Below are 576,716 nucleotides of genomic sequence, written 5' to 3'. Positions count from 1 at the left end.
TGGGTGTATCACAAATAATAAAAACCCAGAGAAAGATATTGGGGTTCAAGCTAAAGATCAGAAAAACAAGTCACTAAAGAAGTATTACCTCTCCCAAGGCTGAGTGACTGCGGGCTGAGCCCTGAGTCTCTGTCTCCTGTCATTTTATATTCCACTCTAGTCCTGGAATTAAAGGCATGTTACTCCCTAGTACTTGGATTAAAGGTATGAGCCACTACCACCTGGATCTGATTATGTATTGAACTAACAGAGATCCATCTGCCTTTATCTCCCAAATCCTAGGATTAAAGGTGTGTGACACCACTGCCTGGCCTCTAGTGGCTGAGTTTTACCCTCTGATCTTCAGGCAAGCTTTATTCACTATAACATAAAAGGAATATCACTACATTTCCCCTTTTTGTCCAAAATTAAAAGAAAGATTATTTATTTTTTTAAATAAATAGTTTTTAATTTACCATGTTTTTGTTTTTTTCTCTTTTTTATTACTTTATAAATAATACCAATCAAAATTTCCACTTCCTTCCCTTCTCCCACTTCCCTCCTGCTCTCTTCACACCTTCTGTCCACCCCCCTTTAGTCCTAAGAGAGGGCAAGGTACCCTGCCTTGTGGGTGTGGGAAGTCCAAGGCCCTCCCCTCTATATCCAGGCTTAGGAAGGTATGTATCCAAATAGAATAGGATCCCAAAAAGCTAGTACATGCAGTAGAGACAAATCTCAGTGCCATTATCATTGGCTTTTCAGTCTGTCCCAATTGTCAACCACATTCAGAGGGTACAGTTTGATCCCATGCTCCTTCAGTTTCAGTCCAGCTGGAGTTGGTGAACTCTCATTAGCTCAGGCACACTGTCTCAGTGGGTGGACCAACCCCACATGGTCTTGACTTCCTTGCTCATGATCTCCCTCCTTCTGCTCTTCAACGGGATCTTGGGAGCTCAGTCCAGTGCTCCGATGTGGGTTTCTGTCTCTATCTCCATCAGTCACCAGACAAAGGATCTACGGTGATATTCAAGATAGTCATCAATGTGACTATGGTACAAGGCCAGTTCAGGCACCCTCTCCTCCACTGCCCAGGGTCCTAGCTGGGGACTTCCCCGTGGACACCTGGGAACCCCTCCAGAGTCAAGACTCTTGCAAACCCCAAAATGGCTCCCTCAATTAAGATATCTTCTTCTATGCTCCCATATCTGTCCTTCCTCTATCTCAAGAAAAACTATACACAATAAGTACAATATCATGAAGGGGTGTTAGATTTTGTCAAAGGCCTTTTCTGTATCTAATGTGGTTTTTTTTCTTTCAGTTTGTTTATATGGTGGATTACATTGACGGATTTTCATAAGTTGAATCATGCCTGCATCTCTGGGGTGAAGGCTACTTGATCATAGTGAATGACTTTTCTAATGTGTTATTGGATTTTGTTAGACAGTATTTTATTGAGTATTTTTGCATCACTGTTCATGAGGGAGATTTGTTTGTAGTTCTCTTTCTTGGTTGCATATTTGTGTGGTTTGGGTACCAGGCATCACTTAAAAAGATTTTGAGAATGTCCCTTATGTTTCTATTATGTAGAACAATTTGAAGAATATTGGTACACAATATAGGACTTGAAGTTCTAGCTAAAGCAATAATACAACACAAGGAGATCAATGGGATACAAATTGAAAAGGAAGACGTCAAAATTTCACTATTTGTAGATGATATGATAGTTCACATAAGTGACCCCAAAAATTCTACCAGGGAACTCCTACATTTGAAAAACACCTTCAGTAACGTGGCAGGATACAAATATAGCTCAAAAAATGAGTAGCCCTCCTATATAGAGAAGATAAATGGGCTGAGAAAGAAATCAGAAAATCATCACCCATCACAATAGCCACAAACAACATAAAATATCTTGGGATAACTCTAACCAAACAAGTGAAAGACTTGTATGGCAAGAAATTTAAGTCTTTAAAGAAAAAAATTAAAGAAGCTATCAGAAAATGGAAAGATCTCCCATGCTTTTGAATAGGTAGAATCAACATAGTAAAAATGGCAATCTTACCAAAAGCAATCGACAAATTCAATGCAATCCCCATCAAAATGCCAGCACATTTTTTCACAAACAATGAAAGAACTCAACTTCATATAGAAAAACAAAAAAGAGGGATATAGATATAAGAAAATAAAAAGGTAGATGAATGAGTCTACTTTTTAAAAACAACTACTAGTTTTAAATATTTTACATTGGATAGTACTTTTGCATATTGCATGCAAATTTTGTATATTAATACAAATTTGAGATTAATTTTGCTGGAATAGACTGTACATTCATTTCTACTCTTGTACCTATACAACTCATTTAACAATGCAATGCATATTTCTAGTTCTTGAAAGATATTATTGCCAAGTGTTTAGAATAATAAGGAAATAGAGGTTAGTAATTAGTCATCTATTATAATTAAACTTATAGTCATATTAGGTATGTTTTAAAGGTCAAACAGAGATGTATTAGATAGACAGGTCATCTTCAAACACTTCAGAGATATACAGAATATGGCATTTATGGTAGTGAGACGTGTTTGTTCCTGGCAGCACCAATTTACTTCTGAGATGATAATATCCTTTGAAGAAACTCCACATGGAGTTTACTTTCTTTGTGGCAAAATAGGCAACTAGGAAAGAAAGTGCTCTTATCTTGATTGCTGATGATATGCTGTCCAGACTGGACAAGAAAGACACAAAATAGAGTGACTCCCAAACCTTGCCAAGACAAGGTGAGCCAATCCTTCAAAAATTTTACTTCACATTCCTGGCCAGCAAGAGACAGTGAACTTCTAGCAGACATCCATTGGAGGAGGGATGAGTTTGCTCCTGGCCCGAGGGCTTCGGCTAGGAAGAATTCAGACTTTCCCCGCCCCCCTCGACTTTCTGGTCACCCTGCAGTGGTGGCTCCACCCTGCAGAGCTCTCCTGAATCCCATCCCAGCCTTCATCCAGGCACACCTTCCTCTCTTCCCCCCTTCCCGCTGGGGTCACAAGATCTCAACAGAGCAGCTCCCTTGCGTGCTGGGCCTGGGCTGTGAGTGCAACCCGGCAGGAGGGAGTGCCTGTGTTTCAATAGACTGCCTGAGGAAAGGTAGACCTTCTGTCAGTGAAGTCCCTGACCAACAAGGGAACCTGACCTGGTACCAGAAGATCCAATATAGAGCATTTGAAAGAAGAGATGGGCAGATGCCAAGGCAAGAACGCCTCCAACAATCTAAAAAACAACATGAAATCACCAGATCCCAATGACCCTACAATAGAAGGACCTGAACCTCTTAATTCAGAAGAAGTGGAAAAAAGTGCCATTATGAAAGCAATAGAGTCCCTTAAACAGGATATGAATAATTCCCTTAAAGAACTGGATGAGAAATACCAGAAAAAGATTGAAGAAATGAGTAAAGAAATGGATGAGAAGTATAGCAAAAAGTTCGAAAAAATGAGTAAATCCGTGAATGATACACTGGGAAACCAAGAAAAAATCAATCAAACAGGTAATGGAAACAGTTCAAGAATTGAAAACTGAAATGGAGGCAATGAAGAAAAAACAAAACGAGGGCCAGCTGGATATGGAAAATCTAGGTAAACGAACAGAGACTACAGAATCAAGCATAACCAATAGGATACAAGAGATAGAAGAACGAATCTCAGAGTCTGAAGATACCATAGAGAAAATAAATGCTCTGATCAAAGAAAACAGCAAATCCAACAAATTCTCATCACAAAACATTCAAGAAATCTGGGACACAATAAAAAAACCAAATCTAAGAATAACAGGGATTGAAGAAGGAGAAGAATTGCAGATCAAAGGCCCAGAAAATATATTCAACAAAATTATAGAAGAAAACTTTCCCAACATAAAGAATGATATTCCTATGAAGGTTCAAGAAGCATACAGAACACTGAATAGACTTGATCAAAAAGAAACATCCCCTCGCCATATAATAATCAAAACATAAAACATACAGATTAAAGAAAGAATATTAAGAGCTGCAAAGGAAAAAGGTCAAGTAACTTATAAAGGTAAACCTATCAGACTTACACCAGACTTCTCTATGGAAACCATGAAAGCCAGAAGGTCCTGGATAGAGGTATTGCAGAAACTAAGAGACCATGGATGCAAACCCAGACTACTATACCCAGCCAAGCTATCATTCACTGTCAATGGAGAAAACAAATTATTCCAGGATAAGAACAAATTTAAACAATTTGTAGCCACAAATCCAGCCTTACAGAAAGTAATAGAAGGAAAATCGCAACCTAAGGAATCCAACATTGCCAACACTGCCTACAATAACTCAGACATCTAGCGACCTTTCACGAGCTTAACTCAAAGAAGTGACACATACAAACTCTATTAAACAAACAAACAAAAAATAATAATAACCGGAATCAACAACCACTGGTCATTAATATCACTTAATATTAATGGACTCAATTCACCTATAAAAAGGCACAGACTAAGAGATTGGATATGAAAACAGGATCCAACATTCTGCTGTTTACAAGAAACACACCTCAACCACAAAGACAGACATCTACTCAGAGTAAAGGGTTGGGAAAAGGGTTTTCAAGCAAACGAACCTAAGAAACAAGCAGGTGTGGCCATTCTAATTTCCAACAAAATTGACTTACATTAAAACTCTAATTAACCCAATTAAAAATGGGGTACTGAACTGAACAGAAAATTCACAACAGATGAACTTCGCATGGCCAAATGGCACTTAAGGTCATGCTCAACCTCCTTAGCGATCAGGGAAATGCAAACCAAAATAACTTTGAGATATCATCTTACTCCTGTCAGAATAGCTAAACTCAAAAACACCAATGATAGCCTATGCTGGAGAGGATGTGGAGTGAGGGGAACACTCATCCATTGTTGGTGGGAATGCAAACTTGTACAGCCACTGTGGAAATCAGTATGGCAGTTTCTCAGGAAACTGGGAGTCAACCTCCCTCAGGACCCAGCAATTCCACTCTTGGGAATATACCCAAGAGATGCCCTAACATACTACAAAAGCATTTGTTCAACTATGTTCATAGCAACACTATTTGTAATAGCCAGAACCTGGAAACAACCTAGTTGCCCCTCAATAGAAGAATGGTTAAAAAAGGTGTGGAACATATATACATTAGAGTTTTACTCAGCGGTAAAAAACAATGACATCTTGAATTTTGCATGCAAATGGATGGAAATATAAAACACTTTATTGAGTGAGGTAAGCCAGACCCAAAAAGAGGAATATAGTATGTATTCACTCATATGTGGATTCTAACCATAATTAAAGGTCTTTGACCCTATTATTCATGATCCTAGAGAAGCTAAATAAGAAGGTGAACCTGATGAAAATCATGTAGCTATTCGCCTGGAGATTGGAAATAGACAAGAGTCCCAGGTAACCTCGGGTGCATGGGAGGTGGGTGGGAAAGTTGTTGGAAGGGGAGAGGGTTAGAGAGAAGGGAGTAGGGGAGGAATGGGGAATGCCTGGTGGACTGGGATGGGGGGAGGGAGGAAGGATGGATATGGGATCAGGGAAGAATATATTTCAACTAAGGAAGTCATTTTAGGGTTTACAGGAGACTTGATTATAAATGGGATCCCAGGTCCAAGGAGAGATCCCCAGATTGTTCTCTGGACAGAAGAGAGGGTGCCTGAACTGGCCTTGGCCCATAACCATACTGATGAATATTTTGCTTATCACCATAGAACCTTCATCTGGCGATGGATGGAGATAGAGACAGAGACCCACATCAGAACACTGGACTTAACTCCCTAGGTCCAAACGAGAAGCAGAAGGAAAGAGAACGTGAACAAGGAAGGCAAGACCAGAGGGAACCTTCATCCGACGATGGATGGTGATACAGACGGAGACCCACATTGGAGCACCGGACTGAGCCCCCCAAGGTCCAAATGAGGAGCAGAAGGATGCAGAAAATGAAAAAGGAAATAAGAACTGCGAGGGATGCGATCACCCACTGATACAAGGGGATGGATCTAATGAGAGTTTACCAAGGTAATTTGGACTGGGACTGAACGAGGACGCGATCCAACCAGATTCTCTGAATGTGGCTGGCCCGGAGTCTTTCTGAAAAGCCATTGACAATGATACTGGGACTAGTTTCCTCTGCATATACTGGATTTTGCGGATCTAGTCTGTCTGGACACTCACCTTCCTGGACCTGGAGGGAGCGGGGAGGAACTTGAACTTCCCACATGGCAGGAAACCCTGACTGCTCTTAGGGATGGAGAGGGAGGAGGAGAGGGAGTGGGGGGAGTGGGAGGGTGGTGGGAGGAGGGGCGGAAATGGAAACTTTTATAATTTAATAAAATTACTTTCAAAAAAATTTTGCTTCATAGAAAAGTCTGTTGAATATTCTAGGCCTGTAGGTAAAAGATGGATCCCCAACATTGCAGAGGAATCTAGGGTGACTGTTCAGGCAACCAGCTGTTTCTGACGTTTCTCACATTTTTTTGAAATAACTTGCTCACAATTCATGATTACTGGGTTAATATTATTTTCTTCTCAGGTATCTGAGGGAGATGAAGGCTAGATAGTTATAGTTTATCTTGTTTACCACTCAGAAAAGAAATTCACTAAATAGGTATAAAGTGTATAATGTTGAGAGCTATCAAAAGATAGTTTTGGATTGTAATTCAAGTTATGATAGGAAGTAAATTAGGTACACGTCTTTGGATTCACCTAGATAGAATAGATAATGGAATATTTTCTCTGAATTTGTGAAATGCAAATGGAATAGATACTTTTGATATGTTTATTGACTGTATATATTGTATACAGTTATCATACTTATTGTTTATATTTTTTCTTATAATAGTTATTGCCTTCCTTTTTTATTTCAGACAAAAGAGAGAAAATGTAATATTTTGTCTGTGATCTAACACATAAAGCTTTCCTGAAGATCAGAGGGCAGAACTAAGCCACTAGTTAGCCACAGAGGTCAGGCAGTGGTGGCACACACCTTTAATTCCAGCACTCGGGAGACAGAGGCAGACAGATCTCCATGAGTTCAAGGCCATCTTGGGCTACATAAGATTTAATCTCTCTAAAAAGAAAAGCAGATCTCACACAAAGGTGATCCCAGCACTTGGGATTACATGTCTTTGATCCCAGTAATAGCAAGGTGGAGTGGAGAGAGAAATATAAGGCAGGAGGAGACAGGAACTCAAGGAAGTCTGATAATTCTTAGAGATGTGTGCAATCTGAGGTTTTGAAGAGACAGCAGCAATTTGTGGATTCATAGAGATAGAATCATCCCTTTGGTATGATCATTGGTAGAGTTAAGAAGTTTCTAGTGGTTGGTTGCTCTGCTTCTCTGATATGTCAGCTTTCACCACTTAATATCTGACTACAAGATTTTATTATTAAGACCAATTAGAATTTGTGCTACAGCTTTGATACCAAGTATGTCATCAATTTGAGAGAAGGTTCCAGGAGGTACTGAGATGAAGGTACATTTTTTTTTGTGTGTTTGGGTGGAATGTTCTATAGGTAACTGTTAAGTCCATTTGAATCATACCATCTTTTGGTTCCCTTGTTTCTTTGTCAAGTTTCTGTCTGACTCACTTTTCCATTGGTGAGAGTGGAGTATTGAAGACTCACAATTAGTGTGTGGGGTTTGATGTGGAATTTGAGCAAGATTCTTTTCTCTCTCCATATTTATTAAATATAGTATTTGAAGTTCTAGATAGAGCATTAAGAAAACTAAAGAAGATCAAGTTAATACAAACTGGAAAGAAAGAAGTCAAAGTATTATTCACAGATGATAAGGTAATATACATAAGTGACCTCAAAAATTCTACTAGGGGAACTCCTATAATTGATAAACACCTTTAGTCAAGTGGCTGTATACAAGATTAACTTTAAAAAGCAGTATCCTTCCTATATACAAACAATAAAGAAGGAAATCAGGGAAACAACACACTTCACAATAGCCACAAATAATATTAAATACATTGGTGGAACTCTAACCAAGCAAATGAAAGACCTGCACGACAAGGATGTCAAATCTTTGAAGAAAGAAATTGGTTAAGACATCCAAAGATGGAAATATCTCCCATGCTCATGGATCAATAGGATTAACATAATACAAATGGTCATCCTACCAAAAGCAATCTACAGATGCAGTGCAATCCCCATTAACATTCCAACACAATTCTTTACAGAACTAGAAAGAATATTCAACTTCATATAGAAAAACAAAACCCCCAGGATAGCTAAAACAGTCCTGGACAATAAAAGAACTTCCAGAGTATTACCATCCCTGATCTCAAGTTCTACTATAGAGCTATAGTAAAACAAAACAAAACAAACAATTACAAAAAAATTACATGGTATTGGCATAACAACAAAAAGTTGGATTAATAAACTTGAATTAAAAATCCAGGTGTATATCCACACACCCATGGACACCTGATTTTTGACAAAAAAAAATCCAAAATTATGCAATGGAAAGAAGAAAACACCTTCAACAAATGGTGCTAGTAAAACTGGGTATCTGCATGTAGAGGAATGTGAATATATCCATATCACCCCACACAAAACAAGTTCAAGTTGATCAAAGGCCTCAACATAAATCTAGATACACTGCACCTGGTAAAAGAGAAACTGGGGAATAGCCTTGAACACATTGGCACAGGAGACAACTTCCTGAATAGAACTCCAGTAGCACAGACACCAAATCAACTATTAATAAATTGGACCTCCTGAAACTGAAATTTTTCTTGTAAGTTAAGGGATACTATCACTAGGACAAAATGGCAACCTATTAAATGGGGAAAGATCTTCACCAACCCCACATCTTACAGAGGGCTGATCTCCAAAATCCATAAAGAACTGAAGAATCTAGATATCAAAGGGGATTGTGTGGGGTGGGGGAAGAGATGGAGTGGGAGAGCAATGAAAGAGAGATCTTGATTGAGAGAGCCACTATGGAGTTAGAGAGAAGCTTGGTGTTCGGGAAATTACCAAGAATCCACAAAGATGTCCCCAGCTAAAACTCCTAGCAATAGTGGAGAGGGAGACTGAACTGGCCTTCCCCTGTAATCAGATTGGTGAATATCCCAACTATCATCATAGAACCTTCATCTAGTGACTTATGGAACCAGATGCAGAGATCCACAACCAAGCACCAGACTAAGCTCTGGGAATCCAATCGAAAAGAGGGAGGAGGGAATATGTGAGCAAGGGAGGTCAAGATCATGATGGAGAAGTCTACAGAGACATCTGAACCAAGCTCATAGAAACTCAGGAACTCTAGACAGTCAGCTGTGGAGCCTCCACGGGACCAAAGTAGGCCCATCATCTGTAGGTGACAGTGGCAAAGCTTGGAATATTTGTGAGGCACCTGGCAGTAGGACCAGGATCTATCCCTGGTGCACGAGCTAGCTTATTGGAGCCCATTCCCTGTGGTGGGATGCCATACTCAGTATTAATGCAGGGGGAAAGGCGTGGTCCTGCCCCAACTTAATGTGCCAGACTTTGTTGACTTTCCATAGGAGCCCTTACCTGTTGAGAGAAGTGGAAGGGGTGTACTCGGGGGAGGAGGGAGACAGGAAGAGGGGAGGAGGACTGTGGAGGAATGTGAAATGAAATTTAGAAAATAAATTAAAATAAAAAAGAGAACAGAAAAGAACAGAAACAAATATACAAACAAATAATCCAATTTAAAATGTGGGACAGATATAAACAAAATTCTCAACAGAAGAATCTCAAATGGCTGAGAAACACTCAAAGAAATGTTCAACATCCTCAACCATCAAGGACAAGCAAATCAAAATAACTCTGAGATTCCATTTTCCACCTGTCAGAATGACTATGATCAAAAACACAAGTGACAGCTCACACTAGCGAAGATATGGAGCAAGGGAAACACTCCCCCACTGCTGGTGCCAGTGCAAATTTCTACAGCAGTTTGAAAATCATTATGGCAGTTTCTCAGAAAACTGGGAATTGATCTACCATAAGATCCAGGTGTACCATTCTTAGACATATACCCAAAAGATGCTCAATCACACCACAAAGACACTTGTTCAACTATGTTCATAGCAGCTTTATTTATAATAGCCAGAAACTAGAAACCAACCTAGGTGTCCCTCAACCAAGGAATGTATGAAGAAAATGTGGTGCACAATGGAATAATACTCAGCTATTAAAAACAATGACATCAGGAAATTTGCATGCAAATGGATAAAACTAGGAAAAAAAACATCCTGAGTGAGGTAACCCAGACCCACAAAGACAAACATAGCATGTACTCACTCTTATGTGGATGTTAGCTGTGAAATAAAGAATAACCATGTTATATTCCACAGACCCAGAGAGACAATGTAACAAGGAGGGTTCAATGGGGGGATGTCAATATCTCCTTGGGAGGGGAAAATAGAAGAGATTTCATGAGTGAACTGCAGGTGGGTGGGGATGGTAACATGAGTGATCAAGTTGGGAGGAGATGGAGGGGGAGAGCACTGAAAGAGACTACTGGAACAGGGGGCCTTTTGGGGTCAAGTAGAAACCTGGCTCAATGTTAATCTCCCAGGAATCTACAAGGATAACCTCAGCTAAGACTCCTAGCAATGAGAGATATGTAGCCTGAACTGGTCTTTCCTGTGACTAGGCAAGCCTTCCAGTAGAGGGACTGGGACACCTATTCAGCCTCATAACCTTCAACCTACAGTCTGGTCTGCCTATGGAATGTGCTGGGGTAAGGGTGCCCTAGAGATTGAGGGAGTCACCAAGCAATGACTACTCTAGCCTAAAACCCATGGCAGAAGAGTAAGCTTGCCTCTGACACTGCCTGGAGCACCAGGACTCAGAGGCTGGATAACTCAGGGACCTAGGATAGAACCTAACATGACTGGAGATAAAAATGTCAATATAATGATGATGAATGATATTCTGCTATACCTCTGCCTAGCCCAATTGTCAATAGAGAGGCTTCATCCAGCACTTGATGGAAACAGATGCAGATCCACAGCCAAACATTAGGTGGAGTTTGGGGAATCTTCCAGAAGAGGGGGAGAAAGGATTATAAGAGTAGGAAGAGTCAAGGACACCAAAAAAACCCCATAGAATCAACTGTACTGGGCTCATAGGGGCTCACAGACACTGAACCTCCAATCAAAGAGCTTGCATGGACTGACATAGGCCCTCTGCATGTATGTTACAGCTGTGCAACTTGATCTTCTTGTGGGACTCCTAACAATGGAGCAGGGTCTGTCTCTGACTCTTTTGGTGGCTTTTGGGACCCTACTCCTTGCTTAGCTTTAATATATGTTGGGGGGTGCTTAGTTTTATTGCAACTTGATATGCCATGCTTTGTTGATATCCATAAGAGGCCTGCCATTTCCTGAATCGAAATGGAGGATGACTGGATTTGGAGGAGTTGGAAAGAGGAGATGTGGAGGGAGGAGAAACTGGGGCCAGGATGTAAAGTAAGTAAGTAAATAAATAAAATGTTAAAAGAAATAAAACTACGAAACAGTGGTGCAGGAGAATTGTCTGTATTCTGTCAATCATGTTTTAAATAAACGCTGATTGGCCAGGCAGGAGGTGTAGGTGGGAAAAACCAGACAGGAAGTGGAAATGATGCAAGGAGAGCAGGAGGAATTCTAGAGAGGAGGAAGCTGATTCCCCCACTCCTGCCCAGATCACCGAAGCAGCAGGATGTGAGCTGCCCCACTGAAAAAGGTACTGAGCCACATGGCTAACATAGATCAGAAAAATGGGTTACTCAAGATGTGAGAGTTAGCCAGTAAGTAGCCTGACCTAATGGACCAATCAGCTCTATAACTTACAGAGATCTCCTGTGTGATTGATTTTTCTCTGGGACTTAACAGTTGGGGGGGCCAGGCAGGACATAAAAACCCCCAACAAGCAGGCCCGGCCCTTCATGTTACAGAATGGCGCCCATGTGGATAACTGCATCCACAGAAAGTCTGAGAAAGCTTGGGAAAGACTAGACTGAAGCATTTCAGTTTTCAGCTGAAGCAGGAAAAAAGCTGCTGTTTTAAAATGCTGGCTTTCTGGGCCATCCGGCCAGAAAAAACTCTGACTCTTTCAAGCAGGCCATCCTGACTATGGAAACACTGTTGCAGCTTGCTTCCTGGCAAGGACCTTGAAATGCCATAGGAGCTTTTGAATGTTGTTTTCTTCATATTCCTTAGCAAATTAAAGACCCATGTGGTCAAAAAAAAGAGAGATATACAGTAAGGAGAGAATCAAAGAATAAGAAAACCTCTAAATGGTTTACAGTGTGTTAAAATATATGCAGGCTTGGGAAAAAAAGGTTTAAAGCCTTAAAATAAAAAAGAAAGAAAGAGAGTAGTTGGGTGTGGTGGAACACACCTTTAATCCCAGCACTGGGGAGGCAGAGACAGACGGATCTCTGGGAGTTCAAGGATAGCCTGGTCTACAGAGGGAGTTCCAGGACAAAGATATGCAGAGAACCTGTCTCAAAAAGCCAAAAGTTAAAAGTAAAAATAAAAAAAGAGGTTAAAATAAAGCCACATAAAGATGGAAAATACACAGAGAATCTTGATACTGTATGCTATTATGCTCTCTTTGAATTGTTTAAATGCTGAGGAAGGAGCAACAGCTGCTAAAAGATACTTGGTTATAAATGCTGCAAAATTAATCCAAGATAGGTATTTTGAAAATACCTTGGCTTCAAAATTGAAGTCAAAAGGTATGTTACTTTGGAGAAGAGATTTTGTTTTTGTTTCCACAGAAAATGAGAGGCTGTGGATTTATTCAGAGTTAAGAAAAATCATCTTTGACCAAGGGAGACCACCTGAGCAATCTCCGGTAGGAACAGATGGCGCAGATGTCTGAGTTCTTCATCCAGAACAGGTTCAAGACTGCTGCCTGAGATGATCAAGACTCACAGAATACTTCAGTCAGGACTTGATCATAACTCTAAAATTTTCTTTAGGCCCCTATAAGATTATCAGCGCCCCCAACCAGCTAGAAGTAGCCTGGAATACTACGCCCACATTCCCAAAAAATGGACTATGGATATTTTCCTTTGTTTTTTTAAAAAAGAGGGGGAAGTGGTGCGGGAGAATTGTCTGTATTCTGTCAGTCATGTTTTAAATAAACGCTGATTGGCCAGGCAGGAGGTGTAGGTGGGAAAACCAGACAGGAAGTGGAAATGATGCAAGGAGAGCAGGAGAATTCTGGGGAGGAGGAAGCTGATTCCCCCACTCCTGCCCAGATCACCGAAGCAGCAGGATGTGAGCTGCCCCACTGAAAAAAGTACTGAGCCACATGGCTAAAATAGATCAGAAAAATGGGTTAATCAAGATGTGAGAGTTAGCCAGTAAGTAGCCTGACCTAATGGACCAATCAGCATTATAACTTATAGAGATCTCAGTGTGGTTGATTTTTCTCTGGGACTTAACAGTTGGGGGGCCAGGCAGGACATAAAAACCCCCAACAAGCAGGCCCGGCCCTTCATGTTACAAAACAGAATAATGAACTTGCCAGCAGAATATGGATAAAAAGGGATACAATAGTGATAAGCGAAGTAAGTCAGCTTGACAAAAATAAATATTGGGTTTACTCTCATCTGTGAATGCTATGGGGAAAAAGGGAAGTGGATGAAACTAGAAGGAGGAACCACCAAGAAGGTGGAAGAGGAGTTTAAAGAGGTAAGGTAAAGAAAAGAAAAAGAAATTGAGGTGAACATGCTCAAAGTACCTCATATACATATATGGAAATATAATTAACTGTCTCTATACAATTGATGTACATGATTACGAATTTAAGATAAAGTAAAAAAGACAGGCCAAGGAGTTGTTTTGGATTAAATATTATTTTCTAAGTTTGTGCAATGAAGAGATGGTTAAGACACTGATAAAGGATTCAAGTGAAAAGCACAAGTAACCAAGAATAAGAACTGGGGTAGAGGTTTCTGTGATTGATTAGACTTTTATTTGGGATCATGTCCTACAGTTGGGTCATCTGAAGCATGATTAATAAAAACTCAGAGACAGATACTGGGGTTCAACCTGAAGACCAAAAAAGCAAAGCAACCAGTCACTGACTCTTACCTCAACCTCAGTCTGAAAATGGCAGTCCTGCCTCCAGAAATCTCAGAATGATACCGAGACCTGTCTCCTGTTTTATATCCTCTCTAGCTCTGAGATTAATGGTGTGCACCACTACTGTCTATTTCCATTAGTGTGGCTAATGGGATTAAAGGTGTGTGTTGTTGCTGCCTGGTCTGTAAGGCTGGCCATTGGCAGTTTTACTTTTCTGATCCTCATGCAAGCTTTATTCATCAAAATACAAATTAAATGCCACTACAGTCATCTATATCTGTGCCCAAGAATTTACATACCTAAAAATGAAAACTATGTACTGAAAGTTAATGTAAATTTGAGAACTCAGAGAGAAAACACCATTTTAGAGATGGGAAGGATTTCCATCAGGTTCAATTATCTAACTACAAAGGAGATTTCATATGATTGAAATGTCCAAGTCCATAAAATTCTGTGTGTTTGGGACTGAAGAGTATGCCCATCAATGTACTCACCAGCTTGGAGACTTAGTCCAGTGGGTTGGAAAATAATGGTAAGTAAAACATACTCCCTGGCTTATGCTTCAGGCAAGCTGGTATCCTCAATTCTGCTCAGTTTTAAGCCCCAGGCTTCAAATCTAATTCACAAGCACAGCATCAATGTTAGAGATTCATTTATATCAAAGGGTTTTGGTATTAAATGAGAATATGGTGTCAAAAGTTGTACGTCCATCTTTGAGAAAATTTTTAGGTCATAAAGTTGAAATTAGATGAGCGAAATCCCTGAGCCTACAGTCTGTTGATGAATGCTTTTGAGAGAAAAATTGGAACTATTGTGGAGCCTTAAATTTGTTAGTTTAAATGCGTAGTGCAGGCTAGGTTAGTTGATATAACCGACCCATTTACATCTTTATAGAGTCATGATACCGTGACTTCATCAAAAAAGATGTTAGAATTGTAAAGATTGCTAAACTGATTCAAGTGTGGTTTGCTGTCCAGGCTATTTCCCTGTATTCTTATTCCTTAAGAAATGGTAGGTCAGCGTGACTGGCTAATGTAAACTACATTGATACATTTATACTGAGCCATAGAGCTAATGAAATATTCCCCAGGAAGGCAGGAGGTTATACTGCATGAATCAAGACTATTCAATTCCACTGGACTGGGACAAATTGACCTTATTTTACAAATGCATTTCATAGACCTCTCTGAAGAACCAAGTCACAGAGGGGCACCCAGGTCTCACTAGCTCTTCATTTCTTTCACCCAATGCCTTTCAAACTTACCTGTGGTGGTTTTACATTGAATTGTCCAGCCTTGTCCAATGTGATTCATTGTGTCTTTTTCTCTATTGCTGTGAATGAGTCCGTGAAATAGTAATTTCCACTTACTGACATTCTTCTCTGAGATTCCATGATTTGTCCTGCTGTAGATATATGGTACATTTAGAGTTCAAGAGGCTTTATTTTTACAGAAGTGATTTTTAACTGTTCTGTGGCAAATATCTAAGTGGATGTTGATTGGTCATTTCCCACAGTCAGGAATTATTTTAATTGGGAAATTTATCTTCAGCTGAATCTTGATCTGACTCATTTTTTCTCTGATCCAGGGTCCACTTTAAAACCACACTCATGTGTCTTGATAACAATTCCAGCCCATTTCACCTCACTGGAAAGATTAGTGTATAGATCTTCTGAGTCAACTGCTTCTAGTAGACAATTTAAAACTTCACCGAAGTTACCTTACCAGGAAAGCAGCTTGGCATTTTCGTGTTATCAGTGACGTTCTTCATGTGTCCCATTTTCTTGCAGTAATGTGATTATCTACAGAATCAATAATTTGAGAAATAATTTCTCTACTTGCTCTCCTATGTTGTTTGTATCCAATATTTTATCAGGTGAGATGTGATTCTGCTTAATTCAATCTTATAATTTGTCATCTTTAAATTTTGTTTTGTTTCTTGAGACAGAACTGTGTAACAGCTCTGACTGTCCTGGAACTCTTACTGTAGACCATACTGGCCTCAAACTTGCAGAGATCCACCTGCCTCTGCCTCCCAAGTGCTGGGATTAAAGGGGTGAGCCACCAACCCCTGGCAAGTTTTCACATCTTTACTTCAGGCTCTTGGCAATTTAACTAGTTTAGCCAAACCATGAACAATATTTCCTGTAAAAATGTGGTATCTAACATATTTTTCTAGATAAAAACCTTTTCCATTTAAATCTTAACCAATCTTTGCACATTTTCCATAATTTTTCTTCTTTCTCTACATTTATTTTTATTTTATGGGCATTGGTGTTTTGCCTGCATGTATGTCTGTGTGAGGGTGTCAGATCTTGGAGTTACAGACAGTCCCATGCCCAACTCTAAATGGACAAAACAAAGTGAACTCAACGGTATTTTTGGAGGCTTTGTCCATATGACCTTGTTTAGGCCTTTTTTGTATTACTGCTTTTGAACTTATATTATGATTCTTGATTTTGTGTGTATTCTTCTTCTGTTTTTTAAAACAAAATAAAATATAATAAAGCAAAAACTATCACATCAGTGTTGGACAAGACAAGCTAACAGAAGGAAAATAGCACCAAAAGAAGGCACAAAAATCAGAGACCAACGCATGAACACACTCAGGAGTCCCATAGAAATACTCGAGTGGAAGCTCCAATGTATATGCAGAGGACCTGGTGCAAACCCGTGTGCATGCTGCTTCAGTCTCTGTGAGTTCATATGAGTCTTGCTCAGTTGATTTAGAGGGCCTTGTTCTTCTGATGTCCTTCCCCTCTGGTTCCTGTACTCCTTCCACCTCCTCTTCTGCAACTCCCTAAGCTATGAGGAGAGGGATTTCATGGAGACATCATATTTATAGCTGTGTGTTCCGAGGTGTCTCTCTCTGTGTAATGTGTGGCAGTAGGTCTTTGTATTTGTTCCCATATTCTGCATGGGGAATCCTCCCTGATGATAGTTGAGTAACATACTGATTTGTGAGTATAAAAGAATATCGTTAAGAGTCATTTTATTGTCATTTTTTATACCAGAAGTATTTGGTTTTACCCTAGGTCTCTGGGCTATCTAGTTTCATGTTCTTGTTCACCAAAGCAGTGTTGGTTATGGGTTCTATGGGAATTATTTATTTAAAGGATAATACCCATATAGAAATGAATGTATACCATATTTATCTTTATGAATTTGAGTTACCTAACTCAGGATGATTTTTCTAATTTCATCCATTTGCCTGCAAACTTCATAATGTCATTTCATCCACTGTGTAAATGTACCACATTTCTTTTTCCATTTTCCTATTGAGGGACATCTAGGTTATTCACAGTTTTTGGCTATTATGAGTAAAACAGTAATGAACATGAATGGGCAATTGTCCTTGTGGTAGGATGGAATATCCTTTGGGTACATGCCCAATAATAGTAGAGTTGGGTCTTTATGTAAATACAAATAAATACAAATAAATTACAAACTTTCTGAGAAAAGAATATATTGATTTTCATAGTGACTGCACAGGTTTGCACTCCCCCCAGCAATGGATGAGTTTTCTACTTGTTTGACATTCTTGCCAGCATGATCTGTCACCTTTGTTGTTGATCTTAGCCATTCTGATAGGTCTAAGATGGAATGTCAAAGTAGTTTTCATTTGCATTTTCCTGACGTCTAAAGATGTATAATATTTTAAAGTATTTCTCAGCTATTTGATTTTTCCTGTATTGATAATTCTCTATTTATATCTACACCACATTTTAAATCTCATTATTAATTCTTTGATGTCTAGTTTCTTCGGTTTGTTATATTAGTCTTCTATTGAATGTGAAGTTGTTAAAAGACATTTTCATTCTGTAGGCTGCTGCTTTGTCTGAATGATATTGTCCCTTGCCTTGGAGGCATGTTTAGTTTCATGCGGTCCCATTTATCAATTGTTAATCTTAGTGCTTGTGCTAAAAGTAATTTGTTCAGAAAGTCTTCCCCAGTGCTAATTAAAGGATATTCCCCACATTCTCTTCTATTGAGTTCAATGAACCTGGTTTTATGTTGTGGTTTTTCATCCATTTGGAGTTGAGTTTTGTACAGGATGATAGATATGGATCTGTTTGCATTTGAATACATGCAGTCATTCAGTTTGACCAGGACCATTTATTGAAGATGCTTTCTTTTCCCCTCTAGAGTCCATTTCTAGCTTACAGTCAACAAATGTAAAGAAAACACAATAATATACACAATCTTGGCTCTCTGTTTATTTTCCATCTTTATGTGGCTTATTTTTCTTTATTCTATGTCTGTACTATTCTATTTTACTTTTATTGCCTCCTTAAAGTCTTTACTGATTTTTATAATTGTCCATACTCTTTTTCCTCTCTCTCAAGCTTATGTAAATTTATCCAACACTATGACCCATTTAAAGGTATTTTACATGTAAATTTGTCTTTATTACATAGGTATATTTAATTATTTTCTGACCAGGAACACTTCCTTTTTTCTTCCAAATGCTAAGCTGGCATGGCTAGGACCAACTCCACAGTTCTGCCTGTTTGCTGAGCCTAGGCCAACATGGTGGAGGCATGTTCACCACCTCTGCAAGCCATGCATACTAAACTATTTCAGGCACACAGTGGGTGAATGTTTCATTTGCCATTTAGCAAGTTGTAGCATTCTGCTCACAAACCCCATTCAAATGCTCAACCTGCTGAAAGAGCCAGAACTGTTCATGCAACTAGCACAAACCATGAAGCCTTCCCTTAAAGAAACCATGCAGTTCTTGCTACTAAAACTGAGTCAGAAAACCTCTTAAAGGAGCTGCATCTCTGCTTGCCTCCAGTAAAAAGAGCTTAGCTGCTCTAAAGTATTTTTTGTGTGTCTAGAATTCCTTTTCAAGATTGCTCAGGTTTTATGTGAATATAGTTACCAGCGTTGGTGTCAATTCTTTGGGTGGAGGCTGTTTATTCATTCCTGGTCACTCAGAATTAAAATAACCACACAGAAATTATATTATTTGTAATACTGTTTGGCCAATAGCTTAAGCATATTTCTAGCTAGCTCATATATCTTAAATTAACGCATTTCTATTATTTTATATTTTACCATGAGGCTTGTGGCTTACCAGCAAGGTTCCGGCTAGTGACTCACATCTTTCTCCTCTGGTGGCTACATGGTGTCTCCCTGACTCTGCCTACTTTAACCCAACATTCAGTTTAGTTTCCCCCACTTAGATCTATTCTGCCCTATCACATGACACAGCAGCATCGTATTCATTAACCAATAAAAGCCACACCGGTGAAGCTTCTTTTGGATCCTGTATAAATTTAGTAAGTGACTCAGACTTCTTTCCTGATTCTCTCACCTTTTCCCAAGCATTTAAGGCTGCTAAACAACATAGTACCAAGGTGTGATCATTCAATACATAATGTCTTTGCAACTCAGCACATTGGCCTTCACTTAAAAGCTGATCTTGGGAAATATTAATGCCTATAGCCCTATTTCATTTTTGTATGATCACTGGCTTCTTCTGTCTAGCATGTTCACCATTGTAGCTGACAACCAGCTTCCAATATTGCTGTAGCTAAATCTTTTCAGCATTGGGGGATAACAGTTCTATTCTGAGTTACCCATGAATTTAGCATCTGCTTCACATAAGATGAATACATACCATATAACCTGACCACTTCCTTGAATCTCCTCAAATCTATCTGTAGGATTCCATTTAATTTCTGAATAATTGCAGGAGTGCCTATCATCTGGTTTTGTTGTATAGTAACTGGATAAACTAAGGTTGGTTCCCTAATAACATTGGGTCACTCCTCTTCAGTATCATCATGCAGTGGTGTGGTAGGTTCTTGTCTAAATTCCTCTGTCTGTGTCTGAGTGTTTTTCTTATTTTCATGAGTAGATCTTTCTAAGGCTTGTATCTTATCATTAATGAGTCTTTCTAAGGCTTGTATCTTACCAATCAAAACTTCATATTTGGTACAGTTACTTAAATAACTTTTTAAGGATAAAATATGAATTAACAAACTCATAATAATTGTAATTGGCATTATGTCAATCCTAGCCAAGTTTGTTATTTCTTCCTTTTTTTAATTCTATTTTCAAGCCATCCATTGTGGCATATACAGGGTTTTAACTCCCTACATTGTGCTATTTCCCATTCTTAACATGGGGAAGATTTGTCTTGCAACTTCTCAGGTGTCTTAGTAAATCTGCTATGACAGCTGCAGGGGTTGAGCTGTGAGGCACTAAGGGCTGGAGTATGCAGCAGCAGCAACAGTGGATGTAGAAACCTGAGCAGGCATTGTAGCTAAGTGTGAGTGGGTGCTGTGCCATTTGTCTGGAGAGCAGATGTAGGAAGCCCATGCAGGAGAAACCACCAGAGGAGTGTGTGTATCTGCAGGGAGAAATGTTGGCTTCAAAAGCCACTGTGTGATCTCATGTCATGAGTTTGATACCAAATGTTTTTATCTAAGTTGTTCTGTTTACCAATAAAGACTCAGGAGTTAGATGTTGCTAGAACAGAGAAGTCAAGAAGCAACCTACTGGCCTGTTTTTTGGCTGGGGACCCAGCAAGAGAACATGTCTCCATCTGTCCCAAACCAAAACAGCTTGTCAATCTTTAAGTTCTTCGCTACTCCTTTGTGTGTGTCTTTCTGTCTTGCCAGATCCTCTACTCTCTAAGGCTAATTCTTGTCAACTAGTCACTAGCTCCACCCAATGATCCAAGGTTAATTTTATGAACACAGTCTCAGTGTTTCACAATGCAATTAAATATCCCACAAAATTTTCTACATACTCCTGTATATCAGCAAAGCTAATGTTTTGAAATTGCTGTTAGGATTTTATCAACCAGCTTTCAAATTGAGTCTACAGACTTTTCTTTTAGTTCAGTTCCATTGTCATATTATTAGAATACATAAGTGAGAATCTTGAAAAAATGCCTTCTAAAAGAGATGGGGGTAACACAGTCATGCCTGATGGAAATATATGACTGCAATCACTGATGCTGTCAAACCCATTTCTAATGAAATTTTCATCTTGTGGAGAGGTATAAGATATGGAAGGGGCCATTTTGAGGTTGGCAAGAGGCTTGGATCTGGAGGGCTTCCCAGTTGTCCACAGGGATGACCTCAGCTAGGACCCTGGGCAGTAGAGGAGAGAGTGCCTAAACTGGCTTTGTCCCATATTCACACTGATGACTATTTTGAATATCACCATAGAACCTTCCTCTGGCGACAGATGGAGATGGAGACAGAGACCCACATCGGAACACTGGAATGAGCTCCCAAGATCCAGTTGAACAGTGGAAGGAGGAAGAATATGAGCAAGGAAGTCAGGGACATGAGGGCTTGGTCCACCCACTGAGACAGTGTGCCTGAGCTAATGGGAGCTCACCAAATTCAGCTGCACTGGGACTGAAGGAGCTTGGGATCAAACTGGACCCTCTGAATGTGACTGACAATTGGAGCAGACTGAGAAGCCAATAATGGCACTGGGATTTATCTCGAATTCATGTACTTTTTTTGGGGGGATCCTGTTTTATTTGGATGCATATCTTCCTAAGCCTGGATGTAGGGGTTAGGGCCTTGGACATTCCACAGGGCAGAGTACCTTGCCCTCTCTCAGGACTGGAGGGGAAGGAGGGAGGGTGTGTTGGGGAGCGGGAGGGAAGAGAGAGGTAGGGAAGAAGTGAAAATATTTTGGTATTATTTATAAAGTAATAAAAAATAAGTAAAAAAGAAAAGAAAAAAAGATGCTGTTGATTCTCCTGAATTTAGTGACTCTGTCTGATAACCACAAACTTTTCTTAAAAGAAAATAAAGCATATCATCAGAAACTGTTGGCATCAATTTGTGTGGACCTATAGATGAAGCAGAGATTTATATTCATCTGTTTTGCATAAATTAGATGGGCAATTGTTTTGTGTCTGCGGTGGCCTAAAGAGGGCATCAAATCCCTCAGAACTAGAATTGACTCTGTAAAATATGCTTAGTTTTATTTGTGTTGGATTCACACTTTTTTCTTTTTCTTTCTTCTTGCCTTTTTGAGACAGTGTTCCTCTGTGTAGTTCTAGATGTCCTGAAACTTGCCCTGTAGTCTATGCTGATTTCAAACTCACAGATCCACCTGCCTTTGCCTCCTGAGGGCTGGGATTAAAGGCATGGGCTACCACGCCCCACTCAATACACATTTAATTTAAAGTTAGTCATCTGAGATGTTGAAGTCTTTTATCCAAAAGGAACAAGGATTGATCATGAAAACACAAAACATGTTTGATAAGCATGATTCTATCAAGGTACCCTGATGTAGTCACTGAAACTTTGAAATTGGTAACTCTATTAGTTACTTATCTCATGACTATAACAAAATACCTCACAAAGCTTATGAAAGGAAGGATTTATTTTGGCTTATAGTTCTAACGAATAAAGTCCATCATGGCAGAGAAGACATGACAGAACAATAGGAAGTGGCTGATCATATTATATTCAAAGTCAGGAAGCACAGAAGGTTGGATGTTCATGCTACACCAAATGTCTTTTCTTTCTTATGCAGTCAGAGACCCAACCTATAGTGGTTCTCAGAGTTGGAGTGCGTCTTCCCACCTCAGTCAAGATAGTGTAGATAAACTCTCAGAGACATGCCCAGAATCTTGTTTCCAGGGTGAGTCTAGATCTTTTCCAGTTGACAACCAATATAAACCATCATAATAATGGAAGTATTTTTTGTTTGGAAGTAACAAACATTTCTAACTTTGTTAATATGGACTATATAATAGTTCACCTATATTTTATTTGGTATTTCTTTGATATTCAAGCTAGGCTGAGGTGTACATAGCTTTTTGAGTGATAGAACAAGCAGCGGATTTTCCTCTGGTAGTGTGTTCAGGAAGAGACATGCCTTCTGGAATGGTGTTACTTTCACTATTAACTAGAAAGTTAATGTATTTTCTCCTGTTATGACAGATCAGTAAATTTTTTGAAATATGGATCTAGTAACACCTACAACTTACACTGAGAACGCTTTATATTCTGGATTTACAAACTGTTATTCTTCAAAGAAGGGTATATGGGAGGGTTTAGAGAGAAGAAAAAGATGGGAGAAATGATGTAAGAATATTATCATCTCAAAAATAAAATAAATATTAAAACAAACTTGATATTCATCTTATCACTATAATCTAGTTGTATTGAATGTGAAATTGTATTTCATGATGTAATGCACTATTTATTACAAATTTTTATTAATTCACTCTTCATTTGTATTATTTGTTTAAATAGAGTATATGATTCTATGGCCTTGGAAAACACGTCATTTAAGACCTCTCCAATTATGTTTAATACTTGTAATCTGGCACAATAGTGAACTTTCCTATAACTAGAAATCCACTGAGAAATAACTATCTATGTTAGTTTCATGTAAGAGTTAAGACTTGGCTGGGAATGGCAGTGCATACCCTTTACCTAGCACTTGGGACATAGAGGTAGGTGGATTTCAATGAGTTTGAGGCCAGTCTGGTAACAATGTTAGTTCCAGGACAGTCAGCAGTGAGTTCCCCTCTCAAATAAACAGAAGATTTTTTTAAGATTTTGAGTATTCCCTTTGAAGGGAGTGACATATTTATCTGTCTTTCTATTTAATACTGTGTCATAATATCAGTGTTTAGCAAAGTTACAAGACAGCCAAGTTCAGTGTTTAGTGTCAAAATGTCAAAAATGGACTTACACCCCTTATGCTTGAATTTCAATTTATTTCCAATTTTTAGCACATTATTAGTCTATATAACTAGGCATCTTTTTTAAAGTCCCAAACTAAAAACAACAACAAGAATGAAAACATTTTGCCAGGATGCAAGGCTAAGAATGAACCCCATCATTTCTCCCCAATTTTGGGCAAATAAATGAGTCTGGGTATCTAAAAACTCTAAGAAAGTATCATGAACTGCAGACTTAGAGGCAGGCTTCCATTCTCCACACAACAGCGCTGTCTTGGCTGTCTTGGTGCATTTCTACCAGGTAAAGTCAAAACATTCCATGTTCATCTTACCTTCAAACCATCCATGTCTAGGGGTTCTTTATTTAGTACATGAGTATCATCCATAAAATGTAGGTGTACTGATGGAAATAGCCTGTTCTTAGTGTCACTGTGATGTGACTGGAAAGCACAAGGAAGGGTTTTGAATACAGTCTGCCCTGTATCTTTAATTATGGAATGCATTTCAGAAGGTAAAAATACTTGGCCTCTACAATGTTGATGTGATTAACCGTGCAGGTTTTTCTAGGTAAGAAGTAAAATTTCATAACTGTTTTAATGGGCAGTGTGCAAGGGGCATACATGTTATGTCTTTCAATAATTCTACCTCAATACTTACTAGTATGCTCTCTGATGATGTTTTCTATTTTATTTTTTGACTGAAATTCCAGATATGTTTACATAAACCTTATGTAGTCCTTAAAAGGAATTTATTCTTAAAAGTTAAAATGCCAGTTGTTGTGGACCATTATTTAAAGATGTGTTGCATTTGTTTGTGCTGAGGAATATTTGTTTAATGATGCAAAGATTTTTTGCATTCTTTTATGTTGCATCTGTTTAACTGGGTAAAGCTGTGGTACATTAAGTAGAAACAACAACAACAACAAAAAAAACTAAAGAAAAATGCCTGTCACAGTGCAGGTCACTGGTATTTCAGAGTTGGTGGGCTGAAAGCCGTTCCTGGTCAAACGCATCTCCAAACAGGCAGGGGATTTAGGATAGGGAAGTGCATGGAGCCAACCACCAAAACCACTTCCCTTAGCAGTTTTTTGCTCACGCAGACAGGAAAAAAAAACCCTAGAGATATTTAGTAAAGACAGATCCCGGTGGCAAAAATCTTCAAAATCAGTTACAATGTGTTTAACAAGATGCATACACTTAAGAAACAAAGAGAAAGAGTATAACTAGTCCTACAAAAAATTTAATACTTTAAAAATAATAAAGTATAATCTTTAAAGAGATTAGTAAAATAGTAAGAAAAGAATAAGCCACGTAGAGAAGAGAAATGCACAGGGTGTCTGGATCCTGCTTGTTACTGTATTGACCTTGAATTTTTTGATTGCTGATAAGAAAATCACAGCTGCTAAGAGAAGTGGGTGTGAAAGAGGGACTGATGAAATAAACTAACCTAGATAATTTTAAGAATGCTTTAATTGTAAAATGGACCTCAAAAATGCATTGCTTTGAAGAAGATATTCTGCTGTTGTTCCCACAGGAAATGAGAGGCTATGGATTTCTTCAGGATTGATATAGAACAGTTTTGATGGGGGAAGACCTCCTGAACCTTGGCAGATGATATATATCAACAAAGGTTATATAGCTGGTCTTCTGAGGACTTGGTCATTATCTCAATTTTCTCAAGAACCCCTAAAGATACCTTCACCCACAGAAAACAGGAAGCAGTCTAGAGAAGATGACACCCACATTCCAAAGAAATGGGATGGGTGGTCCTTGGTTATTTGGTGGGTTATGGACATTTGTTATCATTTAGGAGAATATTGGAATAAAAGATAAAAAGGCAACTATTACTCTCAGATATTTTTCATTGGAATGGATTTTGGTATATTGATACAAATTTAAAGTTTTTTGCTATGCTGAATATATGTTTCTACTCTTGCTTGGGGTATTGTGGTTGTGTACCTTATTTTAAAATGCTATGTAAAATTAAGAAATGAGGATAGTAGTAAGTCTATAATAATCAAATTTATAGTCACATTAGGTATTTTTTCAAGGTTAAACAGGTATATTTTAGAAAGATGATTTTCAAACACTCCAAATACTTACAGAGTATAGCATTTAAGATATTTAATAACCTAATATTTTTCTTGACAATGAGGCACATTTGCAACTATCAGAACTAATTTACTTCATAAAAAAATGATGAGCATTGAAGAAACTCCATATAGAATTTGCTTTTAATGTAGTAAGGCCAGAAATTTGGACAAGAAACTGTTTTTGGAGTTCTATCCAGAGAGGGGAGTGGGTGCTTGCCTGGCTCTCTGTCCCAGAAGAGAGCACAACCCCTCCCTCCTCAGCTTCTGCGGCAGGGTCTTTGGTGTTCCATGGGACCCCTCCCTGTCCCCAATGCTGTCTCCCTTTTGTCTTCTGGGTCCTGGAAACACCAGCTAGCCCTGATGTAGTGCTGAGAAGTTCTATTCAGACAGGGGAGTGGGTGCTTGCCTGGGCTCTCTGTCCCAGAAGAGAGCACAACCCCTCCCTCCTCAGCTTCTGCAGCAGGGTCTTCGGTGTTCCATGGGACCCCTCCCTGCCCCCACTGCTGCCACCCTTTTGTCTCCTGGGTCCTGGAAACACCAGCTAGTCCTGCTGCAGTGCTGAGAAGTTCTATCCTGAGAGTGCTGAGGAGTTCTATCCAGAGAGTGCTGAGGAGTTCTATCCAGAGAGTGCTGAGGAGTTTCATCCAGAGAGGAGGAGATGGGCAGGCACCAATGCAAGAATTCCTCCAACAACCAGAAAGGCAACATGACATCTCCAGAATCCAGGGATCACGAAACTAGAAGAATTGAACACCCTACTCCAGAAGAAATAGACTCTAAACGGATCTTTATGAAAATAATAGAGGAACTTAAACAGGAGGTAAAATCTGCCGTAAAGAAATGGAAGATAAGTATAACAAAAAGATTGAGGAAATGAGTAAAGAAATGGAAGAGAAATATACCAAAAGGTTTGAAGAAATGAGTAAATCCATAAATGAAATTCTGGGAAACCAAGAAAAAACAATCAAACAGGTAATGGAAACAATTCAAGATTTGAAAACCGAAATGGAGTCAATGAAGAAATCACAAGCCGAGGGCCGTCTGGCTATGGAAAATCTAGGTAAACGAACAGAGACTTCAGAAACAAGCATAACCAACAGAATACAAGAGATAGAAGAAAGAATCTCAGACTCTGAGGACAGCATAGAGAAATTAAACGCTCTGACCAAAGAAAACAGCAAATCCAATAAATTCTCATCACAAAACATTCAGGAAATGTGGGACACAGTAAAAAAAACCAAATCTAAGAATAATAGGGGTAGAAGAAGGAGAAGAATTGCATTTCAAAGGTCCAGAAAATATATTCAACAAAATTATAGAAGAAAACTTCCCCAACCTAAAGAACGATATCCCTATGAAGATTCAAGAAGCATACAGAACACCGAATAGGCTGGATCAAAAAAAAAATCCCCTCGCCATATAATAATCAAAACACAAAACTTTCAGATTAAAGAGAGAATATTAAGAGCTGCAAAGGAAAAAGGTCAAGTAACTTATAAAGGTAAACCTCCCAGACTTATACCCGACTTCTCTATGGAAACCATGAAAGCCAGAAGGTCCTGGATACAGGCACTGCAGAAACTAAGAGACCATAGATGCAAGCCCAGACTACTTTACCCAGCCAAGCTATCGTTCACTATCAACGGAGAAAACAAAATATTGCAGGATAAAAACAAATTTAAACAATACGTAGCTACAAATCCAGTCTTACAAAAAGAATTAGAAGGCAAATCACAACCCAAGGAATCCAACATTCCTAACACTGCCTATAATAACTCAGGCATCTAGCGACCCTTCACAAGCAGAACTCAAAGAAGGGAAAAACATACACTCCACTACCACCCCTTCCCCCAAAAAAACCCAGAGTCAACAACCACTGGTCATTAATATCACTTAATATCAATGGATTCAATTCACCTATAAAAAGGCACAGACTTAGAGATTGGATACGAAAACAGGATCCAACATTCTGCTGTTTACAAGAAACACACCTCAACCACAAAGACAGACATCTACTCAGAGTAAAGGGCTGGGTTGGGAAAAGGTTTTTCCAAGCAAATGGACCTAAGAAACAAGCAGGTGTGGCCATTCTAATATCTAATAAAATTGACTTCAAACTAAAATCTATCAGAAGAGATCGAGATGGACATTTCATACTCATAACAGGAACAATTCATCAGGAAGAAGTCTCAATCCTGAATATCTATGCCCCTAATATAAAGGCACCCACTTATGTAAAAGAAACACTTCTAGAACTCAAGGCAGTCATCAAACCACACACTAATAGTAGGAGACCTCAACACACCTCTCTCATCAATGGACAGATCAATCAGACAGAAACCCAACAGAAAAATAAGAGATTTATTGGAGGTACTGAATCAAATGGACTTAACAGACATCTATAGAACACTCCACCCAAATAGGAAAGAATATACCTTCTTCTCTGCAGCTCATGGAACCTTCTCAAAAATTGATCACATACTTGGTAACAAAGCAAACTTCCACAAATACAAAAAAATATTAGTAACCACCTGTGTCTTGTCAGATCACCATGGATTAAAATTAGAATTCAACAACAATGGTACCCACAGGAAGCCAACAAACTCATGGAATTTGAACTGTCAACTATTAAATCACCCCTGGGTCAAGGAAGAAATAAAGAAAGAAATTAAAGTCTTCCTTGAATTTAATGAAAATAAAGACACAACATACTCAAACCTATGGGACACTATGAAAGTAGTGCTAAGAGGAAAATTCATAGCACTAAGTGCCCAATTAAAGAAAATGGAGAAAGCACACATTGGAAACTTAACAGCACACTTGAAAGCTTTAGAAAAAAAAAAGAAGCTGATTCACCCAGGAGGAGTAGAAGACTGGAAATAATCAAACTGAGGGCTGGAATCAACAAAATAGAAACACAGAAAACAATCCAAAGAATCAATGAAACTAAAAGCTGGTTCTTGGAGAAAATCAACAAGATCGACAAACCCCTATCCAAACTAATCAAATGGCAGAGAGAGAACATGCAAATTAATAAGATCAGAAATGAAAAGGGGGACATAACTACAGACACAGAGGAAATTCAGAGAATCATTAGATCTTGCTACAAAAGCCTGTATGCCACAAAATTGGAAAATGTAAAAGGAACGGACATTTTTTTAGATAAGTACCATATACCAAAGTTGAACCAAGAACAGGTGAACAATCTAAATAGACCTGTTAGTCACGAAGAACTAGAAACTGTTATCAAAAATCTCCCTACCAAAAAAAGCCCAGGACTAGGTGGTTTCAATGCAGAATTCTACCAGAACTTCCAGGAAGAGCTAATACCTATAATCCTTAATGTATTCCACAATACAGAAACAGAAGAGTCATTGCCAATCTCCTTTTATGAAGGTACAGTTACCCTGATACCAAAACCACACAAACACAAAACCAAGAAAGAGAATTACAGGCCAATCTCACTCATGAACATCGACGCGAAAATTCTCAATAAAATACTGGCAAACCGAATCCAAGAGTACATTAGAAAAATTATCCATTATGATCAAGTAGGCTTCATCCCAGAGATGCAGGGCTGGTTCAACATATGCAAATCTATCAATGTAATCCATCATATAAATAAACTGAAAGAAAAAACCATATGATCATTTCATTGGATGCTGAAAAAGCATTTGACAAAATTCAACACCCACTTATGATAAAGGTGTTGGAGAGACTGGGGATACAAGGATCATACCTAAATATAATAAAAGCTATCTACAGCAAGCCGACAGCTAACATCAAATTGAATGGAGAGAAAAACAAAGCCTTTCCACTAAAATCAGGAACACGAAAAGGCAGTCCACTCTCTCCATACCTCTTCAATACAGTGCTTGAAGTTCTAGCAATAGCAATAAGACAACATAAGGAGATCAAGGGGATTCGAATTGGAAAGGATGAAGTTAAACTTTCGTTATTTGCAGATGATATGATAGTGTACATAAGCGACCCCAAAAACTCTACCAAAGAACTACTACATCTGATAAACACCTTTAGTAACGTGGCAGGATACAAGATCAACTCCAAAAAATCAGTGGCCCTCCTATACACAAAGGATAAAGAAGCAGAGAGGGAAATCAGAGAAACATCACCTTTCATGATAGCCACAAATAGCATAAAATATCTTGGGGTTACTCTAACCAAGGAAGTGAAAGACCTATTTGACAAAAACTTTAAGTCTTTGAAGAAAGAAATTGAGGAGGATACCAGAAAATGGAAACACCTCCCCTGCTCTTGGATTGGGAGAATCAACGTAGTAAAAATGGCAATTCTACAAAAAGCAATCTATAGAATCAATGCAATCCCCATCAAAATCCCATCAAACTTCTTCACAGACCTTGAGAAAACAATAATCAAGTTTATATGGAAAAACAAAAAACCCAGGATAGCCAAAACAATCTTATACAATAAAGGAACTTCTGGAGGCATTACCATCCCTGACTTCAAACTCTATTACAGAACTACAGTATTGAAAACAGCTTGGTATTGGCATAAGAACAGAGAAGTCGACCTATGGAATTGAATAGAAGACCCGGATATTAACCCACAAATCTATGAACACCTAATTTTCGACAAGGGAGCTAAAAGTATACAATGGAAGAAGGAATGCATCTTTAACAAATGGTGCTGGCATAACTGGATGTCAACCTGTAGAAGAATGAAAGTAGATCCATATCTATCATCATGCAAAAATCTCAAATCCAAATGGATTAAAGACATCGACAATAATCTGTTCACTTTGAACCTAATAGAAGAGAAAGTGGGAAGTAGTCTACAAGATATAGGCACAGGAGGCCACTTCCTAAGTAGAACCCCAGTAGCACAGACAATAAGAGAAACAATGAATAAATGGGACCTACTGAAACTGAGAAGCTTCTGTAAAGCAAAGGACACTGTCAGTAAGACAAAAAAGCTACCTTCTGACTGGGAAAAGATCTTCACCAACCCCTCATCAGACAAAGGTCTGATCTCCAAAATATACAGAGAACTCAAGAAACTAGACACTAAAACTCTAATTAACCCAATTAAAAAATGGGGTACTGAACTGAACAGAGAATTCACAACAGATGAACTTCGGATGGCCAGAAGACACTTAAGGTCATGCTCAACCTCCTTAGCGATCAGGGAAATGCAAATCAAAACCACTTTGAGATACCATCTTACACCTGTCAGAATAGCTAAACTCAAAATCACCAATGATAGCCTATGCTGGAGAGGATGTGGAGTGAGGGGAACACTCATCCATTGTTGGTGGGAATGCAAACTTGTGCAGCCACTGTGGAAATCAGTGTGGCGGTTTCTCAGGAAACTGGGAGTCAACCTCCCTCAGGACCCAGCAATACCACTCTTGGGAATATACCCAAGAGATGCCCTATCATACTACAAAAGTACTTGTTCAACTATGTTCATAGCAGCACTATTTGTAATAGCCAGAACATGGAAACAACCTAGGTGCCCCTCAATAGAAGAATGGTTAAAGAAGGTGTGGAACATATATACATTAGAGTTTTACTCAGCGGTAAAAAAACAATGACATCTTGAATTTTGCATGCAAATGTATGGAAATAGAAAACGCTTTACTGAGTGAGGTAACCCAGACCCAAAAAGAGGAATATGGTATGTACTCACTCATAAGTGGATTCTAGCCATAGTTAAAGGTCTTTGAGTCTATAATTTGTGATCCTAGAGAAGCTAAATAAGAAGGTGAACCTGAAGAAAATCATATAGTTATCCCCCTGGATAGTGGAACTAGGCAAGATTGCCAGGCAAACTCTGGTGCATGGGTGGTGGGCGGTGGTAGTAAGGGAAGATGTTCAGGGAGAGGGGAGAGGGGAGAGGGGGAGGATTGGGGATGGCTTGGGGGAATGGGAGGGAGGGAGGGAGGAAGGATGGCTGTGGAAGCAGGGAGGTTTATATCTCAGCTAAGGGAGCCATTTTAGGGTTTGCAGGAGACTTGATTCTGGAGTGGTTCCCAGTAAAATTTAAATAAAAAATAAAAAAATAAAAAATAATAATAATTAAAAAAAGAAAACACTTTACTGAGTCAGGTAAGCCAGACCCAAAAAGAGGAATATGGTATGCCTGCTCCTCATAATCATTCTATATCCATTTCCTCAAAATTCATAGTCACCTCTCGTAATAGGAAATGGTCTGAAGATAGCAACTTGATAAATATGGAATAATACGATGTGTTCCTGTTTGTATTCAATACCAAATTAGGTATAGCTCCTTGTAGGTGTCATAATATTCTGTTCTATGTCATAGGCAGAATTATTACCACATTGTAATAAGCAAGAAAATGATGTAATCATGTTTAGGCTAAAACATTTAAAAGCAGGCCTAAAATTGCAATTCTTATTTTTCTGCTAACATGAATCTTCTGCCTTTCTTCTTTGACTTTTCTATAGGAAAACTGGCAGTCCATCTTCATTTTAACTCAGCATGCGCTTTATATTATTGAATTTACCTTTTCTCTCAAGGCCTTCAATTCAATTTTGAGAAATACAGCCATAGTGAGAAACTACAACCTAACTCTTGGTCAGAATAAAAAGTCTCTGAACGTTTGGCTGTGTAGCATATTTAGGTTAGAATAACCTACCCTCAGATGAGTGTCCTTTTGGAGTGTGGAACCCAAAGTAGAAATGCTGGCATGGTTTCATCCTGGCTTCCTGTAGTTTTTTTTTTTTTCTAAGACCCACTTTCTCAGACCAATTTGGTACAAGGTTCTTTCTATGTAGATCGCCTGCAGTTTAATGTTCCAGGTCCTCTTCTCTGTCTCTCTGTCTTCCCCCACCCCCTGCCTCATACTACAGGTGGCATATGGCATCCAGTGATTCCTCTATCTGTTGCTCTCTGTTCCCAAAACACACATTTAAACAAAGGGAAAGTAGAACAAACCTAACTTTTAAAAGGGTTCATGAAAAACCCATAGAAATTAGTCATACTATCAGATACAATCAAGAAGTTTTATTAAGTCATCTTGTTCAAGTCAAGTGATCAGAAAAATGCAGATGTATGGGTACATGACAGTTCTCTCATGAAAGATAGGATAATCTATTTACCATTTAAGATGGTTCTTTTAAGTTTATTTTAATTCTTTAACAATTCTATGCTTGTATATATTGTATTTTTGTCATTCTCACCCCCATTTCTCTCTCTCTCTCTCTCTCTCTCTCTCTCTCTCTCTCTCTCTCTCTCTCTCTCTCTCTCTCTCCATCCACCTAAGGTGGCAGTTTCTCGTATTTCTGCCATTATGTGAAGAATTTTACTTAAAACATCAACAATTTAGGTAATTTATGATGCCTATTCTACTTCTTGAAGAAATCAATATATTTTAAAAATTTATTTATTTATTTAAAAAATTATTTCTGGAAGTCTGAGGGCTGAGAATGAAGATTTGAAAGTAAGACCATGACTAAACACCTGAAGTTCATTGCCAGGACTGTGATGGTTATAGAGGAGATAATATTTCTTGTAAAATATTTCTCTGGGGCTGGAGAGATGGTTCTCAGGTTAAGAACACTGGCTGCTTTTCTATATGTCCTTCCTTAGTTCAATTCCTGGAACCAAAAGGTATCTCACAACCATCTATAATATGTTCCAGTCTCTCTTCTGGGCAGCATTTCAGGCATATATTCAGGCAAAACTGTATACATGATAAATAAATACATCTTTAAAAATAAAATATTTTTCTGTGTATGATGTGTGTTTATGATCTATTAGTGTGTGTGTGTGTGTGTGTGTGTGTGAGAGAGAGAGAGAGAGAGAGAGAGAGAGAGAGAGAGAGAGAGAGAGAGAGAGAGAGAGAATGTGTGTGAGAGAGAGACAGAGTGGGGGGAACATGGGTATTCATATACCACAGTACTTGTGTGGAAGTCAGAGAATAATCTTGTCTCAGTTGGGGAAAGGGTCCCTTTGTTCTTTGCTGCTGTGTAATTCAGACCAGCTAGTCAGTGAACTTGTAGGGATTCTCCTGTCTTTGCCTCCCATCTCCTGCTTAGAGCACTGGAAATATAGGTATGCACTACTGCTCTCAGATTCATGTTGGTTCTAGGGATTTCAGTTCATGTCCTTATGCTTGAATGGCAAGCGCTTAACCCATTGGCCCATCTCCATTGATCAGAAACAGTGATATCAACAATCACTTCAGAATCCCTTGAGAGAAGACACTTTTTCACAATTTAATTTGTCACATTATGAAACTGTAAATGGAATTTACTCTTGACCTTCATATAACCTCACTTTGGTCCAAAAATCACCCAAATAGTATCTTTGTAACATGAGGGCCTGCTTGTTGAGATTTCTGTCTTGTCCGATCCCTGCAGCCATTTAACCCCAAAGAAAATCACACAGAGGCCTCCATAAGTTATAAACTGATTGGCCCATTAGCTCAGGCTTTGTATTAACTCTTATAACTTTTATTAACCCATTATTCTTATCTATGTTAGCCACATGGCTCAGTACCTTTTTCAGCAAGGCAGGTCACATCCTGCTTCTTTGGTGTCTGGACAGGACTGGGGGGGGGGGATGAGCTTCCTCCTTCCTAGAATTCTCCTATTCTCATTGCCCCACCTCTTCTTCCTGTCTGGTTATCCCGCCTCTACTTCCTACCTGGCTACTGGCCTATCAAAGTTTATTTAAAACATGATTGACAGAATACAAACAATTCTCCTGAACTATATTTTCACTTGGTTGGTCAGTCACTGACCACTGAAGATTAATGTGGCAAGACTAAAGTTTAGTCGGTTTGCCTAATCCATCTTAATATCTTCACTTTAATTTTAATTGGTGACCTTCTCATTTTTCAGACTCGTAGTTTTGAGGTGTGATATCTTCTGATTTTCTTCACATTCCAGCCTGCTGCTGAATGCACTTAATGTGGCAGCTGGATGGGATTTGAAAGCAGTACCCATGGATCCCAGCATCAGTGTGCTAGCTTGTGAGTTAATGATTACATAGTTCCATCTGTGGCTGATTTTCTTTTTTCCATTCTCTTCTCTTCTCTCCTCCCCTCTCCTCCTCTCCTCTCTTTTCCTTTCCTTTTCTTTTTTCCTTTTCTCCCCTAAACACCCTCCTACCTTTCCTTCTCTAGACTAACACAATGTTTGGCCTAGTTAGTTTCTTCCTATGACATTGCTAAATGCTGAATGCTATGAACACTCATGCAATTAATGAAAACTGATGTTTATGAGTTCTTAGCTCCAATTCTTCTAGGAATCTTGTTCTGAATGCCAATATTGTTTATTGCCACACATACTACTACACTTTGCCCATACATTTGTATCATTTTGTGATTTATGGAGCTCATCCTGTGCCTTATTTGGTTTGTTGAGTATTTAAAATATGATCGTGCTCTGTGTGTTGCATTGGGAGTTACTTCACACATGTGAAGGACGCAAAGAACAGAACACTGTCAAAATAGATGGCTACTAGTGTTTGAAGGCTGAGAGGCCCATAGACTGAAAATCAAAATCCTCTCTACAATCTTTAATTGTTATCACTAGAGAAAATATCCATAACATGGACTAACAGTGGTTACTACTATAGACTAGAATAATTTATTCTCATTAGGAAATTAATAACCACACAAGATGTATGTAGAGCTGCAACTTTGACTAGTTAGGTGGAGGGGCAGTTAGTGCAGACTCATGGAAGTCACGTAGAGAGAAGAGGTGGTGGTAGGAGTCTACTTGAAAAGGGAGTGAATCCCTGGGCTTAAAGGGAGCACAGAAATAGATGGAAGAATGGAAATGACTAACTTTGCGTACTTCATTTACTCTTTTAGCTTACCTGAGAGGTTACAAGAGATGGTAGTGTCACTACATGGAAGAAAATTCTATGAATGAAGAATGAGTAAAATCTGTTCTCAACAATATTCCTATGTAATCAACAAATAACCTATCCTATATGTTGTTCATAGACAATTTCCTGCTGTAATTGCTCTATTTTGGCTCTCCAAAGACTCCGGGGAAAGCCTTTTCTATCTTACCTCAAGGTTTGTCCCCACAATATTTCCCTTATCTGGAACTCTAGTGTCCCTTTTGAACCTCTTACCCTTTCAGGATTTGTTCAGCTCATATCATGTTCTCCAGAGAACTTTCATGAAATATGCCAATGTGTCTTCTGTCAGTGCTTCCGAAGAACCCTGTACATCTTCCTGGTGTAGGACATACTATTTTATATTGTAGTTACTACTTTACAGTATCTGACACATAGATCAAATGCAGTAACATAACATTTATTGAGTGAATGCTTTATGTGTTTGTTCATCTGTTTGAATATCATTAATTCCTTCCCATTCAAACACAATTGAACACATTTTCCCATCATCTAATTCCACAAGTAAATTATATAAAATACTTATGGTTATTGATATTAAAGTGAATACTCATTGAGATATGTTCACAGGAATCCTGGGACAGTATATGTCAATTATACACAGACCTGAGTAAATCCAAGCCTTAAACGGGAGTTTTTCAGTAACAAAAGTATTACTGATTGGAGCCCAACTCATGCTTAAAGTATTTTGGTATTTTTATCCTAGTAAGTGCAAAGTATACTGTGAAGAAGCAGTAAATTGTGATCAGGGCTGGAAGTGTAGCTTAGGAGAAGAGCATTTGTCTAGCCTGTGCAAGGCCCTGTGCTCAGAAATCCAGCAACACAAAAGAATCAAAATGATCTATTTTGAATGTCTTATTTAAATTGCATGTACTTTGTGTTTCTCTGTGAGTATGGTGTGTGTGTGTGTGTGTGTGTGTGTGTGTGTGTATGTGTGTGTGTGTGTATGCATGCATACACATGCTTCACTGTGTCTTCCTTGTTCAGGATACATTTCTCACATTGTCTATTGTAATAGCCTCTTTTTCATGAGAAGCAGATAATTTACCATATTGGACTTCCTTTTTATGAAGACTGGTAGATAAAAATACTAACAATTTCCTTAAATTATTGGGAGGGTTAAATAAGAATATCTACGGATTAGGATAGTACCTGGTGTACAGTATACATGCCATAAATGCTGTTTTAATATTTATTATTTGACTCCAGTCTTTTTCTTCTAATTCCATTTCTCTCTTTCACAAGGACAAATTACAGCCAAATTGTGCATTTGCTGAAGATTTTCAATAGCTTCTCTTCACTAACAGGGTGATGTATATGTAGATGCTTGACGTATCTTATCCAAATCTTAGTGATTCAGTCCTTACCTACCAGTCACACTTCGCCTTCTGTGATTTCCTTAAGCTTTTATCTAGGGCAATATTGAAATATTTGGTTTATTCAAAATATACTGTACTCTAATGGTGTTACCTGGCAAACATATTCCATATTTGCTAGAAGGCTTTGTCCCCATCATTCCTTTGTTTGCTTGGAAAAGCAAACCCTTTGTGTGTCAGCTCAACTGTGGCTTCTTGAATAAAAGCCTCTGTGGCTTCTGCACATTTCCATTGTATTATATGTTTATCTGCTTCTGTTATACATTGATCATATGAGGGTGTGATTACTGACATGACTTCTCCACTAAACTATAAAACACAGTGGTCAGAATCATGGCTTTGCTTCTTTGAATGTTCATTAGCCAGTCTGGTATGTAGAGAAGAAGCTCAATAAATATGTGATTGAATGGGTCATAAGATTTACTTAATAAATATTGCTAATGTTTACATGACCCATGTTTAAGTGCTTGATTTCTTGGTCTCTTTTTTAAAATCAAACTACTAGTTGTCAGATATATATGTCAAAAGAAAAATATAAACAATGATATAAAAGTCCACCTACAGCAGCTTTCAAAGGACTTGAACATTGGCTGTTGCTCATACTAAAACCCCAAAAACTTAAGAACTAATTTGAAATGTGTTTGTATGTAAATATGTATATAAGATCATGTTTTATTTGGCTTATGCTATATGTATATTATTTGGAGAATTAAAAGGTAAATGAAATTCATTAATGTTTTAAAGTAAATTAATTGTGACTGGGGATGCTGGTACCATGCTTGCCTAGCATGCTCAAGGCTACTTCTACCCCAGTGATGCAGAATTCATTTAGGAGTACATCAGAAAGTTTCCTTCTTGATAATACTGCCCTCAAAACATTGTGGCTTTTTAGAGTAGCAGAAGCAGTTAATACAGTGCTGATGGAACCTTAGATCTGATGTAGATTTGACTGCTGTCAGAGTAATTGGCATCCTATACAGCAGTGGTTCTCAACCTGAGGTTTACTACTCCTTTGGGGGTTGCATATTAGATATCCTGCATATCAGATATTTACATTGTGATTCATAACAGTAGCAAAATTGCAGTTCCAATTTAGCAATGAAGTAGTTTTAAGGTTGAGGGTCACCACAACATGAGGAATGGCATTAAAGGGTCACAGTATTAGGAAGGTTGAGAACCACTGCACTAGAAGCAATCTATGTTGACACCAGAGGTTTCATTGTGAATATCTGCTGCTAACAAACTTTCCAAGATGGCTGAGTACCAGTGCCAAAGGGGACAGATGAGACAATATGGCTGTCCATGCACTCTGTCAGCAGCAGAAGAGAAGCAATTCACAGTTAATTGGATGTTTCCTTTGGAGGGCACAGCATGTGCCTTAAATATTTTGCAGTTCACTAGTGAGCGGCCCTATAACCTGATAATTATTAAGAGTAAAAATCTTAATAGTGATCAAATGATTGCGGCAAGTTGAGTCGGTGGGGGGCAGGCTTGTAATTCCAGCTACTTGAGCGAAGCTGAGCCTGCCTGAGTCAAATACATTTGAGGCCACCCTGAACAACTTAATAAGACTGTAAGTCAAACTAAAAAAGGAAAATGGGGGTGTGTGGACCAATGCTTTCCTAGTGTACACAAGACCAAGTCAATCTCTAGTACAACCAAAAGAATAAACAGGCAAATACAGTGTCCAAAATCAGATCTGCCCAACAAATTTAAAACCCAGGGCTTGCTTCGTTTGTCAACTTGCTGAATGTCAGTGGTATTCCACACATGTTCAGTTTAGCTACAGAAACACAACCAATAGAAATGAGTGTTAGCATGCAGAAGTACCCCATCACAGTTACTGGAATTCACACTTTAATATTTTCTAGAATCTTTAAGGTCAAGGAATAGAGATTATTTTTAAAAATTGTCATTTAATGTATAAAGTTTTTACAGTAATCTTGATGGTAATTTCATAAATCACTTGTTCTGTTTATGTGTGTTTCGAAAAGAAATATCCCCCTCTTCTTTTGCAGTATCATGAAGAGACTGTCTTGAAACATTTGTTGCTTGCATAGAATGTGATGAAGCAGTAATTGAGGCTCTTTTGACTCCTAGGGTGAAGAAGAAGTACCATTGATTATGAAAATATCATACAGTTCTCCTTGCTGGGAATCTATATTACTAGTAGACTAGACTACTAACAGATACAAGGAGGTATTATTTTTACAAGGTAAGGCAGAACCTCCAAAGATAGGGTGACTCCAAGGCTTTTAAAATTCTTCTTTCTATTCAATTTCACTGGCTCACCATTGCCCTGATCTTACGGGGCTAGTTATTGCAAGAGTGAAGAGCAGAGGGATGCAAACAATGGGGAGAAAGGAAATGGGGTTGTGAGAGTTTAAGAAGAAGATCAGAATAATGAAAATTTAGAATGTAAAATATAGGCAATAGGGTAAAAAAAAAATGTGTCAGCTTTTATGCCTGGACAAGAACAGAAGGAATGGAGAAACAGGATGTTGGTTCACTGGAAGATGATACATTGGACTTTGTGCACAGTACATTTTAGGACTTGATAACCACCCAGGTTGTGATATCCTAGTGTTCTTCATAGTTGTGTGTGTGTGTGTGTGTCTGTGTGTGCGCACGCGTGTGCACACGCATGTGTAATATGCTTGGGAAACTTCTGTAGGAACTAGCAGAGGCTTGCCTAACCTCTAGTCCAGCCCTTGGGAGATTGACGATAGGCTGCATTTGTGTTATATTTATAAGAAAAGTATAGCAGTATAGGGTAGGTACTTTCTTTGGAGATTTTTCTTCATCAGAGCTCCGAGACCACAATCTAATATGTGAGGAATATATCCAGATGGATATGGCAAAGACCCTAATTTCATTATACTTTATAAATGCCAAGAGGGCCCATTCCCTCAGCCACTGTCTAGCAGTGTAAGAGTGGCACTGACACCATTGAATTTAAAGCTTCTTGTAAGCAAAGAAAACATAAACTTATAATCATGAAAAACTACAAAACTGGCTATTCAACTGAAAAAAAAAACCCACCGTGAATACTGTTTATTTTCTTACCTCTGTCATATGAATGATGTGATGTCGTTCTTTCTTTATCATACTGTATGGTATAACATTAAAGGGGAAATGCATCGATTAAGTCTCTAAAAGTGACTGTTAACCTACTCTACAGTAATCTAACACAGTACCCTCCCTTTAATCCCCATCTCTTAGCACTGTTATCAATGCTAATACATACTGCCAGGGTTTGTCTTCTGCTTCACACAGGTACCTACCCCTAACTAGTTCAAAACAACGTCCTATGTATCTGGACACCCCATCTTTACAAACTTGTTTCTCTTCTATAGTTTATATTTTGGCTAAACACATGGCCAGTACTCAATGTCAAAAACGTAAGAGTTGTTTCCTTTGTTTCAGAGGAGGCTAATTCAATGCAATCTAGTGTTTATTGAGCTCATTTCTTGGAACGAAAATTGGCTATTTCTGACCTCAAGAAGTGCAGCTACTAGAACGGACAAATACAGTAAGTTCTGATGAGGGGGTAAGCCTGAGCACTCTGAGAGGGAGCATTTGGGAAACTCATCATCATCACCTTCCTCATCTACCTCAGAAATCATCCATTTATTCAGTGGCCAGGTTCTGAAACAAACTCTGAGATTCCTCGACTCTGTAGCCTCTAGTTCAACCTCATTCCCATCGCCTTAGTTAGGGCCCTCACACTATTTTCACTTTTCAGTCTTAGTGACTGAACACATGTCCTTTTACAAGCTAGGGAAGCACTCTGCCACTGAACTACCTTCCCAGGTCCTGTAGTCTACACTGTTGTCCCAACTGCTCCAGAAGACTTAGAAATAACTTTCCCTTATTCTCCATCATCCTTTCCACAAACTGCAGCTAGGTTATCATTTTAGAATCCAAAGAATTCTTTCTTCCTCCCACATTCCAACTAAAAAAGTTTCAATGTCTCCATTACTGAGAGGACAAATTTGTACTTCAGCAAGGTTCTTGCTTCAATCTACTTTTACAGGCTCATGTCCATCTCCTTGGCGCCCATACTTTCACTCTGTCTGCAATATTGCTTCAGTGTCTCCTTCCATCTATCAATATGGAAAATCCATACATATATTTCAAGGTTTAAATCAACTAAACCTTTCTTTAGTAACCTCCCTTTAGACCTCTCAAGGCAGGATTGCTCTCTATACCTTCTGTATTCCCACTGAATTTTGTACAAATAAAATCTTTTGCTATATTGTAAGGTTTTTGTTTATGCATGCTTCCATCTTGCTATCCTAACTTACCCCTTTCCTTCCTTCTTGTTGAAGCCAGGACCTGGTCCACAGTAGACTCCCAGTAAATGTTAGCTATTGTCTTTGTCATTATCACCATGCTTGTGATCAACACCATCATCCAATGTTTAAGTTCATTTCTGCTAAAGTTCCTGGTACACTAAGCATGAGACTGATTCAGTATACCTTGTCATGGAGAGGGTAAGATCTGCCTAGGACTCCATATTCTCTGACTGGACAGTATCAAGCTAAGGAAGGGGCTACCCCATACAACCCAAAGCTAGCTACATCAGCCAACAAAGCGAAACATGGGACACAACTTTCTACCTTTTGCTCGGCTGGATGTTGTACGGCCCTCATTTGGGGTGGTAAAGTTGTTGATGTCTTAATAAAAACCTTAATATTACTTTGAGACTGTTGACTTGATCCTGAAGGAGACCAAAAGAAAATTATATACTTTTGAAAGTTCATTGAACTATAATTGAAGTAGAATAAACTGCATATAATTAAAATGTGTAATTTCTTCAGTCTTGATATATTAAACTTATGAAATAATCATTAGAACCAACAAGTGCGTCCATCATAATGAAAAGTCTTCTTATGCTGCTGTAACTTATACCTCTCTCAACCTGATCCTTCTGTCACTAGAAATTATTTTCCATTTCTAAAATTTTATATAGGAAAGTAAGACAGGATACACTTTTTTGGTTTGATTTAGCACTATTACTGGAAATTCATCAATATTTTTTCCTGTGTTGATAGTTCATTCCACTTTATTACTGAGTAGTAAACTATTTTATATATGTCCCACAGTTTATCCACCTACTTGTTAAAGGGCATTTTGATTGTTTCCAGTTAGGGAAAAAAACCGCTGTTATGAACACTGGCATATAAGTCTTTCTATGAACACATAGTTTCAAATCTTTGGGGTGTATACCTAGAGCAGAATGGCTACTCTTACATCATGTGGTAGATGTAAGTTAACTTGTCAAACTGTTTTTCATGGAGGTCATACCATTTTATAGTCCTACTAGTAGTTAGTATAAGGGAACTTGAGTTGTTTCGGTAATTGCAAATAACTTCATATGATATTGTTTAAGTTTCATCTCATTCATTGTTATTGTGTGTATGATGTTTCTATGTGTTCATGTGCTATGGGATGTGTAGAGAAGGCAGAGGACAACAGCTTTATGTAGTTCTTCCTCTCCTTCCACCTTCCTGTGGGTCCTGGGGCTGAAACTCCAGTCAGCAAGCTTTTATATTGAGGTGGCAAGCACTGTCTTGCCAGTTCCATTTAATGTTATTTAAATTTTACCATTTTACTGAGTATGTAATGATTTCATGTGTAATTTGAATTTTTAATGACTAAATATGTTAAACAACATTCACATGCCTATTTGTCATCTATATGTTTTCTTCATAAAATCTGTTTATGCTTTTTGTCATTTTATGAGGTTACTGAATGATTTACTGTATATTGTTTATAGTTTACATTTTCTTACATTGAGTAAGCTTTCAATATTGCAATCTGGCTTCTCTTGTGTGTGTCTGTCACACACACACACACACACACACACACACACACACACACACATATATATGTGTGTATATATATACTGCGTTTGGAGGTAAAGAATGGGTTAGCACAATTAGAATTTTTGACACAAGAAATGCCATTATAAATACTAAGATAGCATTCAGCACCTGTCACCCCAAATAGGAAGACAGTAGTGATGCATTTTAAGGTACACAAGTATCTTTAGAATTACCCTAAATTTTGTCTTCTTTATGTAGCAGTAAGGACTGCTTGGCTCAGAAAATTCTCATATAGTACTGTTGTTTAGATGATTTAGTAAAAATATTTTATTTATGTGTATAAGTGGTTGGCCTGCATGTGTCTAAGTGCACCATATTCAGTGCCTGCAAAAGGCCTGAAAGGATGTTGAGTCCTCTGGAACTAGAGTTGTGAGTTTCCATGTGGGTGCTGGGAAATAACACGGATCCCCTGAAAGAACAGTGAGCACTCTTAATGGCTAAGTCATCCTTCCAGCCCTGTGGTTTGGATCTATTAAACTGACTTCAAAAAAGTGTATAAGACTTGATCCTTATTTGATGGTACTATCAGGAGTAGTGCAGACTATAGGAGGTACGAATGAGCTGGAGAAAATTAGGTCACAAGAAGCATGTCCTTGAAGAGTATATTTAAATGCCTGACCCCATTCCCTATCTTTACTTTCTGTCTTGGATGAGGTAAGCAAGATCCCCTTCCCTATCTACCATGTTGTAGTACCTTGCCACAAGCTCAAAGAAACGGCTCCAAATGTTCATGAATGGCAACCTCTAAAGCTATGAGCCAGACTAAATCTTCCATTTGACAGTCGATTTTCTCATATAAAATAGTTCTGTTCTCTTTTTAAGTGACTTCTCTCTGGTATTTTGTCATAGAATCAGAAATCTGACTAACATGCAGTGTACTGGAGATATGTTTGTTCACCGTTAGAGTTATCTTGGGCAGAAAAGATGGGAGATATTACTTAGGGACAATTACTAGTGAAATGTCACTCCATTAACAGCACAGAAGTGGTGGGAAGATGGAAGGTTGGTGAGAAAGGGGAGAGCAAAGGTATCAGTTTGGCTTCACGCATGGTTTACTGTGAACCTTGGTTAATATGGAGAGCAGATGAAAAGGACCACTGCTGCACTGTTTAAGCCTCTGGAAGGAGGTCTCTTAGGTCATCTCTACCCTTGACTCCTTGTTACCCAAGGCACAGCACAACAACCTGGCTATGGAGTGTGGCTGAGCACAAGGCATTTTTTCTAGAATTTTACTTCCTATACCATTTTTGGTTCCCCTGTGGTACAGCTATGTTTAGAAAACTCTAAGACTCTAACTAGGGAGCTTCTTAGGAGCCACTATGAAGGTGGTCTACCTTGAATAATATGCAGAATCAAAGCACAATTATCAGGGTATAGAAAAGAGAATTAGAAGGCTCTGCTCAAACTAGGGATAAGAGTATAAATCATGAGCTGGTAACAGCCTTTAACTGTCAATTTCAAGAGGTCGAAGACATTCAGAGTGGTGATAAGGACATCCTCTGGAGACCAGGAAAGACAGAGGATGTTTTATCCAAATACACTATTCTGCTTCCATGGGAACATGGAATCCAGTTTTGGTTAAACTTTAATGTGCATGTGGAGCATGTGGATATACTGTTGAAATTTAGTGAGATGTGAAGGAGTCTGGGATTCTGTGTATATAGTTACTTCCTGTGTAAGTGCAGCTGATACACATCCAGCTGAGTGAAAACAAAAGGCATGCCTCTTGTATCCAGATGAAAACTTTGGGGAAGAAGCAGGACAACAGGGAGACTCCCTAAGTGTCTGAGGCATTCAGGGAGGCTCCACAATGACAGAATCTAGTGATCTATTATTAGGAAACTTGGTAGCTAATGCAACAACAAAAAGCAAGACTACATGTAACACATAGTACTGGTCCTGTGCGTGTTCTACAGTCAACATGGGCAGACATGTCAAAATGACAACGCCATCCTGTGTAATGCACAGAGGACATCATCACTAAATCCAGTATTGCCACAATTAATTTCAAACCATAAAATTTTCAATTACGTCTGGATTCCAGAGATTCTTGAGATGATTTATGGTCAGCGAAACTTGTTTTCTTTACATATTGTCGAGGTGCTTTAGAAAGAGAGAGAGAGAGATTTATTTTTAGCAATAGTCACAGCAAGTACAAAATAACAAATATTTAAAATGGCAACTGATTGTTATTCAAGTTTTTAGAATAAGACCAGGGGAATAAGAATAAAGAATAGTACACAGCTTCAGAAATATATGTGTATAAAGGATTTTTGCTACCAGTGATATGACTTGATACCATATGTCTCAAAACTCAAAGTCAAAGGAATCACAAGATCCAGAAAGCATATTAGCAGGGCTCTTGGTCCTTCTTAGTCTCATTGAGCCAGAGGCTCAATGAGACTTCAGTAGATCCTTCATTCAGTACTAAGGAAGGATAATTATGCAAGTGGAACAAAGGACATAGAGGCTACCCCTCTTCTCTGTAGACATAGAAATGGAGCAACTTGGTGGGTGGCTGCATCATAGATGGCAGCCCCAGAGGCATAGAATAAAGACCTGCCTCTGGATTTTATTAGGAATTGGAAGGCACAGAGATATGTTAAGAGACAGGGGCTTGGGAAAGCCACTATTCTGAGCTGGGTTTGGAGAGCTGTGAGCTGCAAAGAATGATCGAGTCCGCTGGGGGAGTGTGGAGAGAGCAACAGCAACTGAGGCTTAGGGCTTCTCATCCAGGAGGCGATAAGGACAGTGATGCTCTTCAAAGGCATGACACAAACTGAATCACGCAACTGAATTAGAGAGAGGATGGTTTTGTACTATGCTGAAGAGATCTTTACCAAATACAATATTCTCGCACATTGTTAGTTTAAAAGAATAAAAATTCAATTACTTATTGCTTCCATGAGTTGTAGAAATGATTCCTCTTCAGCAAAACTTGTTCTCTTTACACTTTGTGGAGCTGCTTAAACAAAATCAAAAAGACATTAAATTTTTACAGTCAAAATGACAAAATGATTAAATAACAAATATTTAAAAAGGTGTCATACTGCTACTGTTGGACTTTTCAAAAAAGACCAGGGAAGAGGAGTGAGGAAACTCTGTTGCTGTTGAAATATAGGTGACTTATATTTTTATTTTCAGTGACATGGCTTTGTCACTTGAGGTCTCGTATCAGCAGAGGTCTTGGTTGTTGCTAGGTTCATATTGCCACAGGCTTCCAAAATATCAATAGAAGACCTCCCTGGGAAACAGAGTTAAATGGCAAGGGGTGGCAGCCGCAGAAGTACCAGCAGACACACAGGCTTTCGGAAAGTCGCTGTTTTGAACTGGGCTTGAAGAATTGTCTACTGGGGAAAGTGGCATACCCACTCTGCTCAAGAGAATATGGGATGAGGAGCACCAATCAACTAATCAGAGGATGCCAGGGTGCAATCATTGGTTAGCATTGCTCCCAACACATCATCTGATGGAAGAGGCTAGAGGCCTTTGCTGCATTGTTAGTAGAAGACCTCATTACCAAATCCAGTATGCCCACTAATTACTAACTTGTAATAATAAGATTTCAATTACATTTTATTTTGACTGGTTCGTAAAACAATTTCTGGTCTGAAACACTTCTTTTCTTTGAGTTTGATGGAGTTGCTAAAAGAAAAAAAATAATTAAGTTAACAGTGGAATTGCCAACATGTGAAAAGACGGGACATTAAAAGAACCACTGACTGCTACTGAGTTGGGCTTTTCTAAACCAGCTAGAGGAGAAAGACCGGGAAGCACTCTGATACTGAAGAAGTATATGTGGTAAATAAAGCACCTTTGTTCCCAGTGATGAAAATGCCACTGTAGTTAAAGGAGGGGCAGGGCTAAGAAAGTACATTGGCAGGTGCCTTGATCCTTCTTGACTTGTAGGGCCAGGCTTCAGAGACATCAGTAGAACCTCTGTTCAGTAATATAATAAGATAGGTTTCCAGGTGGATCAAGGGCTCGGAGTAACCCCTCTCTAAAAGGTCCAGGTGCTAAGAAAGTGGTATTAGCATTATAAGAGAATACTGAATATCTGACTCTGGATCTTGTAGAGACAGAAAAGAACAAAGACAAGTCCACAAGAGTAGGAGCTGTGCTTTGAGCTAGGCTTGGAGTGTGGTCATTTGCACAAAAGAGGAGCTATTATCTCAAGTACTAGGGAAAGAGCATCACCAATTGGCTGCTGGGAAAGCTAGCTCAAGGGACCACAAAAGGGGTCAACACTTTCTATAAGCACTATACAGGACATGTCATTTCATGGATGAGAATAGAAGATAGTTAAGCAGAAGAGACCATTACCAATCATGCATTAATTAATTTATAATTCAATTACATTGTGGTTCTAGATTGTCTCCCATCGGTCTGTGATCGGTGAAACTTCTTCTCATAGTATTTGGGTAAAGATCTTAAAAGAAAAAGAGACATCAATTTCAAAAATGGAAATGACAAAACAACCTATATTCAAATGACAACTGACTGACCTCCATTGGGTTTTGCCAAAAATACTAAGGGAAACATGAGTAGAAAAAAACATGGGACAAAATATTTCTGCTGTAAGGGATGTTGAGACATAGGTTTCAAAAGCGCAAAGCCAAAGGAAGGGCAGAACTGGGAAGGCAAGGACACTGGCTGGGGGTCTAAGGCCCTATTAGGTTTCCAGAGCCCCGGACTTCAAAAGTATTGTTAGACTGTTGGTCAGCAACGTAGCAGCCAAGTTCACCAGGTAGAAAAAAAGTGAAGTTAGAGGTAAATTCTTTCTGCCAGGCAGAACTTCTGAATATGGGTTAACAGTAGCAGAGGCTCAAGAACTGCCTCAGTTCCTTTGGGAGTGAAAATGCAGAGAGGAATGTTCAGTAGCAGGGAGTATGGGGAAGGTGGGAGATCATTGTTCTGCACTGAGTTGGAGAATAGTAGCAGGAAATGTAGCTTCCCCCACTCTGAGAATGTGGAATGAGCAACACCACTTGAATGTAACCCAGAGAGCAACAGCGAGGGTGGCAAAGTTACTAAGTGTTTCACTAAAACACCATTTGGTATATGATAAGGAATTATATGCATTGCATGCAGTAGAGATCAATACTAAATCCAGTACTCCCAGAAGTTACTGATTTCTAAGCAGAAAATTGCAATTACATTTTGCTTCTAGAAGGTCTTCAATTAATTTCTGGTCGATAAAACTGGTTCTTTTTGCATTTTCCAGACCATCTTTAAAAAAAAAGACATATTTTTAATAATGGCACTGGCAAGTTCATACAATGACATTACATTAACATGGTAATTGACTGTCAGCTGGGGTTTTCCAAAAGACCAGGAGAACAGAAGTGGAGGAACATGTTCTTGCTACAGAAAATCTAGGTAACGAATAATATTTCTGCAGCATCGGAAATGACTGACAGTAGATCTCAAACCCTCAAGGCTTATGGCAGACAGAATCAAGTAAGCACATTAGCAGGGGGCTGTGATCCACTCAGGTTTCTGGGGCCACAGGTTTCAGAAACATTAGTAGATCCCCCATTCAACAAGAGCTTCAACTCAACTATCTTGGAGGGGAGTTCTCAGGGTACAATAAAGTATTTCGAGGCAAACCCTGCAGGAGGCAGAGGTGGTGATGGAGGAACAGCGGTAGCAGAGACAGAATGAAGGTATATTTTGGGAGTCTCATTGGTGATAGAAAAGTACAGAGATGGGTTAAAGAGGAGGAGATTCGAGAAAGTTGGGGTCTTGAACTGGAAAGGGGCTTCCTCTTCATTTAATGGAAGAGGTTCCCAAACTTTTATATTCCCACCAATTACTAACTTTCAACCATAACATTTTGATTACATTTTTGTTCCATCGGTTCGTAAAACGTCTGCCCAGCAAAACTCGCTTTCCTCTCACCAGATTGATAGTAATCTTTAAAAGAAAAAAAAGAACAGTCATTTATTAACAGTGGAGGTGATGGAATAAATGACAAGTGAGGCTGCGAGTTTCACAAGTATCAGAAGAATCTCTGTTCAACAAGATGAAAGGCTAGTTTGCTAGTTTGCTAGGCAGGTATGACCAAGCCTCTGATGTCCTGTCACATTGCTGTTATCTGCAGCATTGGTACTTGAGGAATGTAGAACAGTGTTATAAACAATATTGCAAAAATAATCTTCTAATGTTTTAGATAAGTTTATAATTTTGTATTGGGCAGCATTCATAGCTCTCCCTGGCCACAGGTAGGATGCACCTAAGTAGAAGAATGGAGTTCGAGATAAAACCTCACTGGGAAGCAGAGCTGCTGCGCAAGGTGTGGCTGCAGCAGAGGCGCAGGCTGAAGATCTGCCCCAGATTCGCATTGGCAACAGAGAAATACAGAGACAGATCAATAGCAAGGCCTATTGGGAATGGCAGGGTTATGACATGGGGCATAATTAGGAAGTCTAACTCAGAGGGTGACAAAGGTAGTGTCACTTATGGTAAGCATTACTCCAAATACTCCATTTTGCATGAGGATAGAGGATTTTTCTACATTATAGTCAGAAAAGTTCCTTACATTCCCGATTCCAGAATTCCCACAAATTACTAATTTCTAGTAATAAAATTTCAATTACGTTTGGGTTCCAAAGATTCTTGAAATGTCTGCACTTCAGGCAAACTCGGTGTCCTTGCATCTGTTGGAGAAACTTAAAGGGAGACATTTATTATTAACCAGAAAAGAATAAATGAGAATATGGCAAATGTTAAAATGACAGCAACCACTAAAACTGGGCCTTCCTAAAAGAAAGAAGGGGGACATTCTGTGGTGCAGGACTATAAATGACAAGCAAATGAACTATTTCTGCTGCCAATGGCACATGTAACTGTGTCTCAATGACTCAAAGGCAAGGGAAGGGGAGAACTGAGAAAACACACAGGCAGTGGACTTGGTCCTTAACTGCACAGGGCCACGGGCTTCAGATGCACAAGGAGAACCTCTATGGAGTAATCTGGAAGGACAGTTATCCAGGTGAAAGAAAGGGACCAGAGGCAGAGGGGTGCCATCAACAGGGGCACACACTGAAGAGCTGCTTCAGGTTCTAGTTGGTAACAGGACAGTATGGAGACAAGTTCAGTAGTGGGAGTCATGAGAAAGTCAGGGCTCTGAAACAGGTTTGGAGATTTCCAGTTGCGAAAAGTGGTGTGTCCTGCTCTGGGGGTGGGGAGGGAGCGTCATTAACTGAGCAATTAAGGCTTTTATTCGGGGGCAGTAGAGAAGGCAACACAGTTCCTAAGCATTAACCCCAAGGCACCATGTAATGGAATGAGATGGAGCATTGCTACATTATGTATGGTAGCCCCACAATTTCCTAATTTTTAATCATAAAAGTTTAATTACATTTTGTTTCCAGAAGTTCATAAAATGAAGGTTTCTCTTCGTCAAAACTGACTTTTGTGGCTTGTGATGTAGCTTTAAAAATAAGATAGTTGTTTTTAGCAATGGAGATGACAAATATTCACAAATATTAAAAGGATCACTGACGACTACTACTCAGTTGCGCTTTTCTAAAAGGACCAGGGAATCAAGAGTGGACAACATTCTATTCACACAGAAATGCAAGGAGCAAATAAAGTATCTCTACTGCAAGTGACAAGATATGTCACTAGAGCTCTCAAGAGCCCAAAGCCAAAGAGAGGGCGGGATTTAGAAAGCACATCAGCAGGACTCTTGATGTCAGCTAGTCTCACGAGGTCACAGACTTTTTAGTCGTACTAAGTTAAGTAGTAGCAGGGCCTCCATTCAGCAATCTGCAGGGTTGTTTGTGGAGACAGCAATAGACTCGGAGGTCAAACCTCCTTGGGAGGCAGAGCTGCTAGAGCAAGGGGTGGCAGCAGCAGAAGCATGATTGAAAATCTGCTGCAGGATCTTCTCAGTAAGGAAAATTACATAAGGAAGTTCAGTACAAGGGTGGGTGGACGTTCTGAAATGGGCTTAAGTAGTTGTCGGCTTCACAGAACTGGCCTTTCTGCTCATGGGAACGAGGAGAAAGCCCCAGGAATTGAGTAGTTCCAGAGTCTAATCTAGATGGCAATCTAGACGGTAGTGCCACTGGCAAACACTATCCTCAGGCATCATTTGATAAATGGGGACAGTGAGCTCATCTGCATGCTAAGCAGGAGTGATCACTGCCAGGTCTCATAACTTATTAAATTCCAATCACAACATAATAGTTACATTTTGACTCCCTTGGTTCTTGTAGAAGTCTTTGGTCAGAAATACTTGTTCTTAAACTTGATGTAGATGCTATAAAAAAAAGAACATTTATTTTTAACAGTGGTGAAGATGAAATGATAAACAAACAAATGTTAAGATAAGTACTATTCAATTGTGCCCTTCCAAAAGAAATGGGGGAACAATAGTGAGGAACACTGTGGTATTGCTTCAAAGTGTGTGGGAAATGGGATATTTCCACTGCCAATGGCACATGTAACTGTGTCTCAACGGCTCAAAGGCAAGGGAAGGGGAGGACTGAGAAAACACACAGGCAGTGGACTTGGTCCTTAACTGCACAGGGCCACGGGCTTCAGATGCACAAGGAGAACCTCTATGGAGTAATCTGGAAGGACAGTTATCCAGGTGAAAGAAAGGGACCAGAGGCAGAGGGGTGCCATCAACAGGGGCACACACTGAAGAGCTGCTTCAGGTTCTAGTTGGTAACAGGACAGTATGGAGACAAGTTCAGTAGTGGGAGTCATGAGAAAGTCAGGGCTCTGAAACAAGTTTGGAGATTTCTCACTGCAAAAAGTGGTGTGTCCTGCACTGAGGGTGGGGAGGGAGCATAATGGAGTAATTAGGGAGTGTGGTCTAGAGAAGTGAAGATGGTGATGGTTGTTCATGAGTGTTACCCACAAAACACCATTTAGTGGAAAAGGGTAGACAACTTTTCTGCATTATAAGCAGAAGACTTATCAGCAAGTCCAGTATTCTCACTAATTACTAATTTCCAATCATAACATATCAGTTACGTTTTTGTTCCAGGTATTCTTGAGATGTTTTTTGCTCTGTGACGCTTGGTTTCTTCTGGGTTGTCAAAGAAGCTTCAAAAAAAAAAAAAGACATTCATTGTTAACACTGGAGATAACAAAATGATAAAGTGTCAAATATTACAATGGCTACTACTACTCAGCAGTGCTTTTCCAAAAGGCTCAACATAACAACAATATAGAAAACTCTGGTGCTGTAGGAATTTATGTGGCCGAAAAATTAAATCTATTCCCAGCCGCATGATATATTACCATGGGTCTAAAAGGCTCAAAATCAAAGGGTCTTGGGAGAATAAGGGAGGAGGAGATTAAGAAAGCACATTGGCACTGGCCTTGATCCTCAGGAGGTTCATAGGGCCACAGACTTCAGAGCAATCCCTAGAACCTCTGCTCAGCAATCTGGACGGGTAAAAGAAGGGGCAGGGATGCTGAGCAAGGGCTAGTAGGAACAGAGGAACAGGCTAAGGTCTGCTCACCATCCCACTGGTAAGGCAAAGTACAGAGATGAGTTCAATAGCAGAGCCTGTGTGGAAGTCAGTGCTGTGAACCACACTTGAGAGTTGTCAGCTACACAAAGTGGGCTAGCTCACTCATCAATGTGTAGAGAAGAAAACAACTGAGTAACAAGGGAGTTGACTCCAATGATCAATAGATTGTATGACATGGTTTGTATTATATATATATATATATATATACATTTATATATATATATATAAAACAGAACATGTGATGGCTAAACACAGAAGATTTATTTGCACTATAAGCTCAGATATCATGACAAAATCTAGTATGCCTACAAATTTCTATTTCCTAGTTGTCATACTTAAAGTCAAATTTTATCTCCAGGCTTTCTTGGAATGCCCCCGGCTCAGTGGCAATGTCATAAGCTGTCTGTGGGATTGTAGCAGAAGCTTTAAGAAGTAGAGGAGCTGCTGATTCTGGTCTTGTCCTGTGTTGCTCAGGCAAGCCTTGAACTAAGGATCCTCCTGCCTCATCCCCCAGAGAAGTAATTATAGGGCCACTATTTTGTTTTTTTCGAGAGGATTTGAGGTGACTACCACATAAAATGTGTACTCAAAACCTTTCTTCTAGAAGCAGCCGTCAGTGGTTCTGAACAGAGGGAGCAATGTTCCTAATGTAGCCCAGCATCTGAAGCAGAGGGCCACACTTTGAACTGTATTAGGAGCTTCTTCATGACTGTTTAGTAAAAATGGCATTTTCTGTCTCATCTCATCTCTTCTTGCTTGCTGTGCCTCTTCAAATTCTCTCCTCTCTCCTCTCTCTCTCCTCTCTCTCTCTCTCTCTCTCTCTCTCTCTCCTATTACTATTTAAAAAGAGCAATTATTCTGCTTCCCTTGTAAAACTTGCTCAATCTCTCCCTGTATTTCTCTCACCCCTTCTCGTTCATTCTTAGTCCTATATTTATTTCATTGTCTCCTTCTTTACAGAACATATTTTGATTGTTTCATATTTTATTATAATCTGCAGTTGCAATTCTTAACTCACTCTTCCTTGGTCAAGGCTAGCCTTGAACTCACTGAATAGCTAAGAATGAACTTGAATTTCTGATTTTCCTTTCTCTTGTATTACAGGCATGTACCACCATGTCTAGCTGTGATGTTGGAAACTGAACCTAAGGCTTTGTGCAAGCTAGGCCAGTACTCTACCAACCGAGCTGCATCCGGAGCCGTAGATTCTCTTTGTTGCTTCCTCCACTTTTTTCTATTTCTTTTTCACACTTACTTTTCCACTGGTCTGTCCCCATATCTACTATTAATTGACTTTTTCTCCTAGCTGCAGGCTGTCCCTTTAGTTATTAATCAAGTGCCTTCCCCTCCCCAACTCCTGCTGCAAACGTTTCTTCTACACTGCACCATTGCCCTTGATTTCTTATTGGCTTTCCCTCTTACATCCTCTGTCTATCCCTGCTCCTTACTGACTCATTTTAAATTCCTCCCTCTTTTCTTCGATCTTTGTCATTGCCTCCTTTATTTTACTATCTTTCCTTCACATTTAAAATTGGCACCTTCCTGCGGGGCCAGGATTTATTTCTACTGCTTGAACTGGCTTTTTGGAACCCATTCTCTTTGGATGGATACCTTGCTCAGCCTAGATATAGTAGGGAGGGTTTTGGACCTTCCCCAAAGCAATGTACCTTACCTTCTCTGAAGAGTGGATGGGGGGGGGGGGGCTGTGGGGAGTAGGTGGAGGAAATGGGAGGAGAGGATGGAGTGGGAACTTTCTTTTTTTAAAAAAAAAAGTAAAATAAATTAAATTAAAAATAAAATAAAATTGACCCCTTCTTTTAGAATTTCTGTCATTCTTATGGTCACTGTGTCCCTAGTTCATCTGTCTTTATTTCTGTACCACTTTGCTGATGTCTTCCATGTGCATCACTCTATTATCTTGTTCTCTACAATTTGACTTTTCTTGCTAATTCTACCTTTCTAACCTTGTCTTATACTCAAATGCTCCTTTTAAAACATTGCCTTTCACAGACTTACAAGTTTAAACTTCTGTCTCCCCCTTTTCTTCATTGTTTGCTCCTCTCACTTCGCTTGACATCTCCCTTTCTCCCTCTGTCTCTCACTTTCTTCTGTTCCCTTCTTTTCCCTCTTCCTTCATTATTCAATTTTTTTCTATTAGCATAATTCTATTTTTACTTTTTTTTCTGAGACAGGGTTTCTCTGTGCAGCCCTGGCTGTCCTGGAACTCACTCTGTAGATCAGGTTAGCCTCAAACTTATGCCTGTCTCCTGAGTGCTAGTCTTAAAGTCACACACCACCATTACCCAGATTCCCCCCCCCTTTGGGTTTTTTTTTTTTTACCAAGCCAGGGTCCTTTTATGTAGCCATGACTGTTCTTGGACTTTCTCTATATACCAGGCTAGCCTCAAACTCACAGAGATCTGCCTGTCTCTACCTCCAGAGTGTCGGGACTAAAGAGGTATGCCACCATGTCTGCTTTCTACTTGGCATACTTTAAAATATACTTTACCATTTTTACATGTACTTCATTTCTTTTGAAATTCTCTGCATATGGTGCATACAACTTTATACTGTGTGTTTTATATGTATGCCTTCAAGTTTTATGCCTTTTAAGGTGCAGTGTGTGTCTGCTTTCTTACCTATCCAATTACTCATCTGATTTTCTATGCCCTTTAAAGTCATCTTTTGAATCCTTCTTTCTTCTCCCTCACATCCTCTTTTAATTTGTTACATTTCACACATTTTGCACACTTAAAACTCCTTGTATGAAGTCTCATCCTCTCCATCTCCTTCTGCTTCTGGAGTGGCATTTTAGTCTTGATTTACAATGAACACTTTTTTCCTTGTTCTCCAGCATTCCCCCCCCCCCCCGTTCCTCTGCTCCTCCCTCCCTTTCTGTAGCTCCAGGCTGGATTTGACCAGGCCTAGAACTACACAGGCCTGGAACTTGCTGTGTTTCTCCTGCCTTGGCCTCTTGAGCATGCTCCTTTCTTCTCAAATGCTGGCATTTTTTACTCTTTTATTGTCAACTCATTTCTGCTCCATCTTTCTTCAGCTATCTTCCTGCTTGCTTGCTTTCTATCTATCTATCTATCTATCTATCTATCTATCTATCTATCTATCTATCTATCTACAATGATAAATTTTCTGGGTTTATTTTTGTCTTTCTTTTTCATGGCTCCTACTTCTAAAATCTGTCCCCTACCATACAATTACACTTGTGTTGCTAGTCCCTACGTCCCAGTCTTCATGTTCCCTCTCCTTAACTCTTCACTGATTTGTCCTTTCTGTGCTTTCCTTTTCTCTTTGTTCATTTATTCCCTTTAAATTCTCTTCATAATGCTTATATTTGAGTACACATTTTTCTTTTTTTTCCTTTCTCTATATTTTTGTCCTGTTTCCACTACTGACTTTAAAAAACAAAACAAAACAAAACAAAGACCAGTGCTATGGATCATGGAGGACAAAAAAGACAGGAAAAAGTTAAGGAGGGAGAGGGAAGAAGCCCCTTCCCCTCACCTATCTAGATTTGGTTTAAATCATTTGATGAGTTAAGAGCTTCAGACAGACAGGAGACTGAAAGCTTATCTTGAAACCATGCTTCCTTTCTACAACTATCAGTTGCTTTACTGAACCAATTGCTCCCCCACCCCTTCCTTTTCTCGCTATCTCATACCAATATTTTCTTTTACTGGATTTTCCTCTTAAAGTTCTAGCAACTGTATGACTATCAAAGCAATTACTCACTTTCAGAACGGTCAAACATTTTTCTTAGCTTTATGGTGTTTTTTAGACTTTCAAAAAGTAGCTTTCTCCCCACTACCAACGCTGTATGAGGCTCTTTAAAAACTTCTAATTGTCCTAAGTCCTCCCCTTCTCTATTGTCACTCTCTATGTCTCCTTAACTCATGTTTCCTCTTATTTTTGCCTACTTACAGGCTGCCTTTCTTTTCTGCCTCCTTCCATGACTTCTTCATGCCTCTCGTACCTTTGTCCTCTCTCCTTTCTCTTCCTATCTTCCATTTTCTTTCCCTATTTTTCTGACTCGGCATTCATTTTCTGTTTTCTTACATCACTACAGCCCCTCCCCTCCCTTTGTAGCTCTGGGAATGGAAATGAGGACCTGAGCCTACATCCCCGGGTTCCAAATTTCTTCCTTTAAAATCTGTCCTATTCACATCTCTCCTCCGACACAGCTGTTGCAACCACTCTGTTTTACTTTGTTCTACTGATGTTTCTGCTTTTCTCACATCTCTCCCTATTGGCCAAGACTCTTACTGACCAAACGAGTCAGGCTTGGAACTCTTCTGCTAGGCCTGTCAGTGCACTTCCACAAAAAACCCAGCATGAATAAAACCTGTGGTGCATGAGTTTACACACCACTGTCCCCAGTGCCAGGTGGTCCCCTGTTCTCTTCCACTCCTCAGGGGATATCCCATCATCCTGGCCTGTCTTTCGCAGAAGTTCCTTTAACTAGATCCTCTCCACCCTTTGCCCCTCTCCTCTGAAACTCAGGAGGAATTTCCACCCTACCCCTTGACTAAGTTTGCACCAGCCTGTGGTCTGTTGGAAGTCTGGCTCTGTCTTATTGCAGTTGCCCCAGTGGTTTTAACAGCTGGCTGGCTCTTGTTTTCCATGAATACCCCATTCCTTCTTTACTCTCTTTTCTGGCTTCTGTTTTTCTTTTATTTTACTACTTCTGTGCAAAATCCCTATTAAATATGCCATTTTCTCCTTTTACAGTCTTGTCTGTTTGAACCAATCCTTTATTGTTCTAGATTTTACTGTCTACTCTTAAACTTTTGACTTTTACCAACAATTGAACTTGTTTTCCATACTGACTCTTTTCCAACACTCCTCTCATTTCTACATCACTTTTGGTTTCTGCTTTTGATTTTTTTAAATTTTTTTAATTAATTTATAAAAGTTTCCACTTCCGCCCCTCCTCCCAATACCCTCCCATTCCCCCCACTCCCTCTCCTCCTCTCTCTCCAGCCCTAAGAGCAGTGAGTGTTTCCTGCCCTGTGGGAAGTTCAAGTTCCTCCCCCCTCCCTCCAGGTCTAGGAAGGTGAGCCTCCAAACTGACTAGGATCCCAAAAATCCAGAACATGCAGAGGAAACAAGTCCCAGTGCCATTATCAATGGTTTCTCAGACAGTCCCCATGCCAGCCACATTCAGAGAATCCGGCCACAATGAAGATTGAGACAGAGACCCACATTGGAGCACTGGACTGAGCCCCCAAGGTCCAAATGCTTTTGATTTTTGAGACAAATTCTTACTTTGTAGCCCAGCTTGGCCTGGCACTCACTATGTAGCCCAGATTGGCCCTGAATTCACGATTATCTTGCCTCCACCTTCTAAGTGCTGGGATTACAGGTCTGTGCCATGTCTTTCTGGTCTGACTCCCTTTTTAAAGTTTTTTTTTCCTTTTTCTTTCCCTTCCTCCCCTTCCCTCCCTTTCTTGCTTTCTTCTTTTCACCTTCTGTCCTCTTTCCTTTCCCTTAATCTTCATTTCCTTTCCTTTCTTACTCGTTATTCTATCCACCTTTACCTGTCTCTTTCCTGTCCTTCCTTTTTCTCACACTGTCCTTTTCCTGACTCCGCATACTAATTTTTCCCATCTCTTTAACTATTTTTGTATGGATGGATTTTTAAAACATTTTTATTATTTTTTATGTGTACGGGTGTTTTGTCAAATGTGTGCCTGTGCACAGCATGTGCTTGGTGCCTCGAGGCCAGAAAAATGCTTCCTATCTCCTGGATCTGGAATTACAGTATGAGACACTATGTGAGTGTTGGGAATTAAGCCTGGGTCCTCTGGAAGAGCAGTCAATTCTTTTAACTGCTGAGATAGCTCCCCATTCCCTGGCTAAGGGGTTCTCTGTTATCTTTCACATTGTGATTGAATTTTAAATCTTTTACTGCTCCATTCCCTGAAGATTTTAGTTTTTTTCTCTACCTTTACTTTTTGTTCATATTTGCTTTTTAAAAACTTTCTTAGGCTTTTCTTTCTTCTCCCCTTCCCTTCTCTAGCCTATTCTTCATCTCCTCCATTCTCCATTTCTTTTCATGAGCTCACAATTTATTGGCTCCTCTTTCTTTCAATTTTTTTTCTTTTCATGCTTTGCTTTTAGTTCTCTTTTTCTGCCATACTGTTGTAGGTTTTCTTTCAGGTTTATTTTTCTAAAATTCAGACCTATTATTAATCTTTCTACGTATACTGTATTTAAAGACTGATAGTCCTGCCCCAGAAGGCCTGAATTACTCATTGGCCCCTCCTTTTAAAGTATCTCTCCCACAATTTCCTTTTCTTTCTTGTTTCTACTAACTTTGATTTTCTTTTAAACTTACCTCCTTCTTTCTTCTCCTTGTTATGTATCCCTTGTCTTTAACTTTTACTTCATTTCTTTCAGTTGTCTTTGCTTTATTTTCCTTCCCTATCCTTGCTAACTTCCCTTGATTCTATACTTTCTTCCTCCTTCCTTTCCTCTCCTTTTTCTTAATTTCCCTTTCTTTCTCCATTTCTTCTATACCTTTTCTTCCCTTTCTTCTCCCTCCTACCTCTAGCTTTCCCTCTTCTCCTCCCTTATTTACACTCCCCCCTCCTCCCACCTCTTTTCCTCCCTTCTCCCATGTTTATCCTTCCCCTAACCTCTCTCCTCCCCCTCCCTCCCCCACCCTTTTCCTACTTCTTTCCGTCCTTCCATCTCTTTCCCTCCCTCCTCCCATCTTTATGCTTCCCCCTCCCACCTCTCCTCCTCCCTCCTCCCACTTCTTTCCTCCCTCCTCTCTCCTCTTTCTCTTCCCCTCCTCCCTCCTCGCACTTCTTTCCTTCCTCCTTGCACCTCTTACCCTTCCCCTTCTTCCACTTCTTTTCTCCCTCCTACCACCTCTTTCCCTTCTGTCTTCCATCTTTCCCCTTTCTCTTCCCATCTTTGTGCAGCCTCCTCCCATCTTTATTTCCTATCCCCATCTTTACTTTCTTCCTCTCATCTTTACCCCTCCCTCCTTCCTTTTTCTTCTCTTCCTCTTGTTCTTATTTCCCCCTTCCTCCCCTCCCCTTCCTTCCTTTTAATTCTACCTCCTTGTTTTCTCCCTTCCTTCCTCTCTCTTTCCCTCTTTGCCCCCCACTCTTGTCCCTGTTATCTACCTTCTTTCCTTCTCCCCTCTCTTGTCTTCTTTCCTTCTTTTTCATTTCCTTTCTCCTTTTTTCCCTCTCCTCTCTCTTTCCTTTTCTTTTTGACTTCCCTCCACCCTCTCTCCCATCTGTCTCCCTCCTCCTTCCCTCCCTCATTTTCTCTTTCTTCCTCTTTCAGACAGCATCTTTGTAATTAATTTATTGATTTCAAGTCACTCCACGGGTAGAATAACAAGCATGCTGCCTCCTTTCCTTCTTCCCTTTTAAAGATTACTGCCTCCCTTCCCCCGCGCCTCATTCCCCTTTGTAACTTACAGTCCCCTCTTTCCCACCTTACCTTTTTATACTTACTTTTGTTTTTTTTTTTAAAAAAAAAACTCCACTTCTTTAACTTCATAGGGCTGAAGTCGCTTGGGTAAACCCTGCACACCTTTGCAAGTGTATTGGAATTCCTTCCTTACAAATCCTTTTCAAACCCCTCTCTCACCATCACAATCTTCCTTTTCACTCTTTTCCTATTAGTTCTTCCTTGTCTGCCCTTCCTGCTCTACCCTCTCCTATCTCTTTTTTGTCTTCATCTCTCCCTATTCCCACGAAGCGATTAATGCTGGAGTCTACTGGTTTCTCCTGTTCAATTTGCTTTCTTCTGTCTCTCCTTGTCTTCCTCAGTTCTTTTGTATCACCGTTGCCTACTAGGTTCTTTCTCTTTCAATGTTTTTTTCCTATTACTTGCTTTGTACACTTTAATATTTAATATTCTCTCAATCTTTGTATATTATCCCTTGATTGATCTAACTTCTGTAAATTTTTTTACTCTTACTGCCTTGTTAACCTTTTCTTTACTTCTCCCTGTTTTCTTACTGCCTGCCTCAACTTAGTTCTGGCCTTTGCTTTCTGCATTTCTTACCTGAGTGAGCATGCTATATCCTCCCTCTGGCTGTTTGTTAAACTGTGCCTTTACTTGTTCACTATATGCATTGTGCATATACTTTTTTGTGTGTATACTTTTGTCAACTGGATCTGTAACTGGAAAGTGCATCACATCATGCCTGATACAGGTATTGAGGGTTCCTAGTACTTACTTTTGCAGGGACCTTTTTTAAAAATCATGTGAGCATAAGATGGTTTTATAAAGACACTAATATTTCATATATTGTTGGTTAGCTTCCACTTACCTACTATGTCTTTTATTCTCCCTACCCTATCTCTCTCACCTGTTTCAGATTGTCGTTCAGGAACACTTGCTTTTTTGTTTTCTTCTTTACTGTCTTTCTTTTGCAGTTTTTGCAGATGGTAGGCAATTCTTTTGTGAAGCATCACTTGTTTCTACAAAATATTTAAAAATACATTAAATAGGTTTCAAATTCAAATAGAAACCTGTCAGTAAAAATACAACACAGATTACTTCAAATGTGATGACATACCTGAAGCAGAACTTTGTCCCTGTTTGGAGATGTCTAAATTTACAATGAGTTTGAAGAAATGTACTAAGAGATAAGTTTACTTTTATGGCTCAACATGAAATTGTGTGTACGCATGTGCATGTGTGCGTGTGTCCGTAATCTCTTGCCATCTGGAAATTCAAGCTAGGGTCTTGTACATGGTAGGCAATCCCTTTACTATTAAGGAAAAGCATATGTTAGTAGCAACTCAATCTAATCTAAATTTCTGTGGAATCTCTTTAATTACAGATTGAGGCTAGAATGAATCAATAACTATCTTCTGAAAATTCATATTTTAAAATATAAAATTGTGCCAAAAGCTTTTCCTGAAACAGCCCCAGTCCAGCAAAGGCTAACTACCTTTCGTTTAATTTCATCTCTGATTTTCTGACGATGTTCATCAGCTTTTGAGTTCCTTTTCACTTCTTCTCCAATTTTTGTTAGAAGTGCCATTTCCTTGGATTGCCATTCCTAAGGGACATGCCATTACAGTTATCAGCATATGTCTGTTTCATTTTAAAAGCATTTTCTTTTTCTTCAACCAATATGCAAATTAAATCAGATCAATGGCCTAACAAATTGGGTCAATAATAAAGCAAATCTTGCATTGTGGTTTTGAATATCTGCCATTCGTTGGGACTGACCGGCTGGATGCAATGGGATGCGAAAGTAAAGAGATTATTTTGTAATTACAAGCATGAGCCCAGCATAAACATGGTTCTAAAGATGAATCTCAAAAGATATTGGCAAAGGAGTGTTGATTTCTAACTCAGGGAGGATATATGCTGCTCTCAAAGGTATTCTGATAGAAGAACTAAACAAATAGCCATGTCATGTGGAGGTCTACAGAGTGAGCTCTCTATTTCCAATTTCACATATGTTCTGGGACTTGAACTTAGGTTACCAGGCTTGTACGGGAAGTGTCTTTCCTAATGAATCCTTCTTGCTGGCCTGGGTTTCTTTTTTAACTTCAAACGATAGAGTGAACCTGTGAAAACTGTTTCCAAATGAAACAACCACACAAGTTTCCAGTTCAAAATTTGACCCTTACCTCTTCAATGTCTGTCCTTAGATTCAGTTTCCTTCTAACATTATCCCAATGTTGTTGGTCTTCATCCTTCAACTGCAACGTGTTTCGCCTTCCCGAGGTGTTTTCAATTTTGTCTAGTTCTTTATTAATCATACGCAAATATCTGAGTAAAAGTGAAACATAGGAATGTAAATTGGATGTTTCCCTCAGGATACCTGTCACTCTGAAACTCTGGTATAGCAACATGCATTTTGGTATACTCTGAGATGAATGTATGGATGAGAGGAGCCAGATAATGAATAACTGGCTTTCAATTAAGATGATCAAAAAGAAAAACCTACAACTCCTCCCTTTACCTTCTAAGGCTGTGGCTTGATCTCTGAATAGTAAGGTGTGATTAGTAGCTGAAGGAAAAATGCCCAGTTGGTAGAGGAATGGTATGTTTTCATGCATCCGATAAAGTTGTAGCAATTTGACCATTGCGGCTTTAAAATAATTTCATTTAAACTTAAGTTTGATATATGTTAAAGACAGTCTCTCTCCTTCTAGTACTGCAGACCTGGCTTTCACAAGTTCAGTGATTTGTATTTTGGATTTCTTCAGTAACAGTTTAACTTACCTCTTGGGCTCCTGTTGGCTTCAGTTTCTCAGGTACAAACTTACCTTCCCAGTCTTAGCATTAAGGTTCCCAATCCTTGTACCTCTTGGTGTAATTATTATAATTTAATATAATTTGTTTTTTTTTTAAAAAAATGTGCATTGATGTTTTGTCTGCATGTAAGTCTGTGAACCACATGCATGCTGTGGAGGGCATCAGAACCTTTAGAACTGGAATTCAGATGGTTGTGACGCACCATGTAGGTTCTTGGAAATCAGACCCTAGTCCACTGGAAGAATAGCCCATGATCTTAGCTGCTGGGCTATCTCTTCAGCCCCACTTGATATACCATTTTTTTGTTCTCCATGTTGAAAATGCTGAGGGGCTTAAATGTATCTAGTACCTTCACATCAATTCTTTCTAGCGTTTTTGTCGTTTGAGGGGGTTCTAAAATTTGCCCATGAAATATACACAAACTCTGAATCTACCTGAGTTTCAGTAATCGGTCTTGATGCGGGCCAGGTTTTTTCCCTTCTTGTAACAACCACTGCTGAAACTCAGCAGCAGCAGTGTCGTCACAGGCCCGTCTCTCTTCGTTCAGTTTGTTCATTTGACTTTCTATGATTTTCTGCAAGAAAACAATTATTAGTTATTATATACTTGACAGAAATAAATCTATCCTTTGATATATGTTCTTTAAATTTAATTTTAAGTAGAAGTTCTGACTTGCTAACCCGCTTTTTAGCCTTGCATGAACCTATCCCACAAATAAACTTATTCTGTGTAAAAATCAAATGGCCTCTCTGTCGTCTACAGATTCTTTAGATACTTTATTCCTGGAATATTTTAAGGAAATATTGTGCAAAGGGCCTAGCTTTTCACAAATTTTTAATGGTCCCAAATAAACTCAAATATTTAACTTACTTGTTCTCTGATATAGTTTCGTTCAAAATCAATTTTTAAAGTAGTAAGATATTGTCTGTATTTGTTCAACTCTTTTAAGGAACATACAACCTACAATTCAAAAATAAAAACATAAAATTTTAAAAATTATAACATGTTTATAGAAAAGAATAACAACATTCATTTTAGTAACAATTTTAGGATGAACTGTAATAATCTATGTTTTTGTGACGTTTTTGTAGTCAGTATCTCTAAACAGTTGGTGACCAACCAGGAAATTTCTAAATACTTCATTAACATAGTTCCAAGTCAAAATTACTTCTAGAGACATGAAAGTAAATGTCTGTTTACATACCAAAAGTTGTTTGGTAATTCTCTTTTCCTATCATTGACACACTGTCAACTATTAAGTAGCTTTTACAAGAAAAGAAAAGCCACCCAAACACTAAGCATTTTATTGACTTTCTTCTGTGATGTCTGCTAGTGGTCAACTAGAAGTTGGCACAGGTACTGAAGTGCCGAGCAAGTGCCTAGACTTTTGCTGTTCAGAAGAAAGCCTCAACGCACTTTATTATTGCCGGTGATGTATCCTCCCTGTCTTAGTTTCTTGAGGATGTCTTTTCGTTTGAAGTAGGATTTTAGGTGTGGATCGTGAAGACTTTTGTAGGTGGTTTCCATGAGTTTGCAGTAAGGATCATTAAGGTTAAAACCAAAGGAAGGCTGATAAAGCTGCCAAAAGAAACATATTTGAAATTATTGCAAGTGCAAAATTCATGAAATCATACTTTTAAACACCAGTTTATTGAAATAATTATGTTCATTGAAAGTAAAATATACAAGCAGAAACTAAAGTGAAGGAATGTGATGGGCTGATCTGGGTAAATATGACTTCCATCTTCCCTCTCTTCTCCCAGCCTAATTTTTACATTAGTAGTGACATGTGGAATCTTGTTTATGAACTTTGTGTTTGATTTACCTATAGCCTCAACCTTAGTTCAATTCCTGTGTACATAGGTCAGGATAGACTGTCATCCAAGAGAGGAAAGTACATGGTAAGTTTCAGGAGCCAGATGAAACAAGGCACAGATGCAGAAATCAGCATGTTGTAAATGTGTAGACCAGAAAGACCATATCCTGTCAGGTTGAGGCCTTGGCTGGAGAAAGTCTGGATGGAGGGACTGCAGCTCGTTCTGGGGCGTTCTATCATTAATGTGAGTTTAAGGACTTTAAAACATTGCAGTTCATTTAATTCCATCTGTGTGAAACTGAAGGTGATATTCAAAGTGCAATCATATGTTCAAATTTAACAACTTAAAAGGTAAAGAAAGCCACTTATGCAGCATTAAAACATAGTTTACCTTTTCACTTAGATTTGTTGTGTAGAATATATTAGTACTTCCTGGCATAATGGGCAGTTTGGCCCCAAGAGGCAAATCCAATAGACTAGATGGTCCAATACTTGGAATGATAGCATTCTTTTTCTTCTGTGAAAAAGAAAATGGAAACGTTTGTCTTTTCTACTAGGAAGTGTTCTTTTAGTTTACTTCAGATGTGTTACACTTCAACAAGATAGCACAAGCCAGGTTGCTAGGTACCTGGGTGGAAGGAACTGCCCAGCCGCAAACCAAGGCCTTACCTCCTCACTTCCCAAGCCACTACCCTACTTCTGGGGCCTTCCCAAGGCTACTATAAGTCGGGGGCATCTTGAGATACCCGTTGCCCTCCCTGTCCCTCCACATTCTGTGCTGTCCCCGCCCCGCAGCCCAGACTCTTTCCCATGATTCTACCTGCTGGCCTGAAACCTGCCCTGACCAAGGAAGAAAGGCAATGAACAAATAAATGCACTGTGTGGAGGGGCCAGCACTCACGGTTCTACAAGTCTCTTTGTCTGATTTTAGGTTGTCGGAAGTTGCTTTGGAGGCAGCAGCCTCTACAGCCTTTAAACAGTTGCTTAGGTACAAGTCCATGGCTACCCGTCAGCCCCCAAGGGCTGGGGGCTGAGGGAGTGGACTGTCTCCCGGTCTCCCTTCCTGCGACCGTCCCCTCTGGTGTCTGGAACAAGACTGAGCCAAGGCCCTAGATACCCTGGTAACAGGACCTCAGGGACGCACACGTCACAATGCTTCTTTGCTGGCGTCCTCAGTAGGCGCCCTCAAGGCCTTACCCAATGGGTGTCGCCCTTTAGGCACGTCACACCAGCAGAGCCGCAGACATCACCCAATAGAAGTTTCCACAATAAATGTGGCTCCAACAGAAGTAGCTCTAGCAGATGCCACTTCAACAGTTGCCGGTTTCTAAAATCATTGCCAAGAAAGATGTCGCCTCAACAGACACCGCCCAACAGACAACCCCTCCATGGACTGTCCCAATAGACATTGTACCAGCCGATGTCGCTCCAGCGGATGTAGTCCCATTCGATGTCGCATTAATAGACGTCATCCTTAGGTGGGGGCGAAGACCTAGTTGCCTCTCTAGGAGCGCATGCGCATTACCGAAGCCTAGCAGCTTGAATGATTTGAGTCCGGAAAGCATCCTGAAAGGCCCTTAAAGAGTACCACAGGTGGGGTTCCACAGCTCTCTGAAAAGAATGTCCCTTACCAAATGAACCAAAGCTATTATTTCTACTCAACAAGCATCCATATTCGTGAACAATTGGGCAATTTTAATTAGGGTCATTTTCCTGTCTTCCCCTGTCTACCCCCTTTATAATCACTGTGATTTTCCTTTGCCCCTAGGTATGTGAACTCCAGTCGATTTGGGACACAGGTTTTGTTGAAACGGACATTTCAGGCTAAGAGATATCTGAGACAATTTATTGAACTGTTCTAGATGCCAGCCAAGGTGAGAGAATCAATTGTACAAATTCACAAACTTAGCAGCAGCTCTTCAACCAGGTCCTCTACCCGTCACTTCGAGAGAAGTGAATCTCACTCAGATTCTGACAGCTCTTACTCAGGGAATGAGTGTCACCCTGTAGGCTGCAGGAACCCCCGCCCACAAGGGTCGGGGTGGTCGTAGGGGCCCACATGGATCGGGGTCGAGGCAGGGCACAACAAGGAAAGAGGCAGACCTAGCTCCAACCAAACGCTGCCACAAGAAGATGGCTGCACTGGAGTGTGAAGATCCAGGGCTGAGCTTAAGAAGGAAAAGAAGGCAGCCTATTTCCAGCATGGGTACCCACGCCGCCTGCGCCTTGAACCTTTGGTGCTGCAAATAAGTAACCTGGAAAGTGGTGGAGATCCAGGTTGTGGGCACCTCTACTGACATCACAAAGCACTATCTACGGCTGACCTGTGCCCCAGACCCACCAATTGTGAGACCTGTGGCTGTTTTGAAGAAGTCTCTGTGCATGGTCAAGTCTTACTGGAAGGAGAAGCAAGACTATGCCTTTGCCTGTGAGCAGATGAAGTCTATTTGGCAGGACCTGACGGTGCAAGGCATCCCCCCACACACACCCCCGAGTTCACTGTGGAGGTGTTTGAGACACTTGCCCACATTGCCTTGGAGAAGGGTGACCATGAAGAACTCAACCAGTGCCAGTCGCAACTCAAGTCGCTGTATGCGAAAAACTTGGCAGGCAATGTGGGTGAATTTATGGCATACCGAATCCCCTACTATATCTTCACCAAGAACTCTGGGAACATCACTACGGAGCTGGCATACCTCACAAAGGAGCAGAAAGTTGACCCCTGTGTATCCCACGTATTGACACTGAGGGCAGCCTGGGACCCAGGCATCTACCACCACTTCTTCTGTCTCTATTGCCATGCACCTTGCATGTCTTGCTACCTTGAGGACAAGTTTGCAGACCGGGAGCACAAGTCTGCCATCAAGGCCATGATCAGAACCTTCTGCCCTACTCTGCCCATCTCCTACCTGCAGGCCGAGCTGGCCTTCGAGGGCAAGGCCCCCTGCCAGGCCTCCCTAGAGCCCTTGGGCCTGGCCTACACGGGCCCAGACAACTCCAGCGTGGACTGTTGCCTCAGCCTGGTGCATCTGCCAGCCTTCTGAGCACCCATCGAGAACGGGCAGGGTTAGGGCTGTGGCCCAGCTCCGCCTTTGTGGATTTTGTTTTTGAGCCATGGTCATGAGCTGTAATTTAATTTGTGGAAAATGGGCTCCGGGACGACTCAGCATCCCTACCCCCGTTTCCCACCGAGAATCTGTACGGAGATTTTTCTGTTTTTATTTTTTGTCTCAGAGGGGATAATTGGGAGTATAGTGGAGGAGGGCAAGGTGGGAACTCCAGGTTCTGTGTCCACCTCTTACCTCCACTAATGCTGTCTCTGTGTTTTCTCTCTCTTCTGAGCTAGTACTTCAATACCTGACCCTGCCGTGCTGGCCCATCTCATGTTGGGGGGTCAGCAGAAAGAAGACAGGCCATCCAGCCCTCACCCACCGGCAGCGGGCCACCAGTCAGACACAGCTATTGCCTCGTCTGCCTCTTCATAGACTCTTGTTGTCCAGTCATTGGGGCCTCAGTGTTTGGGGTGAAGGGAGCTGCTTAAAGACTATGCCCCACCTTCAACCCCTCACCCCATAAACGCTAGCCAGCACCACCAGCACCACCAGCACCACCAGGCCAGTGCCACACCGTACTGAGAACTCCAGGGCCTTCAGGGGACTATGCTAGCCAGGCTGCCTTGTCTTACTCAAGTTGTATTAAGTTGTCTCCGTGTCCCCTCCTCCCTCTGCCCCAATGTTTCTTCTGATTTTTTCCCCTTCTCTCCCTTCTTCTTTTTCCCTCCCTGATCCCTGGTTCAACACAGGTTAAATGGTTACAACCACCAAGAACAGCAGCAGCAGGGGAGTGGAGCCAGTCATAGTCTAGAAGACAAGCTGTGTGTTATGCAGAGGGCGAAGCCAGAGAAGTCCTCTTGGAGGAGTCCAGAAGATCATGAGTGAGTCCCAGATAACTGAACATTGAGTTATTTACTGTATTGGAGTTTGGTTTTGCTTTGTTCAAATTGCGATGGTGCCCTGGTTCTTCCCTCTTGAAGGAAGTGTTTAGCTTAATTTTGATTTTTTACAGGAGTCCACAGTTGAGACTTTGAACTTTCAAAAGAGATTTGGGGTATTTTAAAGAGACTGATTTTTTAATGTGTTTGAGTTTGTAAAGACAGTGAGACTTTTATAGTTATTTATGTGTTTAATGTGAGATCTTGGGGATGAATGAGAAAGGAAAGATTGTGACTTAGCGGTGATGTGTTTGTGTATCAAGCTGAAAGGGGGTCAGTTGTGATGAACAGTTTTATGTCAACTTTATACAAGCTAAAGTCTAACTCTAAGACGGACATAAACCCCTCTGGCTAGCCCACTCCTCCACTTTACTCTACCTTCCCTCCCTGTAATGGATGTTGATCTTTCTCAGCCCCATGCTACTGTCAGTAGGTCAGCTAGAACACACCTTTGATACTGGGTAGAAATCCCATATGAAACCCTGCTACCACTCTGCTGTGGCTTCTCTACCTCCAGACCATTTCTCCCCACCATCTGCTATTTCATTCAGGTAGAGCCCAGCTTTTGTGTCCCTATGTTGCCACTCTCTATCACTCCAATGCTTGTCATCATTTGATCATTACTGGGCTAAATTCCCTGAGCCTGGCAGGATAGTCAGTCTGCTTTGTTTTGTTTTTATTTATCTATATATTTTTCTCCTCTCTCCTCTCTTCCTCCCCTCTTCCCTTCTACCCTCTCCCATGATTACCCAAGCTCCCAATTTACTCAGGAGACATTGTCTTTTTCTACTTCACATGTAGGTTAGATCCATGTACATTTCTATTAGGATCCTCTTTTCTGTCTAGGTTCTCTGGGGTTGTGAATTGTAGGCTTTTTTTTTTCTTTACTTTATGTCTAAAAGTCACTTATGAGTGAGTCCATATTATGTTTGTCTTTCTGGGTCTGGGTTTCCTCACTCAATAAGATGTTTTTTAGATCCATTCATTTGAAATCAAATCTGGACATAAAAGCAGAATTCAGTACTACTTACATGGAGGAGGGGGACAATCAGGAGGGGGAAGAAAGGACAACGGGGACTACTGGAATGGAATATGAGCAAAGTACAGCTATATACACACATAAATATGCACATACATTTATGAACATGGAATAATGAAAAATTTGCATAGTAAATAAATAAATTAAAAGTTGAGTTTCTTAGTTCCTTTATATTTTCTTTTCCTGTATTTTCCAGAACAGCTCAGTACTAATGTCTATAATGTTATTAATATTCCTTAAAAAATTGCTGGCGTGCCCCCCGAGCGGCCTGCCCAAGATCCCTGGGTAGTGGGCTGGCAGAGCAGCCGCGAGCCAGGCATAGCCGGCTGCCAGAGTGGTGCAGATTCCCCGCGGCAAGTGGCAGAGCAGTGGCTCATCCCAGACAGGCTGGTGCTGGCATGCGGCCGGGAGAGTCACCCAAGCAGGTGGGTGAGCAGGCGGCGGATAAAAGGCTTACAAGACATAGTAAATAGACATAAAGCTGAACATTTATTACTTAAAGGAGAGAGAGAGACAGAAAGACAGAGACACGTGTACACACGCCAAAAGAAAAAAACAGAAAGAGGCCAAGATGGCAACGAGAGGTCAGAAGTCGCTGGGAGTGGGCGTGGCTTGCCCCTTAAAGGGTCCAGAGATCAAAAGGAATAACAGTTATGATATTTAATATATATATATATGTAATGAATATGTGGAAAATAGTGGAGTGTCAGAGCCAGTGCAGCTTCTAGGGCTTCCATTCAAAAGTGCCACAAAATAGATGCTTTCCAAAACAAAAGAATTTATATTCTCAGTGTTGGAAACTAGATATCTTAAAGTGGTGGCAGTTTCCCCTACCCCCATCTTCTGGAATGGGTCATGGTCTGGTTAACTGTATAGCTTCCTTTGGGGAGCATTGAGGACATTCTCCTCTGTAATGACTTTCCATACTAGAGAGTTTACACTTCCTGAAACCCAACCACTGTGATCTCCACAACCTATCTGATCAGATGATTTATCAGAAGTGTGAGGTCCCTTTTCAGGTGTTGTTACTTGTTCCTATAGGACCTAGCTAATCCAGGTAAGAGCGAGGCAAAGGCCATGGTGGTGGTTTTCCTCTTAGTTACTCTATCCTCATTAACTTTGGCCTCCAAATATGACTGTTGTGTAATCAGCTCAGTTACATCAGTCTTGAAGAGTGAAAACTAGTTTAAAATGTACTTGTTGCAGTGGGGCATGGTGGCACATGCCTTTAACCTGAGCAATAGAGGCAGAGGCAGACAGATTCCTGTGAGTTTAAGGTTAGCTAATGTTAATTAGTGAGAACTAGTGTTAAAAGTAAAACAGCCTTCTCCCAAACAAACAAAAATACCATCCAAAATACCAATCAAATCAAAAATCATACCTTTTTTTAATCAGAAATAAATTTACATACCTATAGCTCTTTATATCTCGTTTTCACACTTGTTGACTCCTTTAATTTTTAGACCATGAAAGCCTGAACACATTTGATTATTTAAAAAAAATTTTGACAATTTCATACTTGTATTGTGGAATTTTGATCATTTTTATGCCCTGCTGTCTCCTGTAGAAATTCTTCTTCCCACAAGCCCTCTTCCCACTTTAGTGCCTCCTCCTCTGTGATTCACTAAGTTAAATTATAGTTGCTTTACTTAAACATAGATGGAACATTATTTACTGGACTGTGGGTGACCGATCAGCGACTACACCACTAAGAAAACTGACACCCCCAGCAGCCATCAACTGTCAATAGACCCTCAGAGAGGGGCGAGACCTCATGGAACCTTCCTCCATCCATGATTAAATGGTCACAGTTTTGTCCAGATAAACATAGCTGCTTTATGAGTACAAGAGCTATGTCGTGTCTCCCCTTTTCATGTTCTCTTTGATGATCTTCCTGGAGCCATGGATGGTAAGATACAGATGTCTCTCTTGCCAACCCTAAAATGGCTCCCTTAATTAAGATATATACTTCCCTGCTCCCACATCCACCCCTCCTTCACCCCAACCACCCCATTCCCTCACGATCTCCCCATCCTCCCCTTTTCCCTTCTCTCCCCCCCATCTCCCCTTATCCCCACCTCACCCCCACCCCTGTGCTCCCAACCCCTGCCCGGCAATTTTGTCAACTTCCAATATCCAGGAGGATAACTATATGTTTTCCTTTAGGTTCACCTTCTTATTTAGCTTCTCTAGGATCACGAATTATAGGCTCAATGTCCTTTATTTATGGCTAGAATCCATTTATGAGTGAGTACATACCATAGTCCTCTTTTTGGGTCTGGGTTACCTCACTCAGTAAAGTGTTTTCTATTTCCATCCATTTGCATGCAAAATTCAAGAGGGGTTCCCAGGTGTCCAAGGAGATGTCCCCAGCTTGTTCCTTGAGCAACGGAGGAAAGGGTGCCTGAACTGGCCTTCTCATATAGCCACACCGATGAATATCTTGCATATTACCATAGAACCTTCATCTGGTGGTGGATGGAAGATAGAGACAGAGACCCACAATGGAGCACTGGACTGAGCTCCCAAGGTCCTAATGAGGAGCAGAAGGAGGGAGAACATGAGCAAGGAAGTCAGGACCGTGAGGGGTGTCTTCACCCACTGAGACAGTGGGACAGATATAATGGGAGATCACCAAGGCCAGTTAGAATGGGACTGATGGAACATGTGATCGAGCCGGACCCTCTGAATGTGACTGACGGTGGAGACTGACTGAGAAGCCAAGGACAGTGGCACTGGTCTTTGATTCTACTGCATGGACGGGCTTTGTGGGAGCCTTGTCTGTTTGGATGCTCACCTTCCTGGACCTGGGGGGACGGGGAGGACCTTGGACTTCCCATAGGGTAGGGAACCCTGACTGCTCTTTGGCCTGGAGAATTAGGGGGAGGAGTGGGGGGAGGGGAGGGGAGGGAAGTTGGAGGAGGTGGAAATTTTTAATAAAAAAATAAATAAAAAAGATACAGATGTCTCATTTAGGGCAAAGCACTTCACCATCACTTATTGTCAGCATTTCGTAGAGTTATGGTTTTCTACATTAACTGCCACCTGCTGCAGTAAGAAGTCTCTCTGATGAAGTCTGGGGAAAGCACCAATCTCAAATGGCAACCAGAAGCTGGACATCTCATCAGTTTTAAATCTTTTACATAACAGATTTCCCTGGCGGGCTTTAAAAGCTTAAATTATCAACTATTAGTAATATCTCTTTAGTCTCTAACAAATTGTTTTGTGACATTGTACAAAGTCAAGTTAATATCGTCTCACTTCACTTTTAAAATAAACAACTCATTATATTTGTTTAAATCTTATGAATTAAAAGTAATTTGAACTAAATTTATGGTTGTTAACTTACAGGCTGACTTACAGTAAGCATACCATATAGCTTATATCTTCAGTTCTCTCACAAAATATCAAATCATATAACTACATGGTAAGACCTTAGTGCTGAAGATACCACATGGTTTAACTGAAGAACACAGAGAGAAATCAGTACTGCACTGACTGTCAACTTTCTTACCTTCAGGAAAGCTTCCATAGTCATTGAAGTTGCTTTCCAGGCTGATGGAGAAGAAAAGACATCAGTGTCTTACTCAGCATTGAATACTATAATATTGACTTGCCAAGCAAAATGTACCACTGGTACAGTAGAGGCAAGACTGTTAACGGGGTAACTAGACACTTTCTGGTCGTATTTGAGGTTTGTTCTGCAGGATAGAATGCCATGCCTGATCTTATAATACTGGTCAAAAGTCCACGTTTTGGGTGGTCAAATTATTGTTATTAGTAATAACAATAAAATTATTATTGTTATTTTGCTAAATCGTCACATTGTCAAAATGCCATCTAAACATTTATGTTTGTATCCAGAGTCATGGGCTTTTCTCAACTTTGGACAGAGACTCATAACTTGTCAAGGCACTGAGAATAAGAGACTGTGAGTACAGCAGCTGGGATTACCTGCAGAAGGCCTGCACAAGATCAGACCAATCAAAATTCTGGTGTAGACAAGGGAGGTGCTGCTCTCCAAGGCCCACCCATTACTGAGGAACTATTGGAAGCTGATAACTGCTGAGGGAGGGATGGTCATTCTTCCTTGAGGATATGGCCACTAGTAGGTTTCCTATGCCAGTAGATGACACCACATCCATGTACATGTGAAATACTAATTGGAGTTAGTGGGTTATAGGAGGAGGAGGAGGAGGAAGAAGAAGATGTGGAGTATGTGTGGGGAACTGGAAGGGGGAAATGGGATTGATATGATAATTGTATGTGCCAGGAGAAAAGACCTGTATTTTGATCTTAGTCACAAATTAAGTAAGATATTCACCTGTGCAGGGCAAGTTACAGGCCTAAGAAATTAACCCAGTACCTTATCTCCCTGTGAGACCTGAAGGCCCCAGGCTTCAGAAGCAATTAGCATTTCCTTTGTTAGTTAACAGTCACAGACCCTCAGCATTCTCTTTATCTCTTTCTCTCAGCCAGAGATGACTCCAGACCTGACATTCCAGCATCCTGCCCTCCCCCTGCCTGTTTGCTATATAAATGCGCCTGAGAACAATAAAGTTGGCAGCTTGATCAGAAATTCAGACTTGCTGTCCATTTCTTGTGTTTCTTGTCCCTTCATTCCTCTCCTCCAGGGCAAATTCAGTTCTATTTGTGTCCCGCTGGTCGGGACATGTATACATGTATGAAAGTCTCAAAGAATAATATAATATCAAATAATATATGCAGAATAGCTAGACAATCAGACAAAATGATGTATAAACAATTACATAGACACTTGAATAAGAAACTCAAACAACACACAGCATGATTCCATTTAATCAGAGCCCACTCAGTTGAAACAAGACAGAAAATTTTATCTCAAATACATAGAGTTTAAATTAAACATTGAGTGAAATCCTGTGATGGCAAACAGTTGAAAAGTAAGCTTGTGTAGACATGAATTAAAGAAATATTTGTAGGAAATAATCATCCATTGAGCTAAAATTTTGTGTCTCTTATTTGGTGGGGAGAAATGTGATGACATTTTGAGGTCAGGGTCTTGGATTCAAGCTTGGACCAGTTTTTAAATGTCTCATAACTCAGAAGGGAGAGTCTCAGACGTATCACATGGGTCCTACTGAAAGTATAACATTTCTCAGAAGGTATTCAGCTTGCCAGTGACCCTCTTTCATTATCAGGAATGGGACCCAGTCCCACAATAGCAACTCCCAAGTGTGCTTTTTCCTGAGAATCTCTAAGAAAAGGACCTTCTCAGCCCATAGAAGTGAAACTTGTTTCATTTCAGAGCGAAAGACGTCCAACTGGGTCAGGCCAGACTGACATTAAAGGAAACTTTACAAACTGAAACTGAGAGAAGAGAAATGAGGAAATTCACTGTCCTGGTGGGATAAAAGCCAAATTTCCCATGTTATCAAATTGGGAAGTATGTTAAGAGATGGATCAGTGACAGCCAAATACCACTCATGCTCCATCCCTGTCCAAGGGGCAAACGTTGGAGGAGAGAAAGTCTAGCAGATAGTGGGTGCATAGGGAAGCCTCTAATGCCCAGGTGTGCAGCACCAGCAGACCACAGGTCAGGAGGCAGCTGAGGGCCTGTGCAGGTGGGTCTGTAAGCACTTGACTCATTCAGTCAGATGCCTGTTTATTTTCTTAGCTACCCTATTTCATTTCGGTGCTCTTTCCCAGGAGCACGTGGAAGAATCAAAAGTTATCAACAAGTGCTCCACAAGTGTTCCCATTGATTTGAATAGCAGAACAAAAATGAACTAAGAGAGCTGATAAGGAGGCAAAGCAGGGAGGCAAAGGGATTCTAAAACTGGAACATGACAGCAGAAAAATATTTGAAGATTAAATTATTCAAAAGAAATCCTACACAAATGATAGTCACTGGGGTTTTACTCAAATGAGGATTTTAGAGTTTTTACTTTTTGTCCTATTTTGGTTTCTGTTGTGACAAAATACTGACTACAAAATGGGCTTGGGAAGGAAAGGGTTTATTTTATCTTATCATGAAGGCAGAAACTCAAGGCAGGATCCTGGAGGCAAGAGCTGAAACAGGGACCATGAAAGGGAGCTGCTTACTGTCTTGCTTCCTATGGCTCACTCAGCTTGCTTTTTAAATACAACCCAAAACTATTTGCCCAAGGATGGCACCAACCCTAGTGATCTGGACTTTCCTGCTGTGTGGACTATGGTTGTGTACCCTGTAAAGATTTGTCGCTTGTACTGATTTAATAAACCACTGATTGGCCAGTAGCCAGGCAGGAAGAAATTTAATATCAACTTGCCACAAATTAGAATCACCGGAGTAGGAAGGTCCTCAATTGTGAAGGAGTAGAGGACGAGAGTTACCCAACATTTCTGAAGTTCTCTTGTGCATGTACTTAGAAATCTCAGGAAAAATATAAACTGGAGAGTTTATTTTCTGAACTTCTATAGCATGGCAATACCTGATAAAGTCTTTTTACTCTAAGCAGAATGGATTTGAGATGATGTCTTTTTTTCATTTGATGAAAGCATCTGTTTTTATCTCCTGTGGTGGGAAATTTGTAGCCAATTCTGAATGTTTAGTTGTCATATTTAAAATTTACTTATAATCAGGTATATTGGTGCACATCTTTAATCCTAGGAGGTCGAGGCAGGCAGATCTCTGTGAGTTTGAGGCCAGCTTGCTCTACATAGTGAGATTCAGGACAGGTTGAGCAATGTAAAGAGACCCTGTCTCAAAAATCAACAACAAAAGCATCACTTGTAAGAGTGTATATAGCCCATTAATAAAGATGGCTCATATAGTTTTTACTTAATTTTTATAGGATTCTAAATACTATTTTTTTAAAGATGATAATGGAACCTTTCCAAAATTGTAGTGAGGGGCTGCGGGCAGGCCTGCTTTTCATCCTGCACAGCTCCCGCACAGCTAGCTTAGCCCTGAAAATAACAACACACAAATTGTATTCATTTAAACACTGCCTGGCCCATTATCTCTAGAGAGTTAGTTACTGGCTAACTCTCACATCTTGATTAACCCATTTCTAATAATCTGTGTAGCACCACGAGGTGGTGGCTTACCGGAAAAGATTCAGCATGTCTGACCTGGTGGCTGGCTCCATGGCGTCTGCCCCATTGCCCTCTTCCCAGCATTCTGTTCTGTTTACTCCGCCTACCTAATTTTCTGTCCTATCAAAGGGCCAAGGCAGTCTCTTTATTGACCAATGAAAATAACACAATAGACAGATAACCCTCCTTCATCACAAAATGGATTGTATTTTGGAAGTAAACTAAAAATTTAGTTAATTACGACAAGTTGTCACTGTCATTTGCTTATTAAACAGCAAAAAAATGTAAAATATATTTAACCACTTGTCCATTAAAATGAGTTTCATGATGACAATATAATTCAGCAGCAATGCTCCAAATAGAGATATTTCTAACAGAATTTCCCTGAATTCAACGCAACACATATACAGAAGGACTTCCCACACCAAGTGGCTAGGCAGCAAGCGAAAGCTTCACCCAATGGGAAAATATATAAACAGCATTTATGTAAGATCTACTCACAGGTGTGAAATGTCTCACTTAGTAAAAGGATAAGGCAAAACTCTTTTAAACCCAGTTTAAAAAAATCATTACTAAGAATAAGAACAGATCAGTTATTGAAAATAACATTATTGTATACAGAGAATCTGGCATTACTTTATCTTAGTGTATTGAATTTTGACTTGAAAAAGGTCAATAACTTGATTACAACTAACTTAGTTATACCTGTGTTACTTTTCTTCTCTTTATTTTCTTTAGAAAGCAGACAGAAAATCTCTATCTCAAAAACAGAATATAACCTGATCATCAATAACATAAAAAGCAAAATGTTTAGCTGGTTACACAGAACTAAAATAATATTCCTTCCCTTCCAGGGCTAAATAGCAGAGGAACAGACACCCTGCAGGTGAGATCTCCTTTGCAATATCACTAGGATCCAACACTTCTTACTCTTCTAATTCATAGTGAGGTCAAACTGTATTTCCCATATTTGCTTGTGTATCTGAAAGAAAGGGGAAAGGATAATGATAAAAGAAATACTGAGTCCTGGGTCATCTACCTGCCTATCTGCCAATCTGGAATATAGAGGGAAGAGAGCAGATTAGTACATTGGAAGACTAGAAAAGCCATTTATTATTCCCTGTGACCCAGGAATGGGGTATGGATAGTGTATGGAGATTTCTACGTTTAAAAAAAAAGGTTAGAGGGTAGAGAGATGGCTCAGGGGTTAAGAGCACCTTGTTGCTTTTCTAGAGGACCTGGGTTTTATTCCCAGCATCCATATAGAGGCTCGGGACTGCCTATGACTACAGCCCCAGGGGTTTCTGACGGCCTTCTCTGCCTTCAGTGGACACTGCATTCATGTGATGCATAGAAGACATACATGCAGGTAAAATATTCATACATATAAAAATAATAAATTAATAAAGTGTTCAAAACTGTTTTTAAAAGTATTTTGTTTTCTCTTGTGTATGTGTTTCTCTGTATGTGTACCTTGTGCATGTGGTGCCCATGGAGGCCAGAAGAGGGTGTCTGATTCCTTGGAATTGTAGTTACAGGCAATTGTGAGCCACCCAGTCTAGTTGCTAAGATGTAAAAGTCAGTTCTCTACAAAAGCAGCAAGTGCCCTTGGTAGCCGAGCCATCTCTGTAGTTCTAGTCTAAGGGAATTCTATCATTTTGCCAATAGCACTTCTCAAAGAGTAAGCTAGTTTCCATTTTTTAAATACAAGTTAAATTAACACACTTATAGGTTCTGAGCCCTAGACACAACTCACAGGAAACAAAACCTGACAGTTTGGAAATGAAAGGCTGATTAGCACTTCAGTGAACATGGGAGGTTGTAGGTCCAGACCCTTATTACAAATCGTCGTTGGGTATACTTAGCCCCTTAATTGCCATTGCTTGCCCACTTCTTTGTCTGACGTAACTTCCTTGTGACCATCAGGTAATGGAACATACTAACTCAGTGGACCACTAGCTTCCACCAATCTAAAAGCTAAGAATGTCGTCAGATAGTATCTGAGGTCTATAGCAAAGGTTTCCCTGCTTTTCGATAACTTGCCTACCTGACGTTTCTGGTATATAAGTCTTCATTTATGACTATCTTTGTTCTGTTACTATAAAACTTCACGATGCTACTGCCAGGATTAAATATGTAGTTTGGGAATATACTCAGCTTGTGTTTCTGGGTCATGGCCTCTCGTATTTGGCTCTAGATCATGGTTCTCAACCTTCCTAACGCTGCAATCCTTTAATTCAGTTCCTCATGCTGTACTGACCCCCAATCACAAAACCATTTGGTGCTACTTCATAACTGTAATTTTGCTACTGTTATGAATTGTGATGTAAATATCTGATCTGTATCCCCCAAATGGGTCATGAAACATGTTAAGAACCGCTGCTCTAGAATAAGTAATCTTATATCGCCTTTGTGGCAAGAACTGTGTTTCTTGCATAAGCAGTCATGACACCCTAACTTATGGTCCCCCCAAAAAATCCACTTTCACTGGAACGGTTACCTCAATTGGAGCCAAGTACAAGCATGAACATTTTCTTTCAAACTGCCATGCACAGCTTCCCAATCATGTCCTAGAGATCCTTCCATTCTAATAAACATCCTACCAGAGTGGGTTATGCACCAGCTTCATTTCTTGATTGACAGGACATAGCGCTCTAAGATGTTTTACTTACCCTGATTTGTTTTTTGTCTCATTTTAATACTATCTTCCCTTGATAGCCCCATGTTCCTCCCTTTTAATTAGGAATGTTTACTCAGCACCACTGTGTATTTGAAGTGTGTGGTTTTATTTTTACAGGGGCTTACACTAAGGGAAAACCTTAGCATAAAATCTTAGGGACTTTGAAGTTCAGAATTTTAAAATGTTTGTCTTAGTTCCCTTTCCTGTTACTATGATAAAATATTCTGACAAAGGCAATGGAGAAAGGGTTTATTTGGCTCAAAGTCTCAGGTTATAGCCCATCATGGCAGGACAGTCACAGTAAAGAGCAGAGCACAGTGGATTAATGTTAGTGTTTATTTAGCTTTTTCCTAAGTCCAGTGGAATGGTGCTGTCCACAGTAGGTTGGCCTGCCCACATCAATTAACCTAATTAGAATAATCCTCCACAAATCTCACAAGACCCTACTGCTAGATAAAGAGCTATAGGCAATTAATGTCTGCTGAGAAAGGGAAAATCGTTTTTCTCTAGGGGAAAGCCCCCCGATAAGTTATTCAATTCCAGGGGGTCAGACCTAAATAACTATACATGCAGGCAACACTAAACAGATTCAGCAGGCAATATATATATATATATATATATATATATATATATGTTTATGTATATATGCATAACAATAATTAAAGAAGATCTCATGTATTTGAAAGGGAGTTTGGGGGATATGGAAAGAGTTAGATGTGGGAGAGGAAAGGAAGGAAATGATGTAAATACAATACTCCTGTATGAAAATCTCAAAAAATTTAAACAAAGATAATCTCCCATATACATGTTCACAAGTCAACTTAATGTAGAGAATCCTTCCTTGAGACTCCCTTCGTGGGTGATTCTATATTATGTCAAATTGACAATTAAAAGGAAAAGTCCTTAATCCCAGCACTTGGGAGGCAGAGGCAGAGGGAGGTAGATCTCTCTGAGTTCTACTTAGCAAGTTCCAGGCCAATCAGACCTGCATACTGAGTCTTTGCCCCCCCCCAAAACAAACAACCAAACAATGAAAAAGAAAAACCAGCAAACAACCATAAAACCTAACCATTACAGTATTGTAACTATCAAGACTTTGGGGAATCTTGACAATGTAGTTCGCATTATGAGATGGGTATAAGACTTTGGGGACCAGGAATTGATTGTTATGTTCTGAATCTGAAATGTCCACTACAGGTTAATGCACTGACTATGTGTTCCCTAGTTAGCTGCTCTGTTATGAGAAACTGGAACTTTAACAGATGGGGCTTGCTGGTAGAAACAGGTGATAAAGGAAAGGACCTTCTGGTTCCAGTGTCTTTCTTAGTTTCACGGTCCACCACAGTGTGAACAGCCTCAGCCTCATGCTCCTGCCACTATGGACCAATGGCCCCATCTTGCCTTCCCTGCCATGATGGATAGAAATGCTCGATAGCCAGAAAGTAAAATAACTCTTTCCTCTCTTTGAGTACTTTGGATGGAGAAATACAAAAGTGACTGATATAAGGCAGCATGGTCCTTTGAGATTCCTCATTATTAAAGGTTAAACCCACTCAGAAGTCACCACACACCCTCACCCCTGAGCAGTGGAATCTTTCTCTCAAATTCTGGTATTGGTCCATACCCTTCAACCTTGAGTAGCAGACCACCCCTCTGGAACACTGATAGTGGTCCCACCCCATCTGCCTTGGGACTATCCCTTTGGAACTCTGGTTGGTAGACTCATCCCCCTCAGCCTTGGGCAATGGATCCTCCCTTTGGAACTCTGGAAGTTGTTCTACCTCTCCATCTCTGGTCAGTGGACTCTCCCTCTGGAATCTTGAACCCCCATCTTCCCTTGACAGTGGACCCTTCCTTTGGAACCCTAGTAATAGTCTCACCCTCTCAGTCCTGGACAGTGAGCACTTCCTCTGCAACCCTGGTAATAGTATCACCCCCTCAGTCATGGACAGTGGATCCTCCCTTTGGAACCCTGATGGTGGTCCCTCCCTCCAACCCTGGGAAGTGAAACCTCTGAAACTCTGGTAGTGATTCCGTACCCTCAACCTTGGGTAGTCTCCCAGTGCTGTCAAGTGTTGCTCTTGGTTGTATCTCTCTGTCTTGACCACTGGATCCCTTTGTTAGTTTTTCTGTTGTTGGATCTTTTTATTACTCTATTTACTCTTTACTCTTTGGGGGCCCACCAACAAGCTCCCAAATAAATACACAGAGACTTATTCTTTCTTATGAATTTCTGGCCTCAGCTTGGCTTATTTCATCCCTCACTCTTGAGGCCTGGACCTGGCATTTGGCGCTCTGATAATGTACCTACACCCCTAACCCTTGGAATAACACTTTACTTTAAATCCTGGAAGAGTTACAACACCCTCAAAGCTAGTGATTGAGTCTTCCTTCTGAACTCAGGTAGTGGTCTCCGTCCATCCTGTGAGGCTGATTCCCTCTCTGGAATCTAAGAAGTGGTCTCAGTCTATTCAACTTGGGCAATGGCTCCTCTGTCTGGAACCATGGCAATTGCTTCACCTGCTTAGCTCTGGCCAGTGGCTCTTCCTGCTGTAGTTTTGTCTGTTCTCAAAACCTCTTTGTTTTGTGCTGTGGCCCTGCCTTCTGGAACTCATGCGGCAATCCCTGAGCCTGGGGTATCAGATCATATCTCAATGGCCACGGCCTCTAGAACTCTCTCAGTGTGCTCACCCCTCATCCCTGGTCTATGGCTCCTTACTTTCAACTAAGGCATTTTTCCCATTCCAGTATTCAAAATTTGTGGTCCTGCCATTTGTAATCCTGTTAGTAGTCACAATCCCCCAGACCTTGGCAGTAGCCCTGTCCCCTGGAAACCACCCCCTCAGACCTGGGTAGTGGCATCTGACTTTACAAGTTATAGTGTTTTCTTCACATGAGCCCAGGGCAATGACCCTGCTCTCTGAAACTCAAACAACGGCCTTGTTCCTGTGCTATTAAATGTGGCCCTGAATTCTACTGACCCAGGTGTTGGTTGTATTTCCTCAGGATTGTCCAGTGGATCCTCACTCTGAAACCCTAGCAGCAGTCAAAGAAAATAACCTTTCTTCCTATGTCTAATAACTTGGTCCCCATTTCTGCCAGGACCTCAGGGAAAGCACCATTTAACAACATTCATCTTTTAAATAATCCCTTTTTGGCAATTGTGTTAGTCACTCTGCATCACTGTGGTAAAATATCTGAGATAAACAATGTAGTAAGAGAAGGATTCTTTTGGCTCATGGTTTCAAACATCTTGGCTCATAGTTGTTTTGCCCCATCAGTGTGGGCCTGTGATGAGTATTGTGGACAGAGAGGATATAATAGATCAGAGATGCTCATCTCATAGCATTTGCAAAGCTGAGTGAGCAAGAAAAGAAGACCCTGGGAACAAGACATACCCTTTAACGGCTCACTGCCAGTGACCTACTCCTCTAACTAGGTTCCATCTCCAACAGCTCATTCAGTCATACCCTCATCAGTAGATTAACTACATTGATGAAGATAGCATCTTCGAGTCCAGTCTCAGTGGCGCCGCCAACTGGGGACCAACGTGAACCTTCTGTTCAGACTCTTACCCAAATTACAATAGCAGTGTAGGCTTTTGCTGTGAACTTTTTATAGTCTTCAAACTCTACCTAATCTCAAAGCTCTTTCCACATTTAAAATTACTTATTACTGTAGTATCCATACTCCCAATGCCAAAATCTATGCTAGTGTCCTAAAGCTGCCACAAGAAATATAGCAGTACACAATGGGTGACCTAAAATAATAGAAATTCCTTGCATCACAGTTCTGGAGTATGCAAGTCAGGAATCAAGATGTCAAGTAGGCCACAATCTTTATGAAACCTGTAAGGGGGAAACAATGTCTTTCCCTAGCATCCGCTGGCTTGTCAGCAATCTTTTTGTTTCATTTTTAACTGCTGTATAACTACAGTTGTTTGTCACATGAAACTCTGCCTATATATGTCTGTATTCGAGGAGCCCTCTTCTTATCAAGAGATCACTAATAGTGGTTTGGGAACTCACCCTTCTCCAATAGTAATCAATTATACCTGCATTGTTCAGAGGTACCAAAGTTCTGAGGCTCTGCTTGATTTTCAACATATAAAAGTTCCTGATCGGGTGTGGTGAACTGCCAACCATAGGGAAATCAAACAAAGCAGGAGTAGGCTGAGGAGGGCATCATATCTATGGAGTCAGACCCGGAACCATGTGCAAACAGACATTTCCAAAAAACCACTCAGAGGCTTAATATTACTTATAACTGCTCACCCGAGAGCTCAGACCTGTTACTAACTCTTACACTTAAATTAACCCATAATTCTTATCTATGTTTAGCCAGGTGGCCCGGTAACTTTTCTCAGTATGATGTGCCCATCTTGCTCTCTGCGTCTGCCGGTGACCTCTGATTCTGCACTTCTCCTTCCCATCATCCTTAGTTTGGTCGCTCTGCCTATGCTTCCTGCCTGGCTACTGGTCAATCGGCATTTTATTAACCTATTAGGTGACTAATCTTTATAGTGTACAAGAGGGTTAATTTACAGCAGTGAAGGAGGCTGGATTTTGTTTTGGAGGCTGGATTTTTTAATTCAATTTTTTAATTAATTAATTCTTTTCTCATATATGACATCCTAACCACAGTTTCCCCTCTCTTCTCTCCTCCTAGTCCCTCCTTCCTCCCCTCTCCATCAGATCCACTCTTCCTTCTTCCCCTTCAGAGAAAGGCAGGCCTCCCATTAATATCGACGAAACACAGCACGACAAGTTGCCATAAAACTAGGTTCTACCCCCATATTAAGGCTGTACAAGACAAACCAGCAGGAGGAAATGGGTCCCAAAAACAGGCCAAAGAGTCAGGAACAGCCCTTGTTCCCACTGTTAGTAATCCCACAGGAACCCCAAGCTACACAACCATAACATTTACAGAGGACCTAGCTCAGATCCATACAGGCTCCTTTTTTGTCCATTCAGTCTCTGTGAACCCCTGTGAGCCCTGCTTAGTTGATTCTGTGGGCTGTTTTCTTGTGGTTTCTTGACCCTTCTGGCTCCTACAATCCTTCTTCCCCTTCTTCAGCAGAACTCCCCTAGCTCAGTCTGGCATTTGGCTGTGGGTCTTTGCATCTGTTTCCACCAGTTGCTGAATGAAGCCTCTCTGATGACCACTGGACTAGGCACCAACCTATGAGCAGAACAGAATATAATGGAAAAATGTAGGCAGACATGGTGCTGGAGAAGTAGGTGAGAGTCCTACATCTTACAGGCAACAGAAAGTGGTCTGAGATACTGGGCAGTATCTTGAGCATATATGAGACCTCAAAACCTGCCTCCACAGTGACACACTTCCTCCAACACCACCACATCGAGTCTACAAGAACACATCTTCTAATAGTGTCACTCCCTTTGGGGGCCATTCTCTTTCAAACCACCACACTGGTCATGTTTAGTTCTATACTGAATTTCTGAAGTAGCCAGTCCCTGGTTCCTGGTTCTCCAGGAAGTCTCAGGCATGGGCTCCCTCTCATGGCTTTAGCCTCAAGTGGATCAGACATTGGCTGACCACTCCTACCAGTTCTGTGCCACCTTTACTCTAGCACATTTTGCAGGCAGGACCAATTGTAGATTGAAGGTTTTGTGGCTAGACTGGTGTTCCAATTCCTCCACTGGAAGCCTTGCCTGGTTACAGGAAGTAGGCTGTTCAGGTTCCATATCCCCCATTAAGAGTCTTTGATAGGGTCCCCCTCATAGATTCCTGGGAGTTTCCATTGCTCTAGATTTCTATCTCATCCCTGAAAGGCCCTCTCACCCCCAAGTTCCAGTCATTTCTCTCCGTATTCTCTCCCTGACCCCCTCAATCCCTCCTATTCTTATCCCCACCTGGCCCCAGTTCACTCATGAAATAACCTTGGGAAGTTTTAGGGAGGGAGTTTGAGCAGGGGAAGAGAGCATGAGTGAGAACGGTGTCAGGTCTCTGAGCCTGGGCGGAGTGAGCGAGCCTTGCTTGTACATAGGAGAAGGCTAGGGATCTGCCATGGGTTTTCAAAGCCCAAGCAATGGGGGGAGGGAAGCATCCATGTAAAAGAGGGAGGCTTTCTTAGGGTGCTGAGGTCCAAGAAAGGTGAGAAAATTTTCTACACCCGCAGCCATCCTGGCATCACATCAGCGAGAAAATTACCGAGACAGTGGGTAGAACTTTAACGAAGTCTGAAAATTGTGTTTATATAGGAAAGCATCTTTTGCTCACCTTAAATAGTGAAGGATTTGGTGATAGTGACTTCAAACTGAAAGCCAGAAAGAATGATCTGAGCCTCACTTAACAACTGTTTTTGCACATTTCAAAATAGAAGAGAACTAAAACCCAAAGGAAATAAGGCAAAAATATATTTCTAGAGACTTGGGGGTGTGTTTGCAATTTTTGTTATGATGATACTCACAATTTTATATGTAATTTTAAAATTTCTAAAATAAAAACATTACAAACTAGCAGGAGTGCATGCTTACTGTAGAAAAAATAAAACAGTAAATAGCTCATGAATTCTTGTTCAAAGATAGTAACACTGGGTATATTTCCTTAATAATAAAAAGTTAGTGAACAAAATCAACTATGATTTATGCTGTAAACCTTTGAAAGGAGGGTGATTATTTTAAGCTACAGAGAGGTAAGTCATTTTCCTTTTTTATTGTTAGAGGAAATACAATCACTGAGACTGGTGTTCTGCTGCTTGGTCATTTGTCAGTCACCGTTTGAGTCACTAGAGGGCACACTCTTACCAAATGCCATGAAAGTTCTGAAAACAGTCCTGTCACAGTTTTTTGAAGAAACCTTTCAAATAGATTCCCATCCATCTTCTAACACACCAGCATGCTATTCTGACATTTTTTAAAATGTATTTTGTGCCTGTTTCTTTTTATGTGGGCTCTATTGTCGCTCACATCATGACTGTCAAATACTGCATTTTCCCATTTAAATCTATCTCTTCCTTTGTTACAAGCAATGACATATGCTGTCTTGAAGTTTTCTACGTTCTCCTCATAATTTTCTCATGCTTGCATGGAAGCAGAATCGTCCCAACTGCCTTACCAGTCCCAGATATTTTACCTTCCCATCGTAGCTATGAAACTTTATTTTATATATTTAAATCTGTGAGTTTGACAGTTCCCAATAAAGAAATAAGAAAGATGCTCCTGGTTTTAAAGCCAAATCAGTCTTGTTGTTGGGGTGTGTGCAGGAGCTAAGTAGTGGGAGAAAGTTTTTATGGGTAGCAGTCTTCCTTTGGGAGTCTTGGCCATGACACAAGCCCCTTGACAGATCTGAGTCATGGTGACACTTTGGTGCTATAGTACCTACGGCATCCAGATGCCAGTTTGCTGAAATCCTAGGATTTCTCAAGTATTTGATCTGAATTCCACTAGGTTTTAAAACTCTGAACCTATAGCAAAGGTTTTAAAACTAGGTTTTAAAACTCTGAACCTATAGCAAAAGTACCTACTAAAATGGAGACCCACCTTATTTTTCAAACTTTGGGATACTATTGCTATCTCAGCACTGAGTTTTCAGATTCTTTTATAGTTCACTGACTAATGATAATTGCTGATTATTCCCCGAATACCCTTGGTGTGGCCAGCACTTGGTGTGTATACTGATTTCATAATATGGTGAAAATGCTTGTTGTTCCAGTTTTACAGAAGAGGAAGAGACACCTGGGTTTTGCTCTTTTAAAAAATAATATGATGATGGGATGTCCCGGGCAGCTCGCGGAGCAGCTGCTAATGGCTGTGGGTCCCCGCAAGATCTCCAGGGTGCTGAGCCTGGGCTGTGGGCTCAGCTGGGCAAAGGCAGTTCCTGTGCTTTGAGAGCCTGCCTGACAGGCAGGCCCTGAATCACTTCAGCCACATTCCTGGCCAGCAAGAGACAGTGATCTTCTAGCAGACATCCATTGGAGGAGGGGTGAGTTTGCTCCTGGCCCGAGGTCTTCGGCTAGGAGGAATTCAGACTTTCCCCACCCCCCTCGACTTTCTGGTTGCACTGCAGTGGTGGCTATACCCTGCAGAGCTCTCCCGAATCCCATCCCAGCATTCATCCAGGTACACCTCCCTCTCTTTCTCCCCTCCCCCTGGGGCCAAAAGATCTCCCCAAAGCTGCTCCCTGGCACTCTGAGCCTGGGCTGTGGGCTCAGCTGGGCAGGGGCAGTTCCTGTGCTTTGAGACCCTGCCTAACAGGCAGGCCCTGAATCACCTCAGCCACATTCCTGGCCAGCAAGAGACAGTGATCTTCTAGCAGACATCCATTGGAGGAGGGGTGAGTTTGCTCCTGGCCCGAGGTCTTCGACTAGGAGGAATTCAGACTGTCCCCACATCTCTCGACTTTCTGGTCGCCCTGCAGTGGTGGATATACCCTGCGGAGCTCTAACGAATCCCATCCCAGCCCTCATCCAGGTACACCTCCCTCTCTTTCTCCCCTCTCTCTGGGGCCACAAGATCTTCCCAGAGCTGCTCCCTGGCACTCTGAGCCTGGGCTGTGGGCTCAGCCAGGCAGGGGCAGTTCCTGTGCTTTGAAAGCCTGCCTGACAGGCAGGCCCTGAATCACTTCAGCCACATTCCTGGCCAGCAAGAGACAGTGATCTTCTAGCAGACATCCATTGGAGGAGGGGTGAGTTTGCTCCTGGCCCGAGGGCTTCGGCTAGGAGGAATTCAGACTTTCCCCACCCCCCTCGACTTTCTGGTCGCCCTGCAGTGGTGGCTCCACCCTGCAGAGCTCTCCCGAATCCCATCCCAGCCTTCATCCAGGCACACCTTCCTCTCTTCCCCCTTCCCCCCTGGGGTCACAAGATCTCCCCAGAGCAGCTCTCTTGCGTGCTGGGCCTGGGCTGTGAGTGCAACCCGGCAGGAGGGAGTGCCTGTGTTTCAATAGACTGCCTGAGGAAAGGTAGACCTTCTGTCAGTGAAGTCCCTGCCCAACAAGGGAACCTGACCTGGTAGCAGAAGATCCAATATAGAGCAGTTGAAGGAAAAGATGGGCAGACGCCAAGGCAAGAACTCCTCCAACAATCTAAAAAACAACATGAAATCACCAGATCCCAACGACCCTACAATAGAAGGACTTGAACCTCTTAATTCAGAAGAATTGGAAAAAAATGCCATGATGAAAGCAATAGAGTCCCGTAAACAGAATATGAATAATTCCCTTAAAGAACTGGATGAGAAGTACAACAAAAGGATTGAAGAAATGAGTAAAGAAATGGATGAGAAGTATAACAAAAAGTTTGAAGAAATGAGTAAATCCATGAATGATACACTGGGAAACCAAGAAAAAACAATCAAACAGGTAATGGAAACAGTTCAAGAATTGAAAACTGAAATGGAGGCAATGAAGAAAACACAAAACAAGAACCGGCTGGATATGGAAAATCTAGGTAAACGAACAGAGACTACAGAATCAAGCATAACCAATAGGATACAAGAGATGGAAGAACGAATCTCAGAGTCTGAAGATACCATAGAGAAAATAAATGCTCAGATCAAAGAAAACAGCAAATCCAACAAATTCTCATCACAAAACATTCAAGAAATCTGGGACACAATAAAAAATCCAAATCTAAGAATAATAGGGATTGAAGAAGGAGAAGAACTGCAGATCAAAGGCCCAGAAAATATATTCAACAAAATTATAGAAGAAAACTTTCCCAACAAAAAGAATGATATTCCTATGAAGGTTCAAGAAGCATACAGAACACTGAATAGACTTGATCAAAAAGAAACATCCCCTCGCCATATAATAATCAAAACATAAAACATACAGATTAAAGAAAGAATATTAAGAGCTGCAAAGGAAAAAGGTCAAGTAACTTATAAAGGTAAACCTATCAGACTTACACCGTACTTCTCTATGGAAACCATGAAAGCCAGAAGGTCCTGGATAGAGGTACTGCAGAAACTAAGAGACCATGGATGCAAACCCAGACTACTATACCCAGCCAAGCTATCATTCACTATCAATGGAGAAAACAAAATATTCCAGGATAAGAACAAATTTAAACAATTTGTAGCCACAAACCTAGCCTTACAGAAAGTAATAGAAGGAAAATCGCAACCTAAGCAATCCAACATTGCCAACACTGCCTACAATAACTCAGACATCTAGCGACCCTTCACGAGCTTAACTCAAAGAAGGGACACATACAAACTCTATTAAACAAACAAACAAAAAATCATAATAACCGGAGTCAACAATCACTGGTCATTAATATCACTTAATATTAATGGACTCAATTCACCTATAAAAAGGCACAGACTAAGAGATTGGATATGAAAACAGGATCCAACATTCTGCTGTTTACAAGAAACACACCTCAACCACAAAGACAGACATCTACTCAGAGTAAAGGGTTGGGAAAAGGTTTTTCAAGCAAACGGACCTAAGAAACAAGCAGGCGTGGCCATTCTAATTTCCAACAAAAGTGACTTCAAACTAAAATCAATCAGAAGAGATGGAGACGGACATTTTATACTCATAACAGGAACAATTCACCAGGAGGAAGTCTCAATCCTGAATATCTATGCCCCTAATATAAAGCCTCCTACTTATGTAAAAGAAACACTTCTAGAACTCAAGGCAGTCATCAATCCACAGACACTAATAGTAGGAGACTTCAACACTCCTCTCTCACCAATGGACAGGTCAATCAGACAGAAACCTAACAGAGAAATAAGAGAATTATTGGAGGTATTGAATCAAATGGACTTAACAGATATCTATAGAACATTCCACACAAATAGGAAAGAATATACCTTCTTCTCTGCTGCTCATGGAATCTTCTCAAAAATTGACCACATACTGGGTAACAAAGCAAACTTCCACAGATACAAAAAATATTAGTAACCACCTGTGTCTTGTCAGACCACCATGGATTAAAGTAAGAATTCAACAACAGTGCTACCCCCAGGAAGCCAACAAATTCATGGAAGTTGAACAGTCAACTACTGAATCACCCCTGGGTCAAGGAAGAAATAAAGAAAGAAATTAAAGTCTTCCTTGAATTTAATGAAAATAAAGACACAACATACTCAAACCTATGGGACACTGTGAAAGCAGTGCTAAGAGGAAAGTTCATAGCACTAAGTGCCCACCTAAAGAAAACAGAGAAAGCACACATTGGAGACTTAACAACACACTTGAAAGCTCTAGAAAAAAAAGAAGCTGATACACCCAGGAGGTCTAGAAGACTGGAAATAATCAAACTGAGGGCTGAAATCAACAAAATAGAAACACAGAAAACAATCCAAAGAATCAATGAATCAAAAAGCTGGTTCTTGGAGAAAATCAACAAGATTGACAAACCCCTATCTAAATTAATCAAATGTCAGAGAGAGAACATGCAAATTATAAGATCAGAAATGAAAAGGGGAGCATAACCACAGACACAGAGGAAATTCAGAGAATCATTAGATCTTACTACGAAAATTTATATGCCACAAAGTTGGAAAATGTAAAAGAAATGGACATTATTTTAGATAAGTACCATATACCAAAGTTGAAACAAGACCAGGTGAACAATCTAAATAGACCTGTCAGTTGTGAAGAATTAAAAGCTGTTATCAAAAATCTCCCTACCAAAAAAAGTCCTGGACCAGATGGTTTCAATGCAGAATTCTACCAGAACTTCCAGGAAGAGCTAATACCTATACTCCTTAATGTATTTCACAATATAGAAACAGAAGAATCATTGCCAAACTCTTTTTATGAAGCTACGGTTACTCTGATACCAAAACCACACAAAGACACAACCAAGAAAGAGAATTACAGACCAATCTCACTCATGAACATTGATGCAAAAATACTCAATAAAATACTGGCAAACTGAATCCAAGAATACATTAGAAAAATCATCCATTATGATCAAGTGGGCTTCATCCCAGAGATGCAAGGTTGGTTCAACATACGCAAATCTATCAATGTAATCCATCATATAAATAAACTGAAAGAAAAAAACCATATGATCATTTCATTGGATGCTGAAAAAGCATTTGACAAAATTCAACACCCCTTTATGATAAGGGTGTTGGAGAGATTGTGTTTACGAAGATCATACCTGAATATAATAAAAGCAATATATAGCAAGCCGACAGCTAACATCAAATTGAATGGAGAGAAACTCAAAGCCATTCCACTAAAATCAGGAACACGACAAGGCTGTCCACTCTCTCCATACCTCTTCAATATAGTGCTTGAAGTTCTAGCAATAGCAATAAGACAACATAAGGGGATCAAGGGGATTCGAATTGGAAAGGATGAAGTTAAACTTTCGTTATTTGCAGACGATATGATAGTGTACATAAGCGACCCCAAAAACTCTACCAAAGAACTCCTACAGTTGATAAACACCTTTAGTAATGTGGCAGGATACAAGATCAACTCCAAAAAATTGGTTGCCCTCCTATACACAAAGGACTAAGAAGCAGGGAGGGAAATCAGAGAAACATCACCTTTCATGATAGCCACAAATAGCATAAAATATCTTGGGGTTACTCTAACCAAGGAAGTGAAAGACCTATTTGACAAGAACTTTAAGTCTTTGAAGAAAGAAATTGAGGAGGATACCAGAAAATGGAAAGACCTCCCCTGCTCTTGGATTGGGAGAATCAACATAGTAAAAATGGCAATTCTACCAAAAGCAATCTATAGATTCAATGCAATCCCCATCAAAATCCCACCAAACTTCTTCACAGACCTTGAGAGAACAATAGTCAAGTTTATATGGCAAAACAAAAAACCCAGGATAGCCAAAACAATCTTATACAATAAAGGAACTTCTGGAGGCATTACCATCCCTGACTTCAAACTCTATTACAGAGCAACAGTGTTGAAAACAGCTTGGTAATAGCATAAGAACAGAGAAGTCGACCTATGGAATCGAATAGAAGACCCGGGTATTAACCCACAAACTTATGAACACCTGATTTTTGACAAGGGAGCTAGAGGTATACAGCGGAAGAAGGATATCATCTTTAAGAAATGATGCTGGCATAACTGGATGTCAACCTGTAGAAAAATGAAAATAGATCCATATCTATCACCATGCACAAAACTCAAATCCAAATGGATTAAAGACATCGACAATAATCTGTTCACTTTGAACCTGATAGAAGAGAAAGTGGGAAGTAGTCTACAAGATATAGGCACAGGAGACCACTTCCTAAGCAGAATCCCAAGAGTGCAGATAATAAGAGAAACAATGAATAGATGGGACCTACTGAAACTGAGAAGCTTCTGTAAAGCAAAGGACACTGTCAGTAAGACAAAAAGGCTACCTTCCGACTGGGAGAAGATCTTCACAAACCCCTCATCAGGCAAAGGTCTGATCTCCAAAATATACAAATAACTCAAGAAACTAGACACTAAAACCCTAATTAACCCAATTAAAAAATGGGGTACTGATCTGAACAGAGAATTCACAACAGATGAACTTTGAATGGCCAAAAGGCACTTCAGGTCATGCTCAACCTCCTTAGCAATCAGGGAAATGCAAATCAAAACAACTTTGAGATATCATCTTACACCTGTCAGAATAGCCAAACTCAAAAACACCACTGATAGCCTATGCTGGAGAGGATGTGGAATGAGGGGAACACTCATCCATTGTTGGTGGGAATGCAAACTTGTGCAGCCACTGTGGAAATCAGTGTGGCGGTTTCTCAGGAAACTGGGAGTCAACCTCCCTCAGGACCCAGCAATTCCACTCTTGGGAATATACCCTAGAGATTCCCTAACATACTACAAAAGCATTTGTTCAACTATGTTCATAGCAGCACTATTTGTAATAGCCAGAACCTGGAAGCAGCCTAGTTGCCCCTCAATAGAAGAATGGTTAAAAAAGGTGTAGAACATATACACATTAGAGTTTTACTCAGCGGTAAAAAACAATGACATCTTGAATTTTGCATGCAAATGGATGGAAATAGAAAACGCTTTACTTAGTGAGGTAAGCCAGACCCCAAAAGAGGAACACGGTATGTATTCACTCATAAGTGGATTTTAAGCCTAATTAAAGGTCTTTGAGCCTATTATTCGAGATCCTAGAGAAGCTAAATAAGAAGATAAACCTGATGAAGATTATTTAGCTATCCGCCAGGAGGTAGGAAATAGACAAGAGTCCCAGGTAACCTCGGGTGCATGGCGGGGGGGTGAGTGGGAGGGTTGTTGGAAGGGGAGAGGGTTAGAGAGAAGGGAGTAGGGGAGGAATGGGGAAAGCTCGGTGGACCGGGATGGGGGGGAGGGAGGAAGGATGAATATGGGATCAGGGAAGAATATATTTCAACTAAGGGAGTCATTTTAGGGTTTACAGGAGACTTGATTATATATGGGATCCTAGGTCCAAGGAGAGATCCCCAGATTGTTCTCTGAACAGAGGAGAGGGTGCCTGAACCGGCCTTGGCCAATAACCATACTGATGAATATTTTGCTTATCATCATAGATCCTTCATCTGGCGATGGATGGCGATACAGACGGAGACCCACATTGGAGCACCGGACTGAGCCCCCCAAGGTCCAAATGAGGAGCAGAAGGACGAAAAAATGAAAAAGGAAATAAGGACTGCGTGGGATGCTATCACCCACTGATACAAGGGGACGGATCTAATGAGAGCTTACCAAGGCCATTTGGACTGGGACTGAACGAGGATGTGATCCAACCAGATTCTCTGAATGTGGCTGGCCCGAAGTCTTTCTGAAAAGCCATTGACAATGACACTGGGACTTGTTTCCTCTGCATATACTGGATTTTGGGGATCCAGTATGTTTGGATACTCACCTTCCTGGACCTGGAGGGAGGGGGGAGGAACTTGAACTACCCACAGGGCAGGAAACCCTGACTGCTCTTAGGGATGAAGAGGGAGGAGGAGAGGGAGTCGGGGGAGTGGGAGGGTGTTGGGAGGAGGGGTGGAAATGAAAACTTTTATAATTTAATAAAATTACTTTCAAAAAAAAAAAGATCTCCAAGGTGGCAGTGCCATGCGGCCAGGGGATTCAGGGTCCCCAGGGGAGTCAGGGTCCCCGGGCGAGCCGCAGAGTCAGGCGGCTGGATGCAGTGGACGGAAGAATAAATGGACATAAGGCTATATATAAAGGTAGACATTTATTACTTAAAAAAGGGAGACATAGACAAACACAGAGAGAACAAAGACACACATACATATGACACAAAACAAACACACACACACACACACACACACACACACACACACACACACACGCACGCACACGCGCACACACACGAGAGAGAAGATGGTGGCGGAGGCGGGGGAGGTGGGGTCAGAAGTGACTGGGGTGGGTGTGGTTAGTTCTTAAAGTGACAGCAGAAGACTAACACTAGGAATCTTCATTTAATTGATTACTTAAATTAGGGGATTCGAACAGTGGGTCCATGCTGCTGATGGGGAAAGAGAAGAAGAGTTAGGGTGAATAAAGGTGATGGTAAAAGTCTTGTGATGGCTATCCTTGGTTGTCAACTTGACAGTATCTGGAATGAACTAAACTCCAGGATGACACACCTTCAACCTGGGCCACACCTTCTGCTGGAAGCCTATATAAGGACAATGGAAGAAGGGTCATTCATTCTTCACCTGCTTGCCTTCGCCTTGTCAGCACATCCACTCCTTCACTAGCATTGGAGCCTGCTTCACTGGGATTCCAGCATGTACTGAAGACCAGCTGAGCTACCCAGCTTTGTGGACCAAGCACCTACTAGATTCTTGGACTTTCCTTTCACAACTAGACAACGTTGAGCTACAACCTGTCAGTCATTCCATAAGTTCTGTGACTCTAGAGAACCATGGCTAATACAAGTCTCTTATTCCAAAGTGAGAGTGGAGACACAGGGTTCTGAGCGCTGACACCAGAGCTGACTTAAAGGGTTGACAGAATCATTTCAACTTTCAGCTGCCCGTCTTGAGGCCAAGAAGGCAGTTAATGGAGGATATCAGGAATATTAGGTAAGAGAGGTTCTATCACAAGGTACTGGCTAGCTTAAAATGACAGAGATGTATTCACTTCACAGATCTGAAAGCAGCATGTCTGAAATCAAGGTGATCCGGGGCATGTTTCCACCTAGAACTGTGGTAGAGCCTTCTCTTGCCTCTTTTTAGCCTGGGGAGGTGGCTGTTGATCCATGGATTTCATGGCTTTCCATTGCAGCATTCCAGTCATGGCCAATGTTTTCATATAGCTTCTTTCCTGTGTGTTCACAAGGCCGTATCCTCTCAGCATCATTTCCATAAATGACAACACTCATACTGGATTAAGGGCTGACCCTGCTCTCATATGACTCCAGTGCAACTCGTTCTAACTTCCCTGTTTACCACTCATTCTAAAGACGCTCACATTTTGATGTATTGGAAGGCTGTGACTGTTAGAGTAAGAACCCTATATATTCTCCACGCGCCTGTTTTTTGTGCTTGTTCCCGAGAACGTGGCACTATTTTGAAGCTGTCAAGCCCCTAGGATGTGGGGTCTAGCCAGTCAAAATAGCTCATGACACGCAGATCTTTGAAGGTCATACCTATCCCTAGTTTCTGTTCCTTGTCTGCCACCATGTGAATTCTTGTTTCTGTCAGCTTCTACCACCACAGACAGAGCCACTCTCCGGTGTCTTCCTCATTAATAGGAACTAAAACTGTGAGCCAGAATAAACCCTTCCTCTTGGAAATTGCTCTTGTCAGAAATTTGGGTCAGCGGTGCTAAAGTAACCAACATAAACATCAATATGCAATGGGGAGCACAATTTAAATCACAATAGGAGTTCATTGTAGTAATTTGAATCAGAGATAAGGGGAGTTTGAGTTTTAGTGACTACAAGAGCGGTGGTAGAGATAATCAATCTAGTTTGAATATGTATCAAGTTAGAACCCAGCATCTTAGATGATGAATCAGGAACATACCTACAAGAAAGAGAATAATCAAAAATGTCTCTAAGGTGTTTGGCTGGAGGAACTAGGAGGGAAAAGTTAGCAACAGTGACTAGGAGGGGAAAAGTTAGCAAGTTTAACAAGTGGTAAAAAAAAGTTTAAAAAGTTTAACAAGTGATAAATGGAGGAGAAGATTTAGGGAAACTCATAGTTCGATTTTGAGCAAATGACATTTGAAATGTCAAACAAGCAGTTACTTCTATGAGGCTGGGCTTGAGGAAACAAATGGGTCTAGAGTGAACCAGGTCTAGGAGAACCGAGAGCTTGTTTGTGATTTGGGCCATAAAGCTCTAGTCACAATTGATTGCTGGGTGTACATACACTGAGGCTGAGGAGTTGAATTGTTCTCAGTTCAGAATGTTCCAGGTAAAAATGATTGGAGGAGGGGAATGGAGAGAGCCAAGAATGGAAGCCAAGAGTAGTTATAATTATGGCCACAGGATTCGATTCATATAAACATGGAAGTAAGGGTAAGAGGATGCTGTTGGGAGTGAAGTGTGATTAATAAAAGCTCAGGGTCAGAAATTGGGGTTCAACCTGAAGATTCGAAAAGCAAAACAGCCAGCTATTGGCTCTTACCTTGACCTCAGCTTGAAACGGCCATCCTGCCTCCAGAAATCTCAGAAGGAGACTGCATCTGAGAGCTGTTCCCCTCCCTCGTCTAACATTCCTCTCTAGGGATCAAAGGCGTGCACCACTGGGATTAAAGGCATGAACCACCTGATTTCTATGGCAAGTAGGGTGGCTTCTGGGATTAAAGGTGTGTGTCGGCATGCCTATTAGGATTAAAGCTGCATGCCACTGTGGCTACTGGGATTTAAAGGTGTGTGTTATCATAATCTGGCCTGTAAAGCTGACCAGTGAGACTCCTATACTCTCAGATCTTTCGGCAGTCTTTATTTATTAAAATACATTTGAAATGACACTACAAGGGAACAAAAAGATTGTTATATGTGGGAGATTGTAGATGGAATAAGGAAGAAAAAGAGCAGGATGCTTAAATTGTGGTTCTTGATGGGTAGTGATGGTACATGCCATTAATCCCAGTACTAGGGATGCAGAAACAAGCAGATCTCCATGAGCTCAAGGCTAGCAGGGATGTTAGTAGCTAACACTAGCCAGAGGACAACTTTTTGTAGTATAGGAATTCAAATAACTGAGGGGCATGATGTTACATGGATTATATTTTTTGAAATAAAGACTATCTATATGAGTGTAGACTCCATCCAGATATTGAAACCACTAAGAATGATGTCTGTAGTAGTAAAAACAAAAAGTGAACCATAAACAAAAGTCATCAGGGTTTCCCTGTTCAGGAGGAGGGTGGATAACAGTGAAAGGAAGAGGGTAGACAGCAGCAGTGAGATGCAGTAGAGGGTATAGTAAGGAAAGAAAGTGATATAATGAGCTAATGCAAGGGATTCTGAACTTGAATTAAAGAGAAGGGCATTGTGACATGTGTTCTACCTGTGAGCCTGCTAAAAACACAAATAGCCTTTATGTTGAAGTTGAGGGGCTTTTCAGAGAAAGGGACAGAAAGCTAAGCTTTTAAGAAGTTGAATAAAATTAGAGAAATTCATTTCTTTGTGAGTGATAATGGATGCTTTAAGGCGTGTGAACTTTTTTCAATGAGTGAAGTTAATAAATGCGTTTAGAGCATGTCAAATCCTGACAGCATATTCTGGAGGCAGATGGTCAATTCTAACAGGTGGCATCATCTTGAGGCTGGTGCCTTCTGTAGCAAACAATGTTTGATGATGGAGGAGGTAGAATGGTGCTGTCCCCAGGAACATGTGACCTTCTTAAGCCGTGTGTCAAGAGAAGACTTGATAGGTCACACGGGCTGTGTCGAGCTGTCCTGTCAATTCTATTGAGCAGTTGGAATCTTTCCCTGTCCTATCATTCCGTGTCCCTTCCATACCATCCTGTCCAGCCCTTTTCTTCCTGTGTGTGGGAAGAACAGGGTCTTAAATATTGTCCAAGCTGGTGAACTCCTGTGCTCCAGAGGACCTCCAGCTCCAGTCTCTCAAGTAGCTGGGACTGCAAGCCAGAATCCTCATGCCCGGCTAGTCGCTTTTGTTCACTTAGTCTATTCATGACTTTAAAATTGTATATTCGTATTTGTTTTGTAGAAATGATACATGATCATTATCAAATATTTAAGGAATGGAGGAAAGCATAATGAAAAATTATGAGAAACTCAAATAACTCATTAACACAGGGTGAGCACTGTCTCAGACATACCTATGCATTTTTTACACTTGTAACTACTTTGTAGGACCCCAAGCTTCTTTAAAAGTGTTTTTCTATTATTGCAAACAATTTCAATGCTATAGATTTATTCCAATCTTCTTCACAAACAAGGAAATTAAATTCTAGAGAAAGAATAAGATCCATTCAAGGTCACTCATTCAGGCGATTAAGCCCGAATTTATTGACTTCTCAGTTACCACCCTCCACCCTGACACACACACACATACACACACACTAGGGTTGGCACCTAGGGACCACACCTTCTTAGCAGGTGCTGTGTTGTTGAGCAGCTCCAGTGTCCTCTTCTCTGATGTCTACATCCTCAGTTCTTTCACCATATAGATCGCTGGGTAGTTAATTTTGCCTTTGCCTCATCTAATCATTTATTTTCCAGGCCAAAAAAAATATCATATATATAGAGGTGAACAAATGATGCAGAATCTTGGATGACCTTGCAAGGCTTCCATTCTATACAATGCAAAGAAAGTATGAGCTTCTTTCCTTAAGTTTCTCCAGTGTGACAAAGGCCCACATAATGGTGTATTTGTTTATAATTCCAAATCCTTTAGTAATGTTAGGGAAACAAAGCATTAATTATTCAATTTAAAAATCATACCACCAGTGCATCGAAATAGCAAATGAGTACTTGAAAAATAAGTATTAACAAAATTCATGATGTAGAGGATACTTTTCTATTATTTTAGGTCCTCTCAAATTAGTTTTATTGCATCTATTTAAATTTTTGTGTGCGGATGGTTCTTTTGCCTGCATGTATAGTTGTGTGCCACATGCATGCAATGCCTGTGGAGGCCAGAAGAGAGCATCAGATCTCCTGGAACTGGAGTTACAGATGGCTGTGAACCACCCTGTAGGGTGTTGGAAATGGAGCCTGAGTCCTCTTGTCTCTGTTTTCTTTGAGCTGGGGCCATGGGCATTTATGGGGAACATTAGCTCCTTATGTGGGTGCTTGGATCCAAACTCTTTTCCTCATACCTGGATCAAGTTAATGTTAATGACTGAGACATTTTTCTAGCCCTGAAATTTGGTTTTTAGTAATAGAGCAATTGTGTGATGAATGCAAGAATTCAGACAGTACATGATCTTCTATACAATGTAAAGAATAAAAGTTCTTTATACTTCCCAACTCCAGACCATAGGAGGAATCACTCATACTGGTGTAAATGTTTCCAAGTTCTTTTCTGTGTATTTACCACCTCTCTCTCTCTCTCTCTCTCTCTCTCTCTCTCTCTCTCTCTCTCTCTCTCTCTCTCTCTTACACACACACACACACACACACACACACACACACACACACACACACACAATAAAGGAGCTCTGCTTGTTTATTGTTTTAAGCCCAGAGTGGTTGGAAGTTTACAGTTGAAAGTGAAACAATTCAGCCGTATGTCAGTTCCTCTCTGGATTTAGTACCCAATGCTTGAAATGTGAGCAGATGCTGAGGGCTATTAATGAAGTTCTTGAAGGGAGGCCCATTTGCGTATATTGTAGATGTGAGGCCAAAGTTGAATGTAGTGGCCAACTGAACAGCTGGCATGAAGAACATGTTTGCAAGTTGATGGGCTGTGGGAAGCATATTCTCTAGGGCAAAGTACAACATTTGGCAGTGTACTGTTATTCAGAAAAATGGAAGCAACACATAAAATTTTATAACCATTTAAACGCAGTTGCAAATGGAATAAATATAAAGAAACATCTGAAAAATACACTGATGGAGTCTAAATAAGTCTGTGTTTTCTATTTTATTAAAAAATGTGTGTGTTCATAACCATGTGTGAATGCAGGCACACCCATGCCGTGGCATGCATATGCAGGCCAGAAATCGAGTCTGGTGTGTTGGTTTTTTTCACTTCGTGGGATCTGGGCACCAAACTCAGATCATCAGGCTTCTGCAGAAGTCCTTCTCTCTGCTGAGCCATCTCACAGCCCTTACATTTTCCTTTAGGTTTTTCGTTAGCACATACTATCTATGTATAATAATGGGCTTCATTTATGTCATTCTCATACATGCACATAATGCATAATCATATTAGATATCATTTATCCTTTCTTGCCCTCATGAATCCTTTTCTATTTCCAAGCATCCTCTTTTCTACTTTCATATTCTGTGTGTGTGTGTGTGTGTGTGTGTGTGTGTGTGTGTGTGTGTGTGCATGCGTATGTCCCAAAGGAGTTTGTTAGGGTTATTTATAGAAACCTGGGCACCTTACTGGGGTCCACATCACTGGAAAAAATGTCTTTCCCCTCCTTATCAACCACTACCTGACTATAAATCCCAAGGGAGGGGTTGGGCCCTGGAGCCTCTCCCCTTCCCACGACTCATGGATAATAGACCTGGTAATCACATTTGCCATGGACTCTAGAGTGGAGCAGCCATGTCATTTCTGGGAGAGAGTGGTCCCCACTGCTTCTCCCACTTCCTCTGGTTCTTGCATCTTTCTCTTCTTTCTTCAGCAGCGTACTGTCATTCTCACAGAGGCATGAATACAGACGTCCAGTTTAGGGCTGGACATTCAACAAAGATTAGTTTTTTGTTTTTTGTTTTTTAAAAATCATGCCTGAAATTAAAATACTCTAAGATTTTCTCCCTTTTTTGAGTCACTGGAGACAAAGCATACCCCTCAGTAATGTATGTTTGATTAATGCCAAGTTCTCCGGTTATTTAATGCCAACCAGCTTACTCTTCATTACAAAGCACCACATGTGGTCTTCTGTCAGCTGAGTCACACTGCCACAGTCATGATCCCTGTCACACCAACAATCAGATATTTGCTGTAATACCCTCCTAATCAGCTAGCACATGAAGTCTCAATGAAGCTGTTATAACCAGACTTGAAATAATTAACCTTTTCTCATTTAAAAGGCCTAACAGAGAATGGTCTCAGTGACAGGTGTAAAATTCCATTTCTTGGAGGAAATTACCAAGCTAGCAGATGCTCCTTCTGACTAAATGAGACATTTCAATGAAAAACAAGTTCATCTTTTATTGTGAATATCGCACGGGCAGTAAGGCAACGGAGTTCTCTGAAACAATTCATGACTTTGATCTTCTGATTGGTAGTATTTGTTTTGCAAATATGGATTATAAATATCCACCTGCTTCTGTTCTCCACCAGTGAACTGCAAGAACACTTGAATTCTGATGCTTGGGGTCCTAGAAGTCTGGGACTGCATCACGGTATTGAAAAAGTGAAGCAGGTTATGTGCCACATCCTTGAATTGAAAATAGAGATTGAGAAAAATAATTATATTGCCTCTGTCAACGAGAAGAATTGAGATCAAGAGGGAGAAGCTTTTTTTTTTTAATACTGTAGTGCAAAGATAAGAAATCTTTGATCTATTATTTGGATGTGACCCTAGGCTTAGCATGGTAAAACCTGAAGCAATTTTCTGAGGTACTTACCCATTTCTCACTATACACAGCTTTACATGTAAACAAGACAGTGTGTGGAATTAAGTCCAGTGTGGATACTGTGTGAGTTCAGCAGAGATATCTGAGTGTAAAAAGGTTGGCAGAGAGAGCGGGGAGAAAGGGAGAGATAGGGAGATGGAGAAAAGGAAAGAGGGAGGGAAGTAAGAGAAAGAGAGAGGAGACAGGGAGGAAGGGAGAAAATAAGGGATGGAAGGAAGAAAGGAGGGAAGGAGAGGAAAGAGGGAGAGAGGGATGGAGGGAGGGGGAAAAGGAGGGAGAGGAAAGAGGGAGTGAGATCAATCGATCTAGCTTTCTTGGGGAAGAGGTAGAGATAACTGCACCATCTTGTTGAGTTTGGGAGGAAGTTAATGAAGGCATGGGGTTGACTATTTGGCATACACCAAGCTTGCTGAATATCAGTTGGGGACTGACATGAAGGCAGCAAAACTAGAAGAAGGTAGAGGTAAAAGCTCCTGAGAGCTGTGGCTGAGGAGATCGTCAGGCAGGAAATAATGACTGTTGTTATTACACCCCCTGCCCCATTTATTCTCCCTTTCTCTCCTTTTATCCTGTTTGATTTCTCTTTGTTTCACCCTCTTCCTGGGATCTAAGTGCCAGAGATGGGATTTAGAGAGGCTGTGAACTCCTCAGAAGCGCAGTGCAGGAAAGGACTCACTTGTCCTTTATAAGAAGTCTCTCTCCACTGTCAAGGTCAAAACCCCAAAGTCTGAGAGTTGCTCCTCCTCTCTCCTCTGCCTTTTCTTGAACCCAAGACCCCTCAACCGACACCTACAGAGCCCTCTCTTTTGAAGATTTTCTCCTTCTTTAAGCCTCTTCCTTTCCCTTAGTGTTTTCTTCATTATTTAGATATAAACTAAGTTTGCATTGTGCACTTTTATATATTAGATGAAGTTTTGCTTTTATTAGAAAAGCAACTTGCTTTAATTCTTGCCCATAAAAGTTTGCTTTGGCCATGCGGTGGTAGTGGACGCCTTTAATTCCAGCACTTGGGAGACAGAAGCAGGTGGATCTCTGTGAGTTTAAGGCCAGCCTGGTCTATAAGAGCGAGTTCCAGGACAGGCTCCAAAGCTACAGAGAAGCCCTGTCTTGAAAAATAGATTAGCGTCACTATTCTTTTGTTTTAACCTGCTGTTGGCCAGTTTTTCTTAGCATCTCTTTCCCTTCTGTTGGGATTTTGCCTTTTGCAGCTTGACTGAAAAATAATACCATTATGAAAACTGCCAATCATTATGCTCACTGAGTCGGGCATCACTGCGTCACTATACATTAACTTATTTAATAGCAATTCCCATCCCAGAAAGCTGGTGTGGGTGAGTAAGTGAGCTCACTCTTAAGTAAATGGGATGGGTACAACCAATACCTTTGAAAAAGCAAAGTACGGGGTACACCGGTGAAAAATCTGACTGCATGCACAAACATAGCTGGGAACATGGTGTTACAATTCTCATGATGCTGCAGAATAATAATGCTCTAGAAGCAACAGATGAAGGAAGACATAAGAAATAAGCTGTCCCCACTCCAGCCAAAGAATAAGATAAGGTAATGTTTTATTTTGTTTTGTTTTGTTTTGAGACAAGGTCTTATTGTGTAGCCTATGCTGGGCAGAAGTTAGTACATAGCCCAGGCTGGCCTGAAACACATGATCTTCATGCCTCAGCCTCCCAAGATCAGGTCAGGGATTATACATGTGTGCCTTATGTAATATGTGACTGATTTTGAACATGGGAAGATGATCTCCAGGAAGGCTGACTATGGCAGCAAGGGCACACATATTTGGACTTCAATCCTTGCTAGCTGTACACTCACAAGCCAAATGACTTTGGATAAATTCTTTATTCTGACACCCTATTTTCTCATCTGTGTAATGGCGGAGCTAATAGAGCTGAGGTCAGATATTCCATCTAATAACACATGGAGATTATATGTGAAAATTATTCCCACCATGCCTGCCATCCAATAAGTGTTGCTCTCATTATCATCCACCTTTCAGTTACTCTTCAAAGCAAATCTATCTGCTCTTAGTTTCCAGTTGAGCAAGCTGAGGCTTAGAGGAGCTAGATGGTTTGCCTGGGGAACAGAGGCAGCTACAAGGAGAGAATTTGAGCTGAGATCTTTCCCAGAGCCTGTGATCTTTCTAGCACTCCACAGTGTTGCTCGGAAATGAGAAGCACAAAGTCAATGAAAATATAATAGCAGGAACCAACCTCAGACATGGTCCTTAGCCCGTGTGGTGCTCTCCCTGCTCATCCCCTTGGCTTTCAAATGCAGGAAAGAAGCTGTTTGTTGTTTCTGGTTTCAAGGGTCTCCATTTTTGTTTCTTCTCCAAGGCTAGCTTCCTCTTTGCACTAAATTAGTATTATTTTGATGAAACAAAGGTGTTTCTGATGTTTCAGCCTTTTCATCTTCCACTAAACATCGACAGCTTGGCAGCTTTTTCTTTTCAGGTGAATTCTGGCTGTCCCAAATACAAGGGCCTTGGATGTTAGTACTTCCTGGAGCCTCAGTGCCTTTGAGAGGATTGCATGCCGGGTTGGAGCATAGCCAGGCTTCTGCATGTATGCCTGGTTAGAGCATATCCAGGCTTCTGCATGCATGCCGGGTTAGAGCATATCCAGGCTTCTGCATGCATGCCGGGTTAGAGCATATCCAGGCTTCTGGACTGCACACTTTGAGATTCGCACCCTCTCTTCCCCAGTGCTCTGTACTCACAGCCTTGGCTTGATCTTTTTGGCATCTGGCATTGCTGGCACTTGCCTTAGAACTCTTGACAGCTTTGGTGGTGCTGCTGCTTCTGCTGCTGCTGCTGCTGGTATGTGTGTGTGTGTGTGTGTGTGTGTGTGTGTGTGTGTGTGTGTGTGCTGGTTTGGTTTTTAATAGCATACCCTTTTAGCTGCTGCTCACACACATCCTGCTTAGTACTAGTGGAATAAGATGTTTCTAGAGTTTGACTTTTCTTACCCAGCAGAGGAGTGAAAGGGGCATGTTTATCTCATTCATTTTAAAGGGGACAAAGATTTGGTAAGATTAATAACTCTGAAATATTATTGAAATCATGAGTGAGAATCATCATAAACAACACAGCTTGAATTTATTTGACAGAACATTATTGAATGTGAATTATGAAGGAAGTGTTGTGCTGAATACTGCAGGAATACAGAGATCTGCTTTCTGTTCTTATGGAGAAAATGGATTAGTACAGAGCTAAAAAACCAACCAACCAAGCAAACAAACCTTTAACTTCTTTTAAAGTTTCAAATTCCATAAAGACAACCCCCATTACAAAAATTTTGGCAAATGCCTGTAGGAACAAAGAAAGACTCACAGGGGCAGTGATATATAATCTTGCTCTGATACAAACCAGGTACCCAATAAATGTTTATTAAATGAGCATCAGACAGGTAAAATATGACAAGGACATGTAAGTTGATGGAATGATGGGAACAAATGTTGCAGATACAAGAATGGCAGCAGGGATACTGAGAATATGAAGTGATGTAGGCCAGAATAGATGAAGTATAGATGATGTACATCCAAAAGGCATAAAGATGAGGAAGATCCTGGTCTAGGATGCCAGGCTGAAGATTCTTTGATAGTTAGGTGACGAGGAGTTATTGAAGATTATTGCACATGGGAAGGATGACATGGCACCCCTTGCTGGGGGACAGTTTTCTTCAGGATTGTTACCCCTTCTAGGTTATTCATACTCCCATAGATGGTTACACACTCACGCACATACAGCCATCAATAACTGGACTCAGTGAGTTCTTTTTAAAAAAGGACATGAAGTTGGATTGTGGACATGATGGGGGAGTTTGGGAGGAGATAGAAGGAGAAGAATTGGGGTGGATCTAATCAAAATGCATTTTATATATGTATAAAATGCTCATAGAATAAAAACAAAGTATATTAAAACAGTGAAAGATGATGTGGATTTATTTTCTAAAGTGCCTCCAATGACAGAACTAATGGCCAGTAGATTAAAAAAAAATAGTTGGGGAAAGGTCAAGGAAGTGAATTTGAAGACAAAGACTGTTTTACTTAGTGATTAGATTCACTCAAATTCTTGATACAAAATATTTTTGGTAGACTTGTTGGCTGGAAGCTGGATTTCAAGGATTTAAAGGAATGGTCATATGAGTGGAGGGGAGATGAACAAAGTGCAGCAATCCTCAGACCAAAGAAGAGGTCTCTAAGAAAAGCTTAGGGACGTCTGCGCCTGATGGCACATCCTGTAATACCAGCACTTGAAGGGAGGCTAAAGCAGAGGGGTCAAGAATTCAAGGCCTGCTGGGCTGCATGAGACTCTGTCTCAAAAAATGACCTATGGAGCCTTGAGCATCTTTGAAGCTGGAGAAGAAATGACCTGAGGAGAGGGAGACATTGAACATGACTTGCTGATTCATTGTGATAATGGAAGCCAAGATGAGAGTCAGTGGAGAATTTTCTTTAGAAAGGAGAATCTTTTCTTTGCCAGAGTTGGGGCCAAAGGAACAGAGATGAACAGAAATGACTGGATTTCTGCTAATAAGCCACGGGAAGGGAACATGTAGGGGAAGCCTTGCTGTCTCAGTGAGTGTTCTGAATATACTTCTCAATGCTTTCCTGTTATCAGTGTTAATTCCTCAAGATTCATAGCCTAATTCTTTTTAGCTTCAGTCAGAAACAACCTGACTGATTCACTCAGACCTTTAAATTTTTTTTTAAAATGTGTATGGCTACTTTGCCTGCATATACTGTCTACACCTTGTGTGCCTTGGAGGCCAGAAAAGGGCATCAGATTCTACAGAACTAGAGTTACAGATGCTTGTGACTCACCAGATACCACGTTGGTGCTGGGACTCAGACCCGTGGCCATTAGAAGAGCAGATAGTGCTCCTAACCAGTGAGCCATCTCTGTAGGCTCTCGCTTAGACCTTCTTGTAGTGAATTGGTACCATTTTTTGGTAAGCTCCAAACACAGTATAAGTGATTTTCCCTCCGAGAACAGGCTACAGTTTCACCAATCAACTGAACAGTCATTGCTTGAAAGGAATCAATGGCAGTTCCAGGACAGGTTGAGTCAATTTCGCACTTCCACGCTTTTGTGTGCTACAATCTTACAGTCTAGGGGTTTCCACGCCTGGGAGGGGAGAATAAAAACATGACCTTCAGTGCAGTAGCCTCCTTTGTTTTCTCAAAGCAAAGTGTGTGTATCCCTAAAGCCCTTCCTCAGTGTTCAGTGGGCAAGAGATCTTTTCAACTTTTTCAGAACAAAAAGGAGTTCAAGCAGTTTTTTAAACAATAGGAATCTCAGGGTTTTTTTTTTTCTTTCTCTTTTGCATCCATCTAGATTCTAGACAAACATGCCAGTTTCTCAGTGTCTGTTTTTCCTCTAGACCAAGGAAGGTCTCTGGGTTCTAAACAGTTAGCCAGAGTCTGAGTTTCGCCTCATACAAAGGCTATAGCCCCCACATGGTTGGAAAACTAATTTCGGTTGTTCTACTTTAAACGAGCCGAGAATGACCCAGTAAAAGGACTGAAGTGGGTTTGAGAGGGCTGAGGGTCAGTCACCCCACAGCATTAGGAGTGGCCACACTGGGCCATTTTCTTTCTGCAGAAGAATGGGGACTTTTTGAATGCAATACAGTTTCCCATCCACTTAACTGTGTTATTTAAATAAATTGCTTTGCTCTTGAGAGACCTTAGACTCTTTGGTGCAGGGAGAAGCTGGTAGATTGGAGTAAGGAGAAGCTGCCAATGAGGAATCTAATTGAGTTTCAGTGTGGGAATATTAGGAGTCAGGAACAACCTTGTCATTGCATGGCATGGATATTACTCTAAAGAGGAACTCTATGGGGAGCTCAAAGATGAAAGCCATAAATTGGCTAGAAGTAGGGGATTTCAAGGAGAGTTTTCACTCAAGACAGGAACATCAAAGCACTCTGGGGACTTCTCAGACGCTAACCTCATGGCACTTCGTACCCCTTGAGATACTGTCAAGTTGGCATTACTCATTGGTTCTTTTCAAACATGTTCAGGTCTTCCTCTTTTGTGGCCCCAGCTAACAAGAGGTTGTTGCCAACAGACTAATTTCCTAAACACATTTAATTAGAGAAGCTGTTCTGTTGCCAACAATTACCTAGTGCTTTCCAAAACCAAATGTAAAGGACACGGGGATGTTTGTTTTCACTTTACTGTTGGTTTTTTTGAGACAGGGTCTCACTCTGCAGCCCAGAATGTCCTTGAATTTGAGATTCTCTTGACTCAGCATCCTGAGTGCCAGGATTATAACTGTGATACAGCTGTGCCCAGTGAGTTGGTGGACTTTGTATTGTTTGCTGCCATCTGTATTACTTCCTTCCTTTTTTCATGCAAGATGAGGCAGAGAGGAGCTCATTATCCTGGTCCTCACAGCTCTGTGACCTTGACTGCATTACCTAACTTCTCCAAGCATTAGTTTTTCTGGGCAAAAAGGAGGTCATAATGGTACTCACCTGAGGATTGTCAGGAATGTTTAGTGAAGCAATACATTTGGAGTAATTAACACAATAGACACACAGAATAGGCACTAAAAGAAGTAGCATTGTTTAATGATACAATAGCAGCCATTGAAAGACAATACAAAGTAAATTGGATGTGTGTGCACTTGAGGGTTGTTTCATTTTATTTGTCCCCAATAAAGGGGTTCTGAAGAAATAATATCTAACTAAGTATGGGAATATATAAAGCTGGCTTTTATTTTCTTTACATTTGAGGATGTTATAATTTAGATCTTATATCAAGAACAAGTCCTGACTTTAATGAAATCTATTCTTTGACAATTTCATATGTATACACCAATGAACTTGCCAAAGTCAATGGGGAAAGCCCATAAGGTCTCAACTCTACACAGAGAACTACAGGCATCTGAGGAATGCTAAGATTGGGAGAAATAGTCTTCTTTAGGGAAAAGCACACCATTTGGTTGTCCAATACCAAATGATCATTCCTGAAAACATATACACATTTAACATACAGACTGAGTGTGTTACATTTAGGAATTTATATGTATATGTACGAATATGCATTTAAGAATAATTAATTAATGAAAACAGAGCCTATGAATTTAGAAGAGAGCAAGGAGGGGTATGTGGGAGAGTTTGGAGGGAAAAAGAGGAAGGGAGAAATGTTGTACTTATAATCTCAAAAATAAGACAAACAACAAAGAAAAAAGCCTGAAGAAACAGAAATTTCCCCAATAATCTCACACTAAAAGAAGGAAAACACTGAAGCCTTGTAGTAGACAGAGAAGGAACTTGTCTTCCAGAAAGCAGATTTCACAGTCCTATCAACTTGTCAGATCATACTACCTTGACAGAGGAGAGTGAAGCTCAGACAATGACGAGCAATGATGTTATACATCCCTGGCCCTCTATTTAGACTATAATCTCACTTTGGGATCCTGAAGGTGGAACCTCATTGTCCCTCTTCCTGATGTGGCCACATTGAAAACTCCTTTTTCTATTTTTGACAAGAAGAAAAATGAGGAGGAATAGGAGGAGGAGAAAAATAGCAGCAGTAACAGCAGTAACAACAATAACCACCCAGTGATGGGTCCAGGAGTCATGGTTGTTTGTTGCCTACCAAATCTTGTTCATGCTCATTAAAGGTAGTCCAGTTCCTGAGATATCACCATTTCATTGTCATGTCCATGAAAAACATTTATAATTCCTGTACCTTTCTTTTAGTTCTACCATTTTTCCTATCCCTCTTCCACAATGTTTTTTGAGCCTCAGAGGGAGTAGTCAAAATGTCCTGTTTAGGGCTAAGCACACTTATTCTCAGCAAATATAGCAGCCATACATCTTTGTATTTACTGCTGTATTGATAGTAGCATCCTCCCCATGGTTATAAACATACAGATTTAGAAGGCAGCTTAGAGTCATGCCAATTTACCTAGACAGCAGTATTAAACTTCTCCCTGGGGCTTAATATCTCCTAAAGATCTCCCTTGCTTTAAGCAGAGACTGCTCCTTTGTTACTGCCTGCCCAGACCCGAATAAGCACACAGAAAGCATATTAATTCCAATAGTGTTTGTTCAATAATTTAGGTGCTTTTTATAATATAATTTATTCCTACCTAGCTCTTATATCTTAAATTAAACCATTTCTGTTAATCTGTGTATTGTCACAAGGCTGTGGCTTACCGAAAAGGTTCCAGCATTGTTTTCTTTCTCTTTGACAGCTACATAGGGTCTCCTTGACTCTTCCTACTCTTTCTTTAATCTTGTTCAGCATGGCTATACTCTTCCTTGTCATAGGCTGGAGAGGCTTGCTTTATTAACCAATAAGAGAAACACATATACAGAAAGATATCCCACATTATCTCCTCTTTTTTTCTCTAAATAAAAGAGAGGTTTTAACTTGAACATAGTAAAATTATATATAACAAAACAAATAATATCAAGCAAGTATTACAATTACAATATTTATATCTACTTTATCTTTTATCATAACTAAGGAAAACTATAAATATAACTATCTAGCCTTCAACTCCAACTTCAGAAGGATATAATATTATCTAAGTAAACAGGAAGTGCATTGTAAGCAACTTCCAAAACTCTAGAATTGACAGAGACATCTCACTGCCTGGACAGTCCCCCAAAGTTCTTCTGTACCATTGGGGCATCCACCTTCAGCCTACAGGCCCATATTATCTGGCAGACTTTTCCATAAAGCAGGAAATTTCAAAGACAGTTCCGCCTATATTGGCAGTTTGTGAGTCACTTTTTTTGTATCCTGCAGAATGTCTTGCAGACTCTTTCATGAAGCAGGAACCCAGAAGACTGTCTCACCTTTGTTAGAGTTCAGCAGTCATTTTTCTGTAGGTCCTGCATGTCCAATTCATACAGAATACCATCAAGAATTCCAGGCAAGAACAGTTTCTTATCCAAATGGCTAACAAACTCCATAGTGAGAATCTTCGATGCCCATCTTCCTTTGGAAGTAATTGGTGTTGCCTGGAACAGACATGTCTCACTGTTAAGAAAAGTCTAGGTTCTTAAAACCCTTTAAATGCCATATTTTGTAGGTCTTTGAAAGATTTGAAGAATATCTATCCATCTGAAATATATCTTTGTACAACTAGAAAACCTAACTAACATGACTACAGTTTGACTATTATAGATGACTATTTATTAATCTACATTTCTTAATTATACATTACATTTTTAAATGAGCTGCACAAACACAATATCTTAAACAAGAGCAGAAATACATATACACAGTGTAACAAAATTTGTATCAATAGACCAAGATCCATACAAATACAAAGTGTTTATCTCTATATCATATCTCCCCCCTTTTTATAAAAAAATTGACTGTGACCATTTAACCATTTAAAATCAGCTCCCTTTAAATGAAAACAAACATTTATAAATAGTCATTTTGAGGAATTTTGGCGTAAGTGCTGTGGGAACTCCTTCAACAAATAGCCTTTAAGATATCAGCCTACTTTGGGCATGGTCTCATGTACTATAAACGCAGATAAAAAATATGTGTGAGACTCTTGGCTGCTGGATTTGGTTCCAGTTCCCAGAACACACAGAGAACTATGGATTACTACGCTTTCTGTAAGTTTATCTACAAATAAATATATTCCATTCCAGGCTATTGTGGAACTCTTTTGTATGCCAACAAAATGAAACCCACCATCTAGAGCATGGATCCACATAAGACCTAAAATAACTTTTAAAACAAAGAGCTGGTAGACCCACAAAAATGGGAGTCAATTGGAGCATCTTGGTAACTGCATTTTTTTCAGATAAACTGTTTGCTGGCTGAAAGCAGCAGTGCAGCTTCTTAAGAGAAGACTTTCTCATTTGTGCTGGTTGCTCAAACAACTGTTGGCAGCATGAATGGTTCTTGTTCTTATGGGAGGTCCTGCTATGGAGCATGTAAATGGGTTTTGTGAACAGAGTGATACAAGCTGCTTTATGGCAATATAGATCTGCTGTGTCCTTGGAGCTGGGGTGGTGAACATGGCTCACAGACCTGTTGGTAAACATACCTCTGCCATATTGAAAAGCTGCGAGAGGCAGAGAGAACATCCAGGGCGGCATCAATCATGCAGCTTACCATTTAAAAAGTGATTCTGGCCAGAAAATGATTACAGATACACAATAAAGACAGATTCAGAAATAAACATCTAAAGGGGTCATAGTGTGGTTTTAAAAAGGTATGTAGGCTTAGAAGAGAGAAAAAAGAGCATAGCAAGTTATAAAAGGAAACAATTTTAAAAAATAAAACAAAATCTTTAAAGAGATAATAAAAATAATATAAAAGAAAAAAAATAATATAAAAGAGTACAGCCATAGATTAAAGAAAAATAAGCCATGTAAATATGGAATATACACAGAGAGTCTGGATTTGATTTTTTTGACTGAAGAGAGACATTTGATTTTGGTGCCTGCTAAATAAACCAACGTATATATTTCAATGGTATCTTGACTTCAAAATTTGAGTCTAAGGATATTTTGCTTTGGAAAAGGGGTTCTGCTTTTATTTCCACAGAAGATAAGAACCTGTGGATTCTTTCCAGGTTAATATGGTTTAATGAAACAAGACCCCCCCCCCCAAAAAGGCCTCTGTAAACTTTAAAAATACATTGCTCAACAAACAGCCAGAAGCAGTTTGGAGAAAACTCTGCCCAAATTTCCAAAATGATTGTATATAAATGTTTGTTTTCATTTGAAAAGGACTGCTTATAAGTGAATAATGGTCATAGCCAACTTCTAAAACATATAAATGAATAAGGGGATAGGATATATAGATATGAATACTTTACATTGGTATGGACGTTGGTCTATTGATACAAAGTTAAGGTCTATTTGCTACACTGTGTATATGTATTTCTGCTCTTGTTTAAGGCATTGTGTTTGTGCAACTCATTTAAAATATAATGTATAGTTAAAATACAGATAAATAGTCATCTGTAATAATCAAACATTATATTCATGTTACTTATGTTTTCCAGATGTACAGAGATATATTTCAGATAGATGATTTTCAAACACTTCAAAGAACTGTAAAATATGGCATTTAGATAACTTAGGATTCTGTCGACGTGAGACATGATTGCTCCTGACAGCACTGATCTATTCCCGACAGAATAGTGGGCACCAAAGATAACCCACTTGAAGCTTGTTTTCTTCTTGGCAAAACTGGCCTTTGGATAAAGAACTGCCCTGAGAAAATGCATGGTGTCCATACTGGACAAGCAGGATACAAGCAAAAAGACTGCCAAACCTTACAAGACAGGAAGAGACAGATTTTCTAATTTTCCTGCCTCTGAAAATGGTCTGTCAGTTACTCTAGGTCTTAGCAAAAGTTGGTTGTCTCAATGTTGTAAATGAGACTTTGGGTGATTGCTCAAGTAGTCAGTTGTCTCTGTCATTTCTTGTACCTTGTATAAGTTGTTTGCACTTCCTACTGATTCAAGTAATATCATTTTCCTTCTCAGGTTTTTGATGGGGTTGAAGAATAGGCAGTCATAGTTACTTTGCTTTCATAACTTAACCAAGCCATTTTTAATATAAGACTTAGTCTCCTTAGTATAGGATAACTATTATAACATTTCACATTTATTTCTTGCTTGATGTTATTCATGCTGTGATGTGGGATTCTCATTTGTATGCTGTGATTACCATTAATGAATAAAGAAAAATGAATTGGTCTGATAGGGTAGAACAGAGCTAGGTGGGGAAAACTAAACTGAATGCTGGGAGGAAGGAAGTGGAGTCAAAGAAGAAGCCATGTAGCCCCACCAAAGATAGATGCCTAAACTTTTCCTGGTAAGCCACAGCCTCATGGCGATACACAGAAATGGGTTAAATAGAAACCAATAGAAATGGGTTAAATTAATATGTAAGAATTATCCAATAAGAAGCTAGAACTAATGGATCAAGCAGTGATTTAATTAATATAGTTTCTGTGTGGTTTTTTCTGGAGCTGTCAGGCGGTCAGGAAACAAAAAAGTGGTCTTCTTACTACAACAATGCTGGTTGTAATTCTAACTTTTATATGTAATTTTGCTTCTTCTTTTCTCTGGACAATATTTGATATTTGTTCTTACTGTATATCATTTTGTATTAGGCTTATAACTCTCTTATTTAGACAATAGGGAGAGGTGCTGTGGAAACTCCTTCAACCAATAGCCTTTACAGTACCAACCTACTTTGGACATGGTCTCATGTACTATAAATGCAGACAAAAACTCTGTGCAGGTCTCTTGACTGCTGTATTCAATTCCAGTTTCCAGAGAACACAGAGGACTGTGGATTGCTACCTTTTCTATGAGTTTATCCCCAAATAAATATATTCCATTGTGGGCTATTGTGGAACTCTTTTGTGTACCAACAATTTTCTCCAAACTGCTTCTTGCTGTTTGTTGGGCAAAGTATTTTTAAAGTTTACAGAGTCTTTTGGAGGGGGATTTTGTTTCATCAAAACATATTAGCATGGAAAGAATCCACAGATTCTCATCTTCTGTGGAAATAAAACAACCTCTTTTTCAAAGCAACATATCCTTAGACCCAAATTTTGAAGTCAAGATACCTTTATATTGGTTTTGCTTAGCAGCCCCCAGAATCAAATGTCTCTCTTCAGTCAAGAAAAAAAAATCAAAGTTAATGCAATAATATACATAATTTAGACTCTCTATGCATATTCCATCTTTATATGGCTTATTTTTATTACTCCATTAATCTATGACTATCTGTACTCTTTTATATTACTTTTACTGTCTCTTTAAAGACTTTGTTTTGTTTTTAAAAGTATTTATTTCTTTTTATAACTGTCTCTCTCCCAAGCCTACAGACATTTATCTAACACTGTGATTCATTCAGAGGTTTATTTTTGTCTGAGTCTGTCTTTATTGCATATCTGTAATCATTTTCTCACCAGGAGCACCTTTTTTTATAGTTGCTAAGCAGGCATGGCTAGGATCAACTCTGTTGCTCTGCCAGTTTGTTCAACCCAATCCAACATGGCAGAGGCATGTCCACTATCTCTGTGAGTCATGCTCATTGCCCCAACTCCAGGGACACATTGAGTTTATGTCGCCATTAAACAGTTTGTAACATTATGCTCACTGACCCCATTTAAGTGCTGTGTATCCACACCAGCATGAACCAGGAAGCTGGCTCTAAAAGGAGCAAAGCAGTTTTGCTGCTAATGCTGAGTTAGGAAGCCTTCTCTTAAAGGAATTTCACCTCTGCTTACTTCTAACAGACAGAGTACACCCAAGAAAATGCTGCACCAAGAAGCCATGCTTAGCTCTGTTCTTTTCTGTCTAGAATTACTTCCTAAGTTCTCCCAGATTTTAAGTGGATGTAGTTGGCCCACAATTGTAACATGAGAACCTGCTTGTTGGGACTTCTGTACCACCCGGTCCCCTAGCCATTTATTCCCACAGAAAATCACACAGAGATTATATATTAATAATAAGCTGATTGGCCCATTAGCTCAGACTTCTTATTAGCTCTTGTAGCTTTTATTAACCCATTATTCTTATCTAAGTTAACCACATGGCTCAGTACCTTTTTCAGCGGGGCTGGTCACATCCTGCTTCTTCAGTGATCTGGGCAGGACTTAGGAGGAACAGGCTTCCTCCTTCCCAGCATTCTCCTGTTCTCATGTTCTCATCACCCTGCCTCTACTTCCTGTTTGGTTGACCTGCCTATACTTTCTGCCTGTCCAATCAGCGTTTATTTAAAACATTATTGACTGAATACATACAATTCTCCCACATCACTTCCCCCTCTTTTTTTTAAACAAAGGAAAATTTCCATAGTCCATTTTTTGGGAATGTGGGTGTAGTATTCCAGGCTACTTCCAGCTGGTTGGGGGCACTGATAATCTTATGGGGACTTAAAGAAAATTTAGAATTATGATCAAGTCCTGACTGGAGTATCCTGTGAGTCTCAGGCAGCAGTCTTGAACCTGTTATGGATGTAGAACTCTACCATCTTGAACCTGTTATGGATGTAGAACTCTGCCATCTGGGCCATCTGTTCCTACTGGAGATTTCTCAGGTGGTCTTCCTTGATCAAACCTGATTTTTCTTAATTCAGAATGAATCTGCAGCTTCTCGTTTCCTGTGGAAACAAAAGCAAAATCTCTTCTCCAAAGTAACATACCTTTTGACTTCAGTTTTGAAGTCAAGGTATTTTCAAAATACTTATCCTGGATTAATTCTGCAACATTTGTAAGCAAATATCTTTGAGCAGCTGTTGCTCCTTCCTCAACATTCAAACAATTCAAAGAAAGCATAATAACATACAGTATCAAGATTCTCTGTGTATTTTTCATCTTTATGTGACTTTATTTTAACCTCTATTTCTTTTATTTTTACTTTCAACTTTTGGCATTTTGAGACAGGGTTTCTGTGTATCTTTGTCCTGGAATTCACTCTGTAGACCAGGCTGTCCTTGAACTCATAGAGATCTGCTTGTCTTTGCCTCCCAAATGCTGGGATTAAAAGCATCTGCTGACAAACCTTGAATTCACAGAGATCTGTCTGCCTCTGCCTCCCAAACTTTGGGATTTAAGGCGTGTGCCACCACACCTTGAAGTCACAGAGGTCAGTCTACCTCTGTCTCCCAAGTGTTGGGATTAAAGGTGTGTACCACCACAGCCAACTACTCTCTTTCTTTTTTATTTTAAGGAGTTTAACCTTTTTCTTTACTCTCCCAAGCCAGGATATATTTTTAACATACAGTAAACCATTTAGAGGTATTTTTTTCTTTGAATTTCCCTTTACTGTATATCTCTCTTTTTCTGACTATACAAGTCTTTAATTTACCAAGCAAGATGGGTAGAATTAAAGGCAAGGCTTTGACTGCTGGATCCAGCCCATTTCTTAGTTTTCTGTGATTTCAGCTTCATGGTGGAGGTACTGGTTGTAGCCATGTTTATTTCCACAACTCTATGGCATTTCAAGGTCCCTGCCAGCAAGCAAGCTGCAGCAGTGTGCTCACAAACCACGCTGAAATGCTCCATAGTCGGACTGCCTGCCTGAAAGAGTCAGAGTTTGCCCTGGCAGGATGGCCCAGAAAGCCGGAATTTTAAAACAGTGCAGCCTTTTTCCTGCTATGGCTGAAAACCACAAAGCATGCAGTCAGCTTTTATCAATACCATTTAAGTGTTTTGTGGCAGGACCACTTAAAGAGTTGCAGGGTTTTGCAGCTAAAGCTGAGTCAGAAAGCCTCCCTTAAATGAGACTGCTTGCCTCTAGCAAGCAGAGCAGATCCAAGAAATTGCTACTACCTAGAAACCATGTGCAATGTTGTCATTTTGTTCTAGAATTACTTCCCAAGCTCTGTCAGGATTTATGTGGATGCAGTTATCCCTTTGTGGTCACCATTCTGTAACATTAGGCCCTGATCAGTTCTCCATTCTGTAGCATGTAGGGCTGGAGAATTGTTTGTATTCTGTCAATCATGTTTTATATAAACACTGATTGGCCAGGCAGGAAATATAGGCAGATCAACCAGACAGGAAGTAGATCAGGGCTATGAGAACAGGATTATTCTGGGAAGAAGGAAGCTCTTTCCCCAGTCCTGCCCAGATCAAAGAAGCAATATGTGATCTGCCCCACTGATAAAGGTACTGAGACATGTAGCTAACATATACTAGAATAATGGGCTAGTATAAGTTATAAGAGCTAATACGAAGCCTGAGCTAATGGGCCAATCAGTTTATATCTAATGTAGACTCTCTGTGTGTGTTTTTTTTGACTTGCCAGCTGTGGGAACTGGGCAGGACAGAAACCCCAACAAGCCCAGCCCTCATGTTACACACGTTGGTACCATATTTAGGCAGAGACTGCTCATTTGTTCCTGCTGCTAAGACCCGTATAATCATGCAGAAACTATATTAATTACAATACTGTTTGGCCAATAGCTTAGGTTTATTTATTCCTACCTAGCTCTTATATCTTAAATTAACACATTTCTATTAATCTATGTACACCATAAGGCTGTGGCTTACCAGAAAAGTTCCATTGGTGGAGTCTTTCTCTTTGGTAGCTACATAGCGTCTCCTTGTCTCCACCTACTCTCTCTCTCTCTCTCTCTCTCTCTCTCTCTCTCTCTCTCTCTTCTAACCTGGTTATATACTGCCCTGCCATCAGCCAAAACAACTTTATTCATTAACCAACAAGAGCGACACATGTACAGAAGGATATCCCATATCACCCCACTTTTGAGACAAGGTCTCACTATGTTGTCCTGCTTGGCCTAGAACTAACTATGTAAACCATGTTGACTTTGACTTCACAGGTAGATATTCATCTGCCTCTGCTTCCTGAGTGCTGGGATTAAACTCAATCATGAGTTTTTAACTGGGTTTATAAGACCTGTCATGATTTCCTTCTTACTGAGCAAGTCTCAAAACCAATATGAAAGCAGATGTTTATGCCAGGAGCAAGACTATTGTGAACTATGTTTGTTACCTATAACAAATAACATGACTGTTAATATTGGTGACTTTATGTGGTTTTGTAATGAATGTATTAAGTGTACCTGGCTAAGATGTGCACATCTTATTTATTTTTGACTCAGTGCTTTTTGATGGGTGCATCTGAAAAATTAGCAGCTATCTGTACTTTAATAATGGAGTCACTTTGATTTGTATCCTCAGAAATTTATGCTCAGGAAGATAGGAATGGGGTCTGGAATCCATAAACACTACTGGTAAGAGACACCATGACTTCAAGAGACAGAAGGAAAAAATAATGTATTGGTGAAACTCAGCATTCCCTGATACCACTCCTGGACATCCCAGATGTCAAACTAACTGAAACTAGTTTGTCTACTGAGATCCATTTGCTCCTCTGTACTCTCTCGTTGACATAGATTGCTTGCTTGGTTTCTTTCTTCCCTCTTACCTTTGTTTATCTATCTATCTATCTATCTATCTATCTATCTATCTATCTATCTATCATCTATCTATCTATTTACTTTTACATTTTTATAGGATCTCATGTAGGCCAGGCTGACCTCGAGCTCACTATGTATCTGAGGTTGACTTTGAATTCTCAATCCTCTAGTCTCCATCTGTTCTACCACACTTGAAAGACATGGCTTTGGAACAATTGAACACCTCTATTTCTCTCCTACAGGGCAGGGATTAGTCTTTCAGCCAGGGTTGCCCTCTTTTTCTGACATGGACTCTCTTCCATGGCATCATACTTTATTACCATAATTGTCTCCCAACTTCTGATTAGATATAAATACGACAGAAGCAATCATGTTTCATATTCAACTTGTAATTGGATTCAATATGGTGATTATGCATCCTGATCAAAGGGCATTTCCACAGGATAATAAGAGCTCTCGATATCAGTCAGCTTGAGATGTTTTTGCTTCTTTCTTATAGTGACATGTTCTGCTCCAATATTCCTTTCCCTAAAGGGAGAACATGACTTCAGTATCTACTGCTGATTTTGCATTGACTTTTTCCACAAAAAGGATATGTACACATATGCAATGTCATTTGTTATAACTGTAATTATCTGACCCATATATAACAATAAGGGTTTTTGGGGGGTTTGTTTTAATGAGATAATATGCACACGTAACTTAGAATGGAAGCTAGAGAGTTGTACAATTCACCAATCTCATTGCTTTTTTTTTTTAAAGGAAAACAAGATCTAAAGAATGGAGAAAGAAAAAGTTTTGGATTCAAAGGCAAGGATTTAAGAATTACTCAAATCGGTCTCTCTTACATTAATCCAGTCCAATTGTCAATTGTTTCCAGTGTGGTTGTTTTGTGCTATACGACCTAGTAAGTACAACTGAAAACATGTCCTACTGTTCCATACAATGCCCTGTGTTATTGCCACTTTATTGGCTTGGGATCATTTCTGTAAATTCTTATTATGTTAACTCTTATCAATGTTTCATTATTCTGTGCTGGGCATGGGGCTCAGAGCATGTTAGGCGAGTGCTCTGCCACTGAGATACACCCCCAGCTCATGTTTTGTCCCATCATATCACTGCATGTATGCCCCCATATTCTGGCAATTATTCAGCCTTAATTCTTTTCTCATTATTGCTCTTCTAACCCTACATAAAATTCAAGGTTAGAAAGGGGCTAAACACATGCCATATTGCTATGGTGATCACCATATACATTAACCATTTTTTATTTGACCTGACTTTTCTGTAGTTAAAAAAATCATATCAGCATTTGAGGAGACATTTAGAGATATAGGTGAAAGTTATTCATTTTCAAGTTAAGGGAAATTAAAGCTTCGAGATGTTAGCTTATTGTTAAAGGCCAGGGATATGATTCAGACAGAGCTGGGGTTAGGGGTCAAGTCCCTGATGTACGTAAGTGCTTGTCCATCTGTAGCACACTGTACAACCTCTTAGAGTCTCATTTTTAAAATGTAAGTTACAAACTATTTTGTTCTTTTATCTATCATAAAGTATTCCATTTTATTATTTTTATTTGTTTAGCTATCTCACTATTAGGGCGTTGAATTACGTCCCTCAAAAATGACATTCAGGAGCTGTGATGCAGATGTATTTGTTGGGGCTGGGCTCCACATGGTCCATTGAGCTCTGCATTGTATCCAGTTATGGGTGTTCTGTGATGGTCTCCTTTTGCTGTAAAGAAAGGAGGGGTGGTAACTTCATTTATCTGTGGGTATAAGAGTGAGATTCAGAATGTAGTAAGAAGTTATGCTGGTCTAGGAATATAGTGGTAGTATATTCTAATCTAAGGTCCATGGCTTCTCTATCTGCGAGAAGATGGCTAGGTTCTCCAGTACCGGACGTAAATTCCCTTCTATGGAGTGGGCGTTAAGCCCAATTTGACAGTTTCTGGTTGCAACTAACACATAAGTGCCACTTCTTGCACCTTTATGCATACCTTGCCAGGTTCACAGATGTTACATCGGGCCAGACTGTTGAATTGCTTCCCTCCCTTGGCATCTTGTATAGCATTTTCATTCAGATCCAGCTCAGTCTTATGGACTGACATAAGTCATATGTCATAAGACAAAAGTCATATGGACATCCAAGTCATATGGACTAAGGGTGTGGTACCCTTAGCAATAGGGGCTCACGCTCAACCTCTGAGGAGTAACCAAAGGCAGAATCATTAACATATATGGAAACATCACAAAAGGGGTGGGGCAGAAAGACTGTACTAGAATACCAGGGCCTCTGTCATGTAACAGTCTCTCCTAGAAATGGCTGCATAAACAAGATCAGAACAATTTCAATATCACTGGACATGTTAATGTGGAAGACAAAAAATTTTACAGGGTCCCATTCATAGACAAGGAACTACAGGCAACTCATTTACTGCTGGGAAAAGGAGACTTAGCCTTTCCCAGGGATGAGACCTTTTATTGGTTGTCCAGTACAGAGTGGTCAGCCTTGAAACCATATACACAAAAACAACAAAGCCAGACACATCAGGTTCTAAATTTATATGTTTCTGCATACATACATACATACATACATACATACATACATACATACATATATTTAAACATATATAATCAAAGAAAACAGGTTATCAACTTGAGAGTGGGGAATATAAGAAGGGTTCAAGAGAGAATAACTGGGTGAGGTTGATGGGAGGAAAGGAAAGGAGAGATGATGTAATTCTATTTCAATCAAAAAACATTTAAAAATAAATTAAAAGGACATTATTATAAATTTGCTTTCCATATTACCTTATAATACAATATTCTTTGGGAAATAAGGTCTTTTAAGGGGTAATTAAGTTTCAGTGGGGGCTATTTGATGGGTCTTTTTCGTTCTTTTTTAAAAATTGTTTTTATTGAGCTATATACTTTTTCAGCTCCCCTCCCTGCCTCTCCCTTCCCCTTCATCCCTCTCTTATGGTCCCCATGCTCCAAATTTACTCAGGAGATCTTGTCTTTTTCTACTTCCCATGTACATTAGATCCATGTATGTCTCCCTTATGATCCTTTTTGATGTCTAGGTTCTCTAGAATTGTGAATTGTAGGCTGTTTGTTTTTTGCTTTAGGTCTAAATGCCATGTATGAGTGAGTACATATGATATTTGTCTTTCTGGGTCTGTGTTACCTCACTCGATATGATGTTTTCTAGATCCATCCATTATCCTGCAAATTTCAAGATGTCATTTTTTTTGCTGTGTAGTACTCCATTGTGTAAATGTACCATATTTTCCTTATCCATTCTTTGGTCAAGGGGCATTTAGGTTGTTTCCAGGTTCTAGCTATGACAAACAATGCTGTTATGAACATAGTTGAGCACATGTCCTTGTGGTATGATGAGCATCCTTTGGGTATATACCCAAAGCTATTATTGCTAGGTCTTGAGATAGTTTGTTTCCTAATTTTCTGAGCAATCACCATACTGAAATTCAAAGTAGTTGTATCAGTTTGCACTCTCACCAGCAATGAAGCAGTGTTCCCTTTACCCCATATCCTCTTCAGCATAAGCTGTCATCAGTGTTTTTGATCTTGGCCATTCTTACAGATGTAAGATGGAATTTCAGAGTTGTTTTGATTTGCATTTCTCTGATTGCTAAGGATGTTGAACATTTCATTATGTAACTTTCACCATTATAGATTCCTGTGTTGAGATTTCTCTGTTCAGGTCTGTACTCCATTTTTCTATTGGATTAATTGTTCTTTTGATGACCAATGTCTTGAGTTCTTTGTAAATTTTGGAGATCATCCCTCTATCTGATGTGGTGTTGGTGAAGATTTTTTCCCATTCTGTGGGCTGCCATTTTGTCTTGTTGACCTTGTCCTTTGCTTTCCAGAAGTTTTTCAGTTTCAGGAGGTCCAATTTAATAATCGTTTCTCTCAGTGTCTGTGCTATTGGGGTTATGATGTAGGTGGGTGTTGCTTTCATTGGTTAATTAATAAAGAAAACTGCTTGGCGTGATAGGTCAGAACATAGGTAGGCGGGAAAGATAGAACAGAATTGTGGGAGAAAGAAAGCAGAGGCAGGCAGACGCTATAGCTCTCCTCTCCAAGATGGACGCAGGTTAAGATCCTTCCTGGTAAGCCACCATATCATGATGCTACACACATTAATAGAAATGGGTTAATCAAGATGTGAGAGTTAGCCAATAAGAGGCTAAAGATAATGAGCCAGGCAGTGCTTAAAAGAATACAGTTTCTGTGTAATTATTTCAGGGAAAGCTAGCTGGGATTTGGGCAGGAACACAGCCTGCTGCTCCTTTTGCAACAGGGTTATATTTAGGAAGTGGCACCATTTCTTGAATATGTTTTCTTTCTTCCTTTTATTTTATTTTATTTTTTGCTTCTGTATCAAAAATCAAGTGTGTGGATTGATATCTGGGTCTTCAATTCGGTTTCATTGGTCCTCCTGTCTGATTTTATGCCAATATCGGGCTGCTATTAGTACTGTAGCTCTGTAGTAGAGCTTGAAGGCAGGGAATGGGCCTTTTTCTAATATGACTGCTATCTGTATCCAAAAGGGAAATTTGGACTCAATGACAGACATCTAAGATAACACAAGGACACATCACACATATAATAGCAGCAAATATTAGAAACTGGAAGAAGTAAGGAAGAAGCCTTTCTTAAAGCCACCAGAAAATACATACTTGCTGAGTCTTGATTCTGGACTTCCAGATTACAGAACTGTGAGATAATGAATTTCTGTTGTTTGAAGGGAACCAATTCATGTAATTTTGCTATGATACCTAGGAAACTAATACACCAATCATAATCAATACTATTATAACTCCAAAGGAAGATCCAAATAGTTCTATAAAAGTTTGCCAAAAGAGTCAGAGGTCTAGAAAACAAGACTGTCTGTTTTAGAGACAAGTTGATTTGAAGAATTGGGTAGTATGATTATGAAGGCTGAGAAGTTATATGCTGCTCTCTGTGAATTTATGAACCAGGAAGCCAGTGATATGATTCAATCAGGGCTCTCAAGACCTGAGGACCAGTAAACTGGATGGCCTTGTGTACTTTGCTAAATGTGATCGTTTTTACTTATTCTGCAACTATCCATACAGACATTCCTAGAAAAGATATTTTACCAGTTAGCTTACCATCCTTTAGCCTTTTCAAATTGACACATAAAAATTAACTATTCTATTTCCCACTGAGTCTGTCAGATGATTTTTGTTGCAGATACTTCTTCTAGGATTTGAGAATTTTTAAAAAGTGCTTTTGGGGGGGCTACATTGTGTGTGTGTGTGTGTGTGTGTGTGTGTGTGTGTGTGTGTGTGCTGGCCAACAGTCTACCTCCAGGTATAGTTATAGTTTTTGAGAATTGTGTTAAATCCTTACTTGTACGAAACTCTCCAGACCTTCCTTTGCTCCCTCTTCTGCTTTCAGACCAATGAATCTGAGCCCTGCTATCCTGAGGCTCAGGCTTTATATTATTGCCATGGTGATACAGCTCTCGTGGCAATCTCATAGGACAGTGACAAGATCCAGGACTGACTTTTGCTAATCACTAAAACTAAAAAACTCCTATTATTAACTCTCCTCTCCTCCCTTCTGACATTGATGACAGTAATTGTCAAATAAACATGGAGTGTTAACATATACTGGGAAATCTCCTGACCAGACTTCATGACAGATGTTTAGAAATTTTCATAAATAGGGATCTTTGCCTTTAATCCTCTTAATGAGGTTTTCCCAGATATGTGTTTGTAGTGCTGCTGAGAGTTAGATGGCTGACAGTGTACTGCAAAGACTGTGCTGAGGTCAAGGATAAGAAATGTGATATTGAGCTATGATTAAAACAAGTAGAAATTAGTCTAACTTCACAGGATGACATTACCAATGGGTATCATGGGGCAGAAGGAAAACATGATAGGCTTTGGTATTTCTTAGAATTAAGTCTGAATTCTATGTGATTTTATAAATATGATATGAATTCCCCCACTTTTAGAGTTTTTTTTTAAAGATACAATATTAAAAATGCTCTAAAAAAGAAAGAAGACCATTACAACCAAATGAACTCACTAACAAGTTGTCAAATATATTGTTGCATATTATAAAGACAATTATAGCCTTCTTCAAGCATATTATGCTCCGTGGCCCAGACCTGATGCTCTAAAAAGGTCCACTATACACTCATTCAACACAATTAGTAATGAGATTTCAAAAAATCTAGATGTAGTGAAAATAAAACTCGCTTCTGAAATGGCGAGCATTGATAGAGACTCAGATTACAGAGGTTAATTAATATATCTGACATAAGGATTCCAAAGTGGCCTTTTTAGGGAAGTCATGGGTGGTATTTCCATTTATTAAACATAAATTAGAATCTGCCAGAAATTTGCTAGACTTCTCATAGACTTCACAATTTTTAAAACAATGCCTAGTTAGTCCCTCAAATGAGTGCTCAGTGCACATTAGCTGTGTGTTATGGTTGATTTTATGTACCAGCTTTGTTCGGCCATAGTGCGCAGATATTTAGGTAAACCTCATTCTGAGTGTGTCTATGAAAGTATTTTTGAATGAGATTAACATTTCCATTGGAAGAATTTGTGTAAAGAACAATGTCCTCCACAGTGTGGGCATGCCTTACCATTCCTTTAAAGGCTTTCAGAGAAAAGAAACTCAGTTCCCCAGAGAGAAAGAATTCTGTCTTTCAGCTATTTTTAATTTGAAGTAACACCCTATCAAATCTTCCTAGGATGCCTTAGTAGGTAGTTAATGAAGGTACAATGAAGGAAAATATAGAAATTTTGAGAGATGTGAAACTAGTTATCATATATAAACTAAATTAATAATTCAAAAGATAGTTTAAGAACTATTGTTCCAAACATGGACCCTCAGACATGGGTCTGAGCTAGATCCTCTGAATATGCCTTATGGTTGTTTAGCTTGATGTTCTTGTGGAACTTCCAACAATGAGAGTGTGGGGTGTCTCTTACTCTTTTGCCTGTGCTTGAGAACCCTTTCCTCCTACTGGGTTGCCTTGTCCAGCCTTGATGTGACAGTTTGTGCCTACTCTCATTGCATTTTGTTAGGCTATGTTCAGTGAATATCCCTGGGAGGGGTGTTCTTTATTTTTGAAGGGAAACAGAAGAGGGATTGATCTGGGGGAAAGGGGAGGTGCAGGGAGGGATAGGGAAGAGTGGGTGAGGAGAAACTGCACTCAGGATGTAATGTATGAGAGAAGAATAAAGGTTTTAAAAAAAGAATTATTGTTCCTTACCCAGATTGGACCTAATAGCAACCTGCTTTAGATGGTGTTAGTGTATCACGATTGCTGGCCCTTTTTTCTGCTAGGCACAAAGTAGGACTCCATTTTGTTCTGTCTTGAAGTTAAATATCACAGGGCTGTCACTGGCAGATGAAATGTGAAAATGCCTTTAAGTGGAACATTTGTTAATTCTCAGCTCCCTGGAGCACATCTCCTCTACCTTTCTTAATAGGGGTATATTATCTGCCATAAATGGACTACAGCTTCCCAAACAGGCACCCAGATCTGCAGTTGTTGGTGTGGGGGAAAAAGTGGTAATGTACTTCAGTCTTGAAATCACGTGGTACTGCAGTCTAACCTGACCTGTCTTGATTTATATGTCCTAAAATGTGGAGGCAAAGTGTCTCTTAATCTAATACTTAGTGGTGTCTTTGAGGACACAGTATAAAAGTGAGGATAAAGTTAATGTGACTGATTTTTAACAACTTGCTAGAATTTACAATCCCTAAATTAATGTTCTTGTCTTCAAAGTAGTCACTGTGGGATTATGTCATCATTTAAATGATGTTAAAAACAGTTATGGAATTCCTTTTACAACCAACCTCGAAATTGATTAATTTAGTCATTTTCTGTGTGCCAGGCACTGGGGATACAGAGATGAAAAGATCCATTCTTTTCCCTTCAGGAGCTCATAGAGAGCCAGTTGGAAATATGTAAGTGATGTAATGTATCTTAATATCTAGCAGGGTTACAGGTGAATAAAGGGTCAGCTCTGCCACAGAGATGCAGGAAAACCTTCACAGCGATGGGAGTAGGTGCTGTCTAGACAGGCAGATGGGGTAAAGAGGAGGCTATTTCAGTCAGCAGCCAAAGCCTGGAAGTTTGAAGTGATAAGGTCAATTTGGATAACTGCAAATGCTTTTGGAAATAAGCTAGAGAAGCAGGGAGGAGTATGTCTTTGAAGGTATATCTCTATGGCCCACTGAGAGACTTGCCCTTTTATTTCTGAAAGAGAGGGTTAACAAATGGAGGGTTCTAAGCAGAGGAGCCACCTGATTTTATTTTGAAGGACATCAATAGGAAATACAGTTTATCATAACAGGAAAGCACACACACACACACACACACACATATATATACACACATACATATTCACACATATACACACTTATATATGCACACAATGTTCTCATTGCATTCTAAGAATTGTGGATCCCAATTCTTTATTTTTTTATTGAGCTCTACAGTTTTCTTTGCTCCCCTCCCTGCCTCTCCCCTCCCCTTCAACCCTCTCCCAAGGACCCCATGTTCCCAACTTACTCAGAAGATCTTGTCTTTTCCCAATCCCTTATTTATGGAATGAGTATTTCATGTACAATTGAAGATAGGCTAAACTTTTACTAAGTGAGAAGTCTGTGACCCTGCTACCCAGTTACCTTAGCTGGCAACCAATCAACTTCTAGATCTATGAAGTGAACCTGAGCTGAGCCTAGAACTCTCTAGCTAGGCCAAAACAAGACCAGAAGCACAAGGCTGGCCTGCACATTCAGAATAAAGAATGGCTGGGCTATGGTCTCCAGAATCAGTAAGTGATTTGCGCCTCAGCTTGGTTCTCAAAACCATGCACCCCAGACACTCTACAAGGTCACTGTGACCATGGCCCCAATCTGGTAAGAGACCTCACTCCCATCTTAGCCCTCCAACCCCTCCAGCTTTGGGCCTGTGCACCATAGCTGCTCCACATGGTCACTGCGGTTCCAGATGCATCAACACATTCAGTCTTAAAACTAATATGGAAACACAAATGACCAAGGGCTGCAAAAGCATTTGCAGAGGAGGTATTGCCAAGCTTAGTGTCAAGTATCTATGCATAGCTATAAAATAGCATGATATTGGTACAAACCGGACACACAGATCAGAGAGATAGAATAGAGACCCAGATATAAGTCCACGCCACAGTAGCTACCTGATTTTTATCAAAGGTGCAAAAAATACATATTGGGTAAAAGGCATCATTATCAACAAACATAGCTAGGAAACTTGGATGTCATTAAATAATAAAATAATGAAACCAGTCTCTTATTCTTCACATTACACATGATTAAAGTTTAAATGAATTAAGGACCTTATATAAGACTCAAATACCAGAAACAGCTTTCCCCAGCCAGAATGGTTCCCATCAAAATACCGATAGCAACAAATGCTGAAATGAATGTAGGGGAAAGGTTATACCATAACCTAATTAAAAATGGGGTACAGATATCAACAGAAATGTTTAACATCCTTAGTCATCAGGGAACTGTAAATCAAAACTACTTTGAGATTTCATCTTACACCTGTCAGAATTGCTAAAATCAATAAAACAAGTGACAGTTCATGTTGGAGAGGATGAGGAGTAAGGGGAAAACTCCTCCATTGCTGGTAGGAGTGCAAACTCTTATAGCCACTGTGGAAATCAGTGTGACGGCTTCCTTAGGAAAATGGGAATTGATTCAGCTATACCACTCTTGAGCGTGTATCTAAATGTCTCTTCATCCTACCACTTGCTCAACCATGTTCTTTGCTGTTCTATTCTTAGTAACCAGAAATTGAAAATAATCTAGATGTACCACAACAGGAAATGTGGTATATTATTATACAATGGAGTATTACTCAGCTGCTAAGAAAATGACATCATACAATTTGCAGGCAAATGGATGGAATTAGAAAAAAAAAACCATTCGGAGTGAGGTATCTCAGACCCAGAAAGAGAAATACAGTATGTATTTGCTTGTACAGGAATATTAGCTGTTAAGTAAAGGATAACCAAGCTACAATCCAAAGAACCACAGAGGGTAAGTATAGAGTAAGGAACTGGGAGGAACAGATAGATTTCATTGGAAAAGGGAAATGGGATAGGTACAGGTGAATGAGAAGAATCTGGACTTGGAGGATCAAGTGGTGAGGTGGGGGAGAGGGGATAGTGGGAAGGAATATGGAAAGAGATGACAAAACATGTAGTACTTGAGGGAGGAATTTGGAAACCTAATACAGTTATATATACATATATGAAGGTGTTCTAAATGAAATTGCCAAATAATAAGGGACACAACGGTCCTAGCTGGCTATTTCTTGTCACCAAATGGTGCTTCCAGTATTGGGATTAGGTTATATTGAATTGAGTTGTTGACCAAAGGGGCCCCATGAGAATCCCTAAACAATCCAGGCTGTTGTCATGACTATAGGCTGCTCTCCACAAACTGAAGGCAAGGTACCTTTGCTGAAGACAATACCCACACAACTCATTGAACATGGATATGTCTAGATGGTGCCTACATAGAACTGTCACCCTTATATTCCAGTATCTTTGTCACAGGAAGATACTCTGTATGCTTTCCAAAGAAAACTGTAAACACCAAGCCAGCCACAAAACCTTTATCTATAATGCTGTATCATCTGCAATGTATGCTATAGCAATGAAGGCACAAAACTGTGAGAGTAACCAACCACTAACTGATCTGACTTAAGGCCCATTCCTCAAGATGGAACCCATACCTGACACTGCGTGGGTGACCAAGAAACTGAGACTAGATAGTACAGGAATCTAGGAGAAAATTCTAGTGGTATATTATTCGTGTTTTAATAAATAAAGCTTGCCTGAACATCAGAGGGCAAAGTAGCCACACTAGTTAGCCATACAGGCCAGGGAGTGGTGCGCACCTTTAGTTCCAGCATTAGAGAGAAATATAAGAAGAAGGAGACAGGTCTCAGGCTCAGTCTTCAGTCTGAAGATTCATTTCTGTCTGAGGTAGAGGTAAGAGCCAGAGGTTAGCTGTTTTGCTTTTCTGATCTTCGATTTGAACCCTAATATCTGTCTCCGGGTTTTTATTTTTTGTGCTCACAAAATCAAATGCTAGTCTAAAAAAAGAAAAAATGTAGTAGTGAAATGACTTCAAATGATATTCTGCTACACTCATAGATCAGTGTTTTATTCAGCCATAGGCAGAGACACTTCCTCCTGCAGAAAATGGAAATAAATATAGAGACCCATAACCAGACATTATTCAGAATGATAAACCTTGGGACACTCAGTCCTAAATGAGGTGTCTCCATCAAATGCCTCCCCCCAGATCCCAGAGAACTCTGAGAAAAGCAGGCATAGAGAGTGTAAGAGCCAGAGGAGATGGAGGACACCAAGAAAGCAAGGCCCACTAAACCAACATGTGCAAAGTTCATATGAACTCAGAGAGTTAGAAGCAGCATACGCAGGGCCAGCATAGGTCTGCACCAGGTCCTCTGCACTTTTATTATGGCTTTCTGTTTAATATTTTTACAGGATTGCTGAATGTGCAAATGAGTGGTCTCTGATTCTTGTGCCTTCTCTTGGACTTTTTTTCCTCCAGTTGGTTTGTCTTGTCCAACTATGATGTAAGAGTTTACATTTTATCTTATACTTTATTAATGTTTAAGAATGAATGAATGAATGAATGAATGAATGAATACCTAGCCACTAGAGTAAAGGTTAACAAGCGAACTGTCATTTTATTTATACCTGCTGGGAGAGGGAAAGTCAATTTTCTGCAATGGAGTGACCCTGAGTATATCAGCCACTCAAGGGAAAGCCTCATTTTCAAGAATATTTGGTCAACATACAAAGGACTCCACATGTTTTTTCGTATGTGTGATTTCATCTGGTTATAATTTTGTGATTTTAAATTTCTTTTGGGCTATTGTTTTTATTATGTTTTCTTGGTTTGGGGGTGTTTTTGTTGTATTGGGTCTTTGTTTGTTTTTCATGAGGACAAACTTAGAGTTGGGTGGGTAGGGAGGGCGAGTGGATCTAGAAGTACTTGGGAAAGGGGAACAATATTGATCAAAGTATATTTAAATTTAAAAGATTGTTTTAAATAATAGCATAAAATGCTAGTGTCTTTGTTTACTTAGAGAGACATGAGTGTGATTTTTAAATGCCTCAAAATTTCTCACTCCTCTCAAAAATTCTATCCTGATGTTTTTCTCCAGTGGTTGTGGAAAACATGAATGTGTTACAGAACTATTTCTTTTGGGTTGGATATGATCATTGCCATCTTGAGTCAGAGCATCTTGCGGGGGAAAAAAAGGAGAGGCTCTTGGGCATCATGAGGATCATAAGTTTTTATGGGTTTCAGGAGCTTTTGTGAGGTGCCACCCTCTATAAGATTATAAGAGACAGAAAGAATTGACTCTTTGGTAGTATAGCTGAATGTACAGCATCCAGTGGGACCTTTCAGTGGTACAGTTTTCTGTGAGTCTTTCATGATGAAACTGCTCTGAACTTGCCCAGGTGATTGCTCAGAGGTGCAGTTTAATTCGCGTTGCCCCTAATTCTGTAAGCTCATAGACTAGGATCTTTTCTTTGTTTTCTGGTACCCTCTCTCTGTTTCTTTGTCTCTTCAGAAGTATTGCCACAAAGAGTCTCTTTACTCTTTTTTTTGATGATTTATGTTCTGAGTGTATTTTTAAAAACACCTTTCAAATGTTTAAAAGTAAAATCCATTTCAAATTATTTGAGACATAGCAACGGACCCCAGAGTGTCTTCAAAAAAAAAAACTGAATTGTAGAGCTAAGAAAAATCTCTGTAGGTGAGGAAAGCAAGGGCCTCAGTGAAGTCCACTCTCCTGATATGGGTCTTCTCCCATCTCGCAGAGTGTGCGCTTTGGCTTCACTTTCCCTGCTTTATGTGTGTGAGACTGGAAAATGGGGGACAACCCTAGAAAACCTGTCACAACACCACACTCTAGTGTGAGATCTCAGATTCTTGGAACCTACTTCCCGAACACCACAGGTGAGTAACTGCTTGGGGCAAGCAGCCCCAAATGTTCAAATTCAAATTTCACTCAGACTTTAGTTGCAACTAGTTTTTCTCCTTAAGCCTTCACATAATATGCTTTGATTCCTCTTATTTATATTTCAGATAATGTGTTGAGCTCTTTTCTTGTACCGAGCTTAAGAAGGAAAAATTATTCTTGAAATTTCAGGCAGAATGTTGCTTTGCAAGAGGATGTTCTTCTTCTTTGGAAATGCATGCTGAGTTTAGAGATGATCTCACATGATTCCTTCAACTTGCTTTTAAGTGGTTCAGAAAAAGTAAAATATGTACATCTACCAGTTATTTGTTTAGGTAAATCAAGTAGAGCAAAATGTTAATGACTTTAAGGTCTCCATAGAGGGTTGTGGGCATGAATTGTATAACCTTAACTTTTTTTGGAAAATTACAAGAATACTTTCCATGAAGAAAAATCCACAGCGTAGATGGCTCCAGCAGAGTTTTGCTATGTGTTCAAAGACTTAAGTTTTATATATAAGGTAAATTACAAGGTAAACATTTTCAGTCCACCTTTTATTAGGACTTTTTAAATGATATTTTCATTTTGAGGCACCCAAATATAAATCATAGAATAAAAAGAGTGAGTACATTCTCACTTTCTCGCGTTAGGAACAGAAACTTTCAGGGAGGGAGGGAGAGAGAGAGGGAGAGAGAGAGAGAGAGAGAGAGAGAGAGAGAGAGAGAGAGAGAGAGAGAGAGAGAGGATATTAAGAGAAGTGACACAGTGCTTTTTGAGAACCACGGTGTTTTCATGTGAGCACTTCAGGGTTATCTGCTTTGGTGTACAAGGCGATGCTTGTTTTTCCACACAAAATCTAGCAGAGGGGTTTATTTAGTTGTGCTTCACTTAAACCATGATGTAGATCCCTTTGAGTCTTAGCTTTATATAGGTTGATTTTCCCCTAAGACTCCTCATCTTTGGAAAGCCCTGAGCCTTGACTTCTGTGTATCCTGTTCCTTGAAACTGAGGAGCTGATGCTTAAAGGATGTACTGCCAATAAACACTTGCAGACTGAAATGATGCTCCTGTCAGTTTGACCTGCAATAACAAAGTGTCACTGGCTCGCCTTTCACAACAAACGTTTATTGAATACAGTTCTGCAGAGTAGTAGTCTGGAATCAGAATGAGAGGAATGGTGGGTGTTGGTGAGGGTCCTCCTCTGGGTTAGACTGCTAACTTTTTCTGTCTCCATCTACTATACAGAGAGATAGATAGCTCTCTCATAATGGTGCTTTCAATTTCGGAGGACTTCACCCTTGTAACACAATTACCTCCCAAAGACCCCACCTTTTAATACCATTACATTTAGAGAAAAGATTTCAGTATATAAATTTGGGGGAGACATAAATAAATATCTGGTCTGTAACAAGTGCCTATGGTGTTCTGATATTAAATTTACTTCTCTAGAATCAGATTTCCTCCTGAAAATTTGACCTGGCACTTCCCACTCTTTTAATCATGTAAATATTTTAAGGGAATGCTTTTTATTTTACCTAGTATATTTGGTTGCTTTGGGCAGGAGGGCTCATCCAAATAGCCCAGTCTGTCATTAAAGGAAATAGAAGTCCCTAGAAGCTTTTGAACCTAATCAAAGAGGCCCTTACATGGTTATGCTAATGGAAAAAAAATTGTGCACCCCAGTAAACCAATGGAAGCTATCTATTTAAGGTAAGAAACCCTTTCAAAGTCTCTCCATTTAAACCATTTACATGGCTCTCTAAACCATGATGCAGGCTCTCCTCATTATAATGGCTTTAAAAATGGCATTATAATGGCAGTACAGAAAGGTTTGGTTCTTTGTACTTATAAATTATAACAGCGATAGATGTAAAGCCACATCTGTCAGAGCAGTGCCTGCTTTGGGGACACAGGGTCCTTTGGAAATCTGATGAAAGCATACACACCGAAATGGGCATAGAATTTCAGTGAGTACCTGGACCTCCTATAGCCCACAGGTCACAAAGTTGTCACTTAGTCTATATCTAGGCCACTCAACCCTGGAAATTCGCAACCTCATAGGCAGGGGACAGAAGGCAATGGGCTGATGTAGTTTATACATGTGCTAGGCCTTCATGGGCACTGAAGCTCAGCAAACAAAAATGTTCGTGTGCAGAGTCTCAGTTTGAGAGGGATGTTTCCACCTTCCTGCTCTATTTACACTTGAGAAACACAAAGCAAATTGAAGTGACACCAATCTATAAGTAGTGATTTACTGTTGAATTTTCTTTCTTGAATTTCTATTTTGAAGGTAAGAGGAACAGAGTATGAAATTGAAGCTCCAGGCAGGTTGGAAGTTAATTCTTTAGCTGGTGACCTTTCAGTATTTCATGCATCTTATCCACTTTAACAAAGGAATGAGGAAAAATTTGGAAATGTTGTTATTGGCAAAATTTAATTTAAATCTTCGCTTACTTCCCAGCATTGTGAATGTCAATGATTATAATCTTTAAAAACTGGGCTCTAGATACACCCTGAGGTTTACCACTTCTAGTCTTGTTCCAGGAGATGTTCAGGAGATACAAGGTGATTTTATTGGTGGGAGTCCATAAGAATATCTCATTCATTCTCAATTCCCAATCATCACATCCCCCCAAATGAGATGAGATGGTTCTTTTGGGATGAAAGAATATGTTATCCACGCTGGTTTATAATGTCTAGGCTTAAAAGTTATCCTCCCATCCCAACCTCCCCGATAGTTGGCATGTGACCTCCTTGACTTCAGAGTCTGGCACCTTGTTTAATTTTTCTGCCATACTTTTAGTGGTTCTCAACTGACTTTAACATGATCAAAGATCCTTAGGCTCGTGTTCAAGGACTCTTTCAATTCCAAATTGCTTACTCTTCTTGATATTAAGTCCACTGAAATGCTCCTGATTTCAGTTTATCAATGCCTTAGGAGCAGTTTTCTTACAACTTGACTCAACCCTAACAAAGCTTTGTCTCTTCTATGTCTTAGCTCTGATTAGACTTATTTAATAAAGAGTACTGAGTACTTAACCATGCTCCAAGTACTTCACTAGATACTAGGAGCATGACAATAAACAAGACAGCCCACATCTAAGGCCTCAACAGCTTTACCTGTTAAAAAAAGTAGAGGCTAGATGACTAGTTAAGAAAACAATTGGGAATACAAATTATAACTAAGTGCTGCAATGGAAAAATTAGAGGAATCTACTTCAGAAACAGTGCTCAAATGTCAGAGACCAACTTCGACAAAAATACCACTTACCAGGGTAGGGGCATGAGGATTATAAAATAAGTAAAGAGAATGAAGATGCAAGTGAAAATAATGAAACAGAAAACATAGCATAAATCTGCTCCCACTGTTGGGAGTCTCACAAGAACACCACAGAAGCCCTGATGCAGACACATGCAGGCCCCATGCTTGCTGTTTCATTTGCTCTGAGGCCATGTGGGCCCTGCTTATTTGATTCAGTGGCCCATGTTCTCCTGGTGTCCTCCATCCCCTCTGACTTCTACAATTTTTCCTCCCCCTATTTCATGGAGTTCCCTGGGGGAGGGATCCAGTGGAGACTTAAAGATAAAGTTAATGTATCTTTAAAGAAATTCAGGAAAACACACACACACACACACACACACAGTGAAAGGAAATGAATAAAACTGTTCAAGACCTGACCTAAAATTGGAAATAGACTCAATAAAGAAAATCCAAATTGTGGGAATTTTGGAAATGAAAAAAATTATGAATTTGAAAAGGAAATTCAGATGTAAATTTTACCAACAGAATACAAGGTTTGGAAGAAAGAACCTTAGGCATTGAAGACACAACTGAAGAAATGGATATATCAGTCAACGAAACTGTTAAATCTTTAAAAAAAAAAACTGATACAAAGCTTCCAGAAATTCTGGGACACTGTGAAAAGACTAAACTGGAGAGTAATAGGTATAGAGTAAGAAGAAGAATTACAGCACAAAGGCATAGGAAATATTTTCAACAAAATCTTAGAAGATAACTTTTTTAGCCTAAAGGACATGCCTATAAAGGCACAAGAAAGCATACAGAGAACCAAATAGATTGGAGCAGAAATCAAAGTCCCCTCCACACATAATACTTAGAAAACAAAACAAAACAAACATGTAGAACAAAGAATATTAAAAGCTGCAAGGGAAAAAGACAAAGTAACATATAAAGGCAGACCTATTAGAATCACACCTGACTTCTTAATGGAGACTCTAAAGGCTAGAAAGTCATGGATAAAAGTACTGCAGACTATAGAAGACCACAGATACTTATTCAGACTGCTATACCCAGCAAAACTTTCAATCACCATGGATGATGAAAATAGGATGTTTCATGGTAAAGCAAAATTTAATCAATATCTATCTATAATCCCATCCCTATAGAAGGTCCTAGAAGGAAAACTCAAGAATAAGGAGGTTAATAACACCCATGAAAACACATGAAATAAGTAATCTCAAATCAGAAAAATTAAAAGGGAAAACACACCACCACCACCAACAGCAATAACAGCAGCAGCAACAACAAAGTAACAGGAATCAAGAACCATTGGTGATTGTTATCTCTCAACATCAATGATCTCAATTCCCCAATAAAAAGACATAGACTAACAGAATCTATGTGAAAACAGGATCCATCCTTCTGCTCCATTCTAGAAACATACTTAAACATCAAGGTTAGACATTACCTCAGAGTAAAGGGTTGGGAAAAGATATTTCAAGCAAATGAACCTAAGAAACAAGCTGAAGTAGCCATTTTAATATCTAATAAAATAGACTTCAAAAAAAACAACTAAAAGAGACAGGGAAAGAAAGATACTACATATTCATCAAAGGAAAAACCCACCAATATGACAATTCAATTTTTAACATCTTTGTCCCAAACACAAGGGCACCACATTTCTAAAAGAAACACTATTACAACTTAAATCACATATTGATTCCCACCCACTGATAGTGGGAAACTTCAACACTCCACTCTCACCAACAAACAGACATGTCATCTAGACAAAAACTAAATAGGGAAATACTGACACTAGCAAATGTTATAAAACAAATGGATGTAATAGATATTTACAGACCATTTCACCCAAACACAAAGAATATGCCTTCTTGGCACCTCATGGAACTTTCTTCAAAACTGACCATATTCTTGGTCACAAAGCAAGTCTCAACAGATACAAGAAAATTGAAATAACTCCCTGCATCCTATTAGATCATGAACTAAAGCTGAATATCAACAAGAGAAAGCCTACAACTCATGGAAACTGAACAACTCTCTAGTGTGGTGATATGTGTTTGTACTATAACAAATAAAGCTTGCCTGAGGATCAGAGTGTGGAGCTAGCCACTAGTTACCCATAGAGGCCAGACAATGGTGGCACACACCTTTAATCTCAGTATGCAGGAGGCAGAGGCAGAGGCAGACAGATCTTTGTGAGTTCAGAGCCAGCCTGAGCTATGCTAGATTGATCTAGTCTCAAAGAGAAACAGAGCCAGGCAGTAGTAGCTCACACCTTTAATTCCAGTACTTGGGAGTCACATACCTTTAATCTCAACACTAAGGAGGTAGAGCGGGAAGGGATATGGCTGGGTGGAGATAAAAATATAAAGTGGGAGGAGACAAGAGTTCAAGATATTCAGCCTGTGGGTTCCTAGAGACAGGATCATCCATTTGGTCTGAAGATTCAGTAGGGGAAAGAACTAATGGCTGGCTGCTCTGTTTCTCTGATCTTTCAGTATTTTCTCCTATGTCTGATTAGACGTTTTATTACTAAGACCAATTAGAAGCAAAGCAATGCTTAGTGAATGAAAAAATGGTTTAAAAAACAATAAAGAAATTTAAGACATTCTAGAATTCAATGGAAAGGAGTACAGAGCATACCCAAACTTACAGGACACTATGAAAACAGTATTAAGAAGAAATTTCATAGCACTAAGTGCCCACATAAAAAACAATACAGAGATTGCTGTGTGAAGACCCTTCCATATGTTGATCTTATTGGCTGATAATAAAAGTTTCTTTGACCTATAACAAAGCAGAATGTAGCTAGGTGGGAAAACTAAATTGAATACAGGGAGAAAAGAAGGGCAGAGTCAAGGGAGAGGTGAGTCAGCTGACTGAGAAGCAAGATGTCAGCAGATTAGTGATGCCATGGCCATGTGGCAATACATAGATTAATAGAAATCGGTTAATTTAAATGTAAGAGTTAGTTAGTAATAAGCCTAAACTATATATATTCTGTAATTAGCACGAAGCCTCGAGTGATTATTTAGAAAAGGTTGTGGGATGGGCAGGACATAAAAACCCCTGATTACAAGAGATCTCATACTGGCATTTCACAGCAGACTTTAAAGCTCTAGAACCAAAAGTAATCACACCTGTGGTGGTTTGAGAGAAAATGACCCCCAAAGGGAGCAGAACTATTGGAAAGCATGACTTTGCTGGAGTAGGGTGGTCTTGTTGGAAGAAATGTGTCACTGTGTGGCAGACTATACCTCTTAAACTGCAAGCAAGCCAGCCCAATTAATTGTTTTCCTTATAAGAGTTGCCCTAGTCATGGTGTCTATAGAAACCCTAAGTAAGACAAAAGGAATACAAATTGGAAAGGAAGAAGTCAAAGTACTGTTATTCATAGATGATATGATAGTATAAATAATTGGTCCTAAAAATTCCACCAGGGAAATCAATATGGTGGTTACACAGAAAATTGGGAATCGATGTATCCAAGATTCAGCTATACCACTCTTGGGCATATACACAAAAGGCAATCCAGCCTACCATCATGGTGGCTTTATTCATAATAGCCAGGAGCTGGGACCAACATAGATGTCCCTCAATTGAAGACTGAACAAAGAAAATGTGATATATTTACACAATGGTGTACTACTCAGTTGCTTAAAAAATGGCATCATGAAATTTGCACATACTTCCAAAACACAGGGAAGGGAGCAGAGTGAGGAAATACTGGACCAAAGCAAGACCAAAAGCCATCTGGGTAAACTCCAAATTCTGCATCTTCATGTCTCTTCAGATCTCCAACTCCTTTCATCTTTGTTTACTGCCGCATTCTTCTTTCTCTTGGGCTGTTCCACCCCGTGTCACCAGCTTTCCTTTGCAGGGATGCCATGGCTCTGGCATCTCCAACATCTTGGGGTCTCCAAGGCAATTCAGGTTTTAACTTCACAGCTTCATGCAATGGCCTCTCTAGGCCTCCATTCAGGGATACCCCTGACACATACATGACCACAGCGACTTTTCTTAGTTGCAGAGGAAGTTTCCATCTTTTTCTTCTATCCTTAACTCTAAATCCAGAACCATGTGGCCCAAGCTGCTCAACTTCATGTGGAAAAACAAAAAAAAAAAAAAAAAACCCAGGATAGCCAAAACAATCCTGTACAATAAAAGAACGTCTGGAGGCATCACAATCCCTGACTTCAAATTCTACTACAGAGCTACAGTACTGAAAACAGCCTGGTATTGGCATAAGAACAGACAAGAGGACCAATGGAACTGAATAGAAGACCCAGTTATTAATCCACACACCTTCAAACACCTGATTTTTGACAAAGAAGCAAAAAATATCAAATGGAAAAAAGAATGCATATTTAACAAATGGTGCTGGCATAACTGGATATTAACACGTAGAAGAATGAAAATAGACCCATATCTATCACCTTGCACAAAACTCAAGTCCAAATGGATCAAAGATTTCAACATAAAGCCAGCCACACTAAACCTTACAGAAGAGAAAGTGGGAAATACACTTGAACACATTGGCATTGAAGACTACTTCCTAAATATAACCCCAGCAGCAAAGACACTGAGAGAAACAATCAATAAATCAGACCTTCTGAAGCTGAAAAGCTTCTGTAAAGCAAAGAACATAGTCAACAAGACAAAACGACAAAATAGGAAAAGATCTTCACTAACCCCACATCAGACAGAGGTCTGATCTCCAAAATACACAAAGAACTGAAGAAATTGATCATCAAAAGAACAAATAATCTAATAAAAAATGAAGTACAGACCTAAACAGAGAATTCTCAACAGAGGCATCTAAAGTGGCTGAAAGACACTTGAGGAAATGTTCAACATCCTTAGTCATCAGAGAAATGCAAATCAAAACAACTCTGAGATTCCATCTTTCACCTGTAAGAAAGGCCAAGATCAAAAACACTGATGACAACTTATGCTGGAGGGGTTGTCGGGTAAAGGGAATATTTCTGCATTGTTGGGTGGGAATGAAAGATGGTACCGCCCCTTTGGATGTCAGTGTAGCGATTTCTCAGAAAATTAGGAAACAACCTTCCTCAAGATCCAGTAATACCACTTTTGGGTATATATCCAAAGGATGCTCAATCATGTCAAAAAAACATGTGCTCATCTATGTTCATAGCAGCTTTGTTTGTCATAGCCAGAACCTGGACACAACCTAAATGCCTCTTGACTAAAGAATGGATAAAGAAAATGTGGTAAATGTACACAATGGAGTACTACACAGCAAGAAAAAAAATGGCATCTTGAATTTTGCAGGAAAATGGATGGAGCTAGAAAACATCATTTTGAGTGGGGTAACCCAGACACAGAAAGACAAGTATCACATGTACTCACTCATAAGTGGTTTTTAAACATAAAGCAAAGAAATCAGCCCACAAATCTTAATCCCAGAGAATTTAGACAAATGAGGACCCTAAGAGAGACATATATCAATCTAATCTACATGGGAAGTAGAAAAAGATAACATCTCCTGAGTAAATTGGGAGCATGGGAACTTTGGGAGAGGGTTGAAAGGGGGAGGGGAGAGGCAGGGAGGGGAGCATAGAAAAATGTAGAGCTCAATAAAAGTAAAATAAAAAAGAATCAGGCTGGCCTTGGTCTCAGAGATCTGACTGCCTCTGTTTTCTGAGTGCGGAAATTAAAGACATGCTTTTCTTTAATGCCTCTTCACAAATTGGAAATTTATCTGAGTGGGATCTTGTCCTGAGGTCTCCACTTCCTTTAGTTCATTTCTTAATCTTTTTATCTCCTTGAACAGGGATTTAGTGCTAATCCACTTCCTGTTGCTACTTTCCTCCTCAGCTTGCTCCTTTTCATTATAAATCTTAATAAGCATGAATGTTAATAATCACACAGCAGAGTCTATACTACTATGTTTTGAGAGTTTCTCTGCCAAAGGAATTAATTCAAATCTCTTCACTTTAGTCTCAAGCAGATTTTTTTTGGACAAGGGCAAAAAACAGTCACTTTCTTCACCAAAGTTTCACAAAAACGATCACTAAGCAACGTATTAATATTCTTCTCCTCTGAAACCTTCCGAGCCAATCCCCCACAGTTCAAATCACCCTCAGCACCACTGCTTCTACTAGTATGGCCCATTAAACAGCATTTAAAGTGCTGTTTTAGAAATGAATTTTTCTAATTCATAGTCCCAAGGTCCATACAAAAACATGGTTTAGCCTATCACAATAATACCCCAGTCCCTGGTATCAACTTCTGTCTTCGGGTTTCTATTGTGAAGAGATACCATGACCATAGCAGATTTTGTAAATGATATCATTTAATTGGGGCGGTTCGTTTACAGTTCAGAGGTTTAGTCCTTTAGCCTCACGGTGAGAAACAAAGTAGCATGTAGGCAGTCATGATGATGGAGAAGAAACTGAGACTCCTACATCTTGATCCAAAGGTAACAGGAAGTAAACTGGGCATGACTTGAGCATATATGAGACCTCAAAGCCTGTCTCCCCATTGACACACTTCCTCTAACAAGACCACACCTACTCCAACAGGGACACATTTCTTAACTGTGCCACTCCCTTTGGGGGGCATTTTCTTTCAAACCACCACAATGGGGTATACAGAGTCTCAACTGGCCATCTCTTGTCACCACACCAGGCTTTCTGATAGGGGGACTGGTTGCACTCAGTTGAGTTGTTGGCCAAGGGGCGGTAGTTCTGTGGAAAACTCCAAACAACCCAGGCTGCTGTTAAGACAATGGATTACTAAGATAAGAGAAACATGAAAAGCAAGTCAGCCACAAAATGTTTGACCTACAATCTTTCCCATTCACAAGATATGCTAAGACAATGGGGGCACAGAACTTGTGGAGTAAGCCAACCAATGCCTGATTTGACTTAAGGCCTTCTCCACAAGATGGAAACCATATCCAGCACCACTTGGGTAACCATGGAACAGAGACTAGATAGCCTAGAGTCCTAGCGTAAAGCCTAACGCTATTCATCTACAATATAATGATAAAATGACTCCTCATGATATTCTGTTATACTTAGAGATCAGTATCTTATTCAGTCTTCACCAGAGAAGCTTCCTACTGCTGCAGACAGGAACAAATGCAGAGACCCACAGCCAGACTTGTAGTGGAGAGAGAGTCCTTAATCACACAGCTCTACATGGAAGGTCTCCACCAAATCCCTCCTTTTAGCACTCAGGAAAACCCGCGGAAGAGGAGGTACGATGGAAGACACCAAGAGAACAGAGCTCTCTGAGTCAACTATGCGAGGCTTGTAAGAACTCATAGAGAATGGAGTAGCAAGCACAAGGCCTACAAGTGTTTCCAGGAGGTCCTCTGAGTAGATATTACAGTTTTCAGCTTAGTATTTTTATGGGTTTCCCAAGTGTTTAAATAAGCAGATCTCTGATTTTTGTGCCTCCTCTAGGAACTCTTTCTTCCATTGGGTTGACTTGTTCAAATTTGATGTGATGATTTTTGTTTTATCTTGTTTAAGATAAAATATCTTGTTAAGATATTTAAGAAAGGCAGTGCTATAAAGTTTATCCACTGAGGAAAAATGAATGAAAATGATTCATACAACATATTATATATAAAAGTAAACTATGACAGGGAAAAGTGATTGCATGTTTTTTTAATTTTTATTTTGATACAGAATCTCTCTGTGTAACCTTACTGGCCCGGAACTCGCTATGTAAACCAGGCTGGCCAGAAACTCACAGATATCCACCCACCTCTGCCTCCTGAGTACTGGGCCTAAAGACGTGTGCCACCACATCCTGCTATAAGACCTCAATGTGAAAAGGAAGGCTTTTAAAAGTTAATGTGAGATGAGGTGCTCACAAGATCTGAAGCCTACACAAAGAGCTACAGATAACTAACAAATGCTGAGATCAGGAGAAATAATCTTCCCCAAGGAAGATACCACCAATAGGTTGTCCAATACCAAATGATCAGCCCTGAAAACGTACATACAAGTAACATTTTATGCACTGAGTAGATTGTATTTATGCATTTGGGAATATATGTATGTATGTGTACACACATGTGTGACAACAAATAAATAAAAAGAGGTCATGAATTTGAAAGAGAGCAAGGGGCAGGGTTCATGGGAGGGTTTAAGGGAGGAAAGGGAAGAAGTAAATTATACAAATATATTACAATCTCAAAACATACAAAAATTAATTTTCAATGTTAGTGTGCGCTGAAAGCATGTGGACATTTTTGGGGAGAAAGGGGACTGGTAGGGTGTGATTATGGGGACAAGGAAGGAGAATATAGGAGGGGGAACAGCAAAAACTCTATGAAAGTGCTCTAATGAAACCCATTACTTTGCATGCTAATTTAAAAAGCTACTAATGGATAAAGAAATTAATGTAGATGACTGCTTTTATAATTTCTGAGTAAACAAGGCCTTATAAAACAAGAACAAAGTAGCAAACGGGAGGGGAAATGTTGATCAATTTAACTACATCAAAATTAAGTGCTTTAGCTTATCAAGAGATACAGGCTTCCCAATAGACTAAGAAGGCTGCTCATAAAGGTTAGAGAGTGTTGTAAAACTTAGAAACCAGCAGTTAACTCATGTCCAAAGTATCTAGAGCGCACCTAAAAATCAACAGGAAAAAGAAAGGCAACCTGATTTTTAAAAATTTCAATTAAACATCCAAAAGAGAAAACACCTGACAATAATCACAAAAGATGCACAAATTGGATAGTAATTATGAAAATGCAAATTAAAAATATAATGAGAAACCATTACATACCCATTGGCAGGTAAAAAATTTTAAAATCAGGAGCTGTTGAGGCTAAGAGAGTGATAGACAAATTCTTGCTTTCAAAAGCAACTGGAAAGTTGGAAACCATGACAAAACAACCAATTTCAGCAGTCTAGAAATTAAACAAATGCATACAAATTTTGAAGCACATTTGTGTTAAAAAAAAACTGTTTACATTTGATTAAAACATCCATCAAGAACAACACTCTGGTTTAGGGATGCTTCTGTCTCATTATAGTCCTATTGGTGTGGGGGTTGCATTACATTGTGACTTGGAAGCTTCTCTGCCAAGGAGAAGGGGAGGACCAGCTTTTCTTTTGATAAAGGATCAATCACTTAGCATAACTGTCAAGGGAGTTGACTTGTGAGAAGCTGGCCCACTGAGGAAAGATCAACAACTTGTCTCTGCGAGCTTAAATTTGTGGTTATTGCTGTGTCTGTGCCAAACGCATTTCTTACTGAGACTGCTCATATATCAGTGGAGAGTCCGTGAGGTATCCAGCTAGTGACCCATTATTGACTTGTTTGGAGGTTGTGTGGATAGATGCAAAAGGGTCTGGCAGAAAGAAAAAACAGAGGCACATCTTGAGAGGAGATCAAACTGTGAAGCGGTCTCTCATAAAGTTACAGATCCCCAGAGGACACTGATTTAAGATATTTCAGCATCTCTGACCAGAGAGACACAGAGAGGAAAAACAGTGAGAGAGAGAAAGTTGGGCTTAAAAATCAAGAGGTGGATCTTGAAAAACAACTAAGCAGAGACAGTAGCAGGACATCAGATATCACATATTTGCACAGTGAGGACTGACATGTCGATTTAACAGATTAGGCTCAATCAATCAATCAACCAATAAGACAACAACCACAGCAATTGGGAGAAAAGTTTAATAATACAAAGTGATCACAAAATTGATCTAAAATGTCAAGTTTTCAAGAAAAAAAACCACAAAGCATATAAATAAGCAGAAAAATACAGTTCACACATATGGAAAATATACACATATGGAAATATGTGTATTTTCCACACATATGGAAACTACCTGAGTGGACACAACAGTTGAATTAATAGCGAAAGAATTCAAAACATCTGTTAATAAATATGTGCAAAAACTTAGAGGAAGCCTTGTTGAAATTATTAACTTCAAGAAAGAGAACAATTATTCAACAACTATAGTCTCCATAAGAGCCAGGGAATTATTTCTTAAAATCACTTTTTAAAATGTTATGTGTATGTTTGGGTGTCTTAGGGTTTCTATTACTTTTATAAAACTCCATGACAAAAGTAATGTGTGGGGGACGGGGAAAGGGGTTCATTTGGCTTACATGTCCCAACCACTGTCCATAATGAAGGAAAATTAGGACGGGAATTCAAGAAGGAAGCTGGAGGAAGGAACTGAAGCAGAGGCCGTGGGGAAACACTGTTACTTGTTTTCTGTGGTTTGCTCAGCTTGCTTTCTCATACAACCCAAGACCACCAGTACCCTGTAGACTTTCCTATAGGTCAATCTAATAAAGGTGTTTGCCAAACTGAAGTTCCTTCTCCCCAGATGACCCTAGATTGTATCAGATTGAAAAAAATTGACCAGTATAATAGATCTGCACTCACGAATGCAGGTTCCTGCAGAGGTTTAAGGCATCAGATCCACCTGGATCTGGAATTATAGGCTCTTTTTTTTCTTTCTTTCTTTTTTTCTTTTTCTTTCTTTTTTTTTTTTTTTTTTGGTTTTTCAAGACAAGGTTTCTCTGTAGCTTTGGAGCATGTCCTGGAACTAGCTGTTGTAGACCAGGCTGGCCTCAAACTCACAGAGATCTGCCTGCCTTTGCCCCCCCCCCCCACAGTGCTTGGGTTAAAGGCATATGCCACCACCGCCCTGCTGAATTATAGGCTCTTGTGAGGTGCTTCATGTGGGCACTTGGAACCAAACTTAGACCCTCTGTTTTTGATTACTGAGCCCTTAGCTGAAGAGTTATGATGACAAATTTACGACTCCTGGGAGAAGAGACTGTTTTTCTCTGTGTGGAAGCTGGCAAATCTCCCATGCCCTTGTGTCTAGTTCCACACTCCACAACAGCACAAACTGGATTCTTCTGGGAGAAGAGACAGTTTCTCTGTGTGGAAGCCGGCAGATCTCCCGTGCCCTGGTGTCTAGTTCCACACTCCACAGCAGCACAAACTGGGTTTTACATGAAGGTTGGAGGAAGTAGGGTGTACGTAGTGAATCTGGGAAAAACTGGGAGAAGGGGTAGCAGCAAACATGATCAAAATTCAGTGTGTGCATGTATGATAATCTCAAAGAATTAATAAAAATATTATATTAAAGGGGTCCCATGGGAACCTCTAAGTAACACAGCTTGTTGCCAAACCTATACGTGGCTCTCTACAAACTGAAGGCAAGGGCCCATTTCTTAAGATAACACCTACACAACTCACTGAACACACAGAAGCTGAACTGGTGCCTATATAAAGCCTTTATCCCTACAGTCTAGCTCCTTCCTTACAGGAAAGTACTCTGTACTCTACTGAAGGAGAAATGCAAATACCGAGCCAGCCACAACCCCTTTTATCTACAATGCTGTACCCCCTGAAACATATGCTAGTGCACCAGGGGCGCAAAATTTGTGAAATTAACTAGCCAGTATCTGAGTTGACGTGAGGCCCACTCCGTGAGATGGAACTCACACGTGACACTGATTGGGTGATCAAGAACCTGAGGCTAGCTAGCCTAGGGACCAAAGGTAAAGCCAAATGCTCCGTTTCTAAAAATGTAGCAATAAAATAACTCCTAATGACATCCTGCCATACTCCTGGATCAGCGCCTTGCTCAGCCATCACCAGAGGCCTCCTCCTGCGGCAGAAGAGAATAAATAACAGAGAGCCACAGCAAGACATTATGCAGAGAGTGAGGGACCTTGGAGCACTCAGGTCTAAGTGGGATGTCCTTATCAAAGGCCTCCTCCAGAGCTCAGGAAATCCTTCATAAGAGGAGGTGGAACGAGTGTAAGAGTCAGCGAAGATAAACACCAAAAAAACCAAGGCCTGCTAAATCAAGATCAAGGCACAGATGAACACACAAAGACTGAGGTTAGCATGTTCAGGGCCTGCACGGATCTGCGCCAGAAAGGGTCTTAGAGCTGAAAGTGTAGGAGCCAGCCATGATAAGCTAAATACGAACAGATCACCCAAAGGAAATTCTTTACTTCCAACCATTATCACCTGTGGAAGTAGGACTCAGCCATTGATAAATTTAAAAGAGGCCTGAGTCTCAGTAGTTTACCCTGAAGCAATACCTGGTTGCTGGAAGAACCACAAACTGAGATTACCTGAGCACCACCCAAGAACAGACCACCCAAAAGAATTGCCTAACATTCCAACCACTGTAGTTTGTCACCTGCCATCACACACTCACCAGGACACCCCTAGATAAATGTCAGCCAATCAGGGGTCCTGAATCTCAGAAACCTCTCCCCACCACCTTTACTATGATAAAAAACCTACTCTAACTGAGTTCAGGACTCTCTGATTATTCCAATACGTTGGAGATGCCAAGTTTGCAAACTTGCATAAAATAACGGCTGTTTGCTTTGACATATGGAGACTCAGGTTCCTTGTTGACTTTTGGGGGACTTTGTGGGTTTGAGCATAACAAAAGAAAATGTGGACACATGATCCAATTGCTTACACTGAAGCAATCTCCAATAGACAACCATTTACAAGTAAAAATTTAGTTTTCTCCAAGGTGGTCTCACTGGGGAAATAAACTATTCTTACAGGTAGGCTGTATGCCCAGTAGTAGATGGCAAACAGAAAACAAACTCAGCGGCATCCTTGGAGGTTCACTGTTTGGGGAGGCTTAGGAGTCATGGTTTTGTTGGAGGAACTATGTCACTGGTGGGTGGGCTTTGAAGTTTTAAAAGTCATGCAACATTTCTATTTAACTCTCTGCTTCCTGCTTGTGGTTTAATGCCTGAGCTCTTAGCTTCCTGCTCTAGCCGTCATGCCTACCTTGGGCCACACGTACCTATTGTGATTATGATGGACTCTTATCTCCCTGGAACTTTAAGCCCAGGTAAAACCTTCACTCTATAAATTGCCTTTGTAATGACATTTTATCATAACAATAGAAGAGCAACCAATACAGAGACTGTTAGAGACCAGTGGTACAATGTTAAGCCTATTAAAAAAAAGCATTCAGTGAGAATTAATGGTGGGAGATAGAAAAGTAGAATAGGAAGGGGTAAAACAATTTGGGAACAAATGACCAAAAATCTCCCAGCACTGATAAAGTATCTTAACATACTATTCTGAGAATCTCAAACAACCTAAGGAAGATAAGTACAGAGTGCCACACCTAAAGTCATAGTCAAACTGCTTAAAACAAAATGTGTCAAGTCATTTCAGAGAAGGAGCATTATATTTATTGGAGCAGTAACACAATTATGAGTTTTAGTACTAGACACAATGGAGGTAAAGGGGAAAAAGGAATTATGCATATGTTCAAAGTGTTGACTAAAATTGTTTAATAAAAAGTTTATTTCTCATAGAACAACCATTTGAAAATTAAAATAAATGCATTTCCTGATAAACAATGACTATGATCATTTTGTAGCATACCTGACTTAGAAAGCATCCTTAAGGATTTAAGGAAGCCCTTCATGTTGAAAGGAAGGGACAATAGGTAGTAACTAGAATTTATAGGGTGACAGAGAGTGTGCCACAAATGGTTAATATATAGGATAAAGACATTTTCATCTCTTTTTTAAGAGAAACAAAACTGTATAAAGCAACAGTTATAATGTTGTATTGCTGGCCTTAAAATATAGAGATGTAATATGTGTGCCATTAAAATAATAGCACAAAGAGGGGAGGCATAATGGAGCTTTATAGGAGCAAATGCTCCGTAATTACCCAGAATTAAGTTCATATGAGTTTGGAGCAGATTGTAGTGTTATGCTTCATATTGTAATCTCTAAGGCAACCACTAACAAATCAATGAAAAAGTATAATAATAACCAACAGAGAAATTAATGTGGTACACTAAAACTATTTAACATCAAAGATGGCAGACAATGAGGAAAAACAAAGGCTAGAGTTATATAAAAGAAATGATAATCCCAGATATGATTAAGCTATAACAAGATTTAAATTAATCATGTATTGTAAAATAGCCAATCAAAAGACAGAGATTGTCAGAGTGGGTTAAAAATAAAAGGACTAACTATGTGCTGCTTTCAAAAGACAGACTTTAGATTCAAAGGCAAATCAGTTGAAAGTCAAAGACTGTAAAACTTACACCATGCAAAAAACAACCCAAAGAAAACATGGAGTGTCAATATTAATAACAGATGAAACAGAGTTTATGATAAAGAGTATTTTTTAAACAGACATTTTATGAGAATAAGAGTCGATGCAAAAGGAATATATAACATTTACATGCACATGTGCACACACGCACACGTGCACACACATACACACCCTTAAATGAGCTATTCAGAGGAAACAGGAGATTCATTGTAGTTGGAGAGCTCAATACCTGCAGTAAGAGATAGTACAGACAAGCAGAACATTGCTGATACAGAAGCTGTGAATAATCCTATCCACCGACTTAACATAACTGGTATATAATACAGCCTACAACAATTGCAAAATATTATTTTAAGGAGCACATGGAACATTCGCCAACATAGAACAGATGTTAGTTCCTAAAAGAAGCATCAGCACATCGTGATGGAGTGAAATCATACAAAGTATGTTCTCTGATTACAGTATAACTAAAAACAAAAAATCAATAGTTAAAACTTGGAAATTGCAAGTATTTGGAAGTTTAAAACACTCACAAACTCCCCATGGGCGAGAAAAGAATTCTCAATGGAAATTGGAAAGTATTATGAATTGAGAAGAAAGCAAAGCTTCTGGAACTCAGCCCAAGCACTGTGTTTTTAGGAAGACTGAGTTTGAGACCAGCCTGGTCTACAGAGTGAGTGCCAGGACAGCCAGGGCTACACACAGAAACCCTTTCTTGAAAAACAAACAAACAAAAGTTTCTAAATGTGTTTAAAAGAGTCAAAGTAAACTAAACTCCTACCATAAGAATTTAGAAAAATAGAAGCAAATGACATTCAAGGCAAATGGAAGGAACAAATGATCAGAGTGGAAATCAGTGAAACGTCAGTCAGAAAAGTAATAGAGAAATATTTAATAAAACTAAAATTTGATTTTCTGGAAGAATAATAGAATTAACCAGTTTTGAAAACATACCCATCACAGGAGACCACTTCCTAGGTAGAACCCCAGTAGCACAGACAATAAGAGCAACAATGAATAAATGGGACCTCCTGAAACTGAGAAGCTTCTGTAAAGCAAAGGACACTGTCAGTAAGACAAAAAGGCAACCTACTGATTGGGAGAAGATCTTCACCAACCCCTCATCAGACAAAGGTCTGATCTCCAAAATATACAAACAACTCAAGAAACTAGACACCAAAACTCTAATAAACCCAATTAAAAAAATGGGATACTGAACTGAACAGAGAATTCTCAACAGAAGAAGTTCAAATGGCCAAAAGACACTTAAGGTCATGCTCAGTCTCCTTAGCAATCAGGGAAATGCAAATCAAAACCACTTTGAGATACCATCTTACACCTGTCAGAATAGCTAAACTCAAAAACACCAATGATAGCCTATGCTGGAGAGGATGTGGAGTGAGGGGAACATTCATCCATTGTTGGTGGGAATGCAAACTTGTGCAGCCAATTTGGAAATCAGTGTGGCAGTTTCTCAGGAAACTGGGAGTCTAAAAATACATGATTCCAAAGTCAGATACTGCTATTCCCATTGAAGCGATGTATAACCAAGAATTTCTTGTGAGTATGGACACAGTTAATCTTAATTAATATTAATGTGACAGGTAAAATTCTAACATGATCTCCAAAGATCCTGACCTTTGATCTGCACATACCTTTTAACAATTATTTCATGAATCACTAATTCATATATTATGGTGAAGGGGTTTTACTGATATAATTGGTTCCCAAGTTAGGTGACTGGTAAGGAAAATTGTGTGTGGGTTTGACTTAATGACATTAGCCCTTCGCAAGCAGAGAGAGAGCTCTCTAGCGGGTTTCCAAAGGAGAAAGCAGTTGGGAGCCTAGCCTTTAATGGTTGAGCCATCTCTCTAGCCCAAACAATTATCACATGTACTCACTCATAAGTGATTGTTAAACATAAAGCAAAGAAAATCAGCTTACAAATCACAATCCCAGAGACCTTAGACAACAATGAGGACACTACATGCATAGATCTAATCTATATGGGAAGTAGAAAAAGACAAGATCTCCTGAGTAAATTGGGAACTTGGGGACCTTGCGGGAGGGTCAAAGGGGAGGGGAGAGGCAGGGAGGGGAGCAGAGAAAAATGTAGAGCTCAATAAAAATCAATAATAAAAAAACTTAAAAAATAAAAAAGGAGAAGTCAGACAGAAGTTTGACATGCTATTGCTGCTTGAATATGGAGATAGCAGAGGATATCACATACTGTTGCAGCTACAATCAGTCCCCAAACGTTAATCATCAAGAGAATGAGCACCTCAGGGCAGCAATGCCAAGGAACTCAATTTTCTCAACAACAGCTTGGAAGCAAATTGTCCCCAGAGTCTACAGCACCAAGATTTTAGTCTTGTGATAGTCTGAGCAGAAAACTCAGTTATGCCTTCAAACTTACACAACTGAGAGTTAATAAAGCTTCTGAGATTGTGGTATTTTGTTATGCAGCACTAGAAAGCTAACATAATTAGCAAACCAAATTCTGCAACATATAAAAAGGATTATGCACTATGACACTATGAAATTTATTCTAGTAATGTTATGTTGACTTAACATCTGAAGATCCATTAATGTTATATGGCATAGTAATAAAATAAAGGACAAAACCCACACAATCATGCTAAGAGACACTGAAAAACTTGATAGATGTCAATATAATCTATGATGGAACAAACAAGGAAGAGAATAGAACTGCTTAACTTAGAAAAAAAGCTATCAACAGAAAGATCCATCATGGCGAAAACTAAATGCTTGTCTTTAAGTTCAGAAGAAAGGTATAATGACCCATCTTAGACACTTAATAACAACATAAATTGTTGCTTAACAACATGTCAATAACAACATAAATTGAAAGTACTGTTTTTAACAAATAGAAAATCCTCATATCTCATGATCCACTGGTTTAATTACTGTGTGTAACCTAGAACAATTGCTATATATGTTCATGGCTACTTTATGATACTTTAAAGCTGGAAAAAAGCAAATGCCCGAAGAGAATAGAGAAAAATGAATCAATAATATGCTTATGCAATAAAATGCAATCTTGCAAAGGAAACAAGTATACTAAATTTATACACACCAACATAAATGTGTCTCACAATACATTAAGTATAATAAAGAAGCAGTCAAGGAATGTACAAGGATGATCCATGTCTATGAAACTAAGGCATAAAAAAAGTTTCTCAGCTTTTTGGCTAAGATCGCATGAAATAAAGTTATAACTAGGCAATGTTATTTAAGGATGACTATATACATAGAGGAGTCATGAACAAAGCAAAGGATTTGTTAAACAAGTGTAGAGCAGTAATCATAAGAGAGAGAGGAATAATCGAATGAAGAGGCAACATAGCATAAATACATTTCTTTTTGAGGCAGCATATATTATTTGTAAAAAAAAATAGCATGATATTTCTATACATGTCCATGGTGTACTTTGATTGTATTTGTATGAACACACACACAGCAACATCAGCAGAAAGAAAACATGTGCCTTACATGCATGTTATTATATTGCACCTCCATTATATTTTTTGTTGTGTTGACAGTGCAAACCACATGCTAGGCCAGTGCTCTATCACTGAGCTATATCCCAAGCCATGAGTAAGGCACTTCTACAGTGCTAGAGATGCTGACCTTAGAAAAAAGCTATCAACAGAAAGATCCATCATGGCAAAAACTAAATGCTTGTCTTTAAGTTCAGAAGAAAGGCATAATGACCCATCTTAGACACTGTTAAGATCTAAGGTGGTGTTAAGGTCTAAGGTGGTGGTAAATGGGTGTTCATTTGGTAATTATTCCCTACATTGCATGTGTGTTCCATATGGTCTTTTCTATCTATGATATATCATTATTAAAGGCTTAAAAAGTAATGAAAAATATAATTAGGTGGTAGCATTAAAGGAACTTGACAGTGATGAGTACTGAGAAAAGAATCACGGATCATTCCCAGGCTCAGAGATAAATTTGTGGAAGTGACGATGAAGCACCATGGTCAGACTTGAATGATACTTAGGGAATAAAAATGGCAGGAGTCAATTTGATATGGTGAACTAATCTATAGGAATGATGAAAACCCGTATCTAAGCTTCTGATTTGGGGATAGACTGGGTGAATTTAAAATGTGGTGAAATGGGGAGTGGTGATGAGGCTGGATGAGCAAGGTCATTAGCAAATGGTTGGATAACTGAAGTTAGCTGAGAAGGATCTAAAAGGTGATACAAAAAAGATCCTGTTTACTACATAAACTCAGTGGAGAAGCCAGAGTAGCCTTTTACTAACATTTGGAAAATATAGCTAACATTTATTGACTGCCTATCATATACCAGGTATACAATTTCACACATTGTATCTTTTACTCTTTTGACAATTCTATGAGATCGTTTAGTTATCTCTTATTAAGTAGGCTAAGTAATTTTTCTAAGATCACACATCAGGAAGGAAAAAGAGCTGGGATTAGAACACCAATAATCTGACTGTAGACTCTATGGTTTTTTTAAAATGCTATGTCCTAAAATTTCAGTCACAGAATGTGGTTGAGAGAACCTGATGCTAATGCCACCCAGCTTTAGAGATGCCTTGGGTTTCGCTGGCATGGATGTGTTTATTCCTCATAATTCCTTTTAGAACTTGATACCAATGATACCAAGAGATCTCCTATCTTGTTCTTCTTTGGTATATGACTAGATGTTGACCTCTCTGGTTATCCCATCTTAAGTCCCACCTCTGGTCATCCTCAAGCCACACCAGTCTCATCATGGACTCACTTCCTGCTTCCCTCCCTATCAGCATTTTCCAGTGACTTCTGGAGCCCACATTCTGAGTTATGGATCTCATTTAGGATAAGGTCACTCTGTGGCCTTTTTAAAACCCGATGCTCATCATTGTGCTTTGAATTCCAGGACTGAGAGTTATTACAGATTGACACCAATTTCAAGTGACACTAAACCCACTGAATTTCCACGTTCTTTAGTGAAGAATCTGTCACTTAGATCATACAAGCTCCTCACATCCTCTTGAGATTTACTTTTGCTTACCTTACTTCTCTTCTTTTTTCTTTCTTTCCCTTCCTTTACTCCCTCCTTCCCTCTTTCCTCCTTCATTCCTCCTCTATTTTCTTTTCTTTCTTTTTCTTTCTTTCTTTTTTTCTTTTTTTCTTTCTTATTTTTCTTCCCTTCCTTCCTTTCTTCTTTCTTTCTTTCTCTCTTTCTTTCTCTTTCTTCCTGTCTTTCTTCCTCTTTCTCTCTCTTCTTCTGAGGCAAAGCCTATGCTCAACAATAGCTCAGGCTAGCTTTGAACTTGTGATCATCCGTTCTTGTGATCTTCCAGTCTGTTGAGTGCTGGGATTGTGGGTGTATTTCACCATACCCAGCCTCTATACTTCATGTGGGATTCCCCTCTGTATGCTGTGAATATGTTTTATTACCATTGGTTAATAAAGAAGCTGCTTTGGGCCTATAGCATAGCACAATGTAGCCAGGTGGGAAATCTGATATATAGAGAGAATAGGCGGAGTCAGGGAGATTCCATGTAGCTGCCAAAAGAGAAAGACATGAGCCACCAGCCAGAACCTTACTAGTAGGCCATGACCCTCGTGGTAAAATATAAAACAATAGGAATGGGTTAATTGAAGATGTAAGAGTTAGTTAATAAGAAGCCAAAGCTAGTAGGCTAAGCAGTGTTCTAATCAATACAGTTTCTGTGTGATTACTCAGGTCTTAGCAGCTGGGAAGGAATAGTAGTCTCTACCTACATATACTATTCTTTAACTGACTCAGCTTACTACTGCCAAGAGAGTTTTCATAGATGTCTCCTTTTCCTTTTTACCTTCATAGAGTTCCCCAAGCAGTGGCAGGAACAGGAACCTTTCCATTTATTTCTACTGAACATCACACGGACTTCCACTATATATAGCAGCATATATTATCCAAATTACTTTTTCACAGAGGTCAGTAAACTTGTGGAACCTAGGTCACAACCTACTCTTGTGAGTTTTGCTTAGCTTGTATCATAGAGTTCATTATGTGAAGAACATTTGGACTAAGCTCATGCTTCCTTTTGGCTTCAGTCACCTGGAGCTGAATAGTAGCTGCCTCTTTTAATCTTCATTTGTATTTCATTTAGCCTTCTGTGTTAGAAGTCATTTGTCTCACATGTCTGGGCATTTGAATCTGTTGATTGTAGTATGCAGGCCTATATTAAATCTGATATCTGAGAGTCATTGAGTACTGTTATTTGCACTAAGGTGGGCACATGTTTTGTTTCATTTTGTATTCTGGATCTCAGAATCATTTAGCATATAGTAGAGAGTAAATGTTAGAAGAATGATTGTTCAATTTGTAATATTTCATTTGATTGGATTATTGATCCTTACGTTTTGTTCATCTCTGTATTTTCCCCTTTCTATGAGACTCTGAAGCCTTTACGCTTGACCTTTGGACTTACTTGGACCAAGGGCATGTGAGGCGATACAATGTAAGTAATCAAGGATGTGTGATTGGTGAAGCCTTTGAGTTCTAAGATAATTTACATATCAACTATTCTCCTATTTGAAGTGCACAATCCAAAGGCTTTTAATATAGTCCTAGAGATGTACATAAGATTCCAGAACACTCATCCTCTTCCTATAGAAAACCCATACCCTAGCACATCATTTGCCCAAACAACATCATTTCACCAGCAACACAAGTCCTCAAATTTGTAGTTGAGCATTTGCTTCTTCTCAGTATCCCATAAGAATGGTAGCATACAGCATGTGACAATTTGCATCTGACTTCCTTTATGAGATCCAATGACATTGTATTGTGTGCCAATGCTTCAGTTTTAAAATTGCCAAATAGTGTTCTTTTATATAATTGTGTCCTTTTATTAAAAACAAATTAGCATAGATAGTAATAGGGTTCATCATAGTATTTACATACTGTTGTATATGTACTCTACATTCTTTATCCATTCTTCTGCTAATAAACATCTAGGCTGGCTCCATTTCTTAGCTATCATGAATATCACAGCAAGAAGTGTTAATGAGAAAATATCTCTATCGTGAGATATATAACCCATTGGAAATAAATACAGGAGTGTTTGAAGAGAGAGAGAGAGACAGAGAGAGAGAGAGAGAGAGAGAGAGAGAGAGAGAGAGAAAGAGAGAGAGAGAGGCCCAGAAGTCTTTGTAGTATGTTTTTTTTTAAAGGCCTTCCATCTCTGAGACAGAGTCTCTCACTGAACCTGGAGAACCTGGAGTGCATTGATTAGGCTAGACTTAAAGGTGTGTTGTTATATCCAGCTTTTAAAAACGTGATTGCTAAGGATCCAAACTCTAATCTTCATGCTTGCACAATAATCAGTTTGCTGCCTAAGCCTTCTCCCCAGCCCCTTTGAGTTTATATGTTGACTACCACATATATGAGGGGAGTTAATAATTTGTATGTAACTCCACGTCACTCTTTTTAAGAACTAAAAGACTGTCCCACAGTGTCTACACCATGTTATAGTCTTCTCAATCATGAGAAAGTTTTAATTGTTTCACAGTCTAACAGCTTCTATAATATATGTTTTTAAAGGTTTTTATCTTATTCTTATTTTTTATTTATTCACAGTTTTCAAGATAGTGTCTTCCCAAGTTATCCAGGCTAATTTGAATTCCCAGCCTTGAGCAGCAGGGACTATAGATGGATACTTGGATTCTCCATTTTTATTTTTTAACTTCAAACCATCCATATTATTGACTGTGAAGTGATGTGTTAGAGTTTTTTGAAAACTTTTTTATTGACTCTTTGTTTATTCCACACCATCATCCTTATCTCACTCATTCCCTCATCCCGTTACTTCCTCCCTCAGCCCTGGCAACACTCCCTCCAAAAAAAAAAGTAAAACCAAAACCACAAAAAAGGCGAAAAACAAAACCAAACAAACAAATGAAAAAAATCTTGGCATGGGAAGCTGTTGTGTGGCCCAGTGAAGCACACAGTATACCTTTCAGTCCATACATCTTTACCTATAAGTTTTCATTGTATAGCTCCTGTTTGAATTCCCTTAATTGCTAATAATGTTGACCATTGAGCTTACTGGCCACTGGCATATCTCCTTCAGAGAAATGTCTTTTGATGCTTTTTTTTTTAACAATTTAATTATCAGACAGTATTTTTTAAAACTAATGAAGAGTATGTTCTTCTTTAGCACTCTTTTTGCAGTTAATATATACTATTGGTGTTTGTGATATTTTCCCCACATGTGAACAATATATTTCCTCAGTTATCCAGAGAACCCTTCGAAGGCAAGGACAATGTCTCGTCCATATGGCTTTCCCCACTGTGAGTGGGGAAGACATTGTGGTCTCCCAGGACCACCATTCATACACTCATGATAGATGATAGATGCAGCCAAGCATTTTACATCTCATCTCATTTTATACACACAACTCCATGAAGTTCTTAGGATTTTTGCTGTACAGATGCAGAGACTGAGTCAGAGGAGTTTGAGTAATTCACTGAAAGTTACATAGTAAGAGGCAGAGAGATGCCTCAAAATCAAGCAATTCTGACTCTTAAACCCTTAAACATTCTATTAACTACCTGTTCTATTAACTTTTAATGAAATACAAGAGCTGGTACTTCGTTACTCATTTACCCACTAGTGTGAAATGTGAATCCTACGTGTGCAGTAGTCTCACAATAAATGTATTTTCATCCATTACCCTGCAAAATACAGCACAGTTAGACCTTTATCTGATAAAGTAAGTCCTGTTAAAGTGCTTAGAAAACACTGTGTTCTATAAACATAAGCTATTTCTGCAAAATGTGTTGAAGGATTGTGCTAATGAGTGAAACTTCATAGTGGTAATACTGATGTCTTTATGTGGACTCTCTTATAATGTAGTCAATAAGTAGCATGCTGGAAAGGTTCCAGTCTTTCCCAAGGAGCCAATTTTTCCCAGAACACTAAACTCTGGAGTTAAGGAATTGTGCAAAAGCTAACTTCAATGCAGTCACTTGTGCCACCATGGTGAAAAGAGCACAAGACTATTCTAAAACGAGCCTGGATGGCATTTTCTAACTTGTAAAGCATCTACCAACAGTATGCCATATTCCTTTCTTTCTCTTTCTGCGGATGCAGCTCAGCCTACCTGCTATCTAACCTGCTAATAGCCTCTCAGTTGTTAAGGGAGTTCTTCGGAATAAGTCAAGTTGTTGGAAGATTTGTCTGGGAAAAAAATGTGTAGCTGACATCTAAAGGAAACATTCCCCGAGGACAGGCCATCATCCCAACAGAAAAGGAAGAGCTGCCAAGCCTGGAGGCAGCGCACAGCGCATGCTTTCCGAGCTTTTTGAATTCTGAGTAGGAAATCTGACCAAGCATACAAAGAAAGGCAATTGAATATTCTGACTACTTCTCCTCCTCCTTAATGCCATCTGTAGCAGAGACAGAAGAGCCCTCCTTCCTTTGTGCTAAAACTAAGACCATTGTGTCACTAAAGGATCTTCATGGCGGGTCCCAGAATTCTGTGTGTTTGCTACTCAAGGCAAGTGCAGCCTACTTAGCAAGCACGTTTATATTCAGGCAAGTGTTCAGAGACAGAAGAGGGCTCAAAGGGAATCTGCTAGGGGTAGATAAGAGCTGTAGGTCACCAGCACCACATGTGACCTGCTTGAGATATAAGCCGTGTGCTTTATGCCATAATTCTTGTTTAACAAGGCAATAAAGCAGGGGATGGGGTGAATACAAAGTGCTTTTCGGTGAGTGCGTATTTCGGACACGTTTTCTGTCCTTTCCCTTTCTCTTCATAAATTCAGCAAAACCGATTTATTCGATTGGAACTTTTGTGCATTGTTTGGCTTATACACACAAAGTACCTAGGCGCTATCTCATTATGCTTATGCTGGCAGAAATTACTCTACATGAGATGACAGGGTCTCACATGCAGGAATTTGTGCTAACAAAACAAAGGTACATGGGAAAGAGGAAACATCACAGGACAGGGAAAAAGAAGCAGGAGTTCACCTCATTAAAGCAGCACACATTTTGATGACTGATTTTTAAAGTACCAAAATATTTTGAAAAATATTTTTCTTATATTTAAGATCATAGTCTTTTGATTCAGATAATTTCAACTTGATTTATCAGCTTTACTACTAGCTGTTTGGCTTTGGGTAAGGAATTGGAATCCTCATGCATAAAACAACAGCTGGACTCTATCTAAATACTGTGTCTTAACTACTGATCATGTTGCTTCATTTGTATAGCATGTGATAGGGTATTGGGTTTTATGGTTGAGAGTAAATGATATGTGAAAAACATTTGGTATGGTACCTAGTTCATAGTAAGTATTTTTGTAAGACTTATTTATTTTTAGTTTTGTATGGATGTTTGCCTGAATGCACGTGTGTACACAATGTGCATGCCTGGTCCCTATGGATGTCAGAAGAGGGAGCTAGATCCTCTGGAACTGGAGTTAGACAGTTGTGAACCACCATGTGGGTGCTGAGCGCTGAACCCCCATTCTTTGCAAAAACAGCAGATGCTCTTGACAATTAAACCACATGTTAAGCCCCTATAGTAAGTAATAATAATTTGTCTATTTTTCTGTGGTTACCAGTACCTGCAGAGGATACTGATGGCACTGGGTAAGTGTAGGAAAAGGCATTGGGAGTTAAGGAGGAAATCTGTGGAGAAAAGTTTAAACTGCACCAACACTGACACAGCTATTATCAGCTATATGATATTGGGCATCTCACTAGTTCTCTTTCAAGACTCAATTTTTTATCAGTAAAATGGTGCTAATACCACCAATTTCATAGTAACACAGTAAAAATACATACACATACACATAAATATAACACAGTAAATATATAAAACATTGAACCCAGTGCTTAGTACAGACTAAATATTTAATAGAAAGATGCGAGATGATGATATAAATTTTTTTCTTTGAAATTTGGTAACCCATGTCAGCATCACAACAAAAAAATGGCCTCTGGGCTACTAATTTGTAGAGCTGGTACACACATTGTTGCACCAGGGCTTTGCAGAGGGAAAGAGAGACCACGGTTAATCCATCCTTGCTCATCAGTGCTCGTGGTCAGCATACTGTAGGACATCACAATTCTTTTGGTAAGTCCTGGACCTAGCCACATGTTACTTGGGATATCATTTGGCAGTCAGGGCTCTATTTACAGCCACTGCTTCTTCAAGAATTTTAGCTACTTAGAAAGTCTTTTGGTTCACATGGGGCCAACCCAAGACATTTGTACACAGGACCAGAAGTTTATTTACTTTTATCTGTCCGGCCAACTATTTTGCTAAGGATTCTGAATATCTTTGAGAGTATAATGAAACCCGGCATTCTTCTCACAGAATGCACATAAGTCCCAATGCTCCACTCCTTCCACAGTTTACTATACTATTTGGGAAAGTTCAAAGTCTTCATAAGTCTACTATACCCCTGCCCCTGAAATCTATAAGCAGTAAGATGACAATCTGTGGATTAGTGAGAGAGGACTGGATTTTCAATTGGGTTTTTGATTATGTGATTTTTTTTAACCATAGAGCTCTTCACACTTGGCTTCAGGACATATGGGCAATAAATTTATAGACTCACATATTTTCTTAATCTTGTCTTTTCTTTTTTCATAAAGACACGCATAAGAATCCATCAAAAGGCTTGGTTTCAAGATTAGAACAAAATGTCTAACCTATACTAACTAGACTGAGTGAATACTTTTAATAATTATCTGGCACAAAAAGTCTCAAGGAGAAGATGATATTCCAAGAGAATGACTTAAGATGTTGGAGGAGATGTGTCACTGGGGATGGGCACATGTGTGTGTGTGTGTTGTGTGCTTGTGTGTGTTATGCTGCTGCTACTGCTGTGTGTGTGTGTGTGTGTCTGTGTGTCTGTGTCTGTGTCTGTGTGAAAACCAGAAAACAACATTCAGGAGCTGGCTTCCCACTTCCCTGATTGAAGCAGGGTCTCTCACTGTTTTTGCTGCTGAGTGTGTTTCAGTCTAGCTGACTTGTGAGTTTCAGAGCTGTTCTTATGCTCTCAGGTGGTGTGGGAGAATTATCTGTATTCTGTCAATCATATTTTAATAAAACGCTGATTGGCCAGGCAGGAAATATAGGCGGGTCAACCAGACAGGAAGTAGAGGCAGGGCAATGAGAATAGATTAAGGCTAGGGAGGAGAAAGCTTCCTCAGCTACTCCTGCGCAGACCACCAAAGAGGCAACATGTAAGCTGTCACACTGAGAAAGGTACTGAGCCCATGTGGATAACGTAGATAAGGATAATGGGGTAACATAAGTTATAAGAGCTAATAAGTAGCCTGACCTAATGGGCCAATCAGTTTATAACCTTATGGAGTCCTGTGTGTGATTTTTCCTTGGGAATTGCCAGCTGTGGGGTGCCGGACGGGACAGATACCCAACAAGCCGGCCCTCATGTTACACTCAGGCTTCAATTGGAATTAGGGTTGTTGGGATTATATATGTCAGACACTTGCAATTTGTGTTTTCTGGGTGTTCTGATCCCTTGAACTGTGTTGCTGGCCCACACACGTATTTGGGTTTGTTTATTAGCAGTTCAGAGTGAAAATGATAAAGGGAAAACCATGAATAACCGCAGCTCTTCCTTGGCATGTGAACTTGCTTTTTTCCTAAAGCCAAGCAAGTATCATCCAGTAACATGCCTGTGTCATTGTAAACCTTGTATAACTATACCTCTTCATGCAGACTTCTACTTGGTAATCTGTTAGCATGTGGTGGAGAACTGATATTTTCTACCTCATGTCTGTGACTTTATACTGTTTATAGTGCAATTATAAGGAAATTCTTGTGTTAGTTTGGTTTTCCATGTGTTTAGCAGAAGAAAAGTGTTATCTTTTTTATATTTCAGACACATGATTTATTTATTTGAAGAACTAAAACTACAGCCCTTTTAGTTTAGTAGACTCTGGCATATCTAATATTTATTTGCAATTATTGGTATTGCAGTTTATATTTAATAATTTGCTTATCAAAGATAAGTGGTTCCTTTCATGCCCATTGTTAACTTCTCCATTATCATTTACTTTCTGTATCATCAATAAAAATTCTTTATTAGCATAAAATTCTTCTATTTGTATTGAACATGTTAACTACCTGGGTTGTTACTCTTATAGTCTAGTCAATTTTCACTTAAATCTTAGAAGTAGACTGTCAAGTGAATTTCTGTGATAAAGAATATAAGAAAGATGCAAGAACATTTTCAAGGCTAGGTTCTTTTTGTCTGGAACAATCCACAGTATTGAAAAGACAGGTCATCCAGAAGCATCTTTTATATTATAGGAAAATATTGCACTTTTCAACATGGTGGGAATTACCTTTATGTATATTGCTCTTCTAGAGTCATCAGGTGGCAGCTCTTCCTTAGAATGAATAATAACTTCAGAATGTTCAAACTGTGAAAAAAAATGATGTGGGCTGGAGAGATGGCTCAGAGGTTAAGAGCACTGACTGCTCTTCCAAAGGTTCTGAGTTCAATTCACAGCAACCACATGGTGGCTCACAACCATTTGTAATGAGATCTGATGCCCTCTTCTGACTTGTAGGTGTACATGCAGGCAGAACATTGTACACATAATAAATAATAAAGAAAAAAGATGTAATATTTTAACACTAGCTATATGAGGAGCAAATTCCTACCTTCCTTTTTACCTTATTCTCTCATAGAAAGAGACAACACCTCTGACATTTTTTCCATAAGTGGTTTTAAATTTTTTTTTGCAATCAAATCAGAATGTCATTGCTTTCTACTTGTGTAGATGTATGCACTTACCATACTGATATTGATATAATCAAATAACTTTAAAATGTCAATGTCCCAGTCAGGCATGATGGTGTATACCTTTAATCTCAGCACTCAGGAGGCAGTGGCAGGTGGATCTCTCTGAGTTCGAGGCCAACCTGGTCTGTGTAATGAGTTTTAGGACAACCAGGGATACACAGTGAGACCTGTCTCAAAAAAGTCAATTGTGAGAGCCAAAGTTACATTTTAAGTTTTAATTATTATGTCTTAGAGATCCATGAAATGAAAATGTCTTTGATCTGCAAGCTTCTTGCCCCAGGACAGGAAATTCTTGAAATGTTGGAGGCTATTGTTTATAGAAGATAACAAGTCACAAGTTTCGACTCCTTAAACAAGTTTGTTTTTTCCATCTACACCAGATGTGCTTGATCACATGTGGGTGGGAAGTTCACAGGCAGAAAATACATCAGGATATGTGTTTGCCCCTAATTGGACCTGATGGGAAATGCAATGAATTATGGCTTTTCCTTCTTAAGCTATTGCAAAGTGTGACTCTGGACCATTTCCCGGTAAAGCGCGAAACAATCCCACACCAGTTTGGATTCAAAGGGTTATTTAATTGAGGGGAAAAAGCTTATGGAACACCGTCCTACATGACAGCCAGGAAAGGAGTCTAGTCGCTGGAGCAAGAGAGAGAGAGAGCGAAGGGCTGCTGCTGCTTTTTAAAGAGAAAGAGACCATGCCCCAGTGGGCTGGTAGCTCAACGGCTATTGGCTGAAGGAGTGAAAGGAGCTCCTGCAGCACCTCCCCTTTTGTTTAAGTAAGAAAGTTCTAAACCTACTACGAAATTATATACAATAAGAACAAATATCTTATTCTAACTAGCTTAAGTCTTGTATAATAAATAACTTGGCCAAGTCATGAGAGGAAAGTAACTACATTTACCTAGTCTTCAACCCCATCAAAGATCCGAGAAGGGAAATGATTTTACCTAAGTAATTAGGAAGTGCAAACAAACAACTTACAAAACATGCAGCAACTCACAGAGACAACTGGCTACCTGGGCAATCACCCCAAGTCACGTTTGCAGCGTTGAAGCAATCAACTTTGGCTAAGGCCTAGAATAACTGACAGATTATTTTTAAAGGCCTTTTCTTCTCCTGAAACTGAGAAGCTTCTGTAAAGCAAAGGACACTGTCAGTAAGACAAAAAGGCTACCTTCTGACTGGGAGAAGATCTTCACCAACCCCTCATCAGACAAAGGTCTGATCTCCAAAATATACAAAGAACTCAAGAAACTAGACACCAAAACTCTAATTAACCCAATTAAAAAATGGGGTGCTGATCTGAACAGAGAATTCTCAACAGAAGAACTCCGAATGGCCAAAAGACACTTAAGGTCATGCTCAACATCCTTAGCGATCAGGGAAATGCAAATCAAAACAACTATGAGATACCATTTTACACCGGTCAGATTAGCTAAAGTCAAAAGCACCAATGATAGCCTATGCTGGAGAGGATGTGGAGAGAGGGGAACTCTCATTCATTGTTGGTGGGAATGCAAACTTGTACAGCCACTGTGGAAATCAGTGTGGCGGTTTCTCAGGAAACTGGGAGTCAACCTCCCTCAGGACCCAGCAATTCCACTCTTGGGAATATACCCAAGAGATGCCCTATCATACTACAAAAGCATTTGTTCAACTATGTTCATAACAGCACTATTTGTAATAGCCAGAACCTGGAAACAACCTAGGTGCCCCTCAATAGAAGAATGGTTAAAGAAGGTGTGGAACATATATACATTAGAGCTTTACTCAGCGGTAAAAAACAATGACATCTTGAATTTTGCATGCAAATGGATGGAAATAGAAAACGCTTTACTGAGTGAGGTAAGCCAGACCCAAAAAGAGGAATATGGTATGTATTTACTCATAAGTGGATTCTAGCCATAATTAAAGGTCTTTGAGCCTACTATTCGAGATCCTAGAGAAGCTAAATAAGAAGGTGAACCTGAAGAAAATCATGTACTTATCCTCCTGGAGATTGGAAATAGACAAGAGTCCCAGGTAACCTCGGGTGCATGGTGGGGGAGGGTTGTTGGAAGGGGAGAGGGTTAGAGAGAAGGGAGTAGGGGAGAAATGGGGAAAACTCGGGGGACTGAGATGGGGGGAGGGAGGAAGGATGGATATGGGATCAGGGAAGAATATATCTCAACTAAAGGAGTCATTTTAGGGTTTACAAGAGACTTGATTATAAATGGGATCCCAGGTCCAAGGAGAGATCCCCAGATTGTTCTCTGGACAGAGGAGAGGGTGCCTGAACCGGCCTTGGCCTATAACCATACTGATGAAAATTTTGCTTATCACCATAGATCCTTCATCAGGCGATGGATGGCGATACAGACGGAGACCCACATTGGAGCACCGGACTGAGCCCCCCATGGTCCAAATGAGGGGCAGAAGGTGGAAGAACATGAAAAAAAACTCAGGACCGCGAGGGGTGTGATCACCCACTGATACAAGGGGACTGATCTAATGAGAGTTCACCAAGGCCAGTTGGACTGGGACTGAACGAGCACGTGATCCAACCAGATTTTCTGAATGTGGCCAGATTCTCTGAATGTGGCTGGCCTGGAGCCTTTCTGAAAAGCCATTGACAATGACACTGGGACTTGTTTCCTCTGCATATACTGGATTTTTGGGATCCAGTCTGTTTGGATACTCACCTTCCTGGACCTGGAGGGAGGGGGGAGGAACTTGAACTTCCCACAGGGCTGGAAGCCCTGATTGCTCTTAGGGATGGAGAGGGAGGAGGAGGGGGGGAGTGGGAGGGTGTTGGGAGGAGGGGCGGAAATGGAAACTTTCATAATTTAATAAACTTTGAAAAAAATAAATGGAAAAAAAGAAATTTTTCAAAACCATCTTACCCTGTCTTGGCAAGATTTCACAGTTCTGCTTATCCATTTCCAGATACTATATATTTTGTCAGTAGTTGAGGTATGGGCAGTTCCTTGCCCAGAGGCCAGTTTTGCCAAGAAGAAGACAAGCTCCAAGTGGAGTGTCTTTGGTGCTCAACAATCTCTCGGGAATAGATCCGTGTTGCCGGAGTGATTATGTCTCACTACCACAGAACTCTAAGTTAGATTAAATGCCATTTTCTACAGCTCTTTGAACCTGGGTATCGACCTGGCCAGAGCTCATCTACCTGACCAGTATTTAATTGAAGTTTGTTTCAAATTTTGCTTACACTGTGGTAGTGGTCTTATTCCCAACCAGTGGGATTACCGTTTTCTGGAGTCCTCAGTGAGATTCAGACCAGCCACACAAATGTTAAAGCTGTGCCTTCATTCCAGAGCTCCGAGGTTGGGGGCCTGCTACAGGAGGCAGGTGAGCGCTTCCAAGGCTCTGAGACTGCTGTCAGTTCTCAAACTATTAGAGTGAACTTTAATGCTGAAAAATGCAGCAGGCATTTATGCGGGCCTCCCGGTGAGTCATAGTCTGTTTCTGTTTTGTAGGATCCCTATCTGGCATGTGGAAGGGGTTTGATGGAACCCCAATATTCTCCTGTCCAGGCCATATAGAGAGATACCACCTGCGCATTCTGGTTCTGGTTCTGGTTAGAAAGATTTTGTTTGTTTCCTGCAGAAAGTTTTGTTTGTCTTGTTGGAAAAGTTTTGTTTGCCTATTTCTAGAGAAAGTTGTGTCTGTTTGTTTTGTTGTTAAGTTTTGTTGCATTGTTTGTCTTGTTGGAAAGTTTTTCCTGTTTCTTGAGAGAGTTGTGGCTCCCTGTTTTGTTGAAAATTTTGTCTGTGTTTTCTGGTGTGTCCATAAGTGTTGTTGCAAGCGTGGAACTGAGACAGAAAGGGGTCAGATAGTTTTGCTGTCTGTGCTGCCAGCAGTAGTCAGTCACTACTGCTGCCCTGGCTGCATTGATGGCCAGGACTCAGAATTAATCTCTGAGCTTTTTGGTTGCTGGATTTGGGTTAGTAAGAGTTCAGTTGTCTTTTGGGTGTGGATAACATTGAAGTTGTCTCATGCTGTTTTTTTTTTTTTCTAAATCTGTCTCTAGAGTTGGATTATGGCTCTCCCTCCACTAGACCCAGGCATTTTAAAAGGTTTCTTCTATGTGACTGTGCCATTTGCATCATTTGGTAAAGTGACAGGGAAAGGAAAGAAAAACAGAACAGCCAAAACAATTAGACTTGGGTTATGTGAACATTCTGTACCTCAAGATTTACAAATTTATTCTGTTGGGTATGGTTAAAAAAATCTGTAAAATCTGAAAAAAGTTAAAACTATTAACACTGGGAGTTGATCATTAAAAACCCATGAATGGATAATTTTAAAGGAACAATGTGCATGATTCCATTTTTGATTGCCACTATGTTTAGGCAGCCAAATGGCTGGGTGCCATCTTTGCTAGGGTGGAGAAAGTGGATGTTACTCGATTTCACTACCTCTGAGCAGCAGCCATGTGTCTGGCAGGTATCTTTGATAGGGTTAGAGAGGGCAGATGTTATGAGATTTTACTGCCATTTTGATTAAAGGTGACCACGTGAAGCGGACCTACCAAGAAGATAACAATAGGTCTCCAAAATAATTTGGATTACATTGGATTTTTGTATGATAATTCTTGTCCTGAAAACAAGGTTTATGAAAGAAAGGATTTAAGAACAATGCTTTTTAAATATGATATTAAAGCTGTATCTTCATGCTTTTATATGCAAGAATGTACCTTGCTTTGGCAGCTAAATGTTGTAATTTAAGAATCACCCAAGTGATAGTTGTTTTAAAGACATGAAGGGATCATGGAAGACAGCTGAGGTTTGCAAATATGGCAGGGCTAGAGTTCCTAAAGGGAGTCCAGTTGCAATGGTGGACTTTAGCAGTTTCAGAAATGCTAGTGTCATATAGTCACCAGAAGCACCAGCCACAATGAAATCGGGGTAGGCTGAGATCTAGAAGGGAGATCATGTATATACTTCTGAGGGGGTGGCCAAAGAGGTTTGGTCTCAACAAACCCAAAAGAATCATGAATGAATCCCAGATATTGAGCTCTGAATTCTTTGTACTATTGGAGCTTGGGTGTGGTTATGTTAATTAGGGTTTGTCTCTTAGCAGCTGCCACTTGTAGGGACTTCAGAGTGAGCTCAAAAACTTCCCATTTCTGGGGCTGTAAATAAGGTACCCGCCCGTACCTGCCAGCTTATAACTAGACTCTCAGGGAACTGGGTTGGTAGAGCCAGCTACTAGAGCTACATAGCAGAGGGCCTAGCCACCACCTAATAATCTAAGCTTTAGCTCATGTGGTAAGAAAAGGCTAGACACATTGAAGACAGATGCAGATGGAAAAAAATCCTCTAAACAGGTTACAGCGTATTTTAAAGTGTGTGTAGGCTTAAAAAAAGAAAGAAAGAAAATGGGTATAGACAGTCATAGAAAACAGTAAATAATTTAAAAACAATAAAGTCTTTAAATAAATGGTAAGGTTGTGTGTGTGTGTATGACATAAAGGTGGGAAGTACACAGGGCACCTGGGTCCTGTATGTTGCTTTGTTGACTTTGAATTTTTTTAAATGCTGGTGAGTGAATGGCAGCTGCTAAGAGACACTGGGTTGTGAAAAGAATTGCTGAATTAAACCAGCCTATATACTTTAAGGATATCTTGACTTCAGAATGAAGTCAGGAAATGTGTTGCATTGGGGGAGAGGTTGTGCTTTTATTTCCACAAGAAATGGAAATCTATAGATTTCTTCAAAATGAATAAAGATAATGTTTGACCAGGGGAAACCTCCTGAGGATCTTGACTGCATATGTGAAGGAGGAAGCCAGTAAAGACTATAGGACAGGTGGCATATATACTGATTCCTCTATATAGGAACAGCTCTGAGACTGAATGAAACACGATAAATCTTGTTGGCTACAGAGTCCTCATAACAGTTTGGTTGTACAGTCCAAACAGACTCATAAGGTTGACAGATGTCTTTTCCCTGCTCAAGCATAAAACAAATCATCTTTAGCTGACTTGTGCACACTGCACATTTCATACTTGTGTCAATACAGATATGTACATTACCTTTAAAAGTTTGTATATTTTCAGAACAAAAGGACAAATGAGTAAAGACAAATATCCCAGCTTCTCATAATTCCTCAGTTACAGTTTCCTCAATAATCTACATCCAGAATATCTTCAAAGCTGCTAGCTGAGATGATCAGTCCAACCTCACAGACTAACTCCCGTCAAGACTTCAGATAAGCTTGACATTTTCCCATCACACAGAGACTAAACAAAAAATAATACAACTAGCTCTCTGAAGACTTGACCATTATCCCAATTTTCTAGGGATCTCCTAGAGATGCCTTCCAGACAAAAGGAAGCAATTTACTAAACATGACATCTACATTCCCAAGAAGTCGGGTAGATGATTTCTGGTCATTCAGTGGATGTTTGTCATTGGTTAGAGGGAGTTGGTTGCAAATTAATATTGGTCATTGTCAGGAAGGAAACTAAACAACAAAGGTTAGATTCAGGGATTTTTTTTCTAAAAAAGGGGGACATAAGAAAGCATAGATTGTTGAAGGTACTTTTAAAATAAAATCGATAGAATAAAAAGGTAGATTATTGAATCTACTTTTAAGCCTATGCAGCTCATTTAAAAATATAATGTATAATTAAAAATATAGGTATAATACCTTAAACAAGAGTAGAAAAATATATATAGTATAACAAAACAAACTTAAATTTGTATCACTATACAGAAATCCATATCAATGTGAAATATTTGAGACTAGTAGCTGTTTTTTAAGTTTAAAACTTCTAATTATGTTAGATGTGTTTTCAAAGTGAATCCTAGATTTCCTTAGCTCAGATATATTTAATAGATAATGGTCCTCAAACTTGTCAGAGATTTGATGAATATGGCATTTAAAATGTTTAATGGAAAAAGCTTACTATGGATAGATAGAGACTCCCAAATCCTAGCAGTGATCCCAACATCTCCAAAGAAGAGATTGGGCACCACGATGTCTCCACCTGGATTGTAGTAACACTAACCACTGGACAAAACTGCCCTAATGTAGTACCTACTGCCGAGACCCTGACCAAACTGTGGACAAGTAGGACACTGAAGAGTTGATTGCTCCACTTTTCCTAGACTAAGTAATGTCAATCTGTTCCATGTTCCTCCTCTAAAGGAAAGCCTCTCACCTTCTGATCCTAGCAGCTAAAGGTTGATGCTGTTCTGGTACTTCTGCCCCCAATGCCATGGAGACGGTCTGGGATAACCTTCTAGGTAATGGACTGGTCTCTGTTATTTTAACTGATACATAGGCCATTTGGATTATACTTTGTGCTATAATTTATCCTTCTCAGATCACAGATGGTATTGATGGCTAGACTAACCATACCTTTGTCAGCTTAGCTGCAGCAGGCAACCAGGTTCTTCCCCAAGGCTGCCGCCAGTTTGTTAGTTCACTTCATATGCAAAAATCAAGCCTTTCTTTCTCAAGAGCTATTAGGAATCTTGTTGAGAAAAAGTAGACAGGTTTACTTTGCTAATAGGCTTCATATTAAAAGTTAAACACATTTCAGATATAACTCTCCACTAAAGGACATGCTTTGCAATGATTGTTCTTGGTAATAACTACTTGTGTCTCTAGTAAATGATTAGAGGAAAGAAAGAGTGTTAAAGTCAATGCAAGTTTTGAGGGTCTAAAAACATGTTCTAATCTATATAAAGGTCTGAGTATATGAGAGTCTATGTATGTTCTGAGAGTCTAACATATATGAAGGTCTGAGGATATAAAAGCTTAAGTAAGATTTGAGGGTCTTAAAGAATTATTTAAAATGTAAATGCAAGTTATAAAATATAAAATGATTTAAGCTATGTGAAAATGGAAAATGTTTCAGATTTTTTTTTTACTTTTTTATGCTATGTTTACACTAAGATTTCAAAAGATTAGAGTTTTAACATTGATCAATGGAGTTCTGATAAGCTGATAGCGCAATGACTACTGCTTAGCCATAAGCTCAACATTTTCAATTCCCTTTAGTTGTCTTCTAAGTATAGACATAAAAGGTGCTTCTCATCAGGCTAAAGCTATGTCTGTCCAATCTATATCTAGCTCTCTGGACAAAAGAAAAATATTCATGCTTTTAAAACCAAATGTATGGCTTTTGCTGCAACTCAAAGGTGTTAATCTACTCCAGCTGTTTGATGGACACTAGTCACTTGGTTTTCTATGAGTGCATTCCAGGACAGATTGGTAATGCTGATAATATCTAAAACTTTTATGTCTTTTTGTAAACAAAAGAATTCATGTAAGCTTCAGAGAAATGTGCGAATCATAAGTCTTGGATCCACTTCTTATAGGTCAAAAAGACTCTAGATAAGGGCAGCCTAAATCCCCCTCCCCATTCTTGAGGATGGTATTTCTCTCTTTCTTCATCTTGAGACTCCTTCCTTCCCTCAACACTAGGACTATGATCCTGAAAGGTCCAAATATAAGATTTTTCCTTTAAGTTATTAAATTTTAGCTTCTATCCCTAGTCTATATCTGTCTCAACAGATTTCCACTTTTCTAACAGACACATCCAAACATCAATTGCTGACTACAACGAGATTCATGCATGTCCTGGACTTGCTGAACACTGATGTGGACCAGTCTAGCCTATGCAAATGCTTATTTTCTCTTCAGCTGGGTCAGCTAACAAGATGCTTCTAATGAATGCCCCATTTCCTGAGTTTCCTCCTTGCCTTTGACTAGAATTTTAGGCTTCCTGGGCCCTGATGACGATGTCCTATATTCAGCATGTGGGGCTAGGTGCGAGCCTGGAGACCATGGAAGCCAGAGGAAGCTGGGGGGGTCAGGTGCCCAGTGGGGTGGCAACAAGGAAGGCATGGCAGAAGAGGAAGCTAAGCTGGGGCAGATGGGAGCTGGGAGCACTAGAGTGTCTCCAGAACCCAGGTGGCCTGGGTTCTAATTCCTAGAGCTGGAATTCCAATCCCAGTTCTGGCCTGGGCTGGTAGCTAAAAAGTCTCAGGCAAATGGATTTTTTTTGTAAATTCATGCCCTAAAAGTTGGGTGCTAAGATGAAGCATGATTAATAAAAACTCAGAAATAGAAATTGGGGTTCAACCTGAAGGTCAGAAAAGCAAAACAGCCAGCCACTGGTTCTTAATCTCTTAGTTCAAAATGGTGATCCTGCCTCCAGGAACCTCAGAATGAGACTTTGAGTGAGAGCTGTCTCTTTCTGTTTTATCTCACTAGTTCTGGTATCAAGCACTTGCACCACTACTGCCTGGTTTCTATGGCAAGGTATTGGACTACTGGGATTAAAGATTTGTGTCATTGTGGCTGCTGGGGTTAAAGGTGTGTGTCATTGCTGCCTGGTCTGTACGGCTGGCCAGTGTGACTGTTTCACTTCTCTGATCCTCGGGTAAGCTTTATGTATTGAAATACAAATGAAATATCACTACATATTTGTCTTGTTCCTGTGACAAAAAATCCCAACAAGAGTAATTTATACAAGGTGAGGTTTAGCTTGGTTCACAGTTGTAGGAAACAATACATCATGAGAGGAAGTTATAGTGACAAAAACTTGGAGCAGCTGTTCACATTGCATCCACCATCAGAAAGCAGAGAGAAATGAATGATGTTATTTAGTTAAGCTTCATCTTTTTATTCAGTCCAGAACCCCAGCCCATAGAATAATACTGTCTGTCGTTAAATTGGTACTCCCCACGTTAATTACCTTATCAATATCATCCTATCATAGACATGCTCAGAGGCTAATCTAATCTAGACAACTCCTCATAGACATTTCCAGAAGCTTGCCTGTCCCGCGCTACCGTCTCGCCAGCAAGAACCACGCGGTACACATAGGATACTTCTGCAGAAAGGCTTTAATCCTCTTGGGAGCTAGAGCATAAGCCACATGGCGGAGACCCAGATAAGATGGAACCCATCCCTTATATAGGAAACAGACCCTGCTTCGGACGTGTCATTCTTGGATTGGTCAACTGCTCCCAGTCCCAGGTGATACCTTGGGAGTAGTGGAAAAATACCAACACGTGTGAGCTTTCTAGCTCACCTGGCGGTGCAGCGCCATCTATGGTGGAGAGTGTGGTTGCGGCCTTCTACATCTCCCCCTAATTTTACTTCTTTGCAGAAAGGCAACTCCCTAGGAAGGTAAAGATAGAGGTCGCACTTCCCAAAATGAAAACATTAAAATGGGCTTACACGGAATCTGTCCCTAGGCTCATGACACCTGGAACCTATCCGGCCTGCCCTCTGCCATTTTTCTGGGAAAGGGAATATACGGCAGGAAACCCTTAAGCAGAGCGACTTATCTCTCAGAGAGGGCCATTCTCTGTGCGATGCTTTTCAGCTCGACAACCTTCAGGGCTAGCTAAGCCAAGTACTCCACCCTGTGCAATGGACCATTGTCCTAGGGGTGCAGGAGCTGGTTGGCATAAACCTTACTGCTTCAGCATAGATAACCACACATCAGTAGAGGCCCCTGTTCCAGGGCAGCCAGCGCTTGTGCAATAACCACTTTGTCCCTACGATTTTGGGATTTGAGTCAGCAGACCATCCAGAGGAGAAACACTATTCCATAGCATAGGATTGTTCCAAAACATTTCCACCCCCACCCATTCTTTGAAGTAGGGGATGAAGGACACAATCCAGGACTGGAATTCTTCGGCCAAGCTTATGTCCACTCGCGTGGAGTTGATTGTCACGATGGACCATCTCAAGGAGGACAGCAAATCATCAAAATTTTCCTGCAAGATACAAAGACAATTCTCGGGACAAGTTAGCCATTTTTATAAAGTTCTCATATGGTACATTGGTCACACATAAGGCTGGAGTTTTCCATTCACAGCCCAATTGGGCAAGCTGTCATAACATATCCACCTGTTCTTGCATTAGGTTAATTTTTTAATTAAGAACCATTATTTCACCTCTAATAGATGTATCTATGGTAACCTGCTGATCCAGGGCTGTAGCCACTGTGGTAGATAACTGATTGAGGGTCTCTGTTTTCCATAGTATAGGTTGTGCTGCCATTTAAAAAATGTATAATGAACAGAGCATCGGGGGCAGTTCCTTTATTACTTGCCTACTTGGTGATTCATGATCCCATTGACAATCGACATTAGCTATCATATCACAACTATAGGAGATATAGTCATTGTGTCAAGGAGATAATATATAGCTGAGAGTTTTGGGCATTGAAGTAATGAAACAAGCATAGAGAATGGCCTAGGACTCAGATGGTGCTCATAGACTCTTTTATGCATCATGGACCTAATTCATGAAACCATCCAGAAAAGAAGGAAGTAAATAGGACTGTCTGAATTTTCTTAGATGCTGAATAATTCCAACTGTAATCATAAATGGAGATGACTTAGTATATCAGATAGCTTAAAATTTCCCTGACAAGCATAGCATCCCATAAATGGGAGAGATTTCAAGAACCTCACAGGAAGGGACAGAAAGAATATAAGAGCAAGCAGCCTAGGAGAATCAGAAGAAACTGTGTCTCTTGCACATGATAGGGTCAATGGACTCACTAAATCACAGCAGCAGTGGCTGCCTATACAAGAACAAGCCAGTCAACTTTCCACCACAAAATCAGGAGGTACTCATGAGCCTCCATCCTTAGCTATGACACTATTGACAATTAGAGGAGGGACAGTGTTTCTTTTAGGTTGTATGTTCCCTGGTAGGTCAATCAGTTGATGGCCTCACAGTCACGAGTATATAAGTAGCACAAATTGAACCCAATAGGTTATATAAAAAAAAGAAGATATGAAGCAAGGTAGGTAGATACAGGAGGGGTTGTGGGAGGGATGGCAGGGTGAATGTGAATAATTCTATGCATGCATGAAATCATCAAATAATTAATAAAAACATCTTAAAAATTATGTGACTACAAAACATTTATTTCTTGATTAGGCAATTATTTTTAAATGTCTTTATTGAATATTTAACCAAGAAAAATAAATCATCAAATGTCAGTGCTCCAAAGGGTACTGAGAACTAAGTCTAAGGCCGACTTGGCAAGAAGAAATACCCATCTCAGTAGTCCAAGAGGTGTGTAGGAGTTTACATAATCATCATTTATTACATTAGCTTACTTGAGATGATAAAAAGGAGCTGGAGTCTCTGTATAAACCCAGAACCCTCAATGTGTTTCCTTGGAGGGGTGGATATGTCCAGGTGGGGTAGAGAAAAAATCAGGTAATCTAGAATACTTCATGGGACCCAGAAGAGCTGAATTGCTCAAACACTAAGGGGAAAAGACAAGAGTTACATAAGAATTGATTTAAACAGTCTCCCACTGGTCAGTCTAGGACAATTTTCATGTTGTTTACAAAGGACAAGAGATGCTGTTTCGTGCTGAGGTCCAAGGGACACTATCTTAACGATAGTGTCAAATTATCAACACTGATCATTGAAATGATGGAGCAAACAGTTGTGTCTCTTTAGATGTAACATACTGACAGGAAGACACACTTTGGAGCAGCTGTTACTCATCGAGTCAAAGGACTGACATAAACCATGCTTCAGGAAGCAAAGTACATTGTCCTTGTCTTGTCAGAAATACCCTTGGCTGTGTGATGTATCCCAGGAGATTGTTTCTTATGTGCCTTTCCCTGATTCTCTTTGCTGGCCTTTTTATTGGTCTGACATTTTGCTTATTACTACCAGTCTTATGCTGCTTCTATCCTCTTTTCCTTACTTGCCACCAAAAATCTTCCCCATTTATGATAGTGCCCTTGGGAAACTCCAGCATCTCAGGAAGAACTGAGGGGCTCTCAGATCTTATGCCCTTTTCTTCCCTTGGGCAGAAATTCTATGCCATTGTATTGGAGCTAAGGAAAAGCAAGGAGGCTTGCTTCTTCTGTAGGGACATTTCTACTTTTCCAGTGGGTACCATATATGATGGTAAGCCCTGATCTTCTCAAGTGGCTTGATTCTTTTTTGTTTTGTTTTGTATGTTTTTGAGACAGGGTTTCTCTGTAGCTTTGGAGCCTGTTCTGGAACTAGCTCTTGTGGACCAGGCTGACCTTGAACTCACAGAGATCCACTTGCCTCTGCCTCCCGAATGCTGGGATTAAAGGCGAGTGCCACCACCACCCACCTAAGTGGCTTGATTCTTAACAGAACTTCTGTGCCCTGAATAAGCCAGTGGACCTTTTGGATGCCAGGTTTCTGGATCTCTTGTGATTCAGGTAGCATCCTTGCCCTATTAGTGAAATAAAGTTGCAGTGCTCTCAGACTTTTCTGCTAGAAATAGAATTCTTGCAACCAGGGCCGTCAAAACATGAAACACTTGTAGCCTGGTACTTTGAAGCAAGATTTAAGCCCTAGAATAGGAGTCTTTGGGTCTACACTTGCCCAGTGTAGAAATTTCATTGCAGAGTTGGATGGGTTGTTGTTGGAGCATATCATGGCTCAAATACCAGAAATATTTACTGATCTTAAGATTTAGTAAAACTTCTAGGATAAATTTCTTCATTTGCTTCCTGTCCTTATGACAATGTTCAGCGATTAACTGGTTTAGAAAGTAATTTCAATAGTTAAATGGTTAGATAGCTCATTAAGTAAAGCCTTGAATGAACTCTCAACACCATTCCAGAAATATCTCAACCATAATCCACTTCATCTATTTAAAGATGATTCAGGATCTAAAGTCATGATTTCAGAGGGTGGAGTCAAGAACTGTGGAGAATCAGTCCAAGAGAACAATACTGAATCCTAATGATAGAATGAAAGAATTGGTGACATATGTTCAACAGGACTTCAGAATTGCTAGGTGGCTTCTGTTCCCCGCGAATGAGAGTATCTGGTGTGGAAATTGAATTCTTTTTATAAATTATTTATTTATTTTTATTTTATGTGTGTAAACATCTTTCGCATATGCATGTGTGCACCACATGTGTGCCTGGTGTCCAAGGAGAAAAGGAAAGACTGTTGGGTCCCCAGGAACTAGAGTTATAGGTAATAGACTTCATTTGTGTGTGTGTTTGTGTTTGTATGTGATTTTTTTAACCTGTTTGCTTGTTTTTGTGGGGTTTTTTTGGGGCGGGAAGTTGTTTGTTTTTGTTCATTTGTTTGTTAAAAAGAGAAATAAAATGAAGTTGGGTAGGTAGGTGGAGGATCTGGGGAGAGTTGGAGAAGGGAGAAGAATATGATTAAGGTACATTGCATGATAAAATTTTAATGAAAATTAAACCTGAGAAAGTGTGGAGACTGGATAGATGACTTCATGGTTAAAAGTACTTCCTCCTCTTGCAGAGGACCCAGGCTTAGTTATATAACAATCACACATTAACTCTAGTTCCTGGGGACCCAAAAGTGCCTACTTTCCTCCTTAGGCACCAGGCTCACATGTGGTGCACACATATAATGCAGGAAAAACACTCATACACATAAAACAGAAATAAACAAATCATTTATAAAAGAAATTCAATTTCCACACCAGATCCTTTCATACATCGGGGAACAGAGCCACATAGCAATTCTGAAGTCCTGTTGGACATGTGTCGCTAGTTCTTTCATTAGGATTTAGTACTGTTGGACTGAATTTTCCACAGCTCTTGACTCCAGCCTTTGAAATCATGATTTTACACCCTGAATCATCCTTAAGTAGATGAAATGGTCAACTATTCCTGAGCCTGAGGCCTGCTCTGGAATGTGGTTGATACACCCAGTGTAACTCCCCTGGAGAACATTGATGTTCTCTCTCCCAGCAGGTATTGATTGCCAATAGCTTCTAAGTTAGGAGTGGGACTTTGTGGCCACTTCCCCTTCTAATTCTGGTGTTTTATTTGGGTTGAACTCGCACCCATATCTGATACTCCTAATGAGGTCAGGACCTGCAAGTCTAGGGGAAACTCTACTAATATTATTCTGCTAAATAAACATAGCAACAAAATGACTCCTACTGACATGTTGCTATGACCATAGATCAACGCTTCTTTCAAACCATATCAGAGAAATTTCTTTTTTCAGTAGGTGGTAATTAACAGAGGCCCACAACTGGACAGCGTGCAGAGGGTGAGAGACTTTGGAGCACTCGGTCCTAAACGGCATATCTTCAACAAGCCTTTCCCCTCAAGGCTCAGGGATGCATGTGGCAGCAGGGCCAGAGGGACTGTGAGAGGTGACAGATAACTTCTAGGGACTCTTCTAAAACCAACTGGAAGGACACACATATGGGCTCACAGAGACTGACCCTTGTACAAGGCCTGCAAAACTTCAAGGTGGATTTTTCTTAATCCATTCAGCTAACCTGTGTCTTTTTTTTTTTTTCTGAAACAGGTTTTCTCTGTGCAGCCTTGGCTGTTCTGGAACTCTGGCTGTAGACCAGGCTGACCTCTAACTCAGACCTGCCTGCCTCTGCTTCCTGAGTTCTGGGTACCTGTGTCTTTTGATTGGCGGATATTGAGACCGTTAATATTTCAAGTTATTATTGACAGATCCTTGGCCATTTGTGGTCATGTTGTTGTTTGCTGCTTGTGTTCTTAGCAGTATATGGTTAGAGGGGAGAATGTGGTACACTTTAAAATGGTTGCAAATTCCTTGTCACTTGTATTTAATCTAGGATAGCTTGACGATGTAGTAGAAGTGATGGTATAAGATTTTAATCATAATGTCAGAAAAGCACTGATATTCCACTTAGGATTTCTCGAAATTCCCTCGGCGTGCTATGAGACAACCCAAAGACCTACATGGAGAGGGACACACAGGCAAGGGTTAAGGTCTTCAGCTGGTAACCTTACCTGTGACTCCTACTGACACACAACAGCAATTAGTCAATAATGAGAACAGTTCTTTTCAGAAGTACACACTGCTGTTCTAGGTGAGTCATCTGGGTGACATTGTATATAGCAGAGATGAACTATCTTCATATGAATTGCAAATTTATGAACAAAGATAAGTGATCGCTTCTATCCAGAAATGGTTTGTTGTACAGCATAAATAAAATCACATTTTCAACATAGAACTTCCTCATCTAAATATCTACACCAGACAAATTCATATATATATATATATATATATATATATATATATATATATACATAAGATGTTTATTGCAATACTGTGTATACAAGTTAAAAAGTTGAAAAAATGCACTAAATGTGTTAGATTTATCTGTATCAATAATCAAAACATGGTATATGATAACAGCAGTTTTGAAAAATCTGCATGCAATGAATTCTGTTCAAATACACTCAAAATAGGCAAAACAATATTGTGCATTATTTATGGACATACATCTTTATAGTTGATGCACAAAACCAAGCACCTGATCAATAAGCATCAGCACCCATAAAATTATTCTCTCTGGGAAGAGGTGAGGGAGAGCAAAGATGTAAGTGGGCCATTACCTGTACTAGTAATGTTTTATCTGTTTTATTCCTTTGTTTAGCATTCTGGAAGATAAAGTATTTGCACTTGCTTTGTTTTAATGATAGGCACTAGAGCATCTGCTGTATTATTTTCTATAACTTGTATGCTTATAGTTTTCCTAGTTTACTATTTTTAATAAAAGGTTTTGGATTTTCATTCATTTGTCATTCTAATATCTATCTACATTTTTGACAAGATTGATGTCAGTGGTTTGTTGAAGATATGCCATTTAGGACCGAGTGCTCCAAAGTCTCCCACCCTCTGCACGCTGTAAGTTGTGGGCTTCTGTTAATTACCACCTACTGAAAAAAGAAATTTCTCTGATATGGCTTGAAAGAAGCACTAATCTATGGCCATAGCAACATGTCACTAGGGGTCATAACTTGCACACTTGATTTTTTTGTGTAGTTGTTCATGGAATCCAGGGCTTCATGAATGTCAAGCAAACAGTTTACCTATTAGCTAAAGCCCTAGCTCCTACAGCACTAAACTGTACAATTGGATATGTTTTGAGAAATATGTACATTCATGACTTCATAACCATAATCAAGGTAGAATACCCCTCCATATTCTCATGCATCTTTACATCAGTCTCACCATCTCTGGCCCTTAGCCATGGATATTCTGTATGTTATTATAGAGCATGTTCATACTTGACAGAAAGTTGTATGAATAGTCATACAGTAGGTTCATTTCTGGTTTCCTACATTCTTTTGAGATTCACACATGTTAGTAAGTGTGTCTCTCGCATATCCTGTTGTATTGCTGAATAGTATTTCATTGTATGGCTATCATTCATTTATTTATTAATTTCTTATTAGGCAGCTAGTATGTTTCTTGGTTTGGGCTATTATGAATAAAGATATAGTTACAGACAAGACTTTTTGTAGATACAGGTTTCCATTTGGGTAAATAACAAGGAGTAGAATTTCTGAAACAAAGGTTGAGTACATGCTTACTTTTAGCGAATGGCACCATGCCTCTCCCCCGCCCTCCAAAAGAGCTTCTACCACTTTTGTCAGCAACATATGGGAGTTTTCGTTGATCATGGCCACCAACATTTACTTAAATTTTCAAATGATGGCACACTGAAAACTCATAGTAGTGGTTTATCTGGCCAGCATTTTGTTGATGCTGACAATTAAGGTCATGATGTTGTATATCCTTTAACATGACAATTGACCATTTCTATACATGTTTTATTATGTAGTAATATTTAATTTGCTTCTGTATTTACTCATTCATCTTCACAACTCCCACATAGGATTCTTTTGTTCTGATCTCATGTATACTCAGTGATTTTTAAATTTTTTGAGATTATAATTACATCATTTACCTCTACCCTTTCTTCTCTCCAAAACCCCTATGTACCCCACTTGGTTTTCTTTTAAACTCATCTAGGATTTGAAAGTAGAATTTACTAATGAGATCATAAACAACAAAGAGGACCCTAAGAGAGACATAGAAAGGAGAAAAAGACATGATCTCCTAAGTAAATTGGGGTCATGGTAGGGTTAGAAGGGGAGAGGGGAAGAAAGGAGGGGAGTGGAGAAAGATGTATAGCTCAAAAAAATTATAAAAAACATTGAAGAGGACTCAAGATGAAATGAGGTTGGGACTGAAAAAGGCAACAACCCAGCTAGAAAACTCAATGTTCTACAAATAGAACGAATCAAGCAGAAGACATGAATGTGTGTGCGTGTGTGTGTGTGTGTGTGTGTGAATTGTTTGTTTAAAGCTGTCATCCAATCCAAATAAAATTTAATTTGTCATTTTATTTTTGAATTTTTGATATATTTTGTATAAAATTCCTGTGGGAGATGTTTGCATTGTGAATATCATTTGAGTTAGTTTATTATATATTATGAAGTAAAGGTTGAATTTATATTGTATCACATTGATGGATGATTATTCCAGAAATTTATTGGAGTGCTCTTGGAGTATTCTGTACTTTTGGACTAAGTAGTATGTGAAATAATAAATAATATAATGTCATTAACCTGGGCCAGCAAAATGGCTCTGCTGGTAAAAGCATTTGCTGCCAAGCTTCATGATCTACTCATGATTCCTGGGACTAACATGGTAGAAGGGGAGAACCAACTCTGAACACTGTCCACTGACCTCCACATGTGTGCTGTGGCATGCTACCCTTCAAGTAACTAAATAAATGTAATTTTAAATTGTCATTAACTTACATACAACTAGTATGTACATATATTATTTCTACGACTTCCTACTTATTTTTTTCTTGCAGTATTTTGATTCAAAAGAACAGAAGGTGTAGGGGAATTAATTTAAGTGTGCAAGACTCTGCAATTACATAACACAAATATACAGAGAGAGAGAGAGAGATAGACAGACAGACAGACAGACACACAAAATGACATAGACAGAAAGACATACACAGAGATAGTGAGACAGGGAGAGAGAAACAAAGAGAAAGAGATAGAGAGACAGACAGAGAGAGGAAACAGAGACACATACATGTAGGGGGAGTCAGAGTCACTGCTGTTGGTCTAAGAAGAGTGGGAAAACATCACAATAGCTACTCTACTACTGGCACAATTAGTTTAGTTCTAAATTGCCTACACTTTCTCCCCGTTAGTTTCCATGTTTTACCCTGCGAACTTTAGTTTGATGTACCATGTCCAGTGCAGTCAGCTTCTGTTCTAAATCCAGCCTGCTAGCCTGTTTTGGTTGCAATGCTGCTTTCCATAATTTAGTCTTAAGTGCAGACCTCAAGTGCGCTCTATTCTGCAGCCCCTTCTGGTCTAGATTCTGCAGTTTGTCTCTCGAGGCCTGACCTCTAGTGTTTAACTTTTCCAATGATTTGGTGTCCTCACTTTCCCCGAGGCAGTCTGTATTCTTCTGTGCTCCTTGGCATGTCATCCATTCAGTATCCTTGTCTCTGCACAAGTGCTGATGGAGGAGGGTTATCTGTCTATTGTGTTATTTTCATTGGTCAATAAAGAGACTGCCTTGGCCCCTTGATAGGACAGAAAATTAGGTAGGTGGAGTAAACAGAACAAAATGCTGGGAAGAGGGCAATGAGCCAGATGCCATGGAGTCAGCCACCAGGTCAGACATGCTGAATCTTTTCCGGTAAGCCACCACCTCGTGGTGCTACAGATTATTAGAAATGGGTTAATATCAAGATATGAGAGTTAGTCAGTAACTAACTCTCTAGAGATAATGGGCCAGGCAGTGCTTAAATGAATACAATTTGTGTGTTGTTATTTCTGGGACTAAGCTAGCCATGCAGGAACTGGGCGGGATGAAAAGCAGGCCTGCCCTCAGCCCCTCACTACAATGTGCCACTTCCTCTACAGTCAGGACTCATCCTTCTCCTTCTATTGGGAATCATGGGCTCCAGTCTGCCTCTGTATTTTCTGGTATTGTTCGCTATTACTGAATGTGTACAACTTGCCCTCCACACTGGAATATTGGCTCTGTGAGTTTAAAGACTGGATCACCTATTCTCCTATCCCCATCAATGTTCAGAACGGAAATGCTCTTCTGGCTTGTTTAGTATTCCTCGCCGTGTGTGTGTGTGTGTGTGTGTGTGTGTGTGTGTGTGTGTGTGTGTAATTAGTGTTAATATTGACTTGAAATAAAAGGTTAACTGCTTTTGGGGCTGTCTTTCATTTCAGCTGCTGGTGTTGACATGTCTCTTCTCATGGATTGACAGAGGGCTTCTATGAAAGCCACTGTGGCAATTGCATACTCACCTTCTGGATGCTCTCTTGAGTTTGGCACCGTGCTGGAAACTGGTATTCTCTAATTCAAGGATAGAGGTAAACTAGGAAGACAGAGACAGCAGGTTGAAGAATTCTCTACCAGACACCAGGAAAAGGCAAGTGCCTAACCTCTCATTTAGTCTTGATTGCCCCAGCCAAGGCAAAAAAAAATGACTCTTTTTCAAGGAACAGTAGTAACTGCTACACCCAAGCTTTAATAAGTAAAAGGGGGAACTTAATGTAAAATAAATCTTACAATTATCATTTCTTAAATGCACACAGGAGGATAAAAGCATACAAAGAAATGCACTGCTGCCTCCCTGTGCTATCTACATCTTCTGCGAAAGGCTCTCAGAGGAGCTCTTGAAGGTAGCACACTCTAGGTGGCTCCTAGATCCTCCCTAGAGAGCTCAACAGAGATGGCATTTGAATTCACGGCCTTGTTTCCCACCACTGATGGAGAAGGGTCTTCTGTCTATGTGTTACTTTCATTGGTTAATAAAGAGACTGTCTTGGCCTTTTTGATAGGCCAGCCCTTAGGTGGGTGGAGTGGACAGAACAGAATTGTGGGAGAAAGAAAGCAGAGGCAGGCAGACGCCATGACTCTCCTCTCCGAGACAGATGCAGGTTAGGATCTTTCCCTGTAAGCCACCACCTCGTGGTGCTACACAGATTATTAAATATGGGTTAAAGCAAGATGTGAGAATTAGCCAATAAGAGGCTGAAACTAACGGGCCAGGCAGTGTTTAAAAGAATACAGTTTCTGTGTTATTATTTCGGGGGTAAGCTAGCTGGGATCCGGGCAGGAACGCAGCCCGCTCTTTCCTTTTACACACACACAATTAGTCACTTAGGTCATGTCTTTCTCTTCTTTTCTCACAAAATTCCATCCTGACATCATCAGTGATTTAATCTGATTGTGTGTGTGTGTGTGTGTGTGTGTGTGTGTGTGTGTGTGTGTGTATGCGCACGTGCGCGTGCATGTGTATGCTTTCAAAAATTGACCCTTTGGGTTTCACCTATGCTGGCTTTGTTGGCAAGGAATTTTAACCGTTGGATGGCATAGTGGGTGTGCCTGGGGGACGTGGGCCATGAATCACTCGTGTTTCACAGCAATTATTAAAATAAACTTTCAATAGGAATTAAAGATGGTTTCTAGATATCTGGGGCTTTGCCATGTGAAGAGAAAATGCTGTAAACACAATGCTTTCAAATGAGAGTCATAATTAGGATTTTACTGGCACCATTCAGTTTGCTGTTTGGATTACTTCACTTAGATTTCCGGTGCTGTCAAAAGCCAGTTGAGAGAATAGCAATCCTTTATGAGCAATTTCAGGTTTTCTAACCCTTTTGCAATCTTCTACTTTCATTTGTTTTCCATTAGTACATGCTCAAGTCTATCAGAAAATAAAAAGCCATTATCTAGGGATGAGAGATTTAGAATAGTCATTTTATAACTGATCATAGGCAGGCCATCTCCTTCTCTTTGACTCAGTTTCCCCATCTTCTAAAAGAAAGGCTTGAACTGGGTGGGTGTGATGAACCTCTCCTCCACCGATGTTCTGTAGTTTTAATTAAATGTGTTGTTTTGGGGGGCTTTTTGTCCTACCAAAAAAAGCCTGTGATACTGACATGACTTTTCTCTGTCTTTCTTTTTCTGAGGGTGGGATTTGAGAATTCAAATTATCTACAGGCTATATCCCATAATGATGAAAGCATTCCAGGACACTATCCAAGCTAATTTTCTCACCTGTAGATATCTAGAGACTCCGACACTGTTTGAAGAGCTCTTGGCTATTTCTTTCCAGGCTCTTATTCAGAGGTGTTTGTATCACTAATGTGTCTTAGCTGTTAGAAAAGTGGAAATGTAATGAGTGGAGGAAAAAAAAAAGCCCTATCCTTTTTCTTTGTCCTGGGTTGTCTTTGTAATTGTTTTTCCAGGTAAGCCACCTGTGTTCTACTGCTTAAAGATACATACTTGTGCGCACGCACACACACACAAACACATACACACAGACTGCTAATAGGGGCTACTAATAACATTCCTTTTTCTAGGACTGTCACAGTTGATTTTTTTGTTCACATATCTGTGAGTTCCATCAGGCTCACCGGCTGAAAAACAAGCTCAGTAAGAATTTCCCTAAATATTTCTGAGTGGACTAATTTCCCAAGCCAGCATTGGGTATTGAATTGGGTGAAAGCTAATATAGAGATGGATCAAATAGGACAAATACAAACTAATGCCTTTATACCCAGAAATCTGGGGTGAGGGAGGTACTGAGTAAGAGTGGGGTACACCCAAAGGATGGCTTGCATGCCTCTTTTGGTTTCTACTTTGCTCATTTTGCAGGCAAGTAAGTACTGTGGATCAGCTGTTTTTCATGCAGATTACGTCGACTTTGGCAAGAGTCAAACACTTCCCCTTGAAATCCCCCTATACATTTCAGTCTGCTTTTTTTCAGTGTCTTTTTGTGATTTCCCATCCACTTCCCCAAAGCCTTAGTATTGAGAATCTTAGCTCCTGAAGTTCTTTTGTGATTTGGTCCAGGGTGTTGTCTTTAAATATCATTCTTGTAGTCCATTTTCTTGGGCTATTACAACATACCACAGAACAAGTACCTTATAAATAACATCAGCCCAGCTCAAATGATCATTGTCTGCTATCCAGGCAATACAGAGACAATCCATGAGACAATACACAGAAGAAAGGTAATTGGATTTATAGGAATGTGGGATTAGTCACCTACTGTTATCTAGCTGTTTCCTCAGAACTGAAACAGTCTGTTCTGGAGGGAGGGAGGAAGTTCATCAAACTCCGACAGCCCAGGCAACTCAGGGTATTTACCAGGTGAAGGAAGCTAAGAAAGTTATACAATTCAAAGGTCCCATCTCCAAGCTTATATAAGCAGTAAGCAGTCACTGAGAGATAGGACATTCTCTGTTGGAGATGACTGCAAGTTGTTCAGGGGCCTTCAAGGATGCAGATTTCAGGAGCCACTATCCATCTTACACTGGGCTTTTTGGTGATGCAGCTGCCTCTGGGTCACTCATGCTCCTGTAAGGAATTCCACTAGGCATTGGCTTACCAGGCTAGATTTAGGTGGATAGAGCACACAGGCAGTTGTTGATGTCTCCCAGGAAAAGCCACACAGCACTCAATCTAGAGGTTATGTTTCCTAGTAACTGCTTAGTTCAGATAACAGAAGAAAAAAATATATTTATTACTGTAATGCATATTTATGTAATATAAAGATTTGAAATAAATAGCATCTATGTGCCCCAGTTCCTCTGTACTTAGTGTGAAGTTACAGTGAAAATATAATAGTTTCTTTTATATGTTAACTTAGGCCATGTGGTAGCTATATATTTGTTTAAGTATTATTTCTAAAAGTGTCTGTGTATGTGTCCGAACAAGATTAATAATTAGGAGACAGGGTAAGTAGAAGGCCCTCCCCAATGTGGAAGGGCTTCATCAAACCCACTGAGGGTGCGAATGGAATAAAATGAAATAGAGGAAGGGAGACTTAGCTGTCTCCTTATCTAAGACACTATCCTGCTCCTGTCCTCAGATTAGGGCTGAAACCATCAATTCTCTTGGCTTTTTGGGCCTTAAAATTTGGGTTACAACTATACTACCAGCTTTCCAACTCTAAATATTGTGAGCATTTTTGTCTTCAAAATAATGTGAACCAACTCTGTTTTTTCCCCTCACGTCTATACATTCATTGATCTCTCCATCTATGGAATATTGTTGGTTTCTCTGGAGGATGCTGCTTACTACTTTCTTTGTATTCCTGTACTTTCTGTGGAATCCCTTATTTTCCTTAGCATGGCTACCAGTGGCAAGAAATTTATTTTTTTGTGCTTAACAATTCTCTTTTTTTCTCAGTTTCGCTGTACTTTACATTGGCAATCACTTTACTCTTATTTTAAACATTCTCAACTTCTTTCTTTAGGATAAACTGAATTATGCTTCTGAACCATTTCTCCATTTACTATTTTCTAGACTTTTTCCTCAAATCTGCCTCTTTCTCTTAAGTCCTATTTCCATTACTGTGGTTCAAGCATTGACTGTCATGTCTGGCAAAAATTACTATCTTTCTGTTTGACTCCTTGCCTCCCAGCTGCTTTCTCTCTGTGCTTCAACTTGGAATTCTAATTAGCTTCCATACTGGCAAGCATATTAGTTCATTTGAGCTGATATGACAAAATACCACAAGCTTATAAACAAGAGAAATTTGTGTCTTATAGTTCTGAATCCGGGAAGGACTCAAAAATCAACATAGTCCTAGTGGATTTGTTGTCTGAAAGCCTAATTTTAGATTCACTAATTCTCATCCCCCACCCATCATGAAACCCTGATGCAGTGAAACATGCAGCTCTCTACAATCCAGGAGAAAACCTTCACTAGAGGGGCAAATTAGCCAGCAACTTCACCTTAGACTTTTTAGCCTCCAGAAGTCACACAGTCTAAGTCATCACAGCAGGTCAGACAGAGTAGCATAAGGTCCTTCGTTATAGGTAAATCTCAAGGATAAAGATGTTTATTGCTTTCTGCTATATCCCCAATGCCAAAAATAGCTCTCTACCACACTGTGGGTCCCTGTAATTATTTCTCGAGTGAATGCATGCATGAATGAATCAGATATGGTGCGTGCAGAGAAGAGAACACATGTGTGAGTATGCTACAATGCACAGAGTAGTTGCATTTTATGATACAGCTATAGATAAGGGGCTCTAGGAGCCCAGTGAAGAGACAATGGGTGGGAGAGAGGGGAGCTAGGAAAATTTTGATGAATAGTTGCCATATAGGAAGTGTAGGACTTGGACTCAGGGCTGTAGGGCAAAATAAGTTCAGTCAGTAGTAGGACATGTGGGTGATAGAAGTAGAAACTAAGCCTACAGTGAAGCCTGGGGAGCAATAGTGACAGTTCTTGAATGCCACATTCAGCAGCTTTGTCTGTAAGCGTGGTCTAAAGTGCAGTGGGTATGCAGGTTACCCAACTGGCTGTAAAAACATGAGCCATTAATGATAGTATCTGATTGACTTTTTCCCTCAATTAATGTCTCATGTAAGAACCCCAAGTTCTCTAGGGACAAGTTGTGATTCCTAACTTGTCACAATATGAAGCAGCAGGAGGAAGAGGGAGATTTTGAATATGAAAGCAGGCGCCCCTTTAGGGAAAGAACTAGGCAACTTCTTGCCACTGAGGGTGAATATGGAAACTGCAGGATTAGGTTAGAGCATTTGTCACCGTGTAATCTATGAAGGTATCCTCTTAGCCACAGCAGAGAGTTCTCATATAAGAATCAGGATAAGTCTGGACCCCTCTGTTTAACAACGTAGAAAAGAGCACCAAGTACCTTAGACATGTCTTCATTTGGAATAGACATCTCTTCATTCAGAATAGCACTGCAAGGGTCATGGTGTAGGTACCTGCTAAATTTATGTGTGTGAAATGCCAAGATGTCATTTTCTGATGAATAACAAGGCATTGTTTTAATGCTGGTCTTATGAATATTTGTACAAGTTGATTTGTGTGTATATGCTGCAGATAGAACTCACATGCTCAGAAGACTAAGCTGTGTAGTATTCAATGTAGCAAAAGTCCAATGTAACAATTTTTCATTTTATGATAGTGTCTAAGCAATATATATTCAGTAGAAACTATATTTATAATTAGACTTTTGGCCTTTTCATGGCTGGTAACAGGCAGTAGGATCCTCTCTTGTGATGCCAGGCAGTGGTTGCTGCAGATCCCAGTCAACAATGCTATCATGAGAGTCAATCACAACCAATCTCTGTGGTGAGCTGTATGGCTTAGCTGGGGGTTCACTGTGTAAAGGGGATCACTCGCATTTTACTTACTGGTATGTTCAGTTTATGATGAGCTCAGCAGGATATTAGCTCTTACTATAACCTGAGGAGCATTTCTTTTTAGTTTTTAGATTATCTTGTATGTCTGACACGTACCTGTAGGGGAAGGGATGTGTATGCACCATAGTCCACACAGGGAGGTCAAATCACAAGCTGATGTATCAGTCCTCATCTTCCACCTTGTTTGAGACAAAGTTTCTTTGATTTTGGCCTCTGTGTATGCCAGCTAGCAGGTCTATGAACTTCTTGGAATTCTCCTGTGTCTACCTCCCATCTCATAGTAATACTGGGTTACAGACGTACTATCATATCTGGCTTTAAATGGGTTCTGGAGATTCGAACTCAGGTTCTTATGCTTGTGTGACAAGTCCTTTACCCACTGAACCATATCCTCAGCCACTGGATTGAACAATATAGTTTTTTTTTCCTTCCCAGGTTGAAAGGTTTTGTTTCAGAGGAGGCAGAAAACGTTTCATGAATATATTAAAAACTACACACATCTTTGATCCTTTGATCTCTCTTCAAGGCCAAGTCCATGTCAGATCCATCCCTACATTCCTCACTGGCTGGCAGAATGCTTTGGACAGAATCAGCCCTTGAATAACATGTGAGTTGAAATGTTGAATTCCATGTCTGAGGCCCAGTCCTATGAACCACGCTGTGTGGATTCAAATTTAGGTATTAAAAGAGAGGGTAAAAAAATGCCTCATGCTTTGTTTCTTTCCTTTTTTTAAAACTGTATTTAGAAGGTGTTGCCTTATTATGATTCCAACCACATGGGCAGATGTCTTTAGGGACTTCTCTCCGGCAACTCCCATATCCCTTATCTGTCCTGGAGCTGATGGTTTGCAGACCAACATCTTGTGAATAGCATTTGGCTCATTTTCCCCTAAACGCAGGGCTTCAGACTTGCTCACACTGAAGCTCATCTGTCACTTTTCACACAAACACAAGCTTGAGGGAGCCTCCTGCCAGCTAGGCACTGACTAAGAATTTCCCACTGTGCACAGAAACAGCATCTCATTCAGTTATAAACCTTATTGTTGAGTTTATTTTACCCAACATTTATTTAGAGTTTGTTATGCAATAGGATGTTTTTCCTAAGTAATTGATACATATTGACATGTGTGATGAAATGAAGTCCGCACTTTAAATTTTTGTGAACTGTATTTCTTGAATGTAGGTGTTTTCCTTTGTATTCTATTGTATTTTATTTGATTATGATTACTTTATGATTACTCTGATGGGGGACTCCTTAGACCTCCTATTTTGTATTCTTTCCTTTAGCCACAAGAGGCTGAGGCTGGAGCTGAGGCTGGATAGAGAGTTGGGAGGTTTTTTAATCCTCAATTCTCATCCCAGCTCTCTCACCCACTTGGCCGTGCAACCCATGTTAAACTCTCCAGCCCTTAGAGAATGGTTTTCCTCAATCGCCTTAACAGCGAGAGCGCTAACTGACTGATGCCTCACAGAACACTGTGAAGATCAAATGGCATAATACCTGTGCATCTATTGCTTTGAAACCTTTTAAACCGTCATATATGGTTTTTATTGAGGAATTCTAGTGAATTAAGATTTCAGAAGTTTAGTGCTAAAGAGGACAATTAATTTTAGGGCACTGCAATGCTCCAATATACTCAGTACGAACACAGTTGAGTAAAATGCTCTTTTTTTTTTTTTTTTTTGAGTATAATTATTTTTTTTTTATTAATAATTAAATTCATAGTTTCCATTTCCACCCCCCCTCCCAACACCCTCCCACTCCCCCTACTCCCCCTCCTCCTCCCTCTTCGTCCCCCAGGGCAGTCAGGGTTTCCTGCCCTGTGGGAAGTTCCAGTTCCTTCCCCCTCCCTCCAGGTCCAGGAAGGTGAGTGTCCAAACAGACTGGATCCCAAAAATCCATTATATGTAGAGGAAACAGGTCCCAGTGTCATAGTCAATGGCTTTTCAGAAAGACTTCGGGTCAGCCACAGTCAGAGGGACCCATTTTAGGGTTTACAGGAGACTTGAGTATATATGGGATCCCAGGTCCAAGGAGAGATCCCCCAGATTGCTCTCTGGACAGAGGAGTGGGTGCCTGAATCGGCCGTGGCCCATGTCCATACTGATGTATATTTTGCTTATCACCATAGATCCTGCATCTGATGAAGGACGGCGATACAGTCGGAAACCCACATTGCAGCACGGGACTGAGCCCCCCGAGGTCCAAATGAGGAGCAGAAGGAGGAAGAATATGAAAAACGAATTCAGTACTGCGAGGGATGCCATCACCCACTGATACAAGGGAACGGATCTGATGAGAGTTTACCAAGGCCAGTTGGACTGGGACTGAAAGAGGACGTGATCTAACCAGACTCTCCGAATTTGGCTGGATTCTCTGACTGTGGCTGACCCGAAGTCTTTCTAAAATGCTCTTTAATGTGTTATACATGTTATTTTCCACCTAAGATCTAATAGCATCTCCATAAGGCTGTGCAGCCTAGAGGGCCCATACCTGCGTATAAACAATTTCTTTCCTTTCCTTCCATTGCTCCAATAATTAATCTTGTGCCTTTGCGACGTTCCTTAGAGATAAAAATAAGGCAAGCTGAGACCTTCAAAACTTACTGTTAAACTAATAGCCTGCAATGGAGGTTTAGAAGATGGTAAGGCCACTCAGCATTACCTACCTTTGATGGAGCACTGACCAGCACTGAAATCCCCTGCAATTATCTGAGCTAAGTGTGAATATGAGTGGCACCATCCAATGGGCTGGGTGGGGACTCAGAAAAAAATAAAACGGGGAAAATGAGGGAGCCAGCAGAGTACCAGCATTTGTTTCTCTCCGTTTCCTGACTGCAGGTATAATGTACCCAGCTGTCTCATGTTCCCACTGCCACACCTCCTCTATCTATGTACCATCTATTTATAACCTGTTTCAAAATCACTAAGTAATGCTAGCTTTTAATAGTACCACTATTATTTTGGGGATTAAAATGATATGCAAGTGCTTATTTACTAGGTATTTTCTGAAAACCAATGATGCATCAGAACAATAGATACGACAGTGAATAGGACACATATGGATCATCGTCTTCTCATGGAACTTGCATTTTATTGGTTGATGGAGGTGCAGAAAATTCAGGTTTCAGTCATAATTTGTTGTTACCACTTTGCACCATTCATGGTTAACATTTATTCCACTGAATTTATGTGGCTTTTGGTGAAGCACTTAAGGCTTCATAGTTAAAAGCTATCTGTCCATTATCATCATCTCCTCTTCTTTTCCTTTTGGTTCTGGTGGGTTTGAACTGAGGATTTTTGTACATGCAAGACTAGTGTTTTAACACAGAGCTATATCCACAGCCTTCTTTTCTTACTTTTTGTTTTGAGTCAGGAACTCATTAAACTGCCCAGGCTGGCTTTGAACTTGCTTTGTAGCCTAGGAAAGACCTTGAACTCATGACCATCCCACTCAACTTCCTGCTTCACCAGGCATGGCTCCTTTCTGTCATCCTGATGTAAGGGCCATTCATTCTCCTTTGGGATCCCACAGTGTATGGCAAAATGTGTGGTACATGTAAATGTTTGAAATATGTTCAAGCAAGTGAATTTCCTTGTTATGGTCAGGTGACATGACATGGTCTGCCCTATAATTTGAAGTAAGAACATAAAATTAAAAAAATATATAGGGGAAGGTATGAAATTTGTTAGGATCACAACTGTATTTATTACTCCATTGAGAATTCACTGTGGGCCATGCACTGGCTGGAAAACAGGTAGATGCTAAATCTTTACTATTATCCAGTGACTTATGTGCTAATTCTTATTATTTTGTCTGTAGAAAGATGAAGCACAGCCCAGGTAGTTGGTAGTACACACTTTTAATCCCAGCATGTGGGAGGCAGAAGTAGGAAGATCTTTGTGTGTTCGAGGCCAACCTGGTACAAAGTGAGTTTCAAGATAGCCAGAGTTTAGGCTGGATCCATCTAGTAGAAAAAAAAGATGGCCAGTTGTTACACAGAAAAACCCTGTCTCAAAAAAACAGAGAGGGAAGGAACAAAAGAGGGAGGGAGGGAAGGAGAGAGAGAGAGAGAGAGAGAGAGAGAGAGAGAGAGAGAGAGATGAAGCTCCCATTGTGTTCACATTTTTCCTAAAGAAATGTGGGCAGTCACCTTAATACACAAACCACACAAAGACTCAACAAAAAAGAGAATTATAGACCAATTTCCCTCATAAGCATAGATAAAAAATACTCAATAAAATACTTGCAAACTGAATCCAAGATCCCAACAAAAAGATCATCTACCATGATCAAGTGGGCTTCATCCCAGAGATGCAGGGATGGTTTAACATACAGAAATCTGTCAATGTAATATAGTATATAAACAGACTGAAAGAAAAAGAAAACATGATCATCTCATTACATGCTGAAAAAGCCTTTGACAAAATCCAGTACCCCTTCATGATAAAAGAAAGTCTTGGAGATATCAGGGATACAAGGAATATACCTAAATACAATGAAGACAATATAGTGCAAGCCAATAGCCAACATCAAATTAAACAGAGAGACACTCAAAGGGATTCCATAAAATCAGGAACAAGATGAGGCTGTTCACTCTTTCCATATCTATTCAATATAGCAGTGGAAGTTCTAGCTAGAGCAATAAGACAACTAAATGAGATCAATGGGATACAAATTGGACACAACGAAGTCAAAGTATCATTATTTGCAGATAATATGATAGTATAGATAAGCAAACTCAAAAATTCTACCAGGGAACTCCTACATCTGATAAAAACCTTCAGTAAATTGGCTGGATATAAGATTAACTCAAAAAATCAGTAGCACTCCTATATATAAATATAAAACAGACTGTGAAAGAAATCAAGGAAAGAATATACTTCACAATAGCCAAACATAATACAAAATATCTTGGTGTAACTCTATTCAAGCAATTGAGAGACCTGTATGCCAAGAACTTCAAATCTTTGAAGAAAGAAACTGGAGAAGATATCAGAAGATAGAAAGACTTTCCACGCTCATGGATCGGTAGAATTAATATAGTAAAAATGGCCATCTTTCCAAAAGCAATCTATAGATTCAATGAAATTCCCATCAAAATTCCAACACAATTCTTTATATTGAAAGAACAATATTCAACTTCACATGGAAGAAGAAAAAACCCAATATAGCCAAAACAGTCCTGTACAGTAAAAGAACTTCTGGAGGTATCACCACCACTAATCTCAAGCTGTACTACAGAGCTATAGTAATAAAAACCACATGGTACTGGCATAAAAACAGACATACTGATCAATGGAATTGAACTGAAGTCCCAAACATAAATCCACACTCCTATGGATATCTGATTTTCAATAAAGAAGCCAGAAAAATACGATGAAAAAAAAAAAAAAGAAAATATCTTCAACAAATGGTGCTGTTCTAACCAGATATTGGCCTGTAGAAGAATGCAAACTGATCCATATCTGTCACCCTGCACAAAACTCAAGTTCAAGAGGATCAAACACCTCAACATAAATCCAGTTACACTGAAGCTGAGAGAAGCCAAACAGGGAAATAGCCTTGAACACATTGGAACAGGAGACGACTTCCTGAACATAACACCAATAGCACCGACACTAAAACTGACAAAAAACCACAAGTGACAGCTCACGCTGGAGAGCATGTGGAGTAAGAGGAACACTTCTCCATTGCTGGTGGAGTAAAAACTTGTATAGTCACCGTGGAAATCGGCAGTTTCTCAGAAAACAGGGAATCAATTCACCACAAGACCCAGCTATACCAATCTTGGGCATATACCCAAAAAATGCTCCATCCATGTTCATAGCAGTTTTACTCATAATACCCAGAACCTGGAAACAACCTAGATGTCCCTCAACTGAAGAATGGGTAAAGAAAATGTGGTACCTTACACAATGGAGTATTACTCAGCTGTTAAAAACAATGGTATCATCAAATTCGAAGGCAAATGGATGGAATTAGAAAAAAATCATCCTGAATGAGGTAACCCAGACACAGAAAGACAAACATGGCATGTACTCACTCATAAGTGGTTATTAGCTCTGAAATAAAGGATAACGATGCTATAATCCACAGACCGAGAGACTAGGTAACAAGGAGGGTTCAAGGGGGATGCCTGGATTTCCTTGGGAAGGGGAAATGGAAGAGATCTAATGAGGAGACTGCAGGTATGTGGGGACAGGAACATATGTGATCAGGTTGGGAGGAGATGGAGGGGGAGAGCACTGAAAAGGGGAGTCTTTGGGGGTCAGGTAAAAACCTGGCTCAATGGGAATCTCCCAGGAATCTACCTGGATGACCTTAACTAAGACTCCTAGCAGTGAGAGATATGTAGACTGAACTGGTCATCATTTCCTGTGGTCAGGCAATACTTCCAGTGAAGGGATTGAGACACCAACCCAGCTGCATAAACTTTGACCTACAGACTACCCTGCCCATGGGATATGCTGTGGTAAGGGTGGCCTAGAGATTGAGATAGTGGCCAACCAATGACCAGTTTAGTTTAAAACTCATGCCAGAAAAGTTAAGCCCACTCCTAACACTACCTGGAGCACCAGGACCCAGAGGCTGGATGGCCCAGAGACGAGACTCCTAGAGGGGATAAATGTCAATGTAATGATGTCTAGTGACATTCTGCTATACATAGATTGGTGCCTAACCTGATAGTCATCGGAGAGGTTTCATCCAGCAACTGGTAGAAACAGATGCACAGACTCACAGTCAAACAATAGGCTGAACTCAGGGAATGTTTTAGAAGAGAGGGAGGAAGGATTGTAGGAACCAGAGGGTCAAGGACATCAGCCTTAATACAAGGGGAGGTGCTTAGTCTTACTATAATTGATATGCCGTGTCTTGTTAATATCAATGGGAAGCCTGCCATTTTCTGAATAGGAAAAGAGGAGGTGGGGATGGGAGAGGTAGAAGGGAGGTGGAGGGAGGGGAGGAGTGAGTGGAAACTGTGGTCAGTAAGCAAAATAAATAAGTAAATAACAATAGTAAAAAAGAGATGTGGGCAGGAGGTGGTTTTGTGCAACACAAGTACATAATAGAGGGTCAGCTACAATCTCTTCAAATAATGCAGTTCACTGTGAACTACATCCAAATCGTACATTTGGGGGCCAAGAATTCTTCAAACTCTATATAACTTGTACACAGATGTATCTATTTTTTATGCACAATAACAATAATGTTTTCCATTTGTATCGACACAAAAGATTTGGTAATATTAAAAAATTTGAACTAGAGATGTCACAGGACAAGGGAGGGAGATGTCCATTTGTAAATCTAAAAGAAATCTCATGTTCATTATTATTCAAAAATACTGTTTCTCATAAAAGAGTAAGACAACAATATTCCAAAATATTTGAGGAACAACACAACCATAAACAGTACTGAGACATTTAAAAGAAAATAGCTTCATTAATAAATTTCTATGATTAATAGAAAGGATTGTAGTGGTGGTGTGTGCTGCAATTTGATTGTGAAAGTGTACTTTATTCTCTAGTTTCTCGATTAAAGACCGAGTCTCATGTAGCACAGGGTGGCCTTAAACTTGGCATACAGCTGAAGAATATAAGGCATACAGCCTTGAATTCAGGATCCTCTTGTGTTGGGACCAATTTGTTGGAGGAGAGGGCTCTTCGTTGGTTCCCGACTGCATGGCTAGCTTAGACCCGAAATAATCACATAGAAACTGTATTAATTAAATCACTCTTGCATCCTCCCAAGTGCTGGGATTACAGCTTGCACCACCACGCTCAATTGTACTCTACATTATAGCAGCTCTATAGTACTATAGCTGTCAGAACTTTCCAGAAAAGACATCCCATGGGACAGAGTAAAATAAAGACAGACAGACAGACAGACATACACACACGCACGCACACACGCAAACACACACACACACACACACACACACACACACACACACACACACACACACGAGATTTCCAGGAACTGGCTTAAGTAAATGTGAGGGCTGAGATTTGTAAAGCTATCCACAGGGAAGAAATTCTGACAAGAGCTGATGTTGCAGTTTTAACTCCAAGGGAGGGTGGCCTGGAAGCAGATGGCCTTCCTTGGGTACCTCTTAGCCAACACTTGAGGTTGTGAATGAATTAAGTGAGGAGATTTTGGTGAGAACGCCCCACTACTTAAAGGCTATTGGTTTATATTTTAATGACATCTAAAGAAATGCCCTCATACTAACACGGTGCCTGTCATGGGACCAAACACATGGCCAGTTGGAGACAAAGATTACCATCGCAACAAGTATGTGGAAGCATGCTAGGAGAATTATACCTGGACCACGCTGGAATGCGTAACTGAAACAGTTTGGGTGGGCATAATAGTGCATGCCTGGAATTCCGGGTCTCGGAAGGCTGAAGTGGGAGGACTGCAAATTCTAGGCCAGACTGAGTTACATAGTGAGACCCCTGACTCAAGAAAAAAGAAGAGAAACAAGAGAAACAAGGAGATTAAATGAAGATAAGCGAGGTGTTTAGGTATGGCAGCTGTTGCCTTGAAATTTAATTTTATTTAACTTATTTAAGAAACAAGTGGCGAGTGGAAAATTTCTCTTGATTTTACAGACATGGTCAAAAAGAAAGTACTTCAGGAACCCCTTAGGCGGACAAATCAAAGCTTTCTTGAGCAGCAGCCCGGATGACAGAGATGCTCCAGTGAGGAAGCTAATATAAAAGTAACTCCAGCTTCCTGCTGGGGCCACAGTGGGGTGCTTGTGGGGCAAGCCAACTTTCAGGATGAATGGGCTGCTGTGGAAGGCTATTTCTAGTCCTCAAGCAAGTTTGGCATCTTCTTCCAACATCCTGGTAACTCAAAGGGAACCTGAGATGATCTAAAGAATCCCATAGGAAGCAAATCACTCAAAACATAACACAAAACTGAGGTATAAAAAGGAATATTTGTATTTTAAAAATACATCTTTGAACACCACCCACATCTCATTTGCAAGGTATTTTCAGGAAATACTCCCATTGCCTGTGCTCACTCTTGCATTTTTTTCCTTCAACTGAACTTCAGGGAGGATGCTGTGGAATTAGAAGTACCAACATTACCACCACAAAAAGAAGAAAGGCCATCTCTACCTTAGAATAACAGCCTCAAATTATGCTCTTTTATTTTTCCATCAAGCAGGACTTCCTGAATGGTCCACTTAAACTTGGTGAGGCCATTGCAAAGGAGAGAGGGTCACAGCTGAGCCAGAGGTATTCCTGTCAGTCAGCATTCGGAGTGGAGCTGACGTACATGCAGGAAGCCTCACATACCCCGTCTGGTATTTATTCACTAGTTCATTATGTTCAATATTCACGTCAGATTTTACAAACAGTTAGCATGAAGTCAACAGCACTTACAGCAGCACACAGTTTGCAAGTCAACACACTAACAGCTGGAAGAAAGGGACAACCGACTGTAAGAAGGCCAGAGGGGAAGGACTAGTAAAATAAATCCCTCCTGCCGATATGTGCACGTGTGCCCACGCCCGACTGCACTTTAATTCATAGAAAACTAAACATGCCCTCTTTTAAAAGCAGGTTATTTACAAGTAGCTGCAAAACGCAAAAACACAATAGCAGTCACACTGGAGACTTTCCGCAAATCCACCTTGAGTTCTTGTTTGAAAATTCTGAAATAGACCTTTTATCTATCAGAGAAAATAACTTTGGAACGTTTGTCAACTTTTGGTTCATAGTATTTTTACAAAAAGCCACAGTTCATGCTTTTTTTGTTTTAAAGGTGAACTGGTGAAGCACCCTGTAGAAGACACGGATGGATTCTTCATTCACTGTTTACTGTGGACTAGAAAGACAATGGCAGTTACAGAGAGCTCTAACACTCCTCTTATTCCTTTTTACAAGTAGTAACACGTGAAGAGAAGTCTGGAAACACAAACCACACACAAGTCACCAGCTAACAGTGTTGAACAGTACAAGGTCTACAACAGTAGTAACGGACACTGAAAACATTCCAAATACTCTTTAGCCTCAGGAATTTTTCAATACTACTTATAAGAAAAGACAACCAATTGCCAGAAATAGGAAGTTACAGCACTTGAGGTTTGAGGCAATTTCTTTTTCGGACCTGTAGCTTGAGGTGCTGTTCTAGGATCCTTATTTTAACTTGATAGATACTCAGGAATTAACTGACAAATTAAAAGCAATGTCCACGTGACAACCACTGAGAATACAAAATCACATCTTAAACTTGTCCAGCACAAATTTATTGTCAGGATCCCAAATTGCTAGGCAAAGAGATTCAGGTCAGCTTCAGGCCCTCAAAACCACAGAATTTCCACCTCTTCTCTAGGCTGGCTCCAACTCCGGTCATTTCCTGTCTGAAGGTATGCTGGAGTCTACTCATGAGACATTCCACGTCACTGGTGCAGATCTGTAGGACAGAGAGGACACCCTCAAATAAGAACCAGCTGTTGTCATCTGCTGATGTGTATGTGCTGAGGACGGTGGCAGAGGAATCTACCTGACCTTGTGCATTTGTGTGTTATTAGAGTGGTTTTGGACACCAGTGTTCACCTGCCGGGACCACTACATATGGTCCACGGAACTGCTTTTGACAAGAGCTGGTGGCAGTTGTATGGAGAAGTTTGGGCATGTAGTCAACTGAATGAGGGCAGCTCAGTGCTGTAGATGCATGTCTAGGTCCACTGAAGTTACAAAGTCGTTTTGGAGGAGACAGAGGCGGAAATGCCTGTCAGTGGAGTAGAATGCTCTCTCTTCCTACTCTGACACAGCTCTCTCTCTCTCTCTCTCTCTCTCTCTCTCTCTTTCTCTCTCTCTCTCTCTCTCTCTCTCTCTCTCTCTCTCTCTCTCTCTCTCTCTCACACACACACACACACACACACACGTACACACCCTCCATACAAAAGCAAGTCTGTGGACTCTTTAAGGGCTTCTCTTCTGGTAGTAATATTTTTTTTTAATCATAACAACCTTCCTAATTGTGAGCTTGGCACAGGGCTTGGCTGATGACCATCTGGAGTTACTGCCAGACAGAACTTTAAAGCCCTGGCTGGGAGGTCTTGACATTATTCTGGCAGAAAGCTGCTAGGGCATAGTTGGGCCCAGGCTAGGCAGGAGTGAAGCTGTGGCCTTCTCCCAACAATGCTTCTGCTTAACTAGATCCACTTAAGTGAAAGAAGTACATTGAAGGGCACCGCAGAGTAGAACTCCCGTTTCAAAACATGTGACTAGATTACGGATCTAGCTATATACATATAGATCCAGTGTAGCTATGGAAAAGGGTCTGTGTTTTTATATTGCTTGCATTCAAAAACAAAGTACATTATTTTTAAACATTAAAAAACTGAGATATATGAGATTGACATATAGTTCAATGTCCTGCTGCTGTAACTGACCACACATTCCCGATACTGCTGTTCCAGCATCCTTTTAACTGCCAATTGGGTATATGGCTACCGACTAGAATTACTTCCTAGAGGGACATAAGAAGATAATGCAGTCTAGAACTAACACAAAGGTCATAGAGGAAAGAGTATCACTGAAGTTAGAATATGCTTAGAGCAATAAGGTTCCCAAATGGTCAGTGCCTTTGCTAAGAGGACAAAGGTTTCTCTGATTTAACATTTTGGACAACATAATGTTAGGAACCCACACTGAATGGCACTTCCCAGGAGGCCCAGTTTGGTGAAATAGTGACAGTCTACAGGGAAGCTTAACTAAATGCTACTTTTGAAAAAACTGTATCGTGAGCTTATCTGTTCTAAGGAAGAGTTGAGAGTCTACCCCTGCTGCTATGAAGTCCCCTTGACTTTCTAGGGAATTAACACTTGCCCTCACTTCACGTGATCCGTGAAATCCTCCCTTGCAGATAAATGAATGGCCCACAGATGAGCTATGCGCAATTATCCAATAGGCATTCCAGAAGCCCTCAGCATATTGTTCCATCAGCTTTGAACCTTTCTCAACTGTTTCAGAGCAGATAATGGCAATAGTGATGGTGGGAGGGGTAGCTGGAGTAAGATATCCAATTTTACAAATCAAAATTTGCTGATGGCTAGAGGTCCGGGCAATTGTCCAATGGCTAAAAGGGAAAGTAGTGGTTAATTTGCTGGCTATTTGGTAGCTTGCATGGAAATAAAAGAAGAGCCAGAATCTTCTAAGTCTCAGGAAATGTCTTAATTTTAGCAAAGTAGAACAGAAAGCCACTTTTTTCTAATAGGGACGTCAGACAATGAATCACAATGAGACAAAGAAAGGGGAACTTGCTTAGAGTGTAAGTAATATGGTCCACTAATGCTTGAACAGAGTTAAGGTCACCTACACAGAAAGAACCCTTCATCCTTCTGTCTCCATTTGAGTTCCCCACATACCTTACTATCAAGACGGTGCAAGTAGGAACAGATGTATTCAATGCTTGCTCCAAATGGGTGAACATGAAGGAATGTGGAGATGATCCCTGTAGAGACAAAGCCCCAGAGGTTACATTACAGCACGAAATTCCTTGAGACTCCACAGTGAATGAACGCATACAGACTTATGCACGCTATCCATACACTGGGCAGTATCTTAAGTTTGCATATATTTTATTCATTTAATCTTTATAACAACCCCATGGCATAGGTACTGCCAACTCCCACTTCACAGATGTCAGCACCAAGACCAAGTTTCAGCGTACAGCTGACAAGCAGTAGAGCAGGCATGTGAACTCTGTGGTTCTTACCACTCATTGCCGTTCACTGTGCTGTGTCACACAGCGAAGCTGGCATGTGAGGTCACTCCCGGCACTTGTCATCACTGAGAACAATTTGAATTCTAGAATTTAGATGACTTTAGATGATGATGGGAGTTTTAGCAGTCATTAAATACGACTTCATGCTCTTAGGAATTAAGACTGTCTCGTGGGAAACACACATCACGTACTTTGCTCGATTAATCCAGCTCCTCTCACAGAAGAATCTGCTGATTGCATGGGGCTTTATTTTCTGAGTTGCTCTATCAAAAAAGGCACCCATTTTCTTCCCGCTGACATGAGCGGTCACTGCCATTGTGTGCTGAGGGTCCCAGATGTGTTCCTTTAACAGAGTTTTCCCAGCAGCCTCCCGCTCTCAGGGACGCCTGGGAGATTTCAATTCAGCCTGATTCTGGGGTGAGAGGCAGCTGCAACCAGTGTCTTCATTCTCATGGATGTCACGTTAATTGTTCTAACACTTAACTGGCAACAACTGGAAAAATTGTTCAAAAATTGTATAGCTGCATCTTTAAATGCTTGTGAATTCACTTCCTTTTATCAGATCTTCTAGAATTGAGCATCCTGAAAACTGCCAGGAAATAGGAGCCGGCATTGACTTGGTTTAGAGAGTGCAACTTTTCTGTCCTTTCAGAGGCTGACAAAGAATAGCACAAGTTTAAATTATAGCCTGAAATTCAATTATTTTTCATGAAAACCTTTCAAATATTAGATGGCGAAGGGTGGGCTGGGAAAATCTGGGAGGAATCGGGGTGAGACACAAAATCTGTTCAAAAGGGATATTATTACTTTTATCATTACTTTATTCTTAGATGACCAGGTAAATTGAATTTCTAAGCTCCGATTTAAGTCAAAAACTTCAGTTTTGAAGAAAAAAAGTCCATATTCAAAGAAAGCCTAAATGTCATAGCTAAGGAAAAGTATTAAATGCTAAGAAATAAGTTCAGAGGTTTAAAAACACTAATAAGTTTTTGTGAGCTCACACTCAAAGAACTTATTTTAAAAAGCAGATTTCTCCATCAGCTGGGCTACATTCTTTAAAAAGTCAAGCAAGAGGTAGTACCTTGAAGGAATCTTTTTTCTTCTCTTTTTGGCTATCCATTTACAGAGAAGACCCTCTCTCCCCTCTGTTACCATGACAATTAGTTAAAAACTTTCGAGCTGGAAAATGTTAAAAAGTTGTCATTTTTTTTAAAGTCTCAATGGCAGATCCCCCGTGTGCATCTTTATTAACATAACTAGCCTTCTATCAGAGTATAACACCCATTACCAAAGACGGCAGGTATCCCTTCAAAATACCCAGAAGCCAGTCAGCACGGAGGGCTTTGGAGGTGGCTCACTTCCTAAAAAGCAGCTTGGATTAACCAACCCTTGCTAAAGGATCAAATAATTTGAACCCCAATTTTCCATTAGCTCCCAAATGGATCATGAAGTCAACAGGCATTTGTGACTAGGACTGGAAGTGCTAGCTGCTTTCCTTGTACTGAGAGCTTACTACTGTCCTGTGGGAAGTGATCTAGGCTAGGTATCATGAAGCGATCTGGGCTAGGTATCTTGTTAGTACTCGGAACTGACCTTCGAGGAAAGCAATAGCTTGTTCAATTTGTAGATGGAGGAGCTGAATCTCGGCAAACAGATATAGGTATCAAGATGGGCAACTATCGCTGCCCAGTTCTTTACCTGTACAATTTGGAATTTTTTTTTATAGTAAGAGCAATTATAGCATACCAGAGTCTAACACATTATTGACAGTTTCCTGACTCATTTGTCAATATGATATAATGACAAAATTAATAATTTCTCCCCAGTTTTTTGTACACAGATGCTTTAAAAAACCCACTTAATTGTTTATTTATAATTTATTTGCTTATTTTGCATATTTATTTATTACTTTACTTATCGTGTGTGTGCATGCACACACACACAAGTGGGCTAAGTCACAGTATGTAAGTAGAGGCTACAAACAACTTGCAAGAGTCACTTCTCTCTATCCTGTAAATCCCTGGGATTAAGTTCAGGTGGTAAAGCTTGGCAGACGGTTTCTTTACCTACCGAGTCATCTTGTTGACCTCAGTGTAATTTGTTTTCTGAGATTGGCCTTGAATTTGCAATCTCCCTGACTCTGCCTTCTGAGTGCTGAGATTACAGCATATGCCGCTAGCCTGGTTACTTGGGATAGTAGTGGTGGCTGGAAGCCCTGTACCAGTGCCATGGTGGGGACTGGCCAATGCAACAGTTAGGCTAAGACATAACAAAAGTATGGAGTTTTTAGGTTCCCCACTCCCAAGTCACACATACATAATGAAACCTCCATAAAGACATGCCAGAGATCAGAGAGCCTTCCAAATGGGGAACACGTAAAAGTGCTGAGAGGTAGCATAGCAAGCCCAGAAAGGGTTTAGAAGCTTGGCCCCTTTCCTCTTAGTTTCTTGTCCAATGTATCTCTTCCAACTCTCCATTCCTGGGTTTTACTCTCTTCACCAGTGATTCTCAATATTCCTAGTGCTGCCACCCTTTAATACAGATCCTCATGTTGTGGCCACCCCCAATCACAAAATTATTTTTGCTGTTATTTCTTTTCCTTTTTTTGAGGCAGGGTTTCTCTATGTAACTCTCGCTGTCCTGGAACTCACTCTGTAGACCAGGCTGACCTCCAACTCACAAAGATCTGCCTGCTTCTGCCTCCTGAGTGCTGGGATTAAAGGTGTGTGCCGCTACCACCCGGTTGATTGCTATTTCATAGCTGTAATTTTGCTACTGTTATGAATCATAATATAAATATCTGTGTTTTCCAATTCAACCCCCAAAGGATTGAGGCTCACAGGGTGCAAACTATGCTCTCCTACGTGCTGGCAATAGTTAAGCCAAATACTTCCCGGGAGTTCTAGCGGTTCTAACAAGTTACAGAACTTGGCTGGTGGGGTGTTGGGAAGTTCCTGACTTTGTAACCAGACAGGACTGAGTGTATAACTTGTGGTCTGGATCTAGAGTGATGCTTAAAAGCTCATGTGATAAAGGGTATGTCTCCATCCTGTGGCACTACAGGGAGGTGGTGCCTAGTGGGACACTCTTGAAATCATGCTTTTTGAAAGGGCCGTGAGTTCTTAGTGCTTCCCCCTCTCTTGTCTGTCATATGTCTTGGTCATGAGATAAATAATTTTGCTACATGTTTTGATTATGATGTGCTGCCTAATTACAGGCCCCAAAGCACCAACAGTGCCAACCAATAATGCAGTGAAACTCTAAAACTGTCTACCCAAATAAGCCTTCTCTTTTATAAATGAAAGTTGACCAATACATTTGGGATCTGATGTTTGAGCCTGGTATCTAAAGGGAAGGCTGATCTGGGAGACTGGGTCTTTAAACCTGTGAAATAGAAGTTCAGCAAGTTGGTATTACATTTGAATTGAATAAAGTGGTCAGATACATACTTGGTGTTGGAGAGCTGGAAAAGCAGTCTTGGAAAGAGTATAGGTTATGTCAAGAAGTAAAAAAATATCCTTCTTAAATAAAAATGGCTCAGTCAATAGCACAAAACTTGAAGTCAGACACTTGCTACAGAGGCTCATCTAGAAAAGCTTTCAGCAGTATCTATCCTAGCCTGCTGAACAAAGGGCAAAGGGCCCTCTCTCCTTGTAGAGATTAAAAACTGCAATGCGCTTCTCCAGTTGACCCACTCTTAGTATAATACTGCCATCAACACGCTTGACATGACAGTGGCAACAAGGAGCCAGAAGTGCCTTGGAGCTAGCTGTTCTTAGAATTTTTATGGAAATTTTTCTTGATCTTTCCTTAACACCTTTAGAACTCTGTGTTCTTGCACCATCATACTTCATTCTACTTGGCAGACACATTAATCTTAAATAATCCCCTTCTGTCTTTCTCTGTGTCTTATGTTTTTTTTTTTGGTGTGTGTGTGTGTGTGTGTGTGTGTGTGTGTTGGTATCCTTACCCACTAGCAGTGCTTCACGTTCAGATTTAATAGGAGCGCTGGCCAAAGTCTTCTCAAGAGGGAAGTCACTCTCCTGGCTTGATGCACACAATTTAGAACCACAGCTTTCCTGCAGAAACAACATGCTTTCTGGGTTAGTTCACCTTATTTGGCCAAAGAGTTGGTTTCAATTAATTGCACAACAGAAAACTTTTATTGAAAGATGAGATACATTCACACTATGTTGTCCAGTCTGCTCTGAAACTCTCAGACATAAGTGATCCTTCCACCTCAGCTCTCTGAGTAGCTAGAACGACAGGTATATTCCACTGTACCCAGTAATGGGCCCACAAAACAACACAGTATCATCAAAACAACATAGTCTAATTTGGATTACTGAAAACTCAAATTATAAAAACACCAGATAACCCAAATTGCCCTTTCAAAACATTTATTTGGTGTGTGTGTGTGTGTGTGTGTGTGTGTGTGTGTGTGTGTGTATGCCATGGTACACCTGTGGAGGTCAAAAGAAATCTTGTTGTTGGTTCTCTCCTTTTACCATGTAGGTCCTGGAAATTGAACTTAGTTCTTCAGACTTGGCAGCAAGTACCATTACCAGCTGAGCTATCTCACTGGTTTCAAAGCATCTTTATATGACTTCAAAATGCAGAAAGATGTAAACATTTATTTTTGACCAGTGTGTTCTCCTGGCTTCATCATTCTTAGCTCTATACAAGTAACCTTGGGAAGGAGACTCAACAACTTTGTGTATTACATACTAGATATTGTTAAACATGTATCACATCCATCATACAGGAAAGGATAAATGGATAAGTTTGCTCTGATTGTATAGTTAGGAAATGGAAATGGGAGAGTTAGCATTTCATATCAGGTTATATTCTTTCATAGTCTCCTTTCTCTTCATGTTCGATCCATACTCTGTAAGGCCCACATCTGCTTAGAAAATCTGTGAAGTGTCCAATCTACTCTGGTATCTGTGGGCTTTGGACTAGAAATTAGAACCTTTATTTATAGACTAGAGACTGTTTCTCTTCTCTGTTATCACTTAAAATATTTCTGCCTTTATAGTCAGAGATGACCATGAATAAAAATATCAATTGTCAGTTGCCTTTTTTGTTGTGGAAACTTTCTTTGAGGGTAGCAGTTTGGTTTTATGAAACACTCAGGTAAAACCTATGCCCAGCAGGCAGTGAATCTGAAAGTGTCCCTAAACTGCTTGTGGATCTTTCTATCTTTGGGTGTAGAAAAAATACCTTTCTATACTGCACAGATGAAGTAAGGGCTTTCAGAGGAAGGAGAAAAAGAAATTCCTGCATCAACCTCACTGTTTTGGTCTTTTACTACTGTAAAAGAAAGCGCTGGGGGAACGCTGGGCAGGGGTTGGGGGCATCATGTTGATTCGGACACTCCGGCCCTCCTTCCCTTTCATAAGCTCTCAGCACGGGCTGCACTACTGTGTTCTCTAAAGGTGTCTTTAAAGCTTGCTATATACCGCCTCAAAATGAAGTGAATGGTCTATGAATGCTGCGAGACATCTGTTTTATGCCACATCTGGTTGGAAGCATTGGCTTATTCCGAAGGCAAGGGATATTCCAAAGGCATCTGCTTTTAAGACCCTGGCAACCTTAAGGGAGCCAGGAAGCCATTTCTTAAGTGTGGACACTTAACAGATTGAGTTTGATTTAAAATATTCAGATTTTTCTGAGAAGTCTTAGCCATCTTGAATGGCTAAGTTCAGGTCCTCAACTGAACCTGATTTTAAATTTATCATGCTGGCATTTAACAAATTAGAAGGGATATCAGAAGATGCTGATTTCTTTGAAATTCACTAACAGATTCGAGGAGGTCATTCTTTCCACCAGTATAAGAAACATAAGTCACACTGTTACATTGCAAAAGCAAATAGCTCATAACTGTGGCTTACTGTCAAGAAACCCAAAGAAAAGCAGCAAACAGAGCCCTCATCACCAAAACTTACTGCTTGTCTTTCAACCTGAAATTATTTTTGTAGTCTAATGTGATGGTCTTTTGCTTCCTAACCTAATTGTTTCAGGTTGAAATATTTGGCCACAAAGCAGCTTCACAGGGAACATCAGTTTGTAATGATCTGTCACGAATTCTTCTAACAGAAGCTTGCATGAAATCACAGAAGAAAATCTGACCCATTGTTTTCTGATTATCAGCTGGCTCTCTCTCGTCTTTTTAACTGTTATTTTGTGGTGTATATTCTAGTCAAGATGAGACACACTTGTCATTAAGCACAATATGACAAGTTTCTTCTGTGCCAACTGACCTCCTGTTTCTTTAGACAAAATTCTCCACAAAGCGGAAAGCAGCCTATAAAAATGTGCTTAAGTCAATTTGAAATGGCAATCTAAAGAGCAATGGGAAACATGATAGTAGCGGTGTAGCCCCTCGTCTATCAAGGGTCTTCTGACTGCACAGTGCATTTTATACAGGAAGAGAAATAGAGCTATGTTGCAGCTCTGGGACAATTTAGAAAGCCTGATAGCATGAGCAAAGTCCTGATAGCGCAGCAGCTTTGGCACTTTTCAATTAAATGCTTGATAAATGAATTTCTCTGGGATTGTGCTCATTTCTTTAATAGCACCCAGAAAAGTAGAAAGTGAGTTGATTTTATGATGTGGAAGGATTAAAAGCATATTGCAAATGGCCTCTGAAAGAAAACATTTTCAATCATTTGTTTCAACTACACCAAGGTTGCCAGTTTCTAATGGCTCTCTGGGGCACATCCTCATGTGGGTAAACACACCCGGGGCCTGTATGTGCTCCATCTTCCTGAGCTGAGCAAGGAAGACCAATAGCAGAGCTCTTGTGGAACTGTACCATTGCTGATGTTGGACTTTTGGTCCAAGCCCTGTTTTCTTTTCCTTCTCAAATATCCACAGCAGGGAGTTCTGGTTAATGAGTCATTTTTTCTAGTGTATAACTTCAGCTGAGCACTGAGGCATATGAGACTGGAGAGGTATGACACACACAGACATCAGGAGACCTTACACATCATAAAAAGATACATCTGACTCTTGGTTGTGATGCACAGAAGTATCCAAATGTTAAAACGACTCTCCTAGGTGTCATACCCATGTTTTTTTATGCAGCAGACTTTCACTTGATTGTTTCACCTTCCTTTCTTTGCTGCTATTACCTGGTTTTAGAAAACTGTGTCTCCTTGTTTCTTTACAGGGCTTCCCCCATTTTGGTATTGGCTATTTTTGTTGTTGTTGTTTTAAACAGGGTCTCATGTACTCCAGGCTGGCCCCTAACTAGCTATGTAGGTGAGGATGACATTGAACTGATTCCCCTGCCTCCATGTCTTACGCTTTGGGATTCAGCTGTGTCCCATCATGCCTGACTTCGTGTTGGCTGTTCCCCTGAACGGTGGCAGCTCATGATCATGTAGAGTGGGTGGAAAGAAGGGTCAATGCTCTAGCTGTGTTTCTGCTTTAATGAAATGTTCAGTTAAAGGTGTGCTCATCTGGGAAGATGGAAATTTAAAGGAGGAATTGCCTCTATCAGACTTCCCTGTAGGAAAAATTGTAGGGCACTTTTTCCTGATTAACGATTGATTGATGGAAGGGGGCCCAGCCCACTGAGGGTGGTGCTACCTTTGGGCAGGTGATCCTAATGTTGCATTAAAGGCAAACTGAGCTAGCCAGGAGGAGCAAGCCAGGAAGCATCATTTCCCCATGGTCTCCTAACTAGAACCCTTTGTAAATGCTTAGTACTTAAAAGCAGAGTCCTTGATAGAAGAATTACTACAGAGAGGGACTTTTAATTCGCAACCAACAGTATTTGCAGAAACTTCTAGGGCATTTTCATTACCACTGAGAGGGGGTCAGGGGAGAGGGAAAGATTGATGTAGGACTCACGTACCTTATCTTGAAGATTTTCCAACATTTTTTCCACCTGGAACTTGTCATCTTTGATTTTGTCAAGTTCAGCTTCTTTCTTTTTGTATTCCTCTTGGACTTTGAGCAGATGCTTCATGAGGGATTACAGGTAATGACGTCACTCACTTAGGCTACACTTCATGCACAATCCCTGGCTGAGGTTAGGTATCAGGTAGACCAGCTCCACTTCCCCCTCTACAAGCAGTACTTTTTCCATGTAGAGAAAAAGAATCTTGGGAAAATCAAGATACTTTTCTCTCTTTAAAAATCTGGTTTTTATATATTTCTTCTGAACTTGTTCATATTTTTAAAGGACCAGAGAAATTAATAAACACAATTGCTTAGCTTCTTCTGTGTCCTGGCCATAGGTAAGCATGGCATGCAGTTAATACTGTACAAACTGCATTTTAATTATTGCAGAGACATGAACTTAATGTTGAAACACATTTTTGTGATGTCATCTGGTATGTCAACTTTGATTTGTGTAGGTAAGACAGTCATGAGTCCAAATTTCACGTCAGTTTCCATACTAGTAGCCAAGGAACTGGATTTATTGTTATCAGTAATGGCAACAAATACTATTTATTGAATTCCCAGTATGAACTAAGTAAGCATTGTGCTGAGGAACTCATGTACATTAATTCATGCGACCTTTCCTAAGGCCATTCAGATAGAAAGTAGCGGAATTAGATTTAAAGCCAGGCCAGGCAATCCTGACACTCCTTTGCTTAGGCAAAATCCATATTTACTATAAATCTTTTGAGATAAAATGGGAAAATGCTGTTCATTGGTTATAGTACTATTTTCCCAATGGAAAAAATCAAAATGAATGAATTTAATTTTTAGGAGGCAGAGACTTCTTGCTGAGATCTTTGCATGTAAGTGACAGAACGGTTCATATTTGTAATGGTTTCAAAAGCAACATAAGAAGAGAGAAACAATGATAAAAATGTTTAAGGTCTTATTTTAGACTTGCAAAAGACCATCAGCTAAAAACCAAGGTACAATGTATGTTGTCAAAGTCTTTTGAAGGGCAGCCACAGGGACACAGTTTTTGGTAGAAAGATCCCTGATATAATTTATGTATCCTAATTAAACTCTGTGGTGACAATAAAAGGAAGGTAAGCATTACTTCACACATTTTGCTAATGGGAAAGGTGAAATATTAATGTGATAATACTTGTCACACAGGAAGACAATGGTGACAGAAGTAATAACACAGGGATGCTACTACCAGAAGAGGCTCCCCATTCGTCATTTATAATTTCCCACCAGCAATTAGTTTGCCCTAGATAACTTCCAGGCACAGAGTTGAAATGTATTGCACAATTTAAAATGTATGGAAGATGGTTGGTAGACTGTCAAGACAGAATATGATCATATCCTTTCTCAGAAGCACTAGCCCTTCTCTCTAGTCAAAGGTGTTGATAGATTTGAAATTGGAGGCTCACTGTGGTGATGGTCACAACAAACACTGAGATACTGACCACAAGGTTATTATTAACGAGCTTGCATTTGAATGTAGTTTCCACTGGATTTAATTATTTATTTTTCTTTTTATTCAAATGACTCTTTAGTGCTCATTCTATTTATTTATTTGTTTTTTTACATCCTGACTGTGATTTTATTTTTTATTACACATGAACCATGGAGGCCAAAAGAGGCCACCAGATACCAGGAAGCTGACCAGTGTGGGTGATGGGAACCAAATACTGATACCCTGCAAGTGCAGCAAGTGCTCTAAATCGTGGAGTCATGTCTCCAGCCCTCTACCTTAATTTTTATACTTGGGATTATGTGCTTGTAAACTCACATAAATTAGTGTGAAAATAAAATATAAATCAAACTGGTTTTATAATCCCAAAGCACTTGATTTCCATGGAAATCAAGAGTGAGATGTTTGTTGTTTTTTCTAAGAGACTATATGTTTTTTTGTTTTAATACTTACTGATCAGCATTTTATCATATGTAAGTAACTGAGGTTTTTCATAAAGACCCCCAGTACTATCTATAGCCTGAAGTCATTTCAGATCTTTTTGCAAACAAAGAGCTGATGCTATCCTTCTAGACGGTGCAGGAAAACCAACTGCCCATACCTGTTGCATCCCTTGCAGGGCCTGCTGCAGGAGTTTCAGCTGCTGCTCCTGGTTTGGGTCATCTTCCCGGTGGGCTTTGCCTTGCTCTTGCTTGAGCAGTTCCACCTCGTTCCGGTAGGCATCTAGCTGCCAACGGAGGCTGTCATTTTCCTCCTTCAGAGCTTCGGCCTGTGAGACTAAGGCTAAACAGTCAATGGAAAATAGGAAATGTTAAACCTTGTGTCTAGATGTTTTTGTGGTTCATCTGAGTGCTATGAAAACTTGGAACTTGTAATTAATGTGTAGACAAAGCTGCTTCATAAGGGATTTTAGGTCAAGTGTAGTTGTTCATGGCAGTGAACGATGGACACAAAAAGCAAGACAGTCTTGCTTTCACAAATGTAACAGGATTTCAATACACAAATATTTTCATTGTGGTTCACATTCTCCAAACCAAAGATAACTATTTGCAAGTACCACCCATTACTTTCACTGAAATGGAGCAAGTGATAAGAGCACTGTAGCAACCAAATACAGGACTGATTGCCTTGAACAGATAATTGCCTACACAAAAACTTTGTTGAAAGAGAAATACTTAAAAAAAAAAACAGATTCACTAATATTATAGAAGAAAAGTAAGCACGTGAACCAAGATGATATTTCCACATTCTGTATATGAAGACACCTCCCCTGCATCCTGACAGTGAGTAGGAAGCTGAACAAACCCAAACCAAACAACTCTTTTTGATTCTTTTGTTTGTTTGATACAGGGCCTCTCATCATAGCCCAGACTGGCCCAGAACTTGCTACATAGACCAGGCTGGCCAGTAGCCTTGGCTGACCTGGAGCTATATAGACCAGGCCAGCCTTGAAAACATAGAGTGGCCTGTCTCTGCCTCCCAAGGCCTGCGATTAAAGGTGTTCACTGTCAAGACTGTCTTAACAACTCTTCTTATTGTCTTCAGAGAACTGAGATTATTCAGCAAATTAACTCTTCAAACTAGAGACAGAGACATTGAACACAACAAATCAAATCATATAGAACCCCAAAGCCATGAGCAGAAACCCTCACGGGAACCAGTACTTGGGTAGAGAAACAAACTGAATTACTGGAGGTTAGTATGGACAAGCCTGTGAGTTAAAAGCTCCACAAGTGTGTATTGGGTACACTTTCTTGAGTTTCCCCTCCAGGCGCTCTACCAGGTCCTCACAGTGAATATCAGAGAAAAAGCTTTCTGCTTCACAGCAGGGAAGGAACAGTTTTGAAGTTTGAAATGCCAGAACATTCTATTCTTAACTAGACCTATCCCCAAGAAAAACTATTTGATCAGAACCTTTGACAGTTTTAAAAGAGCAGTGATGAATTGAAGAAAGGGAGATACTTAACCAGAGATTAGCAGTTCCCAATCTGTGGGTCATGATCCCAAGGGGTCACATATCAGACATCCTGCATATCAGATATTTACAGCAAAATTCACAACAGTAGCAAAATTACAGTATGAAGTAGCAATGAAAATACTGTTATGGTTGGGGTCACCACAACATGAGGAACTGTGTTAAAGGAGCACAGCATTAGGAAGGTTGAGAACCACTGCTCTAGACCCTTACAGACATTTTGTTCCAGTTAAGGGCATAGGAACAAATTTGAGAAGCACTGGTGAATTTCACTGCCCATGGGCACAGGGTTACCAAAGGACTGAGACTTAGGGTTGGGATGTATTTCAGTGGGAGAAGGCTTACTTAGCATTCAAGAAGCCATGGGTGCTACATATAACTTGGTATTGTAGCATACAGCTTTAATCCCAGCACCCAAGAGGTGGAGGCAGGGGGATTAGAACTTTGAGTCGACCTAGCCAGTCAGGGCTACATAAGATTCCACTAGCTAAGTGGTGAGTACATTTCAGCATATGAATTTTGGGCTACACAAGCATCGAGGTGACAAGAAAAGCAGGGAGAAAAAAATGACTAAAAGAAAATAACAGGATATCCAGCAACCTGGCACAAACACAGTGTAAGTATGCATAAATGGCAAAGTCAAAACAGAAGAGAAAAAGCAACATTTGAAACAACCATGACTAAACAGTTTTCCAAACTTGTGCCATACATGAAACTACATACAGATCCATGAAGTTCGTAGAGCATTAATGATAAATGCCCTCAAATCTACTCAAAGTTCAGCAAATCAAAATAAAGAAATTTAAAGAGGCCAGAACAAAGCTGTAGAGAGGAGTAAACAAAAACATTACATAGGACTTCTCAGAACACACAAAGCAAGAGAATGGAGGAAAATATTTTAGCAAAAAAAAGTCATCAGTGTTGAATTTGTGTGCCCCGTGAAATTATATTTGAATGGAATTAAGAATAAAGATTTCTTCAGCTAAATAAAAACTGAGGGTAAGGTTTGACAGTAAATCTGCCCTGAAAGAAATATTAAAGAAGCTGTTCGAAGCAACAAAAATGACATAGTTCAGAAATTCAGATCTACACACAGGAAAATAGAACATAAAAGATGAGTTTCTGATGACAAAATAAAACCTTTTATGTTTTCCTATTAAGTGATTTAGAGTAGAAAGTTCAAAATTGCGGCAGTAACAGTGACACACTTATGTGAAGTGAGCAATAGCAATGATGCTTGGGATGAGAGAAGAATTGGAAATATTTTGTTATTGCAGAATACTTGCATAATCTCAAACCATATAGAAAATGTATAATCGATATATTGAGGAAAGAGAAAAAATAATAGAAAGTGCTTAAAACCATATGAAGAAGAAAAAGTATGGAGGACAAATTAGGAGGAGGGAACAAGGACACTCCAAAGAAAACTTCAGCAAATATAGTAGGCATTTATCCAATCATACCGATAATCACTTCAAATGTCATTGCTCTAAATATACCAGTCAAAACACAGATTGTCACTACAGTAAATCAAAAAAGTTCCTAGTCATGCACGACTGCACACATCTACATTCTCAGGACTCATAAGACAGGAGGATGGCTTCAAGTTGAGGTCAGTTTGGTCTACATAGCAAATTTATTTTTAATCGAGCTTATCCCGATTTAATTGACAAGGTAAGCACTTTATAGAATACTTTCTAAGAATCCACACTGTGTTCAGTACTTGGCCTTATTTAACCCCACACTGTAAATAAATAAAAAGTATAGAATAGCCATACATGTAAACTGAACTGATGATGTGCTTAGTGTGCCCGCAAGCCATTTGTGGTTGAAATACAATCACCAAAAGTATTAGCCACACAACTTATTCGTATATAGGGCAAGCCACTTAGTAATTGTGATACATATATGAAACTTCATTAATTATGAGTTTGTGCAAATTTTCAAGATCAAAATTATAAAGCCTATTTGCAATATTTAGTCAGAAGGTTTTTCATTAATCCAACAAACATTTATTGAGTACTCTTTGTATTCCAGGCTCATGACTATGGTAAAAATAGGCGATTCTATTAACCTCTACTGTTTTCCTACTACATAAAAGGAAACATTTTCCCTTTTTTTATGGTGTTAGGGAACAGACCTAGGACCATGAATTAGTTAGGCTAGAGTTTCACCACTGAGCTATATTCCCATTCTACCTCTTACAATTGCCAATAAAACATAAAATCTGGAAAAGGAGATGGCAAGTTGGACCCAAACTAAAAAACTGTACATTAAGTGTGTAAGTAGGTTAAAATCCAACTCGACAAAGATGTGGATTTTTTTCAGCTATCTATGGGAAAGTATTTTTGGTTGGCATAAAGTAAAAGAAAAACAATGAAATCAAACAATTAAAATTATCTAGTATAATAAATGATGGAAGAATCGAGATGTCAAAGAAAAGCTTTATAGGCCAGGAAGTATGTGGCAGTCAGGATCAGTGCAGCAGCCCCTGTAAAGGCAGTGCTTGAAGCTGTCAGAGTGGAGGTGAAGAGGCAAAGTAGATCACAGGCGGCTTGAGATGTCATGAACACGGAGTGCTCATTTAGGAAAACTACAGCCCAGGAGAGTGACTGTGTGGGCTGCAAATGGCAGAATTCAATGTCTGTCCTGTTGAATTTTGCTCCTTTTGGTCATATCTCTCCTTTCTGCTCTTAGTGGAAATAGCATCATCCTGTAGACTGGTTGCTCTCATGAAGTCACAAGAGAAGAAAGGCATAATTCAAGCATTCCTCTCTGTGCTTCCTGTTTACCATGACTCGAACAGTCAGCTATGCCTTCTTTGTCATGATGAACCCAAACCTCCAAAACCTTGAGCAAAATGCAATCTCTACCACACTAAGAGATGAGTTATATATAGAAAGAGACATATTGTTTTCACACAGAATCTCAGGAAGTCCGGAATGGCCTCATTATGTAATCACCTATGCTCTTGAACTCTTGTTTCTCTTGCCCCTCCTCCCAAATGCTGAAATAAGAGGCATATTATACCATGTCTATATTTAAAGAGAACTTTATCCTGAGACTAAGACATATCTCATTCCTAAAAGAAATCTGCCTTTAGAGAGAACTGAGTTTAATTAAATGTCTTGAGCCTAGGACAATTCCTAAAGTTATTTGGCTACTATGGTCAGATTGTCTACCAAAAGCAGAGGGTGGCACTGGAATAGAAAAAAATTTCTCAGTGTCCACATTTGTTTTCAGTGAATGGTCATGTAATTATCTTGATATCGTAGTTTTAGATCTCACATTTCAATTAATCAATTACAAAAGCCCTTTCTGAGGGTACATTCATTTTTGTGTGATTTTTCTAGCTGATTTTAATTACTTCTGTATCCACACAGATTTTATGTCTTTGAGGAGAAAGCCATTATGTAGAGATTTGCATTTCTAGATCTCTAAATATTATTTACCCATTGTTATGCCATCTCACAGGGACATGAGATACTGTTCATCGGCCATTCACAGCACCAGAGAAAGATGATATAAGTGATTAGTGTATGAACAAAATGCTATAGGAAAAGGGACATTAACCACCTGTCAAACAGAGGAAGCAACATTTGGTCTGTTTGCTGAATCAGCACCAAGGACAGCACCTCAAGCTCTTACAGCATCTGCCTCATAGGCATACAGGTTCCTCTGTAAATAGGGATTCCTATAGATGAACAGTTGTTTGTTTCTGCTGTGGTTTGAATGTCATTTGGTGATCTACATGGCTTAAAACAAAATAGCAACATTCCATCTTCCTCCTTTTGTTTCTTCACATACTACAGTCCTACAGGCCAGTGTAGGCTCACACTGAGCATGGAGTGCTCAGTGTCACATGGAGGTGCACGACTGAGGGAAAGGCAGATTCAGGACAATGCTTAGAGGCATAATCTCAAGTTTAAATGTGAAAAAAAAATCCCTTTAAGTAAATGAGGAGGAGAGAGAGCTTGTATACCGCCCTGGGGAAAGGGCAGAGTGCAGGACACTGACAGAAGCAGGAACAGATAATAATCTCAGTTTATACCTGTCACTGAGAAAAAAAAAACCCAAACAAACAAACAAGGTAACCATCTACTCCTGGGGGGAGGGATTCTTGACAAAATGTAACTTCTACTCTCTGAAATTAAGGTGTCATTTTAATGAGAAAATAAAGTCTTTCCTTTCACAGACTTAATATTAATTGGGTCTGTTCCCGAAGTTGGAGTCTTTTGTACATGGCCAGAACACTGAAAGGTTCAATATTACCTTTGAATACTATGTTTGCGTAAGTGAACCCACCAGTCTTGACGTTGGAGAGCATAGTACAGTGGATGCATTCCTATTCTGCCATCATTAACTTTCAGTTTCTCTTTTCTGACTATTCCCTATATGGAGAATGTTTTTCTTTATGCCAATTGCTTCTTAGATCTGAAGGCTGCCAGGTTCTCATGACAATATGAAAATATGAAGGCAGCCGTGAACATTTCCTCCTAGAGGAGCCTTTGAGAGCAGAATCTCAGACATGTGTCTGTACAATGAAGAACCAAAACAGACTTCGTGCCATTAAAAATATTCGATAGTATAAAGGAAACAAACAAACAAACAAAGCCAAATGATGCTAAGTGCATTCAGTTATTCAGCTATTCTTGGAAAGCTTTATTACAGGAGAAGCTAAAAAATGCTACAAGAAGATAGAAAAAATGTGCAGCAGTTTTCTCAAAATTCACAAAAAAAAAAAAATCTAAGCCCTAGCAATTCTCAAAGGGTAGAAAGCTGAAAACAACAGACAGGGAGATGATGTAAAAGTACAACCTACAGAGGTGGCTGCAAAGTGGTTCAGGCAGAATCTCAAGTGGTTTCTCTGATCTCACAAAGTCTTATTCCCTTTGCATCTACATGTCATTATCTCTCTCTAACCAGTCTTCTACCAGCATGGATACATCTGGAGCATCATGGTTCCCTTCTATAACACCTATATCCCTCTGTCAAGTAAAGAATTCATCCTCATTGGTTAGTTGCCCCTTAACCCTTCATCACTCTAAGATTCTGTTCTCCTTAAATCCTTAATCTCTTGGAGTGGCCGACTCCATTCAGTCAGTTAATTGTTTTTGGATAGATTGTACTGCAAACTCCTCAGCACCCAATATTTCTTCAGTCTCCAGAAAACCTTTGATCAAGCTGACCATCCCAGTCTGTAAGTAACTCTTGGTCACCTGACTCTACTCTCTCTGCTCTTTCTCTTGGGCCTCAGAGTACTTTTAAAGGAAGTTGTGGAATTAGGCAGCTAGATTAATATGGAATCATGTTGGTCCTAGCTGATGGGATCTCTCAGCTCCATTTTCTTCCTTCCATGCTTCCACAGTATGTACTCAATATCTATTGCTCCCTCTCCATGGTCTTACTTCTAAATAGCTTATGTGATTAATGAATGACCAATCTCTTACTATATACAGAAGTCTGGGCTGCATACATAACTTTCAGCTTCCCCCACTTTCATCACAGAGACAATTCTCATGAGAATGTAAGCATCTTCTGACTTTGAGGTCCCTTTTGTTCTTTTTTCTAGGACTTCATTTCCACAATTTCCCATAAACGTTGCCACATCTTCAAGTACTGAAGAAATTACATTCTTCATGACTTCCTTCCCTTTTATTGAACATCAAAAATTAATTTAAAAGGGCACATTTGTAATCCCAGAACTCAGAAGGAAGAGACAGGAAGAACCCATCAGGTTTGAGATCAACTTGGGCTACACAGTGAGATCCAGAGCAGTTTGGGCTACTCAGCAAGACCCTGTCAACCCCATGCCTCCTCCCCATCAATGTAAGCCATAACAACAACACAAATACTTTAATTTCAGCCCATCTAGATAAGCTCTGTTCTGAGGATTGCACTATGTTCCTTCCTGTCATCCCAAAGATGTTGAAGCTCTAATAATGGGATCTTGCTTACTAATAGGACATTTAGAGAAGTAATCAAGTTAGAGTGTAGTCATTATGGTGGGTCCTAATCTTATGACTGGTGCCCTTCCAGAAAGGAGAACTTTGGGCAGGGAGATAAGACATACTTCATGTGAGCATAAAGGCAGAGATTGGGGTAATAAATAAATGTCAAAGAATGACAATGATTGCTGCCAAACAGCACAAACTGTGAGGAGGCTACAAAGATTATGTCCCACAGCCTTCAGATGGAACTAACTCTGCTGATACTTCCACCTTGAGTTCCTAGTGTTAATAAAATTAAGACAATAAATCTGTTATAAAACATAACTCTATAGGGTAGTGGTTGTCTTCCTAAAGCTGTGGCCCTTTAATACGGTTCATGTTGTGGTGACCCCCAACCATAAAATTACTTTATTGCTACTTCCTAACTGGAATTTTGATGTTATGAATCATAATGTAAATATCTGATTTGCAGGATTTCTGATATGCAACCCTTGTGAAAGGGTCATTTGATCCCCCAAAGGGGTTGAGACCCACAGGTTGAGAGTCACTACTATAGAGCATGAGAGATGGCTTAGCAGTTAAGATCACGGGCTGCTCTTGCAGAGAGCTTGGGTTCAATTCCTGGTACTCATGTAGCAACTTACAACCAACTGCAGCACCAGTTCCAGGGAACCCAACACCCTCTTCTGGCCTCCACGGACACTGCATACATGTTGGGCAAGCAAAACACATGTATACACACAAAACAAAATAAAATGACTGAGTCAACCACGGGATGGTATTTTGTTATTCTGGCTCTAGTGATCAAATACACCCATCTACTATTCCCTGGTCTTTCAGACTAGAAGCTCACTGAGTGATCTTTACTTTTCTTCATCTATATACCAGCCTTACAAAGCCTTTGGAGTCCATTCCTTTATGAATGACCCTAGCATCTTTAATCTCCTATTTCCATTCTTGTCTTTTCTTTGTCATTTTGCTCCTTCCTAGTGCCATCACTCGAGTCCAAGTCTTCATCATTCCATGACTCTATTTGTAAAACAGAATCAGGCTGGTCTCTTTTTTCCTGAACTTATCTCCTAAAATGTAGATTTCACGATGTTTTCATCATAATAGTGCTATGGTCTCAAGTGCTTATGGTACCACATAGCTTGCTATGCTAAACTTGAGCCTGGAATGTATTCTCCTCCAGACTTTAGGCCCATTGTGCCTACCTAGTCTTTTATCCCCCAGCAGATATTATGCCTCTTTCCATCACTGACTCCCTATTCCTCTATTCACTCACACCACTAGGATGTCTCTCACTTTTGTTCTTCCTATATAAACCTGTTCCCCTTTCAAGGTCCTGAGCAATTGTTACTGGCTGTGACTACTTGGGATCACATTGATATCTCTTGCCCTGGTTAGATTCTATTCAATACCTTCTAGGTTAGCACCAAGTAGTATTTTAAATTTATGCAGATTTATTTATATTAATATGTCTCTCAGCTTGTAGGACATTGTAATAATTAATTGTTCAAATTCTTTTTTTTCTTTTTTTAAAATTTTTTAATTTTTTTCGAGACAGGGTTTCTCTGTAGCTTTGGAGACTGTCCTGGAACTAGCAATTGCAGACCAGGCTGGCCTCAAACTCACAGAGATCCCCCTGCCTCTGCCTTTCGAGTGCTGGGATTAAAGGCGTGCACCACCAACACCCAGCTTGATTGGTCAAATTCTTAAAGTGAGAATAATGGAAACTAGATGATGAGGAGGAAAAAAACGGGGAAGAGAATATTTTGGTTAGAACAATTAAGGAGAATTTGCCATTTCACTGTTTCCGAAATGGTCCCTAGACCATCAGAATCTAAATAATTGAAGTATCTGAAACACCATTAAAGAACTTCTGGGTCAGACTCTCTGCATCTTATAAATATCTTTTAATTTTAATTTTCTTCAGCTTTATTGAGGTATGACTGATAAAGAATTGTATATACTCAAGGTTTACAATGCTTCTTTTCCAGAGAAGTCAGGTTTGTACAATGATTTGTATGTTCTAATTAACATAGCCACTTGTGAACAAAGTTCCTGGGGAGTTGCGAACATTTAATGTCTCCTCTCACAGCAAACTTCACACATAAATACATGATTTACTGTAGTGACAGTAGTACACCCTGGAGCTCTAGACTGTGTACCTCCTGACTGACAGTTTGGACCCTTCAGGGCACCTAAACTGATTTTCAGGGGCACCAGTCTTGGCGAGCACTAATCTAACCGAAGAAGGCAAAAGGGATATGGAGAGAACAGTCCCTCTTGGCTCTTCTGTTTACTGGGCACACGATTAACAAAAGAATGAAACAATTTCACAATATCCAATTTGATGTGACTTCCCCATTTAATAGATTGCTTTCAGCAAAGCAGTCCTTTCTTTTTTTGCAAGTACACTGTGTCACAGATACGGGCTGATACAGAGCCTCTGGAAGAACAGAAATTCTGTGACACTACATAATGTAACTAGTTTTTACTTAGTTTGAGAAGTAAGAGATAACCAGGGATGCGCCACAGGCCCCTGGAATTCAAGTCTGGGAAGCACAGTGAGAGAAAGCAACAACGTGGAGATCTACTTGCTTAAGCTTTTAATTGGAAACATGTGATAGCTAAAACATGTAGCTGATTTAGATAAAAAGCAAGGGGACTCTTGCTGGCTCACGTCGAGCAGGATTTCTGCAGCTGAGTACTACAGAAGTGAGATAACAGAATTAGATACGATCGAGGGGAAGAAAAATGCACAAAAGTCCTTGAATTAAAATGAATTGAAACCTTCTGGGAGAAAAGCTATTTGGTAAGCTCCATTAAGTCTATTGTAGATAGCTTTATTTGACAAAGCAGCATCCTGGCATGTGGAACAGGAAAGAAAATAGCTATAAGATGATCTGTCAGGGAGTTTCCAGTCTCTGAACGAATAAGATTCTGTGCAGTAGCCAATACAGCTTTTAACTCAGAAGAGATACAGAAACAAAATGCAATTATATATCCCTAGTAAGTGCATTCAGTATGAATTTCCCACATACCCCTCACCTCCTCCACTAACTCCTCAAACTCTGCAATCCATCAAGTAGATGCTCAAAATTAGGTTGCAACTATCCCACTATAACAACATATAAGCAGTGTATATGATTCTGGAGATACTGAAGTGGAGGCAATACTACAAGTCATAATTAATCTGCTCTAACACATCTTAGTGAAGCACTTAAATAAGTTGAATTGCTTCATTATTATTACAGACTTTTCTTTATTTTGGCTATAGGTTTGTAGTATTTATTTGTAGCAATTCAATATTCTGAAAATGCTAACCACTGCTTATAGAAAGTATCGAGCACAGACAATAGTTTTTATGTTTATGGATCAAGTATATCACAAAAATAGAGAAAATTTTATTACAATAGCTAATGGATAGCTTTAAAAAGTCTGACTTGATGTTTTTTTCTTTTTCTGTAAGAATTTCTGTTTATGGAGTGAAGATTCTAAGACCCCTTACATGAGACCAAATGCTGATTTGAGTTTCAGTCAATTGATATGTACTCCTACCACATGACAAATTAAATTAAAGACATTAAATTATTATATTTCTAATGTTTACAACTTGCTTGTCATGTAACAGCTATGAAATGACTGGATGAATTAATCTGACCACCACAAAATCCAAGTTAGTTGTTATGACATGGCAGATGATTGTCAGGGAGGGAAAAGTCTCTCCCAGATCTGAGACTAGACTTCAGATATTTGAAATTCAGACCTAGTGCTTTTTTTATTAAAAATGTATATATATATATATATATATGTATATATATATATATACGATCTGTGTGTGCAGATGTGCACAGCCACATGCATACATACACACCAGAGAAGAATGATGTTGGGTGTTTTGCTCTATCATTTTCCAGTGATCTTGTGTGCCTCCAACCCCAAACAGTGCTGGGGTTACAGACATCCAAAGCCATGCCTGGCTTTGTATGTAGTTGTTGGGGATTTGAACTCAGGTCCTCGTATTTGCCAAAGGAAAAGCTTTTACATACTGAGCCATCCTCCTAGCCTAATGCTTTTTTAGACTGCATTCCATATAATGAAAGTCCTAATATTGTTAGCTCCTGCTAATACTTGACTAGAATAAAAGCCTTCACCCAGACAACTTTTTGTGGACTCTTATTTGGTACCCAATATATTTGCTAAATAACTGCGATAGTTATTTATTACTTGGTAGATTTTAATTTTTGAACTTTATGGAAACATCTAATTTTCTATGCACTAATCCAAAATCTTCTTTAAACTGTGTGTGTTAGGGGGTGTGCGTGTATACGTGATGTGCATGTGCACAGACATGTGCAAGTAGATATTAATGCTGGGTTTCTTGAGCCATCACACGCCACCTTGTGTTTGAAACAGGATTTCTTGCTAAAAGTGAAGCTTACTGACTGGTTGGCCAGCAGGTTACAGGGATCTTTTGGTTTCCAACTCCTCAGCATTCGGATCACAGGTGTGTGCCACTGTTCCAGCTTTTAATTTTTTATATAGATGCTAGAGATCTGAACTCAGGTCTTCATGTTGCATGGTAAGCACTGACTAAGCCTTTAAAAAAATCTTGACAGTTTCTCCTAAATTATATAATCTACTTTGTATGTTTCTTTATGTCCTTTGCTATATATATATATATACATATACATACATACATACATATATATATTTAACATTTAAGTCATGTATCTCTGTTACTGATTTGGGTAGAATGTACAAGTAATCTAGCATTTATGCAGATGTTTTCTCTCAGTTGAAGAGAATATTAATAAATCCAAGTCAAATATGGACCAATGATACCTAAATGTTCAGTGGGGGTTTTATTTTTTTGAAAAAAGTGCATATGTTAAATTAGGCATTTCAAATGAAAAGGGGATACATGAAGAACAGAAAACTCTGTAGACAGGGGTTTGATATTTAGCCAGTGTTTACTCATATAGCCCCATCAGTTTGTTTTCTATCTGGTGTCCAGTCTAGTGGGTTGATGTATATATCATCTTACCTTGTTTTAAAGGTTTGAAAATACTGCCACTGCAAGTAAATGCTTATTACATATAACAAACCAGAATGATCATTACCTGAGTCCTCCGTTTCTTTTGTTTCTGTCGTTTCTTCTATTTCATCGTCAGACATTTCCATTTCTTCTTCTCTCCTGATTCCCATTAATTCATCATTATGAATGTTGCGAATTTCCTAAGGTTAAAAGGTATGTATTTTAGCGGGAAAACTTAGAAAATGTTGAGGAAATGGACGGAGGTATGGGGACATATTAAAAACTCTCAGGGTGCTCTTAAACAAAAAGGCAACAGCACACCGAGACTACACAGTCTCACTAAAAGGCACACTTGGCTCTTGTGTGGAGTTCTGGAGTTTCCCTTTAGAGTTTTGACATTATACCTTCCCACATAGGGTTCTTTAATTTTGCTGCTTCTTATTTCCCCTCCATCAACAGTTTAGAACTCTAAACCAAGATTTTATAGTTTTAGAAGATACAGCAAAAATGAGCTGCTAAGAGTAACCTTCTACAAGACTAACTTTCTCATGGACAATACCAAAATACATAACTACTTGATGTCAATGGACACTGAACAAAGTAGGCATATTATGAAGAGGAATTGGCATTTGGAAGAAGTAAAAAAAAACCCCAAAAACCAAAAAACAACCTATGGACAAGTTTCCTAGGTTTTCAAAAGCCTCTTAGTTTGAGAGCAGATCAGAGTTAATCACAGGGTAGCTAAATTTCTAGTAGAAAACCCAGCCTTTGTGGCCTAAATAATTGCAAGAGAGTGGTTAAAAGAAAAACAGCCACTGGAGAGTAAGAGGGAAGAAATGGGATGGGGGAGAGCATGGAGGAAGGGAAGGAGAAGGGAGAAAGGAAGACACACACACACAGAGATTGTTTACACTCTGTATCTAAAATCCTTTCAAAGTTTTGCATGCTTTTCAACCAAGAAGCAGAAGAGAGTCTAAGCAGCCTAGCTAAGGCTAAAGGAGCTAAACTGTTACTGGAACTTCTATCCAATAAACCTCTAGCTTGAATACAAACAATTAAAATGATTATTTAAGCAAAACAACACAAAATGAACATTTTGGAAGAACGTAGAAGAGTCCATAATTTTTACACTATAATACTCATATCTAGGATAACCACCAAAATCATTGGACATCTCAGGAACTAGGTTAAGATTACATTTTCCAGAAAAAGAACGACAGAGAACAACCTTAAAAAGATTCAGATGTGGTACTCAGCAAACAAATAATCAAGTATCTATTTAACTATCCTCCTGGTATAGAGAAATTGTGCTCATATTAAAAAAAAGATAGGAAATTATATCAGAAGTTCAGATAATTTAAAAATAACTCAGATTAATTTAGCTTAAATTAAAATAAAAGAAGACAAGAGTTCTTCTATCTGGAAATAATGAACTAAGAAATGAAAAGTTCCTTTATTTTCAACATTAAACAAAAGTTCTTACTGTAGACCTTTATGATGTTATTGCCATTTCCTTCCACATATCTTTGTACAGTAAAAATTTTAATGAAATGATTTAACATTTGGTGATAGAATTCAATCAGCATAACAAAATTTAATCAAGAAATACTTAATGTGAAGATTTTTTTTTACCACAGAAAAGAGTAGAATAATGAGGGATTGATTAGAAGGTGATAAAAATCATTCTACAATATAATAAAACAGCACACACAAGAACAGCTAGTATACCTAAGATGTGATATGAACAAGAAACCTACTACTTACACACACGCACACACATACTAACCTAAGGCAAAGTAGCTCTTGTTGAACACTACACTTCTAAGACTAGAAAGCTGAGTCATCAGAAATGGATTGCAATCCACTGTGTAGAAGGGAGCAACAATTCAGAAAGACATTCAGTGTAGACCTTTGGTCTTCAAATACATGCTTTAGATCAAACACATTCTTACCCACACATGCACATTCATGTGAACATGCACACATACACACACACGCACATTATACCAAAACAAGTAAGAATGAAAACTATGAATATCAGAGCAATTTGAAATCATTTAGACAGCACTTGATTATATTAATTTCCTAGGTTTTAAACTGAGACTGCCCTACCTAGGTTAACTCCTACTGGGTTGTAATATCAGAAACATCTAGAGCTGTCTGGTATAAATTATCCCATTTATAAGCATTATGTACATTTCAAATGGATTTCTTTCTTTTTTCTTTTCTTTTTCTTTTTGAGTCAAGGTCTCACAAAGTAGTCCTGGCTGTCATGGAACTCACTCAGGATCAGGTTGGCCTTGAACTCAAGAGATTCATTCGTCTCTGCCTCTTGAGTGCTGGGATTAAAGGCATGTGCCACCCACACCTGGCCTTCAAATGGATTTATTAATAATATCATAGTTTGTCACTATCCTATTTTTTCATTCCTTTATCAGGAAAAAATGATTTCTAGTCCCAGTTAAATTTCCATTAACACTAAATGGATTCTTTACAAAGTGAGTCATTTAATATCATCACTGTTAAGAAGTAACAAAAAAAATCAGATGTCCATATAGCACCTCCCATGTACTGCAGAGACTTTACTTAAAATAGAAGAACACAATGACTTGCTTGTGATAAATGAACTTTAGAGGGGTGTGTCATGAAAAAGATGTGCCATGTCTTACTCAGACTCACTGCATGAAGAACAATAAGGGAATCTCATTCCTCTGAATGCACTCTACCTCATAGGAGTTAGTTTCAGTTAGCAGCAGGCTGGTACTGGAAGGTGATTATAATAAAGTTTGACACTGGCAAATTCAAATATTGTACAGTTTACTGCATCATGAAAAGCTGTGTGCTTTCTTGATTTCTAATAAAAACATAGGCTGTCACAAGGTATAATCAGATACCAACTCTCAACTCACACACATGTCACTAATGCTGATAAAGTTATTACATTTCTCATGAGAATAAATTGTGCTCATTCTAGGGAAACATCCCAGGGCAGCAAGATCTTACAACTAAGACAGGTCCTGTAGCTTCCCAGCTTCCACAAAGCATCTTTTTGCTTCCAGTTTGGCAAGACAGCTTAAGATCTTAGAAATACAAAGACTTCAATAACTACATGATATGTCTTATGTAGAGATCTTTTACAATATCAAATTCCCCTAGAAATATAACACACTTGGGACAAATTTTACCTAAATGTTTCAAAATACCTCAGGGATAAGAACCGTCTGTTATTTTAGCTAATACAGAAATGAGAATAATGAAAACCTCAGGGAAACATTTTCTAAGTTATTCAGTGGACGGCTCTGTACACTATACAATCCTTGGCTACATAAAAAAACCCCTAAAACTCGTATAATTGTTTTTCTACAAATACGCAATACTAAGTCATACAATTGGAGTAGAAGCAAAGAGAATAGCAGAGGCTATGGGGTACCATATTAAAGAAAATTTAGAAGGCCCATTTGATAAATGACAGGCTACTTCTAAGAAAAGCGAGACTTTGTTAATTCTTGGAAACCTTTACCGAAAGTACTCTGCATCCATTTTCTGTATTTTCTGGTGGATCAGAAAAGCTTTGAGAAAGAAATTCTTACAAATGCTTTCAGAGTAACAGACTACAAGGTGGGATGCACCCAAAAAAGACCTTCTAAATAGCTTAGATATAGGATTGGGTAGGGAGTGGATTCCTAACTGAAGCTCAGACATCAAAAGTAATAGCTGTAACTCAGTTTTGCTTCATTTCCCGTTCTGACATCTTGATACAGTACTGCAATCAAAATGTGGGAATAGCATGCAAAAAGGTTTTTAGTAACTTGCAGGTGTTAGTCACTACACAAAATTTTCTGAGACATGCAGAATATTTTTAAAAAATAAGTGGCTCTAAAGTTTCTATGCCACCCTTTTGCCCACTGTAAATATGTGGCACATCTCATTTTGAACAGGTAGTGATTTCTGAAATGGCATTGTAATAATTTTGAGTCTGCTCTAATGGTGGCAACCCTTTCTGAAACTTAGATATTTCCACTGCTCCACAATGGAGAACAAAAAGCACTTTCATATAGAATGAAATGAACCAGAGACAGAAGGAAATGCATGCAAAGAACCACTTTGTGCCAGCTGACATCTTTGATTTATTACAAAGTAAGCAAATCATAAATCATTACATATTAATTATTTAACCATAGTTTCACAAGAATTTATGTGGACTTTAATTGATCTTACTCATGCTTTATGATAGGAACATTATTACCAGAATATCAACACTCCTTATTAAATGTGTAACAAGACCCTACTAACCTATATTTTTTCAGTATAAATAAGAACCATAGTAGGAAAACAGTTAAGAGGGAATGGAAAGAACAGAGGCTAGGGAAATAAGTAGCATGTACACTCACAGAACAATTTGATTCTGAGATATCATTTAATAAAATGAAGCAACTCACAAACACAGGTTTGCCTCCTGTATGGTAAATAATGGAAATACAAATTAGGTTGATGCAAAATTGAGTTAGTGTGCTTCGGATGGCTGAAGGCCAACAGCCAGTCTTAATGCAAGTGAGTACGAAACCAAGGGAACACAGATGACTTCATTATCTATCTACAAACAGTTCTTCACACTATGAAATGGAAGTAAATGGGAAAGGGTATTTTTGTCAATTACAATCATCAAAGCCCTTTTCTTTCAGCTCAGTGGTGTAAAATCTTCTGCGAGGAAGGATGTAAGAAGCTATCATCTTAATGTTTATGGCTATGATTCTAGTTTCTATACATTATCCAAGCTGTAGCACCGAGTGTGGGTCAGTTTGAGCAAAACACCGATTTTCAAATGATTCTGTAGGAAGGAGTCCCCATTGTAAATACAACTGTGACTGTAGGCATCAACTTGCAGGCAGAGGAGGGCTTCAGCCCTCTTAGCATCTTTTTCTTAGCATTTCATTTCTAGGAGCCAAACCAGGAAAGCAAAAGCAATTAAAAAGACTCATTTCCAAACCAGTCAGCTTGGCACGGACTTCTTCACGGTATCTAAGTTCCTCACAGACGGTTTACTTCCCCCTAAGTTCATGCTTTCTCTATCCCTCACTCAGCAGGATAAGAAATGCTGGTAGATGTATGACAGTGAGACATGACATGAGCCTTCTGACATGAGCCTTCCATTGGCTGATTTGTTCCCTGAGGCGACTGGGAAGGAATTGTCAAAACTTCTAACTTGATGAAACACCTGACTTTTGAGTTGTTCTGATTTTCAGCAGGGGTGCTAAAAGGCAGTCATATCTGAAGAAGATAGCTTTTTTCACTTCCCATAGGATATATCTCTTAAATCTTCTCAGTGGTCTGCTATCAGCAGAGAATTTGTGGAGTTGAAAGCAAAACGAAAATAATAGCACCAAACCACAGTTCAAGAGACAGCAATGCAAAGTAGAAGAATGCTTTGAGGTTAAGGGAAGGCAAGCTCAAAGGAAAGCCATGAGATATGTCTCAATGTTGAATGCAAAAGCAGAGGAACGTCATGAGTCAGCTATGAGTCACTATCAGTTCTAGTTACCAGGACTAAGGAAGGTAGGCCTTGAGTTAACCTAATCAAATACACAGGAAGCGGGTTTGATCAACAAGGCACAGATGGAACATGTAGCTCTTGACAAATCACGATGCCCACGTGTCTTATCACCACCACCCCTGCCTAGGAGGTTTTTACAATACTGCATAATGGGCTCTATGATTCTCGATTCTCTAGCGCTCTGGAGAAATGTCCAGTTCACCATGACAGCCATCTTTACTATGACCCAAATTTAGTTTAAGTATAACATATATACTTCCTAGGTAGTAAGGCTTAGTATATTCAGAGCCTTGACGGAGAAAGTTTTTGAGATAAGGGTTCACTGCATAGTTTAGGATGGCACTGAATGCATGACCTTCCTGCCTCAGCCTGCTGGGATTGATTTCAAGTGTGTGCTACCATATCTACTTTGGGGAATATTTTATTGCCTGATAGTTGTTGCCATGGGAAGTGAGTCCCTTTCATCTATGTAGGGCTTTCCTTAAAAATTCTGGGCAGCTTAGATCTTAAACCATCTAAAAGGTATACAGGCTTATGTGTATTAAAGGGAAGGGAGATATTTAATGTAGGTTAAGAATTACTAATCCACCAAATTCAAAATCTAAAAGGTTTCCAAAATTGAAAATGCTTGAGTGCCAACATGATACTAGAATCAAAAATTAATGAAAATGCTATTAGCCTTTTATAATTCTATACACTCACTGGATAGATGCTTTCAAGAGTTTTCCCAGTGATTCTCAGTTCTCTCTGCTGAGCTAGGACTGAAGTCTTACAGATACAAGTTTAGGACCAGAGTTTGGGTTATTTTTCCTTCAATGTTGTCAAGATTTGAAGCTGTTCCCATACAAATTGCTTACCCATTCACAGAAGGGCAGTGTGGAGAGAATGTTGCCGTCTTGTCAAAGGCTAGCAAACTATGTCTCACAGAGATTAGAAGACCTGTCCAAAACTACATGGAAGTCTCTAGCAGAGCTCAGAAGAGAAGAACTTCTACTCACTTCCTACTTGTGTAATTTTGTGAAATCATTTAACATTTCTGTATTTCAGTTTCACTACATGCAAAACATGGGTTCTACACCTACTCATTATCCTGTATTGAGCTGTTTAATAATAAATTGAAATAACACCATTTACATTTTCAAACTGCTTATACATTTCGTACATATTTAATCTTATAAAATTGGTTTCATTATTATCATCACCAATTAACGGGCAAAGGAATAGGGATCAAGAGATGCTGAATAACTTGCTCAATCCACAAAGCTACGAACGGTAACAAAAGCTGACACTTGAATTCTTGTTAGACTCTCAGTCCATAAGCAGCCTGTATCCACGACATTGATTCTAAGGCTTACAGTTGGGCGATATAACCAGTGCACAGTGCTTTATGGATGTTAAGTGTTAGGTACTGAGGCTATAGCTCTGTGGGAAAATGTCTGTCTAAAATACACAAGACCCTGAGTTCAATTGTCAGCACGGAGAACGATGAACATGAGAAGTTGAACTATGAATACAATATAGAATTTCTTACCAGAATGGCCAAATAAACCAAAGGTGAAGTTGAAAAAGTTGCTGTATATATAGACAAAAAAAATCAGGTCCAGGGAAGGAGGCTTCCTATGGGCACGGAGATACCCATGAAACTATTTCCACGGGTAATTCAGTGGAAACAAACCTCCCATGTACTTTATCTTTAGACACAGGCTATTAACCTAATCATATTACACATATTGTAGTGTTGTGCTAAGATTTCCTTGAGCACAAGCAGAAGGGTATGTGTCGGCCTTGATCCGAAATCACAGTCCTTTCTTTCCTTTAAATCTCCCGCATATGCAGACAGCTGGACAGATCTGAGAAAAGAAGCTCAGAAATTTCTTTGCTCTAGAGTACCAGCAGACAGCTGCTAGCCTCGACTGTCAATGCACTTTAATAAATGGAAGACAGCCCTAATATTACTAATGCTAAAAGGGTAGGTCAGTAATTATTACTGTACTCGAGACTAGCTAGTGTGGAGAAGTAAACTTACAATTATCCCAGCTGCATTTTCACCGAGATTTCTATCCAGCACGATGCACTTAAGATAACACATGCATATTTATTACCCTTTTGCCAGCAGGTGGTCTGGATGTTGACAGCGTATAGAACACATTTCAGTGTTTCACTAGGGCCTTGTTGTGACCATGGGAGCTTGGCACTATTTAATTCTGGTTAAACCCCAAATCAATAACTTGTTAAGAAAGGAAACTGTCCCCATGAGGAGGTGCCAGAGTAGAAAGTTACTAACCTCAGCTTGTTTGCACCAGACACTGATGTTTTTACGCTGGGCTTTTGTGAAGTGGTCCCATGCCTTCTGTTTGGAAGCAGAATGGTACACAGCTACTATCTGCTCAACTGCAGCATCAAATCAGCAGTCAGATCGGGCCAAATCAACATCCAGGGATGGAAACAGAGAGAGAGAGAAATAAAGAGAAACATGAGGCTTGTTTCATCAAATTGTTAAGACACAAAGCAGGCTGTGACTGTTCTCGGATAAGATCACATGAGCCAATGTACTTTATTACTTTTCTCATGGCTGTGAGAAATTATGAAGCAACTTAAGGAAGGAAGGAGGGAGGAAGGGCCTATTTTGGCTCATAGTTTAATTATGGCAGAGAAGGCATGGTGGAAGGAGTGTGAGGAGGTCAGTGCATGTCGGTCAGGAAGTACAGAGTAGAGGGGAAATGAAGCAGGACTAGAGAACATCACAAATGCTCTCAGTGGTCTTCTGCCTCCGGTGAGGCTGTATCTCCTAAAGGTTCACAACCTTCAAAATAGTACCACCAACTGGGGACCAAGAGTTAGCACACATCAGCTTATGGGGGCAGTTCTCATTCAAATCAGAATAAGTACTATGATTTTAAATGAGACTCAAGGAAAGAGACACCAATATACAGGAGGAAGAAACTCCCAGTCTGGCGTGAGATGATGAGCAAAGTTTTTCATACAAAAATTGTGTATTCATTTAAGGAAAAAAAGCAAGAGTTAAAATAAATGTGTTTTAAGTTCAGATTTTATATTTAGTTGAGTGTTATGAACTCTGCAAACCACAGATGCAAACTATACTACTGGGTCCTTTTATCTATTTAATATTATTGTAAATTAATTTGTAGATAACATAAAACAATGGGCTTCATTATAACATTTTCATACATATAGATGATTATGTGTTACTCATATTCACTGTCTCTGTTTATTAAGTTGCCTTCTAAAATAAAGGGGAATGTTTAACTTCAAGAAAAATTTGTTTTTTGCTATCCCAAGGTATGTTTACCAGAAGCATCAAATCAAAATATAAAATGGTTGAGTCTATATTAAGTACACCTACATAGGCTTGTTGCCTAGAGAAAAAATTATAAAAGAAATCTTTGTGAATGCAGCCCTAGAGAATATATTTCAAGGTCCCTTAAAATGTTAAAAGGAGAAACACGCACAAATCTTTGGGGATATTCTGCTATTTTGTGTGTGTGGGGGGGGGGGGTCAGAGGACGATCTGTGAGGGTCCATCTTCTCATTCCACCATGTTGGTTCTGTGGGTTGGACTTCAAATGTTAGACTTGGAAGCATCGACTTTACCCTGCAGTGCCATCTCTCTGGCTCACAGGAAGAGGAGCTTGGATATGAGTATTTGGGAGAAACAAAAGCAGAAGAGCCCCTGCTTCTCACAGCAGGCAAATCCAGAGACAGAATTTCTCTTTCCAGTCATGTTTCACTGTGTTCTAACTACTTCAGGATCCTCACAATTCTCACCGCTTTCTCTTTCTACTTCTTCTGTAGTCCTGAAGATATGTGCTTTCCCCTCTTGGATTTTATATCTAGCTATACTTCCAAAGTACGAGTGGAAGTGGAAGAACTCCTTAATCACAGTTATGTATGAGTCAAGTACGGAGAGAAAAGTATAGGAAAAGTGGACCATAATTGCTTAAAAGCAAAATCATAAAACTGCCCTGATTCTTAAGGTGAATATAGCTCCTTATTGAAAAGTTGTGATCATATAATTTTGTTACAGGGTGAACAAAAAAAAATTACTTGAGCGTTTATCTGATCTATCTCATTTAAGAACTTGGATAGATCTGAAGTGGTCTAATTCTTAAAAGTGGCCATTTCAGTGGCTTCTCACCTCTATGGTGCCTATCATATCTAGTGAAGATAATGGAAGAAAACTAAATTGAAAACGTAGAAGTAGCTAATTTATTTTTTTATGCAATCATCTTGGGAAAATATAATCTTATTTATTATAAGTTCCTAAACAGCATATTACATGATGATAATCATGTAAATCTGAAGAAACACAGCCATAAAATCCTAACATCATATTCTAACTTCAGCAATAATATCTCTAATCCTCTACTGAGGACCAGGATTGTAAAAGGATGAGCTGTTGCCTACCTACATCCCAGTGCTTCTGGAGAGCCGAAGAAGCTAAAGTAGAGAAAATGGAAACAGCTGCTCATATGTATCCTGTGAAGTTAGAGCCTTGGCATTTGACAATATGAGTTAGTGCTTCTCAACATGTAGGTCATGACCCTTTTGGGGGATCAAATGAGTCTTTCACGGGGGTTGCATATCAGATATTTACATTACAATTCATAATGGCAGAAAAATAACAGTTATGAGGTAGCAATAAAAATAATTTTATGGTTGAGGGGGTCACCACAGCATGAGGAACTGTATTAAGGGGTCACAGTGTTAGGAAGGCTGAGAACCGCTGATATAAGGAGAGCAGAAGGCAGCTAGGAAGGGTCCCTGGCCACTTGAAATAGATAGCTTTGCAGGCCTTGGGTCCCGTGGAGGGCACGTGGCCATTAAGTGGAGGGCTCCTCAGGCTTTCAGCACAATTTCAGCTTCCACTTACACTGAATAAGAATTCCAGAAAGGGCCTGCTTGAACTTCTCTTTTGCTTCTTCCATCTCTTTCTCATGGGCGACTTTCTCGTTCACCAGGCGGCGGACGTGGCTGTTGGCCGACTGGATCATGGAGTAGAAGTGGTTAGCACTGCGGCGGTTCACCTCCCCTCTCTCTATCCAGGTGAGCAAGGTCTGCACAGCTTCTGAGAATTTGGAATCATCTGAAACAAAAGAATTTATTTTGAAAACTACAGGCAGTGACCAAATCTCGATCTGTTTTTAAAATATGCTGGCAAAGAGGGCATCAGAGATTTTGGCAGCTAGAATTCAATGAATTAATGATGGGAAGGAAGCCCACATGCACACACATGCACACACATGTGCACACATGCACACACATGTGCACACATGCACACACATGTGCACACATGCAGCAAGTGGGAAAAAAGAAATAATGAAAGCCTAGGAAGACTGCTTATGGCTTAAAAAGAGTTTCAGAAAGAGGGTGGCTTCTTTCCTTCTTAAATTTCTGGGGCTGTAAGTCAGTGTGTGTGAGGCCCTAGTTCCTAGTTTCCATCCCCAATAAACACACACACACACACACACACACACACACACACATAAACACACACACACACAAACACACACACTCCCTTAAACAAAAACATGCTTATGATAGTTTTCATGTATTGAGAATTTCCTAATTTATCTGATTATTTGAGAGAAGGAGGTAGGGAGGGAGATGGGGAGAGAAAGAGGGAGAGGAAGAGAGAGAGAGAGAGACAGACAGAGAGAGAGAGAGACAGAGAGAGAGACAGAGAGAGAGAGAGACAGAGAGAGAGAGACAGAGAGAGACAAGAGACACACAAGCATGCACCAGGCACACATGCAGATACACATGGGGGGATTAACAATGGGGAGATTTCACAATTCTATAATCTTGCATTTTAATAAGGAAAAGCCAGCGAGATTGTTGCATATAAGTTGGATATGTCAGGACTTTTACCCTGGATCCATGGAATTATAGTTAGGGAAAGAGCTTCAGGAATGAGTTCAGTATGGAGTTCTTTATGTATAAGCACTTAAATCTTCAACCGTTTTTCAAAGCACTCTGGAATCCAATTCAGAGCTCTGCACCCCTATTCAGTACCAGTCATGATCTATTTTGATCCTTTTGTTCCCATGTGTCCTCACATCCTTTGTCCCTTGCCTTCCAGTAGATGTCTGCAGTTCCCCAGGGGTCATCCTGTAATGTTAGAGGAGCACAGCTCACCCATACCTTCCAGGACTCCCTCCCAAGCTACTCATACGTTCTGTTCTTACAGACTTGCGAGACAGACTCTAAGAGCATCCAAGTGAAGCCACATTCTACAGCTTCACGCCCCTCACTGGCTAGAAGCTCTTAGTTGAGTAGAAATATCTAGCTCTGCAATTTTATTTTCTTGCCCCCTGCCCTTTATTTTTCAGTGCAGACACAGTGGTAGATGAGTCTTTCCTATGTAGTAGCTTTCCATTTCATTACTTGGATACCGTCTTTTAGGTCGACACTGCTTGTGCTTCCTAAGGGTCATGCAACCTCTTTTTTTTTAATGTAAAGTTTCTTGTTTGGTGTCATGTGAATAGACAAGTCTTGGACACTGGCATCCCACCAATGTGAAAGCTTCTCTAGTGTTTCAAAATGTACCATTATTTCTGTTCAGTTCGGGATGCTACGCTTTCGGCTTTTTCCTTGCAGAAAGTCAAAGTCAGTCCAAACAGATTTCTTACATGTGGTGTAAACAAGTTTGGCAAGTGCAACCTATTTATCTAGAAAGTAGAATTAGCAGGATCTCCTGCTGAAATGAAAAGCACAGAAGTAGGGCAAGTTCACACCATTCATTCGAGCTGGGTCAGTGTCATCAGTAAGATCAATGGGACAGCAGCATTCATTCAACGAAATCAACTATACTCGGAAAAGCAAAGACTGGATTTTAGTTACTAAGACAAGAGGACAGGCAAGGTGATTAATGTCAAATTAGCAAAATGGTTCTAAGATTTAAGCAAGACTAGGAAACAAAGCTAAAGAAAAAGGAGTTTGGCTTAGTAATATCTAGACGTCTCCACAGTTGCTTTGTGGAATAACTTGGCCTTTAACAACGATAAAGACTTCTTTTCTTGGGTAGTAGCTAAGTCTTCAATGCATACACATAGTGACTAATTTCTCGGTCTCCATTTTGCCATCTTGGCTTGTTTTTTTGTCTATTTATTTTGAGATAGGAGTTCATTCTATAACCCAGGCTGGCCTGCAATTCTTGATGATTCTCCTGCCTCAGCATCCAGAGTGTTGGGATTACAAGCATGCCCCACTATAGCAGCTCATTTTGACATCTCTAAAATGAGGACTTTACTAGAATTTCCCAGGGTTATATTCAGTTCTATCATGGAGATGTACTCACTGATTGAAAGTTCAAACCTCACTAGTACCCACTAAGAAAGGAGGCACATGTAGGTCCTAAACCATGAGTCACACCTCAAATTTTCTAGTGTGGCAAATGAAAAAATATTTTTTCTTAGCTATATGAAGTCTGGATTGAAAAGTATCAACTTTTGAGACAATGGAGGAACAGAGACACACATGGGATGGACACATTTCCTGGCTCTAGAGTTACTTGGTATTATCAGCAAGCTTCCAATACAGGAAATGCTAGAATCTATTAGCCAGAAGTTGAAAGGGTAACTCCGAACAGCACAATGATATTTATTACAATTTCCCAAGAAAAACTTCACTCAACCACGGAGCTTGAATGCCTTCTATACCTTTCAGTTTTTCAGCAACAATGCTGCACTCATGATCTGAATAGTGGACCACTGGGGGTGGGGAAGGTGGACGCAGTCTTTCTTCTTCCATTCGTCTACGGTGCCGCTCCTCTCTTGCTAGCATGCGCTGTTTACACTCCCACTCATACAAGTCATCCCGAGCCTGGGCAAAGTCAACATGCAGTCGGCCTGTGTCCTTCTTGTCAGTACTGGAGCCCAGGCGAATTCGGTAACCTACATTAAACAGGGAGTAGAGAAAGGAAGAAGAGACTAGTAAGTCAACAACCATATGTACTTTTTCAAGTTCAGTGTCTGAGAGATGGTTTGAGTAGTTCTAAGCGATCACATAATACCAAATTCTCTCTCAGTGGTATAAAGGGGAATCAGCAAAAGACTTAGGTTGCAATCTCATTTTGTAATGTACACTGTATGTCGTTTGAACTTACTGAGAAGATGGAGCTGGAAATGGATTTGCCTCTCTTTCCCATTTCAGACCCAACTTTACGTGTCTCACAGTGTCCTCCAAAGCCTCTTGTCTGGGGCTGGGCTGTTCACTTCTACTCCGTGACAGCGAGGGGAAAAGAAGTGCCAAACAGTCCAAGAGTAAAAAGCAACAAACCCTTGAAAGCATCTAGAAGGCAAATTATTTCTAGCAAATTTTACTATTATTTATCCTAAGATATAAAGGTATCTACAGTGGGAAAGAGGATCTAGAAGTGCAGCACAGAAATCTCATGCATGGAGACAAAGGTCAGCTGGGAACTCCAGCTGACTGGTCCAGCTTCCCCAGTTGGCTTCTGATGGACGCTATGAGGGCCTAATTTGATGATGTTATCGCTATCTGTTGCTTTTTTTTTTTTTCAACTTGGAGGCCTCACTCAAGGAAGTTTATTGCCCTCCCCAGGAATCTTATGTGGGAACTTCAGCTGGCTGCCTTATGAGGGTTTCCCAATCTGTCTCTGCTGATGTTTGTAAGCCTCTATTTTCAGCATGCTACCTTAGTGCTGTGGTTCGTTTACTTGGAGTCTTTTTCTAAGGAAATATTCTGCTCTGCCTGGGACTTTCTCAATCAGTAATTCCTGCTGACTTGCCTCAATGAAGCTTTCCCAGTGGACTTCTGTTGGATATTTTGAATACTTAATTTGATGGTATTTTGTTTTTCTTTTATTTTGGCTCATCATGTACTTAATAAACTCATTCATTAAAAACAGAAAGTATGGCTATCACAGATCATTTTCCGGATCACACATGCAGAACACATCTTGAGTAACAGTTTTCTATTCTATGGGTTTGGATGATCTTGTTTTTAGGATTCCCTTTCTCTACTTTGCCACCTGACTTGACATTAAGCATGAGCATCAGAGCTTAGGGACATGGCTCAGTGAGTAAAGTACTCACTGCATAACTATGAAGAACTGAGTCAAATCCCCATATGTCAGAATCCCCATAAAAACCCAGGCATGGCAGCAAATGTCTGTAATCCAAATGCTCTTATGATGAGATGGGAGATGGAGTCGGGGTGGGGGATATGGGGAATCCTCAGGAGCTCAACTGCAAGCAAAAATGGCAGTGACCAAGAGATCCTGTCTCAAACGAGGTAGAGTATAAGGACTGACACACATGCTCATATTCACACACATCAACACACACACACACACACACACACACACACATACACACACACACACACAAATGTGCTCAAGAACCACATCATACATTTGCATATAGATGCAAGGTGAGCTAAACCAAAGCACCATCAAGGAAAGAATGAGCCTTCTATTGGACCAAGGACTGGGCAGAATGGAAATGGCATTTCCCAATGATGATGTTCTTGGACAACTTCAAGAATGTAGGTTATATCACTCCATAGAATTTTAGTGAAATATAAATGTATTTGCTTGTAATTTAACTTTTAAAAATTGTTTCCTGGATGTAATTGAGAACTCTGGACTATTTTTCTTTCTGGGAGAGATTAAATAGATGGGGGGGGGGGGTGTATACAAAGCAGTGGTACATAGCTGAGGAATAATAAAAGATGTTGATGTAATCAGAATATTCATACAGAATCTGGATTTAGAAAATCAGGACCAACTTCCTCCTTCTATTTTTTTGTGCCAGTTATATCACCTAGGCAAAATTTCTTGATAAACAGTTAAGATGTTGTTTAGTACATTTTGTGTTTCAGGAGCTCAGATATAGCCCCCTCACTTCATTCTCAGGAAACATTTAACCAAGGAGAAAGATAAGCATCAGAGAAGGTAGAGAGATTAAGCAGTTCGCCCTGGGGGTGGGGAGTGGAGTGCAATGGGCACAATCAGAACTTGAATCTGGAAAGTTAGATTTGCAAAGCTATTGAGCTTTCTTCTATTCTGCGGAGTAAGGCCCAATATAGAATTTGTTCTTTGATAAGTAATAGGGGGTCATATTTATCTTCCTCCTTAAAAAATGAACCAAGCCAGGTGGTGGGAGTGGCATACACCTTTAATTATAGCCTGGGAGGCTGAAGCAGGCAGATCTCTGAGTTCAAGGCCAACCTGGTCTACAGAGTGACTGCCAAGACAGCCAGGGGTACACAGAGAAACCCTGTCTTGGAAAAAAAAAGTAAAACACATCTTAAACAACAGTGTTTAAGATACTGGACAATGAAGACAGTGAGCAGTGGGAGACAATCCCATGAGATAGTCCCTGTGACTGCCCCAGGCTACAGTCCAGAGGGTTCCAGGTCTCAGAGCAGAATGCGAAGCTCTGATACAGCCTGCTGTTCTTCCCTGGGATTCTATGAAGAATATGGTAAACAGAGTTCATAAAGCAGAATATCAAAAGGAAGGAATCTGCACAGTAAAAAAACTTAAGATATCTGTAGGAGAGATCTTCAAAGACCGCCACAATAATTTATCATGATAAGTGGAAACAATCTGAACGCTAGAAGTCGCAATCTCTGGAGCTCACATAGATCTGAAAATAGCTCCTTTCTCTACCAGACAGAGGACAAAAACTCATAAAAACAGAGTACAGGGTAATTAGAAACATTTACCTTAATAGTGGGGGTGGGGGATGGAGTGGGGAGGTGGGGAGGGATGGGGGTGGGTATAGCCCTAGGCTTGCTTTGGTCCTACTGAAAGTGTTTAAACAGCAACCTTTAAAAGGATAAAGTTTCTCAGGCTTCATACTTTCATCTTAGAGAAAAGCTCAAAAGTATTATTTATAAGAGTATAAAAGTGTGTATCTCCACCAGTTGGTTATTCAATATTAAGTGAAAACATACGTACTGTTAGTCTTCTGCTGCCACTTTAAGAACACCCCCCACCCCACCCTACCCCCACAGCGATCTTCTCTCTCTCTCTGGTGTCTCTGTGTGTGTGTGTGTGTGTGTGTACGTGTGTCTTTGTTTTCTCTCTGTTTTTTCTTCTTTAAGCAATAAATGTCTCCCTCTTCTTTAAATAATACTATGTCCTATGAGCCTTTTATCCGCCGTAACCACCCGCCTGACTCCCCCGGCCGCATGGCACTGCAGGGACTCACGGCCATCCTTGCCGGACTCCACGAGCCGCCTGGGACATCCCATCATCATATTCTTTTTAAAAGAACAAAACATACAAGTAACATTATACACATAAAGCAGGCTGAATTTAGAAAATACTTGTATATACATTTATGCATGTAACTACAATTAATGAAAAAGAGGCCATGAATCTGAGAGCAAAGAAAGATATATGGGATGTTTAGGGAAAATAAGGGGGGAAATGAGATAATTATAATCTCAAAAACAAAAGAAATAATAAACATATCTTTCTCAAAAATAGTCATTTTTTTTCCATTTCGAGATAGGTTCTTTCTATGTAGCCCAGGCTGGGCTGAAACTCCCAACTTTTCTCCCCTAGTCTCCTGAATGCAAAGATTAATTCTTTCTGTAATATACAATTCTGAAAGAGGTCATCGGAACTGACTTGTACTATGAAAAATGTTAAAGGAAATTCAAGCAGTGGGGAAATGATACCAAATGGAAATCTGACTCTCTGCAAGGGAAAGAAGGACATACATAATGTATAATTCCACCTACAGGAAGTTCCAAGAAATGCATAGTAATCTGATAAAGAGCAGATAAGTGACTGGCGATGAAACAGGAGGGGAGAAAGAATCACAACGAGGGACAAAGGAAGCTTTAGGGAGTGGAGGGTATGCTAATTCTTTTAATGGTGATGATTTTATATCTGTATCATTTCACACATTATATAATTGTATTTTGAATTATGTGTATCAATGATCATACGTATGTTTCGATTAGTGTTATAATAGATGGCCCCTAGTAACACAAAGGGTGCTACATATTTCTTTTAGAAAAAACAATAACCATATTTTATCAACCAACTTAAAACCCTTTCCTGTTTGGTGGGGTACTCGCATGCCCATTTATTTTACTGATCATCTAAGCCATCAGAAAAGTGGAGCTGCAAATGAATTACAAAAGAGATGAGGATATTCAGGCCCTAGAAGCCACAGCAAAGATGCTACGATGTTGTGGGTCAGGTAGACCAAAAGATGTTTCAACTTAAAAAAAAAAAAGGAAACGATTCTTCCTACATTCCTGCAACATCTTCTAGAAAAGGTTTTTGTTTTGATTCTTTTCACCACATTCTTTTACAATTTATAATAAAAGAAGAATTCAAGAGATTTGTGGCACCTGTGACCTTCCCCAGGAGAATGCTCAAATTTAAAGGGCAAAATTTAGCTCTTTCCACAACACTGATTGCCAGTCATCTCCTTTCCTTTGGCAGTCTTGAGGATGTTTGTAGGAGGTGACTGTAAACAGAGACTAGATTTCAGTCATATTCAGATGGTTGCCTCCCAAACAGTATGTTTTCTTTTATGTCTAACTATTTAGGGCGTTTTGAAACCTTTACATTCTTATTAAAATAGTCTATTGTGGTCTGCTCTGTTATTGTTGCTAAGTGCTGCCTAATCTTCAGTAGTTAGATTCTGTAGCACTTAGCAACTGTACTAAGAGCATCCTGCATCTAACGCCCCCTCCTCTTTTTCCCCATGCTACTAGCCTACTTTTACGAATTCTATATAGCTTTTCCCTGGCCTATTGCAGCAGACTTCAAACTAACCTCCGTTCTTCTTTTCTCTTTTTCCCTCTAATCCACTTTTACACAGAAATGTCAGATTAATCTTCCTGAGACAACCACATTCCTTGCTCAAAATTGTCTTCCTTACCCCCTATTACCTGGGGAGTAAAAACCCAGTTGCTAAACCTTTGAATGTAGGCTAACAATTTAGGTTTTCCAACCCTCTCTCATGCCTGCTTAATATACAAACCACTACTCTTAGCCTCTTGAATGTTTGCCATAACTTTCTACTTTTGTAATTCTGTTCATGCGATTCTTTGTTACTTTTCTATTGCTATGATAAGACATGACAATGAAACTTAGAGAAGAGTTTATTGGGGATTACAGTCTCAGAGGGTTATAGGCCATGATCATCACGGTGCCAGCATGGCAGTATGTAGGCAGGTAGGCCGGCAGGCATGGCGTGGCACTGGAACAGTAACTGAGAGCTTACAGTCTTATCTCTAAGTAGGAAGTAGGGTGAGCTAACTGGGAGGTCATGGACTTTTCAAACCTCAATGCCTGCCTCCAATTACACACAAATTCCAACAAGGCCACACTTTCTAATCCTTCTCAAATATTTCCACCGATTGGAGACCAAGTATTCAACCATATGAGCCTATGGGGGTCAATTTCATTCAAGCCACCGCAACAGTAGTTCACCAGCAAATGCTTTCTCTTTGTTATCAATCTTTTTGTGCCTAAAAGATGGTTCTATAAGTAAAGGCACTTGCTGCAAAGGGACTGAGTTGTGATAGAAGGAGAAAACTGACTTCTGTAAGCTGTCATCTGACCTTGAAATGCAGGCCATGACACACGCACTACCACCACTGCCGCCGCCGCCGCCACCACCACCACCACCACCACAGATAAATGTAAAATACAATTTCAAAACTGACCTTTCTGGATATTTCTGTTAGGATTCAGAAATAGCCATATTCTTTCCATCCTTCCTTCACTCCCCTTTCCATTATCTTTCCCTTCCCTATGGTAATTGTTAAATCAGTCATCATTATTAGCACTGAGTGCGCCTATCAGATGGAGGTAGAAGCCTGGGTTCTAGAATGGTGTAATAGATGTCATGTTAGAATACAGTGCCAAGTGCTGTGGGAGCACTCAGGAAAGGATGCCCAAACCTGGGACAGATTGGACAGATAAATTAGAGCAAGATTTCCAGAGAGTTTATATTTGAGCTGCAGCATTAGGGTATGAGTGTGTGTTGGGTTGGCATAAGCAAAGATATAAAACATTGTGGCTCATTCTGGGACCTAGAATGTACTGTGTATTTGGGACATGTGTGCAGGAAGCATTAGGATGTGACATTCAGCAGAGTTTATCATCCACATCTCTAAAGCCACATGTAAAGTCTAGTTATTTCCCAGTTTGGAACTTCTGATGGCTTTAAGGAGGAAGGCTGGATAGGAGGTAACATGCCTTTTCTGTCTTTTCCGGCATAGGGAGTCCCTTTTAATTAACACATTTCTGCTAATGACCCAAATACTCTACCCTCAGATTTCTGTATTGTGCCTGGTGAGTACAATCCCCATATATCAACACTTACCAGACAGATAAAGGGCTTTGTCCACCATAAACTCCTCAGCAAAGCGAATGTGACAGAAGTTCTTTTTGCTCTTCCGGATAGCAATGATCTCTCCACACTGCTCGAATACTTCCACAATGATCTGTTCTGTCCCATTTTCAGGCAGGCCACCCACAAAAACTGTCTTACATCCTGGTGGCCTCTCTCGTGTTGCAGGTGGTGGCAGATCTAAATTAAAAGGCAAAATATTTGGAAATAAAAATACTTGCTTGGGACAGACCTCTTTGAAATCTGACTTTTGTTTTTCAGAGATAGTCTTATTGTCTCCTCAAAAACTTTAGCCTCTTTAAGTGCTTGTCTCTGCTCCACAGAAAATTTATTGTCTGAACCTGAAAAGCATTTTATCCAATGATTTTTGTGACTGTCTGATCCATCTAGAGAGCTTTAGTTTTGTTCCTCACTTTTGCTGTGATAAGCCTTTACTGTTAAGTTTTTGGTTATCTGTATTAAGAGAAGTAAGGAGGGAAAATTTCCCTTAGCTTCACTAATTACATTCAAGCCTGTACACCCACCATCCCTGACAGAGTTGACTTCGTTCAGATGTTGGATTCTACATTCTATTTATGTTTATTGAAAGAGGTGGTTCACGACTAATTTGACAATTACAAGGTGAATATTTACAAAAGTATTTATAGCTGTTAGAAGGGCTTGGTTAAACAAATTAAGAGTACAAAGTATTACTTATATATTCTTAGGGATTTTAAAATATAAATACAAACCACTTCTTCCCTCCCCACCTCTCTCTGTCTGTCTGTCTGTCTCTCTCTCTCCCTGCCTCTCTTTCTGCTCTTTTCCCCTTTCCCCTCCATAACCTACTAAATAAATATCTAACCTCAAAAAAACTCTAATGAGATGATTCTGTCTCTGCATAAAAAAGTGCATTCCACTCACTGTATTTATAAAGCTTGTTGGATCTGTCAGCTCCTTGTTACTCTTTATATGTGTCAAAGCATTTGTAAAAATGAAACCCTACAGTTCAAAGCCCAGCAAAACAAAGCATCCTGGCTATGTTTTTTTTTCTTCGTCCTAGTGTTGGTTTGTGTCTGCAAGGATTTATTTTGTGTAATCCATTCTTCTGATTCAGCTCTCAACAATTCTCCCAGCTCAAGATTTGGAAGCTCAACAATCAGGGATTACAGCTCCCCTCTGAAAATAAATGAGTCTCATTCACAGAGGAGAATGAAGCCTCCACCTGAGTCTTATCCCAGCTGGCAAACAGCTGATTTGGGAGCTTCCTTGGTTAGCAGTTTCTCTATGTACCTCGCGTTGCTACTGCTGCCTGTTTTACTGGGGTGCTGAGAAGACCAAGGTTTTCATGATGACCTTCCTCCCTTATTTAGTTGATAAAGTAGACAATGAGAGAACTTACAAACTGCTAAGTTTTGAAGTCTGTAATTTTCAGAACTTACTATTTTAGTTTTCGCTTGTGTGTTCCCTATGAGAAGTTTAGAGGGGAAGGGAACAAGTTAGAGTGAGCAGGAGTCTGAATTATCTTACTTAGGACTACTAAGTGATGACATTTAGTAATTATGGAAGAGAGGGGTTGACAATTGCTTAAAACTTAGGCTTTGGAGTTTTTTAACAACTGGAAAATACTATTGCCATCCTAATTCCAGTTATTCTTAACTCTGGTAGCATGAAAGAATCCACTTGGGAAGTGAGCATGTAATGCCTGGCTCCACACCAATAGCTGATCAGGGTTCAGGGTGCTGCTTGTGCGTTTTTTGTTTTTTTTTTTCAAGCTTCTCAGGCAGACTTACTATGTAGTTAGTGTTGAAAGTTACTGAGTATTCTGAACTTCTGATATTACAGAGGAAAATTCTTGGCTAAGTGAAGTGTCTCATTCAAAGACATCACATCAGATAAAGATATCATAAACTTGGAACAGGAAATCCCGCATTTAAGTCTTACTCAATATCTGTGTGATCATGGAGAAGTTACCCAACCTGTGAAAATCTATTAAAACTATACAATTTTCAATTTATTAAATCGGGATACCATTCCCTAACTTAAACTTCTTTTTGTATGACTATTGATACTACACTGACCATATTGGATGTTGTACAAACCCTAGCACTTCTTAGCTTCCTAATAAATAGTAGTCATTACAGTGTCAATATTCACAGGTGTCTTAATTCTCAATCTGGTGCTTTTTAAAACTCTAGCATATGGTGGAGTACAGTGAAAGCGAGGACCCGAACCTGTGAAATACAAACCCCCTTGACTTACCCAGATAAATCTGAGCTTGAGGAATTTATGGCCATGAAAATGCATGTAGTTTTGACCACAGAATAGAACGAAGCCACTGTATACACAGGCAATGAATTTTCAAGACCATCTGTTTAGATAGCGTTGTTTTCAAACAAAAAGCTTTGTAAGTCCTATTTTAGAATAAAAAAAGGCTTCTGGAACTTACTTTTAAAGGAGCTGCATGGTAAATAATTCTTTTAGGAAGCAAAAGTCACCTTCATTACACAACCTGAATTTAGTTTATGCCCACTGACAGACTAAGGAATATGTGGTTGTTCTGGAAGTTACATATAATGCACCAAATGCAAATGTCCATCCCCTGACTACATTGGTGGGGTTTAACATTTCGTGATGAAGTCATTATTCAGATGCTGTGATTCTTTTGTGATGACGTCAGTTAAGTAATGGAGCATAAAATCCACTAAGAATAATGCGAAGGATGCCAGAGATGCATCTGCTTTCCTTAAGTAAATGCAAACTACCTCTCTGAGAGCAGTCGCCGGGATTTAGGTGTATCCCTGTAAGCAAAGAAAAGGCTGCACTGTCTCCATTCATGGAAAGTACAGTATCTCTTCTTTAATTAACAGTTCAATGTCTTTGTTATCCAGGCCTGATTTTCTAAACCCACTGGAATACACGGATCAGTACACAGCAATGAGAACCCCACAGGAGAACACATTTAAACTCTCCTTATTCACCAGGTAATGGGCTAGGCCGTGTAGTGCCTAAATCATCACGCAGTGTGGTGATAGAGAAAGGTTCATGTAAAGATGCAGGATAACTGGAAGAATAAAGAACTAGTCTTTGGTGATGGAAAAGGAGGAGCTTCCGGTAATTCTAATTACATCCAAGCAGCCACTCTGGGGAGCGTGTTAAGACTATCAGTATTAGGATCGGAATCCATTGCGGGGCTTTGAAAAAGTAGGCAGAGAGCAGCATAAAGGACACAGATACCATTTGCATAACATCCTGCTTTTCAGTGGAGCACCAGCGAACACTCGGTTGGTTTGTCAGAACGTATACAATGCAAAGTCTGTGAGTCGATTTTATTAGACAGCCCAAGAGCGAAGGCCTTACAGACAATCAGTGCAGGTCAGATGCATTTTTAATGTAATCCCAGCTAATTGGAAACAATCAGAAGGCTGGAAAAGTGTTATTAATGCCCAATTTACTCATTTATTTTAATTCTCTTTATAGAGTCCAGCCTTCAGAGGCAAAATGGGTTCTGTCTCTTTTGATATGGTAAAATGAAAAAAATGCCTTTTCTGGTTCCTGGGTGTTTTCATATGTGTCTGCACACAGGCAGCAGGTGACATGTCACCATTCATCTCTCACTCACTGTTACTTCCAATAGATTCAAAATGTAACCTGTCCTCAGAAGGTGTTACAGTGGAAGTGAAAATCTTGACAGAACTGGCTTTGCTAGAGAGAGGGTGCTGCTCTGTTCTCTCACCGGAGAGACCACTGATAGAGAATCAGTAAATCACTGAGAGCTATCCTGGGGAGAAAGTATGTGTGCTGGAGCAGCTAGCTTTTTGCTATACTCCAAATCCTGGGAATAGGAGCTCAGTGCTTGGTCTTCTCCCCGTTAGTAAATTCTATTGATTACGTCTTACGTTACCTACTCTAGATCGGAGAGGTTCAGTTACTTACCACCATCTCATGGCTGAAAAGAGGTGGAAAACTGAGCTATGAAATAAGGCCTGTGTTAGTTCCGAGACCAAGTACTTAACTGTTAAGGTATTCTGCCTGCTCCAGCAAATGTAAAAAGTTACATATATTACAAGCCAACCCTCTTCTGATTTTCTAGTATATTTTGAGGAGTTTTACCTAGAGACATATTTGCAGTGGTAGATTTTTTTAAAAAATGTAGTAGTCATAGTTTTACAGCTGAGTGAAGATAGAGGTATCTAGGCTAATCTAACCCAATATCATAGTTTACGGGTAAAGAAGCTGAGACAACCAGGTAATATGGTTTAGTAGTAGATGCGCCTCTTTTAATGTCTGCCTTTCTGTGGAGACAGGGGCTTTCACTGAACCTGAAGTTCCTTGATTGGCTACACTGGTTGGCCAACAAACCTCTGGGATCTGCCTGCTTCTGGTCAGGTCACATAATATTTAGCTTTCATGTGGTACTGGTCATCTGAACTAAGGTCCTTAGGCTCACGTGGCAAGCATGTTACCCACAGAACCTAGCCCCCTATTTCTTTTTTACATTTTGAAATATTGGGAATCCTCATCATGTTGCATTTTACTATTTATTTTTGATTTTTATCTCTGGTTGGTCTGAGTCATTCTTACTCCTTGAAATCAATTAAGCTTTCAAGAAGGATAAGTGGGTCAACAGTATTAAATACAGCAGAGAGATAAAGTAAGGAATAACAATCCAGTGTTTCCATTGGATTTAGCATCTAGATAGAAATGTCTCAGAAGGATTTACCACAGATTTAATCTCAGCACCTCTCACATTGAAGTACTCCAGAAGAGAGCACACTTGGAGCTGGCCGGGAGGTGAGTGAGGCTGTGAGCTCAGGAAGCATTGGGACCTGACTAAAGGGTAGGCATGTGGCAAGAGGAAAAGAATTGCAAACAGTAATGAAGCAGAGTGGCTCTCAACCTGTGGGTCGAGATCCCTTTGGGGGTCACCCCACCCTTTCACAGGGGTCGCCTAGGATCAACAGAAAACAGACAGCTACATTACAACTGATAACACTAGCAAAATTACAGTTATGAAGTAGTGACAAAAATAATGTTAGGGTTGGGGGGTCAGCACACCATGAGGAAATGTATTAAAGGGTTGCAGCATTAGGAAGGCTGAGAAGCAGTGAACTAGACTATGAACTGAGAGTTCTAGGATACTATCATAGCTCTATTTATAGAGCAAGCATTTAGAAGGGGGACTGGATGGTGACTAAAGACACTGAGATGACTACCAGGATCTTAGTGCTGAGGGCGACTTTGAATATACTAGATAGGCATGAGGAAGTAGTGGGGTTTTTCATCAAGGCCTTATAATAAATTAGGCTTGGTGGGCCCTAGAGATGATACGGGGTTCAAGCCATATCAACTGCCTGCTTTCCTGTTGTACCTTTAAAAAACAAGTTCTTACTGTTAATAAAAATGGCGGAATTGCCACACTTTCAGCAAAGAATTAAGAAAGAGATGCCCGAGTTTTTGTACACGACTAAACTGAGTATCTCTCTTTAAACAAAATTTCCATTTCTAAAAAGCAAATAAAAAGCCAGTCTGATTTAAGCTTCACGGGAGTGTTATTTTTGAACTCAATTCTAAAGCAGATTCATCCCCAGAAGCCACTCATTTACTGGCATTAATTGCCCTGTCAGCCTTCCTTAGTACAAAGATGAAGAACTAAATGATTGGGCCTTTGGGTAAATGCTGCCTTCTTACTCTGTGGCTCTTCCGACTCAGAACAGAGGAATCATGGCTGCATGAAGAGAAAGGTAAAAATGTGTTTGAGAAATTTACTTATTTCTTTTACTACAGAATATGAAGTTACAATCTCTTTAAGACATGCACTGACATGCATTCAAAGACTGCTTAATAATGTGGTCTTTGTGTTAAAGAAAAACAAAAATCAGGACACCTGTGCTATCCTTTGGAGACTTAGAAACTGGACCCTTAAACTGAACATCTCTTGTATCCACCCTAGACATCACAGGTTATGAACCATCCTGTTAGCTGAAAATAATGCAAGTCTAGCACAGGCTGCTCACATAATACATGAATGATTAAATCAGCAGGACTCTGCCTTTTTAGTTTTAATGCTCACAATGCTTATATTCAGGGGTTGTTTTTACATGATAAAGGAACGACTAGGAATGTAACCTTTCTAAAATATGAACACAAAATGCTGGAAGAAAGGGGGAAAATGGACATCACATATGTTAGGACAGTAGGACTAAAAGGAAGACATAAGGTTTAATGGCATTGTCTGTCCAGCTATGCATAAAACCAAAATCCAGAAATGGCTATTTGAGTTGTCAAGAAAGGGCTACAAAATACTTTTCTTCTTTAGTCCCTAATTCTCTTTGAAACAAAATACTTTTCTAAATAGTCTTCTTAGATGCTGGTCTCCTAGGTTTCTTAGTGATCTGAAAAGATGTATCCCGTTAACAACTCAGTTAAAGCCCAGAAGGCGCTAAGATCATTTTTCACTAGCAAAAGTGGCCAAGGGGACCTGTCAAGCCAAATTCTAAAGCCCCCTGACTGATTCTAAAGCCCTCTCAGTTATGAGCAAGTCACACTAAATAGAATTCGGGTCCCTGGCAGCATCTGATTCATCATGAACTGACTCCTATTTACGGTAGAGGATGAAGCATTTGTCTGAAGACACATGTTAAAGGTTCCCATTTGTCTTGATGAGGCAAGTTCATTTGCTCTATGGTCTAAACAGCTAGATGGATTTTCAAACCAACAACTCAAATCTGAGCAACACAGAAGCAGCTTCCTTGACAGTCCATGCAGTATACTAAGACTCTAGGAAAAACACTAATAAGGCTTGAGTCACGTTTAAGGGAGAGCTTCTAATCATTTAAAATATGGATCTGGAGAAAAAGTGGATTGCCGGTGTTAAATCTGATCTGAAACAGCTACCCGAATACTATAGACATGTAAAGTTAAGTCTAGAGAGAAACCTATTCTTCACCAGCAAGCTGGATTCTCTAGATCATTTCTATTGGGTTAGATGACTACATGGCTACAAGTAGCCTGACTTAGTCTCAACATTCCTTGCCCTTCCAAGGAACTGAATTTCACCTCGCTGTATACTGTAGTATAGAAGGTACCTAGCAGCCGGTGGGATGATGTGGGACTGGCTGGCAGCAATGGGGCCTGCTTAGCACTAGACTCATTCTCAAGGCAAGGGCTTCAAGTGGGCTCAGACCATACTCAGTCTCTGCCATCACTAGTGTGTGGATCGGTTATAAAAAGAAAAGCCCACAAATGACAGTGGTGAACACTTCGGGTTGGGTGCCTCCTTCTGTACGAACACACTCAAATTCCCTGTCGTATGGCATTAGGCACACTGCACCACTAGTACTGCAGCCAGCACACAAACATCTACTGATCTGTACATCAAATTCAGCCTCTCCCCATAAGAGAACAACTTTCCGTTTCTCTTTCTAGGTGAAGCTTCTGTATCGACACCCACAAAGCCCTTAGGTATTCTTTGGAAAAAGAAGAAACTCTAAAACACTGTGGCTTAAATAGGCGAAACCAAACAACAACAATAACAACAACAGAAAGAAAAAGCAGGCTAGTACTTGGGTTAGGAGGGAAGAGAGTGCAGCTTTTGCAGTGTATGATCTCCTTCACTACAGGCATGTCTGGAGGAATTGGTGGTGGGACTATTCCCAAGCCAGGCATCATTGGAGTTATCGGTGGTATTCCAGTCATCATTCCTAGAGCAGGATCAAAGTCTGAAAAAGGAGACAAAAAAAAAAAGGACAATAAATGATAGCAGACAAGGTCAAATGGAGGCAGAATGTTATGTTATAAATAATGAAGTCAAAAGGTCTTTGTAAGACAAAGGCAAAACAAGCAAATGCCTCTTCCTGGTTAGCATTCTCAGTTTTAATTACCATGTATCTGTACACTTTTCTTTCATGATGTAGGAGTTGTTTTGTTTGATCCCAGCCTACGCGTCTGTTTTTACATGTCTGTTTGATATTCAGCATCTTCTATAACATTGCTCTGCCCTGTGTACGGAGCACATCTCCATCAGTTTCCAGTACACATCTTTGGCTACATTCTGACAAGGCTTCTTGTTGTCCCTCGTACCTTTTCTGTCTTTTTTGAGTACAGTGATAACAGTATACACTTTGTGGGGATGGGGCAGACTTAGGTTCCCCTTTCTGTCACTCAGCTGCAATGTGATTTATATCTCCTACCTTCCAAGGAGCCTTGAGGAGTAAAGAGAATGAAGGATGAAATGTGCTGAGCATAGCACACAATACAAAGTGGCTCAACAAACAACTACTCTGTGTGTCTTTGTCCATGCTGTTTTCCCTGGCTGGAATGGGCTGAAGCTCTCTGAATTTTCCCTGTGCTTCAAAGCTTAAGTCTTACATACTTGAAGCGTCCTTTGTAGATTATTCTCGTGCATTCTTAACTCTGTGTCTAAAATCTATTCAGACTTTTTGCCACTGAATTTTGTTTTACTTTTCATTGCTTTTGTTTTACAAAGAGGTGTGACTCTAGGAAGTATGGCAGTACCTGCACTGGATGGTTGTGTGTCAACTCGACATAAGCTAGAGCCATCAGAGAAAGGAGCCTCAGTTGAGGAAATGCCTCCATCGGATTCAGCTGTGAGGCATATTCTCAATTAGTGATCAGTGGGGGAGGGCCAGACCATTGTGGGTGGGGCCAACCCTGGGCTGGTGATCCTGGGTTCTACAAGAAAGCAGGCTGAGAAAGTCAGAGGATGCAAGCCTGTAAGCAGCTCCCCTCCATGGCCTCTGCATCAGCTCCTGCCTCCAGCCAGGATCCTGCCCTGTTTGAGTTCCTGTCCTGACTTCCTTCAGTGATGAACAGCAATGTTGAAGTGTAAGCCAAATAAACCTTTCCTCCTCAATATGCTTTTTGGTTATGTTTCATCGCAGCAACAGAAGCCCTAAGACAGTACCCAAACAATTTTTGTGAGGTTTATATATGTGAATCCCAAATCAACAACAACATCAATATCAACATCATTCTGATGGCACAATCTCTTGTGATACATTGCAAAGACATACAACTTTGGCCCCTGGATTGATTTCATTTCTTTACCAGAATCTAGGAGGATTCCATAGGCATATGGCCTGAAGCTTCTAGAGGTATCTAGTTGATTCCATATATAGCAAAGAAAATTGGAGAGTACCCCAAATGGAATAAATAGAAACTGGGGCCCATAGGGACCAAGAATGAAATTGGGACTCTGCACCCAGGTACACTGTCAGTTCTGATCAGTCCCTAATATGGAAGAGAAATTTACAATTTTCAAGAAAGATGCTTCTGGTGGGTAGAATAAACAGATCCTGTTCTGGATTGGTACTGATCTTACAGCACTGACCTCCTAGCCAGTGTTCAGCACTAGAGAGACTTGGAAGATGGCAAGATAAGCCTTTGAGAGCCTGGCATGACCCCCGAATGCAGTACAGGCTCAGAACAAGGGCTTCATTTGGATCTTCCTAATTTCAAGGTCTAAATTGTTTTTGTAAAAAAAATCTTGGAGATTTGTAAAAGAAATTCTTCGAGAGAAGGGACTTCAAGTTTCTTTGACTTCCCATTACAATACTTATCTCAGTATAGATATGCATACAGTGTACTGCAATCAAAGAGACACTGTGAAAGATTGTGCTGGTGATGAAGGGACAGTTGCATTAGCAGTGGTGAACCCTACTCCCAAAGAGTTCGTCATGCTAGCCACAAAACTCAGTGACATAATTTTTGTAAGGTTGTCCTTAAGGTGGTCCCAAGGATCCTGGGTGGTTCTTGAAGATGCTGGAGGAGGCAGATATAAACAGCAGAGGGACTCTGTGGTTACAAAAGGGGCAGAACTTTAGTCCTACTATGCCAAGAATTGAAGGAACCCTGTGTCTGGGCAGACAGGTAAGTGAATACCACATGGACATTTCCTTATGCAAGGATATCCAAGCAAGCTAAGTCATCTCCATCTTTTAATGTCTGTTTCCCTGAGGTGCTAATATCCTAGAAAGGTTTAGGAAGAAAAAAGTTTCTCTCAAGAACTCTTTTATTTTACAGAAACACTTAGGTTTAACCCTCATAGGTTAACCTACTCAACATGTATGCACACCTATATATAACTGTCTCCTGAGGTTCTCATAATTTTCTTCTTTTGCACTCAATAGTTGTGACCTTGAGGAAAGTTTCTTAATGTCTTTATGCTTCCATTTTCTTTTTGGTAAACAATAGGGGCACATAATGAAATTCAGCTCAAACAATGAAAGAACAAATTAGGTATTAAGACTCCTGGCATGACAGTCCTCATAGATAACTTTTCTTCTGTGCCAGTTGTGAAACACATATTGATAAGCTCACTAATTCAGACATTCACTATCATAGTCTACAAACATTTATGACAAGCCTTCTTTAAAGTTAGGCTCTACGCAGGGACCCGGAAAGGTGTCTAGTTTCCCTTTTCATCTTGGAGAACTTTAGGTCTCTGGCCCTCTGTCTTGCTGTGCCTACAGCAAGTAAGAGCACCATGATTCAAAATACCATTTGTGTGTTTGTGAAATCTGATTCTTTGTGCAGAAGATTTTGGAGACATTGCTAACATCATCTCACCCATTTACAAGCTGAGAGATCAGATTAGACTGTATGCCACCTAAACAATTCCATCTATTTCCCCAGCTATTGAAATGCTTGTCTTCCTCTTATTGTTCTGCCTGCCTCCTCACTGGCATTCACATAGCTCTGTCAATGAAAACTCTACCTTTCTACAGATTACAGAAACACCACTTCATTAAACAAGTTCTGCTTCCACCGAGAAGGAAATGCCTGTCTTCATGTACTGTCTACTAATTGACGGAGACAAACAAATATATAGGATAATATAACTCCTGACTGATGAAGTCACCACTCTGCAGTTTGGTAGGATTACATTAATATTTTATAAATTCATTTAAAAGCAAATGTATTCATGACATATGGCTAAAGATAGAATAGATAACCTCCCTTTAATTCAACATGTCGAGTTCCATAGGCTAAACTGCCCAAGAGGGCTTGCTAGAGGGCGTTGGTTCATGACATTTCAAAGACTCCCATCCCATTAATTATTATTTTGTTTATATTTAACCATTAAGACACAAAATGGACATAGATTTCCAATGCCACTGGGGAAAAGCAACGAGATCCAGGCCTTTATATGAGTATTACAGAATCTGAAAACTCAAAGGGAAATTTAAAACACACTGGGAGTAGAGCAGAAAAGAAATTCCTTCTCCTTTTCTGGCTTCTAGCCTGGATTGAGGAGTACTGCCAACATATGTATTATTGCCACATATTTGGAATTTCAACACCTGAGATTTGAAATCATACACAAAGGCTGTTAAAAGGGCAAGGTATTCCTCCAAAGTTCATTTGACAAAAATTTCACTGTTCAATTTTGCCTTTATTATTTCTTCTTTTGCCACTCATTTCCTATAGCCTTCTTGACTCTTGGCACAGCTACTGCTGGGTAGGCCATAAAATATTGGTTTGTACACCTCCTTTTGAGTCATGCAATTTTCAAAGTCCCACCCTATTAGAAATTCTGCCAATTCTGAGCTAGTTGGGCAAGCTTTCTGCTCAGAGTAAGAGTTGTAGATTCATCACATTTTCAAGTAATTTTTCAGTGTAGACTTAGTTTTCCTGCTACTTAGCAACTTTTCTTTCCCAAATTTGGTAATATTAAGTGATACTTTGTACATGTACGAGCCATTGAGCGGGAATGGACACTGGGTCAGGTCTATGCTGTTATCCAGTCATCCAATTGTCAGTCTGTTACCAATCAGTTGGCTGGGGGGTCCTTTGCTCTACCAGGATAGAGATGGTAGGCAGGTGAGGAGAAAACTTTCCCTGCTGGTAGTTCTGAGTCCTTGAGTTTCCAAAGTCCAGGGGCTGAAGTAGAAGACCAAAATTTAGAGATATTATCCCTGTGAGTTAGGAAACATTGATCCAGGCTTTACAAACTATACACTTATGGTTCTAGCCACGAATTAAAAGCTTATTACTCTGGACTTTAGCCACCCATGGCCTTTAACACATGCAGCTATTGTAATCTTTGGTTAACAGCAGCACTGGATGGGGGTGAGAGCAGATAGCAGAAGCAGACAGTACCTTCTAGTTTTAAATCTCTCACATGAATCTCAGGTGCTAGGACCCACAGTTCTGCTCTGACAACTGTTAGAACTCTCTGGTCCAGATAGTTGGGATCTTCAGGCTTTGACAGTGGCGTGTATGAAGTTCTTGGGTTCAGCGTATCCAAGGCCCTTAGCCCTTAAAGGCTGGTAGCTTTCTGGTACTCTTCTAATGACCAGAGCCCTCCGGTTCTCATCTATGGGTTTTCTTTGCTGTTTCCGTTCTCTAGTGTTTCTGTTTTCATGACTCTGTGGAAATCAGTTGTTCTCCCATTGCTGTTGTTATTGCTGTTGCTGCCCTGTCTTTTCCTTTGCCTTTACGATTGATGAAGACTATTGAGTCCAAAAAACACAACTCAAGGAAAGCCTTTATTGGGCTGAATGCTGAAACACCAGCAGAGGAGGGTGTCTCCAGGCTTAACTAGAAAAGTGAGACAAACAATCCACTTATATAACTGGAAAAGGGATGTGTCATGGAAGTTTGCATTAATCAAAGTACACTTTCATGGAAATGAAGGGCTGTGATTGGACCAGTAGTGGCACTAGCACCTTGGCAAATATGGAACCATGCTTATCCTAATCATAAAAGTCTCTCATTCAAATTAATGAATGTGTTTGTACGAATTACAGGCCTTCTGCTGGGCATCTATGGAAAGTGTGCCTCTTCCTTCTTGGGTGGAAAAAAGTCTACTGTAGGCTGTTTAAAACAAGCTTGATGGGGGTATTCCTCTCTTGACCAGAGTTGTGCTTAAGCAGCAAACATCTATAACTGCCTTGAAGCTTCTTCAAGTGTCCATGGAGTTTATGAAGCAGTTAGTGTTGATATGAGTGTACTTTGTCTGACTGCTTGGTGGGTAGTTCTTTGCTCAAAAAAGCCATGGCACCAGATAAGGTCTAATAGCTGTCAATTTGAGGACAAATGTTCCTCTGCAATACCTTAACTTTGTACAGGAAATAAAGATGAAAGGGGTGCTTGCAATAAAAGCTTATATTAACATCAACAGCACTTGAACATCATTCAACAGTGCTCAAGCAGAATCCTATCTTGGTTCCCTAGAGAGAAGCGGTCTCTCTCTAATTTGTTTTACATTGTCTAAATTTTGGTGTCAGGTCTTGTGTCAAGCATTGGCGAAATGAATATGGCAAAATCATATTCTAGTTTGGAAACAACCATGCAAACAGAATACTGCCATTAATTACTATCATTACCATGGTTATTGATTGGATGCTTATAATATCCTAGGCACTGTGTTAAGCATTTTCTATAATCTTACCACGAAACGACAAGGAGAGTATTCAGTCTGGTTGGCGTGGGGTGTGATGGGTTAATAGAATTATTTATTTTTTTTAAAGGACAAAACTAGAAAGGTATCAAACCCTTGCATTAGACTGACAATGAACTTTTTCAGAGTATTGTAATCATGTCTAAGATCCTATAGGGCAACTGTTGTCAAGGCACTTTTGCTCTGTGGAAGAGCCTGTTGGTATAAAGCGGGGTGACTGACACTCTTGGACTAGGATGGTTTATAAAATCCTAGAAATCGTAGAAGTTTCCCATCTTTGATGGAAACAAAGGCATTACACATACCCATTTTATGGCTTAATAGTTGATATTTTCTGATTCCAGCCTGGATTTCCTATACAGATCCTTTGCAAGATTTTTGCAGGCAGCTAATAGAAAGAAAGAACTCAGATTTCTAAGAGCAGCCTGGCTAAATTGTAAGATGATTCTAGATTCTCCTGGAATAATTATTATACCTCATATGAGCACACATTCCCAAAGTTTTGCTTAATGCATACAAAATTCCACCAGCACCTACCATGCCTTTGTAGATCACTGGATATCTATTTCAGTCCATTAGACAAGATGAGGTAGAATAAGGCCTGGTTCATAGACAATGAAAAATAAGCTAACAGACTGGTTTGGGTTTCTTTTGTTAAAAAAAAAATGTGTGTGTGTGCGCATGTGCATTTGCATACATTTATGTGGGTGCATACTATGGTGCATATGATGAGATCAGAGGACAACTTTGTGGAGTCAGTTCTTTCCTTCCAGAACATGGTTCGGGGTATTGAACTTATGTTAGGATTATGTGGCAAATGCGTTATACTCACTGTCTTAGTTTGGTTTTCTATTGCTGTGAAGAGACACCATGACCATGACTACTCTTTTTTTTTTTTTGACTACTCTTATAAAGGAAAATATTTAATTAGGACTGGCTTACAGCTTCATAGGTTTAGTGAATTATTGCCATGGTGAGAAGTAAGGTAGCATGTAGGTAGACATGGTACTGGAGAAGGAGCTGAAAGTTCTACCTCGATCCTCAGGCAGCAGAAGGAAAGACCATATACTAAGCACAGATTGAACGTATATGAGACCTCAAAGCTCACCCCCACAGTGATATACTTCCTCTAACGAGGCCACACCTACTCCAACAAGGACACACCTCACAACCAATCCCTATGGATTGAGCATTCAAACACATGAGTCTATGGGGACCATATGTATTCAAATCACCACACTCACTGAGCAATCTTTTAATTCCTACTTTTTGCTTTGGTCCCACATATCCTATTATGGGATTTCATTCTTGTAGTTCAAGGTTTATAAACATCTACCCTTCTAGCCATCTTTCCTCTAGTCCTTCCAATTCAATTACACTGTGTGGTTATCTTTCTAGAAAATTTGATGACTTACAAATTATGCTCCAAACTCTCAATCAAGGATGTTTTGCACACCTTTGGAGAATTAATGAGAACATTTCCTGCTCTATCCACAGTTTCTAAATATCTGGGTTTTAGAGATGAATAAAAATATTATATATATGCATATATATTTAATATTGCTAACTTCTGAATTTGCCAAGAAAAGATATGTGGGAAAAAATAACAGGGAATCTAAGTGATTCATATAGCTCATAGGGGATAGAACAATTTAAAACACAAAATTTAAGAAATTGATACTCTTGGAATAAAAAACCATTCTTTTCAGTCAAATTCAGCTTCACAAAAACTCATATTTTTCGGTTTTATATTTTGCAGTAGACTAGTGAAAGTAATATTCACTAGTCTGGGGCTATGTACCAGTTCTCTGAAACCACTCAAGCATTTCACTTAATATGAACCCCTACATATTGCACAAGGCAATAGAGCAGAACACCCAATAGTCTCCTCTGGCCTCTGTACAGCCATGTGCACCCCCTATATATGTACACCCTAATTTTCATATACCACAAAGACATATACATGCACACATACATACACATAAATGTTTCCTTTTCCTCAAGGACTGGAATATTGGTGTATTTTATCTTTATAATTGATCAGGTCCTTCATTCCTTTCTTTTTTCTCACTCAGTTTGCCTGGTCAGGGTTTTCTCAACTTTGGAGACAGTGCAGTCCTAGGGTTTATATATATGATTTTTAATTAACCTTCTTGCACTGTCTTCTCTTTCCATTCTTATTTATATTTTCCCAGGTGATGATTCACTTTATTTGTAGAGAGTTATTTTTCTTATACTGTCATCTTTTTTATAAGCTGGGTCAACATCTTTGTGGAAGGAGGTGATCTACTCGAACTCAGTAGCTCACTACTATCTCTATAGTACCTTATCTTGCTTAATTTCTGATTATGGACACTGTTTCCCCTGTCCAGACTCTTCTCTAGTTTTCAGTCCCCACCAGGCTCCTAGTTAACTCGGATGCAAAAATCACCTCTTTTGTGAAGCTTCCCTGACCAGCACTGTTTATCTAGTTGTGTACAATATTTTACTCTGACTCTTTCTACATTGTACAACAGTGGTATTTATTTTATTGCCCCTACCAATGGAGTCTGATCTGAAGGCAAGGACTGAACCCTTTGAATCTCTACTTTGACTGAGCTTAGTACCTGAATTAATAAATGAATGCAGAAGTGAAAGAACAAACTAATGAAATGGATGGGAAGTTTTTGAGCTATTGTCAATAAAGAGGCAGCTTATACCTGCAAACACATTTTATTGGGGGGAGAAAATATGATTCTGCCAACTTCAGAGTAGGGATCTTTGAGTTCACCTGCTTTCTCTCTAGGGCTCCTAACAGTACTTTGCATATAGCAGGCTTTAGTAAATATTTCTTCTATGAGTGAATAAATAAACGAACAGTATCACTCAGATTCTTCCTAATAGTTTCCAGTAGGGAGTCTCTAAAAACGATGTTTTTTTCTTATGATTGATTGTGCATTTATGCATTTCATGAGTTAAGACCATGATCGTTTTTCTCTTTGGATTTTCGAGGCAGGGTTTCTCTGTGTGGCCCTCACTGTCCTGGAACACTCTCTGTAGACCAGGCTGGTCTCAAATTTACAGAGATTGACCTGCCTCTGCCTCCTGAGTTCTGGGATTAAAGGCATGTAAGACCATGATCTTTATTTTGAAGTTTCTGAAGCTCATGATCTTTGGGTATTTTTCTAAAGGTTATAGTTTAGAACACTTGTGTATGAAAATGGTTCCATAGCATTAATCTACACATATTGCGATGTTAAATGACTATCTGTTCTTATGGAGCAGTCCTCGGGACGTCTGTCCAGGCTTCAGCTTTGGTGGCTGTCTCAATACTCATCTTCTACAGTGTCGTCTACTTTCTGTCCCCTACGCCCTAGTTAATCTTGATATTCTCATCGGCTCCCACGTCAATCATGATGTGGTTGTTTCTGAGGAAAAATGACAGTACATGGATCATACAGCTTACAAATTTTGTTAAAGTTGGGTATCTCTTTTTTTATATAGGCAAAAAACTATACATTTTAAATATTTTCCATTATATTCTATAGAACCTCAGTCATCTCTAACCCAAATGATGACAACTTGCTTTTTCCTGATGTCCCTGCCAGCTACTGTGCAAGCGTGGGAACACACATGGCCTCTTGGAGAAAAACTAAATATCTCCAGGTGTAAATATACTTCATGAGATGTCTTAGGATTACCATTACCAGAAGGATTCTGAGTTTGTTTTGGAGAAATATTAATTCTATTTGGAACACTGTCATATGTATCATTGGCTCTTGGTAAAGTAATCTTTCCCAGGATCTCACCCCATTTGTCACTGAAAGCATCCTGTACCTGTTGGAGATGTAAACATTAATACAAGGCTAAGTCCAGTCTTCTTTCGGGATCTGTCAGAAATGGGACCACCCATGAGACATGCAATCCCATTCTTCTTTTTGTTTCTCTTATAGTTAACCTGGCAATTTCAAGGATAACTGTCTTTTTTAGGGTAACAATATCCATGGTGGGGTTTGAACTTGCTCTGGGAGTAAAATCCATGACCCACATTTTCCATTCTTTCTCATATTGAGTCCTTGCAGAGAAGATGAAATAATGAAATTCTTCTCCTACTTTCATACTTCACAGATCATTATGAAGTTGCTAAAAGTATTTTAATTAAGATGGAAATACTAAGCAGGGGCAAATAATAATCACTGAGTAATTTTCAGTTGGTTTATCCTCACTTCTGTCTGGCATGACTGAACTAGAACACTGGTTTGTTTTTTCCCCACCAGAAGCTATGGCATTTCTGGTTGCCTCTTTCATGGGACAAATAAAGAGCCTTTTTGGAACGCTTTGGCAAAACAAACACTGTTGCAGAAAACAGGTGTTAAGAAGTGATCCTGACCTGTCATCCCTGTAAATTAATTTTATTGAAAAGCAGCTGCACAAAACAGCATGGCAGATGAGAGGCAGAACCACTCCAAACCTGAGATGGCCTATTTCTGCTCCCCACTTGAAGAATATAATTATGTCAGTCATTGTCTTCAATGACAAGTATGTATCCATCAACATCCATGACAGTAGAGATTTGAACTCTCAGGAGGATGTCAAGAAAGCTTATGTATCATCTGATTTTTATCTATGATGAACTGTATTCTATTACCATAGAAAGGCCAGATGAGACAAGCTAAACCACAGTCTACTGGCTCAGCAGGAAAATGCCTGAGTGGAAGGAAAGTAGCTGAATTACTAAACCATTAATAAGGGTACTTAAGTGAACAGTTCTGTAAGAGTCATTTTATTTAGCATATAAATAGTTGCAAAAATATAGTGATTTTCATTATGACATTTCCATACATGTAATTAAGGACAGTACTTTTCCCTCTCACTGGTCTGTGTTGTAGAGGGTTGGGCAAAAATCACATATGTTAACTAGTAACTATTCTATGAAAGAAACTGAGCTGCAAAAAAAGAGGGAGGATCAATGATGTGGTCCCAGGTGAAGAATGAAGAGGCCAGAAGATTCCTAGAGAGGAAGTAGTAAGAGCCCATATTAAGATGCTAAGGTGTTAGGACTCCAATGTGCTTGGACAACAGTTTGAAATATGCTCACTCAGAAAAGTGAATTTGCACCTGCTGGCGGGATTCTTGTCTACTTTTATTTCAACTGACCTCCAGGTTATTGGATGGTGTTGGCCATGTTAATTATGAATATTTCCTCCTCAATAGCTCTCCTGCATGTCAATCATCTCTGTGAAAACTATCACAGATATATGCAGTGGTGGGCTCTGCTAATCTCTTAGACATTTGTCAATCCAATCCAGTACACAACTCAGTCCAATCCAGTATACTTCTCTCAGTCCTATCCAGTGCACATCTCTCAGCACAATCCACTACACATCTCTCTATCCAATCCAGTACACATCTCAGTCAAATCCAGTACACATCTTAGTCCAATCCAGTACACATCTCAGACCAATAAAGTGCAGATCTCTAAATTCAACCCATTACACAACTCAGTCCAATCTAGTACACATATAAGTCCAATCAAGTTACAAACCTCACCCAATCAAATAAATATCTCTCAGTCCAATCGAGTACACATCTCTTAGTCCAATCCTGTACACATCTAGGTCAAACCAAGTACACATCTCTCAGTCCAATCCAGTACACATCTCTTGGTCCAATCCAGTACACATCTCTAAGTCCAATAAGTATACATCTGTCAGCCCAATCCAGTACACATCTCAGTCCATTCCAGTACATATCTCAGTCCAATCAAGTACACACCTTTCAGTCCAATCCAGTACACATCTCAGTCCAATCCAGTACAGATATCTCAATCCATTTCACATCTCATGCAATAAAGTACAAATCTCGGTCTAATCCAGTACACATCTCTCTGTCCAATCCAGTACACATCTCAGTCCAATCTAGTATACATTTCAGTCCAATCCAGCACACATCTCTAAGTACAATCTAGTACACATATCTCAGTCCAATCCATTAAACATCTCATCTAATCAAGTACAAATCTCGTTCTAATCCAGAACACATTTCTCAGTCCAATCCAGTACACATCTCTCAGTCCAATCCCATAAACATCTCTGAGTCCAATCCAGTACACATCTCGCAGTCCAATCCAGTACACATCTCAGTTCAATCCGGCAGACATCTCTCAGTCCAATTCATTACTAATAACAGTTCAATTCAATACACATCTCAGTCCAATCTAGTATACACCTCTCAATCCAATCTAGTATACACCTCTCAGTCCAATCTAATACACATCTCAGTCCAACCCTGTACGCATCTCTAAATCCAATCTAGTACACATATCTCAGTCCAATCCATTATACAACTCATCCAATCAATTACAAATCTCGGTCTAATCCAGTACACAGCTCTCAGTCATATCCAGTACAAATCTCTCAGTCCAATGCCGTACACATCTGAGTCCAATACAGTACACATCTCTTGGGCCAATCCATTACACATCTCTCAGTCTTATCCAGTACACATCTAAATCTAATCCAGAACACATCTCAGTCCAATCCATTACACATCTCAGTCCAGTCCAGTACACATCTCTTACTGCAATCCATTACACATCTCAGTCCAATGTAGGACACATCTCAGTTTAATTCAGTACAAATCTCAGTTCAATCCAGTACACATCCCCCAGTCCAATCCAGTACACATCTTGTTCCAATCCAGTAAACATGTCTCAGTCCAATTCAGTACACACCAGTCAGTCCAATCCAGAACACATCTCAGTCCATTCCAGTACATATCTAGGTCCAATCCAGTACAGATATCTGAGTACAATCCAGTACACACCTCTCAGTCCAATCCAGTACACATCTCTCAGTCTAATCCAGTACATATTTCTCAGTTCAATCCAGTACACATCTCAGTACAATCCATTGCACATCTCTCAGTCCAATCCAGTAAACATCTCTCCTTCCAATCCAGTACACAGCTCTCGGTCCAATCCAATACACATCTCAGTCTAATCCAGTATACATCTTAGTCCAATCCAGGACACATCTCTCAGTGGAATGCAGTACACATCTCTCAGTCCAATCCAGTACACAACTCTAAATCCAATCCAGTACACAACTCTAAGTCCAATCCAGTACACATCTTTCAGTCTAACCTATTACATATCTCAGTTTAATCCAGTATACATCTCAGTCCAAAACAGTAGACACCTCGTAGTCCAATCCAGTACTCTTGTCTCAGTCCAATCCAGCACACATCTCTCAGTCCAATCCAGTATACATCACTCAATACAATCCACGTTAGGATTTTTGGCTTACCTGAGCTTGTGCAGTCTTGGGTATGCAGTCAGAGCTTCAGTGAGTTCATGTGTGCTATTGCTTTGTCATTTCTAGTAAACACTTGGCCATCCACTACCTTTGAATCTCACAATCTTCCTGACCCTCCAATGAGCACTGAGCCTTGGGCAGGTATGATATATATGTCCCATTTAGAGATGAGCACTACATGGTCTCTCACCCTTTGTACACTGAATGGTTTTGGGTCTCTGTATTAATGGCTATCTATTTTAAAAAACGTTTTGCCAGGCAATGGTGGCACAAGGTTTTAATCCCAGTACTCAGGATGCAGAGGCGGAATGATCTCTATGAATCTACAGAGTGAGTTCTGGACAGCCAGAGCAACCCATAGAGAATCCCTGTCTCAAAAAAACAAAATACCAAAACAAAAAACAAAAAGCTTCTCTGATGAGGGATAACGGATACGCTAACTTATGACTATGAAGGTAAGAACGCAGGGTAGTTCAATACTATGCCCATTAAACAGACTAAAACAGTATTATGTTCTCATTTAGGGCCTATGACTTAGTCAGACAAAAGTACAAGTCATGAGTTCAGTGTTTTAGAGTAGGCTTTGAATCCATTGATTGCCCCATAACTATTGCATCAATGCGCACATCTTGCCAGGTCATTGATTACTGTGGTTTGCAGGGTTCACAACAGGGTAAGATTGTTGATTATTTTTCTTTGCTTGTAGCATAAATACAACCTCCTGGAACTATGAAAGTTATCAAATATTAATGAAGTTTCTGGTTTGGTATCAATTTCTTATTCAGACATCTTTTTTTTTTCATGATTGACCTCTTTTGTATTTGTTCCCCCGTGGTTAACATAATTTTAACCACTTTTAATTTTTTTCTAATATTGTCATCAATTCAGTTTTAATCCATAAAGATTTAAAATTCAGGCTGGAATTGTGAAATTGAAGAAGGAACTAATTACATGGCAAGGCAAAGGGTGTCATCATGGTCAATATGCCCATGCCTGTGAATTGCCTGGGCATCATGTAAAACTGCAGTTTCTGCGTCAGTAGGTCTGGGATGGGACCTCATATTTTGGGAATCAAAACAATCCTAGGACTATACAAAAACACATTTGAGCAGCAAGCATGTAGCTTGATTAGGTCTTGTTGTGCATTTATGTAGGACCACAATTAAATAAATCTAAGGAGATTAATGTTTATGCTGTTTCAAAAGCCACCCCAGGCTCCCTGAAATGGCATTAATTAGCTCTTACTAGCCAGGAAGTCACTTTTGTGTCTACATGAACCCCTTTATATATTGTCATGTTTTTCTTCTGATTTTATTTTTTATAATAAACATTTAAAAAAACATTTGTTTCCTGATTTGTGTGCATGTGACATACATGTGGAAGTGACGAGGACAACTTGCAAGAGTTGATTCTCTCCTTCCATTATGTGGGTTCTAGGGATCAATGTCAAGCTATCACACTTTGGGACAAAGTGATTTCAACTTCTGAGCTATGTTACTGGTCCTTGTCATACTTACTGGAGATATAGTTAGTCCATCATGGCCACTCTTGCACATATGTGTGCTCACATTTATGTATGTGTGTATACATATGTATAAAAAGTGTTAGTTATCGCCAAAATTATTTTGGAGCCAATGTACCAACCACTTTCCCTTCTTCCCTTTAGGAATCTAGGATTTAAGACCTGCTTCAGTAAGTTCTTGTCCTATGCCTATGTTTGTCTTCTGGAAGAGGTTTATAAAATTAGACAAGCTTTGTTAATACTTGCCAAAATCCTGTTGCCTTTTATTTCATTACATGTTCAATAACCCTATCCTGCCTCAGACATACCCCTAGCTATACACAAAGTGCCATCATACTGGCCATCTAGCCTAGAAAGCTCATATTACAAAAGTACTCACTCAAGGCAGGATCTAGAAAATGTCAACTTCAAAATAAGATGTGTTGTGCCATTATATTTATTACCACCTGGTCAATAAAAAGAAGTAATTGTGATGTAATTAAAAATAACATACCAGGTAAAAGTGGTTGTCCAGCAATTCCCAGTGGTGCCATTCCAAGATTATTCATTGCTGTGGCCCATGCAGTTGGATCAGACACAGGCAGCGTCATTGCAGTAGAATCTACATTCAGAGTTCTAGTATTATCAGCTGAAATGAAATGACAGGGCAAATAATTTGTTGTGTTGAGGTTCCGGTATCTAGTTTAGCTATTAGAGCAAACTGTGGCAAACACTTTACAAAAATGGTCAATGGACACGTAGTGGATAAGGCCTCAATGCAATGCTACTTTTCTTACAAGGATTGAAATAATACAGCTTGAAGTGGCAGGAAGTCATGAAATTTGAAAGCAATTTACCAGATGGCATTTTAGTGTATTTCCTTTCTACCCTTTCCCCCATCTCTCCCAATCACAAATGTACACATCAATGGAGATTGGAATAATTAAGAATTTTCTTATCCTTTGTCTACTAGCATGTTATTACTTCAGCAGATTCTATTCAAACTCCTCAGAAATACAAACCAAGAAAATAAAATCATCCAAGGGCTTCTGTAGTTGGCAATAAAATATAAAAATTACATTCCTGATGAGATTTTAGGCCCTTGCAGTAGTACAGTCGAAAGAGCTGAGCATATATACATCATCAACTAATAGAATATCCTGGGGGTTAGGGGAGAACCAATGAAAAAGCAGACAGTCCACATGGCTCCTATCCACAAAGACTGCAAGTCTAGTTGGAGACAGATGACGATGTAATGATAATTACTGTTAGTACTAGCACCACCTCAGCCTTCCACTACTACTAATTATTGCGTGCTTACCATATGTCAACTAAGGCAGCTGGCATGCATCATTGTCATTTAACTTTTGGGACGACTCTCTGAGGTGGGGAGGATTTATATCTTCATGTAACAAATGAGAGGTTTCTAAAGATTATCTCTTTTACCCAAGGTTGTACAAAATATATACATTTTAGTCACTATGGTCTACTATCCCTAATTAAATAATTAAGAGCCAAGGAAATACTTGAGTGGCATAGACTAGATTACTGAAGATTAAGGAATAAAGAGGTTCTGAGGTTCTGTAGGTAGAAATTATAGAGAACGGATGTTAAAAGAGTAGTGCAGAATTGTATAGAGTAAATTTTGAATGATAGTTAGCTGTTAACTAGTAAAGAAAAGGAAGGGACACCCCGGAAAAGACACTGAAGTGTGTTATATATACAAGGGCATGTGATAACTGAGTTGGGTGAGAATATAGTCGATAAGTTATCTGAGCACAAAAGGGTTATAATTTGGGAATTTTCCCCCTGATAGCTGATAGCCTCCAGGTAAAAGAAAATCACACAGCCTTTCTACTACAGCCCAATATGAACATCTGCCAATTAGACCCCTGAAGGCAAGTCTGTTCTAAGTGTAGCTTATTAATGTCCATCATGTCTGTCCAAGCCGACAACATCAGGGATGGTCCTTGGCTGCGTTATTTAGACTTGTGCTATTTTAGTCCTGGTGAGAACAAGCAAACATCCAAAGACATTAGTTTTGAGATTCCAGTTTTTGTCATTCTTCTGTGCTGAATTTGCCTTCTCTCCAACAACACCCACACACATACAGAGAGGAGGGAAGGGGGAGGGAGAGGGAGAGGACCATAAGTATCCCACATTACAGCCTGAGCTGCCGACTGCCCTGCCTGTAGGAACTCTAGTCCTCACACCCATGTTCAGTGCTCTCTTATGAAGACATAACTTAAGGCTAAACACAGCCCCTCTGGAAATATTAGTAAGAAAACAAACATATATCACCGAACATCCTTTGGGTCCAGAGTTTACAGAAGCAATAATTTGGTCCAGCTGGATTTCCAATTTCCAGGTAGCAAGTGTTTAGGGGATCTCTGATTTGAGACTGCAGAATGGCTCCCAGAGAATACAGGTAGTTCCACAGGAGCTAGGTCCCAGTGTCAAAAATGCTTTTCTTTTGCCTCTTTTATTTATCCCCAGCATGGCTATGTATTCCTGTGAAAAAGAAAAACTAACAACTTGGGAACGCTTCTCAACATGGGATGTGAAATCCAATAATGGAATTTACAACATACCAACCTCTCTAAACGGAACAAACCTGGGGGCCAGGGAGAGAAGGACAATGATCTAAACTGTCAGTTTTAAAGGACAATACAGTAGTCTTCTTTTCAAAATGTCTACTAATCAAAGTGCCTGTTAAGATGTCCGCGAGCACAGTTCCCGGGAAGGCTTGTTTATAAAGACAGATAAGGACCCTGAGGAACTAGTAGCATTATTTTACCACAATGACTGTCATTCCTAAACTCCCAAGTGTGTTTTAAATGTTCTTCTCCTCTCCCTCACTTCTTGGACCACGAGGGACCACCTAACCCCCACCTTGTCAAATCCTACTCATTTTCCTGGGTTATCCTAAATACCATAACCTTTCCTGTGAAGCCGCTTCACTGGAATGAATTATTCCTTCTTATATGTTCTCATTACATTTTATCTTTTGTGTGATTTTTATATGTTTGCGTATTCTTAGAATCCTCCTCCTCAAACTCATTTTTTGGTGTGTCTTGCTATACAGCAGGTTCTGAGCTAGCGACTAGGAATACAGAGATGAACAAAACCTGGTTACTGGAAGGGCTTGCAGTACAGTGGTAGGCACAGATACACAAAGAACCAAATATCAATTATTGTACTAAGCATTACAATGAGTAGAATGCTATGGGACTTCAGGAGAATAGTTAATGCTACAGGAATGGGTTTAGGTATACGTATCTGGAACTGGGAAGGACGGAGATGAGTTGCCAGAGAAGCTTTTGCTGGAAAAGATCATTTCAATGAGTCCTTAAGGAAGGCTATGATTTTCTTCCAGATAATGAATTGGAAGATCATCAGGTTAGAGAAGCGTAGGAATCAAGAACAACTGAATATTTACTACCGACTGTCTTGAATTATAGCTCTTGGCTACTCTTCTGTCTTCTAGCTAGTCACTCCATTAGGTCAGAGATGGGGTTTAAGAGATTAGGCATCTTTGTAATAACGTTTTTGAGACAGAGTCTCATAACATTGCCCTGGCTTGTTTGGAGCCGACAGAGATTTGTCTGCTTCTGTCTTGTAAGTGCTGGGTTACAGGCGTGTGGCTTCACGGCCAGTGTAGACATCATTCTAAGCCTTCAACTCTTAATGCCTTGTGTGATATAAAGTAGTAATTCATGATATATATGAATAAATGACTAACAAACAGGCAATGCATGCAAGGGCATGCATTGATTGTCTACATCTATGTTCAGAATGATAAACTTTTAAATATAGAGATGGCATTATTGCTAAACCAATTCTCAAGAGCAAATAAATATATGTAGGAATATGCTTAGAGTTACAATCAGAAATAGATCTATGCAACTAATAATTTAATCTGATCTTATTACCTATAACTATGTGCCTATATCAGCACAATCATTTATGTAAGCAAGATTGCAAAAGTTTTCATTCAAAGACAAATTTTAGGTGATCTTTTGCTTCCCAGCTGTCCAGATTAATGGTTCTCATTAACAAAGCATGCTATGCTAAATATATCTATACAATTATCACTAAGTGGTGGAAAAGTTGAGCTTTAGTCTATTTCTCTTTCAAGCCTAAATATGAATATCTGGAAATTTCTTTAAGTATCTTATCGAACTAGTCTCACATCACAGAGGAGGATGCTGCCATTTCCTCTGACTCCTATAATTTACTATTATCAGCCAAGAATACTCAGAAAGGGCTAGAGATGACTCACTGTCTAAGAGTGCTTAGCATGCAATTTTGAGAACCAAAGTTCAGATCCTAGCACACACATAACATGTGAGTACTCCATATATGCCTCTATCTTCAGTTCTAAAGTGGGTGGAAAGGAAGGGGTTACTGGTGTTTGCTGAATTCCAGCCTAAGATAACACAATCCTCAAGTCCATGGAGAGACCCTGCCTCAAAACAACTGGCAGAGGATGATAGAAGAGAAAAAAAAACATGGCTATCTTCTGGCTTCTATGCATGTGCCCAGATGTGCACACACACACACACACACACACACACATACACACACACACACACACACACACACAAATTGTCTCCAAAAAGAAAAGAAAGGAATATTCACATCAGAGGAGGATGTCGCTCTGTTTCCTCTGACTCCTATAAATTACTAGTAGCAGTCAAGAATACTCAGAAAGGCTAGAGAGAAGGCAAATGCCAGTGATGCAAAAATGCTCTTCAAAATACCTTCCTTAGTTCTACTTTGCTGTGTGACAACTCCTCAAGATCAGAAGTTATAGAGTAGTTGTTCATAAGTGCCTTCGGGGTGACTGGATTGAAGATATAGCACTTTGGAATAAGAGCGCGTAAGTATCAAAGGAATGAAAGCTTTTGAAGTGATTGCCCACTCTAACTTGATGTCTCTCTAGAACTAACAAGTCAGTGCCTGTTTGTGAACCACTGATTACCCAATTCTGTAAAAGTTATTTGAAAATGAAGATTACACATTCTATCATACAGGAGTTTATGATTATAAACGTTTCTCTTTTTTTTCTTTTGAAATAAGTAGAATATGTTGGTACCATCTCTTCATGTATATTCTTCTTTTTTGATTTTTTTGAGATAGGGTTTCTCTACAAAACAGTTCTGGCTGTCTTGGAACTAGCTCTTATAGACCAGGCTGGCCAAGAAGTCACAGAGATCCACCTGCCTCTGCCTCCCGAGTGCTGGGATTAAATGTGTGTGCCATCACCACCCAGCTCAACTATATTCTTTTATTCAAAAAAAAACCCCTCTCCTTTCTTGGCAATTTACTCTTCTCCAATACTTTTAAAAAAAATAATAGTATTTATTTATCTTGTGTTTGTGTGTGGACAAGCACATGCCATGCATTCATGGAGGTCAAGAGTATGACTTGTGGGAGTTGGTCAGTGGACATAAATCTCATTTACTTTTGTTACTTCTACCAATAAATCTACTTTTACATAAGAGAACTCCACAATGTTTAATGTGGGGATTACCTGCATTGTCTACTTAACAGATCTAAAGATATCCAAAATCTTTTTATACTGTGTGATTCTGCCCTGTGGACTTAGCTCTCTAGTCTGCAGAAGGAATATAGTATAAAACAGAGGAAACCCCACAATCGAACCATACCAGTACTTATAAAAATGGCAAATAATATAACAGAAACCATAATAGGCCTAAGTATAACACAAATTCTAATTGCTCTTACTAAAAACCTGGAGTCAGATATTAGGGGGTGAAAGCTAAAAGATCAGTGAAGTGGTGCAGCCAGCTACTGGAGAGACCTTTCACCTCTACTGACTCCTCAGACTGCACTGCTCTCCTGTCTCCTCCCCACTTATATTCCTTTCTCTGCTCAGCCATATCAGTATCACTCCTGTCTCCACTTTCCTAGTCCTGGGATTAAAGGTGTGTGATCCCAAGTGCTGGGACCACCTTTGTGAGAGCTCTGTTTCTCTTCAATCTCCTGTAACAGAGATCCATCTGCCTCTGTCTCCTGAGTCCTAGGATGAAAGGCCACTCCCTGGCCTCCAGGGGCTTAGCACTGTACTCTGATCTTCAGACAAAGTTTATTTGTTAAAACACAAACAAAATATCACTACATCTTACTATATGCTTACTATATGCCAGGCATTGTTCTGACATTTTATTAAAAAAAGTCTATTAATTTAAAACTCAAAGCAACTCTATGAAATAACTATTAATTATCCCACTGTATTGATGAATTAATAGGAAGAAAGGTTACACAGTGAGCTTTCAGTGGAACTGGAATACAAACTTACACAGCCTGACTCCACTATTTCTGCTCTTACCTACTATACTAAGCCAGGGTAACCAAAAAATTATACACAATTTGAGGTTGGACAAATGGGCATACCTCACATCTTCTATTCTAGTGGTTCTCAATGGAAGCTTGACAATATCTGGAGACATTTTTGTTTGTACCATTTGGGGTCAGGAAGTTGCTACTGAAATCTGTCTAGTGAGTGGATAGAGGCAGAGAAGCTGATAATCATCTTTTGTCCTTTAGGACAGGCTGTTAAAGTTAAGAATTATTTGCCTCCAAATGTCTATTGTATCGACTTTGAGAGACTTTTCTTTATGGCAGTCATTTTGTGTGTTCCTTAAAAAATATGTATTTATTAACTTATTTGTGGTAGATATGCCAGACTCACAGATGTATGCCACCTCATCTAGCACCTTTGTTCCAGGCGAGTTCCAGGGAGTGAACCTGGGTCACTATTGAACCTGGGTCACTATGCTTGCTTGTGTGGTTAGCATGTTTACCCACTGAGCCATCCCCATAGTTCACAATTTTGTGGATTCTTAATGAAGAGTGGTCCATACTCCTTATTTCTTTGCAATCATCTATTCATCTATCACTTGCACAGTCAATTCCATGTCCACAGTTCTTGCCCTACTCTCTCATGCTACTATACAGTAAATACTAAATCTAATCTGGTTGGACACCCAGGAATCTATTAAAATGTTTGTCTGTTTCTATGTGTTACATCAAAGAAATCATTACTGTGGTGGCGGTGGGAACAGGCATTATGGATGGCTGATAGACTGCTGTTTAGAGAGTGGTACTGGAAATAGCATTAGGAATCCCACTATGATGAAAGGAAGCGAGAGAAACTTTAGAAAATGTTTGCATAGAACACAGAAGAAACCTCCATTTTTGGGCACATCACATAGAACCCTGTACACAATAGGCACACAAAAATATTTCCTTTGATAGATTATGGTGTAAGGATAGGACTGTGTATCCCAGCACTGAATAACATTGTGCTTTCAGTTCCTTGGCTAATAGAAAGGAAACAGCAGAATAAATCATGTTTTCGAATTGCATTAAGCCTAAGGCTCAAGGTTTTATCTTCTGCTTGGTATTTATTGCTCATGAAGCAATATATTGTGCTTTGCAAGTGTTATTTTGAGTCCTTGTTCATTTTCTTTGAAAATTACCAATCCATCATTGTTTGTGAACAATGCACCGAAGCCCCAGGTACCCACTCTCCTGTTGCAGATGTCACTGGCAGTGACGCCACAGCTTGCATCATGGTTATGCAGGTTGAAAGAGCTGACAATAAATTCTGTAAGACAAAGCTCGGAGACAGCAAAGACAGATGACGCTATTAGACAAGCAGGGGCTCTGCCTCCCTGTGAGGATTATCTAGGATGGATCAAAGAGCCACTCAAGAGAACTAGGAAGTCACAACTTATTTTACTGGAAAGGGAAGTGGAGAGAGGAGGGGATGAGGAAAGAAAAAGAGGAGGGGAGAAAAGGGGTCTTTTTTGTTGAGCAAAGGGTCTTAATGTTAGTGTATACAGTAAGTAACCATTCTCATATAAGTTGTGAGTGGAGCAGGATGGGTGAGAGATAGGATAATCCTTAAAACATACAGATGAGAACTTTAGGGTATAAGGTACTTCCACAAACTAAACAGCATCTCAGTGATTCAATATTCTTATGAACAAGGAAGATAGTCCTAGAGATAGTATTGGAGCAGTTATGAGAATGTTGCAGGATTTAAACTAATTCTATTAGACATGCACAGAATAAAGCCAGCCAAAATTCCAGCATAAATGGGACAAGAATTCAGGAAGTCCCACCCACAGTTAAGGAGATATTGGAGGCTGATGGCTTCTTGGGGAGGGTCAGTTTTCTTCAGGTACGCAGCCCCTGATAGGTTGTCCACATGCCAGTGGATGGTGGCCCTACATCCATGTACATACTGGCAACACTAACTGGACTCAGTGGGTGAAGAAAGCAGAGTGCATGTGGTTGGGAGGTAGATATATTGAAAGATATGAAAAAGAGGGAAGGAGCTGGGTTTGAGCAAAACCCATATCTGTATGCAAGTGCTCTGGTAACAGTTATAGTGAGAGCAGGGTGGTGGTAGTAAGGAAGCAGGAAACAGGTTTTGGGCCTACGCCCAGGTGGGAATTCATAACCTATATCTTGTATCTGTGAAGGCAACAGACCTTGGAGGCAGACAGAATCAAATATTCTAACCATAGTTCTGGTATTTATTACTTGTGTGAATTGACAGATTGATAAACTTTTTAATCAGTTTATTTACCTATAGCTGAACATACTGGTAATCTTTCGGGTACAAAGATGGTGGCAGTTATCCAGTCACCATCCCTCCCATTTTCAAATGTGCGTATGGTTTGTGTGCCTATATGTACATGTTTTGCGTGTGCACGGGTAAATGCATGTGGATATGCATACTTGTGTGTGCGCATGCAGATGCCCAATGGTGGTGTTAGAAATCACCTTCTTTATTGAGGCAGGGTCTCTCAGTCAAACCTAGAACTTGCTGATAGACGACTTTTGCTAATCAGCTGTCCCTGTCTCCATCTCCTGGCTAGTCTTGCTAGTCAGCTTGCTCGGTTTCCATATCTGTGGCTGGAGTTAGAGGTGGACCACGATGCCCACTATACCCTTGCAGCAGGTATATGGGACCTGAGGATCTGAATTTTGGTTCCCATGTTTATGAAGAAAGTGTATTAACCACTGAGCAATCCCCCAGCCCTAACGATAATTATTTTGATTTCTAATATTGAATAAAGGGTAATTATGCAAAAACAGTTTCATAGCTAATGATTTTTTCAAGTAGAAATGCTTTAGTAAAGAAAAAAAAGATGTATTTCCGGCCCTATGCTAATTACATGTTATTCTCAAGGACCAAATGACACAGGTAATATTTATCAATTATGTCAATTTTACAGATTAGGAAAACGAAATACAAATAAATTAGGAAATTGCCTAGGTCAGCACAGATCTACGTAATTCTGGAGGTTAAATTCCATCTTGGGAAAGTATGGTTCCAGAGCACGCACGTAGTTTCAACACTGAGCTTTACACTATCACTAAGAATGCCGCGTCCGATGCTTGAAACAGAACACACGGGACTCTGAGCTAAATGGGGAGATTTCTAGGGTCCACTGCTGGGATTTTCATCTCGGTGGTGGTGGAGAATCTGCCTGGTGATTAAGTAGCCTAGGTAACACTTCCTAAGAAATGCAGAGTTTAATTTCTTCATCTAATAATGAGACTGAAAATCATTTCTTCCATGGTGCTGTGCTGAAAATAACATGGGTAGTTAGTATGTGTTGGCCATACCTGACTCTATGCTTCTACACTAAAAGTAGAATGCTGAACAAATGGGCCTATTTTCTGTTCTTCAGTTGGTTGTCTCTGAGATTATATTGTTGACTTGCTGGGCAAGGCCACTAACCATAGGGCCATGGTCTAGGTCAGGGAGGTGGGACCCTAGCCATGATAACTATAAACAAGTGTAGTGTTAAATCCTAGTGATAATGGGAACTTTGGCTTGAGAACGAGCTGCCTCAGCAGGGTCATTCTCAACTATAAAGGGCGATGCTATATATACACAAACAGCCACAGGAGGCAGTGACTAATGGTAGGATTTGTGTTGGGCCAGCAGCTCTGGCTCCTTTTGAACTTCTTCTTTTCCTTTCCCTCCATAAACAGCAAAAATGGAATTTCTAAACTTTACTCCCATTTGACAAATAATCTGAAAGCAATAGCCTTTACTATTCAGATGTTCACATCACTCTTATCACCTTTCATGTTTCAAAATAACTCATTTTGATTCTCTGAAAACTAATACCTTTCATCAGCTATCACCATGCAATTGGCTAGAGCAACTAGAAAACTCATAACCCTGTATTGTTTGGGGGGTCTCCCGACATCCCTGACCAATTAATTACTCAAGGAGGAATATCCATACCTGGCTTTAGGTTATTGGCCTTTGGTACCATGCCAGATTTTGATAGTAAGACCCTATTGCTGGAGATACTACATAATTTGGTCACAGGATATGTGAAGATGAAGCTCAAACTGACTGGAAAGCTTCCTCTCTACTGGCCAGTTTTCACAATACCATAATGTGCTATGTAAGCTGCTGTAGAAGAAGGGTCATCAATAACCGTACCCAATTGTGAACATTGGGAGAGAAAATGACCTAAGAGCTTAGTGAGCTATAGTGGCATGAATGTTATGGGGTAATCAACTGCTTTCTAGTTGGATTTAAGGACCTCTTCACAGGAGAAAACACATGCCTGGAAATATAAATCTGGCCAGCAATCCAAGCTTAGGGAACTCTTAGGCCTATTGCTATTAGTTTGTAAAGTGGACATAATATCAAACTGCCCTCTAAATAACTATCTCTATATCTAAAGATTAATTTAGCTAAAAAAGACTTCATCAGTGAAGTTTCTTTGTGCATCAGACAATGATCATATTGCAGAAAATAAGCGTCAGTGGAAGGATCAGCTATAAATGAGACAGCTATATCATACCGCCTTCCCAACGCTTAGATACCAACACAGAAAAGGGAAAAGAGAGATCATAGGAGATGGCGGTCAGGGAAGACTGGAGTGAAGTAGTGTCTTCTGGATATGATCAGAAACCTGCACTCATGAGCTCATAGTAGCTGTGGGTTGCCTGCCCAAAACAGGTACCAAGTCAAGCCAGTCAACATTACAATATGGACAGAAAAGGGTGTCAAGAGCCTGTGGCTACGTTAAACCACTCATAGTTTAAAGCTTCTAGGGAAGACAGTTTTGTTTCTGGGTATGCTCACTTGTAGGATGATTATTATCCAGTGGATGGCCCCATACCCAGGCCTATATATATGAGTAGAACAAATTGTACACAGTGGCTTGTATATAAAAAAAAGAGGATATGAAGTCAGGAGGGGATATGGGATTGAGGGATGAATCTGGGGGAATTAGAAGGAGTAGTGAGGGGTACATCTGAAATACTTTGTGTATGTATGTATGAAATTACAGAAGAATTAATTTTAAAAGCATAAGAGATCTCTCAATCCTTAATACAGTATGACCCTGATTGAAGAAAACTCTGGCTATACCAGTGATTACGATCAGTTTTTGGATTGCAATTGAATTCTAATCCTGGCCTACTGCTAATTAGCTGTGTAATGCTTGGGAAGTGAGTTACAGTCTCTGCACTTTATTTTATAAGTCTAAAAATGAGGATGATAGTGGTACTTGTCTCATGGAGTGGGAGTGAAAATTAAAGAAGAAAATATGTGAAAATGTGTACCGCAGTATTTAGCTCAATAATATGGTTGCAGAATATGAGTGATTACTAATGTAGTAACAGTTGTGAGCTTGGCCTTTGCTATCTTATAAAAAATGGGTGTCAGAGGTGAGGAGAGGAGACTACTTTGATTCTTTCATGGTGAAGGGACATGAAGGAACCACTCATCAATAATACTAGAGAATATGGTTACAAGAGCAACATCAACAAAAGAACAGAATGGCTTCTCTTTGTGTCTTTATACCAAGAATACTGCTCAGAAGAACAAGACTAACTTAAAATTTCCCATCCTATTTTTGCATTTTAATTATGTATTTACATTATTAATTTATTTTAACTGTAAGTACTATTATTATCATTGTGTGTGAGAGGTATGGAGGTGCACATGTATGGATGGCAGAGTATAAATTTGTGGAGATGGTTTTCTCTTCATACGGGTTCATCAGACTGGCGTAGCAAGTGTTTTCCATGCTGGGCTGCCTTAATAGTCAGTCTCAGTTGACACATTTCAGAAAAGTACTGCTTATCCTGTAAACACTTTCCAGTGTTAGCTTCTACTCCAGTTTATACCCCAACCTCACCAGAACAATTTCCAAAGCTTTTTATTCCTCAAAAAACTTGGGTAGCATTTGTGTCCACACTTTCTTTTCTGACCCTGCATCTTAATTATCCATGACAATGCTTGGAAGAGTGCTGGCAAGGACTGTTCTTTATTTACAACTTTCTAACAAAGCTAAGGGGAGGTTAAGGGCTGAACCGTGACCTCTGTGACAGCTGGGCAGAGGAAACCCATTGTATTAGTCTACTTTAGGAATGATTTGTATGCAAGGAAATTTCGTTGTTAGTTTGGTAGTGTATGATTCTGAGACAGCTATCCTAATTATTCCCTTCCTGAAAACTATTTTATATGTTTTTAATACTTCAATGCAGCAACATCAGTCCAAACAGCAAAGGATGCGAGTTATTAACTTTCTTACTTTCCTTTGTATGCATTTCTGAAGTTAACTCAAAATTTCTACCTGAGTGAATCTCTAGGCCAATAGTGACATCATTTTTAAATCTCTCTCTCTCTCTCTCTCTCTCTCTCTCTCTCTCTCTTTGTGTGTGTGTGTGTGTGTGTGTCTGTGTGTGTGTCTGTGTGTGAGTCTGTATGTGTTTAATAGCATTAATGTGGAGGAGACATAAGGTATTAAAAAAAATACAAGGCATCTAATTTGGCAAAGAACTCCGGAGCAAACCTTATAAAGACTCGTAGAGTAAATCTGACTCCAAACTGACAACAAAGGGTGAATTCCCTGTAAATAATGAATTGGAAAGAAAATCAGCCTGGGAGCATTTCTTATCCACTTATTTCCACCTGGAAGAAAAGCTGTAATTTCTGACAATCCATGCTCACATGTTGTCTGGATTGGCCAGAGAGAAACCAACCCAGAATGAAAATAAGTAGACAAGCCCATCCACTTACTGCATTCTCTGTCAGGTCCAAGACCAAGAAAAGCCACCAGTTTTTAGGGAACAATGTATAAATTCATGGTTACAGTTAAGGCACTCAACTTCCAATCCCCATAGGACCCATGCAACTGTTCTTATCTCACAGAAGCTAGAAGTTCATTGTGAGAAAGAAGAGAAAGCAAGAGGCAGGGCCATGTAAATACTCAGACCGTTCTGGGAAATCATAGTGTCCATACATATCAGCACTTCTGAGAATCCGCCTGGTATGTTACTGGGGACACTGCCAGAGTAAACCGGCCAAGCTTTTTCTCAACATGCATCTCATTTCCAGGAGCAGTAAATCTATTTCTGTATATCAAAGCCTAGTTTCCACGGCCTCACATTGTTTTTTTCGGTTTTTTATTATCTGTTCTTTGGTATGTGAATATAATTATTTAGATCACGTCTACTTCCACTCTCTCTGCCAACTTCTTTCAGTAGCTCCTATAGCCTCCTCCTAACTTTAGGTTTGTTTTTACTTTCTTAAAAGACAAAATAAAACCCACTGAGTACAACTGGTGCTGTCTTCTATCTTTTAATCAAAGACTGAGCAGTCACAAAAAATTTAGAAGAGACATATATAAACTATAAAAAATGTTGTGAAAACTGCACCCAATATGTGGTTTAAGAAAAAAAATGACTAGGATTTTGTGTTAATCATTCCTTGCTGATCTTCACAGTTCTACTATGTATCTCAAATGTATATCTTCAAAAAAAATCTTATCAATTTCTAAAGGATTCTTTAGTTATCAAGAGCTTACAGCTTCTCTTAGGGGTTCTATTGCTTTAAATAAAGACCATGATGAAAAGCAACTTGGGGAGAAAGGGTTTATTTCAGTTTACAGCGCCACAGCACAGGTCCACTGTCAACAGAAGTCAGGGCAGGAACTTGAGCAGAGCAGGAACCTGGAGACAGGAACTCTAGCAGAAGTCATGGAGGAGTGGGGCTTACTAGAATGGTCCTTATGGCTTGCTAAGTCTACTTATAGCACTCAGAAAATCGGTCTTGGGTGACACCACCTATAGAGAGCTGGGCCCTCCCACATCAATCATCAAACCAAAAAATGCACTAGGGCTTGCCTACAGGCCAATTTAATGGGAGAATTTTCTCAATTGAGGCTCCCGCTCCCCAGACGACTAGCCTGTGTCAAACTGACGTAAAACTAGCCAGCACAGTTGTTCTGCTCTCACCCTCTGCCTACTTTTTCACTCTGCACCCTTCCTTTCTTAGCTCCATCAGTAGTTTGTGATCTAGGAACAAACACAAGTGCCAAAGATATCATTTAGCAGCAAATCCACATGTGAAGGCACTAATTCCCCAGTAATGTGGCTACTTTCCCTTTGCTTTTAAAGTGAATCCCTGCAGGGCCTGAATTCCTTTACCCAGAACTTCAGTGCAGATTTGGAAATGCAGAGAAAGCAGTGGGCTGGATTGCATGGCGACAAGGCAGTGTACATTGCCTACCATGAGCGCCTCAGAGGTCTGGCATCAGAAGACAGTGCTATTTACTAGCTATATAACCTTGAGACAATTCACTTGTCTGTGTCTCTGGGCCTGGGATTTTTTTTTCATCATAAAAGCATCGGCAACATTTACAACAATCTTACAGGGTTGTTGAGATAGTTAAACAAGAGTTGTCAACTGTAAACAGACTTAGGAAGCTATGAAATACTGTGGGAAAGTTAGATGTTAATTGTGCTGCTGTTGACGGCACATTATCAATTCTATTAAAGTCAGGGTGAAAGGCTATACAGACGTAAAAGGCTATACTGGAATTTTATGAGCACGGACAATCGGTAGGTTATTTTTCATGGGCTTTTTAGCAAAACAGGCACAAAATGGGCAAAATTAAAATTTCTTCTCCAGTGCTGTGTTCCTGGTCTGTGTGGAAATTTTCCATCTTTATACTTCCTACAGTCCCTACTATACCTGCTCAGTCTCTGTGTGTGAAAGTTGTGTTGGCTCTGGTCTTCATTAGTACTAGGACAAAAGGTAATTGCACCTTACAATTATTGTAAGCCTTTTCTCATTTCTCATAGGGCAGTGCTGCTATCTCAAACAAATGAATGTAAGGTGTGTTTCTCACTTGATCACTTTGTGCCCAAGGAACCTTTTGCAACTCCTAACTTTTGCCAGTGGGATACAGATAGAGCCATTTGCAGAACATTTCCAACTTGCTTTAAAAAGAGGGGTGTCTCCAGGAAGATCTATGAGAAAGAGAGCAAGCAGTGATAAGCTTCTGCAAAAGGTATAATCAAATCTGTAAATGGGCAGAAACACACATAAGAGACACTCCATAAAACTGCTGACAATTATTTCTATGAACAGACATAAGTTTCAAACAATTCCCCACAGCTGCCTCAGGTGTGGAAGAGATTCAGACAACTGAGAGGAACTACTGATCATATTTTTGAACATGGAGCTAGGCTACCTGCTTTGGTGCCCAGAGAGGGTGAGAGAGGATGAACACTGGTCATGTACCCACACGTTTTTCCCAGCCTTGGGGCCAGACAGCCACATGCCCATCTGCTGCGGAAAAAAAAAAATAGACAGGGCTTAAGCAAACAGGACAGGCTGTTTGACCTCAGAGGTTGTCAATTTCTTGCCCTCCGCCTAACAGCTGACGCCTGGAACAAACAGGCCCACAAAGGAGCCAGCATTGGGGTTCCAGCTGAAGGACAGCTGCAGTTATGGCAACAAATGCCCAAGAATGAGTTAACACAGTCAAAGGGGTTAATGAGACAGCCAAGGGCTTTTATACAAATGCATAGGAAAAGAAGTGCAATGTAGTCAGAATGAGGTCCATTAATAAAGGCCAGTGATAACATCTACCAAAATGCTTAAATTGGACTTTGCTGCTTAACCTGCTTTTCTAAATCCATCCTCTGTGGTTTAGCTGTTCATTGAGGAATAGGACTTTTAAAAAAGGGAATAAAAACAATATTTTAGCATGCAACATAAAAGGAGAAAATAGCATTAGCAAAGGATAAATATTAGATTTCCAAACAAAGGAAGGAAGAGAAACAAAAGACACACATACAACTTTGTTCAGAGTATGTTCAAACAGCTTGTCATTGCTAACAATCACATGAGAATAAATTCCTCTTCTCCATGTGTAGCCCATGCTGCATTATTACGATGCATTAGATTCAATCTGAGTGCTAACGATAATGGGTGGTTGCGTAGCTAAACATGGCCCCCAATTACTACTGAGTGCCCTCTCCTTTTGTGCCTACAAAACAAATGTCATCAATATTCTCTCATAGAATGTTTTCTTATCAGCACTGTGTCCTCAAAGCATCCCTGGAAAGCAGATCGATATTGATGAGCTTTGCTGAGGAAAACAGAAAGGTATGGAGAATTTAAGTGAAAATGAAAAGAGATGGCACCAGCATCGCAAAACAGGATTTGGGTTATGAAGAGAGCCGACATATGGGCTTGGGGGCTGTAATTTCAAGAGGGCATAATTTAGGGAATGCAATGAGTGCTGGTTTTCAGTCCCCTCTCAACTCCAGTGAAAAGCACATAATCCTTAACCACCGCACTTGGCAAAATTGTATTATAGCTTGTAGCACAGAACTGTGGAGTGTGTTTTTACTTCTGAAGAGTACCGTGTAACCTCAGAGGTAAACTTTTACTTCTAAGAACAGAATGGTACATCTGAGTTCTGAACCCAGTATAATCCATTTGGATTGTGTTCCCTAGTTAGAAATAAACTAACGTATACTTATCGAGCCTTTCTACTGTTGCTTTCTAATGGCTGAGACAGGAAAAATAGGATCCTCTCAGAAGAATGAAATCCTTCCCTAAGCAAACTTATAAGGCAGGAGTAGGCTAATTCTTGCACAAAGTCAAGGCCAAACAAGACTCCATAAAAAGCCTAAGTAGATTTTTATGGGTGTATAAACGACAAGAAACTACATTACTGCTTCTTGTAGAACTTGAACTGATGAATATATTGGACACATACATCAGAGCACATGGACTTACAACAGGGTCGGCCAAAGGAGGTGAACTGTAAAGACTAACCCTCTGTTAAATCGGGAAAACAGATGAAGGTTAAGGGGAACCAGGATTGAGGTGTCTGGCATGATCTGAATGTGATTATATCTCTTTTGAGTCAAACTCCACCGATAGGGCTTGCTTTCCCGGGGGCACCACTTCTCAGAGATAAGCAAGCTTAGAAGTCATTTGGTAAGAAATATTTCTTACCTCTGACATGAGCAGCTAGGTGGAAAGGATGAGCAGACATTTGCTTTAGGAGCAAAAGGTGCTGAGCTTAATACCCATAATCTCCTGGAGATTATGGTATATTATATACACACATGAAATCACTGCAGCTGCTTGCTATTTCCAAGGGGTTTGAGTCCACAGCCTTTCATCTCCAAATGTCTGGTTTTCAATCTGGCTGTATCCTGAAATCTGTTTTGAATACAACTTAGACAGGGAGGTTTTGGCCAAGCATGCAGGGACTAACCTTCAAGCACAACAGAACACTAGGAGAGCACCCTGACCTTTGCAATAAAATTAATTTGATGCTTATAATCTAACCTAGAGTCCCTAGTCTTTATTCACATGACAGAGTCACAAGGCAATTTAGGAGCGATTATTAAAGTCCAGTTAAGCTCATCAGAGGGAGAATTGAGGTTGATGTATTTCAGGATACCAGTGCATTGACAGAACTATGTGGGAAAGGAGCTATGGACTTCTAGGAATATAAGAGGCCACACTTAGTATACATACTTGGCATATATTAAGTACCTAGTCAGAACTGATTTAGGGAATAAGGATAACGAGTAAGGTGAATCCAGTGTTTGATAACTAGCCAACCTCTTCTCTATCACATATTGATGAAACTTCAAGCTTGATAAGCTTCCTACATAAGGAGATTATCTGGCAAGCATCAGAGAGTTCAGGGCGAAGATAGAAGGTGGGTAGGTTGGGGATGGTACAGACATCACGCCCTTCTGCATGATCTTTCTTATGCCAGCTTATGGTAGTGAGTCTGTAGCAGGAGTCTATTATTCAAAAGTTAAGAAGCACAAGGGATAGTAACATACAGGGGAGAATGCATCATCTTTAAACGAGCTAAGAGACTCTCCACAGGCAAACTCTGTAGGGTTTCCGGAGAACCTCTACAACAGCAGCACTAACAACGTACTACCCAGGAGGAATTAGCTGTCCAGTCACTGTGTTTTAGCAAGTGTATCATATACACAAGGACCTATAACTAGACGCAGAGTGGGAAAGCCTGGTTGACTTGATTTAGGCAATGCATTAATGTAGCTTTCTGAATCTGGTGCTGTTTATTTGAACATTCATTATAATGATTCACTCTACTCTTCTTTCTTTACCAATGATATTTATATACTATTAGCAAATATAATTCATAGAGGATGATAACGAAATAAAAATTACCCAATTGGTTTCCATCACAGGAGAGAAGGCAACGTTCAATGCAATGGTCTGTTTTTATATCACTCTATTCATGTCAGTGAGCTTATTTTTAATAGTTAAGTTTTATGGCATTAAATCTCATTTATCATCGTAGAGTCGGTACACATTTAACATTACAGAGATAATCCAATTTTGAGTAAGGGACCCTCCTCATTTGTTTCCCAGGAACTGAGCATTTCTCAGACTGAGAGTGTTTTTGTAGCACAGAAAAATGATGGTTTCCTACCTTACTAAGAGATATTCGCCATTAGTGTGATTTTCTAAATGGCAATTTGGATTTTGCCTTACATAAATAGTCAACTAGGTACCTGAAAGATTTCCCCTGCTAGGTTGTAAAAGTTCCTAATGGTAGAGAAGGTATGAGAAATACACCTTTAAATTATGCTACCTCTCCCACCATATAATGAACAAATAGCCATCACAATTTGCTTATATTTTTCTCTTTCAATATGATGGCACCATTGACTATGTGGTAATGCCTAACCATAATTGTGGCTCTCGATCTTTGTTGATTCTTTAAAAGTAGAAGTACTCTTGGGAAATTTTATTTATTTTTTTCAAGTTAATCTTGCTACTATTTCCCATGTTTACTTCTATCACTAATTATACTTGGCTTATATAAGAATTAGTCAGCTATAAGGAATCTCCTGTCAAGTTGTTTAATTTTGCCTAAAACATGTTCACAAAAAATTATGGTTAATAACAGAGAAGTCAGAAATAAAGTGTAAAACACTCGAACATCAGAATGACATTGGCAACCAAAAATCACTGGATATGGATTTGGAAGATACTGTTGCTATGATGTTATTGCAACATGAGGCAACCTGGAGAAATAGCATGATGCTCTTGGTGACAGGGATCATTTAGAGGACACTCAGATGTGCCGAGTTAACAACCAGTATAGAAAGTCTTTCAATATATTTAAAAATATATTACTTACTTTAAATTATGATGATGTGTCTGTGTAGAAGTAGTACATGTGAGTGCAGGTGCCCAAGAGCTTGAGTTACAGGTGTTTGTGAGCTGGTGGTTGTGGGTGTTAAGAACCAAACTCATGGGTTCTGGAGGAGCATTACATGTTCTTAACCACTTAGCTGTCTCTGAGGGGTGGGGCGTAACTAAGAAACCCAACAAGCAATATAGGCTATTGTCATTGTACTTATTTGCCTCTCAGAACTTGAGGAAAGACCCTATGGTTGAAGATACCACACAGTTTGGACACAGGACCTGGAGAAACTGAGCTGGAACAGACCTTGTCGCCTCCTCTCTGAGGACTAGCGAAGGGAGAAAAATCATTGAAAGTCCTAACCAGTTATAAAGCCTACAAGCACAATAATGACAGGTCTAGCAAGATGTTCAATAGTAGAGTAGTGGCACTTTTATTTTTGGTGGTAACCAATAGCTATTTAATTGAACTTAAGGCCTATTCAGTAGAAAGGGATTCATGCCTAGTACTATAAATATAGGCAATTACCCATGGCTGGAGAGATCATAGGCCCTAGAGCTATTACTACTTTCTTCCTAAATCAATATACCTTCTAACTACATTATAAGTATTTGTTCTTATACCCCCAGATAATTATAGCTCTTGTCACTCATCAAAGAAACTTCTTATTGCAACAAACAGAGACCACTACAGAGATTCACAACCAGTCAAAATGTAAAGAATAATTGGCCATATATCAATCTTTAGTTGATACATCTATGGTAGAACTCCTACACACAAGGTTCAGGAAACCTAAAAGAAATGGAGGAGAAACAATTGTAAAAGCCATAGAACCAGAATGCCTACTGAGAGACAGTATATTCTAGACATGACAGAGAAGCTGTGCCCATAAAACGTATTCTTTTCAACGTGTGTGTGTGTGTAACAGTGATGATTAAAGAAAGAGGCCATGAATGTGAGAAGGAGTGGGAGGCACAGGAGGAAGAATTAAAGTGGGGAGACAGGTGAAAATGATGTGCAGTACTCACAAAATTCTCAAAGAAATATCAAGAGGTATTTAAGAAAGTGATGTAGCAATTCTCATGCGGGTATTAAGGAAAATTCAGAAGCATTATGCTACTGTATTACATTATCTTACTATATAGGATACTTCTCAGGTTGCAAGCTGCACATACAAAAAGAAGTTAGAGTGCACGCAAATTAACAGTTTCACATGGCATGCCACAGCATGGTGCAGAGGGGGAAGAGCCATCAGAAGTCTACATTAGTGAATTTTAAGAAAATACCCCAGAAACAACTTCTTTACCCTCCATCAACTGCAATAAAAGAACTCCACCAACGCGAAGCTCTTTCCCTATGGGATTTCCTGGTAAAGCTGAGGTTTCATGTGAAGGATCAATGCTTGCACAGAGCACACATGACACAGAAGAGCTCTGACACGCATGCCCAGTGGAAGAGAGTGATAGGGAAGTTACAGGCATCTCCAATTCTCATGTCTATGACTACCTATTGCTAAGCTGCATCAGCTTCAGTTGCAAAAATGTCATGCTGGAAATATTACTTATGCAACAGACCAATGGGATGCTTATACATGAATATAAATGACCTTTCCAGTAAAGGAGAAATTTGAACCTTTAAGTTGGTCTGAAGTTTGTCAGGGGTATTTCATGCTACTGACACTAGAAAAAAAATGTATTCTTTCAATATGTTTTAGTCTCATTTCCCCTTTTCTCCTAGTCTCTCTCTAATGACTTGTAGAAGAGTTCGATTTTATGATGATTTAGAGGTCTGTGCGTTGTCTCTTTCTTTCCTTGGCATGTAACATACTTCAAAGAAGCAATAGTATAATTACTGAGGAAATTAATTCTTTTCAAAGGGATGGAGACCTTTTTGTCATAAGCCAGAATGAAGAACTGCACCCTCTACCTCCATTTCAAGGTAAGGGCCTCTGGGTTGAAATGGGTGTCTGGTGGTGGGGAGGATTGCTCACTGAACCAGCAGGTAGTCACTGGGCCAAAAATAATGCTTATGTTCTACTCACTAGATAGAAGCATCACAACAGGGAGGCTAGAGTGGATGACGGAAAGACAATGAAAACAAAATATATGGCACAATATGATGTGCATACCTCCGCATACAGCTTTAGATACAGTGCTTACCAAGTGCTTCATGTGCACCCATTTATGGTACTAAGCTTTCTATATGCATCTAACCATTATGGCAACTTTGTAAGGTAGATATTATTATGATTCTTATTTCATGGGGGAAGCAAACTAAGTCTCTCAAGTTTAAGTAATTTGAACAAAGGCTCAAAAATTAGTAAAAGATGAAGCTAGTTCTTTCATTTGGCCTCATGTGCCAGGAATTGTGTTTGGTGGGTTAATTATGCTGAAATCTCATGACACTCTTGATTTGTATGTATACCTACCTTATTTCTATTTATAGTTATAGGTAGTGATTTAGGTGTGTGTGTGTGTGTGTGTGTGTGTGTGTGTGTGTGTGTGTGTAGGGGGGAGATTTTAATAGGTTAAGTCACATGTTCAAGACTGCATAGGAGTAAATGGCAAACAAAGGATTATAACCCAAGCTTGTGTTTAAAAAGTTCATGCTATTTGGCTAGGGAGATGGCTTAGTGGGTAAGGCGCTTGCTGCAGAGGCATGAGGACTTCAGTTTGGACCCCTAGAACCCACATAAAGCTGGATACTGCAGCATACTTTAGCAATCCCATCACTCCTATAGCAAGATGGAAGGTGGAAACAGAAATCCCCAGAAGCCTGTAGGCTAGCTAACCTCACACATACAGTGGCAAACATGAGTCAGGCAAGGTATAAGGAAATGACTGACACCCAATGTTGCCTTCTGACTCACACATGCATGCCATGTCATGCATGTACCCACACCCATACCAAACTCAACCCAGAGAAACAGACAGACGACACACACAGAGCATATACTTAACCTATGAATTCTGCCATGTCTATTGGAATTTGATAATGTTCCAATATTAATCAACTGGTACAGGTAGGTGGCTTGAAGAGTTGACAGTAACCTGGATCTTTGACAATAAAAACATGAGAGGTTGCATAGGTGAATTGGAATTATATTCTATTTTCTCTCGGGGATAAAATTACAGAAAGGGTGATAAAAGACATAGAAAGATAAGGAGTAACTAACATTTATCCCTTTGTCCCAAATCTACAAGAGCCTGAGAGATCACTCAGAACACAAACTAGAATTAATAGAATAATGCTATATGAGAATCACTTTTATCTCAGTATTGTTGCTCTCACCACCAAAATCACTTTGACTGTTTGGTGAAGAACTATTATGGGCCCTCTAAATACATTTCCCATCTGGCAGAGCTTTAAGATTTTTCAGTAGAGGATGCTAGACAGATTCTTTTTGGAAGGAAAGGACTTTTCCTTTTGGTTTCTGTAATGGAAGCACTCAGTATCTTCAGTGGCCAGTTACAATAGCTCAAAAAGTACCAATTTCTGCAGCGCAGGAAACTTCTCAAGCACGCAGCTCCTGTGGTAATGGTGATCAGGGCACCCAGCAGCCAAATGCTTCTCCTAAGACTCTTCAATCAGAGGGTTAAATGTCAGAATACCTATAGTGGGATACCACCCTATGACCAACTTTCCTAGTTAGTATATAGAGGATGGGTTTCCCAGAAGTCTTATAGGGCACAATTCGAGAAAGTCTTACTGAAGCAGTGCTATAGCAATTCTGCTGCCAACCAGTGAGCCTTGACTGTGCTTTCTTATAAGATCTAGATCTTAACGGGGGGGGGGGGAGTTTTATCCTAGATATTCTAGTTCAACTGTAGCAACAGGGGTTGTGCCTTACATCCTTTGATTGCATAGTGTTTGTAGATATATTTGATTCCTAACAGTCCTCTGTTACAGCTAATATTTACGCTAAACCTGTGTTATTCAAATTACTGTGTGGTTTCTCTACGAACTTTCCAGGCCAATGTAAAGACTTCCTTCCCCTGCCTCTCAATGTTCATTATTCCTAGACGCTTCTAGGACAGTGTGGATAGGGACAGAGATCTGTTCCTAGAGACAAGGTTCACAGACAAAATAAGAAACTAGTGTTTCCATCCTGCCTACCCCAGGAAGAGCTGGAGACTGTCTGTTCTGCTTTCTGAGGAAATAAAACTAGTTACAGCATGTGTGGTTTCTTTGGTGCTTGAACTTATGCAATGAAGATGAAAAAAACTTGTGGGATTGGAAAGACAAGCACAGTCTGTGGAACTCAAGGGCAACAGCACTCAGGTGCTTTTTGATCCCTACCAATTGCAGTAATACTTGAAGTTACACAGGTCAAGTTTTCTACACCAAGTAAGTATGTGTTATGACAACCTAAAATTATTGCTATCTGTAGTAAAATGACCAAGACTGAATTCAGAATCTGTAATATCTGAATCTTTGATGACTGACAGGACTCCTTTTCAAAGCTCAAGGCTTCTCTCCAATTCAAGAGAACAATTACTTTCATTTTTCTTACACCTTGCCTTCACTTAGAAACATATAACAATGTTTACACAACAGAAAGTATCGTGAATGTTGGGGAAAAAAAAACCGTCTGAACCTTTAGCATAGAGGTTAGCTGTTCAGAGTTTGCATGACAGTATCTTTTGAAAGTATTATGAGGAAAACCGTTTTTCACCAGTGACAGAACACCATCATAATTTTTATATTACTCATGGGTTTGTACAGCTGAATTCTTTTTTGCATAAAACATTTTCTAAAACACTTAGTAATTAACCACTACCTATCTACTTTTATATTCTTTATGTGTCCCTGCTCTGACTAGCTTATACAACAATTCTGCCTCCCCAAAGCTCAACAAATACAAAAAAGGAAGGAAGTAGTTAAATAGATATGAATAAGGAATTGTAAATCTCAAGGTCTGGTAGTCAGCTACAATGTTCCCCATATGTGATACAAATCAATCTCTGGAGTATTTAGGAAGTACTGGCCCAGATCAAATTTAAACACAGAGAAAGCTTCATAGTTAATCAGCATGTTCAATCACCAGGACGTTTCTGATACACACTCCATGTATTATGGGCCTCACAGTAAAAACAACTGCCATTTGGAAGCCACAGCAGCTTCCACTAAAGGTTGTTTAGAGTACCTATGAATCCTGATAGTTTTGGATCATGTAGAACATGGCTTTTTGTGTGCAGAAGGTACTGATCAGCACAGATGAAGGAGAGAACTTGGAACTATTTTGCATAGTATTCCTCTCCTCCTAGAACACTAACCCACTGGATTCCAGAAATTGAGTGAAGCTATAGTCTGTGCTTCTCCCCCAGATTCTGCTCATTCCAACCTCGACTCTGACCCCAGTTCCAGGAAACCTTCATTGGCTTTTTCCTCTCTCATCCCATATAGGTGCAGGCAGAGAGATCACAGATCCAAATATGGAGTGGGACAAAGAATACAGCTTCAGGGCATCTTGAGTTTACACTGCAAGAGCAGCTGGGGACAGGGAGAATAAGTGACATGTAGGAGTTTAGTGCCCCAGTTTTGACTTCTTTGTAAAGCCTCAGCAACTCACTGATATTGACTAACGATTGTTGAAAACCAGTGTAGGCCTGTTTCCCCTTAACATAGTGCCCCCCCTTTAAAATTAAAGCCTTTGATGGTGCCATTATCATGACTACATAGTAGAGAGCCAACTGTGAAGTAGTTACTTTTCTACTAGTGTGAAAAAAACATCATGATCAAAGTAACTTATAGAAGAAATATGATTCCATTGGCATAAAAGTCTGTTGTTACAATGGCAGGAAAGTGTGGCAATAGGTAGTCAGATATGGCTGCTGGAGCTTGAAGCTGAGAGCTCATATTTCAAAACACATGCACAAAACACCAAGAGTGCACATGAGGAATGAAATGTGGCTTTGAAACCTCAAAGTCTGCCAAATAACACACCTCTTCCTGCAAGGCCACACTCTCTAAACCTACCCAAATAGTACCACTAAATAGGGACCAAGTATTCAAACATCTGAACCTGGGCGGGGGGGTGATGCAGTGGTTTGAATAAGAATGACTTTCATCAGCTCATATCTGTGAATATTTGAGACGCACTCCCCACACCATTGGTAGAACTATTTGGGAAGGTCTAGGAAGGAAGGGCTTGTTGGAGGAGGTGTGTCACTGGGGGCAGGCTTTGAGGTTTCAAAAGACTCACACCATTCCACATTTCTCTTTCTCTGCTTCATGGGTGTGTCTCAAGATGCGAGCTTAGGGTAACTGCATCAGCAGCAAGCATGACTGTCTGCTGCCATGTTTCCTATCATGATGGTCACAGACATTAACCCTCTGAATCCAATACCCAAATTAAACACTTTCTCTTATAGTCATGGTGTTTTACTACAGTAATAGAACACAGGGGATGTTCTAATTCAATCCACTACAAATTGTTTTCATGAATGGCTAGGCGGACTGAAACACAGAAAATGGTATTGACATAAAGAGTGGCCTAGAATTTAAGGCATATGTGCCTTGAGATAAATTTCATAGTTTGTCGCTGTTTTGTTTTTGTTGTTGTTGTTGTTGTTGTTTTGAGACAGTGTTCCTCTGTGTAATAGCCTTGGCTGTTCAGGAACTAGTGCTTGTAGACCAGGCTGGCTTTGAACTCACAGAAATCTGCCTGTCTCTACCTCCTGAGTGCTGGCATTAAAGGTGTGGGCCACCATCACACGGGAATTCCATAATCTTCTATGGGTGTGGTGATGCGTGCCTGTAATTCTAGCACTGCAGAGTTAGAAGTAGATGAATTTCTGTGATTTCAAGGAAAACCTGGTCTACACAGAAAGCTTCAGGTCAGCCAAGACTATATAGTAAGACTGTCTCTAAAAACAAAAATAACAAAAATTCCCTCTGGACTTAGCACCTAGATTTACTCCTATCAATGAACAGGACTTTAACCTCTGAGTTAATTTTCTCATGTGTAAAATGGTGATAATAATATATGTTATAAGTATAGTAGCATAATAAAGCTTTTAAAGGAATAAAAGAATAGCAAATACTCTATGTGTTTAACTGTTATTCATTTAAAACTACTTTTGATGCCTTTAATCCCAGCACTTGGGAGGCAGAGGCCAGAATGGTCTACAAGAGCTAGTTCCAGGTCAGGCTCCAAAGTCACAGAGAAACCCTGTCTTGAAAAACAACAACAATAACAACCAAAAACAAACAAAAAACACAAAGAAAAGTATTCTTGACTTAAAAATACAAACTTGCAAAATTTCTGCTGCTTCACTTTCTTTGGATTAATTAAAATTTCATACTTATATACAAAGTACTGTGGCCATATTCACTTTGTATTAATCTTCTTTTATTACTGTTACTCTTGCTGACAGCCTTCTTCCCAACTAGGCCACCTCCCATTCTCATGCCTTTTAATTTTTTTTTCTGAACAGGTCTTAGACAGGCAGTTACTGTTGCTGTTGTTTACAGTTGCAAAGGCCAAGTTATAACCACATGAAAGCATCTTATAGTGAGTGCTTCTTCCCATCTTCCGATTCTTACAGTATTCTGCCCCCTCTTTTGCAATGTTCCCTGGAATAGATTGTATATGTACCCAATTTAGGGCTGAGAATTCAACAGTCCTTAATACTTTGACCAGTTGTGAGTCTCTGTTCCCTGGGTTAAATCAAGATGTGAAAGTTAGCCAATAAGAGGCTAGAGCTAATGGGCCAAGCAATGTTTTAATTAATATAGTTTCGGGGTGGTTATTTCACAGCTAAGCTAGCTGCATGGCCAGGACAAAAAGGGGGACATCCTCCTACACCATGTGGATGATGGAAACTGAACCTGGGTTCGCTACAATAGCAACAAGTGTTCTTTCCTGTTCATCTATCTCTCCAACCCCAGATATTGGTGCTTGTTTCTCAATTAACATATATGCTTTACACAAAAATTAATTAAAAATGAAATATGGTATCCTTGATAACTGTAGATGGAAAATTCTCAACAAAACATTATCACAAACTGAATCCAATGGTGCATTTGGATGCTCAGAGAGAATAGACTATGATCAAATGTGACTCCTTTCTGTGCTGCAAGGATACATGGGAAAGAGGGAGAGACCTTAAAGGAGTAAAGAGCAGAAAACATTAGAGGGCAATGGAATACATGACATGAAATCAGAAGGGAGGGTTATTTTGTGTAAGAAAGGGGACAAGGAAGAGTGAGATAGGAACATAGATGAAAAACATAATCATATGTGTCCATGTGTGCATGGACATGTGTATGAAAAGGTCATAAAGTTACCCACTAATTTGTATACTATTTTAAATTTTTAATTAAAAAAGTAAAAATGTGATATACCACTTTAATGGAATAAAAATCACATGATTGCTCCAAGAGATACAAAAAAGCATTTATCAAATTTCAATAATATTTCATGATTTAAAAGAAAAAATCTCTTGGGTCTGGCAAACTGGCTCAACGGGTCAAAGTTCTTTCCATAAAAGCATGAAGACCTGAGTTTGATTCTTGAAAAATACTTAAAGGTGAAAGGAGAGAATCAACATCATGAAATCATCCTCTGACTTCACATGTATGGGGTGGCATGCATGTGCCTCTTGCACCTGTGTATGCTAGAGCCTGTGTGTGTAACACACACACAGAAAGAGAGAATAGAAAACTTAAAAACTAGGAATAAACTCAGAATAGAACAAAAAGAAACTCAACATAATCAATAACACATATGACATGTCTACAGCCTTCATTATACCTAATGGTCAACACAATAGTGGAAATCCTAGCCAGAAAGAAACAAATGAATACCCAAATAGAAAAGGAAGGAAAGAATTATCCTTATTTACACAGGACATGGTATATGTAGAAGGTCCTAAAACCTACACATTAAAGCTCATTAGAACTAATGAACATACATAGTAAAGTTAAAGGATACTAAATTGACATTAAAGTTGGTTATATTTCTGTACACTCACAATGAACTATGAAAAAGGAGAACTGGCAGAACAATTACTATTAAAATAGCATCAAAAGCATTAAATATGTAAGAATAAATGTAACAAGGTGGCAAAATTTTGATGAAAGGAACTAAATAAGGTACATACAAATGGAATAATATGGTGAACATTTTCACACCACAGATATCAATCTCTAAACTCAACGTAAACTCTATCAAAATCCCAAACAGCATCTTTTATGGGAACAGAAAATAATTCATATAGAATTGTAAAAGACTATATAGCACTATTAATAGATCAATCTTGAAAAAAACAACATTTGAGGGATCAAATCTCTTCATTTCAAAACACATTACAAAGCTAAACTAATCAAAAATTGTACAGCATCTACAACAAAGGCAGATATCCAGACCAGTGGAACACAAAAGCAATTCTAGAAATAAACCTGTGCATCTACATAGTCAAGCAGTTTTGACAGTCTGCCAAGAACACACAATGTAGAAATGACATTTTTTAAAGACAGTGTTGGGATTACAAAATAGCTACATGCAAAACCCAGGAGATTGAACCTGTAATTTGAATAAAACACAAAAATAAATTAGAAATGGATTAAAGATTTAAATATAAGATCTGAAACCATCAAACTTCTACAAGAGAAAAGGAGAAATGCTTCGTGATGTTTGGCCAGGCAATGGTTTCACGGATAAGACACCTAAAATCCAAGTATCAAAAACATTTTTAAAAATTGGATTCCATCAAATGGAAAACACTAATTTTCTTTACAACAGAGGATGAACATCAACAATGAACAGGATGAAACATTGCTTCAAAGAAGGCATACAAATGGACAGCACTTCAGGATCGTTAACCATTAGGGAAATTCAAATCACAATTACAGTGAGAAACAACATGATACCTCTCAGAATACTTTTGGTGTGATGTTGGAGATCAAACCCTGGGCCTTGGGTATGCTCGGCAAGCACTCTACAACTGCGCTAAATTCCCAGACTAAATTAAAAAAATAGAACAACATCAAATGCCTATGAGGCCTTAGAGGGACAACATTTACTCTTTGTTCTAGCAGTCAAATTTACATATAGACAATTCCACAAAATTACCTGCTAACAGACCACACAGAAATTTCTAAAGAAGACAGGCGCAGAGCAGGAAGGCAGCATGACCCACCTTTGCCAAAAAACAAATCTGGGAGTCCTCAAAGCTGATTATCACAACAGAGATTGGGTCAGGAGACTGGGCGAATTCAAGATTTGGGGAGGTTTAGTAACCTTATCTAATGGTTTGGAATGTCAGCTATTTCCCCTTGAATGCTGAGTGGTGTCACCTATTCAGAACTGTTGCTTTAACAGGTTCTACCTACCCTTTTGTGATTTTGATATGCACATTATCATTGACGTTGCCTATGGAAATTCTCAACCACATCTGTAAAAACTAAAAACATCCTAGAGATTGCCCCTTCACTTCACCTTTTTCCCTTGCATGGGAAAAAATATTCTGAGCCCTGAGGCTGGTACTCAAGGCCCTCAATAAAACACCTCCAGGTCGGTCTGTATAGTAGCTTTCTTCATAACAGCAACATTTGAAAAAAATCCTGATTGCCTCAATAGGTGAGTGGTTTAACTGTAGCATATGCATGCATTAAAATACAACATAATAAAATCAACTCCTGATACACACAGTTACCCAAATGAATATCAAGGGGATTAAACTGAGCAAAACCAAACCAACCAACAACCAACAAAGCAAACAAATCTAGAAAGATTATAATTCATATGGCATTCCCGAAATGCCAAAATTCTGGAAAATGGAAGTTTTAGTAGACAGTGAGGTGGGGGGAGGCAGAACAAGAGATCCTTATGGAGTGGGGTGCGGTCTGCATTTTGGCTCTCAACAGCAGCAATATGCTGGTTGTGTTACAAGGTAGGAATTGGTAAAAGGTATATAGAATCTGTATAATTTCTTACAGCTGCATGTGAGTCTTCATCTCAAATTTTAAAAGTTTGGTTTAGAAAAATGAAAGGGAGCAAGGCGTGTAAGTGAGGACAGAGCAGAAACCCATTGCATCACAGTTCAGATGATGGCCCAGCTTCCCAGGCTTCCAGCCTGCCAGGCTAATCCACTGTGCTGCAGACATCCCCCTGGGGTAGGAAAGCAAAGCAGAGTTTTCATGCAGAGATAGCACTTGCTTCTCTCACTGGGGTATTAGCCACTGTTCTTACAAATTTGGAAACTGTGGGGTGTATCACATAATTAACTCAGGTTAAGAAGCTCAGGCATAGTCACAATGTGGAGAGTTCCTAAAAATCCCCCAAGCAGCACTGCTGCTGCAACCCTGGCTGCTACTTCCAAATCTCCTTTGAGATAATCCAGCAGAGAAAGTCTCAGGATGGAAAAGGTGTATTCTTTGGCATGGCCTATGGAGAGGATAGGCGCGGGGAGCAGGACATATGGCAACTCTGTACCCAAATACAAGGTGGAGAATGAAAAGGGAGGATGGAGAGAAAACTGAGGATCACAAGTTTGACAAAGAAAAAAACCAACAAAAACAAAACAAAACAAAGCAGGTGGGCAGTGGTGGCACACACCTTTAATCTCAGCACTCCAGAGGCAGAGGCACACGGATCTCTGTAAGTTGGAGGCCAGCCTGGTCTACAAGAGCTAGTTCCAGAACAGGCTCCAAAGCTACTGAGAAACTCTGTCTTGAAAAATAAAACAAAACAAAAAAAAGGCACAATGTCTGTCTCCACATGTCTGGGTAATGGGGCATCAATTTACCTATCATAGATAGGTTCTGTGCAATTATTGAGTAAACTAACTCACCACTGGCATCTGATTTTAAAGGCTAACTGGTCACACATAGATGAGTGTGCAGAAGAGCAAACACCAGCTGCTTCTAATGTAGCTGATGCATCTATGGGGAGAATGCTTCATACCTTTGGCAAGTTTGTTCAAATAGACACAATACTTTTTCTTTTTGCTCTCCTCTGTTCCCTGATTAACACAAAATTTCAGGTTTCCCACACGCTACTGCCATGTTTACAAAATCTATGGGAAAACATGAAGGCAGGTGACTACACTCAGCAGCGTTCCTTGAGGTTAAGTGAACATGTAGCATGGCTGAACTAAGACATTCTAGTTTAACTGAAAAGCTCACTCAGGAGAAGGTCTGCTACAGCCATTAGGATCTGGCTCTCATGGGTGCTACATAGGGAGTTTTGTCCTGCTTCTGTGTCATTTCCCATTTTCTGTAAGTGTTCCAGAGGCCACCTTAAGAACTGTAGACTTTTGAGACAGAGAACCTGTCTCAAAAAGTAAAAGTAAAAATAAAAGAAATAGAGGTTAAAATAAAGCCGCATAAAGATGGAAAATACACAGAGAATCTGGATACTGTATGCTATTATGCTCCCTTTGAATTGTTTGAATGCTGAGGAAGGAACAACAGCTGCTAAAAGATATTTGCTTATAAATGCTGCTGAATTAATCCAAGATAGGTATTCTGAAAATACCTTGACTTCAAAATTGAAGTCAAAAGGCATGTTACTTTGGAGAAGAGATTTTTGCTTTTGTTTCCACAGGAAATGAGAGGCTGTGGATTCATTCTGAGATAAGAAAAATCCAGTTTGATCAAGGAAGACCACCTGAAAAATCTCAGGTAGGAACAGATGGCCCAGATGTCTAAGTTCTAGATCCAGAACAGATTCAAGGCTGCTGACTGAGATGATCAAGACTCACAGGATACTCCAGTCAGGATTTGATTATAACTCTAAATTTTCTTTAGGTCCTTATAAGATTATCAGCATCCCCAACCAGCAGGAAGTAGCCTAGAAAACTATGCCCACATTTCCAAAAAATGGACTATGGATATTTTCCTTTGCTTAAAAAAAGAGGAGGAAGAGGTATGGGAGAATTGTCTGTATTTTGTCAATCATGTTTTAAATAAACGCTGATTGGCCAAGCAGGAAGTATAGGTGGATCAGCCAGACAGGAAGTAGAGGTAGGGCAATGAGAACAGGAGTATTCTTGGAAGTAGGAAGCTCCCTCAGCAGTCCAGCCCAGACATCCAAAGAAGCAACATGTGACATGCTCCGCTGTGAAAGGTACTGAGCCATGTGGCTAATATAGATAAGAATAATGGGTTAATAAAAGCTACAAGAGCTAAAAAGTAGTCTGAGCTAATGGGCCAATCAGTTTTATAACTTATGGAGATCTCTGTGTGATTTTCTTTGGGGCTTGCTGGTTGTGGGGAACTGGGCAGGACATAAACCTCAACAACCAGGCCCCTTCATGCTACATACATGCTGTTAATGTTAATCCAGGCACTTACACCAATTCAAACTACCCATGAAAGCACATGAGCTTCTGCTCTCTCTATCTCTCTGTCTACATTAACTGATGATTTCGAAAAACATGGAAAAGAACATACAAATGCAAGTGTAAAAATCTGTACATATGATGGGTATCTACTAAGGCAGTGCCATAAAAGAAAAATAACTCAAAATCTAATTAAAGAGGATTAATTCAATAATTAAATATTTACACAACAGAGTATTTTGTAGTCAGTGTAAATGAGGATGGGGATCTATGTTTACAGGTGTGAAAAAAGTGCTGGAAAGCAAGCTACAAAATAAAATGTATAATATGACTCATTTATTTTTAGGAAAAAATATATGAAGAAATCAAAAGCACCAGAAAAAAGTATACATCAAAATATTAATACAAGGCCTTTCTAGGTATTGTTGCTGAATGATTTTTAACACCTTTCTTTACTAAAATGTATTTATAATAAATTTATTTTGTTAAACTGGAAAAGGTACTGAGCCATTATGGCTAACATAGATAATGATAATGGATTAATATAAGTTACAAGGACTAATAAGAAGCCTGACCTAATGGGCCAATCAGTTTATAATCTTATGGAGTCTTGTGTGTGATTTTCTTTGGGATTTGCCGGCTGTGGGGTACTGGGTGGGATAGAAACCCCAACAAGCCGGCCTTCATGTTACAATCAGCAGCTCTTGAGAAAGCTCTAGGCCTTCAGTACCAGATCAGGATATTTGAGCATTCAGACTTGTAGATTGGGCAACTACTGGTTCTCAGCCTTCCTGTTGTGAATAAAGAATATCCAGATCATATCATTTCTGCCAACCTGATAAATCCTCTTTTAATATACCTTCATTTTTGGTTTTGCTCCTTTAGAAACTATTATAGTAACCTAGTGATCTTCATCAGGGTTGCTTCTCAGCATTTATCTTGAAATGTGAATTTACTACAACAGTTTCTATTGTAATATATCCCTAATGCCATCCAAGTGTTCATGAAGCTGGTACCTACACATATTCCTGGCAACTTAAACCAGTGTTTCTCAAACTCCCTAATGTTGCAACCCTTTAATATATTTCTTATGTTTTAGTGATCCCCCAACCATAAAATAATTTTCATTGCTACTTCACAATTGTGATTTTGCTACTATTATGAACTGTAATGTAAATATCTGATATGCAGGATACCTGATATGCAACCTCCAAAAGGGTTGCAACTCACAGTTTCAGAACTGCTAAACACAGTCTAGAAACATTGTTCAGTATGCTAGCGTGAATGAAGGGGTGGCTGAGTTCTTTGTGGCGATGGCAGTGCTTTTAAGATATCCAACTGACAGCTTTCAAACCTATAAATGACAGATTCTGAATGAATGCAGCTGTGGCATTCTAACTGTTCCTGGTTAGTGGATTAGAGGAAGTCTTTCCATTTTAGAGAAGGCCAGTAAAATGGATGTGGCTACTTACAGCACTTCAAATGTGCAACTTAAATGACCGACGGGGAGGAAAGTATCGTCAACAAGAAGTATGAGGACTTAGGAAAACTTGTTTTCAAGTGTCATCTCTTACTCCATGTTCTTGGTTAGGTCACTTCCTTTCTTTGGATGTGAGCTTCTTCATCTATTAGATGAGAAGAGTTTACTCTCTAACCTCAGAGTGATCTTTTATGACTCTATAATTCCTAGTGAGTTTTCTCCCCTGACATGTATTTGCAAGGGTCATCTTGCCATTCACACAGTTCACGTCTCTGGCAAATTGCAGATGGTCTTAAATAAAATCTTCCCCTTGAAGAGGGGAAAAGAACAGGATGCTGGCACTGAAATGGCTCATGTCAGGTATGACCTTTTTAATTCAGAACAGCTCTCTAGTGGTTCATTAACTCACCTCATGGGAAGCACAGCAAGTGACTATGATTACAAAAGGCCCCAACTGTGCATCCAGAGAGAGTTGCCCTATTGCCTAGTGAAAACAAAGTGCTTTCCTCTTTGTACTGGAGCTGCTCAATTTTTAGATCAGGAACATATGATTCTATCATGGAAGGGATTCCAGCCAACTCAGTGAAAGGCTGTGTGTGCCCAGCCTAAGACTGGCACAAAGGACTAAGCAGGAGCCCCATTCATAGTAAATTCATGGAATTTCTCACAAATAATTGACAACCGTGGTTCTCTTTTTTTTTACAATGTTAAAATTCTTAGAAACTATACTAATTAAAATAACCAGATCTGTATGGTACTGTACATCTTTAAATGTGCTGATAAATGTATTTTCTCAATTATATTTTTCTTAAGAATCCAATAAAGTTAGAAGAATAGATAGTATCTCCATTTACCAGACCAAAAAAAAGAAAAAAAAAACCCAAAAAACAAAAAACAAAACAAAAAAAAAAAACCCTAAGGCTTAGAACAGTCAATAACATGTTTCAAGTTTAATGATAATAGAACGCACATTTTAATTGGTTTGGCTAATTTACAAATACATTTCCCAGCTGTCCTGTTATGGGCTGTCAAGAGTGCCAGTTGGAGATGAGAGATTTTAAGTGCTAGATCTAGATAGTGGTTAGTAGTTTACATTCATTTTAAGAGTAACTACATTTGCTTAATTTCTCATAACTGGATCTTTGGCTAGGAGGACTCTGAAAAAAATACATACTGCTTGATGACTTAAATTTAAGTTGATCATTACATACGTATAAAAATAATCAAAGAAAATATTTATAGGACATCTATTTAACTGATTCTGTACAAGTACTGCGGGGATTTGCAAAAATGTAAAACGTGATTCTTGACCACAAGGAAATTTCTAAGAATCAAACAGTGTATAATGAAGTGATCAACACTGCAGTCATAATAAATGTAACAATGTCATGGGAAAGAGGGAAGTATTTCATGGAATAAATGGAATTAGACTTGGCACTGAAGGGCATGGGTGAACTTAACTGGCAGAGGAAGAGGCGACCAACGAGTGCTCAGAAACGATCATGAGAAAAAGCACAAGGACGAACATCTGAGGATGCTGGTGTGAACGGAGGAAGTGGAAGAGTGTCTGGCTGAGCCACATTCTGCCTAAGTGTTCAGGAAGAGGGCTTTCTTTGCACATTTTCTTCACTCATCAACAAAATGACATTGAAGGTATGCTTAATAACAGCTACGAGCCTAGGCTCTGAAATCAGACAGATATGGGACTGGGTACTAGGAATACTACTAACTCTCTGGAAGACTGGGTCCTTAATTAACCTCTTAGGGGATTAGTTTCCTTCGCTGCACACTGGGGCTGTAATGAGGAGCCTACTATAATCACAGCTGTTGCGGAAAGTGTTGACAAGGAAAGTTAAGGTCAGATTCCGCAGAACCTTCATGGTTGGTCTGAGGAGATTGCCCTATGGGGACTACATATGTCTTCCAACTACGGAGAAGAAGCACAGGAATCAGTTGACAGAAACTTAACAAACTGATAGCAAAAGTGGCTGAAAGCTGCAAACTGTTCATCCTTATCTTCATGCACTGGACACTCAGCTTTTCAAGGGAGAATTTCTTAAAGGTATGACACACTTGGCATACTAGCTTTCCCCCACATACTTCTAATGAATGAGAAATTCCAACTGACATTTTATCTTCAGGACCCTGGGCATAAATCACTTTCTCCTAAGAGGTCAGAGACATCCAAGCAAAGAGTCACATATTCTAAGGAGTGCCTGAGAAATTCCAAGGAAGTAAGTCCCTGGTGTGGGTGAGTGAAACTGAAGGAAATGACAGGTACCAAGAGTGATAGGCAAGAGAATCCTGGGAGAGAGCAACTGTTACCTGAGCCTGGAAGGTCATGAATGTGGAACACATTTTCAAAATAGGAGCCCAGGGACACTGCTGTAATTACCAACCAAAGAGCCTCCCTCTGGTACTAGAAAAACAGATGGATACACTAATTAAAAGGGGGAAGGGACAGTGAACAATGTAATACTTAAATGTGAGGAACTCAAGAGAGACAAAGTGTTTCCAAATAAGAAAATCATATTGTTAAGTTCCATAGTTCTAACCATCTATAAAATATAGAGTAAATCATCCACTTGAGTTTTCAGCCAAAAGAGTCCCACGAGAACCCCCAAACAACCCAGGCTATTGCCAAGACTCTAGGTAGCTCTCCACAAACTGATGGCAAGGCCCCCCACACACACAACTCACTGAACATAGAGAAGTCTACCTGGTGCCTACATAAAGCCTTAATTCTTATGTGTTACTGTCTTTGGTACAGGAAGGTATTCTGTATGTTACCAAAGGAGAAACAAAAGCACCAACTCAGCCACAAACCAATGCATCTACAATGGTGTCCTGTCTGCAAGATGTGCTAGTGCAAAAGGGTCACAAAGCCTGTTGGAATAACTAGCCAAGATTTGATGCAGTGGTTGGTCATTAGGGAGTGGTGCTTGACTGGGATTAGCAGATATGGCCTTGTTAGAGTATTGTTTGTGGCCTTGTTGGAGGAAGCGTGCTGCTGGGATCGGCCTTTGACGCTTCAAAGGCCCAAGCAAGGCCTACTCTCTCTCTATTTTCCTGCTGCCTGCACATCCAGATGTAGAACTATCAGCTCCTTCGCCAGCACCATGCCTACTTGCATGCTGCCATGATTCCCACCACAATGATAAACATACTAAACCTTTGAATCTGTAAGCCAGGTCCAATTAAATCATTTTTTGTAGGCGTTGTTATGGTCATGATATCTCTCTACTTGACTAAGACATTTGCTTCCACTCCACAAGATGGAACTCAGACACAACACTGCTTAGGTGATCAAAACCCTGAGGTACCTAGGAATAAACCAAATACTACTGTTCTAAGAAACAAAGAAACAAAAAGTCCCTCCCAAACTCCCAAAACAAATTAATAAAAGTAATAAAATGATATTCTGATTTACTCATAGATCTGAGAAGCTTCCTTCTGCAGCAGATGGGAACAAACACAGAGATCAAGAGCTAGATATTATGCAGGAAATGAGAGATCTTGAAACAAATACTCAGTCCTAACAGGAATGTTGGAAAAAGAGTAAGAGCCAGAGGGGATAAAGGACATGAAAAAAAAAGATGCCCTTTAAAACAACATAATTGACACACAAATGAACTGAGAGAGACTGAGGCAGCACTCAGAGTAACTGCACATGCCTGCACCAGTTGGGTTCCTAGAGCTGAAAGGAGACGTGGACACAAGCCCCATTCCTAACCCAGAAGCAACCTCCAATTGATAACCACTGTGTTAGTTTTCTTTTATCTTATTGTTTTACCTTTAATCTTATTTTGTTTTATCTTATAATCATTAACGATGATTTATTTTACTCTTTTTTAGCCCTTAGAAATCTGTTTGTTTTCTTTTTAATTGAAAATAGATTCTTTTCTCATATAATACATCCCTTCCTCCACTCTCCCAGGTTCCCCCTACCTCTCATCTTCCTACAGACCAACCCCCTTCATTTTGTCTTCAGAAAAGAGGAGGCCTCCAAGAGACTACAGCCAAACAGGACAAAACAAGATATACCAAGACAGGGCAAAAGCTCTCATATGGTGGTGTGGGAGGTCCTTCTCTCTATGTGTTACTTTTACTAGTTAATGAATAAAGAAACTGCCTCGGCCTGCTATAGGAAAAAACATAGGTAGGTAGGGAAAACTGGGCTGAATGCTGGGAGAAGGAAGGCAGAGAGAGACACCACGGAGCCACCAGATTCAGACATGCCAAAACTTTAGCCTGTAAGTCATACACATGTGGCTATACAGAGATTACTAGAAATGAGTCAAATTCATTTGTAAGAGTTAGCCAATAAGAAGCTAGAGCTAATGGACCAAGCAGTGATTTATTTAAAACAGTTTCTGTATGATTATTTCAGTCTAAGCTAGGTGAGCATCCGGGAACCAACAAGCAGCTTCTTGCAACAATATGGAGGCTGGACAAGGCCACCCACTGGGGGAAAAGAGATGACTGCTTGTTTTCTAATGAGAGACAGAAAGGGGGTGGATCTGGATGGGTGGTAGGGGAGAGGAGCTGGGAGCAATAGAGGGAGAAGAAAACATAATCAGGATATATAATGTGAGAAAAAACCCTCTACTTTCAGAAAAAAACGAAAAATTTAGAGTAAATAAAATATTATCATCAAAATAGTCTTTATAGATAATTGTCCTTTTCCCAGGGCTATAGTCTTGATTTCTAATTAAAGAAAAGTTTAGAAAGGCATTGGTTATGACAAAAAATACCAACTTTGTTTGCAAATGGAGGAAAATTCGGGTTCTAAAATTACTGAGCTTGTTGGCTGTCACCACGTAAAGAATGACTTATTAAATAGATGACATACAAGCACTTATGAAAGTAAGTGCTGACCAGTGAAGCTAGTGTAAGAGCATGACTTTAAGTAAAGATGATTTTCTTTAATTCTTTTTTCTTTGAAAGGACTAGAATGACAGCTTTGCAACAAAGCTTTAGGTTACCTTACTTTAAAAGGCGGAGCAATGCATATCATATAACTTCATTACTTAGACTCTTCGTTACAAACTGTGTTCAAGTAGTGACTGTATGGACTGACAACTTCATGGCTCTTCTACAATAGTTGTTATAGTGCTCTCTACTTGCCCATGTCATGCTCAGTATGTTAATGCATGGCTTTATTGGAATGACAGTATTAAAAGCAGGCTTATCCTAATGGTAGATAAAAACAAAGACTGGGAGAAAACTTTTTTGATAATATTACTGAGTTTCAGTAATAATTATTACCATTATTTATTATCATTTCAACACTACTATATGTACATAAACTATCTAGTTTTAAAGTTGTAAAGTTAAGAGATATAGAGTTCAGAGAGATTGTTAATAACTTAACCAAATCTACAGAGTTAGTACATGGCAACATCTGTACTTCAAGGCTTTCTACTAAATCAATGGTTTTTAAAAAAACATTATACTTGTAGTTATTACTCGCACTGTCTTGACAACTACACTAGAATATCCTTTCTCCAGAAGATACAGCAAAACTGAGTAGAGGTTGGAGGCTATGGGAAACCGAGAGGATCAGTCCACAGGAAATCAAGTTTATTGCCTATGGTTTCCTTAAAGATCAGAGTGAAGCTAAGAAAACAACAAACACATAGACTAATGGCATACTAAAACTATTCTGAACAAGAAGACAATGAATATTTCAACTTTTTGGTTTATTATTATATCTCTATTTTTATGAGGCAGAATGGCTGAACTAATGGGCCCGAAACTATGAAAATGAAAAATAAAACAGATCATCCAAAAATGAAATGAAAATATTATGGTACCACAGCTTGCGTTACAAAGACACAGGTCATTCAACTAGCCAAGTTAATAAGAGCCAATATTATAAAACAGCTTCTAAAATCAGGTACAACTTTGATTATGTTAATAAAACTAACAAATGCTTTCGATGCTGGCCAGAGCCTAGCTATGCTTGCTCTGGTAATTTGGCCTTGTTCACTCTGTCTCTAATGCTTTCCTCCCTGCCATGGGGCTGACCTCCATGCTGGCTTAACTCAAGTGGCATGGCCTTTTCTCTCTTTTTCTATTCCATTTGCCTTCTTTGGGCAGTTGCTGAAATTTCCAGTTTGTTTGATCTGGTTTTCTCTTCTTAAACTCTAACAACACTGCTCTCGAGCTTCAAAAATACAAGACAAATAAAAACAAACAAACAAACAAATAAATCATATCACAAAACTCCAGAACCTGAGACGCAGAACCACAGTTTTCTGTTACTGGCTACTGGATTTTATTTCTATTGTGGCAGATAGCAAAAGAGCAAGAAGAACACAATCAGGGGAAAAGAACTGGTGAGAAGTGTTTGAAATCTATTTCCTATGTGGTCTATTTAAAGAAAACAGAATCTTTAGCTTCCGTGGAAAAGATGTGAGTTTGTGGGAATTTTATGTATTTCAAGGACCATCACGTTAAAATACAAGAACAGATTAGATTTGCTGTCATGTGTTTTTTATCACAAAGCTTGGACTTGGGAAATAGTTTATGGTTAAGTACAAGTCTTAGTTAAGGTTTAGTTTTCTGTAATACAATACCGTGAAAGCAACTTGGAGAGGAAAAGGTATACTTACCTTGTACTTGCTGATACTTCCATGTAACAGTCCATCTCTGAGGGAAGTCAGGCTAGGAAACTAGTGGTAGAAACTGTAGCAGAAGCCATGGAGGAACTTAGTTGCTTACTGGCTTGTTCCTCATGGCTTGCTCATTCTGTTTTCTTATAGCATTCAGAACTATCAGCCCAGAGGCAAGCTGGGTTCTCCCATATCAATCATAAATCAAGAAAATGTCCCATATGCTTGCTCAAAGGTCAGTTTTGTGGGGCATTTTCCTCAAAAGAGGTTCGCTCTTTCTAAATGGTTCTAGATTGTGTGAGGTTGACATAAAACTATCCAGCACTGGATAAGAAAGAAATGTCTAATAATTATAGAAATACAATCATTGAATGCTAAGGATAATAAGTTGCATTTAGTGAGTGTTTACTAAATGATGGTCTACCGTCAATATAGCAGTTAACTGAATCATCAGAAGGATTGCATGAGGGCCAAGGAGACAGGAGTAGTTCTACTGCAAACAGTGGTCTTAAAGTTACATGGGATATTTAAACACAAGCTAGATGAAAACTTGACCCAAATGTACCACAAAGAATTTTATAGTGAGATAATGGTAGAATTGAATTAGATGAGTCATGACACCTGTTAACATAAGACAAAAAAATCATCCTTGCTTGTTTTTAATTTAAGGAAGATTAAACAGAGTCAATGCAGATACTCCAAACACAGAAATTTTAACTTTTTATCTCTGTGTATATATGTGCACATGCAAACATGCAGAAACATTTCTGAAAATCATACACATGCCAAGGATTCAAAAAATAGATAAGAATACCATCTGAATATGAGAAAGCAAAAAATAATTTTGAATCCTAACGATAATGTATTAATGAAGAAGTATAAAAATGTAAACTTCCAAATCAATTCATCTTAATGGCTGAAACACAGGATGATGATTCTGTTGAGGCACATAGACATAATAATTTACAAAGCCTTATTTTCAACTTGGTTTCCATCAGTATGTTACAATATTTAAGTAGATTACCATATCTAAACCATGTAAGGACTTTAGAATATCCATAGGAAGATACTATTTCCATGTGCAGTTCAGGCCAACAAGAGAAGTCACTAATCAAAGTTCACACAGTTGAAACATTCCAGCATTCTCTTAGCTGCTAAGCTATGTCTCCAACTTCCTAAAATGAATAATTCTCATGGAAAGCCTAACCATTTTAGCACACACAGTGATGCATCTGGAGGCTCCTGCCTTCTTCTGTAGGTATGACTGTAAGATGAGAAGAATATTCTTGAAGAAATATTGCATGACAAAGGCATAGAAATATAAAGGGTTTCCATTGCTTTCCTAATCAAGATTGAAAATTGTTAAGAGATGAGAACTATAGGAGACCAAACAGCTGATGTGATATCACCCAAATGTAGCTCACCATGAACAGAACCTTGCAATAGTGATTTATGATGATTCGGATGAAGAAGGAAGAAGATCTAGATTTCTCCATGGTGAGCTCTCAGATTAAGTGTACCTTTAATGAAGACTGTAAAGCAAAGGATGAATTTACTGACCAGTCTAAGATCTGCTGGAAGGACAGTTATGTTCTTAGGGAACTTCCTTAAAGGAACACCCTACCTCCTTCCTTTAGAATAAATTATTAAAGTTTAGAAAAATTCTTTGGTTCTACTGGATCCTGGTTAAGAATGTAAAGAAACTATGAGGGCTAGATAGGAAGTAGAGTCATCGGGACAAGGCAAGCTGGATTTTTCCATGTTTTATTACACAAGTATACAGTGTCTTCAGTACCAGGGGCTTACTGCCATGTTCTAGAGGGTGACCAAGAGCAACAGAAATAGGCTATACTGTTTTGAGGGGGAGATCTGTGAAACCACAAGGCTTACAACTAACTGAACAGTAACTTATTGCTGACACTGGAGGCTTATTTGTAGCATGTGGTGTGGAGTAGGGGTATTGTACCCATTACACGTTAGCTGAAAGAGAAAAGTAATCATCAAGCTTACCTAGCTGTGAACCCTATGAATTACAAAAAAATGACTGTCCTGACAAGAAATGCCTACTTGTGCAAGAGTGGCATGAATGTTATAGGAGTAACCAAATACTTATGATTGGATTTAAGATCTTTTACATAGATGACATCATACCAGACACCATTATCTCTGCCAAGTACTTCTGGCTAAAAAGGTTATGAACTTTAGGAGAGAACCTACTAAATGTGTTACTAAATGGACATAGAAATGAAATGCCTGATTAAACTTGGATCCATAGATTAGCACATCTCTCAAACCTTCGTAGAGAAACTTATTGCAGTAGATGGCAATCAACATAGAAGCCTAATGGCTTGATATGCAGAGAATATATCATACCCTCCCCACAAGGCGCAGGGTCCTGAGGAAGGGGTGGGAGTAGAAAAACTGTAAGAACAAAAGGCAGTGGATCGCTACAGCATTTCTTGAATACAACAGGGCAGCTGCACATTAGAATTAATGGTGATGGTGATGTACAAGAAGGTGGGCAGGTAGGGAAAAAGGGGTGATCTGGGAGGAGTCAGAGAAGGGATTGAACATAATCAAAACATATTGTGTGAAACTCTCAAATAATTAAAAATATTTTTAGAAAAAAGTAAACAGAATGGAATAAAAGAAGTGAAAGAAAAAGAGACAATAGTTGATAATGAAGTACTAATACTTCTAGGAAAAATTTGGTAGGTCACTTCAGATATTAAGTTTTTGGTCTGAACCTGACATTTCTCCATAGCCTGTGATGAATTACATAGCCTTTACGTCAAACAGATCACAAGTTCACGCTTCTGACAAGCTATTTCCAGAGCAAGCAGAAACTGCTCCTGTGACAATCTGAACACTGGATGAAAGGCCAGTGCATTCCCCCAGCTACCGCATTCCTCTTAAGCTTCCTGTGAAAGCAATGGTCTTGTCAGAAACCATTGCTTGTATTCCCCATTTTTCTAACCCTTGGACACTTGAAGAATGCTTACAAAACTATGAACTTGTGGTGCATTTGTTGCCCTGTCCAGTTTCATTTTTCTGGGGTATTACTGTGCTACTGCTTCACATATAAGAGTCCTCATAAACTTAGCCTCATTCTCCCTTTTATTTGGACCTTATTTTTGCTTTTTTTTATGCTTGAGTTGAGCCTCTCCTTGCTTTAGGTATGGAGGTTAGTATAACAGCAGCTCCAAAACAGTTCTATGTGTTTACCAGAAACCGCGATTGGCAAGATTTTCTAAATATCCTTGCATTCATCTCCAACTTGATATGGACTAGAAATCTCTATTTCTTTTCAACACGACTTGCCACGTTCAGAACTACTTACCATGAGACAAAGATCAAACAATTAAGTTAGTCGTTAAGCAGGAGGCAAACTCATATTCCATGATGGGAATTGTGGAAGTGAATCTAGTATCTAATCAAGGAAGCACACACAAGATGGTTACATCTTGTTGTACTATCTTGAGCCTCAAACAAAGCAGGATAGCTGTGTCTGTGCACAGCACCTACTGACAGCCTGAGTGAGGGCTGCATAAAGGATCTTATCCTGTCTTCATTATAGGAGATCGATCATGTGCATGTCAGCGATGAGGAAACATCTGGAGTCCAGAAAGCTAGCATATACCCTGAAAAAGCAAATCAACATCCCAAAGAGATACTAAAGGTACTATTGGGAATAATCAACTTATGGTCAAACAAGGTGCACATGAACAGATGAATGGGAAAAGAAAATGTATATATACACAATGAAGTTTGTTCAGCCATAAAGAAGTCATATCATTTACAGAAAAAGGATCCAACTGGAAATGATTAAAATTAAGTTAAATAAGCTAGATTGAGAAACAAATATTATATGCTTTCTCTCAGTTTTAGATTCTAGATTTTATAGAGATACACATAAATCAATTTGTCTACACACACACACACACACACACACGGCATGAAATCAGAAGAGGCTATGGGAATAAAGGAAAACATGGGAGAGAGGAGAGGGGAGAAAGAAGAGGTCACAGGATGTAAATAGAGGATGTTAAATTGCATGGTATACTTAAAAGAAATTGTCTATGAAACCCAGTATTATGAACAGTGAATATATGCTCACGAAAAAAAAAAAACATTAAAAATAGCAAAGAAGGCTGGGCGGTGGTGGCGCACGCCTTTAATCCCAGCACATGGGAGGCAGAGACAGGCGGAAGGATCTCTGTGAGTTTGAGGCCAGGCTGGTCTACAAGAGCTAGTTCCAGGCCAGGCACCAAAGCTACTGAAAAACCCTGTCTCGAAAAACAAAAAAAAAAAAACAAAGAAATAATAAAAGAGATTAATGCTTTAAAATTAAATCACAGGACAAAGAAGATTTTAGAAAAGAAGAAAAATTCAAATACTACAAAGTTAAATTTGATATTTTAAATTCCAATAAGTATAATGGAAAACAAGATCAAAAAATAACAGATAAAGAAATGGACAAACAGCTATGTCTTTTATCTGTAACAACATACACAGACAGAGAGAGAAAAAGAGAGATAGATAAAGAGAGACAGAGAGACTGAGAGTATTAAGAGTGTAGCATGGGCTATAAACAATGAAAATGGGCAAGGAGGGCTATCTACATTTATTTCTTACTCTTAGATATTAACTGGAATGTGAAGAAGGGGCCTGGACCATGCATGGAATCAACCCAAGTTGTTTAATGATAGCAGCTAGGATTACCAATCCTGAATTTTTAAGTTAAGGTGCAAGGATGATTTGAGACATCTAGTTTGCATGGGGAGACAGACAATCAAGCCCATGGATGTTACATGAGGCTTTAGCACTCTACTCGAAGACAGGAGACGAGTTTCTGTTGTTGGTTACTTTTTCCCATATACTCAAGATGGAAATTAGCACCAAATAAAAACTTTGTATTTCCCATAATCCTCTTTATAAAGGCAATGACCTCTCAAATGAAAATAACTGAATGATAAGAAGATGGGATCAATTATTCAGCTTAAGACCCTTTAAATACCAATATTTCCAACTTATTTTCAGACTTTACTTCCCCAGTTCAAGTTGGTAATTATCCATGCAGATAAAAGGAGCCCCAGTGAAGTCTAAGTTTTGCAGAGAGTTGATCCTATTTCCCTGGGTTGAATTTGGAGTGTGATTTCTCAGGTGACTCAAGAAACAGTGTGCAGAAAACCTGTTTTCACACACAAAGCTAGCTTGATGTATGGGCCCTGTGCCCCCAAAATAGGGCTTTTCAAAGAGCTGCTTTGCCGAGCAAGCACACAGTAATTAGGCTCAACCAGTTGCAAACAGCTCCTCAGCTTCTACTTGCTACAGAAATAAAGATTTGCAGCACTGCATACCAGACTTGCAGCATTATAGAGGATAGAATTGGTGGTCTTTGGACAGATGTGTTTATTCAACATGCAGAGGCCTGTGGACAATTCATATTGTAGCGCAGGCTGCTGCCACCACAGAAGAAGGCCTGGAGACAATAACAAAGATTAGTAGCAAATGTGGAGTGATGTGGTTTGAGAAAAATGCTCATTAGGCTCTTGTTTCTCCCAAAGTTATGCAAATTCAGAGAAGCAACAACTAAGGGCATAGGAGGTCTGTGTTACAAAGGCAGAACTGCTACATATTCAGTAGATCTTAGTTTTCAAAGGAAATTGGACAAGCAAGCAAGAGGCTATAACTCCAAGTCACTTCTTTCTTAGATAATAAAAACTGACACATGAAACACTTACTCATGCATCAGAAACTATATCATGGCATTGTCTCATTTATTTCATTACAACCATTTGTAAGCGCTCTTATCTCTGCACAGAGAGGTTAGTTATGTATCTAGCGCAACACAGGCTATGCAGAAGCTGAAGGAGTTCTTCAAGTTTTCTAGCCTGGGGTTTACAATTTACTAAGTGAAGTTTCTGCTTCATTCATTTCCTCACTTACTGGAGACACTTTTAGGCTGGATAACCTCCCAACACTCTAGTGCTAAAATAACAATAATTCCACAAACTGTGTGTGGGGAAGCTTTGTTTTCTTTAGACAAGTGTGGATAAAGTTTCAGTACATAGACTTCTCACTAGATTCTTAATAGGCTGTGGAAGGTTTCCCTCTTGAGAATGTGAGGTTCTTGATTCTCTGGGGTACTGACTTTCCTGTCCAACGCTTTTGAGAATGGAACAATCTCTATAAAGCACATTGGAGGAGAACGTGGCAGGACAGGAGGTCCCACCCTTACAAATCCCTAAGACTAGACACTCACCCTCACTTTCTAGTTCCCAGAGGATAAATAGCAAATACCCTACTGCTTAAGGCTCTATTCCTGCTCACAAATTGGCCTGCCTACCACCACTTGAGGGTCTGGGCAGAAAAAAGGAACCTCTGGACCCAATCTTTTATTTATTGACACATTCTTTGTATATTAAGGCGTGGCAACACTCAGGTGCCAGTCATAATTATTTAAAAACTAACAGTCCCTCAACAACATTAAGACAAAATGCCTATGGGAAGAAGAGACATTTCCTTGGATTTTTATTTTAAAAAATGAAGACAATGCTAAACTTCTTTGTGCAACAGCGGAATATTAAATAGAAACATCTTAGAGAACCTTGCCTGAGAGCTGTATGAATTCTAAACTATGAAAACAAGACACTAAGTAGAAGCCTGTAAAAAAGAAAAGCAATAAGTTTGCTTTATCAAAGAATCAAAGGGTTTTCCTCTAGGGAAGAAGGGAGCATGATGGGAAATCTGCAAACAATGGACTTCTAAATGATTTCATGTGTTTACTCAGAAGCCAAAATAACAACAAGCCAAGCCCCACAATATTGACAAGGGGAAAAGACTCATAGTATTAACATACGACAAGCACTCCCCTACATTAATAGCACATGGGTTCTGGAATATTTCCAAAAAGCAAAGACGTTCATACTTAATATCTGCACAGCACGAAAAAAGTGGGGTCTGAACAATTTTTTGTCAGCTCCACTTTTCCCTAAATATCTGCCATGATCCACCTATAATGCCAAAACTTTTCCCTGCTGTTCCTCACCCAGGGCTCAACAAGCAAAGACATTTGTAGTAGTAGTAGCAGGGAGAGCTAAACTCGGGGTGAAGGATGGAACTCTCCATGTATTGTGCAATTTTTCTATCTGTATTTTCATCAACCAATCTTGATGTCAGCATGCTTGGGTTTGTTTTCCCTTGTTTTTTTTTTTTTTTTTTTTATTTATTTTTTTTTTTTAGCAGTTTCCTTTGCTGGTTTTCCTCCTGTTTTGACCATTACCCACTCTCATTCGCAAACAGAAACTGAGGCATTTTAAAGTGCATTCCCAAGGTTGTACAGTGACCACCTCTCTCTAGTCCTCCAGCACTTTCATCACTTGCAAAGGAAAGCCTGCACTCATTAAGCGGTTGTTCCTTCCTTCCTGTTCCCAACTACTGGCAACCACCAATCTTCTTTTAGCCTAGGGATTTACTGATTCTGGCTATTTCATATGAATGGAATCATATAGAATGTGCAATTGTGTGTCTGGCTGCTATATAACTTAGAATTATGTATGATAAGTTTTGTTTGTCATATAGCATGCGTCAACATTTCATTTCTTTTTATGGCTAAATAATATGCCATTGTATGGATATGTAACTTTATCATTTGTTCACCCACTGACAGACATTAGGGCTTTTTCCAATGTTCTGGCTATTGGCAATAGAGTCACTGTAAACACACATTTATATTTACTTGATTGAGAACCTGTTTTCATCTTTTGGTTTTATATATACAGGAGTGGAATTATTAAGTCATGTGGCAATTCTAAGTTCCTTTTTAAAGGAAACATTAAACAATTTAGAGATTTAGCAGTGTTTTAATTTCTTCATATCCTTCAAAAAAGCTGAGTATCATGTTTTAGAGTCTAGCCATTGTAGTAAGTATAAAGTAGTATCTCAATGTGATTTTTCATTTGTATTTTGCTAATGATCAATGACATTGAGCAAGTCTTTGTGTGCCTACTAGCAATTTGAATGTATTATTTTCCCCCCAAAAAATGTCTGCACAAGTCTGTAGCCTTGTTTTGTCACAGCAGCACTACAGCTCAGGAAGGCAGAGACACTCTTAGGGAAGGGGGATCCACCTTAAAGCATACTAAAGGGAGAGGATAATGGATCCCTGAAGCGAGATAGTACACTTTTCTTTCCAGACATTTTGTCCTTGGTACAGCTGCTTACAGAACTGCAGTCTTTCGTCTTTGAGCTCTAAGAGTTTTTTTGAGTGTTCCTAGATTCCAGACCCTTAGAACATATATGTAAGTCCCCATGTCTTCTCTTTTATACTTACACACCATCCCGTTGTCATCTTCTCTCCTTTTTAGTTGTTCTCTCCTCTGTTTGTTTTCTTGATTTCTATTCTCATTCTGGTCATCTCTTCAGTTACTTCATCCATCTATCTCAGTTCATTCATTCCCCACTTCTGTCTTACTCTATGTCTGTTCCACATTCTCTGAGTTGGCTTTTTGTTATGGGAAATCTCTCTCTCTCTCTCTCTCTCTCTCTCTCTCTCTCTCTCTCTCTCTCTCTCTCTCTCTCTGGTAAATATCTCTTTTGGTCTGTCTTGCTATCTGCTTTCTTCTAGGATTCTCTAGGTGTGTGTCTTACTCTGTCCCTCAATTTGAGCCTGTATCTGTTATATTCTTTATGGTTCTCTAAACAATTCCGCATCCCCCCTCCGTCCCTGCCTCTTTTCTTTACTTGTCCCACATAACTATCTCTGACATTCTGTGTCTGGGATCTTTCCTCACCACCTGCTCTTCTCTCTTGGTAGATTCTGGTTCCATGTTTGTCTGTGTCCTGGCTCTGTGTGTCCCTCCTGACATCCAACTCCTCGCTTCTTTTCGTTCCTCAGTCTGTGTTCCTGTGTCCTCCATTTCTCATTTGAAGTTCTGCCTATCGATGTGGGTGTAAAGCACTGTGCCTCTGCCTTCCTTTCCATATTCTCTTCTATCCATTTCTTCTTCATTTTCCTCCCTTGGCTTTTACCTCTTAGATCTCTCTCTAGATTTTGAGCTATTGCAGTTTCTGTGTCTTTCTTTCCTTTTGTATTCATTTATCTCTATTTCAGACTCTGTCATTTTGGGCTACTCCTGATTGTCTGTGTCTTGGCCTACTCCATATTAGTCAAGATTCTCTAAAGATAAAACAAAACACAAGAGAATAAATATATATATAAAATATAGGATGCAGTCTGGACTGTCCAAAAATGGCTGTCCTGGGAAGGCTGAAAATCTGGTAGCTATTCAGTCCATGAGGTTGGATGGCTCAGAAGGCCCAGTATGGCACTAGAGTCCTAGAGGTTTCCTGGACAGCTGAGGATCTTCACTGGAATCATGAAGAATCTGATTCTGATACTAGTAAAACAGACAGTGAGGACAAGTAGGCAAAAAGCAAAGTGCCCTTCTGTGTCTTTTTATCTAGGCTGCCAGAAGGTGCTGTCTAGACTAAGGCTGGGTATTCTTGCTTCAAATAATCTGATGAAGGAAACTCACAGGTGTGTCTAGCATCTTGGGTTTTAGTTGATTCAAGATACAGCCAAATTGACAACCAAGATCAGCAATCAGCATCCAACCTCTCAATGCTCCGTGTCCACATCCTACTTTCTTTTCCTATCTCTGTGGCATTCCACTAGTCTGTCTTCCTGCCGGGCCCCCTGTCTTTGTCTCTGTATCTCCCTTGCTATACCTCTATCTCTCTTAATTCCTTTCGGTTCAATCTCTATGTATCTGTTTTCCTCTTACTTTCCCTCCATCTACCTGATTATTTCTTATTCTGGATCTATCTTTACCTGTCTGTCTATCTCTGACCCCGTCCATATAGTCCATTCCTTCTTCTATATCAGCGTGTCTGCCTCTCTGTGGTACTCTACTTGAAAGTGCTATAGAGTTTGGTCTGAATGACAGTAGCATTTTTAACAGAGGAAGTATAAATTAATTCTTAACCGGTGACAGCTAAACACATGCATCTTAGAGAATGGAATGACAGACCTTGGCTTGCAAAAAATGAATGAAGTGTATTGATTTCTGAAATATAAATCTAATATGTCAACTGGATACTTTAAAACATGGAAATATACAAACTTTAATGTTTCAAATGTGGTTATTCAGCTGTCCTTTAGTGGAATAATGTATGTATCAAAATATATATTGTAAACATTTCACTGAATTTACATCTTAACCAAACTTCCAGAAGACAACTAAGATTGAGAAACTCTTCTGAGGGAAATAGGAAATGAAGGATGGACTACAGATAATACAGACACTGAGTGGGTTGTCCTTAGAATTTACACCGCCAGTGAAGCACCAGGCAATCAAGATATTTTTCTGATTATTATCAGAATAATCACTGGCTTTATACCTGACAGTCCAGTATTCTTATGCCTCAAGTCCTCGATAACAAAGAAATAATTACTTGCATTATGGAACAGAGTCATTTAATATCTTTGTGTCTCAGATGCTTTGTCCACAAAATGACAATAAATGAGCTCACACAGTTGTTAAGAGAATTAAAGGAGACATCTGAACAAAGCTTTCAGAACACTACATTACTTGGCACAGTAGAAGCCCCCTGATCCAAATGTTAGCTCATTATAATCATGTGCTACATTATACTGTTCATATTAATGACAAATGGCACAGGACAGTGGTGACATGAGAGTATACTACCTGATGACACTGTACCCATGTTAGACAGAGTAAGTACATTCTATCATGTTCACACAATGATGAAATAGCCTAATGACACATCTCAAAGCATATTTCCATACAGTCTTTCTATGGTGGCACAGGCCTCTAATACTAGCATTCAGGAGGCTGAGTCAGGAAGATATTTAGTTCAAAGTCAGTTTGGACTACATAGCAACAAAATATTTCAAACTATAACAAAACAAACAACAACAACGTACATATCCATTGTTACAAGACATGTGACTATACTCCTTCTGTAACTGACATCCTTACAGTTATCGAAGCAGTACTAGAGTGGTAATCAAGAGGGTTATGCGACTCTGGGAAGGTCTGTCCATACAGGTTTTTGTCTAAAGAATGAAGATGTACCACTAAGATCTTTAGGGTTCTATGGGTTTAGAATGTTATTTGACTCTGGTTGTCTAGATATCTGAGATCATGTTTTAGATGAATTCCATGGCACATTTCTCTATTCTCAGCAGGATGTCTGCACTGAAAGTTACAAAGACAAGAAAAAACGTGAGAGTAGCGTTTTGATTTTCAACTACTTGTAAAGCAGACCTGATATGTATAAATCTATGTGATTTTGTTGACATATTCACATCTTATGCAGTGAAAAACAACATGAATTTGCAAACAACATCCATTCTAATTCTTTTTCTTCTCTGCTTCCCACATTGGATAGTTGGGGTAGGTTATACATTTACATACACACACACACACACACACACACACACACACACACACACACCCTGAAATAAAACATGGACTTAAAACTGTGATGAGCCAACACACCTTATTTTTTTAAAGAGATGTTGGGCCAGAAAGATAGCTCAGTGGGTAACGACACTGACTACCAAGTCCTGGAATCCTAAACGGAAGTTCATAATTTGTCTGTTTCCAGTTTTCTCTCATAATGCTGGACCCATGAGCAAGAGGAACTGAGATCAGTTCATAGGAATCACATCATAGAAGGAGAGAACTAACCCCTCAATAGTCCTCTGACTTCTACAAACACACCATCTCACAGACACATTCACATGCATACACACAATGAATGAATGAAACAGATGTGTTGTACTTCGCTTTAAATTAATACCTGTATGAGATGTACCTGGAAATTCTGTTTGTAGATATGTACCTTGCTTCTAAGTACTGTCTGTGGATCATGCACTTTACTTTGGATGCTCTGTGGGGTGAAATCATCTACCTATCTGAGGAAATCTATAGTATCATTTGTTGAACCTTCAAAGCTTTGTTTTGTTCTCAAAGTTGTTTCTCCTGTGCAGTTTACAAAGGACATCAGAAAATATGTTTCTGGTAATCTTGTGGTGTACATGGACTATTGACAACCTGATTACTAATTTCTATAGACTGCATGGATATCATGCCAAAACTCTGACCTTGTGCAACATGCTCTTGTGCACACAGATAAACACTTAAGAAGTCAGGAAAGCTAAACACACAGGCATGCTTCAAAGGAAAGAGGTCTTTAACATGTCCTCCTGGAAAGGTTGGAATGGATGTCGTTTAACAACCCAGCAATCCTTGGCTACCTTTTGGGGCAAGTTCCACCCATATCCCCCAATTATGTTTGTTTATCATAGACCTCACCCCCACTAAAACCTTGAGCATTACTTCTAGGTAACAAAACTTATCACTGTGACAGATGTCATCTGTACTTTATAACAGCCTAAGTGACTTCTATCTTTTCTTAAGGCCAGCTCAAATCCTGACTCCCTCAGTCATTCTCCCTAGACTCTTATCCTAAGCAATATTTCTGTGTCCACAAGAATCCATCTTCTGGACAGAGTCGTGTACTTTGCAAAGAGCTTCAATGTAAACATGTCTTAAGCTTTGTTGTATTCACAGGAATGAGTTAATTGCTATCAGAAAACTTTTTCCTCAAAATTGTGCTGTGTTTAAATATGGGTACAGTAAATAAACTAGTGTTAGACTTTCAAAGGCTTGGCCCAGCACTGACACCTAAATTGGGCTGAACTGAATTTCAGTCTTGTCTCTTGGTATACTGTTTCCCTGCCTGCTGTAAATCCTGAAGGGACCAACCATACCATTTAAAAATATATCCACTGTATGGCTGGGGAGATATCTGTGCTTGCCATATAAACTTGTGATTATATGTGAACCCACATATAAAATTCTGGGCTTGATGAAACATGATCATAACTCCAGTGCTTGGCGGTGTAGACAAGAGGATTCCTGAGGCTCTCTGACAAGGTAGTCTAGCATATTTGTTGAATTTACAGTCAGTGAGTGATGCTGTCTCAAAAGAGAAAACAAAAGGTAGATGGCACATAAGTAATGACACTTAAAATTGTTTTCTGGTCTCCATTTGGAGGCACACACATCCGCATGTGCACCTGCACACACAGGAACATATACACACTTGCACACACAGAAATTTATTAGTTAACACAGTCTTTCAGCATGGTCTTCTCATTTTCTGAATGGGTTGTTTGGATACGGGGTTGATTACAAGAAAAGAAGAAACATGGAAGAGCAGTTTGCTCTTAGCTCATAGTATAAAAATTCAGGCTCATGAGTTGGTTAAGGAAAATGGCAATGACTGTCTTTAAGAAAGGAGAAGTCTGTGGAAACACAAAGTGTATTTACTCAGGCAAAAGCTGTTACTTCCACATGTCTTAGCATAATGTACGTTTCTCTGTGGTTAATGAAGTTTCATCTTTGGAAGCACAAAGCTAAATACTAAATATTAGAATATATTCTGTGACAAAAGCACCAATTTACACATATCCTGTGAGAACTCTCAGATCTTAATAATTCACTCTTTGCTTTCTTCACTTCAATATTCTTTGGAATAAGGACATCAAATTATCTGTGAGGATTTAGAAATATCCATCTCTGCCTAATACCTGTTATGTCCTTGCTCTCCTAACCTTGCTAGGATCAGGGTATCTGTGTACATGCTTGTTTCCTTGCAAATTTATTTTCTCATACTGGGACCATTCAGAATCCATTTTGTCCAAGCAGTACAGGTGAAACAAGACTATATAACCAAAGATTAGGGGCAGATCCCTACAAAATGTACATAATGTACTTTTAAGAAATATCCTTAGCTATGTTCTGCACTTTTGTACTATCTACAATAAGGCCTGACAGGCAGTAGCAGCAGAGAAAATGGTCTCTTGTGGCTGAGGTGTGTGTGTGTGTGTCTTGAATGGCCAGATAGGAAGTTAAAAGTTTGTCAATGCAGACACAGTATTGGCCAGTTCCCATTGTTTCAGTAATCTAATACTGCCTTGTAGAATGGGAGCTCAGTTGTTCTTAAGTATCCCAATCCTTAAGAAGTGATTCATTTGTTTTCATTTAGTTTCATTTTAAAGAAAGTTTTAATTTGAGGTAACTGCAGACTAACCCACAAGTATAATAAATAATACATGGAGACACTACATATTCTTTACTCATTCAGTCCAACGGTAGCTTCGTACAATATCATAATATCACAAAACGAGAGCTTTTTTGATCATGGAAAAAGATCCTTTGTGCCCTTTACAATAATCCCACTTCTAACCATGCAGCTCCTAATCTCTGGCAACGATCAGTGCGTGTTCTATTTCTATATTCATGTCATGTGGAGAATGCTATATGAATAAAATAATATAGCATATAACTGCTTTTTTACATTCTGTATCAGAACTTTGATCCTCATTATTGATAGTTAGGACTATAACACAACTTTACCATGCACCCAATAAATAACTAAGTTGTATAAATAATAAGTAAAAGTGGTGGTAGGTTCTCCTTTGTTCCTTGGCCAAACCACACATAGGTAATAAAGCTACAGTTAGGGTCAGGCATTAATTCCCTCCTATTTAGCAGATCTTAGTCCAAAAAACAGGAATTGCTTAACTCCAGGATATAGGAGTCATTATTAAATCTTTTGGAATATCGTGCCTTTCAGCACTATGACACCATGATTTATCATCCTTGCCATTGGGAGAAGAAGCATGGTTTTTATAATATGGCTCTTGTACTATATTCATTACGATGAAAAAGTTTGCCTGTGTGTGCTTTATTCTTTATGTAAACAATACAAGATTAAAAATCTGGAAATATTTTATTTTGATGATTCAAAACTCATGCATGTTGTATATATTTGGATTAAATTTCACTAAAAACTTTAAAAATAGTAAAAGCACATCAACAACTCCATTCACCTGGGAAAAGAAGCCCTCCTGTTTGTGTTAACCTTAAAGACACTCATTCACGATAGCACAACCAGGTCTTTTATTTCTTCTAATCAGTTAGTTTTCTTTTTCCTTTAATGCACTAAAGCTCAACACCAAAATATTACACTAAAATAACTACCTCTAATTTATCTCCCCCTTGAGGCATTCAAATTTCAGCTCTCTGATGGACAGAAGCACTCAGGAAGTCTAATAAATAAACTTATTTAGCAGACTTAGAGATTTAGACTAAGAGCACAGGCTTTTTCTTGTATTTTTTTCTATCTAAAAAGCCATAATCTAGCAAAGTGCACTAATTCAGTACCATCTAGCACTATTAGACTATCACATTATTACTGACTTGGAGTACTATAGTCAGGATATACAGAGGTTAAAGGTGTGGGTGGTGTAAGATTTTAAAAGTATGTGTGCAGGGTACTTTCAAAATTGGGAAAATGCAAGTAATGAGACTTAATGGATTTTACTAATGCTTGACAATTTAGAACATATTAAATTTTAAACGCAGTTTTCTCAGTTATTTGGGACTTTCTCTGGCAAACTAATATTTCTCAGAATCATTAATTCTCAGACACAAAAGGAAGATAATGAATGACTGAGAAAAGACAAAAAATAGGAAGAGAAATAATAAAAGTTAGTAGTGTAAACCATCATTTACCTAGTCTTATTTTTTTTGTCAAAAGCACTGGGTTATTAAGCACATTTTTATTTATATTTTTATTTTATGGTTTCAAGTTCATGAAACAGAACACTTGGTTTGTAACAGATCATCACTGGTCCCATCTTTAGCTAATTGTTTTAAATAAGGTAATACGTATCCATAATCTAACAATCCAAAATGAAAGCTAAGATTTGGCCAGCAAAAAAAAAAAAAAAGTTTCCTTCTCCAATGCTACATACCCTCTCCCACTGACAATATAAACATACTGAACCCACAATCATTTTACCTTTCTTTTTATATAATTCTACTAAGTCTACATGTACCATTGAAATTATGTTTTTATTACTTTGGTTGGGAGTTCTCTCTGATATAGGTTTCCTCACTCTGCAGCCTATACTGACCTGGAACTCACTACACAGCACAAGCTATCTCAAATTTATGGCAAGTTCCTCTTACCTCATCCTCCTGCCTGTATCAAAATTTCTAAGATTATAAAACAATAGCATGCTCTATGTAATATTTTAGAGCTTATTTTTCATGAAGTGTTATAAGATTGATCCATATTTTATGGGTGGGTGTCATATGAAGGCTACACAAAATGCCATTAAATAATAAATAGATTAATGGTGATGAGAATTTAGGTGGCTTCTAGACTGTTGTGAGATGAACTGGGCTGCTATAAACATAATGTTCCATATCTTCCGATTTACATGAAGAAAAGTTTCTGTGTATATATGAATATATATAGATTTATATATAATATTTGGATCTTAGTATATGAGTACTGAACTTTCAGAGATAATGCCAAAAAATTCTTTACGTGGTTTTGCAGCAATTTGAAATTTGACATATTTTTACATACATACAAATATACATACATGCATGCATGCATGCATGCATGCATACATACATATTCCTGTGGCATCTTATTTCTGGGCTTCCTATTTCATTAGCAAAACAGCAAAGCTCTAATACTTGCCTTTCTCAGCTGAAATTTCTCCTCTAAAACATGAAAATCAGAAAATTGTCTGAATGACTATTTCTTCAATTCTCTTAAGGATGGAAAGTAGCTAGTACCATTTTAGATAAACAGAGACGTTAATTCTTTCTAAACAATAGATGCTTTAGGACATTAACACTTTGTTTTTGCCAGGAATCACTGTTGATATTCTCACTTTTTAATTATTATTTTAACCAATTGGGTATAAAATAATATTTTAGTATTATTGGAAACATATTTCCCTGATTAGTAATGATGCTGAATCTCTCTTCATAAGTTAATTAGCCAGATATGCTTCCACCTTTGTGGGACATCTTTGTTTTGTGTCCATTTTCCTGCCTGTGCTTTCTTTTTTAAAATAATCTATTTTTACTATATTTTTAAAAAATTTATGGGTATGTATTATGTGTCTGTATGTGGGTGTGTGCACCTGAGTGCATGTTCCAGCAGAGGCCATATCGATCTCTCTGGAACTGGAGATAGGGGCAGTTGTCAAGACACCCAATATGGGCGCTGCAAATTGAATCCTAGTCCTTTGTAAGAGTAGAAGGCATGATACGGGAGAATTATCTGTATTCTGTCAATCATATTTTAATAAAACGCTGATTGGCCAGGCAGGCAGTATAGGCGGGAAAGCCAGACAGGAAGTAGGGGTGGAGCAAAGAGACTGGGAGTATTCTGGAAGCAGAAGCTCTCTCTCAGCTCTCCTGCACAGACCACCGAAGAGGGAACATGTAAGCTGTCACACTGAGAAAGGTACTGAGCCCATGTGGCTAAAATAGATAAGGATAATGGGGTAATATATGTTATAAGAGCTAATAAGTAGCCAGAGCTAAGGGCCAATCAGTTTATAACCTTATGGAGTCCTGTGTGTGATTTTCTTTGTTGCTTGCCGGCTGTTGGAGTACTGGGCTGGACAGAAACCCCAACAAGCCGGCCCTCATGTTACATATGGCGCCAACGTGGATAACTGAATCCACATAAAGCTTGAGAAAGCTTGGGAAAGAATAGAGTAAAGCATGTTTTCTTGGTAGCAGCAATTTCTCAGGTCTGCTCTGTTTGCTAGAGCAAGCAAGCACTCTCATCTAAGGGAGGCTTCCTGACTCAGCCTTAACTGCAAAACCTTGCAGCTCATTAAGAGGTCCTGCCACGAAACACTTAAATGCTGTTGGTGAAAAGCTGAACACATGCTTTTCGGTTTTCAGTCGTAGCAGGAAAAAAGCTGTGCTGTTTTAAAATGCCGGCTTTCTGGGCTGTCCTGCCAGAGCAAACTCTGACTCTTTCAGGCAGGCAGTCCGACTGAGTGTGGTCTGTGAGCAGAATGCTGCAGCTTGCTTGCTGGCAAGGACTTTGAAACGCCATAGAGTTGTGGCAGTGAACACAGCTCTGGCTGGTACCTCAGCCTTGAGGCTGAAATGCTAAGGAATGAGCTGGATCTAGCTGTCAAAGCCACGGCTCTCCATATTGCTTAGTAAATTAATGGCTCATGTGGTCAGAAAAAGAAAAATATACAGTAAAGAGAGATTCAAAGAGGAAGAAAACCTCTAAATGGTTTACAGTGTGTATATGCAGGCTAAAAGTTAAAGTTCTTAAAGTTAAAAGGAAAGAAAGAGAGTAGTTGGGTGTGGTGGTACACACCTTTAATCCCAATGCCTGGGAGGCAGAGGCATATTGACCTCTGTGACTTCAAGGGGTAGAGGTAGATTGACCTCTGTGACCTCAAGGTGTGGTAGTACACGCCTTTAATCCCAATGCCTGGGAGGCAGAGACAGATCTCTGTGAGTTCAAGGTGTGGTAGCATACACCTTTAATCCCAGCACTGGGGAGGCAGAGACAGGAGGATCTCTGTGAGTTCAAAGACAGCCTGGTCTACAGTGTTATTCCAGGACAAAGATATACAAAGATCCTGTCTCAAAAAAGTAAAAGTAAAAAATAAAAGAAATAGAGGTCAAAATAAAACCTCATAAAGATGTAAAATGCACAGAGAATCTTCATACTGTATGCTATTATGCTCTCTTTAAATTGTTTGATTGCTGAGGAAGGAGCAACAACTGCTAAAAGACTTTTGTTTATAAATGCTGCTGAACTAACCCAAGATAGGAATTTTGAAAATACCTTGGCTTCAAAACTAAAGTCAAAAGGTATGTTACTTTGGAGAAGAGATTTTGCTTTTGTTTCCACAGAAAACGAGAGACTCTGGATTTATTCAGAGTTAAGAATAATCACCTTTGACCAAGGGAGGCCACCTGAAAAATCTCCGATAGGAACAGATGGCCCAGATGACAGAGTTCTACATCCAGAACAGATTCAAGACTGCTGCCTGAGATGATCAAGACTCACAGGATACTAATCCAGTCATGACTTGATTATAACTCTAAATTTTCTTTAGGTCCCCTTAAGACTATCAGCGCCCCCAACCAGCAGGAAGTAGCCTGAAATGCTACGCCCACATTCCCAACAATTGGATTATGGGTATTTTCCTTTGTTTAAAAAAAAAAAGAGGGAAATGATACGGGAGAATTATCTGTATTCTGTCAATCATATTTTAATAAAACGCTGATTGGCCAGGCAGGCAGTATAGGCGGGAAAGCCAGACAGGAAGTAGGGGTGGAGCAAAGAGACTGGGAGTATTCTGGAAGCAGAAGCTCTCTCTCAGCTCTCCTGCACAGACCACCGAAGAGGGAACATGTAAGCTGTCACACTGAGAAAGGTACTGAGCCCATGTGGCTAAAATAGATAAGGATAATGGGGTAATATATGTTATAAGAGCTAATAAGTAGCCAGAGCTAAGGGCCAATCAGTTTATAACCTTATGGAGTCCTGTGTGTGATTTTCTTTGTTGCTTGCCGGCTGTTGGAGTACTGGGCTGGACAGAAACCCCAACAAGCCGGCCCTCATGTTACAAAGGCATACTTAACCACTGAGGCATCTCTCTACCTTCCTTAATAATTTTTTAAACATCTTTACATATACTTCATAATATCTCATCGGTTTTGTTTCTTGCATATGTTTTCTTAGTCTGTATCGTGCTTTTTTATACAGATCAAAATATATCTGATATGTTCTCCCTCCTTCTGCTCCTCATTTGGACCTTGGGAGCTCAGTCCAGTGCTCCAATGTGGGTCTCTGTCTCTATCTCCATCCACCACCAGATGAAGGGTCTATAGTGATATGCAAGATATTCATCAATGTGGCTATAAGACAGGGCCAGTTCAGGCACCCTCTCCTCTGCTGCCCAAGGAACAAGCTGGGGACATTTCCTTGAACACCTGGGAACACCTCTAGAGTAAAGTCTCTTACCAACCCTAAAAAAAATCCCTTACTTCCCTGCTCCCATATCCACCCTTCCTCCATCCCATTCCCCCAAGCTCTTCCCATCCTCCCCTTCTCACTTCTCTCTCCCCATCTCCCCTTACCCCCACCCCACCCTCACCCCCAATCTCCCAATTTTTGCCTGGCAATCTTATCTACTTCCAATATCTAGGAGGATAACCATATGTTTTTCTTTGATTTCACCTTCTTATTTAGCTTCTCTAGGATCACGAATTATAGGCTCAATGTCCTTTAATTATGGCTAGAATCCACTTATGAGTGAGTACATACCATATTTATCTTTTTGGGTCTTGGACTTCCCACAGGTCAGGGAACCCTGACTGCTCTTTGGACTGGAGAGGGAGGGGAAGGGGGATAGGGGGAGGGGGGAAATTTTTAATCAGAAATAAAAAATTTGCTGAAAAAAACCAAAAACAAACAAAAAAGATATATCTGACATAATATGGTGAACAACATTCTTTAATTGCAAAAATAATTGTGTATATGTGTTGGCATGTCCACGTCCTTGTGCACCTTTGGTGATCAGAAGGCAACCTTTAGGAGTCAATTCTTTCCTTCCACTGTATGGATCCCCAGGACTGACCTTAGCTCATCAGGCTTGGCTATAAGCACCATTATCAACTGAACCATCTTGCTGACCATTGAAAATATTTTAATACCCTTAAGTCTTGTGCTTAAATCATATTCAGTTTTCTAAGGTTAGTGAGATATTCAATAGCATTCTTCTACTGAAGCTTTTAAAATTTAGTTTTTGAATTTTGTATCTGATAATGCTTGAATGCCATCAAGAGCACATGTTGAACTGACATTGCAACAGTATTTGAAGTTGGGAATTTTGAGAGGTGACTAAATCACAAGGGCTCGGCTCTCATGAATGAATTAATGTTGTTTTAGGTATAGGTTGGTAGAATCAAGTGCCTGAACAGATGGATCAATTCAGCCTCGCTTCTTTTCTTCCTCTCCTTCCCCCTTTCTCTTGTGGTTTTTGCCTGGTGGTGAGCCAGCTAGAAGGCACTCTTCAGATACAATCCTTGATCATGGACTTCCTAGTCCCTAGATCTGTGATGAACTAAACTATTTCCCACTTCCACTTATTAAATACTCTTTTATATTTTCCATTATTCTTATATGCTATCTGTGCCCTGTATAAGGACATGCATACATGCAGGAGTTTCTGTAACAAGAGGGGGCCGGCTTGTTGGGGTTTCTGTTCCCACCCAGTACCCTACAGCCAGCAAATCCCAAAGAGAAATAACACACAGGACTTCATAAGGTTATAAACTGATTGGCTCATTAGGTCAGGCTTCTTGTTAACTCTTATAACTTATATTAACCCATTATTCTCATCTATGTTAGCCATAATGGCTCCGTACCTTTCTCAGCTGGGCAAGTTACATGCTGCCTCTTCAGTGGTCTGCACAGGAGTGCTGAGGGAGCTCTGCTTCCAGAATACTCCCAGTCTCTCTGCTCCACCCCTACTTCCTGTCTGGCTTTCCCACCTATACTGCCTGCCTGGCCAATCAGCGTTTTATTAAAATGATTGACAGAATACAGACAATTCTCCCGTATCAAGTTTCCTTCTGGAACTTTCTTAGATTCTAAAGCCTTTTACCTTTATTATTATATTGTGAAGATGTTCACTATAAAAAACATAGTTGGAGCTTAAATGTGTATAAATATGTCAACAATACATAAGAAACACTATTGCTGTAAGAGGAGAAAGTGTGAATTTGAATTCAGGAGATTTTTTATTTAGATTGAGCTGAAAACATAGGATACTCTTGGCAAGGAATCCAATGTTGTATCAGGACTCAAAGAGGAAATGCTCAAAATGTCTAGCAGAAGATAAAAGTGACTTGTATTTGAATATGAGGATTCAACACATTTGAAATATTGAGGGTAAGATGTGAGAATGGAGGCAGGTATTCAATCTCAGGCCATTCGTTTTCTTTGTCTTCTTTTCTGCCCATAATTGTAAATGGTGAAAAATAAGGGAGAGTAAGGACTCCAGAGATGTGGGATCAACTTCAGTTCTGCCACAGCACTATATGTGATATCTGGACTGCAGCTCAGTTAACGCTGAAGGAGGGGGGCAGGTTCCTAACACTGCACACACAAAACTCCTTGGAAATATTTTTTATAAGTGTCTCCAATAAGAGTCTCTGCTTCAGGCACTCCCCTCTTACTGTTCTAATGCTGCTACAATGACAAATATTTACATACTTGAATACACCCCTTGCCATGTTGACTCTGAATCACTGAAAGATGATCTCTAAGTCATCTGTCTTTTCCACCACCCTGTCCTGCCCCTTACAGCACCTTTTCATATGTTTTGGCTCTTTTCTTATTCCCATCTAAGCTTTCAGTTTAATATTGGGCCTCTCAGGGGAATACTTGGCCCTTCTGGAGGTGCTCAGGGCTATAAAATCTTGCCCTGGAAGGAAACTGACCGCTAGTGGCCAACGAAATTTGAAAGACTTGAGCACCTGCTCCACAAAGAAGGGGATAGAGTTACCATGCCAGTGCTAACTTACAAAAATAACTCTGGGGTTCAGTAGGAAGCAGGAGCAGCCTGATCCTTTCAAAGAACGGTTGAGAAAAACGTAGGTGGGAGGTTGGAGTCAGGGTGCACAGAAGATGGAATTCTGAATTATAAAGCTATTCTTGAAGGTCTGACTTTTAGAACTCCCCCACTAGATCAAGACACCAAATACAGCTAGGATGGAGGCAAGAGAATGGGGCAGAGAGGGGAAGAAGATGGTCAGTCTAATATTCAGCTGCTTTTTAAGCTTCTCTATCCTTATGAAAATTTTAAATTACACTAAAAATGAAAACATGCCTGATTGTTGGAGCGAATGTTTACTGAATTAATTTCAGAAATAAAATATAAACACTACCTTTTTTATAGTCTAGGGGAATATTTTCTTCTCAAGCCACAGCCCTTCAGCAACAGGAAGCTAATTATCACCCCAGAACATTTCTCAGTGAAAAATCTGTCATTCTGTAATGCTTAATGTCACATCTCAGTTTTCTTATTTTTACCATCTGAACACCCATCAATCCAAATGAACATCATTTTCCCTTTCATAGCTTAAAGATGTCACTAGCACTTGGTCAAAGAAAATTCTAAAAAGGGACAAGGCATCTTTTTTACTTAGCTGAATGCTCACATTGACTTTTCATGAAAATAGCATACTAATGGACTTCCTGAGAGAAAAATACAGATATAATGCACTGGTACTTATTAAAGGCATAAGAATTTACTTTTATTATTCTTGTATAACCTCACTAATTCCAACTCAACACTAACAAATGCAGGTCCTTTAGAATTACTAGGGAAAGATTTTTTTCATCAGCAGATGAGGACAGTTTCTATTTACTAAGTGTAAATATCTTGAATACAGAAGCCAGATCTTACTCATCTCTCACTTGCTGTTAGAAATTGTCACATTCATTTATTCTTCTATCAGGCATTACCTAACACATAGGAGGCATATAGTAATGTTGATCAAATACACATAAGTTATATTCTTTGTTTCTAACTGCCTACTTCCATGTATGGCTCTAAATTGTTTATATAAGTTGCTAAATATTAGCCTGGCAGGTTTAAAATTTTTCTTCACAAATGTTTTATGTATTGGCTGTGATTTTGTTTTATGATCTTGCACATAATCTTCTAGTCCTTAAGAATATGGATGAGAATTTAGGACAACGTCCCCTGTGCCTAAAGCAGTTCAGCTTCCTTTAATAGATACCAGACAGAACTTTTTCAGACCTCATTTTGTTTAACCACATACTTTCAAGCAGCAACTAGACATCTGAGAATTGTAGCACAAAACAGCTGGGTATATGATGTTAGAATGCTTGGTCACATTCTTTTCAGCACATAGCAAATTCCAAAGCTTTAATGACAGGTGTGTCCTGCTACCCTATTTTTCTCTCAAAGAGCATCTGGAACTAGTCTGGTAAACAAAACAGGAGCTTCTCTGCCAACTACCACAGGCCAGATGACTCAATAGCACAGAAAACATAATTTGATCTATGTACTTAGTAGACTTCTGGGGTCAATGGGATCAGGGTACTCTCAAATATCTGGAGGATGTGGTTTACCATACTTAGGGATGTCAAAAGTATCTACAAAAAATAACTTTATAGAAGAGATATAGATGATGGCTTACTGTAAAAAAGGTGACAAAAACATGAGAGAGTTTTAGACACACATTTAACAAAAAGCATTGATTGCTATGACATAAAAGACAAATCTATAAACTAAAAAGCCAACTATAGAAAATGGCAAAAGAGATCACAAATGAATTCTAAAAGAAACACAAAAGCTAGTAAACACTTAAAAATATGATTAAATTTACTATTAATCAGAGAGACAAGAATTAAGCAAAAGTGCAGCTACTATTTCTCAAACTGGCCAGATTCATAGGATCCAAGATACCAAGGTTGGGAGGAGGATGTAGTGAAGGCTTTGCGAAAGGGATTAGGGGAACTGTAGTCATCAGATGTACTAAGTAAGCCCTGAGCCTGTGAACTCTGAAATCTTACTTCTTGGGCTGTACACTCATATTTGCTCATGAGTCTAAACGATCAATCTCACTGAGTATACCAGTAACGAACGTCCCAACCCAAAACGTGGTAATATAGTCATTAAAAAATGTGGAGATAAGGGTGCAAGTTCTGCAAAAGCAGGCTAGAAAAAGTGCTGTAGTCTTCTGGAGGCCACAAAATATCTGTGCTTGTATCAGGTATTGGCTACATGAAGAAGCTGGTTGTGAAAATTCACTGGTTCGTATATGTATTTGGATTTACCTCAATAAATACTTTAAAGTTAAAATCAGATTTGCTATACCCATGCTTTAATGGAAAAGAAGGTTTCACTACAAAGAAGAAATTCTGAGCTGCATTCATTTTCTTTAATTCTTTTACTCTGAGATTATAGAATAATTAAATCATCTTCTCCTTCCCTTTCTTCCCTCCAAACCATCCCATATACCCTCTTGCTTTCTTTCAAATGCATGGCCTCCTTTTTCATTAATTGTTGTTACATATATAGGTATAGCGGTGTGTGTGTGATCATGTGTCTGAGAGAGTGTGTGTGTGTAGTAGCAGTAGCAGTAACAGTAGCAGTAGCAGCTTCTTTTTTAACCCAGGGAAAGTTATCCACACTGCATCACAACTGAGTTATGTATAAAAGTGGGATAATTATACTCTACTTAAAAATAGGTCATTGAGAGAACTTAAATACTTTACATTTCTTTTTTTATTCCTTCCTTTTTTCTTTTTCTTTTTTTCTTTTTTTTGGGGGGTTTTTTTGAGACAGGATTTCTCTGTGTAACAGCTCTAGCTGTCCTGGAACTCGCTTTGTAGACCAGGCTGGTCTTGAACTCATAGAGATCCACCTGCCTCTGCCTCCCGAGTGCTGAGATTAAAGGCATGCGTCACCACCGCCCAACAAAATACTTTCCATTTCTATGCTTTCTGGCTTTTCAAACTCTAACAATCTACTAAATTTCTTGTACCTACCCCATCTCCTCCAATCCTCCCTGAATATATTTACCGAGGTCCACACAGTATTTGCTTTTGAGATTTCAAGTCTTGTTATCCCAACACTAGTTTCTCATTGCAATCTAGTGCAAAAGTCGTTTGGGGTATTTTCTGAAAATACAGCTTAGGTTTACAACATCACATTCCCTGGAAAGGAATATGGCACAGTGCAATGCCCAGAGGTCTTGTGGGACTTCTGAAGAGAGAGAGCACTGGGAAGAAGACAGGCAGAGTCGCCAGCCAGACACAGAGGAAGCACGATGGGCAAAATGGAGATAGGGTAATAGGCACATGGAGGAATGTACATTTAAAATACTTTAAGTTATAAGAACTAATGGGACAAGCCTAAGCCGAGGCAAAGAATTCATAATTAATAATAAGTCTCCATGTCAATTTTTGTGAACTGGCAGCCCAAAGACAAATCCACCTACACATAGGAACTGCCTTCTACAATATTGGGTTTGAAGGTTATTGCTTGAAAGTTCTTCCATGAGCTCCTGTATCCTCATTCCACTGAGTGTAAAATGGCAACAGTATACTCTCTTGGTATCTGCAGAGTGATTAGTTCTAGGATCCCCACTGATGCCAAAGCATGTTCCATTTACTAACAAAATGGTGCAATGTTAGAATATGACTTATACATGTCCCCATAAATACTTAAGCCAATGATAGATTATTTCTAGTATCTAATACAGTGGAAATGGTTGTTATACTGTAGTGTTTAGAGAATAACAAGAAGTCTGTCCTTATTCAGTACAGACAGTATTTCATAGGTAAGGTACTAGCAATTGCACTTAGGGTCTTACACATGCTAGGCAAGCACTCCAAAGCCTAACATACTTTTTGTCACTATTTCTGATCCATGGTTGACTGAATCTAAGGATGCAGAACCTGACATCACAGAGTCACGGTGAAACGACTTTAACCTTTTGGTGCATGACATCCTAAACCACCCTTAATTTTACTAGCTAGGGACCTAGGAAGAAAGCAAGGAGTCAAGTTCTTCAGCTCCTACTACTTGACTCACATCAATCAATGAAGAAACCACTTCTAAGCCATCTGAGCAGGAAGGTTGATGGCTTCCCAACCAACCAATAGGCCATTTGACAGGAGAGCAGAGAGTCAAGGCATCTCCTTCTCTATAGGCTGTGCCACAGAGAGTGGCTTCCCACAGCCAAGGACAACAGTCTTAATTGATGGCAAGCCCCAAACTGAATGATCTGGAGTTCTCCCTTCAAATACCTAATGTGGGAAGAGCGGCTTAACAGAGACCTGGCACAAAATCAAGAGAAGCTGAAATCTTGTGGTTACCCTGCTGAGATAATTTCAGACGCATTAGTCAATGTTTCTCAGGCTGTTCATCGTACATCAGGGTAATTATGGAGGAGAATAAAAACAGCAAGATTAGAAAACAGCTTGCCAGAAGAACCGCTATATTTGCATGAAATGACATTTAACTAAAAATCCAAAAACAGCAGATAGCTGTGACTTGTCACTTTCGCACCTTTATGCCAAATCCCGACACAAACTCAAACTCTAGTATTTACTGGAGAAGGAAAGGCTGGGGCCCATGGTTAGTCACACAGGCCTCCTAACATTTCTCTCATACACTCTCATGCTAGGGATGTCCCTTACGTTTCAAGACTTAAATGACCTTCAGGAATTAATCTGTGGAAAGAAAGCACACTTACAACTTGTTTTCTTTGCTTTCCATATTTGAACCAAGGATCTTCATAGATTTTACTTCATCCTCTCAAAGTTCCTTTGAGCGCACATTAAACTAATATACAAGCTCATGAGATGGCCTTCTCTCTCCAAATGACTATGGACTTTCACTCAATTCTTTGCCTGGCATAGATCCCAGCATACAATACCCACTCAGTAAATATTTACGCTTATTTACTGTGCATTTATTTAGTAGTCCTTCTTTCATAGCACTAAGCATGAGTGCAAATAATTATTTGCTTAATGGCTGTCTTCCTCATTAGGCTATGTCACAAGGCAAGGGACGTCTGTCTTATTCACAGTTTACTGTAATAGCTTAGTGCCTACCAAATGACTCACACTTATTAAGACTAAATAAATATTAATTGAACAAAACTGCAATGTACTAAGCACTCTTTATTTAATTTCTGAAGGAATTCTAAAATAGCTTCATACTTGGATTACTGGTATTTTATGGTAAGGAAACTGAGAAGGCCTGCAGCAACTTGTCTAGGGACAGAGCCAGGCTGTTAACATGCCTCCTCTAAAGTCCAGAGGATGTTTCATGCTGTCTAAGACTGAAATTAGAAAAGTACCCCCAAATAAAGGAATGAAGGTCTATCTCACAGGTTTGTTGTAACGACTGCTTGAGTTTATATATGTAAGGCACTTGGCCAGAGTGGTTGGCATAGAATCAATATTTAATATAAGCTACTGCTGTTGCTGTTGCTGCTGCTATTACTATTATTACTAACGCCAGTATGCAGGAAAAGTGACTGCAGTCAGCGGAAGCCACCTGCTAAGCAATGCCCCACCCTGTGAATCAGGGCACTTGTTTCTGCAGATGGGCATGTCTCTACTGGATTAGTGTGTAACTCTCATCAACCCTCACAGCGTTTCATAATACAACTTGCACAGAAGATCTCCTTTTCCGGTAAAATACAATATGGAAAATGAGGAATACTTTAAAATTCCATTATACAACAAATGGCTCAATGAGGATTACTATAGGCTACAAATATTAAACTCAACAGTTTATACTATTAAGGAAATTCAAAATTTAAAAAAAAAATCAAGAATGTCCTTTTGCTTATAGTTACAAGGAATTTCATCTTCATGAATTCCAGCAAAGAATCAGTAGATATCAGGAAACAGAGCAGAGAAAAAAATTGCAAATACAGTGGTCTCTTTGTTCTGTGTTCAGATGCACAGAAAGGGCAGCATTTACACACTACTTTATTTTCTATCTTTTCGTTTTCTGCTACCTTAGTTTCTAACAGAACTTTCTCAACAAACTCAGTCCTAGAATCATCCACATTACTAATGATTTTATTTATTGCTTGATGACTTCATACATACATATATGTTTTAGTTAAATCTACCCATATTCCCTCCCCTCTTAATTCCTCTTCTATCCCCCCGACTTTTCCTACCAACTGCATATATTCTTTTTCATTAAGATTGATTTTTATTATATCACATTTCCTAATGAAATTCACATGTTTTATATAAAGTATTTTCTATATTTAGTTATGTGTTGTGTATATGTGTGTGCCTGAATGGGGTTATGTGCACATTTGTGTGGGTGCTCTGGAAGGACACACACATAGAATGCTGTCAAGTGGCAGTTACAGGTTGTTGTCAGCCAACTGATAAGGGAGCTAGGACTGAACTCTGATCTTCTGCAAGAGCAGTGTCCACTGGGAGTCACTGAGCAATCTCTATAGCTCTGTGTGCTTTTTAAAAAAGAAAAAAAAATAGAGACATAACACTGTTTAGAGTTATCTCTGTGTGTGTTTGTGTAGGATAGCCTATGGCAGCTGGCTAGCCTCTAAGTACCCACATCTCTGACGAAAATGGACTATCCATAGCCCAAATACCAAGAGTCATTCATGGTGGGATTTCCTACGCCCCTCTACAATACATGCTGGTATTCTGGCTGGCTTTAATTGTGCAGGTCTTGTACATGCAGTCAAAGATGCTGTGAGTTCACATATGGAAAAGCATTGTCATGTCAAGCAAATAGTGTTTCGCTTGCAGACACCCACTACCTCTTGTTCTTACATTATTCCAATTGCTTCTTCTCTAAGGATACCTGAGCCATGGTGAAAGGTATGAGATAAATATTTAGAGTTGAATACCCCACAGTCTCTTATTCTCTGCATGTTGACCAATTGCATTAATTGCCATCTATGCAAAAAGAAGAGTCTCTGATAAGGGTTGAGCTATGTACTAATCTATGGATATGAAGAACACAGAAGACAGCTTATTATTGTATCTATGTAGCAGAATAATACTTTTTAGTTCTCTCTAGGTTCTATGGCCAAGCTAGTTATGGAATTTTGGTCCATTTAATGACTACTAGGAATGAAGTCCCTCTTGTAGAGTAGGCTTTAAATCCAATTAAAAAGTAGCTTGTGATTACCATAACATTTGTGCCACTATTGCAACAATGAACATATCTTGATAGGCCAATTTTTATTCACAGTTAGGTGAGGTGGATGATTATTTTCTTTCCATGAATTTACATAGCATCTTCCAGCTCTTTGAAAGTTAGTCAGTAAGGGTGACATTTCTGAGTCAGTACCAGCATGATTTCTACATCTCCTATGTCTCATGTATGTGGTGTCTTTAGCAATAGAATCTTACCATCAAGTTTTAGAAGGTAAAACAATAGCAAGAACCTATAATGCCTGAGGAATGGGGTGGGATTCGACTAACCAACAATTTAGAAAGAGCTAACTGATACCAGTCACTGGCATTTTTATTTGATAGACTCTGGTACCTGTGAGAGGCACTATCTCCCTCTTTTTGAATAATTACTTAAATTACCACATATACATACACCTATACACAAACATACATACATGCATGCATATATGTCTGTAAGGATGCTCTAATAGTAATGGGGTTCCATATGACTTTTCAAAAGGTCTCTAGTGTTAGCTATCCCTCACACCACTTGTTTCTCTATCATGCCCCCAACCTATTTAACCCCCATGTTCCATTATATTCCTTTCTCTCATCATGCCATTTGTGTTCTTACCCTTTCCCTTGAAATGCTCCCATGGCCCTTTACTAGTTTTCTGATTTCTATGGACACTCCAATTAAAATGCACTTATCTAAAGACTCAAAGCTAGCAACCACATTTGAGAGAGAATAAGTACCGGCTGTCTTTCTGGATCTGGGATACCTCACTCAGAATAATTACTTTGAAAATATTTTGTTTATTTTATTTCATATGTATGAGATATATAGTTTTTTGGCATATGTAGGGCTTTAATTTGCATTTCCCTGTTGGCTAGTGCTGTTGGACATTTAAAAATAACACTTCTCAGCCATCTCTATTTCTTTGAGAACTCTGTTTAATTCCAAACTCCATTTTTAAATTGAGTTATTTTCTTGGTGTTGAAGTTTTTGTGTGTTCTTTGTATATTCTAGACACTAACCCTCTGACAGATACATAGCTAGCAAAGATTTTTCCCACTCTGTAGGCTACCTCGTCACTCAAATGAATATTTTTTTCTCTACAGAAGCATTATTGTTTCTCAAAGCCTGACTTTGCATACTTCTTGTATTTTGAAGCACAGTTGTCTAGGCATACCCACTTACTCCAGTGTTCCATGTGCCATGGTGCAGGCGGGGAGGTCAGATCGAATATTAGCAGGAATTGGTTTTCTATTTCCACTGTGTGGGTCCTTGAAGGAACATGGTCCAATAATTGAGTCGTGTGAGGAGATTTCTGAGTTCTGAGTGCTTATGAGAACATGTCAAGAAAACAAGACAGAGTGTGGCAATTTCAGTTCTACAAAACAAGGAATTATTCTTGAAATGTATTTTCATGCCCCTCCCAGGTGTAGTGGGTAGGTGTGACTTTACTTCCGATGACTAAGATTTACTGATTTACTTCCGATTACTTATTACAACTGGCTATTATTATTTCTTTATATGCCTCTATGGAAAAACATATTTTGGACACATGTGGCTTGTTCTTGTGATTATATACAGCTTGAATTCCTGAGAACTTTACTTGTATAACCTTAACCCTCAGGGTACAATTGTCTGATGCTCTGAATAAAGTTGGCTGTTGCATGAACCTTTAGCCTACCTCATTGATCTGCTCCATTCTCCCAGGTCCTACTGCCTCTATAGCGGTGATAGGTCCTGGGGATCAAACTCAGACTATCAGTCTTGGCAGCAAGTGATTTTACAAGTTAAGTCACATTACCAGCCCTCTACAAAGTATTTCTATTGTTATCTGTTAGAAGAGGTAGTTGAGACATTTAAAATTTGCAACCACATATGAATGATTATGTTGAAAAGGCATCAGAAATGTTCTGTATTTGAAATTCATAAAAATGAAATCTCTTCACTGTGTGGAACTAATAAGAGGCTGGTTTCACCTAGAATTTGTCTTGACACAAGTTGGAAAAAATCTAAATGTAATACAGGTATACTAGAACAACACTATTTCTTTTTTTCTAACACAATAGACTGTCATTGTCAGTTACTCTTTGTATAAAAGAATCCTAAGGATAGGTTTTAGAAAATCAAATCCTGTTAATCTTAAAGTAAATGTCAGTTTTTAGGGCTATGGGGGCTCTTACCCCATTTTTTATCATTTCATGGGGAGGAAGAAACTTCCAAGTTGTCTGTAAGGGCGTAAAGGAAATGCCAGAGAAAAGTCTCCAGAATTTCACCCTACCGTGGATATAGAGAAATGCCCATAGGCCCACCTTGCAGATAATTTCTACTTTCTATTTAAGTGTGATACGTGCAACCATTCTCAAGGACACTGAGATGGCAAGGAGTGGACTGATTCCTACTGAAGAGCAGGTTTGGAGTTAGATGTGTTTAAAGGCTTCAGTGAGCCTCTGGCTCAAGCTACATTCCTCAGAATGGGTTAGGTATAATGAGACTAGGGAGTATATTTTGGTTTATTGCAAAGTTTCTTTGTTTTCCTTGGTTTAATTCATAAAATAATAAAGAAAAGCAATATGGTACCTTTAGAGGCTCTCAAACTCTTATGTTCAGGGCAGTAACCACAAAAGTAGTTGACAGCTTTAAAAATGCTTTTCATATTAAATAGATTTGAAAACTGATACTTAGAAATGACTTCTATGATCTCTTCAAGGTCAAAAGACTAGTAGGTGACAAATTCAGTACCCAAACTAATTTTCACTGAATATCTAAGTATGTTCCTTTCTCTTACCAGCTCTTTACAGGTCCAAAAGACAAGAAAAAAAGACCTTAACTTTACTGAGTTAATAGAAAGGAACAGAACCTCTCAAAATGTAAGAACCCTCTTATGCTAAAATTGAGATTCACTGACCTAAGGCTGTTTTTTTTTTTTAACAAGTCTGACTAAAACTCAAGTAATTTGAAAGTGGGGGTAGTAGGTTCTCTCCTAGGGTCCAGGACCTCACTGGCCATGGGTAGCTGAGTATATTCACCAAACCAAGCATGTATTGAATAGATCTTTAACTGTATACTAAATACACATCCTTATACCTACAGGTGAGTGTAGCTCTCAACCTCATCAACGATTTTTTATATAACAGAGGGAATATCCACCCATAATTAATACATCTATAACATAACTTCTAAACCTAACACTCAGGGAACATTGCAGAAGAGGAACCAGAAAGACTGCAAGACACAAGCGGCCAGGATTGTTAGTGTGAGCTAGTAACTTCTACATATGACTGGAAAGCTACACCTATGAAATCTCAAACATATGGCTGCCTAATCAAGCCTTGCACAAGGAAATGCCAAAGTGGGTGGGGAGAGTCTCATAAGGTCATATTCCAGGATGTAGGAGCTACAGACAATTAGAGAGGGCAAACCAGTCTTCACCAGGGATGATCCCAATCATAGGTTATCCAATCCCAAGCAGTCAGACATAAACACATATACATATGAATATCACCGATGGGCACAGAAGGCTGTGTTTATACATACATATGCAGGAATAATATAATATACATACATGCATATACAACAATCAAAGAAGGGATCATAATTTTTTTGGCCATAGGAAAAGTTGGAGGGGAGAGAGGGAGAGGTGCGAATAATATAAATACAATACCTATATAAAAATATTCTCAAAAAATTATTTAAAAAAATTAAGAGATAGTCTCTAGACCAGCAGTTCACAACCTGCGTGTCACAACTACCTTAGATATCAAATGTCAGATATCCTGCATATCAGATATTTACATTATAATTCATAACAGTGACAAAATTATAGTTATGAAGTAGCAATGAAATAATGTTATGGTTAGGGCTCACCACAACATGAGGAACTGTATAAAGGATCACAGCATTTAGAAAGGTTGAGAGCCACTGCTCTAGACAACATCATACAACAAAGTTGAACTCACAGATAAATCATACTTATAAATGGTTTTTAAATGGATGAAGGGGACTTACGGGTGGGTTGGCAGTGGGGACACAAAAGTAAACAAACATCATGGATTTCTTCTGTGATTTGCTAAGCTGCACATGTACCATCTTGACAGAAGTAATTCCCTCACAAGTGTTTCCTAATAACAAAGTCTTTCTCTATCTGAAGATCAAAGAGCTTTCCCCTGGGTAGCAGCATAGGAGATGTGGGGTCTCTCATGCCACTAGCTTAGTTTGTTGCAAATCATATAAGGGTATTAGCATAGAAGTCAGCACTTCATGTTTTCTAGCAACAATAAATTAATCACATAGTGTGAGCCAAACTGAAATATTTACATAAGTTTGGCTATAATTACATCCAGGTCTCAGAATTAACCATGTGACCTCAGGCCTTCTCCAGATCTCAATTCTTTACTTGTAAAAATGGAATCAGATAAAGTTGTTTTCAAGTCTAAAGTATTATGATTCAGTTTTTACCGCTAGCTTTTTTATCATCAGCACACGAAGTTGACCACTGTCTGCTAAGTTACTAATGTCTAAAGACTTTGGTGCAATGAACTTACAAAATCATTCCAAAGCTGGTATAATGATTGAGGGAATTTAAGAGATGTATTTGCATTTTTCTCCCCTGCCTTTTCTGTGCCATCCTAATTCCCCCTCAAGACAGTCCTTGTAGACAAAAATTTTCACACTGAGATTCTATCAGACCAAGAAAGCAAGTAGTCTAGTTACTTTTTGATCCCTTCAGTTATCAAGATAATGGTTTTATTTTTTGAAACTATAATCAGATAAAAATGTCCAAAGGACTAAAGAAACTGAGTTGGGCGATTAGTCTATTCTTTTCTGTATTTTAATTCCACTGGAAGGAACAATAGGCTCTTCTTGCCTTTGGCACTATAATAACTCAGCTGACATGCGAGAAATACCACACTCCCAGACAGAAAGTGGTAACATTCTCCCTCTTTAAAAACAATCAATGTTTTCATTTGTGAACTTCAAACTCCATGTGAAATCAAAGTCTCAACCTTGTGAGTCTGAGGTAAATCAAAGGGCTTTAGTGTCACTGAAAAGTTCCCTGGTTTGTTGCTCTTTTTCTCAAGAAGAAAGGAAATAAAAACACTACCAGGCAGACAGGTGTTTCATCTAATTTTGTATTTCCCTTCAAGTGCTTGAGCAACTTCCTTGATAACTCACTTCAATACAGTTCTCCTCTATATCTGACCGAAGCTCTTTCTTGCTGCTCTGCAGGCTCACTTTCTTGCATTATTATAGACTTGCCATTGGTGGAAATGTTTACTGTCTTTACATCATTAATTCTTGCTTTGATTCTCAGAAATTATAACAGAAACTTGTGATAAGTTATTGTGATGGCTGATCATGGTTGTCAACTTGACACACTGGGAAGAGGGAAACTCATGTGAAGAACTGCCTCCATCATACTGGCCTATGGACATATTTGTGAGGAAATAAGAAGGCCCAGCCCACTATGTACAGTACTAACCCTAGGCAACTGGCCTTGGGCTATGTAAGAAATGTAGGTGAATGTCAGCCTGGGAGCAAGCTACTAATGAATGTTCCTGCCTCATTTCTGCTTCAGTTCCAATTTCTTTGTTCCTGCTTGAGTTCCTGCCCCAACTTCCCTCAACGATAAACTAGGACACGAAATTCAAGTCAAAAAAATCTTTTCCTCCCCCAAGATTCTTTTAGTTATGGTGTTTATCACAAGAAGCTAGAAATGTAGGATATCTATGACCAGGATTAGATACAAACCTTCTAAACATAATTTGTAATTGATTCTTTGAGAATTTCACATCATGTACCCTAATTCTACTCATTTACCAATCCTTCCATATCTGCCCTTCACCCCCATAGTGTCCCCTCAAAATAAAAGTTAAAAACTATTAATTGAAAACAAAATAAAACAACCAAAATAATCATCTCACTCCTCTGTTTTCCCGCCTCTCCAATACCTCTTCATTCATCTTAGTGCATTGGGAGCTGAGGCGTGTCACACAGTATACCCGTTTGTCCACTCAGCTTTACTTGCAAATGTTCATTGCAATGAGTTATTGGTCTGGTTAACGTCCTCTGGCTTCTGGTATACCCATCAATACTGGACCCTCACGGAAACTCCTCTTGGATATTCTGCTGTTGCTCTGAGTCATAGTGATCCTGCGGCTATGGCTCCACAGGACTGATCTTTTCATCTGGTAGGCCACAGATGGGGTAGATTTTAGGGTGGGCAAACTCAAAGGCCCTGGATATGTGTCTGGGTAGTAGCTGATTTGGTCAGTCCTGGGTGCTGGGACCCACCTCTGAAGTGGGGGGCAGAGCCAGCTCTTCAATGCCCAGCTCTCCCATGCCCATGATGAGGGATGGGACTACTTTCTCCTAAGTATGGGGCCAACTCTAAAGTGAGGGGTGGGACCAGGCCTTCTGCTGCAGTAGTCAGTCCGGAGCAAGGTTCCTATGTCCCACTGTGGTAACATCCGGCTATACTACTGTTGGGCCAAAATTATCTTAGGGCCTGTATGTCATGACCTGTAGGACAGAGAAAAGCCCGGCTCAAGTTTGAAGGATAGTCTCAAAGCTACCAAGTGAGGATGAGACAGCAAAATCTAGGTAGACATCCCTCAAGCCAGAGGGAGGGCTTGGCTTTCTCTCATTGGCTGGAGGTACCCCCACATAACAAGATGTCATTTTAACTTATATAAGCTGACATTCACAATATTAAACTGAGTTCCTGCTTTGACTTGACTCCCTATCATATCTGATTGTCCTGCACCCTGGGGCTGAAGAACAGGCAGATAGCACACTCACCTTTCCCTGGGGAATAAGGCTAAGGAGGGCTGGCACACTACTCTGAATGCTCAGTCAACTCTGATCTTGGGAGCTAAGCAGGGTTGTATCTGTTTAGTACCTGGATGGTGGTGGGTTCCTTATCTTAATGAAACATCCCTAGTGATGCTAGTATATGTTGGTCAAAGCTGATTTTCCTCTCTGGGTATTACTATCTCATCTGTATAAACTTATAAAATATGAAATTTCTTTGAGAAAATCACCACACTGATACGAATCATTAATAAATTGAAGTATTTTCCTGAAGGAACTGACGCTTGGAATTCAATCATTATTGCAAGTGGAAAACGGGTAGAGATCTCTCTTTTTATACACCTTAACTTTGACATTGGACAGTACATCCATCCCCAAAGGAAGCTCATTTGACTTTTCAAATACCAGTCTGCCATCCCCGTCTTCTTGTGATAACCAGTTCACCTAGGCCTTGTTTAAGCTTGCCTACAAGAGGAGGCCAGAGACAAATCAGGAGAAAACTAGAGGCTGTTGACATGGGCTGGGGAAAAAGTTTCTGGCAAAAGGGTCCCCTCACTAAAAGACCTCTTGCTCTTCAAGCAGGGGGTCTATAATGTCACTATCTTAGTGGAGAAACATAAAGTGGGAGGGTCTTCTTTGTATCACAAAATGAGGGTACCCTGTTGCATCATCAAGGAGAAGACCCGGCTGGGATGACTGATCCAAAGGAAGACAGGTACAACTGTTGCCTTCACAGCTTAATTTGGAAGACAAAGGCACCCTGGCTAAACTGGTAAAAGCTATCAATACAAATTACAACAACAGATAAGATGAGATTCATTCTCAATGGGGAGTTAGCATCCTGGATCTTAAAACTGTGGCTCATATTGCTAAATAGGGAAAAAAGCCGATGAACTTGCTACCAAATGGGGTTAAGTATACAGACTTGAGCTTTCAGTACATAAATACATTGAGAAATGTCCTTCACAAGAGGACCAATGGAACCAAATTGAAGACCCGGATATTTATCCACACACCGACAAACACCTGATTTTTGACAAAGAAGCATAAAATAGCAAATGGAAAAAAAGAAAGTATATTTAACAAATGGGGCTGGCATAACTAGATATCAACATGTAGAAGAATGGAAATAGACCCATATCTCTCACCATGCACAAAACTCAAGTCCAAATGGATCAAAGACCTCAACATTAGGCCAGTCACACTGAACCTCACAGAAGAGAAAGAGGGAAGTACACTTGAACGCACTGGCACAGGAGCCCACTTCCTAAATATAACCCCAGTCGCACAGACACTGAGAGAAACAATTAATAAATGGGACCTCCTGAAACTGAAAAGTTTCTGTAAAGCAAAGGACACGGTCAACAAGACAAAATGGCAGTCAACAGAATGGGAAAAATCTTCACTTACCCCACATCAGACAGAGGAAAAAAAAATGGAGCACAAACCTAAACAGAGAACTCTCAACAGAGGAATCTAAAATGGCTGAAAGACACTTAAGTAAATGCTCAACATCCTTAGTCATCAGAGAAATGCAAATCAAAACAACTCTGAGATTCCATCTTACACCTGTAAGAAAGGCCAAGATCAAAAACACTGATGACAACTTATGCTAGAGAGGTTGTAGGATAAAGGGAACACTCCTGCATTGCTGGTGGGAGTGTAATCTGGTACAACCCCTTTGGATATCAGTATGGCAATATCAAAGCAACCGTCCTCAAGACCCAGCAATACTACTTTTGGATATATTCCCAAAGGATGCTCAATCATGCCACAAGGACATATGCTCAACTATGTTTATGACAGCATTGTTTGTCATAGATAGAGCCTGGAAACAACCTAAATGCCCCTCAAACAAAGAATGAATAAGGAAAATGTGGTATATTTACACAATGGAATACTACACAGCAGAAAAAATAATGACATTTTGAAATTTGCAGGCAAATGGATGGAGCTAGAAAACATCATTTTGAGTGAGGTAATTCAGACCCAGAAAGACAAATATCACATGTACTCACTCATAAGTGGTTTTTAAACATAAAGCAAAGAAAACCAACCTACAAACCACAATCCCAGAGAACCTAGACAACAATGAGGACCCTAAGAGACATACATGGATCTAATCTACATGGGAAGTAGTAAAAGACAAGATCTCCTGAGTAAATTGAGAGCATGGGGACCATGGGAGAGTGTTGAAGGGGAGGAGAGAGGCAGGGAACGGAGCAGAGAAAAATGTATAGATCAATAAAATCAATTTTAAAATGTCCTTCAAAAACTGCCTGAAGTACATTAACTTCAAAGTTGTTGAGGTTGTCTCCATTCATTTTGTCTCATAATGACAAAACAGTCAAGGTTGGATACCTTGTCAATATGTTTATTTGGTTTATAATTCTGATGGTTAGAAAGTCCAAACTGTACCGTGCCTCCATCACACTATATCATTACATTTCACAGAGGTAGAAAATGAGTCAGCCATGTGGAGAAGGGGCACATGTGCAAACAAGAAAACAAGACAACAGGAAGAGGCCAGGCATGCCCTTCTGTAAAAATATAGTCTTGTGGAAATCAATCTATTCCTGCAAGACCACTCTAAGAGGCCAGCATCGATCCATTTACCAGGGAGGGAGCTCTCAGGACCTAAATACCTTTCACTAGGGTCCAGCTCTTAAAGATTTCATCATTTTAGCAATACCATATTTGGTACCAAGCTTCTAGCATAAGAACATTTGGGGGAACAAACACAGGAACCTTTGAGAGAATAGAACAACAGCAAAAATCAACAGTAACTTTCAAGACATTGGCTTCAGTATAAAAGGAGACCAACAGTTTGCTAAAAGGAGGCAATGTAGTTGGAATGAGAAAAGAAGGAAAGAAAAAGCATAAGGAGGGCCTGGAGGTGGAGTTGATTTTCAACATCACTTCATTTGCAGAGAAGAACAAAGAGTCAGCTCTGTCTCATAGCTATGGATACAACGGATAGACAGGTAGTGAGTGGCTCAGAATTGAAATGTCTGGTAGCTGCTATGAGAGCCTCAAACCCCAGCTTCCCTCTTTGGCATGTGGTAGTAAGCAGTGACAAGAGGAAAAGTTCCTATTCACAAACCATCATCCTTCCTTTTGTCTACTCCCGCACAAGAAAGAAATAATATTATGAAGCAACTCACCCATTTGTAGTATCACAGTATTGCCAGCTGGACTATTATAAGAGACTTTTTCTATAGCAAAATCTCGTTAATTTAGACTACACTAATTTGAAATTTGTGGTCATTTACCCAGGTTGGTGTTACCTTTGTGCTACTTAACAAAGAAAGGACTCACTAAACAAATAGTGTGAACAGGATTTCAAGAAAGTTAATTTAGCCTTCTAGGAGAGTATTCTACCTATTTTAAAGAATACACTGTTTTTAAGGAACTTCAGAATATTCATTATTTGAATGCAAATTGATTCTGCTAATTATAGATTAGTGTAATCTACTGTTAAAATCCTTTATCTGCAACAGTTAACTTGGCTCGCATTGAATAAGCTCATTAGAAATGAAATGTCAATTCTTTATAGCTGGTTCACAATTCAAATTAATACTATCCCTTTTACCCATTCCCATGAGTTAGCCACAGTTAGAAAGGTATTGCCTGAAAGTAGTCCATCCCTTATGATTATAGTGCAAAAACGAACAAGTGATGAAAAAGCCTGCAGTCAAAAGCGACGTTTAAAGTTGATGTTCTAAATCATGAGAACACTCTCCACGGCAGGTTCTACTGACAGTCAATTCTGCCCTTATTTAACATACATACGTGAGAAACAAACTTAGAAAGCTGGATAGGATTTTTTTAAAGGATTTTTTTTTGTTTGATAGTTTCAAAGTTTATTAACTAATTGGAAAAAGGAAAAGAATTGCTAAAGAACATGTAGGGGAGGTGGGGGTGGGAAAAGAGAAAGGGGGCATGGTTGGTATGTAAAATCAATACATTTTTTTAAATGAACACTTGAAAGACTAAATGACTGCAGACTGCAGAAAAGGAACAGGCCTTGTATAAAATATAGCTGTAATAACTAGACAACCAACACAACCCAGGGCAAGTTAGCATACAGGTAAAGTTGTATAATCTTCCCTCGTAAATCCTGAAAATTGTAATAGAATTATTAAAGTGCAGTAAATAACCAATGACACCCCTAACTGATCCACGTTCAACTATGTCAAACGTTGTTTTAAAAGGCAAATACATCCACAAGCACATGCACATGAAGAGGCATACTTTGTGTCGACAATAGATAACCTTCAAAAGTGAAATATATTGATGCTTAAACGATGAGGCTCATCTGTAATAAGAAAAGACTAGCAATTCATTGAGCGGTTATTGTATGTAACTATGATGTTAAATACCACCTACATCGTTTCACCTACTTTGCCTAACAATCCTTTGACGAAAGTTTTAGCATCATTTCTGCTTCACATGAAGAAAAGGGAACCTCAGAGAGGCTAAGGAACTCACTCTAAGCTGAGTGAGAGAAAGAGAGAAAGAATGAAGGAGAGAGACAAATAAGCACGGGGGGAGAGAGAGAGAGAGAGAGAGAGAGAGAGAGAGAGAGAGAGAGAGAGAGAGAGAGAGAGAGCTCCAGAGTTAGAACTCAGACAGCTCCTGGACTATCCACCTCACGTTTCCAAACTCTACAAAAAAGAACTCTGTCTTATATTCAGGATTCCATACAGGCAATATTTATACTGTACTTTCATTTTCCAAATATATACTTAGCAAACATCTTGACTATGATCTAAAAGACAGAAAATGATACTGTGTTCATAAACATACTTTGTTTCAGAAGATGCAAGTGAAAGTGATAGTAAAAAAACCCCTAAGAACATGTCTATTAGGCAAGTCCACCCCAATACCTCAGGTTGATGTCTGACTTAAATGATGAAACCTGAATATCAAATGATCAATTAATATTTGGTTTTCTTGTTTTTTCATTGAGTTTAGAGAGATTTAAGATGAGAATATGCCGACGAAATCGGAGGAATGAGGAAAGGATTGCAGGGAATGCTGACAACCCATTGTGCTGTTGTAGGGGAGTATGGAGAATCTGTTTCTCAGGTATTCTAATTAATTCTAAGGGTAGAAAAGACATGTGGGGCCTGCTATGGTGGTGAAACCTCTGATCATACAACTCAGTCACAAAGGCAGATAATTTTGAGGCCAGCTTGGGCTACATAGTGAAATACTGTCTTAAAATAACAGTATTCATGTGGACATGATATACATTGCAGAGGTACTGGGAGTTGGAGAGATGAAAATGTATGCAATTGCCTGATTTAGAGATAAATTGCTACATGTTCCATGTTCATAAAAAGACAAGTGGGTAGTGAAATAGTTACTCATACAATTCCTTTTCTATAAAAATCAAAACTCTTTACTTATTCTTCCTGCTTCAAATCTACCTATTCTTCGAAGATCTGCTAAAAATGTCACATGTGGTATGAAGCGCTCCATAATCTCTAAAGGTGAATCAAAATATCCCTTTTATCAGCTGTCTCCCTTGCATACATGTGGTATGAAGCGTTCCATAATCTCTAAAGGTGAATCAAAATATCCCTTTTTTCAGTTTTTCTCCCTTGCACACATTCAACTGCAGCACTCATGATAATACCAACTATTCATATATGTGGCCCCTTGTCAGATGATAAGGCATGGGCCTCTGACTTGCTTCTGCAGTCCCTATACTGCCTAGCACAGTGCCCACAACCTACCAGGTTATGGGGAAAAATTGGCTCGATAGCACTGATATAAGACAGTGCATTTTCACCTAGCTTACCTGAAGGAGTATTTGTTCTCTTTCTTTTCTTGCTTGAATCCCCTCCATTCTCAATGAGGCCATCTGCGACCAGAGGGCCACTGGCACTACCAAACTGCAGGGGTTCGTTGTTGTTGGCAGGGTCAAAGGGCAGCTGGTTCAGTCCTAAAGAAGAGAAAGAAAGCCAAGTCTAGACTCCATTAAGGACTGGGATCATCCCCAGACTTTATTATAGAGGCCACTAGTGGGGAATAAAAATCTTGTAGGTCTTAACAGAGTCTTGGTGTAAAAAGATAAATCCTTTATGACAGTTGCCCTCTGTAATTTTTGCAGATTTGTTGACAAGTTCAGAATTAAAATATAAGATGGTGACTCTGTCATTGGTTAAGAATCCTCCCACTTTTGTTTTGTACTTCTTCCATTAAAACGACAGAACTACCTGAATGCAGTGATTTGTGTCAATGGGCCTAGCTGCTCAGGAGGCTGAGGCAAGGAGGTCGTGTAGGTTCAGAAGTTTGATACCACAAACTTCATAGTAAGACTTCATCTCAAACAAAAAATATAGAAGTTGTTTTTTAGATGTTTCTGTAGCTGGACCTACTTTTCTTTGAAAAAGGTTAGCTTTGATTTTTTGAATTATCCCTTAAGACCTTCTCTATTATTTTGTTATGAGGTTTGCTGAACTGATGCAGATACGTCTGGTGTTAGTCATCTCCAGTGATAACACAAAGGTCTCTAATAACAAAACTGTAAGCTCACGGCAAATGAGAAAAGAAAAGAAAGATATAGACATTGTGGAGAGTTATTTACTTGCTAGAATAATGGGGGCTTCTAGGCCAGGTTTGCTGGCATTTCTCTCATCACATTCAAATGTTGTCAGAGGCATGGATACTTAACTATTCATTGCTGCACCACACAGGATGCCAAAAGGTACTTTCCACTTGCTAAGTCTTAGAGATGTGTCAAAATCTTCGACACTAAGAAGGGATGCTATCATTTGTGAAACTTATAGAAAAGATCACAGAAATCCTTCATATTTAAAATAAATTGACAATTCTGCATTGTGCTGCATTCAAGCTGCGGCCCAGAAGCTGCAGCTTAGACACACCTAAAGAGACGAGTACAGTTAAGTTCTCACACTGGCAGCAGCACACGGAATTTCAAGGGTTTCAATGAAAATGTCATGAAATACGGAAAGAAAAGCTTTGTGAAGGTCCAAAGTAAACATATTTCTTCCAAGCCTTATATCTACCACTTCCTATTTAAAGGGGAATCAGGTTGATTTGACAAGGTTCATTTTTTTAGCCTCTAATTTTTCTATGACCCACAACTGTACAATTCTTAAGACAATGTTTCAAAACATCAATGAAAAGATTGGAAGAGAGTCAGGTAAATGTCAGTCAAATCACAGTAACATGAATGCTGAGCAAAATGCTTTCCATTATTGTTTCTATTAAATATCCTTTTGTTAACATTTTTAGACCATATAAAAGGTAATTTTTTTTCCTTGCAACTAGACTCCACTAGGAACACCTCCATTAAGTGTCCTTTGGGACTTATCAAATATTCTTCATTTACAACATGTAAGTACATGAAATAATCAAACTTGCTTTTTTTTCTTAAGTCAGCTGTTCACTTATATCCTATCTACATCCCATTAATTATGCACCATAACTAGAACTAAAATAACAAAGCAGACACAGTGGTGTGGATCTCAATCATTACAAAGTGATTTAACAATTTCAAAACTTTCCTACCATTTCCTTCTGCATTATCATTCTGATCAGATCAAGTTCCAGAGAAAACAGAATGCTTGTACAGGGGAAACGCACAACACATCGAGAATGCAAATTTTTGATTTCCTTTAGTAACTAGAGCTGATTGGCAAACCATATAAATCTCTTTCATCCCTAGTATCATAAAGTGCATAATGAGTGATAATACTGCACAGGGTGGTTGCAGAGATTAAAAAATAGATGGCAGTGGCAATTATTTTTATTGTAAGTGAATTAAAACAGGATTTTCCTTATAAACTTGTTAAGTTCTTCTGAAGGAAACTCTGCACCCCAAAATTGTATCCCTTTTTACCTAGCACCACACTAATACATAGTGAATATTGAATGGATTTACTTATTAGTGGGGGTAGGAAGTTCGTTATATCAAGTCATGTGATTAAAGTCTTGACAGATGCTAGCCAAGAATTTTGCCACAATTGAAAAGTTCTAATGCTGATTGGAGCAATATTATTTAAAGTAATTTGATTTTAAACACATCTCCACCATTTGAGTAATATACTACAGAATGGGTAAAATGCTGATTAAAAGAAATTCTCAGAGATTAGGAAGTTCTGATTAATGACTTTTAATCATAAGAGCTTTTAATTTTGCCTTGCATTTGATAATTTGAAGAATAATGTATTAGTCCATTTCCCTGTTTATGAAGTAGGTTAGGACTTCTGAGGCATAATCTGTCAGTGGAGGCTAGTGAAAACCCCTAACTCCTGGGACTGACATAAATATCAAACCAGATCATGGATGTGAGACATTCACTATCACATCTGGCCCATAGCTAACGATCAACAAACATATATTGATCATTAAAATATATTTAAATCAAATATATTGAAAAATATATTCTTGATTGTCTAATTTATGACACTGCCTTCCTACGTCTTGCATCCAGCCCAGGTCAACACATCTGTTTCCTCTTGGAGGGAGTACATGAGATGTCAAGCGAGTAGCTTCTATGCATTGGGGTTGAATGGATATGGTAAGCTCAATAAATATTGACCACAACTACTATAATATTGATTTTAAATTTTTAATTTCTCATATTGAGAAAGTATAAAGTGGGGAAACTAATCTGAATTTGGCCTAATCCAAAACCAAGCCTACTTCTCTCATTTAAGCCATTGCTCTTTTTCCTTTTTTTGTAGAAGTTTAAGGAGTTCAACAAAAAATAAAAGTCTGGTGACTCGAGGGTCTTTGCTCATAGGCATTTGGTCAAAACTGCATTTCTTCTATTTGGTCGCAGATAACATTGGAGATTCGGATGATTTATGCCTCATACTAATGTCTAGCTCTTTTGACACCGAATAAGACAGAGATTTCAAGAGTTTTCTGTGAACTGACCTCTTATAAGATCCAGATACATGAAAATTTAGTGCAGCACCTAGGGTCTTATTTTTTTTATAGGGAAAGATCTCGTGTCAAAGAGACATTTCACACAGTAAGCCAGTTCATTGAACACAAATCCACATTTTATATTATCTAGGACAAAATATCGTCTTCAAAGATTTGTAGCTTGAGAGCAAGAGCTATAGAGCTAGTAAAATCCTATGACACTTGTGATTCCTAACTATTTTTACTGTATTGTTTCATTCTTCCCCAAAGACAGCATCAAATAAACTAGTAAATCAATAGGGTCTTTTCTGTGCTATGTATATGTGACTTGTATCAAATAATATTTTAAGTGAAAAGACAGCACAAAATTATTTAAATATTAAAATGAACTCTATAATTTTAATGCCAAGACTCCTTGTTAAATTTCAATGATGATATAAAAAAATATTAGCAACAACAATATTGTAACTCTCACTGAAACTATGGGATTTACTTTCAAATCTTTTACGGAAGCAATTTCTACTAGATTCAAACAGACATGATGAAATGGAAAATGTTATGTGTGGAAGGAACTCCTGAGGTTACAAAGTTTATTCTGTACAATATAGAAACTGTTTATAGTAGTCTACTATCAGATCAAGTTAGGAACACCCTTCACAATGTGTTCTAATACTTACAACGTGTGTTTGAGATTATAGGGCTAAAATGTGACCCTGTGGATCCAACTTCTAGTTTAAAGCTGTGGCTCACAGACTAACATTAAATATCTCTGGATAAGTTCACTTTACATGAAAATGACTGAAGGTCTGTAAAATCTGTTAACTGAAGGCAGCAATCTTCACACAGAAATTAATGCTGAAAAATAGAACAGCTTTTTGGCCACAGGAACATGCTGGTGAATTTGTCCCATTTTCCAAATGATTTCAGCTTAAAGTCAGATATGAGACATTATGATAGTTGGGAGGGAGTCCTCCAAATTAGTTGGCTTTCTTTTCTTTATTTTTCATCTGGGGCTTTGCGTTCAGTAGGCAAGTACTCTACTTAGAAATCCCATTTAGACATGTGATTGGTTGGGATGGAGGTTTCATTATATAGCCTGGCTTTGAACAAATTTCTGATCCTTCTGCTTCTGTCTCTCAAGTGTTGAAATCACATTTGACAGTTGTATGTCAAGACATCTAGCTATAAATTAGTGGGATTTTTTTCAGAGTATGCTAAAATTAAAACATTTCTCCTTTCCCTTTGATCCCTTCAAAACCTTACATATACTCTTTTTTGCTCTCCATCAAATTCATGACCTATGTTTTAATTGTTACTGCATTCATATTTGTATGTATGTATGTATTCTTAAATAAAACTTGTTCAGTCTGCATAAGTCAGTTTTTAATTTTAAACTTGCAGGAAACAATAATGGGTATGCCATAAAGAAATCTTCTGGTCCTTTTGTATCATTTCTTCTTCTATAGGATCCCCTCGATACATTCATTCTCTGTCTTATAGGCCAGAAAAACCTTTGACTCCACATTTGATATCTTTTGCCACCCTGTCATTCTACTTAATAATTCTGAAGGATTATTCACAGTATTAAAAATGGTTGTATTTCAATATCACTCTTCAATCCAAGGGCAGTCAAAACAATTTCTCAGAACCATGGCTTAATTGATAGCAAGTAAATGAATCCTATTTTTCAATCATTATGAAAGCAATAGACTCTGTGTGTGTGTGTGTGCGCGTGTGTGTGTGTGTGTGTGTGTGTGTGTGTGTGTGTGTGTGTGTGTTTTAGATGAAAATAGAGCTTCTGTTAATGAGTAATTGGTGAATAAAGATAATGGGGATGAGATGGGGAAAAAAAGGGAAAACTTTTTTCAAGCAAAGGTTTTCTTTGAAGAGCTTAAGAGACAGCAAGATGGTTAAGACCACACTGAGCTCCTGCAGAGGACCAGAGTTTGATTTCCAGTACCCATGTGTGAATGGTCACAACCACCTGAAACTACAGCCCCAAAGGATCTTCACTCACACTCACACACACACACACACACACACACACACACACACACACACACACAGAGAGAGAGAGAGAGAGAGAGAGAGATATTTCTTGTAAATAAAGGTCTTGCTTGATTTCTAATGGACATAACTTTCAGAGTAAAACTTATACTGAAGTCATGTTTTCCCAAATGTGCAACACAAGTAACTAGCCTTTTTCATAAAAGATGGTCCCTCAACTTTTAATGACTCCTCAAACTAGTCAGTCAAGGCACTAGGATCTTCATAAAAATGCCCCACCAATTCAGGCCTTTGTTGTTGCTTTTGTTTGGTTGGTTTGGGTTTTTCGAGACAAGGTTTCTCTATGCAACAGCCCTAGCTACCCTGGAACTCACTTTGTAGACCAGGCTGTGCCGGAACACAGAGCTCTGCATGCCTCTGCCTTCCAAGTGCTAGGATTAAAGCTGTGTCCCACCACCGTCTAGCAGACTGTACTATGCCCATCTTAAACTTTACCCAACCCACTTTTCTTGACATGTGTATGCATTCACTGGAGATTGTATGTTGGCCTAGGATTCAGATTCAGTAAGTCTGAATTGTGGGCTGCCTTCCTGGGAATTTCTTGGATGTTGCTGAACATGATGGCATAGAGTCCCTGTGGACATAAATCTATCTCATCTATCTTTACACCTCCATATTTTTAGTATACACTGCTTCTCAGCTTACTTTTTATGCTTAATACTTTTATTGAAAAACTACTTTTTTCAATATATTCTGATTACAATTTGGCTCCCCCCACTCCTCCCAGATCCTTTTCATCTTCCTGCAACAACTGCACACCCTTCTCTCTCTCTTTAGAAAGCACACCAAAAAAAAAAAAAAAGGTGTGTCCACCCACTGAGACAGTGTGACTGATCTAATGGGAGCTCACCAAGGCCAGCTGGACTGGGACTGAACGAGCATGTGATCAAACCGGACTCTCTGAAGGTGGCTGACAATGAAGGCAGAATGAGAAGCCAATGATAATGACACCGGCTTTTGATTCTACTGCATGGATTGGCTTTGTGGGAGCCTAGTGTGTTTGGATGCTCACCTTCCTAGACCTGGATGGAGAGGGGGAGGACCTTGGACGTCCCACAAGGTAGGGCACTCCGACTTCTCCTAGGACTGGAGAGGGAGGGTGAGTGGGAGGAGTAGGAGTAAAATGGGGGGATGAGAGGAGGCAGAAATTTTTAATAAATAAAAAAAAGAGCTAAGTAGAATAAACTTTTAAGAAAAGAAACGTGCGCGCACGAGAGAGAGAGAGAGACCACAAAAACATAAAATCAGAAACCATATATACAAACAAAATGTCAGTAAGACAAAAAAATGTCCAGATACCAAATGTCTATAAAATACCATTGAGTTTATTTTGTACTGGCCATTAATTGCTGGGCATGGGGCCTACCCTTAAGTGTGGTAAATATGTCCAGTGAGACTCCATTGCCTCTTCATGATTTTTAAACTTTAAAATACCAACATTACTTTAAAGTTTATTTCAGTAGCTATATTTACATGGTGATGCAATGCCTTATTTGCTTATATCCAACCTAATATATACAAAGCAAAGGAAAGAGATCAGCTACTCATAAAAACTATTATTGATTATATACTATATACACTAGTTACACATATTATCTATTTTATTTCTGAGTCATCATTCCCATTTACAAGGAATAGGAGTCTTACAGAACTGAAGGAAAGTATCAAAGGTCATACAGCTAATAAGCAATATTTAAAGGAACACAGGCTTTTTAAAATCCAGAACATTCTTGTAGCTTTCCTTTTATTTTAATCTGTATATTCCCCGTGTGTTTTAAAACATTTCTTTGTGTTATACTTCTTTTGATATTGTGTCTTATCTTTGATACAGTAGTGGTGATTCTCATTCCAGGTACCAATGGACCTATGGCTGGAGTGAGCATAAGTAGAAGAAAGAAGTTAGAATACTGAGGGAATTCATTTCAAGTGAATGGTGGTGGAACAGCCCCTTTATCTACAGGATGCTATTAGGTATACAACTTTGTTCTACCACATGCTTCTTGCCACATGTCCCAGAACAAAAGAACCAAGTGACCACGGAGTGAAACCTCCAAAACCATGAGCAAAATGAAATCATTCCATAATTCAAGCTAATGATATGTTCTTTTGTCACAGGGATGGAAAATTAATTAGTGGGCCATGACTCTGCACAACTTCATTCTCTTTTTCTGGAATCCAAATGGTCTTTGCATTGTCTAAGACACCAATATAGTAAAACAATACAGAAAAGAACATATGTGAATCATTTCTTAATAGTTCTATGGGCAGTAAGTAACCTACCCTACTCTATAAAAACATAATGTAAAAGGACAGATTACAAAAATGTGTTTTCTAATACAATAGGCTTAAGATATACATGCAGCTATTACAACTTTAAATTTAAATTATCTAAGATAGAATATCATGAAAACTTCAGAAGCACTACTGACATTTAAAGGACTTACCAGACATTTGCAGCTAAGGACTCCTATATTGGACAGACCAGAGAGAATATCCCAATCATCACAGAGAGTTCCATAGGACACCTCTATTATAGAGTTAGACCTGAACTTAAACCCAAATCTGCCACTTATTTGGTGTCCCAGTGCTATGGCATAAGTCTGTATGCTGTGAATATATGTTGCTCTCACTGGTTGATAATAAAAGCTGCTTTGACCTATAGTAAGGCAGAATATGGCTAGGCAGAAAATCCAAGTGTAGATACAGAGAGAAGGGTAGAGTCAGGGAAATGGAAGCTAGCTGTACAAGAAGCAAGATGGCAGCAGACTAATAAAATCCATGGCCATGTGGCAATACATAGATTGATAGAAATGGGTTAGTTTAAATGTAAGAGCTAGTTAGTAATAAGCCTGAACTATAGGCCAAACATTCTGCAATTATTATTAAACCTCTGAGTGATTATTTAGAAGTGACTACAGGAAGGGATGGGACAGAGAAGCCTCTATTTACATCCCAGTTGTTAAGTGTGTCATTCATAAGGTGCATGAGAAGTCATTTTATCTCTTCTAGTTCTGTACTGTAATACAGGGATGGGACTGTCTCTCCAATATTGGGACATGAAGAAAAGTAAATGGTACTATATTAGTTATTTTATATGTTGTTGGGACAAAAGACCAAACCAAAAACAACCTAAAGAAGAAATTGTTTATTTTGGCTCACAGTTCATGGTTGTATCAGCAACCAGGCAGCACAGAGTGGTAAATGTTGGAACTCGGCTTCTTTCTCCTTTTTAAATAGTCCTGGAGGGCAAACCATGAAATGCTGACTGACAAGCACATTTAAGGTACATGGTTTTACCCCAATTAATCTAATTTATGTAATTCTGATATGGGATTGCCCTCTGTATGCTGTGAACACCATTGGTTAATAAAGGAATTGTCTTGGGCCTGCTCAGGGCAGAACAGAGGAAGGTGGGGAAAACTAAACTGAATGCTGGGAGAAGAAGGCAGAGTCAAGGAGAAGTCATGGAGGAGACAGATGAAAGCAGCCATTCAGCTGGAACTTTGCTGGTAGGCCACGAACCTCGTGATAAAATATAAAATAATGGAGATGTGTTAATTCTAGATGTAAGAGCTAGCAATCTATACACTTAAATGACTGGTCAAGAAGTGATTTAAATAATATAGGTTTTGTGTGATTATTTATGGAGTCTAGGCAGCCTGGAAATGAACAAGCGGGCTCTCTACTACATAATTCCTCACTGACATGCTTGTCCCTTTGCTGATATTAGATCCTGGGATAATGACAATCAGTATTAGCTACTATAGGGACAATAATCACTTAAGGTCTAGTATATATTAGAAACTAAAAAGGTGCTTATAATGCTTTATCTTGATTGTTAACTTGAGATTTAGAACATGAAGACAAATCTCTGAGCATATCTGTGAAGGCGTTTCTAGAGAGCTTCAACTGATGAGGGAATACGTACCCTGAAATGTGAGCATAATTATTACATGGTCCATGGCTCTGCACTGAATAAAAAGGAGAGACATAGTAGTATACCAGCATTTATCTCTCTCTGCCCCCTGACTACATATGCATCAAGACCAGGCACTTCCATTCATGTTCAATGCTGTCACCTTTATGATGGGCTGCATCCACCAACCCTTAGCCAAAGTAAACCCTTCCTCCTTTAAGTTGTGTTTTGCCCAGTATTTTCTCATAGCAACAAGAAAAGTAAATAATGTAGTCTTTTAAATCAACAGGAATTTATATGAATTTGCCTCACAAATTGAATTAGGACCATTTGTAGTATAGTGTGGAGCCTGTACCTCCATACTAACTCCTAGTGAAGGATTGAGAGATATTAGTCTTGTGCTATTCTAATGCATCTTTCCAGGTAATACATAGTGATTAAAGCAAATCATTAATGAAGAATCTGAAAATATGACTGTTTGGGGCTCGTAATACCTTGAGATCATTCCTATCATCACCATGGACTTTCAAAAATGGAAGAATAAATTACACCTAAAATGCCTTGCCCCAAATCTGTATTAAGTGGTATCTTTAAAAAGGATGCTATACTACTGCAACACTGGAGCTGTGATGGACAAGAATCATTTCTCTAAATCCCTATTTCCCTTAACTTGGGGTATTGTCTGTGCTTTTCCTGTGGGGCTGACATCCACAGACCTGGTAATGGTGAATTATTTGAGTGAGTCTGAACTAAACTCATTAAGGTGATTAAGTTTCCTGAGTAGGAAAACCAAATATAGATCTCTACCTTTCAGAAGAAGAATGTCTCAGAACTTTTCCTTTATACAATTTAATGCTGGGAAACACAGCAAAATCACATTACTCAATGAAAACAAGGCTCAAAAAATGTTTGATTTGATAGAACAGTTCAAAGTGACAGATGGTAGATGGGCAATCTACCATTTTCTTTAAAGTCTGGCATTCCTCAGAGGAACTGATAACAGTGGTTCAAAGTTTGCTATAGTTTAGCCCCAGGGGAAAGTTTGGTCTCTGTACATCTTTGGGAGCTGGTACAGAAAGATGGTGCTTCGTCAGTGCAGCTTTGAGCTGGCTTGAAGTCATGCAGGAATTCTTGTTGACCAACTTTCCACCCGAGTAACAGGAAAGGACAAGTTCTTAACACAGTGACCACCAGGTTATCTGCTTAGTTCCTGTTTGCTAATGTGCCCAGAGCCTCTGTATTATGAGTTTCTCTGGCTTGATAAAACAGATAATGGCAGATTTCTGAACCTGAGGGCAGAGAGTTGTTCTGGTATTGAAACTGGAGTCTACCTTGTCAGATCAGTAATGAGGTCTTCCCTTCAGGCTGATTGATTTCATAAAGCTGAGGCAATTATCAAAAGCAAGCAGAGTTTTCACTTCAAAACCTCCTTCAACAGTTTTGAAAACTAGCTCATCAGCTAGATCTGGTCAGGAGCCTAGGCTGAGCCAGCCCTTTCAATAGGAACAGTTACAAGACACAGAGAAGACCAATTTCCCCTAATAGATTCTTAAGATGCCAGTAAATAAGTTGTAAACAACTGTCAGCAACATAATTCCGCATGCTGAGAGTGAATGAGAATTGAACTTGCTGTCAGATAAATCTGGATTTCAGTGTAAGATGCTTTGAAAGGGAAAGTGAGCTGGAACTCTTCTGATCTTTGGAGAGTTCATTTCATCAATTAATGCTAGAGGGATATTGGTATCCTATATGAGAGGCGCACTGCATGAAAAACATCTCAATCTTTGCTTTCTAAAAAAATATGAATTTCACCAGATTTCCTTCCCTCATATATTCGGCTGTCATTAACTATTTATCCAATCACTGTGCTACAATTTTAATTTCCTCCTAATTAACCAATGATGAGCTTGTGATTTAGCGTTCCCTAAAGATAGAACTGCATAAATATGGTAAATCTTCATTTACATTCTCAAAAGTTTTATCCTTCCCCCCACCCACCATTAACTTTTGCTACCCTCTTTCACTGATGCTCTGGAGGTATGCCTTCTGCATCCCTTATCTTTGATCACCATTTGGATTCATTTTTCAAATATGTACGATAAATGGCTCTTGTTGACTGTGGAATTAAACACACAGGAAGAAACAGAGATTCCCATAATATACTAATGCATTTTAGAGATCCATACCTACCTATAACTACTTCATCTCAAGAGTATCATCAATACAAGGAGCTGACAAGTGATAATTCCTTTAGTGAAGTCACTGCCAGAGCTGAAGTTAAATTCATTTCTGCAGAAGCTAAACTATGACTCTTGGGAAGAAAGCAGAACTTTATTAAGAGAAGCTTGTAAAAAAAAAAAAAGAGCTTTACCTTTGAAGTGAGTAGTACAACTGTTGCTGTATAAAAGAGTGGGAAATTAATTTTATTCTGCCTGAAGTCTAATTGAGGTAGTCAATATGTATTGGAATAAATGAGCTAATGAATTAATATGGACCCATTGTCTGCCTGCTTATTCACCCAATTCATTAAAACAATTATGTGTGTCCATCAGTATGCAAGGCCTGAGGAGTTTATGATGTGATAAGATAGTCTATTTCCTCAAGGAGACCAGGGCCAGAAAGGAAGGCCAGCATAAATACAATCTGGCCTGAATTGTGCATTAGATTCACCTCCTTCTCCTTTCGCTAAGTAGCCTGTGTCATTCATATCTGACTTTCTCAAAATTCCTCAAAAATGCTAGTCACATTCATATCCGTGTTTTTCTGTGTTTACATTCCCTGCCTGAAATTCAGTGTTCCCCTTTCTCCACTTGGAGGGTGTTACTTGCCTTTCTAAACTCCACACATGTCACCTCTCTGGTAAAGTTCCCTCACCCTTGAAGGTTCTCTTCGCAGAGTATTTTCTAAGAACACTTAAAGCAGGACATCTGACTTCACTTTGGATATCTGTGTGTGTTCTAGGTGGGCACTGTGACATTGGACCTATGCCATCTGATATCAAGATGAAGGATTAATGAAAATTTGAAAGCACTACAGGAAGAAAGACAAATTTGAAAAACAACAGTCATATTGTGGAAATATGGCAGTAGCAAGTACTCAGTGGAATGGGTTTCAGAAATATTTATAAAGAAGAATCATCTTTAGAAACATCCAATCCACTGATTGGATCTTGGATTTGAGACAGAACGACTCAATTAAAAACCCTTGAATCTTAAAAATTGAAACATAAGTTGGCAAGGTGGCTTATGGGAAGAAGAGCTCGGTTTTCAAGTCTGATGAACTAAGTTAAATTCCTGGTACCCACAGTAGAAAGGAAAGAACCCAATCCTGGCATTTGCCATGCACACAAAGGATACATATACCTCAAACATATAAAAGCTTCAAACTTTGTGGCTATCAGGAGGAGAAAAAGCACATTTTATTGAGAGGCCTATCTATGTGGCTACACTGTAAAATAAAGCTGCTTCCAGTCTTTATTTACCATAGGATAAAGGATGCCAAGAATACCAGGAATGGCTTGCACTTGACCTTTAGTATGTATTCCTAACACAGCCTGTCAAAAGACACAAATTCATCCAGAATAAAAAAGTATAATATTGTAAGAGGCAGGATAAACTATTTGGCTAAGGAGAGGAAAGAGCATTTTAATAATAGGTTGCAGAGTTGGTTTATTTTGTGTATAGCATTCACTGACAAAGTTGTCTTTGAAGGTCAGTAATACTTAATAGATTTCTTTGCTCTCTCTCTCTCTTCAAACTGTTTCCTTCTCTCCTCTTCCCAAATGGTCTTATTAGCAAATACAGCATTTTAATAGCAGTTCTTTTTGATATTATACTCTGTTGGAATAAGCTGACAATTCTTCTTTTAATAACACTCAAGGATAACTTGAAAATAATGCTATCATGGTTTTCTTCCTGCCAAAGAATATAGCAACGTAATTGTCTACTGAAGAAGAAGTACTGCAATCATCTTTAAATTTAAAGTAAATTCATTTCAGGAAACTGCTCGAAGACAACTCACAGAGAACACTGGGGTTCCTAGGAGACTGCAAAGTGATGGATTGAATCACATCACTCAATACCAGAATGCCAGGATACCAGGGTTGAATAAATCCCACAAACTCTCGCAACTTAAGAGTGTCCCTGCAACAGACTATCACTGGGTAGGCTTTAGAATCATGAGACATCATAGCAGATTGATTTAAGCACTGACTAGATTTTTCGCACCTAAGAATGTGAGGTAACCCAGAAGCAGCAGGTGTACAGCCCAATTGATTCAATTAAATAGATAAAGCTAAGGTACCAAACAAAGTCTGATGGTAAAAGCACAGAAACTTTCCAAAAGTACCCCTAGGACATCAGTGACTGAAAAGACCTAAACATCCAAGCCCAACTAATGTCACTGGGACCTTGTGAGTCCCAAAAGACAAGGCATTACTCTGTATTAGGTCATTTTCATTTCCTTCTCAACAGAATCCACTGAGATCTTCCATTGAGATTTTCATTTTAGGCTTTTTTAAAAGTCCTGCTCCTTAAGCTCAGGAAAACATCCTTTGGAAACAGATTTGAATTGGTTACATTCACAGGCTAAGATCTGTGGAAAATGGGCACTTGCCTAGGATGATGGAGGGAAAGGAGGAAATAAAGTAAGAATGAACCCAGGCTCTGAAAAACTAACTCTACAGTGGCAATCTGCGCAGATGCCAATCATAGCTGACGTTTATTAAATTAATTTTATTAAGGGCCCCTTTTTTGGATTTTTGAATGGCAATGGTGGACTTTGGCACATATGTAACCAAGTGTGGTTTATTATAAACAGAAACAAAAGCAAGTCCTCAAATCTTTTCAATTTTGCCACCTCTTTACTTGCCTCAATCCAATATTCAGATTTCTTAGCGGTGTCCTCAGACATTAATCCCTAGACTTTAACACAGAATGATTCATTTCTAGCTACAAAATCACTTGGGGGGATCTTTATTAAAGAACACCAATTATACACACGAACACACACACAGACACACACAAACACACACACACACACACACCCCACAAAATGGTCAGGACGGAGTTTAAATATGCACCAGAGAACTCTAATGCACAGGCAGAAATGAGAACGTCCTGTCTAAATATTTTTCTAATTTGAGGCCAGAAAAGAAGATCCCAATCTTTCATTTTATTTTAAAGTTGAAACCAGAAAACACTTAGAAGATCACTTATTCATTACCCACAACAGGCATGAGATGATACTGGTTGTCTGGCATAAATGCATTAGACCTAAACCTGTCTAGTTTATGAGGCTTTTCAAGTTTCCAATTTGGAAAGAAAGAAGGATTAATGGCAAAACCAAAACAAACTGAAGTGTCAAAGAAAAATTAGGCAAAGTATTCTTGCAGGATTGAGGTCTTTTCCTTTCCTCTTGGACAATTAGCTAAATTATTTTAGCAATACTATGTCAGTGTTTTCATTTCCAGGGAAAGAATCCAAGCTGCCTTTGGGAACTGGCCTTGAATCTCATGTTCTTTGTAACTCTAGGTCAATCGATCTTCCTGTCTTCAAGTAGAACTTGATTTTCTTCACTGAATGTACAATATCATGCAAAATGCTAGAAGACACTGCATCCGAACTACAAGTGTACTTGATAAAAATAACTTTGCAATACAGTTTATGTATATGTTTACCTCAGTGATCTCACTGAACTTTATAAATTGTCTGGTTAAAAAAAAATCAAAGGAGGAATAGAAGTATAGTGGAAGAATGCTTCATAAGGACAATAGCTGCTGTGTCTGCTGTTTCAACTCATTGAGCAACAAAGTATGAGCAATTCCTGATCAGTTTTGTCATATGGAAAAATGGGGTCTCCTACCTCTGAACTTTAGAAAAAAGTTAGACATAAGACATCAATAGAAACCGGAAATAAATTCCAGTGAAAGGGGCTTGAAACAGACAAGCAGGAGGACTAAGAGGTCGTCCTCACTTAGCAGCCAGTTAATGACTGAATGGTAGTACAGTTAAGACACTATGTAAAAAATCAAAGGAATTCTAATATAGCTTCAAAAAAAGGATATCCTTAAGAATTTTGTCAATCATAAGTCAGAACTTGGTAGGGTGCACAGAAAAAGAAATTTTTTAATGATGTTTAAATGCCAGTATACCTTCTATCTAACTTGCCACAATTAATATTAAGAATCTAATGCTGAAATGTTAAAAGCATGTCTAGAACCGCAGGAATAAATTATCCTAATTGAACATAGCATTGGTCACATATGAGACATTTCAAAATGTAATGACATAAACAAAAAAATTCCTGTTTCCCTCTACCAAACTTACAGGATTGCTATTAAAGTCAACCACAGCATCTGTGTACACATAAGAGGAGGCAACAATTACAATCTAGACATGTTTTAGATTTAATCTATTTTATTTATTAGTATTGTTATACAGAAATGAGCATTCATAAAAAAACTAATCAGTGTACATTATGCAAAAATCACACAAAATACTCCTAATCCTCTGTTATTCTTTTCCTTGGCCCCTGGGTACTCATTAAAGGTTAATTTATTTAAGTCTCTCAAACATTCATTTCAATCTAGTTTAATAAACTAATGAATCTTTGGAACTTTGCCTAATCAGCTTATGTTTCCTATTTTAGCACATCTACAAAATATCTTTTTCTAAAGCCCATTCTTAATAGTTGTCTTCCTCTTGGAGATGGCATTGGGCTTCTGTGACAATCTGATTTGAACATTTGGTGACAAACTTACAATCCCATCTAGTACTGCAGCTTCTTTATTTCTTTTAAACATAGCTATGTTTTTGAGGGTAGTGAAGAGATTTGTGTAATGGCGAATCAATCCCACACCAGTTATGTTTTAAAGGGTAATAATTTTGGGGGGTAAAACTTACATACACCATAAACCGTCAGGAAGGGAGCTTAGTCACTGGAGCAGGAGCCGGGAGCAGGAGCCGGAACCAAGCGCTGGAACCAAGAGCCCGAGCCAAGGCTTGGCGCTCTTCTTTTAAAGAGAAATATACCACGCCCCAGTGGGCTGGTATTTCAGCAGCTATTGGCGGACAGAGCGGAAGGCGCTCCCGCAGCACTGTGGGCTTGTGCTTCAGCGACTATTGGCTGGAGCAGCGGAAGGTACTCCCGCAGCACCTCCCCCTTTTGTTTAAGTAAGAGAGTTCTAAGCCTACTACGAAATTATATACAGTAAGTACAAACCTACACAATTATATACAATAAGTACAAATATCCTATTCTACCTAGCTGAAGTCTTGTATAATAAATAACTTGGCCAAGTCATGAGAGGAAAGTAGCTACATAGATCAGAAAAATGGGCTAATCAAGATGTAAGAGTTAGCTAATAAGAAGCCTGACCTAAAGGGCCATACAGTTTTATAACTTATAGAGATCTCCAGTGTGATTTTTCTCTGGGACTAAACAGCTGGGCTGACAGGACAGAAACACAAACAAGCAGGCCCCTCATGTTACAGAATGGCGCCCACGTGGATAACTGCATCCACAGAAAGCCTGAGAAAGCTTGAGAAAGACTAGAGTAAAGCATTTCAGTTTTCAGCTGAAGCAGGAAAAAAGCTGCGCTGTTTTAAAATGCTGGCTTTCTGGGCCATCCGGCCAGGGAAAACTCTGACTCTTTCAAGCAGGCAGTCCGGACTTTGGAAACGATGTTGCAGCTTGCTTCCTGGCAAGGACCTTGAAAAGCCATAGGAGCTTTTGAGTGTTGTTTTCTCCACATTCCTTAGCAAATTAAAGACCCACATTGTCAGAAAAAGAGAGATATACAGTAAAAAGAGATTCAAAGAGGAAGAAAACCTCTAAATGGTTTACAGTGTGTTAAAAAATATATGCAGGCTTAAAAAAGAAGGTTTAAAGCCTTAAAATAAAAAAGAAAGAAAGAGAATAGTTGGGTGTGGTGGTACACACCTTTAATCCCAGCACTGGGGAGGCAGAGACAGACGGATCTCTGGGAGTTCAAGGATAGCCTGGTTTACAGAGGGAATTCCAGGACAAAGATATGCAGAGAACCTGTCTCAAAAAGCCAAAAGTTAAAAGTAAAAATAAAAGAAATAGAGGTTAAAATAAAGTCACATAAAGATGGAAAATACACAGAGAATCTTGATACTGTATGTTATTATGCTCTCTTTGAATTGTTTGAATGCTGAGGAAGGAGCAACAGCTGCTAAAAGATATTTGCTTATAAATGCTACAGAATTAATACAAGATAGATATTTTAAAAATACCTTGGCTTCAAATTTGAAGTCAAAAGGTATGTTACTTTGGAGAAGAGATTTTGCTTTTGTTTCCACAGAAAATGAGAGGCTCTGGATTTATTCAGAGTTAAGAAAAATCATCTTTGACCAAGGGAGACACCCTGAGAAATCTCCGGTAGGAACAAATGGCCCAGATGTCTGAGTTCTTCATCCAGAACAGATTCAAGATGCTACCTGAGATAATCAAGACTCACAGAATACTTCAATCAGGACTTGATCATAACTCTAAATTTCTTTACGTCCCCATAAGATTATCAGCGCCCCCAACCAGCTGGAAGTAGCCTTGAATACTATGCCCACATTCCCAAAAGATGGACTATGGATATTTTCCTTTGTTTTTTAAACAAGAGGGGGAAGTGGTGCGGGAGAATTGTATGTATTCTGTCAATCATGTTTTAAATGAACGCTGATTGGCCAGGCAGGAGATGTAGGTGGTAAAACCAGACAGGAAGTGGAAATGATGCAAGGAGAGCAGGAGAATTCTGGGGAGGAGGAAGCTGATTCCTGCCACTCCTGCCCAGACCACCGAAGCAGCAGGATGTAAGCTGCCCCACTGAAAAAGGTACTGAGCCACATGGCTAACATAGATCAGAAAAATGGGTTAATCAAGATGTGAGAGTTAGCCAGTAAGAAGCCTGACCTAACGGGCCAATCAGCATTATAACTTATAGAGATCTCTTGTGTGATTTTTCTCTGGGAGTAAACAGCTGGGGGACCGGGCAGGACAGAATTCCGAACAAGCAGGCCCCCTCATGTTACATTTGTGTTTACAAGGATACCAATCCTCCAAATGGTAAATGGTCATTTTGTAGTTGAGTAAGAGAGACAATTATATTACAGCAAAGCTTTTAATAACTACGGCACATGTCAAATGCTATGAGGGCCTATCAATGAAACAAATCCACTTAGATCAGTGTAACACAGAGCAGAATATAGTATATGCTATTTATGAAATTTAGAGAGGTCTTCAACTGAGTATAGTACAATCTAAAGAGTATTAACTATCCCTTACAATCTTGTCAAATATGATATGAAAGATAATTTGGAGCAATTTTTATCTTTAAAATTTTATATTTACATACATTAATTATGCATAATGGTCAGTTTTTATACAATTTCCACAAATATATAACACACTCGTCCCATTTTTCCTGGTTATTCCCTTCTCAACTAGCCCCACCCGAGTGTGTATGTATGTATGTGCATGTTCATATGTATGTGTGCCTATGTAGTCCACTGATTTTCATTAGGGTTGCTTACAGAAGCCTGGGCAACTTACCAGTGGCTACAGCACTGAAGAAAATGTCTCTTTCTCCTTTAGAAACCATTCAGTGTTTGTAAGTCCTCCATAAAGATGGAGCCCTTCCTCCTCCATGAGGAAATGTTGATAGACCTAATATTGTATAGGAATTATATAGGCAGTCATAGCTGCTATGAGTTCAAGACTTTAATACTGTAAAATCTTAGAACATTGATGAAAATTCGGGGAATACAAACGGCCTTCTATATTGAAATGCCATAAACCAAAGACGTTGAGCAATAAAAAATTATTTCTATCTCTAAAAGTATCTGCTATCATTATAGATCATTAGAGCTTATCAATTGCTTCTGCAACATGTCTATGGTGGGGGAAGGAATCAATGGCAGTTGTTTGCTGCTAAAGAAAACTATAGATCAGAGAGGGGTTCAGCAACTTGTACTAGGTCCTGATATGAAATGTAGAGGACCAAGAGTCCTCCTGGTCTCCCTACTGTACTATGCTGCCTGAACTGCAGAAAAATGATTTTACTGACGTGTGGTTCACCAATGATGAAAGAGAAAGCATAAACACTACCTTCAGGATATCTAGATAGGAAATAAATCAAGAAGATTAAAAACATGATAAATTATTCATTGGAACTCATAACTTAATAATAAAGTAATTAGTCTGGGTATGACTTCATATAAGAGGGATGGAATTACTAATTTTAAGTTTTGCTTTAGTTTTCTATACAAATTAGAAAAAATAATTTATTCCTCACAGTTAATCTGAGTTTCAGGTGTTCAGATATTATACAATAAATGGAAAAGGATGCATAACTTAGTTATATTCCTAAATGCTTTCAAGATGTCACATCATGTTTCTACGAAAGTAATTTTGAGGAATAACTTTTGAAAGGTTATTGTTCGTTTATTTTATGTCTGTCCACCTATTCATTCACGTACTCATTCAAGTGACATTTAAGAAATGCTTAGATTGAGGCAAGAATCATGACAGATGTTGCCTCTGCCTGAAGCTCCTGCAGCTGCTTTACTTCCTTAGACTAAGAACTCCTCAAAGACAGACAATTCTGTTATTCAGCACACAATATAACAAGGACTGTTTGCAGAAAATTTCTTAAATATTTTTGACAGTGAAATTTCTGGCTCCCTCTGCTACCCAGTGGCCCTTCCAGACATATGTGAGTTAGGGGAAGAAACAGCAGAGTCTGCTTATCAAGTCTGACCTTTGGATAATGACTACAGTTCTCCCATTTGAGCTTGCAACCATTCTGCCTTTTGGTCAACAAAATGATTTGGCTCCAAATAGCAATACATCTATAGCTGCTTCCCAGATACCTTCTAGCAAGCAGCCTCATTTTTTTAAAAAAAAAAAAAATGCCGCTCTTGCCCTTCAGCATAGAGGTGTACTGTCATGTCAGATTCACTGATAAGCTGGGACTTGTATACAAGATGTGGATAAATACGAAACATCTGCAAAAGTAGGAGCATTCATTCCCTGCTACAATTAAATTGATGTTTCATTACAGTATTCTAAAACAACTTATGCTCAGTGGGATCACTACTATCTTTCTAACTTTCCTTCATACCTACGTCAGAGCTACTCTATAAAGTGAACAAAGAAGACAATCTCAAACAGTCTAAATACAGAACCCTAAAGGTAAGAGAAGCTAAGTGACTTAAATTACTTTAAGATTTATTTTTATTTTATGGGAAGAAGTGTTTTGTTTGCGTGTATGTCTATGCACCACATTGTTTACATGTCCACAGACACCAGAAGAAAGCATCCTACAAGGCATCATCTTTTAAAGAAAGGATGCTCTTATATTTTTGGTTGTGAATCTAGCCTTTAATGGCCGAGCAACCATTGCTGGTGGGAATGCAAACTGGCACAGCCACTTTGGATATCAGTATGGAGGTTTCTCAGAAAATTAGGAAACGACCTATCTCAAGACCCAGTAATACCACTTTTGGGTATATACCCAAAGGACACTCAATCATGCCACAAGGACAGTACTCAAGTATGTTTATAGCAGCATTATTTGTCATAGCCAGAACCTGGAAAGAACCTAAATGCCCCTCAACCGAAAAATGGATAAGGAAAATGTGGTATATTTATACTATTGAGTATTACACAGCAGAAAAAAGAATGACATCTTGAAGTTTGTGAGCAAATGGATGGATCTAGAAAACACCACATTGTGTGAGGTAACCCAGACCCAAATAGACAAATAGCATATGTACTCACTCATAAGTGGCTTTTAGATATAAAGCAAAGAAAAATAATTCACAATCCCAGAGAACCTAGACCACAACGAGGATCTAAGAGAGACAAAAATGGATCTAATCTACATGGGAAGTAGAAAAAGACAAGATCGCCGGAGTAAATTGGGAGTGTGAGGATCATGGAGGGGGAGGAAGGAAGGGGGTAAGGGAAGGGAGCAGAGAAAAATATATAGCTCAATAAAAACAATTTTAAAAAAGAAAGGATGTTATGGATCATGGACAAAATCAGCAACTTTCCGAATATAGGATAAAATATTTGGCTAATATTGATAAAAATTTGGCTAAGAGAAGGGGAAAATTTCCAAGAAGCCAATTGTACACTTTCATGTTTCATTCAGGTCTTTCTATCATTAAAGAATATCACTTATATGAGCAAGTGTACCTGGATAACAAATTATTTTCTGAAAAATATAAATTCAAATAAATACAAGACCATGCATAAACAAAAGCAATTAAGAATAAATGTATAAGGACTGATTAATTGTATAACTATTTCAATAAGGTCTTGTGCAAAAGAAGAACAATTAGTGGTCTAGGAGTGCAGAAACAAAATACAACCAATAAGAGTAATTTAATAGTGAAAATATTTCATAATGTTGTTTTAATTCTGAGTTTAGAGTCAGTACAATTGTCCATGAAAATTTGAGAAACAGAAAAATAAACCCTAAGATTTGATTGGAAGCATGAATGATGCCAAAGATATTGTTTTTGAAGAAGCAGTGCTGGAGGTGATCACAATACCACATCTAAAATATACTACAGAGCCACAGTAACAACGAAAACAAAAAGAACACAGTGCTAGTACAAAATAGATGTACGGACCACTGAAATAGAACATATGATGGAGAAATAAATTTTTACAGTTACAGCTATTTGATTTTGAACAAAGGTACTCAAGACATACATTGGACAATGGATACCCCTTCCATAAATGGTGCTGAAGAAACTGGGCAGGTATATGTTCACATAAGGAATTGATATCTAAAATTATAAACAGCATAAAATAAGCATTCAAAATATTAAGTGATCTGATAAATATAAGGGCAAATGAACTGAACAGAAACTTCTCAAAAGAAAAAATAAAAATGGCCAAGTAAATATTTTTAAAAATCAGGAAACAACTAATCAAAATACACAGAGATCCCATCTCACTTTGGTCAGAGTGGCTACCATCAAGAAAACAAACAGCAGCAAATGTTGGCCACATGCTGGCTGAAGTGGGCAGGGTTCCTGAGACAGTCCTGGCATAAATTAGTACAATCACTGTTGAAATAAAGATAGATTCCCCTGAAAAGGAAAAAAAAAACTAGAATTTCTATGCAATCCTTTTATATGGTTCCTTTAGAACTGAAGCAATCTAAAAAGCAGTATTCCACACAGATACTTGCACAGCCATGGTCACTGCAAAACTATTAACAACAGTCAAGTTATTATACCAGCTGAGATATCTTAAACACAGAAGTGGCATATATACATGAGGGAGTTTTATTCAACCATAAACAATGAAAATCTATCATTTTCAGTGAATGGATAGATATGTTAAATGAAATAGGCCAAATTCTGGAACATAACTATTGTACATTTGTTCTCTTTATAGAATCTAGATGATGGCAAATGCTTGTGATGGAGTTTGTGTGCATGCATGTGCATGCTGTTGTCTGGGGTCCTCCTCTACTACTCACCACTTCTATTCTTCAAACAAGGTCTTTCTATGTAGCCCTGACTCTCCTTAACTCACTATGTAGACCGGGCTAGCCAAGAACTCACAGAATTCTGTTTCACTCTGTCTCCAGACTTTGGGGATTAAAGGTGTGCACCAACATACTTCCATGGCTTTATTGTTTTGAGACACTGTCTCTCACTGAATCTGGAACTCATCAATTCTGCAAGACTAGATGACAAGGGACCTCTATGGATTCTTGTCTTTGCCTCCTCAGGACTAAGATCCAAGCACGTGTAGCTAGCTTTTTACATGGTTGCTAGAGATCCAAACTCAGGTCCTGATGCTATTATGGCAAGTACTTTATTTATTGAGCTATCTGCCTAGCCCCCAAATCTATATTTTATAAATATGTTTATATATACATGTATATAAATATGTATATAAATGAATATGTATATAGATGTATACTTTATTTTCTCTTCCATACAGAATCTAGATCTAAAAGTAATATTTTATATATCACACATATAAATATATACAATATATTATATATCACACATATAAATATATAATATATTATATATATAATGACAAAGGAAGGGAAAGTTAGACTATTTGAAAATAAGAAGGGGATCAGCAAGAGAAGGTAGTGGGAGGGGGTGAAGTATGAACAAAGTATTTTCTACTCATGAATAGAAATATCATAATGAAACAAATTATTTCTTCAATGAATATACACTAATAAAAATGTAACATAGAAACATAATACCCTAATCAACAATTTTTGTCTATATGCACTTATAGTTACCATCATTTTGTTCAACAGTACGATGTATATGTATTCATTTTGTATATTGCTCCTTCACAGTCTTTATAGAACCCAAATGAGACAATCTAAAAAATATATAATCATCAAATAATCAGATATGTAGCAAAGTAGTGAAAAGGAGATAGATAACATGCATTCATTTTTCCCTGCCAACAGTACCTAGGCTAACACTATCAAGTAAACTTTGAATGATTCTATGTTTGTTCAACTAACTGATGTTTGTTGAGTAATTATTACATGGTAGGTCAAGGAAATATGACAGTGGACAAAATGGAAAAAAATTGGAATTTATGAAACCTAATAATTTTAAAAAGACAAAAAATAAAATATATATTTAGGGAACTAAGTTAATATAAAAAATTCCAATGTTTAGTCACAGAACTGATAAAAACACACATAAAACTGTATCAATTAGGTATAAAACAAGAGATACACATTTTGAAAATAATTTGTAAATGTGGAAAACTCTCAAAGATCTGCTATTTACTGTAGCAGAAAGTGTATGCTGCAAGATCTGGCAAGTGTGATTTAGGAGAGCTGATAAAAGACTAAAATGCCTCCGAGAATAACTGGACATAATAAAGACCTCACCTTAATCTGTATTCTCTAAACACTTGAAGTCCCTATTACTTTATTGAACTGTGGCATGTATACAACCTTATTTTGTACATTGCTTCTCACTTCACAAAATTAGGAGCTCACCTGCTAATTTTATATATATTCAGCACACCATAGAGTACACAGTTATAGGAGGTTTCTAACTGCTCTTGTGTGTGACATAAAAATCAGAAGAATTTTAGCTGTTTTTAATTAGCTAAGGCTGGTCGAACATTTATTTGAAATATTATGGCCTGGAAGTAAGTTCCTATTTTCTTCCAGATGACCATCAAAAATCGTGATAAAAGTGGCAAAAGGAGAAAATGAAAATGTTCATGAGAGTTTTAAGTTTATTAAGAGGGATGCAATGCTTTCATTATCTGGAGATCAAGAAAATTACAGTTGGTTTCCTCTTTGCTGGTAGCTGAACTAGCTATTCTGTTACAGAAGAGGAGGTGATGTATGTAAGGCCCTTGGAAACACAGTGAACCAGTCACCACAGTTTCTCAAGTGCTGATGCTGGAACACTCACTGCAGACAGCGTCTATAATACTGTCATGGACAGAGTTTCCACTACACTACCCAAAGTAACAATGCCAGTTCTGCATCTGCCAGGATAGCTGTCATTGCTACAGTCCTGAGTTCTACCAGAGTGACAATGAAAATTCATGGTTTCACAGTCTTTAAACAACACCAAGGCATATGTTATGTTTAAGGTTACTAACTTTCATGCTCCTTAAAGTAAGTTTTCTGCTATTTGCAAAGGACGAAAGCAGAATTTGTTTTGATAGACACAATGAAGTTATAAATTCGGTTAATGCTATTCATTTCATGCTTTATATAGCAAAGCTGTGAGCAGAGATGTCATAGAAAGATTACAGCTACAAATGGCAAAAGGGGTACACTTGTATTACAAGTTCAAGTTTAGTCACTACCCCAAGAATGTTACAGAATGTCTGTGGTATGTTTACCAACCATCAGAACAGATGAGATAAAAACCTAGCATCTGAAAGAGCTCTTTCTAAGAGAATGGCAGTGCACTTAAAAGTTTAGTCAAGTAAGAAACCTGAGAAGGATTGTGAGTAAGACTTTTAAGCACTCACATCCCCGCAGATACTTAATTCAAATAACTGTCTACATACAAAAGTAACTACACAAGCAATCAGGCAATAAAGTGAGAAATTATAGCACCTAGCATAAAACAAAAATTCAAAAGAGTCATTGGAGACAATAAGAGGAACCGTATTATCATTACTGCCAATATCCTTCCCCAAAACTAGCAAAAACAGAATGGAGAAAGATACCATTTTTCTGGGGAATGATAGAGAAGAGAGCATCAGACTTTGCGCTAGATCCCAACATCAAGACTGGTTCAGTAAAACTCATCATTGGGAAGGCCCCCAAGGAGCTAGTCCAGTACCACTGAAGTTCTAGTTAATCAGCCCAGAACTATAAGATACAGGATTCACAACCGCCCTGTGCCAGGTAAGTCTCTCTAACTCTAAGATCCAGATGACACTAATCATAACTACTTTGGTTCCTAAATATCCAGGCCTTTTACTTGCCTCAGCATTAGTTCAACAGCTCAGGTATGGGGGGAATCAAATCATTACCCTGGGCACACATACTAGGCCTGTGGGGAGTCTTTGCAATTCCACTTTCTGTGATAACTTCTACGGCCCAGAAATAAAGAAGACTTGGGTTCCTAAATCTGCTCTAGTAGACTTGGGGCCAGGATCCATCTTGGCAGACATCAGAGCTGGGGCAGTGCCCACGGATGCAGGTTACAACAGATCTCAGTGTTAAGTCAGTTCCCCAGGACATGGGATCTTGGTTTGACATAGTATATAAAAATATAAATCTCATCCCAATACCTAGCTGGTACTTTCAGAATCAGGATAAAAATCACCCTAATATGAGGTCCAACTTGCATATATCTACACTTTAGCCTAGAGCCCACAGATAGATGTCGAACCTGATCAACTTAGTTCCAAAGACCACCTAACTAAATGATCTACCCCAAGGGTTCCAGGCTGTCAGTGCAATCTCAAAGACACAGAAATCAAGATCATCAATCTTCTGACCTACCCACCAAGCAAACCTGCATGAGGACTCCATCAAGCTGACACATGAATCATACCAGGACCAGAATCTTCAGACTGACTGACTGGTGAAGGGTGGTCCACGACAGTTCAAATCATAAACAGTGTAGTAAGTCTATGTTTGCAAATATATAAACACTACCTCACAGCTATAGGATCAAGAAAAATCAAGAAACTATGTATGACTTTGTAAAAGGAAGAAAATAAAACTCCAGGAACAGACACCAAAGAAATGAAGAAATATAATATATTTGGTGAAGACTTTTAAATAATTGTTTTAAAATAGCCTTGAAGTATAAAATCAAGTCAGTGAAACAATAGATAAAACACAAAGACTTAATGAGAGTAAGATTATATATTCTGTAAGCACTTGAAGAGAGGCACATCCTTCTCCAGGTTACAGCAAGGTGAGTCCACATGATTCTTCCCTCCAAGCTCTCCTCAACCTCAAGATACCCTGCGTCCCCTATCAAGTGACCCAGCCTAGTCTGGCCACCCCTTTCTGCACTACTCTCAGCCTCTAGGCTTCCACCAGGAGCCCCCCTGCCTCCCTGACCCACAGGTCCCTTCCATGCCATACCTAAACTATCCAAGCAGCAAGATTCTGTACATGCTTCTCCAGTGGTTAGTGAGTTCACCAGATTCTACCCTCTACATATTTTCACCATCCCCATATCCCCCATATCTACCCCCAAACTCCTGACTTGGACCACAACTCACATCCTGTACATTAGCTCAGTCCCCTCTGTCCACTTTACTTCCTTCTACATAAACCATATCTAACCTCTAGCCCCAACCTGACCTGTGCATCCTCTCTTCTGCACCAAGCTGCTCTGCCTATATCACACTCAGAACTAACAAAAGTACACATGCCCAGATCTCATTTAAAAAACACAAATAGTATGAAAGATCCAAGAAGTAACTCCTCTTTTTTTGGGGGGGGGTAGATTTATTTGGTTTATACTTCCACAGTTCATCATTGAAGGAAGTCAGGATAGTTACTCAAAGGGCGCAGGAACCTGGAGGCAGCAGGTGGTGCAGAAGCCATGTCGGAGTACTGCTTACTGGCTAACCTCCCTTTAAAATCATCCAGTTCTGTAGTAATTTTTGCCAATGTGAATCACCTAGATTATATTTTTTGTTGTAAGCCTACCCTTTAACAGCTTAGCCATCTCTTGGGATATACTGTATGAAAGAATGATCTATTTTCAATAATAATTTTTTAAAACTTAAAAAAGAATGACCTAGATTGACGCCATGAAACAGAATTAAAAAGAACAATCACGTACCTCATCAAAGAATTCAAGGAGTTCAAAGAAGACACAAAGAAAGAGCTAAATGAAACTGAGGAGGAAGAACTAAGGAGAACAAATGCCTGAGCGGTGCCAAAGGAAACACAAACACATGCTGATAGAAATGACAAAAAGAAAGGGACACAGACACACACTAGAAAATGGAAAGATCCCTGCTCAAAGATTGACAGAAATAATTTTTTGAAAATTACCATTCTATCTAAACCTATTTATAAATTCAATGTAATCCCAATCAAAATTTCTATCTCCTTCTTCATAGAAATAGAAAAAAAACTATCCTAAAACTTACATGAAATCACAAAAGATCCTAGAAAGCCAAAACAATCCTGAGCAAACAGAACAATGTTGGAGATTATGATTTCAGATGCCAAGCTATAAAACACAGTCATAGTTATAAAAAATGTGGAACTGTCACAGAACAGACATGTAGACCAATGGAACAAAATCAAAGGCGTGAGCATGAGTATACAACGTTAGCCAATTAATATTTGAAAAAGATGCAAAAAATATCATCTGGAGAAAAGAAAGCACCTTGAACAAACAGTGCTAGAAAAACTGGATTCCAAAGGCAGAAAAACGAAATTCAACTTATATGTATTACCTTGTACAAAAACTAACACCGAATGAGTCAAACACAAATGTGAAACCTGTAACCCTGAAACTGCTAGAAGAAAACATAGTAGGTGCCCTACATGATAAAGGAGTGTGAAAACATGTGCACTGCACTACATGATATAGGTGTAAGAAAACATAGGCAGTGCCCTACATGATATAGGTGTGGGAAAATAAAGGCAGTGCACTACATGATATAGGTGTAGGAGAACATAGACTGTGTCCTACATGATATAGGTGTGGGAAAACATATACAGTGCACTACATGATAAAGGTGTAGGAAAACAGAAGCAGTGTCCTACATGATAAAGGCATGGGAGAACATAGACAGTATACATGATATAGGTGTGGGAGAACATAGGCAGTGTCCTACATAATATAGGTATAGGAAAATAAAGGCAGTGCACTACATGATATAGGTGGAGGAGAATATACTACAATACATGATACAGGTGTAGGACAACATAGGTAGTGTCCTACATGACAAAGGTGTAGGAAAGGACTTTCTGAATAGGACTCCATTTTCCCAATAGTTACAAGTGAGACTTCATAAAACTAATAAGCTTCTGCACAGTTAAAGAAGCAATCAGTTGAATAAGAGGAAGCCCAGAATAGGCGAAAATCTTTGCCAGCTACACATCAGACAGGTGATTGATGTCCAGAACACATAAAGAACTCAAAAACCAAGTTAAAAATACAATGACCCTTGCCAGGCGGTGGAGGTGCACACTTTTAATCCCAGCACTCGGGAGGCAGAGGCAGGGAAATCTGTGAGTTAGAGGCCAGCCTGGTCTACAAGAGTTAGTTCCAGGACAGGCTCCAAAGCCACAGAGAAACTCTGTCTCAAAAAATCACCCCTCCCAAAAACAATCCAATGACCCATTGAAAAATGGGTCTGAGATCTCAAAGAGAACTTACAAAAGAAGGGATAAAGATGGCTAAGAATATCTCAAAAAGTGTTGATTGTTCCTGACAGTTAGGGAAACTAAAATCAAAACAACTTTCTGATTTCATGTTGCCAAGTCAGAATGGTAAAGATTAACAAAACCACAAACAATAAATGTTGGAGAGGATGTGAGAAAAAGAAAAGCCTCATTCACTCTTGGTGGGTTTGCAAACTGGCCTGGCAACTCTAGAAACTGATGTGGAGAATCTGCAAAATCCTAAAAATAAATCTCCCATATAAATCACTTTGGCCTGGGCCGAAAGAACCCGACATTCTACTCCATGGATAGGGACACTTGTTCAGCCATGCTCACAGTTGCTCTGTTCATAACGGCTAAGAAATAGAAAACAACCTAAATGTCCTTCAATGATGAATAGATAGTGAAAATACGATACATATACACTAAGAAATATGATATTCAGCCATAAAAAAAAAGAAATCATGAACTTTGCAGGTGAACAGATGGAACTAGCAAAAGATCATACTGAGTGAGGTAACCAGACTCAGAAAGACACTTACTATGTTTTCTCTCTTATTTGGGGTTCCTAGTTTGGAAGTCATTGGGGATAGGTCTGCTCTACAGAAAGAAATGCATACCTTGTACTATAAACATGGCCAAGAATCCATGACTGGGGAGCTCACTGCCACCAGGAGTGAACCTACTATCATTATTCTGCTACAGAAAACATTTCTCAAGAAAAAACATGCAATTGGCTTACTAACTTATGAAAACAATGATCAATATCATCAGTCATCTGGAAAATGTAAATTAAAATGACAACAAATTATAACCTCATACCTGTAATTATATCTAATATCAAAAAAAGATGAAATGTATTAGTTAGAATGTGAAAAGAAGTGAGTTCTTGCACACTGTTGGTGGTAATGCAAATTAGTATAACCATTATGTAAAACAGCATAGAAGTTCCTCAAAAAAAAAAAAATAGAACTACTGCGTGATCTAGTAATCCACCTATTGTATCTATATCCAAAGAAAATGAAATCAATATATCAGATAAGTCCACTGTCATGATCATTGTAGCACTAGTCACAATGGCCAAGATGCAGAAATAACCTGTGTCCATGAGTGGATGAATGTATAAAGGAGATGTAGTAATTATAAAACAATTTAACATCACCTAATATTCCAAATGAAGGAAATATTAAAATTTATGCTACCATGAGTGATCTTGAATACATTATAGTAAGGCACATGAAGACAAATGCTGCATGATCTCACACATGCAAGCTACAATGTTAAAGTCACATAAGCACAGAGTTGAAGGATAGCTATCAAGGCTGGTAGTGGCTTGGGAGATTTTTGTTCAAAGGATGCACTTTCAGTTAGACAGAATAGTTATCAAGTAACATATTATATTCTTGAAAATAAGAGTACATTTTAAGTGTTTCCCATCACACAAAAAATTAATTAGCTCAATTTAGTCATCAAATAATGCTTGTATATTATTTCAAAACATTAAATCCTTGCCCATCATAAATAATATTTAAAAATAAAAGAAATGAAGTGACTATTTCTTGAAGGAAAGCCATCATTTGTCTGATGAGCTGCTTCTTCTGGTGACAGAAGGGAAAGGACAGGGAGCAGCACAGGTGAGAGGAACCGCTAGAAGGAGTGTTCTTGTGGAGCTTAATACACTGTAAAAACTGTATTGGTGAGGTAATAGGAATTCCCATCCTGTATTTTACAACCAGACATGGAATGTCAGTTTCACAATTACCTAAAAGTGGATGTCAGTTGCAGCATTACATAGAACTCTTACCAAAGAATATCACTCCACTAAACTTTAACAAAAGCAGACTTTTGTCAAATAGATAGAAGGGCAACACAACTGCAAAGTGAAAGAACTAGAAAAATACAAAGTACAGAAACTGTTTAAGAAATCTCTATATAGTGAGGTTTCTTTTGAGGTTAAGCCAATTAGACTGCTCAGGGTCCAGAAAGATTCTCTATGGCAGGAGGCAACTGGCTAGTTGGATCTGAGGGTAAATGAAATAAACCAAGTCACTTACGTTACCACTGCATGCTCTTTATTCCTTTGAATGCAGAAGCAGAGAGGGAGAAGCAGTGGCACAAGGGGTTATCTCCAGGAGGTTTTTAGTTTTTACAGACAGTTGGAAAATTCCATAGTCAAAACAATGATTTCACATGCATATCAGGATCACAAAAAGGGGCAGATAGAACCTGATAAAGCAGCACTGAGGAACAGGAACAGGTGACACCATCCAGGAAAAAAGCTAGCATCCAAGGGAAAATACCTGACATTTCAAATCATTAGATAAAGTTACCAAATGTCCCTGAATCTGGACTTCACCTGCAGCCAGAATTTGTGGCATTGTCTCCATGTAAATTTGACTGTTGAACAAAGAGTGAATGTTGTTGCTTTAAGGTCTCATGGTGTGGGGGAATGGAAAGGTCATTCCATTGCCCAGGGAATGAATCCCATTTCAAAGGGAAGAATCATGGCCTCACAAGGTTTTTACAGATAATGAGTGACTTTTCCAAAAAACAGGTTTTCTTACAGCTCTGCAAAATTGGCTATTCCATGTGGACGTATACATATACATTTTCTGCGGATTAATCTATTGATCTGTCAGCTGTACATATATTGTATTGTCTTGTAGACTCTAACATCTGTACAGGATGGAGGAAGGGAAGGAGAAGAAAGAGGAAGGGAGGGGAAGGGAGAGAGACAGAGAGCTCAAGCACACTAGGCATGTCAGATACTGTTGATGGATGCATTTCCAGGAAAACCACATATACACATGATAAAACTTACCTCTTTACCAAAATGTAGAGCTGCAGAGCCCAGTCCCAATAGGTTCATCTAAAACATAACCTCTGTACCTAAAGCTCAGGGATCATTGCAGAAGAAGGGGTAGAAAGATGAAAAGAGCCAGAGGAACAGAAATTTTGCTGGGACATTGGGCTGATGCCCACGAAGTTTCTCCAACATGGTAAGTTTAATAACAATTAAGAATAAAAGAAAGATACTCCATAAATTTGAAAGAGAGCGAGGGAGGGGGTACAAGGGAGGAGGTACAAAGAAAGGGGTGCAAGGGAGGGAGTACAGGGAGGGGTGCAAGGGAGGGGGTACAAGAGAGAAGTTGCAAAGAGAAAAGGAAAAGGAGAAATGATATAATTCCATTATAATCTCAAAAAATAAAATTCAAGACAAAACAAAAACTCTGTGAATAAAATACTAGCCTATTGAAAAAATAAACAATTTTTCTGGCTTTGTTTTGGGAACACAAATCAACAACCTATGGTGCTAGTACTCCAGAACATACCCCCTCTGAAGAAACCTCAGTATCCTCTCTGTGATCCTCTACAACATGTCTTTCTTTCTACATTAGGATTTTTCATGGCTTAGACATTTCAAAGGCACCTATGGAGAATGTTTGTAACTACCCAGGACGTCTGAGGTTCACGTGGGACTGTAGATGTGTCCTAGAATCCTTCTTGTGGAATTCTTGAGAGAATTTGCATGATCTGAAATTGGCGAAATTCGTAACAAAAGTTTGAAATAAGAATACTTTCAAGTCCTTCATCACTGTTTCAAATATCACACAACTTTGAAGTGGAATATATATTAGAGCCCACATTTACTCACTTTACATATGAAAATGGAGAGGTAAAAAAAATCACATGTCCAAGGCGCACAATTATCAATAAAGGCATTAACACTGACATTTCTTAAGATATGCTTTTCTTTTAGTTTAAAGGGAATATACTTAATTTTTCTTAGTTTCTTGTCTCACATTGAAAAAAAACACAAATAACATGAAAGCTAATTTCTTAAACTTTAAAATTTTAAAGATATTACTGGGCTGGCTAGATGGTTCAGTGGGTAAAACCAAGCGCTATCAAGCATGATAAACTGAGTTCAGTTCCTGGAACCCACACAGTGGAGGTAGAGAATGGATTGCTAATAGCAGTCCTCAAGCCTCTACATATGTGGCACGGCAAATGTGTGCATACCCAGACATTCAAACATAGACACAGACAGACAGACAGACAGACACACCAACAAAGCATAGACACCATAGACAAACAACAAACACCACAGACATAGACAGACAGACACAAACACCAACAAACAAACAATAAGAAAATACAGTTCTGTTAGCTGTGTGCAGGCCTTCCATACCTTTATTAAGCTTTTATTTGGGGAGCAGTAGTAAATACTAAACACAGGCCATTGTACATGTTAATATTCATATTTTTCTTTTTCTCTTTTTTTTGAGACAGGTTTCTCTGTGCAGCCCTGGCTGTCCTGAAACTCACTTTGCAGACCAGGCTTACCTCAAACTCACAGAGATTAGCCTGCTTCTGCCTCTCCAGTACTGGGATTAAAGGCATGTGTAAGCACCACACAGCTATATTTTTCTTTAATGGTCTGGTGAAGTTACATTTTTTTTTCTTGCTGATCAAAACTCTTATACCTTTGTAACCAACCACCCAAATTTATTTTATATGAAATCATGTTAATATAACCTGCTGTTTTACTTCAAGAGGCTTCATTATATTTTTTATGAGAAGTACTGTAGATTGTATGGGAACGCACTCTCTTCTACTCAGTAGTATATTTAAAGAACAAAGGCCTGGTCAAAGGAAATGTTAAGTAAAGCTAAAAGACATGTCGAGGAGTAGGAAATAATATTTTAAAATAAGGGATTAATATATAGAATAGGTAATATCTTTCATGTCAATAGAAAAAGGCAAACAACTAAACAGAGTAAAGGATAAGGAATATTAAACCTAACTAATAAATAGGAAATGCACATCAGAACACAATGACTAATTATTTCTTACCCACAACACTGGAAAGATTTTTCTATCTTCCAATGCTGAGGACTATCGTATGTGGAGAACAGGAATATTAATATATACTTGTGGGAGTATAAAGTAATACAAGACTTTGGAGAACTAGTAGAATTGAAACTGCACATGCCACAACCCAGCAATATTACTTCAAATCGAAAGACACCTCACAGACATTCAAGAGACAGTTAAGAACTCCTGAGATTAAAAAAAGACAAACATCCTAAAATTGTTTCATGGACAGGAAATGAATAAAAACATTGAGAAGCTCGTATTTATCAAATGAAGTATTTTTGCAGTTTTAAAAGGAAAAGGAAAAGAATAAGCACGTAATTCAGGTAAGTATGAAAAGTGCAATGTGGAATGAAGAGGGCAAGTTGCTCCATGAGACAGTGAATTATGAAATTTTGAAAACATTAAAACTATGGCTAGATTCATACATATATACATATAATATAGAGGGAAAGTTGCACATCCTATTTTCTAATTTGAATTTTTCATAATACAATGTTTTATGAAAGAACGGAGAAATGCATTTTCTCTTCAACTATCAAGGTTCACATTACAAAACCACAGACATTATTATGTCAACCACCTGACTACTACGTACAAACTTTAGAGCTTTGATGTCTTTTAAAAGTCCCACAAAGGACTGGAGAGATGGCTCAGCTGTTAAAGACTAGGCTCTTAGCCAAAAAGACAAAAACAAGTCTCACAGGGATGTAGGCATCACTCAGAAGTAATATGCTTGTCTGACATGCATGAAGACCTACCTAGGTTGAATCTCCAAAGAAGTCCCTCCATGCTACTTGTTGCCTGGAAGGAGTGGCCCTTGTGTTAGCAGGGTGTGTGTGCTGAAGTTGGGGACTGGGATAAAGTGAGGCACAGGAGGAGGGAGGCTAGAAAGGGTGGTCTGTAGGAGACACAGGAGATGTTGGGGGAACTGCAGCTGGGGTTGTATTGCAGCACTAGGGGTGAGACTGCGGCACAGGATTTGGAGGGGAGGAGAGAGTGGCAAAGGTCTTCAGTTAGCTTACCTGTTTCCCTGTCCTCTCAGCTGCTGTGTTCCCAGGGAATGTCTGCTGGGTTTGGAGTCTGGGATAATGGGAGGAGTTGGGTAAAGGGAGGTTGGGGGAGAAGATCTTTGTGATCCATTGAGGATGGGGTCAGGGAGAAAAAGGAGACCAAAGCAGGGGTTCTAGTATGGAGCTAGGTTTGAGATTGGGGTTCAGGAGTTGGAACTGGAGGAGCAGAAGGAGGGTGTGGATATGCCTTCAGCCTACTTGTTGCCCCACAAGACATAAACATATGTAATGATGCACTATACATTTTCATCAGATATACTGTCACATGCATATGTTCAAATATGTTAAACCATTCATTTTGTTACACAACAGTGATAGATTTTATAGCCATTAGCTCAAGAGTCCAGTTAGTGAGAAGACTTACCATAGCCTTTGTAAATTACAACCCAAATTCTCTACAAACCGGTTGAACTTAGCTTTGCTTGAATAGAGCCCAGGCATTAATTTGAAGGAAAAACAATTTGGGATTAAGAAAAACACAAGAGATTAGCCTGATGCTTGGAAAATGGTACAGAGAAAAATTTAAGTCAATAAGAAATAGTTGTAACATTTAATTGGAAGGACTTTTGGTAAGCAGAGCTCAGTAAGTAAGAAAGTCCTAGAAATTTGGTGGAAGGAAGTGACTTTAACCTGTAAAAAGTGGATTACACTTTTTGCATTACATGGTCTTTTGCATTGTCTTAAAATGGTGTATAAATAAATGGTCACTACCCAAATCACACAGATCATTGGTTAATAAGACTATGCTAATATCAGTAAATTACATATGCTTGCTGAGCTTATAAAGATAAAGTACCTTGTGTGTTGATGGACACACCTCTCCAATAGAGTAATTAACCCAACTAAAATGCAGAAACTTATTAAAAGCATAGAAATTTGTTATATGCAAATGTGGAATTATCTGTAGTTGTGATAAGAAAAATAAACAGTTTTCAAAATTATCACAAGAAAGACTTATATAATAAGATTGAGAGCTTGATTTTTAGGAAGCAAAAAATCAATTAACGGACAAAACCAACTCATATTAGAGATGCTTTTCATTCATTCAGTGACTCTAGACAAAAAGTGAGTCCACAAGGTTTGAAAAGCTATGAGCTTCTTTCTAGTTTAGCCAGAGCCACAGTTACCTGCAAATAGGTGATGAGATCCACACACCAGTACACCACACAGTAATACTGTCCCCTCTGGAAGTCCCTCCCCACATCTCTGCTGGGTTACAATTATTCTTTAGGCCTCAGCATGAATGTCGATCCTGTGAACTGCCTTTCTACCTTCTCATTTCAGGTCCCCATTCCTTCGAGGTATTCTACCCTCGACAACCACCCTTACAGGACTTGAAGTTCTTCAGTAGTTTTCTGATTTTCCTTACTTAATCATAAGCTTGTGAACAAAAAAAAAGTCTGTTTAATCTTTATTACTGTAATTTTTCCTCAGCATAGAATGGCACCTGGCACATTAGTAGGAAGCTGATAAATAACTGTTGGCTATGTTAATGAACTGATGGTTTGATTTATAAATGGTCAGATAAAAATACATTAAAGTCAAATTTTACACAACGAAAAGCACTCATTTTTAAAAGGTGTTAAAGAAAAGTATATTAGGTAACATGAGAGCTTGTATATACACGCCTCTTTAAATTTCACAATGATAGAGTGAATTATGCACGTGTTGATGGGAGGAGGGGGGAGTTCTCTATGAACAAAAATGTCAGTATAATTAAATAAGTCCAGAAGAGTAATAATTCCTCAGTTATGAATTGATGCCCAAACTGTTTCCATCCATGTTTCATTTGCTTTTACAAATTCTGACTAAAATGCATGAGGGCAGATATTATCACTTTCATTTTTCTGAGGGGGAAACGGATTGAAAAGTGAAGTGAACTTTCCCATCTGCAAATGGTATCCAATATCCAATTTGATGCTCCAGCCACTAGAACAGTGTACCCTAGTAAGATCACAATTATTATCACAACCTTTTAGAGTGAGAGGAACAGATAAGAGCAAATATCTGATACAGAAAAAAAAAGCCCATAATTCATACTGACTAATATGTTTTGCTCTAGTAAAAGTAATTTAGCTTCTGGGTTCAAATTACTGACTTAACAAGCACATACAAGGGTAAATTAGGGCTGGTATGGGCATTTACTTTCTATTTGGAGCTGATAAAATTTTGCATTAACATTAGTCATTCAGTTAACTAGAAGAAATTAGCAGGCTAATAAAATGAAATGTATTTAACAAGAGTGGCCAAGGCCTCAGCTATAGTAATTAAATCTAACATTTTTCTAAAATGCAATTAAGAAGAAAAAAACACACTTTTAGCCTAATCTATATTTGTAATTAATACCATGTGAAAAGTAACATTGCAATGAAAACACCTATATTAATTTGGATCATATTTAGCCTCATATGATAAAGTTTAACACTACCCAAAACCATTTAAATGAGGAGCTCATTCCCACAATGACTTATTTTAATTATGTGTACATACATGTGTGGTATGTGAATACAGGTGCCTGTGGAGTCCAAAAGAGGGCGTCAGATTCAATACAGGCACTTGTGCACATAGGTGCTGGGAACTGAACTTGGTCACTTTGCAAGAGCAATACATACTCTTAACAACTTTGTCATCTCTTCAGCACCATAATTCCCTTGCTTAAAAGTGAACAACCCCCCAAGAAAACAAAGAAACCCAAACTTCCCAACTTGGAAAGGTGTTTTCATACTCATCTATGTAGGTACTACTCCCACTGCAGTCTTGAAGGATGACATTTTATTACATTTTTCAGCCTCATGTGATTTATGCTTTTTCATGGATTTCACAGGAATGGCCACTGTCCTGAAGCCTGATCAGGAGGGATCTGTGGGTGTCTTCTCTCTAAAATAAGACTTCAATGTTAGAAGTCTAAACTGTTTAAAATGCTTATTATAACAAATCACAATGTGCACCCCTTTGTTTAGCCTTTCTGCTCTTCCCTAGTTTCTAATTACTACTGTTTTTGCTTTATTGCTTAGGTCATGTTCTCCAATTGGACGATTTGGTACTTTTCTGCGCTCTAGGCTAAACATTAAGAACAACAGACGTCACTTATTCCTCAATAGTTGCTATAAAAAGGTACTTTGACAGTTAGAATTTCTGTAATTAAATGCCCAACCCAGAAACCCGATAGTATCACTTTCTGTGCTTGTAATATCTCATTTAATTTGCCACAAACATTATCAGAAAACTATACTATTGTCCTCATTTTAGAAAAGAGGAATTTGAGTAGCGGCTGGTTAATTTACACACTGTCTCAACATTATTTAAATGGCTGACAGAGGATACAAACCAAGACTCAGTACATTTAAAATCTTCTGGTGTAAAGGTCCCAGGGGGCTGGTGTCATTGGTCACCAAGTAACAACACTTGGTATGTACTCTGGTAACCAAATTTTTATCCCAAGAATCCATATAAAAGGTAGAAAAAGAAAACCTATTTCAAAAAGTTGTCCTCTGGCTTCTACACATGTGTTATGTCATGCATACACATGCACGCACATATTACAATAATAATAAATTAAAAGTAAACAAGTAAATGAGTATGCTGCCAGGTGGTACATGCTCATGGTAGGAGAAAAGCCAGGCTTCCTGTCCCTCTGTGGCCTCTTACAGGAGTAGCGATGATGGCCACCACTTACTTATGGCAGAGCACTTGATGGGACGTTACAATTTTCACATACACTGACTCATTTTATCTTCATAATGATCTTCCCAAGGTATGTTCTGTTATTATGCCCATAGCAAAGCAGAAGAAACTCTGGTACTCAATGGTGAAATAACTTACTCAAGGTCACGTGGCTGGAGAATTAGCGATAAAATCAAATCAAAGTAGTGTTGCTGCAGTCCTATACATTTAACCAAAATATGATACTCAAAAGAAACTGGTTGAGATCACAAATTTTTCCAAAAGAAAAAAAATATAAAAGACTTAGTCTTTCTTCTTAGTGAGACAAGTGAAGTAGTACAAGGCTAATCAACTTGCCCAAGGTCATATGGTTTGCAAGTAGCTGAGCCCATATTAGAGCCTAGGTCATCTGACCCTGTGGTCAGGTGTCTGTTCTATTATATCATACTAAGAACTTAAATCATACATCAAACCCCATACACTAATAGTAGGAGACTTCATCATTCCACTCCCACCAATGGACAGGTCAACCAGACAGACATTTAACAGAGAAATAAGAGAACTAACAGATGTCATGAATCAAATGGACTTAACAGACATCTATAGAACATTCCACCCAAACAGGAAACAATATACTTTCTTCTCAGCACCTCATGAAACCTTCACTAAAATTGATCACATGCTCGGTAACAAAGCAAACATCTACAGATACAAAAAAATTGGAGTAACCACCTGTGTCTTATCGGATCACCATGGATTAAAGTTGGAATTTAACAACAATGCTACTCTCAGAAAGCCCACAAACTCATAGAAATTAAACAGTGAACTACTGAAGCACTCCTGGGTCAAAGAAGAACTAAAGAAGGAAATTAAGCTACTGAAATTTACTGGAGAAAATTCCCATAGGTCAGCTGATGGCCTTCACTTCTATAGAAAGTGTTCACAAACATCCCTCATCTGAGTACTCATCTCTACCCATCCATGCTACTCTCCCATCAAACTAGATTTCTCATGCTTCAAAGTGAATGGTCCTTCACTGCTGTCCTCAATATTTCTAAATCTCCCCCCCTCTCTATTTCTCTCACACACACACACACACGTGCGCACACACTCCTACTTTGTAGGCTTTAACTAATAATCTTGCTTTATACTGTATGAAAAAAAATAAAGGGCATAAGGAAAAGGAGCACTCTCATCCACATCACTAAGTCTACACACCATCTCTATATTCTTGTTTTCATCCTGGAAGAATCAGTCCTTGAATACCATCCTTGTTCCCCACTCAGATCTGCTCTTGAATTCTATGCCATTCTCCCTTTTCTATTGGAACAGCCCGAGTTTCTCTACTCTTTCAACACCAAGTATATCATAACCATTTGCAGATCTTAATGTTTATTCAAACCCCAAATAACTTTAAATCCATTTTTCTTCATCTTTGCTAATATCATTTAGGCTATCATTCTTTCCTACCTAGACTCCTGCAATAATTAAATACCCTTGTAATTGGTTATGTGATTTCATTCTTGTTTACCTTTAACATGCTCTCAAAAGCAACGTAGCTTTTATTTTAAAAAGAACTTTTTTAAAAAGTTATTCAAATCTTTCCCTGCTTTTCCCCCAGTTTTCTATGAGCTCTCGCTGCTCTTAGAACAGAATTCTAACATGTTAGCGCCTGTATGCTCTGTGTGATGTAGCCCCCTCTGTTAGCTTCATCTGATGCTGTGAATGTTCACTCCACGATGCTGCCCTTTCCTCTGTTCTGCAGAACAGCAGTCTTTTCCTGCTTCAGGGACCTGTGCGTACTCTTCCACAGCAAACGTGCATAATGAATTTTTAGTTGCCAAGTCTCAACCTAAATTTATCTTTTCAGGGAAATAGTCCATGACAACTAACTAGGTTCTCCCATTTCCCTCAATCACAGCTGTGCTGGCATGTCCTATAATCAGTACGTGTTTATATGTGTACTGATGTATTTCTATGTTATCTCTCTGTCTCAAAGTTCACCAAGAAAAGGGACCTTTGTATACCTTCCTACTGTTACTTTTACAGTGTCTAATAGACTATCTGGCACCAAACAGGTACTCGTTAAATAATTTCTGAATTAGGAATGGGCTAATTCCCAAATCTCACTGAATAGTATCTGAAACAATAGTCAAGAAGACAAAGACACAGTGCTCAGAATTACAAACCTAAAGGAGGAGGGGAGTAGTCCATTAGTGCCAGTAAACTATAACATTAAAAAACTTCACATGAGGCACTTCTTAAGGTACTTTATAATCTTTTACCACTATACTTTACCTAAATACAGTCTGAAGAAGGAAAAACAATTGTGGCCTCTTTAGAAACAGAATCAGGCTTATTTTTAGATTGCTAACTTTTGATAAATGGTAACCAGCATGCTCTTATCAGCTTTCATTGTATTTCTTCTCTAACAAAGAGAGACAGACAGACAGAGAGAGACAGAGAGAGACAAAGACAGAGACAGAGAGAAACAGAAAGACACATACAGAGAGAACATGAATCTTCAAAGTTAACTCAAAAGACAAAAAGAACCTTGAGGATTATAACCCATCTAAGGGTCTTTTGATCAAATCTTCTTTCTCCACTATCCAGAGTTGAGCAGAAAGTAGTAGGTATATTTTACTTGGTTATTTTTACCTCAAGCCATTTATTCCTCCGCTAAGTAGTTTATCGATCGTTCAACACCAATTTAGAGCTGCAACTTACAGAACTCTCATCAGAAACCTTCTAGTGTTCAAAATAAACGACTTGCCAAACAATACCGTGTCAGCTGTTGGAGAAGTAACTCGAGAAAACAAATCCACCTAAAGACAGAAACTAAATACAGACATTACCTTGTACACAGAGAGAGAGGGTGGAGGGAGAGAGGGAGAGGGAGAGGGAGAGGGAGAGAGAGAGAGAGAGAGAGAGAGAGAGAGAGAGAGAGAGAGAGAGAGAGAAGGGGGAGGGAGGTGGAATGTGGGCTTTGTAAGAACAAAAAGGAAAACTAAACCAGACAAAAATCTAAAGCATAAGAAAATTTTAGGAATATGGGAGATTGAAAGGAAAGCTGTTGCAATGACTTTAACCTACTGCCTCCCACTAGTGTTCCAGAAGAGCCATTTTACCCAGGAAGCACCAAGCTGCCAGACATTCTTGTTCTCCATTTCCTGTATTAGTTTTGCATCCTCCACATCTAGCCTTATTAAGAAAAATGCTGTCCAAAATTGTTTATTTCCTAGCTTCTAGGGCATGAAACTCAGACTTACCTATAGTTCATTTGGCAGTCAAATCCCAAATTTCATCTAGAAAGAAAATTTGCCTTTCTACCACATTCCTTATTAACAAAAAGTTGGTTATGCACAAATATTTTGGGGTTGAAGCTCAGAAAAGTCTTTATTAGGTACTTGAGTATAGCTCCTATAGTTGATGGGCCAAAGGACCTCAAAAAAGACATGCATGTTTAAATGCTGTTATTTCAGGCATCAGCATTCATGTACAGTGACACAGACGCCAGCACTGTTTCTTCTCCAGTTGCTGAACTTTCTGGAGTCTCAGCATCTGCACATTTAAAGTAACTATGTTACAGAATGGAGCTGTAGCTCATCTGAGACACTTAGGAGATTTCCCAAAGTACACAGGAATCTGAGTGCATATGAAATTGAAATTACTTTACATTCCTCTTCTCTAATTTCTCCATAATTGTTTTTCCTGATATGCTTCTGTCTTAAGGAGGCTATGGGAAGTGCTGCAATATACTAGGTGTCCTTCAAAACCACATGACCAGACAGGGCCATATATTCAACAAGTATTTCTCTTCTTTTCTTTTCCTTTACATTTACTTATTGATTGATTGATTGATTGATTGATTTTTGGGTTTACAAGAAAAGTTTCTCTGTGCAACAGCCCTGGTTATCATGGACCTCACTCTGTAGATCAGGCTGGTTTTGAACTCACAGAGTTCTACCTGCCTCTGCCTCCAGAGTGCTGGGATTAAAGCTGTGTGCCACCACCACCAGTCTCAACAGACAGAGGCTGTTTAGTACTAGGTGCTGGCATTAAAGGGTCACAGGATAGCTTCATAGACTCATGTAACAAAAAGTTTCCGATGTATAAGAGGCTGTTCCTTTTGTTGCTGTTTTTAATCATGTAAGGGAACAGAAATGGCCATAGGCTGTTAGCAGCAGGCGAGATATCAGAAAAGGAGTCACTTTAGCTTCCTTCCTTATTAGTTCCAGCATAATATATCTCAGACTCCAGTGACAGATACCTTAAAAGTAAAACCAATTTTGAACCAAGTAAACTGAAAGAAATAAAACATTCTCTAAAGAACCCCAAACCTCAGTTGCCCTGAAACCAGATCGCCATTATTGCTTGATCTCCACACTGGGTTTAGGGTCTTTCTTTATCTTCTCCTCACTCTGAAACATACACGAAGGCAGTGGAGTCATCAATTCATCTAATTTTAGAAGAAAGAAACCCCAAAGTGACTTTCTACAGAGATCATTTATAGAGTCAGCAAACATGAACTTGGCCCATCTATAGACCACACACATGGCTCTTATGGATGATATCTATTAGGAAGCACACACAATAAGGCTGACTGCCACAAAGCTTACATTTTTAAATGGGGATTGCTTAGTTGAGTTAATAAAAACTGTAATCATCATATAACCTAAAGCTAGTCTAAGTGATTAAGAAACCCTTCTTTTTTATTGCACTCTCTAGCTTCTCAAGGGCTCAATGTAGGGATTTTGTTTTTGCTGCTTCTTAAATTCTTTCCATCCCCATACCTAACCTTAATAACCTCTTTCAGCCAGCGTCATCTCTCTCATCCCCTTTAGTTGTGATTAGCTATAATGAAGAGAGCTTTCATTACAATGATACCCCATGTCTCTCAGATCCTGACGACAGAAATTTGATCAAAATCCCTAAGGCACTAGTCTCTGACTTCTGATTTTGAGGATCACTGTAAGTCTCCAATTCTATTTATAATTTTTGCCTCCCTTAACCCTAGAGCCTTTATACAATGTTTACTTTGTATATATTTCTTTTTCTTCCTGATAAATACTTCTCAAACAAAGTGAAAATCAAGAATAGTTGGGAATATGAAATATCACAGTCCAATTTCAAAGAATATATTGTTATAAAAAATCTGTACTGTCAAAGATGATTTGAAAAAGAAAGCCTCTGGGGCCAGATACAACATCTTCACAAAACTGATTTCTCTCTCTCTGTCTCTCTCTGTCTCTCTCTGTCTCTCTCTGTCTCTCTCTCTCTCTCTCTCTCTCACACACACACACACACACACACACACACACACACACACACACACACCATTCCCGTGGGATTTCTATTTCTGCAAGATGTTCTTTAAAAACACTGTGTTATGAATTTCTGGGTTCTTATGGGGTTTCAAAATTTTGAAACTGCAGGGGCAACTAGGAAAACCTTAAAATGTGATTATTGTTAGTCAAATGAAACGTTACAAAAATTTTCTCCACTTTTCACACCCTCCAATTTTTTCCACCTCCTATGAAAAATTCTTATTCCAAAGGGTAATTTTATGAAAAAGATAAGCACCTAAGGAACAGAGGATTATAAGGAAATTGAGTCTTTCACCATACAGTAAAACTAGTGTAATTCAGTAACATTTATAAAAACCATCCCTGTCAATCAAAATATACAGAAAACAATTTCCTGTTTGTAGAAATAAATGCAATACTAAACAAAACCAAATTGGGATGCAATTAACTTAGAAAATAAAATGATATACTAGATTGGGTTTGGTGAAAAGAATGTTGCTGCTTTTCAATACATAAGATTGCTAAGTTAATAAAAACCAAATTTTATTTAAAATCTAATTAATATTTCCAAGAGAATTCTAATGATGGAAGATGGGGAAGTGGGTACATATGAATCATGCATGAAAAAGTTAAATAGCATAGCAAATTATTATTCACTGAAAACCTACTATCTGAATGGCACTTTGAAAAGTGCTTCTCATATATTTCCTCACTTAATATTCACAATCATTTATTCACAAATATTCACAATATTCACAAAATATTCACAAGCGTATATAAAATACTCATATAATATGTAATACCCTTATTAGCTTAGTAAACAACTGAGGGTCAAACATTAAATAAAGTGTAGAAACTCATGCAACAATAAGCAGAAGAATTCACGTCCAGGTCTGTTGTGAACTGCTAAGCTATATTTTTATCCTTAGAAGACATAACAAATAGTTTTATCTAGCATATATTCTAGTGCCATCTAAATGCATACATATAATAGATAAATTCGATATAAACTAGCTAGGCAGAAAGTAGCTTAATGCAGTAGAAAGAACGTCCAAGTGGGGGTCTTAAGAAGTGGGTTCAAATCTAAACCCCAAAGCTAACCACTGCATGGTATTATGTGAACCATTTCATGCTCTGGGCCTCAGTGGTTCCACATATCAAACAAAGATATCAAGGTAAAGGTTCCACCACTTTACTGTTCTATTAAGTAAGTCTCATGAATCACCATAGATGGTTTGCTGTTGGAGATAACTTATACCATAAGTAACTCAAGAAAGAAATTCTCCATACAATATACCCTCGATGCAGTACATCTGCTGGAGAAAGGATTTCAAAAGGGAAACCTTTTGTGATAGCAAATGGAGCTGGCGGCAGTCTTTGAACTCTCCTTCACCACCAGCCAAAGAGAAACTTCCCTTAATCTTCACTAAAAATGACAAGTCTGCAAGGATTTTGGACCTGCAGGTCAAGGCTAAGTTGGCAAGAACAAAATGGAGAGAAAGCCATTTTACAGGGTCACTCCTAAGCCCAGAATCACGGGATTTCTGAAGAAAGTGTTTATGGGTGACTAAACCAAAGGCCTCAGTTAGGTCAATAAAAATGGTCCTAATAATGTAAAAGCCTCATATATTGTTTCTGAAATACTACTGGTGATTTAAGTAAAGCTGAACTGAGAGAAAAGCTATGTGAAATGTAACTAGACTATAAAGAATTCAGTTTCACAGGGGAAAATTCCACATTAACTTTGATAAGACATAGAATCCCAATCAGCATGTGCAGCCTCTTGATCATACAATGCATAATGTCAAACTCATCAGTGAGTCATCAGAAAGAGTGGACACATTTACAAGACTTATTGGTTCCCTACAGGGACTCCAGTCAGTTCAAGTCTTGAGATTTTACAGTCCTATCTCTTCAGAGCAGTTCCTGGCTTGCTTCCCTCTGCCTGCTACCTTCCCAGGTGAACACCTATTGTCATGTTTGACACAGAAGCAATGATAAGCCACACTCCTAGCTGCTTTGTCAAAGCTCTAAAGAGCAACTGAGCAAAAGGAGGTTAATGATAGTGTCTCCTTGCGTTTGCCAGTGACAGTGATGGAATTCCCAGAGGGTTCATTTTTTTCTCCTGAGTTACTTTATTTTATTTTAGAAAAGTAGACAAAGAAAAATGGAGAGAGACTAAGGCAGAAGGAGAAAAGAGGTAGCTATTTATTTAGTTATATCTCTGTGTTTGTTTTCTCATGGCGTGCTGTTTATGTTTTTAAATTATATGAAACTCTTATGCTTTCGGCGAGTATGCTATATGACTTCACAGATGACTTTGTAACTGGCCACTAATAAAAATATGCAAGTATTTGAATAAATAGATACATGACACTATCATAGAACTGGAAAAGGAAGCACCACACATGGCAAATTAATGCAAAGAATTATTAAGATAAAATGAGTTGGAGTTTAAATGTGGATAGTTAATTCATTTTCATTATAAATTATTGTGATTAAAAAAGAGAACCCCAGAGGCTAATCAGTTTTCATCAGTGCACTTCTTTTGACATTGTCCACCGATTTCTCTATTTCTTCTCACAACGCCTTTGGAATGGCTTCTTTCCATTAACTTATAATTCTCTATGGGAAGAGCTCATCTACAGAGTAACAGAAATGAAATAAAAAACTGGTGATGAAGCAAGTTGATACAGTGTGTGCCTAACACACACAAAGCCCTAAGTTGCATCTCACGCACAACATAAACCAGGCTTGATACTAAACACCTGGAATCCCAGCATTAGAGAGGTGAAAGCAGGGCCCTTAGGATTTCAGAGTAATTCTCAGCTACATAGAAAATTTGAAACCAGCCTCAGACTTGGGAAGGCAAGTTTTTTTTTAAAAAAAAAAAGAATTAGAAATGAAACCTGTCTATGATGAATCATTAGTATTCAAGTAAACACACAAGTTGACTTGAAAGGGCACGAATGCTTCCTAACATGGCAGGTATGCCCAGCACATTCACACAACCTGAGTTAGAGCCCTTTGACGTTATCTTACTTTTAACCTTGCTCTTCACAGCATGCTTGACAATAGTACCTAAATGTTGCATAAATATATTGAGGTTGTGAATACTCATACTTAGAACAAACTAAATAGTCTTTTAGGGGGTACGAGGATAAAACCAAGGACATCAACTTTCCTGTGGCTGAGGAGATAATTCTGTGGGTAAAATGATCAGGGTTTGAACATCCAGCAATCATATAAAAATTCAACTGTGGTGGCATAAACCGATCTCTGTACTGGGAGGCAGGGTCAAGTTGATGCTGACAGTTCATTGGCCAATCAGTGTAGCCCATCAGTAAGTTCCAGGTTCTGCAAGAGACCTTGACTCAAAAAATAAGGTAAAGAGCCCTAGAGAAAGACACCCAGCATAACTCTTTTGGCTCCACACATTCATGAGCACAAGCATGCACACACACACACACACACACACACACACACACACACACACACACACACACAAAAGAAGAAAAACACGTCACTTTTCTTTCCCCTTTTCTTGTTTCATATATTCATTTTATCCACACAGCACAGCCATATCTCATCTCACAACAAGGATAAGTTCTGAGAAATGCATTAAGAGATGACATGTATCAGTATCATAGTGTATACCTCCACAAACCCAAATGGTGTAAATTAATGATTCGGTGTGGTAATGAAGCAGTCAAGAAACACAATGACTGCTATTAAGTCTATGTTGTGCTGTGTTGCCAGCACAACACAGCCTACCTCAAAACCTTTTTTTAAAAGAGAGGTGCATATTTTTATAAGAAAAATACTCTAAAAGAGACATATTTAATATATAATCAGCAACAGCCATTAATTAGGATTACCATTCCACTTTTCCTTCTATGAAACATGAAGGAAGATATACTGCCCAACAGAAGCCCTAAGAATTAATGTTGCTGTTTACAATTATTTTAGATTAATCCAGAAAATACAAAAATACCTGTGGATGCTTTTTGGCTTCTAATTTGGAAAACATCATATAAAGTCATAGCATATGAATTTTAGTATTTAGACACTTATAGTGGCATCACACAAATGTTATGTTATATAAGAAAATACAGTGCATTGCCTCCATGAATTTACTCTTGTGTTTGGCACACACACAATTGCAGAGTGGGAGTCCTATTCTATTTTATAGAGTGTATTCTATTTGTTTCATCTATTACTCTATCAGACTAAAAGGGCAGCAATTACAGAAACAAAGATTCCTCCTGGTTCTAAATATTTAGCATTCTGTTAGACAGATGCAGTGGCTAAAAGATACAACCAAAGCAGTGGGAGAAGGAGACAGCTTGGATGAAAGCAATATCCTTTAGGCTGGTACATCAAAGGTTCGAAGCATTCTGACTCATGCTCACTTCCTGTCCTGAATTCACTCAAATATGACAATTACTTCCATGATGGTGTATTTTACCTCTGAATAATTGTTCCAAGGCTGGAGAGGAAGGCGCAGCAGTATTCCTAAGGGCCTATGTTATTACTTAGCTTTCCCTAGGTAGGAGCTTTGCTATTGTCTCTGATGTGTGAGTGACAAGTCACTGCACAACAGATGGTAAAAAAGGAGGACTAAAGTTTAAGTTAATAACCATCACTAACCCACATTAAGCCTCCCTTTGAATCAACAGGAACTGTGAAATCTGAGGCAACATTTCTGTTGAAGGTCAACAAAGCAGGGCCTTCTTGGGAGAGGCAGTATGTACTGCCTTTCTTAGTATATATGCACCAAGCAAGAATACATCAAGCAGAAGATAATAGCGTATCATGAATGCAGCAATTGCCATAGGACTTTTTCCTTCTTCTCAATTAAACAGTTAACAGGGAGCTGGGATTTGCACAAGGAAAGAAATTCCTTCCTCCTCCCCTTGTTCCCCATTTGATTTATGCATAGCCCCTGGAGAGACAAATTAATGTTTTCATAGACCAAAGCCCCAGGTGTTTGGGGGAAACCTATGACAAAGCTTAACTAAGGTTCACACATACAAACATAAAGCTTCCATGATTACTAAGTTGGGCATTACAAAGCTGGCTCCTCACTCTAGGGTCTAAGGCCAGCCTTATTGGCTCCCTTATCCAGACGGGCTAGCCTGAATATACATATGATAGACCTAATTTAGTACAGCCCAAGGCGTTATCGATTATGACTAGACAAACACCTTCAATAAAACTGAGAAAGATATACAGTTGTGACAACATGAACCCACAATTCATTATTTTTTAATATTCAATTTAAGCAGTAGGCATCTATAAACCCCCATTTCTTATGCAGCTTATCTTTTTAATTGTAAGAAATCAGAAAATTAGAAAGTTCAAAGAAATGCCAAAAAAAAAAATACCGAAAGAAATTCAGCATGCTCTATATGGTCTTAAATTAACAAAAATCACCCCTGCCCTCGAACTCCAATACCACATTTCCTATTGTCACTGCTTTCCTCCTCATCTATGTCTTAAGGCCTGCATTCAGGATTCTGTTCACGGTATTTTACTGACACCCCTGTAAAGGTCACTGCCACTTGCCTGCCAAAGCCAGTTATCAACGTTTAGGCCTTACCTTATTCTTAACTGTGGTGCCAAAGTCTATCAGTCAGTCCTGCTTTCTTGAAACACTTCCTTCCCTAGCTTTCTTTAATACATGCTGACTCTTGGTTACTTCTTTCTCAGTGTCTTCATGAACATCATGTCTAGCCATTTTTTATATACTGTTTCCTGGTGTTCCATTTTTATGGCTCTTTTATTCTTATTCTACATCCAGAGGTTTTAGACCTGGCCATCACAAAGGCTTCTGAGCCTGCTTCAAAAAGCCTGTGGACTTTCTTGTAGCTATGTAGAGAGTGGTGCATACCATTTGTCAGGTTCATAAATGAGTGCAAAACAAAATAAGGAAGAAGGGCAACTGATTTTCCAACTGACTATGATTGGTCCCAAACTTCTAATCATCTCTTTATGAATGCTGATAATTCCAAACTCGTATCTTTAGTCACAATTATTCTCAATGTGGACGTCTTATGGTATAGTGGCTCAAGAATCCTTTGTTTCTGCTTTCTATATGTTCTATCTACCTCATTCTCCACATTCAATAACCAAACTCTCTGATGTTTACCTTCTATTTCAAATGTGGACCTTTTTCCCTGTAAGCATCATGTCAACAAAGATGGACAATTTAAATAACCTCCTCACGTGTCTTTCTGTCACCAATCAACTCTCAGTTGCAGGCAGAGTGACACTTTTAAAGCAAAAGTAAAAATTAATCTTACTTTTGACTTCAAAATTCTTGTTTGTTTCTTGTTCTTGGACCACAAACCCTCAAAGTCCCTGGTATGGCAAACAAAGTCCTTCACTGCCTAGTTCCTTTTCATCTGTATAGTTTGTTCATACTCTGTAGCTTGTCGACCTCTTACCAATCCACTCAGCCCTTAACTCTAGCTGAATCCTTGGCCCCATTTGCTTCGTTGTGGGGAAGAATGCACCTGAGGCTTTCTTTGTTTAAACTTTTACTATGATACGTAGAGCAGTTTATGGAGAAATATGTCAGCTGCCTGCTGTGCACTTAAGTTCCAGGAGTTGGGATATAACCTCAACCACAAGAGGTTCAAACACCGTCTAAGTCAGCTTGGGAAACCTTTGCTAAGAAGCCATCTCTAGACTCTAAGGTTCCAATAGCAGTGCCTCGTATATACTCAAATAACATCTATCATAAACTTGCTATGCAAACATCATTCTATACTATGACTGCCTGTTTCTTTTCTTCTGATGCCCACGAAAGCTTGGCGGATGACCTATCAGCTCCTGGAGCTCAAGGACTACATGGTAAAAGAAGACACAGCATAATGCCAGGCACATCATTGTTTGCCAACAAATAAGAGATAAATAATTGAACGAATTACTGTGCAGGTGGAAATTCAAGACTTTTACCACACTCCTAATATCCACAACCTTTACCTTCATCTAGTATTGGAAAAAAGTATAGAGATTCTAGAAGTCAATGGGCTTAGGAATGAAGTACTGGGGCCTCATGAGCCTCATTTGTATGACTAAGGATAAGTTCTCTATGTTTCCTCCTATCTTGGAAATTTAGTAATGTTAGGTTTTCTTGTCATATACAAGTTCCATCTCTCAAACCATCTCCCTCTTTTCCTACCATGAATTTCTGTCATCATAACAGCACTATGAAAATCTGCTTTAGATATTTCAAGAAACTTGAGTAAAAGCCAAGACATACGATATTTCTTTCTATACATGTAAGAGGAAAAAAGATATGAGAGAAAAAGAGCAAGAATTTGAAGAAAAGACAGAGGTGGGTGAGGAGAGAGGGAGCATGTTTCATTTCTGTTGCTGAGATCAAAATGCACTAACAAAAAGCATATTAGGAGCAAGGGCTTGTTTAGTTTACAATTACAGGAAGTCAAGCGAGGAATTAGAAGCTGCTAGTCAGTTTACATTCACTGTTAAGAGCAGAAAGAAACACATGCAGGCACTCATGCTTCTTACTCAGCTTTCATTTTGAACTCTTACACAGTCCAGAGACCAGCCTATGAAATGGGTCCACTCAAATTCAGAGTGGGTCTTTCTCCCTCATTTAAACCAATGAAGAAGACTATCTCACAGGCCAATATGATTATGACAATTCCTCATTGAGACACATCCCAGGTAATTCTAAGTCGTGGCAGCTGACAATTAAAACTAACCATCACAGGAATATGGGTTAAAGACAGAGGGAAATGTGTTTTAAAGAAAGCATTTCTATCTTTTCTAAAAATGAAGTTGAGGTCCAATTTTAAGAAGTATACAATGTTGAAAAAGTTTATGAGCCCACTGAAATCAGGAAGAAGACAAGGCTGTCCACACTCTCCATATCTATTCAGTAGAGGACTTAAGCTCTAGCTAGAGCAATAGGACAACAAAAGGAGATCAAGTGGATACAAATCACAAAAGAAGTCAAACTCTATTTGCTGATGATACGATAATATACATAAGTGACACCAAAAATTCTACCAGGGAATGCCTACAACTCAAAAACACCTTCAGTAATGTAGCAGTATATGAGATTAACTTACATCAGTAGCTCTCCTTTATACAGATGGCAAATGGTCTAAGAAAGAAATCAGAGACACATCATCCTTCACAATAGCCACAAATAACATACAATATCTTGGGGTAACTCTAGTCAAACAAGTGAAAGACCTTATGACAAGAACTTTAAATCTTTGAAGAAAGAAATTGAAGAAAACACCAGAAAATGGAAAGATCTCCCATGTTCTTGGGTAAGTAGAATTAACATAGTAAAAATGGCAATTTTACCAAAAGCAATCTACAGATTCAATGGTATTCCCTTCAAACTCCCAAAAAAAGTTCTCCACAGACCTCAAAAGAACAATACTCATCTTCATATGGAAAAACAAAAAAACCTAGGATAGCCAAAACAATACTGTACAAAAAAGGAACTTCCAAAGGCATCACCATACTCAACATCAAACTCTACTATAGAGCTATAGTAATGAAAATAGCCTGGTATTGGCATAAAAACAAACAGGAGGACCAATGGTATTAAATTGAAGACCCAGAAATCAATCCACACACCTACAAACACCTGATTTTTGACAAAGAAGCTGGAAATATAAAATGGAAAAAAGAAAGCATATTCAACAAATGGTGCTGGCATAAATAGATATCAACATGTAGAAGACTGCAAATAGATCAGTATCTATCTCCATGCAGAAAACTCAAGGCCAAATGGATCAAAGACCTCAACATAAGGCCAGCTATACTGAACCTTATAGAAGAGAAAGTGGGAAGTACACTTGAACACATTGGTACAGGAGAACACTTCCTAAACATAACCCCAGTAGCATGGACACTGAGAGAAACAATTAATAAAAAGGATGGTGCGGGAGAATTATCTGTATTCTGTCAATCATGTATTTTAATAAAACGCTGATTGGCCAGGCAGGCAGTATAGGCGGGAAAGCCAGACAGGAAGTAGGGGTAGAGCAAAGAGACTGGGAGTATTCTGGAAGCAGAGCTCCCTCAGCCATTCCTGTGCAGACCACCGAAGAGGCAACATGTAAGCTGTCACACTGAGAAAGGTACTGAGCCCGTGTGGCTAACATAGATCAGAATAATGGGTTAAGATAAGTCATAAGAACTAAGAAGTAGCCTGACCAAATGGGCCAATCAGTTTATAACCTAATGTAGACTCTGTGTTATTTTCTTTGTTGCTTGCTGGCTGTTGGGGTACTGGGAGGGACAGAAACCCCAACAAGCCAGCCCTCCATGTTACAAAAGGACTTCCTAAAACTGAGAAGCTTCCTTAAAAGCAAAGGACATGTTCAACAAGACAAAATGGCAAACTAAAGAATGGGAAAATATCTTCACCAACCCCACATCAGACAGAGGTCTGATTTCCAAAATATACAAAGGACTCAAGAAAATTGAAATCAAAAGAACAAATGATTCAGTAAAAATGGAGTACAGACCTAAACACAGAATTCTTAACAGATGAATCTAAAATAGTCAAAAGATACTTAAGAAAGTGCCCAACATCCTTAGTCATCAGAGAAATGCTAATCAAAACAACTCTGAGATTTCATCTTACATCTGTCAGAATAGCCAAGATCAAAAATACTGACGACAGCTTATGCTGGACACTACTCCATTGCTGGTGGGAATATAAACTTGTATAGCCTCTTTGGAAATCAATATGGCAATTTCTCAGAAAATTAGGAAACAATCTACCTCCAGACCCAGCAATACTGCTGTTGGCTATATACTCAAAGGATGTTCAATCATACCACAAGGACATGTGCTCAACTATGTTCATAGCAGCATTATTCATAATAGCCAGAACTTGGAAACAACCTAGATGCCCCTAAACCAAAGAATGGATAAAGACAATGTGATACATTTACACAATGGAGTACTGCTCAGAGGTAAAAAGTAATGATGTCTTGAAATTTGCAGGCAAATCATGAATCTAGAACAAAACATAGAGTGAGGTAACCCAGACCAAGGAAAACAACTATAATACATACTCACTCATAAATGATTTTTAGATATAAAGCCAAGAAAAGCAGCCTACAGTCCACAACCCCAGAGAACCTAAACAACAAAGAGGACCCTAAGAGAGACATACATGGATCTACATAGGAGGGTGAAAAAGACAAGATCTCCTGAGTAAATTGTGAGTGTAGGAGTCATGGAAGAGGAAAGAGGAGTAAAGGAGCAGAGCAGAGAAAAAGTACAGCTCAATAAAAACAATTCTATTTTCTTTTTTGTAAAAATGAAGCTGAGGTCTAATTTTAAGAAGTTCACAATGTTCAATTAGTTTATTATGTCCAAATTACTAAAATTATATAGGAGAACTTTAGAACAGGTAAATTTTTAAAAAGTATAACATACAAGAGAATTTATTTACCTTTTAAATAAAGTCTGAATCACAGTACCCTGTGCTTTCTTGCAAATTGCAAACAAAGAAAGATACCTCCTTCAAAATGGACTTCAATCTGAATTTTCTCTGGCTAAGACAAGTGGAGAAACGATAGATATAGAATCATTGGAGGTTACTGCAAACCTATGAAAACATGTAACAAAAACCAGTCCGAAGAGCAAAATAATGAAAGGACCAATCATCTACCAGTCTCTGGGGAAGAACCAGATGGCCTAAAAAGCCAATTCTCATCTCCTAATTTCCTTGATTGATAAGGAAAGATACATTTCCATTTAGTTCTCATAAACACTGACCCTTCTGTTCCTCTGGGGACAAAGTTGAAATACTACCATTTTTGCTTCCCGTATTTAATGATAAGTGTGCTTGGTAAAGTATGCATTCAAAAACTTATGCTGACAAAAATGGCCCTGCATTTATCTCTTTGTCTTTTAGTTGCGGCACACAATTGCAGCAAGGAAGTGGGAAATTTAAATGCACAGCAAGCAATTGATGTATTTCTCCATAAACTCGTCTACATATCACAGCAAAAGTAGAAGCAAAGAAAGCCTCAGATGCATTCTTCCCCATAAAGAAGCAAGTAGGGCAAAGGGAACAAACTAGCAAGGAGGAAAATGAGAGGAACAAATGAGATTCCCAGTGCATATCCTTTTAAAGCAAATCGAAAGAACCATTATCCTTTATTAGCATTGGAGATAGGTTAAGTTCTTCCTGTATAAAAAAGAAAGAAGAGTGGCACTTTGTCAGAGAATTTTCAACATAGTTACACAGATGCTAGTGGATACAGTAGCTAGTATAACATGAAAAAGATTAAAGACAAAATAAAAAAATAGAGTAAATAACAATATATAGAAGTATATCTTAGCAATGCATACTATTCTCATTGGTTTTAGAAAGCACTGTACTGAATGAAACATACATGCTTATAAGGCTCGCATATAAACTCTTCCTCTATTTCACAAATAAATGTATATTATATACATTTATATAGATGAGGAGTCAGGAAAGTCCACCTGAATCAGTACAATAATGAAGTAAAATGAAATCTCAAGGTATTAGGGTAGATAAGACGAAGAAATGGGGGTTAACAAAGCAGTAATTCCTCGAAATAGGAACTCTGCATAGGTATACAGTGTGTCCTACTTTAAGAAGATTTATTATTCCGTTTTTCAGCCTACAGACCAGATAATATAGGCAAGGTTATTTGTAATACAGAAGCATTCCACATGGCAGCCTTTTAAAATGTCAAGCTAATATTGTACTCTAAAGTAAAATTTGCTTCTACAAATATGGAATTTATATATTCAGTTTCTTATAGAGTTTTTGTCTGAAGTGAAGTATTCCTGTACCAATAAGCTTCATGTAGAATTGTCCTTCACTTATTTTTTATAAATCTGAATTCTGGCATACTGGTTCTGCTTAAAGTATATGTTTGGAATATATAGGATGGATGGGGGTGTTAGACAGAGAGGAAAAATCTATACTTCAAAATCAGCCAGTTGAGATAATGTTCACCAAGTTCCTATTAAGGAAGCTGGATTTCATTACAAAAGTGGGTAAGAAAATAATCTGGGGCCATCTCATAGGCCCAAGGCCAAATTTAGGATTTTGTAAGAAATAAGATGTAAGAAAGTGCCCTAAAATCATTTGAGAAGGCTATATCAGATTGTCTACTTAAAAAATGTATTTTCACATGTACATTAAAAATAAACTTTTGAGGGGATAGAAAAATGAACCAGGCTCATATCCTAAAAACCACATGGTGACTCCAGTTCCAATTTTGAAAAAAAAACCTGAATTAATGCTTAGGTATTCTAATACAGTATTTTTACTAATACTTATTAATACCTAATCATTAATTCAGTTTTACTGTATTAGAATACCTATTCATTAATTCAGTTTCTGGCAAATATTTCCTTGAATCCAATTAATAAAAATATCTAAGTTGGTACAATAGCTGAGTAATATTAATTAGGTAACATCTATGAAAAAAAGGAAAAACCTTCAGAAGATATAAGTTCCTGAAAAAAAAAATCAGAACAAAAATGTGGACAAAGTTGCAAGGTCTTCTGTTTATCCAAACACATACCAACTTCAAAAAGAGTGTAAGCTCTGACCATTTAACTTAGAACTATAACCTTCATTCCTAAGACAGTGCTATCAATATTTCTTCACTATGTTATGAGCCAACTGTTGTCCTATGTTATATAATGTTCAAAGACTTTATTATGTGATTTACTATAAAATTATTCAGCACAAATCCTAGTTTTAGCATGATTCTGGGCTACCAAATCAATTTTCTGTTTGAGAAAGTTCTAAGTTTCTAACTGATTTTGTCAAAGTTCCATACACGTAAATCATCTAATAACTCTATTTCTAGTCATTCTCATGTCTAGAAAAATAATTAAATTCATAGTCTTAGTTTGGGTTACTATTACTGTGATGAAACACCATGACAAAAATTGGGGAGGAAAGGGCTTATTTGGCTTACACTTCCACATCCATAGTTCATCAGAGGGAGGAAATCACTTGTTTATCAGCTGCCCGGCAGCTTAGACCCAAAAATAATCACACAGAAACTGTATTATTTAAATCACTGCTTAGCCCATTAGCTCTCGTTTCTTATTGGCTAACTCCTACATCTTAATTTAACCCATCTCTATTAATCTGTGTATCACCACGAGGTTGTGGCCTACCAGATAAAGTTTCAGCACATCTATCTCCAGTGGCAGCTCCATGGCTTCTCTCTACTCTGCCTCCTTTCTCCCAGCATTATTTGGTTTTCACCCACCTACCTATGTTCCCCTATAGCTCTGCTATAGGCCTAAAGCAATCTCTTTATTAACCAATGGTATTCACAATATATAGAAGGGAATCCAACATCAGAGGGAAGTCAGGACAGGAACCTGGTGGCAGGACCTAATACAGAGGCCATGAGGGGGGGCTGTTTACTGGTTTGCTCCTCATGGTTTGCTCAGCCTGCTTTCTTATAGAAGCCAGGAACACCATCCCAGGGATGGCATCACCCACAATGAGCTGGGCCCTCCCCCATCAATCACTAATTAAGAAAATGCCCTATAAACTTGCCTGCAGCCCAATCTTATGAAAGCATTTTCCTAAGTGAGGCTTCCTCCTCTCTGATATCAAGTTGACATAAAACTAGCCAGCACACTGATCATGGTTTCTCTGGACCTCGGGGATTCAAAAAATTAAATATGCCAAAAATAACGTGTGTGTGTGTGTAAATTTGGCATGAACTTTACAAGCAGAAATCCTATTTTGTTATCTAACTGGAAACAAGTTTCATCTTTGAATTCTAATTACATTTCCCCATTTATTCAATCTAGTATAATAATCACACTAGTGATATTTTATTGGAATAAAAACAAAGAAAAAAATTCCACCCAATCATGTTAGCCCCTCTATTTTAGTTATCGAAGTAAATAAATACAAAATACGTCCTTGTCATTTGAAATATCATTTTGTTGAAGCAAGACTGACTTGCTTTGACAGGAATTCCTTCCTGCAAAAAGCCTGTTTATTTGGAAGTCTTTCGTATGCTGCAAGTCTCCAAAGTAGGTAAATCAAGTTAGAAATGAGGAGCATTGCTCTCTCCTCCCTCTCATCTCCGTTAGCAGTGGGAAGAAGGCAGGAAGGTCAAGCAGAAGGCAACTGGTTTTCTTTTTCTCTGAAGCTTAAATTCTTCCCAATAATAACCTTTTTTTTTTTTTTTTTGGTCTCTGGATTCAAAATCAGCTACCCAGTACCTAAATAAAATTAAGAAAACAGAACCAATGGCAGGGAATTTGATGGAGAGTTTACTGGAGACAGATCATTTTAAGTAAAAGCTTTTCCCATTCAAAGCACAATATCAGTTCTTGAGGAAATCTTTCTGGAAAGGGACAGATGGCTCTAAGCTTTCATGGCTCAGGTGATATAAGTTATCAAGGACAAGTGTTGTATATAACTAATGCTTTCAAATCTCAATTGTGTTTTCCTTTAAGGCTACGATGTTTGAAAGGAGACTGAGGCAAATTTAAATTCCATTTTTTTTGTTTTAGCATAGTCTTAGTATTTTGAATATGTCATATAGATAGACATATTTTTATAAACAGAGGGTATAAAACAGTTCTGGGGTGTTTTTTTTAAAAAAAAAATCTATTCTCCATGTCTGGTAACAGAGGAATTTGGAGAGTTATCAGATTAACAGATTAAATTAAAAATGTTCAGCACTTTCTCATTTTTCTCCAAGGTCCAATGACATCTGATGGGAAACACTGTACTTCTACATCTACTGTGGCAAATATACAGATCTCAGTCTATGGAGACACCTACATGTACCTGCTACCAACGGACCCGCCACCAAGTTATACTGGGGGAAAATAAAGTGAGTAGCCAAGTTCACAAAAATGACATCTATGACTCCTCTTATTAATTTTCACAGTGCCTCTGTAAAATACAAATGCAATTCAAGGTCTTGAGCTTCATTTGGGAGACTTACATTTGGAATGGGTCCAGCTACTCAAAGGATCACATGAGTTATAATGCAGCCACGGCAGCTGGCCAAATTGTTACATGCTTCTATCTTCTGAGCAAAATGTAGAAATTTCTGGCCAAGACTCTTCAATAATATCAAGCATTGACAAATGAGATAACATGACATTTAAAGAACTATGTACAACAAAGGAATTAATCAAGTGAAGAGTTAGCATACAGAACAGGAGAAAATCTTTGCCAGTTGTACACCTGATAGAATCTCACTACCTAGAATATATAACAAATTTATAAAAGCTAAACAACACAAATTCCAACAACACAATCAATAAATGTGCTAATGAAATGAGCAAATAGTTCTTAATAGATGAAATACAAAAGGTGAATTAACATATGAAAAGGGTTAAATATCCTTAACCATCAGGGAAATGAAAATAAAAATTATACTGAGATGTCATAACACCCCATGCCCATCATTAAGAAAAGACTAACAACAAATACTCATAAGTATTTATGAGTGGAAATGCTGTGGAAAGAAACTCTTATATATTGTTCCAGGGAATGCAAATTGGTCCAGTCACTGTGGAAATCAATATGGCGCTTCCTCATAAAAACAAAAATAGAATTGTCATATAACCCAGCTATCCTATTTCTGGGTATATACCCAAAGAACTATAAGAGAAAATACTATAGAGATACCTGTACATCGGTGTTGACTGTAGCAGTATTCTTAATAGCCAAGCTATGGAATCAGCCTATTTATCCGCTAACAGATGAATAGATAAAGAAATACAGCGTTGTCCTAATTTGCTTTCTGTTGTTACAATAAACACCATGACCCTAAGCAATTAGCAGAAGGAAAGGTTTTATAGGCTAGTCTGAAATCAAGGGAAGCCAGCGCAGGAGCTGAAGGTGAAACTGAGGTAGAGATCATGGTGGGATGCTGCTTACTGGCTTGCTTCCTTAGCTTGCTCAGCTACCTTCCCTTTTGCAGCCCAGAACCCCCTGTCCTGGGATAATATTATCCACGCCGGGCTGGCCATTTCACATCAATCAGCAATCAATAAAATTCCCCCACAGACATGCCCAAAGGCCAATCATACGGAGACAGTTCTTCAACTGAGATCGCTGTCGTAGGTATGGCTAGGTCTGTGACAAGTTGATAAAAACTAACTATAATCACTAAGTAGGGGTGTGTGTGTGTGTGTGTGTGTGTGTGTGTGTGTGTGTGTGTGTAGTTTTTATTTATTTATTTATTTATTATACAATATTCTGTCTGTGTATATGCCTGCAGGCCAGAAGAGGGCACCAGACCTCATTACAGATGGTTGTGAGCCACCAGGTGGTTGCTGGGAATTGAACTCAGGACCTTTGGAGGAGCAGGCAATGCTCTTAACCACTGAGCCATCTCTCCAGCCCTGTGTGTGTAGTTTTATTAGCCACAAAGAAGCATAAATTGATACCATTTGCTAGAAATTTGATATAGAGAGAAAACATTAAGTAAATAAGCCAGTGCAGAAAGATTAAAAATACCATGTATGCATTCATTTGTGGATTCTAGAATTCTTTATACATAGAAACAACAACATATACATATACAACAGGAAAGCGGAAGAAAAGACTGGAAGAAAGAAGATGATTAGTAGAACGGGAAGAGGAAGAACTAAGGGAAAGGAGTAGAAGGGATGAATGTCGTCGAATTACAAGATTCAACTGAAAGATGCTATTTTTATGAAACCCCATACTTTGTGCAATGAATATATGCCAATACAAATAATACTGCATTTTTCTTTTTATTCTTCTCTTATACAATATATGCAGGCCGCAGCTTCCACTCCTCCTAGTCTCTCACTACACACAAACACAACACATCCTCTTCCCCTCTCCTTACACTTTTTATTTATTGAAGTAGAATCTATTTTAGGGTTTTTTTGTGGGAATAGTATCAAAATTTTGGCAATTTTCCTGCCTTAATCTCTGACAGGCCAGACCCAGCTTAAAATTAAATTCCTTACAAAATTCTATCTCATCATCATCATCAGAGATGGCCCCTCTGGCAGCAGATAAGAATAGATGCAGATATCCACAGCCAGACAGTATACAAACAGAGTCTAAAGGGGCAGTCTTCATCAAACATCTCCCCTCGGAGCTCAGGGAATTCCAAGGAAGAGTGGGAGGAAAGACTGTAAGAACCAGACAGAATGGAGACACCACAAGGACAAGGCCTTCTGAATCAACTAATCAAGGAGCAAATGAGCTCACAGAGACTGTAGCAGCATGCACGGGGCTTACAGGGGTCAGCACCAGATCCTCTGCGCACATATTATAGCTTTAGTTTAGCATTTTTATGGGACTCCTGAGTTTGAGAAAGAGTGAGTCTCTGATTCTTGCGCCTACTGTTGGGGCTCTTCTGTTCGATTATTTAGCCAGATCTCAATGTGATGGTTTTTATTTTATCTCGCATTTTATTTTGTCATGTCTGGTTGTTGTCTACTAGAAGTCTATTCTTTTCTAATGAGAGACAGAAAGGAGATGGATCTGGATAGAAGGGAAGGTGGGGAAGATCTGGGAGGAGCAGAGGAAGGGGAAACCATAATCAGGATATAATTCATGAGAAAAGAATCTATTTTCAATAAAAAGGGAAAATGGGAAAAAATATGTGTCCTATTCAAGCTGTGTTTGTTTCAGAGATGTAAGGTTGGTTCAATATTAAAAACTCAGTCAGTGAGCCCACCATACTAAAAGACTAAATGATAAAAACCATATAATTATAGTAATTAATGTAGAAAAAGCATTTGAAGAATTCATCAGTAATACATTATTTAAAAGCCTTAAAAACCAAAGGAACACTGAAAGAATTTTCTCCACATGTTAAAAGATATCTATAAAAAGCTCCTATTAACATCTTATATAAAGGTTAATAACTGAATAGTTAATAGAACTTAATGAAAGAAACAGTATCTCCTGTCACGATTTATCTAATTTTCAATATATAACCCGAAGATCTGCCAAGTGCAATAAGTTGAAAATATTAGAATTTGAGAGGAAAATGAAGATATTTGTAGGCGATGATCTGATGGGTGAGTGCTGGTGAGACATGGAAACAGCAAGCTGGTACTGACCTGAAAGCTTCATTCTTATGGGTTTCACCCATAAGCTTTCACCAAGCTGGAAGGTGCAATGCATAGTACCAGAGACAAAAAGGTAATCAATCTTACCTAACTGTGAATCTTGCAAGTTAAAAATGACTAGTCTGACAAGACACGTCCAATGGTACAACCATGGCAGGCACATCACTGGAGTAACTACTCCCTTTCTTAGCCAGGAGACAAACATTTAAAGATAGATAAAATATGGTAACTGTCCTACAAGAAATAACAGCCTAAAATACAAGAAACAGATCACAGATAACTATACCCCTAGATAAAGAGCTACAGGTGGTCTATGGCTGTTGAGAGAGGGGGAACCAGTTTCCTCCTGAGACATGCTCCAGCATAGGTTGTCCAATCACAAGTAGTTCACCCTTGACACATGTACCTATGAGCAATACTAAATTGACTCAGTAGGCTGTATATGAATGTGTGCATATAAATATACGTATATTTATATATACACATATGTATGCATTATCATTATAATTATATATAATTACAAAAAATATGAATTGAGGAGGGAAGAGTGGGAGGGGTAGTATTGAAGGAAAGAATAGTAATGATGTAGATACAGTGTTTACACATAACATTCTTAAAGAGTTTTAATTTAATTTAATTTTTAAAAGATCATAGCAAGAATTACAATATACAGAAAGCAAACTAAAAGTACAGAAGGAAGACTGAAGAAGGCTATACAAATAAGACACAACCTAAGATGAATCTTAAAGGATAAAGGCTACATTGGAGTTAGACAGCTGATCAGGGAAGTCGAGGAAAGGTATAAAATGACCTGCACCTATGATGTGGGAGTACTCTCTGTGTGTTGCTTGTATGGGTTAATGAATAAAGAAACTGCCCTGGCCTACTGATAGGGCAGAACTTAGGTAGGCAGGGAAGACGGAACTGAATTCTGGGAGAAAGAATGCAAAGTCAGAGAGACACCATGGATCCGCCACTAGAGTCAGACACAGAACCTTGCTGGCAAACCACAATCATGTGGCAATACACAGATTAATAAAAATGGGTTAAATTAAGATGTAAGAGCTAGCCAATAAGAAGGTAGAGCTGACCGCGGGCCAGGTTAGGCGGTGAGTGCAAAGGGACTGGAGTCCCTTTGTTCCAAAGCCGGCCTGCAGCAAGCCAAGACTGCAGGCAGGGGCACCTCTGACCAGCGAGGGGCTCTGATCCTGTGGAGGGGTAAGTGTATTGTTCCTGACCGCCACACAAGGCCAGTTAGGGAACACACAATACTCCCGCCACCCTTATCTCCCTGACTACTCCAAAGGGGCAGCTTTCCCAGCTAATCCCTCTCTCCTGCAACGCCATCCCAGCTTTCTGCCTGGAACCCATACCCTCCCCTCTCCTTTTTTCGGGGCTTAAATTCCTCCATCTCAGCCGGGGTGGGCACCGCGGGCCAGGTTAGGCGGTGAGTGCAAAGGGACTGGAGTCCCTTTGTTCCAAAGCCGGCCTGCAGCAAGCCAAGACTGCAGGCAGGGGCACCTCTGACCAGCGAGGGGCTCTGATCCTGTGGAGGGGTAAGTGTATTGTTCCTGACCGCCACACAAGGCCGGTTAGGGAACACACAATACTCCCGCCACCCTTATCTCCCTGACTACTCCAAAGGGGCAGCTTCCCCAGCTAATCCCTCTCTCCTGCAACGCCATCCCAGCTTTCTGCCTGGAACCCATACCCTCCCCTCTCCTTTTTTCGGGGCTTAAATTCCTCCATCTCAGCCGGGGTGGGCACCGCGGGCCAGGTTAGGCGGTGAGTGCAAAGGGACTGGAGTCCCTTTGTTCCAAAGCCGGCCTGCAGCAAGCCAAGACTGCAGGCAGGGGCACCTCTGACCAGCGAGGGGCTCTGATCCTGTGGAGGGGTAAGTGTATTGTTCCTGACCGCCACACAAGGCCGGTTAGGGAACACACAATACTCCCGCCACCCTTATCTCCCTGACTACTCCAAAGGGGCAGCTTTCCCAGCTAATCCCTCTCTCCTGCAACGCCATCCCAGCTTTCTGCCTGGAACCCATACCCTCCCCTCTCCTTTTTTCGGGGCTTAAATTCCTCCATCTCAGCCGGGGTGGGCACCGCGGGCCAGGTTAGGCGGTGAGTGCAAAGGGACTGGAGTCCCTTTGTTCCAAAGCCGGCCTGCAGCAAGCCAAGACTGCAGGCAGGGGCACCTCTGACCAGCGAGGGGCTCTGATCCTGTGGAGGGGTAAGTGTATTGTTCCTGACGGCCACACAAGGCCGGTTAGGGAACACACAATATTCCCGCCACCCTTATCTCCCTGACTACTCCAAAGGGGCAGCTTCCCCAGCAAATCCCTCTCTCTTGCAACGCCATCCCAGCTCTCTGCCTGGAACCCATACCCTCCCCTCTCCTTTTTTCGGGGCTTAAATTCCTCCATCTCAGCCGGGGTGGGCACCGCAGGACGTACAGGCGGTGAGTGCAAAGGGACGGAAATCCCTTTGTTCTAATAGTCTGCCTGCAGCAACCTAAGGCTGCAGGCAAAGTGATTCCTGGTGTAGCAAGGGGCATTAATCCAGTAGCAAAAGACCCAGCGGAGGGAAGAGCCATTGGAGAGCATCTGAAGGAAGAGATGGGCAGGCGCCAAGGCAAGAATTCCTCCAACAATCTGAAAAACAACACGAAAACACCAGATCCCAGCGATCTTATGACAGAAGGACTTGAACACCCTATACCGGAAGAAGTGGAAAACAGTGTCATTATAAAAGCAATAGAGTCTCTTAAACAGGGTATGAATAACTCACTATAAGAAATAGAAGAGAAATATAACAAGAAGATGGAAGAAATGAGTAAAGAAATAGAAGACAAACATAACAAAAAGTTTGAAGAAATAAGTAAATTCGTAAATGATACCCTGGGAAACCAAGAAAAAACAATCAAACAGGTAATGGAATCAGTTCAAGAATTGAAAACTGAAATGGAGGCAGTGAAGAAAACACAAACCGAGGACCGGCTGGATATGGAAAATAAAGGTAAACAAACAGAGACTTCAGGAACAAGCATAACCAATAGAATACAAGAGATAGAAGAACGAATCTCAGATTATGAAGACACCATAGAGAAAATAAATGCCCTGACCAAAGAAAACAGCAAATCCAACAAATTCTCATCACAAAACATTCAGGAAATATGGGACATAATAAAAAAACCAAATCTAAGAATAATAGGAGTAGAAGAAGGAGAAGAATTGCAGACCAAAGGTCCAGAAAATATATTCAACAAAATTATAGAAGAAAACTTTCCCATCCTAAAGAGTGATATTCCTATGAAGGTGCAAGAAGCATACAGAACACCGAATAGACTGGATCAGAAAAAAACATCCCCTCGCCATATAATAATCAAAACACAAAGCATTCAGATTAAAGAAAGGATATTAAGAGCTGCAAAGGAAAAAGGTCAAGTAACCTATAAAGGTAAACCTATCAGACTTACACCAGACTTCTCTATAGAAACCATGAAAGCCAGAAGGTCCTGGATAGAGGTACTGCAGAAACTAAGGGACCATGGATGCAAGCCCAGATTAATATACCCAGTCAAGCTTTCATTCACTATCAACGGAGAAAACAAAATATTCCAGGATAAAAACAAATTTAAACAATACGTAACTACTAATCCAGCCTTACAGAGAATATTAGAAGGAAAATTACATCCCAAGGAATCCAACATTGCCAACACTGACTACAATAACTCAGACATCTAGCGACCCTTCACTAGCACAACTCAAAGAAGGAAAACACATACACTCTACTACCCCAAAAAAAAAAAAAATGACCAGAGTCAACAACCACTGGTCATTAATATCTCTTAATATCAATGGACTCAATTCACCTATAAAGAGGCACAGACTTAGAGATTGGATACGAAAACAGGATCCAACATTCTGCTGTTTACAAGAAACACACCTCAACCACAAAGACAGACACCTACTCAGAGTAAAGGGTTGGGAAAAGGTTTTCCAAGCAAATGGACCTAAGAAACAAGCGGGCGTGGCCATTCTAATATCTAACAAAATCGACTTCAAACTAAAATCAATCAGAAGAGATGGAGATGGACATTTCATACTCATAACAGGAACAACTCATCAGGAAGAAGTCTCAATCCTGAATATCTATGCCCCTAATATAAAGGCACCCACTTATGTAAAAGAAACTCTTCTAGAACTCAAGGCAGTCATCAAACCACACACGCTAATAGTAGGAGACTTCAACACTCCTCTCTCACCAATGGACAGGTCAATCAGACAGAAACCAAACAGAGAATTAAGAGATTTATTGGAGGTATTGAATCAAATGGACTTAACAGACATCTATAGAACACTCCACCCAAATAGGAAAGAATATACCTTCTTCTCTGCAGTTCATGGAACCTTCTCGAAGATTGACCACATACTCGGTAACAAAGCAAACTTCCACAGATACAAAAAAATATTAGTAACCACCTGTGTCTTGTCAGATCACCATGGATTAAAATTAGAATTCAACAACAATGCTAACCCCAGGAAGTCAACAAACTCATGGAAGTTGAACAGTCAACTACTAAATCACTCCTGGGTCAAGGACGAAATTAAGAAAGAAATTAAAGACTTCCTTGAATTTAATGAAAACAAAGACACAACATACTCAAACCTATGGGACACTATGAAAGCAGTGCTAAGAGGGAAGTTCATAGCAATAGGTGCCCAAATAAAGAAAACGGAGAAAGCACACATTGGAGACCTAACAGCACACTTGAAAGCTCTAGAAAAAAAAGAAGCTGATTCACCCAGGAGGAGTAGAAGACTGGAAATAATCAAACTGAGGGCTGAAATCAACAAAATAGAAACAGAGAAAACAATCCAAAGAATCAATGAATCAAAAAGCTGGTTCTTGGAGAAAATCAACAAGATTGACAAACCCCTATCCAAACTAATCAAACGGCAGAGAGAGAACGTGCAAATTAATAGGATCAGAAATGAAAAGGGGGACATAACCACAGACACAGAGGAAATTCAGAGAATCATTAGATCTTACTACGAAAGTTTATATGCCACAAAGTTGGAAAATGTAAAAGAAATGGACATTTTTTTAGATAAGTACCATATACCAAAGTTGAACCAAGAACAGGTGAACAATCTAAATAGACCTGTTAGTCGCGAAGAATTAGAAGCAGTTATCAAAAATCTCCCTACCAAAAAAAGCCCAGGACCAGATGGTTTCAATGCAGAATTCTACCAGAACTTCCAGGAAGAGCTAATACCTATACTCCTTAACGTATTCCACAATATAGAAACAGAAGAGTCATTGCCTAACTCCTTTTATGAAGCTACAGTTACCCTAATACCAAAACCACACAAAGACACAACCAAGAAAGAGAATTACAGGCCAATCTCACTCATGAACATTGACGCGAAAATTCTCAATAAAATACTGGCAAACCATATCCAAGAGCACATTAGAAAAATTATCCATTATGATCAAGTCGGCTTCATTCCAGAGATGCAGGGCTGGTTCAACATTCGCAAATCTATCAATGTAATCCATCATATAAATAAACTGAAAGAAAAAAACCATATGATCATCTCACTAGATGCTGAAAAAGCATTTGACAAAATTCAACACCCATTTATGATAAAGGTGTTGGAGAGACTGGGGATACAAGGATCATACCTAAATATAATAAGAGCAATATACAGCAAGCCGACAGCTAACATCAAACTGAATGGAGAGAAACTCAAAGCCTTTCCACTAAAATCAGGAACGCGACAAGGCTGTCCACTCTCTCCATACCTCTTCAATATAGTGCTTGAAGTTCTAGCAATAGCAATAAGACAACATAAGGAGATCAAGGGGATTCGTATTGGAAAGGATGAAGTCAAACTTTCGTTATTTGCTGACGATATGATAGTTTACATAAGTGACCCCAAAAACTCTACCAAAGAACTCCTACAGCTGATAAACACCTTTAGTAACGTGGCAGGATACAAGATCAACTCCAAAAAATCAGTGGCCTTCCTATACACAAAGGATAAAGAAGCAGAGAGGGAAATCAGAGAAACATCACCTTTCATGATAGCCACAAATAGCATAAAATATCTTGGGGTTACTCTAACCAAGGAAGTGAAAGACCTATTTGACAAAAACTTTAAGTCCTTGAAGAAAGAAATTGAGGAGGATACCAGAAAATGGAAAGACCTTCCCTGCTCTTGGATTGGGAGAATCAACATAGTAAAAATGGCAATTCTACCAAAAGCAATCTATAGATTCAATGCAATCCCCATCAAAATCCCATCAAACTTCTTCACAGACCTTGAGAGAACAATAATCAAGTTTATATGGCAAAACAAAAAACCCAGGATAGCCAAAACAATCTTATACAATAAAGGAACTTCAGGAGGCATTACCATCCCTGACTTCAAACTCTATTATAGAGCTACAGTATTGAAAACAGCTTGGTATTGGCATAAGAACAGAGAAATCGACCTTTGGAATCGAATAGAAGACCCGGATATTAACCCACAAACCTATGAGCACCTAATTTTTGACAAGGGAGCTAAAGGTATACAATGGAAGAAGGAAAGCATCTTTAACAAATGGTGCTGGCATAACTGGATGTCAACCTGTAAAAAAATGAAAGTAGATCCATATCTATCACCATGCACAAAAATCAAGTCCAAATGGATTAAAGACATCAACATTAATCCGTCCACTTTGAACCTGATAGAAGAGAAAGTGGGAAGTAGTCTACAAGATATAGGCACAGGAGCCCTCTTCCTAAGTAGGACCCCAGCAGCACAGACAACAAGAGAAACAATGAATAAATGGGATCTACTGAAACTGAGAAGCTTCTGTAAAGCAAAGGACACTGTCAGTAGGACAAAAAGGCTGCCTTCTGACTGGGAGAAGATCTTCACCAACCCCTCATCAGACAAAGGACTGATCTCCAAAATATACAAAGAACTCAAGAAACTAGGCACTAAATCTCTAATTAACCCAATTAAAAAATGGGGTACTGAACTTAACAGAGAATTCACAACAGATGAACTTCGAATGGCCAGAAGACACTTAAGGTCATGCTCAACCTCCTTAGCGATCAGGGAAATGCAAATCAAAACCACTTTGAGATACCATCTTACACCTGTCAGAATAGCTAAAGTCAAAAACACCAACGATAGCCTATGCTGGAGAGGATGTGGGGTGAGGGGAACACTCATCCATTGTTGGTGGGAATGCAAACTCGTGCAGCCACTGTGGAAATCAGTGTGGCGGTTTCTCAGGAAACTGGGAGTCAACCTCCCTCAGGACCCAGCAATTCCACTCTTGGGAATATACCCTAAAGATTCCCTAACATACTACAAAAGCATTTGTTCTACTATGTTCATAGCAGCACTATTTGTAATAGCCAGAACCTGGAAACAGCCTAGGTGCCCCTCAATAGAAGAATGGGTAAAAAAGGTGTGGAACATATACACATTAGAGTTTTACTCAGCGGTAAAAAACAATGACATCTTGAATTTTGCATGCAAATGGATGGAAATAGAAAACGCTTTACTGAGTGAGGTAAGCCAGACCCAAAAAGAGGAACACGGTATGTATTCACTCATAAGTGGATTCTAACCATAATTAAAGGTCTTTGAGCCTATTATTCGTGATCCTAGAGAAGCTAAATAAGAAGATGAACCTGATGAAGATTATTTACCTATCCACCAGGAGGTAGGAAATAGACAAGAGTCCCAGGTAACCTCGGGTGCATGGGGGGGTGGGAGGGTTGTTGGAAGGGGAGAGGGTTAGAGAGAAAGGAGTAGGGGAGGAATGGGGAAAGCTCGTTGGCCTGGGATGGGGGGGAGGGAGGGAGGATGAATATGGGATCAGGGAAGAATATTTTTCAACTAAGGGAGTCATTTTAGGGTTTACAGGAGACTTGATTATATATGGGATCCCAGGTCCAAGGAGAGATCCCCCAGATTGTTCTCTGGACAGAGGAGAGGGTGCCTGAATCGGCCGTGGCCCATAACCATACTGATGTATATTTTGCTTGTCACCATAGATCCTTCATCTGGCGAAGGACGGCGATAAAGTCGGAAACCCACATTGGAGCACCGGACTGAGCCCCCCGAGGTCCAAATGAGGAACAGAAGGAGGAAGAACATGAAAAACGAAATCAGTACTGCGAGGGATGCTATCACCCACTGATACAATGGAACGGATCTAATGAGAGTTTACCAAGGCCAGTTGGACTGGGACTGAACGAGGAAGTGATATAACCAGATTCTCGGAATTTGACCGGATTCTCTGAATGTGGCTGGCCCGGAGTCTTTCTGAAAAGCCATTGACTATGACACTGGGACCTGTTTCCTCTACATATTCTGAATTTTGGGGATCAAGTCAGTTTGGACACTCACCTCCTGGACCTGGAGGGGGGGGGGAGGAACTTGAACTTCCCACAGGGCAGGAAACCCTGACTGCCCTAAGGGATGAAGAGGGAGGAGGAGAGGGAGTGGGGGGAGTGGGAGGGTGTTGGGAAGAGGGGCGGAAATGGAAACTTTTATAATTTAATAAAACTTACTTAAAAAAAAAAAAAGAAGGTAGAGCTAATGGGCCAAGCAGTGCTTTAATTAACTAGTCTCTGTGTGATTATTTTGGTTCAGGGCGACCAGGACAAACAAGCAGCCCTCTCCTTTCCAACAATTGGAGCCCAATGTGGTGCACGAACCCACAAACCTGAGATTAAAAGTCTCATGCTCTATTGACTGAGCTGGGCGGCTGGGACAAACAAGCAGCCTCCCTGCAATAGCACCTATAACCATCAACTCTTGCCTAAATTATTTTAGTAGTTTTGTATTTGGTATTCTGGCTTCTACCTTGCAAAGGCATTAATGATCTCTTCTTTAGCTGGCCAAAGCTTTTGCACAAAAAAGGGAAACAATACAATGAAAAAACAACCCATGGAATGAGAGAAAAATATATGTAAACCAAACATCTATCTGATAAAACATTATTATTCAAAACACAAAAAGAACTCCTATAGCTCAGTAACAACAATTAAAAAGAGATTTAAAAACTGGAAATAAAAAGAAACCTGAATAAAAACTTCTCCAAAAAAGGTATAAAACGGACTGCAGGTATATTTAAATGGGGCTCACACCACTGATCATTTGGAATATGCAAATGAAAGCCACAATAAAGTTATTACCTCATAGCCACAGGGACGGTTACAATTTTGAAAAGATAAAAAGTATTATCAAGAATAAAGGGGAGGAGAAACAGTTTTATATTGCTAGTGAAAATATAAATTGGTGCAGTCTCTATGGAAAATACTATGGAGTCATAATCCCACTCAATTAAAATAGAACTGCTATGATTCACTGGTCCCATTTCTATACATACATAAAAAAGAGCTAAAATAAGTGCTTTAAAGAGATATCTATACTTCTAGGATCTCTGAAATAGCCTTCCCATACGCTGAGACTTGGAAAAAACACAATGCCCATATATGAAAGAATGAATCAAGAAAATGTACATATATACTATGACTACACATATTATATTTGTAAAGATGAAAAATAGCAGAAATAGTATTCATTCAGTCTTAAAAGGATACAAGCATTTGCAACAATATGAATAGATCTGTAAATTATTATCTTAAATGAATGAACCATACAAAGGGCAAATACCACATGGTAGCAGCTTTATGGTGATTCAAAAGTAGCAAACCCCATAGAAGCAGAGAATAGAAGATGGTAGTTAGGGACTGAGGGAAGGACGAAGAAAGGAGTTATTAATTCAAGGGTATAGCTTCAGTACTACAAGACTGGGTAAGTCTTAGAGAGCCAGTATAGCATTAATTGTTAAAAAGTACTGTAATAATGACTTAAAAGTTTGCTGAGGTCAGGGATGGTTATACCTCCAGAAGTTCCTTTATTATATAAGATTGTTTTGGCTATCCTGGGTTTTTTGTTTTTCCATATAAAATTGATTATTATTCTATATAATATTATTATAAATTAATAAACTTTTATAAATAAAAAAAGTTTGCTGAGACAGTGTATCTTTTAGTAAGTGTTCTTATCACACATACAAATATGAAAAGGAAACTTTGAGGGATAATTGATAGGCTCATAGCACAACTGACATGATTTTATGACATGTAATTATCTCCAATATCATCAAGATGTGTACATTGAATACATACAACATTTTATTCATCAATTGCACTTCAATGATTTGACTTAAGCAACATAAATAATAGCCACCAGGATTGTATGTTGGGTGGCGTAAATGTGTGAGTATACACATGTGTGTGGCAGTATGTGTTCTTGAGTATGTAGACTGAGTGTATAACTGAGGCCAAAGGAGGACTTCAGATGGCCTGCTATCACCTTCTACATTATTCCTTGCAGACCAGTCTGTCACTAAACCTGGAAGTTGGCAACCAACAAGCCTCAGCAATCCTCCTGTCTCCAAGTCCCACAGTTCTGGGGTTACAGGCACACATGTGGCCACGTGGATGCAAACTCATCACTTAATGATTACACTGCAAGAACAACTGCTCTTACCTATCAAGCCATCGCTCAACGTTTCCCCAAACTCTTTAAAAGCTAAATTACATCACTCCTTGCACAAGATTCATCACAGACTTACTTATTTTACTCAAATTAAAAGGCAAATCTAGCTGCTCCTTTAAATACAAAACAGACTTTCAAATTCAGCTAATATTCCCCTTTCTCACTCCGATTTACTCACACCAGCTCCTTGAACGGAAGTCCTTCAACTCTCTCTGCTGGGTATGTCCTTGGTTTCACGGTTCTTCCCTCAGTTAGCCATTCTCTTCCAACCTCTTCCAAATAACTGCTTAATGTTCCTTCCCAATGAGGCTACCTCAGACATCTTAAAATTATAACCTGTACACCTACCATTGCTCTCAATTTCCCTAAGCCTGCTCTGTTTCTTCCAAATACACACACACACACACACACACACACACACACACACACAAAACCAGCATATATAATTATCATTTTATCACATTAACATGTGAGTTTCTGTGTATGGGTGTGGGTAATATTTTCAACATTTTATTGTTTTCAGAACCTAAGAAATAAGGTTTTTTTAATGACCATATACATTTACAGTACATAAAATAGTCCCTAGCACAAAGTAAATATACGATCAATAAAAGAATAAGTATAAAACCTATTGGAGATGAGAGAATATGGAACAGCTATCTTAGTTATAACTGAGAAGTTAAAGAGAATTTGAGAATATATTTCTAAACCATAGATAGTGAATGGCTCAAATCTCATCAGAGAAGCGTCTTGCAGTAGTTGTTAATTAAGAGCTACACATAGACCTACAACCGGACAATGCACAGAGAGTGAGAGACACTGGAATATTCATCCCTAAATGGGATGTCTATATGACATCCCTTCCACCCAAGGGTCGGTATTTATATGGAAGAGGGATAAGTTCTAAGTAAACAGTGTCTTTCAGACACATCAGGGAAGTTGTAACTATAAACTTGTAGACACTGTGACAGCACGCACAGGACCTACACATGTTAAAACCAGACAAAGTCCCATCATGGAGGAGGGGAGGAGTCCCACTTCTGCGTAACAAGTTATTGGCAATTGACAGCTACTGGGAGAAAGAAAATCAGGTTCTTCGATGGAATGAAACTGGGTTTAACAACCACTCCAGGGCAGATCCCATATCCAAGAGTACAACACAATCAGACTATTTGAAGAGAGAAAAGGACATGAAGTTTGCTGGGTAGGAAGAGAGGGGAGGATCTGGGGAGAGTTGGGGAGAGGAGAGAATATGATCAAAATCAAATTATATTGTAGGAAATTCTCAAAGAATATAGTAAAACAGTTTTAAAACACATCAAATCTTTTTCAAAAATAACATAAGCCTATTTGAGGAGAATGTTCATGTAGAAAAAAATTAAACTCAAAGATATATAGATATATAGATAGATATATAGATAGATACATAATTATACATTCTTCTGAGCACAAATAACCAAGAATTATACCTCAAATATCTAAATTGAACATGGATTCAGAATGTTAAGGCTAGGATCCACCTGAGAGATCACCAAATTCAAAACTCTTCCATTTTCCCTTATTATTTTCCTTTATGATAACAAATATGTCTGTATTTCCAAATAAGGAATGACCAATTCAAAAGTACATCTCTTTTGAAATGCACATACATAAATATATGCCCTACAAATATTATACATAATTACTTCCTCAGATTCAGATAGGTTTTATGATTAATAAAACACTTTTTTCTTCCCTTAATCCTTTCCTTTTTTCTGTAGACAAGTACAGGGTTATATCTTTTATTTGGGATAAATGGGATATAGTTTGTGAATATAAATTAATACCTATAATTTCTGGATTTAGAAAGAACACCCTAGCCCTCGAGAAATTAATTTAGTTAAAAATTGGATTTAAAGATCTGCTTTTGAAAGACAACATTGTTCTGCTTTCTTCCAAATTACCATCCCATCATCAAAAATGTGCATTTAATAATTCCAGATATTAAGCTAAAATGTAACATAAGAAAAGGTAAGAGGAAAAGATACAAACTGTGAGCAAATCTTATCTGTATAAAATTCAACTTTTTGTAGGTTCATTCTACTTTTCTCTCGCTCTATTCAAATACCCACTACAAGCAGTATGCAATGGATACATTTAACTGTGATCTTACCTTAGTCCATGCTTACTTACATAAATTCAGCAATAGTATTGAAATTTACATACGACTGCTGTTAATATCATTTTTGATGTGTTTGGGGATCTGTAAGTACAGGAGTAAATTAAAAATAATTATGACCTCTTTCTAAATCAGGTTTTCAGTCTCTTCTGAGTCTACATTTTACAAATGTAAATGGCAAATACAAGTTGCCTTTAAAGACTGGATACAAACTTACGTATAGATCTACAGTAAATCATTTGTCTAGTGTGCCTGAAGACTACTGGTCAATTTCTAACACAGCAATAAAACATATATATATATGTGTGTATGTGTGTATGCATATATGTATATATGTGTGTATGTATATATACATATAAATATATATTCTGCCTATATGTGATACATGTGTGTATATCTTAGTGTATATAAATATTGATATCTATACATACATATAATTATATACACACATATATATGAGCATCTGGCAATTTTCTAAGTTCTATTTTCTTTATAACAGACAATTCCACATTTCATGCTTCAACACACAGGATATGTCCTGGTTTCATTACTAAAGATTCATAATAAAACCTATTATTTTTGTATGCTAATTAAAAAATAATAAAAAGGGTAGAATTGTTTTAAAAGGATTTACTGAGGAAAATGGGTCTGTAGCTATTTTCTTTTCTATAACTCTAGTTATGTGCATTAAAGGTAAATCTATACTGGGCAACTTCTACGGTGGCCCCCAATAATCCCCATCTCCTGGTATTAACTAATTTTTTGTATTAACTAATCTTTGATTTACTTCAAAGTAATGCTATATCATTTCTGAGACTAGATTTTGAAATTCCTCTGACTTGGTTATCTTGGGTATTCTTTCTTGGGTTATGGTCTTTACAGTGGTACCTGCCATGTTTTGAGCAACCCTGTGAAAAAGTCCATGGATAAGGGACTGCAGGAAGCACCGCTCTGAGTTTTAAAAGCATAACCAGCTAACCTTTAAAAAAAATTGAAATTTATGCCCTGGCAACACTGAAGCATGCATGGGCAGCCCATATATGGTGGTGTTGAACTTGTTCATATTGGGTTTTATGGTCTAAGTTGATGAGGACAACTAACCAGATCTCTTCCTCAAGAGGGCATCAGATTTCATTACAGATGGTTGTAGGCCACCATGTGGTTGCTGGGAACTGAACTCAGGACCTCTGGAAGGGCGGCCCGTGCTGTTAACTGCTGAGCCATCTCCCTTGCCCCAGCTACCCTTCAAGATGAGATCAGAACCATGGCATTCAGTTTACTGCATCCTCATAAGAGATCTTGAGACGTGAACATTTTTCCACACTGGTTTAAGATTCTTAACCCTTAAAAACATTGATAATGTTTACTGCTTTAACCTACTGCATTCTGGAATAATTTGTCACAATTTGTCATAATTAGTTGATAGTTAATATAAAATCCAAGCTCAAAACACTAATTCTCATATCATTGGCTTATAAATTTAAAAAAGTCAGATAACTTCTATTTTTTACTAAAAATTTTATTTTTTCTTTCATATTTTTATGGTTATTAAAATGAAAACTGAAATAAAAATAGACATTAATTTTTAACCCAAGCAATATACTGGTTTTCTGAATAATTTGCAACTAGAATCTATGAACTGTTATCAAAATAAGTTTAGGCTCAAATCAAATGTCTTAATGAATGTAATTACAACTGTTTAAGCTCTAAGGAATTCTTCACTTTGATGTAGGATAATATATGCATAACACATCATAAGAATAAGGTTATGCCAGACCTGGATGAAGAGCACAACTTAAAAGGACTAGAATGTAAGAGCACCGACTGTGCTGCAGTCTGTGGAGTTTTGCAGTCATCTTCCTGTTGCCTTATATACGAGTCAGCATACCTGAATGATCTACCTTAGATTCACTGGGCATTTCAATGTCCCTATTCTGGATTACACTAATAGGGCCTGATAAGCAAACAGAAACAATCAATGTGTCTAGAGAGAACTGCATCTGAAGATATTCCCAATTAATTTTCTTTAATGTGTTTATAAGTTTTGCTCAAAAAATGGCATTTTATAGCCAAATATATTTATTTTCTTATTATCTATCATGTAGCAAATCTACTACATGTATCAAATCAGATATTTTGGAAATACCATTGAGTGAAACAGAGGATATATTAAGACAACTTTCAGAGACCTTACATCATATGTTAAACATTCTATTCTGTGTAGAACACAGCACAGCTCATACAATCTTCTTAAAACTCTCCTATTGGTGTCTGCAATATAATATTATTTTGTTGTAAAAGTCTCCAATCATGTTTTTAGCCTTCTTCACTGGCTGCCCCTATCAAAACCTAATGATAATGACTTATTTTGTAGGCTCCCGATTTACATAATTTGCTCCTCATACAATTAATTCATTTTCTCAAATCCAATGATCACCTCTCTATGATTACACCAAGTATCCATATTTCTACTAAAATAATCCCAAGCTTTCAACAAATAAAATAACAACCCAGTCATCATTAATTACTTAAGCCTACCTATGTTCTTTCATTTTTTCATCAACTGCATCACAAACCTCTCAGTTGGCCAGTCTAAAATTAATCCTCTTTCCAATCAATCAAGTTCTGTCCATTAGGCTATTCTAATATCTTTCATATCTATTATTTATTTTCCATTCCAACTACTAGGTCCTAATCATTGACTGTATAAATGACTATAATACTCCCTTATCTGATTTCTAATCTCTTTATTTACAATCTCACCTTTATGCTATTTCTGCATTAGTTTTCATAAAATATCATTTTCATAGTACGCTCATGCTGAATCATGAACCTTTAAGAGATTCCTATTAGCAGTAAGAACTTAATTTCTTATCTTGGCATGTAAAGTTTTATAATCTGGCTTTATACTCTTCATTCAACTAAACTATCACTATTCACCAATATAAACTATTCCTTCAGAGGTCGTTTACTTGCTCTTCCCAAGTGCTGTGTCTAACTTAATTTCTGGAATTTTGTTCATGTTGATCATCATGATTAGAACACATCCTCTTCTATCTTGTGCTACAAAGTCCTAGATTGCTCAAGTCTGTATGTCTAACAGATCTCTTAAGCATTCTAGTCCACACTACTTTCTACTTTAGTGCTAACTGTCTAGGGTTAGTGATATTTTTCCACATTCTGACTTTACATTGTCTCCATTCCCTTACAGAAGATGAGGCTGTCTAACAGTGAGACAGCTTTCCCACTTATTGTCCTCACAACTTTCAGAACTCTATAACAACAGTGCACTTCCAAAGTTTTTTTCATACTGATGCCCCTTTTAATATTTCAAGAATATGAAGGATACCCAAAATAAATGTTTGGAGGAGCCAAATAGGATGGCCTGTGGCCATCTTTTTTGCGACGTCTGATGACCTAAGTTCAGTTCCTGGGACCCACATGGTAAAAGGCAAGCAGAGACTCCTGCAAGTCGTCCTCTGACCTCCATATTTCTGCTGCAGCACACCCTGCTCCAAAACATTTTTAAAAAATACTTTGGGTTTTTGTAGTCATATTTATTGCTACTTACTCTATATGAACTATAACCATGACATTTTAATATTTATTTACTTAAAATATAACAAATGCAGTACATGTTAACATAAAGTGCTTATAAATATAACTTGTTTTCCAAAACAAGTAGTCACTAACAATAACTATAACTGTTTTACAATGTTTCAATTTTATTGAAAACATTAAAATTCTCTTTTAATGATTCTTAAAAACCTTTTATTAGTATACATTAATCATACATAATATTGGTTTATTATGACATTTCATATATATATTTAATGTATTGGCATTCAGCCTGTTCTGTGGTCTTTGGTTGACATGTGCAAAGAAAACCTAGACTCAAACAAATATATAGTTAGAAAATAAAAAACTATTTGAGTATATTTTTCAAATAATTTTGGTATTATCTGTTACTACATTAAGATTTGACAATAGTTTCTTTTACAGCAATGGAGATTTGAATCTATATTAATGAACTTTTAAGGCTTAGCTATATTAAAATCATTGGTCATCTCTTCACTTTAATAGATTTTCCAAAACATGATTTTATATCATCATGTATTGATCATTTGACAACTATTGATTTGCTGAGTTATGAAAACTTTCCAGATGGTGGTACATTTAATTATGCAAGATTTATAAATCGTATTATTTAATATTATCACTGGCCTCATTAAAAAAAAGTCATGGTGTATTGGGAAGCTGTCAAGTTCAAGATGGCAGATAACAAGTGACAAAAATCTAACTTGCACTTAAGTGTTTATATTTGAAATTGGCAAAAAATACATACTGTTTGTTACTATCCTGAAAATAACATTCCCACTTTATTTTGGGGTTGATGCCTGCCAAATACCCAGTAACACACAATAACCATACTTTGTCAGTTTTAAGTGAAGCTGGAGTCCCATGTAAAAAACTGTGAGCTGAGTTTTTAACTCAATCATGCAAGTGATTTACACTCAGAGACACCATCATATTTTAATATGCATCAAAGCATCAGAAGTACTTCTCATTTTTTATATACAGGATGTTAAAACTACACAAAGTTAAAATTAATAATATCAGTATCAGTTGATTATAAAAAGCAATATAACTAGGTAAACATAGTTTTGCTTTCCTAACTCTGAATATGCAATGGCCAAGAATAAAATTACAAAATAATGCAGTTTTGTGTTGCTCCCTTGATTCTTGTCAGGTCAGCAGCAGTTTTATTCACATGTGCTTTTGAACCATCAGTGAATTGTAAACAGAAAAAAATAAGGCAAGAAGCACTTTAAAATTATTTTGAAAATTGTTTTGACATTTCAAAGCCTGTGGGACAATCTTAGGGAATCCCAGGGACCCATGAACCACACTTTTGGAACAAATGGTCTATATTATGTCTGCAATTCTTTCTTCATTTAGCATTACCTCTGGGCACTTCACTGGTTTGTTACTGAGCTCAAACTTCTGTTGGGTGTTCATTACTTTTCATATTGCAGTGAGAAAACAGCTGAAAGGACTTAAAGAAGGAAGAATTTATGTGGCTCATTATTTGAGGTTTCAGTCCATAGGTGGGAAGTTCATGATGATGGGAACAAGTGGTTGGAACAGTTCATATTTTTGATTAACAAAGAACCAAAGAGACTTGGGCTAGCACCAAGGCAAGCTGGAATGCATACATACGCCCTTCCTCTAGAGCACTTCAACCTTGTGACTACCAAGCAGGCCCCATGTGCAAAGGGGGCCACAACTTACGAAAAGAGCACCACCAGCTATGTGTCATGTGCCTCAGGCAGACAGTTCCTGTCCCAACTATAATACTCTGTGAATAATATTGAGCAACCAGTGACATGGCTCTGGGTTAAGGCACTTGCTACTAAACCTGATGACCTGAGTTCAATCCCTAGGACCATTATGGTGGAAAGAAAGAACAGACACACGCAAGTTGTCCTCTGACTGCCAAACATGAACCATGACAAGGGCATGACCCTACACACACACAAAATTAAATAAATGCATATATCTAGGAAACTAGAAATTATATATATGATTGATCAAAATTATATCAGCTATCATGTATAAGCTAAGAAATCATTCCTAAATCTATACCCTTAGTGAAGAGTTAGCTCTTCAACTTCAAACCTGTTTCTGGTATTTATAAATATAATAGACAAACTTTTCTTTCAAATGTGTTTTGCTTCTGCTCCTCCCCTGATCCTACCATTCACCATCCTTGCAATTCCTCTTGCTAGCTCTCTTTCTACCCATCCACCCCTCCCCTTCCATTCCACACATGTGCTGTCAGCATTACCTTCCCCATTCTCAATCCTCCCTTAAGATCTTTTTCAAGCTGGTGAGATGATACAGATATACACATATATAAGACTGATGACTTTATTTCAAGCTCTGAAATCCATGTAAAAAGAGAAGAACCAACTTATGAAGGCTGTCTATTGACCTGCATGTTTGCTTTGTAATAATGCAAGAGCACCAATAAACACAACAATATATGATAATAATAATAATAATAATAATAATAATAATAATAATAAATGTAAAGAAAGTCCTTACCCTTCTATGGTGATTTGAATAAGAATGCCCAAATAGATTGGTAGATTTGAATGCTTAGTTACCATGGAGTGCCACTATTTAAAAGGAATAAAGGGTGTGGCCTTGTTAGAGGAAGAGTGTCACTGGGGTGGGCTTTGAGGTTTCAAAAGCCCAAGACAGTCCCAGACTCTGTCTGTCTCTCTATGTCTCTCTCTCTCTCTCTCTCTCTCTCTCTCTCTCTCTCTCTCTCTCTCTCTCTCTTTTCCTGTTCCCTGTGGATCCAAATGTTGAACTCTCAGTTACTTCTCAAGCACCGTGTCTGTCTGTGTGCCATCATGCTTCCCACCATGAAGATAATGGACTAACCCTCTGAAACTGTAAGTAAGCCCCAATTAAATGCTTTCTTTTATAAGAGTTGCCATGGTCATGATGTCTCTTCACAGCAAAAGAACACTGATAAAGACACCTCTCATGCTTTTCTTTCTAGTTTCAAGACATATACCACATATATACACATGTATATCTGTATCTAAATAAAAACCTAGGATATACATATGGAAAAAAATCATAAACTTATCACCCCAAGTCTGGGGTAATTAAGATAATTTCTACTTTCATCTATTTTCTTGTAAATGCCATGATTTTATTTTTCTTTCTTGATGAACAACATTCCATTGTATGTATGTACCACATTTTTCATTATCTATTCATCTGCTGATGAACATTTAGGTTGATTCCACATCATTGCTACTGTGTACAGTCCAGTAATGAGCAGGTATCTCTTTGGTAGAACTTGAGGTTCTTTGGGTATGTACCCAGGAAAGGCATAGGTGAATGTCACATGGTAGCCTTTCCTCCTCTTCTCTTTATCTCTTCTTTCCTGTTTATTTTGTTTTTAAACTCACCTTGAACTTATGATCCCCTGGCTTCCACTTAAGGAATGTTACAATATCTGGTTTTATACGATGCTGTTGAAAAATCCTAAGGCTTCATGAATGCTAAACAAGTAACCTTCAAAGTGAACTACATCCTCAGCTCATCATTGGTTTTCACGATAACCATTCTGACTGTGATAAAGAATCTCGGAGTTTTATTTTGTTTTATTTTTTGTTTTCATTTCTTATTTATTTATTTATTTATTTACATCCCAATCACAGTTTCCCCCTCTCCTCTCCTTCCAGTACCACCCCATCTCTTATTCACTGCTCCTTCACTTCCCTTCATAAAGAGGGAGGCCTCCCATGGATATTAACCGGCCATGGCATATCAAAGTAGTTTTAATTTGCATTTGTAGGACTTATTTTAAGCATTCTGAAAATGTCATACACATACAGAGTATATCTTGGTCATATCTATCTTCTGTTCCTTCTCTACAGCTACCCCCATAACAGCCCCTTGTACATTTCCTTCCCGATTTTACATTCCCTCTTTTATTTTAGGGATCATTCTTAATTTTTTTTTCTTCTCTCCCTTTCACAAAGGGCCAGTCAGGCATTGTAAATCTGTGATGCAATAAGATAGGGAGCCAAGGTCAAATGGGAGAACATACATTCCATAGAAAGTTATTCAAATTTCAACACTATAGGCAAAATAAATCATATTTGCGACATTTCATTCAGACTTTCTACCTATCGTTCATGTTGACCACCACTTTTCTGAGTTGATCCTCCATCACTTTTTACATGTATGGTTACAAACAGTCTTATAACTGACCTCTCTGTCTCTGACTCCATTTTTCCAAATCTTTCTCTCTTCTCTTCCTATCCAGCTTTATCTTTCAGAAGGCTAACAGAATGGTCTTTCTAAAACTCAAGTCTGGACATATTTCAAGTCCTGAACAAACGCCATAATAGTTCTCTTTCACCTAAAAGGGAAAATGTCCATCCTTAGCATAGTAAAAGTAAATAATTTGCCCTCTACTCATACCTATTACTTTAACTTGACATTTCTCCACTTTCCCAATCACATAACAAACAACAGAAATTAAAGTCATAAGAACTAAGTTTTTTTATCATTTACCATATATGAGTAACTATTCTAAACTACATATATTTGATATTATAAATATATAAGATAGGTTTTATTGCTACATCTATTTGTAGATGAGGAAACTGAGACACAAAAGCAAACTGAATCACTGAGAGTTCAAAAGTTTCTCATATTGTTTCAGAGTCTGCAGTTTTGTATATGCTGTTTCCACCGGATGGAATACTTTTTTGTTCCCTTTCCTAAAGAACTTCTACCATTCCTCAACAATAGAACTGACTATTATCTCTTCTCTAGCACTATTCTCCCCAGGTAAAACTAGGGGTTCCTTATTTCCACTGGAACATAAAATTCATATTAAAACCTACCCGAAGAAAACAACTACCTAATACTTAACACATCGGAACCATGGCTCAACTGTGTCCAGTAGGCCTTACTATAAGCAATACAATGCAGCAAGAACTATCTACTCTGGGCTGGATGTATCTCAGCAGTAAAGAAAATGTACTATTCTTGCAGCACATCTGAGTTTGGTTCCAATTATCTATGTCAGATAGCTTAGAACTGTCTGTAAATCTGGCTCCAGGGAATGCCAATCCCTCTGGCCTCTGCAGACACTTATACTCATGTGCACATACCCCTCCACCTGCATATACACAATTAAATATAATAAATATTTTTTAAGGAAGAAAGGAAAAAGAACTACCGGATCTGCCTAGTATGGCAAGACAACTCATCACTTGAAATGACAGAAAACCTTATATTTGCTACGACTATGGAAGAACCAGAGGAAGAATAGAGTCTTATTGCTATTCTCCCTTTGCAGCCCCATTCCCCTAAACCATTATTACATAGCCACAACACATAATCATTTACAGGTGGTCCAAGGATGAGCTGCAATTTCCACCTGTGCAATACCCCTGTGTGGGGCCAAATAAAAACTTAACCCCGCTTCATAATCCCCAATAAAGTGATGTCTGCTCAGATAATTGGACCTGTGAAAAGCAATGAGAAAAGTTTAAAAACAGTCATGACAAGCTTCACTGAAATGAGGAAGAGACTGTAAGTCACTGATTACTATGATTTTTACTGAGAAAGTTCTATAGTCTTTCCTAAATTGAGCATTAAGGTATAAAAGCTCCTTATTCTCGAACACATTTAGAGTTTGAACACATGTAATCCAGTATCTTCTACTAGGCAGGGATTTAATGAACATTTTGTGAGAACATCTGTTTGTTATTTATCTTTGTCTCATTTTACACATCAGCAAATCCCTTTTTACCACCAGGATAGAATAAAAATCACCATTTCATTATACAACACTCATAATTTTAAACTTCAACTGGGTTGGGGGAGAGAAGCAATTGTCAGCACTGTATTCTACCTGCTGTTAAAAGGAAGAAGTGGGGAAGTGCGGAGGGAAACTAATTAAATATATAAATCCCTTTACCACACACTCTGAAAATGGCTACTCTGCTTCACTGCTCCACCAACTGCTGAAAATGAAAAGCTGCTATAGCTCTCTAGGATACTCTCATTTTGCTCTCTTAAATTCATGTCAAAAAATTAAAATGATTCTAAGTCAACAGTTTACTTTGCATTCTACAGACATAATTTAAGAGACAAGAACAACAAAATAAAAAGATTTCTTATAGATCTTAGAAATCTGGGAAACATGAAAAGAGTGTTGGACTTTTTTCAGTGTCCCTACTCTACATGTGAAGCTACTAGGTGGTCCTTCTAAGTGTTCCCAGTTGTCACTGTGAGAAGGAGCCAATAGCAAGGCCACAAGAAATTGCTAGTGGCAGGAAAAGCTACTTTCCACTTTACTACAAAAAGCTTACAACAATAGGAAAAAGCAATGTTGCCAACTTAGGCAGTTACTACAGGCATTTCTGTACACCATACTCATAGCACTTTCTTGCAAATGCAGTTACATTTTAAGGGGGACAACAGCACTGAATGAATTACATTAGTTACATCAGTGATTGTTGATTTTTTTTCCATAGATCTAAATGTATTGATCGGCATGTAATGACAAATATCAAAGCAGAAAGAAAGATACCTCTCTTGCTTGCAAGAATTTATAATCACGTAGTAGTTCCTATCTACTGCAAGAGGAAGTTTCTCTGATGATGGCTGAATGAGGCACAGATCTTTGGATATATGAGAATGCCTTTGGAATCATTTCATTGCTTTGTTCTTTTAGCAGAAGAGTATCATTTGGTTTACCCTAAGTACCCAGTCTATTTAGTCTCAGGTTTTGGTCACCCAAGCAGTGTTGGGTGTAAGCAGCATTCAAAGGGCCTGTATAGGTCTGAGCCTGACAGGATCCCAAAACTAAGAGAGGGAAATGGACACAAGCCCAGATCCCTAACCCAGAAGCTATTTCCAATCCATAACCACCCACCAATGACAAACTAGTTTGCTCTAACAGAGTCGCACTGGGAATACTTGATGTGGGATTTCCCTCTGTATGCTGTGATTGCCATTAATGAAAAAAGAAACTGGTTTGGCATGCTGACAGGGCAGAACTGAGGTAAGTGTGGAAAACTAAACAGAATGCTGGGAGAAGGAAGGTAGGAGGAGAAGCCATGGAGCTGCCACCAGAGACAGACATGCTAAAACTTTGCTGGTAGGCCACAACCTCGTGGTGATGCACAGATTAATGGAGATGGGTTAAACTAATATGTAAGAGTTAGCCAATAAGAAGCTAGCGCTAAGGGGTCAAGCAGTAATTTAAATAATACAGTTTCTGTATGATTATTTCGGGGCTAAGTGGCCGGGAACTAACTAGTGGCCTCCTTACTACAGATACCAACCATCCTTTTAAGTCCAAGTCCTAGTCCCAGCAGTAGATGGCCAACACAAAGCTAACTCAGTGGCATTTTTTGGAGGTTCTTTGTCTCATAATGCTTTGTCTGGGATTGTTCCCCTTTACACATCCTTTTCATATATGTTATGGTTTCCAATTTTGTTTTCTTATGGTATTTCTATGTGTGCAAGTGTTTGTCTCTCCATGTCTGTATATGTTTCTAGAGCTTTTTCTTTGGCGCTTTTTCTTTGTTTGCTTTGTCCTATTCTGGTTTGTCTTTACTTCATCTAATTATGTTTTATTATTTTTTGATTGCTATAATCACATCCTGTGTATTAAACTGTTACATCTTAATTATTTACATAGCTCATTGCTCCAATAGCATAAAAACAGAGAACAGCATCTCGAAATTTATCTCATTTCATGTTCAGAGATAAAAGGGTTAACTATTCTTTCATTATTTTCTGGAGGCAAGTCTTTGTTTAGAGTCTGAAGGCAATCACATGCCGGTTGTTTCTGAAGCTATTGTATGAAGAGGATACTGAAGACCATCACTATACAGCATACAGCAACGTAAGGACTCTTGTCTTCACCAATTTGGGCACACTTCCAAAATATTCCCAATAGTCATAGTGAGGCTGGTGAAGGTCCAGCCTCATCACCCTTCTGGGCCGGGGCAGAAGAGGAGCTACCGGGGATCTTGTTTTATTATTTTTAAAGATGTCTGCTTGTATTTTAATGAAAGAAAGAAAGGATGTGGATTTTGCAGGTGGAGAAGTGCGAAGGATCTGAGAGGAGTTGGGGGAGGGGAAACCATAATCACAATATATTAAAATCTATTTTCAATTAAAGAACTTATAATCATTTCTCCAACAGTAAGTTATACTGCAAATCTACCATCAGTCTCATATAAAGAAGAACAAGGTCAGCACATATAAGCCTACTAAAGAACAGGAGAATATAATAATCAAATACTGGATTTGGGGGTACAAAGAGCAAATATATTACAGTTCAGTGAAGGGGGAAATTAAAGTAGACTATCAGAAGAAAGGGAGACTTTTCTATGATGTATAGGATTTGAGTTAGGTCAAGTGGGTTGGGTTTAGAAAGCTGAAGAAGGTGGTCAATGAATCAAATTAATCAACATCACATACACTAACCCTATCCCAACTCTTGACCTATGTGTGTGAGCACCCTCTCTCTCTGTCTCTGTCTCAAAGTGTGTGTGTCTGTGTGTGTGTGTAGGTCAGAAATGGCTCAGCTGTCATTTTGCTATTTTTCTCGGGTATCTTGTGTTTTGACTGGCCTGGAGGTCACCAAGTTTGCTGGCTGGTCAGCAAACCCCAGAGGTCCACCCGTCCCCACCTCCCCAGCACTGGGATTACAAGTACAGGCTACCACATTGCATTTTTAAAGGGGGCCTGGGAACAGAATTTGGGTCTTCATGCTTTCACAGCAATCGTTTTACTAACTATCTCCCCAGGCCAAAATGAGTTCTTTCCATCAGAAAGCATTCTGAGTGTCCCACACCAAGTACTCTCCAACAGATAAAGAAGAAAGCAAGATGTGCAGTGTCCTTTCTAACCTGATTGGGAACAGAAAACTTTCATAGAACTTGAGCCGAATATTTGATTAAAGTAATAAGTGCTAAAATATGATTGAGACTTAAACTTTCCATGAAACATTTGCATATTAGAGCAAAAATGAGATCAAAGTAGAGAGAGAAAAAGAGAGAGCATCAACCAGTTGGTGAAATTATGGGGGAAAAGAATTGGATGCTAGGGGAGGTCTTCCAATGCATTTTTCTGCTCTTTACCTATCTGAGGTAAATGTGTTTCTTCACTATTTTATTAGCTAGAATTAATGAAATGCATAGTCATTTACTCTTATTTGTAAGAATATTTTAACCTTCATTTGATGCAACACAATTGGTAAATATTATTAATTGCAATGAGTGGAAATGACCAAAGTAGTTTTGTTTCGTTTTATTTTATAAGGCAAATGTGTTTACTAATGTATATCAAGCTATTGCATATTGCTAAGAATATAAAATTCTCATTGGAAATAGGGAGTCATTTTTATTTTTGAAATGATTCTCAAACAGGATGCATAGTACTTACCAATGAGCATATAAGAATCTTTAGGAAGCATTTTTCAAGCTATGTCTCCTCAACTTCTATATTTTCCCAAGGTGGCACGTCTCTTCTACATGATTTCAGCATTAGTCTAAACTTAATATTTGTAAACTATTATGAACCTTCATTTTAATCTTCCTTTGAATGGTAGATCATAATGCTAATAGAAACAATGAAGGAAAGGGGGTAGGGGAGAGGAAGAAGAAAGCCAAGGCGATTTTAAAAGTTAAAGGCAGTAATACAACTCCAGGTTTACAGGTGAGTAAGGTCGAAAGTATTGAGTGAATGCTGTTCATTTGTAGGGATTGGTTCTCTCTTCTCTAGTCTCTAATAAGTGTATTGTTTGCTATAGCCTGGATGTTTCCCAGAAAAGTCATATCTAATTGGGGAACACATGACCTGGTGATTTCGGTGCCCTCAGAAGCATGAGATATGAAACAATTAGAAAGTTTCCGTAAAACAACTGAATCCTTGTTTTTAAAGTGTGAGTGTGGAAAGGGTCGCAACCCAGCAGCACAAGACTGGAAGAACAGACAGTAAAGATATGTGTGTGTGTCGGGAGTGGGAGGTGTATTTGTAGAAATGCTATGAGACAGAAGCAAAGAAATATGGAAACTACTTTCAAACAAAGGGATGAGATACAGAAAAAGGAAAGCAGAGAAATGAAAGATAGTTTCTTGTCAAAGAAGTTAAAGGACTCCCACTTCCTGAATTCAAATATTATGACAAAGGCTAATAGTCAAGACAGGATGATACTAACACAAGGGCAGTCATAAATCAGCACTAGAAATAGTTTTAGTGGAACTTGACAAATATGATAGCCAAGACACTCCAGTGATCTCTCCCCACAGACACACTAAGTTAAATAGCTATCCACGTGCCTAACTGGCAGCACCAGAACTAAGGAATTAGGTAAGATGTTATGAGTAAATGCACTGGAAAACACAAGGAAGTCCAAGTCCTGTTCTTCTCTCCCTGTCCTGATAAGCAATGTAGAACAAAGGCACCTACCTCCAATGAGGGCGGGAAAGGAATTAAACCCAGGTGTTAAAGTTAAACCCTAGTACAACACCTATCAGAGTGAAACAGCGCTCTCTAATAACGCCCACTCTCCCAGGCCAATATTTGTGTGAACAATGCTGCTCCAACTACACCAGGCCAGATGGCAATAAGATCAATGACCATGGCTCCTTCAACCTCCTGTTGTAGATCTGGGAGCAGTATTTCCCCAGTGAAGAGGCAGGGCATGGAACCTAGTACAGAGCTGTCTTGGAGAGAAGTCTAAGGCCTATTGTCATGAGACAGTATCCTGTAGAAGTAGAAGGCACTATGCATAGGCCAGAGTCCACAGACTGAGCTCCAGCACCAAAAGATCTGCTCACCTGTGGGGTAAGACACAGTTTCAGCGGTACTATCTCCCATTGTAAACTGAGCCTGGGAAACACACACCCTACTCCTGAGACTACACAAAACAGTTTTGCTGTAAGACTTCAGTCAACCAAGCATACTAGCCTTGGTGGCCAAGGAACAATCTCTGCAACCAATCCTCCCACCTCAGACAACATAGTACTGTCATACAAGTGTCCATTGATAGGGAATGGAGGAAAGGAGCTGATGCCAAGCAGAGACCTTAATCTAATCGGACAGACTTATATTCCAGCTTGAATCACAATTACCTGTGGTGTAAGTGCACCCACTGGGACTGGGAATACTTGTAGCTATTAGACTATGGTGTGATCGGTTCAGGTGGTCAAGAATCTGCCTTCACAAATGCTGCCCCTACATAGGCTGAACAACATCCACTAGGCTTCACTTGCAAGGCAAAGACTTTGGTATGGAAATGGCTGTTGGGCTGCTGAAATTTAACAGTAGGCAGATCCCAAATAACCCCATCTTCATTCTAAAATAATTTGTTATAATCAAACTATAAAGCAAAAGTTTCTAATGGACATTGTTGTAATGGACCAATTTGTAACAAGCATGGAATCCTATCTACACCACTAGAGTAACTCCCACAAACATTTAGGCAGTGTAAGAGAGGGACACAGAAAGAAAAGAACTACAGCAAAGCTAGGAAACAAGTTCCATAACGAATGTAGTAAAACCTTACGTGTCAATAATTTCTGTGAATACAAATGGATTAAATACTCCAACTAAAAGACATGGAATGACTAGATGGATAACAAAATAAAATCCAATATATGTGTCTTACAAGAAACTCACATTTCCTTGAAGGACTGAAAATGAAGAGGTGCAAAGTGAATGAATGGGTGGAATGATTCACGCAAAGGGAACTGAAAGAAAGCAAGAATGCAGCTGTACTAGGACAAAATAGCATTCATATCAAAAGCAATAAAAAGATACTAGGAAGTTCAGTATATAATGATAAGGGCTCAATATAGCAAGAGGAAATAAAAGTCTAAATATGCATCTAACACACATTAGAACATACAAATACATAAAGCAAATATTAATGACCTAAAGAAACTGAGACTTGAACATAATAACAGCGGGGGACTTTACCATTCCATGTTCAGCAATGAACAGATCACCAAGACAGAAAAATCAACAAATAAACTTCAGAGTTAAATTACACCCCATCCAACAGCTGAAGAACACATTTTTCTCAACATATGGAATATTATCCAGCGGATATCATATGATAGGGCATAAAATAATTCTCAATAATCTTTTAAATGAGGCATGTGTCAGTGTCTACATTATCCCCAGCAGAGTGTGTGTGTGTGTGTGTGTGTGTGAGTGTGTGTGTGTGTGTGTGTGTGTGTGTGTGTGTGTGTATTAGAGAGAAAGACTTGGGGAGAGAGGGTGCCAACAGGGAAATTACTGATTATATTAAGTATATTTCATATTTCTGACAACAATGCAATAAATCTAGAACAGAAGAAAAACAGAAAACTATACAAATACATGTAAATTAGTAATTTACTTTAAAAACTATTTTTAAGTTCTGTCTATAGCTCTATACCTTTTTATTGTTTGAGAATTTCATTTATAAATATCAAATCAATTTACTTTTGAACAACCAATGGAGAATGGAAGAAATCAACAATGAAGTTTAGAAATTACTTTAACTAAATAAAAAAATGGAGATAAAACATACCAAAACATGTGGAGCATAGCAAAAAAGTAATAAGGAAGGAATTTCTATGAATCAATACCCACAACAAAAGAGTAAAAGATTTCAGATAAACTATCACAAGAAATATCAAAACAAAAATAAATTAATCCCAAAGTCAGTAGAAGGGAAAAGATAGTAATGATCAGGGAAGATATAAATCAAATAGAGCTAAAAGAATCGTATATAAGATCAAGGAAACATAGAGCCGGTTCTTTGAAAAGAAACAGACAAACTTTTAGCTAGTCAAACGAGAACAAAACGAAGAAAAAAATTTAAAGAAAAAATTACAACTGACATCAGAGAAATGAAAAACAGCATTAGGGCTTATTATGGTCAACTATGTGTCCACAAATTTAATAATCTAGAATAAATTTAAAAAAATTACTAGACATGCATGCCTTAACAAAACTGAATCATGAAGAAACAGAAAATCCAAATGGACCAATCCCAAGTAATTTGTTTGAGTTAGTAATGGAAAGTCACAATCAAAAGAACACCCAGGACCAGGTACCTTTACTGCTGAATTCTAGCAAATATTAAAGAAATGATACCTATTCTCCTTAAGTTGTTCCAAAAAACAAAAGAGGAAAGAAATCTTCAAACACTTTCTAGGAGGCTAACATCCCAATATCAAAACCAGGACTCAGAATAGAAGTGGCTCTATAAATAGATTTGGGGAAAAAACATATAAACCTCTAGCTAGACAAATAAGGCCAAGGCCACATATTTGTGATTTAATTCATGTGAGATAACTAAGATAGGCAATTGTATTCAAACACATTGGGATAGTGGTTGCTTACCATTCAGGTAGCAGGGAGACAGACAGGGCTAGGAGGTAATAGTTAAAGGAGATCAAGGTGTACTTCTTTGTACAATAATGAAATGTTAAAAAAAAATAAGAGTCTGGGGGCTCAGTGAAATGATTCAGTAAGGTAAAGGAATTTTCTGCCCAGCCTGACAACTTTTTATTTCCCAGAAGTCTACATGTTAGTAGCAGAGAACTCCTGAAAGTTCTTCTCTGACCTCCATCCATGCTCCATGGCAAATTAATGCATGTGTGCGCACACACACCAGACAATACATACACAAATAAAAATATAAAAAATAATTGTGGTGATGGTTAGGCGACTATGAACAAACTAAAGATCACTGATTAAATTATACAACTAAAAGGGTGAATGATCTGGTATGTAAATGATACCTCAACAAAGCTTTCAAAACAAAAGAATCAGTAACTTGGGGAGCATATACATAATTCTTTCCCAACATCTGATGGAAGTCTTAGTTTCTTTTCCTATTGCTTCAAAGGCAACTTATGGGGAAAGGAGCTTCTTCTAGTTCACAGTTCCAAAATACTGTCCATAACTGCAGGGAAATCAAGGCAAAAGGAAATTCCATAGTAAAAAACTAAAGAGCAATGAATGCATTCTACCACTTAATTCCGTTGCTCCACTTAGAGACTCAGGATCCTACTCAGGGAAGAGTGACACCCACAGTGGGCAGGTCTTTCCAATTCAATGAAGACAATCAAGACAATTCCCCATAGCCATGCCTAAGACCAAACTTCCAAGTGATTCTAGAGTCCACCAAATGAACAATGAACACTACCCATCACAAGTGATACCATAAGGAATCACAGCAGGGCTCTTTGGTGCAGTCCCTAGGGACGAGATGAAGCAGAGCTACACCACACAGCGGAGGAATCAGTTCTTATTGTATTTTGTGTGGCTTTGCTTAAGAAAAGGAAAAGATTTTGATTCACTTATGTAAATATTCAGTAACTAGAGCTGCTCAAAAATCAAATTTCTCATCTTAGAGTAGGGAGAACACAATTATTAGAAGCTTCCAGATATAAACAGTATTAACGTATTAAGGATGAAGTAGATGGGTGCATGTAATGCATTGTGTGTATATATTGTAGATGGGAAGATATAATTTGACAAAATTCAAAGGTATCTTAAAATCCTACAATTTTATTAAAATTCACACATTACAAAGTCCATCAAAACTTGTATCTGTAAGGTTTTCCCCATGGAATAATTTTAACAATAGCCAAGAGACAATGAATACTTGCATATTTTATACCAGACATAAGTCTCAATAATGATTTCTTATAATAAAACTCAATCTTGTTTAGCCTTCTCCAATCTACACAAGTTGTCTCCGGGTCAGTTATTTCTTAAAGAAGCTATGTATTCAATTATACTTACTTTTTAGTCTGCAGCTTTAAAGGTACTGTGAATTTCAACAAGAAAAACATCCTACCCTGTACTTAACACTAATAACAGTTAATGAATGCAAAGCAGTCTGGATTATGTCCTTCATTTCTGCCATATCCTGGCCTTTCCCCAGATACGGAACATGCAAGCTGTTGATTTTTATAAGTTGCTTCTAAAGCTCTAGAATGAACTATTTGTATGAGCATTTCAAATATTTTGGCATAAAGCCACAAATGCCATAAGAAACTGGCATTTGGTCTTCCTGCAATGCTTTTATTCTCTGTTGAGAACTTTAACTTGAGATCATGAAGGGAAATCATTTGGCAGCTATATCTAGACTTAAAAACTCATGGGGCAGCAATTTCTACTCCACTTTATTCTTTAAAAGTCCTTAGAATTGTTCTCTATTGAGAAAATTAAAAAAAAAGAAAATTCAAATCCAGATACTATGAGAAATCTGCTTATATAATTATCATGTTTTCCAATACCAATGGATAATTTAGTGTTCCAGTAGAAAGCCGACTAATAGCATCTAGGGAACTAGAAATGACAAACCAGCTTCAAGTATTTCTGTCACTAGATTGGTCAAGGAGCATCAACATAGATAGTAGGTGTTAAGTAGTACTGACTTATCCTAGCTTACTGACAACTTAGGCAGGCACAAAAATTCTATATCAAAATTTTGAAATGAAAAACATCTACAGTGAAATTGTACTCACTGTCAACCTTGAAGTTCATGCCTTGGAACTATGTTCTAATGTTGACATAGTCCTTCTCTTACTTCCAGTAATAAATCTCCATGGAGACGGTCCAAGAAGGGCATTGCCTTAGATCATATTTCATGCTAGAGTGAGGATCTTCTCTACAGCTTTTCTCTACGAGAGGACAGCCAAAAAAATGTTCCACAGAGTTTGTTGTTGGGTTAGTATTCTTTTCATTTTAAATAGATGTACTTTCTCAGATACTAATTGATAAAATTGAAATAGACATTTAAATTATATACATTGTGTAATGTTTAGATTAGAATATTATATCATATTTAGTTCCTCCAATATTTATTACTTCTCAGTATAAAAAACACTCCTAATCCTTTCTTGTATCTAATTTGAAACATATAGAACATGACGTATATACTCTCAACCTACTGTGTCCCACAGAAAACATCTCCTGTGTATGAGTGTCAATTTGGTATATTTGGTGATTTGCTTTGCAAGTGCTGGGGATAGAATCCAGGGCTACACACACATTAGTCAAACACTATACCACTGAGCTACACTGTCTGTCCCTAGAGAGAAATACTTGACAAAAAGTATGCCTTTCTTATTTCAGTCCCAGCCCATTTATTTCCTTCTTGTTAAAAGTTTCAAAGGGCCAATGGGTAAGGCACTCAGGGAATACTACATGAGAGAGATAGACATATTATTAGAATTCCAGGCTTATTTTACCAATGATCATGGTTCTGCCCAAGCTTATCTTTTCTGCCAGATTGTGTTCGTTATTGCTCACATCATACAAAACAGCCATAAGCACCAATATTCATTAATTACTCAAGCTATATTTATTGTATTTACTTTGTGTCCCACCCTTATAAACTATTTTCCCTAGATATCTTAAGCATTCCAATTATTTTTTTTTCATTCAAGAATCACAGTTGTAGGAAAAGCAAAGTTCAGCATGGTCTTATTATGATTTAAAATGGGATTCTCACTTACTTGGCCCTGAGAAGTTGTCTATCCATGGCCATGTCAGTTATTAAAATGCATATTGGCTATAACTGACTACATACCTCTGATATACTAAGTCTATTGCCCACAAACTTACTAAAAGCATCTTCAATGACCTGTTTGAAATCAATTCATTTGATATTTAATAATTAGGATAAAATATAACATACAAGTCAAAAAAGCTTCTCCAGAAACTTCTCTGAATATTACATATGCATTATCACAATTATTTCATATTCTTCTCATTCTTTAGCACAAACTGAGGTGAATTCAGACTGTACAACTCCCACTGAATACTCTAGGCAAATTTCTATGACTCAGTCAAGTATATAAAAGTTGACATTCTTTGTAGCTCTTCTTCCACCTCCAAACCCAAAAGTGACAGAGTTTGAGAAAATGCCAACAATTTTATAGGAGAAGAGTTGGCAGTCTAGGATAGAGGATCAGAGTGGCAACGAGGAGACTATATAAAGAATCTAAACAAAATGTTCTTTACAACCTCTCGGAGGCACTGACTGAACACATCCCAAACTTGCTTCGATGACAGCTAAATAGAGTGCTTTCTTTACATTTCTCACATTAACCAAGCTGGGCTTTTTATAAGGAAACACATCCTCCACCTTCTCCTCCCCCTTTTCCCCATCCCCTCCTCCTCCTCTCTCCCCCCCTCCCCTTTCTCCTTCTCTTCCCAAGGAATGCTTACACACAGGAGGGAGCACAACCATTCACATTTAAACACAAATGAGTCATCTAAAGAAATGCAGATTTTAGAATTTAAAGTCAGAGGTGTTAACAAGTTAGTGTTCTAACAACCTTGAATGAGAAGAACAATTATTATTAGTTGGGAATGCTGAGGAATAAATGAAAATGATTTATGAAAGAATCCTAGCAAAGGCCTATAGTATACCTTTGAGAAACATTGCTTGTCTACTCGTTTCAATCATGGAAGAGCTTGATCAGAAAGAACTTTTTTAAAGTAAAAGAACCAAGGTCTTGATTCCTTAACACAGTATCTTTATTTAAGTCACTGAAAATTAGGGTTGTAGTGTGGGGGAAGGGAGAGAAAAGGGATTAAAAATTTCCTTTAGATTTAAATGTATTTTGATTTTATAATTTCTCAAAACTGTAGCTGAGCTTCAGTCTTTTGAGTCCTCAAAACAAAGGAACTTACTTACACGTGTTGCAGGGAGCCTTGGGTGATGCTTTAAAGTCTTAAGATGAACTAGTTTGAACCTCCCTAGGCTAACCCAGTAAGGACAGACACAACAACGAATTCTGTGAATGAATTTAAGTGGTACCAAAAAAGGATAAGAGATCATCTGTTCATTGAAAACTGAAAGCCCACAAAGAAAGTGATGAATGCCAAGGGACAGAATGGGAATTTCAGGATGTGCAAAAATTTTTTTGCAATTAAAAAGAATATAAAGAACTAGGATCCAGGCAACAGAGGGCAGGTCAAGCAGGCATAATTATTACATATAGTTTAGTAGGCAGCAATATTCAAGTATATTACCTGTGTGTTTTTGTAAAACTATGGATTTAGAAGCTGGGCTCTTTTTAAAGCCACCAAGAACGACTAATATGCATGAATTCACATAATAATAAAAACAGAGAGATATCATGTCTGCGTACAAACCGCAGTGTTTCTCATTCAAAGTCTTCCAAACTTTTAATGAGATTTTAAGTAGTGAAATGATCTGGAAAGGGCATTCATGTTCAAGGCAAGTTTGTCAGGGAAGTAATGGAACCAGGAAAGTAGTGAGTCATGAGCATATGAAAGGTGAAATAATCTAGTAGAGGAAAGGGGAAAGGTCTGTGAAAGCTAAAATGCATACAAGAATCCATGACCTAAGCAGCAGAGGCAGGAGCTCTTTCTTCTGATTAACTACACTTTAGCTTAGAAATCAACAGCACCCAGTATGATGAGAAAAACAGTACTGATTAGAAATGCAGAGTGTAGCGCTCATTTAAATTTAATTGAGATTATAATTTGCTAAATCACATCTGAAAAATGCATTTTAGGCCATGTTTAAAATTTAAATTATTCATCAAGAGAAATGCAATTCCCTGTATGTCAAAGGAACAAATATCTCTGATTGACCATTGATATAATTATAAATGGGGCCATCACCAAAGATTCTCCAGTTTCACTCAAGAGATGTGACTATTTAAACTTAAATTGAATTAAAATCCAATAAAACAACGTGGTCATTTGAAACAGCCATCTTTCCAAGCTGACTAGTCACATGTCACTTAGTGGCTACTGTGTAAGGAAGGGATGGGTCAGAATACTTTATCATCATAGACAGTTTTCTCAGATAGTATTGGGTTAGTTACCAGAAGACTAAGGCTTCAATGATCAAACCATTTCAATTATAGTTTTAAACAATGTAATTAGTATTCATATTCATAGAGAAGACAGATCTGCACTAACATTTTATGCTTTACTTTGGAGAGTGGTTATCAAAAATCAATTGTGCAGAGGAGCCATTTGAGGAGTTTTATTAAATGGTTATTACTAAAAGAATAATTCTGTAGGTCTGGATCTAGGAATATGCATTTCTGCATTTTGGGAAATGTTATGATTATACATCAAAATATTCCAACTGATTCTGTCAACTGATGGATAAAGAAAATGTGGTACATACATGCAATAGAATACTACGCAGCCACAAACAAGAATAAAATGCTGTCGTCTCCAATAATATGAACTAAATTGAAGATTGTTCCTTTTGTTAAGCATAAAAATCCAGATGAAGAAATACAAGTCCTGCATAATCTCACTCACATGTGGGATCTAAAACAGTTGATCTTACTGAAGTTTCAGATAGAATGTTTGTTACCAAACGGTTCTAGGAAGAGCAGAGCAAAGGACAGGGAGGGTAGAGGTTGGCTGGTGAGTGCTAAGTGATAAGCAGGGATAAAGTCACTTCACGTGTGTGTTGTTGCATAATAAAGAGGCCAAAGGTAACAACTGTGCTGTATATCTGAAACGTCTGGAAGAAAAAAAAATGGAAGAAGTTTTTAGCACACAGAAATGACAAATGAGCCAAGGCATGGTGGCTAAACCTGTAATTCCATCATCTGGGAGGTTGACACAGGAAAATAATGAGTTACAAGTCACTCTGGACTACACAGCAAGTTACAGGTCAATCTGGGTTATATAGCAACCCACTCTCACCTCTGCCTAAAAGGAAAGATAAGATAAATGTTTGTGGAAATAGGAATATTTAATATAATTTGGACATTACACAATGTATGGATGTGTTAACACTACTTGGATAATACCCCATTAGTAGGTAACATTTTTGGAGGGCTCTTATATAGTGATTTAAAAATAAATGTAATTTAAATATTTAAAGTTTTTATCTGACATAATACCATGGGGAAAATTCCAATTATCATTTTACATGTGTGTGTATCATTTCCTGTAAGTACATACATATTACACATATTGATTTATTTTTGAGTATATATATATATATTACTCTATATTCATAATACAGACTTTTCCTTTATGTAAAATTACAAAATGTTCACCAAAGACAATGGAACATTCAAGGTACAGTGGATCTGTGAAAATATTAAACGTAGAAAAAATAATCAAGCAATAGGAACAAATCTGTTGAACAGAATATCCCAGAATATCTGTGCAAAGCAGAAGTATCTACCTACCCACTTTCTGGAATTCTCTGAAATGATTCTGAAACTTAAGATAGTAGGAGAGGAGAAAAAACCTTGGTACCGCTAGGTGGCCTAATATTATAGGTCAATGCTTTTGCGTGAGACGCTAGACTGTGGGCTGAGAGATAGGTAAAAATACAGTTAATGACTTCAAGAACTCAGTCTACCAGAGGAAGACAGAGCAAGGATAAGTACTATAATACAGTAGCAGGTGTGATTTGAGCTGAATCTTAAGTATCAAGTGATTCTAAGTCGCTGGAGATGTGAAAGGTGGTAATTTAAATGTAGAGAATAGCATGGAAGAAGCTTAAGAGCTTTAAAATACGGAGGGTACCAGGTGACCCAGAAGTAGTCTAATTCATAAGGAAATAGGATATGCATAGTTGTATGGTGTAACATCGGGGTAGAAAAGCATTCTGGGTGGCTGGGATATAACTACAGATTATCCTAAACGTCTCTGGTTAAAAAAAAAAAAATCTTTAGCAAAAAAAAAAAAGGAGGCACAGTTAAGTATTAGATCTGTATTTAGGGAAACACGGTACTAGCTGGGCATAACAGGTACTGGGCAGGTAGAAGCAGAGATGATGTGCTATGATTGGTCATTTGGCTGCATGGAAGCAAAAATAGAAACTACTTGCAATGTTTCTTACTGCAAAAAGTTAAATATCAAGAGAAAAGCAACAGAATAGGAAAGAATTTTTTAAAACAAAGCTGAAAATCTTAAGAAATCACGAAGAGTGGGAGCATTTCAAAACTGCTGGGAATTCAGTGGTCCTTCGTGACCCTGTCAATAGAGGATCCATGATGGGGATCAGAAAGAAACTAAAAACTAAGTGTCAATGGTCTAGTGAGCAGATGCCTCTGCACTGCCTAGGCCTTCTGAAGGCATGGACAACTGAATAGCAGCTTTTAACTCGTGCACACGCAGCTTCTTCAGTGAAGTATATGGAGACTCCCTACATATTGCATGTGGTTAAGAACAAGGGCTCTGAGGCAAACTTTCAGTGATCAAATCTTGGGGCTAGTACTGGTATATATGGTGGTGCCTACCTGATAAACACTGTACTTGAGAGGGGTTAGAGGAAAATTATAAAATCTAGGCTAGTCTGTGTTACATAGAACATCTGAGGTCAGCCTGAGAGGTACATAGTAAGACTGTGTCTCAAACAGCAATTTAAAAAAAAAAACAACCCACAATTCTGAAGCCTAGTTTAAGACCTGATAAGCAGGTTACTTAAAAGTCTGTGCTGGGTTCCATCCAATTGAGCTGTTAACCAAAGGGCTCCCATGGAAATCCCCAAACAACCCAAGAAAAAGGAACGTGCCTCAGTTTTTAAATGTTTAAATGGAAATATTACTATCTACCTAAGGGAAGTATTACGGATGTTGATGAACCCACACATACAAGTTATTTATTTAAAATAACAACCTGCTACAGAATAGCATTCAATAAATGTTAGCTCATCTATGTATATATGAGTGGAGAACACACACTTAGTTATACTATGCACAGTAACCCTTAAAGGCATGAGTAGTATAACTCTAGGATATCATAATTCTGTTCAGAAGTCCAAAGAGCACCTGAAGTATACCATCCTGCATAAACAGCATGCCTTAATTATTATTCCTTTTGAAATATTTTTATTTTTCTGGGGGGGGGGGGATGCCACATTGCCACATGGAGTATGGAGATCAGAGGACAGCCTGCAGGAATAGATTCTCTCCTTCCCTCATATGGGTCCCAGGGATCGAACTCAATTCATCAGGCTTGGTGGCAAGTGCCTTCACCTGCTGAGTCATGTTGCCACCCCTTGAGTATTATTCTTAATGAAGATATTAAATCATTTTTAATAAGGACTTCCATTTGTAAATATTCCCAGTGATCTTCTCAAGTAAGCTGGGCCTGCCCTCTTCTTCACTGAACACAGTTAACAGGTGTACCCAACTTTACAACCCTGAAGAGCAGAAGCCCAGAAACTGACTTTGTAGTTTTGCTTGGACCCAGTGCAGGGAGGGGAACGTTATACAGATCAAAGACTCTTTTTCCTTCTCCAGTTTTAAAAAAATACCAATTTCTTTTAAAAGCCTCCAATAAGTTCCTTTTCATTTAAATTCTGTGTGCTTGTTCCCACAAAAAGGAATTAGTGTGAATTGGGGGTGGAGAAGGGGGTTTTGTTCAAAGCTTCCAACCGCATGAGAAATTGTCCACTGAAAAATCAAGACGTTTTTTAATATGGAGCTTCCAATCACTTGTATACAATTCCCCACCTCTCCTTTCTGTAAACTTGACCTATGACTCCTTTTTTAATTACTAAATCTCACTTAAGCTTAAACAAAGATGAATGGGCTTCACATAGTCCTCCTTTCCCTTAACTAGAGGAAGTAATGCTTTACTTTACTTTAATATATATTAAAGACATAATCTTGGATAAAGATAAATTCTAACCACATGGTGACTGAGGCACTATAGTAATTACCATCCTCCTATGTTATTTTTCTAAAAGTTGAATGAACACATTATAACAATATTTGTCCTATCTCTGATTCATTTTCTTTCTCTTGTTTGTTTAGCCTTTGAGGAAGGGGCTCACTCTGTACTTCAGGCTAACCTTGAACTTGTGGTGCTCCTCCTGCCTCAGCCTTTGTGTCTCTCCACCTGCCTCTGCCTTTGACTCCGCATCTGAAGTAGAGGGATTGCAGGTGTGTGCCGCCACCATGCCTGGCTTTACTCATTTCCGCAATAACACTCTTGACCACTGCCAGATGTTGGGAAACTGTGAACGGCATGAGTGCAGTCATTTCCCCAGGGCATGAGAGCTCCAATAAACTGATGGAAGAATGAGCCCATGAGCAATGTCTCCTCAAAGGGTTTGAAAGAAAAGTTTGATCAGAGACGAGAGCTAGAGCTAGTGTGAATTACTCAATATCTGTATCCTTTTGCTGAATTTAGAACGAAACTTTAAACAGCATTCCCTTCTTTGGTGGTACACAAAGTCCGACTTTTCATTAAAACAAACAAATTGAAAAATCTATTTGAGAACTTTAAAAGGCTGAGAGAGAAGTGAGGGGCACAGGGAGGGAGGAGGAGGAGGAAGAAAGAATGAGCTACATATTTTTTCTGTTATCTGTGCAAAAATATCTTTTCGAATTTTGAAAACATAACAGTTCACATTCATAGCCAGGATATTTTAAAATACATACATACTTATGAAAAACATTTATTAGTCCACTGAGCAAAATATTACAACAAATTATCTTATTGGATGGAAAAACATTTTACATTAACCTTTAAATCAGTCAAGATTTGTTTCCTCAAGACTTCAATATTTACTTTTATTCATATTGGTATATCAATTCGCCAGAAGACTATTGTGTTACAAAAGAATAGACTGTTTCTGGAAATAACTAAATGTACTCTTCTCAACTTATAGCATAGTCCAATTTACCCGGGACACATTATTAAAGAGATAATGTGCTATAAGGGAGAAAAAAATAAACACAGATTCTTTTTTTTTAATCAGATGATTTAATCTATGAGTTCAGGCTCTGCCACTCAGTAGGTGTAAGACCTCAGGCCAGTTACTTATCCTCTGAGTCTCCATCTCGGTTTTCTTACCTATAAAACACAGATCACATCACTACTGTTGCTACATAGAATTGTTATGAGCTTAAACTGAGAGTATGAGTTAAATCACTGTAGAAATGTTTTACATATCCACTGTGACCCTAACAACCAACAACTATAATATAACTTTAATAGAATAAAACCACTAAAGAATTAAACATATCCATTACTAACACACGAATCAAATGTAGCCATTAAGGCCACCTGGTTGAATTTGGCATTTTTCATGTGCTCACCTTGAATTGAGAGACAGCAAGGGGATGCCACCATTTCTTTTAATGTACAAATTGTATTAGCACAAAGAAGTGTTCCCAGATACAGCAATTCCAGGAGCATAACAAAGTCCAATATTTTTCACTGCCAGACATCTACACCAGCATTATCAGCACACAAGAAACATCTATGTATTGAACAAAGCAATGTTTTCCATGAGAATATAGCTATCTAATTTATAATGACAAAATGAGACATCTCTGAATTTAACCAGAGGAAAACAACCTCAGTAACTTGTCACATTAAAATGTCCAGATACAGTTCTTCAGGAGTCGTGCCCACACTGGTAGATGGAGAAAAGACCTAGCAAGCACAACTTTCCAACACTTCCAGAAACAAACCAGCTGATAGCCAGGAAGGAAACCAAAGCCATAAATTCAGAGAAATGGGCGGCAGGGAGACTACACAAACCTGCTGTTGCTTTAACTGCAGACAATTCAATTCAGCAGCTGTTGGTCCAGGGACTAAGGTTCACTGTATGCTCTTCAATGCAGCCTTGAAACACTGTTACTCACTCCCTTCTCCACATCATCTGCATGCTGCCCCATTAATGAGGAGCAAAATCAACTGTCAAACCACGCATCAAAACAGAATATGATCTTTTAGCTGTTCAGCACAGGAGATGTTCTTTTAAGAATGAAGCAAAAATGTAGATGCAAGTCCTTGGCAATAAATGATATCCAAAGTTCTCAAAAACCATGCGGCTAGAGGGACTAAGCTCCTGTTCTCTTCAGTAGGAAAGTGAAACTTTCTCAAGGTTTCTTATTTGCAAGGGTCCTTCTTGCCTAACAGCTGTATAACAAGCCTTTGAAACAGCACGCGTAAGTGGCTGATCAGAGCCCGAGAGTGTGCATTATTATGCACCAATATTTTTCTGAAAGCTTAAGCAAACACTTAAGGAACATTTTAGAGCCGATGATATGTTATAATGCGGTGGCTTTGGGATGGCATTTTACACTTTGCTGTTTCCAGCACTTTTTTTTCAGCACCATGAGAATAAACAACAATAATACGTGATATTAATCAGCCTGAGTTCAATGCTGAAAGGAAAATAAATTGACGGAAAAGATGTGCTCCGGAATGCTTCCCATTAGAAGTTTCCTTACTCTTAACTACATGGAAATCCATACAACCAATTAAAAAAATACAGGAGCTTAAAAACTCAAGAGCAAAACAACAACATACTGAGAGTTTCAAAATTGCTTTTTGCTTCCAAAACACTGTCTTGTGTGCAAACACTGTAGGCATTATCACATACTACCAGTTGCAGACGTAAGACTTGGGAAATTCAATACAAGAATACAGCAGAGAAGCGTGAACAATTAAGAGATCGCGACTACCAATTTAACAGGAAACCCAGATTTCACACAGCAATCTACCACACGCATAGCTAAGGAGTTTTTATGCAGCTATTTTGTTTAGCTTGTTAGAATCCCATTTATCTTTCGGTCTAGTAGAACAGGAAGAGAAATAAGAGAAAGAAATTCACTTTGAAACCAAAGGGAAATTTCAGAGAAAATAAAACATACTATACCTGTATATTGTACCAGGAACATTGTGACACTCTTCGGGGAACTGTTTCACGCTGTATCCTACCGTGAGTTATTCTCTCCTGACCCTCTTCTCTCCTCAAAAAGAAAAGCCAAAACACCCTAAGCCCCCACTACACACTATCCCTAACCCACCCCCCCATGGAGGGAGGAAAAAAAAACCACAGACACAATTCGGCTCAGATCCGATGCTTCTGTTAAGCTCAGCTCCAGCCGAGCGACTGAGCTCCAGCAACGGAGCACGGGGAGGTGGATTCTGATGCCAGTAGCACTTTCATCCACTTCACTTACACAAAAGCAGGCAGTGGAAAATCCAGGAGCCTTGAAGACAAGGGCTGGAACTGCCTTTTATGAATTGCTATTACTGCATGTGTCACCATCCATCTCCAATGACGGACACTTATAGGCTGAATTGGGAGTGGAGGGGGTGGGGTGGGGGAGGTTGGAGAGCAGGTGGAGAAGCAATTAGCAGTATGTTCATTGGAGAATTCGTTCGGGATTTCATACATCAGTGCCTAAAGAAACAGCATGCAGTTGACAAATCAGAACTTTACGATTTGCATGCCTTGAAAGAAATCTTAGCTCGCAGCTCCAAACAAAATAACACTTATCCACACTTGCAGGGTATAGAAAGTCGCCTCTCTACTTTCTCTTTCCTCTGGCTACCCTTGTTCCTGACAAATCAACATTCTGAATGAGTATTTGCTCATTTTCCCTAAAGAATTATATTTAAAAGGCTGAGAGCAAGGGAAGTATACAGAAATTAAATTCTATTGAACATGACATCTCTTAACAAAAAGTCAAGAAGCTAATTATTTTAAGCCAACTTTCCATCTCTACTCCCATTCTCCAGGTGCAGCTTCCACACCTATAATCAATTGATCAAACAACTTTGGTGCATCTATTTAACCCTGAAAAAATGGCTATCTAAAACTAATTCATTTAAAATAAAGCTGAAAAACCAAGAGCTATGTGCAGGACTCAATTGATAAGGGACCTTAAGAAAACATGATCTGAAAGTGGTTTGATTTCTTCATCTGCTAAACTGAAGTACACTTCTTTAGACTGATTTTTAAAATTATATATGAGTAGAAACAGTAAGGAAGTACATTCTTTCGGGGAAAACGTGAGCAGTGTGAAGGAACACCTCGGGGTAGGTTTCCGGGAACCTGGGTTCCAGTTCTACAGCTTGGTGACACCAGATGAGGAACATAACTTCTCTGCACCTGAGCTTCCGAATGTCTAAACTGGAGATGATGGTACACATCATGACTGCTTCACAAGAGTATCATATGAAGCTAATGAGACAATGAACATGGCTCTTCTGCAAACTATAAAGGGACAGGCAATTGTATGAGGTTATCATCACCGCACTATGAGCCAGTTTCTACCTAAATGACTTAAGTGAAGCACCTCTCTCACATAAGGAAAATAAAAAGAAAGGACAAATATGATTTTTTAAATCATCATTTATTCTTCAAGTTAGAATCATTGTTTATTCTCAGAAGTCCCCAGAAAGGGGATTTAAAAAAAAAAACAAAAACATTTTAAAGTGTAATCCACAGTACATCAGAAGTTCATCAAAGAAACTGGAGCCCCCTAATTCTAGAAAGTCTGTCCATTTTTCTTCATAGGATCTGAGTTCATGTCCCATCTAGAATGCTACTGAAAAATAAACATCTCCTTTTGCTCAGTCTTTCTACCTATCTGGTTCATCCTCTATGCCCAGCATATGAGAAAAGACTTGACTAAGTCTAAATCTACAAGGTAAAAATCCAAAGTCATGCTTTCTAAGGCTCCAAGCTGCCTTACTACTATATATACAGTGACCAGCTGGCTTATACTGGGAAACAATTTTAGCACATGAAGTCCTGGGGTGGCCACACCTGGGGTACTAAATGATCCAGGCAATGTTTGGGGACCTCCAGTTTAGCCAAATCCCACATGTCCTGATTTCCATCTGTATGGCAGTTACCCAAGTGTGTGTCTGTCCACATGGGACAAATGTGAAACAGCCAAAGAAAAAAAAGCAGAAATATCAGATGTCAGCTCATCTTGGCCCCTCCAGTGCCATCTGTGTCTTCAAACAAGTGTTTAGATCAACTCTTACAATAAGAAAGAAAACTTCCTCATTGCTCTTTCGAATACCATTGCCAATGCTGAAAATGCCAGTAAAATATTTGCCTGAAATCTATTTTAAATCAATGGGGGAAGTAGGAATATGAATCACAAAGGGTTACCTAACTAGTAGCTAAGGCCACATGAGCCATTTGAAGGGCAGGGGAAGAAAAGCTAGAAGAAACAGCAGAGGGAGAAAGAAAGAGAGAAAAAGTGAGCTTTCTAATCACACACTGGGTCGGAGCAAATCTCTTCTGCTTCCCTTTTAAAGCACTGGGAATGACAGTTTCTATAACCGAAGCTGTAACCTCGCCTTCCATCTGCTTATGTGGAAAAACAAGATGCAAAGGCACTGGAGGTCCCAACACCAAAGCTTACTTCCCCTAGCATGCAGAAAGCCAAGCATGTGGAGTACAGACCTCCAGAGGCCTCCCACCTATAACCGTCCACCACAGCCTCACCTCTGGCACGGCTGCAAAGAAAGGTATCAGCCAAACTTCGGGTTCCACAAAGGGGAAAGAAAGAAAGAATGTCTATTTTAGAATCAGGGTGATACACCTTTAGACACTGTTAATAAAACTCTCACAAACCCAAGTTTGAAATTCGAATCCCTCAAGTTCCTCAGAAGTGTCACACAAAGTAAAAGGGAAAGGACTGGGAAAATGGTTTGTCGGCATTGTTCCTTCAGTCAAAATGTAAAGACCCTATCTATAGGACGACTGATAGAATATCCCAAAGGGAACGAGGTGGGGTGGGGGCAGCACCTTCAACTCAAGTGAGCAAGAATGGAAATGAAACCATAAAAACATCCTGATGAGAAGAAATATCAAAAACTACTGCAAGGCTTACCTCCTGACTTCACGTTTTAAAATCTAAGCATAAATGGCATCCTAAGCTGCTTCCCCTCAGCTGTCACACCCATGCCTGCCCGTTCTTTTCAAATGAACTAGGGTCATTATTCATTTGGGATTCTAGGTATATTTGTCAAAAACAAAAGTCTCAATGGAAGATTTCAAAAAACCTAGAGTTTGAACCAAACCATGGACCTTAACAGGGAGGAATAACACTAATTTGCTAAACCTTAAAATGAAAATGTTAAGAGTGTAATCAAAGTAAAAAGTAATGAACTAATTTGAACCAAAACAAAGTTTCATGTTTTCTGGAGGCATCACAAGGCACCAAAACCCTGAGAGAACAAAGAGCTCAAGTCCTGTAAGGAGCACACTTTACAGGCTGGCTTAGAAGCAAAAACACACAAACAAGATAATCAGAATAGTCGGACTCTGCCATTTTATTTTTTTTTAACCGTCTGACCTTGTTCAAGTCACTTCTGTTCTCTTAGCCTTACTTTGTTGGCTTGGAAATGCCTGTGTTGAGATTGCCAACATCCCAAACCTAATAGTTGCTGCCAACTATGAAATTTAGTCTAGCAGGAAAAAATTAAATGACATCACAATTTGGCCCGAGTGTTAAGAAGCAGAGACACTCACTGATCACAACTCTCTTATGAGTTTACATCTCTAAGCTTATTTTGAAGTATGTTTTACATGAGAGTTAGTCGCTTGTCTTGTTCAGATTCAAGAAAAAACACCCCAACAGTCTTTTTTTAAATATGTATACTCTAAAAAATAATTTAGAAACACTTTCTTATCTTCAGGTCAAAGTTATAAGTGAACAGTCTTGTTTCCACAAAAATATGAAGAGAGGAGAGTAACCTAAAATATGGTGATCACCTATTGTATGCTAGACCTAACAAGGTATCTTACACAAGTCAGTACCCACAACACAGTGTTACTCAAGTATTATATACATTTTTCTAAGCAAGAAAATTGGACAGCTTATAATGAATGACTATTTAGTCACTCAACTGCTATAAGATTTTTAACTCAAGCAACCAGAATTCTTTACTATACCAACATCATAATGATTAAGGCATACTTCCCAAGTCAATCATACAACTGATTACCTAATGAATAAATCCCATGCTGAGCCCATCTAGTAAAGGGAGACTTCCTTGTATTTTTATTTGTCTTTTTTAAACTTTTTTATTGCCTGTGTGTGTGCGCGCGCACGCAGGAAAGGGAAGGTAGGAGGGGGGAGAGATGGAAAGAAGGAGAGAATAGGAACACAAATACCATGGCACAAGTGGGAATCAGAGGGAGATGATTCCACTATGTGGAGTCCAGGAATTGAACTTGGGTCATCAGGATTAATGGCAAGTACCTTTACCCATTAAGCCATCTCTCTGGTCCCTTATTTTGTTGCTGTTTTAAAATGTCATCTGATGATGTAGGGGACTATTAGGTTCTCCAGACAGACAGACTTGAGTTTCTTGTTCTGGCTTATGGACCTGACAGTGCTAAGTCTCAAGTTCCCTTGTCTGGCAAATGGAGAAAGACGTGTGTTGTCAGGTTTTTGTAGAGTGTCACTGGTGTGATGGCAGCTAGCACAATACTTGGCACAAAATTTCTGCTCAATAAAAGCAGATTAGAGGTCTCTTTGTATTTTAAGTGACACAACAAAAAGGGGAAATGTTGCAAAGAAAAAGAAAACTAGGTTTATGGAGCCCAGGTGAGCTTAGGTATAGCACAGATGAATATGAAAGCAGTAGCCCACCCACAGCCTCCAAAACTAAGTTGCATCATATGATAAATGAGAACAAATTGAGTGTATTAATTGGTAGTATTTAAACAACAACAAGGAGACTTGCCCTGTGCTACACTAAGCAACTATTGTGTCTCATTTCCTAGAACTACTGTTTCTAAAGAGAGAGGGAAGAAAATAGAGGCTCTGCTTGGAGGATTACTTAGGGAACTTGAGCATCCTTCTTCCCATAATACTTCAAGTCCTCATGGACCACCTCCCATTCAACTGTGACCTTCTCAGACTCTCCTTTGCCCCTCCCTTCCTCCGTGTATGCTGACTTTTAGTATTCTTTGCCCTAGCCTTGCGCTGTCTCTGCTCAAGAACATCAAGTGGTATTTATGGACTACACACCTGACATTGCCACTAGATGAAACAGGGGGACATCTCAAAATTAATCAGAGATACATGGTCCATTGAAGCACAGGTCTAAGACACCCAGGCTGATGAGAGTTTTGGCAGCATAGCAAATGAAGGTATAATTGAAGGTTTGATTGATTTCAGAGCACAAAAACATTTCTTTATTGTAGCTAATGATACAAACACTGAAGAATTTAGAAAATCTGTACTGATGGCAAAACTTAGATTGAAAGGGACAGATAGGTGGTAACGCAGGCAATAAAAAGAAATACCAGGACTGGCAAGATGGCTTAGCAGCTAAAGGCACTTGCCACCAAATCTGATGACCTGAATCTGATCTCCGGAATCCACATGTTGAAGAAGAAAACAGTCTCCTACAAGTTGTCCTCTGACCTGCACACATGTGCAGTGGCACATACACACGTGCACGCGCACGCGTGAAACACACACAATATATAAACTAGCTGGGAAATGTGATTTCCAAGTTAAGGGAGAGACCCTGCCTCCAAGTAATAAGGCGGAGAGTGATGCAAGAGAATACGTGGCACCGTCCTCTGGCCTACACACATGCAAACAAGTACACTCATCAGTACAAACGTGTGCAACATACACACATGCACACACACTACAAAGTTAAAAGACAGTTTGTTGAGTGGTGATCCCTTTCACTTAGTATCACAGTTGCTCAGTTGTCATTTCAAAAAATTTTATTCATGTATTTACTGACTGGTTGATTGATTTGCTTTTTTTATTGTTTTTGAGACAGTATCTCATTATGCATCCCAAGCTGGCCATAGAACTCACTATGTGACCATGTGACCCAGTGGCCTTAGAGTCGTGGTAATCATTACACTTCTATCTCCCAAATGCTAAATTCACAGATACATGACACTTACTTGCCTGTTTCAACAACCATTTTTAGTAGAGGCCTATGGTGGTAGATATTGAAAAGAAAGGAGCAAAGGTAGGAGAATAATAATCACCAACCAACAGAAAAGACACAGATGCACTAGTGTATTCAAGATACCATATTCAAGATACTGTAGGGGACTCAGAGTTTTGTTTTGGTTTGTTTTGTTTTTAATAGTCCCTGCCCTGAGCCGGCTAACAATATAGATAAAGGAATGCCAAAGTGCTGTCTGAAAGGGTAACTGGCTGGAGCAGAGTTCTGTAAGAGAGAAGTATAAATATTGGAAACAGAGTAGAGCCAAATTGCAGCAAATGCCAGGCTGGAGAATCTGGCCTTCCTCCTAAGGATAACAGGAAGCTATTTATGGTTTCTGAGTCAGGGAAAGAAAATTAACCAAAACTGATTAGTTAAATAGTACAATTTGTTTAGGCAAATGTACCTTCAACATGCATTTGGTTTATATCTATATAATTCTGGCCCTTATATTTCCCACATCTGATCATTGACTATAGAGATTTCCAGTGCTGTGGACACTGGCGACTTTTCAGGCAGCCTTTTCCTTACATATATTCAGCTCATGTCCCTTTCCCTCCTTGTGCCCTCAACTTGCCTCAGTGTTGCTGAGTCAGCCAGCAATAAATAAGCTTCACATAATGTTTTTGAAATGAAGCTGCTGGACTCTGAAACTGATTTCCTTTGTGATAATCAAACCCCAATTGCTGCAAGGATCACTGATTTGAGGTGGAAAAACTGAATATTCAACTAAGTGACACACAAAGGGGTACAGGGATATATGTCCTGTGTGGACAAGGCAACAATATTACTCTGTTTATTGAAAGAAAGCTTAATGGTGGTAGCACTGTTGGACAAGGCTAAGGGATTAGATTACCACTTCTTTAAATTGTTATATTACAAAGTGAACTTTCTCTGCCTCCTCCCCACCCTCTAACCCAGTCGCATTACTCCCCCCCACTGTCTCACCCCTGCGTGCCTATGAGACAATGACCACACTTAGTAGCAACCGATTTCTCTCATTAACTTACCACAGGACACCTTCCAAAATTCCTAGTCTGTATCCTTCTGTCACATCCCTAGTAGATTTTATACAGCATCATACCTTTACTGAAACTTTCCATGTTTATCCAAACTTCCTTTTACATGTTGGTTGTCCTGCTAAGACTCCTTGCTAGCAACTTCTTTATCTACTTAGAATATAGGCAGCTCCCATTTATTCTTTATGACTCAGCCAAATCAAGGTTTTGATCTACGGGTTGCCCATACTCAGCAGTAATTCCTTTAGATGTGCTTCTAGGAAGCCTTGTGTACATCTCTCTTTTTGAGTAACCTGTGTATATTAGAATATAATCACTGCTTTGAGTTCAATGTCCTCTGCTAGATTGTGAGCTCATTAAGGTGGGCAGGGATTACATATAATTACATATTGTATTTCTGGTGCTTAGCATAAGGTCCAGACCTTTATAAGTGATCAAATGTTTATTAAATGAATGAGTTTGAATGTCAGAAGTTCTTTGATTTCAAATTCAGCATCTTTTCAAAAATGTTTGGTCAACAGAGAAATAAATGGGTATTATTGTGGCATTATTATACTTTATTCTTTGCTCACTAGCTGGCTTATCCCCTTTTCTTGCCAGTCCCCTTCCTCATGTCCCCAAACAGTCCCCCTTCTGCTTTCATGACACATTTATTTCACAGCCCTTGACATCGCCTGAAATGTGAAAATTGGAATACCATGCGGTCCATGTAATAGTAGTGAAGTGTGTCCGAGGACACAACTGAAGAGGAAAGAGCAGAAGGGCATATCAGGAGGTCTTCTTGTGGGATTGTTTCCATCCCAGGCAATTCTCACCGGCAGTTGTTGTTGCTAAAAAGAGCAGCTGGAGCAGATGAGAGGGGGCCTTACCAGGGAGTTCCCCATCTTTGTCATGCAGTTCACCATTGAAGCAATATAACATGCTCCATATAATGCTTCAGCTTCTCTGAATTACAGCCAAACTATCATTTGTGCTCTGCCTACAGATGTCTTTGGAACAGCCCTGTTAATGGATAGTCATTGAATGTTCTCCAATTTTTATTCTCACCTATCATTATTATGCCAGGGAACAGTATTTTTTTTAAGAGACCACTAAACAAAACATCACAAATGGGGAACAGAACTAAAAAAACAAAACAAAAAACAAACAAAAAAAAAAAACTTTGTTCCTCCGATATCACCAGTGCATTTCACTATGTCTCCATCTTACAAAGCTTTATATGCTGTTATCAGTAAAGTGTAAAAAAGAAAATAAAGGCCAGCAAAATGCTGTACTTTGTAGGGAAGAAATAAAAGAAACAAAGCTGAAGACTGGAATGTAAATCTTTAGGTATATGATTAGCGGCCACTTCTACAGAGTACTTGGGGCTACTTCTTAAAAGTAGGACAAAGCAATTAGCCTTTTCTTTAGACTAAACTGAGCTGGTTTGCTGAACTAAAAAAAAAACAGAAAAGAAAAAGAAAAACAACTGAGTCTGTTTTGATCTTCAAAAATGTCAAACTGGTAAACACTTGGGGTTTTTTTGTACATATAAATCTAAGGGCCAAGCCTTGCTTGAGGAAGATTTAAGAGACATAAAATTTGTCTGAGGTATCTGCCAAATCTGTGCAGCAGAGACAGGAACCCTGAAAAAGCTGACACAATCATAATTCTCACAGCACCGGCAAGCTTGTACTGGGCCGGAGCCACAGGAACCCAGCCTTCCATAGGTAATACTGCTGAGAGACAGGCAAGTACATCGTTTGCTTATCAGCTATCTGGTAGCTAACTTTTGCCTAGATCCCACAGAGGGAAGAAGAGGAGAAAGAAAAATACCGCCCTTCTGGCACACAGCCCAATTAGCAGCTGGGTAAAATTTTCATTTAGATGATGGGCTTGCTCGTTGAAGTGATCTCTTTCTTTCAGCAGTTCTTGAATGTTCGTCCTCTAATATCTCTCTCTCTCTCTCTCTCTCTCTCTCTCTCTCTCTCTCTCTCTCTCTCTTTCACACACACACACAAAGGCATCAAAAGGAGTATTTATGAGTATCTGGTACAGAGTCTAGCACAGTAATTGCACATAATAAGCCTGAAATAATTCAGTGAATAATTTGAAACCCTAACTGTAATTTCAATGTTGAACTGGGGAATTACAGATTCTTTTTTACTAGTATATAGGCATATTAATTGTAAAACTAATGGATTTTAAAGAGATATAGTAGTCTATGCAAAGTAATATTATTTCATTCCCAGATGATTTGTACTCATGACTTGTCCCTAAAGATCATTCATTTTTGCACAATGCTTATTATTTGTAAGAAAAATGAAGAAGAAATCATACTACAAGATACTAAGTGACTATATGACAACTTTTTTCTCTATTTTTGTAGAGAAAATTTTGATATCCACATTCATACAAATGTATGTCATTATGGTAATCCCTTACATATGCCTAAAATCACTTAACACAAGAATATAGTGCATTCATGGGTTATATTCTGTAAATAGGATTAACTGTATAATTCAACCAAGGTCTTCCCTAGGGATAGATTGCTGAAAAATGCATTTACATGGCACTTAAAAAATATAATCAATAACATTGCCCCCCCATGACATGCACTGCTTCTTGTACACTCAATTCTACCACAATTTTATCTAGCTTCCTGCTGGGATCCCCATTCCCAAAGGCACAGACTTTCAAGAAAGAAACACAGAGAATCTGGAACTATTCCAACTCCCTTCCATGAAGTGTTATGTGAGTACGAAAATCTCTATAATTAACACAATGTGAACCACTGCATAGTAAAACTGTCAGTTTGGGACTGTTCTGGCTGCGCTGTGATACATGTAATGTGCCAAGGGGCTTTAAGTCTATGTAAAGTGAGAAAATCAACAGGTATTTCAGGAAAGTGCACAGCACTGAGCCACTGCAGGGTGTTAATGGTTTTTCTTAACAAAGTTCCTTATTATGATAACTTTTCTTCTATCACTTAGCCTTCCCCATCTGTAAAATAGCAGTAATTTTATTGAGACAGGGACTTACTATGTAGATCAGGCTGGCCTCTAACTCACAGAATTCTGCCTGCCTCTTTACACCCAGCTTAAAATAGTAACAGCTATTGAATGTATTTAAAATGTTTGCTCTGATGATAAAATACCAATAGTTTGTGTGTTTGACAACAATCAGCCTATATAATCCACATCAGCATTTGGTCAACTATAAACATTTCACATCTGCCCGACAGTGGCCTACAATCCCAGATTATAAATCCAAGCAAGTTATAGGAGAAAATGGATCGAAGTACAGCTGATTTGCAAAGCTTTCATCATCTAGATATTATTCTAAGAAAAATGAGCAGCCTTTGAACTATGTCTATGAAGGTTGAATAGAATCATATTTGTGATTCATTAAAAAAATCCTTTCTATGTAAAACAGATGGGAAGAGAGCTGGTGTAGAGGCAATAGAAATCTAGGCTAGAAATGATGCATTTGTGCTGGTTAGTAAGCACACCCCAAAGTAAAGCAATGGCAATAGTGGTAGACAAGGAATAACTATTTTAAAATAAACTTACCAAATGAAAAAGTAAGTATGATGGAATTATCTTTAAAAATAAGGAACAAATGTATCCCTGGAAAATATAGGACAATAAACATAAAAGATAAAAAGTAGAAGTCATTATGTAATCTTATCATTTGTAGCAAACCCCTATTTGTGTATGTAACAGTAATTTTCCTTTGTGTGCATACAAAGATTTATGTGGCATGTATAAGATCTGTACATATATTTAAGTTGGAATTTGCTGCACTATATTGGGTGTTTTATGACCTGAATTTTCTCTGGATATATCACAAACAAGTTTCCACATCATGAAATATATTTTGGTAACATCCAATGATGTGGCTACTTAATGATCCACAATTGATTTCATTCCAACTTCCCATACTGGATATTTATGGTGCCATTTTACCCTCTTTTTGTCATTATAATGAACAGCTCTAGAATATCAGGGAGCTAAATTTTAGGAAACACGATTGCTTCCTCAGAATACAGCACTAGAAGTTGAGGATCGGTTAAAGACTATGTTCAGTTTTAGGATTTCTGACTCATATTGACAAATCCCTTTCAAAAAAGGGCTGACTAAAATGATCACCCCACTACCAATGTGCCTAAGCAAGAGAAGATGTATTTAAGACTAATGCCAAAGATAATCAAAGGGACCGGGTGGCTAGAGAGTCAGATGTTTCCTAAGAAAGTAACAAGAAAGGAGAAATGTGAACCCTGTCAAGAGAAGTAAAGCAAGCCTAACAGGTTTAAATCATGAGAAAGAAAAAGATAACACGAATGTCTAAAAATGAACACACGGTGAAAAGTGTAAGCATTTGAATTGTGATATTCAGTAAAAGTAGCACACTCAGTAAACTGCTATATCTGTCAATTTACTTTTTTATTTTTATTTATTTATTTTGTTTGTTCTTGGTTTTTTTGGGATTTTTGGTTTGTTTGGGTTTTTTTTTTTTTTGAGACAGGGTTTCTCTGTAGCTTTGGTGCCTGTTCTGGAACTAGTTCTTGTAGGCCAGGCTGGCCTCAAACTCACAGAGATCCACCTGCCTCTGCTTCCCAAGTGCTGGGATTAAAGGCATACACCACCATCACACAGCCAATAAAAAAAATGTTAATATCCTGTACTACCAAGTTCCATAGCTGCATCCATGTGAATATTTGTTATGTTTTGTCATATAATAACCGACTGTTAGATGTCTACTATCCCAAGTACTCTAAGTATAGAGATAAACAAGATGTGATTCCTGCCCTCAAGGAGCTCACAATCTACTAAGAAAGAAACAACAACAGAATGGCATACTACAGTATGATCTCATCTGGAATAGAGGTGGCATGGGTCCTACAGAAGCGAGAATACTAGCCTTGTCTTGTGTGTGTATTCATGCAAATGCAGAGTGTTTATTAGAAAGGCTTCCCAGAGACACTCATGTTTTAATTGAACTTTGAGGGTTCTAGTAACACTCAGTGAGACAAAAGGGGTGCTTTTGGCATAACCCAAATCCACTCTCCTGAACAGTACCAATTCCCCAATCTCACTCTCCTGAACAGTACCAATTCCCCAATCTCACTCTCCTGAACAGTACCAATTCCCCAAACCCACTCTCCTGAACAGTACCAATTTCCCAAACCTACTCTCCAGAACAGAACCAATACCCCAAACCTACTCTCCAGAACAGTACCAATTCCCCAAACCCACTCTCCTAAACAATATGAATTCCCCAAACCCACTCTCCTGAACAGTACCAATTTCCCAAACCTACTCTCCAGAACAGTACCAATTCCCCAAACCCACTCTCCTAAACAATATGAATTCCCCAAACCCATTCTCCTGAACAGTACCAATTTCCCAAACCTACTCTCCAAAACAGTACCAATTCCCCAAACCTACTCTCCAGAACAGTACCAATTCCCCAAACCCACTCTCCTGAACAGTACCAATTCCCCTACTTTGCTACTTTAATGTAAGCAATAGCAGGCTCTGGCAATGTTATGCTCATCATAAAATATAAAGAACAAGCAAGTGGAAACACTAATAGAATAATATTTACATGTACCCATTACTACTAATCCTAACCAAAAAAAAAAAAATCTCTCAAGTTTGTTTCCTCCTCTCCACGTCACTACTTATGAGCTCCCTGAAGGAAAACACCCTACTGATCAAGCCTCCCTCCAGTGCATCCTTTCCACTGTTATCTTACAAATGGGAAAATCTGCTCATGGTTCTCTTTTCCTAAAAATGTTGAATTTTTCTCCTATTGCCTACAACTTTATTTCTTACACCCAATAATAAGAAGTTATAACTTGGCCATACTTAACATATTTATACTATTACTTAGTATTTGTCTTTAAACCAACTTAAGACTAGTGTATTTTGTATTTTTATTAAATCTTACGTAACCTTAGGTTTGATGAATACTAGTTTTTTTTATCAGATACATCCAACTATGCAACTAATGAAATCTGAACTGTGAGTGGAAGCACAATGTAACTACCGCTGGTCCATGCTCGGTATTTTGAGTCAGTGGGCCTGTGGGAACACATTCGTATTTCTTAGTATTGCAGTTGATTCTCCAAAAAGCACTCTCAAAATTCTGCAGCATACTTTGCTTGAACCTTCCTTGTCCCAGTCTCAAGACCCTGCTAGGATGAACTGCTCACATTAGAAAAACCCACACCCACTCTACCATAAACACATCTCTTACAGACTGATTCTTATATCTCTAATGGCTCCTCTCGACCTTTCTTTGCCTGCCAAATTCATTACCCTTCAAGAATTATTTATCATGTCACCTCCTCACAAAATTCCCAGCTCTCTCTTTCTCTGGTTAGCCACTCTTTCCTCTATCCTATCAAAATGCTGTACCTGTTTCTGTTCTCCCACAATTTTTTACTCTATGGTATCTCAGAATTGTGGTCCCCTGGACCCAGTGAGGGTTCAGACCTTGTATTTTCTTGTGTCTTCTACACTTAATGTGTGCTCAGGTCACAAAGGACATCTAGTAACCTGGCTCCCCTTTGAAAAAGCTGAAATAAAAATAAAATGCAAAGAACTGTCTAGAGTTAAATGACTTAGAGATAGGACATAGTTTTTGTACAGAATCATCTAATTTAGAAAATGATATATTGACTATAATTTTGGCAGACATAATCAACTATGGTTATAACAGCAGTTAAGCAAATTTGGTATTGGCAACTATTTTACAGCAAAAGCACTGATATGGAAATCCAAAATGACTCATTTGGGTTTCTTCCAGGATGGCCAATTGTACCTTACAGTAATCTTCCCTTGCCACAACTGGAAAATCAAGAACAAAAATGCACACCAGGACTTGGAAGCCACAGGGGAAAGAGCATGGGTTTTCAAGTCAGAAGTCTGGACACTGAAACTCTACCTCAAAAATCAATTACCTCCAGTCTATGGGCTTGAAATCTGCATTTTAGTTTCTTCTTCTAGAGAAAAAATGGGAAAAAATTGTACACATCTTATAAGACACTCAGATAATTACAAAGGGCCTGGGATTTTATGTGAGCTCAATAAAGAATCATTACTATTATCTAATCAGAAGATTGCAATTTGGATAATCTGCTGTACAAGGACAGCAAACTCATCTCTTAAGAAAATGTTTATGGCACTTTGCTTTCTAATTGACAAGTACAGGTTGTGGCTAAGAATAGTCATAAACAAAACATCTGCAAGACAAAAGTTTCTCCTTCTAGTTACATTAAACTCACACCTGGAACATACCACCACACTTCTTTGTGTTCTCCGAGAATTGACCTCAAATCAGGTTCCCCTAGGATGAAAAGGAAAATCACCCAGTCTTAATTTTTCAATCTTAATTTTATTCAGTACAGAATAAAATTCAAACTCTGTACATCCTTCAACCTCTCATGTTACTACAATCCCAAAAACTATCTCCCAATATATCCCTGCTGATAGCTCTTATATAATCAGATGTGCCCCTGTCATAAAGTCCCCCCTTTTCTATGCCTTCTTCTTGATTGCCAACCCCTGTATTAGAAAGCATTTTTTCACCTTTGCTCATTTCAAATTTCCTTTATTCCATGAGGGCCCAAATTAAAGGTGACCTCCTCCACAAAGCTTACTAGGATTGATCTAAATGGGTAAATTTCAAGACTCCAACAAGTTCTGAGTTAGGTTATAACTTTCACAAATCAGCCTCTCCTTCCTATCTATATGCCTTTCCACTAAGCCCTGAGCATTTTTTGCACACATTTGTAATATGGAATAATTAATGAGGTGTGTTTCACAGTCTACTTTGTTTTGTAGACAGTGAGCCCATTAAATGTTTAGCAACACTGGTGCTAACTAGTCTTCGTTGGAAGCTTTTAAAATGCTCCACGTTCTCTAATAGGTCCAATTGCCTTTCTACTCTCACCAGAACGCTGTACTGAAACTTAATTATACATTCATCAAAAGTAAGGTTCTTTCCTTCTGCTCCCTATCCCTTCTGGAAATTGAACACACTTTCTACTCCAATGACTGGTTAAAGAGGGCCAGTAAGAGAGGTCTATTTTTTAAAAAATCTCATCATCAGGAAGCAGAGACGGACAGAAAATCAAGCTTCAGGTATAGAAAGGAATTTCCACGCGCGCGAGGGGAGAGACAGAGACAGAGACAGAGGGAGGAGAGAGAGAGAAGAGTCCAGCTGCCACTTAATGAAGACTCTCTCTATCCTAATAGCAATGAAGGAGCACATGCTGAGAGGTGTGTGGGAGAGGGTCGAGTGATGGTAGGAACTAAAACAAAAGAGGGGGGTGGAGGTCGTGCTTGTGTTCTGGCTGCTCCAGCAACTGGTGCCCATCCCGACTCCCACGGACACCCCCCCACCCGTGAAGTGGCAGAGCTGGGCGGAGTTAGGCGCCAAAGACGGCAGCCCCGGAAGCACCCTCCTCCCAAGGCCCCCTCGGTCCCACAGTCCCCAGCCACTGCCACTCGGGCTTTCTGCCTCGCTGACCTCCAGCTCCCCGGCTACGGAAGCTCTACTCCTTAAACATCCGCGGAAAATCGGGTCCGCTCGGAGCTCCAGGACCCGGAGTGCCCTTGCATCACCGCACACCCCACAACTGCCTTCCCAACTCAGTACCTTCTGCTAACCGGCCTAGGCCAAGCAATGGGGCCCAATGGCTGGACTCTAATCTACTTGGTGGCTACAGAGGCCTTTCCCATTGGCTACTGATCACCAGGAAAGTCTAAGACCTAAGCGCATGCCCTCATGGGAAATGTAGTTTAAAGTTACTGGATACTGTTCTTTCTCGGAACTATGCAATCTTGGCATTGGTGGAAAGACTCAAAGGATGTCAGTGGATTGTGGGAGATGAAGTCAATATAGTTCTTCGAGACACCCATAATTCTTCTAACACCAAGCTTCCGCTAATTCCTTGAGGTCAGCTACAGGAGAGTATTCTGGGTATTGTAGTTTAATGTGCATGGCCCTTCAGCCTAGCTTAGAGTATAAAGTGCTTGCTGAGGCAAACTAATGTTCTAGACTCTTTTGAATGCTTGTATTTTGAAAAAAGCACGTTCACATTGTGTTATGATTTGACATTCTTACTGAAGTTTGAGTATGGTTGATTTTTTTGTTTTGTTTTGTTTTTCAGGCAAAACGCTACTATCTTGCCTAGTAGCCTTGAGTTAAGGATCCTACCACTTAAACTTCTTGAAATACATAATTAAACACATGTGCTACCAAGACTATATTCACTCTTTTTCTCTTTTTATAGATAGATATAGATATAGATATAGATATAGATATAGATATAGATATAGATATAGATATAGATATAGATATAGATATACATAGGCATCAGTGGTTCACACCTTCAATCCCAGGATTTGGGAGGAAGAAACAGGCAGATCTCTGTGAGTAAAGACCAGCCTGGTTTAGAGAGTGAGTTCCAGGACAGCCAGGGCCACACAGAGAAAGCCTGTCTCAAAAATAAAAATTAAATCTGGGCAGTGGTGGCGCACACCCTTAATCCCAGCACTTTGGAGGCAGAGGCAGACAGATCTCTGTTAGTTCGAGGCCAGCCTGGTCTTCAAGAACTAGTGCCAGGACAGGCTCCAAAGCTATACTGAGAAACCCTGTCTCAAAAAAAACTAATTAATTAATTTAATTAAAAACCCGTCAAAGTTTGCCATTTATTAGAGTAATTTAAAAAACTGTGTACTTCTCAGACACTGAGAGCAACAAATAATAAATAAGACCTCCTGAAACTGAGAAGTTCCTGTAAAGCAAAGGACACAGTCAACAACACAAAATGACAACCTACAAAATGGTAAAGGATTCTCACCAACCCCATATCTGGGAAGGACTAATCTCCAAAGTATACAAAGAACTCAAAAAACTAGATATCAAAAGAACACATAATCCAATAAAAAAATGGAGTACAGACCTAAACAGAGCACTCTCAACAGACAAATCTCAAATGACCAAAAGACACTTAAGAAAATGCTCAGCATCATTAGCCATCAGAAAAATGCAAATCAAAACAACTCTGAGATACCATTTACACCTGTCAGAGTGGCCAAGATCAAAAACACTGATGACAGCTCATGTTGGAGAAGATGTGGAGTGAGGGGAACACTCATCCATTGTTGGTGGGAGTGAAAACTTGTAAAACCACTTTGGAAATCAATATGGCAGTTTCTCAGAAAATTAGGAATCAATCTACCTCAAGACCCAGCAATACCACTACCACCACTCTTAGGCATATACCCAAAAGATGCTCAATCATACTACAAAAGCATTTATCAACTATGTTCATAGCAGCATTATTTCATTATTTGTAATAGCCAGAACCTGAAAACAACCTTGATGCCCTCAAATGAAGAATGGATAAGGAAAATGTGGTACATTTAAACAATGGAATACTACACAGCAGTAAAAAATAATGACATCTTAAAATTCGCAGGCAAATGTGCAGAACTAGAAAAGGTCATCCTGAGTAACCCAGAAAAACAAATATATGTACTCACTCATAAGTGACTTTTAGACATAAAACAAAGAACAACCAGCCTACAGACCACAAGCCCAGAGAACCTGGACAACAAAGAAGACCCTAAGAGAGAAATACAAGGATCCACCTAGGAAGGAGAAACAGATAAGATCTCCTGAGTAAATTTGGAGTATGAGGAACAGGGTAGAAGGTGAAAGGGAAGAGGGAAAGAAGGAAGGGGAGTAGGGAAAAATGTATAGCTGAATTAAAATAATAAAGTATAAAAAACTGCATACTTCTAATTGGGAATTATATTTTCCCTTAGAACTTGTCATAATTAAATTAGAAAATGTGATATGGGATATCCCAGAAGAAACCAATCTCTTGAACAAATAGGCAGTGAACCTGCATTCTTGCAGTGAAGCTCAGTGGGCATGCCATGTACTGATATAAAACTATAGGTTCTAACATGCACAATTCATCTGCAATAGTAAGTAATTTATCTATCTTTAAGAAAATATCATTTAAGTAAAACTATGTGACAAGAGAGCAATAAATAAATGGGTGGATAAACAAAGGTAGACCCAACTTCATAAAAGACACACTAGATCTAAAAGAACAGATTAATGCCAATACTTCCATGGTGGGTGATTTCAATACACAGCTCTCACCAACAGACAGTTCATCTAGACAAAAACTAAATAGAGAAACTCGGGTTTAAATGATATCAGAAATCAAGTGGACCAAACAGATACCTACAGAATATTACACTCAGAGACTAAAGAGTACATATTCCTCCCAGCAACCCATGAATATTTTTCCAAAATTAACATTTTAGATGATGTTAACAAGTCTTAAAAAGGAAAATTGAAATAACATACTTTATTTTATTGAACCACAGTGTAATAAGGTTAGCTATCAATAGCAATAAAAACCACACAAACTCATGGAAAGTAAACACACTATTGAATGATAATTAGGTCAAGAAAAAACTCAAGAAGAAAAATTGAAAATTATTAAAATTGATTGAAAATGAAAACCCAACATATCAAAATCTATAGCACACAATGAAAGGAAGCCTAAGAGGAAATTTTATAGTGCTAAGGGACTATATTTAAAGCACAAGAAAACTGAAAGACAGGTGTAGTGGTGTACATCTTCCCCAGCACTCAGACTACAGAGACAGGTTGGCTTCTATGAATTCAAAGCATGCCTGGTTTACATAGTGAGTCCCAAGTCAGTCAAGAGCACGTAGTGTGACCGTGTTTCAAAACAAACAAACAAACTTTGAGGAATTGCAAATTAAACAAACGAAAGAAAAATATGACCCAAATTAATAAAATTAGAGATGAAAGGAGAGACATTACAACAGACAATGAGGAAATTCAAAGAATCATAAGGACATTAAAAATTCATATTCCACTAAAAAGAAGCATCTAAAAGAAATGGATGAACTTCTAGATAGTTATGACCTACTAAATATAAGCCATGATGAAATAATATAAAGAGGCCCATAGTAGCAAACAAGATATGAGCAGTAATAACAAAATTCCCAGATAAAAAAGGTCCTAGACCAGATGGATTCAACATAGAATGTTACCTGACCATCAAAGAAAAACTAATGTCAATACTCCTCACATTATTCCATAAAATAGAAAAGGAAAGAACACTACTAAATTATTTTTATAAAATCAATATTAACAGTATACTAAAACCAGATAAATATCCCTTACCAAAAAAAAGGAAGGAAGGAAGGAAGGAAGGAAGGAAGGAAGGAAGAAGGAAAAAAGGAAGGAAGAAAGAAGGAAGGAAGGAAGAAAGAAAAAGTAAACCCAGGCCAATCTCCTTAATGAACATAGATGAAAAAACTCAATAAAGTACTTACAAACCAAATTCAAGAACACACCAAAATATTTATCCATTACTACCCAGCTGGCCTCATTCCAAAGATACAGGTGTGTTCATCATATGTAAATCAATAAATGTAACCCACAACATAAATAGACTCAAGGGCAGAAAACACATAATTGATTCATTAGATGCAAAAAAGACCTCTGATAAAACCAACATCTGATAAAATTCCTGGAGAATCTACCAAATATATATATATATATCAACATAATAAAGGTAATAACAACAAGCCTGCAGTCAACATCATGCTAATCAGGGAAAAATGGAAGCATGTCCACAAAAGTAACACAACAGACAAGAATGTTCATTCATCCCCTATTCTTGAAATCTTAGTTTTAGCAAAAAGAATAAGACAAGAGAGCTGGATAAAAGGGATACAAATAAGACAGTATATTAGTTAGGACTCTGTAAAGGAGCAAGATACACACACACACACACACACATATAATATGATTTATATATGGACATATATAAATAGAGATATGGTAGATACATCTAGAATATGTATAGGCATAGGTATATAATGTATACATATATACTCGTATATGTGTACATATGCATACAAATACTACTTGGCCTAAGTATACATATACATATATTATATATAATAGGTATATATTATACATATATATGTAAGCAGATGTTTCTCTCCTACTCACCAATTCCCAAGCATTCAGAGGCTTAATATTTCTTATAAATGCTCAGCTGCTAGCTCAGGTTTGTTACTAGCTCTTACACTTTAAGTTAACACATATTTCTTTTTTGCTTTCTGCTACATGATTGCACCTTTATTAGCATGACATGCTAATCTCCTGCTTCCGCAGTGTCTGGCTGGTGACTCCTAACTCCATCCTTCTCCTTCCCATCATCCTTTAGTTTGGTCACCACACCTATACTTCCTGTTTGACTATTCATATGTAGAAAGCTGATACACTTTGGCTCATTTTTAGGATACTCTTTGACTATAACATGAGAAGGCCGGGCCTGCTTGTTTTTGTATCTGTCCTGTCCGTTCCCCCAGCTGTTTAGTCCCAAAGTAAAATCACACAAGGGACTCTGTAAATTATAAAGCTGATTGGCCCGTTAGGTCAGACTTCTTACTGGCTAACTCTCACATCTTGATTAACCCATTTTTCTGATCTATTTTAGCCATGTGGCTTAGTACCTTTTTCAGTGGGGCAGCTCACATCCTGCTGCTTCGGTGATCTGGGCAGGAGTGGAGCAATCAACTTCCTCCTTCCCAGAATTCTCCTGCTCTCCTTGCATCACTTCTACTTCCTGTCTGGTTTTCCCACCTACACCTCCTGCCTGGCCAATCAACGTTTATTTAAAACATGATTGACAAAATACAGACAATTCTCCCGCACCACTTCCCCCTCTTTTTTAAAAAAACAAAGGAAAATATCCATAGTCCATTTTTTGGGAATGTGGGCGTAGTATTCAAGGCTACTTCCAGCTGGTTGGGGGCGCTGATAATCTTATGGGGGCCTAAAGAAAATTTAGAGTTATGATCAAGTCCTGACAGAAGTATCCTGTGAGTCTTGATCATCTCAGGCAGCAGTCTTGAACCTGTTCTGGATGAAGAACTCAGACATCTGGGCCATCTGTTCCTACTGGAGATTGCTCAAGTGGTCTCCCTTGGTCAAAGATGATTTTTCTTAACTCTGAATAAATCCAGAGCCTCTCATTTTCTGTGGAAACAAAAGCAAATCTCTTCTCCAAAGTAACATACCTTTAGACTTCAATTCTGAAGCCAAGGTATTTTCAAAATACCTATCTTGGATTAATTCTGCAGCATTTATAAGCAAATACCTTTTAGCAGGTGTTTCTTCTTCCTCAGCATTCAAACAACTCTAAGAGAGCATAATAGCAAACAGTATCAAGATTCTCTGTGTATTTTCCATCTTTACGTGGCTTTATTTTAACCTCTATTTCTTTTATTTTTACTTTTAACTTTTGGCTTTTTGAGACAGGTTTTCTGCATATCTTTGTCCTGGAACTCCCTCTGTAGACCAGGCTATCTTTGAACTCCCAGAAATCCATCTGTCTCTGCCTCCCAGGCTACTCGTTCTTTCTTTCTTTCTTTCTTTCTTTCTTTCTTTCTTTCTTTCTTTCTTTCTTTCTTTCTCTCTCTCTCTCTCTCTCTCTCTCTCTCTCTCTCTCTCTCTCTCTCTCTCTTTTTTACTTTGAGAACTTTAACCTTTAGCCTGTATATATTTTTAACAGAAAGTAAACCATTTAGAGGTTTTCTTAATCTTTGAATCTCTCTTTACTGTATATCTCTCTTTTTCTGACCACATGGGTATTTAATTTGCTAAGGAATATGGAGAAAACAACAGTCAAAAGCTCTTAAGGCATTTGAAAGTCCTTGCCAGGAAGCAAGCTGCAACAGTGCTTCCATAGTCAAGACAACCTGCTTGAAAGAGCCAGAGTTTTCCCTGGCAGGACGGCCCAGAAAGCCGACATTTTAAAACAGCGCAGCTCTTTTCCTGCCACAGCTGAAAACCAAAATGATTTACTCTAGTCTTTCCCAAGCTTTCTCAGGCTTTTTGTGGATGCAGTTATCCACGTTGGGCGCAATTGTCTGTATTCTGTCAATCAACGTTTATTTAAAACATGATTGACAGAATACAGACAATTCTCCCGCACCATTTGACCTATTGCTGTATAACAGAGTAAATTTATGAAATAGTAGCCCATTTCCGAAATACTGCCAAATAATGCTGAATGGATTCAGAGATCAGTTAATAGGGAAAATGTCAAAGTTTTACAGACAAAACAAAGGTTTTCAAAGTATAAACCTCATCAAGTCAGAGTTAGATTTAGGTTTATAATGTGGAATGTGTTTGACTTAAACTTTGCCTCAGTATAAGTTGTTGTTGACCTGCACTTATATTTATAGGTTAGTGTGGATCTATGGTAGTGAGCCATAAAGCAAATATTACTATTCAACTCAATACCAATATTAGAATTCAAAGTTATGGTCATATTTCAGTCCATGAACCAAGATGCATCTTTGATTAATGTTAAACCTCATTCTGAGGTGAACAATACTCCAGAATGATCTGGGTTACACCTCATTGTAAAAGCAATGATTCTTAGATTGTCACCAGGACTCAGTCTGTAGACCAGCTCTGTACAGACCATATAGGACCTCTCATAAGACCTCAACTCCTCGTACTGTCACTTTGGGGAATCACACCTTTACATTCGGACTTTTAGATGACAAATTACACCAAAGCCAAAGGAGAGTCCTGGAGTTCTTAAATCACAGCTAATGTTTTATCTATGGACAACGCAAGTTTGTGGCCAGAATATCAACTGTAAATATGAACAGGATTCAAGGTACCTATTTGGCTATGTTCAAATTGTGATTTCTGAATTTAATCAGTATTAAGATTTTATATCTTTCAGGTATAGTGTTTCAGTGGCTAGTATTGGTCTTCATTCAGTAGACAAAGTGTGACTCTGTAACTATGACCTCTTTCATTTTAATTTGGTCTTTGAGTTAGTCTCTTTTTCTGTTGCTCTGTTAAAAACAATTCAAGAGAGAAAGGATATTTATTGTGGCTCATTTTTCAGGTGAAGTCAAGGTAACAAGAGTTTAAAGCTCCTGATCAAATCACACTAATAATCAGGAAGCAGAAATGGATGAAAGCATGCATACCGCTCAGTCCTCTTTCTCCACCTATATGTTACCCAGGATCCCAGGTAGGAAATAGTGGACAAGTCTTCCCATTTCTACTAACAACATTAAGACAAACTCACACAGGCATGCCTAGGAACTCATTCTGTCAAGTTGACAATTCTAACCGTCACAGTCCTCTAGACTTGGATCTGGAGGTAGTGCCTCCAGTTTGACGTTATCTATAGCTTTGTTTACTGAGTGCTAAAGGTCATGCAATCTATTTAAACTTTCACCAGGATTCTGTAGTTAACAATACTCAGGGTAAGGTGTATGTGTAGAAGACTTTAAGAGCTAAAAGAGTCAGCAGTTTGTTTGTTTGTTTGTTTGTTTTTTCAGCACATTGACGTTTCATGTCAGTCTACGGGTAAGGCTGGAATAATTTAAAAGTCATAGGATACAGCTTGAATTCAAGTTGAGAAACTTTGCTCTAGTGAGGGTTTGTGAATCAACCTACTTGCTTGGTTAGAGTTCACAGTATTCATGCCTGTTGTCAATTACAAACTTAAGCTCTCATCAGTGTAGCAGGAATACACGAATCAGTATTAGAGTTCAGTCTGTGCTGATGAGTTCTCATGAGTGCTTCTATCCCCAATTTAGGAACAGGGTTTGTAGCCAAACAGATTGCTCAATCTTTAACTAGTGCTAGAACTTAGTCTGTGGCTACAATAGGATGAATTTTATTTATGGACTTAAAACTCTACAATGAATATTAGCAGTTAGTCTTAGCCATTTTAGTAACGTGAAGCAGGTTTTGATTTAGCCTACTAGTGTTAGGAATCATTCTATAGCCACAATTGGAGCTTGATTTTTAGGTCTCCAACTGAGGGCATGGTTTAAAGGCTTCATCTCAGGTCAGTGCTCTGAATGTGGCCAATGATAGAGCTCAGTCATTGATTATAGTGAATTTAGTCTGTAGTCACGTACAGAATTGAATCTATTGGTAGGTTTCAGGCTCAGAGTATGAGACGTGTTTATCTATCTTTGCCAGGTTTGTACTTAAGTCATGTTTAAAGTTTTGGTTCAGTTCCATTCCAGTTCTGACAAGCAGTTTAGATTCTGGTACTATTTTTCCTATGGATAGGGTCAAGGTTAAAGCTATGGCTTGTTGGAGTTCAGATCCACTCTGGAACTTATATTTATCCAGAAATACAGCTCTTTTCATCTTAAAGAAGCAAGATTGCTCACTAGCTATTTTACTGAATGTAGGATGGGGTGGGATGGAAGTGAGAGTTATATTTACTTTCAGGTTGAAAGATCAGGTTGGAAAGTAAAATTATAAATTCAGTCTATGGTAAGAGTTACATATTCAGCCTGTGGTCAAAACTTGAGATCAAGCCTATGAGCAGTTTGAGACTTTAATATTTAGGAGACAAATCAGTGGCCAGTGATAGGGCTCAGCCTACCCTAAGTCGATTATTTCATGATTCAGATTTACTAGCTTCTTCATAACTAGGTTTGAATTTTATCTTTGAATAAGGTTAACTCTTAGTCTGCAGCCATATTCAAGCCCTGTGTGAGTCAGAATATATCGTCAGATTTTATAGAAGATTGAGTTATACTTCTTGGCCTTCATCACAGCAGTCTTAGGCCAAGTTTAGAGTTTGGTTTCTGTACATGTTTTCCTCGCTGTCTGAGTCCAAGTTTAGTAGTCATTCTTTTGCCAAGGTTGGAGTTATGTTCTGGTTAGTGCTAAGTCTGTGGAAATTGTAGCTGGTTTAGTTTCCAGGATCAGATCTCAGGTTGGGACTGAGTTAGAAAGTCAGTGTGTGCTCAGGGGTAGCTCTCATTCAGTACTATGCTGAGCCCTCATTTTGTGTGTGTGTGTGTGTGTGTGTGTGAAAGATAGATAGATAGATAGAGAGAGAGAGAGAGAGAGAGAGAGAGAGAGAGAGAGAGAGAGAGAGAGAGAGAGAGAGAGATGTTAACTATACTCCAAAGTTAGGTCAACCTGTAACTTAGTAGTCATTCAGCCTGTGGGCAAGTTTAGGGGCTATGTCTGCTATCACATTGGATTCGGATTTGATGGCAATAGCTTACAATAGTAGGTGAGGGTTAGAAATTTTAATTGCAGCAGTTATAGGTGTAAGTGGGCCACACTTTGGTAGTTCGTATGTGACTAGGTCTAAGAACTCAATTCTCTCAGAGTTAAAAATTAAGAGTGTGGCCAAAGAGAGACTCATTTTATGGTTAGAGTTAAGGTATCTATCTTTGGCTAGCTTGAGAGATTGTTCAAAACTTAAATTAAATCTCTAAGTCCAGAATTAGAAGTCTCTCTACATCTAGAACCCCAGCAGAGATCTTGGATTCTGTATAGAGTTGGTGGCCAGAGGTAAACAGAGGGCCTCTATTTGAGGCTGCCTGGGTGGTCTATGATCCAGCTTAGGAAACTTGCTACTTTATCTCTACTGCTATATTAATTGCATTTCAATAAGGTTCTCATGAAAATGTTTTAAGAAGCAGATTTCTACAACTTAAACAGTAGGATGATTCCTACTTCTTCCGTTTTCCCTTCTTTACCTTTTTTCTTTTCTTTCAAAGTCTTAATCTGTCCAGGCTGCTCTGAAGAATGCAATGTAGCCCAAGCTGACCTGGAATTAGCAACCCACCTACCTTTGCTTCCCAAATGCTGGCATTACTGAGAGGCAGACATATGAATCAAGACCACAAATGTCTTGGGTGTCTCAGACATGTATGCTAAGATAGTAGTAAGGCACACATAGAACATTGAAGGGAAATCATAGAACTGATGAGTTGAGAATATCCACTCTGAGAAAGTAGATGGAAGCTTCTTGAAGGACAGAACTTTCTACACATTGTCTAGGTAGGAGTAAGGTAAAATGGAAACAGAATTGTAATGGATGGAAACCGCTGTTTGTTAAGTGCTCTTCTCATGTTTTTTGTGCCAGTAATGGACTTTCCTGAGTATCCTTTCTAGCTTCTTTCCCACGTCTCTCCATGCTATTCTGATCTGTATCCTATCACAGTAGAAAGAAGCTCCCCCAGTGCTCTTGTTGTTACTATTCATGGAGATCTGTGTTTTAGTTAGGGATACTATTGCTGTGATGAAACACCATGACCAAAAATGACTTGGGGAAAAAAAAGATTTATTTGGCTTAAGTTTCCATATCACTGCTTATCACTGAAGGAAGTCAGGACAAGAACTCAAATAGGAAAGGAACCTGGAGGCAGGACCTGAAGCAGAGGTCATGAAGGAGTGCTACTTACTAACTTGCTCAGTCTGTTTCATTATGGAAACCAGGACCACCTGTCCAGGATGACCCCACCCACCATGGGCTGAGCTTTTTTTTTTAACTCTTTTTTACTGTTTTTGGGGGGGAGGGTCCACCACTTAGCTTCTAAATAATCACATGGAGACTTACTCTTTCTTATAAATCCTGGCTTTCCTCTGGCTTCTTTTTAGCCAGTTTCTCTTAACTTAAATTATCCCATCCACCTTTTGCCTTTGAACTTTTATATTTCTTTATCTCCATATATCTTTTCTTTTCCTTCTTATTCCATGTCTGACTGTGTTGCTGGGTGGCTGGCTCCTGACATCCTCCCCCTCTTTTTCTTACTCCTCCTTCTTCTCTTTTTCTCATTCTATGTATTCTCTCTGCCTGGAAACCCCATCTCTTGGTAATGTGGGTGCCATTTTCTCTAAACTGCTTCCTGTTGTTTGTGGGTGCAGGCATCTTTAGGGGTCCTTGAGAAAATAGAGATAATGGCCGAGTCCTGGGAAGACCAGCAGTAACCTTTGTTGATAGATATCAAGTATTAAGTTTCAGGAGGTCTCCCCCATCAAACCTGATCCATAGCAACCCTGAAGGAATCCACAGCCTCTTGTTTCATGTGAAAACAAAAGCAAAACTTCTTCTCCAAAGTAATGTATGTTTTTTAGTTTCCATTTTACAAATATATATTTTTTATTTCCATTTTAAAGTTAAGGCATTCCTAAAGCATATAGTCTGGCTTCATTTAGTAGTCCAATTCACAATCCCACGTCTGTCAGCAGCTGTCATTTGCTCTATCAGCCTTCAAAAAATTCAAAATCAACACAATACTATACAACACCCAGACTCCCTATTTTCCATTGTTGCATGGATTTTTCTTTTATATTACTTTTTACTGTCTTTAAAGACCTTACTATTATTTTTTAAATATTCATTTCTTTCCATGACTACCTATATTCTTTTTCTTTCTCAAGCGTCTGCACATTGTAAAACACACTGGAACTTGTTTAGAGCTTTTTTCCCCCCTATCTCGATCTATCTTTACTGTGTGCCTCTATTCTTTTTGTCAGGGTGAGCAGAAACTGCTAAGTGGCATGGACAGGACATCGTGCGGCTTTGGCAGCTAGCTCTGCCCACTTTGCTGTCATGAGAGCCAAACCTAAAGCTGGCAGCCTGAGTGGAGGTGTGTTTGACCAGGACTGCATTCAACCCCCAACTCTGGAATGCCAGTGTCCTGCACTGTGGCAAGCATTTTTTATTTAGTTTTTTTGTTTGTTTGTTTGTTTCTATTTGGTGTGGAAAGGGCTGTTTAAGTGCTCTGCTGTAAGACAGAGTTTATTCAGAGCTTTAAAGTTTTATTATGCTCCATGGAAATTTGAGTCCCATGTTGGTTTGACAAAATGTTGTTGTTGTTTTTTTTTCTACTATTTTTATTCTTGGGGAGGCCTGCTCCCAAATAATCATACGAAGACTTATCCTTCCTTTTAAATGCCTGGCCTTAGCTTGACTTATGTCTAGCCAGCTTTTCTTAACTTATCCCATCTACCTTTTGCCTCTGGTCTTTTACCTTTCTCTATTTCTGTGTATCTTTTCTTTCCTACTTATTGCATATCTGACTGTGGTTGGGTGGTTTGCCCATGGTGACTTCCGTGCCTTCTCCTTTTCTCATTCCTTCCACTAATCTTTTTCTTCTTCTATTTATTCTCTCTGCCTGGCAGCCCTGCCCATCCCTCTCCTGTCTAGCTATGGCTTGTTTAGCTCTTTATTAGCTCAATCAGGTATTTTAGACAGGCAAAGTAATACAGCTTCACAGCGTTAAACAAATGCAACATAAAACAATACAATACATCTAGGCATCATTAAACAAATGTTCCACAGCATAAACAAATGTAACACATGTTCAATTAATATTCCACAACACTGGGCCCTCTCCCATCAATCTCTGATTAAGAAAATACCTTATAGCCCAATCTTATGGAGGCATATTTCCAATAAAGGCTCCCTCTCTCAGAAGATTTCAGCTTGTGTCAAGTTGATATAGACTAGCCAGTACAGCACAAATGCTTGTTTTCTTCTTGTTTGATGGTTTTCACTTTTGTGAGATAGGGTTTCATGTTGCAGCCAGACTAGTTTTGAAATTATAATCCTCTTGTCTCAGCCTTCCAAGTGCCGGAATTACATGTTCATAGCCCCACTCTGCTAGCTCCCATTTTCACTAACATTCTCCCATTGTAGCTTCATGACATTTACTTGAATGGTATTATCTCTATCATAGAGATAAGAAAACCTGCTAATCTAGCTAAGAAGCTTGAAGGGGTTGATACAGAACCAGATTGAAAATTCAGTGCTATTCAGACTCCAAGCCACTATGTCTTCATATAATATTATTTTCTCTGTATCACACATATGAGATTTATATCTTACTTTGATTTATTGTGTCACATTTTATGTTTACAACTTTGAAAAGATGACTTGTATTATTATTATCTTCTTTATACAATTGGGGTAATATATTCAGGGAGATAATTTTTTTAAAAAATATTTTGTTATTCTTTGGAAATTTCACATCATGCACCAGTCACCCGCATTTCTCTGTCCTTCCATGTCTGCCCCCTACCCTTTTGACCTCTCCTACTGTGGGACAATGGTCTTGTACCCTGTAAAAAATTGTCAGTTGTATTGCTTTAATAAAATGCTGATTGTCCAGTAGCCAGGCAGGAAGTATAGGAGGGGCGACCAGGCAGGAAGTATGGGCAGGATGAGCAGAATAGGAGAATTCTGGGAAGAGGGAAGGCTCACCCCACAGTTGTTACCCAGACCAAGAGGAAGCAAGATGAGAATGCTTCACTGATAAAAGATACCAAGCCACGTGGCTAGCAAAGACAAGAATTATTTGCTAATTTAAGATGTAAGAATTAGTTAATAAGAAAGCCTGAGCTAATTGGCCAACCAATTTATAATTAATGTAGACTTCTATGTGTTTGTTTGGGACTAAATTGCTGTGGGACCTGGTAGGACAGAGATTTCTGTCAACACTCCCCTGGAAAAATAAAATTAAAATTAAAATAAAAACAACTCAAGTCCACTATGTGTTATCTATACCTGGAGCCTAGATGTTTATAACTACTCGACTGGAGTATGATTGAATTCTCAATGGCCTGCCTCTTAAATAGAACTGAGTCCTTCCACTCCTGCACCCATGCTAGAAACCACCAATTATGGAGAGCTAACTTCAGCATCCCCATCACAGTTCTTTTTAATTAATTAATTTATTTCTTTATAAAAATTTCCACTTCCTCCCCTCCTCCCCATATCCTCCCATTCCCCCCACTCCCTCTCCTCCTTCCCCCTACTCCCTCTACTCCTCCCTCTCCAGTCCTAAGAGCAGTCAGGGTTTCCTGCCCTGTGGGAAGTTCAAGTTCCTCCCCTCTCCCTCCAGGTCTAGGAGGTGAGCATCCAAACAGACTAGGATCCCAAAAAGCCAGTACATGCAGACAAAACAAGACCCAGTGCCATTGTCAATGGCTTCTCAGTCAGCCCCCATGTCAGCCACATTCAGAGACTCCGGTTTGATCAAATGCTCTTTCAGTCCCAGTCCAGCTGGCCTTGGTGAGCTCTCATTAGATCAGTCCCCTTGTATCAGAGGGTGAACACACCCCTCGTGGTCCTGATTTCTTTTTCATGTTCTCCCTCATTCTGCTCCTCATTTGGACCTTGGGGGCTCAGTCCAGTGCTCCAATGTGGGTCTCCGTCTCTATCTCCATCTATTGTCAGATGAAGGTTCCCTATGGTCCAGCCTTTCTTGCTCACGTTCTCCCTCCTTCTGCGTCTCATTTGGACCTAGGGAGTTAAGTCCAGTGTTCCAATATGTGTCTCTGTCTCTCTCTCCATCCATTACCAGATGAAGGTTCTATGGTGATATGCAAAATATTCATCAGTATGGTTATGGGCCAAGGCCAGTTCAGGCACCCTCTTCTCTGCTGCCCAGGGAACAATCTGGGGGCCTCTCCTTGGGCCTGGGAACCCCTCCAGAATCAAGTCTCTTGCAAACTCTAAAATGGCTTCCTTAGTTGAGATATATACCTCCCTGCTCCCATATCCATCCTTCCTCCTTCCCCCATCCCATTCCCCCAAGCCATCCCCAATCCTCCCCCTCTCCCTTCTCTCTAACCATCTCCCCTTAATTCCACTCCCCACCCTCCGTGCACCCAAGTTTGCCAGGCAATCTTGTCTACTTCCAATATCCAGGAGGATAACTATATGACTTTCTTCAGGTTCACCTTCTTCTTTAGCTTCTCTAGGATCACGAATTATAGGTTCAAAGACCTTTAACTATGGCTAGAATCCACTTATGAGTGAGTACATATCATATTCCTCTTTTTTGGGTCTGGGTTACCTCACTCAGTAAAGCGTTTTCCATTTCCATCCATTGGCATGCAAAATTCAAGATGTCATTGTTTTTTACTGCTGAGTAAAACTCTAATGTGTATAGGTTCCACACCTTTTTTAACCATTCTTCTATTGAGGGGCACCTAGGTTGTTTCCATGTTCTGGCTATTACAAATAGTGCTGCTATGAACATAATTGAACAAATGTTTTTGTAGTATGATAGGGCATCTCTTGGGTATATTCCCAAGAGTGGAATCACTGGGTCCTGAGGGAGGTTGACTCCCAGTTTCCTGAGAAACCGCCACACTGATTTCCACAGTGGTTGCACAAGTTTGCATTCCCACCAACAATGGATGAGTGTTCCCCTCACTCCACATCCTCTCCAGCATAGGCTATCATTGGTGTTTTTGAGTTTGGCTATTCTGACAGGTGTAAGATGGTATCTCAAAGTTGTTTTGATTTGCATTTCCCTGATTGCTAAGGAGGTTGAGCATGACCTTAAGTGCCTTTTGGCCATTCGAAGGTATATTCTTTCCTTTTTGGGTGGAATGTTCTATAGATATCTGTTAAGTCCATTTGATTCATTACCTCTATTAATTCTCTTATTTCTCTGTTGGGTTTCTGTTTGATTGACCTGTCCATTGGTGAGAGAGATGTGTTGAAGTCTCCTACTATTAGTGTGTGTGGTTTGATGACTGCCTTGAGTTCTAAAAGTTTTTCTTTTACATAAGTGGGTGCTTTTATATTAGGGGCATAGATATTCAGGATTGTGACTTCCTCCTGATGAATTGTTCCTGTTATGAGTAAAAAATGTCCGTCTCCATCTCTTCTGATTGATTTTAGTTTGAAGTCAATTTTGTTGGAAATTAGAATGGCCACACCCGCTTGTTTCTTGGGTCCGTTAGATTGGAAAACCTTTTCCCAACCCGTTACTCTGAGTAGATGTCTGTCTTTGTGTTTGAGATGTGTTTCTTGTAAACAGCAGAATGTTGGGTCCTGTTTTCGTATCCAATCTCTTAGTCTGTACCTTTTTATAGGTGAATTCAGTCCATTAATATTAAGTGATATTAATGACCAGTGGTTGTTGACTTCGGTTATTATTTTTTTATTTCCATTTTTTTGTGTGTAGTAGAGTTTGTGTGTTTCCCTTCTTTGAGTTGTGGTTGTGAAGGGTCGCTAGATGTCTGAGTTATTGTAGGCAGTGTTGGCTTCCTTGGGTTGCAATTTTCCTTCTATTACTTTTTGTAAGGCTGGATTTGTGGCTACGTATTGTTTAAATTTGTTTTAATCCTGGAATATTTTGTTTTCTCCATTGATAGTGAACGATAGCTTGGCTGGGTATAGTAGTCTGGGTTTGCATCCATGGTCTCTTAGTTTCTGCAGTACCTCTATCCAGGACCTTCAGGCTTTCATGGTTTCCATAGAGAAGTCTGGTGTAAGTGTGATAAGTTTACCTTTATAAGTTACTTGACCTTTTTCCTTTGCAGCTCTTAATATACTATCTTTAATCTGGACATTTTGTGTTTTGATTATTATATGATGAGGGGATTTTTTTTTGATCAAGTCTATTTGGTGTTCTGTATGCTTCTTGAACCTTCATAGGAATATCGTTCTTTAGGTTGGGAGTGTTTTCTTCTATAATTTTGTTGAATATATTTTCTGGACCTTTGATCTATGATTCTTCTCCTTCTTCAATCCCTATTATTCTTAGATTTGTTTTTTTTATTGTGTCCCAGATTTCTTGAATGTTTTGTGATGAGAATTTGTTGGATTTGCCGTTTTCTTTGATCAGAGAGTTTATTTTCTCTATGGTGTCTTCAGACTCTGAGATTCATTCTTCTAGCTCTTGTATTCTATTGCTTATGCTTGATTCTGTAGTCTCTGTTCATTTACCTAGTTTTTGCATATCCAGCCGGCCCTCAGTTTGTGTTTTCTTCATTGCCTCCATTTCAGTTTTCAATTCTTGAACTGTTTCCATTACTTGTTTGATTGTTTTTTTCTTGGTTTCCCAGGGTATCATTCACAGATTTACTCATTTCTTCAAACTTTTTTTATACATCTCATCCAATTCTTTAAGGGAGTTATTCATATCCTGTTTAAGGGACTCTTGCTCTCATAATGGCACTTTTTTCCACTTCTTCTGGATTAAGGTGTTCAAGTCCTTCTACTGTAGGGTCGTTGGGGTCTGGTGTTTTCATGTTGTTTTTCAGATTGTTGTAGGAGTTCTTGCCTTGGCGTCTGCTCATCTCTTCCTTCAAATGCTCTCTATTGGATCTTCTGATATCGGGTCAGGTTCCCTTGTTGGGCAGGGACTTTATTGACAGAAGGCCTATCTTTCCTCAGGCAGGCTATTGAAACCCAGGAACTGCCTCCTATCAGGTTGTGTTTCCCGCCCAAGCCCAGTGCAAGGGAGCTGAGCTGGGGAAATTTTATGGCCGCAGGTGGAAGGGAGGAAAAAGGAAGATGTACCTGAAGGAAAGCTGGGATGGGAGGTGGGAGAGGTTAGCAGGGTGGAGCCACCACTGCAGGGTGACCAGGGAGTCAAGGGGATTGGGAAAGTCTGAACTCCTCCTAGCCATGCTTCTGCCACGGGCCAGGAGCAAACTCACCCCTCCGATGTATGTCCGCCAGGGCCCCTGTCACAGTTTTTAAGATCTCTTTTTGATGGTTTCTTGTTTAGGCTGTTATTGGCGGGAGGGGGGTGTGAAGTTGAAGTCGCAGAAGCCGTTCATGTTCCTCTTTCTCAGCTGGGCATCTGCAGACATCAATTTCCCTGCAAAAAGCATCTTCCTTGCTCTTTACAGTCGGTGAGAACATGGATCATGGGCTTCCACATTTTCTGGCTACAGCATGGACCATGAACATGGTTACCAACTGCAGTAGGACCACAGACCCAGATAAGGCCCTCAAAGGAAGCTAGGACCATGAACACCAACCTGGTCCCAGTTGGCACTGTAGGCCACTTACATCAATATGGCCCTTGGGGGCAGCATGGTCTATGGACATCAACATGGCTTCAGGCAACAGGACAGAGCACAGACATTCGCAGAGAGTTGGTATCATAATCTTCCGGGTGGTGTGTGTAGTTGGGTAGGACATCAGTGTGGTGGAGATTTGACGATGTGGAGAGATAATAGGAAAGTCTGACTGAAGCACATAGCATGCAGATACACACAGACAGGAAGCTAGAGGTGTGCAGGGTACACCAGTCTGATTGTACGACCAGTCATGGACAGTAGAGAACATCATTGACAGGATCACAAGGGCAGTGGAATTGGAGAGTTGTCTCCCACTCTCACCGCAGAATTGTGCGGGACACATGCTCTGAGCGCATGGCAGTAAATAATGTCATAGAAGTAGTGGGGCCTCTTGATGCATGGGGGAGGGCGCTACAAGGACCCCTAATTGCAGTTTCAGCCTATAATCTCAGTTTTGAGGTGGACTTAATGAGTCTGGAAAGGTAAAGATGAAAAGACTTACAGACAGCAGGAGTGAGGGCAGATTCGGAAGTCCTCAGCCTGCTTCAAGCCCACATGCTGTCCATACATCTTCCACTGCTATGCTCCCAATATGGCCCACAGCTGGTACTGGAGATTAGAAGACAGTGGATCCTATTTTGCAGGAAATATGCTGATTTTTAGGTCTACGAGACAACATGCTAGTTGGCTAGAACCGCAGTCCTCATCCTTGCAAAACCTAAAATCTCTCAAAGAAACAAACATGCTAACTCCATGTCTGTGAGCAAGGCCCCTCCTCTGTCCGAATGGAAGTAGGTTTCTTTTCTATAAAATGGTTGTTTGCCACTTAGAGCTTTAAATGTTTGGTGGTTCTCATTGCCCTGAAATAACAACCATTACGTCACAGCAAGCAGTGCTTGACACAGAGTGATAGAGTGAGGCGACAAACACCGCAGCTAGCTTGGGAAGCTCTAAAAATGGTACAGTAGCCTGAGCTACAAGCAAAAAGGAAGGGGGAGATGGGATAGGGCATAGTGATTCTTAACCTGTGGGTCGTGACCCCTTGGGGTCGCATATCAGATATTATGATTCATAATGGCAGCAAAATTGCAATTATGAAGAAGCACTGAAATAATTTTATGGTTGGGAGGGGTTACCACACGTGAAGAACCCTATGAAATTGTCAAAGCCTTAGGAAAGTTGGGAACAGCTGGGGTAGGGGATAAGGCCTCAGATTTCTTGTTGGTGCTAAGCCTTTCCCATTCTGACACATTTCTTGAGCCAGCCTGAGCAGCACGGGTCGCCTCTTACAGACTCCCCCGACTCATTCAGCTCTGTCGTGCTGCTAATCGAATTTCATTTAGAATTTATCAACAGAAACAACTTGGAGGGTGCTGGCTCCCATCCTGAGATGGTTCTAGAGGAATTCAGGAACACCTGGGAAAGTAAAGACAGTGAAGGCCTAGAAAGGAACAGCTTCCTAAAAATACTGTCTGTAGGGCCTCGGTGTGACAAAAGACTCATAATGGTTTCGTTGCTGTCAGCAAATGAATGACAGGGTTTTCTACATGCCAGGCACGGTCACAAGTACTTTACAAACAGTACCATTTTTCTTTATAATAATCTTCCATGGCTGAAACTACAACGGTCCCCACTGGACAGCTGAAGAAATGGTAACGTGTAAAACATTGTCAATAGAATCCGTTTCCTCAGGATTCTCTCAGCCTACCTGGAGCCTGTCTAATGATGGGGCCCACGTGTGGATAGTATTGAGTTTTCAAAAAGAGCTGCTTGTGCATCAGCTAAAACATTTTGAGGATTCAAGAGTCAGGCACTGTTGTTTGACACTTTATTCTTTAGACTTTTTGAGGGGCCCACCACCCAGCTCCCAAATGAATCACATACACGGAGGTCTATTCTTAGGAATGCCCGATCTTAACTTGGCTTGTTCCTTGCCAGTTTTCCTTAACAAATTATTCCGACTGCCTTTTGCCTCTGAGTTTTTATCTTTCTCTAGTTCTGTATACCTTTCTTTACTTCTTTCTCCATGGTTTGCTCCGTAGCCAGGTGGCTGACCCCAGATGTCCCCCTCTTCCTTGGGTCTCCTATTTATATTCTCTGCCTGCCAGCCCCGCCTATCCTTTCTCCTGCCTCGCTATTGGCTGTTCAGCTCCTTATTAGGCCACCGGGTGTTTTAGACAGGCAAAGACTCACAGCTTCACAGAATTATACAAATGCAGCATAAATAAAAGCAACACATTTTTACATCACTAAACAAATGTTCCACAACATAAACAAAAGTAACACACCTTAAAATAATATTCTCCAACAAAGGACCACCCTACAAAGGTAGCCAGCCAGGGCTAGCTGATTGTCTTTCTCAAAGAGTTCTTAAAAGAACCCATCCCCCCCCGTGCCCCACCCCCATCCATTGCAGGCAGTCAGCAGGGAGTGAGTGGCTTAGGGAAAGAGGGCAGAGGGTTAGAAGTGCAGGCAGAATTACTGGATCCTGGGGAGAGTACTTTAAGAGATCTAAGGGGAATTTAGGCAGCCTTTGAAAGCATTCAGGGGGAGGGATGCTTGCTCTAAATGAAAGGTCTCTCTGAACCCAAGAACATGAAAAAGGAAGCAACATGAATGAACAGTTCAGGCAGGGCAGAAACTTAATTTATGGCCTAAGACGTGCCACAAAGTGAAACACAAGTTCAGGCGGACCTTAAACAGAAGTCCTAAAATATTCTTATGGAAGAAAGTACTATTTCCTCCTCCAGGAAGCCCACCTCTAAATTCATACCATTCAGCAAAGTTTTCACGAGGAGCTGATGGGCTTGTGACATTCTCTGGCTCCACCTAGTGGATAAAAGAGGAAGTGCGTCAGGATACAGAGAAGCGGGCAGTTAAGTTTGCAGGGGAAGGTGGAATTTAAAGTTGGCCCAGCGTGGGTAAGCAGTCGGGGGTCAGGCACTGAAAGGGTTAGTGAGTGTTAGGATTACCTAGGGGCCCCAAAAGGCAGGCGGATAAGGAAAACGACCCGAGGAATGTGGGACGCTCCTGGTCTATAAGCTCATATTTGCTGCTTGCACCATGCCAATATTGTGCTAAGAACTTAATATGCAGTTCTTCCCATTTGAGTCTAACAACCGCTTAGCACAGAATCTCCGCTTTTCAAGTATGTAAAATGAGACCCAGAATGGCTCCATAACTTCTGGAGGTATTTAGTAGCAGGCTGTTAGAGGTTTTAATCACTACGCTCTAGGTTGTATCTGCTGTCCATCACACTTGTGATCACATGATGAACTTTAAGATAGCAAGAAGGTACCTTGGGCACTTTGAGTCCAGGGGGCTATGGAGTGGTGGAAAAGGGAGGGAGAAGTGTCACCATACCACTGACTTGGACATCTCTACCTTCAAACCTAGGACCAAAAAGGAAAAGGTGATCCAGTGAAGAAGCACCTAGTTCTTTAGCCAGGAGGTACATTTGAATCAGCTACTCTACCCACGGCTTGTGTGACAAGGGCATCGGCATCCCACAGCACAGAACCAGAACCAACATACAGTGTTATCGTGTCTTCCCCAACTATACACTACATCCTCTCAAGTCCTTAGGTAGGAGAGTACGTTGGTATACACTTTAGAACTCAGTGTTCCTTAAGGAACCATAGACCAACTGGAGAAATAGGGGCGAGCTTGGGTGAAGGGAGCAGGGACAAGGCAATCAGTCAGTATTGAGCACCTGGTGTACTCTAGCTCGCTCTCACGCTGAGCGTTCAACTCTGGAGTCGTATGGGGCTGTCCTAGATTCTGAGGCATGAATGGAGGCAAGTAGGTTAGGCCACTGTTCCTTCTCTTTCCTAACAAAGCTGGTCAGTAGAGGGTCTATCTGTGATCACAAAAACCCGTGATTCTTTTCAAATGATGAAAGGTTTCCTTATTATGGAAAATGTGCAGTTACATGAGAAGGGAAGATAATAGCATAATGAAATTTCTTTTACTCATCAATTTGTAATTATTATTCACACAGAGTCAATCTTGTTTCATATGTCCTCTCTTCTACCCCGTCTCACCAAGCTGTATTATTTTAAGCCAATTCAGAAAGCATTTCTAAAAATTACAGAATTTTAACAGAATAATGCTTTTCACGAGATCTACAAAATTAAGTGCAATAATTTTATATTCCTACATATAGTTTCTATGAAAACTTCACTATTATCTCAAATAATTCCTCTTTTCTTATTTCTTGATATGTATCTTACATATGGAAAATGCACACATTTCATATATAGCCCTTGACAGATTTGTTACATGGGTACACACCTGTATAACCAATTTTTTTCTAGTGTGGTCATATCAAGTTTTTGTTACTGCCTACATCCATGAGGCTTTAAATGGTTTCACACCTGTAGTAACATTTCTATTAAAGTTATTTTAGTTTTAGTTATTCTCATTGCTGTGGCGGGGTAGATAGATGCATCACTTTGTGGCTCACAATTATCTGATGAACAGAGATGTTGAAGAACACCTTTTTGCAGAGCGAATTGGGATGTCCACCTTTCCTTCGCATATATTTTGTTTTTCTATGTTCTGGATACATAGCAGATTGCATGTCTTCTAGTTTATGGCTAGACCTTTTGGTTTAAAGGCTACAATATTTCTAGTGAAGTCACAAAAATACATGTATTAATGGGATATTGGGTAATACTTTGCATATGTATGCAAACCAGGCTAAACCTATTTATCTCCTTAAATGTTTGTCCACTCTTCGTGGTGAGAATACTTGCAGTGCCTGCACTACGGGACCATTTGCAAGCCAGGAAAGGGGTTGGAGATTTAAACACATACACACAGAGACAGAGACACGGGGACACAGGTCATCCTTGAAACAAGAATGCCAACTTTATTGCGTTCCAGGGAAGCTTCTATAGGGATCCTTAACTGATAGGCACACCCCAGCTCTTGGGATTTTCTGCTGTGAAACACACTCCCCTGCCATCAGGAACTCATGAGGGTCTCATGCTCAGAGCAGCTGCAGGGACAGGAAAGCAAGTTATTCACTCCAGCAGGCAAAACAGTCAAGGGGCCAAGGGTCTGCAGTCCCCAACAAATACTCAACATCTTTCATTCTGTTTTGGCATCTTTATTCATAATTGTCACCTGTAGCCACTATTGTACAATAGTACACCAGAACTTCTTACTCCTAGCTGTAACTGCTCATTCATTCATCACCTTTGCCTATCACTTCCTGACTGCATTCTGCATTTTTAGGCCCCGAGATACTTGTCTCTCTGTGCCTGGCTAATGTCACTTAGCATAATGATTTTATACTTGTATCCACGCTGTTATGCTTCCCCCTTCAGCTTTGGAACCTGTAACACCATATAAGTGACGTTCAAGTTTACAAATCATGATTTCTGCATTTTTTATTCTCGCATTTTGCTAAACTTCAGCCTGTTGAAAGGGGTTTTTTTTTTTTTAAAAAAATAATGTTGTTAAGCTTTTATAACAATTTGGTGCTTTTATTTTTATTTGAATTAAAAAGTGTTCTTAGCTGAAATAAAACTGAATTCTTATTTATTTTTAAAAGATTTGTTTATTTTTATTTTATTTGTACTGGTATTTGGTCTGTATGAATGTTTGTGTACCATGTGCATGCAGTGCCCATAGGGTTCAGAAGAGGGCAGTACATCCACTGGAATTGGAATTACAGACCTCTGTGAGCCACTATATGCTGAAAATTGAACCCAGGTCATCTGGAATAACAACTGCTCTTAAACACCGAGCCATCTGTCCAGCCCATCTTTAACTTTTTCTTGGTACTTTATGTGTTCTTCTTAAGAAATATGTTTTCTTGAATAAAATAAAAACATTATTCTATTTTTCCTAAAACTAATTGATGTTTGTCTATAATGCAAGGGAGCTGTTAGAGCCATTTTTTTTCCATATGAGGGTTCATTTCACCTAGCACTATCTTTCCACCACTGAGTGGTAGTGGTGTCTGTAATAAACAAGTTACTCTATGAGTAGACATGTTTCTTAGGCTCTATTCTAATATCCATTTTAACATTATCAATTTCTTCTTTCTTGACTAATGTGAATAAAATGGGAAATAATTAACATATTTACAATTTTGAGTCTTCTCATGCATTCAACTGGAATATCTGTTACATTCATTTAGTTCTGCTTGAGTTTCTCTTGGCCATGTTTTATAATTTTCACTGTAGATCATATAAAATATTTCTATAACATTTGTTCCTGTTTCCATATATATTCAGATACTGTTGTAAATAAAATTGTTTCTAAGATCACTTCTACATTTTTGTTGTTACTATATAGAATTACAAATGATAGTTTCATATTGGCATTTTATATGTTGACCTTGTTATATTCACATAAGTAGACTGACTAGTTTTTTCTTTAGATTACTTCATGTTTTCTATAACCACAATTACAATGTGCACAAATAACATCTTTCTTTCTAATATATATTCCTTTTATTTCATGTTGTTGTCACTGTCTGACTGACGTTCAGTACAGTACTCAACAAAACAATGGTAGTAAACTCATTGCTTTTTTCTGATAAGAGGAAGAAAGCATTCCTTCTTCAATTAAAAATGCTCTCTCTCTCTCTCTCTCTCTCTCTCTCTCTCTCTCTCTCTCTCTCTCTCTGTCCTTCATGAAGTTAAAAAAGTTGTCTTCTCTGAATTGCTCAGATGAGTTTTAAAAGTTTCATCAAGCATCTTTTCTGCAAAAGTTTAGGTAGATTTTTATATAGATTTTCTCTTTTATCCCATTATGGCAAATGACACTGCCTCTCAAATGTTAAAATACTCTTGTATTCATGGGATAAACCCCATGTGGTGGTTTGAAGAAGAGTGACTTGTGTTTGGTTGTTGTCTCAGCTACTGCTCCAATGTCATACCTGTCTGCCTACTGTCATAATCCCCACCATGATAGTCATGGACTCTAACCCCCAGGAACTGTGAGCCCCACAGTAATGTAATGTAATAATATATATATATATATATATATATATATATATATATATACACACGTATATATATATGCATGTTATTAACTTCATATATATTATTAACCCTTCAACTTCTCCAAGACCTCCCCACATTCCCAGTTTCACATCCTCTTTCTTATCTTGATAACTCACTGATTTCAATTAGAGCTTTGCATATGTGCTTGTGCTTGGGTGTAGGACCATCATCTGGAGCATGGAAGACCGCTCCCTGGTTTACAGTACCAGGGTTTTTCTTTTGAGCCACCAATCAGCTCCCAAATCATGACACAGAGACTTATTATTAGTTTGAATCCTTTGTTATATTGCTAGATGAAAATTGTAATTCTTTTCTTAGAATAATGATTTAATATTGTGTTATATTATCTTTTTGTTATTGCTGCTTTTTTGAAGTAGGGTCCTATTTCATCCAAACTGACCTCAAACTCACTATTTTCCTACCTCAGCCTACCAAATTCTGGAATTAACTTGCATGTATCTCTATGCCTCTGGTTCTTAACCTGTGGATTTTGATCCTCTGAAGGCGTTGCATATCTGATATCCTAAATATCAGATATTTACATTACAATTAATAACAATAGCAAAATTACAGTTATGAAATAGCAATGAAATATTTTATGGTTGGAGGTCACCACAACACAGGGAACTGTATTAAATGGTTGTACCATTAGGAAGGTTGAGAACCTTTTGTATAATATCTTCATCTGCTTAGAATATTAGGATAATACTGACTTCATAATGTGAATTGAGAAATGTTACTTCCTCATCTGGCTTTGAAGAGAGTATGTTTTAAAATGATATTTCTTTCATCATATGAATACCCACAGAGGTCAACATAAAATAAATTTATGTACAAAACCAGCTGTGGCTAAAACTTTTTTTGTGGAAAGCATTTTAATAACAGAATTACTTAATAGAAAATACTAAAAATATTTCCTATTTCTTTTAATACCAATATTAGGAAGTAATGTTTTTCAAAGAATTTTTTCTAAATTATATTTATTAGTTTTTCATAGTTTTATCCATTTCAGTGCAATTCGATCACATTTTAAAAATTCTGGATAACAGTCTATTGTATCAGGCTTTTTCTTTTGGACCAACTCCCAAATCATCCTCCAAATTGGTGCAGTTGGGGCTGTGCCTCTGTGGCTCTCTGATGCTATTCTTCCTTCAGTTGGTGCAGGTGGGGGTGCGCCTCCAGGGTCCTCTGATGCATGGTCGTGGAGTGGTCTGACTGCAGGACACTTGCTTGCTGACCGGCTGCTGCCAGCTCCCAAATCATGGCACAAAGACTTAATATAAGTTTTGAATGCTTGCAGTAGCTTAGGCACATTTCTGGCTAGTTTTTTAAACTTAAATCAACCGGTTTCTCGTTATCTACCCTTTGCCTTGGATCTTATTACTGTTCTTACTTCTGTATATCTTACTTTCACTGCTTCTTTTTGTCTGGCTAGCTGGCATCTGCCTGTCTTCTTGTCCTGAATATGTCCCTTATACTCTCCTCCTTCCTCCTGAGCCTAGATTTCTCATCCTATTTATTCTCTGCCAGCCAACCCAGCCTATCCTTCCTCCTGCCTAGCTATTGGGAATTCAGCTCTTTATTAGCCAAATTAGATGTCTTAGTCAGACAAGGCAAAACAGATGCAACACATCTTTATTTTTTTATTGATTTTTATTGAGCTCTCCCTGCCTCTCCCCTTTCCCCTTCAACCCTCCCGCAAGGTCCCCGCGCTCCCAATTTACTCAGGAGATCTTGTCTTTTTCTACTTCCCATATAGATTAGATCTATGTAAGTCTCTCTTAGTGTCCTCATTGTTGTCTAGGTTCTCTGGGATTGTGATTTGTGGGCTGGTTTTCTTTGCTTTATGTTTAATAACCACCCATGAGTGAGTACATGTGATAATTGTCTTTCTGTGTCTGGGTTACCTCACTCAAAATGATGTTTTCTAGCTCCCTCCATTATCCTGCAAAATTCAAGATGTCGTTATTTTTTTCTGCTGTGTAGTACTCCATTATGTAAATGCATCACGTTTTCCTTATCCATTCTTCGGTTGAGAGGCATTTAGGTGGTTTCCAGGTACTGGCTATGACAAAAAATGCTGCTGTGAACATAGTTGAGTACATGTCCTTGGGGCACGGTGTTCAAAAACACTGATGACAACTTATGCTGGAGAGGTTGTGGGGTAAAGGGAACATTCCTGCATTGCTGGTGGGAATGCAAGCTGATACAACCCCTTTGGATGTTAGTGTGGCAATTTCTCAGAAAATTAGGAAACAGCCTTTCTCAAGACCCAGTAATACCACTTTTGGGTATATATGCAACACATTTTATATCATTAAACACACATCCTTACACAGTTAAATAAATGCAGCATAAATTAAAACAACACACCTTTACATAGTTAAAGTAATATTCTTTAGCATAAACAAAATGTAACACATCTTTGCCTGGTTAAACAAATATTCCATAACAGTTTACCATGTGTCTTTAATGTTTGTCCCATTGCTGTTAATATGTTAATGGAAGTTTTCTTTTTCTTCAGTTTGAGACTCTTATGAGTAGAGCAACAGAAATAATTCTTGAATTGTAATTTTATATATGCATTCATTTCTTTTAAAATGTGTTTATTCTTTCATCATTTCATACAGATAAAATGTTAGATAACTATAGTCACGACATTATTATATCTTATCCCCTACCCCCCACTGAACTCTCCCCTTCTTCCCAAGTTCCCCTTAAATTTCCATTGTGTGTGTGTGTGTGTGTGTGTGTGTGTCTCATCACATTTAATTAATGTTGCCTGCATGAACATAGGTAGATGGTTATTTATTAGCACAAGAACAATGTACCTCATTTTTCTTAGAAATCTATTAGAAGTATAATTACTGCATCATGATGTAGGCTTATTTTAGAACATTTTACCAAATGCTTCCCGGAAGTGGATGCAATAACTTTCACTTACATCAACAATATATTAAAGTTCCAGCTCTTCCACTTCTATGTTGACATTTGCTATTGTGATTTCTCTTTGTTGGACTTCTATTTTTATGAGGCAGAGATTTTCTAAGTAACAGTCCTGGCTGGTCTGGAATAAACTCTGTAGACCAGACTGGCATCAAACTCAGATTTCACCTGCTTCTGCCTCCTGAGTGCTGCAATTAAAGGTGTGTGCCACCACTGCCCAGCAATTGGGCCAATTTTTAATATTTTTATTAATTTTTGATAATTTCAAAAATTTTGGTAATATTGTTTTTCTTCTCTCAGTGCTTCACACATTCTTCTTACCTCCCCACCCACCTAACCTCATGTTCTTTTGTGATTTTAAAAAAAATGAAATCACAACAACAAAAAGAAGCACAAACAAACAAACATGTAGTCTGATTTATGTTTGCCAACCATTCCTGAACCTGGGGCCTGCTCTGAAATTTGGTCAATATACCCAGTGTCACTTCACTGATGCAAATTGATTTTCCTTGTGTGAAAGCTATCAATTGCAAATAGCTTCTTGGCTAGTAGTGGGATATTGTGCTCATGTGTCCTTAGCCCCACAGGAAATTTGTCCGGCTTGAACCTGTATGTATCTTGTTCATGTTGTCATAGTCTCTGAGAGTTCATATGTGTATCAGCCTTGTTGTTGATCATGCAGTTTCCTTGATATTGTCCAAAACTTTTGGCTCTTGCAATCTTTTCCCCTCCTCTTCTGAGCCTTGTGAAGAGGAGTGTGGTATAGACATCCCATTTAGGGCCTAGTATTCCAAAGCTTCTTACTCTCTGCATGTTGTCTAGTTGTGGGTCACTTTGTTACTTACCATCTACTGCAAGAAGGTTCTTCTCTGTTGAGTAATGAGAGATGCCCTGATCTATGGTATGGTGTTTTGAAAAGGAATGGCTCATATATTTGACTGTTTGGTATTTAGGGAGTGGTGCTATTTGAGAAGGATTAGAAAGTATGGCCTTGTTGGAGTAGGTGTCGACTTGTTGGAGTACAGTGGCTTTGCTGGAGGAAGCGTGTCACTGGGGGTGAGTTTTGGAGCTTCTGAAGCCAAAGACAGTCTTAGTGGTTTTCTCACCTCCTCTTCCTGTTGCCTGATGATCCAGATGTAGAACTTTCAGCTCCATCTTTAATATTAGGTCTGCCTGCATGTTGCAATACTACCTACCATGCTGATAATGGACTAAACCTTAGAAACTGTGAGCCAGCTCCAGTAAAATGCTTCCCTTTATAAGAATTTTTGTGGTTATAGTGCCTTTTCATGGCAATATAACATTGACTAAAGCAGAAGTTGATACCAGGACTGGGGTATTGCTGTAATAGGAATGGCCGTGCTTTTGTTTGAAGGAATTTGAACTTTGGATTAGGAAAGAAGTAGAATGCTTTAAGTTGGGCTTAGTGGACCATACTAGTAGGAGCATGGAAGACAGTGGTACTGAGAACAATGTAGGTTATGACAACCCACCTGAAGAGGTTTCAAAGGAGATAATTTAGCAAGTGGTCTAGAGACCATTCTTGTGATATTTTGGTAAAGAATGTGACTGGGTTTTTTTTGTCCTTCTTTGAAAAGTCTGCCTGGGGCTAAATTGAAGAGTTTTAGATTAATGGAGTTGACAGAGGAGATTTCAAAACAACCTGGGATTGATGGTATTATTTGGTTATTAGTGGCCACTCTTACACAAATCTATAATGAAAAGGAGCAAGCTGAGCAAGGAAAAATACAGAATGTACAATTTGAAGATAAAAGGAGCATCAGGAAGTGTAACGGACCTAAGTCCAGGGCTCAAGAGATAAAAAGTTTAAGCCTAATGTTAAATGGAATAAAGGAAGTGGTGATCTCAGGGCAAGATCCCACACAAGCTTCCAATTTGTGGAAAGGAATTAAAAAAACGTTCAAGTAATAAAAGAAACTGTTGAAAACAGAAAGCTGATAAAAATGTATATGAATGAGTGGACCAAGTTCTAACCCCAACAAGCAGCAGAACTTGTTAGCTTTGGCCACATGGTCTGTCTTTAGAGTCAAGGATACAAGAGGGTTATAGCATCTCTTTAAACTACTAAGAAAAGCCACTGAAGCATGTGGATGGTAGTGTCCCTGCATGGAGGCCCAGAGACAACTTTGTGTGAAGTTGTGAAGGTGAGACCTGGATTGCCTTGAAGACCCCAAGATACTGCAGATGCCAGAATCATGAAATACCTGTCAAAGAAACCTGGCAACAAGGAGTAGAACTAGTCTAAGAGAAAGAAGTGTATTGTAGTCAACAAAGATGAAAGGAATTTGAGATCTGAAGAGCTCTTTGACTTTAGATATGGAAATGCAGAGTTTGGAGTTTGTCCTTATTTTACTCCCTTTTCTCCATTTTGAAATGGTAATGTATATCCTGTGCCATTGCATGTTGGAAGTATGTGAACTGCTTTTTGATTTTAATTTTACAGGGGATTACAGTTAAGAGATTGTCATCAATATCTAAAGAGACTCTGAACTTTGGACTTTTAAAGAGCATTGAGACTGTTATAAACTAGGAGGACTTCTGAAGTTGGACTGAATGCATTTTTTCATTATGATAGGGCTACAAGTCTGTGGGGGTCAGGGAGTAGAGTGTAACATGAGGACCTGCTTGTTGGAGTTTATGTCCTGCCCAGTTCTCCACAGCCGGAAAGCCCCAAAGAAAATCACACAGAAATCTCCATAAGTTATAAAACTGATTGGCCCATTAGCTCAGGCTACTTATTAGCTCTTGTAGCTTATATTAACCCATTATTCTTATCTATGTTAGCCAAGTGGCTTGGTACCTTTTTCAGGGGGGCAGCTCATATCTTGCTTCTTTGGTGATCTGGGCAGAAGTGTGGAGAGAGCTTCCTGCTTCCCAGAATACTTCTGTTCTCATCGCCCTGCCTATACTTCCTGTCTGGTTGACCCACCTATACTTCCTGACTGGCCAATCAGCATTTATTTAAAACATGATTGACAGAGTACAGACAATTGTCCTACACCAGCAGAGTGTTTGTTTGCATAGGAATGATCCTCATAAGCTCATGTATTTGAATGCTTAGTCATTAGGGAGTGGTGCTACTTGAAAGGTATTAGAAGTGTGACCTTGCTGGAGTAGGTGTGGTCTTGTTGGAAGAAGTGTGTCACTGGGACTGGTCTTGAGGGTTTCAAATGCTCAAGTGGGGCCCAATATTTCTCTCTTCCTACTGCCTTCAGAGCTGAATGTAGAGCTCTCATCTCCTTCTCCAGCACTGTTTCTGCCAGCATTCCTCTATGCTCCCCATCACAACAATAATGGACCTTGGAAACTGTAATTAAACCCCAACTAAATCCTTTCTTTTATAAGAGTGGCTATGGTCATGCTTTTCACAGCAACAAGATATATGGATATAACAATATGCCGTTATTAGTTGTTTTATTGCTGTGTCCATATCTTAGGTTTTTTTTAAGTAAATTTTATTAAATTATAAAAGTTTCCATTTCCGCCCCCCTCCCAACACCCTCCCACTCCCCCATCTCCCCCTCCTCCTCCCTCTTCGTCCCCCAGGGCAGTCAGGGTTTCCTGCCCTGTGGGAAGTTCCAGTTCCTCCCCCCTCCCTCCAGGTCCAGGAAGGTGAGTGTCCAAACAGACTGGATCCCCAAAATCCAGTATATGTAGAGGAAACAGGTCCCAGTGTCATAGTCAATGGCTTTTCAGAAAGACTTCGGGCCAGCCACAGTCAGAGAATCCGGCCAAATTCCGAGAATCTGGTTAGATCACGTCCTCGTTCAGTCCCAGTCCAACTGGCCTTGGTAAACTCTCATCAGATCCGTTCCCTTGTATCAGTGGGTGATAGCATCCCTCGCAGTACTGATTTCGTTTTTCATGTTCTTCCTCCTTCTTCTCCTCATTTGGACCTCGGGGGGCTCAGTCCGGTGCTCCAATGTGAGTCTCCGACTGTATCGTCGTCCTTCGCCAGATGAAGGATCTATGGTGATAAGCAAAATATACATCAGTAGGTTTTTATTGCTGTAAAGAGGCACCATGACCGTGAGAACTCTTATAGAGGAAAGCATTTAGTTGGGGCTGCTTTAAAGTTCAGAGGTTAAGTCCATGAGCATCATGGCAGGAAGTATGGTAGCATGTAGGCAGACATGATGCTAGAAAGGTAGCTAAAAATTCTACATCTGGATCTGGAGGTAGTAGGAAGAGACAATGAACTACTAGGCCTGGCTTGAGCTTCTGCAGCCTCAAAGCCTACCCTCCAGTGACACACTTCCCTAAGCAAGGCTACATCTCCAATGATGCTACTCCTTATGGGTGGATGGAGGTCATATTCATTCAGATTGCCACAGTTCATTTATCAGAATAATGGTATATTTTTCCTAGGCTCCATGACATATCTAGTATCAGGTTCTTGGTTTCATTAACAGAGTTGGGAATGGGTTCTATTTTTTAAAGTGAACTTAAACACAATCAAAAGTGCTTGATTACTCCCTTAACATTTGTGCTCTATTGCACCAGTGAGCATAACTTCAGTCATGCTGCTATTGTGGTAAATAGGGTTTACAGCTAAGTGAAACTGGTTATTTCTTTTCTCCTCCAGTAGACGGTACTTAAAGACCATTGTGATCGATATTATTGGTTTTCAACTTGACTACATCTCTAACTAAAACCCAGGTTGGGCACACCTGTGAGATATTTTTGCTTAGTTAAATCATTTGAAGTGGGAAGACTTTTTTTTTAATCTGGATCTTTGAGACAGGAAGATACACCTTTAATATGGATTTTTGAGTTGGGAAGATACATCTTTAAACTAGACCACACCTCCTCCTCCTCCTCCTTCAGGAGACAGTTTTCTTTAAGGTGTTACCCTTGGTATATAGGCCACATTCCAGTGGAAGACCATACATCCAAGAATGTATGGGAAGGACCAGTTGTATTTGATGTGTTTTTTTTTTAAAGAAGAAACAAAGTTGACCAGTTAGGGAAATGAGATGAATCTAGAGGAGCATGAGGAGGGAAAGAATAAGAATGAAATACATTGTACAAAACTCTCAAGGAAGTAATTTTAAAGTGAGGTGGAAAAAAGAGGATCCTGACCATGGTGGTATATGCCTGTAATACTAGCATTGAGGAAGCTGAACAGAAATGAAGAGAGTTGGAGGCCAGTCTGGACTAGGTAGTAAATCCAAGACCAACCTGGGTTACTTAAGGAGATCTTGTCTCAAGAATGAAAGTGAAACTAGAAAAGCATAACAAAATATACTCAAAGCAAGTAGAAATAAAGAAATAAAAAAGGCAAGAGCACAAAAGCTTTATAAATGAAACCTAAAAAGCAGATTCAATTAGACAGGGGGCTGGAGGTGTAGTATAGGGGAAATTTTATATTTAAAACATAGGAATTAAAAAAATTACAGTGATAAAGTTCTTTTAAAGCAATTAATGAAAATAAAAAGGCTCAAAATATATTAACAACAACAAAAAGAGAGCCAGACAGACAGCAGTATAAACCTGTTTCCAGCATTAGTAAGGCAGAGGCATATGGTTAATATTTAGAAACCAACCTAGGCTACCTAGTAAGATCTAAGACAGCATGGACTATTAAGGTCCTATCTTAGACACACACACGCACCCACACACACACAGAGGTGGGGGGGGGACGAAAGAGAGAGAACCAAGGAGGATGGAAGGAGGAAGAAGGGAGAGAAATAAAATAGAAACAAGAAAGGGAGAAAGAAAGAACATGCCAGTAAATTGGAATGCATAACTAATCAGAACTCACCAAATATCATACCAATAATTTAATAAACATGTATATATTAGAGAAATAAAATCATATCTTTTAAATTTCAAAAGCAAAAAGAAATTTTTATACCCTCATGATTTTACTGGAAGATTCTAGTAAGTGATTACAGAAAAATTAATCTAATTTTATACAATATATGACAAAAGCAGAGAAATGAGCATTCCTTTTTATAAAGCTTTTATTTTTCTAATAACAAAGCAAATATATACAAAAATAAAACTATAGACAAATATTCCTAGTGAATAGAGACACAAAAATCTCTAAATAATATTTTAGCAACTAGAATGCATTAATATATTTTAAAATTATATGACACAACTGAGCAGTGTTTAATTAATCGGTAACAGGCTAGTTCAACATTTGAAAATTAGTTAAATTAATTTGGACATTAGTATCTCAATAGGATAAAAAAGTCAAATGAACATAAGAATTAATGCAGAAAAATCATTTGACAAAGTTCATAGAGACCTTCAAAGAATTATACTAAACCAGTCAATATTACATGCCGCATCATTTAATTCACATATATGTGTATATATAGAAAGTTTAAGGATTAGGAAGGATTAAACAAGTACTACATGTGCAATCATGATGGTGCAAATGTTGTATTCCTTGACTGTGTCTATGTGACTATACTAATTAGTCTGTTTTCAATAGTTTGTAAAAAGCCTTTAATACTTCTTTAACATTGAAGAAAGCTGTGTAAAGGGCACACAGGATTCTTCATGATTACTTCTTACACAGACATATGAAAGTGTATATTTTATGTTTTGTTTTGTTTTTTGAGACAGGGTTTCTCTGTAGCTTTGGAGCCTGTCCTGGAACCAGCTTTTGTAGACCAGGCTGGCCTTGAACTCACTGAGATCTATCTGCCTGCCTCTGTCTTCTAAGTGCTGTGATAAAATTTGTGTGTTATCTCAAAATGAAAATTGAACACAATGCTCACGGAAGCACAGGAGGAAGCTTCATGGAAACTCCTATTTCTGGGAAACCGTGACAAGCAAAAGAGAAAAGTCTCTAGAGACTTGCTGAAGAGAATAAGTGTGTACTGGGGAGAGATTTAAGTGAAGGAAAGAAGAAAAACAGAAAAATAACTTAAAAATACATAAACGTGACTAAGGTCATCACCATCAGTCCTACCCAAAATACCCAACTTTTGTTATACCACAATAAAGTTCATTCTTTAATCAAGAGATTTAGTTAAACTTTACATCCTGTTATATATTTTTCAGATCATCCCTCAACTTCATGTTCTTTTGCTCTCTTAAAGAAAAAAATCATGTTCCCTCTCCTTCTGCTCCTCATAAGTGATGGAGGATGGTTATCTGTCTATTGTGTTATTTTTATTGGTCAATAAAGAGACTGCCGCTCTAAATGGTTTACTATGAGTTAAAAATATATGTAGGCTAAAGGTTAAAGTTCTTAGGGTAAAAAAGGAAGAAAGAGAGTAGTTGGGTGTGGTGGTACACACCTTTAATTCCAATGCCTGGGAGGCAGAGGCATATTGACCTCTGTGACTTCAAGGGGCAGAGGTAGATTGACCTCTGTGACCTCAAGGTGTGGTAGTACACGCCTTTAATCCCAATGCCTGGGAGGCAGAGACAGATCTCTGTGAGTTCAAAGTGTGGTAGCACACACCTTTAATCCCAGCACTGGGGAGCAGAGACAGACAGATCTCTGTGAGTTCAAGGACAGCCTGGTCTACAGAGTTATCCCAGGACAAAGATATACAGAGAACCTGTGTCAAAAAGTAAAAGTAAAAATAAAAAAAATAGAGGTTAAAAATAAAGCTGCATAAAGATGGAAAATACACAGAGAATCTTGATACTGTATGCTATTATGCTCTCTTTGAATTGTTTGAATGCTGAGGAAGGAGCAACAGCTGCTAAAAGATATTTATTTATAAATGCTGCTGAACTAATCCAAGATAGATATGTTGAAAATACCTTGACTTCTGAATTTGGATCTAAGGATATGATACTTTGAAAAGGAGGTTCTTCTTTTGTTTTCACAGAGGATGAGACCCTATGGATTGCTTCTATCCCAATATGGTATGATAGACCACGCCCTCCTGAAAAGTTTCTGTGAACACCCTCAAGAAATTACTTCACTCAACTGGCGACTGAGATGAACCTGGCAGACAGGTTTTACCATGAAAGACCTGATTAACAGCGCCCCTATATAGCAGGAAGAAGTTTGGAGAGAAATAACTACGTCCATATTCCCAGATATTGTTTATAAATGTTCTTTTACATTTAAAGGGGGATATGATATAGATATGAATAATTTCATTGGTATGGATTTTAAGGTCAATTTTGTTATATGTATATATATTTCTGATCTTGACTGATGTATTGTGATTGTATAGTTCATTTTAAAAATGTAATGTATAATTAAAAATATAGGTTGTTAATGGATGATCATCGATAATAGTCAAGCTTGTAGTAATGTTAGTCTGATTTTCTAGAAGTGCACAGATATATTTCAGATAGACATTCATATCTTTCAAAGACTACAGAGCATGGCATTTAATGTTTTAATAACTTAGGAGTTTTCATGACAATGAGACACGTCTGCTCCTGGCAGCACCAATCTACTTCAAGAGGAAGATGGGCATCGAAGAGGCTCCTTATGGAGTTGGTTAGCCATTTTGGGCAAGAAATTGCTCTTGCCTGGACTGTTGTATAAACTGGACACAGAGAACATGCAGAGAGAGGACTGCTGAACTTGCCTAAAGGTGAGATGATCTTTCGGGGTTCCTGATACATGAAAGAGTCTGTGAGACATTCTGCAGGACACAGCAGATAGTGACTGAATTGCCTTTGAAATTTCCTGCTTCATGGAAATGTCTCTGGATATTATGGGCCTGAAGGCCGAAGATGGGTGCCCCAACGATACAGAGGAACTTTGGGTGACTGGCCAAGCAGCGAGATGTCTCTGTCATTTCTAGAGTTTTGGAAGTTGCTTACTTCTTGTTTACTTATGTAATATTATATCCTTCTGGAGTCTTTGATGGAGTTAAAGAATGGATAGTCATAGTTATAGTTTTCCATTATTATGATAAAGATATAGTTATAAATATTGTGACTGTAATTCTTGCTTGATAACTGTTTTGTTATATGTAATTTTACCATGTTAAAATGAAAGCCTTTCTTTTTTTGTTTAAACAGAAAAAGGGGAAATGATGGAGGATGGTTATCTGTCTATTGTGTTATTTTCATTGGTCAATAAAGAGACTGCCGTGGCCCTTTGATAGGACAGAAAATTAGGTAGGTGGAGTAAACAGAACAGAATGCTGGGAAGAGAGCTATGAGCCAGATGCCATGGAGCCAGCCACCAGGTCAGACATGCTGAATCTTTCCCGGTAAGCCACCACCTCGTGGTGCTACAGATTATTAGAAATGGGTTAATATCAAGATATGAGAGTTAGTCAGTAACTAACTCTCTAGAGATAATGGGCCAGGCAGTGCTTAAATGAATACAATTTGTGTGTTGTTATTTCTGGGACTAAGCTAGCCGTGCGGGAGCCGGGTGAGTTGAAAAGCAGGCCTGCCCGCAGCCCCTCACTACACATAAGGACCTTGGGAGCTCAGTCCAATGCTCCAGTGTGGGTCTCTATCTCCATCGCCAGATGAGGGTTCTATGGTGATATGCAAGATATTCATCAGTGTGGCTATAGGATAGAGCCAATTCAGGGCCCTCTCCTCAGCTGCTCAAGGAACAAGCTGGGGACATCTTATTGGACACCTGGGACCCCCTCTAGAGTCCAGTCTCTCACCAACCCTAAAATGGACCCTTAATTATGATCTATACTTCCCTGCTCCCACATCCACTCTTCCTCCATCCCAACCATCCCATTCCCACAAGCTCTCCCTATTCTCCCCTTCTCCCTTCTCTCTACCCATCTCCCCTTACCCCCACCCCACCCCCAAGGCTCCTGTTTTTGACTAGCAATCTTGTCTACTTCCAATATCCAGGAGGATAACTACATGTTTTTCTTTGGATTCACCTTCATATTTAGCTTCTCTAGGATCAAGAATTATAGGCTCAATGTACTTTATTAATGTCTAGAATCCACTAATGATTGAGTACATACCATATTCATTTTTTTGGGTCTGGGTTACCTCACTCAGGATAGTGTTTTCTATTTCTATCCATTTGTGTGCAAAATTTAAGATGTCATTATTTTACTGCTGAGTAGTACTCTAATTCATATATATTCCACACTTTCTTTATCCATTCTTCCATTGAGGGGCATCTAGGATGTTTCCAGGTTGTGTTTATTACAAATAATGCTGCTATGAACATAATTGAACAAATGCTTTTGTAATATGATAGGGTATCTCTTGGGTATATTCCCAAGAGTGGTATTGCTGGATCTTGGGGTAGGTTGATCCCGAATTTCCTGAGAAACCACCACACTGATTTCCAAAGTGGTTTCACGAGTTTGCATTCCCACCATCAATGGATGAGTGTTCCCCTTACTCCACATTCTCTCCAGCAGAGGCTATCATTAGTGTTTTTGATTTTAGACATTCTGACAGGTGTAAGATTACCTCAAAGTTGTTTTGATTTGCATTTCCCTGATCGCTAAGGATGTTGAGCATGACCTTAAGTGTCTTTTGGCCATTTGAAATTCTTTAGTTGAGAATTCTCTGTTCAGTTAAGAGCCCCATTTTTTAATTGGGTTAATTAGCATTTTAAAGTCTAGTTTCTTGAGTTCTTTATATATTTTGGAGATCAGACCTTTGTCTGTTGCTGGATTGGTGAAGATCTTCTCCCAATCAGTAGATTGCCTTTTTGTCTTAATGACAGTGTCCCAAGGTCCTTATGAGGAGCAGAAGGATAGAGAACATGAGCAAGGAAATCAGGACTGTGAGGGGTGTGCCCACCCACTGTAATGATGGGACTGATCTAATGGGAACTCCCCAAGGCCAGCTGGACTGGGATTGATGGAGCATGTGATCAAACCGGACACTCTGAATGTGACAGACAAGGAGGGCTGACTGAGAAGCCAAGGACAATGGCACTGGGTTTTGATTCTACTGCATGTACTGGCTTTGGGAGTACCTGGTCTGTTTGGATGTTCACCTTCCTGGAACTGGATGGGGGGGATCTTGAACTTCCCACAAGGTAGGGAACCCTGACTGCTCTTTGGACTGGAGAGGGAGGGGGAGGGGGAATGGAGGAAGGGGAAGGGAAATGGGAGGAGGGGAGAAGGTCAAAAATTTTAATAATAATAAAACCTGAAAAAAACATTTAAAAAATTATCAAAACACAAAAACACATAAAAAATCATCCACCATAATCAAGTTGTCTTTAACCCAGAGATACTGGGATGGTTCAACATGTGAAAATTTATCAATGTAATCCACCATGTAAATAAACTGAAACAAATCTCATTAGATGCTGAAAATGCATTCAACACAAATTCAGCACCACTTAATGATAAATGTCTTGGAGAGATCAGGGATACAAGGAAGGAATATACCTAACATAATAAGAGCAATATACACTAAGCTGGCAACCAACATCAAATTAAATGGAGAGAAACTCAAAGCGAGTCCACTAAAATTAGGAACAAGACAAGGCTGTCCACTCTTTCCATATCTATTTAACAAAGTTCTTGAAGTTCTGGCTATAGCAATAAGACAACAAAAGGAGATCAAGGGGATTCAAATTGGAAAGGAAGAAATCAAATTTTCACTTTTTGCAGAAGATATGATAGTATACATAAGTGACCCCCAAAACCCTACTAGGTAACTCCTACAGCTGATAAATACCTTCAGTAATGTGGCAGAATATAAGATCAACTTAAAAAATCAGTAGCTCTCCTATATGCAAATGATAAAGAAGCTGAGAAAGAAATTAGAGAAACATCACCCTTCAGAATAGCCACAAATAACATATAATATCCGGGATAACACTAACCAAAGAAACGAAAGACCTGTTTGACAGGAACTTTAAGTATTTGGAGAAAAGAAATTGACGAAGATACCAGAAAAATAAAAAGATCTCCCAGGCTGTTGGATAGGTAGAAATCAATATAATAACAACGGCAATCCTACCAAAAGCAATCTATAGATTCAATGCAATCCCCACCAAAATCCCAAAATAATTCTTCACAGACCTTGAAAGAACAATACCAAACTTCATATGGAAAAACGAAAAAACCTAGGATAGCCAAAACAATGCTATACAATAAAGGAATTTCCAGAGGCATCACCATCCTTGACATCAAGGCTCTACTATACAACTACAGTAATGAAAACAACTTGGTATTGGCATAAAAACAGACGGATTGACCAATGGAATCAAATCAACGACCTGGATATTAATCCACACACCCATGAATACCCGATTTTTGACAAAGAAGCTAAAATTATACAGTGGGAAAAACACATATTTAACAAATGGAGCTGGCATAACTGGATGTCAACATGTAGAAGAATGAGAATAGATCCAATTCTATCCCCATGAACAAAACTCAAGTCCAAATGAATTAAAGACCCAATATAAAACCGACCACACTGAACCTGATAGAAGAGAAAGTGGGAAGTAGCCTTCAATGCATGGGCACAGGAGACCACTTCTTAAATATAACCCCAGTAGAACAGACACTGAGAAGCAACAATAAATAAATGGGATCTCTTGAAACTGAGATGATACGGGAGAATTGTCTGTATTCTGTCAATCATTTTAATAAAACGCTGATTGGCCAGGCAGGCAGTATAGGCAGGAAAGCCAGACAGGAAGTAGGGGTGGAGCAAAGAGACTGGGAGTATTCTGGAAGCAGAGCTCCCTCAGCACTCCTGTGCAGGCCACCGAAGAGGCAGCATGTAACTTGCCCAGCTGAGAAAGGTACGGAGCCATTATGGCTAACATAGATGAGAGTAATGGGTTAATATAAGTTATAAGAGTTAACAAGAAGCCTGACCTAATGGGCCAATCAGTTTATAACCTAATGTAGACTCTGTGTGATTTTCCTTGGGACTTGCTGGCTTGTTGGGGTACTGGGTGGGACAGAAACCCCAACAAGCCGGCCCTCATGTTACATATGGCGCCAACGTGGATAACTGAATCCACATAAAGCCTGAGAAAGCTTGGGAAAGAATAGAGTAAAGCACATTTTCTTGGTAGCAGCAATTTCTCAGGTCTGCTCTGCTTGCTAGAGGCAAGCAAGTGCTCTCATCTTAGAGAGGCTTCCTGACTCAGCCTTAACTGCAAAACCTTGCAGCTCATTAAGAGGTCCTGCCACGAAACACTTAAATGCTGTTGGTGAAAAGCTGAACACATGCTTTTCGGTTTTCAGTCGTAGCAGGAAAAAAGCTGTGCTGTTTTAAAATGCCGGCTTTCTGGGCTGTCCTGCCAGAGCAAACTCTGACTCTTTCAGGCAGGCAGTCCGACTGAGTGTGGTCTGTGAGCAGAATGCTGCAGCTTGCTTGCTGGCAAGGACTTTGAAACGCCATAGAGTTGTGGCAGTGAACACAGCTCTGGCTGGTACCTCAGCCTTGAGGCTGAAATGCTAAGGAATGAGCTGGATCTAGCTGTCAAAGCCACGGCTCTCCATATTGCTTAGTAAATTAATGGCTCATGTGGTCAGAAAAAGAAAAATATACAGTAAAGAGAGATTCAAAGAGGAAGAAAACCTCTAAATGGTTTACAGTGTGTATATGCAGGCTAAAAGTTAAAGTTCTTAAAGTTAAAAGGAAAGAAAGAGAGTAGTTGGGTGTGGTGGTACACACCTTTAATCCCAATGCCTGGGAGGCAGAGGCATATTGACCTCTGTGACTTCAAGGGGTAGAGGTAGATTGACCTCTGTGACCTCAAGGTGTGGTAGTACACGCCTTTAATCCCAATGCCTGGGAGGCAGAGGTACGTTGACCTCTGAGACTTTAAGGGACAGAAGTAGTTAACTTCTGTGAGTTCAAGGTATGGTAGTACACACCTTTAATCCTAGCACTGGGGAAGCAGAGACACGTGGATCTCTGTGAGTTCAAGGTGTGGTAGCAAACACCTTTGAGCCCAGTACTGGGGAGGCAGAGACAGAAGGATCTCTGTGAGTTCAAGGACAGCCTGGTCTACAGTGTTATTCCAGGACAAAGATATACAGAGAACCTGTCTCAAAGTAAAAGTAAAAGAAATAGAGGTTAAAATAAAGATGGAAAATACACAGAGAATCTTGATAACGTATGTTATTATGCTCTCTTTGAATTGTTTGAATGCTGAGGAAGGAGCAACAGCTGCTAAAAGACTTTTGTTTATAAATGCTGCTGAATTAATCCAATATAGATATTTTGAAAATACCTTGGCTTCAAAACTGAAGTCAAAAGGTATGTTACTTTGGAGAAGAGATTCTGCTTTTGTTTCCACAGAAAATGAGAGGCTCTGGATTTATTCAGAGTTAAGAAAAATCACCTTTGACCAAGGGAGGCCACCTGAAAGATCTCCAACAGGAATAGATGGCCCAGATGTCTGAGTTCTTCATCCAGAACAGGTTCAAGACTGCTGCCTGAGATGATCAAGACTCACAGGATACTCCAGTCATGACTTGATTATAACTCTAAGTTTTCTTTAGGTCCCCATAAGATTATCAGCGCCCCCAACCAGCAGGAAGTAGCCTGAAATACTACGCCCACATTCCCAACAAATGGACTATGGGTATTTTCCTTTGTTTAAAAAAAAAAAGAGGGAAATGATACGGGAGAATTGTCTGTATTCTGTCAATCATTTTAATAAAACGCTGATTGGCCAGGCAGGCAGTATAGGCAGGAAAGCCAGACAGGAAGTAGGGGTGGAGCAAAGAGACTGGGAGTATTCTGGAAGCAGAGCTCCCTCAGCACTCCTGTGCAGGCCACCGAAGAGGCAGCATGTAACTTGCCCAGCTGAGAAAGGTACGGAGCCATTATGGCTAACATAGATGAGAGTAATGGGTTAATATAAGTTATAAGAGTTAACAAGAAGCCTGACCTAATGGGCCAATCAGTTTATAACCTAATGTAGACTCTGTGTGATTTTCCTTGGGACTTGCTGGCTTGTTGGGGTACTGGGTGGGACAGAAACCCCAACAAGCCGGCCCTCATGTTACACTGAGAAGTTTCTATAACCAAAAAACACAGTTAATAAGACAAAAAGGCAGCCTACTAGTAGAATGGGAAAGATCTACACTAACCCCACATCAGACAGAGGACTGATCTCCAAAATATATACAAACTCAAGAAATTAGACATCAAAATTCCAAACAATCTGGTTTTAAAATGGGGTACAGAACTCAACAGAGAATTCTCAACAGAAGAATCTCAAATGGCCAAAAGACACTTAAACAATGTTCTACATCCTTAGCAATCAGGGAAATGCAAATCAAAATGGCTCTGAGATACCATCTTACAACAGTCACCATGGCTAAGATCAAAAACACCAATACTTGCTGGAAAGTATGTGGAGTAAGAGGAATACTCATCCCTTGCTTGTGGGAATGCAAACTTGCACAACCACTCTGGAAATCAGTATGGTGATTTCTCAGAAAATTGGGAATCAACTTACCTCAGGACCCAGCAATACCACTCTTGGGCATATATCCACAAGATTTTCAATCATAATACTTGGACACTTGTTTTGCTGTGTTCAGAGCAGCATTATTTGTAAAAGCCAGAACCTGGAAATAACTTAGATGATCCTCAACCTAAGAATGGATAAAGAAAATGTGACACATTTACACATTGGAGTACTACTCAGAGGTAAAAAGCAATGATATCTTGAAATTTGTATGAAAATGAATGGAACTAGAGAAAAACATCCTGGGTGAAGTAACCTAGATGCAGAAAGATGAACATGGTATGTACTCACTCATAATTGGATTCTAGTTGTAGAGCAAATTATTATGAACCTATAGTTCATGATCCTAGAGAAGCTAAGAAACAAGATGAATCCTAAGAAAAACATACACAGATCCACCAGGAAAGGGGAAATAGACAAGATTGCCTGACAAAATTGGAAGCATGGGGGTGGGTTGGGGAGAAGGGAAAGTGAAAGGGGAAGAGGAGGGGAGAAGGAAAGGAGGGAGAAGATCTTGAAGGATAGTTGAGATGGAAAAAAGACAGAGATGAGAGCAAGGAAAGAGATATTTTAAGTGAGAGAGTCATTATGGGGTTAACATGAAACCTGGCTCTAGAGAAATTCCAGGAATCCACATGGATGACCCCAGCTAAGACCATAAGCAATAAAGGAGAGGGTGTCCAAACTGGTCTTGCCCTGTAGTCAGATTGGTGAATATCTTAAATGTCACCATAGAACCTTCATCAAGCAACCAATGGAAAGAGAGGCAGAGACCCACAGCGGAGCACTGGACTGAGCTCCCAAATTCCAGTTGAAGAATGGGAGGAGTGAGAATGTGAATAAAGAGGTCAAGACTATGATGGGTATACCCACTGAAACAGTCTACCTGAGCTAATGGGAGCTCACCAACTCCAGCTGGACAAGGAAGGTACCAGCATAGTTCCAAACTAGGCCCCCTGAGTGTAGGTGACAGTTGTATGGCTGGGGTAGATTTATCCCTACTGCTTGTACTGGCTTTTTGGGAATCCATTCTTTTTGGATGGATACCTTGCTCAGACTAGATATAGTAGGGAGGGCTTTGTACCTTCCTTCCTCAAAGCAATATGCCTTATCCTCTTGGAGGAGTAGGTAGGGGGTGGGGAGAAGTTAGGTGGAGGGAATGGGAAGAGGGGAGGGAGTGGAAACTGGGATTGGTATGTAAAATTAAAAAATATCATTTGTTTTCTTTAAAAAAAGAAATTGAAAAAGAAAGGAAAAACCAAAAGCAAAGCAAACCAAATCGAACAATCTCTCTCTCTCTCTCTCTCTCTCTCTCTCTCTCTCTCTCTCTTTTTCTCTCTCCCTCCCTCCCCCCTCTCTTCTTTCACACACACACACAACAGAGCACAGAAAAAAAGTCATGAAGTTCTCTTTGTGTTATTTAACTGCTCCTGAGAATGAGACCTGAGCATAAGTGTGGGTGATACACATTGCCATTCCATGAGATAAAACTGATTATCCTTCTTCCAGAAGCTATCAATTTCAAATAGCTTCTTGGTTTATGGGTGTGCCATTGTGTCCACTTATCCTTCTTGGCCTGGGAGTCTGTCTGGTTTGAAGCTGTGCAGGCCCCACACAGTCTGTCAGTCTCTGTGATTTTACTTGATATCCCTGTTGTCTTGAAGACAGTATTCACTTGGAGTTGTATATTACCTCTGGCTGTTACAAATCATTGTGGCTTCTCTTCTGCATAGATCCCTGAGCCTTGAGTGGCTCACTGGTTAAGAAAAGATGATAGTTTTTAAGAGAACCCAGATTTGGATCCCACAATCCATATGGGTTCATAATTCCAGTTCCAGGGGATTCAATGCCCCCTCCTGGCCTCTAAATGCATCAGGAACACATGTGCATAAAAGAACATGAGTAATATTTGTATAGCATGTATATTCAGGCATAACATGTAAATTAAAAAATAAAATAAAGTGTATGTCAAGACATAGTCTTGTTATGTAGCTCAGGTTATCATTAAACATATCATCTACCATCTGCTCTAGTTCAGTTTCCTAAGAATTGGGATTACAGATATTTACATGCCAAATTTCTTGAATAAAATTGTTTTCATTGTACTTTTAAATAGCTTTCTTTTATTACTGCACAGTGAATTCATGGATAAAAAAATAACAAAAACTAAGTCTGAAACTTTGGATAATAGAAGATTAAACAGGGAGGAGAATAGCAGGGCACTACAGAAGGCACTGGCATCAAGATATCCACTGGTACAAAATGAAAAATCAGCTTAAATACAAAGATGGGCTCCCAGTAAATAGACACTGTAAATACAAAACAGGCAGAGCATGATTGTGATGTAACAATTTGTATAACCTGCAGTCCTATTGTTCTTTAAAACACTAATCTAGATGTTCTTGCTGAAAAATCCTTCACATGCAATTAAACTTTTAACCCACTGGCTTCAAGTAAAGGAGATTACTATGGATAAACGCAGTAAGCCTAACTAAAATCACTTACGAATGTAAATTGAGCTTGAAATTTCTCTAAGAAACAAGGAGTTATGCCTCTGAACATCCACACCAGTCTCTACCTGCCTGTCACTGCTATTCTTATGAATCACTTAACATTTCCAGCCTACAAATCACAATCCCAGAGAACCTAGACAACAAGGAGGACCCTAAGAGAGACGCACATGGATCTAATCTACAAGGGAGTATAAAAAAGCAAGATCTCTTGAATAAATTGTGAGCATGGGGACCTTGGGAGAGAGTTGAATGGGAGAGGAGAGAAAGGGAGGGGAGTAGAGAAAAATACAGAGTTCAATAAAATAAAAACAAAAGTAAAAAAAAAAATTCCAGGATTGTTTATCTAGTCCTTACAGCTGCATAAGCCATGTCTTGTAACAAATGAATATACATACTTTCATGGACCCATTTTTCTCCTTCTTTGGTTTAACATGGCTGAACACACATTAAATGCAAAATAAAATTATATGACAGACTTGAAAATAAATGAACAGATCACCTACATCAATAACATGAGAGGGTTAAGTTAACACTTAAAAATAGTTGAAGGAAATTACAGGATGAATGTAAAGTATCTTGTAGTACCAGAAAGTAAGGAAGTTCAACAAAAGACTTCATATCAAAGAATCACAGAGGCTAATAAAAAACAGCTTCCAATTGTCCAGAGACGGAAAATTCTGAGAAAAAGAATTACTAGATTATTGTTAAAAATGCAAAGTGAATACATTTGTGTCTTTATTTGTATAACTAAACATTTAAGTAAATGAGTAGAAGAATGGGTATAATTCATTTTTATAAAATAGTTTTATGTAATTTAATTTTTAGGGACTCACTTTTCCAGGAGATAGAACTTAGTTATTGCTACCTCCATCCCCTTGAATGTGGATAAGTCTTAGTGAACTGCATTTAAATGGGGGCAAATCAACTTTAGAGTGCAGAAGCCTTCACAGAGCATTATACCCAACAACAGGATTCCTTGTGTCAATTCTCTGTCACACATATTTAAAATCCCTTTATGATATGGGAAGTCCTTCTGTATATGTGTTGCTTTTATTGGTTAATGAATAAAGAAGTTTCTTTTACCTGTGATAGGGAAGAATAGAGATAGGTGGGAAAGCTAAAATGAATGGTGGGAGAAAGTAGGTGGAGTCAGTAAGAAGCCATGTAGCTGTCACAGGAGACAGACACCCCCACTAGAGCCCACTGGAACTTTGCCGGTAGGCCATGACCTTGTGGTGATGTACAAATTAATGGAGATGGGTTAGTTTAGGATATGAGTGCTAGCTAGAAACACGCTTAAACTATTGGCCAAAGAGTATTGCAAATAATTTAGTTTCTGTGTGATTATTTTGTGTGAGGGCAGCTTGGAACAAATGAGGGGCCTCTGCCTACAGATTGGCATACCAACATGAGGCTGACTAAATTCATGTAAAACCTAAGAAAGCTTGGAAAGGAATCCTAGGCACACAAACACACACAAAAACAGAGTTTAGTGCAGCTTCTTGGTATTCACATTTTTTTTCGAGATGAGCTTGGGGTGAGCAGGGGTGCCATGGCTCCTCTAAGGGAAGTGCTATGAAAACTGTGTGGCTTCTTTAAAAATGGTGTCTTTCTGGTTCACCAGCACAAATGACCTTTCAGAAGGTCCAGTTATGGAACATTTAAATGGGGTTTCTGAACAGAGTGCTACAACTTGTTTAATGACAACATAGACCTGCTGTGTGCCTGAAAATGGGGCAATGTGCATGACTCTCAGAGACAGCAAACATATCTCTGGCATGTTGAACTGGACAAATCCAACAGGCAGGACCATGGAGTTGGTCCTAGCCAAGCCCAATTAGCATTAAAAAAAAAGTGTTCTTGAAAAAAATATAATTGAAGATATTCAATAAAATCAGAATCAGACAGAAATAAACCTCTGAGTAGGTCACAATGTGTTTAAAAATATATGTAGGATTGGGAGAGAGGAGAAAAAGAGTATAGAAACTTATAAAAAGCAATAAATTGTTTAAAAAATAAAAGTCTTTAAAGAGACAAAGTACAGACTGTCAAAGATGAAAAAAATAAAGAAAAATAAGCCACATAAAGATAGAATATACCCAGAGAGTCTGGATTATATACATTATTGTGTTTTCTTTGAATATTTTTAACTGTGAATGAGCTAAGCACAGAGAGACATTTTATTATATGGGCTGCTAAGTTAAACCAATATATAACTGAGTCCTTGGAATACCAGCGATCCCTGTGTCTGTGCTGAGGAGTTCCACCCAGAAGTTGATCCCTGTGTCTGTGCTGAGGAGTTCCATCCAGAGGGGTGAGTGTGTGCTCTCCTGGCGGACTGTCTCAGAAGAGAGCACAGCCCCCTCAGCTCCTGCTGTAGGGTCTTCTGTGTTCCATTGGACCCTGCCCTGCCCCCACATTCGCCCTTTTGTCTCCAGTGTCCTTGGACTACCAGCTATCCCTGCTTCAGTGCTGAGGAGTTTCATCTAGAGGGACAGGAACAGTTCCTGCTCCTGCACTGAAGAGATCTACCCAGAGATTCAGTCACAGCAAAGACTGAACCAAGACACCAAGACTCTCTTGGCTCCATTTGAAGGAAGAGAAGGGCAGGTGCCAATGCAAGAATTCCTCCAACAACATGACATCATCAGAATCCAAGGATAACAAAACTAGAAGAATTGAACACCCTACTCCAGAAGAAATAGAAGAAATTGACTCTAAGCAGAACTATATGAAAATAATAGAGGAACTTAAACAGGGGGTGAAAATCTGCCATAAATAAATGGAGATAGCAAACAAAAAAGTAGATGAAATGAATAAATCTCTCAAAGATACCCAAGAAAACCAAGAAAAAGTAATCAAACAGGTAAGGGAAACAGTTCAAGACTTGAAAAATGAAATGGAGGTAATGAAGAAAACACAAACTGAGGGAAGGTTGGATATGGAAAATCTGGGTAAATGAATAGGAACTGCAGAGACAAGTATTACCAACAGAATACAAGAGATAGAAGAATGAATCTCAGACACTGAAGATACTGTAGAGGAAATAAACTCACTGATTAAAGAACAAAACAAATCCAACAAATTCTTAACACAAAACATTCAGGAAATCTGGGACACCATGAAAAGGTCAAACCTAAGAATAATAGGTGTAGAAGAAGCAGAAGATTTACAGCTCAAAAGCCCAGAAAATATATTCACCAAAATTATTGAAGAAAACTTTCTCAATCTAAAGAAGGATATTCCTATGAAGGTACAAGAAGCATTCAGAACACCAGATAGACTGGATCAAAAAAAAATCCCCTCGCCATATAATAATCAAAACACAAAACATACAGAATAAAGAACAAATATTAAGAGCTGCAAGGGGAAAAGGTCAAATAACATATAAAGGGAAACTTATCAGAATTACATCTGACTTCTCACTGGAAACCATGAAAGCCAGAAGGTCTTGGATAGAGTGCTGCAGAAACTAAGAGACCAAGAAGGCAAGCCCAGACTACTATACCCAGCAAAGCTTGCATTTACCATTGATGGAGAAAACAAGATATTCCAGGAAAAAACAGATTTAAGCAATACGTAACCACAAACCCAGCCTTACAGAAAATACTAGAAGGAAAATAACAAACCAAGGAAGCCAACAACACCCATAATAACACAAGCATCTGACAACCCTCCACCACCACAACTCAAAGAAGGGAAACACACAAACACTACCACCAGGAAAAATAACCAGAGTCAACAACCACTGGTCATTAATATTGCTTAATATCAATGAGCTCAACTCACCTATAAAAAGGCACAGGTTAAGAGAATGGATATGAAATCAGGATCCAACATTCTGCTGCCTACAAGAAACACACCTCAAACACAAAGACAGACACTACCTCAGTGTAAAGGGTTGGGAAAAGGTTTTCCAATCAAATGGACCAAAGAAACAAGTGGGTATGGCTATACTAATATCTAACAAAATAGATTTCAAACTAAAATCAATCAGAAGAGAAGGAGGTGGACACTCTATACTCATATCAGGAACAGTTCATCAGGAGGAAGTCTCAATCCTGAATATCTACGCACCTAATATAAAAGCACCCACATATGTAAAAGAAACATTACTAGAACTCAGAACGTACATCAATCCCCACACTCTAATAGTGGGTGATTTCAACACTTCTCTCTCACCAATGGACAGGTCAACCAGACAGAAACTTAACAGAGAAATAAGAGAACTAACAGATGTAATGAACCAAATGGACCTAACAGGCATCTATAGAACATTCCACCCAAACAGAAAAGAATATACCTTCTTCAGAGTATCTCATGGAACTTTCTCAAAAATTGATCACAGAATTGGTAACAAAGCAAACATCCATAGATACAAAGAAATTGTAGAAATCACCTGTGTACTATTGGATCACCATGGAATAAAGTTAGAATTAAAGAATAATTCTAACCCCAGAAAGCCTACAAACTCATGGAAACTGAACAGTCAACTACTGAATCATCCCTGGGTCAAGGAAGAAATAAAGAGAGAAATTAAAGTCTTCCTTGAATTCAACGAAAATAAAGACACAGAATACCCAAACCTATGGGACACTATGAAAGCAGTGCTAAGAATCGACGACCCAGATCTTAATCCACAAACCTATGAACACCTGATTTTCAACAAAGGAGCTAAAACTATACAATGGAAAAAAGAAAGCATCTTTAACAAATGGTACTGGCAATAACTGGATGTCAACCTGTAGAAGAATGAAAATAGATCCATATCTATCACCATGCACAAAACTCAAGTCCAAATGGATTAAAGACCTCAATATTAATTTGACTACATTGAACCTGATAGAAAAGAAAGTGGGAAGTAGTCTACGGGACATGGGCACAGGAGACCACTTCCTAGATAGAACCCTAGTAGCACAGACAATAAGAGCAACAATGAATAAATGGGACCTCCTGAAACTGAGAAGCTTCTGTAAAGCAAAGGACACTGTCAGTAAGACAAAAAGGCTACCTTCTGACTGGGAGAAGATCTTCACCAACCCCTCAGCAGACAAAGGTCTGATTTCCAAAATATACAAAGAACTCAAGAAACTGACACTAAAACTATTATTAACCCAATTAAAAAATGAGGTACTGAACTGAACAGAGAATTCTCAACAGAAGAACTTCGAATGGCCAAAAGACACTTAAGGTCATGCTCAACCTCCTTAGTGATCAGGGAAATGCAAATCAAAACAACTTTGAGATCCCATCTTACATCTGTCAGAATAGCTAAAATCAAAAACACCAATGATAGCCTATGCTGGAGGGGATGTGGAATGAGGGGAACACTCATCCATTTTTGGTGGGAATGCAAACTTGTGCAGTCACTTTGGAAATCAGTGTGGCGGTTTCTCAGGAAACTGGGAGTCAACCTACCTCAGGACCCAGTAATTCCACTCTTAGGAATATACCCAAGAGATGCCCTATCATACTACAAAACATTTGTTCAACTATGTTCATAGAAGCACTATTTGTAATAGCCAGAACATGGAAACAACCTAGGTGCCCCTCAATAGAAGAATGGTTAAAGAAGGTGTGGAACATATACACATTGGAGTTTTACTCAGCGGTAAAAAGCAATGACATCTTGAATTTTGCATGCGAATGGATGGAAATAGAAAACACTTTATTGAGTGAGGTAACCCAGACCCAAAAAGAGGAATATGGTATGTACTCACTCATAAGTGGATTCTAGCCATAATTAAAGGACATTGAGCCTATAATTAGGGATCCTAGAGAAGCTAAATAAGAAGGTGAACCCAAAGAAAATCATATAGTTATCCTTCTGGATACTGGAAGTAGATAAGATTGCCAGACAAAACTGAGGTGCATGGGGGTTTATGGGGAGTGGATGTAAGGGGAGATGAATAGAGAGAAGGGAGAAGGGGAGGATTCGGGAGAGCTTAGGGGAATGGGATAGGTGGGAGGGAGGAAGGGTGGATATGGGAACAGGGAAGTAAATATCTTAATTAAGAGAGCCATTTTAGGGTTTGCAAGAGACTTGTCTCTAGAGGGGTTCCCAGGTCTAAGGAGAGGTCCCCAGATCGTTCCTTGGGCAGCAGAGGAGAGGGTGCCTGAACTGGCCTTGGCCCATAACCATACTGATGAATATTTTGCATATCACCATAGAACCTTCATCTGGAGATGGATGGAGATAGAGACAGAGACACACATTGGAACACTGGACTTAACTCCCTAGGTCCAAATGAGAAGCAGAAGGAGGGAGAACATGAGCAAGGAAGTCAGGATCACTAGGGGTGTGTCCACCCACTGAGGTGGTGGGACCGATCTAATGGGAGCTCACCAAGGCCAGCTGAACTGGGAGTGATGGAGTATGTGATCAAAATGGACAATCTTAACATGGCTTGCAATGAAGGCTGACTGAGAAGCCAAGGCTAATGGTATTGGGATTTTATTCTACTGCATGGACTGACTTTGTGGGAGCCTCGTTTGTTTGGATGCTCACCTTTATATACCTGGATGGAGCGGGGAGGACCTTGGACTTCCCACAGGGCAGGGAACCCTGACTGCTCTTAGGACTAGAGAGGGAGGGAGAGGTGGGGAGGGGGAGGGAAAAGAGAGGTGGGGAGGAGGTTGAAATTTTTAATAAATAAATAAATAAATAAATAAATAAATAAATAAATACCAATATATAGGTTTTAAAGGTATGCTGACTTCAAAATTTGGGTATAATGATATGTTGCTTTGTAAAAGAGGTACCTCTTTTGTTTCCACAGAGGATGAGAACCTGTGGATTCCTTTCAGACTAATGTGGCTTAATGGACCAAGATTCCTTGAAAAGTTGCCATGAACACCCCTAAAAATTACTTCACCCAACAAAAAGTAGGAAGTAATTTTGTAAGAACTACACCCGAATTCCCAAATATTGTTTATAATTTTTTGTTTTCATTTAAAGGGGGATATGCTATAGAGATTTGCATTGATATTATTCTTGGTTTATTGATACAAATTTAAGGTCAATTTTATTATATGTGTATTTCTTTTTTTAAAATTTATTTATTTGTTTGTTTATAAAAATTTCCACTTCCTCCCCTCCTCCCCATATTCTCCCATTCCCCCCACTCCCTCTCCCCCCCACTCTCTCTACTCCTCCCTCTCCAGTCCTAAGAGCAGTCAGGGTTTCCTAGCCTGTGGAAAGTTCAAGTTCCTCCCCTCTCCCTCCAGGTCTAGGAGGTGAGCATCCAAACAGACTAGGATCCCAAAAAGCCAGTACATGCAGACAAAACAAGACCCAGTGCCATTGTCAATGGCTTCTCAGTCAGCCCCCATGTCATCCACATTCAGAGACTCAGGTTTGATCACATGCTAGTTCAGTCCCAGTCCAACTGGCCTTGGTGAGCTCTCATTAGATCAGTCCCCTTGTATCAGAGGGTGAACACACCCCTCGCGGTCCTGATTTCCTTTTTCATGTTCTCCCTCCTTCTGCTCCTCATTTGGACCTTGGGGGCTCAGTCCAGTGCTCCAATGTGGGTCTCCGTCTCTATCTCCATCTAGCGTCAGATGAAGGTTCCCTATGGTCCAGCCTTTCTTGCTCACATTCTCCCTCCTTCTGCTTCTCATTTGGACCTAGGGAGTTAAGTTCAGTGTTTCAATATGTGTCTGTGTCTATCTCCATCCATCGCCAGATGAAGGTTCTATGGTGACATGCAAAATATTCATCAGTATGGTTATGGGCCAAGGCCAGTTCAGGCACCCTCTTCTCTGCTGCCCAGGGAACAATCTGGGGGCCTCTCCTTGGGCCTGGGAACCCCTTCAGAATCAAGTCTCTTGCAAACCCTAAAATGGCTCCCTTAGTTATGATATATACTTCCCTGCTCCCATATCCATCCTTCCTCCTTCCCCTATCCCATTCCCCCAAGCCATCCCCAATCCTCCCCCTCTCCCTTCTCTCTAACCATCTCTCCTTACTTCCACCCCCTCCCCCCATGCACCCAAGTTTTCCTGGCAATCTTCTGTTCTTGATTAAGGTATTGTGTTTGTGCTTCTCATTTAAAAATGTAGTGTATAATTAAGAAACACAGGTTAATAGGTAATTATCTATAATGGTGAAACTTGTAGTTATGTTAATTAGATTTTCTAGATATAATTATCTGCAATAGTCAAACTTGTAGTCATGTTTATTAAAATTTCTTAGATATATAGAGATATATTTCAGTTAGATAGGTGTTTTTCAAATCTTTCAGAGACCTTCAGAAAATGGCATTTAAAATGTTTTAAGAACTTAGGACTTGTCATGACAATGAGACACATCTGGTTCTGGCAGCACCAATCTGCTTCAAGAGGGAAATGGGCAAGGAAGAGGGTCCTTGTGGAATTTGCTAGCTATTTGGGCAAGAAACTGTTCTTGCATGGACTGCTTGATGTTTTGCTGTATGAACTGGACATAAAGGACCCACAGATAAATGACTGCTGAACTTGCCTAAAAGTGAGATGGTCCTTAGGAGTTCCTGCTTCATGAAAAACTGCCAAACATTTTGCAGGACACAGAAGAAAGCAACTGATGAACTTTACCATTACAAGGCAAAACAGATCTTCAAATTTCCAGCTTTGTGGAAAAGTCTGCTGGATAATATGGGCCTGTAGACTGAAGAGAGATGCTCCAATGATACAGAGGTACTTCGGGTGACCGTCCAGGCAGTGAGCTGTCTCTTTCAATTCTAGAGTTTTGGAAGTTGCTTACAATGCACTTTCTGTTAACTTAGGTAATATTATAGCCTTGTGGTGTCTTTGATGGAGTTGAAGAACAGATAACTATAATTACAGTTTTCCTTACTTATGATAAAAGATAAAGTAAATATAAATATTGTAACTGTAATTCTTGCTTGATAACTGTTTTGTTATATGTAATTTTACTATGTTAAAAATCTTCCTTCTCATTTAGACAGAAAAGGGGAGATGATATGGGAAGTCCTTCTGAATAGGTGTTACTTTTTATTGGTTAATGAATAAAAAAGTTACTTTGGCCTATGATAGGGCAGAACAGAGCTAGGTTGGAAAACTAAACTGAATGCTGAGAGAAAGTAGGTGGATTCAGTGAGCCACTGTGATGCGGGAGAATTGTCTGTATTCTGTCAATCATATTTTACTAAAACGCTGATTGGCCAGGCAGGCAGTATAGGTGGGAAAACCAGACAGGAAGTAGAGGTGATGCAATGAGAACAGGAGAATTCTGGGAAGCAAGGAGGTTCCTCAGCCACTCCTGCGCAGACCACTGAAGAGGCAGCATGTAACCTGCCCAGCTGAGAATGGTATGGAGCCATTATGGCTAACATAGATGAGAATAATGGGTTAATATAAGTTATAAGAGTTAACAAGAAACCTGACCTAATGGGCCAATCAGTTTATAACCTTATAGAGTCCTGTGTGTAATTTCTCTTTGGGATTTGCCGGCTGTTGGGGTACCGGGCGGGATGGAAACCCCAACAAGCCGGCCCTCATGCTACACCACTGCAGGAGACAGACACCCCCACCGGAATCCTCTGGAACTTTGCTGGTAGACCACAACCTCGTGGTGGTGCACAGATTAATGGAAATAAACTAATTATTAGGATAAAAGAACTATCTAGAAATATGTTTAATCTATTGGCCAAATAGCATTGCAAATAATTTAGCTTTTGTGTGATTTATTCCAGGTAAGGGCACCTGGGAATGAATAAGCTGCCCCTGACTACATCTTTACCTTCCAATTTTCCTGCTAGCTTGAGAAAAATTGCTACCTCCAAAGATGCTCATAGGATTTTATTAGATTTACCTGCATAATCTTGTGATTTGAAGATTATCTGTCATATAGAACAGTACATAACCATAATAAATATATCTCACCATATCATATGTATTGACAGAGGTTCTAGGGTTAAAGCTTTGATATTTTAGGGACCATTTAAAAACTCTACCCAGCACATCATTTCATATATGTGTGTGTGTGTGTGTGTGTATGTATGTATGTATATATATATATATGTTTAAACTTAACGAAAACTAATCATATGAAGAGTTAGATTTTTACAGACTAGATCTGTGATGGGTGTGGTGACTCACAACTGTAATCCCAGTACTTGGGTATCTGGGACAAGGATATTACAATGAGTTTGATGCCAATCTGGGATATGACACAATCTCTAACTCAAAATACTGTCTTGGGGTTGGGGAGATAGCACTGGCTTTCCATACAAGCATGTGGACCAGAATTTCATCCCCAGAACCCATAGTAAAAAGGTAGATATTGTGACACATGCTTGCAATTCAGGGGCTGAGGAAGCAGATCCTCAGCCAGTCTAGTTAGTCAGTCTAGTTCACAGGTCATTCATAGACCTTGTTTTAACGTACAAGGTGGATGCTTCCTGAGGAATGGCATCTGATGTTGACCTCTGACCTCCATATACTTGTGCATATTTGTACACACACATCTACATACATATAGACCAACATATAGTCAAACATGTTCTTCCAGAATCATCATTTATATTTCAAAATAATATATCAAAATGTATAGGAGAATTATTATGGCCTAGAAATACATGATGTTTTCATTATATCAATTGAAAATGTGGTTGCCAGCACAGGGCTGACTCAAGTCTGCCACTGGTGTATATGTTATAGCTCTTCTGTATATATATATTATAGCTTTCAGTTTATTATTTTTATGGGACTCCTGAGTGTATGAACTAATGATTCTCTGATTCTTGTGCCTGCTCTCGGGTACTTTTTATTCCGTTGGTTTACCTTGTCCAACTTTGATGCAAAGAATTTTGTTTTATCTTAATATATATTATTGTGTCATGTTTGGTTGTTATCTTCTAGAAGCTTGTTCTTTTCTATTTAGAGATAGAAATAGAGTGGATCCATATGAGAGCAGAGGTGGGGAGGACCTGGGAGGACTAGAGGGAAGGGAAACTATATAATATTTATTATATTATGGTGTGGGAGAATTGTCTGTATTCTGTCAATCATGTTTTAAATAAACACTGATTGGCCAGGCAGGAGGTGTAGGTGGGAAAACCAGACAGGAAATGGAAATGATGCAAGGAGAGCAGGAGAATTCTGGGAAGGAGGAAGCTGATTCCCCCATTCCTGCCCAGATCACCGAAGCAGCAGGATGTGAGCTGCCCCACTGAAAAAGGTACTAAGCCACATGGCTAAAATAGATCAGAAAAATGGGTTAATTGAGATGTGAGAGTTAGCCAGTAAGAAGCCTGACCTAACGGGCCAATCAGCTTTATAACTTATAGAAATTCCTGTGTGATTGATTTTCTTTGGGGCTAAACAGCTGTGGGAACCAGGCAGGACAGAAAACCCAAACAAGCAGGCCTGGCCTTTTCAAGTTACAGAATGGCGCCCACGTGGATAACTGCATCCACAGAAAGCCTGAGAAAGCTTGGGAAAGACTAGAGTAAAGCATTTCAGTTTTCAGCTGAAGCAGGAAAAAAGCTGTCCTGTTTTAAAATGCTGGCTCCCTGCCAGGGAAAACTCTGACTCTTTCAAGCAGGCAGTCCAGACTATGGAAACACTGTTGCAGCTTGCTTCCTGGCAAGTACCTTGAAACGCCTTAAGAGCTTTTGACTGTTGTTTTCTCCATATTCCTTAGCAAATTAAAGACCCGTGTGGTCAGAAAAAGAGAGATATACAGTAAAGAGAGATTCAAAGAGTAAGAAAACCTCTAAATGGTTTACAGTGTATTAAAAATATATGCAGGCTTGAAAAAAAAGGTTTAAATCCTTAAAATAAAAAAGAAAGAGAGGAGTTGGGTGTGGTGATACACACCTTTAATCCCAGCACTGGGGAGGCAGAACAGATGGATCTCTGGGAGTTAAAGGATAGCCTGGTCTACAGAGGGAGTTCCAGGACAAAGTTATGCAGAGAACCTTTCTCAAAAAGCCAAAAGTTAAAAGTAAAAATAAAAGAAATAGAGGTTAAAATAAAGCCACGTAAAGATAAAAAATACACAGAGAATCTTGATACTGTTTGCTATTATGCTTTCTTTAAATTGTTTAAATGCTGAGGAAGGAGTAATAGCTGCTAAAAGATATTTGCTTATAAATGCTGCAGAATTAATCCAAGATAGGTATTTTGAAAATACCTTGGCTTCAAAATTGAAGTCAAAAGGTATGTTACTTTGGAGAAGAGATTTTGCTTTTGTTTCCACAGAAAATGAGAGGCTCTGGATTTATTCAGAGTTAAGAAAAATCATCTTTGACCAAGGGAGACCACCTGAGCAATCTCTGGTAGGAACAGATGGCCCAGATGTCTGAGTTCTTCATCCAGAATGGGTTCAAGACTGCTACTTGAGATGATCAAGACTCACAGAACTTGATCATAACTCTAAATTTTCTTTAGGTCCCCATAAGATTATCAGCACCCCCAATCAGCAGGAAGTAGCCTGGAATACTATGCCCACATTCCCAAAAACTGGACTATGGATATTTTCCTTTTTTTTTTTAAAGAGGGGGAAGTGGTGCGGGAGAATTGTCTGTATTCTGTCAATCATGTTTTAAATAAACGTTGATTGGCCAGGCAGGAGGTGTAGGTGGGAAAACCAGACAGGAAGTAGAAATAATGCAAGGAGAGCAGGTGGAATTCTAGGGAGGAGGAAGCTGATTCCCCCACTCCTTCCCAGACCACTGAAGCAGCAGGATGTGAGCTGCCCCACTGAAGAAGGTACTGAGCCGCATGGCTAAAATAGATCAGAAAAACGGGTTAATCAAGATGTAAGAGTTATCTAATAAGTAGCCTGACTTAATGAACCAATCAGCTTTATAACTTAGAGAGATCTCAGTGTGATTTTTCTCTGGGATTAAACAGCTGGGGGGCTGGGCAGGACAGAAAAACCCCCAACAAACAGGCCCCCTCATGTTACAATATTATATAATAGGATATATAATATTGTATGATAATTCTATTTTCAATAAAGGGGAAAGAAAGAGTTAATAAAAATATTTTAATTATCAAAAAGGTAATGTGGTTGCCAAAAGTTCACATTTTGGCAATGCAATAAATGATTTTTCAGAAAAGTAGCTTAAAAAGCTCATAACTGAAAGAAGAGAGAGAAGAAGGCATGGTGATGCACACCTTTAATTCCTATGTTTAAGAAACCAAGGCAGAAAGGTTGAGTTTGAAGTTACACTTTATTACATAGCAATGCCATTAAAACTATACTGTCATTATTTATTATTGTATCAATATAAACACTTTACAACATTTTTACTTTGTAAGTTTATAGTATTATTAATGAATCTTTAACATCTTCATTATTAATATGTTTTATGTGCTGTTTTAGTACGTTTTCTCTATTTCTGTACAGAAACTTTTATTTGTGATTGGCCTCACATTATACAACAAAATTTGATTTGGCAAGAACATTATGAGAGTTACAAATTTCAAACCAACAGTTATCGTGAACACAACACAAAGTAATCTGTAATAAAATATTACTAAACTGAATCCAGAAAGTATACTACAAAAATATATCATATACAAAGGTGTTTATCTCAAAAACTTAATGACTTCAAGGCTGGGCTGGGCTCTATAGTATGATTCTGTATTCATAACCTACGAACAGCAACCAAATAACTAGACTATGTGTGGCTTGCAGGCAATGTAAAGGGTCCATAAAGTTGTTCAATAATATCAGCCCTTGAGTTAAAGCCGTAACTATAGGTTTCTACATACAACGATACAGGTATATCTAAAAAGATTGTCAGTGACAAAATTTCCTGAGATTGCAGAGAAACTGTATCTCATATATTGCTGGTGAAATAGGGTTGAAATTATTTTTCTTTCCTTTTTTATTTCTTACAAGTTTAGACATATGTTAGCATTCCTCAGGGAAAAAGAACCAATAGGACATATTTGTAAATAAGTAGGGAAATGATCCCTTATGAGAACTAGCTCATATGCTGTAGGAGGTCCAGAAGTCCTACAGCATGCCACCTGAAGGCTGGATAACCAGCCAAGTTACTGATGTAATTCCATCTCTGACTGGAGGCCTGAGACTCATAGAAATGGGCAGAGGAAAATGGTCTGCTGATGCAGCTTCAATATTCTAAAGATCTAAGATCCAAGAGCTCCCATGAAGAGTAAGAGATGACAAATATCTTAAGTTAAGAGGAGAGAAGAGGGAATTAACCCTTCCTCTATGTTTTCTTCTATTTGTGCCCTTAGCAGATGGTATGGGGCTCAGTCCAACTAATGGTGATGCCTTGCTCAAACTATTGACTCAAATGCTGATCTAATTCATAGATGTCCCCATAAATAACTAGAAGCAATGTCTAGACAAATATATGGTCAACTTGTAGTCTAGTCAAATGGGCAAATAAAATTGACCATCATAAATACCTAATGTATCATTTACCAGTCCACTCCTAGTTAATTAATACATGGAGGCATAAAACCTCAAGACATCCTCAGAGCAATCCTTGTTCAGAATAACTGAACATGAATGACAATTTAAATATCTATCAAAACTATAATTCAGCCAAGCATGGTGGTTCATGTCTGTGACCCTGTCTCAAAGAGGAGTCATGCATAAGATACCTATGACATATTTACATAATTGAATATGGTTCAGGATTTTTATTTCATCTGGCTAAATGTAGACTATAACTATAGTAGAAGTTGAAGGAAATTCATTGATGACATAGCAGGTTATGAAATTTTCTTGATACATAATGTATTGCTAAGTAGCCCAGTCTAGCCTTAAATGTTTGATCCTCCTTAGCATATTCCTGAGTGGTGGCATCACACAATGCATCACCACAATTATCTTATTCTGTTAAATTTTGTTAAAATTCATCAAAACTCTGTAATGTTACTTTCTAAACAATAACTACATTTAAAGGATGTTTTTATTAAAATTTATGGAACACTGTCAAAGCAGTATTTATGAGAAACTGTCTGTCTGTCTGTCTATCTATCTATCTATCTATCTAACTCTAAAACATATATATGAGTACATATATATGTAATGTATATCAAGTAGCCCTATATACGTTTGCAGAAGAGAAATAAATAAATAAATAAGAATATGTCCATTCATAAAGCAAGAAAATGAATATAGATAAATCACCAGCATGACTTACCAAGTAAATAAAGAGAAAATTGTCAATTTCATGAATAAAAGAATAGGTAATCACTATATGCACTCACTATATTAGAAAATATAATGGGATATTACAAAGAACTTTTTCCAATAACTTTAAATTTTATAGAAAGCAAAAAAGTAATTTAAAAATATAATTTATGTAAACCAACACTATAAAATTAGAATACAAGTGAAGAATCCTATTCAGTATTAAGGAAATATAAAAACATTATTAAAACTCTTGCCACAATACTAGGAACGGGTAAGCAGCAGAGAACTATCAATATGATGAAAATATGTTTGGCCACGGTTCAGTCCTATGTTTTGAAGTCAAATCTCAGAAAGAGTATTTAAAGACAAAAGCCCATATTTTAATAACTGGAACAATTATAACTAGAAGAATAAGCCTTTATACTGAATAATTGCTTGCCATTTGCAAAGATTTAAAAAATCCGTTTGAAATAACCACCACCATTTATTAGTATCTTTATAATGTGATAGGAAATGGTATGGATATTTCATTCAGTCTTCTCAATGATCTTAAGTATTTTTAACCCTGAGGTGGCTATTTTTGGTTGTCAACTTGACAACATCTGGAGTCCACTAAAATCCAAGACTCTGAGCATTGCTGTGAGGGATTTTCTTAATCAGATTATGTGAATCTAGAACCCCGCCCCCCTAAATCTGAACCACACCTTCTGATGCAGTCTATATAAAAGGACATGGAAAAACGAAGCTTTCATTTTTTACCTGCTTGCCTTCACTCTCATTGGCAAATTCATCCACCCTATTGATGAGACATTTTTTTTCACTGGTGTTAGAACTTGCTTTTATGGAGTTTTAACATAAACTGAAGACCACCAGTGCTTTAGGAATCATCCAGAATTTCTGTGCCAGATGTGTATTGCTGAGATATCAGCCTCCTGAACTGAACAATTATGGGTTCTTGACCTTTGGAACTCAAGGTAATCATTTTTGGACTACCTGGACCACACTCTATAAGTAAGCCTAATAAATCTCTATACACAGATTATGTTTCTTTAGAGAACCCTGATTAATGCAAATTCCATTCGATAGAACAATAACCATAAATAGAACTAAAAGAAAAACTTTACTTAAAAATTTATAGCAGAAATTATAAAGAAAGGATAATTGCAAACCAACATCTGTTTCAGAAATAAATTGAAGAATCCTAAAATGTTTCAGCCAATCAAATTTAGTGACATACAGAATACCTTGCTATAAATATATAGTTTAATCTGTTTAAATATATTGTTCCTCTATTTGTGAATTCAATGTTAATATAACTTTATAGACTATAAAATTGATTATAAATTTTATGATCACATGCCACATTTTAATCAGTTCAGGTGAACTCTAGACAGTTTGCTTCCCTTTTGTCCCTATGTCCTCCTTAATTTATGACATAATTGTCTTTGTATTATTGCTGATGTGTTGATGTGTCTTCATTACCATGCTTTCATATGTGTATATTATGTAATTTGGTAATATTTAACTCCCAATATCTTCTGTTGTCCCTCCATCCCTCTTGCTGGTTCATTTCCTTACTCTGGTATGCAAATGTTATAATTTTATGCTTATTTAAAGTTCTATCATGCAGCTATAAAATTTCCATCACATGTTACACATACCTAAAAATTAAAAAGAATAAGAAAATTCTCTTATATTTATCCACACTTTCCCATTTGTAGTTCCTTTGTTGATTTTCCAAGATATTTCTCCCTTGTTATTTCCTTTTCCATCTAAAGAACTTTTTAAGATCACTCTTTTAGGGTAGTTTTGATACCTTCAATTTGAAGTTCAAGGGTCTGGAGAGAAGGCAGTGTGATCAAGAGTGCGCACTGCTTTTGCAGAGGGCCCAAGTTTGGTTTCCAGCACTGACACTGGGCAGCTCACAACCACTTATGATTTCAGTTCCAGAAACCAGACACCTTTTAGGCTTCACAGGCACATGCATGAACACATGCATATACCCACACACAGATATACAGGTAACTAAAAAGAAAATAAATCTTAAAATTTCTTAAATTTAAAGACAAATTCTCAATTTTCTTTCAAGTGAAAATATCTTGATTCTGTCTTCAAAGCTAAAGGATGCTTCCTATGGATATAGGATCCCGAGACAATAATTCCACACTCATATTCTTACTTTTCCTCACACCCTAGATAAAGAGAAATATTGTAAACACTATTCTGAGCTTCATTTTTTTAACCCAACAGTAGATTCTGGAATCAAATTAAAAGCAGTACACAAAATGATTTCTAATCCCTTCATATTGCTACATAGTTCTTCACTGAGTGACTAAAAGGGAGGGGAGCAGAGAAAGATGTAGAGCTAAATAAAAAGCAATAAAAAAGTTGATGCTTTAATTTGCCCCTGAAGATAGTTCTTTTTTTCTTATTCCTTCCTTCCTTCCTTCCTTCCTTCCTTCCTTCCTTCCTTCCTTCCTTCCGTTTTTAGTTTTTTGAGACAGGGCTTCTCTGCAGTTTTGGAGCTGTCCTGGAACTAGCTCTTGTAGACCAGGATGACCTTGAACTCACAAAGATCCAGCTGCTTCTGCCTTCGGAGTACTGGGATTAAAGGTGTGAGCTTTAAAAGAAACAGTGTCATGCCACAGGCCTGGGAATGTGGCAAGCAGAGAATTAAGGGAAACTATCTATTTCAAATTATGGACAGGTACTTGCACCACAAGAAAATTGCACAAATGGTGAAGTCATCATTTCAGGACTGATCCATTTGTGGCAGAAGTTGACTATTGAAACCTAAATTGAAAGGAATTAATACGATGGGGGAAATCACAACCATTTGAAGAGAGTAATGTTTTGGTACATTAGGAGGAAAAAAATCTTTGCTTTGACATAATAATTGCTAGTTACAGAATTGGAAAATTGGGGAGGATTGAATGGAAAACTGTGTTATATTAAATTATATTAAAAACTACAGCATAGTCTAATTCCACATATCATATAGAAATTAATAATGATAATAAGTTTTTAAAATTTCAGAAGATGTTTATTCACATAGCTGTGAAGGACAAGAACAACACAAGTGTTAGAGGAAATTTGATGTTGTCCTGACTTGTTTATTCTGTCACCAGTTTCCCATCTATCATCTCATTTCATCTTCATAGTTATTCATTTCAGTGGGTAGGAAAGATATTAGTTTGTTTCTTGGAGATATGAAAATGTTCCAGGATATGAAATGACTTATCTAAGATCACTCAGATATCAAGTGCAGTAAGCACAGTTGTCATTCCTAGTCTGGTGGTTTACATTATAGCACAATAAGTAAAATAACAATAAAGCAAGGCTTATTTAAGCCTTTCAGTTAAATTTTGTAAAATGGTTTACAGTATGTTAAAAATATATGCAGGCTTGAAAAAAGCTTACAGTCTTTAAAATAAAAATGAAAGAGAGTGTTGGGTGTGGTAGTACACACCTTTAATCCCAACACTTGGAGGACAGAGGTAGACTGACCTCTGTGACTTCAAGGAGTGGTAGCACACACCTTTAATCCCAGCACTTGGCAGGATTGGCCTCTGTGAGTTCAAGGACTACCAGGTTTACAGAGTGAGTTCCAGCACAAAGATACACAGAAACTCTGTATCAAAAAGCCAAAAATTAAAAATAAAAGAAATAGAGTTTAAAATAAAGCTGCATAAAGATGGAAAACACAAAGAGAGTCTGGATACTGTATGTTATTATGCTCTCTTTGAATTGTTTGAATGCTGAGTAAGGACCAACAGTGGCTAAAAGATACTTCTTTATAAATGCTGCTGAATTAATACAAGATAGGTATTTTGAAAATACCTTGACTTCAAAATTGAAGTCAAAAGATATGTTACTTTGGAGAAGAGATTTTGCTTTTGTTTCCATAGGAAATGAGAGGCTGTGGATTCATTCTGAGCTAAGAAAAATCAGGTTTGATCAAGGAAGACCACCTGAGCTATCTCTGGTAGAAACAGATGGCCCAGATATCTGAGTTCTACATCCAGAACAGATTCATGACTGCAGCCTGAGATGATCAAGACTCAAAAGATACTCCAGTCATGACTTGATTGTAATTCTAAATTTTTTTTAGGTCCCCATAAGATTATCAGTGCCCCAAACCAACAGGAAGTATCCAGGAATACTATGCCCACATTCTCCAAAAATGGACAATGGCTATTATCCTTTGTTTAAAAAAAAAGAGGGAAAAATGATGAAGGACATCTGTATTCTATCATTTATGTTTTAAATAAATGTTAATTGGTCAGTAGCCAGGCAGGAAGTATAGGCAGGAGACTGGGCAAGGAGAACAGGAGTATTCTGGGAAGAAAGAAGCTCTTTCCCACAGTCCTGCTCAGATCACAGAAAAAGCAGGATTTGACCTACTCCACCAAAAAAGGTACTGAGCCGTGTGGCTAACATATACTAGAATAATGGGCTGGTATACATTATAAGAGCTAATACTAAGCCTGAGCTAATAGGCCAATCAGTTTATATCTAATGTAGACTTCTGTGTGATTCTTTGGGGTTAAATCACTGTGGGAACTGGGCAGGACAGAAACCCCAACAAGCAGGCCAACATGTTACATTGCTCAGCCTAGATATAGTAGGGTGGGCCTTGGACCTTCCCCAGAGTAATGTGCCTTACACTCTCTGAGGAGTGGATGAAAGGTGGGGTGGAAGTGAAGGGAACGGGAGGAGGGGAGGGAGTGGAAACTAGGATTGCTATGTATAATGAAAAAAAGATTGTTTTCTTTTTTTTAAAAGTAAAATTAACAATAAAAAGAAAGACTTTATCTTTCATCCTGGGTGTCTCAGTTATCGTTAATGTTTCTCCTGGGTAATTACCCTTGGGAAAGGGCAGCCATATCATATTGCCTTATGAAGAAAGCTATGAGATAAGCACACACACACACACACACACACACACACACACACAGCAGTAAAAACAATCTAAAATCAAATGACTGAACTTGGCAGTAGATTTGCTACCCCTCATTGCTTCACTTCAACCTCGTGCAAAATCTTTTTCCAGAATTATTAAGCTGATCTGCTCCAGAATTCCAGACTTCCAGAAGTCATTTATGCTAATAAATATTTTAAAGTGATTTGTTATCAAACAACAGATTATTAATATAGCCATTAAATGGTATTGTTGGTTTACCTCATTATTAATCATTACTGTTTGCTCTATCCCTAGGCCTTCTTTAGTGGACTTCCAAGTTGAAAATGAATATATGCAGTAAGTATGGCTCAAAATTTAACATATATTTTTAACATACTGTAAACCATTTAGAGGTTTTCTTCATCTTTGAATCTCTCTTTACTGTATATCTCTCTCTTTTTCTGACCACATAAGTCTTCAATTTACCAAGCAATATGGGTAAGATTAAAGCCATGGCTTTGACAGCTGGATTCAGCCCATTCCTTAGCTTTCTGTGATTCTAGCCTCATGGTGGAAGTACTGGCCAGATCCATGTTTATTGCCACAACTCTATGGCATTTCATGGTTCCTGACAGCAAGCAAGCTGCAGCAGTGTACTCACAAACTATGCTCGCTCTGTAGCAGGACCTCCTGCCTCAAAGAGTCAGAGTTTCCCCTGACAGGACAGCCCAGAAAGCCGACATTTTAAAACAGCGCAGCTTTTTTTTTCTGCTGTCACTGAAACCCAAAAAGCATGCAGTCAGCTTTTATTAACACCATTTAAGTGTTTCATGGCAGGACCTCTTAAAGAGCTGCAGGGTTTTGCAGCTAAATCTGAGTCAGGAAGCCTCTATTAAATGAGAGCACTTGCTTGCCTCTAGCAAGCAGAGCAGACCTGAGAAATTGCTGCTACCAAGAAGCCATGCTTTACTCTATTCTTTTCTGTCTAGAATTACTTCCAAAACTTTGTCAGGCTTTATGTGGATACAGTTGTCTACATGTTGGACACCATTCTGTAACATGTGGGCCTGTTTGTTGAGGTTTCTGTTGGGGTTTCCACAGTCGTTTAGCCCCAAAGAATCACACAGAAGTCTACATTAGATATAAACTGATTGGCCTATTAGCTCAGGTTTAGTATTAGCTCTTATAATGTATACCAGCCCATTATTCTAGTATGTGTTAGCCACATGGCTCAGTACATTTTTCGGCGGGGTAGGTCAAATCTTGCTTCTTCTGTGATCTGGGCAGGACTGTGGGAAAGAGCTTCTTTCTTCCCAGAATACTCCTGTTCTCCTTGCCCAGCCTCCTGTCTATACTTCCTGCCTGGTTACTGGCCAATTATTTAAAACATAAATGACAGAATACAGAATTGTCCCACACCAGAGCAAGGTATACATCCAAAGAGAATAGGTTCCAAAGCAACCAATACAATCAGTAGGGAAAAATCCTGGAGCCACTGGCAGTGACCCTGCAGTCTCCCTTAGCCATACAACTGTCACTCATATTCAAAGGGACTAGTTTGGACCTATGTTGTTTCCTTCCCTGTCAAACTGGAGTTGGTGAGCTCCCATTTGCTCAGGTAAACTGTTTCAGTGGGTGTACCCAACATGGCCTTGACCTCTTTGCTCATATTCTCACTCCTCCCACTCTTCAATTGGACTTTGGGAGCTCAGTCCAGAGGTGTGATGCAGGTCTCTGTCTCCGTTTCCATCGGTTGCTGGATGAAGTTTCTGTGGTGATGTTTAAGATATTTATCAGTTTGACTACAGGGCAAGGACAGTTCAAGCATCCTCTCCTGTATTGCTTAGGGTCTTAGCTGGGTTCATCCTTGTGGATTCCTGAGAATTTCCCTTGAGCTAGGTTTCTTGCTAGCCCCACGATGGCTCCCTCAATCAAAATATCTCTTTCCTTGCTCTCACCTCTGTCCTTCCTCCCATTTCAACTATTCTGTTCCCTCAAGTTCTCCTCCCTCCTTTTCTTCCCTCCTCTTCCCCTTTCACCCTATTACAAGGACATTTGTTGAACTATGTTCATAGCGACATTATTTGTAATAGCCAGAACCTGCAAACAACCTAGATGCCCCTTGACCAAGGAATGGATAAAACCAGTATAGCGCATTTACACACTGGAGTAATACCTAGCAGCAAAAACAATGACATCTTGAAATTTGTATGCAAATGGATGGAACTAGAAAAAAACATCCTGAGTGAGATAACCTAGACCCAGAAAGATGAACATGTTATATATACTCACTCATAAGTGGATACTAGCTGTAAAGTAAAGAATAGTGAGCCTATAGTTCATGATCCAAGAGAAGCTCGGTAACAAGGTGAACCCTAAAAAGAACATACATAGATCCACCTGGAAGGGGGAAATAGACAGGATTGCTTGACAAGATTGGGATCATGGGGTTGGGGGAAGTAGGGAGATGAAGTCTTTTATACCTTGTCTCGGAAGAGGCAATGCCATGACTTCGGGCCTCTCTCACAGATCAAAGAGTATGTTAGTATCATATGTCAGGCATGACTAGAGGGATTACTACCATAAGGTATGAATCACAGCCTTATATCCTGGCATCACAAGAGCTAGCACTAATAGAAAGCCTTATTATGTTCCACATTCCATGCTGAGGACTTCACAGATACCAACTCACAGCACATTGAGGCAGACGTTGTTTTGTTCCTACTTTACAGACAAGGAACCTGAAGCTAAGGGTGGTTTAAATAACTTGTCAAAGTCACTGTAGTGGTGTCTTCAAATAGAAAAAGAGCTCCACATTCCTAGTCTTACCTTTCCCCCAACTCAGGTATGAGAGAGCATACTGTAAACGCTATTCTGAACTTTGCTTTTGAACCTAGCAGTAGATCCTGGAATCCAATTAATATCAGTACACAAAATAATTTCTGATTTCATAATTATTATATGTAGAATAGGATTATATAAGGCTCATGTGCATTCTTAGTCTCCAGTTGAACTGTTTGAGAAGATTTAGGAGTCATGGCCTTGTTGAATTAGGTCCTTGTTGGAAGAGGTGTGTCACTGAAGGTTGGCTTTGAGGTTTTTAAAAGCTCATGCCAGACCCATTCTCTCTTTCTCTGCGTGTTTCCTAAAGATCATGATGTAATGCTCTCAGCTACTGCTTCATCACCATGCCTGATTGTTTCCTGCCATGATGATCATGGATTAACCCTCTAAAACTGTAAGCAAACATTTATAGAAATAGGATTTAAACCTAGGTAATTTGGCACTATCCAATTAATTTACATCGTCTCTATGTTTGGGTATTGGTGAGTGTCATTAAAAAAATAAAATGAGAAGGAATGGGCACAACCTACATTTTTTTTGTTTGATTATATTTTAAATTAAATTGTCATTTTCTTTGTCTGAGGTTTCTGTCCTTCATGGTTCCCATAGTCATTAAGTCCCAAAGAAATCATACAGAGGTTTGCATTAATTATAAAGTTATTGGCCTAGTATCTCAGGCTTATTATTAACTCTTTCTTACATTTTATATTAGCCCACCATTCTTGTCTGTGTTAGCCACATGGCTTGGTACCTTTTTCGGTGAGGCAGTCACATCTTGATTGCTCTGTGTCTCACTTCCTCTGTGTCTGCTTGACGAATGCAGACTGACTTTTTCCTCTTCCCAGAATTCTCATTGCCCCACCTCTACTTCCTACCTGATCACCCCACCTATACCTCCTGCCTGGCTATTGACTTATCAGTGTTTATTTAAAATACAAGTGACAGGGTACAGACCATTGTCCCACAGCATCCCCCCTTTTTTGAAAACAAGAACTCTAAATCAAATCTCCTTTGTTTAGCTTTTCTACTGATCATTATCCATAACACCTTGTAACCAACATTCTAAACAAAGGCAAACATATCTAATAAATTTTGGGAATGTGGGCATAGTTTTCCAGGCTGCTTCCTGCTGATTGGGGCACTGATAATCTTATGGGGACCTAAAGAAAATTTAGAATTATGATCAAGTCCTGACTAAAGTATCCTGTGAGCCTTGATCATCTCAGGCAGCAGTCTTTGAATTGTTCTGGATGTAGAACTCAGACATCTGAGCCATTCCTCCTATTGGAGATTTCTCAGGGGGGGTCTTCCTTGGTCAAACCTGATTTTTCTTAATCCAGATTGAATCCATAACCTCTCACTTCCTGTGGAAACAAAGACAAAACCTCTTCTTAAAAGTAACATATTGTTTGACTTAAATTTTGAAGTCGAAGCATTTTTAAAATATATCGGTTGTATTAATCCAGCAGCATTTGTAATCAGATGTCTTTTAGCAGCTGTTGTTCCTTCCTCAGCCATCAAACTATTTAAAAACAACACAATAACATACAGGGTCAAAACTCTTTGTGTATTTTTCATCTTTACATGTCTTTATTTTAAACTGTATTTCTTATATTTTTATTTTTAATTTTTGTCTTTTTGAGACAGTGTTTGTGTATTTTTGGCTGTCTTGGAATTCACCCTGTAAACCAGGCTGTCCTTGAACTCACAAAGTTCTGCCTGCCTCTGTCTCCCAAGTGTTTGGATTAAAGAGGTGTGCCACCACACCCAACTATTCTCTTTCTTTCTTTTTATTTTAAAAACTTTATCCTTTTTTCTTTTCTCTCCCAAGTCTACATATATTTTAAACACACTGTAAACCGTTTAGAGGTTTATTTCATCTGAATCTATCTTTACTGTATATCTCTATTTTTCTGACCACACAAGTCTTTAATATGCTAAGCAATATGGCTAGGATTAAAGCTGTGACTTTGACAGCTGGATCCAGCCCATTCCTTAGCTTTTTTTCTGAGTCTAGCCTCATGACAGAGGTGGTGCGGGAGAATAATCTGTATTCTGTCAATCATATTTTAATAAAATGCTGATTGGCCAGGCAGGCAGTATAGGCAGGAAAGCCAGACAGGAAGTAGGGGTGGAGCAATGAGAACAGGAGAATTCTGGGAAGCAGAGAAGTTCCTCTGCCATTCCTGTACAGACCACCGAAGAGGCAACATGTAAGCTGTCACACCGAGAAAGGTACCGAGCCCATGTGGCTAACATAGATAAGGATAATGGGGTAATATATGTTATAAGAGTTAACAAGAAGCCTGACCTAATGGACCAATCAGTTTATAACCTTATGGAGTCCTGTGTGTAATTTCTCTTTGGGATTTGCCGGCTGTTGGGGTATTGGGCAGGACAGAAACCCCAACAAGCCAGCCCCCTCATGTTACATATGGCGCCAACGTGGATAACTGAATCCACATAAAGCGTGAGAAAGCTTGGGAAAGAATAGAGTAAAGCATGTTTTCTTGGTAGCAGCAATTTCTCAGGTCTGCTCTGTTTGCTAGAGCAAGCAAGCACTCTCATCTAAGGGAGGCTTCCTGACTCAGCTTTAGCTGCAAAACCCTGCAGCTCTTTTAAGAGGTCCTGCCGCAAAACACTTAAATGGTGTTGATGAAAAGCTGAACACATGCTTTTCGGTTTTCAGCCGTAGCAGGAAAAAGCTGCGCTGTTTTGAAGTGCCGTCTTTCTGGGCCGTCCTGCCAGGGTAAACTCTGACTCTTTCAGGCAGGCAGTCCGACTGAGTGTGGTCTGTGAGCAGAATGCTGCAGCTTGCTTGCTAGCAAGGACCTTGAAACACGACAAGTTGTGGCAGTGAACACAGCTGTGGCTGGTATCTCAGCCTTGAGGCTGAAATGCTAAGGAATGAGCTGGATCTAGCTGTCAAAGCCACGGCTCTCCATATTGCTTAGTAAATTAATGGCTCATGTGGTCAGAAAAAGAAAAATATACAGTAAAGAGAGATTCAAAGATGAAGAAAACCTCTAAATGGTTTACAGTGTGTATATGCAGGCTAAAAGTTAAAGTTCTTAAAGTTAAAAGGAAAGAAAGAGAGTAGTTGGGTGTGGTGGTACACACCTTTAATCCCAATGCCTGGGAGGCAGAGGCATATTGACCTCTGTGACTTCAAGGGGTAGAGGTAGATTGACCTCTGTGACCTCAAGGTGTGGTAGTACACGCCTTTAATCCCAATGCCTGGGAGGCAGAGACAGATCTCTGTGAGTTCAAGGTGTGGTAGCATACACCTTTAATCCCAGCACTGGGGAGGCAGAGACAGGAGGATCTCTGTGAGTTCAAGGATTGCCTGGTCTACAGAGTTATTCCAGGACAAAGATATACAGAGAACCAGTCTCAAAAAGTAAAAGTAAAAATAAAAGAAATAGAGGTTAAAATAAAGATGGAAAATAAACAGAGAATCTTGATACTGTATGCTATTATTCTCTTTTTGAATTGTTTGAATGCTGAGGAAGGAGTAACAGCTGCTAAAAGACTTTTGTTTATAAATGCTGCTGAACTAACCCAAGATAGGTATTTTGAAAATACCTTGGCTTCAAAATTGAAGTCAAAAGGTATGTTACTTTGGAGAAGAGATTTTGCTTTTGTTTCCACAGAAAACGAGAGGCTTTGGATTTATTCAGAGTTAAGAAAAATCACCTTTGACCAAGGGAGGCCACCTGAAAAATCTCCGACAGGAATAGATGGCCCAGATGTCTGAGTTTTACATCCAGAACAGATTCAAGACTACTGCCTGAGATGATCAAGACTCACAGGATACTCCAGTCAGGACTTGATTATAACTCTAAATTTTCTTTAGGTCCCTATAAGATCATCAGCGCCCCCAACCAGCAGGAAGTAGCCTGAAATACTACGCCCACATTCCCAACAAATGGACTATGGGTATTTTCCTTTGTTTAAAAAAAAAGAGGGAAATGGTGCGGGAGAATAATCTGTATTCTGTCAATCATATTTTAATAAAATGCTGATTGGCCAGGCAGGCAGTATAGGCAGGAAAGCCAGACAGGAAGTAGGGGTGGAGCAATGAGAACAGGAGAATTCTGGGAAGCAGAGAAGTTCCTCTGCCATTCCTGTACAGACCACCGAAGAGGCAACATGTAAGCTGTCACACCGAGAAAGGTACCGAGCCCATGTGGCTAACATAGATAAGGATAATGGGGTAATATATGTTATAAGAGTTAACAAGAAGCCTGACCTAATGGACCAATCAGTTTATAACCTTATGGAGTCCTGTGTGTAATTTCTCTTTGGGATTTGCCGGCTGTTGGGGTATTGGGCAGGACAGAAACCCCAACAAGCCAGCCCCCTCATGTTACACAGAGGTACTGGCCAGAGCCATGTTTATTGCCACAACTCTATGGCATTTCAAAGTTCCTGCCACCACCAAAAAGTATTCAGTCAGCTTTTCATCAACACTATTTAAGTGTTTAGTGGCAGGGCCTCTTAAAAGAGCTGCAAGGTTTTGCAGCTAAAACTGAGTCAGGAAGCCTTTCTTAAATGAGAATCCTTGCCTCTAGCAAAGAGAAAACCCAAGAAATTGCTACCAAGAAGCCATGCTTAATGCTGTTATTTTGCATCTAGAATTACTTCCCAAGCTCTCTCAGATTTTCTGTGGATACAGTTGTCCACATGTTGGGTACCATTCTGTTGTCTGAGGTTTCTCTCCTGCCTGACTTCTGCAGTCATTAAGTCCTAAAAGAAATCAGACTTTTTATTAACTCTTTTTTTACATCTTACATTAGCCCATCATTCTTGTTTGTGTTAGCCATATGGCTTGGTACCTTTTTCACTGAGGCAGGCACATCTTGCTTGCTCTGTGTCTGGCTTCCTCTGTGTCTGATTGACGAATGAAGACTGACTCTTTCCTCTTCCCAGAATTCTTGTCGCCCTGCCTCTACTTCCTGCCTATTTAGCCTACCTATACTTCTGCCTGGCTACTGGCCAATCAGTGTTTATTTAAAATACAAGTGACAGGGTACAGACCATTGTCCCACAGCAGACAACAATCTTCAAAAATTATATTTAAGCTGTCACCAAAAACTAAAGTTATGAAGAACTTCCAAAGATAAACTATAGATGAGAGAATATATTATAAAAGTTCCCAATGGTACAAAGAACTTGATGTGTACAAGTAACACAAAAATTCAGTGTGTTTTGACTGTATTGAATGAGAAAAGGTATTAGTTTTGAGATGGGTTAAAGAGATAAGCAGAGGCAAGATTATTTTTTATCACCTCTGGAATACTGTGAAATCATCAATAACCTCATTTAATAGAGGAGAAAAGATGAAAATGAAAAGTTAAATGTCTTGCTCAAGATCATGGTGTTCTAATAGACAAAGGATGAACCTTGGACATATGTATCAAGGCTCTGACCTAATTCTTGTTTTGCCTCATCCTCTCATGTGCTCCATGCAACACAATGTCATTTAGTTGATTTCTACAAGGTTGTTTTCAATTTTCTACTCCAACAAACTGGGGGAAAATCCCCCAAAACACCAGACTAAGGAACCACTAAGGGTTTTTTCCTCCTTAAAGTGTTGGCCAGGAAAGTATTTACTGAGGGAGTAGGAGTGACTACAGAGGAAGCATCCTGCTTCAGAGTAGACAGATGCATTTTCAGTTGAATGGGTTATAAATCTGTTGTCAGTTATGCAAACAGCTATTTGTGACATCTTGTGAGGATAAAATAGAAGTAAACCCAGTTCAAGGATGGCTATAACACATATATTTTGCATGGCATGGCTGAATTTTCTTCCTGTCTACTTCTCTATTGATCCAGACAAATAATGATGACAGCTTTTACTTTCTCTATCCAACCTTGGTTCTGGTTCTCAAACATAAGACCTCAACTGTAATTTTGATCTCAGTCTTACATAAGAAGTTTATACAATTTCTTCCCTGGTGTGAGCAGTTTAAGTAATCTATTCCTGTAGAGAGACAACTGCTAAACTAGTTAAAATTCACAAACAGAACACTTTCAAGTCTTTGGGAATGAACCAAAATTGAAAGACATCTATTCCATAGCATCTGAGGAGCCAGAGATGGCACCCACCATGTCCAAGTGCTGTGTGTGGATGTATTCTCTCAGCAGACTGAACAACCAATCCTACCTGCACAGTTGTAGCCAAGAAGCCAACTCTTGCATTTTTTCCAGTTCTGTAATGTGAAAGATTTATTAGTATATTGGAAAGGTAATAGAAGTTGTTTAGTATCAGTGGATCCTCTTTTCCCACCTCTGTACTGCAGAAATTTCACTGATGAGTGGCAACAGACCCAAACCTACAGCATTCAATCCACAGAAAGGATCTAAATAGAGAAGTAGTTGAGGTATCCAGGAAGTAAGATTATTTATGAGAGAAGTGGTCAAGATGCAAAGAATGAGGGGAAAGATGTTTTGGATTAGAGGCTAGAGAAGCTCATGCCCTGGAATGTTTTTGAACACACACATGCACACTAAAATAGCATCAGGAAGAGAACTGATCAGAGATACTGATAGAGATAAATCAGCTAACCTTAAAATATCATTGAAAAGACAGATTAAAAGGTCCTGCTAAATTCACACTCATCTCAGATAAAAAAGAAGAAACCCATGCCACAGAATATACTTAACTCAGAAATAATTAGAGAACTGAAAATTCTAGTCCTTGAAAAAGTTTTCCAATTGAGACAAGGGGAAATTTCTTTGTTTAAATGCCTAGCTTTTGCCATAAAGAAAACAAACTCCAAATGGAGGTTCTTTGATGCCCATTATCATCTTTGAAGTAAATTGGTGGTGTCAAGAAAAGCTTTATGTTATTAAAAAATTTTAAATGCCATATTCTGTTGGTCTTTGAATTGTCTGAAGAGCATCTATTTATCTAACTGTATCTGTTATACCTTGAAATCATACCTAATATGACTACAAGTTTGATTATTATAGATAACAACTAATCTATATTTCTTCATTATACCTTATATTTTAAAAAGATTTGCATGAAAACAATATCCCAAATAAGAGTAGAAACATACATATAGTACAGCAAAATAACTTTAGATTTGCATCAATAAAGTCTATATCAATGTAAAATATTTAAAACTAGTAGCTGCTTTTTAATTTTAAAAGTAGATTCAGTAATCTACTATTTTATTGCATCATTTATATATCCTCCCTTTTTCTTTTCAGAACAAGATCACTGAATCTAATCTGATTTGTTCAGTTTTTTTTCTTGATATTTACCAATACCAACTTGTAACCAATCACCCTTAAATGATAATAAACATCCATAAGTCATCTTTTGGGACTATGTGTGTTGTTTTCTAGACAACTTCCTCTTTAGGGGTACTGGTATCTTTGGACCCTGAGAAAAATTGGGATAATGATTAAGTCTTGTCTGTAGTAGTCTGTGAGGCTGGATCATCTCAACCAGCAGCTGTGAAGCTTTTCTGGATGTAGAACTCTGAGGAAACTGCAACAGAGGCATTCTGAGATGTTGGATCACCTGGGCCATCTGTTTTCAGTGGTGTCTCATTTCCTTGTTATGAAAATACATAAACTTTAATACATATCTGTGTTAATATAAGTATAGATTGTGTGATACTCGTTAGTCAAAGATGGTCTTTTGTTTTATATTTGAGAAGATAAAACATGCATGTGTTTTGTAGAGTTTTTTTTAAAGGTTTATTTCTTTGTGCTTATAGTTTGGACTTTCAAGGGATCTTCTTTGATCAAACCTGGTCCATATCAATCTGGAATGAATCCAAAACCTCTCATTTTCTGTGGAAATAAAAGCAAAATCTCTACCCCGAAGTAACGCATCCTCTGGCTTCTATTTTAAAATCAATAAATTTTTTAAATATAGAGGTTGGTTTAATCCAGCATTTTTCACAATCCATTGCGTATTAGCAGCTGTCATTTCATTATTAACAATTAGAAGAGATGCCCTATCATACTACAAAAGCATTTGTTCAACTATGTTCATAGCAGCACTATTTGTAATAGCCAGAACCTGGAAACAACCTAGGTGCCCCTCAATAGAAGAATGGTTAATAAAGGTGTGGAACATATACACATTAGAGTTCTACTCAGCGGTAAAAAACAATGACATCTTGAATTTTGCATGCAAATGGATGGAAATAGAAAACGCTTTACTGAGTGAGGTAAGCCTGACCCAAAAAGAGGAATATGGTATGTATTCACTCATATGTGGATTCTAACCATAATTAAAGGCCTTTGAGCCTATTATTCGTGATCCTAGAGAAGCTAAATAAGAAGGTGAACCTGTTGAAAATCGTGTAGCTATCTGCCTGGAGATTGGAAATAGACAAGAGTCCCAGGTAACCTTGGGTGCATGGAGGGGTGGGAGGGTTGTTGGAAGGGGAGAGGGTTAGAGAGAAGGGAGTAAGGGAGGAATGGAGAAAGCTCGGTGGACTGGGATGGGTGTTGGGAGGAGGGGCGGAAATGGAAACTTTCATAATTTAATAAACTTTGAAAAGAAAAAAGAAAGAAAATCTAAAGACATACGAATCCAGACTATGTATTTTCATCTTTATGTAGCTTATTTTCTTCTTTTACTCTGTTCCTTTTTTAAGGGTTGTAGTATTATTTTTAGACTATTTTTAAATCTATGATTATCTCTATCTATCCTTTCTCTTTTTTTCTCTCAAGCCTATGTATATTTTAAACACACTGTAATCCATTTAGAGGGGTTTTTTCCCCAATGTGACTGTGGCTCTGTCTATACTCAGCATCTGTATTGTTTTTTTTTTTGATCACATGAGATGAATGTTATACTGCCATGTCAGTGCCCACCGGTAAAGCTTACCTTAGTACAAAGCAGCTGGTGACTGACTCCTCCCACAGACAGTTGCTATGAGATGCATCGCAGTATTGTGGCCAGCATGAGAGACATGAGACTAGGAACCTCTATTTGGCTCAGTTTTTGTGTGTTTAGAACCTTTTTAAAGCTCTCTCAAGTTTTATGTGGATGTAGGTGCTGGATGTTTGGCCACCATTTGTAGGCAGAATTATTCCTGTGTCTTGGCAAGTGCTCTCAAATAACTATTCAGAGAATTGATATTAATTATAAATGCTCAGTCAATAGCTCAGCCTTTTTATTAACTAGCTCTTACAGTTTTACCCATTTCTATTAATCTGCATTCTTTCATGTGGCATTATCTCTATTTCATCTTACACCACTTGCTTCTTCTCTGTGTCTCATTGGTGACTCCTCTGACTCTAATCTTCTTCTTCCCAGTCTTTTTAGTCTGGTTCTCCCACCTTATCATGTCTAGCTGAAGGCGTAAGTCACAGACAATCCCACACCAGTTTGGAATTATGATTAATAGAATGGTTATTTATTCAAAGGGGAAAAAACTTACAGATTACCGTCCCAGACAACAGCCCCTCCGCGCGAACAGGAAAGGAGTCCAGGGGCCGGAAACGGAGCCGGAAGACAAAAAGAGAGTGGAGGACAGCCGCTGCTTTTTTTAAAGGGAGAGACCACGCCCCAATGGGCTGGTAACTCAGCGGCGATTGGCTGAAGGAGCTGAAGGAACTCCCACAGCATCTCCCCCTTTTGTTTAAGTAAGAGAGTTCTAAGCCTACTACGCAATTATATACAATAAGTACAAACCTACGAAATTATATACAATAAATACAAATATCCTATTCTAACTAGCTTAAGTCTTGTATAACAAATAACTTGGCCAAGTCATGAAAGGAAAGTAACTACATTTATATAATCTTCAATCCCATCGAAGATCTGAGAAGGGAAATAATGTTATCTGAGTAATTAGGAAGTGCAATCAAACAACTTCCAGAACATGTACCAAATCGCAGAGACAACTGGCTACCTGGACAAACACCCAAAGTCACATTTGCAGCGTTGAAGCAACCAACTTTGGCTAAGGCCTGATGTAACTGACATACCATTTTCAAAGGCAAGAAACTTCAAAACTATCTTACCCTGTCTTGGCAGGATATGACAGTCTTGTTTTATCCATTTACGGATATTCTGTAACTCTGTCAGTAGTTGAGGTATGAGCATTTTTTTACCCAAAGGCCAGTTCTGCCAAGAAGAAAGGCTCCAGGTGGAGTGTCTTTGGTGCTCAACATTCTCTCGGGCATAGATCAGTGTTGCCAGGAGTGATTGTGTCTCCCTACCATAGAACTCTGAATTAGATTAAAGGCCATTTTCTACAGCTCTTTGAAGAGGTTGAAGATTATCTATCTATACTGAATATAATCTCTATATATCTAAAGAACCTGATTAGTCTAATTATAAATGACAAACTTAGATGACTGTTGATCTATATAATTCTCAATATCTATCTAACTTAAAGACTGAGATAATAAACAAGTGTGCAATAAATGAGGACAATGAGACCTCCAAATATAAACAATGTGCAAGTATACATTGCAATATGGTAAATATATATCAATACATAAACAATATATAAGTATCTTAATCAGAGGTAGAAGTGTACAATGCAATATGGTAAATATACATATATCAATACAATATATATATACAAATACATAAAAATGTTTTAAACAGAGGTAGAAGCATGAAGCATGCATGCATAAAATAGTCAACATAATTTAACTTTGTATCAATATATAAGAATCGATACCAATATGTTTGTCTAAAAGCAATAAGCTGTTCCAAAGCCTGTAACTTATCTTCAGCTAGAGGCCACTGCTTGATCCATATTGGCTTCTCAGTTAGCCATTTTAAAGGTAGGGCTGTTGGTACCTCTAAAGGTTTGCTATTGGCTGTGTGTTCTTGTACAGCCTGAATGGCTGGTGACCTTTTTCCATAATACCTCATTATATCCTTCCCAGAATTGTGAGTTCCTGGAACTACAGGAATGTTAATCTGGGTATTCCATTGCTGTAGCAGGTCACGGCCCCATAAATTTATTGCAATATTTGCTATATATGGCCTTAATCTTCCTATTTGCCCTTCAGGCCCTATGCATTCCACCCATCTTGTGCTTTGTTTTACACGAGATAGGGTTCCAATTCCCAGGAACTGAACATCTACCTCATGAAGAGGCCAATTCGGATGCCAGGATTCTGGAGTAATTATACTTACATCCGCACCTGTGTCTAATAAGCCTTCAATAAAAATGCCATTTATACAGACTCTTAGCTTTGGTCTTTGATCGTTAATATACGTTTGCCAAAATATACGTTTACTCTGTCCTCCTGAATTTTTTGACTCATTCTCCACATGTAATTCATCATTTAGACCAGTATTACTTTTTACGGCAGACATTGGAGTTTTTAATTTTCTTGGTGAGACACATTTTCGACTGTAACTGGGAATGACTGGGCCACTTTTGGCTTGGGGGCCTGCGAGAGGCCCCTCAAGGAGTTTCCCGATGGTATCGGGTTGCCTTGTCTGTCTGTTGTTGACCTGCATTCGTTGGACCAATGTCGGCCTTTACCGCATCTTCTGCATATACCTGAAGGCTGAGATCTCCTACTTTTGTCATTCCCAGAGGAGATATTATTCCTAGGATTTCTTTGCCTGCAATCCCTTTTCAGATGTCCTAATTTACCACAATTAAAACACCTGGTAGTTTGATGTCTCCTCATAGCTTTGGAAATCGCTTCTCCTACCCAGGATTCATCGTTATAGCTAAACATCTCAACATTCATTGTATGCTGTATCCATTCTTCCATTGGTGCTGATCTAGATCTTAAAGGCCCAATTATCTTTTTACATTCAGTATTTGCATTTTCAAAAGCTAGAGATTCAAGAAGTATTCGTCTAGCTTCTGGGTCTGTTACCCCTATGTCCAGAGCCTTAATTAATCTTTGCACAAAGTCAGTAAAGGGTTCTCTCTGTCCCTGCCTAACCCTGGTATATGATTCGACCCTTTTTGCTGGATCTTGTATTCTATTCAAAGCATTCAAGGCTGCTTTGTGACATAAGGACAGCACTTCTTCATCATAAAGAGCTTGGACCTGTGGATCAGCATATGCTCCTACACCAAGAATTTGATCTTGGGAAACCTCCACACCTTTTGCTCTTCCTTGCTGTTCCATATGTTTGGATTCTTCTCTGAAATAAATTCCAAACATCAAGGAAGGCCCATCATCTAAAACTGCAGACACTAGCTGAGAGAAATCATGGGGGGTAGCTCTGACATTAGAAGCCCAAGTCCTTATCATTTCCTTAACAAATGCAGAGTGCAAGCCAAAGTTAACGACAGCTTGCTTAATTTCTTTTAAATCATTCATTGCTATTGGTGTCCATCTAGCTTCTTTAACCTCCCTTTGAGCCTTTGGAAGTTAACCCTTTGTCAGAATAAATTACAGGGTATGTTGTTAGGACCCTGGGTAAGCCAGTTCTAACAGCTGGTGGTGGCATTGTATCCTGTCCTTGTGCCTTCTTACTCTGTTCACCAGCTCCAATAGTTTCTTCAATCATTTCTAATCTTTTTATCATTGTATCCCTTAAATCCTGAATCTCCTGACCTACCCGTGTTTCTAGTAATTTCACTAAGGTATCAGTTTTTTGGTTCCCATTCTGGAGGTTCATTCTATCTGTTACCTTATCAAAACTTTGTGGTAACATCTGAACGTCAAATTCAACAGCCTGTACCCTTTCAGGTAACTTCCTAGTACCCTTGGACATGGAGTCAATTTTGTCTATCATAGTATCCACTTGTTCAGATAACCCCTGATTTTCAATAATTTTAATCCTTTCAACTAGTTGTTCAATATTAGTCCGTAAAAATCGTATCTTTCTTAATGATAAAATATTGAAAAGAAAACTGAAACCTAGCAACAAGTAAATTAATATATTCCCATAGTCATATAAACCTTGCATGACATAATCCATTGTATTAATAAAGAAAACAGTAAAATTGGCGTTGGAAACAAAAACTGCCATATTACCTCTTGTCTAGTTGGCGGCGCTGTTGCCAAGTTGCGACTAGAACCACTGCAAAGGTGACTTAAACAGGTCCTGTTTCAGTGTCTGCCTTAGTATTTGTTAAAAACTAGGAAATATAAGTTGCTCAAGAAAGAAAGTTTAATTAAATCAATTCCATACACGGAACCAGAAACCCAGAATCCAGGGGTAGAAAAGAGCAACCCGGAAGCCGCGTATGCCTCCACGTGACCGAGTCGTTCTGATTCACGCCACTAAAGCACCGCACTTACAAGGGAAATTTAAAAACAACTCAGAAAAGAGCAAACCAGGCAGGCAGAGACTGTCCCGAGCCTGTGGAGCTTGGGAGGCGTGGGGTTTAACTGAACTGCTGGCTCCACACACAGGGCACAGGCCGCAGCTGAGGGAGGTCTCGTGACTAGCCGAGCTGGTAGCAAACAGTTGAGTGGGGGGGAAGGGGGGGTTCTACAACCAAACGTGGGGCGCCAGATGAAGGCGTAAGTCACAGACAATCCCACACCAGTTTGGAATTATGATTAATAGAATGGTTATTTATTCAAAGGGGAAAAAACTTACAGATTACCGTCCCAGACAACAGCCCCTCCGCGCGAACAGGAAAGGAGTCCAGGGGCCGGAAACGGAGCCGGAAGACAAAAAGAGAGTGGAGGACAGCCGCTGCTTTTTTTAAAGGGAGAGACCACGCCCCAATGGGCTGGTAACTCAGCGGCGATTGGCTGAAGGAGCTGAAGGAACTCCCACAGCATCTAGCTATTGGCCAGTCAGCTTCTTTATTAAACCAATCACAGTGACATATATTTATATAATATAAAGGAATATTCCACAATTATATGCATAGCAGGAATCCTCAGAAGAAGAGAGAGAAATGAGGTGACTCCATAAATTTGTCTTTTAAAAACAATTCGTGACTGGAGATGGCTTGCTACTTAAGAGTACAGGCTGCTTTTTTTGGAAATACTGGGTTTGATTCCCAGCACCCACGTAGTGGCTCATAACCATCTGTAACTCTAGTTCTAGAGGAACTAGTGTTCTTTTCTGGTCTCTGTGGGCACCAGGCACTCACATAGTACCCAGACACACATGCAGATAAAACACCTATGCACATAAAGTAAGTAAATCTTTAAAACATTCACTTATACATTGAAGAACCTTATCTTCTTTCTAGTTTTCTACTTTAGCTCCCTGAGACAGGAAGGAATCTACTGGGTATGATTTAGAGAAGGTATTTTGTGTGGAGTCAAGGATGTTAGACATTGCACCATAGTATAAGGCTTAAAAAGTTCAAGATAAACAGAGTGTTTTGAAATGTTTCAATGGGTCCCAGACCACAAACAGATCGAGCCAGGTTGATAGTCAGAAAGACTGGCTATCAAAAGATCTGTCCCCACCTAAACCTACTTCCATTGTCTCTCATAACTTGCTGGTATCATTAGGTTTGAGTATTGAAGTGAAACTAAAGAAAGCAATTCCCCCTGTTATTTTCATGTCACCAACAGTGACAGCTACGCTCTCACCACTGGAAATAACTCCTGTCTCCATATTCACTCCCTCCATGCTTTGTTTCTCCAAACTGAGCAACATTCTCATTTTCTGTGAAACTAATTGGCTTAGAGCTCTCGTTGCCTCACCAGGGGCCTAGGAAATGGAGTTCCTGCCTTTAGCTTTCATTGCTTTTCCAGTCATGGAAAAGCAACCATGGGAGACAGCTATGTTTCCAAATGTTCCAATCCTCTTCTTTTCCTCCCTCCTTTCCACTCCCCTATGTGCTCCTGTTCAGAAGTGACAGGTGTTATGGGAGCAGTGGCAGTTTGTTGTTTGTGTTTCTCAATACCACCATATTAAGCATTGCTATATGTACTTCATACACAGGGCACATCCGTTTTGTTTGAGGAGCTTGCCCTAATTGGGCACAAGTGCAGAGAATCAAGAATGAGCCAACAGATGGGGTTAGCAACATGATGGAGAGGGTGGCAGCCAGGGCCATCTCTCCTGAAGTCTTTTATTAAATATAAGAGTGACAGGCTGGACCTGGGGGTAGCAAGCAAGCCCTCAGTGGAAAAATGTATTCAAGAGGCATACTGAAGTCATTCTTTACACAGCATTTACCAGAAAATATCTACCCTCAGATACTTTTGCAACATGCACGAGCAGCCGCTGTTTTGTTTGCTGGGAAAGGAGGAAATGTTTTCTCCTAGATTTGTGGGATGTGACATGATCTCAAGTCCTGAGGCTTATGCTCCCTGGGACACTACCTGCAGATTAAAAATTCCTTATAGCAGGTAGACTGTGAATCATATGAACAAGGAATACTCTCACAACTGAGTAACAAAGTTTGAGGGATGCATTTTGGGGGCCAGTCTTTGAGAATCTTTCTTGAAGTCTTGGTTTTTAGTTTTTTCTTTTTCTTTCTTTCCTTCTTTCTTTTCTTTCTTTCTTTCTTTCTTTCTTTCTTTCTTTCTTTCTTTCTTTCTTTTTTTCTTCCTCTCCTCCTCCTCCTCTTCCTCCTCCTCCTCCTCTTCTTCTTCTTCTTCTTTTGTAGATTTGAGGATCTTATCCTGGCCTTACATTCTAACATATTAACCTCTCCTTCTTCCCCTCCTACCAAACCTCCTCCATCAGCAGATACCTCCAGCTTAAAATTCCAATGCTACTTACTCTTCTTTTCCACTCTGCATGCAACCCTCAGCAAAATTTGTCAGTTTTTTCCTTTTTTGAGTATTGATACTTTTTCATTTTCTTTAAGAATTTTTAATGCAATCTTTTCTCATTTTTACATAGCTATCCCATTCCCACTCCTGCCCCTCCTCCTGCTCCACCCTTCCCCCACCCCACCCCCATCCACTTCTCAACAAAGTCTGATACTTCACTTCCAGGCAAGATCAAGGACTATATCTAGGCTGAGTACCATAACCCTCCAAAAAGAATGTGCTCCTAGATACCAGTTCAAGCACTAGGGATAAATCCTGGTCCTACTGCCAGTGACCCCACAGACTGCCCAAGCCTTAGAACTGTCCCCACATTCAGCGGTCCTAGTTTGGTCCTATGCAGGTTCTCTCTCCCACTCTCAGTCTAGAGTCAGTGATCTCTCACTAAATCACTTCAGTTGTTTCCTTAGGTATCCCCATCGTGGTCCTGACCCCTTTGCTCCAGTTCTGTTTTCAAAATCTTTTACCTCTGAGATCCAACCATTTCTCCTTGTCTCTCCTGCTACGATCCTGACTGTTCTCCCTGCTTCCACTTTGGCCGTTTAATTTTTAAAAAGCAAATAGTTTCATGATGGTCTTTAAAACGAATTTGTTTAGTAAGGTAGTTGTGGAATCATTTGGTTGTTAGGCATAATCCGTAGGCTCACTGATGCTTTTACTCAGTTTCCTAAATGGTAAAATTGTGAGAGAGTACACCATAATATTACATCCAGTATACAGACATGTAATTCATTGATTTGATTATAACTTCAGTTTTATTTACACATGCATGTTTTAAGTCCTACACAATTATATCATGTACATATATGTTTATATATTCAGGACCTCAGTCAAGGTTCAGAGCATTTCCAAAGGACTCATTTATTTTGCTCTTTTGTAACTACATTCATCATCTCCCTGTCCTATTCATGATCCCTGCTCAAATCCTAACCTGCCTTCTATTTCTAAGATTTAATCATTTCAAAACTACTGCATAAATAGGATTATACATGTAATCTATTGAGAACTGGGTCATAGAGTCTTGCACAGTAGTTCCATAGAACCATTGAGACAAGTCGATGTGTAGCAGAATTGGACGTCCTGCAAGGAGGCTGTTAGAGGGCACAGTATGAAGATGTGAAGGTGAAGTCTGAGTTGCAGTGGAAGCCACAAGATTTGGGAGATAGCAAGATTGGAGGGTACCTTCTGAGGAAAACTCCATGTAAGTCCAATAATCACTATTCTGTGTGTTAGAGGAGGCAGACCTGGAGAGAAGGGAATATTAAATATCTTTGGTATCCATGCTATTCTAATATTATCCTTAGATACAAGGCATGGTGATTTAGATGTTGGTGTTTTCCATGCTTTCTTTCAGTCTTGCTTTGATATGATTATTACTTACTATGTCCCACTTCTTCCCTTTTGGAATGGGAATGTTTATTCTGTGTTGTTGTATATTAGGAAGTTTGTATTAGTCCCCTTTCTGTTGCTATGACAAAACTCCCCAATTGAAGGTAACATAGAGAAGGAAGTGTCTGAATGTTTGGGCTTATGGTTTCTCTAGTTACCTTTCAATTGCTGTGAAAAAACATTATGACCAGAGCAACTTATAAAAGACGGCATTTAATTGGGGACTTTCTTAAAGTTTCAGAAGGTGAGTTCACGGTCATCATGGTGAGGAACATGACAAAAGACTGGCAGACATGGCTCCAGAGCAGTAGCTGAGAACTTGTATCTTGATCCACAACTATGAGGCAGAGAGGAAGGGAGGGAGGGAGGGAGGGAGTGAAAAAGAGAGAGAGGAAGAGAGAGAGAGAGAGAGAGAGAGAGAGAGAGAGAGAGAGAGAGAGAAACTTCAAAGCCCATTCCTAGTGACATACCTTATTCCACAAGGCTATATCTCTAAATCCCTTCCCAGCTAATTTCACAAACTGGGAATCAAATATTCTAAAATATAAGCCTATACAGGCCATCCCCATTCAAATATCTACAGAGTTCCAGAGAGATGAGTCATCACAGCAGGGAGGCATGGTGAGCAGGATACTGAGAGACTGTATCCTCAAACAAAATAACATAAAACAGAGAGAAAAAAATGGAAGTAGGAGAGGCTACATACTTTCTCTAGCAAGATTTCACATCGTAAATCTTGCCAAACAGTGCCATCCAGGGATCACATGTTCAAATGCCTGATCCTATATGGATATTTCTCATTCAAACAACCACATAAATGTAACTTGTTGTTTTTTTTTCCTTAATTTTGTGGCCACTCACAGTTAACACATTGCTTTGAATTTCAGCTGAGATTTTGACTTTGGACTTTTAAGCAGCGTTGGAACTGTGTGAAAATCTTGAGGATTTTGAAGTTTGTTAAGTGAAGTTTATGTTATAAGATGGCCATGAGCCTATGGGGTCAAGGTGGAATGCTGTGACTTTTTAATGTATTCAGTTGTCAAGTTGGCAAAAGGTAAAGTTTTGAAGGTTGTCAGTTTGCCACCATTTCGAATCACCATGGAAACAAATCTCAGGGCATGTCTTTGAGGGATCTTCTAAGTTAGGTTGATTGAAGTGGAAAGATCCATCAGAAATGTAAGAAGCACTGTGCCATAGGTTAGAGTCCTAGAGTGAATAAAAAGAATAAAATGAGCTAAGCACTAATGTTCATTACTGTCTGATTTCTGGCAGCAGATACACTGTAACCTGATCTTAAACTCTAACCATGGAGCTTTGCCACTCACGATGGATACCCTCAAATTTGGAGCCCAAACAAACCCCCTCTAGTCTACTTTAATTCTCTTTGTGTAACATAATATCTTAATAAAAATAACTTAGTGAAGAAAGGGTTTATTTTAGTTCAAAATTCCAGTTTCCAGTCCATCATTGTGGGGAAGTAAAGCCAGGAAGTACAAACACTAGTCACATCATATTTACAGTCAAGAGCAGAGGTAAATGCATGCATGCATGCTCACTTGCCTTTTAGTTGCTTCCTTTCTCCACCCTTATATAGTTCAGGACCCCATGCCTGGGGAATGGTGTTGCTCACAGTGGGCTGGTTCTTCCTACATCAATAACTAAGACAATCCCACACAGATGTGTTAATAGGCCCAACCAGTATAGAGAATCCCTCATTAAGATTCAGGCTGGTGTCAAGTTGAAAAAATTTGACCATAACATTTTTCTTGAATTGCTTGTGTCATATATTTTGTTGTAGCAGCAAGATAAGTTACTAATACATGTGTATTTGTGTTTGTGTGTACATATGTTTGCATAGGCATGTATATGTGGAGGCCAGTGATTGATGCTGGATACCTTCCTCAAATGTTCTCTATTTTATTACTTTTTACATTTATTTTTTTTCTTTTTATTTGTGCTTGGTTTTTTTTTTTGTGTGTGTGTGTTACAGATTTTATGTGGAGGTTAGAGGACAACTTTCAGGTGTTGGCTGTCTTCCACTTTGTTGAGGCAGAGTCTCTCTTATTATTTCTGCTGCTGCCTAGAATACTCAATGCTACCTGATCCTGTACTGCCTGTCTTCACCTTCCATCTCACCATAGGAGTGATAAGGCTACAGATGCACATTGCTACATCCAACTTTTTACATGGGTTCTAGGGGCCACACTAAGGTTATCAACTTGAATGGCAAGCCATCTGTATGGCCCCTCTATTTTTAAGAAAGTGTTTTTTATTGAACCTGGATCTCATTTATTGGACTAGATTAGCTAGCCAGCAAGCTCCAGGTATTCATTTGTGTCCAACTTTTCAATACTGGAATTACGAGTGCTCATTGAGGAGTCTGGCTTTTTACTTGAGAATTGAGGTACCAAATTCAGATCCCCATGCTTTCACAGTAAGCATTTTCGCAACTGGGCCATTTGTTAAAGGAGTGGTGGGCCGCTTCCCACCACCCGCCCGGCTAGCTTTACCCGAAATAATTACATGGAAACTGTATTCATTTAAACACTGCCTGGCCCATTATCTGTAGCATCTTATTGGCTAACTCTCTCATATTGATTCAACTCATTTCTGATAATCTGTGTCCAACCACGAGGTCGTGGCTTACTGGCAGGATTCTAACCCATGTCATTCTTGGAGAGGAGAGCCATGGTGTCTGCCTCACTGCCTTCTTCCTCCCAGCATTCTGTTCTGTTTACTCCGCCTACCTAATTTTCCGTCCTATCAAGCCAAGGCAGTTTCTTTATTAACCAATGAAAGTAACACAATAGACAGATGACCCTCCTCCATCATTTCCCCCTTTTCTGATTAAACAAAAAAGAAAGACTTTCATTTTAACATAGTAAAATTACATATAACAAAACAGTTATCAAGCAAGAATTACAGTTAAAATATTTATATCTATTTTATCTTTTATCATCACTAAGGAAAACTATAACTATAACTAACCATTCTCCAACTCCATCAAAGACTCCAGAAGGATATAGTATTACCTAAGTAAACAAGAAATAAGCAACTTCCAAACTCTAGAAATGACAGAGACATCTCACTGCCTGTACAGTCACCCAAAGTTCCTCTGTACCGTTGGGGTATCCATCTTCAGCCTACAGGCCTACATAGTTTCCAGAAGACTTTTCCATGAAGCAGGAACTTTCAAAGGCAGTTCAGTGTTCTGCTGTGTCCTGCAGAACGTCTCGCAGACTCTTTCATGAATCAGGAACTCTGAAAGATCATCTCACCTTTAGGCGAGTTCAGCAGTTCTCTCTCTGTGGGTTCTTTGTGTCCAGTTTATGCATCAGTCCAGGCAAGAGCAGTTTCTTGCTCAAATGGCTATCAAACTCCATAAGGAGCCTTTTCGATGCCCATCTTCCTCTTGAAGTAGATTGGTGCTGCCAGAAGCAGACGTGTCTCATTGTCATGAAAAACCCTAAGTTATTAAAACATTAAATGCCATATTCTGTAGTCTTTGAAAGATATGAAGAACGCCTATCTTACAGAAATATATCTCTATATATCTAGAAAATCTAATTAACATAACTACAAGCTTGACTATTATCAATGATTATCCATTAACAACCTATATTTCCTAATTATACATTACATTTTAAAATGAACTACACAATCACAATACCTTAATCAAGATCAGAAATACATATACATATAACAAAATTGACCTTAAAATCCATACCAATGCAAATTATTCATATCTATATCATATCCCCCTTTAAATGTAAAAGAACATTTGTAAACAATATTTGGGAACATGGGCGCAGTTTTTTCTCTCCAAATTGCTTCCTGCTGTATGGGGGCATTGTTAATCAGGTCTTTCACACTAAAACCTGTGTGCTAGGTTCATTTCAATTGGCAGTTGAATGAAGTAATTTTTTGAGGGTGTTCACAGCAAACTTTCAGGAGGACGTGGTCTATCATATCATATTGGGATAGAAACAATCCACAGGGTCTCATTCTCTGTGAAAACAAAAGAAGAAACTCTTTTCCAAAGTATCATATCCTTAGATACAAATTCTGAAATCATAATACCCTTATATCCATTCTGGTTCTGCTTGGCAGCCCATATAATGAAATGTCTCTCTGTACTTAGCTCCTTCACAGTCAAAAATTTTAAAGAAAACACAATATACAGAATCCAGACTCTGTGAATTTTCCATTTTTATGTGGTTTATTTTTTTATTTCTTTCAATCTATAACTATCTGTACTCTGTCTCTTTAAAGATTTTACCCTTTTTTTAAAGGCATTAATTTTATTCTCTATATTCTTTTTCTTCTCCCTCCCAAGCCTACGTACACTCATCCAACACTGTGACCCATTTAGAGGTCTTTTATATCTGAATCTGTCCTATTGTGAATCTGTAATTTTTTACTATCTAGGAGTATTTTTGTTTTGCAGTTTTAAATCACTAAGCACTTAAGAATCTAAGCTGTGACATTCCTAGGTCAAAAACAGGTACTGCCTGCTTGCCCTGCCCAGCCCAACATGGTGGAGCCACTCGTGCCTCTGAGCCTTGCACATTGGACTGCTAGCATGGCGGAGGCACTTATGCCTCTGAGCTGCAGCATGCAATGTCCCCCTTTAAGGCACACAGTGAGTCTTGTTGCCATCAAACAAATTGTAGCACTTTACTCCACATGTTCTATTCAAAAGCACTGCCTCCCGTGGGAACCAGACAGAGATTGCGATGGCGGCACAGCCCGGAAACTGGTATTTCAAAACTACCACGGTCTAGTAGACCTGATCCCACTGCTTAATCAGGCAGGAAGAACCGAGCCACGAACATGGTCTCAACTACTTTGCCCCCGACCCCGAGTGGGCACACAAATGTTCCATAGCCGGAGTTTGCACTGGAGGCAGGACCCAGGAAGCCGCGTTTTAAAATGGTGCAGCTTTTTTTGTGCTGCTAATGCTGAAACAGGAAATCTCTCTACAGCACGCCCTAGCAAACAGCAAAATCTGTGTTAAACTCTCTTTCCCTTATTTTTAAGCTCTCTCAGATTTTTAAGTGGATTTTGGGTGGTTGCCCAGGTAGCCAGTTGTCTCCGTGATTTGTTACATGTTCTGGAAGTTGTTTGATTGCACTTCCTAATTACTCAGGTAACATTATTTCCCTTCTCAGATCTTCGATGGGGTTGAAGATTATATAAATGTAGTTACTTTCCTCTCATGACTTGGCCAAGTTATTTATTATACAAGACTTAAGCTAGTTAGAATAGGATATTTGTATTTATTGTACATAATTTCGTAGGTTTGTACTTATTATATATAACTTCGTAGTAGGCTTAGATCTCTCTTACTTAAACAAAAGGGGAAGATGCTGTGGGAGCTCCTTCTGCTCCTTCAGCCAATAGCCATTGAACTACCAGCCCATTGGGACGTGGTCTCTCTCTCTCTCTCTCTTTAAAAAAGCAGCAGCTGTCCTCCACTCTCTCTCTGGCTTCCGACTCCACTTCCGGCTCCTAGACTCCTTTCCTGATCGCGCAGAGGGGCTGTTGTCTGAGACGGTAATCTGTAAGTTTTTTCCCCTTTGAATAAATAACCATTCTATTAATCATAATTCCAAACTGGTGTGGGATTGTTTGTGACATACGCCATCAGCCATTTCCTGATCTCTGAAATAGAACATTTTAAAAATTCAGTGTACATCTCAAAATTGTTACGTTTATTAATTACTTTTGAGTGTGCTGTGCTGTGCTGACATAGTTTTATGTCAACTTGACACAAGGTAAAGTCATCTGAGGAAAGGGAACTGTTGTAGGAGGCTGCTTGTTCATTTTCTGGCTGCCCAGACTCCTGAAATAACCACACAGAAGCTGTGTTACTTAAATCACTTCTTGACCAATCACTATAGCATATTACTAGCAAGCTCTTACATATTAAATTAACCCATTTCTATTATTTTATATTTTATCACAAGGCTCGTGGCCTACCAGCAAGTTTCCAGCTGGCAGCTTGCATCTTTCCCCTCTGGAAGCTACATGGTGTCCCTTGATTCTGTCTTCCTTCTCCCTGCATTCAGTTTAGTTTTCCCACCTAGCTCTACTTGGCTAAGCCAGTGGCTGAAACAGATTCTTTATTCATTAACCAATAAAAGCAAAACGTATACAGAAGGACTTCCCACACCAGGGAACCTCAATTTTAAAAAAATGCCTAATTAAGATCTGGCTGTAGACAAACCTGTAGGCAAGCCTGTAGGGCATTTTATTAATTAGTGATAGATGAGGAAGAGCCTAGACTATTTTGGATGATGCCATTCCTGGGCTAGTGGTTCTAAATTCTATAAGAAAACAGGCCGAGCATGTCATGAGAAGCAAGCCAGTAAGCATCATTCCTCCATGGCCTCTTTGTCTGCTCCTGGCTCCAGGTTCCTGCCCTGCTTGAGTTCCTGTCCTGACAATGAACAATGATATGGAGGTATATACCAAATAATCCCTTTCATCCTCAAGTTGCTTTGGTCATGTTTTATCACAGTAATAGTAACCCCAACAGGACATACAATTCTCTTTACTATACTTATTCCATGATATGCTAGCCCAACAGGATTGGGATAACAAAGTGCCAGACTGGCTGGTTCATAGTTCTAGAGACTTGACATCCAAAATCAAAGTGTCAACTCGCTCTGAGACTCCAATTTAGTAGAAATTATTGTTTCTTATCTCTACCTTCTGGTGGTAGTTGGGCATCTTTGGTCTGCAGCTGCCTTTATTCCAATTTCCACGGCATCATCAAAGGTCCATTGTTACACCATTTCTATGTATGTGCCTATCTCTGTGAACAAATTTCTCCTTGTATTGGATTAAGAGGAGATGTAGGGGGCAGGTTGGATTGCTCAATGGGTAGAGGTGCTAGCCATCAAGGCGGACATCTGAATTTCATCCATGGAACACATAATGTAAAGAGAGAACTGATTTCCACAAGTTTTCTTTTGACTTCCACATGTGTGTCATGGCACAGCTTCCCACTAGATAGATGATAGATATAGATAATAGATAGATAGATAGATAGATAGGTAGATAGATAGATAGATAGATGAATAGATAGATGGATGGTTACATACATTCATATATATACATATATATATATATATATATATATATCTTTTTATAGCTTTTTATTTTAATGAGGAAATAGTCATAGGGATTCCCTGACTATTAGAGAGGTATTAGAGAAGCAGGTTAAATGTCTAGGTAATGTTCCTCAGCATCATGTTAGTGTCTCTAATTCAGAATCCTTCAAAAGGCAACAGATGCGTAGGGTCTTTACAGCTCCGTGGTTTATCTTACCCATACTCATCAGATGTTGGAGGCAGTTTTGTGGAATACTTACAGCAGGCAAGGCTCTTAATAGATAAAAATATTCCTTTTCTGTGCTACATTGAAAACAATAGCATATGTAAAAACTTGAGATGGTTGCTGGAGGGCTTTGCTATCAGGTCCTGGCCTGCTGTGAAGAAGTATATATACAAGAGGGGGACATTTATATTACAATGGACCACACAGAAACTAGATTTGACATTTGAAAAACTACCAAGCTTTTTCATGGGAGTCACATAATTTTACATTGCCATCTATAATATATGTGTGATTTAGTTTTTCACATTTTCTAGGAGTTAGGTATCACTACTATTTTTAAATTTTCAGCTCCTCTGATTTTATTTTTATTTTCATTTGACTAGTATTTAATGACTGTGAGCATGTTCTCATGTACCTTTTTTCATCTATGTATTAGTGCAATATTTGTTCATTTTCGGAAGTTCTAGACATGAGATGTCCTCTCAAATTCTCATGTGTGGCTTGGATTCCAATGTAGAAGTGCTGAAATGTGGAGTTTGAGGGGATGCCATTGGATCCTGTCATTGGGCTCTTAATCAGTGGATTCATCCAATTAAACATTCATAATGTGATGGCATTTCTGATGGTTGTAGAGACTAGGAAGTAGGGACTCCTTGCTGGGGAAAAGGGTACTGAGGGCATGCCCTGGAAAGATCCTGCCCTTTGTCCCTTTGTGTCTTCTTGTTTGCTGGACACCATAAAGTAAGCAACTTTGTTCTCCCACATGTTCTTTGTGAGGATGTCCTGCTTCATGGCAAGTTCAGAAATAATATATCCAAATGGCCCTGGACTGTAAGTCTATGAAACTGTAAGCAAAAGGAAATTGTTTTCTATTTGAAATAGTTTCTCTCAGGTATTTGCCACACTGGTGAAAAACTAGCTAACACATGCATCAAATGCTTATTATTTCATTGTTATTTTTGAAACTATTGGGTTTTGTGAGGTACTTGTATATATTAAATAGCATCCTTTATGAGCTATGCACTTTGCAAATATTGTCTCTTATTCTTTAGCTTTGCCATAATATCATTTTTCAGAGCAATAGTATTTTTATTTTGTTGAAATCTTGCCAAATTTCATGGATTGCACTTTTGGTGTCAAGTGCAACGTATCTCTGGATCCTGAATAATTTCTCCCATTCAAAAAAGTTTTCTAATTTCGTATCTTACATTTGAAGTTCAAGATCCATTTTGAAATATTAAAGTGAATTTCCACTGGCTCTAGTGCCATTTATTTAAGGTGTTCTCCTCTTTGAAATAGTTTGGTCACTGTGTCAAAAATCAGGTGGATGTATGTGTGTGGGTTATTTCTGGCATCTTTATTTAGTTTTCTATTGATCTCTGTGTCTATCCTTCTGGCAATATTGTATGCTCTTGATTGCTGTGCTTATAGAGTAACCTTCAATATTGGGTAGACAGTATTGAGTAGGGGTAACTCTTCATTTTTCTTTTCTCAAGATTGCTTTAGTTGTTAGAGGGTCTGCTCCTTCTTAAACAAAATTTCGAAAAAGTTCATTTGTGTCTACAAGCTGCCTTGCAGATATTTTTTATGGGGATTGTCATACCCTACAAGTAATTTTAGAGGAGAATTGACATTTTTATTATGTTGAGTCTTCTAAAGTGTATCTTTCCAATTACTTCAAAAAAGATTGTTTTATTCACACTTAAAGATTTATTCAGAATGCAGTTCCTGTTTAATTTTTCATATGGAAGTACTTTATTTGCTTTGGAGCTATTGTAAAAACATATACTTTAAAAGGGGTTTTTGTTTCTATTTTGTGCGTATGTATGAGTGCCTGCACGTGCATGTTTGTGCCACATGTAGACCTGGTGTCCGCAGAGGTCAGAAGAGGCCATCTGATCTGAACTGGAGTTACAGGCAATGTGAGCCACCTGATATAGGTTCCGGAAACGGAACCTGGATCCTCTGCAAGAGCAGCAAGTGGGGCTGGAGGTATGACTCAGTGGTTAAGAGCGCTGGCTGTTCTTTTAGCGGACCAAGGTTTGATTCCCAAAACCCACATGGCACCTCACAGCTGACACTTTCTTCTGACTTCAAATAACGCTAAGCGTGCATGTGGTACAAAGATATACACTAGTAAAGTGCTCAGATTTTGGTGTCATCCAACCTTTGTGTCTCCAGACAGCAAATCATTATTATATTGCACACTTCTATGAATTGGGTGGAGACATATGAGAAATGCTCATTTCATTTTCCTCATGAAGCTATAGGAAGATGGAGCAAGATTTACAGTCATTGGCAGTTAATGCTAGGTGTCATGTAGGAGTACAGAAGGAACCTTGACTAAACGATCTATATGAACCCTCTACCTTTTGCTTAGATTTCTCTGTTCATTGACCACGTGGATCCCACAGGGAGCATTTGAAGAATAGGAAGTAGATAAAGCCTGAGTTTGGAATTGGTTTGAAGAAACTTGTATTCTTTTCATTTGATTGAAACACTTACAGGATAGTGCATGCTCGGGGGCTTAGGAGAATAAATTCCACCTCTGCATAGGGGAAGAACAATAGTGTACATGGAAAGACATAATATAATGCTGATAGTGTTAAGGAGAAGCAATAGGAGGTATTTGAGGATATATCGTGCTTTTTCTTTTTCTGGAAAGGACTCTTAGCTTGCCTGAAGCCTATACTGCTTTTTATCCATGCTCATTTTTAAAAGGAATTACATTTATTTTTTTCAGTTTTTGGTGGAGCCACTGAAAGTCAGCATCCTTCAGTACTGGCAAGGATGCTAGCAAGCTTGCTTGTGGTTTGTGATTAACAATGAATGACCATTGATTCAGTGAAAGAAGGGGTCACGGAGGTAACTGGTGGAGCCTGAGTCTTTGATTAATGCCCATTCTTTCACAAAGCCTTTCTTTATTCACTAGGGCTTATTCAGATGCCGTGGCTACCCGAAAATATCAAAACCTTAGAGATATCTGAGATCCCTAACACCATGTCTTTTAGACTTCTGATACCTTTTATATCTCTACTCAAAACATTCCAGAAAAATCCTAAACATCTTGAAGACGGGGACTGTAAGGAATATTTCCTAACGCAAGCTACCTGACTACACAAAAATTCCCAATCAAGCCAAATCAAAACAAGCCAAATTAAGAAATATCCAGGTTTAATGAAAGTTCTGCGCTCTCAGGTGGCCCCAAGTGGGAACCGGAAAGCCACAGGAATGCAACCACTGGGAGGAAGAAAGGGAGACCACGTGTTCCTCTTTTGGGAGCTCATTTAAATACCCTGGGGAGGGGTCCTGACCCCTCCCTGAGGGTGGGCCTGCTGGGATTTGGAGTCCAGACCAGACCTGGGGGCTGAGATAGATGTGAGGGGCTGGGGCCTACGCTCCCAACATGACATTCCAGACTCTTTGGATATAGGGGTGACAGAAAATTGGAGTGGTAGTTATGGCAAACATTAAGGCTCTCTTTGGAAAAAAGGGCGTAGACTCAAACTGGCTACTTCCTGCAGGCGAGGGGTGGTTTAGGGGAAGGGGAGAGCTAGGTGTCCATGGTCAGCGAGAGGTGTGGTTGTAAAGGCATCCTTTCAGCTGTCTTTTAGGAGATGTCGGCATCTGTTCCTTGGGGGAGGTGAGAAGGCAGGAGTCTAGGAAAAAAATTGTTAGCACTAAAGATGAGTGTGCCAGAATGAGGAGCAGGTAGGCCCTTCATTGTGGCATCCTGGAAAACCGGTGGGTGGAAGGTCCTGTCTGCTGGACAGACCAAGTGTCTTGAGTAGGCGTCTGCTTGAGCCTGGAGAGATGGTACCAGCATGGGTGTCCCAAGAACTTGGCAGCCGAGGGTGTGGTGAGGATTACTGTGTGAAGTCCTGTCCATCGAGGTTCGAGAGACCTAGGAGTTAACTGTTTGAGGAGTACTCTGTCCCCTGGGGAGAGTGGGGCAGGTTTAGGGGCATTAGGGTCCACTGGTGTGGTGGCAGGAAGACAACTGTCAGTGTGTGAATGGAGAAGGGACCTTAAAAGGGAGAGGTGGGGTAGGTACCCTGCCAGTGGAGGAGTTTGGACTGGGAGTTGATGGTTAAGGAGAAAGGGCCTGCCATAAAGCAGCTCAAAAGGGCTCAGGTCCATAGGGGAACATGGGGTGACCCTGAGGCGAGGGCCAAGACAACTTGAGTTCAATGGAGAGCTTGGTTAATTATTGTTTGATGAGTCCAATTGTCCAGGAGATGTTGAGAGCTTCTGACACGAGCTCCATGACCCTGAGCCATCACATCTGCTGTTTCCCTGGAGACCGGAAACACTTCTATCCATCCTGTAAGAGATAACAGAGTTTTTTTTTTTATGAGTAGGCATATGGGTGAAATTAACCTGCCAATCTTTGAGCAGTTGGTGTCCGCAAAGCTGACGTATGTAGAGAACCTCTTGTGGGCTGGCCTTCCTCCTTTCTGTTTCTCCCTCTTTATCTTCCTTCCCTCTGACTTGATGAATATGTGGCTCTTCCATGCTTAGAACATTCTTCCCTTCCAGCTACTTTTGCTCATGTACCTATTTGCCATGCTTCAGAGAATAAGATCAGTGTACTAAAGGAAATGTTTTAATGTAAAGACGTATTAAAGACAGTAAGGCAGACTTTCTGGGGCAACAATTGTATCAGGTATAAGGAGGAATACAATGAAATTTTGTAGTAGGTGAGAAGGATTGAGCTCAACTTCAAATATAACGAGGAGATATGAGGGTATAGTATATAGCCAAAGAATAGGGAGAAAGTCAGTGAACTAAAACTTATTAGGAGTAAACATCAGGGGTGAGGGGCCACTTTGCTCAAACTGGCATAATGTGATTCTTCCTGAAGACGGACCAGGGTGGCCATCGTCACTTGTGGATTATAAAGGATGAGGAACGTGATGAGAAATGGAGCCACGGTAAGTCAGTTAAGATCCTGCAAAAATATGGTGACATGAGACAGGCATGGAAGTCCAGGTTAAGGCCTAGCTGGGAAGAGAATTCAGATGAGCCTGACTAACATTGTTTAAAGAGACTCTTTGTCTCCTTAAACTGTTTTAAACTACTTTCGCAAAGAGATCCATTTTAATCTTCCAAGTCCAGAGTCTTTTGTGTCCTCGAGGCATGCTGTATTTACCCATTAATACTTATTCTTCCGCTGCCTCCTAGTGTGGTTATGTATTTGTCTGTCCTACTCTCTCTCTCTCTCTCTCTCTCTCTCTCTCTCTCTCTCTCTCTCTCTGTAATTTGAGGTCATCTACTCCGTCTCAGCTTGTTTCTTCCATAGACTTGCAAGAGGTCTGACATGACAAATACTTGTCTTCATTGATCTCTACTTTATGGTTTTGGTAGGGCCACTTGTATTAATGGGTAGATGTTGGGAGAGTAAATGCAGAATGTGTTCCTTCTAAAGAGCTATAACTAGTGTGAACCCATAATCCTGCTTGCAAGAACAAAGGGGCTTCTTGGTAAGACTCCACGCATGCCCAGCTCCATTCTTCCAGCCTGCCACCATCAACTCAGTAAGGATTGCAAATTTTACACCTTTTTTTTCTTGCTTCAGCTCCTTTGGAGATGTAAGAACAAGGGCATGATACTGCTGAATTTTGGTCAACTTATCTGTACTTTTGAGAAAAAGAAACAGTACATTAACTCTGGGGTGCCATTCAGCTAATGTTCTGGGGACATGACTGGCACCCTAAGGTCATTTGTCAAGCAGAATGATTATGACTAAATATAACTTTCCACCCTCTAAGTGGCTCTCAACAAATAGGATCCAGCAGGACATTTCATGTTATGAAGCAGCCCCAGGGTAGTAGACGTCAACAGCCCTGTTCGATTAATCCTTGGAAACACAGTCAGAATTCATGGGGAACTTGTTGAAAGTTGATCGCCACCTTCTAAAAGGTGAAATTCTTTTCTGTTCCCATTAAGTGTTGTTAAGGCCATTAGCCGAAATTGGAATAGAGAAATATGACCTTCTACGTGGTAGATGCAGAGGCTGAGAAGATGAACGAGATGGAAATATATTGGTAGCTTCTAACAAGCACCTGGGTGGGGAGTGATAACTAAAGATTGAAAATTGACAAATGAGTCAGACTGACAATGATCAAAGGCAGAGAGGGATGCAGTGCGCTTTGCAAGTGGGGATGAACAGGAAGAGCAAAGACATCATCAAAAATCCAGCAGGGCTGCCTCCCCTGGGAACCGGATGCAGGATTACTCAGAGAGGAGCTAAAGTTTCCTAAGCAGGGGCAAAGGAAACTTTCAGTGGAAGAGGAAGAGATTGCTTTTCAGCTGGTGGGAGTGATGAGTAGAATAGAGCTGTCAAAGGCACTAGGGTTCCTAAGGAAAACAACAGAGAGTAGTCAGGAGGTCCGAGACATCTGTTTATGGCAGTTGCAGAGTTACTGAGTGAGTCCCACCCTCCCAGCCCCACAGCTGGTTTTAGCCTTCCAAGAGACTAATATAAAATTTCTTTGAAAGCTATCAAGCTATAAGGAATTCTCATCATGGCCATTCAACTGAATCAAATGTAAAAGAATATTGCTCCGAGGAAGTATGTGAGATTTTAATTATTTCCTCTGGTGGAGGTGAACTTGTTTGCAGACAATCTTAACAGCGGTTCTCAAGTGATTTATCTTGGACTTCAGAGACATGCATTACAATATTTTGACGGAGGAATGTGGGGAGAGATGGGATGTTTATCAGCACAGAGAGCGTGATTTGCCATTCCCTCTGACACTTCCGCTTGGCTCAGGTCATGGAGCCCTGACAAATGAGAGGAAGAAGCCCACCAGGATGCACTGAGTTAAAGGCCAGGGGTACCATCTGCTCTAGAGACATCCAGAATCTTCAAGCCAGGAGTGGTGCCTGAGGTTTGGCAGTTTTCCACCTATGGGCCTAGTTGCTAATAAAAGGTGGTTAATTTTTCAGGTCCTACCAGTGGATGGAGGGCTGGAACAAAGTTGCCATCCTAATACTGACTCTTGGATGGGTACTATGCTAAACGCTTCACATGACCTGTCACTCAACCCTCCCAAACACCCCATAGGGTTGGATACTACATTGTCTATGTTTCATGGCTAAGAACAGGTTAAGGAAGATTACCAACTTGGTCAAGGCCACATCTCTAAGTAAAGCCTAAAATCTTACACTAAAGTGTGATGTTAACTCCAAACACTTATACCTGGGGTCGGCATACAACATTTCTGTATGCATGTATGAATGAACCTGAAGCTGTGAGCAGGAAATGGATGCGATCTGCCCAATGTGCCTAACATTTATTTGTGGAGGGGATCCAGCACAGTCACGACTAGGTGACTGGTCTATTAATTGATTAGTTTGTGGTGGAAAATCCTTTATGTAGCTTGCCCTGTCTGAGCAGGACGTTACTTCATTTTCCTGACATTTTGTATGTTACTCCCAGATTATCAAGTGAGAAGTTATTTGTTTAAATGTGCCCCCTCAAAAGCATATGATGAGAATTTAATCCCCAGGACAACGGTGCTGGGAGTGGAACCTTATGTCATGAGGACGGTGTTTTTAAATTAGATTAATGACAATTATAAAAGGACTTTAGGCTGAAAGTTTGATCTCTTGATCTCTCTTGCCCTTTAGATTTCTGCCATGGGTGACAAAGTAAAATGTCCCTCCTCACATCGTAGGTAATTCCTCAATTTTGGACTTTCTAGACTTCAAAAGTGTGAGGAAATAAACTTCTGTCCTTTGTGATGTCCTTCATCAGTGCTTTCCTGTTTTAGCTGTGTGCGATGTTCTTAGCAAACATCTTCCATACACTGTACACAACAAATTAACTGCAAATAAATCTAATCATTAAATGTCAGTAACACGAAATACAAAACTTTTAGAAAGAAATGCAAATGCAAGCGTCATTCCTTTGAATTTGATGGTCCAGTCATCACAGCACCTTGTGGAAGGTCTCTCTCATTGATTTGTTTGGGTTCCCTTGCTAAAATAAGGTTTTTTAAGAAACTTCTATGGACGTTTTATTTTCCAGATTTAATTTCAAAGATCGTCATTAATCTACTGTCAGTTTGAAGTGCTTCATGGAGCAGCAAAAAGAGTCCCATGGACTGGTTTTTGACAAATACTCCTAGGCAAAGGGCTTTTCACACTGAGGGATCCCTGAGTCCCATTAAGCATAAACAACCTTCCAAAGGGAACACCAGTCTGGTCAAGTAATGGCAGTGCTGTGGGAATCATTCCCCAAGAAGTCCAGCCCCTTTCTGCTCCTTGCTGCCTTCCAGGGTTTTAATTGTCACTGTGGGTGTAGACTATGAGTTCTCAGAACGACTTTGGAGCTAGAATGTATAGGGTCGCACCTGGGCAAGACACAGCATCACAAATATCACTATCCTTATTGAGACCCTCCACCATTTGGTTTGGATAAATCAACCTAAGATCATTGCAAAGCCTTGGTTTATTCTTGGGAGAACATTGATTTGGAATCAATGCTAGTTTTCCCATTGTCTTTACTAAGAAGAGGATTCGGGAAGGCTCCTCTGATTCTCTTTTCCTTCCTTGTGCTTGGTTTCCAAGCTTTGAAGTCTTGGCCTAATTCAACCCTGGAGTGCCCTTGTGGTTTAGGTGCTTGCTTTGTCTCCTGCATATTGTCACCTCCTTTCTGTTTCTCTCCTTGTCTCCTAATTCTTTTTGCTGAAAATTGGGCATGCCAGGTAATATATTATATCAACTAGATATTGATTTCTGTCTCCCCTCTTCAAGGCTTACTTTTGCTGTTACTTTCCTGTTTTGTGGTTTAATTAAACTATTACAGCGAGGCAGAGTTCTCCCTCAGTGTGAAGCCTTCACATTGATATGCAGAAATCACAGCCTCGAGCCCCTGCACCAGCACTGCGGGATGGCAGTGGCTTCCTCAGAGCTGGCTGTGACTTTCTCTTGCATTTGCTGCAATCACACCCAGATGCTGGGCTTTGCCGCATGCTGGGCAGGGATTGCTTTATTGTTTTTGAACATGTCCTGGGGCACCAATTGTTCAACAGTCAGATCCAATTAAATTTGGTACTCTTCCAACTTGTAGTATTTGAGGCAAGTCTCTGAAGTTTGCTGAGATCTCAAGGGTGCACGTAGTCATTGTCTCTTTCCTTGGCTCTCCTCGGGAAAGTCATTTATCTGTGGCTCTTAATTAACAGACTTCTCAGCAGCTTCTTAATTGTTTACCACCAAATATGCCTTGTTACTGAGAGTTACTACAGTCTGTTTGGATAAAGCCAGCTTCTTTAGGAAGAGCTTTGGAAATCTGTGTTTTAAGGTCTACCCCTGTTGTTGAATCAAAAGCTTATCTAAGAGTCATTGCTCCCCAACTGGGTGTTGAGACACTGCTCCGCTTTTCTTGGGTTTCTGCTCATGCTTTATGACCAGGATAGTTAGTGTAATTATTCAGTCACACATAAGGCTGCACTTCTGGGTTCTAGAGCCATGCAAGTAATTTTAGTTAGAAAGGGCGGTAACCTGTGGTCTTCTCACCTTGGGTCTCCCACGACTGGAGTTCTGTCTATGAGTGACCTGGGTCAAGGGCATCTGGAGGACCAGTAGTACTCCTAGCAGTAGAGTCTCTTCTCTATGATGAAGCCTAATGGAAGGAAGACACATTTCACCATCTTTTTTTTTTTTAAATCATACTTGTAGTCACCAGGAGCTTGTCAGTTGTAGGGCAATGGTGGTACAGGCACATAGTTTATCCTTCTTGGTGATCTCCCTAGACTGAGGACTAAGGGAGGTGGCCTGTATTCCACCAAGCTGACCAGAACAAAGTTTTTTTTAATTAAAGTTATTTTTTATTATCGTGTATATGTAATATGCATGCATTCATTCAGACTCAACCGGGGGAGGGTAGAGGAAGCTCATGGCTCAGGTGCATAGATTTCTTTTGTTCTCACCCAGATTTAATAGATTCACTTAGTATTTCTTTATTTGCTATCTTTCCTTTGGCAATTTTGGTAGACTTCAGAGGGTTGGCGGTTCCTCACTGAGGTTGTTATATTTTAAAATTTTGCAGTTACCTGGCAATTTCACCTATATTACATAAACTATAAGTACATTGTCTTTTTCCATGCAATCATTTGTTGTGTTTGTGTATGTGTGTCTGTGTGTGTGTGTGTCAATGCACACATATATATGTGTGCATGTATATTAGAGTGTGTGGGGAGGTTAAAGGACAACTTGTGGCTATCAGCTCTGTCCTTCCTCCATGTGCGTCCTGTGGACTGCACTTAGGTTGTGAGGTCTGAAAGCGAGCATCTTTATTCACTGAGCCATCATTATAGCCCTAATGCATTTTAACAACTTGAACTCCATAGAACATGGTCATTGCAACCGTGAACGTGCAGTGGTTGTGGACACTGGCACTCAGTTGGGCCCTATAGCATTCTGTCGTGTGTAGGGATGGCACTTCCTAAGGACACTCTAGTAGCTATTGGTAGTTAATGGTTGCTGGGAGAATGATTGTCATCCCCTTCAGTTGCAGCCATTATCAATTTGCCTGTGCTCCAGTAAATAACCCGCTACCCATACTTGTACAAACAATCCTAAGACAACTCAGTGGGTTTTAAAAACAGACATCAAAGCGTTTTTTTCTATTAAAAGTGGATATCCCTGTGGTCATTGACTTTTTTTTCATGCCTACCTTTCTCTACAACCTAAAGAGAATTCTGAATTCCACCTTTTACTTGCTGGTGTCAGCATTGTGCTCATATTAGACTCTTGATATGATGCATTTAAAACAGCGCCTGGCCTCTGCGTGCTCCCTGACAAAAACATTGTAACCATTAGGCAAACGCCGGACACATTCTCAGTTAAGGGACGTAGCATTATAATCTACCTGGTAATTCAAAACTGTTTACAGTAAGCCAGCATGAGGATATATGCCGTGGATGTCAACAATAAGCAGGTAGAGGCAGGAGTTCCCCACGTTCGAGGCCAGCCTGAATGAGAGAGTAAGACCTTGTCTGAAAATAAAAATGCAAAGGAAAACAGAATAACCTCACAAAACTGGAGAGGTGAAAAAACGAACTCGCAAGAACTAAAACAGACAAACGAAAACTAGGAGAAGTCTGAGAAGCAAGCACCAAAGTATAAGAAGCGGAAGAGGATATTATGGACGGCTAAACATCCTGAGGGATCCCGGAGAAAACCCTGAAAAGGAAAGGGACTTTAGCTCAAAAGTAATAAAATCTGAAGATTATGAAGTTTATTTAACTATATTAGCAACATTAGTTCATTAATTTTAGCATTATGCCATACATACCAGTGTGAGATGTTAGTAACAGGGGAAATTGTGCACTTTATCTATGGGAACTCCCATAGTAGAGTAGTTATAAAATTAAAAAAATTGTGAACTTTAATTTTTACATTTAAAAAAGATCCTCCAGCTTAAGCAGATAAAGCTGGCCTGAGTGTAAATAAACTTATTGTTCTGAGTTTTTAGATTCAGAGTGCAGAATCAAAACTTTATTCATGTTTCCTTTTGTTTTGAAGCAGGGTTTTATGTATACTATGCTGTCCTGAAACTGTATGCTTCCAAGAATGACCTCTGGTTTGAAACAGAAACACAGGGCTTTGTGAATGCTAGAAACTACTCTCTAAATAAAGCAACTTATCAAGCCCTAGAAGTCTACTTTTTTGTTCAATGCTTTCTTATGAATCTTTTCTAAGGAAAATATCAGGTATATACAAAAGAAGAGATAGGTAGCTAGACAGACAGGCAGACAGATAGAGAGATAGAGATGATAGAGATGATACATACACACAGAGAGAAAAACATTCTAAATGACCACCAGAGGGCAGTATGTCCTCACATTTGGTCTAATGTTTTGCGCCACAGACAGGAAATCGTGAATACCATATCTCCTCGGAAATCTATGTAAATTTTATACACAATGGTATAATAAGGCTCTGAGATCAGTCGTGCTGAAAACAAACTTGTAAAATTTTGTTAGAATAAGAATTTGGCTTTTGTCCTCTGTGGAACATATTTTCTGTTTTTTTTTTTTTTTTTTTCTAAATGAGAGAATAGTGTTTTCACATTTGGAAAACAGTTAAGAGGAGAATAGTTTAGACTGTATAGGTTATGAAATATATTTCTATTGTTTTATAGTATAGTAATTAGATAAATCATGCGTTTTGAGAACATTTAATTGAGGAAGTATTCATAATTTTACATAAGAAACAACATAAGAAACAAAGGAAGCATATTTGTATATGCAATACAGTCACAAACATATTTTTGTATACCGTGGAAAACAACACTAGAGAAACGACATAGTTAATAGTAGTTATTTCTGCGATTTGATGTTAAAAGTGATTTTTAGTTTTTCCTTTACGAACCTATAGTTTTCTGATGGTTTACAAATAAAATATATCATTAAACTAATCAGAGAATCAGAGAAGAATACATATCAGAGCCAGTATTCTGTGAGCCAATATTATTATTGTTACGTATTCTAAATTTATTTTCTTTTTTCACAAATATTTATTTTTTAAAGGCTAGGTTACTTGATCTCTGAGAAGGGAATGGTAAGAGAGCCTGGATGGCCTTGATTTGGCTAGTTCTAAAAGCAGAGTCTTGCTCTCCAGCAAGCTGAAAGGCGCTGGCTGCAGAAGTATGAGAGAAAAAACCCCACCAAATCGTGGTGATGGCTGGCTCGTGTCAGGAGGGCACACATGACCGATCTTTCTATACAAAATGTCTGACGGTCACAGAAGGCAGGTATCGGGCCCTCATATGTCAAATGAGTGGGTATGTGGGAAGAAATTATGTTTGAGGGAGGAGGAGTCCTATGGCCCAGTCTGCCTAGACCATGATGGAGTGGTTTGGGCCTCTCTTTGAAGGGGGCTATGTTCCTGCTTCCCGTTGAGATTATTTCTTTAAGGGATCAGGTCAAAGAAAAACTGCCAAGGCCAAAGGAGTCTCAGAAAAAAATGTTGAGGCACTCCCTATCTGTCCTTGTTTCTGGAACAAGTCGTCACTCTCAGATTGTATGTCTGGTGGGACGGGCATCGATACAGGGCCTAGGAAAGGTCTCTGAGAAGTCCAGGTATAACCTGATGTCTGGGATGTTCTCTGGACGCACGGAGAAGCTATCAACTCTGAGCACTCGGGAGATGACAGCAAACCAGATGAAGGGGACACCTCTATCTCTATCTATCAAACACATTCGTGAACTACTCTGGGCTGCCTTGGCACAAATTGCAAACAATCCCTCTTTTATCTGTTTATCTAGAAGCTCTTTCCATTTCTTAAGCATGCACAGGACCACTCCAGTGTACAACGCCAGAGGGCGCTGTTCCACTTTACAGCTTTTGGAAATGGTGATTCATGGCTTGCCAGGAAGGTACGCAGAAGCCCTCCCAGCTGCTCCTGCTTCATGAGTGAGTCTTCTTTTGGATCGATGCCTTTTCAAAGACAGGGTTTCACTGTGTAGCCCAAGCTGGCATAGAACTCTCAGCAATCCTCCTGACTCTGTCTCTGGAGGGCTGGAATTGTAGAGGTTGACCCAGACACCTGATGGTTGATTAGTCTTACATATGGCCCTTAGCTATGCTGGCCACACCTTTCAACCCAGAGGTTCCCTTTAGGTCTGTGATCACTGAGAGCCCCTCCAGTGCCATGTGCTACCTTGTAGCAAACAAACACTTGGGTATGGTTCCTTAATGTTCGCCTAGGTTAAATGATGAGATTTTCACCCATCTCTTCAGCCAATGTATACCAAATATTCAGTAACCAGGAAAAAAAGATGAAAGCTTCCATTTATAAACACTGATAATGAGAAATTACAGATTCAAGACTGTAGGCCTTTCTAACCACGTTTTATTGTTTTAAAGCCAAAGAATTTCTTCATAGTTTTCAATATTTAACTACAAATTTAAATGCACCAAATTTGACTAATATTTTTGCAGGTCACTAAGCACATAAGAACATGCATCACCCTGAATGTGCTTTCAGAGTGTGTCACAGGTGCAGATGGCGGACAGAAAGCGCCTGTGCCTTCCCCAACCCATCTTTTGTCATGGTAGACAACTCTCTCAAGAGTTTGATCATCCGGAAGCTTGATCATTATGTTCACTCAGGATTGCATCTGAACAGGATAAGATTGCTAAATTGTGTTTACAATGAAATGTCTGAATAAGTAAATGGAACCTTTTAACACTTGATTAATAACTATTACGATCTGCTGAAACAGGATGTTATGTTGGGTACAGCTGGCTATGAGT

General features: G+C 39.1%; 2 protein-coding genes and 1 pseudogene across 13 annotated transcripts; 1 reads left to right on the top strand and 2 right to left on the bottom strand.

Annotated features, from left to right (window-relative positions):
• Positions 1 to 39,009: 39,009 nt before the first annotated feature.
• On the bottom strand, positions 39,010 to 65,677 carry LOC125410658 (uncharacterized). The gene is made up of 21 exons (XM_048450295.3): positions 65,476 to 65,677; positions 64,966 to 65,091; positions 64,175 to 64,336; positions 63,629 to 63,718; positions 63,193 to 63,332; positions 62,128 to 62,269; positions 61,437 to 61,547; positions 60,849 to 60,960; positions 51,990 to 52,061; positions 51,199 to 51,267; positions 50,362 to 50,433; positions 49,598 to 49,669; positions 48,843 to 48,914; positions 48,156 to 48,227; positions 47,356 to 47,427; positions 46,572 to 46,643; positions 45,892 to 45,960; positions 45,030 to 45,101; positions 41,730 to 41,830; positions 40,174 to 40,216; positions 39,010 to 39,203 (listed from the first exon to the last, which is right to left on the bottom strand). The coding sequence occupies exons 1-21, from the start codon at positions 65,572 to 65,574 to the stop codon at positions 39,070 to 39,072; spliced, it is 1,974 nt and encodes a 657-aa protein (XP_048306252.3). The 5' UTR covers positions 65,575 to 65,677; the 3' UTR covers positions 39,010 to 39,069.
• A 759-nt stretch (positions 65,678 to 66,436) lies between these two features.
• LOC125410735 (leukocyte receptor cluster member 8 pseudogene) lies at positions 66,437 to 67,618 on the top strand (annotated as a pseudogene).
• Positions 67,619 to 197,695: 130,077 nt separating this feature from the next.
• Positions 197,696 to 469,368, bottom strand: Enox2 (ecto-NOX disulfide-thiol exchanger 2). Of its 12 annotated transcripts, none has more exons than XM_048450363.3 (15): positions 469,277 to 469,368; positions 467,903 to 467,962; positions 349,571 to 349,714; positions 266,910 to 267,044; positions 251,739 to 251,894; positions 244,168 to 244,374; positions 237,499 to 237,732; positions 234,711 to 234,923; positions 232,104 to 232,210; positions 224,354 to 224,468; positions 211,900 to 212,081; positions 209,787 to 209,894; positions 205,893 to 206,001; positions 201,564 to 201,649; positions 197,696 to 199,603 (listed from the first exon to the last, which is right to left on the bottom strand). In XM_048450363.3, the coding sequence occupies exons 4-15, from the start codon at positions 267,004 to 267,006 to the stop codon at positions 199,472 to 199,474; spliced, it is 1,746 nt and encodes a 581-aa protein (XP_048306320.1). In that variant the 5' UTR covers positions 267,007 to 267,044; positions 349,571 to 349,714; positions 467,903 to 467,962; positions 469,277 to 469,368; the 3' UTR covers positions 197,696 to 199,471. The 12 variants fall into 12 exon arrangements, with proteins under 12 accessions (XP_048306320.1, XP_048306318.1, XP_048306313.1 ...); XM_048450361.3 differs by having other exon boundaries at positions 467,914 to 467,962; positions 469,277 to 469,361; XM_048450356.3 differs by having other exon boundaries at positions 469,148 to 469,287.
• Positions 469,369 to 576,716: the final 107,348 nt, after the last annotated feature.

The sequence above is a fragment of the Myodes glareolus genome, chromosome X (genome assembly GCF_982192425.1).
Source record: "Myodes glareolus chromosome X, mMyoGla1.1, whole genome shotgun sequence".
NCBI lineage: Eukaryota > Metazoa > Chordata > Mammalia > Rodentia > Cricetidae > Myodes > Myodes glareolus.
Note: the sequence above shows the minus strand (reverse complement) of the source record. Positions and strands in the feature narration are given on the sequence as shown.

Coding starts and splice junctions, on each gene's coding strand:
- LOC125410658 (XM_048450295.3), bottom strand. CDS start 65,574: ATGGACTTGTACCTAAGCAACTGTTTAAAGGCTGTAGAGGCTGCTGCC. Junction 60,961..61,436: donor GAGATGAAATTAAACGAAAG/GTAGTTAGCCTT, acceptor AATATTTTGTAG/AAACAAGTGATGCTTCACAA. Junction 47,428..48,155: donor AGACCTTCTAGAAGCAAAAT/GTAATTGCAATT, acceptor TTTTCTTTTAAG/ATCTTTACCCAAATACTATG.
- Enox2 (XM_085684952.2), bottom strand. CDS start 453,550: ATGTTCCTGGTACAATATACAG. Junction 251,895..266,909: donor TGGACAACCACTTTTACCTG/GTATGTTATTTT, acceptor CTCCTTTTTCAG/ACTTTGATCCTGCTCTAGGA. Junction 232,211..234,710: donor TTCTGGAATTCTTATTCAGT/GTAAGTGGAAGC, acceptor TTGATGCTGCAG/TTGAGCAGATAGTAGCTGTG.